Source organism: Rhyacophila brunnea, unplaced genomic scaffold (genome assembly GCF_057557595.1).
Source record: "Rhyacophila brunnea isolate RB1 unplaced genomic scaffold, BYU_Rbru_1.0 scaffold_8, whole genome shotgun sequence".
In the NCBI taxonomy this organism is placed as follows: Eukaryota; Metazoa; Arthropoda; class Insecta; order Trichoptera; family Rhyacophilidae; genus Rhyacophila; species Rhyacophila brunnea.
This window is the reverse complement of record NW_028233350.1, coordinates 11,596,206-12,124,710: the sequence shown is the minus strand read 5'-3', so window position 1 is coordinate 12,124,710 and position 528,505 is coordinate 11,596,206. Positions and strand designations below refer to the sequence as shown.

The window sequence follows — 528,505 nt, the reverse complement described above, 5'->3', positions numbered from 1 at the left end:
GTGCTTCCCACCTATTGCTCCTATGCAATTATTGGGGAAATTAGCTCGCATATGAAAAAATATTTTTATTACAGGTGAGACACTCCAAAAAAATGGAAGAATGTTGGAGATAACTTCATGAAAGAATAATTATTGAAGAATTCTAAAACTTCCCGAAGTGGTTCTGCTGCAAAACGAAAAAGCCAATACATATATTTTAATCAATTGATGTTCCTGAAAGACTTTGCAATAATTAATATAACGGAAACCAACATTAACGCAGACCAGAACCATAATGAACCTGATGGCCCTTATGGAGCACCAGCAAAGCCGCGGAAGAGGACCAAGAAGGGAGATGACGATGTAGTAAGGAAAGAGCTAATCGGTATATTAAATATATTTTAGAAAATCGTGATCTTGAGAAGGATCAAGTCAGGTTATTTATTTTATCGTTGGTCAAGGATTTTAAGGAAATACCGGAACACATGCAATTGGACACCAAGTTTGAGATAGTGGAAGTTATAAAGAATGCTCAATATCCAACTACGTTCTCGCAAACACCATATTGGAATCATCAGGTAGATCAGAGAATCAATTTTCCTTTGAGAAATTACACAACATCCCATCCGCAAACAACTCAAATGCAAGCTCAGTCTCCTATACCAGCCGAGTCTCCGGTACCTTTCCAGTCTCTAGTTCTGTACATTCTTTTATTTCTATTGAATCGTCCTCCCAAATGTTGGAGCAATCAGATGTTTTGGAACTTTTTTCGTAAATAAATGAAAAACCGTGTAATCTGTGTTTTATTTTTCTAACTGAAATTTCTTTTACGTTTGTGTAGTGAATCGCCCAAGTTCAATAATTCTTCAAATGATTTTTGTGCTCATTCTTAAAAACCGGAAAAACTTGTTATATTTTTTTCAATTCAGCAAAAAATGTAACGAATATTCCGTTGTTGTGGCGAGTTTGTAGCAATGGATGCACCCAATATAGTTTTTTCTTTATTTTTTTGTTTTAACCGAGAATACAAATAAAAAACAGTAGCAACTTTCTCGACGTTCATTTTGAAACTGACTACGGCTAGCCGGTAGCTAACTGACCGCTTCCCCGCGGTCAGCCACCTTGCGGATAACCACGATTACAACCGCGACTCGCGGTTAACCGCCGCTGGTGCGTATGAGCCCTAATTCATGAGGAGTAAAGAAAGTTCAAGTACACCCTCTGCCAGGGGGGGAAGGAATGACATCATGCTTACCCCTCCCATCTGTGACACAGTTTTTAAAAAAAGAGAATTATACATTACCTCTGATGTTTCGATCTCCCTCCAGTACCAATCACTTTTAAAACCCAAAAATAGCATGTTTTGCATATTTCATATTATGAAAACAATAATCTCGTATTACATAAAGGTTTTTTGTATTAGCATTCGATTTTATGTATCTGCTTATCTTGGATGTAAAGGAAAACATAATTTGAATCCACCATAATTAGTTATTTTATAAGACGCATTGTTAAATTATAGGTTCATTATGTCAATAATATACTAGGGTTTGTTTTAGAAAACACAACTTTATAATTTTTGGGTCGATGCTTGAAAGAGCTACTCATAATTCTTGATCAAGAATTGTGAAAGATAATATTTATGAATTACCGATACATGTGACCATTGATGAGATAGATTGCTCATATACATATTATCTTGTGGCACACTTTCCAATCGCTTACAGCACACTGGTTGGGAAGCTCTGCTCTTTTATCAGTCAGATATCAGAATTATTTATCAGTCTGATAATTTTAGAGGTTCAAAGTAAAACAATCCAATTTTGATTCTTATCAAGATAATGTAATAATAATTTTAGACTCACATAACGCAAATACTTATTATTTACGTCATGCGAGTCTAACTAATTCAAGTGTATTTTTAATTTTTACCACGTTTTTCTTAGCTCGTATTCTTGTTTGTCCGGTGGTTGTTTATCCAGTACAAATCTTGCAATCGATTTTTAACTAACTTCCCGACTAGCTAGACATTTGAAACTTTTTGAATATATCAGAACACAATGGCAATGCATTCTTTTAATACTTTTAGCCATCTTTAAGTAGAATTGAATTCATTTTCAGTTAATTCTGATTTGTATGAAAAGTTATTTCGGAAGAAATCCGTAATCCAATCCACTATTATTGGTTGCTAAGAGTGTGGTCCTAGCAACTAAATTATCAATATATACATGCGTTACTATGGAAATCAAAATTTTACATTTTCCTATATTATGACGAACCTTTTTTGGTATGAATTGAATTTAAGATTTTTATAAATGCGAACACATTTTCTGGGGAGGAATAGGTGGCGGGTATAAGAAAGTGCAACGTAATTGATGTTATGATGGTAGAAAAATCTTGCTTCCCTCGCTTTATTGAACACAGAGGGCTAAAATCTTCTAAGGGCTTGTTTTCGATTCAGCCCACCTACTTACCTACGTATCTATACTTACCTATAGATTGACAAGGACCATCATATAACAAGTCCACTAATCAATTAAGGGCCCACATGCTCAGTGTAGGTGGAAATGGAGCTTTTATAGTGATTTCAGAGCATAACCCTGGACATTCCTTAAACGTTGTAGATAATCTATTTATATAATTTTGAAGCCTTATTATCCTTTATATTTCTTTAAACATTTGACACTGCATAAAGTATTTTTATTACATAAAATAGTATTTTTTAAACCTCTCGCTCAAGTGTTTTAGAATATAGTCATATTTCAGTACGTGCCATATGTGCAGTGTGATGTTAAGATTTTTTATATTTATTAATTTTTAAACGCATTTACAAAACCATTAGTAAAATTAGTGTTAACATTATATAGTGACATATACGATAAAAAAATATATTTTATAATCTTTGTGATCCCAAATTTGACAAGAATTAGGCATTTTATTATTCAAAAAATGGGAACGATTAACACATTTGAAGATAATTCTAAAGACACTGATTATAAGCTATGTCTTTGACCATTCAAATGTGATAAACATCCTACGAATAATGATTGCTTTATAATAATTATTGACCTAAGAATAAGGTAGTATTTTTTGAAATTTTGGCATTTCCCAGTGGTTAAGCTACAACATACGGCCGTAGCCATAAATTGACAAATGATAAATGAAGTAGGGAGTAAGATCATGGTAACGCGCGTGTTTGAACATGTACCGTTTTTAAAAAAAAAAAATTTTTTTCGGTTAGGTACATGAACATTTCAGTATGCTATATTTTGTTTGTTGCAAAATAGCAAAAAAACGATTTGTTGACATTTGTCCTAAATTATTAATACATAGAATTGTCAAGTTTATATGATTCAACAGAAAATTTAAAAACGTGGTAAGTATATAAAAAGTTCTTTTTATCTTGTAATTATTTCATTTCAGTAAGCTTTGACAGTGACAGTAAGTGTAGTGATAAAAGTGAAACAATCACAAACACCACCCAGGCTTTGAGAAAATCACATAAATGTATTGTCATCTCATCGGAAATCGAACCTAAAACCCCTGGATGAGAAACCAGTGCCTTACGCAAGTACGCGGGTTGGTAGCTACTTGTCTCATTGATTTATTGTAAAACATTTCTCTCTTTAGATTCTCCCACCTCAAAATATGAGTGAAGTGCGTTTTAAAAGTCAAATAATTTGAATGTCTGTTTTACAGTTTGCATAATTATTGTGCAAAGTGTAAAACAGACACTTTTCATTAGAAGAGTTTGAAGGTTTAATTTCTCCATATAAACCGAGAAAAGACAAAACAGTATGCTGTATGCCTATCTCGATATGTACTAGTAATTTTGCATTAGTAATATAAATATTATAATAAGTATTATAAATTGACATAAGGCCAAAAAAAATAAATATAATATAGGTACTGTTACACCCCCGAATGGTCTCCATTTGGGGATGTCTCTGTGGATCTAGAGAGGCCCGAACCATTATCAAGCCGACATATAGTAAGGGTTGATTGCGAAAATAAATAATAATAAAACCGCCAATGCTGTAAATTCAAATATGTCAAAAATAAAAGTTACTGGCAACATTGCATTTTGTGGACCGCATGCAGCGCTAAATTATTGCGGCAGCGAGATTGAAAAGCAAAGGATCTTGGCGCGCATGTGCAGAAGAGAAAAAGATTTTTGACAGTCAAATTATAAACACGTGTATTTCGATCTCCGCAAAAGTTATTGAAATTATATAAAATGTAGCCCCAAGTATTCTCCAAATAAAAATCGCCGTTTTCGACCATTCCGGTGTATTATTGTTCACTTCCAAGTCCAAATGACAGACAATGTCAAACACCACCATACTGAGCGAGAAGAGGAAGCATCTTCTCGCTCTCTGACTTGACGAGATGTCAGTACCATATAATCCTCCTACCACTCTAAACTGCTAAATGGTTCGAATCGCAAGGCAGAGTCAGATTCACATACATACTGCTTTTTTAATGTGTGGTAAGGGATTCAAAGTATATCCCAATGAATTGAGCAAATATCGAAAAACCAATCCTCTTAAAAAGATATGTATGTAGAACGTCCACTTTTTGAATTCGAGCGAAAATGTTAGCTTAAGTACCCACGCACGTTCTTGCTCGACGGTTTTGCTCGAACATGTTAACTTGGAAGCATGCTCGTTGTTGCGTCCACACGCTCGAGCAGCTCAATACAAGACACTCAGTCAAAGCGCACATGTTGAGTCATGCTTAAGCGAATTTCTGTTGAGCATCGAGCAAGAATTACGGCCCCTTAAATCTTTCTCGTAACGAGCCATTTGCTCGATATCGAACAAAAAAGCATCGAGCGAAATGGTACATATGGTTGAGACATATACAAATGAGCTTAACACCATCGAGCAAGAACGTACGTGGGTACTTAGTATTAGATTACCTCCATTTTTACATTGTTTTTGAGAAAAAAATATTGTTGGATAATGACAATGATAACGAAAAATACAATTTTGAAAGCTGTATGTCTGGATTAACTGATTATAAAATTAACTACACGTTGCCACAATGCAACGACATCTGTAACAAACATATTAAGTTCTATAAATAATATGTTTGTGTATAAAATTTGATAAGTGATGTAATTATTATAAATTAGTTTGTGCTGGTAATAAAATATTATATTTCACACAATTTTATTTGTATGAGATATTAGGTAAGTAATTTATAAGTTCGAAATCCATAGAATATAGAGTTACGTTAATATAAAACTGACATGCATACATCAAAATATAATGACAGCTAAGAAGTCGCAAAATATTTAGGCAATGCCGCATATAGAGTCAGAAATACTGCCATTTTTTCAATTTTGATTTCCTGACAATGATTATTGAAATATTTTTTTTTTTAGGAATTTGTACATATTTGTGTTGAGATATTGTGTATTTATGAAAGTAAATATCGTTACTATAGATCCACCAGTATAAGTTGTCCGCTGAGTGAGGGCGCCACATTCTAACATTTGACATATCATTCAATACTTTTTATACTGTGATGAGCTTAGTTCTAAATTCGAACACAGGACTTAAGATGGTATATTTATAATAATACAATATTTAATACTGTTATTCACATTTGTTTATTTAATTGATATAACATATAAATATTTCAAATGCTTGTAAGGTAATTATAAGTTTTCGGTTGTTGTTTGGGTGAATACTCACAAGTTGCGAATGAGAGACGTCACCTGTCAGTAAACGCATGTTTTTCCATACACCATGTTTGTTTACATTTTATTCTCTATCATTTAAACAGCCGATACACAGTGAAATAGCATTTAGCGATTCGTGACATTCCATGCATAAATCCTGACATTTCAATAAATATGAATATGTAATACAATAACACCACTAGTAAAAGAATAAAAAACTATAATTTAAAATGTATAAAAAAATTGCAATTTGGCTTTTTAAAGCTATCAGAGGTCTATATCAATATTCTACTGATTATTATTTACACATCGGTCACGCAGACACTCATTTTGAGTTTAACTAATTTTCATTACCTGTCAAATAGTACCATACAATGATAAATTCGCATCTCTCTTAATCTTGAAGAATGTGATTGTCGAGACAGTCAGTACTTTTACGTGTAAACAGTTATTATCGTGATGAGTTAAAATACACATTATTGGTGCAAGTAAATCCATGCATGTATACAGGCGCTATTATCCTTCAAAATATCATATTCATCACAAAGTTGCGAATCGCTTTTCCTCTTGAAAATATCAAATCTTTTATCCATAGTGTGGCCTGATCTTTGTCTCAATATTAGCTTGAGCACATTTCCATTCAGAGCCAGCGTGACAAAGTAAGGTATCTAGCATGGTTAAGGTAATGGCTTATAGGCCATCCATGGACTGAAACCGTATGCGGTTTCGAACCATGTGCTATGTGTATTATACTAAGCTTATCTTTTCTGGTCATGGAAATATATTTTCACAAAGTATATTACATATAAGCATCTGATCGTATCCGTGTATACCATACACTTAAACTTGAAACAAATTTAGTAAAAATATATTTTCATGAACAAAAATCATAAGTTTAGTTTGGCACACGGATCTAAACCGCATACGGTTTCAGTCCATGGATGGCCTCTCTATCCATTCCCTCTAATTTAGGTGGTACTCTATCCGCATGCTTTGGAACACTTTCTCTATGGATCCACTGATTCGACGTTTACAATTTGCCAGATCATCCGCTGTTTTGTTGCCCTCAATTACTATGTCATATATTGCGGAATGGATTTTGGTTGATCACACCATAGGTCATAGGAATTAAGTGGTGAAAATGAAAAAAGCATGTAGGTACATTCAGTTGTAATATAATATTGAAACATTTCGAAGGGGAAGCATTACCTAACCATTTCCATCAATATGATATGTGTCGCTGAGTTTCAAAACCCGCTATAACACTTTTTCATCATGTTGAGAAAATCAATAAAAACTTTTTGAACTAAAAAGGTTTTTGAATGTTTCAGTAGTGTTATAGCGGGATTTGATAGACACATTGATTTTGTTTCATAAATGACAGTTAATCGTAGTGGCTTTTGAAAGAGGCGATAAAATTTTCATGTAGAGATTTTAATAACGAATACAACGATATATATATCTTAATTATTTAAAAAAAGTGTTATAGCGGGTTTTGAAACTCAGCGACACATATGCTCTTACAATTGTGTGAGTGAATAGCCGCAGCAAGGTGTTGTAAAGCCATTATTTCTGTTGTGTGTATAGGGTATTGAATTAAATTACATAATATTATTGAAATTGATATTATTTAATATTGTTTCGAAAGCATTGATTATGCAATATAAATTGAAGAAAATGGTCATCATTCATAGGACCAGATTATATTGGGTTATTAATTTTTCGCATAATTCATTTTCATTTTATTAAGTGTATGGTCATACATATTTTTCTTACTTTCTGCATAAAAGTAGACTTTTTTGAAAACTCTTTCAAATTGATTCTGTTGATTGTGATGATATCCTCAAACAGTTTCTTGTGTAATTCTAAAAATAATAAAGTACAAAAAATCATTAGTACAAAACAATTCAAATATACTGCAAAACAATAATCCTAAATTTGAGATGTTTTTGAAGTGTAAAACATTAATTCTTTCTCATAATGAATTAATGCATTAGTTATTTAATCCATTAACAGGACACGCACTAGAATCCACTTGGGCAATACGTGTTGAAGAAAGCTAATAGCGCCTGTACACATGCATGGATTTACTGGCACAAATAGTGTGTAAATTCAACTATCGCGATAATAATTGTTTCCACGTAAAAGTGCTGACTGTCTCGCCAATCTCATTTTTCAATAGTAAGCGAGACGAGTTGTTGTAATTGTATGGTGCTATTTGGCAGGTTATGAAAATTGGTAAACATCAAAAATGCTCTGCGAGGAGTAGTTTGTAATTTTTTTGCGCAGATACCGCTCAAATTTCAACAGTCGTGTGAAAATTCAGAAGCTGCTGAACTTTTTTGATCCATGCATGATATCTTGCGACTTACACTTCTTGTTATGGCCACGATAATACATACTGTCAGCAGTAAATCCATGCACGTGTAAATGGGGTATTTGGATGCAAAAATCATTATAAGAATAGGACAGTGGCTTTGCCAATTTCAGCCAGCATTAAAACTGCCGTTGAAAGAAGACTTTCTTGTGGAATAAAATAGTTTTAATGACTACTTACAAAAGATAGGGTGGTGTTAGTTCTAGCAATTATTATAATATTGCAATACATTTTTCTTACCTCTTCGGCTATCTTAAAAAGTACATCACTAGCCGATTGGCCATATACAAGAGATTTAAATATTCCATTACTTTGAATTCTATGTTCATTTCCTTTGTTTGTTACATTTACATTATTGCTACCTCCATCATATGTGAGGAGTTCATACGGATGACCAAACTCTACAACTCTTCCTCTGAAAGAAATCACATTAAAATTTAATGTCAACGAACATGGAATTAAGAGACCACGCATGCATATTATGTAGTTGTTTCATAATTACAACACCAGAGCTTTCCAACAGGTGTGCTGTAAGATACTGATGGGTACATTCATATTCGAGTGTTTTGAAATGTCAACTGATTCGTGGCATTTGGCACAATGTACTATCTGTAGGATTTATGGTTACTTCTTTTAAGTATTGACCCAGAGATAATATGTAGGGTTCTAATAAACTTTTTTTATATTCAACGAATAATTTAAATAAATCTTTATGTAAAATTATTAAAATTTGGAGAGATACTGATGTCGGCTCGGCACTAAGGTATCATTGGTACCCTTGGTTCAAACCACAAAAGCCGATTGCCAATATTAACACAATTTATGATGCGCTCCAGATGAATAAATATGCACTAGTTAATCTAGATATAATTAAGTAGGATGCAGGTGGCTCAATTGGTAAAGTACATTGGCAAGAATCCAGTGGATGTGGGTTCGAGTCCCGCTGGGATAGATCATTTTTGACAACTCCAATAAAAAAAATCTGCTCATTAAAATTATGTAAGTATTATTAATTGTTTTTTATTTCTAAAATAAACTAATAATATAAATTAGTCGTCGCACGACCACTGCACCAGTAATAGTGATGCACAGATTAGATTCAACAGCAAAAATCTAATAAACAATTCAAAGTCTTAATTGAATGTGTTACATATACAATAGATAAAGCCTGTCGATCGACCCCGTCCCATACAACACATTGACAAAAACCTACAATAGAGAGAGAGCCTAAACACATGAAAGGGAAGCCGAAAAAGAAGTTACTAAGTAATAATTAAATTAGCTGAAAGCCATTTTGCATTGTAGCGAACAATACTGGTCTTTGAAATTTATTTTCCTATACTAAGATCAAAACACCTTACATTAATTTTACAAGCGTATAAAAGTTTGTAATACAATCATTATTTAGAATATAAATATTAAGAAATCGCAAATAACAGTACATTATACATACAGTATGACATAATAGGGTGCCATTTTTTTTATGCAAGACATAGAATATAATTTTTTTCTATGGCTACCAATTCAATCTCACTAGAAATATTCTAGAATCGTGATCTTTATGGAAACAAATCTTTAGTAGTAAGTAATCCAACATCTTTGTTATCATCGGATCAATGTCACTTAATTCAGATGTCTTAAAGAAATGTGGACAAATCTTTTGTCATTGCAGTTTTTAATATCTAGGGTTTATTAGCAAATTTTTTTTACTGATAGCCCAAGATTCAATTCAAATAACTATCGAATTTTGCATATGCAGTGTGGCATGAATTTGAATCAGCAAAATTAATAATTACTTAGTAATACCTACAATTGATTGGCTTACCTATCCATGACCAGCACCTTGTCTGAATCCATAACCGTGTGCAAGCGGTGAGCAATCGTTAACACGGTTCGGTCGGCGAATTTTTTTCTTATCGTCTCTTGAATAAGCTGGTCAGTTCTGAAATAGAAAGATAAGTAATGAACTATGGGCAAGCCATAATTTTGGCAACAGTAGCTTAATTGTTATGGAAACTCTATTGCTAGCTAGCCTTTAAAACCTTTAAATTAAAATACCCAAAAATATGTAGATTCATATTTCTTCGACAGACTATTGAATTAAGCATCATTACAATGATTGTATACTTTAAAAAAAGATAGTATGTTATATACTTTATAGCCAACGCCAGTGATGGACGAGTAGTTCGATTCCCTGGTGTAGCAAATTCACATGCTGCTTTTCAATTTGTGAATCATTAAACAAACTTCTTTGTACAGCGGCCAAGATCCATTTTGGATTATGGAGTCAATGATGACCAAAAATAATCTTAATATGATTGATATTCATTATAATGCAAATTCTCTTGAGAATGACCACTGCAACGAACCCGAAACGTCAAGGAAAGAAGGAGGAAGAACACATGGTGAAAGTCTAACAATCTATTACGATAACAAAAAACCGTGAAAGTCTTCAACATTATATGCATAGTGCAGTACTATTATCGATACTTGTATAACTCGTAGATTGAAGATGCTGTCAGTACTAACTCTGGGTCGACGTTGGCAGTGGCCTCGTCCATGAGCAAGAAGCGAGACTTCCTGAGACAGGCTCTCGCCAGACTCACTAGTTGCCGCTGGCCAACGGAGAAGTTTGATCCTCCGTCCGAGACAAGTGATCCAAGTCCCGCACTCATTTCACTCACAGTCGACTTCAGTTCCACCTGTGGGAACATTAGATGCACATTTTAATAGCAACTAATAACAGTTGTAACAATCTATTTGTGTACCAAGCCAAATTCAAAAAACTAGTAAATCAGACTTACACTAACTATTTATATAGGTACCTAATGAATGGTATTTTACTTATTAAGTACTTTTATTGCAATGTGGGAGAATTTACAAAATTAACTCTGCCAAAATTAGTTTAATACAAAGTCATTGAACAAAACCTTTTCTATATAGACGGATATTATTTGATTAGCTGCAAGTCATTTTGCATTGCAGATTCATTTCTTCACAGTTTTCACCTGCATCCGTCAAAAACCATTAGAGTTTTCATAAATTTAGATCCACTCAATCAGATAATTCCATGAATTACTAAATGTGTTCATGTTGCTAGTATAAATTCTATAACTTGAATGGGTTTAAATGAATGGTATTTTTTTATTAATTAGTACATACATTTTATCATTTCGTATTGAAAAATGCACCGAAGAGCATTACATTTCAACTTAATTATTTAGATGAACAATCGTGTGTAAATAATGCAAATCTGACAATAAACTAACAGCGTTTACAGAAACTGGTAAAATATTCAATATTTACTTTTCTTTGGTTACAAAATTCAAACATAGTAAAGCCGTTCTGCGTGTGCATTTGTATTTGACTCCTTTTAAGTACAAATACTATTGATACTATTGTGTCGACGTTTTAGTTGGCTGTTCAGTTTGGCAGAAACCTTGTCATCTTGGTTTAGTTTTTAATACTATTTATAATGTTATGAATACATATCTCACACCTCTGAAAGTGCGTTCCATAGTTGAAGATCGCTGTACTCATTCAGCGGATCAAGATTTTCTCTCAAGCTGCCGCTGAAAATAGCAGGCTCCTGTGGAATGATGCTGAGTGTAGAACGTAACTTGTGGAGGCCCAGATCTCTTGTCTCAATGCCATCTATTTTTATTGACCCTTCAGCTTCTGTTAGCCTAAAGAAGTACATATGAGGGGTTTAGAAACAAATGCGGCATTTTCAATTTTCGTGAGATGTTGGCCAGTCATTTTAAAAATTAAAATTTTCTTATGTGTAATTTCTGAAGAAAATATTTTTAAATGTTGTTTGTATACAGTGAAACCCCGATTCTATGGTTTTCAAGGTACCCTAAAAAAACGATAATTGCGGGATATATAACTTGAATTATTTTCAGTTTCTCAGCTAGAGTTCTAGTTTTCTTCAGTTTTCGTTTGGGGGGCATTTTAGTTGCGACTTATAAAAATTCGTGATACAAGATGCGAGGCAAGCCTGAGCGCCGACCGACATGTGCAAACAAAGTGACGCGACTGAAAGGTCTGTATGTTTCATAAACAATTCTACGGAAAACTATAAATCGGCGAACTGTTAATGTGGGATTATTTAATATTATTCTTATGGGTGTTTGGCGGGACATGTGGGAAAAAATGAACGATCCGCGAAAGAAGTTGACTGACTTCAACTTGGATTTTTTACATGAAATTTCTTTTACTTTTTCAAAGTTGTCGGCGAAAACACCAATTAGAGACTAGTATCATAAACGTAATCCGATCCCGGCGGAATCGGTCTACGGTCGGATATTGTTGCTTAGGGTAGAAAATGTTATTAAACGATCGACACATTAACAGTTTTAAGAAAAATTTTGACAATATTTTGCTCGATATAATATCCGATAAGTAGCTCGTTATAAAAGGGAATAAAAATATGGAGGAAATCATAAACTAAAATGGCAAAGAATGTTTCCTCATTACAGCCGAGATCTTGCTATGTCCGTGATCATAATAACCGAGTTCGACTGTATATAATAACGAAACATCAAAAGACCACCAGTTTAAACAAGATTTTATAAAGGCCATTTTCAAAGGTACATAAAATAAATTTTAGTGTGGCAATCAATTAATTGTCCTTATTCATAGTGGATCCACTTTTCAGTTTGGTATCTCGAGTAGATTTAGTTCAGTTTGGTATCTCGGCAGTCATTGGTAGGTCCATCTAGCCAGTGAATTTCTGGACTCCCGCTTATTCTACGTCCTATTGGATTGCTCTCATTCTGACATAACTCTCTTTACAGGTTCTTTCACATTCATTTCCTATCCTCCCGATCTTACTTGTATCTTCTCCCATGACTATTGCCGTCAGTGGAGAATTTTTCTGTCAAAAATATTCAGGCTTCCGAGACATACCTATACATAATTTAAAAAATGAAATAGGAAACTAACCGAAAGAGTGCAGTAATTATAGAAGATTTTCCAGCGCCTGTTCTACCGACAATTCCCACCTTTTCACCATCGTATATTCTGAAACTCACATCTTCCAGTACAAAATCTCCCTGGTCATATTTCAGGAAAACGTTTTTCATTTCTAGTGTACCTGTAAAATTGTCAATCATAGTTATTATTATGAATTTTTAAGAAAAATTATGTGGATACAAAGTTTTTGGAGCACTGACCTTGTTGAGGCCACTTGTTCAAATCAGTTGTGGGGTAATTCTTTTTAATAACATTTTCATCATTGTCGAGGGATGCTTCCGTTTGAAGTTTGGAGTATTCTACGATTCTTTCTACCTGTGAAATTAAAACCATTCACATTATTATCAAAGTATTAATCCAATTCAAGGGGATATCATAAGGTAAACAAAAAATAGTTACTAAAACATTCAAAACCAAAATCCTTTAATTACAGTAGAATCTCTCATCCAGCAATTCGGCACTAGATCCACCAGTTCGCATTTGTTCGCTGAATGAGGGCGCCACATGCTAATATTTGATATGGTGAGGTTAGTTCTATATTCGAACACCTGTCAATTTATGATGGTATATTTATAGATGGAGGGACAGTCAAAACTATCTGTAATTTGTAGTCAAAGTTCAATGAAAACAAATACTTATGATTGATAAAGTTTAGCGTGCACTATTTATGTTGGATCATAACAGCCTACCTCCACCCCATGCTCCACCCTTCCCCACTGAGAAATATATATTATCTTAAACAAAAGTGTAAATACATGTAGTAGGTACTTAGACATATTCATGTTTTATTTTAAAGTTTCTATACATTCCAGTCTTCTGGCATCACTAGATTTTATATAATGCTGTATTAGTGAGATTCTACTATATAGTGCTTAGCAGCTAAACAGGTGAAATTATAGTATTTTTAATACTATGTCATTGTGTTATATTATGTGTACATAAATGGTAGTTTACACGAGCCACTGCGAATGATCATCCGCAGGGAATTGCATACTGCTTGTTTACACGTGTCACCGAAAGTGAAATACTCATCATTTCAAAATGGCGTCAACTGAAATAACAGTGCAGGCTGGAATTCAGACAATTAGTGAATATTTGTTGTATGAATGCAGAAATTTCATAGAGAGAAAGAGGAATAGGAAAAAGAGGCGCCACTTTTGCAATCATCCGCGATGATCGAAAAGTAGAACATGTTTAACTTTATTCGATTTCGATTACGCATGATCACTTTCGATGATTCGAGGATGAATGTGCGTTTACACGGGTTACTGCAGATGATTCCTCCGTAATGATCGTCAAAAGTGAACCGTGAAAACGGGACTTAAGGAACCATACTCAAAAATATAAAATAATATTGCATACCGATGTCATGTGGTTTTCCATATCAGCCGTTTGCCTCAGCCCCCATTGGCACATTCCTACGAGACCCATCACTTGAGTTATGGCCAAGCCTACTTTCCCTCCAAAAGTATCTGTTGAAAAGTATTAGGTTTAAATGTGCAAGACTAGCGGAAATACCCGACTTGATATAGGTACATTCTCTCATTTAACAAATTATTCAAATTACATAGGTATATCACCCTGAAAATATGTAATAACAACATTTTATACACAACACGCGAGCCTAATACTACAAGGTTCTAAGTGTTCATCTGTAGCGTTCTTTAGTTACTACCATAGACTAATATACTATATACTAGTTACTACTAATTAAAACTTTTATTGTGTGGCATATATGTGTGGTATTCGCAAATAATAAAAACACAGAAGTAGTATTTTTCATTATTCATGTTTGGAATTAAAAGGAACAAGTGAAAAAGTGACTCATTTGTTTCAAAACAAATGAAAATAATAAAAAGTGACAGCACGACTCGTTTGTTTTTTAAAACAAATAAAAATGCAGTAAACTGCATTACCGCTCGAGCTTTCATTTATTATTTTCATCAATTGATCCTTGAGAAAACAAACCAACAATGACGAAATATTGTAAGCTGCCTCATTGTTACTTTTGTTTCGCCAGGGACAAACACTTAGAACCTTGTAGTTCTCCACTCGCGACTGGTCTATGAAAAGTAATGCAATGTTATAAATAAAATGCTTATAACTTTTCATACAAACCAAATGGCTCCTAACTATTTTTTTAATATATGTCACATACAACGTTCCCTCTAATTTTTCTATTGTGTGTGCGGATCATCGATGCATCTGACCAGTCGGGTCTTCACCCGGTGAGGTAACCCCCCGACGAACACACACATACAATTTTTCATTAAAACTTATATTTTTAAGGTAAGGTGAGTCGGGGTAAGTGTGACTTTGGGGTAAGTGTAGCTACTAAAATATCTCAGTATCTACTACAAATTGGATGCTGCCATCTATAGAAAGATGATAGCAAACACACTGATTTATAAAAATAACCAGAAATGTCCTCGATACCGTGTTTCCTGAGGTGACTACATGGATTATTCTCCAGACGACATTTTGAAGTCGACGAGTGAGATGGTAGCTGTTACTAAGATATTTTTTTAAACACGGAAATCTGCACATTGTGGTTGTAAAAATTGGTGAGTATATGTGTTTTGATACGCTGCTTCACGTTATATTATTGTTTTACTGATTTATAAGCATTTGAAACATTTAATCAAGTAGACACACTTCCCCACGAAAGTAAACACGTGGGGTAAGTGTGCCTTTGTATTGTGTCACACTTCCCCCATATATTTTATATGAATTTGCAAAGTCAATATTTTAACTAGTAATGGGACATGACGCATTATTTATATCGATCGAAGTATCGAAGATCGAAAATGTTCGTTATTTAAAATAGAATGTTTATATGTAAGAATTTGTATACCAGTATAACCTAGATAATTTGAAATCCAAGGGACCCTGAAAATTTGAATTCGAATTCACGAAAATCGCTATAAATCGAATTTTCTGAAGAAGAAAAAAAATCGTCAATTTGCATGGGGACGATGAAGTATTGAAAAATAGTTTTAAGTACGTGGTATTTACCAGTGAAAAAAGTGATTTAATGGTGAACTATGTGTTTTCAAGAATAAAAATACTTAGTACTTAAGTAAATAAGAATGTTATTCCTTACGAAAATCTAATCTAGAGTCATACACATTCACAGTAAAAAACGGGTAACTACCTATATATTTAAAATAAAATGCTTCAATATTCCATTAACAATAATAAAAACGTCTAGTCAACTCATTAAGTCAACTAGTGAACTAGTCCTGTCAAACAAAGGGTCACTGTGTATTCATTATTGCCAGTTTAATCTAAATCAACTTAAATTTTAAAAGAAAAGAATCTCATAGTTTATTAAAATACACATTGAAAACGTAATTCTCTCAGTTATAATAATATGTCACAAGTTAGTTAGGTAGGTAATCAATAATTACTTAGGAAATTTTGTGAATATTTTTTTTTCACTGAAAACCATTTAATGGATATGTGCTAAGATTACTTCTAAAACAACATGTTTTTCACATTAATAAAATAATGGATTCTGAATTTACATGAATGATTAGTACGTTTCATGCCGTGTCATGTAAGTACTGACTATTTTTAGGGTTACTGTGCATTCTTGTATTGTATACTTTGTATTTGTGCTCTTTCAATGTTATCTTTCAATCTGTGTCAATCTTCAAAAGCCTTTGATTCATTTACCTACCACTCCTGTTGCTAAGATAACCACATTAAATAATTAAGTACCTACCTAATAAAAAACGTAATTTTTGTTTCGGGACATCACTAGCTCTACATACATTAGTATGACACACTTACCCCAAAAAAAATGATATAGATCATTTTTGTTGAAAATCTATACAAAATCTTTAATTTAAGAATCAATATCCATTAAATGATATATTACCTTTCTATACATGTAATACGTTATGGTTTTGAAGAACTTTTGGAACAATGGTGAATTTAGTTACACTTACCCCAATATCGGGGTAAGTGTGACAAACTGACTAGTGATCAAAAAATATTAATATGTCGTATTATAGTAAGATATACAGTGGGTTCCTTCTGTACATATTAATTGTAATGATATTGTGAATCCTATGGTAAAGTTTTCAACTATTTAAAACATACCTATTCATCGTGAACCAGGTTAAAATTCATCTCATCAAATTATATGTCACACTTACCCCGACTCACCTTATTTCTTAATTTCAGTGATTTTTTATATAATAATAACACTAACAATGAAAAATAGTCTTGTAATTTATCCCATATCGATATTTGACGTATAAAATTAGCATTTTTTGCACAGATACTTGTTGCTCGTACATCCGTAATTTCATCAACAATTAATGTATGAAACCGAGACTTCCGTAATTAGTCAAAAAATCTTTTTAATAATTTTTACTTCGCCAGCTTTCGGGAATATCTGTGTGTTTAGATACAATATGATTGTGAATATATTGTACAGAAAGCATAGAAGTATTAATTTTTATAGCCAATAGTTACAATTATCAATTAACACTTTGACTAGATTGCAACCAGATTTTATGCGCTAAGCTATCTCAATTCTATTCTTTTGTTCTTCGGGTGTTTCTGTCATTATTTTCAAAAGTTTCAATTTCGTAACAGCATCCTGGTGTAGCCTTTTTAAAATATACAACCTCCATTCAATCCACTTCTTTCCAGACCTGAATTCTTCTAGTATATTTTCTCCGGAGCATATGATGCATTTGACACAATCAGGTGTTTCCGAATAATACAATATATCACCAATTCTTACTTTTTGCGAATGCATTGAAGATGGCATTTCTGTTTCGACGATTTCAGAGAGCCATTCCAATTAAAATTTATTGCAGGATTTCTTCTTAATGATCGCATTTGAAATATCACATCCTATCCTTTTTGACATTTTTAGAGTCGAAGAATTATGTATGTGATAGTTTCGTGCATTCGAGCAAAACTAAAATCTGGCAAAGGAAACTTTCTTTTACAATATTTTTGTGTGAGGACTGTGCGAGGGATGAAAACATGTGTGAGGACACATTTTAGTAGATGTGCGCACGCACACCTTACAGGGAACATTGGTCACATATACTCTTTTAATTCTCAGTTACACCATTATAATATTAATTAACACTAACCATCAGTGGAGAAGACAAGAAAACTGAAAGTGACGACAGCTAAGTACAAGCAGCATGTCATGTCCATCCAAAAAGCAAATGCTCGAGCGGCATGGAGGACTAATGTCCAAGCAGACGACTGCAAATCTTGGTGACCATCAAACTCAGCTGCAAGCTTACGCTGCTTTCCCAATGATCGGATCGTATCTAAGCCCTCCAGAGTGGCATTCACATGGGTAAATGCGGGTGAACGGCCTGGAAAAAATAAAATATTATTTAATAGCATCATAATATTATAATATGCCCGTCTTTGTCACACACACTATTAGAAACCACACCTAAATTGGATACAGGAAAGTACAAGTTTGATACAGTCAAATGTTTTCTTAACATTAGATCTCTCGTGAACCGACATACTGATATCGAGAGAATCATGTCAACGAATAAATGCTTATTGAAACAGTTTGTAAGTCCACCTATTATCCCATCTAATAAAAACCACGATCTAAAATATGCAAAAATATTTTGCGGCACGTGGGTTGGAAAGTTCTGGCTAAAACCAAATGCTTCTTGATACAAACCATGACACATCATCATTATTGGCCCTACAATAGGGACTTCCAGGGAATGTCTCCACACCACTATGTCTGCCGCAAGTTCCCTATGTCTGCCACAAGCTCCCTCCGCCGCCTTAACGTCAGGGATGCGGTGTCTCTTTCTACAATATAGTCTAACCACTGCAGTGTAGGTCTCCATTAATATAGGTTAATTTAAATTGGCTGTTGATACTCACTGATTGCTTCCAATCTTTTCAGACTCCGGCTGGCTGATATATAGACAACTCGTTGCAAGGCCAACACGATTACCAAAATACCCGTCGGTATTAGAAGCCACACGTTCACGACGCAGACTACAACCAGGATGCCAATTGTTTCTAGAATAAACTGAAAACATTTCCTTTATAAAGTAATTACGATGATATTGTAGAAAATAAAGTAACTACTTTTGAGCTGAAGCTATAATCAGACATAATCAGGGGCAGAACCTAGGGTAGGAGGCAGCCCGCTTTTTAAAATTGTCATTAATACTGACAACTAAATTCATCTAATTTTATTTCTTCTTTATTTGTTGCTATAAAAATTCCCTTCTCAAGTAAAATCCTCGCTACTTCAATAATAACTATTACACAATATGTAGTCAAGTTAAATTTAAAAATTGCTTTATTGTTTAAAAGTGGGTCACTTGGTGTTCTATTCCTGAAAAGGTTTCACTATTTTCGCAGGCCCAATTTACCCAATTCCCAAAGTTGGGAATCACTCATACAATGACTCAATGAATATTTTATGTGTATAATAAATAGTTATTGTGAGTATTGTGTTGATCAGTGGCAAAAGGTGACTTTTGGAAAGAGGTAAACTAGAGATCAGAGAAAAAGAGCACACTTATCAGCTATAGGTACTTACGGGAAATAAGAAGATAATACTATATTACTACTGATGAATAGGTACACACTAATGACAACAACATACTAATTCGATGAAATTTCAATAGCTCACTAACGACATAAAATTGAGCGATGAATAATATGCATTTTCCTAAACATAATATATATATATATATATACATATTTTTTTTGACCATGTCCGATCCCAATAGGATCATATGGGCCTCCACAGAGTAGAGGTTTGTATTGACAGAATTTGTTTTTTACGAGCAACGGATGTCAGCCACTTGCTCAACCTATTACGTCCATACCCTGACTCACACACAAACTGAAAAACAATATGTGTACTTGCCAGTCCCAGGATTCGAGCCTGGGACCCACAGCGTTATAGTCCAACGCTTAAGTCGCGCGGCCACCGTGGGTTACATATATACACATCAAAAAACATTAAATAAAATTAATCTTATTTTTAAAAACATATTTATATGTGATTGAATGGCATAGAATTTATTTTTTAATTTATCTTATTATTAATTATTTTGGACAAAGCTGCAGTCATAGACAATAATATTATGCGCAAAGGTTTTAGGATTCACCTTTCGAGCCTACCGTATTGCATATATTACTGTAGACGGGGCTGAGGTTCGTGAGGAATCTGACATTAATTGCACAATAATCCGATACATACAATAGTTGAAGAGAGATGGCATTATGGCCTATTTTTTTTAACCTTTGAGAGATGGTTCTGTATTTTACATTTCTACATATTATAGGTATCTACGACAGATGTTGTTGGCAAATTAAATTATTTTTGTAGAATATTAAATAATTTAGTTATTATTTAAATACGATAATATGCCATTAAAAATTATTTTTCTTATGAAGGTAGGCGAGTTACTTACGAGTCTTCGCCATTGGTATTGATAGGGTACATACTGTGATACAATTCACCATAGCTGCAGGTAATATGCTATCCACGGTTCCCATGTCTTTTGAGACCCTATTTAGGATTCTTCCTGATGCATTTTGGTGAAAAAACTTCATAGTTGCTCTAATTAGTCCTCTTGGAAATGCATGAAAAAAAAAAAAATTCCTTAACAGACATGACATTTTATCATGTCATGTCTGCTGACAAATCTCAAACATTGAAGAATGTAACATTCTTTTATTGATTATACAAAATTTGAAAACACTTCTAAATTTGAAACAAACAAACTCTGAGAAATATATAAGCACTAGAAAAAACACCCAGCAGGATATCCTCCATCTTCTCAATGGAGGAGACCTTTTGTGCTTCTTTTTTTTTCAGAGGTAAAAGCAAAGTTTTTTGGACACCTCTTATGGCGGGTACAGACGCGTGTAATGTAACGCAAATTTGTATGGACGGCACACAATCTCGACGCGGATCCTGTTGTTGTTTGAGTTCTCGAGCACCGCTTGTGCCTTTGTGTTCGTGTTAAAAACCAACAGTCGAAGGATAAGCGCGAACATCGCTACGAGCATTACATGTAAGGATCGTACCTACGTCCATACGACAAATTCGCGTTACATTACACGCGTCTGGACGCGGCCTTATGTATTGTCTTTTATTTAAATTAACGCAAGATATAAAATAGACAAGGTAATTTGAATTACGAGTTATTGGTACCTGAACATGGAGTCGTGCAGATTAATTGATGCCCTTATGCACATAGTGAAGAATACCATGAGCTCCGAAAGTATGAGAAGAATGGTGACTATCAAAAATCCTGTGTATATATAAACGCACTCTTTCCTGGTCAATGTCCATATATTAATAAACGGGGAAGCCTCCCCATTCCCTATTCGTAATATCAATCTGAAGAGTCCTTCATTATCGACCACTACAGACGATAGAGATGTGAAATTGAAGGCGTTGGACAGTTCTTCTAAATTCACCCTGTTCAAGAAGAAAAAAAACAAAGATATAAAACCTGTGACTGATGAACATAAGGGTTTATTTTTAGAGGAAAACTAAGATAATATTGTATATGAGCTATTAATTCTCTAAACCAGTGTTTCCCAGCCACCGGTCCGTAGAAATTTTCTGCCGGTTCAAAAGTAGTTGTCGCCCATTTTAAAAAGAACTAGAATAATATCCATCTCTAAGTTTTCAAAGCCTTTACATTATTGTCCGCATTTTCAACTATGTACCTGTTCTTGTGAGAGGAAATTCAAAAAGATCTACTATTCACAATTTATTTATTGATCGGTTTGTGATAATTTCAATTATCAATAGAATTTTCATGTTACGTTTTTAAATTTTTAAACAGATTATCGCGGGAACAGTGCATCACTGAACTTAGTGCATTATATGGTGATGAAGCACCATCAAAAACTACGGTATATTGCTGGTTTAGCGAATTTTATCGTGGCCGTCGTTCGCTCACAGACGAGCCGCGTGAAGGTCGTAAAAAATCAGTTGTTTCTCCAGAAAACATTGATGCTGTGCGTGAACTGATACTGAACTGAACTGACATACTGTGAGATTAAGGTATCCCTGGGCATTAGTAACACCAGCGTGTATACGATCTTGCATGAACATTTAGACGTGAAGGAGCTATGTTGGCGTTAGATCCCGTATAATTTGAACACACAAAAAACATTGGCTCAAACAAGCGCCTATTTGAGCACACAAAACATCAAATTAATGGGTCATCCGCCGTACAGCCCCGATTTAGCACCAAATGATTTATTTTTATTCTTGACAGCTAAAGATAAATTGCGTGGTCAACGATTTTCTACACCAGAAGAGGCGGTTGATGCATTTAAAAACCATGTTTTGAAGCTAACTTCTGCAATGTGGCAAAAATGCTTTTAAATAATATTTTTTATTTTTGAGTTAGCGGTCCGTGAAATACTTCTCCTATTTTCACCGATCCACAGGTATAAAAAGGTTGGGAAGGAAAGTCTAAAACCACTGCACCTCAAGTTATAGTTATCGGTCTCCATTAAAGGTTTTTTCATAACTACTAGGTATATACATATTGCGATTTCCCACAACCACACTAAATATATAGAATATACACATTTAGAGTTTGTTTTGCTCATGATGTTATATCATACTAGAGCACTTACAAAAAATCCTGAATTACTGGCTGTGCAAAGGATGCACCCTGTTAACCCCTTCGTTTCCCCCGCTAACACGACCGCACAAGTGCAAATGCCGAAGATTGCCAATGATTTAGAACTATTTAAGCTAATACTAACCAATGACTTATCCAGAGATCGCTTAGAGAAATAGAAGCCTGGCCTAAACAAAAAAGAGCAGCCAGCAGCACAAGACTGAGATGATTGCCACCGTTTCGAAGATATCCTCCGTAGACACTTGCTTTAACTGATCCAAGCTGCTGCACTTCATCGGGTGGAATGACAGCATCGCTTGAAATCGAGGATCTCAGTGATTTTTCGGAATGTATTGAATCAATTGTGGGCCGGCCAAACACTTCTTTATATTTCTGAAAATAAAATATAATCTTTTAAAAACATATAATTTTGAAGAGCCTCAGAAACATACCTATTAGAAAAAATCCTAAAAAAAAGTTGGGTCGAGTGGGACTCGAACATACATTACACTGAAGACTGCATTTATATTATGTCAATCCATAAATAATGCAGTATTTTAAGAATGTTTGAAATAATTATGATTGTAAGTTTAATTCAAGATATATTTTCTATTATTAGACTTCTTCCCATCTTGGCTTTAATTTTCCATTTCTTGGTGATAGATATCTATCTCTCTCAGTTTTAAGTTGAAGAATAAATCAAGCTACCTTTAGATATATTTTTTTTAACCACACCATTTCCCATTCATATGGTTTAGTAGACTGCGGATAAGATGGTAATCTAATGGTGCCAGGGCAGGAGAATATATTCGATGTGCCATGACTTCCTATTTAAACTGTCTCAGTTTTTGTATAGTCTTTAGTGGCATATTAAGTCTGACATTATTGTGAAGAAAAATTACACCTCTTCTGTTGGCCGGGATTAGCCTTTTTCTTTCAATTGCCAAGTTACCATCAGATTAGCATCTTTTCCGCAGTCTACAAAAGCATATTAATGAGAAACGGCTTAGTATGATGCCTGAAGTGAGTTTGATTAATATTTCGAGTCAAAACAGAGATAATTCTATGCAAAGTTGTAGTAACTGCATAAAACAAAATTTATTTTCAGTTAGCATAGTTATCTTATATAAACTTTTTACCTCACAAAAATCTGATAGACTTACAGAGTTTTCAAGGCTTGTATCTTCGGTATCTGTATTATCCTCAGAGTCGGGCAGAAACTGTGCAAATGTAGAGGATGATGATTGTAAGTCACTGAAGCTCCCTAGGAATATTGCCTGGAGGACATAATTATTGTCAAGCAATCAATATCCTTAAATGCATCATGGAACAGCCATTTTTATGGTGAAACCTTAGGAATCATTCACACACAGGTAATAGATAATACACAATGTACGCTTAAAACACTTATATAAACAATTTAATACCTAATGAACATGATAAATTGTAAGACCATCAAACTGGGCTGCCTTGGATGGTTGGGTCACATACACAGAATGGACGAGAAGTCAAATGAGAGTCAAAACTGACATTCGAGAAGTCAGAAGGCAAGATGGAGGGATAGTGTGAAGTTGGATTTGAAGACCTTGAGCATCAAAAACTGGAGGGCGGCTTTGGATAGACCTGGATAAAGGCAGATGCTAGAGAGGAGACCAATACTAACGTAGAGTTGTAGCGCTACGAAGAAGAAGAAGAAATTGTAAGACCTTTCCAGGAGACAGTCAAAAAACAATTTTTGCAAAGTTACCGTGATCATACATCCTATATTATAGAGTTTATCTTAGGGCATTGGCCATTGAATTGACTTTCTTAGTCATGGGAAATGAATTACTTACATATCAATGTAAGTTCTCGTATGAATTACATTTTATCTATTAATCTGATTGATTAGGTTAATCGAGTTACGAATATTAAAATTTACGCATTGGTGAAGAATAATCTGACTTGCTTTAGTTTTTAGAATATTCTCAGTCATGATACATACACAGAGAAGAGGGTGTATGAACAACTACGCGTAGCCTCGGACTGACATATCAAAAATCGTACTCAGCTGTACAAGAATGACGCATGCATGAAAAATCCACTTTTCTCCAGTATTTGCATTTACCTAGGATCTATATTATAAATAATATGATTTTAAAAAAATATTGTCAATTGAGAAGATCTAAAACAAGTTCTTACGTTGAACTGGCTACTCAGTACATTACAAAAAGGATTCATAAATCGTCTTTAAAAAACAAAAAACCCAGTAATATGCCAGCAGAATATAATTTCAGATCTGTCCATTAGTATAGGCCATAGGGCAATAATGGCTGTATAGAAAAGAATGGTTAGTATGAAAAAAGCTCAAACTCACTTTTCCCGATTCCATTAAACAAACACGATCGTTTCCAGCGAGCAGATGAAGTTGATGAGTAATTAAAACTACAGCCGATTCTCGAAGAAATCCTCTTAAGCACATATCATAGAGAGCACGCACTACATGTGCATCAACAGCTGACAAAGGATCATCCAACAGATAAATGTGTGCACGCTTATAGACACATCGCGCTAAAGATATTCGTGCTCGTTGCCCGCCCGATAACGATACCCCTGAAATAAAATATAATTGCACAGCAATTAAGAATGTAACATTCTTCATTGAATAAATATAACTTGGAACAGCATCAGAAAAATTGGTGACAAAAAAAAGTCGGTTGCCATTATTAATGGAATTTGGTAAATATCTCAGATGCCTTGCTGTTCAGTGTTCATAAATATTTGCATAGATATAAATAGGTACTTGGGTTGTTCCAGGTAACATCAATTCTATTTTTTTGGGGACTTGAAAGTCTACAATTTATCATTATTGCAAACAAGATTATGCCTATAATATATTAATTACAGAACTCTAGTAGATATAACCACTTTAATTATTAGAGGCCTACGACATTTTACTAATTTTTACGTACATTTTACCATCATTGTGATACCTCACCATCCGGCAAGACAATAATTATGACTCAGCCCGAGTGACTCCTGAAATCCTAGATATCCGGAGAGACAAGGATAGGTAATTATAGTAAAAAGAGATAGTGTGACATAGCTTCATGTCATATTATCATCTTCGAAAAAGGCGGGCGGGTCCGACGACGCAATCTTTTTGTATAAATATGCCATCTCGGTTAAGAGAATCCAATAATCCTAAATCAATCAGAGAGAATTATCAATCATAAAATTGAGAAATGAATATATTATACAGTACACTCTCAGTAATCCGCCGCTCGATTATCCGACAACTACTATAATCCGCCGATATTTTTACTAGTTGAAAGCACAAAATCAAGCTCTATAATTCGCCGATATTCGATTGTCAAATTCAGTAGTCCGCCGCGTACAAGTATAGGTATAACGCAGATGAGACGGGTTTATTTTGGAAACTTCTCCTTCGTAAAACGTACAGTCATCGCGAAGAAAGTAATGTACCAGGGAGGAAAGTGCCTAAGCACCGCATCACAATTATTATGCTGTACTCGGAATGCTACAATGGAACCGGGACACGCAAAATGAAGCTTTTGGTCATAGGAAAAGCCAGGAATCCTAAGCCATTAAAGAATATTTGCCTCACTGAAAAACTGGTTGTGTCAAGTTATTTACTGTTTTATTTAGTTAATAAATAAATAGCTTATAAATATGTATAAATTAGTAAATACTTTTTGATTAAAAATAAAACCGTAATTTGCTAGTTCAAATTTCTCAAAACAACCATTTTTAAGAAATACCTGTTTTAATTTTTACCATATTTTATAGGCATAAACTATAATCCGCCGCTTTCACTAATTGGACACTTGTCTGGTTTTTGGGGTGGCGGATTACTGAGAGAGTACTGTATTGTATTAAAAGTGGTTAGTGAGCAGCGGTAACCAATATAATAACAAAAGCTTAAATTTAATAGCATGCCTCTTTCTCCCACGATAGTCTTGTCGCCATGCGCCATATCTTGTAGATCTTTCTCAAGTTGACAACATTTTACAACTTCTTTGTACCTTGCCATTTCCATTTCTTGTCCCATGATAATATTCTGTCGCACGGATGCTTCGAAGATCCACGGAGTCTGTGCGCTGTAGGACATCACGCCACCGTAAGTTATTACTGAACCGGGTTCAGTGTTGATTTCTCCCAGGATAGCTAGAAGAACTGAACTCTTTCCGCATCCTACCAAGCCCACTATTGCTAAGAGCTCACATGGAGAAACCTGAAATAACAATGTAAGTACAGAAAAATGACAAAAAATATTACATAATTTTATTAGAACTAGAAATTTATAAATTTGAAAAATATTTGAGAAGATACCGTATCATTAAAATACACAATATGTCCATTTCTCATGCATCTCAAATTTAAAACTTTGATTTTCTCAAAACATACAAAACTGGACATATAATATCTTTGCACTAAACCATCGATATGGACCTTCACAGTGTGGATGACATATCTCAAGACCAATATCCATTTGTTGTGTATCATCCAGTGGTGTAATACGTTGCGACAGTGACTGATTTTGATGTAGAAAACGTTTATTGGCAGGGTCTGCCACGTTTTTTGTCCTCATCTATTTATTTTACAAACGAAATAAAATTTTTGGGCAGTATGCAGATTTAAACCTCTGATCAATAATGATTCCCAGTCGCATACAGCACCAATATACCATAGTCGACATCCATTAAATGATAATTTTACATATCTAATTACATGAGAAGCCTCAATAGACTCGACGACTGACGCCATCCTTAAATAGCAATTACATGTAATGATTCAGGTACCAATACGATTGTGTTGAAGCTAGTTTTGATTGGTTCATAATATACGGTTGTGTTGCGCTGTTAAAAATTATTATTTCACTCAAGACTCTACGAAGAGATTCAAAATGTAATTTCTCAATTAGTAGTCGTCGACTCGGGGAGTCTGTGAACCATATAATTATGATGAAATGAAATAAAATATCGAACCTTTAAAGAAATATTTTCAAGGGCAACTTTTACATTAGTGTCACCAGAATCTGAATTCTTCCAATATGCTGTTACATTATCCATTGTTAAGCCAGTAAAAGCAGCATTTGCAATATGTTCAGATGGTTTGCCAGTCACGTAATCATTTCTTGAAGTCGCTACGGTAAATACTGGGTTATCTGTGCCATATAGTTTTCTATCTGTAAAAAGACCTATGTTCCTATCAACCTCTGACACCATCTCTTCCAAAGATGAATTATCCATTTCCCGTAACTTTCCCACCTCCGGTAGAAGTAGAAACTTTTGCATTCTTTGAATGGATACGTTTGCTTCCAATGTTAGCATTATCGCCAATGGAAAGAATTCAACGACACTTCTGTTCAAGAGATTATACAAAGAGAATAGAATAAATATCTTTGAAGCGGTGATTGAATTTCCAAAAGCGAGAAATGTTAGAATGCTTATAAAAATTGATATTTTGGTGTTAAGCCTCACACAGAGCAATGTCAGAGCCTTTATCCAGGACATTTTGCGGATTACATACATTTCTTGTCTGAAAAATAAGCAATGCACTATTATTGTTTTTGTAAAAGTTATATATTTTAGTATTATAAAAGTAATTTAGAGTACTAAGGCACTAAGCATATGATAATGTGAATAGTTTAATTTCATTGACTTTTTACGATGATCAGCTGTTGGTCAGTTGTTGTACTTGTTGATACATTCAAAAACAACGTGCGGATTTTGCCCAGTCACAGGATTTTGACTGTTCCAGCAGCGCTCGAAATGGAAAAGTTTACGAACCGGAGCGCTCGACAGTTTTCTGAAGAACAATACATAGTTATCATAGTTAGAAGACATAGTTATCAAATTTTATGTATATTTTATAAAAATAAGTGTGGTAGATTTTCTATTATATGGCTCAGACGGTCAAATTATTTTTTCCACGAGACGGAGTGATAATTTTACCAATTTCACGAACAGGAACGGCGCTCCGGTCCATTTCGAGCCCTGTGTTCCATAGGTTTAACGTGGCTTATTCTAAAATACTACGGTATTTTGAATTTTTAGGTTAGCTGATATTGTGCCTTAGTTATCATTGAAGTAGGTAGTGAGAATTTATGTGGGAGGGACATTTTTGTAGCAACAAGGAATGATGAATAAAAAATGAGATCTCTATTGGATGTCATTATTAAATGTCACTGCCTAACTGCACTGAATCTTTTGTTTTTGATGAAGCTTGTAAGAGTGGGTATAACAGGACCCAGTGTGATTCATATTTCATTCGAAGAGAGTCCACAGAGCGAGTAGAACGTCATTTTAAATCAAATTTACAACAAAATCCCTGGTCATCGAAGATTTTATTTTAAAAACTTAATAATAATTATTGTCGCTAGAGCAATTCTTTGCAATCATTTATTAGGTGCCGTGAACGCTCTCGCCAGCCGGCGGAAATAAAATAATGTGAAAAATAATAACAGTATATGGGGTGCCTATACGATAATATTTATTTTTAGGCGTTATAAATTATTTCATGCATTGGCTTTACTCAACCAACAAAATACAATAATGGTACCTACCTATTATTTCACTAGTACATATTATATTATAAAAGTAATTGCGTTACTAGTTTGTAAAAGTGTCTCTAAACTCGGGTACATCACTAGATATATTGTATGTTTTTTTAAATATGCATTAGAATTAAACAATACTTACCTATTTTTTTTTTAAATAATTATGTAGGTCTTACACATTAAAGATAAAAACTATTCATTAATTAGGTTTTTTGGATAGCACATGAAATAAAAATGTAGGTAGATAATGTGTTTCAAAATCCTTCGTATGTTTAGTTCTCGTACAATTTCAGGTTAAAAAGTTATTAATCTATTTCTAAGTTTCAAAACTACTAAACTAAACTCTAAGTTTAAAAACGTCACAATATCCACCATATTGGTTGTAATACTTCCCACCAAAAAGCTGATTAACATATTGAATTTAGAAACATTTAAGTATATTAAAAGATATTATAATTTGGTCACCCTATACTCACTAAGCTGAAGCGAGTTTGTTTGTTTTAAATTTAATTTATTGACCATTACTTTTGACCCACGTATCGGCGGCGACTTTTTAATATTACTAGTAGACCAGCTATTTCGGACCACATATAAAAATATCATATTTTCAATTCTCAAGAGCATTTCTGTAGAGCGTCCCCTTAAAGCTTGCAAGTTAACATTACATAATTACAAGATAAAAAAACTTTTTATATACAATGTTTTTAAATTCTCTGTTGAATCATATACCACAAGATTATATCACAAGAAGTTAACTGTCAAAAGTGCTATTTATTAACACCCCTTCTCTTGGCTGTGTCAACTTTTAGAGCGAGATAGAGTATGTCAATTAGATATTGAAAATTGAGATGCGAGATGTGACTATTTTGTAAAATAATCTACAATATACAAATCTACAAATAATTTCGTGAGCTGGCAAATAACGAGTGGCGAGTAGTAACATATTTCATGCAATGACATGGCTAATAAAATTGTAGGTTATGTCGATATGTTCTATTATTCTTATTTGACGTTTCGATACAAAATTTCAGGGTTCGGGTGGAAAAACAATAGATACGCCTTTATCCGAATATATCCGAATTCGACCGAGCTTCAGCTTTACATAACACTTCAAGGGTTCCGCCATAAAAAAAGGTTATTAGTTAGATTTTTTTGGCAGAGTAATAAATTTTTCCACTAAATTCTTGTGTAATGTCGTTTTGTATATATATCAAGACAGATTAATGAAAGCATCTTTCACCACACAAACTCACTTTCTTGCTCTACCAATAATGTCAGCAAAGCAATATTCCCAAGTGTACATTTTAATGAGCTGAATTCCTCGCACTACTTCACCCATCAGCCGGATTCGGTGATCAGTTTTGACAGATGCTTTGCTACGAAACGCAGCACTCGCCTTACCCAACCATGCTGAAAAAATATAAACCATTATTTTTATTATTAGTGGTCGATCCTTGGTGGAAAGTTATATTAATTAAATAAAACACAATATATTATATTATAGCACTCAAATTGAGCTGGTCAACAACTACGTTTATCTTGAACAATAAATGTCAATTGACGGTGGTATGTATGACGAGATTGCTCGCAGAAACAAACTGGCATGGAGTGCATTTGTACCCAAAAGTCACCTCCTATTGTGTCTTAAGCTTAAAGTGTTCAACAAATGTGTGCTACCAATGCTCACATTATGCATGTGAAACATGGACTCTTAATGTAAGAGTAATCCAAAAATTATGAGAAGCGCCACCTGGCATGGAAAGGTGCATGTTAGGCATAACGCGTAAAGATCACAAAAGAAACCAATGGATAAGGAAGCAGACAAGAGTATGCGATGTGATAGAGGTCGCTAAGCAGATGAAATGGCTATGGGCTGGACATGTCGCTCGACGAGTGGACAACCGCTGGATAAATGCCATCATACAGTGGTACCCAAGGGGCACTAAACGCCCACAGAGACGCCCTACAACCCGCTGAATAGATGAACTCTTAAAATTCGGGGGATTTCAATTTCAATTTATTTATTTTACATATTGTGGCATTACAAATTATAAGTTTAAGACGTTCACAAAAGGACATGAAACAGTATTATAAAGAAGAAAGAAAAAGAAAAGTAATGAAAATATAAAAAGAAAACATCATATAAACATACAAACGCAGTGAAAATACAATTATACATCTATAGTAGTTCAAAGAAGTACACCGAGTTTGCTAAGGAGACCCTTAAGAATTTATAAAATAGTGTCCACCTAAACTCACCCTCACGCAAGTGGGATATATCAACACCCGAAGCAATTTGGCTGAACATAGTAATCGCCCTCCCAATTGGCATTACCAGTGGCAGATTGGTTCTGCACCTTGGGAGAATAAACAACTGGTGCTCCCTATTTCTAAGGTAGTTATCAGGGACACACAGGTCAACACTGCCCAGAATGGCAGAGTTCTCATTTATACTTCGTATAAGTCAGAAGAAAAAATACGTAGATAAATAAAAATCTCTTCTAAATTGCAGACTGCAGTATGTAAGCATACCTAAGAGAAAGTCAGTTGGATAAAGCCACGGATAGTATCCGTACAACCTCAAGTAAAGGAGTCTCAAGAATTTCTTCTGAACCCTCTCGACCATAAGGCCATATTTCAACTGATGCGGTGCCCAAACAGTAGACCCACTCTCAAGCCTACTTCCAAGTTAAGAATTAAACAAAAGTTTTAATTTCGTAACATCCGAAAAGACCCGGGAAGTACGCATGACGAAACCCAACATCTTAAGTGCCTTGTTACAAATGGTAACTATATGGCTAATAAAGGTCCCTTACAGATCGTCGCTATAGGATTTGTTTCCCGAATATCCATTTTTGTCGAAATCGACATTTTAATGCAGTTCAATTTCTTTTATCGAACTCTACCGAAATCATTTATAAAACAAATATATTTTTATCTAGGAACAGAGATATTTTTTAAAAAAACCCGAATACGCCATGTTAAGTTACAATTACTCCGTGGTGTTCTCCCGAATGTCCAACTATTCGTACCTGAATATCCAAGTTAATTTCGGTCGAAATATATCTCTGGCTGAGTGTTTATTTCCCGAATATGACTTTAGCCAATCAAACCGCGCTCACGCCGTGCATCTCGCTTCCACATTCACGCTGTCTAGCTCTAAAACAATCACGCCCACTTTCATATTTTTTGGCCGTCCGGAGACTTCTTTCAAATTTCGTCTTATTGATATTGTTTTTAACGTTACTATTGTTTTAATAGTGAATTCATCAAATTTGAAGAGATCATTCATAGCTGATACATCTCTAGTTCACCCTGAACTTACAGTAGAGTTGTGGAAGTGAGTATTTTAACCTAAATAATTGCATTTTGTTTTGATAAATGACACAAAATCCCAACGGTTATATGAATTCTACAGTATGACCCGGCAACTACTATGACGTAAAAAATAATTATTATTTCAAATTATTTTTAATCAAACATTGTTTGTCTTTATTTTACTTTTAATCTAGGTATTTCTATGAAAATAAAGGCGATGCTATTATTTATTTTTGAATGCGCTGATAGTTAATTTAATTTAATATGTATGTTAGTAACTATTTATTTGGTGGATATTATATACATAGGATATTGGTACCTACCTAATATTAGCAGCCAATGGTAATTAATTTATACATGCTATTATTTTGTGTTGTTATTCCTTACAATAGTAAATATATAATATTTATTTGGTGGTTTGTAATAAGTTTAATTGTCAATTATAGAAATATATAGATATAATAATCTTACAGATATATATAAATAGATTTTTTTTTTTTGGAAAAAGTATTAATATAAAATTGTTAGCAAGTACGAGTAAGTACCATCATAAAATATTGGAGAAATGACCGTGACGTCGGTTAGTAATTGAAGTAGTAGATACCTTATAATATATTTTCTCAGAAGTGATTTAAAAAAATTATGTAAGTATATTCAATTATTAAAATGGTACATTCTTAAATCTTGTGAATTATTTGTTCAATAAAAAAATAGTTAATTACTTAAAAACTATTTAATTACTTAATCCGAAAAAAAATCGAAAAAGCGATTGCCGCATGTTATTATTACATACGAACTTGGGTAATTACGATCATTAAGTATTTAAATAGTAGAGGTAATTATTAACAATTATCGTGTAAATAAATATAACATTTGAGGCGCGTACTTTTTGACCACTCAGTAATCTGTGGGCCGTGCAGCAATTCGCTACGGTCTTAAATCCCGAACGTCCATGTTTTGTCCCGAATATCCATTATTCTGAGAGAGCGCTAAAAATTTCCCGAATATCCACAGTGAGTACTTGTAAATAAAACGCATTTTCTGTGCATTTAATGATTTATACCAGTATATTATTCTTGGAATCTATTCTTAGATAATGTTGCAATCATACAGTGTAGAAAGAATGATTGATACATCTACTGATATTAAAATATACGACAATGAAATTTGTTTTTCGTCTCCTGTAAAATTGACATTTGGTCTATTCGGGAAACAAATCCTATAGCGACGAGATGATATTCGTGACAGAACTCTGCCATGCATCGAGTATTGGAAAAACAACACTTTTGTGGCTCTGGTAAACGACAAAAGATTGCATTTATCAATATTGAATTATTCTAGTTTGTTACGCCTGCCCCAATCTAATATATTATCTATATCAAGTTGGAGCTGACGACAACTTCCAAAAAGAGTTCTAAGTCATCAGACAACAACAAAAATATAGCATTTTTATTACCAATGCAATGTCATTTATAAAAATCGTGAACAGCAACGGCCACATGTTTTAGCCCTGAGGAACACTAGAAAATGTTTTAAATATTCGTGACTGATATAGGCCGTACGATACGTGGAAGAACTAGGTACCGAGAAAAGTGGAGGAAGCTATGAAAGACCTTCATCCAGCAGTGGATCGACCCTGGCTGATGATATGATATAGTAGGTACTTAATTCACACACGGACTGCACCCCATGCATAGGAAAACGTTAGTGATAATTGATTTGACAATACTTTTTCCAAGATTATAAATGAGTAAGCCAATGTTTAGTACCTAATTATTTTAAACCAGATGTTATAGTGGGCACACAGCGTAAAATATTTTTTTTGGATAAGCTTTTGAATCGCGTGGTTAATTGTATGGTAAGTAATATACCTTGCAATGGTATGAAACACAGTAAAAAAGCAGCTCCTATCAGTGACGCAGGTCCAATATTTCTGTACATGATATATATAAGTATAGCGCCTTCAATGGGTGCCCGCCACATTTCCATAATGAAGTAAATACACAAGTCGAAACAGTTGGCATCATTGGTCATAAGATTGATGATGTGGCCAGAGAGGCCGGAACCATCAGGGGTTGGGGCTCGTAGGTCCAATCGCTGCACCTGTATAAGAGACAAAGAAAAGTAATTAATTTTAATAAAGTTAATTAATAGTAAGGCGTTTGAAACTGTCGTAACCGTAAACGCTATAGTTACACAGAAAATCAAGGTTTTTAATAAGTAGCCGTATTTACTTTAAAAACTCGATACATACTTAGCGATTCGGTTGTAACTATCATTTACTAAAGGATTTATGACATATCTTCTTCTTCTTTCTTTTCTTAAGATAATCCTAGGTTATGGGTCACCTGGGCTTTGAGCCCTTATCCCCTTCTTCTGTAGTGAATGATCTGTATTATAGGTTTGATTAAATTGAATGTGTTTTGTACCAAGGTGTATAATTCTTAATTCTTGTTCTAAAAAAAGATAATTGATTTCGAAGAAAAAAAAATGTAGATACGCCCATATTACCTCAGTACGGTCTAAAAAAAGCTTTGTATGAAGGAAAGCAAAAGTACATTTTTTATACGAAAAATAGCAGAAATCAAATTTTCAAGGTATGTCAACAAATCTTAAACCAAAATTAAGCATTATAGGTTTATAATATAAACAATAAGTTCTAAAGTATAACTAGTAAAGGCAAATAATATTGGAGCTCTGTTCTCCCACTTGCCTAAAATGCAGATACGGCCTCTGTACTTAGTATGGCAGTATACAGGTCATTCTGTCATTTCTGCGACCTACATTCATCATCGGCACGCAGTCAGTCACCAATGACATTCATCGAAATTTGAACAGGTATACCTTCATGTGTTCACTAATACGCTTTCGTCCACTGATAAGATCTCGAGTAGTAAACTTTAAGTACCTACCTTTCTGTACATAAGGGAGCAGCTGGCAAGTCGTATCTTCATTGCAGTGTGGCCGATGGCGTTAAAGAATGGATGCATTATGAGAACGTTGCAAGTCATACTCAATACCACCCCGCTCGCATACCCGTAAGCTTCATTCTTGGATATGGAAGTTTGTCCGGGAGAAAAATAAGAGATGAGTTCTCCTAAACACAGAGGTTGAGCTATTCTGCAAAGACAATATTGTTGAAAAAGCAGAGGGAACCATTGAATGAATAAATTAAAAGAATTATAGAAAATTAATGATTTCTTTTTTTAAATATGGACTGTAATTAATTCACTCATAGACTATTCACTAGTCTTACTGTATTTGTCGTTATGATAACTTTATATTTTTTCTTTCTCAATTTATTTAATCAGTACCTTAGAGCCAGACTAGTCTAAGTCCAAAAAGAACATTTTCGGGAAAACGCAATTTTTACTGTAGCGAGTCATGGCATCTTACGAATGCTCAGAGCAATGTATTGTGACGGATACTGGGTGTATTGTGGTATACCTTATGTAAACCTAAGAAGGTGATAAGACAGCGGACGAAGTAACCTCTCGATATATAAAGAGGCGATATTGAATGCCTAAAGAAAATCTCAACCTGGATTCCCTGTTCTTCAAACCAAATGGATTCTCAGATCCTAGAAAGCCGCTAAATTCTATCCACAGAGTGTATATGGCGGAGTTACGGGATGCTGGCAAGAAGACTGACGAGCGACAGGGATTCTTGGAGGTACCATGTGGTGTCCAAAATGCTACAACTTAGGGGCTCACATAATGAAGAAGAATGTTGATTTACTTACAGCTTTATCGTTTTAAGGATTTGGGGTTTCTGTTATGAATGGACTTGTGTAAATTGGACCCGACTGATAATTTAAGGATGTAATCTGTACTCAATTCATTTTTTACAAAATATGACTTAAAAACACTGGCTCTGGGGTTAAGCTAATAATTATTTGAAAAAGCATCTAAATCGTTATCGAACTGTTATAACTTGTGATATAACAATTTGTTCAAATCGTTTTTTTATATGTTCCGTTCATTTATAGCAAACGGCAGTAAAACTTTCAATGTTTTATATTCCACCCAGAATAAATAGATGATTAATTATTGAAACTATAATACCTATGAACACAGTTGTGTCTAGTTTGACTCCAAGATTTGAGAAAGTGTGTGATGACCACCAAAGTCAACCTATCCCCCTAATTGATACATTTTTAGGGGGCCATGAAACAAAAAAGTTTGAAAACCACGCATTAATATATAACGCAGACTAAATAATATATCGACTGTGTTTAGGAAAAAAAGCGTAACCCTCGATTTTTCGAAAATTAACAATGTATACAACTAAATACACGTTCTATAAAAAGGAAGAAAGCCGCAAATGCCGAATTATTGTCTAAATTCAGGTTTTAATTGAGATTAATTAATTTTTAATTTATAGAAAAAAGCATTTATCCTCAATTTTAATGATTTTTCTGTAATAACTTCTTTAATTATTATTAGATCGAAAATATATTACACCAAATCATCATGCACCCAATGTCTGTGCCTATTTTTATAAAAATAATAAACTAAAAACTCTCAAAAAACGTTTTTTGCCTCTCCTGTAAAATTTGTTCAGTGAGGGTTACGTCCTTTTTCCTAAACACGATTGATATGTAAAATAAATAAATAAACCTGTGTTACCTTAAAACTGTTTCAGTTAAGCTGTATAAAATATTTAGTATTATAAAACTTGTGCCGTGAGCTTCGTAGATGACTTTGAGTAAAGATGGCTTGCCAGACGTTAGCTGTCGCTTCCATAATTCTTCAAATCTGTTTCCCAATAAGCATGACTTATGATTATTCAATGGAGCATATAGGTCATCGATTTCTAATGACCTACCAAAGCCCCGAACAAATATATCTTTTAACCACCTAGAATTAAGAAAGTTGTTGTTTATTTTTGAGACCCATTTGTGCTGAAGTAAATGATATGAATATTCAACAACTTAACAAACATAATCAAATATTTATTTAGAAACTTAAGAAACAAAGTGTTTGAACCAAAGATGTTGAATCTTCTTCTAGATGAAACCATCTTTAGTTTCCCTATAAATATCACTGAAGCAAGTTCCAGTCTGATGTAAGTGTCATTTGTTGGAAGAAAGACACAACAAACAACATAATAGCGCCTGTACACATGCATGGATTTACTTGCACCAATAGTGTGTATTTTAAACTATCGCGATAATAATTATTTACACGTAAAAGTGCTGTCAAGCGTAAGCGAGACGGGATGTTGTCAACGTACGGTGTTATTTGACAGGTTCGGACAAATTCGTAAATAATCTGCAGACGTCAAAATATTCTGTGCTGTGTAGTTCGTATTTCTTCCGGCAGTTCACCATTATCGTTCTACTGCGCATGCGTACCGCCATGAAAGTAGGTACTAATTATTGTGTGAAAGTTCAGAAGCTTCTGAACTTTTTGATACATGCATGCAATCATGCAACTTGCACGATAATACGTGTTTACACATGCATTTTCTTGTTTTGGCCGCGATAATACGTACTGTCAGCAGTATATTCATGCATATGTAAACGGGGTATAATGCTGAGTGCTTGTATGACAAATCAGTACAACAATATTCCTTAAGGGCCTTTTTTGCCTCATTGCAAATTTTAGGCAATTCAGGCATGATTTTGCCAAGGGTGGCTGTCGCCTGGGTGCCAGCCCAATATCTCTGCCTCCAACAAAAAGATTTTCTTCAATATCCCTGGTTTGAGCTCATTTAAATTTTGATATTTGATTTGACTCTGAATTGTATTGGTAGAATTATATTTTGCGTTATTTTTATATTAAAAACAGAAATAATAAATTGCTTAGTTATTTAATAAAACTGGAAATTATGTAAAATTTAGAATTACTAAATTAGCTTCGTATTATGAGGTTCTTGAAATCTCAGATGGACTTACTGTTACTTTAAGATAGTCCAAAGCTTCGTATAGCAAGTATACGAGTACATTGATATCACCATGTTTAATCCTAAGTGGATCATAATATGGGGCTCCACAGATTTTTGTTTCTAGGAAAAACGGATGTCAGCTATTTGCTCAAATTATTAGATACATAAGCTGGGTCAAAAACAACATGTGAATTTGACAGTTCTGGGTTTCAAACCTAGGATCCACGACATTATAGGCCAACACGTTAATACTCGACCACCGTGGGCTACCAGTACAAGTCAAAAATACAAGGAGGAACTATGACTTCCTTTTGTAGTGTGGTACTAACCAAAAAGTGAAAATAGAAAAGCAGTTTGCTTTTAACTTTGGACTTGGACGTCTGTCATGTGGATAGAATCCTGGATCCATATTTCGACTGATGTTCACTGCACCATCCTGAAAACGATATAAATAAACCAATCTTTTTTGCTTGTGATACATTATCTCAGTATGTAGATTCAACAGGAAAGGGGCTTATCACAGGGAACATACTAACACACTTGTTATAAAATAAATTCCTTTTCTACACATTGCGTTGAATTTACTAGATTTTGCAATACCAGAATCCCGTTCAATCTTGACCAAAAAAACAAACTCTGAACTCTACAGGCCTATAAAACTAGCTTAATGGACTGATGTTTATACCATGTAGGCATGTTCAATTATAATTTAAAAAAATGTGAATACATAATATTTGGACGGATTCTTAGTATCTATTTATTGGTACAAATGCTGGAAAAACATGGCAATATTACCTAAGTATTGTGTTACCTAAATGCGAACTATAGTACATAATATTATCCGTGTATGAGTTCTTCTTCTTTTTCTTTCTTTCAACCATGCCCGATCCCAGTAAGTTCATATTGGCCTCCACAGAGTGGAGGTTTGTATTAACAGATTTTTTGTTTTTACGAGAAATGGATGTTGGCCACTTGCTCAACTTATTAGGTCCACACTCTGACTCAACGCAAATTGAAAAACAATGTGTATTTTCCAGGCCCAAGATTGGAACCTGGGATCCACATTACAGGCTGACGCTTAAGCCGCTCGGCCATCGTGGGGCCCATTAAATTTTTATTATGTTTTTTAAATTCATAACTAAAATTTCCCTGATTTATCACAGAAAACCAAACTTAAAAATAGCTGTCCTGAGTATTGATGTCTTTTTTAACTTATCAATATATTCATGCCATACACGGATATTTACACGTAATATTTTAGCCCTCTTCTCTCTGATACAAGTTATAATTTATTTGGTTTAGTAATACTCAACAGGTACTCACTGACAGATTGGCTTTTCACTATGTACTACAACAGTAAATAATTGAACTAAGCCTGTTATGAATAATTATTGACTACTGATTAAATCAATATATAAAATAGGTATCATCACAAATTAATTACACCTCAAGATAACATAAAGGACAGATTTTGTGTACACTACGTGAGATATGAGCTGGAAGCATCAATTGGATGATTAAATTTAATAGATGGTAAAATAATAAATATGATTATTGTCGCTTTTCACAACCTACAGTGTTTCCCAACCTTTTTCCTGTCATGGCAGATTATTCAAATTATAGAATTGTCGTAGCACGGTGAAGAATTTTTACAATCACAATCTCATTGTTTTGCAGCTCTCAAGTTTGCGAATACAACTGTACAGTTAATTTTTGATAATATACACTTTCTGTGAGCGGCATCCGTGGATCGATACGAGTCATAAAAATCATAAAATCAAGTAAAAAATATGATGACGGGACGGAATAACATCATGCTTAGATCTACCACACGTTTTTTTAAGAAGAAAATCATACATTACCTCCTATGTTTTGATCTCTCTCAATACTTATCACTTTCAAACCCCTAAAATTATCATGTTTTGCATATTTCATATTATGAAAACAATAAATAACATGTAATGTATATGTCTTTACCATACGCAACACTATCTTGTGGCACACTGGTTGGGAAGCTCTGACCCATAGCACTGGAATTATTTATCAGTCTGATAATTTTAGAGGTTCAAAGTAAAAGAATCGTATCTTGATTCTTATCAAGATAATGTAATAACAATGTTACACTAGACGCAAATAATTATTATTTATGTCATGCAAGTCTAACTAATTCAAGTGTATTTTACAACGTTTTTATTAGCTCGTATTCTTGTTTGTCCGGTGGTTGTTTGTCCAGTACAAATCTTGCAATCGATTTTTAACTAACTGCCCGACTAGCTAGACATTTGAAACTTTTAGAATATATCGGAACACGATGCCAATGCATTCTTTTAATACTTTTAGCCATTGAGATCCCCGGGGTTCCAGCGGCTAGCTCAGGTGTCCATCGAACCCCGGATTCACAAAAAAAAAGAAATTCAAACGGTTGGAGTATAAATAAAACACGGTCTTTCGTGCTCGTAACGTGGTCTTCTTATATTTTCTTAATTTTTAGTTTTACAAATTATATTTGGGATTTTTACAGTGGTAGTCGTCAGGTCCGTACCTATCGGAAAGGGGACGCTTACTAACATCTTTTTTCTTTTTCAAACTTCGCGTACCCACGCCATTCCAGCAAAAAGGACTCTCGTGATTGGCCAAATTTTATCGCGTGATCTTTGATTCGGCGAATCACGAGCCTGACCCTGGCGCAGGCGCGTCGAAATTTGGACGTTGCCGACAAGCGCGGCAAAATTTATTATATTTCAATCCTTATATTTAGTCTTAAAATTATCTCTTTCATCCATCATCATTTTTACTTTTTAAATTAAAAAGAAATACTTACGTGGTTGAGCAAGGAATCAGATTAGATGTTTTATGAAGCCGTTTCTAGAGGTCAGGGTTACGTTTCGACTTAAGCTACTAAATGATTATTTTACACCGGGAGAAGCCCGCCTGTAACAGGGGTGTATCATTCGCCCCATCTGGATTAAAGTCGAAAGGTACGCCCTGATCTCATCGGCCACCCATCCAATTCCTTGTTCATCCGTTAAGTACATGGCATGATAAACAGTTTATAAAAGAATTCAACTACAATCTAACTATTCTAACATAAAACTCTATACTTTAGCTCTATTTTTATTATTTTCTATATTTATTTTGGATTATTATTTTCAGCTCAAAGCAATGCTTTCGCGATACTTTTGAATAGGTCAGAGTTTGATTTAATTTCAGTGTAGTACATTTATTTTGTGTTACTTTGTTTTAATTAGGTTTTCTTGTTATTTTATTCGTTTTTATTAGTCAGCGGAGGGGTCGCGGGGCTATAGTCTTTGACTCTTGGGCTGTCCAGTTTTTTGTATTCCGAGAGGCTACATTTGTAGACGTTTAGCCCTCGTTCGGAATTATTATTTCGCTAAGCACTTCTATTTTCTTTCTGGCGCTATAGGAGCGTACCTAGCCGGACGTCGTCTGCCTTCGCGACGAGGGCGAGATAGTAGCGTGACTACTGGGCCAGGCTCGTCCCGAGCAGCGGATATCTTTCTATGGAAAGTTTCCCACTCGTCTGCTGGTCTCTGCAGCATCACCTCATGGGTAGATACTGTGCTTGCATTCATTCCTACCGCTGTGGGCAAAGCGTCATTTAGCGGTACAACGGCCAGGCTCGTTGACGGCATGGCTTTCCCACCGGTAGTAGGATGGTTTTTAGCCGCAAGTATTCTCTTCCACTTCCTCTTCTTGGATGGCAACACTTCGAGAGTACCTCCCGTTGTGCCACGACTTCTTTCAGGCGTCACGTCCCTAGCCTCCTCATGAACCTGCGACGAGAAAGGAGAGTGCGCACTCTCCACACCATCAAGCTCTGGTATCATAAGTTGCCCGGTTACGCTGCCTTCAGATTCGCTCACTTCGAGAGGAGACCCCCTTAGTGCTTCCAAATTATCTTCCTCGTCATCTCCTATATCGTCTTCCGCTTCCGTCTCAGCGGGAGGGTAATGTTTACGGATTTGATCTACATGAAATTTATAAGGTCGGCCACGCCGAGCTACGTAATACGTCACTTTGCCAACTTTCCAGATAATTTTATGAGGTCCTGTCCATCTAGGTTCAAGTCCCGCACTTGCTCCTGGTCTTGTTTTGGGATATTCCTTCGTGTATACCGATTCCCCAACTTGGTAAGCCGGTGGTTCAGCCACACGATCCTGTCTTCGACGTTGGAAATACCTTTCTTGATTTGCAAAGACAGCCTCATTCATACCTTCACGGTTCCGCTCAACTCCATTACTCTCTCTCGACCTTAGCGGGTTGGACCAATATCCAGGCCTACACATTTTCGCTCCCCAAAGTACTTCAGCAGGGGTGAATCCCGTGGCTGCATTGCGCCGGCATCGTAAATCACCCAGTACGTCTGTGAGATGGGCATCCCACGTACTTTGGTCCAAGCCTGCTAAACGAATACGCAACCCTTTCTTAATCTCCTGGTTACGGCGTTCAGTCGGATTCTGTCTGGGATTGTAGATGGCAGTTGTCCATTGTAAACAATCCCATTCTTCCAAGGCTGCGAGCCATGCCGGGTGACTAAATTGCGTTCCGTTATCCGTTAAAAGCGCCCGTGGACTTCCATAACGCAGGATGATCTGATCGCGAACTAACTGGATGATATGTGATACAACCGCTGATCGCAACGGAAAGGCTTCAACCCACCGTGAAAACAAGTCGGTGATTACCAGAATGAATCTATTTTTTAAGCGTGTGGTAGTATAAGGTCCCATCAGGTCTAATGCCAGGATCTCCCATGGCCGCTTAGCTTCCATATGAGAAGTTTCCGCTGCCCTAAGCTGCAACGCACCACGCTTCCGGGTGGCACATATGCCACAGGCCCGTACGTAAGCTTCCACTTCGCGTCTACGCCTGCGCCACACAAACTCATCGCGGATAGCGTAGTCCGTTTCCAACGATCCTGGGTGACCATTTTCGTCGTGAAAAACTTTCATCACCTCCTTCCTTAATGAGGCCGGCACTACTATTTGTGGTGTCTGACTTCCACTCAACCGTACCAGCAACCCGTTTTTCACAATCAAGCCGGCGGGTTCTCTACTCGGTCCAACATTCGAATTTATGCGCCGTATTAATCCTTGTATCGTAGTATCCGTTCGTTGTTTATCCATAATCTTTTGTCGTAATGTGACCGTTGTTAGTAACATAGCGGTATGGGGCTCAGGTTTTCGCGTGGGCGCTTCCATCCGCTTGTTTATCTCCTCAGCATCCTTAGCGTTGGTCGCGTGTTCTTGAGGGAACCTTGAAAGGTGATCGGCCAGGTGGTTTTCAATACCGGGGCAATGTTCCGTATCAAAACGAAACTCGCTCAAGAGCATCGCCCACCTTGCCAATTTACCCTTCTGATTTTTCGCTGTATTTAGCCACGTGAGTGCCCGGTTATCGGTAATCAGCGTGAACTTTCGATCCTCAAGGTAACCTCGGTATTTTGTAATACCGAAGACTGCCGCCAGGGTTTCAAGTTCATTACTGTGATACCTACTCTCAACTTCATTCACGCGTCTACTTGCATAGGCTATGACATCGCGTCCACCGTCTTGTTTACGTTGAAACAGCACGGCCGCAATTCCATGTCCTGAAGCATCGGTTTGTAAGCAGAAGGGCCTTTCGAAATCCGGTCTGGCCAGCTTTAAAGGTTGTTTCATAGCTTCTTTTATTTGTCTGAAAGCATTTGTAGCTTCATTGGTCCAGTGAAATTTTACAGTGGTTCGAAGTAATTTCGTCAGAGGTATTGCTATTTCTGCAAACCTAGGTATATACTCCCGTAACCAATTGCATAAACCTAAGAAGCTACGCACATCTTTCCTGGTTGTTGGTTGAGCGGCCGCTTCTACCTCTCGCAGATGGTGCAACTGCGGCTCGTTTCCAGTAGCCGTAATGCGGTGTCCAAGGTAGTCGACCTCTCTGAGACCAATTTGACACTTATTTGGTGCCACTCTCAGTTCATGGTATTGTAGTCTTTCAAATACCATTCGTAAATGGTTCACGTGGTCCTCCCACGACCGACTATATACAATAATGTCGTCCAAATAGACTAAGCATATATTGTTTATGAGTCCGACCAGCACCTCTTGGCTCATGAGCCTCTGAAATGCGCCGCAGGCGCCTTGCAAACCAAATGGTAAAACGTTGAAGTGATAGCAGCTACCATCAGCCGTAGCGAAAGCCGTCAGTGGTCGAGTATTTTTATCAAGTTTTACTTGCCAGTAACCGCTACGCAAATCTAGGCTGCTAAAAATGGTGGCAGTGCCTAGGTCCTTGAGTGTCTCTAAAATAAGAGGCAGGGTAGTAGCCTCCTCCTTAGTGAGGGCGTTAAGTTTTCGGTAATCCACACAAAACCGGGTGGTACCATCGCGTTTGGGTACTAAGTGTACAGGAGAGCAGTACGGAGAGTTGCTAGGCTCTATTACACCGTCCGCAAGCATCTGCTGCACGCTTTCTTGAATTTGTCTTCGCTTATTTTCGGATTGTCTAAAAGGTCCCAACCTGAAGGGTGTAGTATCCTTTAAATGAATCCGAAATTCCGTGGTTCTACTCGGTGGTCCGTGTTCGGCAAACCGGTCGCTAAAGTCCGTCATAACTTTAGTTAAAGCAACGCGCGCCCTTTCAGGGATGTCAGGTGACAGTTCTGCCAAGGTAATTTGTTCGCTAGGCAATGGCGGTCTCGTCGTTTGACAGTGAACAGTTTGTCGTATGTGGTTTCCAAAGTGTACACAGCGACGCTTCATGTCAATGACCGCTTCTTGTTTGTCCAGCCAATCCATGCCGATGAGAAGATCTACCTGCAAATTGTTCAAGGCGAGAGCATCGAATTCCACGGGGCTGTCACGTAAATATCCGCTGAGTAAAACGTCCCCGCTTGTGCTCAAAGCTTCGCCACTCGCGGTAACGAGCATTTGAGGAGCGCCCTTAACTTTGTATGGCGGGCATACCAATGCCTTCCGTACGAGAGTTCTCGTGGCTCCAGTATCGACGACGGCCTCGTAACGTCCGGTTACTCCGTGGATGCTCAAAGGCAGTTTGAGAAGGGGCACACCTCCGTTATATGAGCTGACCCCATACCCAGACACACATACCCCAGCAGAGGCTACGTCGTCTTGTACCCCGTATTTTAAATTATTTACACTATTATTACTATTATCAGTATGTGATTGAACACTATTACCGTTCACTTTTTTATTTAACACTAAATTTTCGTAATCATATTTCACACTTTTATCCAGTAAACATTTATTTAAAACATCTAATTTATCAGCTACAACATTATTATTATTCACTAAGGCGTCACTAAAACTATTGGCAATAGCGATCTTCTTTGGTAGTACGTTTTCGCACGCCATAATGTAAGTTGACCCGGTACTGCCAATTTCATTATTATTAAATTTCTTATCAAGACTTTCCTTATAACTAACATTTTTATTATTACTTATTTTACGTTTCTTATTATTTATCTTATTTATTACAGCTAGAATATTTATTCCCCCTCGATTGGATGAAGACATTCGTTTATTTAGTTTCTCGCGAGCATCGTCTGACGTTTGCGGCGACGCGAGTTTGCTAGCTGATCCTGACCTAGGCAATCTGCGGTAGGTCATGGTTTCGCTGAACGTTTTCGTGCTCACTACTTTATTTTTAGAACTCCCGTGCGAGTTTTGTATCGATTTATTCCCGATAATATTATTCGTTGCGTTTGAAACGTTTATACACCTAATATCGTCTTGAGCCGACGTAGTTTTTGCAAATACATCTTTATATGTATCAGATTCGATTCGCATACAATTAAAAGGGCCAGTGGCGGCATATTTAAGATTAAATTTATTATCAATATTTTCAGTGTTTTTCAAAGTCAAATTATTTATTCGTAATTTACCGATGTTGTTTTTGTCAACATTTACAGATTCGAATGTTGAGTTTACGGTTAATGTTGGCGCGTCACGCATTCTTTGTTCATCCGTCATCTTTCTTACCTTTTTAATCCTAGTACAGTTTGTATCTTCGACGAGCAACACCAGCTGATTTTCATTCTCTCTTTGCGGAATATCGTTAAGGCCAGGATTCAAATTAATTGCTCCGCTATCGTACGGCGTACTATTAAATCCTATGCCATCAACTTTATTTTTAGAGCGAAATACTCTCGTTTTATGGTTAACCGGAAAGTTTACTTCGAAAAATTGTCCTGAATGAAAATCGGTGTTGCTTGACGACACATTTTTACAATTATTATCTAACTTAACACTAGCAACAATAGGCTTTATAAGAAAGTCACTATCTATAAACTTATCACTAGATTTAACGGGCACTTTAAGAGGGTCCCGATTAAAGCACTTGTCACTATTTTCTTCATTTTTTCGTATGCCATTGTAGGTGGCATCCGCAGGATCACGAGGTCTCCTCGAGAGCCCAAGTCGACTTCTCGGTTCTGCGGCGCCCCATCAATGTCCCTGCTCCGTTTCCAGTGGACTCCATTCTTGGTTGCGTCTCCATGCAGGGTAGTTCGGGCATGTATGGTTCTGGTGGTAACCGAACTCGCAGTACTGACACTTGCGAACGCCGTTTGCGTCATAAAGTGGCGTACGGTTTCCGCCATGGAAGGCACCTCTGCGTTGTTGGCCTCCTCGAGCCAGAAAGGCTCCGTTTGGGGTTCTGGCCTGATTATTATTTGTCGATTCCCGCGGTTGCGGAGGCGGTTCAGGGCGTGTCTCAGCCTTAAATATTTGTTGACGTGGTTTCGGGCGTGCGCTCGACTGTTCTAAATTTTGATTACAGTCGCATAGGCAGCCGCATTCTTTTCGTCCCGATCGTTGCGTGGCTATCGCTACGGGAGGTCTAATCGTAGTTGGTATAAGGCGTTGAGCCACCACCAGTAGTTCGTCCAGGTTGGACCAGCCTGCTTGGCCCACTCGCAGTTGATCCCTTTCACTTAGCAGGTCGAAAAATAACTCGCCAAGTTCTTTCCCGGGGATATATGGTAGCAATATGGTCGCCAGATCCTTCTTATTCAACAGAAACCCGAAGACATCTTCATCCGGTCGTTGTACCAAGTTTTGCAGTTCCGTCCGTTGTTGGCGACGTTTGAGGGACGATTCGAATTGCTGGCGCAGCAGGTGAATAAATGACTGCCAGCAGGTATTCGAAGATATCGTCTTCCCCCATATTTTTGCCTCATCTCTTAATCTATTTAGTGCGAGTCCTGTCCAACTTTCGGGCGGGCTCTTAGCTGCGGCGAAGTACGTCTCACACCCTTTGATAAAATCTGACACCTGATATAGTGGGTGTCCCGTGTAGAAGACTTCAAGCTCCGGCTTCAAGCCCCAAGGTTGATACAATTGTGGTATGACCGGCACTGCTTCTGACGTAGGCTTCAGGGCTGTTGATGACGCTACAGTCGGCAAATTCACGTCCTCGTGCGGCCTCATTTCGAACACCAGAGGAGGGCTCTCCCGGTTTGATGTTGGAGACAGCACTTCTTCTTCGATGAGGGTCACGTCGGAATCCGCTTTTTCGTTAGCCATTTCTTGGTTGTTCCGGCTCCTGGATCTCGTTAACATTTAATACACAGTATGTGATCTCAAACTTTTATTTAGCGTTCGCGGGTTCGGAAGAATTAATGCGATTCTTCACGCCTCATGTTGCTTGGGCGCCATTGAGATCCCCGGGGTTCCAGCGGCTAGCTCAGGAGTCCATCGAACCCCGAAAAAAAAAAAAAAAAAAAAAATTCAAACGGTTGGAGTATAAATAAAACACGGTCTTTCGTGCTCGTAACGTGGTCTTCTTATATTTTCTTAATTTTTAGTTTTACAAATTATATTTGGGATTTTTACAGTGGTAGTCGTCAGGTCCGTACCTATCGGAAAGGGGACGCTTACTAACATCTTTTTTCTTTTTCAAACTTCGCGTACCCACGCCATTCCAGCAAAAAGGACTCTCGTGATTGGCCAAATTTTATCGCGTGATCTTTGATTCGGCGAATCACGAGCCTGACCCTGGCGCAGGCGCGTCGAAATTTGGACGTTGCCGACAAGCGCGGCAAAATTTATTATATTTCAATCCTTATATTTAGTCTTAAAATTATCTCTTTCATCCATCATCATTTTTACTTTTTAAATTAAAAAGAAATACTTACGTGGTTGAGCAAGGAATCAGATTAGATGTTTTATGAAGCCGTTTCTAGAGGTCAGGGTTACGTTTCGACTTAAGCTACTAAATGATTATTTTACACCGGGAGAAGCCCGCCTGTAACAGGGGTGTATCACCATCTTTAAGCAGAATTGAATTCATTTTCAGTTAATTCTGTTTTGTATGGAAAGCTATTTCAGAAAAATCCGTAAAAAGTAAAAGACTATTATTTGTTACTAAGGGGGTTGTCCTAGCAACTAAATTATTAATATATACGTGCGTTACTATGGAAATCAAAATGAAATTTCAGTATTCTATATTTCTTTGTTTGTTTTTTATTTACTTCATATCAAGTACAAGTTTGAGCATATTGAGCATAATAATTCAACAGAAAATTTAAAAACGTTGTATATAAAAAGTTCTTTTTATCTTGTAATTATTTAATTTCAGTAAGCTTTCTCACTTATAATATGGCTTAAGATAAATGTTTAAATTTCTTTAAAAAATATATATATTATTTTTTAGCACTACAACACTTGAGACCCAATGACAGTGTCAGTAGTGTAGTGATAAAAGTGAAATAATCACAAACACCCAGGCTTTGAGACAATCACATAAATGTATTGTGACTTCATCAAAAAGATCTGTGACAATAGTTTGAATAATGATACATTACTCGAAACTGGTAAATTTTGACTTGCTATTTCGGTACCCTCTACGTATAGGTCGGAACTGCAAAATGGTACTTTTCAGTAGAATGATTTTAATGAATTTTAATGATTTCACGTTAATTTTTGATGCTGGAATCGTAATTTTTTAGTTGATTGATATATTATATTGATTGAATTTTTGTTTTTTTTCGATTATCACTGTTGTATTATCTTTAAAATTATATAATAAAAGACAATCAAATCAAAATAGCCAAAAACGCAGTTCTGATCTTTTACGTAGGAGGTGTCGATTTGTAATAAATACCCTTTAACTAGTGGTGCGAATTATGTAAATATTTATTGGTCTTTGAATATAATGAGAATTTTATTACAGAATATACAATATCCTTTTCATCAGAAGTTCACACTGGATTTTATTTTTATTACCATTTGTAAAGACCATAGACAATTTCAATGGTGTACTTTGCATTTTGCTTTTGAAACTTTATTTTTCTGTATAAAAATGTTTATGCTTTTTTTTATTATTATTATTATTTTCTTCTTCTCTCTTGTGAAAGTGATACCCCGTTTAGATGTGCATGGATTTGCTGTTGACAGTAAGTATTATCACGGCCATAACAAGAAAATGTATTATATAGGGTAAACATGTATTATCCTGCAGTTGCAAGCTTGCATGTATGAATCAAGTTTGGAAGCTTTTGAATTTTCATGTGACAGTAGAGATTTTTCGATATGCGCCTGTGCAGTAGAACGATAGTGGCAAGCTTGCCGGCAAAAAAACGAACTATGCTCATTTTGGGGTTAACCGATTTTCACTAACTGTGAAATAGTACCATAAAATGACAACAGTCAGCACTTGTACGTGTAGACAGTTATTGTCACAATAGTTTAAAATACGCACTACTGCTGGCAGTAAATCCATCCACGTGTACAGGCGCTATAATATTTGTTATAATGTAAATCTCATGTTGTGAACGTCCTGAATATTGATTTGTTATGTCCACAATGTTTTGTTTTCTTAAATAAATGTTTTAAATATCACACTCTCAACAAAGGTATGTACTGAATAAGGTATGTGCAGTTGTTCAAAAAACTCTACATTAACAATTTTACTGTCAATCTGACAAACATGTATATTTTTCATGAGCTGAAGAGTTGATATTGTATGTACACATTGATAACATTTTATTTATCGGGTAATTGAAGATATTCGAGATTTATTTAGTGAACTATAACATATCTTTTTGTTATTGATCACAATGTCTGTTTCCTTTTATTGTTTTTTTTTTATTATTCCTATAAAGTTGCATTATTTTGACTTTGTTGTTTGATGGCAGCACTTATAAGCGATTGAACTTGTGCTGTTCTGGTAGCGGAGAGGGCGAGGGCGCGTTGCACTGTAGCCGGCGGAAGGGGCACCCCGCCGAGTCTGTGAATGCCTTCGACGCCTTCTTCTGGCTGTTTCTCTTTTCCTTCTTTGACAAGGCAGCGAATTATGGTTGTCCCTCCCAAAGGACCTCCGCACAATTTTTCCTCTTCCGATGTGGGATCCGCCAGCATAATATCACTGAAAATTAAGTTAACAGAAAAAATAACACGCAGCTACAACACTTGAGAAAATACAGCAATAATAATCTTCCCTAAGTAAATGCAAAGTGTATTGATATATTTTTCATTTAGCTATTACTAATGGTAGCAGCCAATATACTGAAATTCGTGAACTTGTAGTCAATAAATAGCGAGTTGAGGTTGAGATTAGTAGTCCAAAATAAATAAAATTTCACCACTAAAATCAGTAAACCTGAGGAAAGTATCAAAATTTTGTTTTTGTCAATCAATTTGGATCTTTTACATGAATGTTTATAATTTTTTCTCCTTTCTATCTTCTATTCCCACCCCAAAAGAGGAATCACGTGAATAGTTTACAACCAATTCTTGTAAATTATTATTAAGCCCATATTATAGGGTAGTATTGGCGAACCTATGGCATGCGTGTCACTAGTGGCACGGGAGATGATTTTGCATGGCACACGAATGTTTCATTTTGAAGAGAAAAAATATACATATCATAATAATAAATGACAGATCGCATTGCATAAAAAATGACAGGTAAATACTCTTCAAGAATAAGCATTTACATTTAATGTAAATATATAATTGCATAGATCGGTTACACAATATTATCGACTAACTTCATTAGGCGGCAGAAAATGCGCCGCGAACCCCTGATTTTGATCGATTTACAATGCTTGAGACCACTGTAGCGAGAGAATGTCTCATCCGATCGGGGCAATTCTGGTGTCAATTTATGCGTAAAGAACCAAACTAAGTAACACAGTAACAAAAAAATTAATTTCTATCCACAAAAATAGCTGTACGAAATAAGAAACAAAGACTTGGTGGTCAATACCATTCTTAAAAACAATTTCTTTTCTCCATGAAAAACTGCTCGGCTCAGTCGAAAAATAATATTTGGGAAATTTTGGCATGCGTACGTAAAAAGGTTCACCAACCCTGTGATAGGGTGTACTATATGTCCTTCATCTGGAGAGTAATATCAAAAAAATACACTATGTCAATGACTTTAAACTTTCTAAAATGCAATGGATAGAATATGGGAAGACAAAATATTATACCTTTCAAATAAAGTAAAAGTTGTTGCCACAGGGTATTTCAGAATGTTCAACTCTTTACGTTTATGTTCGTGCACTTCACACGCACCTGTTGCCAGATTATAATCTACTTCAGGAAGCTTCACTGAAAGTAAATAGAAAAAATAATTAGAGAATTTTACCTTATGTCATATAGGGGTCCAAAATGATTTGCTTGCCTTACTTTGCCTACATGATTTAGTTGGTATACACATGTAGAGAATCAACACAATTTCGTTGGAAAAATAGTCATGTAGATTAATTTATAACAATGTTTGAAGGAGCTCAGTAGGAATGTCTATTTCGGGTAGTTTAAAAACTCATCGCTACTGTTCTGTAGAAATGCTACAACTTGATATCAATCTGAAGAACTACTTGTGTTTGCACTTTCAATAATTGAATTTATAGAGATAGTAGTGATCATTCAAAATATACTGCGGTATGACGAAATTAATAGACTAAATTTGTTAGCACGTGACATGATAGTAATGTGTTATTGATGAAAGTGCCCATGCGACGACGGAAGCGACCAGGACTTCCTACATTTATTCCTAGATTGTCAAATTTTTAAAAAGGAGCGGCACAACCTGAACTTTTTGTTACAGATGGCAGGAGATCTTCCGGGGACCATGGCAAACAAGGCCGGAAGAGATGCACTTTTTAATTTCTGTATTGATGTAATAAAAAGAATCAAAATAATAAATCGTGACAGGTAATGATGATTCATGCTTTTCAGATCCAGTGACATATAAGATAGGATAAGTATATGCTCAGAATATCAGTCCTATGCGACATTTCTTTTACCACGGGAAAAACTCGGCTATAAATCGCAGTCCTCAGTTCTCAATGAATATGACAAAATATTCATCAGAATCACCACCGCCTTGCGCTACAAAGAATTTTCCAGGGTTTTTGCAAGGCGGTTTCATAGGCCCTGGCCGAATTCAAATTAGCAATACGCGATGCGGGTAGAAGAATAGTTTTCAATAAGGCATATTTTCTCAGCCGGCACAATTTTCATTTGACTAGCATCAAGTAGAGTAGTTTGCGTGTCAAAGTCCTTAAAGAAACCTTGGTAGAAAATGCAAGGTATCCATAAAGGCATCTAGAAAAAAAAAATGTGTTGACCCCATATGATGTCCCCTCAAATGCGAGGTAAACAGCATACTTGAGTGAGGGGATGCTAGGAATAATCGTTTCGCTTGACTCACGTGCCGCTATACTGGTTCATAGCTTGGCGGTAGATGGCCAGGCCAGTACAAAGGCCTGCGGAATATATACATTGTTCTATTATTGTGGAATAACTTAACCTTGAATATGCGCAGATGTTATTTCTTTTGGACTGATCTTTGGACTTACGATTAATCCAGAGATATATAATATATAGTAATATTATAATCTAATCAAGATAACCAAGTATGCATATACATTATCTTAGAATAAAGTGCAACGTTGATTTACAGAGCTGATTGTCGTCCGAGGCTGCTGTGGTGGTGTTTTATTAATCGGTTGTATGAATTGAGGCAAGGTAACAGTGCTTTCGAGGCCTAAGCCACGAGGACTTAACCCTTCACTGCATGATTTTTTGTATTTGACATTTTTTTTTTTTGGTGTCAAAATGCCTTGATGAATAAGGAAAAATAATATTTTTTTTTTCGAAAATTCCATTGAATTTTGTATGTTTTTGCGTGGTGTCGCAAGTTTACGACATTAGGAAATCTTACATTTCAGTATGACAAAATACAAAACCAAATGATAACAATCATAAAAAACTAATATACACACCTTATTTGATGTGCAGATATTTTTATTCAACCAATTTCATTTTTCTGTACTTACTGTACGTACTGTACTGTATTTTTTTTATCTATTGACAGATGCGGATTTTGGGGTACATACGAATTCGTCAACTGTCAAAGCAGAAATGCATAGGCTATAATGCAGAAATGCTTCATTTCTTGAAATGTCCAAACAAAATCGGTAAAGTAGGATGTTTATGGTAAAACAGTTTTTTAGGCATCGAAAAAGTATATTATTTGATAATTTACACAAATCTTTCATTTCCTTAACCATGAGGCCAATTTTATGGCGCTGGTTACTGGCCTTTTGCCCCATCTGACGCTGCATTGCCCAAAGTTCGCCACGGGGAGGCCAGTAAAAAGAACTTGCTGGCAGTTTGACATTTCTCAACTTTTCAACACAACTACTGGCATCAATGTGTTCACTTGGGGCCAACCAGCCATTGACCACCAAAACAAGCAGCCTAAACACACCGAGGGTGAAGAGGCGACGTTGGATCTAGCTATGCCACATGCAGCGGGCGCCTGACGACTTCAACCTGGCTTGCCTGTTCCTCAAGTCAACTGAACTGACATACTGGAAGTTCATTAAATACTATCTATTAAGTGTATACGGCGGAGATAGGGGATGCTAGCATAACCTGGCCGAAGAACAAGAATAAAATGCAAAGATAAATAGATAATTTTAATTACCTGTTCTCAAAGCAGTCATAAGTGCCATAATACATGCATCAATAATTGAGCCGTCGTAATCCATGCAAACCATATCACAGAATAACACCCAAACAAGCTTGTCTTTCGCTATGCAGAGATCTTCTAAGTTTATACATTTGGTATCGTTGAATATGTCGGCTATGAGCTGATTGCACGCCTGAGCCGTATCACCGGGTGGACCACTTCTGAACTGCGACGAACACAGGGGTGGCAGTTCAAGGTTTGTGACCACGATTCCTTCGTTTGGCTTTTCAGATGGAGGTGTAGTCAATTCCTAAAAAATAAATCACATTGTTACGAGATTCAATCATACACTTTGGCTATCAAAACATTTTCCGCCAAGCTGATCGCGATGAAACCTTCAGCTGTCTCTTGACAATTGATTATGTACTAATTGATAATGTAAATTGCACAAATCAATAGCGGACGTTCTATAGTAAAACCGCTTAACCATGTATATGAACAGAAGTGATATCTTCCAATGTGCAAGAAGTAGGCAGGGCTAATGTTACGAGGGTGGGTCAATAAGTCCTTAGAAAAGCCGACAGGTGGCGCGACTAGTACTGTAAGCGGTTTGTTTTCATGCAGCGGCACTACCGATTCAGTATGCTGCGAAGTTTCAATCAGATTGGTCGGGTTGTTGTGTGTTTCTCGTACATTTAAAAAAAAAATTTTTTGTGGAAAATGGAGAAAATTGAGTTTAGAGCTGTTATTAAACATTTTAATATAAAAGGGTTAACAGCAAAGGAAATAAAAAATGAGTTGGATTTAGTTTACGGCATATCTGCTCCTTCACTTGCAACTATTTATAACTGGTTAAATGAATTTAAACGTGGTCGTACATCAACAAAGGATGAACCACGCTCAGGACGTCCTGTAGAGGTGACTACACCAGAAATGATCAATAAAATCCACGATATGGTGTTAAGTGACCGAAGATTAAAGTTGAGTGAGATAATTGAGGTTACAGGGATCTCAAAAGGTAGCGTCATTTCTATTTTACATGACAAATTGGGCATGAAAAAAATTTCTGCAAGATGGGTGCCGCGTTTGCTCACAGTCGACAATAAACGCAATAGGGTGGTGGCCTCTAAAGCCCTGTTGTCGCTCATGCAACGCAATCCGGATGAATTTTTTCGTCGCTTTGTGACTGTAGATGAAACATGGATACACCACTATACTCCCGAGACGAAAGAACAGTCAAAGCAGTGGATTGCGAAAGGCGAACCATGTCCAAAGAAGGCGAAAACCGTAAAATCAGCTGGTAAGGTTATGGCTACTGTATTTTGGGATGCACGTGGAATTATTTTCGTTGACTATTTGGAAAAAGGAAAAACAATAACAGGGGATTATTATGCATCTTTATTGGACCAGCTAAAAAACAAAATTGAAGAAAAACGGCCTCATTTAAACAGGAAAAAAATCCTCTTTCATCAGAACAATGCCCGTGTTCACACATGTTTACGATCAATGGCTAAAATTGAAGAATTGAAGTTCGAATTGGTCGACCACCCACCGTATTCGCCAGATTTAGCCCCCGGTGACTTTTTCCTTTTCCCAAACTTAAAAAAATGGCTAAGTGGACAACGTTTTTTTTCAAATGAAGAAGTCATCGATCGGACAAATGCTTATTTTGAGGACCTTCCGAAAACTTATTTTTCTGACGGTTTAAAAAAAAATGAGAAACGTCTAACCAAGTGTATTGAGCTCCAAGGAGATTATGTTGAGAAATAAAAAAAAAATACAAAAATAAAAACTGTTTTAATGCTTTTTTCTAAGGAATTATTGACCCACCCTCGTATTATGGTTCCATGACAAAACAGAATAAGTGACAAAACAGAACATGACAAAACAGAACAACGATAAATATAACTACGAGGGTAGCCGTTTATATTTCGGGAATAACAAACAAAAACGATTTTTTTTATAAATGAAAAAAGTTTTATTGTTTTTAAAAATATGCTTCACGATAATTTATACACTTTTCCATGCGTTTGAACCAATCTGGAAAGCATTTTTGCCACTTTGCAGAAGGTAACTCCAAAACATGGTTTTTGAATGCATCAACCGCCTCTTATAGTGTAAAAATCGTTGACCGCGCAATGTATCTTTGACGGTCGGGAATGAAAAAAAATCATTCGGTGCCAAATCAGGGCTGTACGGCGGATGACCCATCAATTTAATGTTTTAAGTGCTCAAATAGGCGCTTGTTTGAGCCGATGTGTGAGAGCTCGCATTATCTTGGTGAAGGATTGACGCCGATGGTTGCTTTTCCTTATTTCACCAAAAAAATCTGGCAAACAAATGATTTTGTACCATTCAGAATTGACTGTTCTACAATTCTCTAAAGGCACAGTTGCAATATGGGCCGTTTTTCCGAAAAGACAGGCGACCATTTGCTTCGAAGTGCTTTGAGCGCGAGAAACTTTTGTTGGTTTAAGCTCATTTTGCAAGTCCCATACGGTCGACTGCTGCTTAGTTTCGGGCTCATACGTATAGATCCAAGATTTGTCATATGTAACAATCTTATATACGTTTTTTGAAGCACCTCAATCGTATTTTTTGAGCATTTCCTTGCACCAATCGACACGCGCCTTTTTTTGTGCGATTGTCAAATCATGCGGGATCCAACGCGAACATAGCTTTTTCACGTCTAAATGTTCATGCAAGATCGTATATACGCTGGTGTTACTAATACCCAGGAATGCCTCAATCTCACGGTATATCACATGATGATCTTGCATTATCAGTTCACGCACAGCATCGATGTTTTCTGGAAAAACAACCGATTTTGGACGACCTTCACGCGGCTCGTCTGTGAGCAAACGATGGCCATGATAAAATTCGTTAAACCAGCGATATACCGTAGTTTTTGATGGTGCTTTATCGCCATATAAAACACTAAGTTCAGCGATGCACTGTTCCCGCAATAATCTACGTCGAAAGTTATGAAAAATAATCACACGAAAATTTTCGCGTGTTAATTCTATTTTTTGGTCGAGATAAATTTTTCAAATGAATTTAATAAAAACAAAAAGTGTCCGTTTGTTAAAACTTTCTGAGTACTTTTGCAGTGAAAATGTCAAACTTCAAAATACAGAAGTCAAATTGCACCTAGCAACACCAGTGTTGCCAATTCCCGAAATATAAACGGCTACCTATGTATGACCTTTTAGGAAAAATATAAATTTAATATTGAAATAAAATTGTCCTATCTCTATTCTGTTGATAGATTTTTAATAGCAGAGATTTTCAATACGCCATAATAAATCAAATTATATACCTAATTTCTGCATTCCTAATCGCTAGAAAGCCTCAAATAAACGGGACTTTACCGGCAAGCTCAGGATATCTCATCTTAATCAATATAATATGTTTAAAACGATTGGGTGACTAGGTACAACGAAATAATGACCTAACCTAACCTAAATAGATTCCACAAAAATTAATGTTTCATTTTTCCCCTGGCTGTTCTGTTTTGTCACTGTTCTGTTTTGTCATGTTCTGTTTTGTCATTTTCTGTTTTGTCATGTTCTGTTTTGTCCGGTTACCGCTATTAATGTCTATGGTGCTCACCAACTTCAGATCGCGCATGTTAAGTCGCATTGTCTCGCCCCTTTAACTCCTTCTTTTCTTCCTGCCCAAACTATTAAACCTTACGGTGAAGGTGATTGATAATTTAATAAGGGCAGAATGAAGGTTTAAAATCAAGAATTTCAATTAAGTTAGGGGTTGAAGCCAGGACAATCCCATATACTTTGTAGGAAAGTAATTTATGTCATTATGTTGCGCTTGAAATTCTTGATTCTTTAATTATTGGTTAAGTAGTTATGTTCACTTACCGCTTTTATACCACAAACAATTTTAGTGTGGCCAAGCTTTACGGTGCATGAGCCATCGGCCGTTGTGATGGATCCAGGATTTAAAACCGTCCATCGGAAATGGTCGAATTTCCTTCCATCTGACCGCGTATTACGACTAATAAAATCCTTCAAATACTTTGCAGGTTGCAATACCCTGGAATTTACAAAAATAAACAATTTATTTAGAATGTTTTAACCCAATGGTGCACAAACGCGGCCCGAAAGGGCATTTGTTGCGGCCCAAAATAACAAGTACTTCATCACCAAATTTTTCATTGAATATGATAAAAATCTGTGTTCGATATGTGAACAAATTATGCAGTATTAACGGTATATAATCTGAATTGTCACTGATAGAAAAATTAATGCTATTTTTTATTATTTAATATGATTATATTTTCACGGGTATATATATTTACAATGAGTCACACCGTCTATGGTACAGGTGCAGTCTATTTTTAGATTATTAAAAAAAATATGTGAAAGTATATAAATATGTAATAATTATTATAAAATATGTAATATTCGATTGGTGTGATTTCAACTATTGCAATGTATCTACTCAATATTGTATTATTGATCAACCCCAACCTATCCACCCTATCTATCTGCGTTACTACACACAGATAAACTCTTGTACATGAACTAAGTGTCACTAACATAACTAACTGACTTTTTAATATTTATAACATTGTAAATGATTCTAACACCGTTCAATTCAGATTATTGTTTAAACTTTACTCATCTCTACTCCGAGTTGTTTCATTGCGGATCAAACTCTCCTGAGTTCTTCCCCTTTTATTTAAAGTATAAATAATTTTATATTTACCTATACTTTGAGATTAATTAACAAATAAACAACACTAAAGATTAACATCCACTGAGTCTTATTACCGACACACCTTCCACTGGACACTGTGAAGGATCAAGGGCCGTTGGTAAGGATTACCATTGCCAAAGGGTCTAGGACGATTTGGCACCGCGAACTGGCCTCCGCCGATTGGCCTCCGGTAATTGGCCGCCGGTACAATCGGACGCCGACCCAATTGGCCTCCGGGAGGATTGGACGCCGCACAGTTGAATTAAATGCGCAAAGGAATAGACATACGTTACGATGTGTTGGAGTAAATGAGCAAGTCAGTTTAATATGCTTCTATCTTCTCAGTAGTTGTACCTTATACATTTCGCGCTTGACACATTTTTAATATAGATTGGGAATAATTATTATGCCTTATGATGTTTATTAAAAGAAAATAATTCTTCCCTCGCTAAAACTTAAAGATGTGCATAATCAATTAATTTATTGTCTATACATGGGTACTTATTTATATTTACAACAAATATTAAAAATAATGTTAGATGTTAGAATGAAAATTACATTATATTTCAGCGTTTTATCGACTTAATATTGTAATAAAGCTTAAACATGTATATTATTATGCATAAATGCGTATTTTAAGATAGTATGAAATTACAAACAAAATATTAAGTAAGTTATCTGCTAAGTACAAATGTTTCAGTAGTTTGATTGATAAACTACTTAGGTACTGGGTGCCGGACGAAATCCCGAAGGCCGAAATCTCGAAAAATAAAAAAAATACAAACATCAATAAATTATTTGTAAAAATGTCTAGTTTTCCAATTGAAATTGGTCATTGGTAGTACGGATCAAATTTTAACAATTTCGTTTTCGAGTTTGACGTTTATGTGTCCACACATATTGTCAAAATACTCAAAATCAAACTAGATTATCTAATCTTTCAATTATAGCTATTGAAAAAGAATTATTAATTAAATTAAAACGTGGGCAAACATTTTATGATGTTTTTAAAAAATTCTGAAGAAAAACAGACGAATTGACGTAGAGTACAAATGATCATAATTATAGTAAGCCTTTATATTAATTACCTACTGAAATATCTTGAAGTGTTTTGAATGGCAAAATGACAACAACGACTTTTTTCAAAGCCACCAATGATATATTTTTGGGCGTATGTTACGTGTATGAATGTTTATGAAAATACATAATTTAAACTCATCGCTCAACTTTATACCGTCGGTGAGCTATTGAAATTTCAACAATTCAGTGTGTCGTTGTCATTATTGTGCACATATTATTATTCATCAGTACTAATATCGTAAGTATTATCTTCTTATTTCCTGTAAGTATACCTTACAAGTGTGCTATTTTTCTCTGATCTCAACAGCCTACCTCTTCCCAAAAGTCACCCTTCGCCACTGCCATATAAAGTAAATTCTATAGGATAACAAATATTATGTTGGTGTTATTGACCGTCTTAAATATTAAATTCACCTCTACCTACTGCATTATGCCAACCAAAATGCTTAAAAGTTTTTACAAAAATAACATTTATTCTTGGTGGATAAAATACCGAACTGGTTGTTTAAAAGAACTTTAACAATTTTATTCACAATGTGTACATAGTAATATGATTTCAAAGAAACTCATGACTGTTCAGTAAAAAACATGAAACTTGTATTAAGTAGGTATATAAACTGACTTACTTGTATACATCAGCCATGGCTTTATTAATTATTAAATATAGAATACGTTGATTTTTTTATCTATAGTGAATAATAATTATTATGTAGTGAATTATTTTGAAGTTTGTTTCATTCTAACCTCAAATGACATGTGTCAAAACTCAGAACACTAACAGAACCATAGATCATAGAATGATCATAGATAAATAATATATATCCATAGATAATAGAACAGCGTAGTAGCTGCTGCAATCTTTTTGTCACCGAATTATTATAAGCTGTCCCAAAAATTATACTACTGCAGAGTCCAATCTCTTTGTACTACTGGGACTGGGAACAATGTCAATGTGAAAAAATATTTGAACAATAATTTTTTTGTCCAACGGGTTTTATTAAAATCAAAAAAAAATATATATAATAGGTAGGTACCTAGTACCTACTACTTTTACTAATAATTATATTCTACGCATTGCTTTGGTTGAAAATGGTTTTTTGCAATCTAAAAAGAAATTTACCGACGAATCTCAAAAAATCTAATAGGTATTTTAGTTCGAGAACGTTTTTTCCCTTTCAAACAACTTTTCTTTCTCTCGGTTTGCCAAATTTTCATCAAAATTATAGTAAGTACTTCTCATCAAATTATAGTAGGTACAAAAAATACTGAAATAATATAAAACTATGGTGTATTTTCTAATGCAGAAATGAAATCTTTAAGAGAAAAACACACTCTTTTCCGATATTAAAAATTAGTATTTTGGGGGCGTATTATAGGTACTCATTTTATATCGTAGGTAGGTACCTACCAAAGAGTAATGTCGTTGGTACCTACGTAATGCTGAACAAAATTATAGTACAATACTATAATCATAGTACGGTTGGCAATACTGATACTATTAGTAGGGATGTCAAAAGTATCAATACTTATAATAATTAATACTTTATTAATACCATCATCATGTGACACCGATATTTGCGACATTGATACTTTTCTTTCGATATGATGACACTATGGAACTGTCAGGTCATGAAACCTTTAAGGCCTATTACACCAGGAGACTCGCAGACCCAACCAGATTCAACGATTCAACGACGTGACGATTCAGCTACCAACTCGATCGTGTTGACGATTTATTTGATTGGTTCATAATACGCTCAGTTGCTAGTGCAACCACCATAAAAAAAATCTATTCGTCAACCAGGTGGCAACACTTAAACAATCTTCCTTTATCTTAAATACTTTTATTACTTAACCAGAATCATATGGCCCTCCACAGGTTGTATTAACAAATTGTGTTTTTACGAGAAATGAATGTTAGCCACTTGCTCAACCTATAAGGTCCATACTATGACTCCAAACACAAATTGAAAAACAATATCTATGTGTATTTGCCAGACCCAGGATTCGAACTTGGGACCCACGACATTATAAGCCGACGCTTACGCACTTGGCTACCTCAAATGCTAATGGAATAATGGATATCAGAGATGACATTTAGACAAGTAATAAGTTGCTGATTGTATTTAATACAACTGGGTTTCCAAAACTTTTCCTGCAATGGAATATTTCACAAATCCTGATATTTTGATGGAACACCTTGTTTATTCTGTAGGGTAGGTAAATAATGCATAGGTAATCAATAAAATTCAAAATAAAAATGAGAAAAAACAATAATTATTTATTTAACCTAATTATTTTTAAAACGTAACACATAAAACAAAATAACTTCAGCGTTCTTAATGACTTCGATGAGTTTGGGTCCTTGAATTGCAAATTTTTTTGATATCAGGCACAATATTATAAAGTTGAATTCATAATATATTATGTGGTGTGGCGTTGAACCTATACCAGGATTTTGACTTTGTTACAGTATAATAAGAAAATCCTGTTTCACATAGAATTTATCACACATCTGATGTGTCGTAGTAAACAGAAGTAAAACAATAATAGCTTATTTTGGGTACTCTTCTGATAAATTCGTCCAGAAATCATTCAATGGCTGAACTTTGTATTTTTGTTTTGAATCAGAGTCACTGATTAAATCAAATAGATTTTCATAATAATTACTTGCATTAAATTTAAGCCTACTGGCTTAGCTGTCATGGAAAATGAATTCCGAATACAGAAACCTCTTACAGTTTTCGGAAATATATTGCAAGAGTTGTTTTTAAGTTATGTAAGTGTTCTAAAAATACTTTAGAAACTTCTTTATCTACTCTTCAACTGTATCTAGAAATCCAAAATTGGAACTTTCTTTCAAAAAAAATATAAAAGTTGCAATTTTATCTCTTGTATTAAAAATTGCAATACCTTTTCCTTGTATTGATAAGTTAATTTCATTATACTTTATAAAAATATCTGCCGGATACAAAAGATTTAACAACCATGAAGGATTATTTTTGTTAATAGTTCAATAAAATCTTGTCTCGAATTATTTTGGGCCAACAAGAAAACCAATAACTCACTACGAAGTTCATAAAGACTCAATTGTGCTTTTATTCTGGATAGTCATCTCATTTCGAGATATTATATGTATAAATAATAAAAAATAAAATAAAAGTGCATTATGGTCACTACCCATTTCATCGCACAAAAATTTTAATAATCTGAAATATACATAACTTGAAAACCGTCAGATGTATACCTAACAGACTAGAAAAAATATGACGCCCGACGGGACTTGAACTTGTTGGATTCACGCCGATGTGCTTTACCAATTAGGCTACGGTCGCCCTACTTAATTGTGACGAATTTATCTAGTAGTTCTTAAATGAAATGCTTATCAAATTATGCTATCGGTTTTTGTTTTTTAAATCAAGGTGTCAATTACTTATTTACTAACCGCACAGATCACCTACTAATAATAAATAATTTTGTTCTTCTCCATAACTACCTATTTCTTTACTAACACAAAAAATACACCTTCCAACATTTTGCAGAAAAGATTATGCCGTAAGACAAAAAGAATATTAGTGGGACATTTCTTTGAAATCTGGTGATTATCTAGCTAGATCCTTGTAAAGTGTTGGTTGATGCAAAAAAAACCTATAAAAAATTCAAAGAAAAAAGTGTAGGTACATATAGCAAAAGCTATGTAGAATGATTCCAATTTACATCTTGCAACATCTCAGCAGTGTTCCCTTTATATTATTCATAGTGAATGTGTATCGGTTGATTTTAAAAGGTGAATTGAAATCTAAGAAAAAAATAGCAAACAGTACAATATTAGTTGAGGTGCTGAAGATTGAATTAATAAAAGTGCACCGGTGAGTGGTAATCAAGTTGAATAAATTGACTTACATAATATGTAATCCTCAGCACCTCAATTATGTAATCTTACCAATGTAAACATAATGATAGACAATTCGAAACAATCTGTATTATTCTCTCTAAATAACATGCCCAAAGTATATATTTGAAGATCACATAATTTATTTTAATGTAAAACATAACGGAACACCTTAAATATTTTAGCTTAGTAGGTAAATGAAAAAAATATCTCCAATGTTTCTGCTGATGACGAACATCTTCACATTATCCTTTCCGGTACTTGCTTTGTAACCTGCAGGATTTCCTGGAGACATACAAGGTTATTAGAGAGCCGCCTCTTCATTTTTACTTATTTTAGAACAGAGATATTCATTACCAACTTAATAAAAATATGCATCCTACCTATAATCAGGGCTCAAAATGCACCAGAGCGCCGTTCCGGTGGAAAAATTATTATGACCGTTTGAGCTAGATAGGCTATATTATAACACAAAAATCAAACACACTTACATATTTAACTTTTTTATTTTTTATTTAATATTTTCCGAATCGAAATCGAGCCCTCCGGTTCGTAAAAATGTCTATTTCGAGCGCTGCTTATAGTTATACTTTAGTTTATACATAACAACTAAAGAGGAAAAAAATATTTTTACTTACCTTTTCAGCTATTTTGTATAGTCCATGTGAAGACCTTGTGTATTTGAACCTTGAGAATTACTGAATAAATCGTATGGATGCCCTAATTCAACAATTTTCCCCCTGTTGTGTGACATAAAAAAGGTGATTAATGGATGTAATATTAAATTAAAAATAATATTAACTATCAAATGAGAGTACCTACCTACTTGATGCAATTTAAATTTAAATTCTAATTGATTTAGTTTTGTAGTATTGCATTCGAGTAATTTTTTTATGACCTGGGTTTCACCTTTCGGTATCTTCAGGCACCAACGGCAAATACACGTTACAGCATACAACGAATACAGTTAATGCTTGTTCATATAGTAATTTAATACAACAAAAGAAGGTGAAAACCTTTTCACATACATACTAAGTAAAGGATCAAGAAGTGTTTGTAAAAACCCCTAGTAAATATCTTTGCGCATCTATTCTATACACAAGTCGGCTATTGAAGGTAGTTTATCATATTTGTGTATTGATGTATTATAATTGTTACAATAAGTTAGCCGTCTAAATTGACAAAACTGTCTATCTCGCTCTAAAAGTTAACACAGTCAAGAGAGGTGATGTTAAAATACATATCACTTTTTGACAGTTTCGACGGTTAACTTATTGTAACAATTAACCGCCTCAATACATAGATATGATAAACTACCCTTGATAGCTGCCGATAGCCCCCGATAACAGACTCGTGTAGAGAATAGATGCGCTAATAGTATTAATACATTAAGTACGTACATACGGTAAGTAAAAGTCTATGGGTAGGTGTATTACCCATAAACAATGGAACTAGGTAACATGTGGGAATGTAATAAAATTAGTTAATGAGAAATGTCACTAATATATCCACCCACTAAATAAAAAACAATGTTATGGTATAATCCATAATCGGCAAACTGAAAGCGTCAACCGCTTCAGAGAAATCAAGTAGAATTTAACTTAAGATTATTTAATAACATTTAAATTTGAAAAGATGGTATGTTTATTAAATTTACCTGCCCATTAAAACCATCTTGTCAGAAGTCATAACCGTATGAAGGCGATGTGCTATAGTTAAAATGGTTCTATCCGAAAACTTCCTTCTAATAGTTTCCTGAATAAGCTGATCAGTTCTAGAATGAAATATTTTAAATAGCTGAGTAACACGGTAAAGCGAGCATATCAATCACCTATTGATAATATACCCAAAGGAGATGGGCGGAAAATGTCAAGAGGGCTACAGAGAGATTGAGTGTAACTGACTGAGGAGGGGGAGCTCAAGACAAGTGTTGGGAGGACGGTTTATATTCGGCTACGAACCTATATGTATGAAAAAAATACTGTAAAAAATACGAACTCTGGATCAACATTGGCGGTTGCCTCGTCCATTATCAGAAAATGTGATTTTTTTAGACATGCTCTGGCAAGGGAAATAAGTTGGCGTTCTCCCACAGATAGATTTGATCCGCTGTCAGACATAATTGCGTCTAGTCCACAATTCAAACTGTTGACCAATGATTGGAGTTTCACCTGTAAAAATAATATGATAAAAACCCACTTTTTTATGTACAGATAACTCTAATATAAATAATTTATTTGTTGAGGCGTCTAATTACAAAAATAAATAATTTAATATTAGTGGTAAATGATGTTTTTGTCAAAACTGGTCGGTTCTAACGTCGGTTTCTTTTTTTTTCTATTTTTAATTCATAGTTTATAATTCATAATTCGTAATTCGTAATTCATAATTCATAATTTATAATGGTACAGTTCGGTATGAGGAATACAGCGGAAAACACATTTTGAAAATACCCAATATACTGGATTATTTGTTAGTTTGGGTTAGTTTAGGTTAGGTTAGGTTTGGTTAGGTTAACCTAACAAATAATCCATTGTAAACATTATACAGTAAATTATTGGTTGCAGTCATTACCAATTGACTGAATGGTTTCACAGATCCTTGTATACTACCAGTAATGTGAGAATAATTGAAAGCAAACTATGAATGAATGTGATTTACAATGCCTAATAGCCTTGAATTTAGTTATTTAGTTTATATTATGTTTGCTTGTGGAAGGATAAACTGTCGTAAAATATTGGAATAACCTTCCTCTAGTTAAAGATCAAACTATTAAATATGTACCTCATTATAAAATAGCCAACTCATGTCTAACCTCATCAAGCGAATCCCAAAGTTCTTGATCGCTATATTCATTTCTAGGATCCAGATTCTGTCTCAAGGTGCCACTGAAGATAAAAGGTTCCTGTGGAATAATGCTCATAGCGGATCGCAATTTATGAAGGCCAACATTATTGGTATTCACGCCGTCTATTTCGATGATGCCTTCTGATTCTGTGAGACTAAGCATAACAATGTAAATACATATTATAAAATAATATTAGATATGCCGCTGATATATTAACCTTGGCGGGTAACTTGACACACCTTGTAGTATTGATAACTGAAAATAGTTCTGCAAAAGCTGCTGTTTAAAAAAAGACATAAATGACCCAAAAATCGAAGTTCATGATATTAGGTTTAAATAGTTAGGTACCTACTATCAGTGGCGCACCCAGGATTTAATATTGGGGGGGGGGGGGGGGGGGCAAGGAGGAGAATGTAAATTAATCCCATATGATCTTTTTCTTCTTCACAGCCTAATTTCTCGTTTATCGGCCTTTTGTCTATTGCACTCGGTGTACCTACACTATGGTCCCCACATCCTGAAACGGGCCCTCAGGCTAGGATATTTGGCGGGCCCCCTACTTACCGCTAAGATTAAAGGCAGTGTGAAACACTACATTAACGTTTTTCAAATTGTGTTTTAGTTCAAATTAAGGGTACTCATACAGTGAATTATTGGTGATTTTTAATACATCTACTTTAATGATGGAGCTGTCGAGTATCGACACATAATAATCAAAAAATATATTGCACAATTATATAATTGAAAATGTTCATGGCCATGAAGTATAATAGCGCTTTTTTTTACTATTAAAGCTAATTTATGATGTATGTTTATCTCACTTATCTGGTCAACCCGACACGCCGGGCCCCCCCAGCCTGGGCCCCCAGGCTAGAGCCATGTCAGTCCTCCTCAGCCATGACCTACACCACTCCGGAATTCGGGTGGACACCGAGAATTTTTTGATAGTTCCATTAGGGATTGGGTTTCTAAAAAAACCTGACATTAGTGTTTCGAAATTTTTCTAAAAAGGGTGCTGGAGAATTACAAATCATTTTTTTGCCGTGTTTTTATTTGTGGGTGTGCCACTGCCTACTATCGAGGATTTCTTAATACATAAAAGGTGAGAAAATTGAAAGGCTAGCCAACTATCAATACGTCTACTTGATCTTAATAAAGAAGTAAAACGCAGAATTAAAAATGTCATGCCAAAGAAATTTTTCATGATTGCACTAGAATATTATGGGGGTACCCAAGAATTGTTTTGGAGAGCCCAATACTGAGATGTTTTCTCAAACGTCAGGGAGACTGAGACCAGACACAAAGTAGAAAAATGTGCCCAAATAAGAAGAATATACCTATTGATATTTTACTACATTTAAAAATCATTTTGTAATACTTCAAGTTTTAGTCTACCAAAAATGAGTATAATGCGTTTAATGAAAAGAAAATATTACCGGAAAAGAGCAGCAATGATTGAAGATTTTCCTGCTCCCGTTCTTCCAATGATGCCAATCTTTTCACCATTTTGTATGTCGAGATTAATATTTTTCAATACATAATTATCTTCATCGTATTTCAAATTAACTCCTTTTAGGTGCAAGGATCCTGAAATTTAAATAACTATTTTCAATGGATGTTTGGAAAGTAAATAAAGAAACCGTTTTATATTAAATTAATAATACATAATACACGCAACAGATTATTGAAAAATAGCTAGATTTAAAGTATTCTTCACTGTACCATGCTTTGGCCAATTATCCAAATCGGTGTTTGGATAAGTGTTTTTGAATTTTTCTTGATCAGTGTCTAAAGGCGGCTCAGGGGCGAGGTTAGAATATTCAGTTATTCTTTCTACCTGCAAATAAATATTCTATGATTAATATTAAAAAATATAACATTCTGTAAATTTTCTTTACCAGTGTTGGAATTAATAATTCGTTTGTAATTGGATACGTCACTTCATCTTTAAATGGACATAGGATGCCAATTCTAATCCATACTGAAATGAATACATAGTTGGTTTCTCTTTAAATATCCACATGTCAGTTATAATTTTATTTTGACAAACACACGTTTTATAATATGCAGCGCTCAAAATGTAAAATTTTACGAACCGGAGTGCTAAATATTTTTCCGAAAATATTAACATAGTTTTCTAATTTTAGATTTTTGTTATATTATGGCATATTTAGCTCAGACATTAATTTTTCCATGAGAAGGAACGATAATTTTGGGGATTTTATGAACTGGAACAGCGCTCCGGTATGCTCCAGTCCATTTCAAGCTCTGCTATGTTATATAATAAATACATACTGACGTCATCTGGTTTTCCATCTCAGCCGCTTGTTTCAAGCCCCACTGACATTTATCTATGAGGGTCATCACTTGTGTGACAGCCAATCCTACTGCACCCCCATATGTCACTGTTGAATGGTGCAAACACATTGTTTTGTTAAATCGTTTATGAATAATATTGATTAACCACCAATATCAAGGTTATATGAGATAATTGTTATATTTACACACCATCTGTGAAGAACAGTAAGAAGCTAAATGTGACAGCTGCTAGGTAGAAGCAGCAAAATACGTCTACCCAAATCGAGAAGCCGCGATTGGTATTGATGACGAGTGTCCAGGCTGACGAGTGCAAATCCTGATGACTATCAAATTCCACAATGAGCTTCCGTTGCAAGTATGTTGAACGAATTGTATCCAAGCCTTCCAATGTTGCCCCCACATGCGTGAATGCAGGTGAGCGACCTGATAATATACTATGATTAATAAAAATGGAATGAAATCATAGAAAATGTTACCATAGCAAAACCCGTGGTAACTTATGGTGGTAAAACATTGTGTCCGGCCCAAAACAAAGAAGAAAAATTAACAATCTTTGATAGAAATTATTATGTAAAATTTTTGGACCCTTACTGGAAAACAGGCTAAACGGGGGAAATACAGCATAAAGACAAATCATGATCTCGATAAACCAGTTAAATAGCAAACCATCAATAGTTTCTGTAAGTAGGTGTGATGGGTGGGCCATATTTAAAGACTGAGGAAGCGACCTAGAGGCACCCAACAATAGAGGTGGATTGACTGTGTAGAGGAGGATTGGAGTAGCTTGGCAACTGGAGAAGAATCTTCTGGAGGAACGGACAGGAGCCAGCAAAAGACACTTTTGGAGGAAGCTAAATCCTGCCTGGGATGTGATAACGAGATAGAAAGAAAAAGAAGAAAAACAACTTGGGTAGAAGATCTTTGAATCTTACTTCACAGTAATCTAGCTAATAGGTTTTATTATATAGTGTCAGATCAGTGGGATTCTACTATACATTGATTTAAATAAAATGCAAAATGAACTGGTTGAATGAGAAGGTTACAATTTTGTTTTCAAAGATTGTCGATTCTGAAGAAGCTAGTAAAATGTTACCCAGATCGGGATGTCAGGTTTAATTGAGAAAAAAATACTCACATGTGGCCTCTAATCTTCTGAGACTTCTACTCGTACAAATGAACACAGATCTCATAATAGCCAGCACAAACACTAGTATTGCTGTCGGTATAAGTAACCATACGTTAACAATACACACCACTACCAGGATACCCAGTGTTTCTAGAAAAAACTGTATTCATTTAGAAGTTATTTTTAAATACTTTCTTGTGTTGTAACAATATTGCTTAATTTGTGTTAGGTCAGCCGTCAGCTTCAGAGATAAGCGTAGGCTCTATATTATTTGGTCACCCTATTTCTAACTTGTAAAGGAAAAATTACTTTTTTAATTGCCTCTTATAGAGCTTATATACGTCCATGGATTTACTGGCAACAATAGGGTGTAAATTAAACTATCGCGATATTAACTGTTTACACACAAAAGTGCTGACTGTCTTGCCAATCTCATTTTTCAAGCATAAGTGAACACGTTCATTATTGTGTGGTGCAATTTGACAAGTTCGGACAGGTTGTGAAAATTGGTAAACATCAAAATGCTCTGCGCGGTGTATTTAATTTTTTTTCTGGGAAATTTGCCACTATCGTATCCCTATTCGCACAACCCTATTATGACTTTAGTGTAAGTTTAGTGTTAGTTAACCATAATTAATAATGATAACATTGATAACAAACCTCAATACAATCTACCATGGCTCCCGGTAACACACTATCAATGGTTCCCATATCTTTTGAGGCTCTGTTTAGAATTCTGCCTGATGCATTCTCGTAGAAGAATTTCATACTTGTTCTTAATAAACCCCTATAAAAATATTACCATTCATATAAAGCAGGAGGGGGCAAACTCTTTGGCTGGAGGGCCAAATTCAAGAATTCAAAATGAGCGGCGGGCCGCAAGTAAAATACCATTTTCAGATATACACTATTTATTATCACGAAAAATAAACATTACAAAAAAATTAATGAGAAGAATGAAACTTGATACCGCCTAAACCATGGCATCCTCAGAAGATCCAAGGCCATGAGGCCTGAATCATCATTGGGCTGATTCATGCAAACATGAACAGATCGACTGCGAGGCAAATTTCTAGCCCGTAAGCAAATAGTAATTATTAATATCATTTTTAATATTATTACCTACATTAGCCTTCATCCAATTTTGACCAATAGGTATTAAATTCGTACACTTACCTATATAAATATTGAAAGCAAAGTTCCCAGCCATACAATGTACCTAGCACCTAGAATATCTGATTTGAGATTACTTTGAAAAAATATGTATTTGTACCTAGTTCAAATATTTCAAAATATGTACCTACCTAGCAAAGAAATGCAGTCCCTTTCAAAGCAGGTACCTAAAAAAGGTCTGACTGACTATTTCTGTTGTGAGCGAAATTCTCAGAAATAAGCCAGGTACATAATATGCAGAGTGTTTTTGTCATTTTTGAGTGACAGAATTTGTTTTATTTTATTCTTGCCTAGAGTTGACCTGCTCTCCAAAAAGGGATTATTCATCCCCATTCGGTTTTCCGACTCTCGAGCGTGACGTCGGCTGTGGCGCCGCGCTCGCCGGCGTCATCGCCATTTTAATTTTTTTTTTTTTTTTTTAATATTTTGTACGCTGTACTTTACTGTATTTATATTCCAAACAATAAACGCCCTGTTTTCGCCTGTACTTCCGCGTTGTCAATCAACACAAACATGTCCCCGAAAGAAGAAGCAGACGATACCACCATGACTTGACGATGACATTACATCATCAGGGGGGGTCCAGAGCGCTCATCCATCACCCCCCCCCCTTTCGGAGGTGACAAACTGTTGTACATTTTTTAAATTCAGGTGTTAATTTTGTAGTTGATATTCTCAAAACTGCTTGTAAATGGGCATCGGAGATATTTGATCGTAAAGAATTTTTATTGAGGTTCATGATCGAAAATGTTTGTTCACATTTATAGGTTGATCCAAAAATAACGAACATTTTTCTTGCATAATCTTTACGTTGGTCGAATTTGTCTGAATTAAGGGCATTGTAAAATTTGGAGATTTCTTCACGACGATGAAATTCTCTTAAATCAGTGTCACACTATAGATCATTAATCTCAAGTTGTAGCTCTGTCGGTACACTATCAATATCTATTGAAAATGGATCGCGTACTATTGCTAAACAAATTTTAATCTGAACATTATATTATTTAGAAAAACACTAACTGAGAGAGTATATCACAACCAATAGAAAAAACTTTTTTTGAAAAAAGTAAGCCAACCGGTCGGGAATCGGGGCTTACTTTTTTCAAAAAAAGTTTTTTCTATTGGTTGTGATATACTCTCTCAGTTAGTGTTTTTCTAAATAATATAATGTTCAATAATCAGAATGATATATTCTTAAATCTTGTGAATTATTCGTTTGAATAAAAGAAATAGTTAATTAAATTTTAATCTATTGTCAATATTTTTTTTAAATATATAAAAAAGTTATTCGTTATCAGAAGTACGATTAATGATATCGGGCCGCAAAAAAATGACCGGTGGGCCGCAGTTTGCCCACCCCTGATATAAAGGATATTTTAGATTAAACTAATGCAATGAAAAAATCAATACTATTTAAAGTAAACAAACCTGAACATGGCGTCATGTAGATTGATTGAAGATTTTGTGGTAGCATAAAAGAATATTAGAAGTTCCGTTAAAATGAGAAGAATGCTCATTGAAATCAATGCAGTATATATATAGATACATTGTCGCCTCGTCAAAGTCCACAGGTCAATAAAAGTAAAAGTGTTATTATAAGGAGTCTGCAAATCCCAGGCAGAAACATCAGAAATTACCATTGTAGTGAGGTTTGGACTAATGGTTGAATTTTTGAGTTCTTCGATGTCAACCCTAAATATATTCAATTCAATTAATATTTTAAATATTGGGTCATTGTATTGTACTGTCCAACAAGAAGATCTAGTCTAGGCAATAACCGGAAGTCGCTAGTGCGGTTAAAAGTAGGAGGAGCTTGTTAGTTCACAGTTTTACCACGTAGCCAAGAAGATCTTGTTGGACAGTAGTTTTCAACAAGCAATAATTATTGTAAAAATATGAGTTGGTACTGGGTAATATAAATTGAATAATTATTTAATGTAAATTGATAGTCAAGTTAGTGTTTTAAATGTAAATCAAGCATTGTGGATAAAGTATTCTCAGAATTATTATCATTTATTATTGAAATGGCAGCATGATCACCCTGTTCATTAACCCAATGCTTACGGCCCTTTTAATTAATTTTGTAATTAACGTGTTAATTTGCATTTGAAAAGCAATTAGCAAAAACACAATTTTGTGCGGCCCGTAAGCATTGGGTTAATATTATTTATAAAATTCTACATCGATTAAGTACTAATTCCTTTTTGGTTGCTGGTTGGGTGGCATGTAGAATAATTGTAGACGGTTAATGGCCGATAATACGCCTGATAAAGTTGACCCGGATTTTGCATATTTTTTTTTAATAAAATGTTACATAGTATGTTCTATGAAGTGCACAACCGGTGTCAGTAAGCATATCGTAAAATGATTTTATGGTAGTTAAATAATAATATATATCGCTTACCAGTGACTGATCCAGAGATCGCTGAGCGAAAAACTGGTTTGACCTAGACAAAACAATAATGCTAACAGAACTAAACAGCAACTGTTAGCTCCGCTTTTTAAGTATTTACTGTAAACACTAGCTTTCACTGCTCCAATTTGTTGGAATTCTTCTGGAGGTTGGATTAAATTTTCAGTGCTCGAAGTGGAAGTTGCTATGTCAATAGATTCTTCAGAATTTTTTCGACATTTTAAATACTCCACTTCCTCCTAATAAAAAAAAATACTTTTTTTCAGAATTAGATCAACATACTGTGACGTTGCAGACGTCACCAATGGCCTAATTAGTAATTTTAATTAGAGCAGAGGTTTTTCTCTCGCTAGCAACACAAAGATGCTGCGGTTGGTACTTCGAGAAAGCGTTCGGGTTTGATAAGTGGTGGGGGGATTGAATGTGTTCTGATCGATATCCGCTCTGATTCTTCCTTCTTTGGGCCGCCAAATATCCTAGCCTGAGGGCCCGTTTCAGGATGTGGGGACCATGGTGTAGGTACACCGAGTGCAATAGACAAAAGAACGATAAACGAGAAATTAGGCTGTGAAGAAGACGTTGGCTGAAGACTGTTGGCGGTCAACGGCTGGTCGGCCCCAAATGGACACATTGACGCCAGTAGATGTGTTCATAGCAAAAGTTGGGAAATGCCAAACTGCCAGCAAGTCCCATCTGTGGCCTCCCCGCGGCGACCTCCGGGCAATGCAGCGTACGCTGTAGCTAACAGCAGGGGGCAAAGGGCGAGTGACCGGCGCCATAAAACTGGCCTTCTGGCTAAGGGAAGGAAATCCCCGACAGAAAAACCTGGTCGAGCCGACCCTCAGGGCCCTCGTGGCTCAAGCCTCGGGAGCGCTGGGCTAATCACCTTGCCTCCTTAAACGAAACAGATTAACACAACACCTACACAGCAGCCTCGGACGACAACCGGCTCTGTAAAACGACGACCTTACATGGAAATGGACAATGAAACAGGTAGAGTAATCCTCTCTAACAACTCGAGTATGCGCATTGGGACATATAATGTTCGCACCCTGCATACCCCCGGAAAGGACCTGCACACCACACGCATCATGCACACCTACGGTGTGGACATCCTAGGGCTGAGTGAAGTGCGTTGGAAAGGAGCCGGGAGAAAGTTGATTGAGGGTTAGTCTATTGTCTACTCAGCAATATCATCGCCAGGGAGTGGCAGTATTGATGTCAAAGAGAGCGGCCCGTTGCTTCGTGAAATGGGAACCAACCTCGGAGAGACTGATACGTGCCTCCTTCAAGACGCCAGATAGCTCCTTGACCGTCTTTCAGTGCTACGCCCCCACTGAGGATGCCGACGCGCAGATAAAGGATGCCTTCTACGATTCTCTCCACGCGGCAGTCTCCGCCATCCCCCGAAGAGACCGCGTGATTGTAATGGGGGATTATAATGCGAGAGTAGGAGCAGACCCGGTGCTTGGCCCTACGATGATGGGACGACACGGCCTCGGTGACCCCAATGATAATGGTGAGAGGCTCGTAGAGTTTGCCACTCTGAACGAGCTCGCCATCGGAGGCACTGTTTTTCCCCACAAAAATATTCACAAATATACGTGGCCGTCTCCTGATGGACGCACTAGGACGCAGATTGACCACTTCTTGTACAGCTTGATGCACCGAAAGGAACTTCTCGACGTGCGTACTTACAGAGGCGCCGATATCCATAGCGATCATGAGTTACTCATTGGAAACATCCGAGTAAAACTCAGTCGCCAGGCGAGGCCTCCAAAGCGCGAACAAATTGACATTGAGAAGCTCCGACGCCGCAGAATTCGGATCGACTTCGAAACTGCTGTACGAGATAGTGTAGATCGTATCTACGAGCGGCACACATCTGAATCCGACCTCATTGAGGCGGACTGGAGCCTCATAAAGAGTGCGATTGTGTCGTCGGCCCGTACCGTCCTTGGTACCAGAAGGAGTGAGCAGCCAAAGTGGATGTCTGACGAAACGTGGGCTGAAATTGGAAAACGAGCCAGGCTGAAAGCCCTGAGAGACGAGGAGACAGACCCCGACCGAACCGAGGACCGCCGGACTGACTACCAAACCCAAGACAGGGTAGTCAAACGATCCGTGCGGTTGGACAAGCGCAATTTTATGAACCGGCAAATTGAAGGCAGAGGAGGCAGCAAGCAGAAATGACACCAGGAAACTCTTCCAAATCACCCGTGAAGTCTGCGGCAGGCGACCACCGACTCCCGGAGCCATTCGTGGTCCCAGTGGAGCAATAGAGTCAATGTCACGCAGAATGTGTCAAGAAGATTTGGAAGAATCATTTCTGCGGAGTGCTGAACCGCCCACCCCCTTTGGATCCCATTGACATATCTGCGGAAGCTTTGCTTTTGGACATTCCCCGAGCGACCGACATTTCCGATTGCCCGCCCACGCACACCGAGATAAAATCGGCTGTGAAAAGGCTCAAGAACGGAAAGGCACCGGGGGGAGACGGGATTCATCCTGAATTCCTCAAGTACAGCCTGAGCGCAATCCTGCACCCTATGTTTCATTTGATGACAAAGGTGTGGGAAGAAGAGCGCTGTCCAAGGGACTGGGTGAACGGTGAAATCATCACACTTCACAAAAAAGGTGACCCTCTAAGCTGCGACAATTACCGAGGCATTACGCTACTCAGTGTTCCGGGAAAGATTTTGGCAAACATCCTCTTGATGAGAATAAGGGACCCAATAATGCACGTCCTCAGGAAAAACCAAGCCGGGTTTCTACCTGGTCAAGCGTGTGCAGACCAAATCCACAACCTTCGATGTCTTCTCCAGCAGAGCCATGAGCTGAACAGTCCGATGGCCTGCTGCTTTGTGGATTATGAGAAGGCTTTCGCCAGTCCGCACCGCCCCTCCCTCTGGACGATACTGGGAGCATACGGGATCCCTCCCAAGATCATTGCCATAATCAAAAGCCTGCACGAGAATAGCGAATGCTGTGTCAGAATTGGAGACACTGTCACGGAATGGTTCGGGGTCACGACCGGAGTCAGACAGGGTTGTGTCCTTGCACCGTTTCTCTTCATCATTCTCTTTGACTTCATACTACGGAAGTCAATACCACCCGACCGAGGCATACCTGTTACCCCCACGGTGAAGCTATGCGACCTAGAATACGCCGATGACGCTGTCCTATTCGACAACCCAATCGAGGGCATTCAAGAGACAATCTACAGGTTGCATAACAACTCCTCTCGCGTTGGTTTGAAAATCAACGCGAAGAAAACCAATGTCTTGTGTAATAGCACCTGTCCTGATCCAGATTTCCCTCTGATTAGCGACGGACAAAACATCGAGAGCGTCAACAGCTTCAAGTACCTGGGGGTACACATCACGGGAGATGGCATTCTGCAGAAAGAGCTCGCTATCCGAATGGGAATGGCTGGAGCAACATTCAACTCGATGCGGAATGTCTGGGACTCACGATTGTACTCGGTCAAAACCAAATGCCGCCTATTCGACGCTTGCATTCTGACGGTGCTGCTTTACGGTAGCGAATCATGGCACCTTACGAAGGCTCAGAGCAACCGTATACTGAGCTTCGAAAACAGATGTTTGCGACGAATACTGGGTGTGCGGTGGTATGACTTTAGGAGCAACGAGGAGATAAGAGAACGCACCAAGCAGCCTCTCATCACGCTGAAAGTGAAGAGGCGACGTTGGACCTGGCTCGGCCACGTGCTGCGGATGCCAGAAGAGAACTTTAACCTGGCTTGCCTGTTCTTCAAGCCGACCGGATTCCGGCGTCCTGGAAGGCCGCTAAATACAATCCACAGAGTGTATACGGTGGAGCTACGGGATGCTGGTTTGACCTGGAATGAAGCAAGAAGACTGGCGAGCGACAGGGATTCTTGGAGGCGCCGCGTGGTGTCCATATGCTCCAGTTAAGGGGCGGATAAGGCAAAAGAAGAAGAAGAAGAAGGATTAATTGCTAAGGATTTATTGTATAAATATTATAGAGTGCAGACGATATTGAGTCATTTGTCTAACGTAATTATTCGTTTATACATTATAATACCATTATATATGTACGGTGGAAAATTCTTGTAAAAATATTTGTTGTTACGTTATGGTACCATTGACTATTAATTATAATTTATATTAAATGCAGTGAGGTTAAATTATCACAGTGTTTCATTTAATTTAATTGTACCCTATATTATGTTCTTTTACGTTCTTTTTCTTTCAGAGAAAAGACGTTGGCTTCCATTTCGAGTTTAGTTTTTCAATACTCGCAATTAACTGCTGCAACGGTATGACAAACACATCCATCGGATACCAATTGGTTCCGATGGTCCTTTCCGTAACAGATTGGAATTCATTGGAATTCAGAGATAGTGCCGAAACCCAGTACCCTGAGCTAGCTGTGCCTGTTATCCACATAGGTTTGGATAACAGTGTTAATGGATCGTAGGTTGTATATGGCCTAGAGTTTTACTTAACAATACATAACAAAAATGTTATTATATTATTTAAAAATTTTCTTACAATAGGATGTTGTTGACAATCTTCGTGACTTTGTTGGGCATCGTTAGGATTTGGCTCAGTATTTTTCGGTAAGAATGGTGCAAAATGAGATGATGACCACTGTACATCGTTAAAAAGACCTTGGTAGAGAATCTAGAAAAATTAATAATACTTTTTGAAATCGAATTTAAATTCTAATATGTAGTTATTGATGATTTATTTTTCGTGTTTCTATCTTATATGTCGTACGGATTGAATATTCACTAATGTGGAGAAAATTTCTGGATTTCTCGAGAAATGAGAATATCTAAACTTCATAAAAAAATCACTACACTACTAATAAAAATAAGATTTTAACACTCCCATTACTGTAGTGTCACATTAGGTTACCCAGATTAATAAACTGAAAATATTTCAGTTAATATGCACTTCGTCATCTTTATATTTCAGCTATTCCTAGAATCATCAATATTACATCTAATTAAAATTGTATCATTTACAAATTAAATATCATTGTCCAGTAAATATATAATTGATAGATATCTATCAGATTTTATTTATATGTCATAAATTATAAATACACATTGAAAAGAGAGCGTCGCGTTCCATTACGAACAGAAGAAATAGATCTAAAAGTATATGCGACAAAGAGGGACATATTCGATTGTGAGAAATTCATATGATAGTAAGGGGTGAGAATAGATAAAGATAGTATTATAACTTGTAGGCTGTAAGAATGTGTAGAAATATTCATATGATTCTAATTAGGTTTTGACGCCTTTTTGACCACTTTATAGATAAAACAAATAGCAAATAATGATGATGAAACCTCACTAGACTTATTTATGTTGCCAAAATGGGCATTTCCTTTTTACCTACTGTAATATTATTGTTAATCTCGTATGGTAACCCAAGGTGACATCACCAAAACGTATGGAATTTATTAGCATCTTAAAGTGAAAGTTAAAGAATGTGTTGTTTAAAATATTGATAAAGCAAATGTATAATGACCTTTCCTTCTTGCATTAAACAAACTCGATCATCAGATCTAAGTAAATGCAATTGGTGAGTGACCAATACTACTGCCAAGTCTTTGAGTAAGCCTCGAAAGCATTGATCGAACAGTTGTTCTGCCACAAGTGCATCAACAGACGATAAAGGATCATCCAGCAGATAAACATGTGCTTTTCTGTAAACACATCTCGCTAGACAGACTCTGGATCGCTGGCCACCTGATAAGGAAACTCCTGAAATATATATTTAACGAATAGGTTGCAGATATTGTAATTGTGCAATAATGAAAGTGGAAAAACGATGCTGGATCTGGCTTGGCCACATGCAACAGATGCCTCAATTGAGTCTCAACATGGCTTGCCTTTTCTGTAAGCCAATGTTACACCCCCGAATGGTCTTCATTTGGGGATGTCTCTTCTGGGGGTTTAAAGAGGTCTGAACCATTTTCAAACTGACACATAGTAATGGTTGATTGCAAGAAAACAAAAATAATAATAAAAATATATATGGCAACGCTGTATCTCCGGATGCCGTTAAAATAAAAAAATGCAACACTGCATTTTATACTCCACTGACAGCGGAACGATTTTCGCGTGCAGTAGAATCTTCCTGAAGCGGTTTGCTAGTGAATTGGTAAACAGTGCGATTATCACCCTCCGCAAAATCGGTTAAAATTATAAAAATGTAGTAGGGTAATATAGTTTATTTAAATAAATCCCGCCGTTTTCGACCATCATTTCCGTGTTTAATTTGTTCTCTCCTAAGTCCCAAACGACAGACGATGACCAGCATACTGAGCGAAGAAGGAAAATGCATCTCCTCGCTCGCCCCATTTTGACAGCAGGTGACACAAACCGGATTCTGGCATCCTGGAAGGTCGCTAAATACCATTTACAGGGTGTATACGGCAGAGTTACGGAATACAGGCATAATCTGGGAAGACACAATAATATCCCATGTGGTGTCCATATGCTTCAACTAAAGAACCAAAATGGACTGAGTAAGTAACATGAACGAGCTGTCAAAACGTTTGCTTCTGAAGTTATGGGATTGGAATCCCACGACTGGCGAATGATGTTGTTGTTTCAATATGTTCGATAGATTGCCCGAATGAGTGACAATCATTTCTTGTAAAAAAATAGAAACTTCTTCGGTAAATAGCCGTGGCCAAGATTCACATTGGATTGTAGAGACAATGATGAGAGTTTCATGAATCCGTGAATATTACAACAGCTAGAAAATCAACGGAATGAATCGTCTCCTTATCTGGAAAGAATGTTTGATGTAAATACAGTCGAACTTGGTTATTACGAGGAAGATGAGACCGACCGAATTTGCTCGTTATAAGCGTTACTTGTTATATCAGAAAATAGGTATTTTTAAATGAGCGGTCACATAACAAAAAAGTCGCAATTCAAACAAAAATACACAATTAGAATTTTTCCCCGAAACAAGCATGGCATTCATAAACTACAAAAGAAGTTGTTTATTGTAATGAACGCTAGAAGGTACCTTCGGACTTCACAAACCTTGGATTTTTTACATGCAATTTCAACCACATGCGTGGATACTTTTTCAATATTGTCGGAGAAAACACCAATTAGGTAGGTACTTAGACACTTAACTAGTGTCATAAACGTAATCCGATCCCGGCGGCATTCTGTCCGGTCGGATTTTATTGCTAAGGGTCGAATTTTTTTTAAATGATCAACACTAACAGTTTTAAGAAAATTTTTGACGATATTTTAGCTCGGTATATCCGATAAGTAGCTCATTATAAAAGTGAATAAATAAATGTACGGAGAAAATCATAAACTAAAATATCAACAATGTTTTCTCATTATATCCGAGATCTCGCTATGTCCTTGATCGTAGTAACCGAGTTCGACTGTAAATTCACTTACCTCTTTCACCAACAATGGTCCTGTCTCCGTTAGTCCAAGACTCGAAATCCTTCTCTAGCTGGCAGCATTTAATGATTTCCTTGTACCTCACGAGGTCCATTTCTTGTCCCATAATAATATTTTGCCGGATTGATGCCTCAAATACCCATGGTACTTGGCTACTATACGATACGAGCCCACTGGATGTTATTATGGAGTTAGGATCTATTCTGATTTCCCCTAAAATGGCTTGTAGGATGGTACTCTTTCCTGACCCGACTAGGCCTATTATGGCTAACAATTCGCCGGGGCCAACCTAAAATAGTTTTAATAACACAATATAATAAGATTGGTATATATTCTTGAAATTACTTTCTATGTTCATTGGTATAATTGATATTTTACAGAATTGATTGAGTCGCTTAGTCGCGGAGGTTTTTTTGAGTTTCGAGTGAATCATGCAAAACTGTTTTGTGCGTTTACGATTATGTTGATGCTAGTAGTGGTGACGTTTGTATTGCAATTTCAATGTATGCTTTAAATCATGGTTTGAATCGTGTCGTCTGATTGATCAGCTATTTAGAGTGAATTTAGTAACCTATTATTTATCCAAGAGCGGATTTGACAACTCAAGTCAATATTTATTTTGATTTTTTGATGAAACAGGGTGGAATTTAAAACAGTAATACCCCGAAGTTACGCGATAGGTGGGTCCGACAAAAATCGCTGAAGTGTAATTCGCGTAAGACGGGGTACACCTTTGCATACAGTGGCGCACCCAGGGGGGGCAAGGGGCCCTGGCACCCCCCAAAAATGAAAATTATCTGAATGATTTTAAACATTGAAATTGAAAGCCAATAAACTATACCTTTGGGCTTAGACAAATAAAAACACGGCAAAAAAATGATTTGTAATTCTCCAGCACCCTTTTTAGAAAAAAATCTTAGATTTTAATTTGTAACACAAAAATTTCGAAACATTAATGTCAGGTTTTTTTAGAAACACAATCCCTAATAAAACTGTCAAAAAATTCTCGGTGTCTACCCGAATTTCGGAGTGGTGTAGGTCATGGCTGGGGAGGGCTGACAGAGCTCTAGCCTGGGGGCCCAGGATGTGGGGGGCCCGGCGTGTCGGGTCGACCAGAAAAGTGAGATAAACACACATCATAAATTAGCTTTAATAGTAAAAAAAGGCGCAATTATACTTCATGGCCATTAACATTTTCAATTATATAATTGTGCAATATATTTTTTGATTATTATGTGTCGATACTTGATAGCTCCATTATTAAAGTAGATGTATTAAAAATCGCCAATAATTCGCTGTATAAGTACCCTTAATTTGAACTGAAAAGAACGTTAATGTAGTGTTTCACACTGCCTTTAATCTTAGCGGTAGGTAGAGGGGCCGCCAAATATCCTAGCCTGAGGGCCCGTTTCAGGATGTGGGGACCATGGTGTAGGTACACCGAGTGCAATAGACAAAAGAACGATAAACGAGAAATTAGGCTGTGAAGAAGACGTTGGCTGAAGACTGTTGGCGGTCAACGGCTGGTCGGCCCCAAGTGGACACATTGACGCCAGTAGATGTGTTCATAGCAAAAGTTGGAAAATGCCAAACTGCCAGCAAGTCTCATCTGCTGGCCTCCCCGCGGCGACCTCCGGGCAATGCAGCGTACGCTGTAGCTAACAGCAGGGGGCGAAGGGCGAGTGACCGGCGCCATAAAACTGGCCTTCTGGCTAAGGGAAGGAAATCCCCGACAGAAAAACCTGGTCGAGCCGACCTTCAGGGCCCTTGTGGCTCAGGCCTCGGGAGCGCTGGGCTAATCACCTTGCCTCCTTAAACGAAACAGATTAACAAAACACCTACACAGCAGCCTCGGACGACAACCGGCTCTGTAAAACGACGACCTTGCATGGAAATGGAAATGAAACAGGTAGAGTAATCCTCTCTAACAACTCGAGTATGCGCATTGGGACAATGTTCGCACCCTGCGTACCCCCGGAAAGGACCTGCACGCCACACGCATCATGCACACCTACGGTGTGGACATCCTAGGGCTGAGCGAAGTGCGCTGGAAAGGAGCCGGGAGAAAGTTGATTGAGGGTTACTCTATTGTCTACTCAGGTCAGGAGCAATATCATCGCCAGGGAGTGGCAGTATTGATGTCAAAGAGAGCGGCCCGTTGCCTCGTGAAATGGGAACCAATCTCGGAGAGACTGATACGTGCCTCCTTCAAGACGCCCGGTAGCTCCTTGACTGTCTTTCAGTGCTACGCCCCCACTGAGGATGCTGACGCGCAGACAAAGGATGCTTTTTACGATTCTCTCCACGCGGCAGTCTCCGCCATCCCCTGAAGAGACCGCGTGATTGTAATGGGGGATTATAATGCGAGAGTAGTAGCAGACCTGGTGCTTGGCCCCACGGTGATGGGACGACACGGCCTCGGTGACCCCAACGATAATGGTGAGCGGCTCGTAGAATTCGCCACTCTGAACGAGCTTGCAATCGGAGGCACTGTTTTTCCCCACAAAGACATTCACAAATATACGTGGACATCTCCTGATGGACGCACGAGGACGCAGATTGACCACTTCTTGTACAGCTTGAAGCACCGAAAGGAACTTCTCGACGTGCGTACTTACAGAGGCGAATACGCCGATGTTGCTGTCCTATTCGACAACTCAATCGAGGGCATTCAAGAGACAATCGACAGGTTGCATAACAACTCCTCTCGCATTGGTTGTTGGTCGTCTTGTGCAATAGTACCTGTCCTGATCCAGATTTCCCTCTGATTAGCGATGGACAAAACATCGAGAGCATCGACAGCTTCAAGTACCTGGGGGTACACATCATGGGAGATGGCATTTTGCAGAAAGAGCTCGCTATCCGAATGGGAATGGCTGGAGCAACATTTAACTCGATGCGAAATGTCTGGGACTCACGATTGTATTCAGTCAAAACCAAATGCCGCCTATTCGACGCTTGTATTCTGACGGTGCTGCTTTACAGTAGCGAATCATGGCACCTTACGAAGGCTCAGAGCAACCGTATACTGAGCTTCGAAAACAGATGTTTGCGATGAATACTGGGTGTGCGGTGGTATGACTTTAGGAGCAACAAGGAGATAAGAGAACGTACCAAGCAGCCTCTCATCACGCTGAAAGTGAAGAGGCGACGTTGGACCTGGCTCGGCCACGTGCTGCGGATGCCAGAAGAGAACTTTTACCTGGCTTGCCTGTTCTTCAAGCCGACCGGATTCCGGCGTCCTGGAAGGCTGCTAAATACAATCTACAGAGTGTATACGGCGGAGCTACGGGATGCTGGTTTGACCTGGAACGAAGCAAGAAGACTGGCGAGCGACAGGGATTCTTGGAGGCGCCGCGTGGTGTCCATATGCTCCAGTTAAGGGGTGGATATGGGCAAATAAGAAGAAAAAAGAACAAGAAAAAGATCCTATGGGACTAATTTACATTCTCCTCCTTGGGCCTCCCCCAATATTAAATCCTGGGTGCGCCACTGATTGGTGCAAGTAAATCTATCCACGTATACAGACTCTATTACTACTGTTCGACAAGAAGATCTAGGCAATAACCGGAAGTCGCTGGAGTCGAAGTGCAATTAATTTAATAGGAGGAGCTTGTTAGTTCACAGTTTTAACACGTGGACAACTCGTCGATAACCGGAAGTCGTTGCAGTCGAAGTACGGTTGAAAGTAGTAGAGGCTTTTTAGTTCACAGTTTTAACACGTTGACAAGAAGATCTTGTTCGACAATAGGTATATGTAATAGGAAAATAACAAACCTCTAATGATACATTTTCCAGTGCCATTTTGTAATTGGAATCTGAAGAATCAAATTTTTTCCAAAATGCAGTGACATTTTTCATGACTAGGCCCATTTTCGATCCAATATTACCACTTATTACTTCCGCAGAACGCTCCTCAAAGCTAGCTCCAGTAGCTAAAGAGTTTCCAATTGTAAATCCTTGATTATGTAAACCGTTAAGCTGCTCATTTCTTAAAAGAGGGCTGCTGTCCGATGACGGATCGGTTAATCGATATCTGTTAACTTCTGGGAGTAAAAGAAATTCTTGAATTCTGTGTAATGACACTTGAGCTTCCACTATAAACATTACAGCCATTGGAAAAAATTCAACCAAATCTGCCTTCAGCAGATCGTACAGAGATAAAAGCATAAAGACTTTTGAAGCAGTGATTTGGTTTCCAAATAGTAAATAGGCAAGAATGCTTATAAAGATTGATATCTTTGTGTTAAGCCTCACACAACATTGAATTACAGACTTGATCCATGATATTTTCCGAATTACGTACATCTCTTTTCTGAAATATAAGAAATATTTATTTTGATTATAAACACCTTGCCATTATATCTTGGCTACAGATGATCTGGGGAACTACAGACCCCTTCCTGCACTTTCGGGTATAAATCTATGCCCCCGACCCCCGCTTTAGTCCATAAAACTGCATACAGCGCTATACAATCGTAGCCAAGATATTATGATGGTTCTAGTATAGTAGAGATTAGACCCGTGGTCGTCATTCAGGGTAAATATGGTAAAGAGCTAAAATTTGGTAGAAATGTAGCCCTCAACCTCTCATAAATAATTAAGGAATGGTAATATATATTTATAAAATGGATACAATAATTAATTCCTACTTGCTGGGATTTTTTTTTGATAATAAAGAGATTGGGGGCTATATTCCTGCCAAATTTTAGCTCCTTACCTCACATGTCAACCACGCCCATACATTTGTGTCAAACATGATTAGCTTAACAGTAAAAAATGTGAGTTACCATGTTTGGTCCTAAGCCGCTCCTCAAGGTGGAGGTTGTATTAACTGATTTATTTACATTCGTTCAACTCATTGGGTCCTTGCACTGGATCAAATATACATTGTAAAAACAACATGCATTTTTTTACCCAGGCGCAGGTTTGAACCCGTGAATCCATGGCTACAATGACAGAAGCTATACGCATTAGGCCAACGTGGGTGGAATGTAAATTATTAGTATAATTTTAACTAAAAAATCTTCAGAAAATAGTAATTAGCATTGATTAAAATAAATACTGAACTTTCATAGACTATTGTAAATAAATTATTGAAGTATTTTGGTTTACCCACTTACATTCTAACCATTTTAACAATGTCTGCAAAACAATATTCCCACGTGTACATTTTTATGAGCTGTATACCCCGGACTATTTCTCCCATTAGTCTGATACGGTGATCAGTTTCCGATGCTGCTTGCTTGCGGAGTTTGCCTGCCCAATTTCCTAATCCGACTAGAAATAAATTTAACCAATTAAACAATTTGAAATACATTTTTACAATGTAATAAATTAATGATAAAAAATTCAAGCCTACATAATATCATTTGTTTTATTAATTTCACTTGATAAAAGATGAATCGTATATTATTTGGTAAACACGAAGGGCCTAATGCATAGTCACCCTTAGGTGCCAAAAACGATGACTAGAAAGTGAAAGAAATGACATTTTTATTATATTAATTTTACTATAATATCGACACCTCCTACGTAGAGTATTGTAACTTCAAAATCGCAACTTTACAGGAGAGCGGTTTAAAGATACAAAAGCTTGGTGTAAGTCGACCTTTTGAATGTTTTGCACCAAATTTGGGATGTCAATTGTAAATTATAAATAGATTTGTTTTGCATTAAAGGATATCTAATATTTTCTGTGGTTAATCAGAAAATTCAGTTACAACATTATAGTGCGGAAAAGAATTTGTTCGAAATATTGTATAAACCACATACAATAGTTTACGGCGGAACCTCTTACATGCATTTAGTTGTATGTGATACTTATCATAATTTACGTCGTCATGGTTTTGATGAAATATATTGTATGTGTTAGATACAATCCTTCACCTAGGATTTTTTGCGTATTTAAAATCATAATTCGGTAATAACACTAATTAAAAGTTATGGTATGGGTCGTCAGATAGGTAGGTTGGAAAAAATACTCTATATAAAATTGCTTTTATTGTCATTTAATAAAACATTAAATAAATTTTAGACTTTCATGACATGATAAAAATTAAACATACAGAAAAAAACAGAGAAGAAATAATTTCAATCAAAAATCCAATTCAAGAAAGTATGTAAATATTGAAATAAAATTAAAAGCAAAAAAGAAAAATTACAATCACTTTAAGCCAACGTTTTTGGTTAAATAATATATCAAATATCAAAGGAAAATCAGACAAGAGAATAACAATGGGTGATTAAGTGGAAGGGTGCACTTCAGGTTAAAATATAAGTGAAACTGAAAAAGAAATCATTCTGCAACTATATTTTTAGTTTGGAATTAATTTTCAATTATATGATGCGAAAAAAGAAGCATGGACAATTTAAAACATACAACCGAAAAGAGATTTTTTACACTGACATATTGATTATTAAGCTGATTCCTCAGAAACTGCTGGTGGAATTTCAGTGGTATGTATTAACAGGTATAAAATTACTGAAAAACTCAAGATAACACTCAGGAATGATTCCATTGTTGCACATATGCAGTAAATCATCTGTCTTAGCTTTTGGAATTGGCAATATTTGTGAATAAAGAACCTTTACCGAAAATGAAGTTTCTCGTTGCGTGTGCTATGTGTTACTTTTCACGACCATGGTCGAGTAGACAGTGCTGGACAAGTCGCACTTGTAATTAATCTTAAACGGATCATTGTGATTTATATTCATTTGTATTAGTCCACATATGATAATTTAATGGAGCTCTGAAATCAAATATGCTATGTGATTGATCTCTACCACATCGTCAGGTTTTCCTTCTTGTTTTGTCCATCCAACTAAACAGTACCATTCTGGAGGTGCAAAAATTTGTTTGTTTGTCGAACATCTTTCAATCAGGGCTTGAACGCAGTCCTCTTCATTTTGCGTACATCCCCTTTCCAAAAATGTGTGCTTTACATTAACATTGTATTTATGAACCAAATACAGTCATGTTAAAGTCATAAACAATGCGATTTCTGTTCTGGCCTATATTCTTAGAGCAAAACCTGAATTCTTTTGCTTATAGACCACAATAAGTAAGCAACTTGAGTCCTCATTTGCACCTCGTTTGCCTTCAGCTTCCTGCTATATGTATCATGTAGCTACCTTTTGTGTAAATTGAAAAACTGTGAAATTTCAAACTAATAATTTACGTTTATAATAAAATGTACTTACTCAAATTTCCGTGAAGGGCATTCAAAATTTTTTGGAAGTCAAAATTCGCAGATACAATTTTGCCGTGTAATGATTAAACATCATGTTTATCAAATAATCTTAACTGACGAGCAAGGTTCTTGCCATTAGCTTGGAGTTGCTCCGTGGATGCTACTCGGACTTGCGAGTTTTTGAAAATATGACATTGGTCACACTGGTCCTTTTTAGGGACATAGTGACACAACACAATTTAAAATTTTCATTGATTATAAATAATAATTGATACTGCCTTTCTGTTTGAGCTTTATGTGTGTATATTATGGCTTCATACCATTCATTATATAGTTTAAATAAATGGGTAAAATCCAGGTCGCCATCTAAGTAAAGTTTGCTTGATCGCTGTCAAACATAATCTGATTCGACCGGTTGGATGGACTTAACATGGTCGGAAACACTGGTATTCATATCATCAGTTAATACAACATTGCAATTTTTGTGTCGACTTCGTTGATCAGGTGTTAAAACGGCAGTTTCATTATCCACCTTGTCCAAAGCTGTGAATACGAATTGGTCACAAATAGAGAATGTAGCTAGAAACTTTTTTTGCAGACCTCATGCTCCCCAGCTCCATGTTATTTTCATTTTGATATTTCGTCAGATGATATTTAATGGTAAAACTTCGCCACGACTGAGTTTCAGTAAAAACTCTGCGTTGCTTTTCATTTATCGCTAATTTAGCAACATATTACCACTTTTATTTCGATCACCCGAAACCTTAGCCATTATAATTGAGGTTTTTTTAAAAAAAAAAAATGATTATAAAGCATTATAAATCTCATAGTTTGTGATAACAGTACCTCTTGAGGTGATTTTTCACAAAACTAGCTCTATATTTTATAATATATCCAATTACTTTTACTGTTAATCTTTTCGAGAGAATGTAGTCTGTTTGTATCAGCAACGCTGGCACTAGTCTCATCATCGTCACAAATAATGTCTAAAAGTTCCATTATCATATTTTAATCAGCACCTGAAGGCAGTGATGACTCTGTAAAAAGCAAAACAAACTAAATAAACACGAATTTATAAAAGTTATCACGCGTATAATGTTGCAACTAAAATTGTATGTCGCCGTATAATATGATAAGTACCACATACAATTTATTTTACTAAAATAAGCACGACGTAAATTATTATAAGTGATAGATACAATATTTTTTTTCAGTTTTTTCCGACGTAAAATATGGTAAATATTACATACAATAATAGTTACACGCAAAGAAATGACGTAGACAATGGTAAGTATAACTTACGATACTTTTTGTTGTCGTACGAGAAAAAGATTAAAAATATTAACTTACCTTGAATCCTAAAGTCACAGTTTCCCAGGGTAGAATTTATTTCGTCCATTGTTATTTTACTATTATTATCCGTTTCTATAATATTATACGCTGTACTATTAATTGTCCCATCTGGCCTAATCACACATTTTTGTGCACGGATAGATTTTCTATCAATTGTTGTATTCTTGACACTAAAGTCCTGTAGGGGCGGATATATTGCGCAATATTTGTTGATATTGTCTAGATCTCTTCATTATGGTATTTAATATTTACCAAACCATACAAAAATACAATATAACCGAAAGTTCACAGTGGTAGCGGTGTGTCACCTCCCGTCCGAAGTGAAGTATCGTAATTAGCAGTAACAATACACCCGCGCGGCAAGATCTCCACGCGTTTCCCGCGTATAGTATTGCTAAATACGTTACCATACTTCACGTCGGAAAAATTTCAAGAAATTTGAGATACAAAAATATGCAATGCTTGAAATTCGCACTTATAATACGAATTTTGAAATTCTGTAAATGGCATCATATGTAATACATACTATGGATACAAAAAATGAAAAAAAGTGAAAAACGTCATTTTGTTAGTTACAATATTATACGTAGGAGGTGTCGATATCTTGGTGAAAAGCATACTTCAGTGAAACGGCAAATAATTTTCAACTATAGGTGTGACGAAATTTTGGACTCGCTGCCAATCGGAGAGCGAAAGTTGAGCTGTGAACACGTCAATTTGTTTTGTGATGGCGTCGGGGGAATTAATTCTTAAATCGTGTAAAGATGACTAAAAAACGTTACCCATTTACTTGAAAAAGAAAACATGTCAATAAATATATTATTATTATTACTAATAGAGCAATAAACATAACATTAAATGGTCGCATGTTGAATTTTTATGACAAATTATGTTTTGTTCTGCATGCGTCGTTTGCACAATCTTCGCGTCGAGTAGTCACAATCGTTTTAGACCATGCCCCAGCTGAAGTATAGCCTTAAGTCTAACTTAACGTTGACATCTCTGCATTTGACCATTAGTTATTTAAATGTTTACTTAAAGTATTAAAAATACATAATTTTCAGAAACCTAAGAAACATATATATTACAAAAAATCCTAGAAAAATAGCCAGATCGAGTTAGATTGATTACTGGGTAACATGATTTATATCTACAGATTCGCCAGTATAAGTTGTCCGCTGAGTGAGGGCGCCACATGTTAACATTTGACATATCATTCAATACTTTTTATACTACGATTTATGATGTTATATCTATTGCATATTATAATTGACCTGATATCTAATAATTTTGAAAAATTAAATGCATATTATAGATTGTGTATTGGTGGGGAAACATTTTGGTAAAGACAAATTTCTAGTAAAAGTAGTATAAATTTCTTTTTCTTTCTGTTGACTATATCCAATCCTAATAAGATCATAATATGGACCTCCACAGAGTGAAGGTTTGTATTAACAGATTTTTGTTTTTACGAGAAATGGATGTTAGCCACTTGCCCAATCTAGTTGGTCCATACCTTGACTAAACACAGATTCAAAAACAATATGTGTATTTATCAGACCCAGGATTCGAATCTGGGACCCACGACATTTTAAGTTGATGTGTAAGCCGCTCAGCCATCATGGGCGTTAAATTAGTCAATTAAAAATATAATATCCTACAATAATCGTGAATTTGCTCGAAAAAATGGTTTACTTCAATAAAATCATTTGGAATACCTTGAAGTGGCATGAAGCAGATGAGGAAAGCTACTCCAATGAGCGAAGATGGTCCAATAAATTTGTACATTATATAGATAGCAGCTGCAGCCTCCACTGGGCCGCGGAAGACAGCCGACCAGAAAACGATGCACATGTCAAATCGGTTTGCATCATTCGCAATGAGATTGACAACTTTGCCGGTCAAACCCGACCCGTCTTTGGTTGGTGCTTTAAGATCTAGTTTTAATACCTTGGAAAATCAATATTAGACGATACAAATTAACTTTTATTAACCATTACCTAATTAATTTGTTTCACCTATATTTTTTTCATATGGAGCTGATAAATCTTCCAAAATGAAGTGTGAAGTTTTGAAGAGACAAAGAACTACTTTTAATTACAAAAATTAAAGTACACTCTTAATAAGTTAATTTATTTAAATAACAGGTAGTGGGGATGTGATGACGACATATTGGATATATTACAGTCTTATTGAAATGAGACATGTCACAATCAATTTATTATTTTGGCAATAAACAGATAATAATTAAAGTTTCTTTTATCAATAATTGGTATGGTGAAATATTTTAATTTTCTTGATCAATATAATATCTGCTTCAACTCCTCTAATCCATAAAGGTGTCCAATTCTATGTGCGAAAGAAAAACGCAAATACCTAACTCTAAAATCACTACTTCCAAAGAAGATTGATTTTTGGAACACTTTGTATGTGAAATTCTATGTTTCTATGTGGAATATTTACTAATTCAGAGGTATTAATTCGAGTATCCCTTTTCTCATTTATGTATACATATTATTATACTATAACATGCATTATGGCAATAGCGACCAGTGGAGGTAAGCCGTTGAGCTCCAACATAAATAGTGCACACTAAACTTCGCCAGACATACTTATTTGTTTTCGAGTACAAATTGCAGATGGTGTTGGTTATTTTTTTTTAATTCATATTACCGAACCATAAAAGATAAAAGATAATATTAGTCCAGTGACGTCCCGTGGGGGTAGGCAGATTGAGCGTCGCGTGGGGCGGCAGTTACACAAAAGGCGGCAAATCGAGGAGAATCATTGGGCATATAGAAATAACTAGGTAGGTACCTAAACTTAGTAATAACGGAAACTTTCCATTAAAAAGTTCAACTCACTGGTTGGAAACAAAATGTATTAAGTAATTACTATAAAAGTTTTAATAAGACTATAATTTTTTGTCGGGTTCTTGATGTCTAGTTTACTTCAGTTGTCCTTGGACGTCCCGTCCTTGGTGAACAGCAATGACACACGCATATTTGCGAATTATATTTGAATTATAGGTAGGTAATACTTAATTTTGTCTAAAAAGTTCGCCAAAACCCTCGTCAGTTTTGGAGGTTGTCAGGTGTATTTTTTTTTAATGTATCTGAAACCGTGGACTCACAATATTGTCTATTGAAGCAGAGATGGCATTTATATTATATTTAGTCCTATATTATATTGTGTTAATAATATATCCATACAACACATTTCTTAGATATTGGAGTCATGAAAGGATGATAAAAAAAACTTAATAAAAAAATGTGGCGGCATTTTGTCTCGGGACGTTACTGTATTAGTCTGTCTATAAAAATAAGTAGATATTTTATAGATATATGAAAAATTATTGTTTATTATCTATTATGGCTTGGTTTACACAGGCTTATGAATATAATAAGTATGACTGTTAAAGTTTAGTGTGCACTATTTATATCAGATCTCAGCAGCCTACATCTACCCTTCGCCACTGCATTATTTTTAATTCGGTGTATACCACTAATTTCAATATTTAGATTTATCTCATTTTTCTCCTGCACACAGAACTATTCATTGGCATCTATCGTTTGTGATGTTGGCTTTCCCACCTGAATGGGACGTAGGTTTGTAGCGTGTTAATTGGTTCTATTTCGCTATTACTTTCAACATGTAAGAAATAAAATATAACAGAAAGAAACAGCTATTTACCTTTCTGTAAATAAGTGAACAGCACCCGAGGCGAACTTTCATTGCGGTGTGTAAAAGATTCACCAGGTAAGGGTGAAAAATTAATATATTCATAGCCAAACAACCGACAACTCCCCCTGCATACAAATATGCCTCCTTTTTTGAAATGACCTTTTCATCTGGAGACCAGAATGATAGAAGTTGTCCTAGGCAAAGTGGTAATGCCAATCTAAAAAAAAATTGGTTTATTTTTATTATTTTAAAACTTATAACAGAACCTCGATTAACCAAATTAATTGGAGATGAAGGCACTCAAGAATGGAGGTGTTACCTTTTTCTGATGGTTATTATCGAAAATACAGCCCTACTGTAGGTATGCTACATACTGAGATCAATGTTATACCTATGTACAGGGTCAGATTTACTATGGAGCTAAAGGGGCTATAACCCAGGGCTCCTGCATCGATAGGATAGATTTGCAGAGATATTATTATAATATAATATATGTAGATAAATATAGAGCCCAAGTGAAGTTAATATAAGGCTAGTGAAAATTCCAGTTCAATTATTTTGATAATCAAAACCAGGGGTTATAAGCCTGCGGACTTTTTGGGTCTCAAGTGCAGCCTTTTGACTGAATCCAAATTTTACAGATCAATTGAGAGAATAGTACAAATCAATTGATACTACTGACTCGGCGCAGGTTTTGTACTTTTTTCGGGCTACAATATAAGATTTTGTTTACTACAAAGAGTTACTCGCCTTGGGAACTCTTACAGGCAGAACACTTGAAATAGATACCTTCAAGAACTTTAAAGAAAAATGTCGCGAAATTGGACTAAGTTTGACTAATTTAGTGAGTGTGTGTATAGACGGTGCACTTTCTATGATGGGAAAATATGAGGGATTTATTGCACAGATAAAAAAAGAATTGACAGATCCAAATGCCCTCATTTATTATCATGTCAGCAATCATCAATCATCAATCAGCAAAGTGTATATTATAATGTATGTATACATTTTAAAGGGTAAACCCGTAAATAAATAAATTAATAAATTTCATTGTTTTCCTTCATTTACAAAATAATGTACACTCATTCTTCGATTTATGCGGTCGAGAAAAAACAGAAAAAACGCATTTTCTTCATCCTTTGGAACCCATCTACCGCGTAAATTGAGGGATGACTGTACATGCATTTTTATGTATGTTTCTTAAATGCGGCCTAATTTAATTTAAGATAAATGAATGCGGCCTTCCGACAGGAAAAGATTCGTCACCTATGAGTTGGAGAATTGGACTCTCACCAAGACCAGTGACATCCACTTAATGTATTCAAGAGACAGGTGGTGCATAGGAGAATGCATATACAACCTCTTCCAAGATGAATGTATCTTCACATTCAAAACTTTGTAGACTCCGGTGGGCGAGTCATGTAACAAGAATGGATAATTTCTATCTGCCGAGGAGCATCCTAGATGGCATTCTAGACAGTCGGAGGTCGACTGATAGACCCAATCTTTGGTGGTTGGACGGTGTCAACAATAAAACTAAAGCGGCCAGTGCAGACACCTTGAGGATACTGGTTTGGGATAGGAAGAAATGGAGAAAGTTTTCGGAGGAGACTAGGACTCGCCCTATATTATTAAGCCACTGATGATGTTGTTGTTATAAATATGGATGGTATGTATGTGGTTAATTCACGATAGATATTGTGCACGTATGCTTACCGTAATCCACATTCCGTAAAGCCAAATAGAATATGACGCACCATTATCCCTGTGCCGTGAACTTTCCATATAACTTTAAAAAGTGAAGGCTTTTCTTCAGTAAGTTGTTGACTCCACAGTTCTTCATAGCGGTCGCCTATTCTGTGTGCTTTGTGATCATGCAGAGGAGCATAAATATCACCAAGTCCTAAAGGTCTACGGTAACCTTTTGTAAACACATCTCTTAACCACCTGAAATGAATTATATAAATAATTTTGAAAAACCCCAAAAACATATGTACATATAGGAAAAATTCTATATAAAATGTTTGACCGAGTGCGATTTGATTTTCACATCTTCACTGTCTGGATGAGTGCTCTTATCCATTAAGCAATCAATCCATCTATGATTCATGAAAATTATTGTTAATTACTATGCTTTCTAAGATCCAATTCCAATAGAGGAACTACCAAATTTATAATTAAAATGAAGGCAATGACATTACTGATTTATCGTAATAGCTGGTGTCAGGAATTATCCAAAGTTTAGTTATAACATCCTAATATTTGCAAATAAATTTATTCAAATATTTTTTATATCAATACATAATTATATTACACAAGATATGAGAAGAAAGATTATTTTTATTGAAAATACATCATTTTGACCACAGAAACATAAAAAGTCAAGAAAAAAAGTTCGAATGAATGGGATTCACATCTTCACTGTCTGAGTAAGAGCTTTTATCCATTTAGCTATCGGCCTGTCTATGATTCATGCTAACTATTGCCAATAGCTACGTTATCTGCAGTGTTTCAATACTTGTTGCATATAAGGTTCTCTGATTGTACCATTATAAAACATTGCTACATTATGTATCAAAATCTGTAAAACTGGTAGGTAACTGTAAAATTGTTTTCTTAATGTTGTAAGAAGCACAATTTCTGTGATCAAACCGTTTTATAATCAGATTAAAGGTTGCCTAAGGGAGTTCTGGCAATAGCAGGAAAGACGACAAGTCCTGGAGGGTTATTACCAATGACATTAATATGGACGAATCATCTGAGAAAAAAAATTTACACTCACTTTTTTGTCGGGTCTGCCGAATGGCATAATCTGTTCTAATGCCGTTTACAATAAAGGTAATATTGCTATAAATTCCCGATGCTTTTTGTCGGGTCTGCCGAATGGTTCGGTTCGAACGGGTTCGCTCAAATGAACATTGATACGAGAAACACTGTTCTAACGCAATTACAATAAAGGTCATATTGCTTTAAATTCCCGATGCGTGATATCGCATAATGGAAATTGCGTGACGTGTATCTTTACATGTGCGAATGTCGCAACGCTCGAATTTACTTGCTAGCTACTGTACTGAGTGCGTTGTCCATTAATAATGTCATTGGTTATTACAGATATAAATATATGTTTTACTGTTCGGTGTGTACCAATCAATTAAGATTGGGAGACTGCGATGGCTAGGTTATGTGCACCGTATGAATGACAATGAACTGGCAAAGAGTGTGATGTCCAGCAATACAATAGGGCGTAGAAGAGACAGGCCAAAGATTCGCTGGTTGGATGGAGCTGCCAGTGACTGCCGTATTCTGGGGGTAACGAATTGGAAAGCGGCCACACTGGATAGGGACAGGCGGATGGAGCTGTTGGAGGAGGTCAAGACCTACACCGGGTTGTCGCGCCCCTGATGATGATGATGTTTGGTGTGTACCTACATAAAATTGCTTGAAGGCTTACCAAAATGTGAATACTGAAAATATATTTGCTTTTAAGCGAGGGCTTGATTCTCTGCCATGAGGATAAAACATTGGATCCATAATGAAGTATATCTTTCACATAATATTACTTCAAGCAAGTATTGAATCGTCTGAAAAATAGAACAGTAAAACATTAAAATCAATTAATCATCACAGGAAACTCAAGACGTGTTCCGATGCTGGAGCGTAATAGGATGCAGTAAGTGTTATAAACTTTTTAAGCTCATTGACACTACAACTCATTGTGTTTATTAATCTTCTCCATTCCTATATATCTACCTCAAACTCTCTTGCAGCATTGGCTCCAAGGTTGTGCCCTTTTCTACACCATATTACTCAGTTAGGTCTAACTCCTTTTCCCTTCCAGTCTAAATGGTAAATTTTTTGATTCTAAGAAATTGTAAATTGTAAAATGTACCATTCTAGTATCATGTACCAACATCAAAGAAAAAAATTGAAATACAGGACACAGTTATTTGCTGTCACAGATTATTATAACAATAATTAACCTCCACTCGGTGGAGGCCCATATGATCCTATTAGGATCGGACATGGTCGAAAAAATGAACAGTGAACGAGTGATATCTATTTCAATATAACAACAGAATAGAATATGTGTAGGTAACGATTGTATGTAATAAATATTGTTCTCATAATATTATGTTATGGTTTTGAATATAAGGATTGTTAATAATTGGTATGTTGGCGTAATTTCATGCCAAAGTTCAAATGACTGAATCATTCTCCATTGAAATATATTATGTTGTGTGTATAATAGAGAATTACTTAGGTAGAATTCCATAAAAAAATGGTAGATACCCCATCAATCTAAGAGTAATGATCATCTTTAAATACCTTTATTTGCTTCACGGAGACAACCAATTACATAAACATGACTTTTTAAATAAATAAATACAAATTGTTATCGGTTGATAATAAATATTGTATGTTTTATCTTCAGTTTTGTTCAAGGAAACACTATCTTACTAATTTAAAATGATAAAAAAATATAAATCTACGTTGTGTGAGTAAATTTATGATGTCATTGCCAGCTACACGGCAAATTAGATTATATAATAAAGGATCATATGAGTGTTATACAATCGTAGTACCATTCATACTGATATTAAATTTTATCAATGATCCAATACAAGTAGTCAACTCAACTTAGAATCAGATTACTTTAATATTAAATCATAAATCTTTTAAAAACGTAATATTAAATTAGGAACTGATTTAAGTACCACCACGGATTTTATTAAAAACTATATATTTTTATATTATGTACACATTTATCTTCAATAACATGAAGATCAATCAGTGTTTTCCAACCTTTATACTAAAGTTGTACACTCGGCATACCAAGCATCGACATAATAATAATTATTATTTTATATCTACGCTCTAAACATACTACAATAGCGTGAAGTTATATAGTTTTGACAGAAAATGACATAATCAGAGCTATGCAGAGTGAGAAAGTGATGCATTAGGATTATGTTTGCGCAGTCAGCAATAATAGTGCCTGTACACGTGCATGGATTTACTTGCACCTATTGCGATATTAATTGTTTACACGTAAAAGTGCTGACTGTCTCGCCAATCTCATTCTTCAAGAATAAGCGAGACACGATGTTCTCATTGTTTGGTACTATTTGACAGGTCGTGAAAATCGGTTAACTTCAAAAAGAGGTCCTGCTGACTTTCAATACCAATACAATCTTTTGATATGAATCAAATCACCCTAGGGAAATAGTTGCATTGCAAACTTAACCAGGTACATATTTTGTCGATCCGGTAGTCACTGAATGGCAAGATTTTTCCAGTGACTGTTTCATCATTCACAGTGATGGGTAGGTTAGGTTAGGTATGTTATTCCTTCTCATTAATGTTGGATAATTTTTACTACATAATCCCATGGAATATCTAGGTCATCTAGAAGTGATCATCGTTGAAAAACGCAAAATATTTCTAATGTTGTTAACCTACCTTCCATTCTCAAGCTTTTTGTGGTATGTATTGACACCTCATATGTAAAACGTCAGAATTGTGTTTTTGACTATTTTGTCTTGGACATCTATTAATTCTATACACAAGACTGCTTGCTATCAAGAGTATTTTATCATATTTATGTATTCTATACTGTCTCTCACTCTAAAAGTTAACACCCATGAGAGGTGCTGTTAAAATATAGCACTTATTGTAACAATTACAACTAACTTATTGTGACAATTACAATACCTCAACACATAAATATGATAAAACTACCCCAATAGCAATTTTGTGGATGGAATATATGCGTTGATTGCCTTTTATTAATTTAAAGATAATACAATGAAAAAAAATATTTTATAGGCATAACTAAAAAATTATGATTCCAGCATTAAAAATTAACATTGTGGTGTCATTAAAACTGTACTTCTGAAAAGTACCATTTTCCAGTTCCGACGTTATACGTAGGAGGTGTCAGTACCTATATCTATTAAGTTTTGGTTAATTTACTTGCATTGTGAAATAAAAAACAAATTCGTGATGTATTGAAACAATTTTAATTAACGTTATATTATTAAATACATTCATATAATACAGGTTCTCTAGATAAAGGTAGACTATAGACAGCCGCAGAATACTTTTGAATATAAACCATCAATAATTAAATAAAAAAAACAATTTTATAGTTTTTCATTTCGATTTGCTTTTCCACAGGAAAAAAATAGAATTTCAGTCTCTCAATTTAAATAAGACAAAAATGCTAGGAAAAAATTCAGAAATCATCCATTGGCTCTGCAAAACTTTGGACTTTTCTTGTGTTTGGTAATCGTCCTTTGAGGATATCAAATTTCTTCCGTTTGTAGTCTTTTTTCTTGTCTTTGAGGGTGAGTTTTCTTTTTGCTGCCTTGTCTGGATTGTTGATTTTGTCTTGGGCAATTTTCTGTAAAGCAAAAATAACAATATATAAATAGCCAAGAATTATTATATTCGTTACCACTTTCTGAGTACATATTATGTACCTACATAGTGCAGAAAGCCAATGAGTTTTTGCGATGTTTGTGGAATATTATCTTAAATTAACATGATTTATTTTTATTTTTGTGGATGTCATTTGTTATATTTTTTAGGTTAGGTTTTCTCAAAAAATATGAGACAATGACAAATAAATTGACAAGAATCTAAAACCACTTCTGACACTTATTGTAATTTTGAGTAAATAATAATGAAATAATTATAGGTTTGATCTTATCAGAAGATTGAGCATTTACTTGTGTGGTAATAATTATTAATGATAATTATAGCACTTGTAAGCATGGATTTACTGGCAGCAATAGTATGTATATTAAACAATCGCGATAATAACTGTTTACATGCATAAATGCTGACTGTCTCGCCAATGTCATTCTTCAAGTGTAATCAAGATGCATTGTTGTCATTGTAAGGTGCTATTTGATATGTTGCGAAAATTGGTAAACGTCAAAATGCTCTGCACAGTCGTAAATATCACACAAGTTCCAACTATCGCATGAAAATTATGAAGCCGCTGAACTTTTTTGATCCATGTATGCAATCTTGCACGATAATACGTGTTTACACGTGCATTTTCGTGGTGGACCAGTCGAGTCAAGTTTTGATTGGCTTTATCTTGATATGATTATGTTCAAATAAAAACTTGAATCTGGCATCTAACATAGATCCCTACTTTTACTACTTACAAAAGAATAGGTAATCTTTTTACCTGTTTGCGGTCCTTCCTTTTCGAATTGATTATGGCTTGAACTTTGGCTAACATGTCATTGTAGACAATATCACCCAAAGAGCCACTCAATATTGTGCCAATCTTGTTGGCCTGTATCTTCAGGTGATCGAACGTGGCGTCGGTCTTGGTAATCTCGCGTACCAAACAAGGCATTAGAATCTTTGCGGACCTAAATACCTTGTCCTTTCCTAGAAATGAGAACACCTCTTCCAGCATATTGAATATGCTTACTCTCTGTAAATAAAAAAAGGTATTTTGATTACAATAAAATTAGAAGCGACTAGGAACATAATAATAATGCAAATATAAATGGGTGGATAAAAGAGCTATAATGTACTTAGTGGAATACCGATTTTACGTGCCCGGAATTCACATTTTCAAGCTATTAGCGTGTAGTTTCTGCTTTTTTTAATAAAAAGTAAATAAATACCCGCAATATTTTCCCATTATTTAATCTCTTCAAAAATGTAAAATTGGGGGGGGGGGGGTTTCACTGTAGTTATTGGTGTGATCAAACTACATTAATCACTATATAGCCCAATTCCATTAATGTAATACAACTTCAGTGTACACTATTACGTATCAACATTATACCATTAGATTGAAATTTTGTTACATACAAAAATTTGTATGAGCATGTTCATAAACCAAAATGTAACTCATCAGGTTCATGGTAAAAATGACAGTAGAGAATGTACATATATGTAAATTAAAAAAAAATTATATATTGAGTGATATTTACCACAACAGTCGTTCCTGGTGCCTTGGTAACTTCACCGTTGATGGAAGATCGAAGCTTCTTAATGATCCATATTTCGCTTATCAGGTCTTCCGCTTCGTTATCATTTTGATCTATTACCCTACTGTCCATTAGTTCACTTGCCATTTTAATTAGAATTAACAAGTCTTTACAAACCTACAAATTAAAAGAAGATTGATTCAACCAAAGTTTGAGGATATCGACTCTTTGTATTGCAATATCTGATGATCATTCAGAATATTTTTATGGTTGAATTAGTAACTTTTTTTTTCATTGGCCAATTATGTACTGCCGGCGATGGACGTGTAGTAAAATGTCCGTTTCTAAGCCCGTCTCAGTCTCAGGTTCTGGCTCTGGCATATTCGGTTCCATGACAAAACAGAACACTACAAAACAGAACACGACAAAACAAAACAGTGACAAAACAGAACAACGATAAATATAACTATGACCTTTCAGGAAAAATATAAATTTAATATTAAAATTGTCCTATCTCTATTATGTTGATAGATTTTTAATAGCAGAGATTTTCAATACGCCTTAATAAATCAAATTATATACCTGATTTCTGCATTACTAATCGCTAGAAAGCCTCAAATAAACTTAACTCGGTGTTGCCGGCAAGCTTAGGATGGGTTTGGGTCGAAATCCCGAAAAATAATTAAGAGAGATAAAAAAATGCTTTTTTGTCTCTCCTGCAAAAAAATGCGCAATCGTAACACTGATCTTGAATTGTGCAAATTTTACAAAATGTATGATTTTTTGTCTCTCTTGTAAAATATGCACAATTCAAAATAAGTGTTACGATTTAGCAATTTTTTACAGGAGACAAAAAATCATTTTTTTTTCGTGATTTTTGATTTCGTCACCCCGATTATTATTAGCTAGTGCTCATACAGGTCGCCTTGAAGTTATAAAGAAAAAGTATGAGACACTTAGTAATCAAGTGGCAATAGTGGTGCATGATTATCAAAATCAAAGAGATAAATTGAGGTATTTACGCCAAATGGCCAACATGCAGTGATTACATTATACAATTTTATATACTCTATATATAAAAAATGCATTATCTTCAAAACAACGGTATTGTAAAAAAAAATGAAAGTATATATATTATACCTTGATGATTTCAATTAAAAATTGATTTTTTTAAAAAATATTTATACATAAGTATATGTATTTCGTTTAAAATTTAATTAATAGATTCCAAAAAAATTAATGTTTCATTTTTCCCCTGGTTGTTCTGTTTTGTCACTGTTCTGTTTTTTCGTGTTCTGTTTTGTCATGTTCTGTTTTGTCTTATTCTGTTTTGTCAGGTCATCGGCATATATATGTTTGTATGTTGTTTTTTGATGCGTTTGGTTTAGGCAATTTAATTTGATTCTAAAAATTAAGCAACACCATCTGTGTTGTTAGTTCAATGAAAACAAATAAGTATAACTGACAAAGTTTAGTGTGCGCTATTTTTGTCGGATACCTATCTCCACCCTTCACCGCTGCAAGAGATAGGTCCTACAAGGAATCTGTTCAAAATAATTTAAAACAATACATACCACTTCAGCCATATCTTCTGTGATACCACCGGGTATAAACTGTGAGCACAGATCCAATATCAACGATTTCAGTGAATCTGTCGAATGGAAGACCATCCTATCTGATTCCTGGACCCCTTTCAATATCTTGGCATATTCCACAGGGTTTAACGACTGTAAGAATGACACCAAAAACTTGGCAGAGTGGAATCTCACCCAGGAATGAGAATGCGCCAGAAGATTGTGACATCGCGCTGCCATTTCATCCAAATGGACTTGATGATCGGCATCAGAGAACATTCCGGGGAACATTTCACACAGTTTAATTAACAAGTTAAGAACTTGAATGTAACTGTTATCCTTTGAGGGGTCATTTATTGAATTCCTATGATTGTTAATGTCCGGATTTATCCTGACGAATCGACCAGTGGTAATTTGGGTACCGATCAGCTGGACAGTTAGTTCAGGCAGTAGAATACTGAGCCGGGTTTTGAAATTTTGCTTTTCTACATTTACATATCTTGATGTTAGCTGAGCGGCTAACTCGGTGTGGATAGGCTAAAATAAAATGAGAATTATTTTAATGACGCGTTAAGGGGATAACATTAGTGTAATAGTTCGAAGCAGGCTTGAGAGTCAGTCGATTACTTGGGATACGTATCCATTGAAGGAAGCTTTATGATGCAGAGTTTAAAGAAATCTCTGAGACTTCTTTACTTGAGACTGTATAGATATTATCCATATCTTTATCTGACTGATTTTCTCTTCAGCATACATGTAATTGAGAATTCTGCCATTCCGGATAATGTTAATCTGTCTTCCTGATAACAGAGGAGCATCAGTTACTTCATTCACAAAGCGTAGAAGTATGATGCCAATTGACAGAGTTAAGGAGTAAGTCCACTTGAAACAGCTAATTCTTTTTGTATTCACGGACATATTATATATTCACTCGTGTGCCAGTAACCGTGGTCGTGCAAGTGAACACAAGTCCTTACGTAGCATAAGAATCATAAGTCACTCTTGTTGCAAGTAAAATCTATGCCCAACACTATATTCAAAATAATGAATTAACAAATCTTTAAATAATGAAATTGTTAAAATATTATGTTCTGTTTATTGCTAACTCTATTTTCTTATAATAAATATAAATTTGTCTATAGTAAATTAAAATTATATTAAAAATTGTAATACATACTAATAGGAGTTTCATAAACAAAATCTTTACCTTTGGATCTGCAAATAATGCCATGTTTATTTTGAATAATTCATTTCTCTTCTCTATAGAAATACGCTGGAGTAAAAGTTCTATGCATTCTGCTAAAAGAATGCGACAGTCTGTGGTTTGTTCATTAACCATTCGTCTTCCGAGGGACACATACAATAGAGTGGCATGTGTTGATAGAACATCCTGCAACATTGTAAACATAGTAATTATTACTGTCTTAGTTATTAGTATTGTCGGCTCTATTTACCGAGAGCTTACCGTGGAGAAACGTCAGATTTTTCGAGTCTATACCTGAAACCATCCAAACGCCACTTTTTGAGCATAGAGAAACATGGCAAAACCGCTATTATAAGCATAGACGTACGGTCACAGAGGACAGTGAATAATTAAATTTGCTTAAAATTTTTTTTGTTAGCTACATACGATTTATGTATAATTATTTAAACTTTAAAACACTATTTTTTTTATTTTTATCTCTTATATTAAGCTAGAAATTTGATTTTGATCGGCAAGATTTAGCACCAAACATTTTTTTTAAATGCATACCTTTGAGTAATTTAATTGCATGATTTTTCATGTATTTTTTATTGTTTTTCCATTTAAATTACGCGAAAAATTAGCATTTTTCTATTTTCACTAAGCACCCCGTCAAAATATCCCGAACCAAAACAACCGCATCCATTTGGAAGGTCCAGTCAAAAGTCTCGCAAATTAGCCAACACGGTGTAATGCTCACAAAATATTTAATTTTTCGCGTAATTTAAATGGAAAAACAATAAAAAATACACGAAAAATCATGTATTTAAAAAACATCAATTATTAAATCAGTGTGAGCCATTTTATCGAGGCTGTATTGACCGGGCCATTTGTTTGTGGATGCGAAATGTTTTCGTGGGGCTAATAAACTGGAGCCAGTTTTATTTATTATACATTTAAATTAATACGGATACGGAATACTGACTATGGATATATCTTATAAAAACAATCACTATGTAATCAAAGAGTAAATAAAAGCCATCCAAGCCATTTTCACTCGTATTTATTATTTTATTGATTAAATTTGAGTCGGAATTATCTGAAAAAATAACAATATCGTTTAGTTAACACGGCTAAATTTTATATAAATATTATTATCTATAACGTTATTTTGAACAATTTTCCTTATTTTCGCATGTTTAGAGCGTTTTTATACGAAGGATTAAGCACTAGTGTCTTCGTGTCAAAGGTTACATAATATTTTTTTTAATTTTATGAAATGCATTGGGAAACTCTATTATGCTATACTGATTTTTGAAAACGGCGATTTTTATTAATTTTGAATGTTTGAATTTTATTCATTGTAAATGATTTTTATATTTGTACTTATTGTCTACGCTTATACATAATAGCAGTTTTGCCTTGGTTGTCTATGCTCAAAAGTGGTGTTTAGATGGTTTCAGGTATAGACTCGAAAAATCTGACTTTTTCTCCAGGGTTAGCTCTCGTAAAATAGAGCCGTATTGTCTTATATTGGTAATTCGTTACCTTACTTTGAAAAGGTTCTAATTGCACTTGACCATGTTTTGAGCTATGAGCGTTTGAAATTTGGAATGGTCATATTTTGAATATAAAAAGACATGTAGATAGAACTCCGGAATACTGCTAATTCCCATATTTGACAATAGATGACTCTGAAATGAACGTATACGATAGAATATGGCTAATGGAACCTTTTTACACCAAAAGTCAGTTAGAATCTTTTCAAAGTAAGTTAACGAATTGTTATAGTTAGTTAGTACAGTAGATCGGTGTTAATATGTGGAGTTTACCATCTTAACTATGCTCCATGCATTTGCTAAATAATTTCAAATGTATAACAGAAAAACATTCCTTTTATTTATAGTCAAAATTCTTTGGCGATGACCCACCGGTTTAGAACTTCTGCTTTAGTAAATGATTAAATCGTTTTGATGATAATAATTAGTTGAAAAAATATAATTACATAATAAGATTTCGAACATACCGCTGTAAATTTATCAATGAAAGTTTGAATCATTTTCATCGCTGATATTCTTCCGTGATCCATTTCATATTCAAGTTGTGTTATATAAAATTGAATAATCTGCTCGATTTTTTTCTTCACATGGCAATTCATAACGAAAACAAGCATTACAGTTCTGGACTCCTCTCTGAAAATTAATAACATTTCAAACTTGCATTAATACAGTACATACTAGAAACAGACATTACGTACCTACATATTTATTAAAATGTCATAATATAACATTACCTTGTTCTGACAGATTCACTCAATATAGTGATGTCAGCTACTTTTTTAATAATGTCATTGATTTCAGATACATTATAGTTGGCAACAATGATTGCTTTTAAGAGCGAGAAGGCTGTAGCTTGTCTCTCACTGTCATGAATGTCGTGCTCAGCGTAAAGTAATAAAGCTTTCATTTCATCTTCATTGATGGTGTGGTATTTAACATCTCTGATGAGAGCCGTAACAGCCTATAAAATAAAACCATCTTTAGAGGAGTGACCTGCACAAAATTGCATATTATTCTATAAACAGAACTGAATTTATTATTGGTAAAATTAGTCATGAAGATCAAGCGCCACAACTACAAAACAGCCACCTGTGATTGTCACTGCATTTCTTATATCATTAATATGGAATATTTACAGATACAGCGTTCATTGTGTCGAAGCAGACTTGAGAGTGGGTCTATTGTTTGGGCACCGCATCAGTTGAAGTATGGCCTTATGGTGGAGAGGGTTCAGAAGAAATTCTTGAGACTCCTTTATTTGAGGTTGTACGGATACTATCCGTGGCTTTATCCAACTGACTTTCTCTTAGGCATGCTTACATACTGCAGTTTGCAATTTAGAAGAAATCTTTATTTGGCTATGTATTTTTTTCGACTTATACGAGGTATAAATGAGAACTCTGCCATTCTGGGCAGTGTTGACCTGTGTGTCCCTGATAACTATCCTAGAAATAGAGAACATCAGTTGTTTATTCTCCCAAGGTGCAGAACCAACCTGCCACTGGTAATGCCAATTGGGAGGGCGATAACTATGTTCAACGAAATTGCTTCGGGTGTTGATATATTCCACCTACGTGAGGATGAGTATAGGTGGACATTATTTTATAAATTTTTAAAATAGGGTCTGCTTAACTCATCCGGTGTATTTCCATGTACCTATATAATAATATTTTTGTATGTACATTTATTCTATTGTTTAATAACATACTATCTATCTCTTTTTTTATGTCATGTTGTGAACGTCTTAAACTTATAATTTGTAATGTCCACAATATGTAAAAAAATAAATAAATTGAAATTAAATTGAAATTGAAATTGAACACGTGTGACTTGCTTCAGCAGTGGCTGGGTCCTAATCCAGCCACAAGTGGTTGTGTTTGCGAATTGCCTTAATACCAATATTTTCTATTCAATTGAAGTATTTATGGTAATTACTTACCCTGAATGCATTCGCAACCAGATGGAAATTGTCATCCTTCTTACTTAACCCTGACGTAGCGTATTTATGCAATATCTGGAAGACGCTCGAGCTAGTATGCTTGATTTGAGATTTCATCGAAGGCAAATCAAACTTCTTTGCCCACAGCGAGGTTATGCACTTTAATGCCAAAGTGACCACTTTCACTTGCGGACTTTTCAACGATTCAATAATAAATGGCACAATCAAATCTACTTGCACCCTAAAATCGTCATCAACCAATTTATCTTTTTGTAAAATGATGTGAAAAACGTTAAGACCGAATTCGATTAAAACATGTGCATTTGCCTGAGCTGAATTTCTGATCACTTTCGTTATCAGTCCTTTCTTTCCTCGAGGGTTTGCCGGAATAATCATGCAATCGGGTCTCAGAGCGTTCCATCTATCCTCCCGCTCGTCAGTCTTCTTACGTTTTTGAACGCCGCACTTTAGGTTAACAATACTGTCTGAAAAAACCTCTGAAAGGAATGTCAACAGATTGCCGATTGATACATATTTATTGTCCATGAGACCGATTGATATATTCTGTAGTGCATTCTGTATTTTTAAAACTGTCCGTTTCGAGTGAGAACTCTCCGCTATGTCTTTGAACGGTTTCAACAGATTTGTAATATTAGATTCGCTAATATTTTGAGCTATAATTCTTAGAGTTGAGAAACTTTTCAAACTGGGCTTAGCCTCGGGAGCCTTACTGCCGAGTTTGACGACCAGTTTCTCTTCTGACGCTTTGCCAAACAGGTCATTCAGGCACACTTTCAATATATTCTGTAAATGCTTGTCCATTTCTCCGGGCCCGAAGCCGTCTTTCAGAGTTGTCAATACCATGTGTACAGTTGAAATTAAAACATGAACGTGTATGCCTCTCGTGAGCATCGTTGTCAGATGCCAAAGAAGAGTTCCCAGTTGCGAAGTGCCCAATGCAGACATTATTTTGGAAATAATATCTCTTGCAGAAGCGCGTACTCCTACCATCGGCGACTTGAGGAAAGTGCAAACCTTTATGAGAACACTGAAACAATAAGAAAACAACATTAATTTTAAATTAATAACAATGATAAAATGATTTAGTATGTGACAATTTGTTGACTAATGTATATTTATGGTTGTTTTTTCAACTCTTTTATTAAAGCAACACACTTGACTTTTTGCCAAACTCCTAAGGCACACCAAGCATTGACATAATAATAATTAGATATTACGGTGCCTATATAAACAAAGTGTAACTCACATCGAGTGGTTGCTCAGGAGGCAAAAGAATAAAGCAATTACTGGCGGCTAATTTTCGGATCGATCATCATGCTGAAGTAATTACCCATGTAGATGAGTTGCCAAACAATGAGCACTTAATTGCGCCTAAACTAGTTCCATATCGACCGATCATTGTCATTGATGCGACTTGTTAAAAAGTATGTTATGTTATTATGCTCTTTATATGTAATACTCGAGAAAGTGATGACACTCGCGGCACACTGGTTGAAATACACTGATTTATGGTATACGGTATCGGTTATGCCGACTATGGAACAGTTTCAAGATTTTAGAAATTTCCAAATGATTAATTATCTAGGGAATTTTTCTAGTCATTGACTCGTTATGTAGCATACAAACTTATCCCTGGAGCTGCCGCATCATACTGTTGCTTTTCACGGCAGCAAGCCATCGATGCCTTCGATGCATCTGTAATTAGTGGCATTCATTACAATTACAGGTGTATTATTATTTTCTTACCTTAGGATATTATTTTTAAGCATCGGTTGAGGAAGTTTTTGCAATAGCTTCACAACAGCCAAGGCCATCGGCAATTTCAGTTTTTCCTCGGCCTCCCTTCGGTTACTCATGCGGCTATTGATTTTTTTATGTTTTGCTTCGTGTTCCAATAATTGGGAAGAGCTCCTGAAAATTACAAATTTAAATTAATATCATCTATCACTGCATTCACATCATTGCTCTTTGAAATACAACACGAGGTGCCTAATTACATAAACTGATAAGTAACTTTTAGAAGTTATAGATTAGTGATGCACAACCCGTGGGTCGCATGCGGTCCAAAATGACAAGTACTTTGTCACCAAGTTCTCTGCTTGAATATAAAATAATAAAATGTATGTCTAATTATCAGTGGCAAAGGGTGGAGATAGGCCGTCAAGATCCGATATAATAGTACACACTAAACTTTGTCAGTCATTGGTTTTCATTTAACTAAGAATACAATTTGCAGATGGTGCTTGTTAGTTTTTAAAATTCAATGAAAGCCTGTCAAAACCTTACCATAATAGTTTAGGGTTCATGCTTTGGACCACGAGCGCATTTAAAAACCAAATTATTTTACCAAAAGCATGATTGGAACCACCTGTACTGACAGTTTCCGAGACGATTACTCCAGAATAGATTATAAGTAGGATAATAAATATTGCGGGTAAGAACATACCAATCCAATTTTGTCAAAATCTCAGTAATAGTGGTGATGACACGTTTAGCAGCGGAGGGTGATAATGTCACAACCCTTTCAAAGGGTAATCTGTCAGGTTGCTGTTCAACATCATTAGATTCAAACAAATCATCTCCGTCCAAAGGTATTTCCAGTTCATCATCGACGCCGGTTTCCGTCATTGCAGCTTTCTCTTCATTGGCTTCTGTTTTTTCTTCGTTGACTTCGGGTTTAGGCATAGAAATCGGAAGTTCAGGAATACTATCAGTTTTTGAAAGATCAAAATGAAAAGCATCTAATATTATCGACACGAGCTTAATAAGCTGCTTCTGATAATCGCTGGAACGTTGTATTTTCCCCACATAGAATTTTAGCACCGCTTCGTACTGGTGCCAGGGTAACAGCTGACATACCGCGCCCACAGTTTCAATAGCGGCATCGACTAGCGCGTACTTAGGGGTGTACTTTTCGGAGCAGATAAATTGAGAGGCCAGCGGAATAATGAATTGTGTCAAGGTTTTGTGGCTTGGAACTTGCTTCGATTCCTTCAGCATACTGCAGAATCTTTGAAGTGCTCGAATCTTACGATGAAATTGTAAATGTTGCAAGTTTTCAAAGAAATCTATATCTTTATTGTATTTATTGCTAACTGGCAATAATTCTTTGAATACGGAATGAGATTCGGAACATTCCCTTACTAGTTCACCCAGAAGTGATATGCCTTCCATTGTTAATGTTTCACTGTTCGCCTTTAAACTGTTTCTAATTAGTAATAAAACGGTGTCTTTTAATAAGAAATCTTTCTCAGAGTCTTTTACGGTGAGTAATAACTTTGGAATGATTCTATGTAAACACGCCACTGCTGTATTTCGCAACGATATATCAGTGTCACGTTGAATGACAAAGAAACAATTGTGAATTATCATCGCCCCTAATTCAACGTCTATACCACCTTCATCGGACAGTTTAAAGATTAGTTTGTAAGCACTTAATCTCTTGTCAAAATCTGGTTGTTCCAACCATTTCTCATCGGATGCATTCATATCAGCAATAATGGACGCCATAAGTTTCGATGATTCATCTTTGGCGAGCACTTCTAATACTTTACAAAGCAGCCTACGGGAGCTCGCTGGAGTCACTTTACTGAAAAGCGGTGCCAGTAATCTGACATGTTGTCTGGGATTGGTGGCCTTATTCAAAAGACTAATCAAGGCATTGAGAGACGCTTCTAAGGTATCTTCTGCAGCACCATGACCGACGCGATGAATAAGAATCGGCAGCGAAAAGGTTAAAAGACTGTCTACGATATCCGGTTGTGACACTAACTCTGTCACTCTTGCTAAGATAATGAGTTCTCTTTTTTGCAATTTTTTGGGGTTTATATTCGACAGTTTATCTTTCAAGATAGTCACAATAACAGGAATGTGACGGATAAGTGAAACACTGCCGTGATTTAGATTTTCACTGAGATTTAACTGTTCTACTGTTTCAATGTTTTGTCTAATTACAAATTGCTCTGGAATATTGATCATATTAACTCCGTCTTCCACCTCCATCGTTAATAATCTTTCCAGAATCTGCACTGACATCTCACTAACGGTGTGATGCAATTTGTTTGCATTCATGAGTTTGAAGAAGAACGGCAAAGTCGTCAGGATCTCGTTCGATTGTTGACACACATCAAACAGAGAATGGTAACGAGGATTCTGACTCCAAATATTGAACAGTTTCAAGAGCGGAGTGGGACTGTGGACGCCTTCCATCGGCAGCTTTTCTACCACCGGCCAGATAAATATATTAAAGATCGGCAGTAAATGATCGTCGAAAGACCATTCGTAGCTTTCAAACTGTTGAAAGAATCTGGCGACTGAATTGATACATTGATTTCTGATATCTTTCAAGATGCTCATATATCCTCGCTTCAGTTTATGCTGATCAGCCAGAATGCCATTTATAAAAGCTCCAATGCAAATGACAACTTTCAAGAGACGTAACAGAAGTACTTCTTGCCCGGGTCTAGTGAACTGTTCACGCATACTATCCACCAGATGTAACGCTCCCACCAGCTTCTTCGGCGGCACTTTCAACAGCTCCCCAAGTGTTTCCCCAATTCTTTCAATCATAATATTCACATCCAGAGTTAGATACTTTTCGAAAACTCCAAACGCCATGTTGGTGAAGACAATCAACTCGGATTCTTCGCAGCCCGCCAGGAACCGCATGACGAGAGAGCGACGCAGTTGGGTGCCTCCCTTTTTATCGACTCCGGTCTTAGTTATCATTTTGCTGTACGCTATTCTCAATATTATCGGGATGAGTTCATCTCTATCGTCTGTCCGTATGCTGTTTTCGTCTGCTTCCATTTTAAACGTTCGCAGCTCATCTTTAAATTTTTTACCGTCCACCAGGTTGTACAGATTTTGCTTGTAAGGAATCAAATGCTTATTCTTATATCTCAAGAAACAGTCGAGAGCTATTTTTTGAATAATAGGATTCTTGTGCGTCAAAAAGTCCAAATAAATTTTCCGTAATCTGTCTTCCATGAACATTGCCTTAGGATTTTGTATATTAGTGTAAACTTTAAAATACGCTATCAGAGTATCGTAAGTGGCTCGACTTATTTTAACTTTTTTCTCCTCGGCCTCCGATAACTCTTCGTCTTCATCTTGCAATACCGAATCATCGACATCCATGATTGATGCGTTAGCGGTGTCATCAATAAAAACATCCGCTTCGTAAGGTTTTTCGAATTCTACTTTTAAAAATTCTAAAAACAGCGGAGTAAGATCTCGATTTTTACTTTCGCTCAACGTCGGCGCTTGATATAAGACCTGCCATAGATGAATTCGATATAAAGAGAAATCGGGTTTGACTGAGATGTTGTAATATTCACTGTACGCTGAAACGAGGAAGGTCAATTCACCGATAAAACCGTCTTCGGCTGATGGAATAGCGATTGCTTCTCTAGCATTTTTAGTTGCATTTTGCAAGCATGGATTAAATACTCCCCAAAAATCTGCAGCTGGCATACTTTGCGCGTATTTTATGATGAATGACTGCAGAGGCTCCCATAGAAGCTTAAAGTTGACATGCAGTAAGCCCAAGACGTATTTTAATCCAAATTTTTTATAGAAATCGTCATCTGAAATATCATATTGAAGTGAGCCGAAAGTCATTTTGGAAATTTTCACGAGCTGGTCTCTGTAATCTGACATAGATAGCGGCGACGCTTCAACGTTGTAGCAGAGGGAGAACATTTCGTATTTTTCTTTTTTGGGTATATTCTCATCAAAACTTTCCGAACATTGATCACTTTTTCGTTTTGCATTTTTATTTTTAGGTGTGACAGTTCTTGGAGTCATATCTTCAAAAATAGTGCAAATGTGTGTAGTCAATAGGCGCACCTGGAAATCAGCACAAAAAGGAATGAATCAGTTGAAATAGAACTGTGTAATATTGTAATAATATAAATATGCATTTCGTGTATATTTTATTGTACTTAATAATATATTCTATACATGTCATAATAATGTTGTATCACAGGTAAAACCTACAAAGTGCAATGATAAATAATTGCATTTAATGAGTTTTACCTCTGCAGCCTTATTGAAATCTACTGTGAGTTTGCAGTCCGCGATACAATTCGTGCTGGATGATGTCACGTTAGAAAGTATGGATGCTTTGGCATTCGGAATCTGGTGGGGTGGGGTCCTAACAGAATATTATGGTGACGTGTTTGCGGTATTGGCATTAATCACATAAAACTCGTAAATTAGATTAACGACACCTATGTTTTTTTGCATTTCTATCTGGAAACCGTCCACGAGGAATCGATTGGGAAAAAATCAGACCGATAGCAGTACCAACAACAAAGTTAGTTTTTTTTTTAAATGTTATCCAGGATGATTTAATAGGTAATTCGAAGTAAGTAGATACCTCATTATAATTAAATAATTTTAAAATCCAAAATGATTTTTTTTCCAAATATAAATGAAATTACCTGAGTAATTACATACAAATTTTCAAATCACTAACCTTATTGAAATTTAGTACACAAAGCAATAAAGGATTAAAGGTAAAACAGTTTGGAAACCGCTGTAAATATTGTAAAATATTCGGTGAACAAATGGTATTCGGAAAAGGTAGTGAAGGACAGTGTTATCTAATAATTTTATTATTGAAATGAAAAATATATTATTACTTTAAATCACAGGGCTTTCGGTGGTCGCATAAGTCACACGAAGATTTATCAAAACAAACCGAAACTTGTCAAATTGCTGTACCGAAAGAAAAGTATGAATGTCAAAATGTCGAAGGATTGATACTCAAAGTAAGTAAGTATTGACATTCATAGTGACGGCTGGATATGAGCTAAATCATGGTGTGCATCCATCCGCAATACGTCGCAATGACGTCATTGTATCCTGAGCCACGAACTTGCAGTAAGTTTGAATAAGATTGGAGGTACGACGAATATAATTGGTTATAAATAATATTATAGATATTACGTAATAATTGTCTCTCACAACACATAATAAATGAAAGAATACTAATATTATAATATTTAATAGGTGAAATTGACAAAAGTGTTAGATGACAAAAATGAGTACATATATTGTAAACTGACCTCATGAAACGGTGATGTAAGATTCTTTGCCAACGGTTCATATAAACTTTGCAGCGATGTCAATTGTAATATTTTCTCTCTCTGGCAAACAGTGAAAAAAAGATCCAAAATCCGCAAACTGCAAATGTATTTGGCTTCACAGATGTACGGCATCAGAGCACCGATTAATGTCTCTGTTGAACAATACTTTTCGGCAATCTTGGAATCGACAGTATGTACGAGAGCTTCCATAGTTGTGGCTATCATGAATAAAACGTTTTTTGTCACTGATATATTATCCTCGGTAGCTTTATCAGCAGTCTCTGACAACTGAATTAGATATTTTATCAATTCCGATAAAAGTTTTCCTTGCACTTGACTGGCGTGATTTGTATTTATATTTTTAATGTGAGGCAGGCAAACCAATGCGCAAATACACTCTTCAGGAGATTTTAAAACTTTTGAAACATCACAGTCGATGCTGTTAAATAATACTTGACCGTATGCCGTAGTTTTGTTTTGTAAATCAATCGGGTATTTGACCCACGAGTACATATCAATTCCGCTCTTGCATAGCGGCGATTTCGTCAGACATATTTTACTTAAAACTTTGACTATTTTTCTGTCAAACGTCTCAATTGATGAAATAAAATGTGGCAGAACGATCATATCAAAACTGGGACAGTTGATTACTTCCTCGACAAACTCTAAAACTAGTGATGGATAAGGCATTCCGAGTATCTTCTTCACGAGTGACACAGCGTCTTCGTGTGGTATATTTGTGTGATTACACATGAGCACAAGAACGCCGACTTGAGATGTCACTTTGTAAATACTTTCCGGTAATTTTGTGTCCAATAATTGTACAATCAATACTAAAACTGGGAATGGGTTTATTAAAAATATCCCGCTGTTGTATTCCAAAGCTTGGCCGACTAATTTCAGTAAATATTCCAAATCCGTTTGATCATCTGTCTCATTTGCCTTGTTTAAAGTTGTGTTGATTGTAAATAGAATGCTGTTCCAAAAAACTTCACTATTCTTGGGATGGATGACTTCAAGCATGTCTGTGACTGTCTGCGTGAGGACTTTGAAGAGTGTCTTTTGGTGGAGGGTCTTGTCACCCAGAGTGTCAAATAGGAAAGGTAAAAATTGTGCTGCGCAACTGTGAAACTGATTGGCCACACCTCGGACCACTTCAAATAGAAGACGACCACAGCCGATGATTGCCTGCAAGTGTGAAGAAGAAAATATAAGAATCAATATTTATGTTGGATAATTGTAGTATTAGTTATATTGGAAGTACATGGCAGCGCAATGCACAGACTCGAAAGGAAATTAATCAGCTTGGCAAGGCTTTCATCAAGCAGCAAATTGATCCAGACATCAGCCTGATTTACTTCTTGATTACTTATATATTTTTTAAATCTTAGTGTGTTTGTTGAAAAAATAACTCACTAACAAAATATTAACATACAGATTCTTCACCCATATTATATATATACCCAATTGTTACAACATTGCTGGAAAATTATTATGCCTCCTTCACATTGACCCAAGTCAAGTAAATGTTGGCGCCCTTTGATGCATGTTGAAATACCGACACTGTGTCGATAGACGGCAAACACTGGCTGGCCAATGCGAATGTCGCCCTCTTCACAATGACGAGCACCACGGGCCCACAAACATCTGTCTGACTTGGGTCATTGTGTTGATCCAGGATTAGGAGCATTATACTTACATTTTTGTTGATGTTAACTGATTTAATTAATATTTGAAGAAATTTCCTCTTGTCTCTAATATCTCTTGCGACAAATGCAAAACTCTCGGCTGCAAAATTGCTCACGTATGGTGGCATAGAATCGGAGAGGATTGGAAGTACAGCATCGAAGACGACAGATATATCTCTCTTTAGGTAAACCCGCAGGGATTTGAAAATAAACGCCAAACATATCAATGTCCATTCTAATTGCTCCGGTTCTTTTGTGTTCAGGAGCTTTATGAGACAGTTCAAAAATCTCGGGAAGTATACATAGAATTCTTCCTGAAGGTCTCTTGCTAGAACTACCACAAGTCTGAAAACAAAACAAAAGGTTTATCAATTTTAAAAAAATAACCAATGTTTGATTATTTTAATGGTGAAATAGTCATTATTGAATTCTAGTCTGCCCTCATGCGTAGGGTGCTGGCCTTACATCCGGGGGCTCCAGGTTCGATTCGGTAAGATTACAATATATTTTTGTGATTTTCTCAAAGGCTGGATGTTTACGATTGTTTCACTTCTATCACTAATTACACTACTGTCATTGAGCCCATGGCCTGTCATATTATAAAAGAATATGACGTATCGATATATATTTTTTTTAATATTAAAAAAAATAGCCTTTCAAGTACTGAGGATTGAATATTCTCATACAATACATTATTACTATTCCAAGGGATATAATCCAATGCTAAGAATAAAATATTTTTTTAAATTGTATGTTTAATCTTCAACATCTCAATTTATTATTAAAAATGAATAAAATTTGAATATGCGGGTTTGTAATGTCACAGGATAATATAGTACACCACGATAGCTGTGTGGCTTAAGCGTCGGTCTATAACATTGTGGGTCTCAGGTTCGAATCCTGGGTCTGACAAATACACATATTGTTTTCCAATCTGTGTTTGGTACTATGGACCTGATAGGTTGAGCAAGTCGCTGATATCCATTTCTCGTCAAAACAGAAATCTGTTAATACAAACCTCCACTCTGTGGAGGCCCACATGATCTTATTAGGATCGGACATTGTCAAAAAAAATTGTATACTCACTCTAGCAAGGGTTGTATAGTTAATACATTTCCATTTTTAAGATATTCCAACAATAACTCGACAACATCCTCTCTTCTGTGAAGTAATTGTGGAAGTGTGATTATGCTCTCAACTTTCTTACTGAAGGTCACATATTCTGTGGTCAAGTTGAGGACTTTCCACTTCTGAACGGCCTTGTAGAAGAAAGTTTCATTCTCCAATGGTACTTCTGTGTTGACATGGTCCAAATGATAGAGTGCAGTCCGGCGAACATCGATAGTATTTACTCTCTCAGCGAATGTGGTAAACTGGAAAAATTAATTATATTAGACAGTCCATCATGAAGTAGAGGCTGGAATGCTAACATCTTGTTCTAGGAATCACAGATTCGGTTCCCACAGCTAGGGACAAATTAATATTGTGTATGGAGTATGTGAAAAATAAAACATTCCATGTAAACTGCCTGAGTCCATTTTAACAGTTCTTTCGAAAACGAATAAAAGTGGTTTACAAAGAAGAGTAAGTCATTATTCAAAATCCGTGTTCATGTATTTATACCATTATTGTCCTATTCTATAAATCCTTCCATGCTGCTTCCATGGCTCTGAAGCAGAATTACTCTATGATGGTCAAGCTATAAAACTCAAGATAAACAAAGTACGCAGAGTGTACTAAAATAATACCAATATTGAATGTGGATTTATGTGGATTATGCGACAAACTTTAATGGCATTATGACAGAGACGTAACTATTGATAATCTTTAAAGCTAGCATCAATTTGATCATATTTTTTAATTTCCCACAACTTTACCAAACTTTATTTTGATTAAAAGACTGTTCCCTAAACATATATTATGTTCTGTCAATAAATTAATATTTTATTGATTATTGTATTGTCTAAAAATATATTATGGCTTTAGATGAATATATATCCTCAATACTTCGCAAAGGTACTTAGGCCAATATGGCATAATAGATCCTCCATGATGCTCTGCATTTGTTTATTGCTTCGCTATCGGTCGTGAGTTGACAGCTATGTCAGCAATTCACAACCCTGCTACATTAATTTATATGAGAAAGCCGACTGCTTGGACTGATACATGTTATTGTCGACCGCTATGGTAAGCCAGCAAAGTGTCGGTACCTAATGAACAATTTGGACATCGCTTAACTTTTTAAAAACCGGGTACCGATTGACAGATCTGTCATACAAAAGTTTGGTTATGTTTAAAAAAAACTTTTTGGATTAGGTTATGTTAACGGAGAGTTATTTTACATTTCATAAAAGCTCACTATGGAAAAATAGTAAGGTTAAATTTTTGGAAGGTTTTATTAGCGGTTATACGTAGAAAAACAATTTATTGAATAATATGTATATAGCACTTTCCAATAATTTAAAAGTTTTTTTTCCAATTAGTTATATGAAAAGTTGGAAAAATATACGGTACCTTAAATCTATTGGTAGACTTATGATTGGAAGATTTGTTTTTCATTTTTAAATATTGAAAGATGTCATGAATAACTTCAGATTAAAAATTATAATTTAAGAACTGTCAAATTTCACATGGATGAAAATTTGAACTACTTGTCAGCGCCGTCAGCTGTCATTGTTTATGGTTGTTATTGTTTTGTTGAGTTGGTATGACTGCGACACTATATTGCCAGGCTAAAAATACTTTAAATACAGTAAAAATATAATAAAGTTTACCTCCGATGATCGAAAATACTTTCTTTGCCTGCACTAAAAAACTTTATTTTAATGTGCAATACAAATACATAATACTATACGAATACAGTCCTTCAGATAGAGTTTGTCTTTCTTTTTTCTTCACATGATCTTTTAATCCGTCAATTTTTCTTTCTTCTCCTTTCAATCGTTGGTCATCCTTTAGTTTTTTCTACGTCAATCAATTAATAATAATAGCTGAGCCAGCTGGCGGTCGCCAGTCTGTCTCGCTAGGTCTTGCAGACGGCTTGGCGGTGTTGGATTTTAATATAATTGTGAAGTATGCATAGATTGCGCCATAGTTTTCCTTTCGGGATGGGTTTTTTATTCATGTCAGACAGTTTGACATTTCGCTGATTTGTCATTTTTACGAAATGCAAATCGTCACTGCCAATATAAATTTGGACTAATATGCGTAGTGTATTCAGGAGTCTGGCCTTCACAATATCGTTTAACACGGCCTTAGGCTGCTATGCCTAGCAGAACAGCTGGCAATCGTCGATTGCTACCACTGACATTTGGTTGACAGCAGTGGATTGATCCTGGTTAATGATGATGATGATAACGATATGAATATGTAGATAATAATAATATCACCGATTTTGATAAATACAGCAATTCAAATGACATAAAGGAGTAGAATCAGGCTAGGGAGGTCTTTATCTAGCAGTGGATTGGTTCAGGTCAACGCTGATAAGGATGATAGAAATAGGTATAATATCACAAATTCGTTTAACCGCTAGTAGTAGAATCAAGTTGCGGAACCCTTCATCCAGCAGTGGATTGATACTAGTTGATGATGATGATGATAACGATATGAATATGTAGATAAATATAATATCACCGATTTTGATAAATACAGCAATTCAAATGAGAGAAAGGAGTAGAATCATCGTAGGGAGGCCTTTATCCAGCAGTGGATTGGTTCAGGTCGATGATGATGATGATGATGACAATATGAATATGTATATAAATATAATATCACCGATTTTGATAAATACAGCAATTCAAATGACAGAAAGGAGTAGAATCAGGCTAGGGAGGTCTTTATTAAGCAGTGGATTGGTTCAGGTCGATGATGATGATAATGATAATGACGATATGAATATGTAGATAAATATAATATCACCGATTTTGTTAAATACAGAAATTCATATGACAGAAAGTAGTAGAATCAGGCTAGGGAGGTCTTTATTAAGCAGTGGATTAATCCTGGTTGATGATGATGATGATGATATGAATATGCAGATAAATATAATATCACCGATTTTTATAAATACAGGGATTCATATGACAGAATGGAGTAAAATCAGGCTAGGGAGGTCTTTATTAAGCAGTGTATTGGTTCAGGTCGATGTGATGATTATGATGATGATGAAGATATGAATATGTAGATAAATATAATATCACCGATTTTGATAAATACAGAAATTCATATGACAAAAAGGAGTAGAATCAGTCTATGGAGGTCTTTATTAAGCAGTGGATTGATCCTGGTTGATGATGATGATGATGACAATATGAATATGTAGATAAATATAATATCACCGATTTTGATAAATACAGAAATTCATATGACAGAAAGGAGTAGATTCGGGCTAGGGAGGCCATTATCCAGCAGTGGATTGGTTCAAGTCGATGATGATAAGATGGATAGAAATATGTATAATATCACAAATTCGTTAAACCAATAGTAGTAGAATCAGGTTGCGGAACTCTGATCCTGGTTGATGATGATTATGATTATGATGGTGATATGAATATGTAGATAAATAATATTAGAAATTCAATACTGTCAAGAATACAATCAACGTAGAGAGGCCTTCATCCAGCAGTGGATTTATTGAGGCTCGTGATAATAATGGCATTATATATAGATAGGTAGATAATAATATAATATCACTGATTTTGATAAATATAACAATTCATGTGTAAGTAAGGAGTCGAATAACGCTGAGGAGGCCTTCATCCAGCAGTGGATAGGTCAAGATTGATGATGATAGGGACGATAAAAATAGGTAGATGTTATACAATATGACACATTTTGATAACTATAACAATTCGTATTAATTTCTTTCGTTGTTTGCAATGGCAACTTTGTTAGTTTAATATGACTATATTGTGATCTATGGAAATTAGTAGCCTAGGTAATTATTCAATAAAAAAAAGAGTGCGTAACAGCCACAAAGAAGTATTTTAAAAAATCAAATTTGGAATATCATGTTATCTATGAAATGGCGGACAGTGGCGGACGCTGCTGTTGAAAGATAATTTACGTAGTGAATTGTACCAAGATTATTGTTTTCTCACCGGAAAAAAGTGCGCCAATGCCTACATTACGATATTTGAATAAAAATAATCGATTTCGTTTGTCAATTAAAGGATTAGAAGGTCTTAAGCGACGAAGACGTCATTCTGCTGTGCGTTAAATGAAATATGGCGAATCGTATACGATATATGAGAAAATATCGGATATAAACGTCACGTACCTGTAAAATCATTGAAAATTTCTAAAATTTGGTCAATTCAATCGGTAGATGAATTGGTAGCGCACATTTTGAAGTGAAGATGTAAAAATAACAATAAAATGTCGCTTAAATGAGCTGTTGGTGCGTTTTCCAAAATCTCTTAGGATAATAATATATAGGAGATTAATCGTGATAATTTTTATATGTAATTAAAAGTAATTTACCATGATGTTCTAGGTGGGCTATACACAAGACTGCTTTTGGCGTTATTTGTAATTTTTGCAACAATATCTACCTATTTCAATGCTTCAAACAAAACCAATACGACTAAAAATGATTCTTGCCATACCCATGGTACCACCAGTGACGGCTCTACCTTTAGGGTCAAAAGGGATGAACGCCACCACTGATTATAATAATGGAATATACACCAGAAGAGATTGTTGATGTAAAATAAAAAGTGTTCTCTGCCTTATAACACTTCTTTACACTTTTCATACCTATAAAATAAATGCATTAATTTAATAGTATTATTTATAAAGCCTACAATATGTTTTCCCTTTTTTTTCAAAAGAGTCTCAAGTCTGATAGAAAATGGAATTCCGTTAAAATCATTCAATAATTCCACTGTATATGTTTTCAGACAGAATAATATTTCATATATGTAACACAAACATTTCCATGTTTTTAAACAAACCAAGGATTTGGCTATTTCTGTGTAATATTTTTTGAATTTGTCAGCACTGTTGCGCACAACCGGTAGCGAGTAAATCCACCGCTGTTCATTTGCAATAATGGGCCGGTCCTAGTAGAGCTTATAGCAGTGAAACAGTCATTCTCCAGAACAGCGACCTGTTGATGCATGTAGTATGGAGTATTATGATTACTTTTAGCTGGACCGTAAGCTAGTGCGGCAACACAGTTCTGTTTTTGGTCAGCGCCACACCATTAATTGTATTGTAATATTTTATTATGAAGATAGGTACCAAGTACCTACTTAGGTAGAAGTGAAATGCCAATTATTTCATACCATAATCCCGTTAACTAAATTTATATTATATTGTGTAGGTAATTATTACACTACATTCAACAGGTTTTATCTTTAAAGAATTCTAAGGTATCTTAGGGGAAGTGGGTCAGGGAAAAAGAAGAAGAAAACATTTGTAATAAATTCATTTTATTTTACTTGCTGGCACTCAAAACAATATATACATTTTTAAACATACAAGCTGTATGCTTTCTTATACAAATTTATTATAATTGTATACAGTTAAAAATAAACAACTTAAAAAGGAACTTAAAATCTAAAAATTGAAGAGTAAATTTTATTCTGAATATTACATTAAAATATATTAACTTTAAATAGATTTATTTATATTATTGTTAGGGCCTTCCCAATAAAAGTTCATCTTTAGTATGTTGTGTAATACTAATTTAAAGTCAACGATTAATGATGAGAGGCACTTCAGGATCTCCAATCACCGTTGTTCTGTAAAATATAAAACAGAACATATTAGGAGGCAGTAAATCTTTTTTTTAATTGAAACAAGTTAATGCATAATCTTTATTGTGTTTGTTGCCTTCACCGAAATTTGTGTTTGAGACATTTTAACTCTTTAAATATTAATGCTACAGACTTAGGTAAATAGTACAGCAAAAATTATCGATGAACTATATATGGAGTAATTAATTCACGTTAAACAACTATTAATTTTGATAGAATCTTTTAAGATAATGCATTAAAAGACTGCGTTTTTATAAATTTAGGAAACAACTAAGGTGAAGAATAATAAATTATTAATCCATTATACCGTAATATCACCTTGTACACGTGGCATGGATTTGCTGGCACCAATAGTGTGTAAATTAAACTATCTAAAAGTGCAGACTTTCTCGTCAATCTTATTCTTCAAGCGTAAGCGAGATGCGTTGTTGTCATTTTATGGAGCTATTTGACTGGATGTGAAAATTGCTCGTCAAAAATGCTCTGCGCGGTTTAGGTTTGCCACTATGGTTCTACAGCGTAGGCGCAGATATCTCACAAGTTATAACTGTCGCGTGACAATTTAGAATCTTCTGAACTTTTTTGATCCATGCATGCAATCTTGCAACTTGCACGACAATATGTGTTTACACATGCATTTTATTGTTATGGCTGAGATATGTACTGTCAGCAGTAAATCCATGCATGCGTAAATGGGATAATAATGAGATTGGCGAGACAGTTAGCACTTTTACGCGTAAACAGTTATTATTGCGACAGCTTAAAATACACACTATTGGTGCAAGTAAATCCATGCACTTGTACAGGCAGTATATTGCTACGAAGTAGGATAAATCACTTGAAGTCACACAGGAAACAATTGTACAATAGCTTTGATGCAATAGAATACGTACTTACCATAATTAGATTTGAACTGAAATTGTATATAAATTGAACTAAATGTTTAGTTATAGCCAAAATACACCTCAAGACTCAACTCGATTATCTGAATGATGGTTAGGCCCAATGTTTTTGAATTTGTTGATTGAAATGATAAAAAACTTTATGCATCTTGATATTTTAAATATAACTGAATGAGACCCGTTATATAAATTAAATGCCTACGTCATAGATAAAGAGTTAGACTGTTGGAGAATTTATCACTAATCTTGTGACAAATATTATGCATTTAAGGAGTCAAAGAATGAAATCTGTTATGGAATTCTGTGATTCAATATCACAGTCAATCGTAGAATTGGATTGCTGTATTCAAATAAGCGATTAAAATATATATCTATTTAATGACAATGATCATCGTCAAAGATTGTCAGAGTTGAGATTAATGGTGTAGTTTGACAATAAAGAAAAATAGAAAGGTTGAAGTAATCATAATTTATTGGAGAGATACTACGCCAACACCCTTTTATGAAAGAAAAAACCAAAGCCAGCAAGTTTATCAATGGTGTTACACGTGCATAAATGTTGTGTGATTCTTACGTTTGACCAAATTTTATGCTCTTTTGCTGTGGTGATGATATTTTGATGGTTGAGCTACGATCGTTAATAAACATTGGGCTGGTATGCTTAAGTATTCCGTTATGGGGTAAACTCTCTGTCTTTGAGAGCATTTGTTTACCGTTCATTAGTTGGGGCATAGTGATGGTTATTCTGTTAGGGTCTCCGCATCCGTTCGTGAGGGTGTTGTGTGACAGTGGGTTTCCATTTGCTAGTATTTTTGGAATACTTATTGTGGGGGGCTGTGGTAAAATGACATGTCCGTATCTCTTATGAAAGTTTTCATTTGGCTCACCATTACTGAGGGATGATTCAAACGTGCCCTCGTAAGGTTTTGTTTGTACATCACCGATAATAATTGAATTGTCCTGCAAAATTTATATGTATTTAGAAAAAAAAGTATTACTAACGACTGAGGATACTACATGGAATTAAAACTATTTAAATGTTTACATATTCATGTTCCCGGTATTGGTTTTCGCTTCTTTCAGGCTTCATGTATAAAAATAAAGTACAACTTACAGAAATGAAAGATTATCTATACATCACTATTTAGAATACCTATTAATAAGATCATAAAATTATAATTAATTATTTTTTAATTGAAATTAATTATTACAATAGCTGGGTAGCAAATAATGTATTAATTAAACAGAAGTAGCTAGAATTAATTTGTTTAGTTGTTTCCCCTTACGGGCTTAATATAATCTTAAAGTTGAGTAGTTGGCAAAGTACCTATCTATGAAGCCATGGGTATAGGTTCGAATTCTGTACCTGGCAAAAATTCCATCTTATTCATGCAATATATATTATTTTTAACACTACGGTATGCCAGAAGGTCTAATGACAGTAGCGCAGTGAAGCAACAGTATGGTAGTACAAGTGAAATAATCACATAAAAACCACTTTGAGAAAATCACATTAATGCATTGTGATTTCATCAGGATGAGTAGTCTGTGCCTTACGCATTGAACTACGAGGGTCGCCAACGTCTGTATCAAGACTAGAGCAAGCGAGGGTGAATAGTTAAAAACATATTCTTCATAAAAAAGTGCTCTGTGGAGGTCCAAATGCTACACTCGAGTAAAAATTATATTCTTTTACTTAGTTATTGAATACAAGATAATCATTTTGGTTGTTTGTTCAGTTTTAGCCACAGTTTCGGTTTAGTTGACAGTTAAATGTAAAAAAGAAAGACTTTAGAAATAACATAATAATAATAAATACCTAGTTACCTAATACCTTATTTTATCTGGATATTATAATTGAAAAGATACTATGAAACAGAAATAAAAGATGTACATAAACACATTAATAAGAGTTATTATTTTTGTGGCTTGGAATTATTCAAATGGATATTATATGCACGTATTTAATGATATTAATAACTATCGATTTGATTTCCTTGTGAAAAGTACATAATGATAATGAAATAATATTATGAAGAATGACTAACAGTCATAATATTATATAGTTGAATTTAATTAAAATTCGTCGCCGTTCAGGCAAAAGTCACCAACCCAAAAAAAACACTATTTCGAGATATCGTAATTTCAAAGTTTGGAGATGAAGGTAAAATCAGATTAAAATGTATTTAAGGTTTTATCTACATTACATAATTTTCTGATGTCTTTTTAATAAATTATTTAGGTTACTTTTACTTTTTAATGCTAATTAATATATCTGGAAGGTTTTGAAGGAGGTGGCTAAAATGTGGTTTGGTGACTTTTGCTTGTTAATAATCTGGACCAAAGTGATCTTATTATGACAAGCTAAAGTAACTGTCCCTGATTAGTTATTGTTGCCTGTTTCAGATGAGTATTAGAGTTTTCAAATGACAAATCAGTAAAAGTCACCATACCAAGTTTAGTAATTTTTGCTTCTATATTTTATAACGAAGGATTTATTTTTTATAGTTAATATCTATCCGCCTATAATGACTTAATATGCTTGTTAAGATTTTATCGAAAGTCATTCAGTGAAAATAAATACATAGTTCGGATATAAGTAACACCGTGGTAATTTTTGCATCTTAAAGAACATAATTGCACGCTTCGGGTGACATAGTCAACTCAAAAATGCGTTTTTGAGGGTTGGTGACTTTTGCCTGAACGGTGACGAATAATATATTGTAATATTATAGTTATACACTAACGACAGGTATATCCAGGTCATATAAGATTGGCAGTTTGCCCATAGCCTCACAAATTTGGGGGCCCAATTTTCAGTTATATTATAAAAACTGGAACTTTCAACAATCAACAATGAGTCAAGAACGAGTAAATAAGCTGGTGATATTAACTATGAAATATTAAATATTGGCATTTTATATTTGCATCTTCTTAATTTTGAATTTTGAAAATACTAGTAGTTGCACCATGTTAAGCATCATGTTTACCCTGAAATGTAATGCATAATATAGATAGATACTTACAGTGTCAGTCTTTTTCTTAAGATTTGATCTGGACAAAGTTTGAACCAACTCTGACTGTAACCTACTGCCGACCGGTTCATGAGCTCTATAACTCCCGTCCACGCTATCGTTGCTCAAGAATTCCAGCTTAGACGGCTGCTTCCGGAACGTATTGGTCGGATACTCGCCAATTGTTACTGATACGTGCGGATTTGACTTCCTCATGGTGAGCATGCCGTTCTGTTGCTTCATGAAGTAGGTGGAAGGCGGGCGGGGGGTCGGGGTAGAAGGATTGTTCAACTTAAACGATTCGAGAGATTCCATTTCCACAGCGTCCGACTTTGCCTTTGCCAGCTTCGGTTTACTGGTGACCTTCACCAACGATGACGTGTCATAGTCAGGTGTGGGTGTGGCGGGAGGTCTGTCCGGGAAGCTATTTAACTGATGCACGGGACCATGACCGTTTCCATTTTGTAGAAGTCTTTTTATTGGAGGAGGAGGGGGTGCTTTGGGTTTTGTATGAATTGTATTGGATTTATTGGTTATTTCTACATTGGCTTTCTTATCCTGTGTTGGCATCTGAAAATAACATAAAAAATATATCAATATTTACTCGAAACATAGCTACGTTTGTTATAAATGTAGGTTGATATTTCAATAACAGCCAGTCAACACTTTTACGTGTCAACAGTTATTATCACGATAGCTTAAAATACACACTATTGCTGCAAGCACACGTGCATGGATTTACTGGCGGCAATAGTGATTATTTTAAACTATCATGATAATAACTGTTTACACTTAAAAGTGTTGACTGTCTCTCCAATTCATTCTTTAAGAGTGAGCGAGGCGCGATGCTGTCATTTTATGGTACTATTTCGTACTATTTGACAGCTAGTGAAAATCGGTCAATCTGAAAATTCGTTTTTTTGCCGGCAGATTCGCCACTATCGTTCTACTACACAGGCGCAGATCAAAAAAATCTTACTGTCACATGAAAATTCGGAAGCTTCCAAACTTGTTTGATTCATGCATGCAATCTTGCCAACTGCAGGATAATACATGTTTACCCATACATTTTCTTACTGTCAACAGTAAATCCATGAACGTGTAAACGGGGTTTAATGCCGCATCTCCAAATGTCGATTTTTGTTGATCAACTGGATATATGAAAAGCACTAACTAAAACCCATCGCAAACAATGCATTGTATTTTCATACTACCTGGTGACTTGATGTTTCTTGACATGACTAAATGAGGCGTCTAATTCCAAAAAGCGATAAGTCCACATTTGGTCAAAATCGAGAAAAAAATATGCACATGTTCTTTGTATAATTTTACACAATATGTATTGATCTATAAATTCCAAAATGCGACATTACCCTACGAAAAAAAATATATTAAGTCTCGATTTATTACAAAAAGCGCCAAGTCCGTGTTTCATATTATTTAAAGCTTGGTTGATTTCGCGCGTGTTTAAGTCAACCAATAAGGGAATGTTCAATATTGAAAAGGGTGTCTCCCATGCTGTAGCCATGACAGTGCCATGGAAATATGTGCCTTATGCGGAATAAATTAAAAAGTGAGGTACAAGTAGCGCTACGTCCAATTTTATTTTGTCTATATTTATTACATTTAAGAATTTATCGGCTGAAACAAATTGCCATTTGGTTCTAATTTCGACATAGAATACAACGGAAAAAATAATTTCACATTAAAACAAGTAATTGAAGCTTGAAACATAAAAACGTTGTTTTCCGAAAATCGCTTTTTGTAATTAGACGCCTCAAATGAATTAACTGGTCAGCAGTGATTGTGTTAATGAGATTGAAACTTCACTTCGGTATAAGGACATCTCAGGCAGTATTAAGGAGTTTAGACTATAATAACTAGAGAGTTTTATGACGTTTTTCTATTACAATAGGTAGGTACTTGAAAGTTATTCCTTAACGTTTTACGTTACCGATTTGGAAGTTTAACGCTATAAACTCTTGTTTTAACCGCTATTATTGGCAACTTATTTTGACATTATGTTTTTTATTATGATATATGTATGTATGTATGTATGACATTTTTATGTACTTATGCGTTTTCTTGTGATTATTTATTTAATAATTCTCAATAATGATGCCTTTCACAGGCAGTTATAGTGACATTTATACAATTCAATGTTCAAAATAGTTAATAATCCATTAATAACAAATTCAATCTAAGTGAATTTATTACATTTATAAAATAATCAAATTAAATGGCTGTATCATTGCAGGATCCATATTTCTTGATACTCACAGGAGGAGGCGGTGGCGGCTGTCCAGGAGGTTTGAAGCTTCTCTTGGGGCCATCAACTGTTGTGGTAGTTCCGTTTGGCTTATTCGTCACATTGCTAATTTCTTTGGGTGTTGTGGTGGTACCGCTGTATGCATTGAATGGCCGGTCCTGCAAAAGAAATAACATTGAAAATGAGATAGGAATTAATAATAATTGTTTACAGGTATAAGTTCCATAGTCGATGAGCCACTATATTTCGTGGGGTTGAGTTTACTGACTTTTTTGTATACTAACGACATCCTCTCAAAAAAAGACACTTCATTTAGTAAATCAGAATGAATACTGCATGTAAAATTTACAAAAATATAATGTTTTGTAACAATTTTACGATGTTTGAGTATTAATGTTGACAACTGTTTCGCTACATAAACCCATCCTCATGCGCTGTTGGCAAATATGTTGTTCATCAGTGTAAACATGGTCTTAGTGAAATTTTTGTAAAACTATTTACAGTCAATTAAATGCTGTCAATGTTTCGTTGGTTGGTATTTTGTCTTTCACTACAACAAAATCCGCCAGAAGTTTTGATTTTATCTGTTAATCGGTGGTGGTTTTAGGTACGTGCAGGCTTGGAGGCCCCCTTGTAAACATTTGGTTTACGTACATATTTTATTGTAGTCCCATAATTGTTTTTTAACTTTAATTATGAATCTAATTTGTAATGTTATGATTGGTGTTTTATACTCAGATTGTGAAAAATAAGTATCTTTCTAAAATTTCCATATTTCCTGACAGAATGACCGCCCATCTGCTTCATGGACAAAACACCACTGCAGTTAATGAGTTTCTTTGTTACTCCTAATTAAAGTTTGTATTTTGTGGAAGAATATTAGCAAATAATAAAAACACAAAACTATTTTTAATTACTTACTATTCATGTTTAATGATGGAATCAAAAGTAGCAAAAAAGTAACTCACTTGTATGAAAACAAATGAAAATAATGAAAGTGAAAGCATGACTCATTTGTTTTTAAAACATATGAAAATGTAGTAAACTGTATTACCACTCGAGCTTTCATTTATTATTTTCGCCAATTTATTGCTGTCACTACAAAAATGCTTGCTTCTTGAACAGGATAGACGGAACCATGCCTCATATTTAATTGTATCGAAAAAACAAATTTTAGAACACACCATCTGCATTTATGCAAGAAAAAAAATGTAAGGAAAATAAAAAAAAATAAGTACTAATTCCTACGCTTCCCCACTCTTGACTGACGTACTGACGAAAAACCATCCAAAACGCTACACACCTACTTCTCCATTTATATTGGCACATTTGATAATAACTGATCTATTGATTATTAATCAACGTCACCCTACATCACTGGACAATAAATGTCACTCGACACCAACTAAATTGACGGCAACAGCCAACGAAATCGAAATGTTTAGGTCAGTGATTCCCAACCGGGTCCACGGAACCCTGAGTCTACGCGGCCAAAGCCAGTGGTACATGAAAATTTGAAAATAAAGTCGTTTTGTGCTGTGCAATTATGAAAAAAAAACAATTGCATAGGTAAAAAAAGTCGATGGGATCAACACTCGAAATAGACCGGAACGCACCGGAGCGGGAGCTTCTGTTCGTGAAATCCCCGAGATAATATCGCTCCGTCTCGTGGAAAAATAAATATTGTATACCGGTTCCTGATTTTTTTTAAAGTAATATAATTATAATATACTTTAAATATATTTCCTAAAGTTTATAAGAAACTTATCGGAATCATATTAAAAATAATATTTATGACGTGAAGTAGGTACACCATAGTTTTCGTCTGCGGCGCCAACTGTTTTTCGATTTGACCTTCTGAGCTTGGCATATGTATAACGAAAAAATCTAATACACAACAAATACATAAAATTACTAAGTACATATTATTAAATGTGTTAATATTTTCGAAAAACTAGCAAGCACACCGGTTAATAAAATGGTCCATTTCGAGTGCTGGATGGAATTAATTATCGAGTGGTAGTATGAAACAAATGATATTTTACTCTATAAGTAGGTATTCCTCTTGAATGATCTGACATTTATTTTGTCGCTTACCGAGTCGATTTATTTTGTAAGCTAAGGTGAGGTAAAGATATTATGAATTGTGCATATTCATTTTCGAATTATTTATGCAGCGGGTTAGTGCGGTCAGGGAATAAAACTGATGCAGGCGTATCATGTATTTTCTACCCCAATTCATGACCTCACTTCCATATGTATTTTAATATATTTTATATGATCCGCGCGGTCAATTTTCCGTGAACCCTTTCGTCATAAAGCCATGGTTTAATCATTACATATTATTAAATATTTACGGCAATGCCAAAACATTTAAATTGAAAACTTCCTTGGAAAAACAAAAAAAATACTTTTGCGGATATTGCAGAAAGATGTCGTCCGCCGTCGATCGGAGTAGTCATTATGACATCAGTTTTGTTTCACAGTTGAGAAACTCCAAATTTACCGATTCCGACAAAACGCTATTTAATTTTTGTCGCCATGATTTTAGAGCGTTTAATTTGACATACTTTCCGTAATTTATTGTTTTCGTGTTTCGAATAAAAATACTCTGTCACTGGTGTAAAATGTTTTGATAACTTTTTTCACTCAGGGAGAATAATCGATTTGTTTAACTTTTATTTATTGGAATGAAATACTAGTGGAGAGTACCTACCTACAACTTTGGAAGAGTGTCTATACTACTAGGGGTCTACAGCGACATAATACGAAGGATGATATTATCTAATATTTAACTAATAATTTATATTTTAGAGTGCTTTAAATCAGAGCGTTGGAGCGGAGCTCGGAGCAGGAGCACGGAGCACTGGAGCAATGGGATTTTACCCGGAGCACCGAAAATTTGTAGTGCTCCACTGCTCCAGATGTTTTTTTTATTATTAAATTTTTGCCCTAAAATTCAATGAAAATAGTAAGTAGTATATTTTAACACTTTGCAACACTGGAATTATTTAAAATGTGGCAACACTGCCAAGTGATAAATAACCTCACTTTTTTGACAGAAGAGACAAATAATGGGAGACGATTTGCTGTCGGTATTTTGTTTAATAGAATTAATAATGACAATGCCGATTATTTTACAACTACTTATTTTTTAAACATTTATATACATATACCTAATACTTATTAAAACTTTTTATCCGGAGCTGAGCAGACCCTGGAGTGGAGCTGGAGCTAGTATTAGGTGCCGGAGCGTAGCATTTCAAAAAAGGGTCCGCTCCAACGCTCTGCTTTAAATAGTTAATTCAGCGCTCGAAATGGAAAAGTTTACGAACCGGAGCGCTCGACAAATTTTCTGAAGATATTTACATTGTCATTAAATCGTATGTGTATTTTGTAAAAATAAGTGTGTAAGATTTTCTATTCTATGGCCTATCTAGCTCAGACGGTCAACATATTTTTCCACAAGACGGAGCGATAATTTTACAAATTTCACGAGCCGGAACGGCGCTCCGGTGCGTTCCGTTCCATTTCGAGCCCTGAGTTAATTCAAATGTGCGTTCATAGGGCAAATGAATCTTATTATGACACTATTTAACGGTTATTTTATTTATCAAGTTCAATCGAATGTTGTAAAAAGATTTTTTCAATAATTCACCGTTTCAAAAGAATAAAATATTTAGAAATTATTTTGTATCCACATATCTAATCGACTTTTAGTATGGTCACAAATCACAATACCGAAGTTAGATGCATTTTCACAAGATAGGCCAACCTTCGTAGATGAATCGTAATAGAGATGAATATAGAAAGATTGACTTTAACCAACATAAAATTATAAATAATTAAGGTGTCATTATGGCGTAGCTATCAAAATTTAAAAACAAAACACAAAATACAAAATAATAATACTGCGGACTAAAGATAATATTTATGTAGTAGGTAATTATTTTTTTTTTATCTGTGAAGACACTTTTATGATAATTTTTTATTCTGTTAAGCCAACTCGAGAACCTTCTTCTTCACCAAACAACATCGGGCTGTAGAAAACCACAAGCAATAATGTCATAGCAATGATAATACTATAACAATTATCGATAAATGAGTTTTATAATTAATTATAAAATCGTATTTATTGGAAATTAAATAATATAAAATGTCATCTATTATCATGCATTAAAAAATAACATTAACAATTAATAGGCGTCTGAAGATTGTGTTGGACCGTGATTGATTATTAGATTCCAGGATATACTACTAGGCATCAGTCATATCATATCCAAGCCCATCTTGATCTATACGCAGCCCTCGCGGACGAATTTAATTTTAAATAGTAATTATATAGGTATGTACGTACCTATTACTATTTTACCATTGATTAGTTAATTAAAGAGATTATAATCGATATAAATAGAGTTCTAAATTTCAATATGATCACAATTAATATTGAAGCTCGGTTTGATATATATATATATATATATATATAAATACAGGGCTCGAAATGGAACGGAACGCACCGGAGCGCCGTTCCGGCTCGTGAAATTTGTAAAATTATCGCTCCGTCTCGTGAAAAAAATATGTTGACCATCTGAGCTAGATAGGCCATAGAATAGAAAATCTGACACTTATTTTTATAAAATACACATACGATTTGATGACTATGTAAATAAATATCTTCAGAAAATTTGTCGAGCGCTTCGGTTCGTAAACTTTTCCATTTCGAGCGCTGTATAAATAGAAAGAATTTCATTTCATGTTATACCTACATACACATTTTTTTTTTTATAAAAATCGATATTTTTTAAAAATAATTATAAAAAACTTTAAAACTATGATTTTATCAAAAATATTTTCTGTACGTAACATGACCACAAAATAATATGTAAAAAGAAGGGTTACGTGTAAATTGTACGTATTACATTTCACCGTAGCACAGTTCGCCGTTAGCTTTCTTATCGAAAAGAGATGACCGTGTACTATACGGTCATCTCTATAGCACCGAGTTGAAAAAAATACGCGTTGTTCGTGGAGCATTGCAGACAATAATGTGTCTTCAAGAATGAAAACCTAACCTAACCTAATCTAACAATTTAATAATCCAGTAAATCTGCTATTTTCAAAATGGCTTCCTGTAAACCGACAAGAACCGTGTTTTATTTAGACATGAATTTTATCTCAGTACTATACGACCCAAAGACGTTGGATGGTCTTTAATATACGACCATATATTTCCGATACATTCCACGGTGAAGTGTGATACGGCGAACTGCATAAGTACAAATTTCCGGACACGAATAAGAAAATGGGACCATTTAAAGAATTTACATTTTGTAACGTTTTTTTTAAATGTAAGATTATTTTTGAGTTTAAATAAAGAATATTTTTAGATCCTTACGTATGTATTTATTAATTAAAAATCTTTAAAAATGTAAATTCTAAATTTGCAAGCTTTGTATTTTTCCGCTAGGTGCCTCTGGTAGGTGAAATATTCGCCATAATGGAATGTTTACCTTTCACTACAGTGATAATTCATTTAGTAAGTTTGTATGTGGGTAGACACCATAAAGTTTTTTTGCTCACAATGGCAACGCGTAGACAATAGGTATAAATAAAATATTAAATAACAGCCAATTTTATTTCATAACAAGTTCAACTCGGTAATTTTGTGAGTCTTTACGATACAAACGCTTCGGATAATTTTCTCGTGTGAAAATTGAAACGGAAGGCTCTGTAAGTAGATAGGTACATACATAAGTACGTATTACGTCGGATTTATCTAGAAAATTGAATACTTTTGTCGAAAATTGTAACAGTGTTGGATAATAGATTTATTTGCTTTCTTTTCAATGACGTAAATTGGTTGAATAATTTATCACTGAATTTAAATTTACGATAGGCGTAAGATCTACCCAATTGCTAGAAATACAAATTGAATATGTACCTATGATTTTAGAAAGCAATGGAGCAATAAAAACTATTCTTATTAGCCATAATAAATTATAATTATCGTTAAAATACTCATACTAAGTAATTAGAATATTTCAAAATTGGTAGTTCAGCTTGGTTACATGTAAATTGTACGTAAAACATTTCACCGTGCCACAGTTTGCCGTTAGCTTTCTATCGAAAAGAGATGACCGTATACTAAACGGTCTCCATTTTTATTAGATTTAATATGAACATTTATTAAATTTTCATGGCTGATTTTGACAAAATTCAAGAATGAAAACCTAACTTAACCTAATCTAACCTAACAAATAATCCAGTATATCGGCTATTTTCAAAATTTGTTTTCAGCTGGCTTCCTGTAAAGTGTAAACCGTCAAGAACCGTGTTTTATTTAGACATGAGTTTTATGTCAGTACTATACGACCCAAAGAGTTTGGACGGCCTTTAATATACGGTCATATATTTCTGATACAACATTCACCGTGAAGTGTGATCGGCGAACTGCATACGTACACGTTTCCGGACACGGTTCAGCTTATATTGTAAAAACAATATTGTAAAGTAGAAACATCAGTGAGTGTCTCGAGACACTTTATCGCACAGCAAACATATTTTTAAATGTTTCGTTATAGGTACCTAAGTTAATTGTATTTGACTGACATTACCAATAATTGATAATGTCCGTCAGAACGAAACAGGTCATGGGTGTATTATAAATTATAATAATTGTGGTATGTACCGTTTTTTTTTTTAAATATTTTTTTTTGGTTAGGTACATGTTCATACACGCGCGTTACCATGATCTTACTCCCTACTTCATTTATCGTTTGTCGTTTATGGCTACGGCCGTATGTTGTAGCTTAGCCACTATGAAATGCCAATAGAAATGGCGTATTTCAAATTAATATTAACCTATTCTTCTTAGGTCAATAATTATTATAAAGCAAACATTATTCGTAGAATGTTTATCACATTTAAATGGTCAAAGACATAGCTTATAATCAGTATCTTTAAATATTGTGTAAATCTTGCCCATTTTTTGAATAATAAAATGCCTAATTCTTGTCAAATTTGGGATCACAGAGATTGTCAATATAATTTTTTATTGTAAATATTTCACTATAATAATGTCGACATAAATTTTACTAATGGTTTTATAAATGCTTTTAAAAATTTAAAAATACAAAAAAATCTTAACACCACTTCACATGGACGTACTGAAATATGACTATATTCTAAAACATTAGAGCGAGAGGCTTAAAAGAATACTATTTTATCTAATAAAAATACTTTATGCAGTCATCAAATGTTTAAAATAAATATAAAGGATAATAAGGCTTCAAAATTATGTAAATAGATTATCTACAACGTTTAATAAATGTCCAGGATCATGCTTTGAAAATAGCATAAAAGCTCCATTTTGACGTACGCTGAGCATGTCCCCCCTTAATAAGAAAATATAATTGATTTAGTTCTATACTATTCGATTCGAGTCTTTTTTTGCGATCCGGGTTTCGCCTTTCGGTATCTTCATGCACTACGCGTACTCACCAAAGGAAATGAATGGTAATGAATATAGTAAAATAATGTAAAAACCTTATTTATGACCTACTAAGTAATGGATCAATTATAAAAATAAAATATAATATATAGACGTGTACATTCAATAAGCTCATTAAATTGTCATTACTCGTAGACAATGGAACTAAGTCAATGTGTTGGAATTTAATAAAAATTAGCTAATGAGAAATGTCACTAAATATACTTACCTACAACATATAAAACAAATAAATAATGGGAAGGTATAATCCATAATTGGTAAACTGAATGCATCGATCGTCGTACCAATTCAATAATTGTTTCTTTAAAAAAATGTTATCGACCGAGGGTATCTACTTGATGTAACCCAGGGGTCGGCAAACTCTTGGACCAAAGGAGCCAAATATGAGTGGCACAACGGTCAAAAAAAAAATCGAGAGCCGTACGTATATTTTTATAAATATGATTTATTTAAATGAATTAATTACTTTTTATAATTGTTTACTTATTAGGCGAAGAAGATTTCCCGAATAAAACTAAAGTAAATATATGTTTTTATTGTTGAAATTATAAATACTTATAATTTTTACTGAATATGAATTACATACTTACAATTTTCTCGCATTCCTTAAAAATAATGTGAGCAATGACCTGCTATGCATTTCTTTGCAGAGTTTCTGTATGTTTGGTATGTAACTTTTAGTTTTTAATTTCAGGCGCGACTCCAAATTCTTATCGATTTTTAGGCTTCTCTAAATGCTATTTATATTGTTCATTTTTGAAAATGATTGTTTACATACGTTTTATGTAGACTCGAATATGAGTTCGGAAGCTATTACATGTATTAAAAATAGTGGTATCTACCTTTTGTAGATATTTTAGAGCGCTCCACTTGTGTTGTGAACATAAAATGCATTTTTCTTTCTCTAAGTATAAATCTCCAATTTTGGTGGCAAGACCTACAAATTTGGAGGTCCATAACACTTTGAAAAATTATTGTCGACTTTTGCAATGGAAATTTGGCAAAGAGCCGCACACCAATATCCAAAGAGCCGCATGTGGCTCGCGAGCCGCGGTTTGCCGGCCCCTGGCCTAACCCTACACATTTACTATGGTAAAATGTATAAAGCATAATTTATTTAATAAGTATTGTAAAAAATCGTCTAGTATAATAATTAATAATACCTACCCCATTATCTGGCGCTACTTTGATAAGCTGTAGATAAAAATCTTTATTTTATACAGCAATCGATATTAATTTATCTTTATCTGTCTGTCAATGGTAATTTATTAGTGACGTTTATTTAATTGATTATCTCGTAATCTACTCACTAGGTGTCTCTGTATGTATCTGGAAAGCATCTGACAATGAAAATAATTGCAGGCATAAAAGAAATGCTGGAACTCTAATGAAAAATGATTGCATTATACCTACATAGATAATACATATTGGGATAGATAAGGGATTATTAATTTATTACTTATCAGCATCATGTTTTTGCCACGTTTTTTGCCAAATAACCATTGTCTAGCGTCGTCCTCAGAGATTATTAATAATTAAGATTACAGTGTCTGCCAAACTTTTTTACCTAACGGCACACTGGGCAAGAGGAATTTGTTTCATGGCACACCAAATAAAAATCCCTCAAAAAATAAATAGAGTTTTTTACTTATATATTTTTTGTAGTCGTAACAACTATCAACATGTCATAGATCATAATTATATATTATATTTTACTTATACATCGGTATTAAGTAGGCAATCAATAGACAATAATTTTATTGGTGAGAAAATTCAATTAATTTTGAGAAGGAGTTATGTGAGAACGCGACTTTAACTAAGATTGAGTCCAAAAGAAATTTTTAAGACTCCTTTTCTTTCGGCTGTATGGATATTATCCGTGGCTCTATCTGACTGATTTTCTCTTAGGGATGCTTAAATACTGTAGCTTACAATTTAGAAGGGATCTTTATTTAGCTACATATTTTTTCAGACTTATACGCGGCGTAAATGTGAACTCTGCCATTCTTGGTGGTGTTGGCTTGTGTGTCTCTGATAATTACCTTAGGAATCGAGGGCATCCATTGCTTGTTCTCCCACGGTGCAGAACTAACCTGCCATTAGTAATGCAAATTGGGAGGGCAGTAACCATGTTTAATGAAATCGCTTCGGATATTGATATATTCCACTTACGTGAGGGTGAATTTAGGTCGACGTTGTTTTATAAGTTTTTAAGATAGGGTCTATCAAAGTTCACTCTGTGTGCTTCCATCTACTTTTATTTTGTTACTTATTTTATTTATTTTCTTATTTTATTACTTATTCTCTGTATTTTTATTTTTAAAAATTATTAACACTTATTTTATGTCATGTCGTGAACGCTTTGAATTTATAATTTGTTATATTCACTATATGTAAAATAAATAAATTTGATTGATTGATTGATTGATTGAATACATAACTCCTCATCTACCATCTGTAATTGTTCGCGTTTTTTTAAATTTGATTTTCATGAGCACTGTACAACCTAATTCGAAAAGACGACGATCTGAACGACAACATATCCGACTCCAAACCGAAACTCAGAATGCTCAAAAAAATGAGGCTTTATGCACATGATCATTTTCAAAGTTACATAATTAATGTCAGGTGTTTGTGCAGCAAAATTACTGACCCCGTACATAATCAAATGATGGAAATTACTAAAATAAATAAAGTGTAATACACAATACGGATAGATTCACAGATGTCTTCTTTCGTGGCACACCTAGAACCTCTCACGGCACACAGTTTGACATACACTGATTTAGAGTGACGCTGTGAAGAGTGATTATATCTAGCATCTTAATATTTTCTTTTAGCATACATAATCAATCATATATTATCATTATTTGTGGCGCCACTGTCCGGAATTGGCTCTGGCTTCCTCAAGTTGTTGACTGTGGTCCGGTCTATTCTATGCAATCCTTATCCAATTCGGAGTTCCGATCGCTTGCGCATCTTGAGCCCCACCACGTAAAAATTCGTGGTTGTGATGTATCTATACGCCAAACTCCATCGTCATGCTTTGCTCCAAATATCGCTTTCAAGAGCTTTCTTTCAAAAGCTTTCTTTCAAATGAATTGTCCTTTTTGACCTATCTTACGTGACCATACGTGAGGACTGGCCTTAAATACTGTTTCGCATTTGTGATTTTTTGTAGCACTTTGGATTTCAGATGTTTACATATTCCAAAGTAACACTTGTCTCTATTCGTCTTTTGATTTATGTTTCTTTACATTGTCAGTGATGAAAATAAATCTAGTGGTTAATTTTCCCGTATAAATCTTTTCCTATCTAATATTTCCACGTAGCTGCAGCGGATCTACGATTTCGGAGGATAGCATAGCATGTATTGAGTTTTTAAAGTGTTCATTTTAATGCCAAATTTTTCTACTTCGCAAGTAAGCTTCTCAAACGATTAATATACAATATAAAATATCTTGTGAAATATCTTTGGCTCCATCTGCGAGGATGGTATCTGGCGACGACGATACAACCACGAGCTAGACAAGCATTGTCTGACATTGTCAAATTTATCAACGCAACGAGTACGATAGGAAGGATACACTAAATAATCAGAAAATGAACATACTACGGGAAGACCACGAGTTCTGTAGCTTGATAGCTTACATTGCATATAGAGCAGTGGTTCTTAACCTGGGTTCGGTGAGTCAGTATCAGGGATTCGGCAGAGGTCAAGACATACACCCGACTCATATGATTCGTGAATTCGATGAATACCTCGATGAAATCATTGAAATCATTGAAATTTAGCAGAGCCAAGTTCAACAGTTACTCTTCAGAACAACAACACTCTCAACGTTTTGGTGTCAACAAATGGTAACGTACCCTGTTATTGCTAAAACTCTGGAGATGTTCATACCGTTTGTTACAACATATCTTTGTGAGCAATCCTTTTCGAGGATGCTGGACATAAAAACGAAGAAAAGGAACAGACTTTGTTGCGAAAATGACATGAGAGTGGCACTTGTCAAGGTGAAGCCGCGCATTTCTGAACTGGTCTCTGAAACGCAACAGCAGAAGTCACACTGATTTGCAGTACATATTCATTATTATGTTTTTGTGTGAGAATGATGTTTTAATGGTTGAATTTGAAAAAATCATATTTTATTTTACCAATTAAGAAGGGTTCGGTAATGCGTTTATGAAACTGGTGGGGGTCAGTACCTCCAACAAGGTTAAGAACCACTGATATAGAGTGACGTGCGAACGCTGTAAGTGATGGACTTGAGATTAATATTAATTATTATTATCAATGACATGTGTATCACTAATTTCCCCACATTATTTACAATACAATTACTAATAGTCAAAATTGTAAAGATTGTTTATCGTTCTTATCAATAACCATACTTCAGTTGAATTGATTAATAATTTATTACATATAGGCACACAGATGATTAATATCTATATCTATGTAAATCTGAATTATTTTTAATAAATACATATAAGTACATTATGTCATCACATATTAATTATTAAATTACTAAAACATAAGAATAAACACGTTTTTTATCGATTGCAAGATATTTATTTTAATCTTATATCTAAGATTTAATCTTAGTTTCTAACTATAAGATCATCGATAATTTCTTTTTGTTCTAGATGTTTTCTATATAAGAAATAACTACACATAATATATCAACAAAATAAGGCATAAGTATAGTTAAGGTTTAACAATAATTATGAAGTTTTTTTTCCGAAAAATATGTTTTATTTAATATTTTTAACGAAACGTTATCTCTATTCATATATGAAGCGCCTAGTTTCAAAAGCCCCTAAAACGGTTTTTGAAAATTTTTGAGTTGGATATGTATTTAAATGGATATTTTTGTTACCTATATGATGGTCAAAGATTGACCTTTAAAAAACGTCAAAAACCGTCAATACGTATGATCAAAAATTAGGGTAAATTTCAAAACGTGCTAAAATGGTTGGGTGTGCTTTTCAAATACCCCTAAAATGAAAAGCCAAAATACTCCTTGGAATGTAACGAATTAAAAAATAAATACTTACATAAAGTTCACAGATTTAATAGATACGAGTTTATCTCATTTTTTTCAAAACTACCTAAAATAGTTTTTCTCATTTTTCTCAGAACTACCTAAAATCGTTTTAGGTTAGGAGCTTTTGAAACTAGGCGCTTCATATGCAGGTACTTAATCATCTATGATTAGGTACCTATATATTATATAATGAACCGTCTGTGTCGATTTGTGACGTCCACGCCGCGCTTTCCTATTTTTTAGGCATTCCGCGTGGGGATATTAAAACTAAACGTTTCTTTTATTATCACCACGATTGGACGAAACTGATCTTCATAGATTGTAATAATAATATTCAGCAACCCAGTCTTCTGCCGAAAGTCATAAATATGGTCAGTGAATATGGTTATCTAGGTTCCAGGCTAACGTCGAAAGGAGAATCAATAGCAATGGTAAAAAACAAATCTGCAACCATTCTTCAAACCGAACAAAATTAGTCTAGTAAGATCGCTTGTCTTCCTTATTTGTATAAGTATGTATATGCCGCTGAGAGCTGGACAGTAAAGGTCAGAGACAGAGAATATAATATGCATTTGTGGTGCTGAAGGCGGATGCTAAGTCTTTCGTGAATGGCGAAAAATACAGACGATTCTTAGTAGTTAGTCTGCGCTGGACTCTCACATTTTTTGGTTATTTCTTGCTGCCCGCATGGAGGATTACAACATCGAACAACTATTTGTCCAGATCGAAGATTGGAGGGGACGAAGAAGAGCTTCCTCTGAATAAACAGCTCAAATTAAGAATACCATGCCATATAAGCGGTTAAATGCGGAAAGGGATGAAGGCTGCCTCAACGGACAAATCATCCGGGTCACCATTCTCAGTCATATATGATCCTGACCCGATGAATAAGAAGTAACATTACGTTGACCTAATACGCCGTTTACATGTATTGTATCATCGCGGCCATAACAAGAAAAATATGGGTAAACGTGTATTACCCTGCAGTTGCAAGCTTGCATGCATGAATCAAAAAAGTTTGGAAGCTTCTGAATTTTCATGCGACAGTAGGGATTTTTTCGATATGCGCCTGCGCAGTAGAACGATAGTGGCGAACCTGTCGGCAAAAAAAAACTATACGCATTTTGGGGTTAACTGATTTTCACTACCTGTCAAATAGTATCATAAAATGACAACATTACGTCTCGCTTACTCTTCAAGGATGAGATTGGAGAGAAAGTCATCACTTTTACGTGTAAACAGTTATTGAAGCGATAGTTTAGAATACGTACTATTGCTGCTAGTAAATCCATGTATGTGTACAGGCGCTATATTTTTTTTTCATTCCTGGTTGGGGCGTACGGACCAGAGGATCTTGTTCTACGAGCGCTTGATGAAAGGGAAAGAGTACGTAAGAAAGACAGATTTAGAAATGGCATTGATCGTTATTAAAGATTAACTACTACTGTACTTTAAACTTGATTTATTATATTTAATATTACAGGATTCTACCAAGAATTGACATTTCCCGACATCAAAGTATAATTAATAATAACAATAAGCATCTGTTTATTGTGTGTTGGGAAAATATAAGCATTAATTACGTGAAAACTTTGAGTTGAATGCAACATTATTTACATGAACATAATATCGATTAAGAAGATACCAGTAATACTTTCTATGTAAGAAGTGCAGAGAAATCATTTATTGAATAATGGTGCTCAGAATTATTGAAGAAAACGACATGGATTCCTACTTAAAAACATGTACTTAATAAAGCTTTTGACGATATCGATTGTAATAAATAACGTAGGTACTATATACTTAAACAACAGTGGCGAAGGGTAGGTAAGATATAGTAGGTAACTGAAAGAAAGTTCTAAGACAGCTCTACTCTGCTAAGTAAAAAGACAGTGTTTTTGGTTTTAGTGAAATGAGAACCCATGTTTTAAACTACATTTTCTCATATATTATGTAAAATAATCCAATAATTTTACATACAGGTCGATATATTTTTCTTGAATAATCATTTGATTTTTGTGGATTTGTTAAATAGGTTAAATTTATAGTAATAATAATTGTTATAAATAAATTTTATTTGAAATTACTTAAGAACTTACTCTCTTTATATATTTAATAAACTTTTTTTATATTCACTAATAATTCATAAGATTTAAAACCGTAACGCTCTTTATTGAACATACAAATTGACAGGGACAATTCTAACAAAGTTAACGAAATCAAGCCGTAAAATGATTAGATATTTTTTAAAATTAATTTTATGTCTATTTGTTGTATATGTACCTGCCTACGTTTTATTTTACTATGTATTATGGCACATTGGCCTATAAATGTAGTGTGATAGTACCTACTGTTTTCCTTAAAATAAATATAAAAAACTCATAGCATAGAACATTCATCACCTTTTTCAATTTTATTAATCACGTAATTTTTATTTTAGCCTTTAGACCAGCAGTATTAATATGTCGATTCGTGATTGGCTGTTCGTAATGTCTGCAATAAGAGAAGAGCAGTATGCTGCGTTGAAATGTGGTTAACGTCTGAAGAATTCAGCTACCTATTTATCAGAATCTATTATTCTAATTGTGTATCAGCCAAGGCCTGAACAAAAACGATGCATAAGTGCGAGTGAGAAAGTATTCGGCACCCTTATAATTTCTGCGACACACGATAGAGTAAGATAACAGGTTTACAAATGTGTGAGATGATTTGCTGTGGTGTCGCCGCCAAATCTTAGTTTGTTGCTTAACCAAGCGTCGATAGCCTGCGAGCGCGTGTTGCTAAAATTGATATTTTTTGTGTTAAACATAAAGTCAGTGGTAAATATTTTTAGTTAATTAAGTAGAAAAGATGGTTTTGTGAGTTGAATTAAAATGTAGTAACCGTAATGATAAGCAAGAAGATGGTATCACGTTTCATAGGTAGTTGATACTTGTTCGTGATAATTTATTTGTATCTTATTTTATATTTTAATATCAGTGACCTAGTGTTTCTTTAAAATAACTTAAATTATGGATATCTTTACCTAATGGTTGCATTTTGACCGCTTAAAAATACTATATAACGTAAAAAAAATAGAGAATTATATTTTAATTCTGAGCGAAATGGTCTATGGACTCTATGGTGTCAAACATTTGTGTACGAATGCGTTCGCTCGCCCACAAACCAAACGCACGGCACGCAGCTTCATTTAGCAATGCAACGGGTGGCGTCTAGATGTATCTATAGTCTAAGGTCTAAGGTATCAGCGCATTGATTTAAGATTTTTTTTAAATTTCAGAAAATTCTGTGGCGCCCCAAAATACTGAGGCTGAGGCACACACTTTGATAACCTCTGGAATTAAATATTATTCATGATGTCTACTATTTTTTTAATATTTAATCGTATTAAAATCTGTTTACACATTCTAGATTTCAACGATAATTCTTATCGTAAATTCTTGTCAGGTTCAATGTTAGTAATGTATAATAATAACACATTTAATAATTTTAATTAGATACTAAATAATAGTATGTTGCCGGTATTAAGATATTAAGGCCTACAAAAAAAAATCAGAGTCAGAACTAAAATACCGCCCACGGTGGCCGCGCGGCATAAGCGTTGGACTATAAAGCCGTGGGTCCCAGGTTCGAATCCTGGGTCTGGCAAGTACACATATTGTTTTTCAATTTGTGTGTGTAAGGGTATGGACCTAATAGGTTGAGCAAGTGGCTGACATCCATTTCTCGTAAAAAACAAAATCTGTCAATACAAACCTCCACTCTGTGGTGGTCCATATGATCCCATCAGGATCGGACATGGTCGAAAAAAAAAAAAATGTATATGGTTAAAATGAAGACTATTGAATCTTCTATATATTATGTAAAAATATAATATCTGACAACAAGAACTGCATTTAACCGTACCGAATCTAAAGTTTAATACGGTAGTAAACAATAATAATATATTATATTAAGAAAATATTGAACTTCGAACTATATAATATATGATTAAATACAGGTACATTCACCGATGATGCCATAAAACATTCCATAGAGTTTCAAGGAAATCTTGTATCATCAGTTTTCCTGTTTAACTAAAAAAAATACTATTCTAGAAAACTATGCCCGAATAATAATATATAAGAAAAGAAACAGAGCACGGAGTTATACAGGTGAGCGTTGCTAAGCAACATTAAATAATTACAAGATAAAAAGAACTTTTTATATACCACATTTTTAAATTTTCTGTTGAATCATAATATGAACTTCACAATTCTATGTATTAATAAATACTTTTTTTTGTACTTGATAGAAATACTGAATAAATATTATAGAATACTGAAATGTCAATTTGACATTTTATATTGATTTCCATAGTAACGCACGTATATATTAATAATTTAGATGCTAGGACCCCCTTACCAACCAATAATAGTGAGTAGTAAATATTATTTTTAACGGGTTTTTTTCCGAAACATACAAAACAGAATTAACTGAAAATGAATTCAATTCTGCTTAAAGATGGCCAAAAGTATTAAAAGAATGCATTGTCGCCGTGTTCTGATATATTCTAAAAGTTTCAAATGTCTAGCTAGTCTATTTTATTATAGCTATTTTAGTTAAAAATCTTGGACAAACAAGAAAAAATTTGTACTGGACACACAAGAATATGAACTAATAAAAACGTGGTAAAAAGATCAGTGCTTTGTCACCGACAGGTTTTTCTGCCCCTGAGGGGGGCGCTCCCATAAGGAGTAGTGCTCCCCAGCCGCTCGGTCTGACCCTGGTAGTCAATGTGCCACCGATGGAATGATGACGACCCTTGGCAAGGCTGAACAAAATATTTCATATGTTAAGTCCCGCAGTTTGCTCTGACAGGTCCCACGGCTTCTCAGAGTGGACTGTGGATGGTTAAGCCGTATGGGTATAAGGTAAAGGGTTATAAGATTAAAATGTTAATTAAATATACGTCTAGGTAAGGGGGTAATTAAATTAAATTAGATATAAAATATGATTTGGATGTAAGATAAATAGGTAATATAAATTGTAATATAATAGGTAAATGTAAAAAAAAATATGTAATGCAAAGGATAACGAAGTAATAAAGGGGGACTATAGATGGGCGTTAATGGTATATAGTAATTAAGGAATTAATGTAATTTAAGTAATATTAATATTAATCATATTATGTACATCGATATCACTATATGTTTGGTTGATAGACTGACATCCGTCAACCTTATATAAATATGTAGCATATGGCGGTATCGGTTTTGAATTGGTAAGAAATACGACCACCCCTAACAGATAAAAAGGAAGATTATTAAATCCAAAGGCAGTCTGTTTTGTCACTTGTGGGTTCCGGAGGTCGCTTCGGCGACGCTTGTTTTTCCGGGACCCTCACGATCACGTCTGCATAACTAATTAGAAATAATTAAGTCAATGTTAAATAATTAGTTAATAATAATCAAGTTAATTTTTAAATAATTAAATAATAATATTCGAATTAATTTTTAATTAATCAGTAATAAATGTGGTTATTTTTGTGACTTCGGATATTAGTTGACTCTTGTTTATTGAGACTTCGAACTGTGAACTTCGAATATTAATTGATTTGACTTTTTCTTTTTTTTTTACTAATTGTGGTGTATGGATAATAACAATAAATCGAGTTTCTTTTAATTATTATAACCTTTGGGACTTTCGATACCAATGTGAATGATACCTTTGGACTATAATCCTTGATGAAGGAATGCCATAAGGCCAAACATATTCTAATAACAATAAAATACGAGTTCTGAAGATTTCATCTGGTGTTTAATTGACTTTGTGCCCCGTGACTTCTTGGTTACTCCACGTCCATGAGGTTCCTGCCTGTTCCTCCACATTAATGAACCTCCACTTCCAAGTGCCTGAGCTAGTCAGGAAGTCGGAGGCCTTCATTTGGCGCCCAACAGAATGCTGCTATTCAGGTCGCATAAACCTGATCGGATCCCGACCCTGAGATCCTGTGCAGCATCAGAAGAAAATTAAAATGGTGAGTACAATTACCAAATAACAGTGTTGTATATCGAGCTCACTTGGAGGAGCAGTGCAAACAAGTGGAACTTTTGACATTTCCTACGAACTATATATATAATAATACTTAAAAAAAATACATAGTAATTTTCTATGTTTTTTTTGTAAACACATAAAAATCATTATAATTGTTTTTTTATAAATACACATGCAACGCGAAAGGAGTCGCCAGTAATAAGTGCCAATTATAAAAATAATAACTTAGAAAATAAAAACCTAGTAATTTTCTATAGTTTCTGTAAAAATAATCTTCTCTTGTTGGATAACGAATCCGACTAAACCGACGATGCCCGTTAATAATAAGTGAGAATTTTTACCATTTTACTATAATTAGCATAAATATATAAAAAACTTTTATAAGTATAAAATATTTTTCTCTCAAACTGTTTTACAATAATTACCCGTATGTCGCAAGTGCACGATGACGTTAGTTAAACGCTAAATAACTACGTAAAAATAAATAAAACTATATGTTTTTAATTAAAATCAAAAAAATTATAACTTTTTCTAATTAAAACAAGATGCCAAAACAACATGGCTCTAATCGATGCCCTGTGTGCATATCTACAATATATAACTTTCCTACAACATTCGGGCCACCAGGGGCTGAGATATAACGTTCGGCCCAAACGATCGACAACCATTGGTGCACGAACGCCAACGTTTCGTCAATATCTGCCGAACAAAGCAACGCAGCGATGCCAAACAAACGCTGATATGATCGCATAGCTCGTCCGCATACGTGGGCAGAAGCCAAGTTCAGTGGGACCCTTGTATACGGAGTTACGGGGTGAAACATGAACGAGCAGACGAATCCAGACAGAATTCCGCGTGCGAACGCGAATGCAGCCACTGCAGGACCAGAGGCATCTGAAGGATGGAAGGCGGCCGTGGAGAGTGCAGCTGACACGCCCGGCACCGCATCATCAGCCATGGAGCTGACGATGGTCTTCTGTCAAGAATAGTGTTAGTGGGTGAAATACGAAATGATGAATAGAGGACACGCATCGAGTGCCATGAAGGTGGACGAATATTATTGACTTTTCTTTGAAAGCGTAATAGATATATTCTTTTTGTAAACCTGAATAAAATTTATATGTCATGTCCAATTTTTACTAGGTACCTACTAGGCGACCAAGAACATATTCAAATATTATTTCAAATTATATCACATTTTTCGAGATTTAGGAAATGCGTGAGCCCAACGAATTGCACAAATCTATCCGAACTTGAGAGGTATATTTTGCAGGTAGCCGTTTTGGGTCAGGGCCATATGGTCCACACACAACACATTATGAGGCTGACCGAATTTGTAAAAATGTACGGATCAATTCACTTCTTTTCTCTGTTGAAGATAAATCATAGTTTGGGTTTGTTTTTTTTTTTTTTAACAAGATTAGCTTGGGTGTCATATTTTGAGCCAGTAGCCGTTTTGGGGTCAAGCCATGTGTTTTGCGACGCATGATGACCGGATTTGAAAAAATATATACGCATCAATTCGCTTCTCTTTCTGTTGAAAATAAATCATAGCTTAGGATTGTTATCTTAGCAGAGTTAGTAAACATTAAATTCCATTTCTGGCAGCAAATAGTATTAAGAAAACAAACCATAATATTAAGTCAATTTTAGTATGAAATCGCCAAGCTTTGATGTGGAGAAACCAAGGCCGACGCGGCGGGCGGCGCGAGCCAGCTGCCCGCCCGAGGGGTGGAGGAGGCTGCGGTGAGACTACAATCGAACAGCCGTTCGACAAACAGTAGGTACTCGGTATCGACGCCGAACTGGCGTCAACATTGTGTAGTAAAATAACCGACTAACATTGTGTCAACTCTGACTGATAATTATCGCGCTAACCGATACAGCCGAATCTAGCACCCTGTGTAATTAATTGGTGATTAACACTAAAATTGAAACTAACAAATAAAAAAAAAAAAATTAATAGTAATGATAATTTTAAATTGTGCATGAGAGATTTTTTTTTGATATACCACTTGTAGAATATTCATTTTCCGATATAACTGATAGAAGCGGAGGCGGCGTGTTGCATCAATTGCCGTAGCTTCTGGTGGCTTTGACCACACACGTAGGCGAGACACGACGTCCCAGAACCTGTTCACCGTGACTGGGATGACCAGACGGAGGTGGCCGGATTGCCCCTCGCGTCAAAGACCATCGCCAAGGTTCACCGTGACAGGGGAGATGTAATCTTGGTCGGCTAGAAACGATCGCCCCCAAGACACTGCATCGAGGGAGCCTGAAGTAATCGCGAGTGCACTGTCGGGGCACACTGGAGTGCGTTGACGTGTGATTGTGACACGTCGCCTCATACAAAATAGATTCTGGCAAGAGTGGCGGGTTGCGTCATTTGCCGTAGCTTCTGGTGGCTTCGACCACGCACGTAGGCGAGGCACGACGTCCCAGAACCTGTTCACCGTGACTGGGATGACCAGACGGAGGTGGTCGGATTGCCCCTCGCGTCAAAGACCATCGCCAAGGTTCACCGTGACAGGGGAAGATTTAATCTTGGTTGGCGAGAAACGATCGCCTCCCCAAGACACTGCATCGAGGGAGCCTGAAGTGATCGCGAGTGCACTGTCGGGGCACACTGGAGTGCGTTGATGTGTGATAGTGACACGCTACCTCATACAAACTAAATTCTAGCAGGAGTGGCGTACGAGCGTCGCCGGCCTGAGCTTCTGGTGACCTTGGCGGAGCCCGTGGGCGAAACGCGACGTTCCAGAACTCACGCACGGCGTCTGGATGATCGACGAAGTTGCGCAGAGTAACCTCTCGTCCAGTGTATCGCCGGAGTCTGCCGTGGTGAGGGAAGGTGGAATCCTGGGTAGCTGACACGATCGCGCCCAGGACAGAACACCGCGGAAGCGTGTACTAGCTATGGACGCTTCGTAGGGGGGCGCTAGAGGGTGACGGTGGACGGCCGTCGCACGTAGCTCATGTGCAGCGTAGCAGGATGTGTGATTGTTCATTTTTTGGTTTCTTTTACAGGTTCTTTTTTTTACTACTTTCCTCATGTGCATGCGTAGACTAACAATTATACAATAAACCCATCTATGTACAACCGACGTCGAAGATACGACCGGGGAAACCTCCCTGGCGTATGATTCTGCAGGTCCCAGAACGGGCTGCCTGGCTCACACCGGGAAACCTGTACGCCCACCCCTGACGATGGACTGGTGGAAAGATGCTTCCTTAAGATCTTGTCCTAGCAAACACTCCTCGTCAGGAGGGTAACAGGCAGACTATTTCGTCACCAGCAGCCCGGGAATGAGTTACTCTTATCCTATTTTGCATTATATAAAAATTTTCGCTTTGTTTCTCTTATTTATATTCTTGTACCCGACTCTGGGCCAATAATAAATAAATAATAATTACCGTTTTTATCATGTGCATGCCGTAGCGTTTATGATTATTTTAGAAATTTTCTTTTGTACATTTTTTTTTGATAATTATTTTGTTTTGGTATTGTGCATGTATTGTTTTGTTTTGTGAGGCGGAGCCAAGGGGCCGGTGGCTAATTGAGGTCAGATCCTGGCGGTGGTTTTGCTTTGGTTGGGGGGATTTGTCACCGACAGGTTTTTCTGCCCCTGAGGGGGGCGCTCCCATAAGGAGTAGTGCTCCCCAGCCGCTCGGTCTGACCCTGGTAGTCAATGTGCCACCGATGGAATGATGACGACCCTTGGCAAGGCTGAACAAAATATTTCATATGTTAAGTCCCGCAGTTTGCTCTGACAGGTCCCACGGCTTCTCAGAGTGGACTGTGGATGGTTAAGCCGTATGGGTATAAGGTAAAGGGTTATAAGATTAAAATGTTAATTAAATATACGTCTAGGTAAGGGGGTAATTAAATTAAATTAGATATAAAATATGATTTGGATGTAAGATAAATAGGTAATATAAATTGTAATATAATAGGTAAATGTAAAAAAAAATATGTAATGCAAAGGATAACGAAGTAATAAAGGGGGACTATAGATGGGCGTTAATGGTATATAGTAATTAAGGAATTAATGTAATTTAAGTAATATTAATATTAATCATATTATGTACATCGATATCACTATATGTTTGGTTGATAGACTGACATCCGTCAACCTTATATAAATGTGTAGCATATGGCGGTATCGGTTTTGAATTGGTAAGAAATACGACCACCCCTAACAGATAAAAAGGAAGATTATTAAATCCAAAGGCAGTCTGTTTTGTCACTTGTGGGTTCCGGAGGTCGCTTCGGCGACGCTTGTTTTTCCGGGACCCTCACGATCACGTCTGCATAACTAATTAGAAATAATTAAGTCAATGTTAAATAATTAGTTAATAATAATCAAGTTAATTTTTAAATAATTAAATAATAATATTCGAATTAATTTTTAATTAATCAGTAATAAATGTGGTTATTTTTGTGACTTCGGATATTAGTTGACTCTTGTTTATTGAGACTTCGAACTGTGAACTTCGAATATTAATTGATTTGACTTTTTCTTTTTTTTTACTAATTGTGGTGTATGGATAATAACAATAAATCGAGTTTCTTTTAATTATTATAACCTTTGGGACTTTCGATACCAATGTGAATGATACCTTTGGACTATAATCCTTGATGAAGGAATGCCATAAGGCCAAACATATTCTAATAACAATAAAATACGAGTTCTGAAGATTTCATCTGGTGTTTAATTGACTTTGTGCCCCGTGACTTCTTGGTTACTCCACGTCCATGAGGTTCCTGCCTGTTCCTCCACATTAATGAACCTCCACTTCCAAGTGCCTGAGCTAGTCAGGAAGTCGGAGGCCTTCAGCTTAATACAAAAATGTTATATATAGTTGGTCCGAATTATATTTTATTTCAAATTAAATAAATATTGTAATCACAAAAACTCGTGAAAGTAAAACATTTAGTATGCAAAAATCAATTGTATTGTCCAGTATGTCCAAGCGCCGATCGCGGGAATGATTTTGGTCGATCACACCATATGAATTGAATCGTGAAGATATAATAAAAACATGATTTTATCGAGATTTTGAAGAGGAAGCAATAATCATTTCTATTTGTATTTCATTAACTAGTTAGAAGTCGTTTTCGGATGAACTATGAGGAAGTCTTAGTGGCCTCGTCATATCGCCTTCGTTTGACGTCACTCACGGCATGCCGAAGGAGTGAGGGAAAGAGAAGATATGAATTCTTGCGCTTTAAACTGAAGCGTAGTTTCCCCTTTTGCTTTAGGCAAAATTTAATTGATTTTTAAAAACTAACCAATACCATCTGTAAATTGTAATCATAGTTCAATGAAAACAAATACGTATGACTAACAAAGTTTAATGTTAATGTGCAGTATTTATGACGGATCTTAACAGACTACCTCCACCCTTCGCCACTACTGTATTATACCATATTGAATGATGTTGATACTGAGCATGCTATACAATTAAAACATGGTGTTTTATGAGCACTTTTCAATATACATATTTTAATTAATATCGAAAATGCCCATGTAATGCAATAAATATCATAATGCATTTAATGAATTAACAATAATTAGCCCACCACTATGATCGGAGTTCGCAATTACATACTGTCCGAATATATAGAGCCAGTAATGAATGAAAATACTTTTATTAATAATACAATATATACAAACACAAATAAATGTATAATATGTGAATAAAAACAACCACATAAAGTAAGAGCAGTTAGATAGATATTAATCCTACTAATACGTTGGGATATATTTTTGTAGATGCATATAGCGCTCATTTATATAAAATTATTTTGTATTTGTTCCGGATGCATGCATTAGTATTAGTTATTACTACAGAACAGGTACCTAGATGATTTAACTCGTCTAGTTCACACGCCGGCTAGATCCGTTAAAAAAAAATAATTAAATATTGCGATCCAAACTATGAAAGATTGTAAGTTATAAATGTTGAAAATATGAACAATGGAACATGAACTTATAAAACGGTAAACCGATTTTAAAACAACGATAATGATAGTTCCTAAATATATTTAACGAGTATGTTTTTTTACAGACTTTTTAGCAGTTTGTTGTCATTGTTTTTTTTCAAATAAAACTGTAAAACATGATAAACCTTACAATCTATATCAGTTATATCAGTGGTGTACAACCCGCCACGTAATTTATTATGACCCATCAACTAAATTAAACATTATGTATTTTTTCTCTTGATTAGCTTTTCAGTGAAACATCTTGATTATTCATGTTGCAACAGTCAATATGCTGGCATAACTTAAGAAGTTGGGGTCACCGCTTATAAGGGGTGTAGTTGTTATTTATTATTTATGTTATTAAAACCACATTTAGACATCAAGTGCCGCCCACAGGGTGACCCAACAAACAATACCACGCGAGTGATAGTGTAACCAGACTACGAAGCAAGATTATCAACAGCACCCAAGGTAAGTGCCTGGCATCCTAATATAACCCCCCCCCCCAGCATCCACATCCAGCATTACAATAATTCCATCAAAATCAGTTACAGTCCACCATAAAAAGCGCAACCAATTATTATCAAAACATCTACCCTGGAGACACCGTAAATAATTGTAAAATGGATAAATTGACCCTATTTATAAAACGTTGTGAATCACCGCTTTATATCGATAATAATATCCAGGAAACTCAGATTTCAGTCGCTTATATTACATTCTTTTGTAAATAAACATATTGAATTACCTAGCCAACTGATCACAATATAATATGTCGGTTCACGATAAAGATTTCCGAATAAATGAAATAATTAGTGAAATATGCGCCGAATATAATATTATTGTTATAGTAGTATTTTTTACTTTGATATTAATCTGGTGATTCCGTTGCATAATACTATTACATGAGGGAAATGCCTCCTTATATTCTGATTTAAGATGCAAGTGGTAAGTGCATACTGCAGTTACACGCGGCTAGGTTAAATAATTCGACGACCAATATTATATTCGTTTGGATCCGGGACATGGATTTCTAAACAAACACTTTCAAAGTTGTGTTAAACCTACATCTACATTACCTTTGAAAGGATGAAAGTTCCTTATATTAGTAAGTATTAAGGGGTCTAGGACGATTCTACACCGGGACAACTGGGCGCCAAGCAATCGAATGAAATTCGAAAATTAATAAACGTTCGTGAATTATACGTACTTTTAAAATATATACCTATCTAATATTATTATTTATATTTGTATTATTATTTAATAGTTGATGAGAATTTAAATATGCAGACGTAATTAATGAATAATGATAATCTCCGAGAAGAGAGATCTTTTATTTTTATATAAATCCTCAGCCATGATAATTTTCAATCCGCAATAAAAAATATTATGTTAAGAGAAAAATGAATTAAAACTACTAAGTATTAGATAGACACTGATGAAATTCCCCGTCTACTTTCTGTTTAAATTCGTAACGAACGTCTATTTATTTCATTCGACAGTGAGGCGCCCAAGTGTCCTGGCGCCCGGTAGTCCCATTCCCGTATAAAGCACTGAACATTTTCAGAGTTATCTTTATTTCACAACTATCCACAAGATTGTTCACATGAAAACTGTTTATTTTAATACATATTACGAGCTTACATTTTTTAAAGACTATTCTATTCATAGGATATCGATGAACATCGAATAGAGTAAGCCTGCAATAAAGATCCTTTGTAATCCTGATCCTTTTTAATCCTAATCATTCTACTATTGATTGATACATCTATACCGCGATAAACAAAAGCCGATTAGTTTAATCGGACTGATAATGGATTACTATTTCATAATTTTACCATATTGATAGGGAGGTGAATACGTAGGCTTGGAGCCAGGGTTTAATTTGGGCGTGATCATCCAGGAACCATGCTTCGGATTTCTGAATAACGGTGAATTTCGGATAATAGTCATGTGACGTGATGGATTTGGTACTATTACCTATAACAATCCATTGATAATAAATAATAATTGACGCAAGCAAAGGCCGTGCATAAATGAACAACAGGTAAACAATGCTCAGGTATTATAATGTATGCAGTGGCGTGCTAAAATAATAATATGGTTGACTTTTTAAAACTAATGTTGATCTGCGTTTTAACAAATATACGATTTGAAGACAATATTTTTTGTCAATTAATTATTTTTTAATTGCATACATTACATAGCAGTGGCGAAGGGTGGAATTAGGCTGTTAAGATCCGTGTATAATGCCGTGGGTCCCAGGTTCGAATCCTGGGTCTGGCAAGTACACATATTGTTTTCAATTTGTGTGTGAGTCAGGGTATGGACCTAATAGGTGGCTGACATCCATTTTCATAAAAAAACAAAATCTGTTACAATACAAACCTCTAGTCTGTGGAGGCCCATATGATCGTATTAGGATCGGACATGGTCGAAAAAACTTTGTCAGTTATCTGTACGTACGTATTTGTTTTCATTGAACAAGACTACAATGTATAGATAGTGTTTGTTAGTTTTTGAAATTCAATTAAACCCTTCCTAATCCAAGCCATAGTAGATAATAGTAAAAAAATATTCGTTTTTCTATAACATATGTAAAATTACGCCATTAAACCATACATAACTTTAGGTATTTTATAGATATAAGTATATCGTTATGGATTATGAGGTGGCTTAGGCAGGGCTTAATGAATTTTGAAATACTAACCACACCACCTATAATATGTATTCTTAATTCAACGAAAACAAATAAGTATGATTGATAAAATGTACACTATTTTTGTCGGATCGCCCATAGCACAACTAAACTACTTTAGTTTGGTTCAGGTAGGGTTTAATTGAATTTAAAATCTAACCAGCACCATCTGCAAATTATATTCTTAGTTCGATAAAAACAAATAAGTATGGCTGACAATGTTTAGTGTGTACTATTTATGTCGAATCTTAGGAGCCTACCTACAACAACTCGCCACTGTTACATAGTTATACAGTATATATGTTTTATATACAGAATTTAACCTAGTGACAATGTTGCACCTTAATTCAACTCTTCCAAAGTCGAAACAACGAAAGAGAGAGGAGGATTGTATGAATGACTCACAAACCATCATTGTGAAAATGTTCAGACTACCAAAACTTCTATATCAACCTCTAGATTCTATAAGGAAACGAATATCGTTTAATGAAATGGCTTAATTCAGGTTTATCATTATTAATACGATTCACTGCAGAATATGAATTATTGCAATGAGAAAAATGATAGGCTTGAATAAACTATAGAACATAAGTGCGATATAAAATGCATGTAAGTAGAGATAGCAAAGTATGCATGGTCAAGAATGCATTTTTTTCTTTATGATGTTGAGACAAGGATTGTAAAAGTAAAAGAAAGACGTAAGTTTGATTTCCTCTAAGGACTCCTAGGATGTTAAAGAAGACGAATATATTTTCACAGTGGTCTGCAGTTCTTCATCCACGTAGCCAGAGGGGAGAACAATTTTTTTAAATGGATCATCAAGGTTTGACGCGAACAACGACGCACTTGACGATGGTCTGACTTGGAAGCCAAGTAACGGGCGTCTTGATACCTCCAGACTTGCGAACAGTGGATTGCGTGGACATAGTTAGGACATATTTAAAAGCAGCGCAATAGTGAGAAATATTAAAAATGATTTACCCTACCAATTTATAAAATATTCACACGTCACTGAATATGCTGAGAGTAACGCGACCGGCAAAAATATTTTACCTGATGCTCTGACCAGCGAATGACATCAGAGATGCACAGATCGTGCCTGGGATAAACCTGCCGTCCGCCAAATTCGTTTTCCTTTTTATAAAAAATGCACTTTTTCTATGACCACACTATGTACCGTATCGACATTTTATTATTTATTTATTTCAATATTGTTATAGTTCAAGTTTGTAAGCCGCTGCTTTATAATATTATAACGGAATCATGGTTAAGTTAAGTAGTGCGCAAATTTTAAGATAAGTAGCGAGATCAGTTCACCCCAGAGAATTATTGTTCATTGCATATATTATCACATTACAAATGATTAGTTTAAGACAGTTACAACATGCAGGCCCGGATTTACGCTTGACGTGACTTTGTGCCTAGGACATTGGGGCTGAAAAAATAATTACCATGTTTTACCTTATTTTTTTAAAATGTTATTATTTTTAATAGGTAAAAATCTTCTTTCATTTATGATAATAATCACCAATTTTATCAAAATCTATTATTTCTCTGTTAACATTGGAGCAATCAATACAATCTTATAATGTATTAATTAAAATATAATATAATGAGCCTAATTAATATATTATTACGAATACAGTAACTGAATGCAGAGTTTATTTATTTTCTTTAGTTACTGATACATACAATAATTAATTAACTACTTAATGTATATTATAATAATATTATTATCATACACAAACGGAAAATTCAGTTTCTGGTTCATCTTATTCAACATAAAATCGTGTTCTTTTTTTAAATCTTTTGGGAACAGTACTATAGAATTAATAGTACTGCCCTTAGCGATAGGTTGGGGGAGGCTGCTTCGGGATGTGGGGGGCATGGGATGCTCATTTAATTTAAAAAAAAATGTACAGTAGCGTCACACTAGACATATTGATATCTACGGGAAGTACGTATTTATTTGTATTATATTTCATTTTCCCGACCACTCATAATTATACGGTCTTCAAAATATGCCATCGCAGGATGATATTGCATGATGCTGACCATCGTGCAGTTGCCCTGTTTGCTGATACCAAGGAACACAAAAAAATAGGAAGCGCATTTATTACCTTCTTGGTGTTGTTGTGAAAAGGTATGAAGTACAAGTATTAAAACTCTCTTCTTTACATTCAGGGGGTCTGTATTTCTTGCATTTAATGGCTTGCTCCTCATTAAGTTATAAATCAAATCTGCTGTCACTATGACTGTGCTGTGACTGAGTATCCCAGTTATATCTTATAATCTGTTCTATGGTTGACACCATATTCTATATCAATAATAATAATAATAGGTAAGGTTTCAGCGTTTCCCCCCTGTTTTTACAAACTTTTGATTATTTCATTTATTAGCCTTTCGATTGGCGTGGTTAATTTTTGGTCTATCAATCTGTTCTACTTAATTGCAATGAAAAATATAGCGGATTTACTATTAGGCAAAATAATTTTTGTAAATGAAAATTCGTGCAATTATCAAATGGAATTGTTTTTATTGCAACCGTCTTTCCGTTAAAACTAGTCCAAAGCAGTATTTTAGATGATGGTTTGGTTTATTGTTTTTTTGATGACTATCATTTTTTATTACGTACAAAATGAGGCAATACGGACGTTCAACGTAATCAAAAATACTTTGGACAAACATATTTTGGATACTATGCAAATGTGCCCTACAATAATTCGTTTGGTTTGGTTTGGTCGTATATTACCGCTCTTCCTTTATCGTAGACATTACACAGGGAGTCGTCAGTCGAAAACTGATACCTATAGCTTCACTTCCCTCCATTTGCCAGCCGTAATGAAGATACATGTGTCAAGTTTGATGCAAAGGTTTGAAACACTATGTGTTAAATAACCAGGGGTGCGCCACTCAGTATTATCAGGGGTACGTAGCACCCACAGAACAGATTAATAAATATAATTCCGATAGGCTATATACCAATACAGTAAATTTTGAATGTGTGAGTGTCCTACGAAAATGAACCACGCGTTATAGACGTGCAATAGTGTGTATAATACAACCAATACATAGACCGAGAGCTTTTGTCAGTATTCGACCTATGACGTATTCTTGACACATGTCTAAATTTATCCCATATTATGCCTTACTCTAGATCGGTTGCCTGCTTCTCCTTACCCGTTAGGTATTTCAGATCCATGGTAGCACCCATATGGCAGGATATCCGGAAAATATATTTTTATTAGTGCTTAGTACTATTAAAAATAGTATTAAAATAAATTATAAACTACCAACGTACTATTTGCGTACCACGAAAAATGTGTTATTTAAAAATAAATAATATATCCGGTTCCAATCTATGTGTACCTAATGCATTATAGGCAGTTTTATAAAATAAATACCGGAAATCATCAAAGTCTCAAAGTCTCAATAGAATGGCTCAGTGGCAGCCATAAATCGTTTTTTACAAAAATGTGATTATTTGTATGAGAAATGGGACCAGGAACAGATTTTTAAAATTCCAAAATTTGATACACCGTTTTTTATACGAGTTTGATTCATGCCTTTTCTTTTATATCATAACGAAATTGATACAATTATTTCACCCTTTTAAAAGTAGGTATACATATATATATATATATATCATTTAAAAAATAATGTAGATATGAATGGTAAATTGTTTTGGCACCCGGGCAGCCGCCATCCTTAGCTTAACCCTGTGAATGATATACCTATTGATTTTTTATTGGACGCCGTGATACACTAATAAATGGCGTCGTCTAACGGAAATGTTTAAAAATTACCAGCTTATAGTATTTTTAGGCCCAATGAAATTGAGCTACTTTACACGCTGCTTGTTGGCGAATTTACAATCTGCTTGTAAACTCACCCAGTGTCATCGTCGAACAAGATAACAAGCCGATTGTAAACAATCTACCGAGAAAAGTTGAAAGCCGGGTTACTATAATTTACAAATGAAAGATTAATTTATTAATATCACTACGATTATTGTCTAGTTAGTTAGAATTATATTAATAAATACAATAAGTAATTTTGTAAGTAGGTAATCTAGTAATTAATTATTATGTTATTATTGAAAGCAATGTTTTGATTGATTATTTCCTAATGCGATAAAACTATTTATGCTACATTACAAATTGCAACAATAACTCACTTCGTAAGCTTGTATTATAACTAGAGGTTTCGTCCTTCCTCCCATCATATAAAACTATGTTTAATCCAATGCTACAGAGATAAACCATAAAACACAACACTTAGAAACTTTGTACTTTTAAAAAATGGCACTACTGGTTATGCGCCCAGCGCAATTATTTGGATACGAAGCACCGATAGAATAATTATTATGTTTTACAGTATTTCTGTAGTAAAATAATTACTTATTGTGTTTCGAAAAGATAAAATTTAATACAGATTATAACGGATATTTTCTACTCTATGCATCACTGATAGCAGGCAGCAGCCGTGAAGTTACAAATATAATTTTTATTTACATCTTGGAATAGGTACAAAGTATAGTTATTACTAGGTACGTTTAACGTTACGATATTTTCGCGGGAAATTAATTTTAAACAATAATAACAACGCGTTAAAAGCAGCGTTTACCTCCACTCCCGTCGACGGTTGGGGAAATACTGAAATATGAAATCATGTTGAATAAGCAACGCGCGAAAAATTATAGACATTCGCGTATCGTGTTCTAGAATGGAGCGGCGATACGTTATTGGAAAAGTAATGTTCAATTTTCCACCTGTGTATGGCACACTGATAACGATTCAATAAGTTTTTTTTTATTTGAGTACGAAAATCGGCATGAAATTACTTTTTGAAAAAGGAATAAACTTGACAAGATATTTTGTAAAATTTACGTCTTGTAAAGTAAACATATATTTTTTAAATTACTTAACGACATTCAATTGAGAATTAATTTGGGGATTAGAGCGGAATCCGCTTCTGGCAGTCTTATAACTAATTGTTAGCTTAAATTTAAGAATAATAATAATATTAAGATTACTTTTAATAATTGAATATTGTGAGATTGGTATAATATGTTGTACTCGCCGTGGGTAAAAATGGAATCATTCACTAATATTGCAGATGGACGATTTGACTCCAGCGCCTGCCAAAATCCACATTTTGCTTTTTAAATAAGTGTTAGCTCAACCCAATGAAAGAAAATCATTAATACCCAATCTTCAAAACCTGCAAAAATAAACTCTACTTCTGGAGGTCCATAATATACCTACTCTAATTATTAGGGGCGAACACGCGAATTCAATTTTTTTTCGATGCAATAAATAATGGTTTTAGATATTAATAATAAACTACTTACGTTTAAAATGTGACTCTGGTTTTTATGTAGGTAATGTATTATAATATTGCATACTGATGTACATATTATATTGCTGGATTATTTTATTAATCGGTTATATAATTAGTTAGCATAGTTCGACTCTGCCAAATGCCTTTGAATTCAATCTTAAAACTAGATTAACTAAAAAAATATAATTAGAACTTACAAGTAAGAACTGGGGTGATTACTATTGAACATCAAATGAAAAAACAACTACATACCTATTATATTATACAAATATAGTGTCCATTTTCTCTTTTTGACCATGTTCGATCCTAAGTAGATTATATGAGCCTTCATAGTGTGGAGGTTGAATTAACAGATTTTTTTACGAGAAATGGATATTAGCCAATTGTTCAACCTATTAGGTCCACAGTATGGGTCTAAACACCCATTGAGAAACAACACGTGGGTTTTGTCAGACCCGGCATTCGAGCCCGGGCTCCATGACATTCTAAAACTGACGCGTAATCGCTACGCCATCGTGGATATAATTTAACTTTTTTTGTGCGTCAAATTAATTGAAAATTCCTCCATCAAATTTAGATTCGAGAGCTTTTTATAACTTTCTAAGTTGTCAATTTTTAATTTTGTCATTCAATTCTTTTTTTTCAAATGTCATTCATACTAAGATGTTTTTTATACCTGTCAAATCATATGCGCAGTATTTATTTTAGGTATAACTTTTCCGAATTCCAAAATATAAATGAAAATAAAGTAGGTACGGATTTAGAAATAATTGACAAAATTATAGCTTAAGCGTGAAATATAATATTATGGTGCATGTCGCGTACTATCACGTGACATCACAGTAAGCTGCCGCTACGAGAAAAAGTGTGTAATGTCGTTTTTCTTGGTGTTTGAAATGTTATCAGACTGATGCTCTCATCATGCAGCATATTTTGAACCCTTAAAAGAACATTGTCAGTTGGCAAAATATGCTGAAATCACCAGAACAACAATGAAGTCACCTCACGCTGTACTACACTGCATCGACACCTGCATGACTCAATGAACGTTTTTTTATAATTTCCTACATGCCTACACATTTTCGAATCATGTCAAAATCGCGTGTTTTTTGTTTTTAGCTGTTGGCACTATGTATTTTCTATAATAATGTTGTCTATAATCTATGGTCTGCGGGTTGGGTTCCGTTCAAAATATTATTGAATTTACAGAGATCGTGTACGCTCAAAATTTTCTGCAAAATAGCGAATCCATAGACTAAATTTGTCGCCGTGATAGCGTGATAGTACGCGATATGCATCTCAATATAATCACAACTTTAATGTAGCAAAAGTAAAATAAATTTAAAAGACAAAAAACGCATTACAAGAAAAGGATGAAGAATGATCATTGATCACCGTGTATGTCTACGAAATCATTTATATTATGTATAACTCAAAATGCTTGAATATGTAATTATTACCCTTATCTATCTCACTGTATTAATAATAGGCTTCACAATCTATAAGGAAAATACACATATTATAACAATTCTGCACTTTTATTATTACATTATTTGATGTGTAATAAATTATACAATTCATTGTGGAAGATGTGTCTGAAGTATGCAGATTTAATGATCTTAATCATGGTCCACACAATCAGGGGGGTGGGGTGACAGCGCTCTAGCCTGGGGGCCCAGCGTGGCGGGTATACCAGATACGTGAGATAAACATACATCACAAATCTCTCTAATAGTAAAAAATGTCACCTGCATGTTAAAAAATGTGATTGTGCGATGTAATTTTTGATTGTTGTTTTTAAATGTCACATTGTGAACGTCTTGAATTTGTCATGTTTATGGTATGAAAAAAAAAGAATTTGAATTTTAATTCAATAATTCAAGGTATTAAAAAAATATAAAGACCGCAAAAAAAACCATTATTATCTCTATATTACCTCTTTACCTCGAATACCATTTGGAAAACGCTACTGTAGAGCGTAACACTGTCCTTAACCTTAGCGATAGGTAGGTGGGCCCGCTAAAGATCCTGGCCTGGTGGCTCGCTTCAGGATGCGGGGGCCATGATCTTGATAATAGCGTCAGTTCTCTTGAATTAATCTCTAGTAATAACAACATGAGTTTTTGGATAGTTTCTCTATCAAGCATAATAAATACTTCAAATACATTAGTCATCGCATTAATACGACATCCCAAAATCTTGTTCTAGCTAATTATATCAATTATTATTGGTTCATAATCAATCATTTGGGTCGTCTTTGTTCAACAAGGCAAACTTATTTACATAATATCTAGAGTTGTAATTTAAACTGTTTTTGTGGCACAAGAAAATGTCAAACGAATCGCTCTGATTCGCGAATTAAATTATCTAATAATCTCCAATAATATTGCTGTGGTAGCATTTACATTTGCACTATGCTGTTAATTTTTTTCAAGGGAAAAATAAACGCCATCTTGCAATATTTCATTAGAACACTCCGTTAAAAATCAGTATCGTGTTGATAAAATGTAGGTATTAATTGCTTCCTCAGTTAAAATAATATTTTAATGAAATAATCATTGTTTAATCAGTTAATATGGTAATTAGATAGGTAATAAAATCCTAAGAAACACCTGGATAACCGATTAATTATCGTTCTGAAACTGCATTATAATAAAAAAGGTTTCCGGCTATTAATGTATCATTCAATATCGTCAATTGGCTCGCTTTCTAATCGATTCATGTATGTATCGAAACATATGAAACTACAAAAGCTGAAGTCAAAACTTGGACAATAAAGGAATGGTGTTTCAGATTTGTGGAGCTTAGCTGTATTGGAGTACGATGAAGATTTCTTGGGTGTATCACGTCATCAATGGGGATATTTTTAAATCGAATCAAGAAGCCAAGATAATTTATGACAGCATAATGCAGGAAGATTTTGTGGGGAACAGAATATACACAGGCAAAAAGATACTTTCTTAGCTGCGCAACCACAGTGAGTCCAAGATATAGGTGATCTTGTACGACTGGCATAGGATTGGGGGCTAATCTACCTAATGCAATTTGTTAGCAAGTCTTTGATAGAAGGCGGTATTCAGTGAAGAAGAATACCTTTGAAAATATAAATCAATCAATCCCACATAAAAAATAGTCGTCTATTGATCATGGTTACTTAGACTATACAATTTAATATAAGTCAGAAAAATTTAACCAACATCGACGCATCTATCTATAATAATAAATGAAAATAAAGTGTATGTCTGTAATATCAAAATACTTGCCTTTAAATTCGGCGTTTTGTCTATTTTCATTATATCTAAGAACTAAATATTTTTAATCTGACTGTTTCATTATAATTTAAGTTTTCAAAACTCATACTTTATCTTTCTGAATACTAGTTGGGAAACTCTGCTGTAGACATCACACTGGTATTAACAATTGGTAGAGGTCCCGCCGAAGATCCTGGCCCGTGTTGGTACATGGAGGCTATGTCCATCATTATGGCTATGTATTATAAATATTGCAGGTTCGCCACTATCGTATCAAGGCGCTGGTGCAGATATTGTAAAGTTCCAACTATCGCCTGAAAACTCAGACACCGCTAATTTTTTTTGATCCATACATGGAATCTTGTAACTTCGGTACATAGTACGTGTTTACACGTATGTAGATTTCCTTGTTATTATCGTGATAGTACGTACTGTCGGCAGTAAATCCATGCACGTGTAAACGGGCTATTACAGTAGAGAAAATGGTCAGATATCAGTGGTTGAATGATGAAGTGAGTTATGGGTAGCGGGGTAAGATTTTATGATTTTGCAGTCTGCCATAGGCATTCATTATCAAGTAAAAGCTTTTTAACGCCTAGATCCAACCATTTTATAAGTTAATTTAACATCGACTAAGTTTATTTCTTTATTCAGTACCTATATCTGCATACTTTTATTTCCGTATTTCACGTGGACCTAGTCGCTATCTATTGCTAATTAATGACAAAATTATCTTTGTTGATAATAGATAAGCATTCAAATAAAGATCAAAATTGTCCATACGTAAAAAATATGCATATTACTTTAATCAACACAGGTTAGTGTCTCACTTGTATGTAATCACACGTTATAATTTTTTTGCTACGTATATTACATTATGTATACTTAAATTATATTAAGTATACTCTTTGTAAAAAAAATAGTACATAGTGGCTACAGAGGCGCAGAAGCAACTCATAAATAATTTTCCCATGATTTCCAATCTCGCGAACCTCGTCTGCACTTTGACACTCAATACAATGATGTATATTGTTCATACATCATATATAATATATATTACACATATCTCATATAATTTACTACGTACATGTTTTCCAGTAGAGTGATGCATTACTTTCATATAATATAAGCATCTAATGAGGCAGTAAAAGATTGTATACTAAAAGATAAAATGGTTTATTCTGCATGTTTGTTGAAATATAAATAAAAATAATAGCGTGATTTTTTAAAAAAATAATATGCATTGACGTCTTCTCGTTTTTCACAAAAAATAATATAATATCAATTTTATTGGACCACTAATTTAACGCTCATAATGTATTGGGTTGTCTCATTCGGCTTTTTTATGTTTACTGTAATGTTTGTGTTTAAACTGTGTTTTATGGTAATTTAAAAAATTAGGTGTACAATGACGATTTGATTTTGGTAGCCAAATAAACATATGAAAATTATGTTGTACAATAAAATTATTAATATAACATCAATATCATCCAATTCGTAATTCGGAGAAATCACACATGAAGTTTAATTTGCCGAACTACAGGATTTCAAATGTTGTTATAAGCCCGCAGTTTTGAGCCTATACCTATGAAGTATCAACAAGCAGCATAATGAATATCTGGTAATGGATTTGATAACGATTTGCTTTATCGCACCATTTATCAATCTAAACGTCTGGAATGCAATGAATCTTTATCGCTCATTGTTTTAAGCTTTCTTTCTAACGGATATTGTTTTATTTCCTCTTTTCGTAGCAAACTGAACGTCTGAGAATACCGAGCGTAATATCAATAAAGTTTTGTTATATATGGAATCAAAATATTTTTTCAAATCAGTATTAACTCAACCTTAAAGAAAGAAGCATCGACTGCATTCGATCACTGTGTCAAATCAGACTGTTAACATGTGTCCATAACATAATCTATTATATATATATTATATTGTAATAAAGCTAGTTTAAATATAAAACGCGTTTATAATTATGAAGTTGATCCCGCCGTTCCATAATAATATATAATAGTATGACCATAACTGAACTTCAGTAAATTACTTAATTATAGTACTTTTCATAATCTTCTTTTGTAAGCCTTATCATTGATCATGCACAAAATATATAACGATATAATATTTTTTCATTAAATTGTACTCATTTAAAAGGACGTCTTAATTACAAATAATAATCTTATTAAACTTCCAGTAAATTAATTGATATTTCTATACCAGTATCATGTTTTGAAAAGTAAGTTATATGGAGTCTAATATTAAAACAGGCTTTCAAAAATAATTAATGATTATAATGTTGTGATTGATAATAATATTTTTTAAGAGATGTATTACTACTCGTATATTAACAAACATAACGATGAATTCAGCCCACTTATATGATTCCTTGCACTCGTATTTGGGCATCAATGATATCAAGTTATCAAGAATTTATTTCATACAACAAGAATGTTTTCAAACATCCAGGTGGGAAGTGATTATTGAATTAGTAAAGGTGTTATTTCGACCAATTTACGCAGTGGATGTTCGGACTATAAACTTTGAAATTAAAAACAGAAGAAAGAAGTTAAATGTATACACCGTGAAATTAATGCCTTCATTTAAAGTATTATGTATTTTAATTTATTGTGATAACTATTTCGGCCAAAAGATATGCACAGAAAATATTTTTTACATATTTACACATTTTTTCATTACAAATAGGTACCTACCTATTTAATGATTATAATTTTTATTATTTTAATCATAAACATGCAATTGTGCGAGTTTTATATACAAATTTGTTATTTATTTGAATTTACACAAACACATTTACACCTTGTAAATTCAAATAAAATGGTGTAGGTAATGTAGGTATCTATATGAAAAGAACCGATTGTTTGCATCGAGAAAAATAGTTTCAACCCTTGAGGGTCTCGAAAATGAATAAGGTGAGCTGAGAGTTTATCAACCAATGAAAATATTTAGCAAACTGCGAAGCATGGTAGGGCGTACTCAAAACAGTGTGGTGAAAAGGTATATCTCTGATATTCAGTAAATAGTATGAAGCACCTGTCGTCAATGAATGTACACTACAATGCAACATCAATGGATTCTACAGACCTACAAACTTATCTGTAGAATGGCCAAAAATGGAACTACTAACTACCATAGGACACATTTTTTGAAAATGTCATTCGAATGTCAGATTTTGTCCAATTACGAGTTTTGATTGGGTAGTTTTCGACAGTGGCTCGCCCATCCCATTCTTCAGATAAGTTTGTAGGCCTGTAGAAGGTTGAAGCAAAAAAAATATGTCAAAATTAAAATGCCGATATATTCCATTTTTAGCTTCAAATATTTTATGTAAATTCTTCAAATGCTTTATGGCTATTATAAATGTATTATCCGACATGCATAATAATACTTACGTTGTCATATTATATACATTGTCAACAGGCGAAAAAAACTCTTCCACGAAATCTATTTTGGAAATATATATCTTTGTAATGTGCCGCCCTTAAGCAGTGCATAACCGACTAACCCCACGTGACGTTACTACATTGAAGACCCGATACAAAGTAATTTTGGCAGACAAATATTATTTTTCTATTATTCTAGAATTAATTAATTTTTTTTTTTTTTTTTTTACATACCGTGAACATTACAAATTATAAATTTAAGACGTTCACAACATGACATTTTAAAACAAAGAAACAGAGTAAAAAATAAATAAATATGTGCAGTATCAAAAAAATAGTATGAAAAGTAAAGTAAAAGGTACAAAAATACCGAATGAGCTAAGTGGACCCTATTATAAGAATTTATAAAAGAACGTCCACCTATACACATCCTCACGTAGGTGGAATATATCAACATCCGAAGCGATTTGGTTGAACAGAGTTATTGCCCTCCCAATTGGCATCACCAATGGCGGGTTAGTTTTGCTCCTCGGGAGAACAAACAACTGATGCTCCCGATTTCTGAGATAGTTATCAGGGACACACAAGTCATTACTACCAAGAATGGAAGAGTTCTCATTTACACCACGAAAAAAATACGTGGCCAAATATTGATATCTTCTAACATTTAAACTACAGTATGTAAGCATAATTGAAATAAGTAGCTTTAGGCTTATTTTAATTATGTACGTGCATAGGCAAACGTCTCTCGGATGTCACTGCTTGTTACTGGGCAATTCTTATTATTATACTCAGATCTTTCTACGTAATGTGCAATTATCTGTCATCACACCACATTAATTTAATGTCACTAGATTTTCTAGACAAAACACTAATGTATTTACCGAGCTATTAATATTACCTGAATAGCTATTATAATCGTATGTAATGTACCTACATACCTACTGAATGGATGCAATGAGAAATTTAATGAGCCGACAGCGGATTCTACAGCATTGAAAATAGTATTATAAATTAATTGAATAAACATATTATAACGTTAGTATTTATTCTAAATATCTCTTTTGCAGTAAGTTAATATGTAGAATAAAATATAATATACACTTGTAAAAAGTATTTTATATAAAGAATCAAATGATATGTAAATAAATGGTTATATAGTATGTTTTTATTTATAAAATAGAAACATGGTTTTAGTATTTATTCAGAGTTCACAGAGATTTAATCTATTATAACAGAGAATACTACAAACGATACACGAAAACAAATTAATAAGATAAGATAACTCGCTCGACCAAATAACCAGATGAACTTGCAAAAGAATTAGTTCAGTTCAGGTATGTATCACATTTTACAACTAGAAATCACACTTACACCAGAAAAAAATCTCGATAGTGTAGGGTAGTTAGTTTCAATATAGAGGACCTGTATGATCAAAAGGGTCAGAAATAATCAGACTAAACTGACTGGCTGTAAGAATGAGAGAGATAAAAATTATGGAGGTAACAAAAAGTTGAATCCTAATCCGACTACATAGTGCTTGCGGCATCCAGTCAATGGGCAGCGCCATCTATGGGTCTCTTTTTGAAGTCACGCCACTACAGTTATCAAATTAGTACTATAGATTTTTAAAACATCCTAGAAGCCATTTATTTTTTCTGATTCCCATCAAAATTGACATTTGTGTTCAGTATTGTTTGGCAAAACATCATGAAAAGATACACAATTGTATAGCGTATATTATAAATTGTTATTAATTTATTAAGTATATAACAATAGTGAATCTATCCGAGTATTGGGTAAGTCGTGAAATTTATGGTCAAAATTTGAGTCAAACGGTAATGTTTGTGATGTTCAAAATCAAACCCGTCAAAAACGTAAATGTACTACTGAAAATATTGATGTTGTGAATTAAAATGTGGCTCAATATCCAGGACAATCAATAATTAGACATCGTTGTTGAGAACTTGGACTTTCTTATGGCACTACATTGAATATTATTCATATAGATTTACATTTAAAGGCGTCTAAAATATAGTAAATATAAGAACTTAAAACAAATGACCATTTGGTGTGTCGAAATTTTGTTGATTGGGCTTTAGAGCAACTTGAAACAGACCCATTATTTCATGAAAAAATCATCTTCAATGATGAAGCTCATTCGGATTCTTATCCTGCTGGTTGTCGTATTTCTAATGTTTATGTATTTCTCAAAGAACTTTTCAAATTATTTACCTATGTAGAAATTTAAGTTGACAAATTTGAATAGACACCTAGTTAAGATGTGAATCTAATTAGGGACTCGTAATGCAGAACATTATGCAAAATAAGAGACAATTTTTAATTGAAAATGGCTCCTACGCCATGAAATTTACGGACTTAAAAATGTCAATAGAATATTTATGAAAATGCTTTCGAATACAGTTGAATAGTTTACAAGAGGATTAGAGCATATTTTTTTTAATTACCTATTGTTGTTTTTTTATTTTATTTCTTTTCTATAAAATTACTTTTACAACGTTTTTCTTAGGTCGTATTCTCATTTGTCCGGTGGTTGTTTGTCCGGTACAAATATTGCAATCAATTTTTAACTAACTTCCCGACTAGCTAGACATTTGAAACTTTTAGAATATATCAGAACACGATGCCAATGCATTTTTTTTTAAATACTTTTAGCCATCTTTAAGTAGAATTGAATTCATTTTTAGTTAATTCTGTTTTATATGAAAAGTTATTTCGATACCATTATTAGTTGCTAGGGGTCCTAGCAACTAAATTATTAAATAATATATACGTGCGTTACTATGGAAATCAATATGAAAATGACATTTCATTATTCAGTATTTCTATCAAGTATATTTTTTTTGATCGTTTAAGCTAGTCAAATCAAGTTTATATGATTCAACAGAAAATTTAAAAACGTTGTATATAAAAAGTTCTTTTTATCTTGTAATAATTTTGATTTGTTTTTTCTCTTTTTTGTTTTTTCTCTAGTAGTTAATTTATTTGTACAGTTTATTCTAAATGTCATGTTGTGAACGTCGTGAATTAGTAATTTGTTGTGAGTTCAATGTGTCTTTTTTTAAATAAATAAATAATGACAGGTAGTTAGATAATATACACTAGAATGACTACACAGTTTCTTTGATAATAATGTATGGTTGCATTCGAATTAGGGTAATGTTAAGTGGGGTATATACAAATGATTCTTGGTATTTAATAAATTAACATAAAATTTAATCTACTAGGTCAAATGTGTACGTTTTCAGTTAAACATCTAATGTATTTACATTCATTAACCAAATAAGTTATATTGAAGGCCGAATAGTCGACTATTGCATTCCCTCGTTAATTTAAAATGTAGATTACCTACCTATCGAGCTTTAGCTTTTTTTAACAAGAAATAATATTCGAATAGGGAAAATCTAGTTGCCACTTGCAACACTGAATATAACGAATGCACATGTTACATAAAAAAGGTAAAACGTAATAAATTATTTTGTTACCGATAAGTTCTAAAAACGAAGAGTTAACATTAATATATAAAAAATCCTAATGGCGAATAAAAAAAATGTATGATATGGAAGGTAGATACGTTCCTTATTAAGGCCATGCATTAGTTGAGGCACGGTCTAAAAAGATCGTTGCTAGGCGATGTGCGGATTGCGGGTCGCGGGTGCAAAAGACGCCTGTCAAACGAAATATTATTTCTCATATAAATCCAACATACGTCCATTTTATGTTCTGTTTATTATTCTATTAGTAACAATAATAATATATTCATTGACATGTTTTCTTTTTAAAGTAAATGGGTAACGTTTTTAGTCATCTTTACACGATTTTAGAATTAATTGGCCCGTCGCCATCACGCAGCAAAGTGACGTATGTCTGACTCGACGTTCTCTCAATGAATGCGAAGCGAGTACAAAATTTCGTCGCGCGTACAGTTGAAAATTATTTGGCGTTTCACTGATGCGTCACCTTAATAGTTACCTGCATATTATTATTATGGTATGTATGACGTACTCGTTTTAGCGAGATTAGGTTGGTATGACAAATGAAATGCATTCACGGGTCTTTGTAACTGCTTTATGTTTAATCATGCAATACTATTATAGCATATTGCATCATAGACAACAAACATACATTTTGTAATTATAATTAATTTTGATGCACACGTCAACGTAATGATGCGAAATATTGTTTTGTTAGTTATGCGGATAAGTTTCTGTTTATACACAAATAAACGTTAAATATCTGTTTGAAATAAATAAAATTTCTGTAATAGTGTTTATAGTAAAATCATGTTAAGTATATCATTTTTTTTTTAATATTGACACGTGTCCTAATTGAATAAGTTTTTTATACATAGTTAATTTAATAAAGTTACACAATGCGGCTATCGACGGTAGTTTATCATATTTATGAACTGAGAAGTTAATTATTACAATAAGTTTGAATTGACCGTCTGAACTGTGAAAAAGTGCTATGGTTTAAGAGCAACTCTCTTGACTGTGTTAACTCTTAGAGCGAGATAGACAGTTTTGATAGTTTAGACGATTTATTGGAACAATTATAATACCTCAATACATAAATATGATAAACTACCGTCGATTACCGCCGATAGCCGCGTATAGAATAGACCCACTGGAGTGCCATTTTAGGATCAGTTAAGAAATGAACAATTTAATAAAATTTTCTAAAAGTGTATGTAGGTACATTGATAAGAGCTTTAATTAATCAATACACATAAAAAAATACAACTTTTAAATTGAAATAATTAATTAGTTACTTAATAAATATAATGTAATAAAAAATGAGCGTTCATTGAAGGCTTTCAATTATTACTATTACATATTTTTATGATTACTTTTTTTTAGAAATATCTTTTAGATATGTACTTGAAATCATCGTATTTGTGTCGTATCAAGCTTCGGTTTCATAACCAAGCTGTAAAACACCTACTATGCTGTCATAAAGCCCTATACTCATACATAAAAGTACATTTTGTATGCAATCATTATTAAAAAAAAGAATTTTCATGACAGTTGATAGACGACTTATCAGATTCAAAATAAGAAAAACAGGCCGCCAAAAATATATTTGGTTCGACACGATTAAGCCATTAAATAGCAAGAGATATTGAGCTCCGCATAAAAAATGGCGAAGAAACTATATAATAATACTTGGACACGTAAAGTAATAACTATTTCCCATTATATTAGCGTTATCGGCATTATAATCGTTAACGCCAACACGTCGAAATATTTCCAATGACTTTTTTGTTGCCCGACAGCGAGACCAATCGTGCGGAAGTAAGTGACAGCTAACAGTAACTGAATGTAAATGGGCCGCCATTTTATTGGTGTTACTGCTTTATAATAGAAAAATGTATGTAATAAAATAACTAAAATAGTGCGAATCAATACCAAATAAAATTATAATATAAAAGTTTAAATATAGAATAACTCAATGACATGTCGCGCGTTGTTTCTTGTACATATTATTTCATACACTAATATTCAAATTAGCATTATTTTAACGTTTATCCAAATTTTTGACAACAATTATTTCAACTTTCAGTTAACATTAAAAGAAAGTTCCAGAAACTCAGGATAGGTATGGAGATTTGCATGCTGGTTATAACGCGTACTGCCAAGATTTAGCTGGAAGCAGTTTGAATAACAGATAATCAATTGACAAATGAGTGGTTCACAAGCATAGTGAACCAAGCCCATTCTGAGTTTTTTTTGAGTAAGCTAGGTTCAAACATAATATTTCAGTATTTCTAATTGTGTAAGGGTTTAATTGCAATTCGCAAGTGTTATTTTGAGTAGATTTAAGTTATTATGTAAGAGAAATCATACCCTTAAAGAATAAGAAATACTCAAAAATTATGTTTGAACCTAGCTTACTCTAAAATAACCAGAATGGACTTGGTTCACTATGCTTGTAAACCATTCAAATCCAGTCGTCCAGTGGTACCCAAGATTGCCCCTACAAGGGGGGGGGGGGGGCTGACAGGGCTGTGGCCTATGTAGCGAATCAATCAGATAAATGAGATAAACACACATTTTAAATTTGCTCTGATTTTAAAATATATAGTTCGATGCAATTTTTAGTTGTTATCTGTTGATTACTCGACAACTACATAATTTGATATAAAAATAGCTATAAATACTCTGAATTTTATTTATGCAATGCATTGGGCTGAAATGAATGTAATAAGATGAACGTATAGGGAATAGAGTAAGTCTATGAGAGCCTCAAATAATGGGTATGGTGAGAAAACCGATTTCCCCCAGACATGAAAAGCCCTTAACAAACTGCGAACTATGGTAGAGCGTACTCGAGAAAACTGAGTGATCTCTAATGGTTAAACTTGCATGAAAAACGTGTATTTCATGATTTGAGTGCTGACGTAAGTATATAATTGTGTTCGAACACAATAAACAAAAAAATTGAAAGAATTATAACGATATACATTATTATTGATAATAAAATTGCTCTAATTCCTAAATTAATCCGTAATTAGGATTAGCTTACATACGTTACGAAAATATGTGATTAATACAACAACAAAATAGTGTGAAATCTTGCTACGAAGAAATACGAGTATTTTTATTATTTTCCTGTGTTATTTATATATTATACGTATCAGTAATAAATACAAGAAATCGCTTAATACTTATAGATCATGTAGACAAGATAGTAGCTTTACAATAACAATAGCAATGTAAAAATAATAAAAAAAACGAATGGCAATAAAATCTCCCACCGGCGTCCTTTACCGTGACATTGTACATGATTCATATTGTATTTTATGTATTGTAAAAAATATCTTTTAATGACAGGTTGGTACAAAATTTACATATTTCAATGTCTTACCATATCATGTAATTAGGTTTATCGTCACCTATTTCTATCGAATCGTAAGAGAAAATAAACTTTTATTATTGCTATAAACTTTTACAAAGGTTAGTTTCCACTTTACAGTAATGTATCGAGTTACGCTACCCTTTTATTAGTCATACATCTAGACCCATTGCATTGATAAATGAAGCTGCGTGCATAAAATATTTTTAATGAAGGATATATTTTATAAAACATTTACTATTAAACTGTAAAAGATTTAATTGCCAAAGATCTTTGTTACCAGCCTTATGCATTTGGACTAATGTGATATAATATCCGGTTGTGTTTTTACTATCGCTTCATGTCGTTATATGCAGAAATGTACGATTGAGTGTTACGTGGAAGCTCGACAGTAGAGTGGCCTTAGCTATTTGAGTGGTAACATAATATGATATAGATAATATGTCATAGAAAACGAGTGCAATAATAGAAAATATATTGTCATTATAATACTACTCTACAATAAATTCCGACTTGAATATGCAAATATATTCAAATGGGCGAGCATGCTGATAATACTACATATTATTATATGTTAGCATTTCTTTCTGAATACTAAATAACTGACGTCACTATCAACTGATGGAGAAGTTGCCTGTTAAAAAATTACAGACAATGTAATCTTTTAAAAATAATGAACACTAAATAATAAACTATACATTGTTTGGATCTTGTGGTTCAATAGCAACTACCTACTCAGAATCATTACATAGTGTAAGGTTGCTGCCAAAAGTTGGTAAGTTGATAATTTAGGTATTTAGAATTAACAAAGGATTATGTGACTATATATAAATATGTATGCTAGAATAGATATATCTATTCGATATAGAACATACACATAAACACAGAGAAATTAGCATTATGCCTGATTGAAATGTCAAACTTTCAATAAATTACAAATTGCAATTACTCCATAACATGATTTCGAGACTTACCAACATTTGGTAGTAACTAAAGTAGTTTGGTAGTAGTAGGTACGAGTATATTATTATGATAACAGGTTATAATACTTTATTTTACATACCTAGTATACCCTGTTTATACGTGCATGGATTTACTGCTGACAGTGTGTATTATCGTTGCCATAACAAGAAAATGTACGTGAAAACATGTATAATCGTGGAAGTTGCAAGATTGGATGCATGGATCAAACAAGTTCAGAAGCTTCTAAATTTTCACACGACAGTTGGAATCTGTGAGATATATGCGCCTGAGTAGTATAACAATAGAGACGAACCTGCTGGAAAAAAAATGAACTAGGCCGCACAAAAAATTTTTGACGTTTACCAATTTTCACAACCGGTCAAATGAAACCATACAATTACAACATCATGTCTCGCTTACGCTTGAAGAATGAGATTGGCGTGACAGTCAGCACTTTTACGTGTTAACAGTTATTATTGCGACAATTTAAAATACACATTATTAGTGTCGGTAAATGCATGCATACATACTGGCGCTATTATGTTACGGATTTTTTTTAAATATACATAGTTTCAAAAGCTCTGTCGAATGTGCGATGTTTGGTATGGTCGCAATACTGAAGCTCGCATTCAATATAAATAAAAAAGATTTCATGTTATACACTTTTCATTTTCTATAAAAATTGACATTTTTTTTTTATTAAAATCATAAATTATTTAAAAAAAAATATCTAACTACATTTCAAACAAAAAATGTAATAATAAGAAGGCTTTAAGGAACGGACATTTTTTTATATATTTTTTAAATTGAGAGCTTATCATTGATGAAAGATACTATATAAATACAATGAAGTAGGTGCACACAATTTATTGTGTAGGTTGCTACATTGATATTTCATCGTTAAATTACACGTTTAGTTCAGGTTCCTGCATTTTCACGCACGCATTCAAGGAAAAAAATCATTTCCATAGATGTCAATCAAGTGTTATCGTGCAAATTAGTTATATAAATCTGTTTTCCTCAATTTCATATTGATTTCAAAGCATTTTATTACGTAAATAATAAGGAATAAATCACTTTTTATCAAAAACAAATAACTCTAACGAAATGGTAACAAATCGCAATAATAACTTCGCAGAAAAGTTTTTTGTACTATTATAATACCGCGCATATATTATTATCACGATACAATACATAACATAGAAATCGTATACGCAAGCTTACAGGTAATAATTATTAATCAGTCGAATTATTTAAAACTTGCCAAGCAACAATTTTTCACGATACAATCTAGTCCAAATCAATCGTTGGAATTTCATTGGAAAACTTTTACTATAAATTTTCCACGAGAGATTTAATTAACCAATACATGCATAACTCATAACTATTTGGCAATTTGGTAACCTTGAATTTGACTATCAAGAATTCCAATGTAATGTTTCACTAGGTAATTATTTTATTTTATAAAAGTACATCACTTAGTATCACCTAGACTCCAAGTCTTTGAGTATGATACCAAAAATATTGACAGATGACAGAAAGTTTTGACCAGTTGTCTACACCAGAATTTCCCGATTATCAATTCTAGGAACTCTTTCATAGTGTGCACAACATAACATAATTCCATAATAAATTTAGGGTAGCGCATAAAAATGCCCACGATGGCCGCGTGGCTTAAACGCCGGCCTATTCAGTCGAGGGTCCCAGGTTCGAATCCTGGATCTGTCAAGTGCACATATTGTTTTTCAATTTGTATATGAGTCAGATTATGGACCTAATAGGTTGAGAAAGTGGCTGACATCCATTTCTCGTAAAAATAAAATCTGTTAATACAAACCTTCACCCTGTGGAGGCCCATATGATCCTATTAGGATCGGATATGGTCGAAAAAGAAGAATAAAAATACACCAGGAAGTAATTAATAAGTTTGGAAAATGAGTCTAGTTTTGTTTCCAAAAATGTAGCTTAAGAGACTGTAAAAATCTCTCGTACGTTTTCCCTAGAGCAGTGATCGCCAAACGATCGCTTGCGAGCTACCGGTAGCTCGCGGCGGCATTTTTGGTAGCTCGCGTTGGATTTTTTATCAAATTATTTATAAATTTGCCTCTCAAATTTTATTACTGGACTCCGAAATGAAATATTTCTCGAACTAAGTTTCAATGAAATGCTTAACAAGTTGCCGTTGTAGTATGAATTCATCAGAAACGGAATCGATAGAATTTCAATGTGATTTGTCGCTTAAGAGTGTTGCCTCAACTGTAGAATCTGTATGGCATTTCGCCCCAATAGAAAAGTATCAAATTTTAGTTCGAAATGCGCTCAAAATGAAGGCATTGTTTTGTTCTACCTGGTTATGTGAATCAACGTTTTCCACTATGAAGGTGGTTAAAAGTAAATATATAAACAGAGTCATAGATGTACCTACATCTTAATAAATGCATTCGGATGAGAATGACAAGGTACTCACCGAGAATTGAAAAAATTGTGGAGGAAAGTGAATGCCATTTTTTCCACTAATTATTTTTACTTTTACTCAAACTTATTTCAAGATATTCTTCAAATATTATTTTGTTTATAAATGAATTAAAGTACCTACGCATTTTATGTTTTATTAGAAGTCCAATGTCCTAATTTATTTGAAGTAATATTATGTATGATACGAAATATAATATTATGTATGGTACATACGATAAAGGATGATGATAAAAAAATGTTAAAAAGGAATATGTATAAGTAGCTCACCAGACAATTTAAATTTCTGAAAGTAGCTCACATCCTTATTGAGTTTGGAGACCACAGCTCTAGAGTGATAAATACCCAGCAAAATGAAAACGATCAAAATTTCTGCCTGGTAAGGGCCTCGGCCGACAAGTAAGTTTTGTTGCGAACATAAAAGTGTTGGGAGACCCATGACCCAAGATGTGCGAGTCATCAAAATTATGTATTGGAGGAAAATTGCGGAGGATAGATCGCACTGGTAAAGACAACTCGAGGAGGCTGGGGTCCACTTTGGGGTGTTGCGCCTCAAACGGCGGTGATAAACCTTTTCGAAAGATCCAGCGTTAAGACATTTATGAATTTTATGTACAACTTAATATTCACCACGCATGGCATGCATGTTGTTAACCATAGCTAATGCACATTAAATACAAATTCATGTGCATTAGCTAAAGTATAGTATTATTAAAACTAGTCACCGAGATATTTAAATTCTCCATATACCTACTTACACACGTTTTTCATTGTAATGCAAAACATGAAAATTAATAATAAACTCAATACGATAAAATGCATACAGTCTGGAAACCTTGATTTTTTTTAAACCAATCTGTTGAATGTTTTCACGTAAGTACTTTGGTATGTGTTAAAAGTATACATGAAAAGCAAATAAAAAAAATAATAAATAGGCTGATAAGTGATAAGAAGTATTTTCCGTACCAAAGTAACACAATATGTATTTACAGTAGGTATTAAGATTTTTGTGGCGATTGAGGCACGAAATAAAAAAATATAAAGTTCTTACCTATTACCTATAGTAGATTTCAATACCTCAATTTTACGTACTTCTTATTAATTAACTATTTTTTTATTCAACGAATAATTCACAAGATTTAAGAATGTAACATTATTTTTATTGAACATACATAATTTGAAAAAACTTCTGAGAAAATATATAACCAATAGAAAATTCTTTTTTTGAAAAAAATACGACACCCAGCACGAATCGAACATGCGTCTCTCGGGATTCGCACCCACGCACATCGACCACAATGCTATAGGAATCTTATCTAATTGCGACAAATTTATTGGTTATATATTATTTTCTCAAAAGTGTTTTCAAATTATGTATGTCAATAAAAATAATGTGATTCTTAAATCTTGTGAATTATTCGTTGAATAAAAAAAATAGTCAATTAAATTATTAGCAAGTTAAAGTAAGTTACACCAAAAAATCTTGGAGTGATCCATGACGTCGGTTAGTAATTAAGGTAATTGATAGGTACCTACTTTGATTTTAAATACAAAATCCGATTGGCAATAGTAACTCAATTTAGAAAGAGCTTCAGAGAGTATTAATTGGAAGAGACATTAGTTAAAATTTGTCGCAATTAAATAAGATGCCTATGGCATTGTGGTTGATGTGCATGGGAGCGAATCCCGATAGACGCAGGTTCGATTCCTGCTGGATGTCGTATTTTTTTTTTTTCTTAAAGAAGATTTTTTCTATTGGTTATATAACTTCTCATTAGATAATTAATATATCATTACTATTAATTGATTCATTAAAAAAATAATCTTACAACGATTGATATAAGTTGTGAACAAGAAACACTCTTGAAAAATAGTAAATACTGTATAAATCCACTTCTGAAAAAGTGTGTTTGTTTGCTACTGTATGGAACTTGTCCAGTAGTTTATCTGATCAGATAAGAGTTTTATTACTAAGTATAAAGAGCATAATATTGTCTTATAGGTACATTATATGTTGATTATATTATCATACATTGACGGAAAATATGTAATAATGATGGATTCAAATTATTCTCCAATCAGAGGTGGTCATATTGTGGAAGTTCAGAAGTTACCTAATCAACGTAGATGTAAATCTATTTGATTGTCTCCACTACTAAACTACGCCACTTTTATGTGACGGGTAGAAGGTAAGTTTAACGCAATATTAATACACCCTCTCTTATAAACGTTCAGTGTGAGTTTTGTAAGGTAAGTTATCTTTGGAACATTCTGAAGATATATTGTTAGTGCGAAACAGCCGTCAACATACTTAATTTAAATCTTTAATCATGCATATCTCGGCTACTCTAAGAGAGTATAAAATAGGTTTTTTTAAACACTAAACTTTCGATTCACACTGATTTCATGTCTCCGCACATGTTTCGGCTAAAATCAAAGAATAACTTTGAAGAAGTCTGGTGCCGTGAATGATAGGCATGAAGGGCGGAGAATTCACATTTACGCCCAATGGAAAATATTTCAGAAGATCAACTTCCCTATAAATATATCGTAGGCCTGCAGATATATCCGAAGAGCTGCGTCCCGTATGCCTTTCCTTGGGAAATTTCTGCCACCAACAAACTTGATGAAAACGCACTGACGTAATATTATTATATTTAGGCTTTACCTGCGATTTAGTTTATGGTGACTGTGGTTTTGTTTCTGTGGATATTTCTATTCTGTCGCCTATACTAGTGAAAGAATAATACCCGGTTTACACGTGCATGGATTTACTGCTGACAGTACGTATTATCGCAGCCATAACAAGAAAATGTACGTGTAAAAATGTATTACCATGCAGTTGCAAGATTGCATACATGAATCAAAGAAGTTTCCGAATTTGTATGCGTCAGTTGGGATTTTTTCAATCAAAGCCTGCGCAGTAGAACGATAGTGGCGAACCTATCGGCAAAAAAACAAACTACACCATACAAAGACTCATTTTGAAGTTAACTGATTGTTATTACCAGTCAAATAGTATCATAAAATAACATAATCGTGTTTTGCTTACTCTTGAAGAATGAGATTGGAGAGACAGTCTGCACTTTTACGTGAACACAATTATTGTCACGATAGCTTAAAATAAACATTATTGCTGCTAGTAAATCTATGCACGTGTACAGGTGTTATAATGAACAAATATCATATGAAAAATAAAAGGGACATGCTGATCAATCCTGGTTATCCTACTTACACACTTGGGTCTGCCAGGTTATGGTGATGAAAATTTATACTAAACGTCATTATTTCAAAGCCTAGTATTATGAACACATCACACATTCAGTATATTATTTTATCATTCTCTATGGTTAACGGAATACTACGGTATATACTATATAGTGCATTGTGGTTACATATTTTTGCAGCGTCATTAAATAACAAGTTGAGATGGTAATCTTTGGGTTTTTTTAAAAAGTAATTATAAAATTATCCGAAAGCAATTTTAGATCAATTTGAACGGTGGATGGTTGTAAGTAAATAAATTAACTACTGCCAGATCGGTGACTTGCATTATATAATTAAATGTTTATTTTATTTAAATTGGGCCCGTGGGTGATAAAACATGGCGACAGGCAATTTGTAGTAACCGTAAACAGAAAGGAATATTCAAAACAACGCCAACGCAAGACATTTTTCTGATAGAATTATATTATTTTAAAAGGACAGTGACATTGTTAAATTAGTGCAAAATCATTATTCATTTGGTAAGTTAATCGCTAAAGTAACGAATGTATTAAAATTAAAATTACAAATAAGTTCTACCTAGTACGTACTTAGAACTCTTAAAAAATAGAAAGTAGACAGTAATACAATTTAACTTGACCCAATACAAAGGGGATACAAGAATTGAATACACGAAATTAAATAGGCACTAAGTGCCCGAAAATCGAAAAAAAATAATGTGCAGAAATTTTTATGTGCCATCGCCAATATCCTAAATACATGTCGAAGTGCCAAAAAAATATATTAGAGCTTTTATGGATATTCAAGGATGGCTTTGGGTGTAAGAGGCAGCGTGATTATTTAAAAAATAGGCATTAAGTGCTGTTTAGTGAATATGTGTCATGAGACTTAGTTCTTCGTTTGCGACGTAGTGCTTTTCTAAAATATCGTTGTTCAAACGTTTAATTATACATTATTGTTATTTATTTATTCTATGCATTAAGATTGTATGTTAAATTTAATGAGAAGCTAATAAAACAATAGTTTTATGTAAAATAAACGAATTATTCATTAAACCTCTTATATTCAGCCTTATGGTACTTGGTGCATATTTTATTTCGTGTATTCAATTATAGATTATAAGAAAGCGCTCACCCGGAAAGGGAAAGACGTAAGTTCGAGTTCCACTCGGTTCAACTTTTTCTTATATGACGTGTTTTCACTTTTCAAAATTATATTTTTTTCTTTAATAGGTATATTATAATCTAACATTATGAAAACCTTATGTATATTTAGTATTGTATAAAAAATAACAATTAAATTAATAATGTTATAATGTAAGCGATATTAAATATTACATAAATATATATATATATATATATTAGATTTAATATTGCTAATATAAAGTTTAGTGTAACCATTTCAAAGGAACTACGAATGAAATAATTCGAGTGTACATGTAAATAGTTTCTGGGCAAAAAAATATTATAATATATTACTTATATTAAAACACTTTACGCTAATGTAATATATTTCAAATTACATTCATACATATAGTGACTCTGACAGGTAATCTATCATATAAATATATTGGTTAACGGTTAGTAACTATCAATATTCATTTTTTTATTGATAAAGAGACTCATATATTATAATTTTATATAATTCTACAATATAATAATACGTTTATTGTTAATATCAATAGATACATAGAAGACATACTATTCAAAGAAGAAATAAATTTGAATGGTTTGTTCAAATTTCCCTGTCATATAATTCCATATAACTGAACGAGATATATGGCGTTTGAATTTTTCTGATGCGCCGATGGAGATGCCCAAACAAGATAAAAGTGTATAGAGCCTATTTTCAGTTATATCTCACCTGTACCACAGTGATATAAAACCTCGTTGGCTACGTACCGCCTAATGCCAATATGCCGACCAATAAGCGTGCACGATTGCCTTAGGGTATTTCAAAAACTATGTAGGTACGTGTCAAAACCTATGAAAATATAACTTAAAGCTTATTCTATCTATATGAAAAATAAATGGCACAGGATTTACGAATAATTTGGTAGGCGGTTTTACTTAATGGGCACACAGCAAAATTTAAAAAAATATAAACATACCCATAATATATTTTTGAACTAACACCATACGTTCTTCCTGGCAAATCCGTCATGCAGGCGTATACCGTGGTGTAACGAACATTAGGCGCCTCTCAATGTTGCGCTATAAGCAACCTCCCAAGACCTTGGTTCTAGTGCACTAGTGTGTGCGTGATTCTTATTTTGATATACCTAATATAATATTACGGTCAATCCTCAGTAATATTTTTTCCTTGTAGATACCTAGTCGCAATGGCCGAGCGGTCTAATTAAGGATCGGACCGATTTGAGAAGCTCTTTCTTTTCAACCGACATATGGGGACGCTCCCAAAGGAAGTGATCGGCATCCTGCAATTCGCCACATAAGAAAGTCGGAGATTCTATTACGCCAAGCTTATGGAGCTTGCAGCAAAACCACCGTGTCCGGTTAAGAACTGAGTTGTCCAATGGTCTGAAGTCAATTTGGTTATCTCCATGCGCCACTTTCGAAATCAGTTAGAGCCCGTGGCCCGTGACCTGAAACCGCCACTGGTTAACTGGTAATATTATTTTTCATATTATAAGTACTATGGATGGTGTAATTACCAAGTACATATTATAATCTAGTTACAGATTCAAAAAAATATCCCTAGGGATTTGTTTAAGTTGAAGATTTGATATGATATATTTATTTCCTTGACGAAGTATGGAGACTGCCAAACAAAACCTCCTCTAAACATAATTAAAAGAATGTCCATATTATTATTATTGATCATATTATGCAGATACTTCAATTTAATTTTTAATATAGAAGATATTATATATATTATATGAAGAATATATGGATATATTATACAGGATAACAATATGAATGTGTTATCTTTGTATAAAAACTGTAATCGCTATGCAATTAGATAGGTAGGTACCTAAAACGATAACCCGTGTTGATAAAGCGTGCGTAGAATATTGATTGAGTGTTAACCTATTTGATTGGATATGCGTGTTACCTTTTTTAATTAGTAACTTATCTATGACGGAATTAATAATTTCGGTACTTATTAGTTATTTTATTACTAAATCGATAATCGATATAGGTACCAATATTATCGAAAATGATTTGAAAAATATTGTACCTATTTGTTTCTTCAGCAGGAACCGTATATTCTTCTTCCTCTTTTTCTTGACGGTGTCAATTAAATATGTTATCACTATTAACTGCAAATCGTAACGTTAATAACTATAGTAAGGAGTTTGGCCACAGCATGCGGTGTCATATCAATTTCTGCGTCTTATCATTCAAGGGTTTCTGGTAAGTGAGGCCTTGGATCAATAATCTTATAGACTGGTTTGAGTCTGGCACTACATCATTATTTAGACTGACAACAGCATGGCCCCCACATCTTGAATCGGGCCCCCAGGTCAGGATGTTTGGCGGGCCTCCTACCTATCGCTAAGGTTAAAGGCAGTCTGATGTCCTACACTAGTGTTCCCTAAGGCTTCGGACACATAGGCAGGTGTCTTGCTTGGTGGCTACGTGCTAGGTGACATATCCTAGTGAACGAACGCACACTATTATATTATCTCAATGGCCATACTGCACGCTTCGCGCCTCGTTACGTGATTATGAGTCACCTCGTGAGTTTCCCGGCGAACAAACGTGTTGGTTATTTTTATTGTATCACCTAGTGATTTTGCCATTGTCTATGGATTTTGCAAGATGGCAGATGTTTCTTCAGTATAGCTAACGTCAAACACCGTATATTTTGAGGTTATAAATAATGATGCATGTGATGAATAATTGACAGTATGCACCCAACAAGTTCGAATTTGCGACTTTCGAAATTTTAAACTTAAATTCTCTGTGAGATGTAGCTTTCTGGTTAGTTTTGAGAGTGACATAATTATCGATGTTGACTTAAGCGCTCCCGAATATCAAATGAATTTGTACCTAAGCACGTAGCGTACAATGTGGCAGTTAGTATTGTTTTTAGTAGACAAGCATAGCATCTAGCTCAGGACTAGCGAAGCACCTACCTATGTGGCCGAAGCCTAAATGATATTCGGCGGAACCAAATTAAAGCCATTCCGTGTATATTTAACGATGTTTTGTATTTTTAAAGAAATCCACTTGAATTATTGAGTCGTCGGCACTCGGCCTCATTTATTATGAAGCACTGATCGCCCATTTTGTAGTAGCCAAGTAACATGCGACCCTTCGTCATTTTAATAATAATTATACAATTAAATTCCACACGTGAATTATTATTTAATTATATCAATCATGATATATATGTAAATCCATTGCACAGCCACATATTAAAACTTGCATAGTAAAATAGCGGCGCAGGCGACTTTTTAAATATTAGAACAAGTTTGTGGTGTATGTTTATCTCATTGAACTGTTAACATTGAACGGCTAGAGCCCTGTCACCCCCCCCCCATCCCCTTTGTGGGAGCCATCGGCAACAGACAGGGAAAAGGTAGCCAAGATCATCGCCTACGACCGATAACGGATATGGCATATAAAGAGGATGAGTAAAAGATTTATAAGAAGAATAACCAATTTATAGTACAACTGTGAGAGAGCTCAGACGATATTCAAAAGACCTCCAGATAAAAATATGTTATTTTATTCGTCCTATTCTATGTATATTATTATTATTTTGTAGGTACATAGCTAAATAGAACAACAATAGTGATGCCATCTAGTTTTTCGATGTAATACTATGAGTATGATTTTCATGACGGGGAAATAATATAGCAATAGTGGTTTGAAACTTGGATGCAAGAAAAAGAAAATAAACTATTTTTCCTTTATGGACGCTACGTAGATATTCATAAAACATGAGTAACTAGAGTGTAACTACCTATTATCTTTTATATGCATGAATGCAAGTTACTAATATACAAAAAATATTTATTTAGGTACCATAATATATTTTTTTTGTGATTTTACCGAGGCTTTGACTGCGACTCGCTGTCATATCGCCCCTTCTCTTCTAGAAGGGGATCCGTCGATCAGGTCCTCACTTCTATTCTGTTAAATAACTTTACAATTTTGCCTAGCTCTTCCGTCTTACCCACCGCCAGGACACCCTTCAATTCGTCGACATTCTCATAGATATCCGCGATTCGCAGAGGGACTCTGTGAAGTTAATATTTAGGGCATTGTAGTGTTATATATGTAGAATGTCCCCTAAAACATGACATTCATCGCAGAGCTGCGATTCGTTTCTTCCCATAAGGACATCAAATCTTTTGCCCATTGTGTGCCCTGTTCTTAGCCTCAGTATTAACTTAAGCTCATTCCTCGCCAAAAAAGACTCTACAAACCAGGGCACCTCTCGTGGTGATGGTAGAATAGACTTACTCCATTTCCTCTACCTTAATATTATGGCGACGCAATTGTTGGTTATATTTAATATAATATCTATCAAAGATATGCTAGTAATTCATTTTTACAATCAGATAACTCGTTTATTTCGAAATTCTTGAATATGATGATAACCTGTCAAAATTAATAAAATCCAATAGACATTTAATAAAAATATTATTAATTATAAATTGAATTAACTCACCACTGTTGCGTATGTTGAAGTAGACTTAATTTCTTGATTATCATTGTTGCATTTTTCTGGTAGAGGTTTAAATGTACAACTACGATCTTGGGCCGGTACTACATTGTTGTTTTCCACGTTGGAATTGCTGGCGAACATTCTCTTGTGAGCTTTCTTGAACTCGTCCATAAGGGCGTCGTGCTTTTGTTTCTTGTCATCATCGACGCATTTTAACACTTTATTTTTCCTCATTTCTTCTACTTGTGCTATATTAAAATTAGAATTCTTCAAGCGCTGGAAAAATAAATCACAATAAATCTATTAGTTAACATTAAATATGTTGACCAATTGGGTAGGTATATGACATATTATGTTATAACTACGAATAAATAATGGATAAAGCTAAAATATAAGACATTTCTCCTTTAATAAATTCATTTGTATTTTTAAAAAAATGCACAAGTAACATTTAATATCTTAACACAGTATAAAAATTGTTTTCCAGTGATGACGATTTATATGCCAATTGAATGTATTATTAGTAATCAGTTATCTAATGATCTATTATGTAGAGCATTGACTATTTACGTGCATATTGAAGTAATTATTAGTGATTATATATTTAATGATCTATTAATTATGTAGGGTTTTTTACAAACACTTGAAGGATTCATATTATGTTTGTTATATTTTTATTGTGATCATTGGTTTAATAATAATATGTAGGTGTACAGGTTTTACCTACATTATTGTATTAATTTGTTATATAAGATAGAATTAATTGTATTCGTTGTCAGAGTGTATTTACCATTGGTGAGTGCGCATCAGTGGCGAGGGGTGGAGGTAGGCTGTTAATATTCGACATAAATAATGCACACTAAACTTTGTCAGTCATACGAATTTATTTTCATTGAACTAAGAATACATTTTGCAGATGGAGCAGGTTAGTTTTTAAAATTCAATTAAACCCTGTCTAAACTAAACCATATTCGTTTAGGTATGCCATGGGTGATCCGACGAAAATAGTGCACACCTTTTCAGTCATACTTATTGGTTTTCGTTGAATTAAGAATACATAATACCACAGATGGTGTTGGTTAGTTTTTTTAAATTCATTAAGCCCTGCCTAAATCAAACCATAATCGTTAAAAAATATTCTTCTATCTATAAAATATTTTTTGACTATTATTTAGTATGGTTTGGATTTGGCAGGGCTTAGTTGAATTTTAAAAACTAATAAATATTATCTACACACTGTAGTCTTAGTTTAATGAAAACAAATTCGTTTGACTGACACAGTTAAGTGTGCTCTATTTATGTCAGATTAGCCTACCTCCATCCTTCGCCACTGATGCACAGTCACCATTGGTAAATACATACTGTAAATGAATACAGTTAATTCTAACTTATATAACAAATTAATACAATAATGTAGGTAACACATTATCACCTACTTCAAGTCACCTACTAAGTCAAGGATCACAATAAAAAATATAACAAACAAATTATAAATAGTTGAATTGTTTTTATAGTGCCTGAAGATGCCAAAAGGCGAAAACCGGGTCGCAAAAAACGACTCAAATATAATAGTACAAAAGTTAAATGCATTAGAATTTAAAAGTATATTAACCAAAAAGTGTTTTTACCTCAGATCTTTTCTGAAACTCTTGCGATATGGCATTGGAGAGACTACTCGTTGTACTATTGGTAAGGCTTGCTATACTATTATTGGAAGGTACTTTCTTCAAACTAGGTTTAGCTTCTTCAATGTGACAGTCGATATTCGTTACATTATCTTTATCACGGTTCTTATACTCTCCTTCGCTTCGGTGGACGTCCACGATTACCGTGGTCTTGTCGATGGTGGACCTGCACCCGTTGTATGGCATGTCATGTTCAATTGATGACACCACATAGTTGTTTTGTATCGTGGTTCCCGTCTCGGATAGATTTATGATAGTTCGGTTTTGTACTTTATTGTCTTTTTCGGGTGATATGTTCAGGTATGGTGCCTTTTGAAGGGGTGGGTGCGGTCTGGGAGAAGAATACTCGTTGGCGAATTCAGAGTCGCTTTCTTTAATTGAATCTTCCCTATCCCAGTCAAAGGTTCTGGGATCCCATGTTTTTCTTCGGTATCTTCCTCCATCCAATTGGCTTAATCTATAACAAGAGAAAAATAATTTTACGATTATTAGTGTCATGGACCCCACATCCCGAAGCGGGCCCCCAGGCCACGATGTTTGGCGAGTCCCCCAACCTATCGCTAAGGTTAAGGGCAGTGTAATGTTCTACAGTAGTGTAAAATAAAGGGTATTCTGTGTATTTTTAGCGATTTTTGGTATTATTAAATAAATCCGCTGGAATTGTCAGCACTCATCATCAAATTGTGAAGCACTAATCCTGACAATATTGGGTAAATATTTATTTTTATTAGCCAGAAACACACTAAAAGTAATTATAAAATAAAATTCTACTATTAGAGAAAATTTGTGGTATGTTTTTATCTCACTTAACTGATCGACCTGCCACGCCGGAACCCTCCTAAACCCGGGCCCCAAGACTAGAGCCCTGTCAGCTCCCCATTTGTGGGGGCCATAATTAGTATTATTCTTTGGAATTCTTTGGAAAACATTATTCAGAGAATTCCTCATTCTATCTGGTTTTCATAAAGTTTTAAACATATTAATAACACTTATGTGTTAGGTACTTAATGCTTGACAACTTTGACTAAATAATGATACTAGTTTAAGTTTAGGTTAATTGATGCAAATAATTATCACCGTTTATAATAAATTATTTAAGAAAATACTATTTGAAAGGGAGATAATAATATTATAATATGAACTGAAATGAATGAATCTGAATCATGTTTCATTAGGTGGACATTATTTTTGAGAAAAACATATGTTTTAGAAATAAATCCTAGAAAAAAATGTTTTTCAAGTGTATGTATATACTTTTTTTCAATAAAAATAATATAACATTCGCCTTGTGTACGTATATCCACTACTGAATAATAATATTAAGCACACTTAGTGTAGACTGATGTTAGATTCTTCTGTGATTGATTCGTGATGCCAGAAGAATCTGTCCTTTCTCTACTTCCTTGTATTTATTGTATATACTTACCTAATGTTAGTTAGTAATGTAATGTAGCACGATGTTTTTTTATATATTCAAAAGAATTGTATTATCTCATTGCTTTCAATGTTACGCCATTTTCATAATGGTATTCAAGTCATCCTGTGAACCTATTGGGCTAATAATTGTAACTTGTAGCTTGAACATATAGCTTATAAATACTATAGATTAACATTGGTACATTTAATTCATAATTTGTTCAAATTACCTATCTTCAAGATCCATAGTCTCTTCCTTTACAATAGACAATCTTTTGTGATCTGCACTGGAAGGACTCTGGTCTCCAGTAGCGCTGGAAGCCGAGCTGTTGTATCCACTCGACTCTCCGGGGAACATCTCGAGGCCAGCTCCTGTTCGTATCCAAAGATCTAGTCTTCTGGATTGTTTCATCAACGACACGGCCTGAAATAAACAGGTGTATTTTTAAATACTATATTAATACTAAAAATAATCTACAAAGCCGCCCAAAGACTAATTAGATAAAAAGGTGGGTGGAAATATTATTTGACTGCAAAACTTTGCGAAAGAGAAACATTCATTCACAAGCGGGTGGACAATGGCTGATTATAATGATAGATTATGTTCGCTGTAGTTTCTGAATTATTTTATAAACGATTGTGTATATTATAAGTAAACCCATTTTGGTCTAGTTGGTCGAGTGGAAGTTTCTGAAGCGATGGATCGAAGGTTCGATCCCGCGGCTGGATAGAAAAAAATGTAGTTTTTCAATAGATATTTCATCCATTTCAAGGTTTCAACGGGTGTTGGGAGAATTGCTAAGTTTGTTATTATAAACTCTACTCATTTGAGGCGGCAATTTACTTTATTTAAATGAGAATTGATACTTAAACTCTTCAAATATACACCAATATACGTATTTAGATATTATAGTATCGAAAACTGGTGGTAATTAATAAATACTAATTATTATTTCCATTCTATATTGATAAAACAATGTGTTTTATCGATATATAACCATCAATATTTTTATATTATCGGTACATCTCTACCCAGGTATTTCTGTCTCTTTACCCCACTCTAAGGTTGGCAATTCATATTACAGGCTACAAGGCTACATAATATCATCATCCTTGTTATAATTTATTATAAGTGTGATCTATTTGTTTTGACTTAATCAAGTTTGAAAATTGAATCCAAATATATGCGTTGTTAGTATATATATATATATATACATTCGGCTAGAAAATAATTAAGGACAGTGATAACATATTATGAAGCCTATTGAAGAGAGTCCAAAACTACAGACTTGATAACCGGTAATTAGAAAACGTAATTTCACTGTTACGACAAGATGAAAATAATATTTTGTTATCCCCCGAATAAAGTAACGTCGTAACAGAATACCATAATGCAGCGATTTCCAAACTGTGAGGCGCGAAAAGTTTAACACAATTAATGTAGCCACAAGTTTGCAGATGCATAGTTTATGAAACGGCCGCTAGTTATAAACTACATAAAAAACAGTCCTATAAAAGGTTGTTTGCAAACCTGTCTGAAAATATGGAGGCTAATTTTATATTATGGACCTCACTTCTATACTATTGTGAAGCGCGCTGGCTATCTCGTGAAAAAATTAAATAAAAGGGTCAAATCATAATATTGAAATTTGAGGCAAATTTCTTTAGCAACGATAATTTTGTTGTTGAAATTGAGTGACTAAATCAATGGAAGGACCACTAATGCATTTACTGGTTTAAAAAGACAAGTTGAAGGCATTCATAAAAAATTGAAGCTTTGGAAATCAAAATTACAAAAAAAAGTTCGCCATGTTTCCACTTTTGAATGATTTCTGCGCCAGATATATTGAAGCAAACAAAAATCTATTTACTGGGTTATTGGTTAGTTTGCTAATGCACTTTTCACATAATTTTATTAATAGTTAAAAAAAATCACCTGCGGCGCTGCTTTGTTTCGGGACTATTGAATATTTTAAATATATGATTGTACGTTGAAATTTGATGTGATACCTATATGATAATTGATATACTTAAATAAGAATTCCCGTGTATAATTTAGGAAACAGTACATTGGAGCACCACACTGCCCTTAACCTCAGCGATAGGTAGGTGGGCCCGCCAAAGATCCTGGGGGCACGCTTCAGGATGTGGGGCCCATGATAGAATCCATTTGTCAATGAACGATGATGAATTTGGATTGACTACTATTGAAATTGATTGTACTAATAAACAAGCACATTCATCGCATGAAAAAAATACGTAATTTAAAAATGAATATATATAAGTTATAAAACCTTGTTTATTTTATTATACCTATATATTTTTTGAATTTTGTATTAGTAAATTGTTAACTAATTAAAAATGTGTCTGTATTATTTAATGAAATAAAGGGGGGGAGGCGCCAAGATTAGATTTTTTTTAAAAAGGAGGCGTAGTAACATAAAGTTTGGAAACCACTGCCATAATGCGTAAGTAAATCAGCTGTATTGCCTACATTTTATAAAAAAACAATCCCATTGAAGTTTTATTAGACGTCAGTATACTTACGTCAGAAAATTGTATATCCCTGAAGTCAATCCCATTGCATTGCATTATTTGGTCTCCAGGTCGAAGTCCTGATTCTCTGGCGATTCCATTTTCTTTTGTGAATTGGACAAAAATGCCTGGTCTCCAGTCAGGACCCTTACAAATTCTGAAAAAGAAAAAAACCAATATTACCTTTAATTTTACTCTGAAAAAAGGTTGAAGGGGTGGATAATGATTGATTCTAGTCTAGGGCAGTGTTTTAACTTTTTTACTAAAGCAACACACTTGACCCTCTGCCAAGCTCCAATGGAGAGTCCAGATTATAATAATTGGACATGCCGCTTCCTATAAGCAAATTTGGACTCGTAGCAAATTTAATAAACAATTTTTTTTATTCAACGAATAAAACACAAGATTTAAGAATATACATTGTATAATATATTGAATATACCTACATAATTTGAAAACATTTCATGCATATAAACACTAGAAAAAATCATATTGTAGAAAAAAATACGACACCCGACGGGACTTGAATCTGTATTTGCTGGATTCGCGCCAGTATGCTTTTCCAATAAGCTACGGGGATCTTAGTTAATTACGATGATTTTAACTAGTAGTTGTTATATGAAATGCTTAACGAATTGCATTTCATGTATTTCATGTACTTATAGGTATGCATGAGATGTTTTCAAATTATGTATATTCATACTAAATCACGACACTTTTTGTGTGGGCCAAATAAAGAAGCCGGCTGATATCTGGTCCTTAATTAAAAGATTTATATTTAGAATTCTATAAAAAATATTTTATAATTAACAAAGTGCTTTCTATAATGATTTTTAGTTTGCAAAAGTGGACAAAAAATTATATAATTTTAAATCATTTCGAAATTTGTGCTTGATACATATTGCACAGGTGTTTAATTCTCTGTCGACGACATCCTGATAATAATACGTTAGTATGCTCTTTATAGGTGACATAAGAATATTTGGAAACACATTAGTTGAAAAACACGACTCTTGAGTCAAAACATATTTTGCCACCCAAACGTCAACCAACAACTTCTATGTCCAGCATGTTCAAGTAATGCAGGATACTCTATTATAGTCTACATATATATGGTAAAAGGCAAGATTATGGTGACATAAAACACAAGGGAGGTGGGACTGACAGGGCTCTAGCCTTGGGGCCCAGGCTTAGGAGGACCCAGCGTGGCAGGTCGACCAGTTAAGTGAGATAAACACACACCACAAATAGTAAAAAAGTCTTCTGCAGCGCTATTTGACGAGTAGAATTTTATTTTATCATCAGGTAATTTTAGCGTGTTCTCTGACTAATAAAAATGACTATTTATCCAATATCGCGAAGGTTTTCATTTTACTTGGCTATCACAAAAGGGGGTCGCGATCAGTGCTTAATGATATGATGCTAAGTCCCGACAATTAAGCGAATTTATTTAAAAATACAAAAAATTGCTAAAAATACACGGAATACCCTTTATTTTACACGGAACCCTGGAGTTCCGCGGAATACCGATTGCGAAACACTACATTGTAGAACATTATACTGTTCTTTCTTAGCGCTAGGTTCGGGGGTCCGCCAAGCATCGTAGCCAGGGGGCCATGGTTGACATTATGATAAGAAGTATACATAAATTATTGTCACAAGTGACTTGTTATTCGTGGTACCAGAGATATGGTAAAAGAGTATATGTTTTTATTTGCTTCTTTATGCTCCTCTCTCCCGTGGGTAGGTACTTAAAAAGTCAAAACTCAGTCAAAACACACGATATTTCCAGGCATAAAAAAACTGAAGATGCCTCACATAAAAACATAGTGCTACGTAATACCTTCGATTAATACCGAATGGTTTGGTTGGTGGGACCACTTAGACGTATAAAATTAATAACTATGTAGTGTTATATAACAGATTTTTAGCGTACCCGCAACCAAGTTTTGATCTTGAAGGCACCAAAAGCGTCAAGCGAACATCCTTGATCTTGTCTTCTTTGGATGGACTTATCAGTGGAGGAGAAGTCCTCGGAATTATCTCAGAGTACAGCAGAGATTCTGGTATCATCCGCCATGTCAATGAGTCGTTTGATTTTCTGAAATAAAACAATATTTAATTACCTCTTATTCAAAACTGAATCTATATTTCCTAGTATCTATGTTACTACTCGAAATTCAATAACGTAACATTTTAAAATTTTAAATATATAACTTGGAATATCATCAGAAATATACATATTATTAAACGAACCAATTATTGGGCTAAATAAAAGTCCATCATACAACATTCGCTTACCGAATCAAGTACTAATCTTGCAGATAACTTGCAGTTAATATTATACAGATACTTATATATCTGAGAATGTCTTAAATTACGTCAAGTTGGCTTCCATAACAAAAATTGAATATATTCCTAACGCCATCTGTAAACCGAATTTAGTACAGTTATTACCTATATAAAATTATAATTAATATGCTATCAGAAAGCATAATGTAGACATTTACAGCGTGAAGGTATTTTAATAGCATTATTGAGAGCTGAGTATATTTGCTCTAACACCTGCATCCATGTCTGGTTCCAAGGAGAAAAAAAAACATCGTATTTTGAACCAAACAGTGATTTGAACTCTCAACCGACGTCGAGGGACGCTCCTCGATAACTTCCGCTCCGTGGTGGGCGTACAGTTAAATAATAATAAATACATTTTTAAATGACTTATAAAAAATTAAAGGTGTATAAATACTCACTCTTTCACTGGTATCATGCCGACATCTGTAAATAAAAAGAAAAAATAAAATAGTATCAAATTCGTTCAATTAAAAGTAGTGCTAATAATTGTGGATTCATTGAATGAGACTAAGACACTACAATTCCTACAGACTAGTAAACAATTACAATTAGAATTCAAAACAATAGTAAACAAACTAATGAAACATAAATAATAAAGCGTTGTCACAAATGGTATTCCCCCTTATTTACAATAAAATGATGGTTCATTTTAACGTATAAACTATACACACACTATTCACTTTAATAAATTAATAAATATAGGTATTACTACGAAAAAAAACGAGTGAATCCATTTAGTAGATAGGTACTCTAATGGTTAGGTGCATGGCCCCCACAAGGGGGGGGGGGCTGACAGGGGTCAGGGGGGCCCGGCGTGTCGGGTCGACCAGATAAGTGAGATTGATACGCATCTTAAAATTTGCTCTAATAGCAAAAAAAGTCGCCTGCGGCGCTAGTTTACTTCGGAATTATTATCATTTAAAAATATCTGGTTGTTCAGACGTGTTAAGTAATACTCGACAACTCCATAATTCGATGTGTTAAAAAATCGCTAAATTATACTGAATTTTATTTGACCTTGAACACCATTTGAAAAACAATACTGGAGAGCGTCAGACTGCCTTTAACCATAGCGATAGGTAGGGTGGCCCGCCCAAGATCCTGGCCTGAGGGCCTGCTTCAAGATGTGGGGGCCATGGTTAGGAGTATAACTCACCGGGAAATTATGCAAGTCAATTAGTAAAATTTGGATTATGTGGGCAATTTGAAGTTATTTTGTGACTTACTTTATAATTTACTGTTATCAACAATAAGGAAACAAAGAATAATTTTAATGATACTTTTAGGATAGCTCATAACCTCGTGTTTAGTCAACGATATAGCACAACAACAAAGTTAGGACATCGTCTAGATCTAGATGTAGCGGCAAAAGATATCCTGAAAAGGCGCTTTTACCCGAATATACACATGACGCAGGACGTTCAGGTTTTGTTACTGTTTCCACACAATCTCTAATACTCATTACTTTTTTTAAATTCATATATCCCCTTCCCGACTTACCTGGGGCGCGATGGTTGTAATGTGGATGACGTATTTCCGTTCGGTTTTCATTCATATTTTTACTGACAGTACAGGACAGGAGAAGACTGACTACAGTACATTTTTAGGGGGAAGAAGAAGTGCAAGATAAAATTTTTGCACATCAAAGAACCGTGGAAGAAGTAATATAAAATTGATTCTACTAAGTATATAATTGAGTACCTTGGTATCAAAGTGGGACATAACCCATTTACAAAATTTTACAGGAGACTCACAAACATATTATGTGAAAAGTGTCCGTTTTTTATATAACATAGGTACCAAGTTAAAACTCAAAAATCAATATGAAAATTACCGTTTTTGATACTTTTGGTAGATTTTTTGAAAAGAGCATCACTTGCACTACCATAATCAATTAAAACATGAATTTAGTGGGAGGTGGCGTTTGTCCCACTTTGATACCAAGGTACTCAATTATTAAATGTATGTAAATGTAATTAAAATTCAGTGTACGCAGTATGCATAGTTATAATGATTTGTGATCAACTAAAATATTAGAAGTAAATTTAAATTATTAATAAATTTAATAAGTTCAGTGTTCCTACCACATTACGTATTATAAGCTCTCCATTTCCACTTTGGATAAATTTGTACAAACAAGGACAGATTTCCGTTACATTTATTTATACTTAATAACATATCCCATTAAAAATAATGACGAAACTAACTAAATGAATATTCATAAAGAATTAACTAAGTGTATTATATACATGATTATGACGCTATTTTTCATAAACTGCTGTTTTTTAAATGCAAATGAATAGCAAAACAGATGATTCAACCTCTGTCAGAATATTCAAATAACTGGCTTACAATGGTTGGCCAGCCAAGTGTGCCATATCTCAATGAATCACCTTGGACAGGTAATTATTATTGCCATATTTTGGAATAATCTAGAAATTATAGATATTGTAAAACAATTCACATTTAAAATAATTATACCAGATTGAAAAATACGCGTACAACGCAGAATGGTTCATCGAATATCACATTTTGTAACGGATTTGTTTTTTGGAGGTCGAGATATTTTACTGTCGAGAAAGATGCGAACCTAATGAAGGGAAGGGGGGTATGTGGATTTAATTAATTTTATCGAGGGGAAACGATTATGTGGTGTATAAAAATGTAAATACTACACTGAATCGGCCACGTAAATAGACTACCGGAGCAGCAAAATAGGGGGTACACAGTTGGATTGCACGACGTAAGGCCATCCGTTCACGAGAATACTAAAAAAAGACGCAACTGAAACTAAAATTCCAGCCAGTATCTAGCTAATATATTTCAATGGCGGCTCGCTGACGGCAAGACTGGAATCTCTCAGTTTCAAAACGTTCGCGACCAAAACCGAAGAGACGCGATATGTTAGTTTCCAGTCACCCATCAAACAGTGGTACCAATATCAGTAGATTCGATGAAAAATCATATTTTCATACCAAAATTGGTAGCACTGAACTGAACTGAACAAGCAATAACAAGTCAAGACGTCAAAAGTAAAAGAAGGGCGAACCGATTTTTAATTTTAAATATGTGGCAGATATTGAGAAATAGTCATGCCTGTATAATTACAGACTGCCAGAATATTCCCGTAAAGATATTATGAAAAAGCTTAGAATGAAGTAGAAAAAACAATTCAAACAAGTCATTGGCCAGTTTATGAGATTCATCAGCAACCAGTTTGTCAGATTTTAGTTTCTCCGTGAGCTAAGGGCCTAAGTGTTAAGAAAATGCTTAGTCAAGAGGATTGGACAGCTTCAAGACGGAGATTATTTCTTAAGGGCGCGAATAATGATTCTAAAATCATTTTTCAGGTAATCGAATAAAAATCACTTTTTGAATAAATAAATTAATTGTTTTACATTTTTTTTAAATTTGATTTTGCTTTGTGCGGTAAACTGAATAGTGTAATCCATTATTGTGTACTATTGTACGATATGTTGCAAAGCAGACAACTTCGAAATCAAGCAATAAATATACAAACAAATGATTTATTATACATTGTGAATATAGTTGAGTTATTCTGGAGATTCCTAACTGACTAAATATGTCTTAATTCTACTTTTAGCATGAAGTGAGTTAGTAATGTCACTTTGAACAGCTTTTAAAGCTCTATAATTAGACAGAAGTATGTAGGTAGACAGTCATTTTCAAATATTGTTAATTGACTCCACCTCCGATATAGAAAGAACAATAAAATTGAAACCCGCCCTAAATTTGCAACACACTGTTCTACAAATATAAAAGTATCGCGGATCATGCTAAATGGACCGTGTTTGCATCTACCGTATATCTACCTAGTTATTATACATTGTAGAGATATTAGGTGTCATGTTTTTTATAGTGTATTTTAATATAATAAGATAAGTGGGTGTACAAAAAGGTTTACATATTATTACCTAAAACATGGTGCATAACGGATACCATAACGTGGTATCAGTTACTATGCGCTGATACGCAATAATAACATATTATAAAACATCAAGCGTTACGGTTAATATTAATAGTTTGGTTATTTTTTTAGTTATAATATCCATAATGTAAAGTTGATTGCTATGTATCTTATTAGGTATATTAATGTTGTTATCAGTTTTTATTTTTATTTCTAAATGAATAAATAAATTTATAGCGCCTGTACACGTGCGTATCTCACTTTTTTCGTCTTCGGGTTTACACACAGAAAAACAGTATGGGGGGGGGGTCCTTTTAGAAAAATTGTCCATAATAATTTATTAATAAATTTAATTAGGACGCCCCCTAAATCTTCTTAAGGCAACCAAAGCCCGATAAGGAAAAAATTAGATACTTACGCCTTTTTCGCTTAGAAGGGCAGAATAGTGTACATTTAAAACTATCGCGATAATAACTGTTAACACGTAAAAGTGCTGACTGTCTCGCCAATATCATTCTTCAAGAGTAAGCGAGACGCGATGTTGTCATTATATGGTGCTCTTTGTCCAGGACTTTGACTTTGAACCAGGAAAAATAGAATTGTCCGAAAATGATTAAAAAACTCTTGTTTATTTATTATTATGAGTTCTTTTGGTACAGTTATGAAAGAGAACCTGTCAAATGAAATAGGTAGTTATAACATAAATGAAATGAATTAAGAATTATACATTATATGGTGTGTGTTGTGTCATTTATAATTGATATTATAAAACTAAACAATATATTATTGAACTCTGCATTTTTTAGATTGTCCGCTTATTGCTCCAATATCCCGTTTTTTGTAAATAGTGTCTAGTACTAGTAATAATCTACATAGGAGGTATAAGACAGCGACAGATACACGTGGCATGGCATGGAAAGTTGCATGTTGGGCATAAAACGTAAAGATCACAAAAGAAACCAATGGATAAGGAAGCAGACAAAAGTACGCGATGTGATAAAGGTCGCTAAGTAAATGAAATTAATTATCTGGCACTGGACAAATGCCATCATACAGTGGTACCCAAGGGGCATTAAACGCCCACAGGGATGCCCTAAAACCTGCTGGCTAAACGAGCTCATAAAGTTCGGTGGATGTATGAGGCAGCAAATAACTAGGGACCAAGAACTCCGAGAAAAGTGGAGAGAGCTAAAGGAGGCTGGTGATGATGATGATGATGAAATACATTTAATTTAATTTATAATTATATAATTGATAATTATAGATTAAAATCTGTTTACACGTTAAAATGAAGGAAAAGTCAAAATATTAACCGTCGATATGTCTGTATATTATAAGTTGTGCATAATAATATTATTTAAATATTATGTTTAATGTAAAACCATAAAATTAACGATTTCCTGATATTGCGAGGGAAACAGGACGTTTGGACATTTTTTTATACTGTCACGTTTCATAACGGATCAAATATAAACCATCAAATAATTTATGCAACAAGAGTATTAGGCAAATTGCTCGTTGGTCTAGCTAGCCAACGAACGTAATGACGAGCTTAGAGAGCGAAACGGCACTACACAAAGCGCGCTCAAAAAGGATATTTTGAAAAAAACGAATCCGCACTTAAAAACTCATGATATTATGTAGATTGCAGATGAACAATATTGATAAGTTTTATGCAACGTTTATCAAATGACTTCATAATGTGCGTTTTAAATTTAAATATGGAATATTAAATTGATTGCGTGATACTTTAGTTTTAGTATGTACAGTAGAACCTCGATATAACGGACTAATGCGAGTGAAGAAATGGAACGATTTGGCGCCGCCGGGACGATTGGACGCCGGGACCACTGGCCACCGGGACGATAGGATGCCGGGATAATTGGATGCCGGAGAATTGGACGCCGCACGGTCGAATTAAATGCGAGTGAGGGGGTGTCCGTTATAGCCGAAATTTCATTATATAAAAACACAAACAAAATCGTATTTATTCGTCTTTGGATGATATATCCAGACACACCCGTTGTGGAGTGACGATAATGTTCTATGTCGATACCCTTGTCTTCGATAATCCTACTTTGAAAAAAGAATCAAGTTTTGTTTGCACTTTTTAAATCTGCTGTTTGTTATAATCAATTCTCTAAAATTACGAAAATGCGTGTTAGTTGAATTTCGTTATATGGCAAATAGTAAATAGCGATCTTATCACTGATAACTTTGTTTTTAGGTATTTCGTTCTTCTTCCTCGCTTTATTCACTTCCATCCTCATTTTTCAAGATCACAACTTCATTTGCTATTTCACTTTCAGTCATGACCATTGTAAACGTCTTATTGAATGGAGTAATAAACGCATCCATTCACTTTGAGTAAATAAATTAAACTGCTGTGCAGCTGTGTGAACTAGCGACCAGCGTTGCAAACGTCAATGCTACGTTCAATCTACGATCAGGGGTCTTATGTTGTAACTTGTGAGTTGAAGTCGCCCGGTGACATGACGTCATATGACATCATTGTGACGTACTACCGGAGTGAGTCAATAGTCTTCGAGAAATTAACGCTACTCTAATACTGGCGTTATTCATTGTCCCCATACACAAATAGGTGTTTCAGCATAATAATATCTATGGTGAGCCGTGTGCATTGGGCGGCTCGCCTCGATGCGTGTATTGAGCATACGTCACAATTACGTTATGTCGTCGGGTGACTTCATGTCACAAGTTACAACATAGGGCTGCAGGACGGCATTATGACTCGAATTGGAGTGCAAAAAGTGTGACGTGATTATCATGCACAAAAGGAGGTTTTTAACAATTTTCATAATTTACCGAATATTTTGTCCGTTATATCCGAAGTCCGTTATATCGAGGTTCTATTGTACCTACCTACCAACACTAGCTGATCCGAAAACCTCCCTTTTTGTGTACGCAAATGTGTGGAAGAAGTATTAAATATTATTTTTATATTTTAGTTGATACAATTTTATTAAACCAAGAATAAAATTGACAGCTAATTATTAAATAAGCAATGTTCACACTATTGAAAACTTACTTCTGACTTTAAGCTTCAAGTAATTCAGACTGGATATGAGACCGAGCATCTCCATGTGGAGAGCATCGCTGATTTTGTAGCCATTTACACGAACCACCTGGTCTCCGACCTGAAAAAAGAAAAGGTAATATTATAACATGCGTTTCGAAAACGAATACAACTTATCAAAACAATTTTACACAATATATCTGTCCCAAGTATTCAAATTAGACTAAGAATGGTTTTGAAACAAAAGTTTTTTTTAATCTACGATATACCTATCACATGTTTATGGTGAAAACTTTTTCGGGCTATGAACCGATGTTTGGACGGTTAGACTATAATAAATTGGTGTTTGGATATTCAGGCAACCTTCTTTCGATTTCAGCTGATCGTAATGGCTGAAAATAATTATTGTAAATAACTCATATATCTTGGAGTATCACGTAAACGTCAGTTTAATAATTAATAACATATAATTCTAGTTTACCAAAATAAATAAAACTGAGCTAGCGTTTAGGTACGTAGTACAACTCTATTAAAATAAGCCGAAAACTTTCCAAACCATTAAAAAATATATATTAAGGGGGGACATGCTCGTCGAAGGTCAAAATTGAGTTTTTATTGTATTTTCAAACCATGATCCTGGACACTCCTTAAACGTTGTAGATAATCTATTTATATAATTTTGAAGCCTTATTATCCTTTATAGTTATTTTAAACATTTGATGACTGCATAAAGTATTTTTGTTACATAAAATAGTATTCTTTTAAACCTCTCGCTCTAATGTTTTAGAATATAGTCATATTTCGGTACATAACTGTGCAGTGGTGTTAAGATTTTTTACATTTATTAATTTTTTAACGCATTTATAAAACCATTAGTATAATTTATTACGAGATAATTTTTGTAAAATATTCACGATAAAAAATTATTTTGATAATCTCTGTGATCCCAAATTTGACAAGAATTAGGCATTTTATTATTCAAAAAATCGGCAAGATTAACACATTTGAAGATGATTCTAAAGATATTTATTATAAGCTATGTTATTGACCATTCAAGTGTGATAAAAATCTTATGAATAATGATTGCTTTATAATAATTATTGACCTAAGAATAAGGTAGTGTTTTTTTGAAATACGCCATTTCTTTTGTCATTCCCAAGTGGTTAAGCTACAACATACGGCCGTAGCCATAAAATGACAAACTATAATTAAAGTAGGGAGTAAAATAATGTTAACGCGCGTGTTTGAACATGTACCTAAGCGAATTTTTTTTTATTTTTTTTTAAACGGTACATGTTCAAACACGCGCGTTAATATCATTTTACTCTTTACTTCAATTATAGTTTGTCAATTTATGGCTACGGCCGTATGTTGTAGCTTAACCACTGGGGAATGACAAAAGAAATGGCGTATTTCAAAAAAACACTACCTTATTCTTAGGTCAATAATTATTATAAAGCAATCATTATTCATAAGATGTTTATCACACTTGAATGGTCAAAGACATAGCTTATAATAAATATCTTTAGAATCATCTTCAAATGTGGTTATTTTGCCGATTTTTTGAATAATAAAATGCCTAATTCTTGTCAAATTTGGGATCACAGAGATTATCAATATAATTTTTTATCGTGAATATTTTACAAAAATTATCTCGTAATAAAGTATGCTAATGGTTTTATAAATGCGTTTAAAAATTAATAAATGTAACAAATCTTAACACCACTGCACAGTTATGTACCGAAATATGACTATATTCTAAAACATTAGAGCGAGAGGTTTAAAAGAATACTATTTTATGTAACAAAAATACTTCATGCAGTCATCAAATGTTTAAAATAACTATAAAGGATAATAACGCTTCAAAAATATATAAATAGACCATCTACAACGTTTAAGGAGTGTCCAGGATCATGGTTTGAATATACAATAAAAACTCAATTTTGACCTTCGACGAGCATGTCCCCCCTTAAGCATCGACGTGAATAATTAAAATACTATCTTTAGTATATTCTTCGTTAATATAGGTTAATAGATACAGCATTTACTTAGTAGAATTATATTTGTACATTTGCATAATGATAATGAAAAAATTTCTAGAGTTAATAATGAGACATATCTCGTTCCTTTCTCCAAGTCAGAACAAATTAATGAAATCAATGTATTCTTCAATTTCAAGGATTCATTGTTCGAATAATTCTTAAATGTTTCAAATCAAAATATTATAATATTAAGACGCTCAAGTACTGCGGTACATATTTAAAAATGTCTTTTATATTTGTATATGTTAATTTTTTTAAATTGTTTTAAAAAATATTTGTTTATATTAATTAGTGGCGAAGGGTGGAAATAGGCCCTGAAAATCCGACATAAATAGTGCACACTAAACAATGTCAGTCAAAAATAAGAATACAATTTGCAGATAGTGCAAGTTTATTTTTAAAATTCAATTAATCCCTGTCCATATATTATTAAAACCAAACCATAATACTTTAGGTAAGCTATCAAGATCCGACAAAAATAGTGCACACCTTTTCAGTTATATTTACTTATTTATTTTCGTTAAAATAAGGATACCAATAATTGCAAATGGTGTTGCTGAGTGTTTAAATTTCAATTAAACCCTCTCTAACCAAACCATAATAGATAGGTACCTACAACATATTTGTCTATCTATAATATAACATCTAAAATGATGTATTATTTATTGACAAAATTTTAGATATTTTATAGATAGAAGAATATTATTTATCTTTTATGTAATATGGTTTGGTTTTTAGGCATGGTTTAATTAAATTTTAAAAACTATCCAAAACCATCAGAAATTATTTGTATTCTTAGTAGAATGAAAACAAATAATTATGTCTTACAAAGTTTAGTGTGACTATTTATATCTATCCTCACCCTTCGCCTCTGGCTTATATAGATTTAACTTAATTATACTATTTTTTATTATGGTACATACCAACTATTGTTATTTTTTATATTTCTATAATAATGTAGGTATGTATTTCATTTTTATTTGAAACATTATAAACTCTCATTTTAATATGCGCCGTTTCATAAATAATATACCTACTATTCGCACCGTGAGTGTAAAACCAAGGCATCTGCAAATTTTTCAATTTCGAGATTAAATGCAAAACAACTGCAAAAGTCGTGAACTTGATAATGTAAAAGTAAATTAACTGAAAGAACATGCAATATAATGTAGATAGATGATGGTTTTTCTTTAGAAACTCTATTTCTCCTAACAAAACGAAGACTTCAAACCCTAGTATATCCAAAATATGTCTTTTGCAGATGCCATGGTTTTACACTCACGGTGCGTATTGATAATGGTGTTATATAGGCACAACCGAAATCAATATAGATTAAAAAACTAAATTTGTGTTAATAATATTACACTAACATATACAAAGAAATCGTTGTATCTACTTATTATTGATATACTACTGGATGAATCATATGCTTCTTAAAATGACGCCCGATTTTCAGCGAGTCGGCCTTTGTTAAAACTTACTGAGTAAGCCCGGTCTAGCTTGCATCTTACTCTAACTAATAGTCAGCGCATGACGACTTGCTCTGTCTGCTTTGCGTTGCAGCCACCCTTAGGTTCACTATTCCAAGAACGCAAATTTAGTTTTACAGCCATTATACCTACAAGGAAATATTATAAGACGATATTCGTTATATCCTTTGTGGTACATTTTTAAAATGACACTTGTATGGGAACTGCTCATCTAGTAGTATATCAATGCTACTTACTTATTATGATATTGGGATTTCACAATCATTCTAATAACTGGTACATGACAATCCTAGGATAGAAAAACGCATAGTCTTTACGTTGGTAGCACTGAATTTATTGTTTCTAAATATTAAGAGGTACAGACCAGTTCCTGTCATTTTCCTTTTGTTACCGACTTACGCACTAATGTAAGTGATTATCATTGATGATTGATTGTGCGAAGATGAGATGGACATCCAATGATCGCATCAGAGGCGTTAATCTTGCGATCTACTTATACTCTAGGTGTCAACGGGCTCTGGGTTAAGGAGTAAAAAATGATGACAAAAGTTATAATAGGAAATCTTGAACGATTCATATATTAGATCAGTGGCGAAGAGTGGAAGTGATCTGTTATGGTCCGACATGAATAGTCCGCAATAAACTTTGTCAGTCAGAAGTATTTGTTTTCCTTGAACCAAGTCTACAATTTTACAGATGGTTAGTTTTGTAAAATTCAATTTAACCCTGCGAAAATCAAGCCACAATAAAAGATACTCGTATATCTATAGAATATCTAAAATTATGCAATTAAATCATACATAACTTAGAATATTTTATAGATAGAATAATATTCTTTATCTACGACTATCATAGTTTGGTTTAGGCAGGGCTTAATGAAAGTGTAAAGTGAAAAAGTGTGCACTATTTTTCCGAATCGCTCATAACATACCAAAACTATTATTGTTTGGTTTAGGCAAGGTTTAATTGAATTTTAAAAACTAACCAACACCATCATCTGTAAATAAATAATTGTAGTCTAGTTCAATAAAAACAAATACGAATGACTGACAAAGTTTAATGTGTACTATTTACGTCGGATCTTAACAGCCTACCTCCACCCTTTGCCACCAATATATATTATAAAATATGCATTAAGCTGTGTTTTACAACAGTGAACAGTATGATGATTTTAATCAAATAAAATGTCGTATCATGCAATACTTAAAGTAGGCGTAAACTGCAAAATAATTAGAGAAACACTACACAACACGAGCTTAATGACTTCAGGATAAAATCAGTTATGTCAGAAAGTTTCAATGAATCAGATACCGAATAAGAGTTTAAGAGCTCGAAAGTTAGTTTTCGTACGGCAGTAAACACAATTAGATAATACTATGGCCGACAAACACGCAATAAACGATTTAAAAGTTATTTGAAGTGACGCATTAGTTTTGGCTACTTTATCATGTCATTTACTCGTTAAAAATTTAATAATTTGACCAGGAAGTAGCCTGATACTATCCGACATAACTACTGTAAGAAATCTTTAAACAGTTATGTTATAAAGATAAGTACCTACACCGACTTTCTTTTAAACCGTAGATTACGTAATTACAATCATGATCTCGTGTCAAGTTTCTGAGGTGACAATCTACAATGTTAGTTACTTATATGATGTATTATTACTATGATATTTAGAATTAACTTAAGCTTTAAAAATGTCAACTGTCATGCAAACACAAACTATGCATAGCTTTATATTATAATTAATGTATTATTAGATGACAAATAATGTCCACTACTGCAGGCATGACGAACCTGTGGCCTTTTGACTGAAATCATTTTTTTACAAAATAAACTCTTTTATTATTACAACGTTTTTCTTAGCTCGTATTCTTATTTGTCCGGTACAATTCTTGCAATCGATTTTTAACTAACTTCCCGACTAGCTAGACATTTGAAACTTTTAGAATATATCAGAACACAATGCCAATGCATTTTTTAATACTTTTGCCATCTTTAAATAGAATTGAATTCATTCTCAGTTAATTCTGTTTTGTATGAAAAGTTATTTCGACACTATTATCGGTTGCTATCGGTCTGGGGTCCCAGCAACTAAATTATTAATATATACGTGCGTTACTATGGAAATCAATATGACATGTCAAGTACAAATTTTTTTGATCATTTAAGCTAGTCAAGTCAAGTTTATATAGTTCAACAGAATTTAAAAACGTTGTATATAAAAAGTTCTTTTTATCTTGTAATTATTTTTATATTAGTGCAAATGCAACACGGCATCGGCAGTTTCGTAACGTGCTGAAGTCGAACGATGAGCTGATATTCAGTGTGGATTTGCCGTATCTTTCTAAATTGCGTTGGTTATCGCAGGGACAGGTGTAAGCCAAAATTTTGTCACTGCGAGAACAGATACGAGTTGAATTTTTAATGAAATTTTATGAAGAATAGAATCTGCGATGTGAGTTATTGAAAGTAAATTTGCATATGAATGTTGCATTTCTGTGTGATATCATATTAAATCAAAATGACTTGAATATTTCCCTGCAATGAAAAACGAAGTCTAAGTATATAATTATGATATATGGATTTTAAAAACACTTCTTCTCTAAAAAGAAATTTCGGATGAACATTTTTCTCCCAGTTAGCGAAGATCATTTACGAGCAAAATAATTATATATTCGAGTCATTTTAAGAATACGCAGCAGTTATTGGCGTATTAATTGTAGAATACAATAAAGGGTTTACCGATTTAGAGATTCGTGAAATTCCATTTATAGGATCAACTGAAACTGCGGACCTCTACGCTACAATCAAATATTACAATTTTGAAAAAATAACATTTATTTTCTTTCTTACAAAATCATTTGGAACCTATCTACCGCGTAAATTGAGGGATGACTGTACATGCATTCATTTTATGTATGTTTCTTAAATGCAGCATTATAAGATAAATGAATGCGGCCTTCCGATAGGAAAAGGTTCGTAACTCCTACACTAGAGTATAATATATATATATACTAATAATTAAATTGTGTCTGTCCATTTATTTGGTTATAACTAAAAAACTACTGGACTAATATTGATAAAATTTACTAAGTATAATATACCTACTATATCATTGATACCGATTTAGATTTTCGATATAAGTAGGTATATACTTAGACTGTTGTATAATAATTAGGTATAAATGATAATATAATAATCAATTTGTTTGCTATGCAGCTTAAGTTTAGCTACCTCGTCTATATATAATATAGTAGATTCAGAAAGAACAAAATGAGATAACATATTGTGATAACTTACTCTTAATTATGTAATTACTAAGTTTTTTTCTGTTGCGTATTGGTAGTTTTAATTACAGTGTTAACAGCTTTCAAAAATAGTTCATTTAAATTTTGATTTGCGATATAATATAAAGTTTTATTATTAATTAAACTATTGGTTATTAGTTATTACTAAGTGTTTATTTTAGCTTATTTCCCAGTTAAATGAATGTTTCAATGCCAATAAGGAAATTTAGCATCGATTTACGTCGCCACTGGCTATAAAAATGTTATCATAACTTGATTTAGACTACACTTACGGTTTAATAATTTTTTTAACTACATTAATAATGTTAGCAAAGCAGGTTATTTGTACATTAAATGTGTGACTATTACACTTAATAAAGATCTTAAAGGCGCTTATGCGTGATAGATGATGGCATTTTACCAGACCCCATATATTTGGGGTTTTTATTTTATTAATTAATGCTTGCACCACATTTAAAAATACTATCAAATTATGAAGGTTGATTAAAGCAAATTTTTCGATCATTATACAAAACAACTGGTGACAAATTTTAACTGAAAGAAAAAGTGTTTTAACTCAGTCTTTAAAATTAAAATATAAATTGGCTAATTAACACACCTAATTGAAAGTAGTAAAATCAATTCTAATTATTTAGAATGAAATTTTAACTCCTATTTGTCCCTGTTTCTCATTCATAATTATCCCAAAACTTGGAACTTTCTTGCTGATTGTGATGCACCATCTCTTTAAGCAAAATAACATTTGTGATATTATTGCCTCTTTCCGCTTTTAGAAATCCGATTTGAAACATGCAGAGTCCAAAAATAAAATTTATAGTGCATATAAATGCATATTTCAGCCGTTAGACCATATTTTAGACATTGGTGCATATTTATACGAATAGTTTACGGCGTTTTCATTTATTATTTTATTCATAAATACAGATTTAGAGGATTTATTTATACAAATTTGATGCTTAAATCAACGGGAAATGTGTGGATTTATCAGAAAAAGTGAAATCAACTAAAGCATCTTTATTTAAGTTTTGCCAAATCACCTCTGTGGACATTGAGAGGTCGTTTTTCGCATATAAATAAATACTGACAGTGACAGATATGCGGAAAATTTAAATACACATTGAAAAAATATTGTAACTTATTATTTCGGACAAAAAAACAGTAAATAGTATTTAGGAATAGTTAAGTTTGTCGTTTTTGCTTCTTAAAGTTGTGTTTAGATTGCATTTCTTATTTCATCATCATCATCATCAGCCTGAATCTATCCACTGCTGGATGAAGGCCTCTTCAAGTTGCTTCCACTTCTCTCGGTCCTGTGCATTGCGTTGCCACGTACTTCCGCAGAACTTTATCATTTCATCGATCCAGCGGCCTCTAGGTTTTGTACTTCTTGGATACCACTGGATGACTAGATTTGTCCAACGATTGTCTCTTCTTCGAGCTATGTGTCCAGCCCATCTCCATTTAAGGCTTTTAATAAACTCTATTACATCGCAAACCCTTGTCTGCTTCCTTATCCACTCATTCCTCTTTTTGTCCTTTCGCGTTATGCCCAGCATGCACCTCTCCATACCACGTTGTGCTACTCTAAGTTTCTGGATCTCTCTTTTACTTAGGGTCTATGTTTCACACGCATATGTCATCACGGGAAGCACACACTGGTTGAACACTTTGCGCTTTAGGCACAGTGGAAGGTCACTTTTGAAGACATTATTCAGGCGGCCAAAAGCACTCCAGCCTAGCTTTACTCTGCGAACAATTTCATCAAATATACATCCATCTATAGATACTTGTTGTCCCAGATAGATGTAGCTTTTCACCTGTTCGAGCTGAGTGCCATTGATGAGGATCTCTTTTTGGCCTGCAAAGCAGTTGAACATGACTTTCGTCTTTGTTACATTTATTTTCAAACCTACTTTGTTGCTTACTTCAGCGAGTTCCTGCATTCTGCTTTGGAGGTCTTCTGAGTCTTGCGAGAAAATTACTATGTCATCGGCAAAGCGCAGATGACTCAGGTATTCTCCATTTATGGGGACCCCTTTGTCATTCCAGTCAAGTTGCCTGAATAAGTCTTCAAGGGTAGCTGTAAATAGTTTAGGTGAGATTGTATCACCTTGTCGGACTCCTTTGCTGATAGAAAATCTGCGCGATGGTTTATGGAGATTTACAGATGCTGTTGCGCTACTGTATATATTATTGAAAATATTTATATAGCGTCCAGGGATTCCTTGTTTTCTGAGTGCGTCGAGTATTGAACATTTCTTTATCGAATCAAACGCCTTCTCATAGTCTATAAAACCCATGCATAGTGGCAGTTTGTATTCCTGGTACCGCTCTATGATTTCTCTGACGACTTGGATATGGTCCATAGTTAGTTAGTTAATTAAATGTAATAAAAAATATTTTCGAAATTGTATTGTAACTTTATATTGATTATTTGTGTTTTTTTTTTGTTATTGTTTTGATTGATTTAGATAATTAATTAAATCAGAAATATTGGGTGAGGTGAGTATCTACATTTTTTCCATAAAAACTGTCAATTTTTAACTGCACATTTTTTCGTTTTTAGACCATATTTAAGTGCATATGTGCATGCTTTGATGTATATAAATCCTTTCCCTATTTATCACTTTTACTACCTAGATCATTCATGCCAGTGAAAATATCATCCAATTATTCTTGTGGTTCAATGACCACGTTAAAGTTACCACCACCATCCGTCATATATGCACAGCCGTGAATATGCACGGCCGCTTTCTACGACGCTTTAAACGTGTCTGAAAGAAGTGATTTTAAGTGCTCATTCCGTCCCGAGACGGAGCCGCACGGGACTGATGCTGCAACCATGCACCGTAGTGCTTAAAGAAGAAAGTTAAGAAAGATTTATTTTTTGTTTTTTTGGACTGGCTCTGCTGTCCGCTGACGTTAAGCGCTTCGTGTACCCGCATACTGAGTGTCACGAATTGAAATTGATGAGTCTACAGAAGAGTTATCGAATGCCGCAAAGTTGGCCTCAGTTGCTATCAGATCTCCATGACCAATTGGGCCCGTGTGAGGACGGACCCTGGCAAACAGCTCCGCTCGTTCGAGTTCCATAAGCGGGCAATCCCAGAGGATGTGTTCAACATCTTGGTGGACATGCCCGCAGGAACAACCCGGCCCATCTACTATCAAGCCAAGCTCGTGGAGTCTGGCGGCGAAGTTGCCATAGCCGGTGAGGAACTGGCTAATCCAGTGCGAAGGTTGGAGTCTTCTAGTTTGGTGCCTGGAGAATACGTCTGGAAAAAAACGGTAAGTGTGCCGCCCCTTGGGGGAGGCGGTCCACCTCGCCTGCCATGCCGCAAATGCGGTCTTGTACACAATGTCACTTACAGTCTTCCTATAAGGAACGACCTCAGATCTCTGCGGTGGTGTCAGATGGACACCGGCGAGTGTTGTCCTGATCCCCCTCAAGAGGAGTGTGATCGATTCTCTGACTTGGACGTGCAGATCGAGGCATAGCACTCCCGCGAGTACGGCAAGCGTGTCAGTAGAAGTTGTGCGGTAGCCTTTGGTAAGCGAGATCAGCGTTGCCCGCTTAGTAGTGCGCGTCTCACGTGAGTTAAGGAGTTTACTCGGGAATGCCAAATTCTGGAGGCGTAACCGGCAATTCCCATGAAAATTGCGCCGTATGCAACCTTAAGGGCTCTAGGCTTAAGTCCCCAATTGTGATTCAATGACCATTATGATTTCGTTACCACAATTCAAAGTAGCTGATTAAAGCTTGCCTTCGTGACAACCAATAGACTTCTGTATTGAAAAGTTTACGCACCCCGAATTGAGAACCTCTGCTTTATAATCAGATCGCTGTGCGAAATCATGAATTCCGATTATTATTAATTCGTAGTGTTTTAGTAGTTATTGACAAAACTCCGAATGCGATCTCATAAACTGTTGAATTATTTGGTTTAAGTATATAACTTTCAGGAAATATAGATACTGTTTCAATATGGGGACAACAACCTATGTGTCATCAATATTCTAGGGTAGTTAGGAAGCCTTATCCACGAGCCACCCCCTTACAATATGGATGACGGGTTACGTATCATAGTATCAGTAATATGAGACGTCCTTTTTATATATACCTACATTGTTCACAGCGAATTTTTTTCATCAAAGTCAGTCATATAATATACAATAGTTTGAAAAAACAGATGATTATAAGATCTTTAGGAGAACTGACAATGGTAAATATTGTTTAAACTAGTTATATATTGAAATTTTGAATCGATTAAAAATCTCTTTCTCACTACTTCTATCCTTAACTTAATCTCTAAAAATAAATCCTCGCTCAAACAACAACTTTCAAATGTAAATAAACATTGGTTTGAGATACCTATATGATTTGAGACTTTCACAGTTGTTTTTTTATTAGTTTGGATTTTTTGGTTATCACTGTATGGTCCACCTTTCTCTTACTTCCACGTTTCGAGTTCGTTACAGATACCATTCTCAAGAGATAATAAGAGGTAAGAGTCATAGCAACAAACTCGAAATGTCGAGAAAAGAAGCCTTCTTCTTTTATTATTCTTTAAAAACACAAGATGACAACCCAAAAAATCGAATATGATAATTATTGTTTTGAGATAATACGAAAATTGTAAGAGCGTACTTCAGTGAAATTTCAAATAATTTTCAACAGTAGGTACGACGAAATTTCTCACTAATCGCCAATCGGAGACGGATAGTCGAGGTGTCCGCACATCGATTTGTTTTGTCATGGCATCGGATGAAAATATTCTTAAATCGTGTAAAGATGACTAAAAAACTTTACGTATGTACTTAAATAAGAAAACATGTCAATGAATGTACTATTATTATTAGTAATATAACAATAAACATAACATTAAATGGACGCATGATTATGACAAATTATATTTCGTTCGGCACGCGTCATTTGCACAATTCGCGCATCGCCTAGTCACGATCTTTTTAGACCATGCCTCAACAGAAGTATAGCCTTAAGACTATGGTGTTCTTTTTTTTTTTTTTTTTTTTAAATATACTTAGGTATCTATTTTATTTGAAATATGATTTGCTTCCTATGTAGACGGCTTGGACTGGAAATCTATTTTTAAATTAAGTATTAATAAAATTTGGTGAGTTTTCTTGTGAAAACATACGAATGTAATCAACTATAACAATCACATAGAAAGATTAATACAATTATCATGACTTTTTGTTCAACAGAAACCCGTTAAAACTTAGCGTTAAAATATTTTTTTTATAAATTTTTGGTCATACCTAGTTTGTATGTTAGAAAGTTTACAATTAATAATTGCTATCTAAATACTTCTACTATTTATTAACATTTTCATAGTAATATTGCCCAGAGCATAAACATTGGAGATTTTTGAAAGTTTAAATTCAGAACATGCAGGTTTAATTGGTTTAACAATTGCCCAAAAAAAAATCATATTCATGAATAGTTTATTGAATATCTTTCAATTTCGTTACTGTTATTATTACTGGCGATTTAGGACACAAACGTTCATTAAAACTCTAAAGACATTTTACTACATTTCTGTACCTATTCCCACAACACTGTAGAACTACAAAAAAAAATTGCACTTACCTCCACAAAAAGCAAGTCATTATTAATAATCTATGGGTAAGAGTAACACACAAATCAATCATTGATTGTTGTAATGTTGCTTTAAATCTCTGCGAGACTTTTACGATTAATAACTACAATATTTATTCAAATTACGCGAAACATTCGTAAGCTAAAATACAGGAGTTATAATAATTAATTTGGAGATTATAACGGATTTTTTTTATGAAAACAGAGCTATTACGTCTACGCTAATCAACTATACAAACGAGCAAATGATTAATAAAAAAAGCATTTTGTTAATTACGTTTTTTTTTCGTATGTGTTGTTTGTAAACAATGTGCCATACATTACAGTTGTTTTGAATGGATGGGAAGAAAATATGATTCATGTTATTTAATATTAGAAAGGAAAAATATATTATGCATATGAATTATTTTGAGAAAACAAAACGAATGAAGATGACCTTTATCACCTTCTAAATTTCACAAATTTTCATTTGTTTAAAGTTTTAATACAATTGGATAATTGTGTACTGCCCATTTTACATATTAAATAATTATAATTACAGTATAATTCAATTTCTTTGTTTGATCCCTGTGGCATCTACAGTGATCCCTGAAATCAGCCATTAGCATCGCTGAAGTTATCGAGAAGCTCGTAGCGTATTTCACTTGCTGGGACACAGGGGTACATGTAAATTACATTAATTCACCGTATTACAGCTCACCCTGAGCTTTTTTATCGGAAAGAGATGACCGTATACTATACGGTCATCTCTATAGCACCGAGATGAAAAAATACGCGTTGTTCGTGGAGCATTGCATTTCTTCAAGAATGAAAACCTAACCTAATCTAACCTAACAAATAATCCAGTATATCGCGTATTTTCAAAATTTATTTGGCGCTGGCTTCCTGTAAACCGACAGAACCTTGTTTTATTTCGACATGAATTTCATCTCAGTAGACCCAAAGAGGTTGGACGGTCTTTAATACGGATATACGACCATAATATATTTCCGATACAATATTTAACGGTAAAGATACGGTGATACGGCGAACTGCATACGTACAAATTTCCCAACACGCGGACTCGGACCATTGTGTAGACGACCACCATTTTTCGCGTCGATCTTTGATGTTTTCGCTTACGATAACCTTTTCCAAATCATTTGATTACGTGACCATACATTTTAAAGTCTGCGCTTATAATTAACGAAGCCTTACATCTTTCTTTTTGCTTTGTGGTATAAGCCTTAATACCATAAAGAAAGATAGATGATAATAATGATGGAGCAAACTTTAGTTTTTTTTATATATGGCAGTGCATATGGTTTGGTATACCTTTATTTTTAATTTTATTCGCATTTTTCTTTCCGCTTAATTAGATACTATTACGATAGCTTTATTTATATTAGGTAGAGACATCTAAATCTTATATACCTACTAGAATAATGCGAATTACAAACATAAATAAATGGAATAAAAGCTTGATATTTATATCACCGGAAATACCACAAGTTACAGAGGATGTTCTATAATCTACTTCTGTTCGCAATAGCAGCCTCATATTTTATTACCCACTAAGATTGCAAGTCGATTTATGAACACAGTTTACTGCTGACCCCAGCAATACAATCGAGGCAATAATTTCTTTGAGCAATTTTATTTGCATTTCGCCGTCCCAGAACTGTACAAGAATGATTGTGCATAATAGCATGTGTTTAGTTAAAGTCATTTAATGAGTACTGACTCATTGCTGATGCAAAAGCAATCTATTCCATATAATTTTCTTATTGTATAATCAATCTACTTTGAAGTTATTCGATAATGATTTTTCATTAGATGGTTTTAAAAAAGAAAAATAATATTTATTTTTTGCGGTGATTTTTGCTTGTTAGGATGCTGTTGAAATTTTTTAAGCCCACTATGGTCAGGTCAGCCACGGGGCTTAAGAGTCGGCTTATTTATAGCGTCGTGGGTCTCAGGTTCGAATCCTGGGTCTGGCAAACACACATATTGTTTTTTTTTATTTGTGTTTGGAGTTAGAGTATGGACTTAATAGGTTGAGCAAAACTAGTGGCTAACATCCATTTCTCGTAAAAACAAAAACTTGTTAATAGTGTTAATACAAACCTCTACTCATATCAAATATTAGTCTACCTAGGTTATAAAGTGTTTTGCAATGTTACCAGATGGCATTTTCAAATTCAGTAGATTGAAAAAAAATATATACAAATCAATAATTTTAATTGATAAAAATTAGATTAGTGACCATCAAAGTGTGCTACTGTTATCGTAAATATTAAATATTAATCCTGTAGATTTACCGAATTTTCAGTAAATATGACAATACTGGATGATTGATTATAGAACATGAAAATATGAAATGCTATATAATAATCGCCACCCAGAATACAGAAGAATAAATAAAATACTGTAAACATAAACACGCAAGCCATCATACATTCGTTATCATTTTTCAAAAATTAATTTATTTAACAGTAGTTTAATATGCCTATCATGTTTCATAAAAGAATGCTTACTTCAAAAATACTACAAAACATTTCATAAAACATATTTTTGTCAAAGATTTTTATAGTCATCTTGTTATTTTATTCTCTAGCTGATGATGAGTTCTTTAACAAGTAATGCCAGAGAAAAGATTTGTATCGATAATTCCTTTATGTGTACTCCAAACAGTGTTATTTACCACCTCCCTGTAATGCACATTGCAACGGAATGCATTAAATTTGACATCGGTCCATGCATTTTGATCTGGTGGCCTAATATATCGGAGACTTTTTAGGTCACGACCCAGTCAGAAAGTGAACTGAAATAAAAATTCTCGTACCACTTCGCTTATGTGGTCATCGCATCACTTTTCCTTCGAAGTGAATTTATAAGCGGCCGAAACATCGAAATAATATGATTAAACCATGTTAAAATCACGTATAATCATTTCGGTCCGCGAGATTTTTATCATATTTTTATTTTATATTTTATGGTGTTAACAACTGTCAATAATTCATAGCGGAAATACATTGTATTTATAATTTAAATACAACACAATATTAAATTTAGTACTAATTTCACTTTTTGAAGTTATACTACTTTTGGCGCGTTTGGGAAATCAGATCAGAGCATGATCAGAGTGTATTTTTGGCGTGTGAGGAAGTTGCGCGCGCCGATGTAACGCATTCGGCGTGTGACACCGATGTAACGCGTTTGGCGTGTGACGGAAGTTGAAACACAATTTATTATTATGATTATTCATTCTTATAACTATTATAACATTCTACACTGTTAATTTATATTCATAAAACTTTATTTATATTGTAGTGTATTTTTATTTTTCATTGTAAAGATTGTGTATCGAGATTTGAGGCTATATTTATGTTAGTACCTATTTATGAGTAAAATTATATATCAATAAATAAATAAATTTTGTGAATGTTGAGTTTGTAAATAATTCAAACAATGGTATGTTGTAAATTTACAATATTTAGATATTTCATACACAAAAATACATATTTTTACAGTTTAGGATGATATTTGTCGTATATCCCATGTCAATTTATTTATTAGCGGTTTATAATAATTGAAGACAATAATAATATTATGTTTCATTACAAAATCACGTTTTAGTTAAACCATTAAATAGGCTATGTTTTACTTTTGATTTTTAATAAATTATTATTGTTAACGAAAATAGTTGTACAGTCATCTGTTTAAGCAAAGATGGTTGAAATAGAGGTTTGCTAAATTTTTCAAACACAGGTTCTGAGATTTTTTTCTTCCAAAGTAGGTACCTACATTCTGCAATAATATTATTTATTCGTATATATATTATTATTTCTGACGGTACCTTTATCGATAAAATACCCTTGAGACCGAAATGAATATAGGATATCTATATCATCTATATCATAAAAACACGCCAATAAAATTTGTTTTTTTATTAATTCATCATGGGCACTTCTGAATTGATTATAACCGCTGAATGGCAAAGATGAGTTTTGGTCCAATGCAACAATTTTTTTTTTTTGTTACGTCAAAGAAGTATAACTTCTAACGCGCGTACATAAGTACACACATCGTTTTTTTTTAATGTTTTTCTTGTCCTGGTTTTTCAGTAATGAGAGAAAATATATGAAATTCCATGGGCAACGTCTAAATTTGTTCGTTTGTCAACAAACATATAAATAAAAACCTTAATATGTAGGTAAACAGAGATTATTGGAGTAGTGTTGTAGATTGGGCGTCAAGGCGAGTGAACACGACAGAATGTGGTCAGCGGTATGTCCGCCGTGGACCGCCGCGGGCGCAAAAGTGTCGCGGGAAGCGAGTAAGTGGGACACACGTAAAAAAATATTGGAAAACGCAGGTCTAACCAAATTGTTGTCACTATGATGTTGGGCTATTTTCGTCAAAGGGTCGAAATTATTTTCATATTGAAAATATTATTTTTGACATCCAAATGGAGTATTTCGACATTATAATTCATTATACGACAGTTATAAATTAGTACATAAGACTTTAATTATTTTTCGTTTATTTTGATTCTCAGGGGGTGATTTTCTCTTTTAACACGTTTTTATATATTTTGGTAATGTTTGTAAATCTTAACTTATATGCTCCTAACAATAATTATCCACGTGATTTTTTCACTTTCAACTGTTTCTTCACGTCGAGCTTGTGAGACGTCAGTTTCAAAATGCTGTTCGTCTAATCAATACAATGAAGATATGGACATTTCATGGATAAATGTATGTATATATTATTACTATATATTATATTAATATTTACTATGTATATAATATTATTTATGTATATATTAGGCACGTGTGTGTATATTATATTATAATCTGAGCTGATAATCGAATTTTTTCACAAAAGAAGCAGATTCGAAAGTATTTATTTTTCTAGAGAATTTTATTAATAATTTCTTGAGAAAGAAAAGGTTCCAGATTTCTCAAATTTTGTCGTAATCTCGTGATTAGGGAATCCAATCCCGAGCCAAAATTCTGATCCCGGGATTTCGGGATTACAATTTGACAATCCCGGGATCCCGGGACTGGTCCCGGGATTGGAATTTTTTTCCATTGTTAATATAAAATTTTTATATTTACAAATAACATTGATAAAATCGGTCAAAAATAAATCTAGTATAATTTATACTATTTAAGACATTTATTGTTAATATTGTATACGTTAAATCTTGGAAATACACAAGTTTAATGGAGTAAATAATATTGTAATATAAATAATAATGTGAATTTAATATGAGATTGCTATTTCTGATAGTAAAGACATAATGAATAGATCAGCGAGATTTAAAATAGTAAAGCAAATAATCATGGCGTACTTATGGCCTTTTCGCTTCATAAATCTAATTAGTCAGCCAAATATGAAACTGCCGTAAAACGTATGATATCATGGTAGAATTACTTTGTTAAAAGTGCGAAGCATTGTTTTTTTACCAATCTTTCTCATTTTTAATAATCTATGTGAAAAAATAAAACGAATCGGCAACCTACACATCAAACTTCATTCAAACTCAGTTTACTTCTAATGTAGTTATTTTGTATTAAAAGTATTTTTTCTGTTATATTTTCCATAAAAATTGATAAAAAAATCAATCCCGAAATCCCGGGATTATGTTTATCAATCCCGGGATTCATAGGTATCGAAAATAGCTCGGGATCCCGGGATTGGATTCCCTACTCGTGATCATAACCTTTATGAGGAATAATATTATTATGTACCTTCAGAGAGAGTATATTATTATCTAGCTAAAGATAGTATAATATAATACTCATTTCTTTCCAGTCTGTTTTATGACCTGCCCAAACTAACGAAACATGTTAACAATTCAATTTCCAATTTATTTAGTTTTATACATTACGGTTATTACAATTATCTCAGATCAATCAGATCTTTAATTCACAATATGATATTTTGAATGTTGTATTTAAATAACGAAGTCAGTCGGAAATTTTATGGACGTAAAACTACGTTTTTCATCGAGGGCAGTTCCGGGTGAAATTAGCGAGAAAAATTCTTTTGATTTTTTTTTGTACAGTATGAATAGGTATCTAGGTAGGTTAATACATCACGTAGTTAAATGTACAAAGTAGCCGCCGGAGCTCAGATATTATCAAGGCCTGTTTTTCTCTATAGGTCTCGCCGACCTTGATGATCTGATCGATTTAAACCTGACATTTAACGTCAGGTTAGTATTTTGTCTACAAAATGGTATAATTTTGGTACGTTTATTTCTTCAACAGTTATAAGCGTTATACCATTCCCCAAGCTGTCACCCCATCATGATCTGTGAGTTTTGCGCCTAAGGAGTTTACTAAATGACTTTAACAAAATATTTAAAGAAGTTATGGCACAATGTTCATCTAAATTCACCCTTAAATAAGTGGAAAATAAGACATTGTACATATTATATAGATGACTGGCTTTTCAATTACTAAATTTCAGTTATTTATCATAATGTTACTTTAAGGTATGAACGGTGTATAGTGAATTAATTTAGAAATTTAATAAGAGTGGAATTAAGAAACTTCTCAATCAGGTGTTTGACATTGCGTTAAAATTATTGATAATTATTTCGATAGGTTGAGCTGCTCTGGCTCAAGCAAACTTGACAGGTGGGCACTGCGCGGGTCGCTTTCTTCACTCTTTGACTGAGTCGGTGAAGTAATGAATCATAATATAGGAAGCGTTAGGATGAAAGCTGCGTGCGCTCTCATATATACCGACGGACGTATACTGGCCAATACATACCGCGAATTATGTGCAACAGTCATTGAGTTACTAATACCCCGTTTACACGTGCATGGATTTACTGTTGACAGTAATATTATCGCGGCCATAATGAGAAAATATGTGGGTAAACATGTATTATCCTGCAGTTGCAAGCTTGCTTGCATGCATGAATCAAAAAAGTTTGGAAGCTTCTGAATTTTCATGCGACAGTAGGGATTTTTCGATCTGCGCCTACGCAGTAGAACGATGGTGGCGAACCTGCCGGTAAAAAAAAAACGAACTATACTCATTTTGAGGTTAACCGATTTTCACCACCTGTCAATTAGTACGATAAAATAACGACATCGTGTCTCGCTTACTCTTTAAGAATGAGATTGGAGAGACAGTTAGCACTTTTACGTGTAAACAGTTATTGTCACGATAGTTTCAAATACGCATTATTGCTGCCACTAAATCCATGCACGTGTACAGGCGCTATAATGAACAAATATCATATGAAAAATAAAAGGGACATGCTGATCAATCCTGGTTATCCTACTTACACACTTGGGTCTGCCAGGTTATGGTGATGAAAATTTGTACTAAACGTCATTATTTCAAAGCCACATTTATGTCTTGCTTGTTATATTTCCCATTATTGTTCTATTTCCCGTCAACAGTTGTCCGATAAATGTTATTGTAATTGAACATACATAATTTTGAAAAACACTTTCTGAGAAAATATATTATAACCAATAGAAAAAATCCTTTTTGAAAAAAGTAAGCCACCCCGGCAGGGAATCGAACCCTTCATCTCTCGGGTTTACGCCCCATCCGCGCATTACCTCTATGCTACGCGGCGACATACTAATTGCGACAAATTTTAACTATTGGCCACTTTTAATACCCATTCATCAGCGCTCTTCTAAATCAAGCTATTTTGGCAATCGATTTTCGTTTTTTGGATTTTTCAAAAAAGATTTTTTCTTTTGGTTATAATATATTTTCTCAGAAAGTGTTTTTCAAAATTATGTATGTTCAATAATTAGAATGGTACATTCTTAAGTCTTGTGAATTATTCGTTGAATAAAAGAAATAGTTAATTACATATTATAATATTATGTACTTAGTTTAAAATTAACCGTAATCTCATTAAAATAGCGGTAATTATTGCAGATTTTCGTTCAATTGTTTGACATATTCTGCTAACGTGTCCACTTTAATATTCAAATCCCGTATGTGGGAGAATTTTCTGGTAATTTATCAATGTGATGAATATTCTTTAGTAATTCAGACGGTACTTGGAAGGCTTATTATAGAGGCATATATTATATGTTTTTCTCGACCTTGCCTGATCCTAATAAGATCATAAGGGTCTCCGCAGAGTGGAGGTTTGTATTAACAAATTTTACTTTTACGAGAAATGAATATCAGGAACTAGCTCAACCTATTAGGTCCATATCCTAACTCAAACACAAATTGAAAAAAATATGTGTATTTGCCAGACCCATGATTCGAATCTGGTACCCACGACGCTTATTATTACTAAATGTGGTTATTTTCCCATTATCTAAATTCTTAAAATACATAATATATGTAATTTAACAAACAATCGTATATTTTGATATTTTAGTTTTGAACAATTGATCGCCGTACACGCAGGCAGATTCACAAGTTTATTAAAAAACTATCTGACTTACTCACAGAAATCAATAATCACTTAACAATAATAATAATTTTTGTAAGTATATCGCTTTTCACAAATAACTTGTTTATATGTATGCTTTCAATTATTAAAGCTCACAGGCAATTACATGAATTAACCTAATTTATTTTACAACGTTTTTATTAGGTCGTATTCTTATTTGTCCGGTGGTTGTTTTTTCGGTATAAATCTTGCAATCGATTTTTAACTAACTTCCCGACTAGTTAGATATTTGAAACTTTTAGAATAGATCAGAACACAATGCCAATGCATTTTTTAGCCATTTTTAAGTAGAATTAAATTCATTTTCAGTAATTCTGTTTTGTATGAAAAGTTATTTTGGAAGAAATCCGTAATCCAATCCACTATTATTGGTTGCTAGGGTCCTATCAACTAAATTATTAATATATACGTGCGTTACTAGTCAAAATGACATTTCAGTATTATTTCTATCAAATACAATTTTTTTTGATCGTTTAAGCTAGTCAAGTCAAGTTTATATGATTCAACAAAAAAATTAAAAACGTTGTATAAAAAAAGTTTTTTTTATCTTGTAATTATTTTGTAGTTATTATTGAAATTCGCTACCGTAAAATGAACAAATAAATAATTTAAAAAACTATGGAATATTGTAACTTGTTTTGTTTTGCGTTCAAATCTCGTTATTATATTACGCTACTGTTAGCAAACGAGTACCTAAGTTTATTTTAGACATGCCCCATCACTGTTAATAATTTTCCGTAAACCATCCGGTTATAGCAAGCGCGGAAGATTAACAAATGAAAAAGTCAATGAGTTCAAGATTAGCCATTCATTAATTTGACAGCATCTATTTAATAAATTTATTGTGCAATAGTTATTATAAAACTTACGGTACCAACATTTTTATTTAGACGTTTATAATCGATTAGAAGTGTGTTAAAATTTACAGCTGATGCCTTATTTAAGAACCTTGTCTTTACAACCTAATCGCATATTAGAATCAATTACCGATGCATTGTTGTATTAGTTAAATCATAATCACATTGTCAATTTAAAAAAATCAACTACAGCTTGTTTTATATGATAAAAATTTGATAATATCTAGCGTATGTTTACTCTAAAATTAACTTAAAATTAACTTTGCAATAAAAATATAAGTTATCAGCGAATCTATTAGTGAGGCTGCGCGCGCTATCGGCGGTTATTGAGGGTAGTTTATCATATTTATGTATTGAGATATTAATCGTTTCAATGAGTTAGACGTCTAACGCTCTAAAAGTTAACACACCCAAGACATAGCACGTTTTAGCAGTTCAGACAGTTAACTTATTGTAACAATTATCCGCGTCAATATATAAATCTGATAAACTACCCTCGATATCCGCCGATAGCAGTCTTGTGTATAGAATAGATGCGCAGATGGTGTTATGTATTTTTATACAATTTTCAAGTTGAATTATTACTCAAATAATTTTATACGACCGAAAGAACCAAATTTCATAATAATTCGACCTGTGAGATCTATAATATCATTTAATATAATATGTATCTAGTTGTATCCGGGATGAAAAACCTAGGTATACATAATATAGGATATGACGTAACAACTAATTAAACTGGTCTATTTATGCCAGTTGGATATTATGTAACAATAATTTTCAATGTTGACTGTAGGTAAATAATCTTTTAATTTAAAAACATTTTTAATGTATATTTTAACGGTTTTGAATAATATTAATTGTCTATCAAGTTAGCGCCTACGCGTTAAAATTATTAATGGAATTATGCTTGCGTGTTAAAGGTGCTGACATTTTGGAATACTGCGTAGGTATCTGAGTTATTATTAAGATTTTAATCAACTAATCTTCCTCAAAAAAGGCCTTCACAGATTCCATGGTATTCATAAAGCGTGAGATTGCAATATTTTTTTAATCACAATACAAATATTATGATATACAATTCATAAAAATTACGAGTGAACTCTCTGGGAAAAAGACAATAATTATTTATGCTTGCTAGAATTAATACGCAGCAATACTACACGTAAGGCCAGTTCAGATTAGTCGAGTAATTTAGTCGAGTGGCGAGTAATTTAATAACTAAACGTGTAGTAACAGAAAAATTTAGTCGAGTAATTTAGTAAAATCATTTAGTCGAATCAATCCATTTTGTTTTAATTTTTCGGTCGAGTAGAGACCCCCATCACATCTCACAAAAAACTAAACAAGCCACGAGACAAGTCTGAACACGTTATCTTTAGTCAAGTTATTCTTCTAATATAGCCTCTATAAATGAAGTTATTAACTTATTTATTTTTTGAACATACATATTTGCAAACACTTCGAATCAGGTTATTCACGCAGGTTTGAACCTGGTGGGTGTCGTATTTTTATAGAAAAAAAGTTTTTTTTCTATTAGATATATATTTCTCAGAAGTGTTTTTAAATTATGTACCTGTTCAATAAAAAGAATGTTACATTCTTAAATCTTGTGAATTATTCGTTGAATAAAAAAAATAGTTAATTATTTATTTTTGCTTTGTTACGTTGTGCTCTGTTCATTTTGACACGTCACTCATTGATGTACGTACTGTGTTCGGACACTTTTCAGTTACTAAATCATTTAGTGGTAACTAAATCACTCGCCACTCGACTAAACTACTCGACTAATCTGAACCGGCCTTAAGGTAATTATTAGAAAAGGCAAAGTTTATGCTGGTATATATGAACATAAAACAGAACCAACACTTTGATACTACAGGAACTGAGTATCAGTGAGAGATTGTCCTTTATATATCTGTGTCGTATTATGCAATTTTTTAGACATATTATTTGCCGATGCCCAAGAAGCCTCAATATGTTCATTTTTTTGGGCATAGTGCCAGGTAAAAGGAGCAGAAAGCGAACACCGATGATATGACCAGGTGAAGGAATTCATAGCATCCGCCACAAAACTTGCCTTTTACTTTACAGATATATACCGGTGATTTAGAATTCGGCAATATTCCAAAGTGATTAAGATCGTTGGTCATAAAAGTGGCGACGAGGAAAAATAAATAGATGGTTGAAACCCATGAAGAAAAATATGTTGTAAAGGGAAAATGTTCTTCAGTAAAATTGGTTAGTATTATAAATTTAACTATGTGGATGAATTTCCCTTTCTACAGAGATTCCTGGAGGCGCCATACGGTGTCCATATGCTCCAACCTGGGGGCGGCCATGGTCAATAAAGAATAAGAAAGTTAAAAATCTTTTGTTAATATCCAGTTCAACCATTGGCGTGTTAAATGTAACAAGAGTGTGAAAAACACCCCTCGTAGTAACCATGCCCCATATATTTCTCATTTGCTAGAGAGCTTGGTCAAACAAATCATTACCTTTCATAAACAGATAAATACAGACGAAAATGGTTGAATAATGAACTCTATCTGTATTGTATTTTAATAATAATAAAGTTGAGATATTATATGGGACGGTATCCATCAATGGATTAAATAAAATCAGTGTGCGATCATATGCATATACATTACTTACAATAGTATTATTTGATGAAATTGTTTGCAGAGTAAAGCTAGACAGGAGTGCTTTTTGCCGCCTGAATAATGTCTTCAAAAGTGACCTTCCACTGTGCCTAAAGCGCAAAGTGTTCAACCAGCGTGTGCTTCCCGCGATCACATATGCGTGTGAAACATGGACCCTAAGTAAAAGAGAGATCCAGAAAGTTAGAGAAGCATAACGTGGTATGGAGAGGTGCATACTGGGCATAACGCGAAAGGACAAAAAGAGGAATGAGTGGATAAGGAAGCAGACAAGGGTTTGCGATGTAATAGAGTATATTAAAAGCCTTGAATGGAGATAGGCTGGACACATAGCTCAAAAAAGAGACAAACTTTGGACAAATCTAGTCATCCTGTGGTATCCAAGAAGTACAAAACGTCCGCAAGGTAGACCTAGAGGCCGCTGGATCGATGAAATGATAAAGTTCTGCGGAAGTACGTGGTAACGCAATTCACAGGACCGAGAGAAGTGGAAGCAGCTTGAAGAGGCCTTCATCCAGCAGTGGATAGATTCAGACTGATGATTACTTACAAATTTAAAAATATATACTCACTGCAAGAGAAATAATTTTCGATAAAGAACGAATTCTTCATAAATTAGGCATATATTCAATTGGAATTCTTGTGAATTGTATAGAATATATGAAAATAGTACATATTCATTTAGTAACTATTCGAAATTTAAATTCAAATGTCTCGGTCAAGAGCGGTAGTGAGAACTATACAAAAAAGATGACGTGACGTCATGACGCACTTGCAATGGCGGCTCGCGGCGGTACCACGATCATGATGTAGTTGCGTTTTGTTTTTGATAATGACAAGTGGTCGCGCGAATTGACGTGGAGGAATTCGAAAGAAATCTGGCTTGCAGAAGTGGTCCGTTGACCGACATTCGGCCATCAGAGACGCTGTTCGATGCGGGAGATGCCTGAATAAATTTTACCGCGCAGTGAAGTGCCGTGGATCGTAACTACTTCACCACAGTTTAAGCTTCTAAAATGTCACAAAAAATAACCAACATTAACCACTGGGCATTGAAAAAATAGATTAATTTATAATTTCATAATAATTAATAAAATTACTAATTAGCAGTAGGAGAAACGACCGGTATGCTTGGTAAATATTTACATATTTTCCGAGAGCGGTAGTGATAGATAGTGTTTTTTTTGAATTTGATCAGAGATTATCAATATAATTTTTTATCGTAAATATTTCACTATAATAATGTCGATATAAATTATACTGATGGTTTTATAAATGCGTTTAAAAATGAATACATGTAAAAAATCTTAACACCACTGCACAGTAATGTACTGAAATATGACTATATTCTAAAACATTAGAGCGAGAGGTTTAAAAGAATACTATTTTATGTAATAAAAATACTTTATGCAGTCATCAAATGTTTAAAATAAATATAAAGGATAATAAGGCTACAAAATTATATAAATAGATTGTCTACAACGTTTAAGGTATGTCCAGGATCATGCTTTGAAAATAGAACAAAAGCTCCATTTTGACCTACGCTGAGCATGTCCCCCCTTAGCAATGATGTTGAAATGTCACACGTCTATAATATTATTAAAGTTATACGTAGATGATACCCTGCATTATTTATGTTGGGTGTCATATATAATAATATGTGGATTCAGTGGTCTGAGCAAATGGTTCGTCGAAATGAAGACAATCTGAAAATGTTACGTAATGTAATAGTCAATTTATTGTTATGTATGATAATAAAAAACTTGGCTAAAAAGTGTGGCGATTTGTAAAAATCTTTTAATAATAAAAAAACGATATTCTTTGATATACATAATCGATGCTGCAGTAAATCAATGTCCTTATGTGCTGTTGGCCAGGGTCCGTCCACACACTGGCACAAATGGCCACGCAGACTTGATATCAACTGAGGCCATTTTGAGGCATTTGACAAATTTGCAGGGTCGTATGGAGAACAGGTTAATCGCGTTGATCCTGATTCCTCCGTAGAATCATCATCGAATTCAAAACTTGATATTCATTATTTGGATACAGAGGACACTTAATTTTAGCAAGACTAGCTGAGTCAGTCCAACCCTTTTCTCTTCTCTTTAAATTCTTTATTTAAGTACCACGGTGCATGGTTGTTACATCAGTCCCGTGCGGTTCCGAATCGGGAAACCAGAGTGAACACGTAAAATCTTTTCTTTCAGACATGTTTAAGTGTCATGGAAGGGCGCTCTGCATATCCACGACTACATAATATACATGACGGGTGGAGATGGAGAATCTAATATCATTATTATATCAAGTTGCTATCCAAAATTCTACTCTGCTGTATGTATGTCTCATCCGTGCATCGCATATATTCGGATTCAATCTTAAAACTTGATTGACTCGAAGCTTATTAATCGCACTTACATGACTAGCTAGAACTGTTGTAACGAAATGATAAGTAATACATTTAAGTTAAAGGTCTCGCCGAACCACATCCGCCCCGCACCACACCCCATCTAAATCGGGCGTATCATGGGACTCTACGTTTGGATGTGAAGCATATTTTTTTATGACTGGGAATGTCTCAGGAGCAGTTACCCAAGACAAACATGCATGCACTCAAATGTGCCTTGACTGAATTTACATGACTTTAAGTTAAGGTACCAATGGGAGAGATAGCACGTAGATGCAATATTAAAAAAATGTAATAAGTAATAAATTAAACCTAATACAAAACTGCCGAACATTCTAAGTGAAGAGATCTTCTCGTTGGCAGTATGGCTGAGCAATACAATAAAATAAAATTGGTCAAACAAATTTAATATCACAATAATTTATTATTTAATGGTAGGTATCTCGAAGAAAAAGAAAAATCCTCGTCAAAGTCTGCAATGTTAATAGATATATGATATTAGAAATATTAATTCTTGCCGTATATGAATTAAGTTTAATAAATAATTAATATAAACTGATAAGTTGACATTGAACTCTGGGTGCGCGCCTCTGAATCAAATGCGTCTGATCTCTGGAACCCGCCAGCCGTTTTTAACCCAGTCGTGATAAAATAATAATTACATAGGTACATATCTACCAGCATAGCCTCAAAGAAAAACTTAACTAATATTACATCGAAATGAGGTTAATACGTATTTTAAAATGAAAGTTATCAGACAACATAATAAGATCGAAGAACAATACAAATCAATCAATGTACTATCATTTAAAGAGAGTAGATGCTACGATTATTAACTACGTATATGTTCTAAATTCGAAAAAATCATGTAAGTATAAAATTGCATCAATGAAATTATCTGTATTCTAATATATTGAAGATGAACTTTATTTTCTATACAGGTGGAGCTTTTATTGAAAAGAGGCTACTAGGGGAACTTAAATTAGCTGCAGATCATTTTTCACTAACCTGATATTGGTAATGCCAATTGGGCGGGTAATAACTGTATCCAAGGATATTGATAAGATTATTATATTCCACCTATGTACGTGAAGATGAGTTTAGGTGGACGTTGTTTTATAAATTCTTAAAATGAAGTCTACTTAGCTCATTTTTTATATTGACTGTTTTATTAATATTGATTATATTTATTTGTTTGCCATTTCTATAAGGTTTTAATACGATCTATTATTTTTTTATTACAATATGTTATGAACGCATTAAATCTGTATTATGTAAATAAATAATTTAAATTTTAATATTGCAGAATTCTGATAAAGTTGTACTCAAATTCACACTTGTAATCGAAAAATGCTACAAATTCTCAAAATAAAAACATCATGCATGTCAATGTATATTGCCGCTTTTTGCCAACTGCTGGGTGAAAGTCTTGCAAAATGCGTTGCTAACCTCAGTGATTTTAACAAGAAGCAATTACTGTATCGGTAACCTTATAAAACCAAATAAATTTAACTAATTTTCTGAAGGGACTATCTAATACTAATGTGTTGTCGATATTACTATCATGCTTGTTTGTAAATAAAATAATAAAATGAGACACTTTGATGTTTAATTTATGTAGGTATAGTTATTTACATTTTTTTATTTATTTTTTTAAGTTACGAAGTCTCGTCTGATACTTATTTAGCATTACATTTACATACTCATTTATATAGCATAATATACATTGTAAATAAATATTTTTTGAGCTTTTTACAAATGAAAACTTATTGCAAAATTACTTGCATATAAAACCTACTTTGTACGACAAGCAAAAAATAAAATTTTCAGGAGAATCAAAAAAGAATTGAGCTTTTGGGAATATTTTTTGTGAACTTTTATACTATGTGTAAAATTTAATAACAAAGCGGCACTGATTCGACCCGTTGCATTTATATATCACGTAACTATATATATATATATATTCAATTTATCTTCTTTCCTCCCGGATACTGAAATTAGTGTTTTTTTCCACAGTTTCACTTTCATATGGAATGCCTTATACATAAAAGAAGTTTTTTCTTAAATATTTTAGTAATAAATTAACATTCTGAAAATCGAATGAATTTGACAAGTTATTCTACTTAATTAATTTTGTAATTAACGTGGTATTTGCATTTGAAAAGCGATTAGCAAAAACACAAAAATGTGTGCGTCCCGTAAGCATTTTGCGAATACTTTCCATAGTACAGGTGTTTGTTTCTCGAAGCGCAGACCGCCCGTCTCCGATTGAGTTACGAATCGGTCGGAAGATTTCGTCTTGAAATTTGAATAACAATCTCCATTCACCGAAAACATTATGGCGAGTGATTCAAATTTAAATTTTTATACGCTCAATTTTGCAATTATCAGATTTAAAGAATTACTCGCACGCTAATAATATATTGTTAAACAAAAGACTTTGAAAATATCGTTGCCGTTTCTAATTTGAGAGTTTATTGTGTTCTATCAATTATTCTGGCTTGTCAGATTTCGAATTTTTGTTTAAATGTAATAACTTTAAGTGAACATAACAATGTGAAATTAAACTTATTCATTGAATTACTACAAAATGTCTCTAATTATGCATTACATGGAGTTTATTATTAGGCGAGACGAAATCTTGATAACTACTTTAAATTAGTGCTAAATATTTAATGAAAATTATAAACTCTAGGAGATACTTATATGTGTTTTTTACGGTTTTTTATTGCATTAAATTTATCTGTTAAAGATAGCCAAGTCGAAATAATAAATACGTACAATGAATTTGATAATAATTCAAAACTATATACCTATAGATAACAAGAACAGTTTAATAAAATATAAATTCGAAAGTCAGTCACTGTAGATGGCAGTAACTGCAGTGTTGCCATCATTTTCTATGCTGATTATAGTACAAATACATAAAAATTATAGCATTTCTGAAAAATATATAGTACAGGAACATTTTTCGTCTTGCATCCTTTAAAATGATAGTATTTTGGTATATTTGGTATAAAAATTATAGTATTGTACTATAGTTATAATACGGTTGGCATCACTGGCAGTTAGTCATTACGCAAAAAATATAAAGCCCCCTGAAGGTCTTCAAATGTTACCAATATTGAATGCGCATTACGATCAGATACCTGGCAAACTTTAATGCATATTATAAGAAAGTAAATATTGAAAATAACGTATTTTTACCAGGTGTTTACGTTTGTTCCATATTTATCCAAACATGAGTATCATATATACATTCATATACACCCAAAGGGTAACGTAATTTCTATTATTTTTGTGTCCCCTAATATTTAATATTATTTATGTAAAAAAAATCTTAGGCTTCTTGAAATTGCGGGTTTTTAGGTTAATTGAGTAAATTGTGGTTAGATTTTTCCATACCGGATCATTTTTTTTAGTTATAATGGTTTCACGATATTTCAATTACAGCAAAACGATAATTCTTTTAAAATAACTCTCAATCAAAAATAACTTTATACTATAATATAGGTATTGACAAATTATGTTTTAATGACTTCTTATAATATTATTCATACTTATACTAATGAGATCAATCACGCCAACATTTTTGTGTCATCTTTTTGTGTGATATGGATACTATTTTTACCATGAGTAATTGACTATCTTGAGGGGTTGCTCAGTTATGCATTTACAATAATTGATGTATGTCAGTAGCGAAGGGTGGAGGTAGGATGTTAAGATCCGACATAAATAGTGCACACTAAGCTATGTCAGTCATACCTACGTATTTGTTTTTATTGAACTAAGCTACAATGTACAGACGGTATTAGTTAGTGTTTCAATCAATTAGAATTCAACATCGAATCCTCAGTCGATATTATTATTTTTTACTTTTTTTTAAATGCTACAAACAAATGGTTCAATTTGATTTTAGGTTATTGCCATTAAGACTTAATCGGAAATTAAAATTTGACATATTGTTCTAATTTTAAAATATACCATAGTGTAAAAAAGAAATCAATCGATAAATGTGATATTGTAAAGGAACTTAATAATATTTGGCAAATAAACGCTTCATAATTTTATTTATGTATCTAATTTGATATATTAAAAAAAAACAAAACACGTGTTCTTGTGAAATTTGGCTAATATGCAAAAAAATATCATTACAATGCTTGTCTTAAGATTTTTTTTATGTTAGAGATGACGTCTTTATATAAATTATGCGTAATTATATGAAAGTTTCGTAGATTAACAAAACCAAATCACGATTTCGCCGTACAATAAAAGCATCAAACAAAAAATGGCAATACGTTGTTGCTATGATTGTTAATATTATTCTTTGTGAAAGTGATTTCGGCATAGCCTCACATACCTACATTTTTTATTATCGTTAATTCATTAATCTTACCCCTTGAAATATTCTCAAGTTAATCGATCAACTTTTCGTATCTGTTGAAAGTCAATACTGGCACACGTATATGAACCATTGGAATCAAACACAGTAATTTTATTTATAATAATATATTTCAACTTTGCCGTTTTTGATTATAACTAATATTAATTTAATATCAAACATGACAATATCATGATCCATATGTTAGTATATTTTGTTGATTTTGATTGTACTGTGTTTATGTTATATGGGTGAGCATACATTCTCTGTATGGGTGCCTTTGAATGTTTAATATTTAAAAAAAATGAGCACAACTTTTTTACGTCTTGTTTTTACCTGTTACTTTCTTCTGTTACTGTTTCTTGTACGCCTGGGAACACCTTTATAAAAACCGCTCGTGTTTATGAACTGTCTGTGTTTGTATTATAAACGATGTACACCGTGCACAATATATTTATAAACTTTTAATTGAATAGTTTGATACAAAATTATAAGTCCGTTTTTATTGTTGTTAATTATTGTCACCATTTTACAACGTTTTTATTAGCTCGTATTCTTATTTGTCCGGTGGTTCTTTGTCCGGTACAAATCTTGCAATCGATTTTTAACTAACTTCCCGACTAGCTAGGCATTTGAAACTTTTAGAATATATCATAACACGATGCCAATGCAATTTTTTTAATACTTTTAGCCATCTTTAAGTAGAATTGAATTCATTTTCAGTTAATTCTGTTTTGTATGAAACGTTATTTCGACACAATTATTAGTTGCTAGGGGGTCCTAGTAACTAAATTATTAAACAATATATACGTGCGTTACTATGGAAATCAATATGAAATGACATTTCATTGTTCAGTATTTCTATCAAGTACAATTTTTTTGGATCGTTTAAGCTAGTCAAGTCAAGTTTATATGATTCAACAGAATATTTAAAACGTTGTATATAAAAAGTTCTTGTCATCTTGTAATTATTTTGATTTGTTTTTTTCTCTACCTAGTTTTTTCTCTAGTAGTTGATTTACTTGTACAGTTTATTCTAAATGTCATATTGTTGTGAACGTCTTGAATTAGTAATTTGTTATGTGTTCAATTTGTCTTTTTTAAATATATAATATATAGTTACTAAATTATTAATATATATGTGCATTACTATGGAAACAATATGACATGTCAAGTACATTTTTTTTTCGATCGTTTAAGCTAGTCAAGTCAAGTTTATATGGTTCAACAGAATTTAAAAACGTTGTATATAAAAAGTTCTTTTTATCTTGTAATTATAATATTTGGCTTTCTTTGTAAAAAATATGCCAGACAAGCAATAATTAATAAACTAAGATAGTCTGCAAAAATGCTTAAGCATTCCAAATTTTAAAAATTTTAAGGAACTAGAATTTAAAAAAAATGTGTAATAATTGTGAAATAAAATTATTTTACGAAAAGAGCGGTTAAAGAAGAATTCATTTATTTTCAACTAATAAATAAATCATTTTAACTAAAAATGAATAGAAATGCACAACAATTGGTCATCGTTTATATTATAATATCGTATGTTACATTTATTTTTAAGGTTAGAAAGACCAGTATGTTGATTTTCAAGTAAATATGATGAAAAATTCAAGTTTTCATTTACGGTGTTACAATATTATATTATTCGAGCAAGATGCTTATTATGTTGTCATCCTGCTTATTGATATCTGAGTCCGTCCATACCAGTTTCATTCTTTCGTATACAAATAAATAGAGATTAATGTGGTTGTGTGATATCAAATCATCTTGAAGCCATTTTACAATGCCAATCATGGCACACGAAACCGAGGGCAGAGCAGTTATTGTCAAATTCATGTTGCGAAACCTTTCAATGGCAAGACCCAGATATATCGCAGGCAAAATCCTCAAAGATCAAAAAAATAATAAGCACATTTGAGAAATTTACATCGTTGAAATCGTCATTAGATGGTGTCAAATTTTTGAATGCGCAGGTGGAGGGGATGCATGAAAATAGGATACTACACATCGTGTTGCATGGATGAACTGCTGGGGTTCATCCTCATAAAAATGGAAAGATAACTATGAATAAACTTCATAAAAATCTGAAAAGCACAGATTTAAAGGTTCAATTGGAAGAAGAAGAATTTGAATTTCGAATGTTACTGCAAATTTTGTTAATGTTACATTTTTTGAGGCGTGCTGCACTAAATTCATCCTTAGGTTTAGCAATTGCCTGAGAATTTCTGACTTATGACCGTGCCGCTAGTGAATTAAAGTTCACCTACTTCTTATTGCAGTGAGAGTAGATTTAATAAATAAAATTGAGATTTAATGATTTTTCTCGAAAACATTATTTTAACGCACCTGTCATTGTTGTTATAAATGTTCCAAATTCGACATCAACATCACCTATTGACAATAAGTTCCAACTAAAATATATATTATACATACCTGTATAATATGTTGGCGATGTAATAGTAGCAGGACGTTTACCACAAAAGAAGCTTCTAATTAGTACGTAGGTATACTAAAACCAAAGTACGAGTATAATATTTTATTTATTTAATTATAATAGGCAATAAGGTAAAAGTGATTATACATATTTGAACCACGTTTCAACCAATGTAGGTCACTGTAGATACAACCAATAAGTTTAAATTTAAAAAAAAACATTACAAATTACTTGTTCAAGACGTTTATATTATAAAGAAAGATAATACCTACAATGATAGCAGTGGGATAACGGATAGTTTCATACACCTACTTAATATGCTTACATGTAAATTGTACGTAAAATATTACCGTATACTACACGGCCTCCAATTTTATTAGATTCAATATGAACATTAATTTAATTTTCATTGCTGATTTTGGCAAAATTCATGAATTCAAGAATGAAAACCTAACCTAACCTAACCTAACAAATAATCCAGTATATCGGCTATTTTCAAAATTTGTTTGCTGCTGGCATCCTGTAAAGTGTAAACCGACAAGAACCGTGTTTTATTTAGACATGAGTTTTATGTCAGTACTATACGACCTAAAGAGGTTGGACGGTCTTTAGTATACGGCGATATATTTCCGATACAACATTTCACGGTGAAGTGTGATACAGCGAACTGCATACGTACAAGTTTCCGGACACGACACAACATGGGATTATAAATATGTACATCGAGTGAGTTAAATAAACCATATAGATTTATAAAACAACGTCCGCCCAATAGACGCATTTTTTTCTTCAAATTGAACGTATTTCTGCAAACAAGATCCAAGCTACACGTGTGAATTTTTGAGAAAAGATTGATTAATTAAAATGATTAAATGATATTATGTGATTATTTAATTTTAAGATCAGATAGGATATTTTAATAAAATTAAATAAAATCCATAAATTTTTATTTAAGCTTTTTTCAGATATCGAAATGTCGCAAGTATGTGTGCAATTGCTTTTTTGGAAAAGTTCATATTCTCACTAATGCCGCTTTTTGTCGTTCAATTGTCTGTTAAATGACGGTTAAAATTGTATTCACGCGGAAACCATTTATTTATATTTTATTGCGTTTGGTTGGCTATCATGTGTCACAAGAGTGCATTTGTTTTATAAATTAAGTTTGACGTTTTCATCCAAAAAAGTTTTGAAGTGGTCGGATAAAATGATGCTAACAACTAACAAATTCACTTGGCGCCATCCAAATTACGTTCATCTTACATATAAGAACATTTATATCATTTTCTTTTTCAATATTCAACATAAAGTTGAGCGACAAAAATCGATATGTGGGAACGTGGCATTATGCCCTTTTAATGTCGCACAGTCAATACTATACCCTGTTTTGTAGTATAAATGGTAATTCACTATAATCGTAATTTACCTTGAACAGTAAAGTTTCATATGATTCAATTGTATATATTTATATTAACCATATAATACTGAAACACCCACGATGGCCGCGTGGCTTAAACGTCGGCCTATAGAGTCGTGGGTCCCAGATTCGAATCCTGGGTCTGGAAAGTACATAATATATTATTTTTCAATTTGTGTATGAGTCAGAGTATGAACCTAATAGGTTGAGCAAGTGGCTAACATCCATTTCTCGTAAAAACAATATCTGTTCATACAAACCCCCACTCTGTGGAGGCCTATATATTATGTCCTATTAAGATCGGACATGGTTCGAAAAAAAATGTAATATTGGAATCGAATATAAAAATAACAGTTTATCTACTAATATTATATCTATGTATATCAATAATTATAGTTCCTTTAACTGCTGCCTTCTTATCTAACAAATGATTAATTGTATACCTGAATAATTAAACCATCCCTTCGAGCACGAACTGGGAGGTCCAAATATTTAATATGCATATTTGATGTAAAAAAAATCTTGAGAGGTGAACGCTATAAATCGAAACTAATAATCATAACATGTATTGTTAAATACCCAACAATGATAAAGCAATGTCTTAAATCAGGGGTAAAATTTTTTTTAGAAGTAGTTTATGTTTTACGCTCTACAAAGCATATTCGAAGAAAATTATGTGATAAGTCTACTTAAATAAATCTTCTAATTTGTATTTTAGCGTATCACCACACCGTAGATTAATAAATTCCACTTGAACGTGAGTTACAGTCAAATGGATTTTAAAATATGGAAATGTCTTCTGCACTTGTACCAAGATTCGAAAAATGCTGCTGGAATTATGGTTTGAACTCAAAAATTAATATCCGCTTCAAATTTGTATGGGAAATGGAGATTTCGCGACACGGAAAAATATGTATAAGATTTTGGTACTGTCTAATGAAGTGACCCGCGTCCTTAGACTATAAATACATCTAGACGCCACCCATTGCATTGCTAAATGAAGTTGCGTGCCGTGCGTTTGGTTTGTGGGCGAGCGAACGCATTCGTATACAAATGTTTGATACCATAGACCATTTCGCTAGTGCTCGCCCAAAGTGCTCGCACTAGACGCTCAGAATTATAATATAATTTTCTATTTTTTTACGTTATGTAGTATTTTTAAGTGGTCAAAATAAAACCATTAGGTAAAGATATCCATAATTTAAGTTATTTTAAAGAAACACTAGGTCACTTGATATTAAAATATATAATAATATACAAATAAATTATCACGAACATGTATCAACTTACCTATGAAACGTAATACCATCTTCTTGCTTATCAGTACGGCTACCACATTTTAATAAAACACACAGAACCATCTTTTCTACTTAATTAACTAAAAATATTTACCACTGACTTTATGTTTAACACAAAAAATATCAATTTTAACAACACGCGCTCGCAGGTTATCGACACTTAGCTATGCAAAAACTAAGATTTGGCGGCGACACCATAGCAAAGCATTTCATACATCTGTAAACCTTTTATCTTACTCTAGCGCGTGTCGCAGAGATTATAAGGGTGCCGAATACTTTTTCACTCGCATTTGTGCATCGTTTTTGTTCAGGCCTTGCCCGCGTCTCATTTGCTTCTATACTATAAAAAATATTATAAACTGCCACTGATTACGGTGCGGTCTTGGTAGTCAATAATTTGGTCGAAGGGAACATATTGGTTCCCAAAAAAATGTCAAAAAAAAGTCAAGTGAAGTAATTGGTTGTGTTTTTTAAAGCCAGGAAAATAATGGGTAAGGTGGGTGGTTTCCTAATTAATTTACCTTCAATTTGTGAAAAACTATACGTACCATTAATGGGTGAAAATTATGAACTTATTTTATATCATATTGGTAATGCAATATAATTTGGTACATAAATTTACCAATGAAAAAATAATAACAGATAAGTTTGTAAGCTAAGATATATAAATGTATATGCTTATTGATTTGACAACATGTACCATACAATTACAATCTCAGAGTAACTTAAATCAACAATCAGATACATATTTTTAAATAATACAAAATAAATCATAATAATATACATTATAAGTACCTAAATACGTACTTTAGGAGATAAATACTTTTCTTTGTTTATTCCATCGGTGTCGACTCAATAATATGATTGATATAAATCTATAAACAAAGTTTTGGCATTTACTGTAAATTTTTAACTCGATTGGTTAAGTAAAAAGATAGTTTACTAGAAGTTTTAGCACCAATATTGTATTGAAACTACATGATTACAACACCGCATCACTTTTCAATTTTAATCGAATGTTTACCGTATTGACAATACTATTTATAATATAATATGGAGCAAAGGTGAGGTTAAATAACTAGGTATATACAATGTTAGTAAAAATCCAATCTATATTATAAATTTAATGTTGTAAATATAATGCTTTTCTGTCTATTCAGCATCGGTTCAAAAAATCTGATGATATAACGGTAGTATTAATTGTACTCTCAAAGTATGACAAATCAAATCGATATCTAGCTATGCAATAATTCGACAATAGCAAAAAAATGATTTCCGTTCGTTGTTCGTCAAAAATTTAATATTACCTATCGACCCAATTCTTGGTGTAAATATTTTTCAGTGAGCCGAAAATATTATTTTTAAATGTTAATAATATATTTGCTATCATCTCTTTTGTAATAACTATAAACAAGTGTACTCAAAAATCCGCGAATAAAAGACATAAATTAGTTGTAATGCAATGAGAGAGTTACATGCAAAGATATATATTTTACCACTTTTTTCTTAGCTCGTATTCTTGTTTGTCCGGTGGTTGTTTATCCAGTAAAAATCTTGCAATCGATTTTTAACTAACTTCCCGACTAGCTAGACATTTGAAACTTTTAGAATATATCAGAACACGATGAAAATGCATTTTTTAATAATTTTAGCTATCTTTACGTAAAATTGAATTAATTTTTAGTTAATTCTGTTTTGTATGAAAAGTTATTTCGGAAGAAATCGTAATCCAATCCACTATTATTGATTGCTAAGGAAGTGGTCCTAGCAACTAAATTATTAATATATACGTGCGTTACTATGGAAATCAAAATGACATTCCAGTATTCTATATTTGTTAGTTTGTTGCAAAATAGTAAAAAAAAATGATTTATTGACAATTGCCTCATTTGTCCTGAATTGTTAAATACATAGAATTGTCAAGTTTATATGATTGAACAGAAAATTTAAAAACGTGGTATATAAAAAGTTCTTTTTATTTTGTATTTTTATACTAAATTGATATTGTTTAAAGGTTACGTTTGAATGAATGACAAAAGTGTGCCGACCTCTTAGGCTAACAAAGTTTTTTTTAACGTGAAACTTTGAGCACCGATGGAAAGCCCCAACATCTTACAATTTCCGAATACTTTCTCGAGAAATTCCCGGCTTGAAACGTATTCGCAATGCAATTCACGTTATTACCCTTGTATAACGCATCGATATGCTGATAAAATCATATATTATCATGCTGTATAATATGTTGAGTATATTATTAAGTATTGACGGCTGAATTATGGCAAAGTAAGCCACATAACGATCGTTAGAGAATTGTGAAAAAAAGTATGAATGCACCTCCTAAATTACTAATAAAAGTGAAGTGAATCCGAGGATGGATAGAAAAACAAAAAGTTTTACTTTTGTAAAATGTGCTCGTCATACACACTATTTTTTTTTACGAAAATTTATTGTAGTCTTTATGCTTTTGGCTCCATTTATTGAATAAAAAAAACTTGTGGATTTTACCCAGTTGCTGGGATTTGAGTTCACAATTATCGCAAATGCTCCAATAACTCTGATTTGTGTCATTGTAGGGAAAATTGAAATTTAAACTTTACTGGATTTAACATAAATTTAGGCTATAATTATTATTTAAAATAAAAATGAAAAATTGTGCTTGTCTAATTGGGAATAATTAAATAATGTTCAATTGTATGAAAAAAATATTGTAGATATATTATTTTATTTATTTAGTGCATTTATGGTTTTAAAGTTATCTAATATGCATTTTCAAATACAAAATTAATATGGTTCGCATTAATTTCTGACTTACTTAGTTTTATCATTTTGTAGAGAAGGAAATGTAGAATCATAATATTCAATAGCTATCTCAAAAACAGTGAAAATCAAGTTATCTAGTTGGAGTATTGAGGTGAGGATATATTTGTGGTAGATACTGGATGTGTGGTGATGGTAAAAATGTTATAAGAAAATAAGCCATGCGGCCTCTCATTATATCTAATGTGAAGAAGAGACGCTATATGCCTTGGACTCATGCTATGGATAACTCAAGAGAGGTTTACTCATGGAAAACTGCCAAATGTCATCTATAGGGTGCTACAGGATATAGGCATGATCAAGGTAAATGTAAAAAGACTGACGAGCGACAAAGATTATTGAAAGCGCCGCGTGGTATACATAATGTAGGGGTATGGAACAACTGGGCGCCAGGACAATTGGGCGCTGCACCGTCGAATAAAATAAATAGCCGTACGTTACGATTTTATACAGAAAGCAGACGAGGAACTTTATTTTTTTAAATTTAATTTGACTACTTAGTAGTTTTAATTCATTTTGCTCTTGACATATTGTTTTTATTGCGGATTGAGAATTATCATGCCTGGGGCTTTATATAAAATTTAAATAATTATCTTCTCATTGGAACATATGCACAAATAAATCATTGTTTACGTATATGTATTGAAATTCTCACCAAGTATTAAATACATATTTTAGACTACCTATAATAATTCACAAACGTCGTCTATTTATTTTAGAATTTTATTGGATTACGGTGTGGCGCCCAGTTGTCCCGGCGCCCAATCTTCCTAGACCCTAATATAGAAGAGGAAGTAAGTATGGTATGATTATATTCTTTTTATGAAATAATTATTTTAATCTTTCAATAATAAGTATTATCTAATTAATGACTTTTATATAACGCTGTTAAGTTGAGTTAAATCAAAATTAGAAATGTTATTTATTTAATAACCAAATAGTGAACGTAATAATAGAATATTGTATTCAAGATATTCATTTATCAGTGAAACATTTTTCTCAAACGATTATACTATTACTCGTTACCTAAATACATATTTTATACTAACAGCATCAAAATCTTCCATAACAATGTGATATAACTAAGCAAATTAAGTTTAATTATTGTTGAAGATTAATTACGTTTAATTGCCCCACTAAACCAATTTGTTTACAATGTAGCAGAAAAAGAAAATAAAAGATTGGATCCAGAACATTAAGATGCGAATCAATCACAGCATGTGAAAAATAAACGATCCTGGGTTTGCCAGATGCAAATTTCATTCATTCGTAAAAAGATCGATGCTCAGATATCCAACTTACCCGGAAAATATGTCCACTTCAATTAAATAATAATATTGTATGCGAGGGTATACATCATATATACAAATATAATGTTAGTGTGAACACTATAAAAACACTACAAAAACTTGTTACAATATTGTCTGACTATTATTGAGATCATCACCTATTCCTTTATGTTTTATCTCATATTCATCAATACAGTAATACCCCGACTACGCTATCACGACTTACGCAAACTAGGAGTTACGCGTTTTTTTTTATCCGACACTTCAAACCCAGTTCCTTCAGAATAGCACGTCATGACAATTGCAAGCTTGACAGAAGGTCTTAGCTCAATTTTAAAATGGCTTACAATTTAACAAAAACGAAAAACGTCTTATAGTTACAAAGCAAAGACAAAAATATTACCCTGCTACGAACATATTCTGCGTGAAAAAGAAGTCATTGTGTTTTCAGACGAATTTGTTAGATTTTATGAATCCACCAAAATAACTTTTATACGTAAGTTACTTATTTTTTTATGTTTTGTACGTATTAATATCTATGTATAAAAAACTGCAATTTTATTAAACATTTTTCTTCTAAACTAGTGTTTTTGTTAGTCCTTGGTCCCGATTAAATAAAGTTTATATGTATTTATATGCAAAGTTGTACCCCGACTTACGTGAATTTGACTTAAGCGATTTTCGTCGGACCCACCTATCGCGTAACTTTGGGGTATTACTGTATTGTATACTTTCTGTCAATGTTCCAGTTGGTTGACCTTCATAAAAAAAGACATAAACCCATCCAAATCTCTAGTTAAAGGACCCTACTTCTAACAACAATAATTATAGTAATTTTTTTCTGTCTGCGGGAATGCTAAAGTCACGATTTTTTATGAATTTTAACCTCGCTCACATTGTCGAAAATGATACCCGTGGTCTAACAATGTAAATCCAAGCATCACGAATAATTTAATGACCTCAACATGCATTTTAAATGACCGGAATAATTGTTAAGAGTTCTGAGTTAGGATATTTTTCATATAATTTCTACAATTTTTATGCTGTAATTTTATTTAAATTCAGTAATAAAACTTTATATGAACATTAATCAAGTAAAAAGTATTCTTTCTCGAAAAATGGGGATACATACATGTTATATTCTATGGGTATATGAAAGTATTGTACTCAGGGTGATTGTTCCTGAAATGTAAGGTATGGTAAACATTAATGCTTTAATAATATTAATGATACCTTATACATTTGAGCTGAGTTGATCTAAAACGACTGATAAATTATTCTGTATTCTAAAATCTCTCCTCAAAAAGCCTTTATTAAGCGCTTACTTTAAATAATTACAAGATAAAAAGAACTTTTTATATACAACGTTTTTAAATTCTGTTGAACCATATAAACTTGACTTGACTAGTTTAAACGATCAAAAAAAATGTACTTGACATATTGATTTCCATAGTAACGCAAGTATATATTAATAATTTAGTTGCTAGGACCCAGACCCCTAGGAACCGATAATGGTGTCAAAATAACTTTTCATACAAAACAGAATTAACTGAAAATGAATTCAACTCTACTTAACGATGGCTATTTTTGGATAGGTTTGTTGTATTCCAGAAAAAACTAAACTGTATATTTATAACATTATAACTGTATGTTCTGTAAAAATTATGGTCTTATATGGAACCTGACAGCGGTCTTATTTTTCTGCTGGGGACGTTTGGTTTCAAACGTATACAGCTGTGTGTAATTATTTCAAATGAAAACAAAATAGTATATAATAATTATTAAAATATATTTTAATTAATGCGAATGAACATATACGAATTTTATATTATTAGTAAATAAGATATATCACAATGTTTAATGCAATAGTATACGTCATGTGAAAAAGATGCGTGCACTAAAATTAAGACGTTATTGAAATATATTCAATACGTCCCGTAATTATGATCGTCTAAAGTGGTGATTTTACTTATGCGATGATCACAACCAAATTAAATGCGTACATTCAAGTGACTGTGATTTTACTTGTGCGGTAATGGCATGCGATCATTTATACAATTATATATATTTTTATTAACTAATCAAGATTTTATGAAAATGAACATTTCTGTTTTTGTTTCCAGAGCCTTTATCCAATAAGCAAAAGCATAACTTATGTGCTCACATTTTTACGATTACACATCGCTTACTTCCCTCTAATAGTCATTATTTATCACTGTCATATTATACTTCCTGTACTGTATCTTTAATCAAATTCTTAATAAATGTATATGAAAAAATGGTGTAATTACTTACCCTCTATTATTTTAACCATCCGATAGAATTAATAGTAAAATAGTACATAGTTACCTTTCTCATTTGCTGAGTCCAGTCAGGCTAGTTAAATAATTTCAACAAGTCTAATCGTATTTGTTTTGCCACCTTTAAATGGTAAACATTGCCAGCAATAATAAAAAAATAACTATGCGGTCTGGTCATATTTTTTTCCATTTCAATCGATGAGGCCAAAACCTGATGCTTAACTGGAACTTCGTCATGTTAGGAGTACCAAGATCAACAGTGAAAGTTGCTGATCGAGTTTTCTAGTTCGTCTCTCGCTCGTGCAATATCGCAGCGTCTAATACACGCCCTTCAAAATATGTTCACGGCTAATAACTGGTTTTGAGAAAGAGTATTATCAAAGACGTTTCAAATAACTCCCATTTTTTGTCTTGTCCATGCGTTGACATCGTCTCTGAACTACGAACTTAATCTGAGAAAAATAGCTATATTTTTAACATAAATCTAGAACACGAATATAATTCGTCACTAATCCCAATATACACACAGTAGACTATCAATTATTGTTGTTGGAAAGATATTATTAATATTAATTAAAATAAAACACATGATATGTGGATCCTTACGACGAATTGGCGTAAATGATAATTTTCAACTATTTAGTCGACCAATATGAAATAGTATTTAATTATTTTATTTGGTTATTCATATATTTTACAATAACTAACTACCATACAAAAAATATTTGTAACTTTGTCTCTGAATACCTCTTGCCGATGCACTTTTGAGATACTAAAGATGCTATTCTAAAGCCGTAAATAACTCATGTTTGTCAACATTTCCTTTACATTAATTGTTTGTCTTATCAACCTCAACATAAAACTGTTGAAAATGTTCATATATTCGGACGAAATCGGTTATAGTCGTCATTAAATTATGTGGATTAATTAATTGACTTCCATTTTAAGTGGAGTAATTCGTACTATTATATTATGTTTTAATTTATTAGTGTAATTAATAATATTTATATAGTACTAGCTACTTGGTACCACTCCCTATAGGATCAAACGTGGTATGATTAGTGAAAAATGTAATTATTTTAGTAAATTTTGGTTTTAATATTACATACAGGTGAAAAATTATTATTATATCATTATAACAGACTAATTTATCCACTCTATGCCAGTGGGTAATGCGAATGACAGTAAATTTTATTTCATTTGTTTTTTTTTGCAGAAAATGAGCATCTAAATAAATTATTTCAAAAATAGAATATTCAGGGTGGAACAAAATGTTACCATTATACGCCCAAAGTTTTAATAAATCTGATTATGATTTTTTTCACAATGATAAAAGCAAGTTTTCTGCTGCTTTAATTGATTCAATTGATTGGGCAATATAAACATATTAACGGATAGATATAATTCCACATTTTATTGTATCTTGCAACAACATCATCTTATTTCTCTTTGTTGAAAAACGTTTTATATGTATTTTCATAGAAATGCGGATATATCAGTTAACATATCTCACATGTTGCATCAATTTCCCAACTAGGAAACCGGTTGCTCGCTTGCTCTGATTAGTATCCCAAAGTATCTATGACTATCAACCTTTTAATTCTATAAAACTGCAAGATAGCTGTGCTATACCAACACATAATCTAAATACGAGATTCATGGGTAAACATTGAGCTTATGTGATGAACAAAAAACAATTTAAAAATTAGCTATGATTAGAAATTGATTTAAATTCTAAATAAAATAAACCATTGAATTTTATCACGGGTATACAAAAATAAAATGATATATTGACAATAATTATTTGATGTAGTTATGAAGCTATTTCGTATCACTGTAGTAGTATAGTAGCTATAAATCTTTAATTATATTAAAATGCATTGTTATAAAATATTTTTAGGGAAGAAAAGTATTGACTTAACACACATTCATAAATAAAATATCTACTAACCTACGTTTGACCATTTTCTACTTTTATTATCAGATTTCATCATATTTTCTGAAAGTATTTATCTACTTATAAATATAATAAATTCATTTTAATTCATCTTAATAATGCGTAAATATAATGATTGTATTATATTTAAAAAAGCCAATGATCTTTTCAGCTCAAAGACTGTGCATGTAGACATCAATATTGTGGCATTGTATTCATATAAAAAAAACGTTTTTTAAATATCTAGTAATTGATTATTGGCCATTTTTCCAAGCCCAATATACCTCAGCAGCAATTTTAACAAGCAACATTGAAATTAAAACGCGGTCATTTTTATATAATTAAAAAACACTAGTGGAAAAAACTTAAAGCTTCAAATACAGGACTTATCAGGGGAAAATAGAACGTACGGTAAATTTAATATACCTAATTTCTCAACTGCGTCCATACGGCAACTACTGTTCAGAAGTTCAGAATTACTAATGTACCCACCGGTTGCACGGTACATACGCAAGACTCACTCGCCGACTCGTATCGGGATAGAAAGAAGATGAAGATGGCTACCTACTCACCAGTCACCGCGTCCAGTCGACAGAAAGATTTATCGATTAACATTCAAAGATGGACAAGAGAGTATGGACAACTCTCATACGCATTCGATAAAACTCTCTCGGACAGGTCTTGCAATTACTGGACGTGTATGGAGACTACATTTTTTATCTTATCTGGCAACAATAGCAACGCATACATTGAAGGATCTTATTATCACATTTTAAATTATACAAGTATTTAATAAAATACCATTTGTCGAATATTATAAATGATCATTATTTGGAGTTCAATTGTGTTGTTCCAAATACAAAAGAAGCCTCTGATTTGATAGCGTCTATCAAATTTATTAGAGTAAATTTTGTAAATAATGGAATCTTCCATATTCGACAGTGTAGATAATTATTATATTCTCTATAGACGCCGACTATAGACGCGCGGCTTAAGCGTCGGCCTATAACGTCGTGGGTCGCATGTTAGAATCCTGGGTCTTGCAAGTACACATATTGTTTTTCAATTTGTGTATGAGTCAGAGTACGGACCCAATAGGTTGAGTAAGTGGTTAACATCCATTTCTGGTAAAAAAAATCTGTTAATACAAAACCTCCACTCTGTGGAGGCCCATATGGTCTTATTAGGATCGGTCATGATAAAAAAATAGTCAGAAAAAAACTTCAAATTTGGGGGCGGTCCGGTACAATGGGTCTAAATATATTGTTATAAAAAATAACATTTTGTTAATGACGCTATCGATCTGAAATATTTAGCAAATAATTTCTCATAAATGGTTTCCAGTTAGAAATGTATAACAACTTGGGGATCGTCAATTTGCCTTTCGAGAGAATGAAACTTAAACATTGATTTTGCACATGTTTCGAATGAATGGTATAGAGACCATGAAGGTAGGGTGGGTCTACAGGGGCAGAAATAAATATGACACGGCAACTATAAGTACATAGTATATACGATTTATATCTACGTTATCTAGATTATAGATAATTATGCATGTATGATGTATTTTATTGCATTATGATAATATATTTTATTGTCAGAAGGAATTAAATGTCAGGAGAAAACTTGCAAAAATGTATAATTTGTGAAATGATTCAAAATAATGAAATGCATATTAATAATGTTATAATATTATGTTAATTTATTTACATACAAACGTTTTATTAAACTAGCAAAATTAATTAAGTGAAGATTGCTGAACTCTAACTCAAATAAGTCAAGCATTACGAATAAGTGTTTTTATAAAGGGGAGAACACGTTATGTTGGACCACTTTGTGAATAAATTCTCTTGTACTTTGAATGCAAAGCAACAGGTTAATCAATTAGATTTGTAATAAAAGGTGATTTAATCACCTACAATATTTAACAATCAAAATTCCATATGAATGATTTTTAATATTTGTTATGATTTAAACTAAAATTTACACCGGTAAAATGTACCTAACTGGTGCACTAAATAATTCTTCCTTAACAAGACATATCTTAAGAAATATATTGCCAGGGTTACCTACTCTGTTACAAACTATGAAAGTAATAATAATAACGAAAGGCTGGATTTCTCTTAAAATAATTACCACAGATATCTAGGCTTCTGCTGTTTGTTTCATGTAACCTTGATATTTCTATAGATTTTATCCTATCTATATTATTATTATATACAAATCCACAATTTAAACAACCGCCTGCAGTACCTACAATTTAAGCAATTACAAAAAATATATTTCAATTTGATATAAGAATTATAACAATTAATTATAACAACAAATTAATACAAATATATTCTATAAATGTAGGAAGTTTATTAAACAATTATGTACTATCGCATATTATAATCTATAAGTTAAAAAAATACTATCATTTTACTGCTAAAAATCTTTAGCGAAAATACCATCAATATTATGGAAAATATACGTTTGTTGTCTACATGGCGCATGTGATATCTGACCAGGAAACAAATAGTGCATGATTTAAGTTCAAAGTAAATCTTATCCATAAAGTGTTGTAACTTGAAAATCGTATATTGTTCCGTTTCAAAAATAATAAAGTGGTATAATTTATTTAACGTGCGGTACAATATAGCGTAATCTCCCCTATATATTGACACTTATATAGGGGAGTAAATTACTTGATTTTTTTTACTTACACTCTTAGTATGTAGCATCATATAATATTATATGTATACAATGTAATTTTGATGAGAACCCACAAATTGATCGTTCCGTGTGTGTTTACTTCATGTCGGCTCGTAAGTCGTGAGCTACTTGTCCAAAATGGAAACACCTACATACATACTAAATGGAGACGACGAAGTATTTTCACAGATAATAATCGGTTTCGTTTTTTACAAAATATAATGAACGCTCTTGAATTCCAGTACACATTAATTTGATACTGTTTATATTGTTACTATAAATTTATTTTGTTTTTAATATAAATGTTTATACTGATTTTATGTCAAAACAAAGCAAATTCAGTCAGAATGCACCTCATAGTTATTTAGATATATATTTAAAATTTATAAGTAAATAGGTAGTACAAGTTAAATAATTAAATAAAAATTAGAAGCAATTTTTTTCATTACCACAAACATATTTATGCATGAAAAAGGAATCAAACATGTAATTGCTTAATCTGAAGAGTCATAATATCATTCCTAATATTATAGGACTACATTTTATGAAATCTTATGTTGGTACCTGGCGAAGGGTGGAGGTAAGATGTTAAGATACGACAGAAATAATGCTCACTAAACTTTTTCAGTCAAACGTATTTGTTTTCATTGTACTAAGACTACTATATTCTGTAGTGTTTTTTAGTTTTTAAAATTCAATTAAACACTGCCTAATCTAAGCCATAGTAGATAATAGTAAAAAATATTCATTTATTTATAAAATATCTATAATTATACCATGATTGATTACCAGTGCTCGAAATGGAAAAGTTTAGGAACCGGAGCGCTCGACAATTTATTAGATATTTACATAGGTATCAATTTTTATGTGTATTTTATAAAAATAAGTGTGTTAGATATTTTGTTTTAATAATATGGTTTATCTAGCTCAGACGGTCAAATTATTTTTTACACGAGACGGTGCGATAATATTATCGATTTCACGAACCGGAAAGGCGCTCCGGTGCGCCCTGGTCCGTTTCAAGCCCTGGATTACTTGGAAAAGAGTAAGAGAAAAATTGCTGAGTTATTTAATGGATCAGTGTTGAAGAACGAGTTGAAGGAAAAATGGTCACGAATGACACACAAAAGTTTTCTTCCACCGGGACAATGTTAAAATTGCATAATTTCTCATCCACCATATGCACGTGTACTTGGTTGAAAGAAATGTATACTTACTATCAGCATATCGCGTCCAGTTCTACCTTATTGGATGATTTATTGGTATTAATAATTAAGATTAATGATTAAATCCAAACACATAAGTAGAATCACAGGTAGCAAATAATTAAGCCGATCGTTAAAGTATTGCCAAAGCGAGAGAAAAGAGGCAAAATTGCATACGTTCGTCATAGCTTATGGCAATTTAAAAACTGAGTGATGACATATTACATTTTGTTTGTATCAGCTAACGCGCAAATTAAAATTATTGTTATAAAATGCAAAAAATTCAAACTTTGAAAAAAATAATTCATTCGGAGCAATGAATTAATGAACACGCTCAATTAAATAATCATGAGACAATGAATGAACTTTTGCATCATACCTTCATTAATATTTTGTTGGCTACTTCTTTAAAAAAATACTACTCACTTCCCACGTATTGCCACAACAAACGACATTAAAATTCTCTGATATTTCGTTATTTTAAAAAAAATACGAAAGTTTAATGCTCATTTAATTATTTCAAGCAGTTTTTCTCACATAAATAATCACAAAACAATGATTTTGTTTCGTTATGATCAGTAAAAATTCGTACATAAGGAAATACGTCTTCATAAATAATTTTGATTTTCCAAAATTCATCAATTCTGCAAATATTTTTAACCTGACTGTCATCATCGGAGATTCGGACTGGATCAATGCACAACTAGACGAAGGTCTCTCTAAGAAGTTGCACGATGTCTTATTACGTATTTTCGCAGAACTTAACTAATATTTAGATCCAAGTTTTCATATTTAATATAAGTAAATAAAAAAAACATTGTCGATAATTAACGAGATAAGTTCAACAATCACATTTTAATGGTAGTCAACATCGAATATAAACAAAAATGGTTGATATAGGCTTTGAGAAGATGTGATTTAAATAGAATCGCTTCACTATTCATGAATTTATTCCAGAAACCTTCATATAAATAAATTAATATTCCGGTTACATGTAAATTGTACCTACGTATTACATTTCACCGTGAGCTGTCTTATCGGAAAGTTTTGCGCTATACTATACGGGGATCTCGTATTTCATAGCCGATTTTGGAAAAATTCATGAATTCAAGAATGACAACCTAACTTAACCAAACTTAACCAAACCTAACCTAACAAATAATCCAGTATATCGGCTGTTTTCAAAATTTGTTTGCCGCTGGCCTCCTGTAAGCCGACAAGAACCGTGTTTTATTTAGACTTGAATTTTATCTCAGTACTATTACGACCCATAGAGGTTGGACGTTCTTTAATATACGACCATATTTCCGATACAACATTTCACGGTGAAGTTTGATACGGCGAACTGCATACGTACAAATTTCCGGACACGATTGAAAAGACACTAAATTTACACACATATTAATGTGAATTAAATCAATGTACTTACTTTACTTTCGATAATTCGTCAACCGATTATTTTCCGACTGCCATTCTTCAATGCATGCTCGTTTTTCACACAAGCGATGGTTTCCAATCCTGACGTCCTAAAGAATTTTAATTCTTATGGGCCCGTCAATTATCTAGTAGCATCCATGATCTCTTTTGGGTCAGAACTGTTTCTTCTTGTCATGCTTATCAGGCACCATTAGCAAAGAGTATGAGACTAGTCAATACGCTCATCAGAAACATAGACATTTTCAGTGATGTGCTATGCATTTTGTTTATAAAATTTAATTTTATTATGTTTTTTATCTTCTCTTTTGTGAAGGTATTATTTTGTATATTTGATAGCTATTTATTTTTATTTTTGTTTGAATTTCTAACTTAAATTTCATGTTGTGGCCACCATGTTGTTTTAATAAATAATACTATGTACCCGTTTTAACATTATACTATGTCTAATAATATTTAGGTTATCACTGAACCTTTACTTGCTTAAATACATTGTAAAAAATAATATTTTAATATCTACCATCTAGAGCTTTATTTAATTCTTTATAAATAAAAAAGAAATTTTCTGACGAAAGAGAATTGCTCATGTTTCTGCACCAATTAAACAAAATATATTCAATCTAAAAGTAGGCCGAATGAGAATTTAAATTTGAATGAATCTATAGTTCTAAATCAAGCTAATTAACTATTCGGATGAGTTTTAATTTGAATAGATTATCAGAAATTACACTATAAAAGACAATTTAATTACGACATGTCATTAAATTAAATCTTCAAATCAACAGTTAACTTCATCGAGTATATTAATAGCTTTATATACCTCGGTTCCATGCTAACCAACATAAAAAAAATATCGGCGAAGATATAAAATGGGGCAATCTTTGTGTATATATGTATATATTTCTATCGTCTCGTGCCATATTATGTTTCATTATACAAATTAATTTGTCAGATTAAAAAAAGTCAAACTCTAGTTTATTTCAAATTACTTCGTCCGCAGCAAATAGGGGGGAAAAGTAGACAAGAAGAAATATATTGGTTTTTATCCAAATTAATTTAAGCACACATACCCTATCCAGCCGTTCCATTTCTGTGGATATCCAGTCAGTACCTTTAGACACATACGTCAGTATCACACTTTATTGAGAGTTCGAGTGAGCCTGCGAGATTGACAGAACTTAGGCAGAAATATGCGCCTCTTTATCTGTATTCCACCTCATAGTTCCACAGCTGCTATCTGACCACCTACTTAGGTTGCAATTTGTAATAAATGGTTGCGAATTCATTATTTTTGAGAATTTTTTATCTTTAACTTCGGAGATATATATATATAAAAATTGGTGCTCGTAAATAATCTATGTATAAGCCATGAAAGTTTCATCAATATTGATCCAATTAGTTTTGAAATACATATTATAACATAAAAAAATAGAATGACAAGAATTAAAAAATATATATTTTGTGCCTATAAGTATCATGAAAATAGTCAAAATGTTCTTCAAAAAAATCAATTGCTTCATAAAAAGGCACTAGGCACGAGGCTATAAAAAATCGCGTGTCGCGCCAATCTGTGCATTAACCAATTATGCTACGAGCTTCATATCTACTTACGACAATTTAAACTAATAGGTCATACATAAAATGCTTATCAAATTGCGTTATTATTGATTATCGGTTTTTGTGCATTAAATCAAGGAATATTAATTACCTTAATTACTAACCGACGCCCAGCTCTCGCCAAATATTTTAATTATAATGTCTACTTGAACTTGCTAACAATTTTTAATAAACCATTTCCTTCATTCAATGAATAATTTACAAGATTTTGAGAATGTTACATTCCATATTATATTGTACATACATAACTTGAAAACACCTCAGATACCCACTAGAAAAAAACAAATTTAAAAAAAATACAACACTCGACGGGATTTGAACCCGTATAACCATTGGTATCGCGCCAATCTGTATTAGCTTATTATCTAAGTGTTTTCTTCGTTCCTGGAATACGAGGTCACTATAATACATTTAGGTTTGTTTACAAGTAAGTACTTGGATTTGGACGATAAAATTACAAGAGTGTATCTAATTAGAAGAGAAAGTGCACGTACCTACGTATGTTTTGGTGTAATTTATTTCATTACTTTGTTACATATTTTTTTCAATAAGATGACGCGCACTGACTTTATTTTTAATAATTTATTTCTACTTAAAATTCGAAAACAATAGAAAATAAATAAATATTTTTTTCACATAATGCCGTAACGCTTTAATGAGCATTGAGCAGCGTTTATCTATTACATAAAAAATATTTATATTGGACGATTTCGCTCATTTTTTAAAGTTTCCTGGTTTGCTGTATTATACTATAAATTTATTGCGCAAGCTCTCGTCAGTCATCACTGGTTATCAAACAAATTTTATTACTGTTTCAACACTCAAATTATATAGTACAAATATTATTAGTAGCATTGTGTTAGACGCTAATAATACCTTAATTGAGTTTCACACTATTCTGAAACCATCTAGTATACTATTGGTAAATTATATAAAGTAATTTATACCACATAAAAATGATTAAATTAAAAAATAGTAGAAATAAAAATCAAACTTACCAATAACAAGAAAATGTATACCGAAATAATATACGTCATTGAATCAATGCAACCACCATACCATAACCCAGGGCTCGAAATGGACTGGAGCAAACCGGAGCGCCGTTCCGGTTCGTGACATCTGTAAAGTTATAGCTCTATCTCGTGGATAAAATAATTTGAGCGTCTGAGCTAGATATGCCATGTAACAAAAAATCTAGCACACTAATGTTTATAAAATACACATAAAATTTGATAACCATGTTAATATCCTCAGAAAATTTTCGAGCGCTCCGGTTCGTAAACTTTTCCATTTCGAGCGCTGCCATAACCCGAAGGAGGCTTACGATGAATTTACCGCAGTTATGTTATAAATCCAGAGTATTTTATAATTTATTTATTTTATAGTTGATGTATTGTACAGAGATGGATAAAAATCTACATAAGATGCAAATAATTCCAAAATGTCTGTATTATTAAAAGTTAGTTATTTTTAACATAATTTACATTTACTGGTCAACACATTTCAATTTTAGTTTCAATTTATTTATTTTTACCATATTGTGGACATTACAAATTATAAGTTTAAGACGTTCACAACATGACATGAAAAAATATTATAAAGAAGAAGAAAAAAGTAATAAAAGCGATAAAAATGAAAATATAAAAAGAGAACATAATATAAACATACACAAGCAGTGACAATACAATAATTATACATCTATAGAAGTTCAAAGATATTTTAAGAATTTATAAAATATATAAAGTGGAATATATCAACACTCGAAGCAATTGGATAAAGTCACCAATTATCTAAATTTCCCAACTTTATATTTTCAGATATTCAATTACAGGTAAAAATCGTGACCACATTTAAATGCAGTCATCTTTTGATTGATCAAGATTTTGCGACTTTAATAATCTTCTGTTTCTCTCACGGAAGAGTTAAGGGTGCCTTCAGTAAACTGTTTCACTTGGTCATTTTACCTTCTTGTAGACACCACCTAAAACCTCAAGCATCTACATGTTCTACGATCTAAGACGAGCATTATAAATATAAAAATTCATATACTATATCTTAAATATTTTAATTGTCAACAGCCATTCCATTATTTTAAGTCTCTGGATGACTGATTGGTTCGGTCCAGGGAAGTTTTAACAATTTGATTCACATTTTGCTATTCATATAAAATAAAATAATTAAATCTGATCGAATGTCTTATTGCTATAAAAACTACTCCACGACACTTTACAAGACACTGGTAAAACCATTGCCCATCTTTACTTGGGAAACTTATCATAAACTCTGCAAAATGAACAACCCACTCCTGTAAAATTTGTGATAAAAAAATCATCCGTTTTTCTATAATAATATATTTGGAATTTCTGGATACCCAACTAAATGGCCCATTCCGTATTCTATCCAAAGAAATAATTGAAACATTCGAAGGCAACATCATATTTCAAAGACATTACTTGCCTTCAGGATCAACGTATTACCTTTATATGTATGGGTAATATACTTAATATTTAAAAATTCAAATAATCTATCTACACCTTATTAATAGTGGATAATATGAAGTTGTTAGTCGTAAAACTAGGTGTTAAAAATATTTTACACAATAAAAATAATGATATATTATTATTATCATGCATGTATGTGTTTATTTTTCTAATACTATTTAATTGCTTCATTTACCAATGATTTTATAGTAATTATGATGTAAATATTGGCCGTTGAATGCCAGCTCGATAAACACCTTAGAATTTACTATTATTATCTATTATTGCAGGCATAAAGTGTATAATTCTAGATAATGTGTGTAATATTGAACACATATACATACATGTTATTTATCTATAATGCAATGTTGCACAAGTTAAAAAAACAAAACCTCGAAAATGTTCATTGAATAAGCAAGAAGTGTGGCAAGAATTTGAGTAATAATTATACGTTTAAAAATACAAGCGATAGATTTTCTGTAACCGATGCGCCTATTATTTTAATGATATCACATTTTTTTATTTATTTGCATTGTGGTTTTATAGATAATAAAAAAATATTACATTATACATTTGTCTTGATTTATCTTAATCTAAATGTGTATTAGAGAGCGAGAAATGGAGAAGAGAAGTATCAAAAGGGATAAGGTGAGAGAAAATATACACATAATTCTAAATTTGAAAAATAAACTGACACGTAAATAAAGGATTCGTTTATTTTAATCGGGTCTATCATAATAGCTAGACAGGTGTTTACAGTGCAGTACCTACTACGAGCATATAGAAATTATTAGACGACATTACAATTAATTTGAGACAGATTGACGAAAAGGTATAAATAAGTAAGAATGGTGTCGGATAGGAAAGACTATTTTGAAAATTATGTATCTCTGAAAACGTCTCGTAAAAAAACTGTTGCAAAACCTCCTAGATAATAATTTCACACGTGTTTACTATACCTACCTACGTTATTATTGTCTAAGATCTCAAATTCGATACTTGAAAATACTGCAAATAATGTAGAAGTCTGTTGTTTTGTTTATAGTGACTTAAAGGAAACAATTGAACTCACATAGTATTCTGACAGTTAATAATTAGCAGTGAGTGATAGCAAATTAATATAATAATTTTCGTTGTAATTAGTGGGAAAATGCGTAGTTTCTAAAAGATAAACTTATTGAACGCTTCTATGGTATTATATATTTAAATTATTTGAAGAAACGATTTTTACTTGTGGTCTTATATCGTTGAATTTATGTTGTTATGTATTATCGTTACAAAGGGTCTCATATCATTGATTTTTTTTAAGCAACTATATTTGAATTTTCGATATGTTGTCAAATCATTTTCCTGTATAAAGGCCTCGAAGGCGTACATGATCATCACTGTGAAGATCTTTATGAGACGTGCATTACAACGTGGGAGTATATAATTATTATTACATGTTGATGTATGAGTTTGCAAACACAAAAAAATGCCTACCTATACTATTTAAGTAAGATGTTATCATGGTATTGCATTATTAAAAATTTTATTTACATTCAAATTTTATTATCTTTTAGATGAATCTAAAGTATCTACTCTTTTTTAAAGATATTAATAATAAAAATTTGATTTCAAGGCCAAAATTTTTGTTTATTACAATGACGACTAATAATACCATATACATAATTTTATCGTTTCCTAACATACCCAAAAAGATTTTTCTTTGAAGCAGTACAATGTATAAAAGGCGTACGAAGATTTCATTCACTAACTATGCATTGGTGAGTACCTACCTGCTAGTTATCAAATTAAATATTAAATATAATGAGTATACCATAATTATTTTATTACCCCATTGGTTTTTGGTTGTATATCTTTTGAAATAAGGAAAAAACACAAACTTCAAACAACAAATTTTTGGTTTTATTCAATAGTTGTTTGATGTCTAAAGATGCTGAAAGGAGAACCCCGAGTCACTAACATCGATCTCTATTAGTCATATATTAATTTATTAGTACTTAACTGATTGATAGAAAAATATGCAAGCGTGCACAGGATCGCCATAGGTCGTTTTAACATTAAACTGCCGTCATAGTACAGAAGTGTTGCCACATCTATCAGTACTGATTTTATTACAAACTAATTGTCTTTTTGAAAATACAACAGTGAATGAACATTTTTCGTTTCGATCTTATCAAAATTTTAGTATTTTCTCATAATCAATAATTATAATATTGTACTATAATTTTATTATAGTACGGCTGTGCATTAAAGTTTGTAAGTGCGATGGTCCTCTGAGATATGCAGCTAGAATATGGCAGATATGTAGCCAACAACATATTATTTGGTGACCAGAAAAAAATGTCCCTTGTATTCCAAGTAGCGCAGGGCTTTTTCTGGGCGGGTTCAGAGGTCCTTATTTTGATGTTTACAGAACTTTGCCGAATTTGGCTTATACTTATTCAATAAGTACTTAAAACTGATATATATAATATATTGAATTGAATCTCATATAAAAATAATTGATAAATAAAAGAAATATCTACTTAATTTTTAAAATAAAAAGTTTTTCAATCATAATATAGTTTTATATCCTACTTTTAGCAATGAACTACCTATTTTATAAAAAATACTCGTTTATTTATTATTATTTGACCGTTTAGTTTATTTATAGGTAGGTATATTGTTAAATGGACAAATGCCGTCATACATTGGTACCCAATGGGCATAAAATACCCACAGGGACGCCATAAACCCCGCTGGATAAACGAGCCCGTAAAATCCAGCAGATGAAGGTACGTAGCAGCAAAGAAGTAGGGATGGAGAAGAGTGGAGATAGCGAGGGGAGGCCTTCGTCCAGCAGTGGATCGACCCCGGCTGATGATGATGATGGTAATATAAAAAAGATATTTAAAGTATAAGAATGTTAGTTGTGTGAAGTTTTCTCCTTTCCTGTAGGTAATGTCCCGTGGGTATAGTATAATAAGTCGGCCTTGATTTATTCGTACCTATGTGTTATGATTTTTTATTTTTTCGGCACATTGGTATTTATACGACTAACTTTCTTCAAGGCATGCTCGCCTTTCGTTCTCTTGAAGCTCGTCGGTCACTTCTACTCTTAAAGCATTTTCCCCTGTTCTCACGTGTTATAGTTTCCAATCTCGAGATTATGGAAAATTTGAATTTTTATGTACTTGTCAATTACATGCGTGTTCGCAGCCATGACCTATTTTGGATGAAAGCTGTTTCCTTATGTCAGGCTCACCAGGCACCAATAGCGAGGGCTATGCGGCTGGTCAATACACTCCCTAGAGATGTAGACATTTTTAGCGATCCATCATGTATTTTGCTTTTAAAATTCTATTTTATCTTTAATATGTATTTTTTTTGAATTATTGTTTTTTTATTTTATTTCTTTTCTATAAAATTATTTTGGCTTTGTTTTTTTTCACTACCTCGTTTTTTCTCAAGTTGATTTACTTGTACATTTTATTCTAAATGTCATGTTGTGAACGTCTTGAATTAATATAATTTGTTATGTGCTCAATGTGTCTTATTGTAAATAAACAAAACAACTACTGTTTTTAAAGGACAGTTTCAATACGATATAATTTCAATAATTCTTTCTTTCTTTCAACCATGTTCGATCCTAATAAGATCATATTATGGGCCTCCACAGAGTAGAGGTTTGTATTAACAGATGTTTGTTGTTTTTACGAGAAATGGATGTCAGCCACTTGCTCAACTTATTAGGTCCATACTCTGACTCATACACAAATTTAAAAACAATATGTATATTTGTCAGACCCAGGATTTGAACCCGGGACTCACGACGCTATATGCCAACGCTTAAGTCACGCGGCCAACGTGGGTGTATATTCACCTTCCATTAAATTAGTACATTACCAGTTTCCGGATATCTCGCTTCGAGGAGTATCTCCTACCTGTTTGTTAAAATAATATCTCATCTTCTGAATCAAACACCGTGAAGAGTCGACGCGCTCGTGATAATAGTAAAGTCAACGTTTTCAAAATCCGACTCGGTGACTAAAGCATTACACGGCTTAACTAAAATTAATCACATTGTATTTTTTATAACTACCAGTGTCTTAACACTCTCAAAGAATCAATGAATACTATCTATGTAAAAAAATAAGTCGCTCATTTAATTTACGAAATTAATCTAAAGTTGATTAGAGACACTTCGGATAATGGTTGCAAAATTTACTATAGGTATTATTCTTTTCAAGAGATTCAGCTTTCACTTTATAGTTAATAATAGTTCATGATCTTTTATTAAATATATCCATTATGAAGCCTTCATAAGTTCTTGGTGAGAAATTTTATATTTTAGTTTACAATTATTGTCAAAGCTGTGAGTTAAGGTGTAGAAAAGAGCTATGTACCGTGCGACGAAATCTTGGTATAAGAGAATTGAGGGAACTACCCATACGCAGTGTGTAAAATCATTCAAAAAAACTCATATATCCACTGGTTAAACTTGTTCAATCGTGAATTATTCAAAATTCTCTTGGAGTCACTCTGTGTAATGATGAAACGAAGTGGAAAATAACCTTAATTTCGTATTGGGTAATTAGGAGACAGTTATGCATATACAAACTCTCATATTTGTGTAGATATGCACTTTAGCTAACTGAAAAAGATATATTTTTATTTATTAAAATAAAATACAATGTAATGTAATAGTAGAATCACATAATTTGCAACGATGATCGAAACCAATTTCAGATTCAGCCGTTTAGAAAAAGTTGCCAACACCTGACTACACACTATAATAATCATCATCAATCTAAGCACCTACTGATGATGAAGGTCTCTTAAAGCTGATTACATTTATTTCAGTCATGTGCGTGGCGCTGCAGACCTCAACTATTACGTCGTTCCAACTGCCTCTAGATCTTTCGGACGTCTTCTACCTCTTGGGTATCATTGGATGTCTAAGTAAATTTTGTCTGGCTATAAACGTATTATATGAAAGGGTTTTTCGAAAATTGTTAAAACGTTGGTAGCAATATTAATATTTTTCGTAAGGAGTATTAATTATAAAGCTATAGAAAGCAAAAATAACTTCCGAACCTTGTAGACGAGTTAAGTTATTAGAATTAACAACGCAGTATACTTTTGAATAAATTATGTATACATAGGTAGGTATATTTTGTATCTTACTAGATCTTTATTGTTGTATGTTTATAAATTACCTGAGCAATAATTTATTATATAACATCAGGGGAATAAAATAAAAGGAAGTAAACTCATGAATAAATCATTCGTATTAATATCTAATATTCAGTTAAACACAATAACCTTTGATTACAGTAATAATAGTCAAAGTTGTCGGCCCGTTTTTAATGAGTCCAATGAAATCTCATCTGTGAATTAAACATCAGTTCATTGTCTATGTTACGCATAAATTAACTATGGATCACTTTATTCATTTGAAAATGGAATAACGCTTGTTTGCCGAATTGCCAACATTCAGTGGCGCGCTTAAGTGGATAGGAACATTATAATATGCATGGCATCGTCGATGCGTGGTGATGATACATTTTACTATTTTCCTTCAATGAATGCAACTTATTATATTTAAATTTTATCATGTAGACATGGAAATTACTATAAACAATATAAACGTCCATATTGGTAATATCATGAACAAATGAATAAGACTTAATTCTAAGAAGAAGAAGAAGATAATAAATATTTAATGGTTACCGTGATAAAAATAAAATAAAAATAATTTTAATTCAAGAATGTACCAAATGCAATGCAATTACTACTATAAGTGCGAATCTATGTAGTCTTCTAATATAATATAGGTACTCCTAATACAATGCAAGAACTATGACAAAAATTGTTCACCTGTCTGTATTGTTACTAATATTTGAAAATAACTAGCCCCGCTGATTGGAAAAAAGGAAAAATCGGAAATTCATATGCATATGAAATAATAATTAATATATTAAACTGTAAATAGATACAATTTTGTGGTTAAGCCAAATTTATGTATCAGAATACGTGTATCAATTTCTATGGACACGGCTGTTTTAAACTTTGAATAAATTATGGTAAGTACTTACAAAAATTTTATTCTGCAAATTTAGTGTGGTACGGCACTGCAGAAAATACCTCCATTACCACACCGAGTGTTGCCAGTTACCGCAAAAGTGGAGAATGCTGTTAAAATTATGCGTGACTATTATTATGGAATATTGTACTGGCAGTAGTGGCACACTGCGCAGACCTCACGGGCTCATAGCACACCTCGCAAAGAGAGCAGATTGCACGGCAAAAGCAGGAAGCTGTTATGCAATAAACGAATAAACCATTGTGCGCGAAAGAATCGACGCGAGCCGACAACAAAATGATAATATTCAGCCTCCATAAAGAGGTGTTTATGAATCGGCCGAAGGCTACAGATTTATTTTATTCAGTACCTAACTATGTAAGTAAGAGTTAGATACAAACATAGTCATTATTTAGAAGGTACCTATATGAGAAAGTTTTCATGGAACTATGTTGTACCTACTTAGATCTGATTATACTATACAATATTAGTTATATTAAATCTATGGCAATAATTATAACAGTACAAGCAAAGGCTTAATAGAATTTGACGATTTTATTAATTATGGTGCAATTTCGATTTAAGGTCCATCTCTAGATACATATAAGGCTACACAAATTAATTTAGGATATTTTCGACATTGGACTAAAAATATTGTTGAACTAAAAACAGCGCTTGAAATGGAAAATTTTACTAACTGTAGCGCTCGATAATTTTCCGAAAATACTAAACTAGTTATTTAGTGTTAGATTGTTTGTTATATGGCCTATTTAGCTCTGACAGTCAAATTATTTTTTCCACGAGACATAGCAATAATTTTGGGAATCTTATGAACCGGAACGGCGCTCCGGTTCATTTCAAGTCCTGCGTAAAAATATATGCTGTGGACGTATTATAATAACAAGTTATGGACACCTGCAACATAAAATTTGATAAATGACATGAGACCAGAATTACATACTCAGCAGCCGACCGTTAACCACAAAGGATTTGTCAAAAGCATGTTTTAATTTTGAACAAGAAATGAACATCCTAATTTGAATTGATCCATACCACAGAGCAATACCACAGAACAATATATTCTAATGTATCTTATATACACTCTTTAGATAATTCCGTTCTTGCTATTGTTAATTTTAGTGTAGGTACCTGATAACTATCTGAAAAATCGGAAGCATAAGTTGTTTATCCTCGCTAAAAGTAGAAGTAACCCGCAGTTAATTGGAAAATGCAACAGATGTGTTCAACGAAATTCATTCGGATATCGACATATTTCATGTGGGGTGAATTTAGATGTAGGTACAGTTTTTCATAGTTTCTTAAATATGGTCTGTTTAATTCACTCGATATACTCCTCACTATCACACTGTATTTTTTCCTGAATTATTTACTAAATATCCGTGTTATGAACTAATTATAAGTATATAATGTGTATGTATTAGGTATCAAAATGAATAAATTTAAAAAAAGTTCTGCTTAGAATTTGTGGTTGAGATTTCTCGTCTCGAAAATTCTCGAGAAATAACGTGAAAGCTGATTTGCGTTTCAAATTATACAAGATATTTTTCCAAAATTTTCGAGATTATCATTTGCCGAGAAATCATCAATGGGAATCACAAGAATTTCTTGGATTCTTATCATAGATTCAAAAACAGTATTGCCGACAAAGAGAAAAAAGGTCTTGTTCAACTTGCAAAACACCTGTAAAGTCGTCGGGTTTTTGGCCGAGTGAAAAAAACGAATATTAATTTCGCTTATTCACGACCGATTCTTTTTGTCGGAAGGTATAAAAAAAGATCTCAGCTTTGAATCTGGATGGACAATTTATTTTTGAACGAAATTCACACAAATTTCCACTTTGATTATTTTTTCTTGAAATTTTGAGAAATCAATAAACCAATCTCGAATTTTCCTGAATCAAATATTCTTAAATAATTTAATTATTCTTAAATCTCTAGAATTAAAAATCGTCGAGAAATCACAAGCTCTAATATATACCTACTGCTATACAATAAGTATTCCAACCACTGTCAGGCACATTTTAATTCGTTGGACTCTTAATGAATTTTGTCTTTTTTTTTATTTAATAAATATATTTACTAGTATTTCTTATACAAGAGGTTAATGGAAATGCTTCTTCTCTGACATTAAAACGGGGTTGAAACTCAGCATCAAGCAAATTCCTTTATTCTAGACACATTTCGTCAATCATTCTTAAAGCTCACATGTGTGTTTATATGCCATCAAGTCACTAAAGTCACGGTCTTCCAGCACTTCCAGCGCATTTTTCATCCATCCATACGTGTCACGTTGACTTTGAGTTTTGATAAATTATTTGTCGACGTAAAACTCATCAAAGAGCTTATTAAGTTCATAATATTAAAGTGACATCAATGCTTGCGGATTATGCCAAAGATATTTTACAAGAATCCGCTCATTAAACATCTGTCGTTTCTAAGAACCACTGAGAGTTAATTAATGCCCACGTCTCTGATCTGTAGGATGATACTGGTGTTAAAAGTATTTTATAAAGGCGGGATTTTTAATTTTTTGATAGTATAATGATTTAGAGTGCCTATGAATACCATTATAGCATCTGTTAACTCTTACAATAATAATTTTAATTTCGTCGTTTAGTGAAGGACTAACAAATATAAATTACCACATTGTAATAAAGGTTCGGGTAGGTAAGAAGAAACAGCACGAGGGTTGTCGAGTGAGACAAACGGATACGATACGATAAATCCCGCCTACGTTTAGCAAATGGGATTACATGGTATCCGTACATCTTACTCTCTGTTATAATATAACTACAATCTTCAAAATAATAAACTTATTATATTAATTACCTAACACTGATGCGCTAAGATATCGCGGAAAGACACATTTTAAAATTTTCATTGTTGTTGAGATTACACAGATTTTTATCACCCGAATTTGGCTCAAACAAAATGACAACTTCCGAGTTTGACACCAACATGAAATTTAATAGTGGCGCGAAATTTCAAATTAATTTGACATACACTTTTATTAGGGGAAAATCATTGTTTATAGTGTTGTCAGTCATTATTCGCAATATAGGTAGGTACTTAGCCTGCAATTTGTTATGGTTAGACTGTTACATCATCGCCGATTTATTGTTCTCAGAATCTTTTGTCTTTGTGTAGGTATATTATGTTTTTAATAAGGATGCTATGTCTATTGTGCGCGCTAATTTTCCTTGTTTCGTTGCCAAATTAGATATTTACAAGATTATTTAAGATTTTAAAACTATCATCAAATACCATATCTTATTTATGTAGTTAAGATAACACGTATAATGCTAATATTATATTTGTGTGTAATGTGGTAATTAAAAATGTAGGTAAACGCTTGTAAAAGAAAAGTAAACAATAAATAATTAGGTATAAGATCGAGACGTAACGATGGATTAAGGAAAATGGCGTGGTTTGTGTTTGGCCTATTCCCCGATGCTGGAGTGTATCAGGGTGAATTAAAGAAACGTATCTATTTAAATGGTACTCGTTAAATATGTTTTTATGTAATGGAATGGCATTGTTTATTTTATAAAATGTGTAATCATCAGAATAGATAAATCCACTGCTGGATAAAAGCCTCTCTAGGCTTTGCGGTGCAATATGTTTCCGCAGAACTTAACTGTATCGACAATCCAGTGGCATTTACGTCTTACTTTCTAACGTTATCTACCTCTTGGGTATCTTATCTTACTAGATTATTCGAGTTATCGATTATCTTTTACTTAAACCGTGTCCTATCCAATTCCATATTATGGTTTTTAGCAAACAAAATTTATAAAATCATTCTGACGCAATGAGTATACAAATTAAGTTCTTTGTTGTTTAATTTAAACCATCACGGATAGGATTGACTTAATTATTTACATAAAATACTTATAGACCAATTTGAAAATATAATTTTGTGGTATTGAAATTTTAAATGTTTGTGTTTTCCCTTTTCTTATTATCTCTCTTTTCCTGTTCTATCTTAGAACACTCATATTATGTATAAATTTCAATAATTTTTAACACATATAATATAATATATAATATACACTTTTAAAAAATGTTACTTTTGTGTCTATAATTATTCAATATTATTCTTCCTCAATTTTCTTGTGTAATTTATATATTATACTTAGTTCTTCTTACTTTCTATCTTGTTCGGCTTAACTATAATATTATAATTTATATATGGAAATTGTGCTGGTTGCAATAACTTTTCACTATTCTATTTTTAAACTTATATTTGTAATCAAAATGTAACTATTTGTTTCCTTAATAAATAAAATTTAAAAAATAATTATAACTCACCCTCAATCCTTGCGCATGCGCTTCTGATGCAGGTTCAACCCTTGAAACAAAGAAACCGGTTCCGTATTCACGACCGCCTCTTATGCTGAATCCAAACGGCGCTCTGGGGCGGCCTCCAGCAGATCCTCTGGAGAGCCTGACCCTCCTGACGGTGGCTCCGACTCCTGAGCGTGACGCTGACGCAACCACAGAGGCTGACGCCGAGGTCGTGTCGGAGGTAGTCGAGCCTGTCGACGCAGTGAACGAACTCCCGTACTCGGGCTGATGCTGGTGATTTGACTGCAACATGACTGCTTGGTGGCGGTTCAGCGATCAGAATGTGAGAAATCCATCTATGAGAGAAAGAAATTAATTAATTTTTATAATTATTTTCACACTTGAGGTTTGTGTGTACCTACCTAATTTCTGTCTGAAAACTGTCGTGGGCTCTTTCTCCTATTTCCCAATATGAAAGCGATGTATTGTTTAAAATTGTATATAACTTCTAGTGCGTTAATAATATATTTTATTAAAAATCTAAAAAAAAATGATCCAAATATAGGGCTTAATGTTCATAAAAAATAAATTGTTAGTAATAATAATACTATCGACCGAAGGTACTTGATGGAATTTGAATTTAAATTCTAATTGATTTAAGTTTGGCTTTTAGTTTTAGTTTACCTTTTGGTGAGTGCACATAATGTCTGAAGATGCCGAAAGGCGAAAACCGGGTCGCAAAAAATGACTCAAATGGAATAGTACGAAACTCAGATCCATTAGAATTAAAAATGTTAGTGTTGCACTTTTGCTAACCGATTCCCCGTTTAAAGACAGATTCATAAAAACGTTATAAAAATTATAATTTCAAACATTTCTAACTAAAGAACAGTCGATTTGTATGACCAAGGTCTTATAATAACGTAAATCAAGATTAATGTACATTTTAAAACAATGATAAACCCACAGTAAATAATCCACAGTCATAAATGCGGGTTTTTTATTTGTTGTATATGTATATGTGTCGATTAATTATTATATTCAGTTGTGATTTATATTAGATAAATTCAGAATTAACTGTACTCAAATGTCCCACTTATGATTTTTATATTTCCAATTATTATAATATACGTTACTATATCATAATATTCTGTAGTTACTTGATCTTTTGTACTTAAGTAAGTGAAAGTATCCACCAGTCAATGATTATTATAATTTATATTAAGTTCAAATTAATATCAAATCTCAATGGCAGTTTTAATTCGATTCTGCGGGTTGATGGTTTTCGTCAATATTTCTTCGTAAAAATTACGTGTAACCGTTTGGACCATCGATATAATGTACAACACACCATTTGGCATTTAAAACCATTTTTTTTCTTAAACCAGTGATATTTATGTAAACAAACTGTCGTTCAACCTCCATAGCGGCAAACCGGCAAAACAACAAAAACTAAACAACAATTTTAATCGAAAAAATACCGTTTTTTAATAAATTTCTCGGTCCGTATAGGAAAAATGTTTGTAATTGACAGCGCGAGAGGCTGGCTGGAAGGTACGCCGTCGTGGCTATGTAGCTCGGAGCAGCCTCATTTTGTTTATCGCCATCTCAGGAGTCGAAGTGATATAACTGGTTGCACGGAATACTATCCTTGACGGTCACATTACAGAGGACGATACAATTTAATCTACGGCGACCGAGAGGCGACATAGGGATAAATAAAAAGGATTTCGGTTTTTAATGAAATAAAAAATACATTAAAACTGTTTAAAAATATATCCGACAGACTCAAGAAGACTCACCTATCATCGTTTTAACCGAGTCACTGCGGAGCGTTTAAATAACGTGCTATTTATATTTTAATGGCCCCCTAATCAGGACACAACAGCTGTAGCGTTTGCGCTGTAAGGATTAATGATGAAAATATTAAAAATAATAAATTGAAAGATTTAGCCAAACACACATTTAATAACAGGTTTTTTTTAAAATGTAAGGTCATCTTTGAATTAAAAAAAATAATAATTACATCTTTCATATTCTATTAATAGCAGTAGTGTAGGTAGTGCCAAATAAAATAATGTCAGATCACTGTTTTTTTTTTTAAATCCTGGTTACACCGTCCCCCGTTTTCAGAAATCATGTCTTTTTATTATTTTAATAGTTAGGTACCGAAAATTTAGTAACACAATGAGAACGATGAAGAAAAAATATAAAAATAATATTCTAATTGCAGTGATTAGAAATATTTTTTTTAATTTTAAACTATTACTAAGGTTAATTAAATTTAACGTTGTTCGCTATTTAAAATACTGAGCGCACTTTGGCCCACTATTATATAACTGATTGGTATATGCCCCTAGTAACACTGCAATCGGGCAATACATTACCTTGAACCGAATATTGAATGCATTGAGATTTTATATTATGGGAGATACCTAGATATTTTTTTAAAAACCTCAGAAACATATATCAAAAATATTTGGAACATGTGGTACTCAAAATCATATCTTACACTCTCCGGGTGAGTCCTCTAGCCTTTACGTTAACACAATTCATGATAAGTACCTATTTCTAATAACTACGATTTATCTTACTTTTTAAATAAGGTTTTTAATTTAATAAAGTCAAAACTATGTATATTCTAAAAAAATATAACATTCTTAAATCTTGTATGTATTCAGCCTACTGAAAAGAATGTATGATTGCACTCGTATTTCAATGCGCATGGTAGGCAGGTACTGGTTGCTCATACCAGAGGTTCTTGGTTTGATTCTGGGTGAAAATACATTATTTACCTATTCATATAATCTTATAATGCCTGTGACGCCTGAGTGTTAAAAAACATAGAAAGATCCTTGCTGACGGCCGTTCAAAAAAAGACTTTTTTTTCCTTACACCAAATCAGAATAGCTAGTTATTTATAAATTGAAAACGTGTCGTCCACTGTAATACGGTCATAAAAAGTTTGTGCGAGCGACTCGATCTCCGGACATATTCATCACAATAAAAATAAAAATGCCTCAGACCCAGTCTATTGCTCCCGGAAGGCTAAAATGCTTCTGATCTTGGTTCGGAGTACGCGTCTCGCTGAACCAGAAGCCGCTTCAAAAATTGATTTAATTATCCTCCGCGTCGGGTCGCTGGGGCAACTACTCATTGAATGGAGGAAAAACTAATTATGCAGATACGCCTTGCGAAATGTACCTTCCGATTATTGACTTGTCTATTTTGTATTCAGAGACGTGATTTGGTATTGCATCTCATCTGCATAATAAGGCATAGAACGGGAAAAGTTATAGACGTCTAATGGTGATAGAAAACGTCGCTACGAGATTAGTAATGCCTTTCCGCTATTATAGTTCTGGTGGTATAAAAATTAGGTGCACCAATATAGGTTTAAACATATTTTATTGTTATTATATCATAATTGCACATTAATGATAATATTGAAACGAAGTATGCGCATACATATACTGCGCAGTTATTTCAATTTTGAAATATAATACATTATTACAGTAAGGGTTTACAGACCCACAAACTTATCTGTAGAATAGCCAAAAATGGAACTACGAACGACCATAGGATGCCATTTTGAAAATTTCATTCGAATGTCAGATTTTGTCCAGTTACGAGTCTTGGTTGGGTAGTTTTCGAGAGTGGCTCCCCCATACCATTCTTCAGGTAAGTTTGTAGGTCTGTAGGTGAAAATAGTTTTGGTGTGAACAGCTTAATTCAAAAAAATCAATATATACTGAAAATTAATAGAGCAACAATATTGAATAATGAGTATATACATATTTGAGTGTCGATTCAATTGTCAATTATAATTATAAACAAGTAGATGTTTAAGTTGCTGTCGTACGTACTTCGGTGGGCTTTTAAGCTCGTATATAGTTAATACGTCTGAGTTGGTTAATATACGTTTATCATTGTTTAATCCACATAACGGATTAATAAATAGAAATGTACAAGCCATCGCCATGGACCAAAGTTCTGAAGCAGAGTAGTTTATGGACTGACCGCAATAAAGCCAAATTAAAAAAAAAACCGCGTCGACTTTTCCCAAAGATTGAAAGCACATTACATTAACGTGACAAACTAAAATGCACATTATTAACTGCTATTAATTGACAATAGCATTTTTTTAACACTGTTTTAAGTTTAAGTTATTCTCAGATTTTTCCACACTCGAGATATTTAGCCTGTTATACCACAGTCAGTATAGGGTAAACAACTTTCCATTAATATTGTATTCCCTGGGTTTATCCTATTAAAGATAAATAATAATAACTACTTCTAATTTACTCCTTTATAGACACAGTATTATGTCATGATTCATCTCTAAAATGACCGATAGAACTGCAACTTATTTATTGAATTTTAATAGTAGGATGCTAATAAATCGTGCCTACTACCACCACAGCTTTTATGGAGATATATGAATGAAAAAATAATCGCTTGAATGAAGAGAAAAACGTAAGTATGGAAAAATTAATTACCCGCTTTAGAGCTTTAAAAGCTCTCTAATTAGTAGTAAGCAATCTTGAGAATTTATTTATTAAATAATAAATTAATACTTAACAAAAAAATTAGTTATTATTCACTGTTAAATATACGATTTAAGACATTTATATTCTGATTAATGAAAATACATAATTATTTGTCTTGGCATTGCAAATGGTAAGAGCTCTCATCCGGACATGCTACCTACTATTCAGGCTTATAATTAAGATCTATGGCAGTTCGGTTCTGCGAGTAATCTCGTCATCTATATATATAAAAGAAAGTCGGGTTAGTTACACCATTTACAACTCGAGAGCGGCTGGACCGATTTTTACGATCTTTGCATTGTTGGATTTGTCTCAGCCCCGAATATCAGAATAACTATTAAAACATCGGAAAAATTCACGGGAAAAAAATATGAAGAAAATTAATTTTCTCATACATTTTGACATTTTGAACAATGAACGCGCAATCGAAAATAAAAGAAAATCACAAAAAAATTAAATCCATATACAACGATACATGACAGAAATAATAAACAAGAAACAAACAAACAAATGAAAGGCGTTGTGTGCATTATCTATCCTTTGACAGTTGATTCAGTTCAGCCTCAGATAATCCCGAAAGACTTTGTTGTATACTCCGGCGAATTTTGGAGGAAGTTGTCCTGCCTGAATCTTTTTTTACTTCTTCGACAGCGTCCAAAAATAAAGCCAAGGATAAAATTACATGATCTCATTGCTGGTATTGCTCATTATTTACCTACCAATTTCAAAAACCATCATTCAAACTTCATTCGACAATCGATCTACGTGAATAATCGAGCCGATTACCAGCTAGGTGCGCAAATAGCTATTTCGATCGTGATTTTCAAACGGTAAGTTGCCTTCGAAGATGTTCACTTTGTGAGGTTATCAAATTTGTGATTGTGTGTGCATCGATAACTGCTTCATTATGTAATTTTGAATTATGTGATTAATTTTCCAGTGTTTATCATTTGGTGATTCGTCAAAATGCTGACAACTATTTGCTGCGATTTCGTCGATTGCTTAAAATCGAGACGGAGCGCCTCACTTTCATTCGGTTGAACCAAGCCAAACTGCGATCGGATGAGTATATTCATTTACCCGATGCAATCAGCACCGTAGGAGATGCAGCTAATGTTGGTCGATTGACTATTCTATCGGCGATGTACATTGGCAGCCCACGTCATATGCATGAATATGCGCAAGATGCAATGACATATGTTCGTCATTACGGTCGTCCAGATCTATTCATCACCTTTACATGAAATACGAAATGAATAGAAATTGTTCAACTGCTACTCCCCGGACAAACATAAAGTGATCAGCACGACATCGCCGCACGTGTGTTTAAACAAAAAATCCTGTCGCTGAAGAACTACATTGTTAATCATCGCGTCTTTGGGGATACTCTATGCTGGATGTATTCGATTGAATGACAAAAACGAAGCTTGCCGCATGCACACATTCTTATTTGGTGAGTCGAAAGAATTCGACCAGACCAAAAAGATGACATCATATGTGCCGAGATTCCTGATCCCGAAACCGATCCAGACCTGCATGATGTTGTAATTACTTACATGATTCATGGACAGTGTGGCGCCATCAATCCCCAATCACCGTGCATGGTCGACGACAAGTGTTCCAAGCGTTATCCATGAAGTTTAACGGCGGAGACTATCACTGCCAATGATGGTTATCCACTGTATCGGCGTCGATCACCCAATGATAACGGTAGAACCATCACAACGAAAATGAAGTGAAACGATATCGTGGTCGACAACACTTGGATTGTTCCGTATTCGCCACTTTTTTCCAAAACATTCAAGGCGCATTGCAACGTGGAGTTTTGCAATTCAGTGAAGTCCATCAAATACATCTGCAATATGTCACCAAAGGCAGCGATATTGTAGTTTTTGGCGTTCAAACTCCCAATACCAACGATGAAATCACGCACTATCAAGTTGGTCGATATGTGAGCTGCAATGAAGCAATTTGGCGTATTCTCTCATTCCCCATTCATGAACGTCATCCCACTGCTGTACATTTGGCGGTGCATCTGGAGAATGGTCAACAAGTTTATTTCAATTCAATTTTTGAAATTTCGTCTCAGCGAAGGACGACCTCATCAACAAAGTGTTCCCGAACGTCATTGCTAACCACAAAAATCACAATTGGTTGAGTGAACGAGCAATTTTTGCGGCAAAGAACAAAGATGTGGATCACTTAAACTCCACAATTCAAAATCAAATCGTTGGTCCAATGCGTTCCTATAAATCTATCGACTGTATAATAAACGAAGAAGAATCAACCAACTATCCAACTGAATTTTTAAACTTATTGGATCTGCCTGGCTTGCCACCGCACAATTTACAACTGAAGATTAACTTGGTAGTTATCATGCTTCTAAATCTGAACCAACCAAAAATATGTAATCTATTTCATTTTGATTTGATTTTTGCACATTTATTGAACTTAATTCATTTTGAGTATTTCAGCTAATAAGTTAACACAAGATTATTTATTCTGAGGCGGTACGGAGTTCGCCGGGTCAGCTAGTATATATATATATATAAATATACCACCTCCGTCAATGCTAATTTGTCTCTGAGACGATATATCTAAAGACCCTCTTTGCAACTATAGATGGATTAAAACTTTACAAATGTGACATAAATAATTACCATCTTTGTTCTTTAAAACTTAAAGTTATCTAGGTATATATATACAGCAGCTACAAGCATTTATATGACTAAAAAGATATTACATTTAAATTATGTACGTTGTCACAAGTAGATAAAAAATATTATGCAAAAAAGGTAAGCATTGAGTTATGTCACTATTCCACTTTTTATACACGTAAATCAATTATAATACGATTTTCAAGAGTTTCTAGATTATCTACAGATGTACGAGTGATTATCCATAGCATTATCTGACAGACTGAAGTGCCAAGATAAGGTTTAAGCTTATATCACTGAATAAAATTACTATCTGACAGCATGATTTAAATCAGACAACGGGAAACAATCTAATTGTTACAGATGTTTAAAAATGTTCACGGAATATTTAGAATTCACTTTCTCGACACGTTTCATAAATAATTTCATTTGATTGATTATTTTTAACGCCACATTTTTTTAAAGAATGCAAAATGTATTATAATTATGTATAATAATTATTTCATTAATTTCATACTACTTCTTCGTTAGTGAGACTACAGACCAAATGAAGCCACATCCATGATACTAGGTCTGCAATGTGTCATTATATCCCCATATTATCTCTCAACCAAATTAATAATCACAATTAGGGACATCATAAAACTGTAAGATTCTGTATTCAGCCATTTGTTTGCACCAATAGCGTTTAATAATACGAATTTGAATGTCTCCTTCAGAATTTACAATAATTTGAGCCAATCTAATAATTGACATAAATGGATTTTTCTTTTTATCAATTATTGACAAATAATCTGAAATTGTGATATAACTTAGCTTTACATATGCGTTCAATTATGCGTGCAATAAGAAATTCAGTCATAATGGAACCTTTTCAAAAAAAAACTTAATATTATTCATTTTTCTTCTATTATTATCACTAGAACAGGGCTCGAAATGGACCGGAGCACACCGGAGTGCCCTCCCGGTTCGTGAAATCGGTAAAATTACAGCGACGTATCTTCGAAAAAATAGCTCGACCATCTAAGCTAGATAGGCCATATAGCGAAAAAATCTAACACACTTATTTTTATAAAATACAGATAAAATTTGATAACTGTGTTAACTACAGAAAATTTTGAGCGCTCCGGTTCGTAAATTTTTCCATTTAAAGCGCTGCACTAGATCATGCCTTGTGGCACAATCAGTGTAGTGAAACAGTATTATAATTATTACGAAAACAATTAACATATTCTATAAAGACTTTTATCCAATATATGACACAATAACTATTGTAATATCGGATAAGTGTAAGGAATCAATTAAATCGATATTAGAGGTATTTTTGAATCAGAAGATATCTATTACATCAATTTAATGCATTGATAGTAGTTATTTGTGGTATAAGAAATATATTTTTTATCTATGGGAGACCCCACTTAATGCTTGGAGTAGGGCCCGTGAATGGCTAAATCCACCACCGAACACAATCGATTTAGTATATTGTGCCTATCGACTTATTTGTAGGTTTCGGTAGGGTGTTTTATGTTTTGATTCGAATCAAACGGCCATGTGACTTATAATGCAGAAATACCAATAAATCTTTCACAGGCAATTTAAGTGGTCATCGTCTGCGCTGGAGTAATTTATAATGGGGAGAGTAAATAATAATTTATCCTATTTCGCAAAGGCCGCCTGAAGACAGGTTTAGCCCGTTGCAGAAATTCTTCGAACGCGATTCGACTCGGAATGCCAACTCGACTTGTCTGAAAGAATCTCACCAGATAGGGTCGGTTGCTCCAAGGCTGCGTTGACTTGGTAGATAGTCTACTCTTGATGACTGGTGTTATTTTTGTCTTCAGTCGAAACGCTGTCTTGCAGCGTGTAAAATCATAAGTTTGAAATAGTAAAACCATTGTATTATAATTCTATATTATAATACTGCCTGAGTTAAGTCTATAATTATTTATGCTTTTACGATTATCAAAACAAAAAAGGAATTATTTGCCATTGCTAAAGTACTGAATAAATAATGATTTAATTAGTTCAATTAATCTTAAACTTATTAAGAGTATCCGGTTTTTACAGACTTTATATAATACTACGAGTATGTTGTGTAGATTAGCTATTTAATTTATAGTTTAAAAAAATATATATTTGCTAATGTAAACATATAAAGTATGAGGATTTGACTCAATCTATTATGACGTACCCAGTACAAATAACCTATACGTTTTTCTGTGTACGTATTAGTTATATATTTTTTAGAATTTTTGTAACTCATATTTTGTTGAATAATGAAATTAGCAGTATATTTTTTGTCAATAAATTAAGTAAGTAATATTTATTTTGGCAACATAATTTTGTACATATATTTTTAGAAACTTAACACTTGTAAAATACAAGTTGAATGATATTATCATAACTGAACGCAACAATAGAGCTTTTTTTTTTAAATCCACAGTAATTAATAATGAGGAATTTTATAAAAATTATCACTTAAGGATATTTTTTTACTGCACAAATATTGTAAACAGTATGTATGTATTACTTGTTTAAATGACGAAAATTAAGTATTTAGACTTTTATGAAGAATTGTGATGTATATGGTAATGGAGAAAATAGCAAAACACCTTTTGTGGTTGAGTATCAAAATGCTGTGAATTAGCATCAGTTTTGAATCAAATTTAGTGGGTACCTACCGAAAATTGTAAAATTTGTCTGGTTTTCATCAGTAAATTTCATAGAAGTTTATTTCTGCTCTACTTGTCTAAATAATAACACGTATTTCAAAATATTTTATCATATACATCAGATTATTAGAATTACCATGACAACTATGTTTTCATATAAATTGGCTATTAAGTCTTGGATTAGGTATATGATTCACTCAATGAAAACAATTTCATGACGATACTATCACACAAATATATATTAATCCACTGAGAGGGAAAATTACCTTCCTAAGTATTATTTATTATTAAATCTTTCCGTTGTAGTAATAATATGTGTTCAATAACGTCCCTAGACAAAGTGCTGTCTTTAAGCGCCGGCTAGATGCTCATGCTTTACCAGAAGATTACCTGCGTAAACCGTTTTGTATCGGGAAGCCCGTGTGTATGGATGGGAAAACTGTAGCTCGCGGAAACCGAAAAGCGCTGTAAAATTATTCCGTATATTTCGCATAAACTACCGCACAGGCAAGACTGCGATTCACTTTCATTTAATTATATGCAAATTTGTTAGGTATATACCTACCTATTTTATTAACTATTTATCTTCGGTTAAACAGACAAATGCAACAAAAATCTTTTAAAAAAATTACATAGGGATACATCTACTGTGGATTAGAGCATTTCCGTAAAATATACATTCAAATAGCTGCTCTGGTAGACTTGGCGACCCATTGTGAATATTTTGGCTATGCGATAAATTGCTATTGGACACACAGTATAAGTAACATAATTTGTATGTTTCTATTATTCTTTAAACAAAAATGTTGGCACTTTCAAACGAAATGATAGCATCGTTTCCTTCATGGAGAACCGTCAATGCTCTTAAAATATGTAATATTCGTATTCATTTTTTCATTTCCCGCCAATCAACGTATGGTCTATCTACCCCAACACTCACCGTATGTGTTGCTAATACGTAGATAGGTACATGAAAAAACATACTATAAATATTCACCAAAATTAATATAGGTATACGATATTACTAGTATAAACAGATACTTCATCGATAATTTTACATTTGGAATTCATGTGGTCGCTTTAGAAAAGAGTCAATTTTAAAATACTGAATAAACTTCTTAACCACAGTTCCCTTCTACATAATTGGGATTATGTCACAACAAAATACACTTAAATACATACTACACACCTGTTTCGTGTTGATAAGTCGATTTAAATCGATTTTTATTGTCCGTAACTGGTAATCATAAACCCAATCTAAATGAACACCAAACCACATTGGGTGGTTAGTTGTTAGTTACAAAATCAAGACAAACGATATTAAAGTTGATGATTTAATAGACATGTACAATAAAGCAAAATAAAATCAAATACTCAAATAAACATAATGACAATATTGTGTAATTTAACAAGTCTATTTACTATTTACAATCTGGACAACTTATAAACTATATTATAATACTACATTGTTAGAACAACTTTAGTGAGTTTCGTCTGGATTCTTCTTTTTGTGCGATTTAACTGCGAATTCAACCTCACGTTTTGATTTTTACGATATCATTTAATGTGGATTTAATATCTATAATCTATAAACATTGACAAAACTATTAAACTCAGGCCAAAAGGTGTTTGTATCTGCAGTTGAAATGGTTATGTCATAAAAACAATAATAATTAAAGCTAAGCTAGCTACGCATCAGCTATAATGACAAAACGATCAACTCGTGACCGAAGCATCCATCACGTCTAAGTGAGTCCAATTCCGCTGGTGATTGTCTAACATTCATTGTTACTGGAAAGACAAGACACCGGAAATACCATCAACGGCAGGTGGATATGGCTGTTTATTGGAGACAAAAGACATAATTATTGACGATTATTATCAGTGAATGTTTTTGCAACACCAAAGTCCCGGTATTCATTTTTTATTGTGTATTTAAGATATTTGCAGATTGGAAAAAACGTCCTGAGTATATAATTATTATGCTCGTATCCTTTTAGGATGTAGATACTATTATTTGCTGATGTGAGTCAGGAATATTCTTCAAAAATTTTTGAGATTAGTTATGAAATATCTAGAGATATATTGCACCAAAGATAAACGTATTTAGAAAATTTATACTATCGACTTGACGGAGTTTGAATTTAAATTCTAATCGATGTATGTTTTCTAGGTAGGTACTATCCATTTTTACTGACATAGAAAATTACAATAATTAAATCAATTAGAGTGTAAACATATTTGCTGATTCTGTGTAATCTGCAAACATTATATGTGTAATTTGACGTTTGACTCGTATTTTCCATTTTTATACATCTTTACATTTTACATCTAAATTTATTGTAAATTTATTCAAATATGAATTTTAATAGCAAGTAAATGGTATAAAACCCTGGTAAAGAAAATTCTCGCTAATTCTCAATTTCGAGAACATTCTCGATTAAATAAAATTTAAACAATGACATACTATATATAAATTTGATACACCATATGTTTTATTTATATTGGGTATATCTTTGTGTGAGTATAAGAAGAGATATGGTAGTGTAGTGGTATAATATTCGCATCTAAATTCGCAGGTGGCGGGTTCAAACCCTGCATTTAGCAAATTCGCGTGCTATTTTTCAGTATGTGTTTGGATCCACACCATGTAAGTCAATGGATATCAAAAAAAAGAAACCTCATCAGGATTCTCACTACGTTGTAGTCAATGGAGAGAGTATGTACATAACAAAGATCTATTTTTGAATTTATATAATAGGTAGAGTATACGTTTTATAACTTTGCACTTTTTACTACATGATTACCTCGTATAAAATTGAATCAAATGATATTAACTTGTATATAAAATATAGTAATAACCAAATAAATAGATAATAATATATGTGAAAAATAAAGTATTTTTAGAATATATTACATCATTTTCAACCTAGAGCCAAAGTGCAAAGTTATGAAGCATATACTCGACTAGCGATAGCCTGCGACTTAATCTGCATCAAATACGGACAAATGAACAGAATAGCAAATAGACTGATTTAATTTTAATTATTCTAATCAATGAAATAGACAACGGTTGGATCAAGGCATGCACCTCGCTACCTTCACCTGACATCACTACCGCGCCTTACGCACTGCATCACGAGAGCCGCTCTACGAGAAACTCTACTATAGTGGTAGGTAAATAGGAAGGTAGGTAGAAGGTTTCAGATTGTTCAAATAAATAACTTTTTTGCAATGATGCTAAAAAAATTAAAGACAAGAAAAATGACGAAACCTCATTAAGTTACCAACAGTATAGTTTATCAGCTGTAAAAGTTTTATTAATAATACGTAAACGAAACATCCTTCGATTATTTAATTTTAGGTGAATATTAACGTTTAAACTGTCACTTATCAAATCATAGTTGGGTATATATGTAATTAAATGTTTTATTTTTTATTTCATAACTGGCTGACAAACGGCAGTATGATTTATGATTAATGATCATCTCACCATTACAATTTCCTACTTCCAATTGGATACATCTTCAAAGCTACTTTCAATGGGAGGAAATGGAATGTATTTAATTGTAAATTCTGATCGCTGAGCGAATGATCGAGTAATATTATCTACGTAAAACTAATGGACCAAATTTACAATATCACAATAATTATAACAATTACGTAACAAACATAAATGTTTATGTAGATTATTATATTGAATAGGCATCATAATATGCTATTACACTATAATAGTTTAATAATTAATGCGTTTGTTACTAATTGATAAATAATGATAGATTTTGGATGGTCGTTGGTTACATAAGTTGTTAACAACCGAATAATTTCATTTGAAGATTACATTATTGAATATGTTTTAATTATAACTATAACCTAGTTAATTTTCGGATCGATATAATGGTTACCCAACAATTTTCTTCACTCAATTGCGAAACAAATCAAGCCTTAGCTGGAAAAATGAACCTGGATTGGATGCTTGAATATTTTTAACCCAGACTATTTTTTCTTCAAGCCTCACATTTCTAATTTTCTTCATCCAATTTTGTCTCTAGCAGCCTCGGATCAGTCCAGCGGAACTGTGGCCTTCTCATCGTTTATTTTCAGTCTGGGGTGAGTATTATTTTAGGAACTATGTCTGTATGTGTATGGCATACGGTGAACGGTTACGTTATGTAAATTGTACGTATTACATTCCATTGTATCATAGTAATATTTGAGCTGCCTTAACGGAAAGAGATGATCGTATAATATTCAGATTTTTAAAAAAAAACGCGTTGTACGTAGAGCACTGTAGATAGTAATGTTTCAATTTTATTACATTAATTTGATATTGATTTTGGATTTGGTATCAAATTATTATCAGATATTTTATAGGCACTACTTTCGAGGACCTATGAGTATTTTATATAAATATATTATACGATTTGATTTTATTCCAAATATACTTACATAGCTATTTTCTTTGTATTCCAATGATTTTCATTACGTATTTTAAAGTATTTTATTTAGACATAAATTTGGTTTCAATACAATACGGCCATCAGTTTCTGATATATTATAATTTAATATATTACTGTAAAATGTGATAATATAGTATTTATAATAAATCAATATACATTTTTTAATAAATTAAAAACATGTAGTTATGTAATTTAAAAAAAAATCAAAATCCTAGATAGGCCAATTCAATTTTGTTATTAGATAGCTGTTATAAAAATACTAGGTTCCTGTTTACGACTATTTTCAAGAACAATAATTATTATTTACTACAAAACAATCAATCTTTTTAGAGCTTTTAATCAGAATCTGACAATAAGCTTGTTATGAATTTTCTAAAACTCAACATGGTATAATACCGCGATAAAAAGTCAATTTAAAATTACCATTTGATTTTTTGTAGCAAAAACTTTCATTATCCACTTTTTGCTATTCTAATAAACCGGTGCGTGACTCATCAATTAATTGTTATAAGGATAGATTGGAAAGCTCAAAATAGATTGCAGCAAAAAATCATTTATACAGAATATGCATACTTATAAAAAAAATTAACCGGTCACGGCGTTTGATATTAGCCGCCAAATATTGAGCGAGCTTTTACAACGCCATTTAAAATACCAATAAAGTAATATAATAATATATGAGATGGATATTCTGGTCAGTACTCACCACCGCAAGTTATGAGATTTATAAATGATTAGTAACGCAGTAATACAACGTTGTATCTTGGGTCTTGCAAACGACGTGTTAAGACTGTTAAGTCATCATTCTTTTCACCAGTTTCGCTGTAGGTTTACATAATAATAAAATAATAGAGGCGATGACCAGCATCCGGCGAGATGCATCCTGTGGCCGCAAAGAGCAAACACCCTTCTATGCGGTTTCTTACTCTATGGTTTCCCACGGTTTTCTACAGAGCTACATCACAGTGCCGGCATTAGATGACATAAAATGAGCCCTGCATACACGAGCGGAGTAAGGTACGTATAATATGATTATAATAATATAAGGGCCAACTCAAAAAATGAATACCCTAATCACACATTTAGTTGAGCCGTTGTTTGTTTTAAAATCGCAATCAAAAATATTAATATTATACATTTTCAAAATTTAAAAAAACAATGTGTAATAATACATAATGACGATGTCCTAATCAACCGACATAACTGTTTCTAGCCAACATTAAACTAAGTGTAAACAATAATAATTTTTTTTATTTATATAAGTACTTGATTCGATATTTAATTTATCATTTTATAAATATATTGGCATATGGCAATCTTAAGTAAAAAAAACGTTTTCCTTAGAACTAAAAGTGCGGAAGTCACATTTTTATAATATTTTAGTTAAGTATGCAGATTCAAATGTGCATTCACGTTCTCTTAATGCTGAAAATTTGGGAGTCCTGTATCACATGCTTTTCAAAATACTTACTTCTAAAACGGCGGTAGTCCAATTACTATACTTTAGAGCTAAAAGAGTGGATGTCCAATTTAAGTAATTTTTTCTTTAATCTGAACGCGAGTGAGTATATTAACTAGATTAGATTAACTATGTTTAAACTGTTCTGCTGCAAAATATTGAATAAAATGTGACTTTCAGCTCTAAGCTACAGATTATCTCCAGATCACATAAGATAGAATTATGGTTATTTATTTCAAGAGGCGGAACCGATTGATTTTGAAGTCATATAGGTAGTAAATAATTCTTGTCTCTTGCTATTGTAAACTTTATATCTTTACATGGGAGACTAAGGATCTTATTTTCATTTTTATGATTTGCGGAATAAATATTTGCAAAAATGTACATAAAATCCTTTGCTTCTCAGATATTTTAAAGATGGAGAAATTATGTCAGGCATTAATTTGTGAAAGATACTTATTAACTTAAATTTCACAACTTTAAGGCTCCTGTCAGTTATACATCCTCAATCAAGTACCGTCTGCAATTATGATATAATTCACGTTTCACTACAAAGAAGTCGTGATTACATAATATTACTAATTAATAATATAGCTAACTTAATTAAAATATTAACTCACATAGTCCAAAGAAAACCATATATATAAGAGTATATAACCATATATAAATAACTTTTAAACAAAAAGTGCCAGAATTTTAATAGATCATGTGCCTCTTCGAAATAAAATGTAATAATTGTGTATAATTACTTTAAATAAATGTTAGTTATACAAACGTGTTCACCATGTTCTTGTCAATACTTTGTTTTTAACAGATGATAAAATAGGGAATGGGACGACTGGCCTCCGGACGATTGGACGCCGCACTGTCGTAGACACGTGTAGACGAGGTATTTTAATCAGTTTCTATCTACTACTTAGTAGTTTGAATTCATTTTACTCTCAACATAATGTATTCTTTATCTCAGATTGATAATTACTATGCCTAAGGCTTTATATAAAATAAAAATCTCTTTTTTCGTTGGAACATAAACATATGCACGATTAAATCATTGTTTACGTCTGCATATTTACATTCTCACTAACTATTAAATCATAATATAATCATTGAAATATAAATAATAATATATTTTTTTAAAGTACCTATAAGTACCTAACGTTTATTTATTTTCGAATTCCGTGGCGTCCAGTTGTCCGGTGCCAAATCGTCCTAGACTCATAAAATATGTTTAATAAATTTTCATTGCAAATTACACCAATAAAATGACAGAGGTCTAAAATAAATTAATATTATTATTCAGACAGAAGTATCAAAACACTATAAAATAGCTTTTGTAAGTATCAACGGTATTATTTCATATATTTAAGTTAGTGTTCAAATACCTGTCAAATAACAGTTTTTTAACTACATAATAATTTAAAAATAAACAAATTTTTCCAAAGCTCGAACGGCCCTGTTAATAGGCTTTTTTAATAGTCGCGGTACAGCAATACGTTGAATAGATAAGAAGTAGGCATCTACCCACGTATTTCGAGTAAATTGATACTTTTGAAGGAACCAGAATGCTTCACGCATCAGGAGGTTTCGAAAGTGTTTTAGACCTTATACTGGCTACTAAAACTTGCATTAATTAATTTGGTATATTAATACAATAATACCGCGTATGATATTAATGTCAAGGTGCAGATTCCTGAAAAATGAAATGATACTTAGGTCAAATTTCCTGATACGTTTAGATATACTTTTGTTTCAAATAAATGCTTGTTTATTATTTAGATAAAGTACATAATAGAAACCAAATGCACACGCAAAAAAGTAATGTGAGAGGTGAGTTCGATTTCGAAAAAAATTCGTAAAAAGTATTTTTTTTATTGATTTTTATTAATGGAAATTATATTTATATTAATGTAATTTTAAATTACACTGTGGACATCTGCGATTTCTTATGTACATTCCCCATACCCAGACACGCTTTTATTGTGTTTTGAGTCTTCACCTGTAACGACTTGTGGGGTGATTATCTATAAATTACTGTAACTTGTCGCACCCACGAATAATTTTATCGTGTGTATGTGGCTAAATAAGGGTCCAAATTGTTGTGAACGTTTGTATCATCTGCACCGCTCTGTCCTGTCTTTTTATGTACGTCTCATAATATCACGATAAGTACTATTTCATTCAACTACATAATACTTAGGTATGTGTTTTTTGTTCGCTGAAATATATCTACATAACATAAATATGCTTCTTAATAAAAATAGAATTTCATTAAAAAATAGCATATGTTTCAATTTTTATTCATAGTTCACGTCTTTCTAAATAAATTGTGATGCTTATCTGGTAAAGCTACCATTCCAGTTAATAAACATCTTGTCTCATTGAAACAGACAGTCGAGGCATTTTATTTGATTACAAAAAAATACTTTAATAGCGCACACAAATTCCATGATGATACACCTAGTTAAATAGGCATCTAAAAATCAATTAAAAAATATATTTCAATACCCGATACACTGAGATATATCAACAATTTTTGTTGCTTAGATAAAATGTGGAATTTGATTTTATGATTATTTTAAGTTATTTCCGAATCTCATTTTTTGAACAATTTTTCTCATTATTTTAATACAGCAGTAAGATAGATAGATACATTTAATTTACATAACATCTATATATTTCAAAATAATATTTTGCAAAATATTTTAAAATATCGATAAATCTAATCTAAAATATTTTATATCATAAAGCAATCTTAATTTCAAATATTATATAATAAACTATTTCTTTTATTCAACGAATAATTCACAAGATTTGAAAATGTAACAATCTATATATATAATTTCAAAATATCACATATATATACAAACGCAATAAAATCGAGAATTTGAACGTCAACTTTTAATATGATTGTTTGATGATGAAATTATTGAACTGTCTGATAAGCTTCACACATCGTAAAGTTTAAATTACAAATTGACACGTTAAGTATACTTGAAACCACAATTAGGTTCTCAACTATACTGAAACAAAGAGATTGTAGAGTAGAGTAGAGTGGAGGGATAGGTAGGTAGGTACAGTGCGCGCAAGGTATAACGACGCGCCAGCCAGCAGCTACTGACCGAAGCAAGTTGACCGGCCGATGCTCCTTTCTGGGCGATAACTCTTTTGATCAGTCGCCACCGGCCGACACAGGGTTGTCAAAGAAGCCTTATATTCAACGTGTTATACACAAAGATGAAACCTATATATAGCATATTATATGGTACCTTCGGCACGGGTAAACCACAGAAGCTGATTGATTTTATGAATTTGTAAATATTTAGCATGTGCGAGCAATAAAGTGTCACTGAGAGAAGAAATACTGAAAATAATGATAGGTTTAAGCCTCAGCTTGAAAAAAGGTGTGTTTGTTTAAGATTTTGAAACGTCCCTATGTGATTCGCGAAAAGCCGACACTAAGTAAAATGAAAATCAACTTTGACACAAACATTCAATGAATAAAGTTTGATCATATAAAAAAAATATGGTAATTGACACACGTATCTATATATTATACATGAAAGAAAGAGTATTAAAAATATCTAATTAAAAAATAACATGATAAGAATTCAGTTCTAACAATATTTTTCTGTTAATAAAACTAACTGAGAATCGGAAAAAATAAAATCCATAGGTGGTACCTAGGTAATTTTGTAGTGTTTATTATGCACTGTTTTGTATCTATATATTGTTATGTTAATAATTTTATTTTCACCCAGCCGCTATACAATTGTGGCTTAATATTATTTGTTGATTGGAAACAGCATTTGAACTCATTATTATTACAAAAAATACCAATGGTTGGTTAAAAGCTTGCACTCCTATATTTATATATCGATTCCTTAATCTGCAAACCAGCTAACTCCATTTTTGAAAAGAAAAATGAGATATTTATGGCATTATTATTATAAAGCATGTTTTCTATACTCAGACAAAATTTTAAACTCATAAACATATAAATGAATGCGTTATCTTTCTTTACACAAAACGGCCAACTGCAGGTGCCAAATTTCCAATATCGTAAATGAAACAACTCCGCCCTTTGTATAAATTTTCTTTATATACCTTATAATAGAGTATTAATTCATAATGCAACTTATTTGTAAATAAAAACCGTTACTAAGTGTATTTTTGGAATTGTTAAATTCCGCTTGATAGTTAAATAATTAAGTGTTTTTCTATTTCCTGAACAATTTGCCCAAATGCAGTTAGCTGGTTTGCAAATTATCATATTATATCATTTTTACGGTATATTGTTTTGTTTATATATGTAAAAAACAATACTCATATAATTACATATTAATTCAATTAAATATAATCAATAAAATGTGATGAATTATTGTGAAAAATATTGATAATTTTTTTTTGAAACCTAATATTTAAATATTATACTTGTCATAAAATAAATTATATTTCTCAGGATTATAAATTATAATAATATCTATTAATATAATAAATATATGTTCACTGAGGCAACCCTGGCTCTCGAATATCTCACGGATGATAGCCACAAGAGGATTTTATCTAAAGCAAGTCAAAGGACTGATGTTCGAGTACCAAAAAATTACTAAGTAAACAATCTCCAGTTTAATGAACGTTGTTGATCTTCTTGAATAAAAAAATGTTTTGCACAAAATCACTCGTGCTTGTTATTATTGGTTGATTAAAATTACTGGGAACTGTTTATTCAGTCATATTATTAATATTGATCAAGAAATCAATCTTAAAAGTAACTTTGTCATTATGGCATGGCAAAAGGCCAGATTTGTTTATTAAAATTTTAGATAGACGTCAATGCCATTTCTGTGGATGGAATGTTGCTTACGCAGTTGAATTGGTGTAAGAGAATAGCATGGTACAGGCGTCACTGATGGACACTAATAATAATAACAGATTGATATCACGTCACGTCAGCGCACGTGAGTCCACATTAAGCTCGCGCTATAAGTCAAAAGTGTGATAAGTTGTTTTACTTGTTATCACACAAAAACTCTCATCCCGCAGAAAATTTTCACCCGAAAACGAATAGTCTAGTAATAGCATTACGGTCTTAATAATTAAATCAACATGCAATATGATAATCCTAATAGGTACAATGGGTTGCAGTAGCTTAAAGGTGTACCTAACTGCAAACCACGTATCCATCACTAAAATCGAAGCACGGAGTGTCTAGGTATGGTAAAGGTAACCATGCGTGCGTACTTGAATACATATACTGTAACTACAATAATATCATTGAAACTTCTAGTATAATCCTTTGGATTTAATTGATCGTCTTTTAGCAGTGTAATAGGACTTACAATCCTCAAATTGATGTTAATTATATACCTAACAAAAATATAAATGAGAGATCTATAATATTCAGTCGGCAATGATTCAATTATCATGAAGACGATATATTTAAAATGTGTGAAAATGTACATTAATCTATTTATAGTATACCTATAACTTATAACTTAAAAAAATATATCACCTATTCTGAAATCGTAACCGTACCTATCGATTTAATTTAAACGATATTATCTTTTAGGATAGAAACTTGTAAGTTCTTAGTCCCCATATAAATTTTAAATTTAAAAAACATATTTTTATTTACGTTTTCACGGTGGAAGTGTTTGAATTTATCAAAAAGTTATGAAATCTGAACAAATTTTGAATGAATAGATGATTTTAAAATAATACGCGATGAAGTTTCAAATTGTTCCGATTACGTCGTAGATAAGTAGCGTAATTCTATTATATGGAACCAATACTACCGAAAATCTGTTAATTTTATCATTTTACATTATTATTACGACACAAAAAAAATACCTTTGAGTTAAGATTTTCGAAAACCATAAGATTATTCGAGAGATAAAATCAAATCTCATTTTCATGCTATGATAAGCGAAACAAATTTAAATTTCACTACTCTCAGGAAAACTGGGTGACCACGTTTCATATATTTAAATCTGAACTATCGAGTTTGATACATATCAACCATCCTACCCGAAGAATATCGACTCTTCATATAGTAAATGAATATAGCCTCGAAGGGTCTCGAAGAATGGCTGTGGTCTGCAAAGCGTCTCTTCCCTGGAACCAGTATCGAGTTCCTGACATGGAAAGCTCTCGAATGGTGGACTTACTTGAAACGATATGGTTACATGGAAGCTTTTTAATCATCGGGTTTGGTAAATTTTACTTATATATTATAATAGTTATGGAATTGTTAACTTCTGGAGCGATACTCTGCAGCATTAGGTAGCTCTGTATCAGTTACGGTAAAATGGCCTTCTTATTAATTGTGTAAGGCACATGCTTCTTATCCAGGGTTTCGGGTTCGATTCCCGGGGAATTCTCAACACATTTATGTGATTTTATAAAAAACCCGGGTGTTTCTGGGATTATTACACCTCTACTATACTACTGCTATTGGACACCAAGGCTAGATGTAGAGTTAAAATGAATATATTATATAAAAGAAGAAAGCGTATACAAATTTGCAGAGTGTTGTGTTTTCTACTACAATTTTGAATCATTGTTATAGTAATTTAAGTTCGATCAAAGCAAATACCTAGGTTACATCTCAATAGTCGTTATTTTAAAGTATAAACTAGTGTTTAATATTAAATCATATTTCAGTAAATCGTATACATATATTAAAAATATGTTAAACATAGCTTGCTATTTATACACTGAACATATGAAAATAAAGTTAACAATATAATGAAGCAAATTATTAAATGAGCTACAAGCATTTGACATTTTAGATTTTTGGCAACAAAAGACTTCATTTTCTATTTTAATTAATTTTCCAAACCTGAACTGAATAATTATTATTCAAGAATTTTCATTAATACTTTGGACGCTGAAGACGCACATGCGCGTAATGACCAGGTGGCCAATCGATGTAATTAACGTGAATTTTAAAGGTGCTAATTAAAAAATCATTATCTACTCAGCAGCGAATGCGTTAAATTACTTTTAACATGTTTCCTTTAATTTTTATATTGATATTTGGTATGTTTAGCTTAATACTACTATCCCAGATGCATCGATTGCGTTATGTACGGTGAATCGCTTTCACGCCTGTGTATTTTTTAATGTAGTATAACAGGGAAATTATTTTATTAATATCGTTAGGCATAGATAATTGGTTTGGTCACCCTAGTGAGTAACGATCGTTATAAATAAATTTTGACCACAAAAAATCTTCGTAACTCTAACAATAACTGACGGCAGAACATTAGAGATTAAAGCTACGAAATCATTTTATAAAAAAAACTTTTTTGGCGACCGTAATTTTAATTTGACCCCAAATAGTGATGCAGGCATTAACCCCACTTGCCATACACTCAAGAAATTCTGAGTTATTTGCATTTAACTAAACTATTTGCAACTGCACGTATAATAAATTGTGACACTTCACTTCGTGCTAAGTGTAGAAAAACTTTCGAACCTATTTTGTGTATTCATTTTTTGTTAGTTAAACTTTTTTTATGAAAATCTGTCGTAATAGGCTTTATTTAGAAAAGTTTTTATATTGAAATTAGTTCTTAGAAAAAACGCGTTAAGATCGTGTTTGCTTGTAATTCAATTAAAAAAAGTAATTATTGGCCATAATATTCGTAACATATTGTTAAAGGTTCTATATAACCGAAATTTAGATTTAACTGAATAGGTGAACCAAATCAACAACAATAGGTTATCTGAAGTCTTATATATCAAGCAATGAATTATGTGTACGAATGTATTGTTCAATTAATGTCATTTTTATTTAGTTTTTTAACACTAAAACAGGCCAAGCGGCCCAATGTAGTGAAACCAGGGAACACAGTCAAACAGTATTGTGAAGTGAAAAAAATGACATAAACACCCAGGCTTTAATAAAGTCACACGATTATACTGTGTCCTTACCGGGAATAGAACTCAGAGATTTCAGCAAAGAGTTTAGAATTAATTTAAGCAGGTGTAAAAATAATATGTATCATTATTTATCGTAGTTTCTTCCACTACTACCAGTCATGAAGAATTTACACAAACTTTTAAATATAACTGTTATATTTGCCGTAGTTTCTGATTAATCGTATGTTATTTAGCTGTCTATATTCGTATGATATAAATAAAATACTCCCACGTCTCATAAACGTACCTTTAACGTGAATATACAACATTTGAACATAAAGTAACTAATTTTATAGATACAAGAAATAGAAATCAATAAAAATAATTACAAGATAAAAAGAACTTTTTATATACAACGTTTTTAAGTTTTCTGTTGAATTATTATGCTCAATATGCTAAAACTTGCACTTCATATGAAGTAAATAAAAAACAAACAAACAAACAAATATAGAATACTGAAATGTCATTTTGATATTTCATTTTGATTTCCATAGTAACGCACGTATATATTAATAATTTAGTTGCTAGGACCACCCCCTTAGCAACCAATAGTAGTCTTTTACTTTTTACGGAGTTTTATGAAATAACTTTCCATACAAAACAGGATTAACTGAAAATGAATTCAATTCTGCTTAAAGATGGCTAAAAGCATTAAAAAATGCATTGGCATCGTGTTCTGATATATTCTAAAAGTTTCAAATGTCTAGTTGGGAATTTAGTTAAAAATCGATTGCAAGATGTGTAGTGGATAAACAAGAATACGAGCTAATAAAAATGTTATTTCAAATTGCGTATTAATTATTATCTCTGTTAATAATTACACAGAATCGATTTAAAAGTCAGGCATCTTGTTGCATAAGAATTGACATGCACTAAAATAACTTACTCAAATACATATAAAATATTTCACTTGATTGATTGGGTCTGATAACCATTCGTCGATAATGTGAGAAAAGCCAACAATAGGTACACGTACCTATGGGTGGTATTATCATATTATTAAAAGAGATTAGTGAACTATACTGTTTAGGTATATTCCAGTCCATAAGTCCGGCATGCGCTGACAGCGGCCTAAAGGCAAATCCAAAATAATTAATGCCTGCAATTAAAAGAGATTCAATCTATAAAATAGATAGGTACTGGAATATAGGATTAACTCTCAAACAAACAAAAATGTTCTCTCGCACTTAAGATTAATACTACAGATTACTTGTCAGTTTCTGAGACTTTTCCAAATCTACATTCTTAAATTGTACGTATTCAGCGTTCAGCCTTGTATATAAAACAATTAAACTTACCAATTATTAGTGGGTAGAATGACGTCACAACTGTATTTTAGAGTGGCCCTGACATTGTCTATGAATCAATTTTAGTAAATTTACATACCTAAATATATTACAAAAGATAGTAAGTACACATTATGTTAACAAAATTTGAAAACATCTACAGATAAATGATAATTATCAGTAAGAAACTTTGGTTAGTACGATAGCTCAGTGGCTAGAGCACTCACCCGAAAAACGATAGATGTGTATTTGAATTTCACTTAATTAAATTTTTTCTATATTTTTTCTAATAGGTATATCTGAAATTCAAACCAATAAAAATGCTACATTCATACAACGATACAATTCTTAAAATTTAATAAAAGGATCACTCATATATACCGTAAAAATACAAGATGTTACCTCGTTAACCCGATAGCTGTTAAAATATTTTAAAGTAAGTGGGTATTATACAACATATAATTTTTTATACTTAATAGTTTTCCACAAATAAATGTATCATTGACAGTGGAAAATATTAAATTATATTAATATCCAATCATCACTAAACCAGAAATGGAATAATTAATAATCTGTTTTTGTTAGTTTTATATAGAATAACAAATACTATTTTCCATCAATTTTATATTCCTAAAAACTCGGTCATGATGTTTTTATTATAACGTTAAAGTTATAATATGATTATCCAACTGACTTATATTCCATTGTTATTTAATATTTTCAAACTATTTATTGCAAATTATAATTGAATCAGTCGTCTATTGTTTCAATTGTTTGAGTTATTTCTGTTAAAACATGTGAAAAAGATTCGCTTTGTTATGTAAAATAGACTATGATAATCCGACATAAATTTAAATATATAAATTACTTAAAGGTATGTAAGTGGTGTTTTCAAAAATCGAACTAATTCGAATTACACATGTATCAAATCCGCTTTTACAAAGTTTCATTGGGTGCCAAATAGAAACATGGGCAGAATTTTTAGTTTAGCGAATTTCAAAGATCCGTTAAAAATAACTATCTAGGTTAATTTTGTCTTTTATATGCATTTAATTGTACGCAGAAAATCTCGTGTACCTAACTGACATAAATTACGATAGCAAATTAAATCACAGTGATGCATGATTAGAATGTTTACCGACCATTCGTATGACTTTTGCAGAAACTAGTATTTCAATGGATTTTTTTTTAAATTCGACAACACCAATATTTTGAAACATGTACTTAAAGTAGGTACCTACTTTAAAACAATACAATAATAATAAATTCTTAGCATTCTAAGAGCGAGATGCATGGAATGTTACGAATCGCTATTCGCTATTGATAGCCGTTTAACGGATAACGAAAAAAACGTAAACATACATCGTGCGTGTAAAAACATGCGCATATAACTAGTGACAGGTGACATATTATTATGTCAGTTTTTTTTTAGATTTATGTATTATAGCCATGCCCTTGCTTTTTCGTACAAGGTGGTTGTTAGTAATTTTGAACAATCACAAACACCCAGGGTTTGAGAAAAACACATAAATATTGTGTCTTTACCGGGAATTGAACCCAGAACTCTCGGGTGGAAGGCCAGCGCTTTACGCACTGCACCACGAGAGCCGCCCTGTCAGTTGTTGCAACTCGCGATTATTTTTTTTCTTTATTTGGAAGCAATTGAGCTCTTCTCTGAATGGAAGGCTATTCTGCTTTACAATGGTTTACAAAAGTATACATACACGTTTTTTAACTACAGACATAAATAGTTATAATATTAATAATACAGAATTACATTTTTGTTACACTATACACTAGACATTTACGTTACATTTTTGGAGAAATTCATGTACAATTTTCATAACTGAAATATTTGGTTTTGCCAGGAACGAATTAATCGTGAAAGGAGGGTATAACCTGCATTTTCCCAAGTTATTCATTAACACCTCTCTCCTGGTCATATGCATCACATTTCCAGACAATGTGATTAAGATCTTGAGTGGGATGCCCACACTGACACTAAGTCTTATCTATCACTTTAATTTTGTACAATGATTCGTTGAGACTGTAATGCCCTGTCCTGCTTCTAGCTATTGTCACTATTACAATATGTCGCTTTATTTTACAATGTTTACTAAACCAAGTTTTAGGAGATCTACTGTAATAATTTTGATAGTAGTATGTTCCCTTTTCTTTCCCAAGATTTTCATTATATAGAAAACCATTATGCTCGTACCTTGTATTTGAAATAATTTGACTCGATTAAATAAGCAAACACATATTATTATTAAAACGTTTACTTTTACATTTACATTTACTTTTGCAAACATTTAATACCACAAGATGATATGAGAATATCCTAACATTAAAATATATACAAATCCAGTATCCCTTACTGTATCTTACTGTATCTTCAATACGTCAAATGATTCAGTAAAGCGAACAATTATTTGTTTAAATCTTATATTAACAACAAATTTATAATTATTCAATTTATATTATGCAGTTTTCATACATACTTTTACCATTGTATGCAGGCAGGTATGTCAATTAAAAAATATTTTAATAATAATCAGGAAATAAACATTTGAATGTAACTTTTTGTGTAACGTCACAAAATATTAAGAGTTAGTTTTGTGGCTGTCATTATATTTTGGTATACGAATGTCATCTTAAATATATTTCAATTTAACGTAATATATTCTATGTATTTCGGTTTCAAATACATTATACAGATTATCTACGCGAAGCTCGCAAAGATACCTCAAATTCTTAATTTTAGACCTTCAATCAGTACCTTAGCTCTTAAATGAGTAGCAGGTAATGAAGTACATCAATGTTTAAGGGGCTCATAGCGTTGTCGAAATGTTTAAAAAGTGATTGAAAAAACTTCATAAATTAATCGAAAAGCAATAAATAATAAAATTTCTTAATAATGACAACCGTGAAACTTACAATGTTATTCAATTTACGGCGTGGAAATTGTGAATGAAAAGCTTTTTTTTAATATTGTGTAATAAGTAGTAAAGCAAGCGAGGAATGAAAAAAATGTGCACTATGATTTTATAGGTTATATAATTTTTGTAACAGATTAATACAAGATATTTTTTCTTATAATGGTAAACTTGGGATTCTTTAAATTTTATGATTATCAGAATCTTATAAACAGAAAAAATATTAATTATTAACAACTCAACATATATGTAAATTTTGTAGCTAGGTGATATTTTAAAAGATTTTTTATCTCTGATAAAGTATTAAAATATTTAGATATTTCCTACACTTCAACTCACAGAGCATGAATGACCATTGCAATGTATTTAAGCAGTTTTTTTGCAGCCATTTTAACACCCATTATAATGAATGACTTTATGTTTCATATTTTTATCGCAATGTTCCAAATCACATGTATATTATATTCAAAAAACGAATGTTCTTTATTTGAAAATAAAATGTTTACTCTCTCTCGCCTAATAAATGAATGTGTCATTAAATGTCATAAATAATAATTACTTTCTCCGTTGGCAGAATGAAAAAATAAATAAGTACAGTGATTCATTAAACCCACCTACAATGCGCCTAAACCATGTAATTTCTCAATCGGAATAATATATTATTATCATTCAGCATGGGCGTCTGCACGGTTCAACGAAAGGCCAAGAAGCAAAAAGTATTGAGGGCGCTCGGTTGCTCAATTAACAGAATCGATTTTATTGCTTCGCTTCGCAATACATTTAACATGAGATGCGCACCATGATTGACGACAAACAACGATATTACAATACGACAGTGCCGTAGAAATGAATTATTTATTCGGGAAATATTCTGTATTAGGTACATCACATAGTAGACACATATGTATTGTTTGTTTCGACTAGACTAGTATTTTGAGACCCTTTCTGTTGGAGGACATTTTTTTAAATATACGTATTGGGAAATGGAATATAAATATAATAAATTTTAACCAAACCAATCCTAACACAACGCGAATACATCCTAACTAAAAATGCGTCAAAATAACAAAATTTAAAAGAATAATTATTTAATAAATACCTACTAAAGCAAAAATCATCTCTATCGACAGAAAAAAACTCAATCATAAAGCTTTCGTTCGCAATACTGAATATATATTAACGGTGTGGTAAGATACGACATATTTTAAACACCCTTCATTTAATTATACATTATATCACATTTAAAAAATAGAGCTAAAATAAAACTTGATTAATCGTACAATGCATATTTCATAGCTACTATAGGTACTCGACTGAAAATTTATGAAGCATAGTTTAGACTTTCAACTATCCCCATATACTTTGGACGCATTTATTTTTGGTATGACAATCAGCAGATTGCAATATAGGGGTGTTATATTCTGGTTTATACCAAGACCAGGAAGAGCAGTTTTAGTGCAATAAAAGAGTTTTCACTATTGTAATAATAATAGCAATTGTGATGCAAAAGATGTGACAGTACAGTCGTATATCATGAAGAAGAAGGGATGCTCTGAAGAACCCACAAAACTGTAAACAAATTTAGAAATAAATTTTTATACTTAACGCATTGTGATAATTATATATTTTTTTAATACATCTTTAAATATAAATTCTAAATACGAAATACTAAATTCGAAAAATGGTAGAACTATAGGATCGGAGAGAGTGAAGAAAATCACAACACGAATTTAGTAGACAAAGTAATTTACATTTAATTATATTCGTGATATTTAATGCATAGGTAAGTGTACAGTCAATATTTTTTTTCTTTGGCAAAAAAATGTTCGCGATCATTTCCCTAACACTCTTATGAGTTGTTACGCCACTGGAGTGATGGCTCACTACCTCGATAAGTCACAAGTTATCACGTAGAATGACCAGGTCACGGTAATGGTCAGGAGTACGCTAACCTCATATGGCCACCGTATTCCTTGTGATGATTCTTCTCCGCAGGGTAACATTAAAGTTGATGGACTAAATAACACAGAATATTTATTCACATAAGTATGTTTTCAGCATCTTTGTTACCTTATTTCTTTATAATATGTAATTCGGTTATTATATTCTATTTGTTTTAAGATTAATATGTCGGTTAGAGTAAGTGACGATTTGTTTACGTTTACAGATATTATAATCACAAACGAATATAAAAATATAAATATATTTATCACAATGGAATATTATGTAGTCTACAATGTGAATTTTCTAAAACGTCGATGTAATACCGAACCGTTACGGTTTGACAGGTTGTTTTGTTGGTAATTATTATTTCGTTGGTAGGAGCATTGTTGATTTGAATTCGTTCATGGAAGAAAAAATACCGCGAAATGTCCAGACACCGGAACGAAACTCGATATGATTGAGACGTGCCATTCTAAATTCAAACGTCGAACGATGTCTCAAAAATCCATAGAATAGGCCGCATTGTAGATTGTGGATACTATTCGTAATATTATGTCATGCGATATTTGATCCACTTTGGTGTATTTTTTGCACCAGAAGTGACAACACTTTATTGCAGACATTCATACATACGTCACTGGAAAATTAACAAAAAAATAAATTAAATTCGAAAAAAATAATTGATTCATTCGGAATTGGATTGATGATGAAGGAAATATAACAATAATTGTACTGAAAAATAAATCCTATAATGGGTTATAAGCACACTTTGAATCAAGACTCCTCTCAAAGAAAACTAAAATAAAGTTTTACAAAAGCCTTATCAAGACTATATCGATCTACAGATTGGAGTTTTTGACCTTATCAAAAATACATTAAGAAATTGAGTACCTTATTTAAAAAGAACAAAAATAAGAAATATCTTCGAAGCCGTATGTAACGAAGATGACACATGCAGATGAAAGTACAAATTGTACACATACAGCATATATCAATAGACTGGAACGGAAAAGAAGAGTCAGGATATATAGACTGAAGTGGATGGATTATGTAAAAACAGACACAGCATCCATCCCAGCAGCCATGCAGTATAAATTGAGTAAATGGAGCTTGCGGCAGACAGAATGGTGTGAAAACATTTTTTGGAGACCCCATTTGTAGACTACAAATACGGGAAGCAAAATAATCAGAATAAAGGAATCTCTATATATATAAAAATCTCGTGTCACGATGTTTGTGGTCGAACTCCTCCGAAATGGCTCGACCGATTTTTATGAATTTTTTTATGTATATTTGTTAGGTATGAGAATAGGTCAACAAGTATATTTCATACCGCTAGATGATTAGGGTATCTCTATCCAGAAAATTTTTCTTTTATTTTTTTGACAATTTTTTTTTTGTATTTTTTTTATTATTTGGCATAAAAAATACCTATAACCTTAAATTTTCACTTTCCTACCCCCATCCTCCCATTTTTTAATCGCGATTTTATTATTTTTGTATGAAAAAATTTAACCGTCGTTCGTATTTATGTTGTTGAATGACAGATGGCACTACGTCCGAGAAGAATTCAAGAGAAGCGTCGCGTCATTTTGACATTTCATTCGGCAAATCACAACGCAGTGCGTGCAAAATTTTGTACGATTTATTTTAATTTATCTATTTTTATGTGCGTGTATTACAGTGCACAATGCCAGCAAGACGCAAGGGGGGCTATTTGGGCCGTCGAACGAATAAAGCAACAAACATGCGAAATACTAGAGTAGAAAGAACAGACAAACAAATCCAACAAGATAACAAAAACGTGCGTGTAAGCATGTCGCAATTGCGTGCATCTCAATCACAAGATGCACGAGCTGAACGAAATCAACAACGACAATTGGAACGGAGCGAAGCGCGCCGGTTTGTAGTCAACACACGCACAGAAAATGATCGACAACGCCAACAAGTACATCGAACATTTACATCCGCTTCGTTCCTTCGTCTCGCATTCAAGTACGAGCCAGATATTGAATATTCCGCTCATCCGAAAGTGCTGATTGGTGCTATGGACAAAGAATGTCCCCATTGTCATGCGCTCAAATTCAAACATGAGTCAGCCGGGATGTGTTGCGCATCAGGAAAAGTGCAACTACCAGAAATTGAGATACCACCAGAACCATTGAACAGCTTGCTCATTGGCACGGTTCCAGATTCAAACCTGTTCCTGAAGTCCATTCGCACATTCAATTCATGCTTCCAAATGACTTCGTCCGGAGCAACAGAAATAGTTCACAATACTGCGGCAAATGGTCAACAATTCCATTCTACGTTCAAAATCAAAGGTCAAGTATACCACAAAGTAGGCTCATTGCTGCTAATACCAAACGAACCACATACATTTTTACAAATCTACTTCATGGGCGCGGCGGTGAGGACATCAATCATGTGGATGCACGTTGCAGCTACAATAGCCTCAATTCGCCTAATGCCAGGCGCATCGTCGGCGAACTGGACGCCCTGTTGAATGAGCACAATGAATTATTGAAATTCTTCAAAGCACACATGCATGAATTGCAAAGTGACAATCACGCTATTGTCATCAATCATGATAAAACACCAGCTGGAGAGCACATACGTCGATTCTATGCGAGTGTTGTTGACGACATTGCTGGAATCATGGTTGGCGACCGCACATCGACGCGAGAAATCGTGATTCGAAGAAGAAACAATAATCTGGAGTTCATCGCTGACACACACCGTTCATACGACGCTCTCCAATATCCGCTAATTTTCTGGAAGGGACAAGACGGATATTGCATAAACATTAAACAACTAGATCCTGTCACAGGTAATTCATTCATTATGAACATCATTACTCATTTTGAATTGAGAAAATGAATGGTTGATGTTTTTTGTTTTTATCGGCGGTCATCGTCTACAGTGCTCTATTCCTCTTTCTGTCATAGATCCCATCCCCACACACTTACGATACATTCGTTACTTTTTATTTAACAACCAAAATATTCACTAGAAATAATTTATATGGCAGAACAACGTTTGCCTGGTCAGCTAGTAATATAATAAAAATTTAATAGAAAAAATAAGTGAGAATAGGCCATTTTTTGTTTGTAAACTTTTTCTTTAGTTAACCTTTATTCGACCACACAATTTATGTTGTTTTAAACCTGTACAGACATGATTTTTTCATAACCACTTATTTTATGGTCAACTTTTTAACTGAAGTGTCTACGTAAACGTAAAATTCAAGTTATGGTTTGTATTTTCATTAAAAACTCGTATTGGTCAAACAGTTTGGTTTGGGGAGAATTTTTTGACATAGATTTGAATTATATACCTATATCGAAAAAAATATAGTTGAATTTTCATTATTTATGAGCCTAGTTACAGTATATATTATTAGTTCAGTATAATTTGACTCGATTATTAATAATTACAAAATACCTATCGACATGTTAAATACACAATTAGGTTAAATTAATAATAATTAGTACTTTGATATTATTTTTTTAAATAACAATTTCGTGTGACATATTATATTTCCTCGATGAAATACAGTTGACACCATTAGGTATGTGTATACAGATAGCAAGTAATTAGATTCTAAATGTTTATGACGTTTTATTGTGAAATAATATCAATTGATAGTGTAACCATATTATTGTTATTGAATCTAACTACTAGCAACACCTAACAGTCATTGAAATGGAAAACAGGCGTGCCAATTTATTGATAAAATATCCTTCAACTGCGGGAAAACTCTCATTTCATTGTTTTAGTAATCGTATCTCTAATTCAGGATCTCACTAAATTGAGTCGGATAGTTAAAAATGCATTACTAAACAGCTATAAAGTTTTAAAATACTTAGTTATTTATTCATTAAGAGCAAATAGTGGTCTTAAGAAATTAAACAATTATGTAGCATGACATGACAATAATCATGACACTCTAATCATAATAAAAATCTGTGATTCGTTCTGTTTTCAATTTGTACAAATTGTCTATATCCAATCACCATCACAAAGTTAAAATTTAGTCGGATTAAATTCAGAATAAGAACAATCCATAAAAATGTATAACATAAAAATACATATTTATAACGAAAAAAGAAACTCTTTAATATATATTATATATATTTTAGGTAGGTATATATATCATCTAATAATAAATGATAAACAATAAACGTTTCGAAGAAACATCATCGTCTATAAAAATATAGATGAAGGTTTTATTCGTCATGAAGCTTCTAAGGGCAATGAACACAACAAAATAAGAGCACAAAACTAAGTAAACATAGCGACAAGTTAAAACAGATAATGTTAATTCACCGTACTAGAGAGTATGAAAAATGCATTTTATTTATCCTTATTTTTCGAGATAGTTCAATATCAAAAAGGTCAAAAAACTATTATAAATTGTTTACAATCTATAGCAGTGCTTGAAATGGAAAATTTTACTAACCAGAACGCTCAATAATGTTCTCAAAATAATAACATAGTTATTTAATTTTATATTTTCGTTATAATAAATGACCTATCTAGCTCAGATGGTAAAATTATTATTTAAGTGACAGAGCAATAATTTCGGTCCATTTCGAACGAGTCAATAGGAAACTGTTGACTTGAGAAGCGCTGACTAATAATAGCTTCTGCTTCGAGACGAGTCTAAACCAAAGAAAACAATTCGGTCGTTGCGAAAGCAGGTGCAACAAGTATTATACTCGTAAGTAAGCAGTAATCTCAGAGCAACAGCCTTCTTATTCCATCTTCCCTATACTTATTTCCACATTAGTATTATTAGTACTACGCAATAGAAGAGAAAAATAACCCATCAAAAATAATAATAACATTAAAATTATATCTATATAACATAAATAAATACGTTTAAAATGTATCGAAACGTTGCTTACATCAAAGTTGAATTTGAATTAAGAACGTTAATTATTAAAACTGACAATAACAGAGATTTTAAGAAACTCTATTAAGTCAAAGTCTTAAGTCAAAAGTATAACATTTCAATCAATTTAAATTTAATTCCCATCAAACATTAAAATGAGACCACTTATTTATCAATTATTTTTTGTTGTTATTCATGCATTACTTGACGTGCGAATATAAATAAATATAATAGGTTAAAAGAAGCCTTGAAGTGTGTTCACAATGAACATGACATTTAATAAAAGAGCATAGCTTGAACATTCGACAACAGGCATTTTCCTTATCGGGTGTTCACTATTTCATGGCTATAAAACGCTATTATATTTCAGATGCACGAGGCAAACATAGACCTACCATTATTTCAATAATACCAATGTACATCGTAGAAGTAGATGATTTCAATATACAGTTTCTAAACATTTTATAAATAATAAATAATCTAACATTTTTAAATAATAGGTATATGTATTCCTTATTGAATAAAAATATCATTTTTCAAATCACCAACTCCACAATTACATAACAGTAATTGAATAAGACGTAGGTAAGTCGATATAAATTCTTATTAATGTAATGTTTGTACCATTATTATTATAGGAATCGGTTTAATGATCCGGAGTTTGACTTTCAGCAACTATAAGCTCTGTGTATATCATACCTTCATAATAATATGATAAACATACAACTGACAATGCTTATACAATTTTTTTTTAATTTGATTAATACGTACATTACAATATACATTGGGGTAATAATGAGAATCATATAACTATTGATAAGAATACTAAATCCACGATAAACTAAATGCATTCAATTGTTTTTCCCTATGGAAGAGTATAAAACTTTTGTCAGTTAAGATACAGTTCTTATTAAAAACATATATCTTGGAAATACCTCAGAAAACATACCTATTACAAAAAAAATCTAGAAAAAGAAGTAGACCAAATGCAATTCAACCCTCATTCATATCATTCACAATCCGGGTGGGTACTCCTATCTCTTGAGATATTGATTCGCCAATGACTCATGGAAACTTTCTAGGTTTTTTTTAATAATAATCTTTGACCCCACGATGGCCGAACAGCAACGTGTCGGTACGTAATATTGTGGGTCCGGGCTCAAATCCTGGGTCTAGAAAAACATTCACATGTTGTTTTTCAACACATGCTTGAACCCAGAGTGTGTACCTATTCGACGGTAGCGAATCATGGCATCCTGCGAAGGCTCAGAGCAACGGCATACCAAACTAAGCTTAACAGATGTTTGCGATGGATATTGGTTGTATGACTTTAGGAGTAACGAGGACATAAGAGAACGCACCAAGCAGCCTCTCATCACGCTGAGACTGAAAAGGCGACGTTGGACATGCTACGGAAGCCAGAAAAGAACCTCAACCTGGCTTGCCTGTTCTTCAAGCCAACCGTATTTCAGTGTCCTGGAAGGCTGCTAAATACTATATATATATATATATTTTTTAGTGTATACGGTGGAGGTACAGGATGCTGGTATGACCTGTAATAAGATGCTGGTATGATGCAATAAGACTGGCGAGCGACGGGGATTCTTAAAGGCTCCGCGTGGTGTCCATATGCTCAAACTAAGCGGCGAATATGGCCGAAGAAGAAAAATAAAAACAAAAATCTATCATTACAATCTCCACTCTGTGGATGTCTATTTAGGGTTAAACATTGTACAAAAATGTTTCTAAGGTATTTCAAAATGATAATAATATATTGATGTGAATATTCAGTATTGAATAATAAAAAAAAATAACTAAATATTTACCTACCTAGTTCCCAGTTGTAATAACTCTCTAAAACTGAATTCAACTAATCAAATTATTACATCATTAAAGAAAATTAAATATAATTACCTATTTTGCTAAAAAATATTAAATTTTGTTAAAAAAATATTATATTATTCTAAATTTAAATTTACAGAATTATGCCTGCTTATTACAGCGGTGACATCTCATAATATGACTTCTTTTTGACATAAGAATTATTAACATTACGTGCATAATACATTTTAAAATTGTTTGTTGACTAGAAAAAGAAAACGTTAGTTATGCTACAGCACGAGTACGCGCTTATAATAGAGTAGCTGTGATTACAAAGGAGTCTCTAAATTACTTTTCGGATTAAACTATTATGACGGATTTTTGTAGAGGGCCAAACTGGCGGCACGGCGTGCTTAATATGGCAATTACTGACAGCTCGAAATATAATCAAAGTAGCCGCTTTATGGATAGCATGCAATAAAAAATTTGGAATGCGTTTTCCCTTTAATAGTGAAATAAAAAAAAATATTGATATTGTTCCCCCAAAATTCTTACTGTTGTAATCTCAGAAAAAAATGACGAAAAACAAAACGGAAATATGCCATTCGCGATAGGTATATAGTGAATTTCTCCGTACAGTGATTGGATGAAAACAGTGACAAACTTGTAGAGGTTTTATCCAACTCTACAACTAACATATTATTATCTATGCTCGTTTGTAGAGCATAGACAATAACGAAACGGAAACATCAAGACACAGTGTTGTCAAATAGAAATTTCAAAATTGTAGTCGTTACGATACGCTCGTTCTTTCCCTTTTCTTATCAATATATAAGTTTTCATCATAAACCATGTACGTGTTTCTCATACAATAATACACTTTTGAATATCAACATGTCGTCCTTATAGATAGATGGTGACCCTTTTTTAATGAACAGTTAACTTTTGAAAAATTTGATATTAATTCTAAGCGAAAATAAAAGAAGTATAACTTCAAAAATCGATCTTTAGTTTATTATTCAGATAGATTAATCATACGATGCACAGTATTATGAAACATCACATTTATCTTGCGACTGAGTACCATGAAGACCGTAGAATTACGGATGATTGGTGGTAACATGAAAAACAATACTTGCCACTAGGTATAGATGGATTGTAATTGAACCCACGAAGAAGTAAAAAGATATGCTTAAAAAAGCAATCACTCTTCTGGCGAAGAAGGGTTATATACTCAGAAGAAAAGAGTGAAAAAATCTTTTGATTGTCATTATTATCATAAGAGAAGAATCCAAATAGCCTAAAGTACCTATAAAAATCGAAGAAATTGATTATGGCCTCGATCCGACTTCAATATGTGGACTCCAAATAATCCTGGCATATACCAGAATAGTTGACACAAATAATACGTATAATGTACATTCGAATATTCTCGAATGATCTTGAAACCCTCATAACAAAAAGCAATTTTCTAGTTCTAGTAGTGATGTTAATATGCTGAATGAAAGTAAACTTAGCATCATCCAATACACTAAATCCTTTACCCCAGTAACTCAACTATGTTATTTATTTAATTATTTTATATATCGGAAACGGAAACAAGGGTGTTTGTAGTATTTTATCCCTTTTCTTTCTTCTTCGTAACTGAATGGATAAGTTTTAAATTAACTATTTCTTTTATTCAAAGAATAATTCACAAGATTTAAGAATGTATCATTCTATTCATTGATTGATGATTTATCGATTCATTGATTCAGAAGAACGCTGATGAGCAGGTATTAAAAGGCCAACAGTTAAAGTTTGTCGCAATTAGTATGCCACCTCGTAGCATAGAGAATAATGCGAACCCAAGAAATGCATATTCAATTCCTGCCGGGTGGCTTACTTTTTTAAAAAAAGATTTTTCTGTTGGTTATAATATATTATCTCAGAAGTGTTTTTCAAAATTATTTATCAATGGATAAGTCTCAACAGAACAGATAACAATCAATCTACGTTCATTTTCTCTGTCTTGTAGAAAAAATTAAGGTTCTTGTCTATTTAGTAGAAGCCAGCGGCAAAGAAATTTTGAAAATAACCGATATATTGGATTATTTATTAGGTTAGGTTAGGTTATCATTCTTGAATTCATAAATTTTGCCGAAATCGGCTGTGAAAATTGCCGCTGTTCCCGTCTGGCTTCCAGTAAACAGTCTAGTACCAAAGCTTATTTACTATATAAGCATATATTATATAATCATAAATATAAAATTATTTTCTAAAATAATACTATTCTCCACCTAATAATTTAAATTTTTAACCTCCGTTTACTATTAGTAAACACAGCCTGGAAACGTTTATTCAGGTTGAGAAAGTTGACTATGAGGCTTACCCACTATGCCTATTACACACACATTACTTAAAATAAACAGGCATTTACAATAAATATACAGGTTATTCATAGGTATGACTTCCTATTCAATTACACGTTTAAAGTCTTTGGATAATATACACGACGGTTGTGTAAATTAACTAATAAGTACAACAGTAGTATAGTAGTCTGGTCATATTTTGACAACACAGTGATATCCATAGAAATTATTAATTAGTTATTAAAATTTCGTCGACATGCATCATAGTACTGGGCTCTCACCAAGGCGTTCCGAGTTCAATTTATTTAATTGTTTAACATCTACTACTGCATTACTGTTTTTCTATATTTCTGTCATTTTATCTCATGGCCTGTTTTAGTGTTAAAAAGAATATGTCATACATATTATTTAAATACATATATTACCTGCATGCATTATTATTTTGAGTAAACTGCGTTTAAAATTTTGATGATTATGAAATCATGTTGTTGTCTGGATAATAAAATAATAATCATTCATGTATGTATTAGTTTGAAATAATAATTTGAAAATATTTTAGAACTTGTCATATACTTGCAAGTTTATAAATAACAAATCTCAAGCTGATAGCAGATAGTTTCTTCATTTTTGTGGGTATATATATATATGGTTAACCCATTGTTTTTTTCATAAATATTAATAATAAGGTGTATAGAATGCCGAAGAAATTACCAGTAAGGCATGCTTGTACTCATCCACTGAGGGCAATAGAAGATCTGGATGACTGAAACCGATACAACTGGACTGTCTTATATTTTAACGATACTCTATTCGAACAATTGGAGAGTAGATGTACTGGAGAAATATTTTCGAAGAGGCCAAGATCCGTGACAAAATTGATTATAATTAGGGAGCAGATATGCAACAAAAAACATGATTATATGCATGCACGTGTGCACTAAAAAGCATTAAAATATGCACTAAAACCGAAGAAATATGCAGTTAAAAATTGTAAATACTCATTTCACCCAATATTACTGATATACAATCGAATAACAAATTAATAATCTTAATCAATATAATACAATAACAAAAAAACACAAATAATCAATATAAAGTTAATCAATTACAATTTTCAAAAAGTTTGTTTACAAGTAAAAATAATTGGAAAAGAAATGCATTGTAAACTAAACACCACTTAAAAAAACAAAAATGACACACTTAATTATACCTAAATATTATTTGCTGTTTTTTTGTCCGAAAAAAATAAGTTAAAATATTGGTATGACATTAAATTTTCCGCAAATCAGTCAGTATGTTGTTTATATGCGGAAAACGACCTCTCAACGTCCACAGAGGTGATTGCGAAAAATTTAAATAAAGGTGCCCGAGTTGACTTTTTGATAAATCCACAGTTCGGAGACGTCATTAAAAAATGTGCATCTAAACTATCTACCTACCTAATTTAGTTATATTTCGTTAACATAATTAAAAAAAACTGAAATTATAAATGCAAAAGCCCTCAAATATGCATTTGTTTATGAAATATGCACTAATGTCTCAAATATGCTCTAACGTCGCAAATATGCATTTATATGCACAATAATTTTATTTTTGGATTCTGTGTCTTTCAAAACGGATTTCTGCGCAACTCTCGTAGCTGTGCATACACCCTAACAAAACATGCACTAGCATATAAATCCGGGCCCCAATTATAATATTAATTATTCTAATGAATCTAATGATTCAATGGCAACCGCCTCTTTTAAGATACTTTTAACATACTTCCACCTTGTCAAAACAATCTGTCTTGAATAGAAAAAAATGCAATTTATTTTACCTGGTTTAAAAAATGGTTGAACGATTAATAATAAATAATCTATTGCATATTTTTGCATGTTATGCAATGATAACGTACCTACCTAGTTAACAACTTTAAATCGTAAATTAATAGTTGGTACCTACCTATCTACTTACTCTTGAAATCGGTATATTTTTTTTTATACGGCATCACTGTGTTAATGAAATATTTATTCAGTTGGTAAAATTATTAATAACGTCAATTTTTAGGCTATAATTAATTTTTGATTAAAATCTAATCACACAAGTCGAAATAATTAATTAAGTTTTAGAGGCAAAAAAATCTCATTCGATTTATTCTGAAGAATATCGTTTTGAAATAAGTATTATATTATTATTTATTGAGAACAGGCATGTGTATTCGTATTGTACCATTCAAAAAATGCATAATAATTCCAATTGTTATGCAAAACGACACTTGAAAAAATACTACGTATTACCAATTAACATATATTTCGTTATTATTTTAAAAATACAATTTAATTTATACACATTATTATTGAAATCACAAATTTTAATTTAACAATTTTCTATTTGTAATACTTAGCACGATTTGTGTTACAGACTTGTGTCAATAAATTTTAATATAACTGCATTATTATTTAGATTTCAATTACAGATTCCCCCTCCCCCATTATAATACTCTACTAGTTGATAACATTGCACTCCCATCAGATGGATTAATAGAGTGATGTCCCGTGGGGGTAGGCAGATTGAGCGTCGCTTGGGTGCGGCAGTTACTTGAGGAGCGGTAAATCGAGAAGAATCATTAAATATATACAGGAATAGATACCTAAACTTAGTAATAACGGAAATATCTTTCCATTAAAAAATTCAGCTAACTGCTCGGAAACAAAATGTATTAATTAGCATAAAAGGTTTAACAAGACTGTATTCTTTCGTCGGGTTCGCGATGTCTAGTTTACTTCCGTTGTCTTTGGACATCACTCCTTAATGACCAGCAATGACACGTGCAGACTTGCGAATTATATTTGAATTATAGGTAGATACATACTTACGTACCTAATTAATTTATCTAAATATTTTTGTCAGTCATTCGCGAGTTTTGAAAGTTGTCAGGTGTATTTTTAAATATATCTGAAACCGTAGACTCGCAATATTGTCTATTGAAGTAGAGATGACATTTAAATTACATTTTGTGGTATATATTTTGTTAAATAATGTATTTATTAGATATTGAAGTTATAAAAGGATCATAAAAAACGTCACTGGATTAATACAATTTATTTTTCAATCAATATGATATGTATCTGGATGCAGTATGGATGTATGTATTGTTTTTTCATACTGCATTATCATTTTGCAATTCGTTCCGTTCTTTCTCTACCGATTAGAGATTGAGACAATGGTCTATAGTCAATCTTCGTCAGATAAGCCTGATAACTCACTTTCGACACTAAGTCCTGGGGAATATGTTACTCAGTGGGATTTTGAATGAATACATTTAATGTTTACCTGAAATGTACCTATTTGCTTGAAATCGTGGCAGGTGGTCTGTATGATATCTTGAATCCAAGATGGTGGCTGCTCCATGCATTGATAAGCAAAATCAATCATAACTATCACAGTTTAACTCATGGTCGAAATGAAAAAAATTAAGTATCTTTGGGCGATAAACATAAATAATCTGAGTACTTTGTAGGAAAGATATATATTATAATACCCAACTTATAAACGTCATTGTTTTAACATTAAGCATAAAGCCATTTTAGTAGATTAGATGTCCGTGGTTATAATTATTCTTTCATGAATACTTGCATTACACCTTTAATCTTATTATAGGGTAAAATATATGCAGTAAACTTAACATTGAAGTTTGAAATTGATTCATAATATTGGAGAAATAGTAACATCTCACACTGCGTTTTTATCTAATAGTTATGTTTCAGGTGTATTCCAAATTATATATATTCACAAATCACAACATTCTTCAATCATGTGAAGTATTTATTGAATAAAAATGGTTTGATAAGTACGTTTTAATAATTTATTGTTTTGGAACCCCCTATATGTATTCGTAAAGCGACCCTTCACTAGGAAATCAATCTAGACAAGCAGTTAATTGAAATAATCACAAAATTTAATACCTAATTATAAATACCTTAATTTATTTTAGCAATATCGTCTCATGGAAAGATGTGAGAGCTTTTTTAAGGTTTCTTTGCAAAAAAGCTCTTTGAAAAGATTCTGAAAAGCAATGCTAAATTTTTGTAACTGTCAACCAACTACAACCTACTTTTTATTATCATTTCTGTTTCGATATTTTTCTTATATGGTGCAAAGCTCAATTAAGTTCAATCAATTCAATTAGTACAAAACCAAGGATGAATAAATATTATATCTATAATAGTAATATAATTAGTATTGTTTATTATTAATCCATGGTTTAATGACGTAATTACGTTATCTATAAATAATAGATAATTGTCTTCATAAATATTGAACGTAAATAGCTTTTATAGTCGTATAATATTATCACGTAGATAGTTTTCTCTAATAATTTTCAAATTTAATGTTGTTATACAACTTGTTTAATATATTATGCTAATAATTTATTGAACTTTTAGCATGCATTATCTTGTAACGATCGTTACATGTTAAAAACTAACCGCGTACCTATAACGAATAAGAATTTGTTGAGTAGTAACTGCAAATGCAATAAACATAATTGTGAAGTATTCCACCTGCTGACCTGCGGGTGAAAATGATACTTTTCCAGCAATTATTCTGTTGAACTGGTTTTTAACCATAAGATTTCTCCGCACCATCATCACAACAATAATTATTTTGAGTACCAACATATTAATGTTATATTTTACTGCACGTTCTCGCTAGGTAAGGTAAGATGAGTTGCTCGAAAAATGAATAAAAATAACCACCGTCACGAATTCAGTAAGTATGTAATTTTATTCTTATTTCGTAATAAGTGCAACGGCATTTCGTTTAAAATGTGTCAAAAGAAACGTGCACTGTCCACTAATTGACCATACCCAGTAAAAAAAAAAGTAAATATGCCAACAACACACCACACACCTATAAATTCCGAATATCACGAGGACAGTTTACGATCAAGTCAAGTCCATTGTTTACATCGGCTATTTTTCAAGTTTAAGTTCATAGTTCAAAAGAGATATCAACGCACAGACAAGACAAAAGATGGAATTTATATGCTGGCGACTTTATTATCGACATCTTTGGGAGTTAGGTACTTTAGTTTCTTTGAAATATTTTATTTTTACCATGTTAGAACCTAATGAGATCATATTATGGGCCTCCGCAGAGTGGAGGTTTGTATTAACAGATGTTTGTTTTAACGATAAATGGATGTTGTTAGCCACTTTGCTCAACCTTCCAGGTCCACGACGATTCCGCGCCGGGACAACTGGGCGCCCCACTTGCCCCGCAATCGAATGAAATTCGAAAATAAATAGACGATCGTGAATTCTAGGTACTTTTAAAATAAATATTTAATATTAATATTTATATTTAAATTATTATTTATTGCCTGGTGAGAATTTAAATATGCACACGTAAATAATGATTTAATTGTGCATATGTTTAAGTTCTAACGAGGATTCTCAATCCGAGCAAAATGAATTAAAACTACTAAGTAGTAGATAGAAACTGATTAAAATTCCTCGTCTACGTTATGTATAAAATCGTAACGAACGTCTATTTATTTGATTTGACAGTGCGGCGCTCAATTTTCCTGCCACCCAGTTGTTCCATCGTTCCATACCCTGACTCAAACACAAATTGTAAAACAATATGTGTATTTGCCAGACCCAGGATTCGAAACTGCGACCAACAATGTTATAAGCCAACGCTAAAGCCACCTAGCCATCGCCGGTATTAAATATTTACCACATATAAAAACTATCAAGCTTTATAAACATAAATATTAGTTCATAATGAGAAATTTTCCGTTTTAGTTTACAATTATTGTCAAAGTTGTGAGGTAGGGGGTATAAAAGAGTTATGTAATGTGCGACAAAGCTTGGTATGAGAAAATTTAAGAAAGTACTCATACGTAGTGTGTATTATCAAAACTTTGGCTTCATAATAAAGAAAAATTATTTGTCATCGATCGTGGGTGTCAAAATATTCGTTGAAATATCCCAATATGTTTTTTGTTTACTTTACATGATAAAGTTGTTGCGAAAAATATAGTTGAAAAAATAATAAAAAGTTAGACAAACTATACATCTGCTTATAATAATAAAGAGTAAATTTTTTAAAGAACTTAATATTCGTTTCACGTTAAATTGACCATCGCGGACAACAAATCGATCGTGGACTTAAAACTAATCAATTTTTATAAATCCAGAATTATTGTTCCCACTTCTTATATTATTGTTTTATAGTTTAATGCATTAATCGGGAATGGATACAAAATACGCCGATGTAGCTCATTCAATTGGGGGGTGACAACATTACAAAAGATGTCAACCAGCTGCTAAAAATCATGAACTGGAAAAGACGTGCGGTGGAGGAAACCAGGGCTCGACTTGAGCTGTAGCGTCATCGAAGAAGAAGAAGCTCATTCAATTGGCTATAAACTCTAATTACTATTCAAAACCCTAAAAGAGACACAAAAATGTTTTTATAAATCGTATGTGAATCTGTCCGCACGTGCAATTATTATCCGTCTGCGAAATATGTTTATTCAGTAGGTATCTACACCATATGCGTATCTACTTTTCAAGATATGAGCCTAAAGAGCTGTGATTCTTTGAGATTGAAGATAGGATCTAGTTAACTTCATCAATATTACACTATGAATTCTTAGTGTAAAAGTTTTCTTTTAAATTAAATACGATACGAGTATTTTTTATGATCAGCTGAAGGTTTTTTTATGAAATTTTAAAATAAATATATTCAGTACATTATTGACAGTTGAAAATACTAACAAAACCGGCGCTGATCATTATTAATTTTTGTGAATTGAAAATAAAGTATACAGGCAGTTTAATTGTATTTTATACTTGACTTATTTTATTACTGTAAAAATACGAAATACATTTTATGAAAAGTCTTTCACCGAATTCCATCGAATACCTACCTGATACTGAGAAACCGCTTTCTAAGCATGTTTATTTTACCTTTTACAAATATAGATATAAAATTTTTTTTAGATTAAATTATATAGTAAGATTTCTCTAATAATTTCGTTATATAAATCTGAATATATACCTACTTGATTTAATATTGTAGCATTTTAATTTATAAAATGAGTTTATTCCTTAGTATTTAATAAATTACTATTTAGTATTCACCACTTAATTATTATGCAGAATGCTTTATGACTCACGGCTCGCTCAAATGGCATGATTTAGCATTCTTTATCAAAAATATATAAATTCTTAGAATTAAACTTATCCGACTACCGAAGGAAGTGTGTTCGAATCCGAAATGTTTTTTTCTAGGATTTTTCTAATAGGCATGTTTGTAAGATAATTTAAATGTTCAAATGTGTTATTTTTTTCATCTCATCGCTTATTATGCAATTTAGTTAAACGTATGAATGCTAAAATCCTATACGGATATCTTTTGAGAAAAAAAAACACAAAATATATCTCTCAAGCACGTGTCTGAGACGAATTTTTCGGACCTTTTGTCATACGACTTGGAGAAATGGTGATAACTCGAAAACTAGGCATAATAATTGGAAGCTTAAACAGTAAACGAGAAGGGGAAAGGATATCTGCATATTAAAGTGATTAAATTAGTTATAAGACCAGATATTTATTGGTTTAGCTAAGGCAACACGAGTGTAACAGGAATAGAAACTGCTCATTAAGACCACCGTTCTCAGCAATGAGACAACTACTGAAAAAGACTGTTCAACTGCTTAATCTACATACCAGCCAACTGTTTTGGATGGTTTTGGTCAAAACAAGTTTTGACAAAAAATGAGATTTTGATAGCATTTTATTATAAAGCATGTTTTCTATGTTCACACAAATTTTAAAAGTCCGTTCTTTACACAAAACACCCAACCGCATGTGCCAAATTTCCAATATCGTAAATGGAACAACTGCGCTCTTTACATGAATTTTCTTTATATACAAAAGGGAAGCTAAAATAGTGTTTTAATAGTGTCATAGTGCACCTTATTTGTAAATAATTACAAGATAAAAAGAACTTTTTATGTACAACGTTTTTAAATTTCCTGTTGAATTATTATGCTCAAACTTGTACTTGATATGAAGTAAATAAAAAACAAACAAACAAATATAGAATACTGAAATTCATTTTGACATTTCATTTTCATTTCCATAGTAACGCACGTATGTATTAATAATTTAGTTGCTAGGACCATCGCCTTAGCAACCAATAATAGTCGTTTACTTTTTACGGATTTTTCTGAAATAACTTTCCATACAAAACAGAATTTACTGAAAATGAATTCAATTCTGCTTAAAGATGACTAAAAGTATTTAAATAGTGCATTGGCATCGTGTTCTGATATATTCTAAAAGTTTCAAATGTCTAGCTAGTCGGGAAGTTAGTTAAAAATCGATTGCAAGATTTGTACCGGACAAACAACCATCGGATAAATAAGAATACGAGCTAATAAAAAGATTGTAAAAAAGAATCAAAGTGTATTTTTGGAATTGTTAAATTCCGGTCGATAATTAAATTATTAGGTTTTTCCTCCTTCCTGAACAATTTGTCCAAATGGAGTTAGCCGGTTTGCAAATTAAGCAGTCGTGTTACTTTAAGACTTATTTTGTCAATAAAAAAAAATATATCTATACTTAAGAGCCAAAGTAACGTACTTAGGTTCAGAAAAAGAAGCAGGAGAAAGATAAAAATATTATTTTTAATTGGTGTTATTGAAATCCAAAGATAATTCGAGGTCGTATAATTTATAATTTACATACAAATTATTTAATAGCTTAACATTTTTGATAAACACATGGTATTTTTTTGGCTATATTAAAAAGTGAATCTCACCATCCATGTGCCAACTTTCTAAAAATAAAGGTTCACGTTCACTCATGAGTAATTTAATTAAAATAAAATATTTTCATTATGGCATTTATTTGAAACAACTTCAACTGTAAATTAATTATATTTGATGCGTCTATTTTCAAAGGATACTCTATATAAATAGTAATAATTTATCAAGGATAATGTAGGTACCTATATATTATATGTGTAGTTTCAGACAATGACTTCCAAGCTCCGTCAAAATTATCAGAAAAAAATGTTAAATTCAAATTTAATGAATGACTCCATATTATCATGAGAACTTTTCCATCCTTTCTAGTATAAATCTGGGTATACCTGGATCACGTGGCATATAAAAATACGGAGACTGCGCTGGATCGGTCACGTGCATAGAATGCCGGGGGATATATCGAGGCGGGGTATTTATGCAACCCCCGATGGGAAGAGAAGACACGGCCGAAATTGAGATGGCTGGACTGTGCCATGGGAGATTTAAAAATGCTCGGTCAAAGCAACTGGAGAGTATCGGCGCTGGATCGTCCAGGATAGAGGAAGTTTTTGAAGGAGGCCAAGACCCACCAAGGGTTGTAGTGCCATAAATGATGATCCCTGGACTTAATAAACACATTAAGTACCGACGATACGTATAATATTAATTTACTTTTATTAATTGCAATAAAGGATTTATCGACCAATAAAATGGGCATAATATTATTCTAATTTTAAATACAACATGATGGAAAAAGGGAACTAACATTAATTTCAACAATTATTTACGCGCAAGCTTCACCAACGTTTACCATATCATATTGAATTGTGAACTTTTATAATATCAGTAGTTACGAGATACCAATTACACGTATTACTACACTATTAAATAATTACTTGTACATATTAATTTTGTGAGTATAAATAATTTTATTGCTCACAATTTTATTTTCTCATAAAATTAATAAAAATGAGACACCGGTTAAACCACTTTCTAACAACGCGAACACTTCAAGCAAAAGAAATTATGAATATCATATACTTTTTCGACTTTCATTTTCGGATGATAATAATTGTATTGATCGTAATCTATCAGTAACGAAGTAAAAGTTCGTCTTTAAAATATAAAAAATATCGTCAAAAGATTCACAGCGATATTTAAGAGGGTGCTGTTTGAATTTAAATATCACGAATGTTGACCAGTGAAAGTTTTTACGAACAATTCCCGTCACATTACTGCTTTCAAATCGTAACTTTTACAGTTAACGTAAAATTCACAATAGAAACACTACATCAAACATGTTGAGATAACTTTATATAGGTTTAGAGGTCCTTAAATTGAGACAATTAAAGATGAAAAAAGTTTGTTATGATTTATCACTAAATTACTTTAATATTTCGTATTGCAAATACATTATTTTGTGGCAATCTTCAGGTCATTATTGCCACATCTATCAAATACCGTAAGATCAATAAAATTCACAATATCTTTCAGTCAATCAACTAAGGTAGTTTTAAGAACAGTTGTAAATATTTTCTGTAACGCTACTATTAAATATTTTTTGGACTAAGTGTAAATTAGCGAGGCTAATCATGCCAATTATTATCAAAAATAAAATATTGAAAAATGCTTTCGACACCGACAAACGTAGTCATTCATGACTCGATTTGAACAAAAAATCTCAATTCAGTAATGCACTGATTCACTGAGCCATCGACTATTTATGACATGTACCTATCTTTTCTATCCATCTTCACCTAGTTTTACTCTTATTACTAAAATTTTGATTTTTTTAATGAACTATGTACAAAATACATAGAATGTATATATGTATTTGTTTTCATAATATTAATACTATCGAACGAAGGTATTTGATGGAATTTGAATTTAAATTCTAATAGATTTAAGTTTTGTGAATATGTAATACAAAACTTAAATCCATTTTTATTGAACTAAGACTACGATGTATATATAGTGTTTATTAGTTATTAAAATTCAATTAAACCCTGTCTAATCCAAGCCATAGTAGATCTTAGTTAAAAAATATTCGTTTATCTATAAAATATCTAACATTATGTCATTAAACCATCCATTATTTTAGATAGTTTATAGATAGACGAATATTTTATAAAAACTAATAAGTTTGACTGACAAAGTTTAGTTTCCACTATTTATGTCGAATCTTAACAGCTTACCTCCACCTCTCACCACTGATGTATATATTCAACGATAATTCAATGATATAGATCTTCATAGATGAAGATATGAATTAAATATTTAATATCTTTCAAATATATTCCCTTGAAATGTTTTTACTTAAATATTACTGGTATAAATTGCTTTAGACCGTAGAAAGAAAAAAGGACGTAATCCAAACAAATCAAATTTTACAGAAGGCAAAAAAAAGTTTTTGTTATGTTTTTCACTACAAGCTAAAATACAAAATAAACATAACCTTTAAGTGCATGATAATTAATAATTTAGTTTTTATATTCCTAATCTGATATTAATTATTGAGTCGATTAAAGATAAACCAACAAAAAATATGGTTTAATCGTTTTTATCACTTCACTTCCTTCTGCTTTTTTTTAATTGTCAGGTAAATTTAGATAATAAATAGGCATTTGCATCGTACATCCTTTGGACACAACGTGTATTTAGTCGTGTACAAGATTATTATCAATAATACCTATTTTCTGAGTTTATAAATAAAACTGAGGGTTAGGTACGTCCTTTTTTTTTTTCTTGCGGTAGAATTATCATGAGACACTAAAGATCCAAAAATTAGAGTAATGCAAGGTGGAATGGACGTAGGCATACTACGGGACGAGCATAAAAAATCATAGATAACAAAGCAGATAAAAATACGCGACGTGGTAAATGTCGTTAAATTACTAAAATCGCAATGGGCTGGACAATGAACATGTCACTCATAAAGTGGATAGCCACTAGACAAATGGCCCAATTCAGTGGTTTATAAGAAACCATTTTCGTTTTTGACCGAAGCATAATATTTTATAAGCGCCGTAGTGTGGGGTGGGGTTATTTCAGTTTTTACGAACAGTGGTTATTATCCATTCGCTCTACTTGTCCTTGCTACTGTTATTCAATAATTACTTTGCTACGTATTTTTCCAAATTATGCGTTGTGGAAGTGAGAATTCCGCCATGTTTCTCCGGTGCTGATAACTTGCATTGTAAGAAATCTTCTGATTTCTGATCAACAAAATTCCTACGGGAATCAATATTTTTACAAGCGTGGTTTTATAAATGCTTAAAATTTGACTTATTTATTATTATACTGTGTATTATCTTGTAGTTATAGTAGGGAGTTTCGTGACGTAGATGCCCAACGCACTGACTTGATACCCCCCAATGATAAAAAATAATCACGTTGTCGTGGACGGGCGATAAAGTTGTATGTAAATATTATTGACAATTTCTCATTCAATATGCTGTCTCTTAGCAACGCATGATCTGCCAACTACCAGATGTGTTTTATCATTGTTGAATGATAGTAAAGTTAAGCTTTTTTTTTGTGAAATCGGTATTTTTTTTAGATTTAACTTTGTTTTATTTTAGATGTTGGTATAATTTAAATATTTTATGACTGCTGTGCTGTGTGTATGAAGAGTTTTTGACGAAGAAAATCGACAATGTATAATTTATTAGATATCTCATTGATTTAATTGTACAATTTTTTATAAATGTTATGTCGTGAACGTCTTAAATTTGTAATTTGTAATGGTCACTCACGTAAACAAATTATTTTATATTTTTGCTATAAAGCAAGAAAAAACAATTGAATTTTCTATACTGAATTAGAATCCAAGTTTTTAGTGGAGGGTGCTCTGCTACTACTCCGCCACGGGTACTTTCTTTAGTTGAATGATAAATTGAGTATTATTTTAAGACACACAAATGGCCAGTTTCTTTCTATGATGCTCACAGCTAATAGCTGATGATGATGAGTAGTTAAGCATTTTTTTAATGCGACTGCACACAGAGCATGAGTGTGTTTACTGTTGCGAACATCCTCGATACGATATGGTGAGTCTAGCAACTCCACGTCGAACCAAATCGTGCATTGTCCAACATGTTTCCATACTACTTTGCCTATTTTGAAACTGACGTAGAGCAAGTGTATTACGTTATACGGGTGGTGGTTTTGGAAAAAAAATATCGAAGGGCAGCCAACCGCACCGGAACTTGCCGAGTAAAGCACACTAATTATTTATATCAGTCAGTCTGTGAGGCTATATCTTTTTTTAAGATCCAATCCACACCCGTCTGGCTGTAGGGTTTCATTCTAACCACCCCGAAGATAGGGCAGTTAGAACTGAAATAGAGTAAGCTGGGTACGAATGATACAAACACTGGAGCAGATTAAAAAATATTTTTTTCTATGATAGGTATTATAGATACAGTACAATGGTAAAAAATGAGAATTTTAATAATCTGAATAATCGGTAAATAATATAGAAACGATGTTTATGTCATTATGATATCATATCTTTTCTCAACATACGAATCAACATTTAATAATCATGTAATTGTAGCTCACGATGGCCGCGTGGCTTAAGCATCAGCATTTAATGTCGTGTTCCCAGGTTCAAATCCTGGGTCTGGCAAATACACATATTGTTTTTCAATTTGGGTATGAGTCAAAGTATGGACCTAGTAAGTGGCTGACATTTCTCGTAAAAACAACATCTGTCAATATAAACCTCCACTCTGTGGAGGCCCATATGATCTTATTTGGATCGGACATAGTCGAAAAAAATATATGATAAAATAGTACTATTCTAAATATTCGCCTTCTATATAAAATTAAATAAGACTAGGTCAACTAATTTTCGAACCAACCTTGTAGAGAAAGAGAGTTTTTTGCATAGAAAAGTAACCCTTACATTAAGTAAATCAGATATTGGCTTTAGCTATTTTTATTGAGAAATCACAGAGTGCTTTTCTATATATATATATAGGTGTATATATATATGTATATATATATATAGGTATATGTGGTATAAAGCTAAATATCGTTTCAGACGATTTTCCTGATTATAGCACATTTTAAAATTATTATTTTGTCAACCTCCTCATATAATCCAAAAGTTGTAGAAAATCTTACGAAAATGCATTCTTTTTCCGAGAATAAAATATTCCGTTAGAACGAAATACTTACTGAAATCTGAAAAATTTTCAACTAATCTGTTTATAAACGAATGGATTGAAAACGTGACATAATTATTTAGGCAGTTTAGTAAAAGATTTTGTGGTGAAGGCCGTCATTTATGGACGACCTTTATAGTGTTTAAATAAATACTATCTGTGCCTCTATATTAAATATCCAAATTTGATTGAACGTGCTTAGTATAAGATAGTTAACCTGTTCGTGCAATCTCACGAACAGCGTGAATTAACACAGCCATTTCCAACAAAATAATGTCTACGCTTCAAATACCAACCGATTGGACGTGCCCAAATGTCACCTAGTCTCCCCGATTCACTTCGTGGCTCGGCTTATTCACCTGCCCTAATGATAACAAAAAAGCGGGAGGGTATTGATCAAACAAATTGAAAGGTAGACAATAAAACAGAACACCCGGATGCTTCTATCTGACTTTGTCGATGGCGACTTGAATTCGTATTAAAATTCATTTAAAATTTAATAGGTACATATTTACGTACCTACCTACGAATTATCAATATTATACGTGCGATTGAATCCTAAAGTATGCACAGAAGAATACGAGTTCGAGTGGCAAAAAGCCGATTTATAAAATAATAATATGTCAACGCCTATTTAAGAGGGTTACATGTAAATTGTACGTAAAACATTTCACCGTGGCACAGTTAGCCATGAGCTTTCTATCGGAAAGAGATGACCATATACTATACTATACGGTCTCAAATTTTATTAGATTCAATATGAACATTAGTTCAATTTTCATAGCTGATTTTGGCAAAATTCATGAATTCAAGAATGAAAACCCAACCTAACCTAACCTAACCTAACAAATAATCCAGTATATAAGCTATTTTCAGAATTTGTTTGCTGTTTCCTGTAAAATGTACCTAAACCGACAAGAACCGTGCTTTATTTAAACATGAATTTTATGTCAGTACTATACGACCCAACGAGGTTAGACGGTCTTTAATATCCGATACAAAATTTCACGGTGAAGTGTGATACTGCGAACTGCATACGTACAAGTTTCCGGACACGATTGAAAAGACACTAAATTTACACACATATTAATATGATCGACTGAGGAATTTAAAGAGTCATTCTGTTTCTCTGCAGTAAGTAAAAAGTGGAGTGACATTATTTTGACGTAGGTACATATTTCAATCCAGACCCGACAATTGCATCATAATCGTTAGTTAATTTGGAACTACGTCTCGACCACTATGTTATACCCTCCTATCTGGAGATAGCGCTGCAATATACTATATACTATTTCCAATTGATACATCTGGCCCGGTCTTATAGTGGTATAAACAGCAAGAGCTATTTACCTAACATACAAGGAGCAATAGTGTATCGCGGTGGCATACTTTCGAATAAAAAAGATCAATAATACTAGCACGCCTTGCATTCGCTTCGGGAATAATATTGTCTATACATAGTCTATCTATCTATATGGTAATATATTGTGTGATAATAGCAATAAGCGTCCAGCCTGGCACTCAGGGAATACTAATTAATGGGAACTGAATTACCCAACAGGTGTGGAGTAACGGGCAACAAAATAAACCTCAACATTGAAAATAGACCAAACATTTATTTATTTTTAATACTACAACAGGTCTAGAGCCCTAATGACAGTGTATTTACTAATATACGTGAAATAATCACAAACACCCAGGATTTGAAAAAATCACATACATTATAGTGTGTCTTCACCGGATCGGACCCGGAGCTATCGGGTGAAAGGCCAGCTGCCTTACACACTGCGCCTGTTCATGCACTACACGTTGATTGTTTAGTTCCCAAAATTGATGTAAATGATGACTGACGCATATTCCTATAGTAATTAATGTGTTTGAAAATGTAGGTACCTGTATGTTTAGCTATCTTCAACATCAGCGCATCCATTCTATTCACAAGGCTGTTATCGGCGGCTATCGAGGGTAGTTTATAATATTTATGTATTGAGGTATTATAATTGTTACAATAATTTGGCTGTCTAAATACCCTAAACTGTCAAAGCTGTCTATCTTGCTCTAAAAGTTAACACAGCCAAGAAGAGGGGGGCTGTTAAAACATAGCACTTTTTGACAGTTTAGAAACGGTTAACTTACTGGAAGAATTAACCGCCTCAATACATAAATATGATAAACTATACCCGCCTTGTGTATAGAATAGCTTCGCTGGTACTATGATGGGGGTTTACGGGATTTGTATGTTAGCCATACTGTGTGCTATTGATTTTCTTAATACATTTTATTACATTAAATTAGCCATCGTGTATAATACGTTCATATCAAAGATAATACCACACAGCGCTGATAATACGGCAATTGTATGATAAGTATAATTTAGTTATCTTAATGGAACAATTATTTGTGTAAACATATGTATGCTTATGTCAACATAATATGTATTATTATTCGTATAGCATCGATAAACGTGAGTCGTAAAACAGTTCATGATATTCCCCGCAAAATTTTTCCAACGATATTGTTTTTCCATTAGGCAGCCTGGTGTTGCTAGGTTATTGATTCCTTTGGCAGAACTTTCCCGATAAAATATTATCGCAAGAACGCGATAACGTTAATGAAACAGCGTAATGTTTCTCACCAACTCTAATTGTTTATTTATTAACACATTAACGGTGAATCAATAAAACACAAAATATTACAAATAATATAATAAGCGTCGACATTGTTTTTTATAATATAACATCACCATCAATAGGTAGGTAGAACTTATTATCATTGATATAATTCAGAATGTATCAACAATTCCCAACCTCTTATTATGTCGAGTAGAAAGACACCGATGCGAAGCGCAAAGAAATAGTCCTCGTCCAGGAAGATGACATAATATTATTATGTACCTATTAACGATTCTAAATGCTCGATATATTTCTATTTCTTAAAGTTTTGGTCCCGTTATATATTTTAATCGACAAACACATTTCATAAAATAGGATGACTTGAGGAGTCCAGGGTTTAACCCGGGATTGCGCTACGAGTGGTGTGATAATATGATCACAATATTCACTCAGTATTGCCATCTGTCATTCACAAAAATATGCCAGATTAGATACGAAAATTAGCTAAATGTCAGAAAAATGTTCTAGATTTTCTCAAAATTCAAAATTTTAAAATACATGTCATAAAATTAAAAATCAATATTGGTAATTTAGTCTTCACTTTGTATGACTGTAACATTCATTTTATGAATAAGATAATATTATATGGGAGAAAAGACTAGCATGTTGATTTTCAAAGCAAATCTTATCATCATCATCAGGGGCGCGACATTCCAGTGTGGGTCCTGTCTTCCTCCGACAGCTCCCTCCACCTGTCCCTATCCAGTGTGGCCGCTTTCCAATTTGGTACCCCCAGTATACGGCAGTCACTGGCAGCTCCATCCAACCAGCGAATCTTTGGCCTGCCTCTTCTTCAACGCCCTATTGGATTGCTGGACATCACTCTCTTTGCCGGTTCATTGTCATTCATACGGGGCACATGACCTAGCCATCGCAGTCTCCCAATCTTAATTGATTGAACTGCGCTGCAATCTTCGTACAGCCCATAGAGCTCAGCATTATACCTTCTCCTCCAATTAGTGCCGTCCCTGATCGGTCCATATATACGGCGGAGAATTTTTCTTTCAAAGATGTTCAGGGCTCGTGCTTTTCGCAGAGTTAATGTCCAGGTTTCCGATACAAGTGTCTTGTAAAGAGTGCTTTTAGTTCGGCGAGATAGTATGCAGGACTTAAAATGTCATAACAGGCCAAAGTAGCATTTATTCGCAGACATGATTCTCTTGTTGATTTCTTCTGTAATATCATTATGTCGAGTTACAAGAAATCCAAGGTATATGAAACTGTCGACCGTATCAAACTTGTATGCACCAATATCTAACTTAAGCAAATCTTATAGAATGATGTATTGTAATAAGTCTTAAATTGATTGCCGTATTGAAAAATGCTATATCTGGCAAGGAAAACACTTAGTTGACAACTCTGCATTCACAGCGTTGACATTTTTAATTTTGTTTATAATATTGAAATGTCGTAAAATTCTCGAACAAAAGTGCGCAGGAATGATTGTATTCTTGACAATGAAAAATCTTCAAATACGGGTAATGATTTATACTATAGATCCATTCGTATAAGTTGTCCTCTGAGTGAAGGCGCTGTATGTTTACATTTTACATAATATCATTCAATACTTTTTATACTATGATGAGCTTAGTTCTAAATTCGAACACCGGACGATTTATAATGGTACCTACATCTACATATGTTTGCTAAGTTGAATAAGTATATAAATTATTTAGATTTCGTCAGGATTTTTGTATCACAAAGACATGCATAAAAAAACTATTGTCAACAAGAAATAATTCGGTTATCCGCAACGAGTTAATAATATTACACCGACCAAAAAACAATCAATTCGTATGCCCTTGGAAATGTGCAGCAATATCACAATGAAATTGCTTATTGATTAGATTTTATTATTCTTATTATGAGCGCGGGAAAATCAAAAAAAAAATGGCGCAGTAGGAATGCGCCTCTAAAAATATTCGAGAAGCTATTTAATACAATTTTATCAGGTGTGTAGCATTTGTTATTCTAATTCTAGTGATCTAATAATTTTCGAAGTTATTACTGTTTTCCAACCATTTAAAGCTAATGTAGATTAATTATTACTACACATTGTATACTTTACCATGTGATTTTGTTTGTACGATAAATATGGCAGTAGTGTGAAAATGTCACAGTTTTTTACATGTATTAATATTATGAATCAGATATGTCATTATAAAATTAATAATATCTAGTCATCCGTAAGGCAATATACAATATTTTGCTGGGAATATCGATAACTGTACACAGTTATTTTACTACCAAACGGCAACATCAATGGCAGGTTATTATCGAACAAGAACTTCTTGTCCATGTGTTAAAACTTTGAACTAACAAGCCCCTCCCGTGCAGTTAACCGCACTTTTCAAATAAGAAACGCTCACAAATTTATCATAAAATTTTACGCTTCCGTGGTGTATGGATCTATTAATTTACGTAATTTGATGCTTTTAATAATAAAAATATGTCTAAAACGATCAGGAGTGATGTATGAATTATTATTAGTAAAGTTTTGGTTTATTGCGAAGAATAAAAGCAGTCACAACTAAAAAGAGGGTGCGTCACTGAGAAGTCTTCTATATGCGACTACAACGACTTCCTGTTATCGACGAGATCTTGTTGACGGACAGTAGTGCCTACAACACATTGGGAGAACAAATAACTGATACTCCCGAATTCTAATATATTTTAATATATCAATTATTGGTACTACTAATAATAGCCGAGTTAGTTATAAAAAGTTATAATTTTAAAAGATTTTATTTGAATAAATGGCAGTTTAATATACAGTTTCTTGTGACGACGTTTGTATTGATGAATTCATAATTTCCCGCGCATTTTCAAAGACTATTACGAGACTTTCCACCGTTTCTCCTAATAGGACCAATCCAACAATGGATAAAAACTCACTTATCACAATTTCTCCAGTTCTACAAACATAATAATAATGAAATAATGGCAGCGATGCGATTAAAAGCTAACAGCGATTATGACAATTTAAGACTGCTCTGCGGATAATATTCCACGGTTGGGAAATGATATTGTGAACTCATTTCACACGGTGAAACTGAAGTCGCAACTGGAATTAAACACAATGAGCCGCTCGCTTGGATTTCCATCGCGAACGACGTTATTGCAAAGTGTTGCAGGCATCCGCCAAAAATTCAAAACTAAACAAAAAAAAGTAGTACAAGATCAACACTGGCCGGGCACGAATTACGGATTCGAAGAACGCAATCGACGGTTTATTATTATTCCATTTTTTTTTATAAAAAAAAACGTTCTAGGAATATCGAACTGCGTATTTAGAAATGCAAAAAATGTTAACCACTATTTTCTTCAAATTCAACGGTTAAAAAAACTAACCACTCTTTAGTGCGTGAACTGGCAAAAATAGTGTAGAATTAAATCAATTTACGTTTGGACATTACAATGGAACTGGTGAGTATATGAATGCCAATTTAATTAATGGTTTAGGATTCGAGTAAATTTCACGATTAATAATGTTAGCAACATTTCAATTTAAATTGTACAGCAAAGTAATCTGAATAAAATATAGCATCCATAGAATATTCTGGACTTTCTGTGGTTCTCAGTGGATGTTGTAAATAATATACGTAGACTATTTTTAATGAATAATACTAAATCACTTTACTTTTATTCATATCATCTAAGTTGTAGTACATCTCCATATAACCTGCCTTGTATTATACCCGGTCTTAATCACGCGTATATTAGGCAAAAATAAAAAGATACGATGTGAAGTATTGTCTGTTTTTTTATATATCTCAGGAGCAACCCAAGTGTGGTTACTAATGTATAAGAGTTCGAATCTATTATTTTTTAAGTCTACTTTGTTCACGAAAATTGTAGTCTTAGTTCAACAAAAACAAATACATATGACTAACAAAGCTTAATGTGCACTATTTATGGCGGATCTTAACAGGCTACCTACACCATTCGCTATTGGTAGATACTAATAATTACATGCAATTATTAATGAGAACCTAGATAGAAAAGGGATAAGAATCCTCGGTTGCTTTTTTAGCATTAAAAAGTTGAATTTCATTTTTTTTTTCATAACTATCGTTTAACACCAATACCGGTTCCAATTATAAACTAAATTATATTATATGAAATGCATCTTACCATTTGAAATTCCGATGCACAGAAAGTATCCCTTATTGTACGAATTGATAAGTCACGATAGGTAACGTAGTACTGGTCCAACAATGCACACAGTATCACACGATAATCAATAGCTGATAGAAATGTCTATAGAAAAGTTATAGTCCCCGGCTGCCTGAGCATCTTTTGACATGGTTCTAATGATGGAGAGAAATCGTATGCCTCGACGACAAGAACTATGCGTTTCTCACAGGCTGTGTGTACACAGAGCATAACAAGAATCTCCCCATACTTACACATATTAATTTGTCAATGTGCATCGGTTATGTGAAAGATTACTACTTGGTACTGCTATAAAACATGTTACACCGGAATTTCTTTTTCTATTCAATCATTTCAATATTAAATGTTTTGAGTCACTATAAGCTAAGTTTTCACACTGAATAATCTAGAAAATATTTTTTTATTTATTAAAAAAAAACATTGTAGACATAACAAATCAGAATTGATGGCGTTCAAAACATACGATTTAAATTGAAAAAAAAATGGTTCTATTCATACAAGTTCAACAAAAATCAATACGTAGGTACAGCGCTTGAAATGGAAAAGTTTACGAACCGGGGCGCTCGATAATTTTCTGAAGATATTAACATACTTATCAAATCTATAAAAATAAGCGTGTTACATTTTTTGTTATATGCAATATCTAGCTCAGACGGAGCGATAACTTTACCGATTTCACGAACCGGAACGGCGCTTCGGTACGTTCCGGTTCATTTTGAGCCCTGAGTAGGTACCCATTTAATATATAGCAAAAATATTACTTCCACGGGCGAGAAGAAAAAATAACATAATAAACAATGTTATATACAGTCGAACTTGGTTATTACGAGGAAGATGGGACTGACTGAATTTTCTCGTTATAAGCATTCCTCGTTATATAAAATTTTTCGCCCCACGTTCTATTTAAGTATATAACATAAAAAATCTGAAAACCACCGTAAAAATCCTCGAAACAAGCATGGGATTCATAAACTACAAAATAAGTTATTTATTGTATTGAAGTGCTGAGCCGCCGGCGCTGGTAGGTACCTACTGACTTCACAAAGCTTGGATTTTTTACATGCAATTTCAACCATATGCGTGGATACTTTTTCAATGTTGCCGTAGAAAACACCAATTAGGTACTTAGACACTTAACTAGTGTCAAAAACGTAATTTGTTATATTATCAATGATTCTGTGTAGACGAAATATAAATATTACCTAAAATGTTAAATATTTGATTTGACATCACAAGATGGACAAGATTAATTTGATTCGATTAACTACTACCGTTTCGTTTTGTTTCAGTTAATGATATTAATTTATAACTAATAAACTTGAACGAAAACTTAATTCAGTCATTCAGTTAATATTGTCAGCCGTACCAAATAATATGGTTGCATTCCAATATTTCCAATGTAGAACAGAATTAATATAAACACTATCGACACAGGTTTAAAATCCCGTCCCACTGTTTCGATGACATTTTTCTTTATAGATTTGTGGTATGAATGTGTGTAGTATCGTCTTTATAATCTCTCTAAGCATCACCCAATGATTTTTTTAAGAGTAACCCCATAAATAGGGGTCTCAGCCATGGCCCCCGTAAGGGGAGCAGACAGGGCTCTATCGGGTCTTAGAGGGGGCTCGGTGTGGCGAGTCGAGCAGTTAAGTGAGAAAACACACACCACAAATTTAGTCTAATAGTAAAAAAGGTCAGCGACGCTATTCTTGGAGAATATTAACATAAAAATATGTATAACCACATATGCAATTTGGTAATATAATATGATGATTAATATAATTAAATGGTAATGCATGTGTAGAATTTTATTTTATAAATGTTTTAGTGTGTTTCCTGACTAATATAAAATGGCTATTTTTGTAATATGGCGAAGGGTTGCATGTTACTTAGCTACCACAAAAGGGGGTCGCGATCAGTAAGGACTCCATAATAATATTATGACAACTGCGGTCTCGACAACTCTATAATTCAAGTGGATTTATTTAAAAATACTACCCTTAATTTTACCTCGCGGAACTCTGGGGTTTCACAGAATACCATTTGGGGAACACTGTTGTAGAACATCACACTGCCCTTAACCTTAGGGATATGTTGGGGGCACACCAAACACCTTGGTCTGGGGGGCCGCTTCAGGATATGGGGGCCATGGTCTCAACAAATCCTTGTATTAAGTATGTTAAGTCGCTTCCCACTAGAGAACACATGTTAATCCGTTCTGTGCTTTTCACATTACGATCTGGGAAGAACGTCCACTATGCTCGGTCTGAAGTTAAAACATTAAAAAATAAACCTCAAATGGAAGCAGAAGTTTAGAATAATTAATATGCGAGCTACGTGTATTTTGAAGTTTTTAGGAAGTCATGCAGCAGAGGATTTTTCACACCTGGTTCTGTATAATTAATATCGAAAGGGTGACTGTGACTACCTGTTTGTGGTCAATTTAATGCCTATGAGCCGTATATGCTAATGGCAGTGACGTCCCGTGGAGTTAGGCAGGTAATGCGTTGCATAGGGGCGGCAAATTATAAAGAAGGATTACAAATATTATAACTTTTGAGAGCAGTGGCCATTTTCCATGAAGCAGATGATGTTGTCGTTTCATTGGTAAGTATCAACTTCTTAGTTTAAAAAAATAATCAAAGCATAAAAAATCCTGACAATATCACTATTATAATATTCTAATACATAAACAATGTAATATATATTGCAATGGCGGATTATCGCACAGACAATTTTTTCGCATGGGTGCCACCAAATCGGTCAGCGCCACAGACCTCCACGTACTTAAAACCACCTATACCATATGTTCATCAGTAGATTTCATTTAAATACTTTTATTCTCAGCAGATTGTGTGTAGGTTATTTTAAAGATTTTTGAGTGTCTAAGATAATCTAACCTAACGTATTTACAGACAAATCGAAACTAAAAATCAAAGGTGGCTACATTCTAAGTTTGCTTAAGGGTTGAAATTTGCTTAGTGACGAAATTGTGAATAAAATACACTAAATTTGGGGTATTACTATTTTATATAATATATTTTGTGATATATAATTAGTTCCTTTGATTTTATTCAAGGCGTTTTTATGAAACGTTTTAGACGAAATCAATAAATTGTTTACGAAATTTATTGTAATTGATGGCCAGATTAGTATACATTTAATTAACAATTATTTTGAATCGGCTCATAATTAATTAACTACATAATCACTTAATTAAGACAGTGCACATATTATATTAATGACTGTAAGTAACAATTATTTATATATGAATAATTTTGAATTTAATCATCGAAAAAAATCGTAACACTTGTTTATTGAGTTTTGTGTGCAAAAAACAAAACTAATCTACGTTATAATTCAAACCAGTAACCACCATAGGTTCCATTTCATAATTGTATCGGTTAAAATTTTAATGAACACACTATGTATATTAAGTGGGTATATTTATTTGATCAAAAATATACACGCAGTTACGGCTTAGATATGTGTAACAAAAGTAATAAGTACACACAATAATAGTCTGTAACTGATTCATTATAAATTATTACAGAATTATTACAATATCTGTCGATAAAAATTATCAGTTAAAAGTAAATATTTATCGTCTATTCATGCGGGTATTAGTGATAACTCATCCCTCCAGAAAAAATATGGTTCTATACGTATATGTTTATCCTGGATACAGCGGCAAACAAACTTTAAAAATAGCCGATATACTGGATTATTTGTTAGTTTGGGTTAGTTTAGGTTAAGTAAGGTTAGGTTATCCTAACAAATAATCCAGTACATCGGCTATTTTCAAAATGTGTTTGCCGCTGTATCCAGGATAACCGACTTGTACCAAAAACATGAACACAACTTATTTACAAATTCTGAAAAATAATAGAAAAACTTGTGTTTTAATTTTAGTTAAGAAATTAAATCAAATAAGATTATACTTACTATCGTTAGGTAAAATATCCACAAAATTGTCAGCAATATTTCCTACAATGTAATCACTATTTATTTATGCACCTTTGTAATAACATTTAAAACCGTTAACCAGAATTGCATCGTCAGTTTTAAGCACACTGTACTTATATAAATATAATATATAAGTATGTAAACAAAGCGTTTGAATGTTTATAAAGTTTATTTATATTTCACGTTGTGATTCGTATTTAAGGGTTTAATGACACAATGTACACTTCCAGCGGAAGACAATGTAACGCGGCAAAAGAGCCCGAAATGTAATTTATTTTTTTATTAGTACAAAGACCGTTTTTTTAACCGGCGTTAGGCTTCGACCGGAAGAACGTCACGGATGGGCGACACGGCGACCGCTCGGCTTGACGGTTAAACCCGAACAGAAGTACAGCGATCTCGGCAGTCGCCAATCGCCATGCACATACACCTTTCGCACCTCACAACTTTCAAACAGCAGGTGCGTCAAACCGAATAAACTTCCAAAATTTATAATATTAATTATGTTGGGTCACTAGTGTGGTATTCGATGTGTGAGTTGAGGATGATGATAATGAAGTCTACGATGTAGCAGGGCGAGATTTATTAGCAGCGTATCGGTACAATAGTATATTATACAATGATAGTACATTATAATCTACTGAGATAGTTACGAGCTAGGTATTTGGATTCGAGTGACATTTAGGTAAATTATTCTTCGTTATTTATACACTAAAAAGTAATACATTAACATTAAATTCTGTTACATAATCATATTGGACTAATTATAGAGTCAGCGTTTTAACTCGAGTAGCGAAATGAAATATTATTTATTATTACAGTCGTAAGAAAATATGATACCATGAAAAATGATTATTCGGCTAATACACCGTAATGATATAATGTACTGTGATATGATGTAATAATATACCGTATTTAATATTGCCAATCAACTTGCTGATCTAGCTAAGATTTGTTTACTGGAAATCGATTCGCTGGGAATATATTACTGCAGAGTAATTTGATACATTAAACAATGGATATCTGATCGCTATTATTCTGCAGTTACAATTATATTACGTATCTTCGTTCAATTGTACCTTGTGACCCAACTCAGACATGTCCAAATTTGGGTTTTATTGTCGAACAAGAACTTCTTGTCTACGTGTTAAAACTGTGAACTAACAATAATACCCCGTTTACACGTGCATGGATGTACTGTGCACAGTAAGAAAATGTATGAGGAAACATGTATTATCCTGCAGTTGGCAAAATTGCGTGCATAAATCAAACAAGATTGGAAGATTCCAAATTGTGATGATTTATTGCGCGCAAGTAAGATTATTTTCGATCTGCGCCTGTGCAGTAGAGCGATAGGGGCGAACATGCCGGTAAAAAAACGAACTACTCATTTTAAGCTTAACCAATTTTGTCCTTTTGTCCTTTTGTCCAACCTGTCAGATGGTAGTATAAAATGACAACCTCGCGTCTCGCTTACTCTTGAAGAATGAGATTGGGGAGACAATCAGCACTTTTACGTGTAAACAGTTATTGTCATGACACTTTAAAATAAGCACGATTGCCGACAGTAATTCCATGCACGTATACAGATACTATAACAAGCCCCTCATATGCAGTTAATCGTACTTCCGTTTCAAATAATGAATGTCTCCAAATTTATCATTTCATTTTACTCTTTCGTGGTGTACGCATCTATCAATTTACGTAATTTAATGCTTTTTATAATAAATATATATTTATAAAACAATAAGGGATGATATTAAAATTACTAACTATTAGTAAACTTTTAGTTTATTGCGAAGAAGAGGAGTCGCATCTAAAAAGATAGCCGATACGTTATTTAAACACGCGTTGCCACCATGACAGGTAGAAGTCTTCCATATGCGACTACAGTGACTTCCGGTTATCGACGAGATCTTGTTGTCGGACAGTACTATATGATATACAACGTTATTAATAATTACCATTATTATTATGTCCGATCATTTTGTCCCAGTTTTGGAGCCATAGTGCACAACACAAGCCTTCAGTAGGCATAGATACAGAGCTAAATGCAACCATGCGATTCATAAGCGAAACGTTATTCGTTACCCATCCCCCCCACATCCTGAAGCGGGTCCTCAGGCCAGATCTTTGGTGAACGCCACTACCTATCGCTAACGTTAAAGGCAGTGTGACGCTCAACAGTAGCGTATTCCAACTGGTGTTCAAGGTGAAATTAACCAAATTCCATATTATTCCACACTGGAGATAGGTTGCCCGTTAGGTATTTCAGCTCCCATTAATTCTGAATTCCCTGACACCCAGCGGTCGAAATGGAAAACTTTACAAACCGGATCGCTCGATAATATTACGAAAATATTAACATAGTTAAGTATATAATTTTATGTATATTTTCCAAAACTGTGTTAGATTTTTTGTTTTAATATGGAATATCTAGCTTAATCGGTGAAATTATTTTTTCTACGAGACGGAACGATAATTTTGGGATAATTTGGGGATAATTTGGGGTTATGAACCAGAACGGCGCTCCGGTGCACTCTGGTCCATTTCGAGCCCTGCTGACACCACGTCAATATTACACATATTACTTTTTTAGCACATTCAAAAACGTTTGCCAGCGCTGCTTCAGACTGAATATTATGCTGAAATCAATAAAATTTCTGTGATTACATGGGTACTAGTTAATTTTCATAGTAAACGTGATAAAACTTTTAACCAAACTGTTCATTGGTTGACATTTCCTGGATTTATAACAGGTGAATGTTATTTTGTTAATAAGTATCACTCATTTTGAAGAGATTCCCGCTGAACTATAAAAAGTACCGACGCGTTATCAAAATAATACTACAATAACTAAGGAAATTATTTTTTATTGACAATATGTGGACATATTTCGTCTTACGAGGGACATCTAATGATAAAATTTCAAAGCCTGCAATTTAATAAAATTACAATATTATAAATTAGACAACAATTTAAATACCTAATAAATACTTTGGTACCTACTACAAATAATCATAAAAAATACTATGCAATACAAAGACATTGCACATGCAATACCAATCTGAAAGCGTTGAATTAAAGTTTATCTTACTTATTTACTTCACCTTGTTACGCAGTGGCGTCTCTAGACAAAATGCCGCCCCATTTTTTTTATATAGTTAGTATTTTTATCATCCTTTCATGACTCCAATATCTAAAAAATATGTTGAATGGATACATTACTTTCACAGCGCTCGAAATCGAAAATTTTACGAACCGGAGCGCTCGATAATTTTAAGAAAATAATAACCATATTATATTAGATAGGTATAATATATTCATTGTACCTATATGTATTTTATAAAAATAAGTGTGATTTATTTTTATTATATAACGTCTAGCTCGAGCTGAGCGATAATTTGGGGTATTGTATGAACCGGAACGGCGCTCCGGTGCATCCATTTCGAGCCCTGAATTACTTACAAAATATTATATACCCACCACTAAAACATAGGTACAAAATTAAATTTATGAATATTTTTTCCCCAAAAGTGGGGATTTTTTGACGTTGGTAATACAGTGACTTCTTACGTGTCATTTTTTCGATACATTAATTTGCTCTATCTTGATGAATTAAGGGCAATCCGTGTCATTTTTGATATTTTTAGCCTGAGATCGCAAAGGTTTAGGCATTATTAAATCGATAATCGATATAATTACGGCGCGACCTTCGATACAGAACAAAATCCTGGACCAGGAGCGGTAGGTGGGACGCTCTGTGAGAAGGGGATTTTCGACGGCCAACGCAACTTCCGTGCGCATTGGTTAATGAGTTAGACTGTAATTATTCGCAAATTTGCACGTGCCGTTTCTGGTCACCAAGGACGTCGAAAGGCAACGGAAGTAAACTAGACATCGCGACAAAAAAATACAGACCTGTTAAATCTTTTATGTTTATTAATACATTCTTTTTACAACCAGTGAACCAGGGCTCGAAATGGACCGGAGCGCCGTTCCTGTTCGTAAAATTATCGCTCCGTCTCGTGGAAAAAATAATTTGACTGTCTGAGATAGATAGGCCATATAATAGAAAATCTAACAATTATTTTTATAAAATTTATAGATATCTTCAGAAAACTGTTGAGCGCTCCGATTCCTAAAATTTTTCATTTCAAACGCTGCAGTGAACTGAATTTTTAATTTAAGATATTTTCGTTATTACTAAGTTTAGGTAGGCAGCTATTTCTATATACCTATACCAAATGATTCTCCTCATTTGCCGCCCTTCGAGTAACTGCCGCCCTCAAGCGACGCTCAATATGCCTACCGCCACGGGATGTCAATGCCGTTACGTCCTAGTGTTGGGGCATATGGCAAGCAGAAGGCACCACTTCCCTCGGTCCATCGCCCTGTTTTTGAGAAGCTGCAGCGCATAGATCGATATCAGCACCTGCCACAGCCATGCGTATTCCCAGCTCACTAGAAATACTGCCATCGTCGGTAACTGTGGCAACTACGTATTTGAACTTGGTCACCGGCACAGCGGGCAGACCGGAAACCCACAGAGGAGCGTCGGTGTCAATGCATGCAGCACTCCACTTGGATTTGGTCTTCGCCGCATGCAGATGAAGACCTACTACACGGTTCAAGTTTGCGGCGAGCCTTTCCATGGTTATCTCCAACCGGTCGATCGCCAAGTCAAAAACAACTGCGTCATCTGCGTACCTACTCTAATCGCACAGTCTTTCGTCGAGCCCATCGGGCCGTCTGACCTAGTCGCCACAAAAGCCAACTATAATGCTTTTTAAAAATTTCCGGCGTCTTATTGCGGACATGAAGATCTCTTCACACAGTTTAGTATGTCCGTATTGTTGTAGTTTTGTTTTTACATATTATAATTAGATTCATTTATTTTTGTTAATCCTCCGTGCTCCCATCTCCCATGGGTACTTTTATTAGAAAGTCTCTGTAATCTTAGTCAAAGAACACTTGAGCGCGTGGTGACCTCAGACTTGGGCATTTGCTCCTGAGACATTCCCAGTCGTAAACAACTGGTAATGCTTCACATCTAAATGTAGGGCCTCGTGATACGCTTGATTAAAGACCGATCGTGGTGCGGGGCAGGTCGGTTTGAAGGGGCCTATATTTGTGTTGAAGATGGGCCTCGCTTTTAAAATGCTGTCCTATAAAATTTGTTCAATTATTTTTTATTCTTGTGACGGCCGAAGTCACCTAGGACCGACCGCTAACCCTAAGTAGAACGCAAACCCCGATTGGGACCAATAGGCCAAGTCGTCCTATGATCGGGTCTGTCTCTAAACCTTGAACTTGCTAGAGAGAGATTCTCAGGCATAAACAACTGGTGATGCTTCACAACCTAACATAGGGCCTCATGATACGCTCAATTAAGACCGAGTGTGGTGCGGGGTGGGTTGGTTTGGAGGGAACTATTAGGAAGTCTTTCATCGCATACTTTGGTTGCGTCATTATGATGTAGGCGTATCGCACTTTCGAGGCGAACCGTCTTACGCATTATGAAGTCCATTAAGATGATGAAAAGAAAAAGCACAAGTACATACCCTTGCCTGACTCCTAGTGTAATTTCTAAGAGATCAGAGGAATTTCCAGCTGGTCTCACACGGCACTCGGTGTTTGTATAGAGAACAGTTATCACGGGGACCAATTTCCTTAGGACACCATAACCCAACAGAATCTGCCAGAGAGAATCACGATGAGGGCTATCAAGTACCTTCTCGTAGTCCATAAAGCAATAAGTGAGAGGTATATTCATCTCTTGATACTACAGCAAAAGGCATATTGAAGAGTTGAAATATGCTCCGAGCAGGACTTCCTCTGAATAAAACCACTCCGTTGCGCACTGAGGACCTCCATCATTTGGCTTCTGTTCCTGTACAGAAGAATCTGCGCCAAAACCTTTCCGGGAACGCTGAGGAAAGTGAAACCTCTGTAATTGTTATAATCGAGTGTATCCCCCTTTTTGTGAAGTGTAACCACGGTACCATCCTTCCAGTCTCCGGGACACTGCCCCTCTCCCACACCTCGCATGGAAGGTGACACAAGGACAGCAATATGACACTCGGTCAAAAGAGCAGAAATTCTGCATGGATGGTTTTCTTGATTGCCGTTTCAACTTCAACAACTGTCTGGGGTCGTCACAGATCCCCGAGACAGCAGTGATTCTGAGAGCGGCGATCTCTGACAGAATGTTGAAGTTGAGTCAGACCAGACACAGCTCGAAGAGAGAATGGTCGCTGACCGAATGCAATAATCCAGTGGTACCCGAGAGATATGACGACTGAAAGGCCGATGTTGGAGTGACAAAATAATATAGTTTAGCAGAATTACGTTACAGTGAAAAACAGATAACAGACAAGATTAGAGTAGATGATGATTCATTCAATTAATAGTTAGTATTGAAACAGGCTGATGATGATTAATTAAGATATTGTTTTTTCTTTCAAACATCATTTTTTCTAACAAATAATTTTTTTTTACTTTATTTTTAGTTGGCGGAACCGTTGGGTTCCGCAAAATGCTATTTGGAAAACGCTGCTGTGGAGCATCACACTAACCTTAACCTTAGCGACAGGTGACCTGGGGGCCTGCTTCAGGATGTGAGGGCCATGACTATCATACTCACCACTTCAATATTATTTGCTAACATATTATGTTATTTTATAAAATACATTCATCGTACAAAATAACTGTGTTTGAACTTTCCATCAAGAAAAATTAAACAAGAAATCATCTGTTTTGATAATTAGCATATTATCCCAGTTCCCAGTTCTGTAGTCATATTATGGTCCATTAAATGTCTTGAGTAGATTATACTTATTACCTATATTATACTTGATAGAATATTTTTTTCATCAAAATAAGATGTATTGTATTTAAAGGTTTATTAAGTAGGTAACATTATTAATTTGAAATTAGAATAACTTTCATATATAAAACAAAGCATGTCTTTAAAAAAATATTTACATGCACGCATTTGAAAATTACTTCAAAAATACACAAAAATGTGCATAAACTGTAGCTGCTGGGATTCAGAAACTCAACATAAATTTAATATCATGGATTGTGCAAATTCTGCAATGGAATGCCGGTTGGGCACAAAAGAAAAGATGAGAATTTTCGGCAAGAGGATGAGAGTTATAGGCCTTGCCAAAACACAATTGCGTAATCTCATGGAAGATAACTGCTGCTGTCAATGCGTGGAAAAACCATCATCGCCTAGCAGGTAAAATGAAAATGTTGTAAAACAAATCCTTGACAAACTATTTCTGTACTAGGCCTGTACTATGGAATATTCGATTATTAAACATAACCTTGTTTATAAATATATTTTTACCCGCTTTTATATATTATTAGAAATAGGTAAATTATTTTAACGAGGTGTCTGGATATTTTCGACATGTTACATCAACAAAGTTACACAAAGTAACAAGTAATATTGTAAGGTTACTTGTAAATTGTAGGTAAAACATTTCACCGTGGCACAGTTAGCTTTCTTATCAGAAAGAGATGACCATATACTATACGGTCTCCACTTTTATTAGATTCAATATAAACATTCATAGCTGATTTTGGCAAAATTCATGAATTTAAAAATAAAAACCTAACCTAACCTAACAAATAATCCAGTATATCGGCTATATTCAAAATTTGTTTGCTGCTTCCTGTAAAATGTACCTAAACCGACAAGAACTGTGCTTTATTTAGACATGAATTTTATGTCAGTACTATACGACCCAAAGAGGTTAGACGGTCTTTAATATCCGATACAAATTTTCACGGTGAAGTGTGATACTGCGAACTGCATACGTACAAGTTTCCGGACACGATATTATAAATACAGGAAATAAATGACCAATTGAGTCATTTTGCAAAATATACTAGAAAGTAAGAAACAAAAAATACCTACTCTTATTTTTTTTTTTCAACCATGTCCGATCCTGATAGGATCATATGGGCCTCCACAGAGTGGAGGTTTGTATTGACAGAATTTGTTTTTTACGAGAAATGGATGTCAGCCACTTCCTCAACAACCTATTGAAAAACAATATGTGTACTTGCCAGACACAGGATTCGAACCTGGGACCTACTCTTATTACTTAATACTTACTACTTAAACTTAATACTTAAATAAAAGTTAGTACTTACCGAAAATTATATTTTTTTGGTTTTGATTAGAAAATATGAATTTAAAACATTCTGTACGTCGCTATAATATAAATATATATGCCCCCGTTTTGAAGTTCTTGTATCGAAGGGTGCCCAATTACGATTCCATCAAGCCAGCTCTCACTGTCAAATGTATCAGGTTCACTACATAACAAGTAATTCACGAAATTTGTCACCTTCGATAAATCATCTGTTATAGTGCAGGTGCAGCAAATGTGAAAGGTAGCTAGAAAGAGGTGAGACAGAATGATTTTAGTAGTTTCCCCACTCTCCTCATACAAGCAGTGTGTATCATGTGGATGGGTACTAATAACCGTGTTCTACACGTATGCAGCAAAGATATTGACCATATGGATAATTCAATACATTATAAATTACTACCAAGAAATCAGAAACATAAATTTTTGTTTGTATGTAGCGATTCCTTTGCGTAGTGACTTGTCAATGTCACCACATTTCAAGCTATACCTAAAATTAATGTTCTTATCTCTATACAAATAAAACAAGGGTGACAAGAGCGTAGATAAAAACATTGGATCTCTTTACAAAAATCATGCAACCCCGAACTCCCATGTATCTAAATGAGAAACCATAATTTTCCACTGATGTGTTGACATGTCTGGAAACATAAACAATTAATTATTATTCATAGAATTATTTAAAAACTATTAATTAGCTCACCACTTTAATACATATATTTCTTCTTCCTCAACCACCGCTATTTTTTATGCCACATTTCTAATAGCCAGTATAGACAATACAAACATAGACCCCTCCACACCAAACCATCCCTTAGCACACTCGGTCTTAATCGAGCTTCTCACGAGGCCCTACATTTGGATGTCGAGCATCAGCAGTTTTTTACGCTTGGTAATGTCTCAGGAGCAAATAACCGAGACTGAGGTCGCCACGCTCTCGAGTGAGCTTTGATTGAGTTTACTGAGTTGACGCCATAGGAGAGAAAAGCATCGAAAACTAACATAAAAGAAAATTAATTTAATTATAAATATAATACAAAAACCAAGTTAAATATTACAGACATACAAAAACTATGTGAAGAGATCTTTACATCCGCAAATACTTTAAATGCAATATAATTGGCCTTTGTGGCGACCGGGTCGGACGCCCCCCAATGGGCCCAAAAGCTGGTTGGGCCGAATTGAGCACATTCTCTCTCGGATACATCCCTATCAGAGCACATTCTCGGTCATTCCCAGAGGATATGATTTGCATCTTGTAGTTCTCCGCCATATGGACATGTTGGCCGGGTAACAAATCCAACCTCATAGAGCTTTGCAACGAATTCACCATGACCTGTCAATAACTGACTGGTGGTAGTGGTCAGGAGTCAATTCTTTTATCTCCAATCGTCATTGTATATTCGGAAAGAAAAAATAAATATGTATGCTTGTCCTTGGTAGAAGCATCCCACTTTCGCTGCCAGGTCTTCGAAGACGAATCCGTATCGTCCGCTTCCTCAAGGATACTTTTTTAGTATCAAGGTTTGGAGGCGGGGTAAGGTGAAAGTCACCAACTTCGGCATTCTCATCTTTGAGTAACTCCAATTTAGGACAACTCGTCTGGTTAGGACCAAATATCTTGCATACTATTGTAATATATATACAACAATTTAACAAGCGACAAAACAGATTGACAGTTAAATACTTCGATGTTACCGATATCTCACTAGCAAAATAAACAATACCTATTTATATTTTTTTCAGAAATTCTTCAATAAAGAACCACATCAAGAAGTGGGCATTGGTGACTGCAATTCTAATTATGTGGATTTTATTTTTAATGGGTTTTCATATGTTCGCAGCTAGATTTTGTAACATAATGCCATATATTTTTGATGATGAAACAATTATCGATGGTATTTTTTAATATCGAATGTACTACCATTGTCTCCAACGGGCATCTACCAAATACGAAGCGTGTAATTTATATTTTTATATAAAAACATTAAAAAGAAAAATAGTGCATTCATTGAAGGTTCTTTTCTATTTATTAAATATTATTTCACGGTTAGCTTTATCATTAAAATGCAGTTTAACAGATTCTTTCAAGAGTGTCAGATTTTTTTTTAATGTATTTTATATTTAATTTAAAAACATTGACTTTCCTAAGAAAATTAACAGTGTATAGCTTTAAATCTTTTTTATTTAAATAATAAGAGAAAACTCTTCAAGGAACACACTGTTCATAAGGGTATACCTTTGAATTTTAAATATTTTTTTTCTTTAGAATTTTTATTGATAAGATTAATCAAAATACTTCATACTTTAAATTATCTGCTCCGTATTGTCTCTAGATGCCTCTAGTAAAAATACAGTAACACTGATACTGTATTAGGTATGATGTATTTGGGCTTTGTTAACTTTTTAACTTTCTAAATTTTACTGAACCAATAAAAAGTTAGGTTATTTATTATATTAGTGACTATAGATTACTTTTAATACATTTTTTAAAACGATTCTGATTATTGGATCAGTGATCATTTTATGTTACCTACTTAATTACATGAGTAAAAGGATTAATCTAAACATAATATTACAGACCTACACTCATATCTGTAGAATGGCCAAAAATGGAACTACGAACTCCATAGGACACCATTTTGAAAATTTCATTCGAATGTCAGATTTTGTCCAGTTACGAGTCTTGATTGGGTAGCTTTCGACAGCGGCTCCCCCATCCTATACTTTAGATAAGTTCGTAGGTCTGTACATTAATTATTAAACTATTAGGTATTAAAAAAATAAAAATAAAAATGAAAAATATTTATTCATACATTTGGATGTTAATTACATTTTTGCCTGGAATGATTATTTGCATAAAAATGGTATTTTTTTTAAATTACATATTAATTTGGTATGTATTGCATTCTATGACATATTATTTTTACATTTGTATAGATGAGTAAAAGGATTAATCTAAACATAATATTACAGACCTACACTCATATCTGTAGAATGGCCAAAAATGGAACTACGAACTCCATAGGACACCATTTTGAAAATTTCATTCGAATGTCAGATTTTGTCCAGTTACGAGTCTTGATTGGGTAGCTTTCGACAGCGGCTCCCCCATCCTATACTTTAGATAAGTTCGTAGGTCTGTACATTAATTATTAAACTATTAGGTATTAAAAAAATAAAAATAAAAATGAAAAATATTTATTCATACATTTGGATGTTAATTACATTTTTGCCTGGAATGATTATTTGCATAAAAATGGTATTTTTTTTAAATTACATATTAATTTGGTATGTATTGCATTCTATGACATATTATTTTTACATTTGTATAGGTATGTATGCACAATAATAATTTGAATTGAAAAATACATGGATTTTTACTATCATGTAAATATTTTAAGCTTCGGAGAAAAAGAAAAAATGTTATACGTTATTACCTAACAAAAAAATTATAATAGATACATTGAAATATACGTGAAAGACAAAACTATTTTTAATGTACAAAATTATAAACCAAAAAGCATTCGGGCCTCAGTGAGTTATACGAGGGTGGGTCAATAATTCCTTAGAAAAAAGCATTAAAACAGTTTTTATTTTTGTATTTTTTTTTTATTTCTCAACATAATCTCCTTGGAGCTCAATACACTTGGTTAGACGTTTCTCAATTTTTTTTAAACCGTCAGAAAAATAAGTTTTCGGAAGGTCCTCAAAATAAGCATTTGTCCGATCGATGACTTCTTCATTTGAAAAAAAACGTTGTCCACTTAGCCATTTTTTTAAGTTTGGGAAAAGGAAAAAGTCACTGGGGGCTAAATCTGGCGAATACGGTGGGTGGTCGACCAATTCGAACTTCAATTCTTCAATTTTAGCCATTGATCGTAAACATGTGTGAACACGGGCATTGTCCTGATGAAAGAGGATTTTGTTCCTGTTTAAATGAGGCCGTTTTTCTTCAATTTTGTTTTTTAGCTGGTCCAATAAAGATGCATAATAATCCCCTGTTATTGTTTTTCCTTTTTCCAAATAGTCAACGAAAATAATTTCACGTGCATCCCAAAATACAGTAGCCATAACCTTACCAGCTGATTTTACGGTTTTCGCCTTCTTTGGACATGGTTTGTCTTCGCAATCCACTGCTTTGACTGTTCTTTCGTCTCGGGAGTATAGTGGTGTATCCATGTTTCATCTACAGTCACAAAGCGACGAAAAAATTCATCCGGATTGCGTTGCATGAGCGACAACAGGGCTTTAGAGGCCACCACCCTATTGCGTTTATTGTCGACTGTGAGCAAACGCGGCACCCATCTTGCAGAAATATTTTTCATGCCCAATTTGTCATGTAAAATAGAAATGACGCTACCTTTTGAGATCCCTGTAACCTCAATTATCTCACTCAACTTTAATCTTTGGTCACTTAACACCATATCGTGGATTTTGTTGATCATTTCTGGTGTAGTCACCTCTACAGGACGTCCTGAGCGTGGTTCATCCTTTGTTGATGTACGACCACGTTTAAATTCATTTAACCAGTTATAAATAGTTGCAAGTGAAGGAGCAGATATGCCGTGAACTAAATCCAACTCATTTTTTATTTCCTTTGCTGTTAACCCTTTTATATTAAAATGTTTAATAACAGCTCTAAACTCAATTTTCTCCATTTTCCATTTTTCCATTTTCCACAAGCAAATTTTTTTTTTAAATGTACGAGAAACACACAACAACCCGACCAATCTGATTGAAACTTCGCAGCATACTGAATCGGTAGTGCCGCTGCATGAAAACAAACCGCTTACAGTACTAGTCGCGCCACCTGTCGGCTTTTCTAAGGACTATTGACCCACCCTCGTATTAAAATGTTTAATAATGACTGTAGAGTCTGTCTTCTGTAAGTTGGCGTGCGGTTTCCCTCTCACTTCAGCATTCAGCACTGCATTCCCTCTCGTTCCCTCCCATTGAAAACGTGACGTGAACGCCAGTTTATAGAATACAGACTCTGTCATAAGATTCCACTGCTATTAGATGAATTCTGGTTTCTAGCCCGACTGTATTTTCATAAAGAAACAACTTAAATATAATTAAAATAATATAACAGTTAACATAATATGAAATTAAATTTACTCCTCATTTTTCCTTGCCACCATTCATTTTCTTCACATGTTTGTTCCTCGTCAGCTGTTTTGAAGTCACTTTTAATTCTAATCACCTCAGCCGTTTTGTTTTCGTGCAAATTTGCAATTATTGTTTTACATGTATCAACGAATAAATATTTCATATTCAGATAATTAGCGGTTAAGAGCAGTTCGCATAACATGACGTGGTCAACATTGAAAAAACCCACATCCCACGGAGAAATACTGTCAGTTATATTTTCTTCATCTCTGATGTATTCTAGGGGCGGTGGGTTGTCTTTGTGATAGGCCACTCACTGGATGACATTTTTCAAAATGGCCGCTTTCACATTTGGGATAGGGATGATTTTATCATCAACATTGTTTGTGCCTAAGTCGTTAAGCATTGTGTTCATTGTGATAAGCATTTTGCTATTTCCACATCAACATCAAAAACCTCCATATCGGCTGATTGCAGTTTTATAGCCCGCATCTGAAAATTGAAAACGGATGATCTTGGTAATTTGATGTTACAAACAAATAGTAGTACATATTACATTGGAAGAATACCAGTTTTCGGGAGATAAGATTAATTTCAGTGTAATAATTATTATTATTTTTTTTATTCAATATTGAATAATATACACAAGGTTTTAAAAATGTTGATTCTTTATTATAGAAATAACATAATGTTGAAAAACCTCAGAAACATACATATTAGAAAAAATGTTGGACCGAGTGGACTCAAACTGACTTCTTTCATTTTCCGAGTGAGTATTTTGGCCTCTAAGGTATCGATCCGTCTATGATTCATGGGAATTATCTCTTATATTTACGTTTAAACTTGAAGTACTTCAAATTCCAACAATCAGGAGGCAGTCCGCCTTGTGACCAACGGTAGTAATCACCAAGTAAAGGCAGGGGATGCTAAGAATCTCCGGAAACCCGCAAAATGTTGCCTAAAAATGACTATTAGCACGCGAAGGCTGTCCGGCGATGGTAAACTTGTAGAGCTCCGGGAAGAGCTAGAAAAGATACACTGGAATGTGGCCGGCTTCAATGAAGTGGGGTGCAAGGATGAAGGTACCACCAACTTGCAAAGCGGACATATTACGCTGTGCTACGAAGAAACCTCGATCGCAAAAACCTCCAGAGCGGCTTAGCGACTAACCAACTAAAATATTGTATATTTTACCCTAATTTAATTTATATCAACAAAGTCTACACGCCCTATCTTATTTAAACATCTTATTATAAAAAAAGTCAATACCTTTATTCCTTGTCAGAAGTAAACAAATGCAAAAAACGAGCTACAAAAATACTGTAATATTGAGTGTATTGACCAAATCGCGGGCAGGCCAGACCAGATTGACTTGTTGATGTTTTGAAAGTATTTTGAACCATAGACTAATATACTTTTAACCATAGACAACGTCTAGTATATTTTAATATTATAATATTAATTTATACTCTGATAATAGGTAATGTGTGTTCATGCTGCCAGTACGAATCTAATCTTTTTTCTAAATGATGATAATAATATTATTATCATTCCAGCTAGAAGCACGAAGTGTTGTCATAATGTTGATTCGTTTTGATGAATACCAAGAAATACCTACCTATCTAAATTTTAGAAAGTATTCGGCACCCTTATAATCTCTGCGACACGCGCTAGAGTAAGATAAAAGGTCTACATATTTCTGAGTCAGTTTCCAAAAGTATCGCTGGCAAATCGTGGTGAATCGCTTCACGTAGCATCGATAATCTGCGAGTTCGTGTTGCTAAATTTGCTATTTTTTGTGTTAAACATAAAGTCAGTGGTATATATTTTTAGTTAATTAAGTAGGAAAGGTGGTTCTGCGTGTTGTATTAAAATATGGTAGCCGTACTGATAAGCAAGTAGATGGTATTACGTTTCATAGGTACGTTGATACATGTTCGTGACAATTTATTTTTATATTATTATTTATTTTAATATCAGTGACCTAGTGTTTCTTTAAAATAACTTAAATTATGGATATCTTTACCTAATGGTTGCATTTTGACCGCTTAAAAATACTATATAACGTAAAAATATAGAAAATTATATTTTAATTCTGAACGTCTAGTGCGAGCACTTTGGGCGAGCACTAGCGAAATGGTCTATGGCAGGGGGGGGGGGCAAACTGTAACCCGCCGGGTATTTTTTTGCGGCCCACCATCATTAATTGTACTTCTTATTACGAATAATTTTTGTATATATTTTTTAAAAAATATTCACAATAGATTAAAATTTGAAGAATTTGTTGTTTCGTAAATGTATTATCTCAGTACGTCTTCCTTGCGTCTCGTCTCATACTACGTAACCACTATTTTCTACGTTGAACATCGATTTCAATACATATTGATAATGTGCCGACAGAGCTACAACTTGAGATTATTGATCTGCGGTGTGACACTGATTTAAAAGAATTGCATCGTCGTGAAGAAATCTCCAAATTTTACAATGCCCTTAATTCAGACAAATTAGACCAACTTAAAGATTATGCAAGAAAAATGTTCGTTATTTTTGGATCAACCTATATGTGAACAATCATTTTTGATCATGAACCTCAATAAAAATTCTTTACGTTCAAATATCTCCGATGCCCATTTACAAGCAGTTTTGAGAACATCAACTACAAAATTAACACCTGAATTTAAAAAAAAATGTTAAAAAATGTACAACAGTTTCATTTTTCTCAATATTTTTTTTGTAATGTTTATTTTTCGTGATAATAAATAGTGTATATCTAAAAATGGTATTTTACTTGCGGCCCGCCGCTCATTTTGAATTCTTGAATTTGGCCCTCCAGCCAAAAAGTTTGCCCCCCCCCCCTGGTCTATGGTCTCGAACATTTGTAGGCGAATGCGTTCGCTCGCCCACAAACCAAACGCACGGCACCTAGTTTCATTTAGCAATGCAACGGGTGGCGTCTAGATCTATCTAACTATATTTCGAACATTTCAAAAAAAAAACGAGTGTTGCCAATTTTTAATATCCAGGGCCACCACATCGAAAGAAAAAGTATCGATACTGATATCTTGTCATTAAAATATCGAAACTTTTTAATTTTCAAAAATACAGTGTTTTCTTTGAAAATTATAATTACGATATAACTATACTAAATGTATGTAGTTCTGCTGCACAACTATTTAGGACAAAGTTTTAGTACCCCATAATCATCGATAAAAATACAAAAGAAAAAGCCGGTAAGTCACATTTTCTTACGTCAAAATCACAATGACATTATTTCACACCAGAATGGGAACCATTGACAATATATATTGAACCTTTTCGAAAATAAAAGTTACAACACCTACCTACCCTATGCACAACTTCTTCATCATGATTAACCAGCTATAGAAATCACGGGCGTCGAATTGTGAAAGAGAAGGCAGCAGCGAAACACATCACAAAGTAGGAAGCCCCTTATCCAGGAAATTTATAATGCCAGTGTTGGTCGTGGACGTTTGAGATCTTACAGGAAACCAGTACCTAACACAGCTTATTGTAACCTAAAAAACAAATGAAAAGCTATGTCGCAAAGCCCCGTGTTTACCACATAGGTTTTCATTTATTTTTTGGGTTATAAACAGTGTTGCCATATTTTTCTATGCTGATTATAGTACGAAGGAGTAAAAATTATAGTATTTCTAAAAAAATATATATTACAGGAACATTTTTTGTCTTGAATACTATAAAATTATAGTATTTTGGTATATTTGGCGTAAAATTATAGTATTTTACATTTTTCGCGGAATCAAAATTATAGTATTGTACTATAATTATAGTACGGTTGGCATCACTGGTTATAAAAGATCAGTGGCGAAAGGTGGTGGTAGGCTGTTAAGTTTCGACATAAACAGTGCACACTAAATAAGGACAATCAAATGTATATTTTGTTTTCTTTGAACTACGACTACAATTATTAATATGTAGATAATGTTTGTTAGAGTTGTTAAGATTCAATTAAACCCTGTTTAATCCAAGCCATGGTAGATGGTAGTCAAAAAATATCCGTTTATCTATAAAATATCTAGAATGAAACCATTAAATCATACATCATTTTAGAAATTTTATAGATATGTAGTAAAATATTTTTTATCGATTATGGTTTGGTTTAGGCAGGGCTAAATGAATTAAAAAAAAAACTAACCAACACAATCTGTAATATTATGTATTCTTAATTCAACGGAAACAAATAAGTATGACTGAAAAAGTTTGCACTATTTTTGTCGGATTGCCGATAATAATATCATACGTCATAAACTATTATGATTTGGCTTAGGCCGAGTTTCATTGAATTTTAAAACTAACCAGCACTATCTCCAAATTGTATTCTTAGTTAAATGAAAACAAATAAGTACGACTGACAATATTTTGTGTGCACTATTTATGTTAAATCTTAACAACCTACCTACACCTCTCATTACTGCATAAGATGTATTAGGTTTTGTTTTATAAACTAATGGTTTTGGGCAAAGAGATTGAAAGACCCAATCTCTTTGGTTTTGGGCCATTTTTACAATTTATTTATTTTTAGAAATACCGTTTCTACAATCTAATAATTTATTATTCTCCCTCGCGTTGGCTCCAAATGGCATTAGTCATCAATAGCGTTATAGTATTAAACAACAATAGTTCGTATTACTCATCACACTACAGGGGTTGGATGTTTTTGACATATCTACTTAAAACAATAATCGTCAAGTTAATAACTATTTAAAACAATGTATTTATTAGCGAACAGATAATATTAAAATAAAACACTTTCTGTTTCACATCTATATGATTGATCTCGAGCAAAAATGTCAAAAAACTGCATTGAAAATGGTGGCTAAAATATTTCAAATAAATATTGTAATACATTGTAATCACTAATAAACTTGGCCCAAATAGGGTAAAAGTATCGACTGATTTGATAGTGACAAAAGGTATTGATACTGGTATTATAATATTGGTTTAAAAGTATCGATCCTTTTTTGACGACCCTACTAATATCAGCTGTCATCTGACATTTCAAAATTTGTGTCTATGACAGTAAAATAAAGTTTAGAATAATATTATATTTATGGTCATATCGTTTATTTTATAGTCTATGTATGACAGTGCTGCCAACCGTACTATGATTATAGTATTTCTACTATAATTTTCGTCTGCGTACTATGTACGATATAAAACAGGTATAGTACGCCCAAAATACTATAATTTTGAGAAATTGGAAAAAAGTTGCCAATAGAAGAAAAACAACGCCAAAATAATCCGTGAGAAGCAAAAAAATAAATAATCCCCATGTCGAAAAAAAGGTGACGTTAATTACGATTTCCAAACTGGAAGGCGCGGAGTGTTGCAAAGGGAGGCGCGAAAACTTTAACACAATTAATGTAGCCACAGGTTTGCAGTTTTCAAATCCATAGTTTATAAAACGGCCGCTAGATATAAACTACACAAAAAAACAGTCCTATAAATTGTTGTTTGCAAACCTTTCTGCAAAAATATGGAGACTAATTTTATAATCCTTCACTTCTATACTATTGTGAAGCGCAATGGCTATCTCGTAAAAAAATGAAATAAAAGGGTCAAATTATTCATAATGTTGAAATTTGAGGCAAATTTGTTTAGGATCAATAATTTTGTTGTTAAACTTGTCTACTTGGTTGAAATTAAAAATAAATTAAGTGAATAAATCAATCCAAGGACCACTAATGCATTCATTGATTTAAAACGACAAAGTGAAGGCATTCATAAAAAATTGGAGCTTAGGAAATCAAAATAACAAAAAAATAATGTTCGCCATGTCTCCACTTTTAAATTATTTCTACGCCAGATATATTGAAGCAAACAAAAAATATATTTACTGGGTTCTTGGTTAGTTTACTATTGCACTTTTCACATTATTTTATTAATAGTAAAAAAAAACCCGAAAAAATGACCCGAAGGGTCCGCTTCAGGATGTGGGGTCCATGATAGAATCCATTTGTCAATGAACGAAGATGAATTTGGATTGGCTACTATTAAAATTGATTGTGCTAATAAACAAGCACATTCGTCAAAAATTAATGTAATATAAGTAGTAAAACCTTGTTTATTTTTTTTTCATTTTTGTATTCGTAAGTAGGTACATTTTTGACTATTTAAAAAGGTGTCTGTATTATTTAATGAAATACGGGGGGGGAGGCGCCTAGATTAGATTTTTTTTACAGGGAGGCGTAGTAACATAAAGTTTGGAAACCACTGACTTAACATTTGAATTTTGCCTAAAAAAACGAGACGTTAATTACCCTTTATGGATATTGTGTTTAAAAAAACAAGACGTTAATTTTATTACACTACGTTTAATTTTTAGAAAATGCAGAAAATTATTGGTCACTCAACGCGTACTACACTTTTTGCCGAAATACTATAATTTCGATGGCACTGTACTATAATTCCACTTTCAAAATATGGCAACACTGATGTATGATGAACATTTTGATATCTGTCAATTTTAAATGTTTGGTATTGTCATCTGGAGTGCGTGAAATCAATAATTTTATTATGATGTCAAAGTTTTGTATTTGGAGTAGACCTTACCGTGGTTTTACTTATTTTTCATATCGTAACAAATCTTGCAGCATTAGTTCGTCCAACAAAAAAGCTTTATTTTATCTATCACATGTCAACCGCATTATTTCGAGACCCATTCACGCGGGAGTCTCTTCCTATGTAAAATTATATGTTGAAGGGGAAAACGATTATGCTCACAAAATAATGGAAACATTGGGAGATACATATTCAATAAAAAAAAATTCTGGCAAAGTGATATTAGATGATGCGAAGGTATTATGCTCTCCAGAAAAATTGACATCGATTCTGGGCAATGTTGAATGGAAAGATCAGCCCACCACCAAAATACTGGATACATTCGATAGTTTATCAAATTGTGCCTTGAACAGTGATATGAAATTATCGTCATCCAAATTTGATAACTTCGTGGATAAGCTAACCGACAGCCTAATGATATTGAATGCTAGTGAATTGGAGGCGGTGTTCGAAAACCTACAAAAATGGCCAGAAACAACCTCTGTTCGAAGTCGAAATTTTATTGAAGTGTGGACAGCGTTAGATGATGTTCTCACTACCAGAATACTTGATTTCGATACCAAAACACAATTGAAATTCGCGGATCATATTTACCATCTCCATCTTTCGGGGAAATTTGACTATATGTCTGAATTGACCAAGCGCTGTGCTAGAAAGTACAAGCATTTAACGCCACAACAACTAGTGCAAACTCTTTTCTATGTCAGCGCATGTCGTAGGGCTCCACTGGATATGATTAATTTTGAAGTCTTATTAATCGAATACTATGACCAGTTAACAATAGACGAAATCGCTATCATTTGTATGGGTTTTTTTAAAAGTAAATCCTCATTTAGGTCACCAGACTTGGTTAACAAAATTTTACATAGCGTTACAAAAGAAGCTGACAAAATCAATGAAATAAGTTTGTGTGCTATTTTGAAAATAATCAAATATTCTCTAAAACATTCAACCCCGAGCCTACAAAACATGTTCAATGCACTAACCGTACAGGTACCTAGATTATCTTTTCTATGTTGCGTTCACGTTGCCTTGGCGGGTACGACAGTTTTGAAATTTCACGAAGACAGTCTAATGGCGATAGCACAAAAGTTTTTAGAGAATCCGTCTTGTGTGAGATTAAAAGATTTAGAAAGAATGGTTTTTACCTATGCATTATTTACTTACAATCCTCCCACAGATGTGGATGTATTTGATTTGGTCGTTAAAGAATTAAGAAGCCCGGCCAGAGAGCAGGAAATATTAAGACACGGCACATGTTTCGTAAACTGTTTAGCTTTTCTGGCAATGATAAACATATTTCCAAAAGACCTGATCGATAAAAGTATGGAAAAAGAATTTATTAGAATGTCATACACATTTCATCGGTCACAATATGGAAAATCTTTGTTATCCTTGAATCACTCGGTTGCTATTGAATGCAACGATTACAATGGAAATCGTCTGAGTGCTGACTTATGTATGCGACTGGCTAAACAGCTCAACAATTACATACCTGACATCGACAAACCTTATAAATTAAGTTTCGTTGACCAAGCAATGGTAAATGTGATGGCGGTATTGGAAAACATGAGAGGCGGGAAAGATTATGTCGTCGGGACACATATTTTACCGCATTTTTCATTAGGAGGTAAATAAGACTTGCAACACTTCCGCATGGGTTTTTTTTATTTAAAAATAGTTGGCATACTCGGTTTATTATTAATTATTGTATAAAAAAAGAAAGAAAATAATATGGCACCTTATACACTGTTCAATACAAACATCATAAATGAATGGAATTAAAAAAAAAAATGATTGGCTGAAGAGTGCGTTTTAAAAAAATACAACTAAATAAATCTTCAGTAAGACTGACAAAGCACTCTCTGTGTTTGTTAATATTATGTTTAATATCCCTTTGGCTGCTCGATGTTTTTTTAAATTTATAAGTGAGAAATGCTACCATTTATAATTACTTACTGTTGATAAAAAAGTTATGGTATTATTTATAACCTTTTCTAATGGATTTAAGTTTTGTACTTATAACCTTTTCACTGATTGTGTGACATGAGAATATTACACATTGCGTGTGGGTGACTAATAACAAGAACTTAATAATAAAAATATACATTATATTGATTAGATAATTGCCGATAACTTCAGATTATTTACTCCTGATTAAGTTATTTCTTTATGTTTTATTTTTATTATATTCAGAATACGACACAATAATAATATGCCGTAATAATAATTGACAGCACTAATGGCACATTAAGCGCATATAACTAAGTACTTAACTGTATCGTTTTAATTATAATTATTAGAAATTTTAAAACGATTTTGGTACATACATGTATTTGCTCAATTTTTTTTAGCCATGTTCAATCCTAAAAAGATTATGGGTTTCCACAGAGTGTGAGGTTGTATTAACAGATTTTTGTTTTTTACAAGAGATGGATGTTAACCATTTGTTCAACCTATTAGGTCCATACTCTGGGTGCAAACACATTAAATAATATATGAATTTTGCCAACCATTGACAATATAAGCCGACATAGTAGCCATTTGATCATCATGAATAACTTTAATTTCTAATAAATAAATCTAACCCGCAAAAACAGTGTTAAAAAAGTAATTTGATAATGGGGCAGTAGGTAGTAATAATCTACCATTTCAAGCGTTATGATGTCAAACAACGGTTGTGGTTAACATTTCTTGCGGGTATTATATATCATTGTTTATCATTCAAAGGGTTAATACATTTTTGACTGAGTTTGGTTCATTCTGTAAAATGATCTGTGCCATCCTAAGACTTTATTGGAATGTCTAACTTCCTTATTCTTATATGAGGTGTCGTATATATTATAGCACTTCTTCAAATTATTTTTTTGCCAACATATTGTGCCTTTAATTTTAATGTTAAATACCATTACATAATACAGTGAGTTCTCGACTTACGACAAACAAAATGCATGTGCTGCTGGTGTAAATAAGATGTAGCAATCGATTGTCATCTATATTTTTTTAATGTGCAGTTAGTCACCCTTTGTATGCGCTTGTGGATGGTGGTTTATTCGTGGTTTAAATAGAAGCTAAGTGCATGTCCGGCCTTAAAGCATGTAAATATCATGTAACCCTTTTTTTGGGTGGAAATGTTACTGGTTAAAAACTGAAGCTAATTTTGATTTATCATTCTAAAAATCCAACAGCCTTCAAGGGAATCGATAAGTCTACTTCACCACTAAATTATCGTTGGAATAAAAAGACATGGGTAATACAATGCCTTTTTCAAGACTGGTTTGACAACTGTTTAATTTAAGGACTAAAAAAATATTGTAATAATAGCACTAAAAGAACTTGAAGGAACTCCAAATAAAATGTGCTAAAACTGGCTGCAGCGTTTAGCTAATCAATGATGCAATTTTAAAATTTGGACTTTGACTCTGATAGATGTTCGAAGGTACGCCGCCTCATTCAGCAAGCACTTGCCTGTTATAATGAAATTCGACTTACGACCTCACCAGCCGAGAACTCTTTGTATAAAATATATTTAGTAAACTTTCCACTGGAGTTCGGAGTATTTTTTCTCCAATTCTTCATGTTGTAATTATATAAATGTGTATTTGTTTACATTGTTTGTTACTTTAACTGAGAAGTTATGGTGTAGAACCGTACTATACTCAAAAATAACTTGAGAAATCAGAATATTTTATTTTCAAGTATTAGGTACTTTAATAGAACCACAGTTCACAGTGAACATGAATTTGTTAATGACTACCTATATGTATTAAATTAATATCTACTATTTGAAGCTACAAAAGAATTGTCTCTTTATAGTTCTGAAGTATGGTTTTATTTTTTGTTATTTCCTCTATTCAAATGATATAATATATGCTTTATTTTTTAGATATAGTAGTCTGCGATGACTCAAACGAAAAACCAGTCAAAGTTAAAAAATATTTTACTGAAGATAAATATGGCTCCATACAACGTGCGCCTATTTCAAATTGCAAATGGTTTTCCATATCAATTGGTCCGAGAACATTGATTCCTGGTGAAGACTTTGCATATGGACCACGTGTAATGAAAGAGAGGCAATTGAAAAAAATTGGATATATTCCTATACTGGTAAGTTCCATACAGATTTTGTTGTAACTTTGTAAGTACCGTAACAGACGTGAGTTGCTGGTTGAATTAATTTTACACAGTAAAGTAAAAAAAAAGCATATTGTTTATTCAACATTGGAGGCTGATCCGATAACCTCCATATTGCACCATTTTAAGATAATCGCAAAAAACTGTCAAGCATGTAAAACAAATACATTATTTTATTTTTGCAAACATTTAGAAAAAGTAAATAGTGACAAAATGTCCTCGCTTTCATTAAAATTAATAAAACATATTATATAAAGTTAGTTGTGAAATATAAAAAATTGCAACAAACGATCAAACGGAGCTGGGTTTATTATTTAATGTACGATGGAAAAGTACTTTCAAAATCAGAATCGAGAAAAATATCAAAAAAAGTAAAAATAGACGTAACCGGCTTTGAAACTAATAGCTTCATGTGTAATGGCTAACAACCATTCCTTGTACAAAAACATTTGTCAATAAAACTCAATATCAGTAAAACATAGTATGTTCCACTTACGAGTGACAAATTGTCTGTCGTTGTGTTGATGTTTAGGTTCACAGGGGGCAAACTACAAAAATGCATGTTTTGAGTTAGCCCCGGTTTTGATAATGCCGTTATCATATTTATTGGCGACACAAAGCTCTATGTCGTACATATATCCGTTTACAAGACATAGTTGAGTAAAGTGTGCTTTATTTAATGAATTTCAAAGTAGCAAAATTTTTAGTTTGCGTTTTTCTCAAAACTGTATTATTGTAGATAGGCCCCTGTGATTCTAAACCCCCATTATGGTAATAATAATATATCACTATTGAAATTCAAACCGTATCTGAGGGGTGAGACACCAAAACAGGAGGAGGAGAACATAACCGATCACCCATTCCTCAACACATATTGTAAAATAGCTCTAGCACCATCCACGTTTTAAAAATCGCTCCTATTGCAAATAACCCATAGTTTGTGTTTTCATAAATTTATCCAAAAAAAATCGAAACAAATTTTTAATATGCAAATTTAAGTTTCGGTGGACTGAACTTTTATATTTTAATCCTCTCTTTGAAGAAACTTTTGTTATTTTTTATAAAGTCTACATTTACAAACTAAATTAAATACACACTCATTCATATTTTATTCTAGTACCTATTAATTTCATTGATAGACAGGTATTACTATAAGAGGTTTTATACTTAATTACAGAAGACTTTAAATTATATTCAACATTGTTTGAAACTAAACTGCATCGAATGTTTAAATATATTAATACATTGTTGCCATTTCATGAATCATTAAATGCTCAATTGTTTCAGTTAATACACAAGTCATGCTCGTAAAGTGTTCAAAAACCAATGTCATAAATTATATTTAAAATAAAATAAATAATTTTATGAAAGACCAAGACAGTAGGTGTAAATATTTTTTTAAAAAATTGATAACATGTGTGCAAATATACAATTTTAAAGAATTTGTGAATATTTAATATTTGAACTTTATATCAATTATTATTCATTATAGCCAATAATTTATTTATGAGATTTAAAAAATCTTTTTTGATTTCGTTTTTATAAATTGTAATTTTCGGCTAGTGCATTAGGGCCTCGGTAAAGTGATATTTATCGCGTCGAATTCATTGAACAACGCGTTGCTAAAGTCGTCATGTAATAAAATAAATTTTGGGCCAGCGAAAGCTCCTCGTATTTTTATTCTGTAAGCACATAGACCACGATTTCAGATGTATTTTAGTATTTGGTTAATCTTACATAAACTAAAAATACTCATGCTAGATTGGGTTCCGCACGGTTTTATTGACTGGTTAGTGATGACGTATTTGGTACATACTGTTTGTTCAAATGTATATAGGCAGTATTCGGCATAAATTTCAAAAAGTGAATGATATATTTTGAATAATGATCACACGCATTGAGTAATGTTTCAAAAATTACAAGGGAGTGCTGTGCCGCCGTTTGCAGAAACATATACGACCGTTCAAGTGATTCCTTAATGACCTTAGTTTAATCCTATGTAAACTGCAAATCGTATTCAGGTCGGAGTTACTCTCTCCGTATGACGTATACTATTCATAATAATACTACATGTTCTATTTCACGAAGTGAGTCCTATGACAAGTTGAGCGATGTTTTAAAAAATGCAGGGAGTGTGTTGCACTTGCATGATGTTAGTGGAGCCGCCACTGATGTATACCATAAGACTAATAATTCTAATGCATTGTATAATAACTATCTGATCATTCTTTTTATTTATTTATTTTTAGATTCTTTCGGACCATTGGACAAAAATAAAAAATGAAGATGATAAAATTAAATATCTTACTGACGCATTGAAATCTGCGCAATTGCAAAAAATTTAAATAAAATACAATTGTTAAGCGTCAGGCATACAAATAAAAGCAAACAATATTTACTAACATGTGTATATTATATTAAAACTCTGTATACAAAATAAGATCTCTCCAAACCACATCTAGGAAATGTTTTATAAGTGTTCATCTTGTCACAAATACAAAAATACATTATGTGCAAAATTTTGACTACTTATAAAAAATAAATATATTATTTCTACACAAATCGTTTTACTAATTGTTTCATCAATTGACACCAAAAATGCTATTCATATACTTTTTGGAGTATTCATAAACCACAAACAATACTGCTGTCGCTGGGATCGTACGAACTATTGTTGGTTTCAAACCGTTGTACAATGCCAAGGGTCCTGGAAAAAGAAAATTCAAACACCGGGTTATGGAATTTACTAGGAATTCGTTTTGCTGTATTCACCTAAGGCAGTATAATCAGCAAACCCTTCATTTCACTTATACATTCATTCCTCACAAATACAGTATCCCATATTAAAATGATACAATTAGGTTATGTACTCTACATCAATTGAAAAACTGAAAATAATAAAATATATGGGATGATTTAAACCTGGGGTTGGCAACTTTGACCATGTCCGATCCTAATAGGATCATAATATGGGCCTCCACAGAGTGGATGTTTGTATTAACAGATTTTTGTTTTTAGGAGAAATGGATGTTAGCCACTTGCTCAACCTAATGGGTCCATACTGTGACTCAAATACAAATTGAAAAACAATGTATATGCCAGACCCAGAATTCGAATTTGGGATCCACGACATTATAAGCCGCTTGGCCATCGTGGGGTTTCAGACTTATGGGCCGTATTCAACTATAGTTATAACAGGCTGCAATTGTTTAATAGAAGATGGGATGTGTATATTAAACAAACGATTCACAAGAAATTACAATTTGTGTATCATTGCCAACTGTGAACTGTTTTAAATTTGACAGTTTATCTATATCCACATTAAAACCAGGATGTAAATTTGAATTGAAACCTGCAGATGTGCATCAGTTGGTCGGAAAGAAAATTTGTTCTTTCTAAAACTTGTGGTTTTGTGCGGTACTTGTATTATTTTGTAATTTAAAAATTTCTATAGCTAGTTCGGTACGTCATTGATGTTTACATTGAAAGGGTTTAAAATTTCCTCTGCTTTTCTTTAATATTCCATAATTCTTATTGAAAATTAAGATCGTAAATATTTAATAATATCAACAAAAGTATTTTTGTGTTTACCATCAAATTAAAAAAAATGTAAAGAAATTAATATCAATAGGTGGGTAATAAATAGTACCTTCTGTTTTGCATATTTGCATTCCTATTTGAAGGAATGATCCATTGAGATTTGAAACCTGTATCCGTGACTTGATTACATCGGCCGGGAATATTACGGTCCATAAAACGATGCCTCCCGCGGCGCCGGCTGCCATTGTTCTCACCAGTCCGATGTCATCTTTCTTCTGTCCCGGTTTGGCTAAGAGGGATCGTGTACCTACACAATAAAATAACTTTGATGAGCGTAAAACCACAATATTTTCCGCAAGAAACAAAAAATGTGAGACAATATTAAACTCAGTTAACTACTACCTACTGCTGAGTATTAGATTGTACTTTTTATACAAATAATTCATTCTGGTACAGGGTTATTGTAAAATACGAATCACTCACCCTCGTAGCCTCCAAAAAAGAAGAAATAGCCAGGCATTTCCCTCATAATAGTAGATGTCAATCCTTTAAATAATCCTCTGATCCCATTTTCTCGGATAATTCTTTGAGTTAATCGTATTGGTCCTATGTTTCTCTGTAACAATCATTATTTTAAATAGCTACGTCATTTTGAAAAACCTCAGAAACAAATTTGGACCGAATAAGATTTGTGTTCACATCATTCACTGTCTGGGCGAGTGCTCTTATATATGCCAGGGGTCAGCATAGGTCGACCGCCTCTTTGTGTACAGCCCGGAAGCTAAGATAATTTTGAATTCTTTAAAATTCAAAGTACAGTTCACTCAGTAATCCGCCGCTCGTTTATCCGACAACTACTATAATCCGCCGTTATTTTTACTAGTTAAAAGCACAAAATTAAGCTCTATAATTCGCCGGTATTCGATTGTTCATGTCATTGTCAAATACCGCGTACAAGTATTCAACGCAGATGAGACGGGTTTATTTTGGAAACCTCTCCTTCGTAAAAAATACGTTTATCGCGAAGAAAGTAATGTACCAGGGAGGAAAGTGCCTAAGGACCGCATCACAATTATTTTGCCATGCTCCAATGCAACCGGGACATACAAAATGAAGCTTTTGGTCAAAGGAAAAGCCAGGAATCCTAAGCCATTCAAGAATATCTGCCTCACTGAACATCTGGTTGTGTCAAGTGATTTACTGTTTAATATTTAGTTAATAAATATGTATAATTTAGTAAATACTTGATTTTGATTATAAGTAAAACCGTAATTTTCTAGTACAAATTTCTCAAAAAAACTATTTTTACGAAATACCTGTTTTAATTTTTACCATATTTTGTATGGATGCACTATAATCCGCCGCTTGCATTAATTGGACACTTGTCTAGTTTTTGGGATGGGGGATTACTGAGAGAGTACTGTATCTTAAAGTTAAATCACCATTCCCATACAATTAATTTGCAGGGGGATGTTTTCTGAGTTGTAACTACAGTTTCAGCGGCATTTTCTTCCGGATCTGGATGCAAGTGCAGAAGACAATTCCATATTTTAAAATCCGTTTGACTTGTACGATTGAAGAGCTTCCACCTTCAATTTGAAGTGACTAATCTGTACTATTATGACATACTTAATTCAAATTTCAAGAGTGAATTCCATAAATAACTGCTGTCAATTAAGATAATAAATGCTCATAGATATATTTATTATCTACGTTTGACAGCACCTATTCGTGTGAAAATGATTTTCAGAGATGAAACACTTGAATGTTAAAATCAATACAGATCCAAACAAAATACAAACATTTGCAATCAATTTTCATGATAAGAGTGCTTATACCCTAATTTGGTGAAATGGTAACAAACAAATGGCAATTTCTTCTTTCTCGTTAGTTAAGCTGTATTTCAAACAATTGAATTACTTATACTTATTCATTATGATTTACTTAGTTTGTTCAACATGTTGGTGAAAACGTTTATTCTTGTTATTTAAATAGGCCAACCACATGAATATCTTTGAGTTTGCTTGTTTGTCGGCAGACCCTTTGGCCCTTTACAAAGAAAGTTTGCCAGCCATTGCTTGAAGAACTATCGATGATGTTAGCTTGAATCCAACTTCGCCAAACATTTTTTTTTGATATAGTGATAATGCATACAACGTCTCGCTCACTGGGGACCTGTTAATTACTAATTAGTTACCACATTTAAATAACATGCTAATTATATCTAATGGGCAATGCAACAGTTGCGTTGGACGCACGGAATGAGTTAAAAATGATGTATTTTCAATAATAAGAATCTAATAGCGTCTGTACACGTGCATGGATTTACTGGCAGCAATAGTGTGTATTTTAAACTATCGGGACAATATCTGTTTACACGTAAAAGTGCTGACTGTCTCTCAAATCTCATTATTCAAGAGTAAGCGAGACGCGATGTTGTCATTTTATGGTACTATTTGACAGGTCGTAAAAATCGGTTAACCTCAAAATGAGTCTACGTGTGTAGTTTGTTTTTTCACCGGCAAGTTCGCCACTGTCGTTCTACTGTGCAGGCGCAGATCGAAAAAATACTAACTGTCGCATGAAAATTCAGAAGCTCACGAACTTATTTGATTCATGCATGCAATCTTGCATTTGCATGACAACACGTGTATTTTCTCGTTATGGCCGCGTTAATACGTACTGTCAGCAGTAAATCCATGCATGTGTAAACGGGTATAACTAGAGTTGGGTTTTGAGAATTTCCCGACGGGAATTCTCGAGAAATTTTCGAGATTTTCCATCCAGAATCTCGAGAATTGAAATTTTTAACATTTCGGGAAATCCTGGATCTCGAGAATCGTTTCTCGGAATTCGGGATTTCTTTATTATGAAATATTAATTGAAAAAACTATTTTCTATATGAAAAATGTGGACAGAAAACACAAAACGTTCAAAGACTGATCGGGGCATATATAATTAAGCCAACGTCGACTCAAAATGAGCGCAATTTTTGTTACATCAGGGAATTTTGTGTCTCAAAAGCGTACGCGATTGTCAGTCTGTGTTTTTTGAAATCCTATTTTAATAACAGTTTTTTTTTTTTTTTTACCTCTACTCTGTGGAGGCCCATATGATCCTATTAGGATCGAACATGGTCGAAAAAAAAAAAAAATAATAAGTAATGTTTTGAATTATTTTTGTTTTCCTACTTCTATTTTGCTTGTCTTCATTGATAAATAAAAAAATCATATTTTCAGAATTCAAAATTTAATCATTTCGGGAAATCCCGAATCTCGAGATTGAGATTTTTTTGGGAAATACCCAACTCTAGGTATAACATTATTTAATCTTGTCATATATAATTCAATATTGAATAATAATAATAAAAATATTAGTCATTATTTCGTCTTGTATAATATATAACATGTTAACTTATTACATCATCTTTGCGCTTTCTGCTTAAGTCAAATGTGTGATGAAATTTATAATAATCTTAATATAAAAACAAAAAAAATGAAGGCCACTATTAAATTTATATTAATTACATTCAGATGATTCAATTGATTTCAATACGTAGAAACAAGCAGATATGGTTGAAACATATTCATGTATCAGATCTATAGATTTTTTTGTCTGAATACTAAATTTAGCAACACAAACGAATGACTTGCATTTATGCTGGGGTAAATTATTATGGATACATATTTATTTCGGATCAATAAATGTGAATACAAGGCTGAACAGCGATGGAAAAAAAAGATATTTAGAAAGTGCTACCAATTTGGAAGGGCTAAAACATTAAAAAAACGACTAAAATATATGTAGTTAATATATCTGTCTTCAAATTTTGTAAAATACCTTGTTCCTTGACCTTGTTCTGACAGAAAGCACCAAGTTGAAATTTTTGTTGCAGTTTTTAGAAATTTGACTCTGAAGTGCCCCAGCACTTACATTTTAATCATTATTATTTATAAAGTAATTACGTTTTTAAAAGTGTTAAATTTTAATCTATTAAAAAAAATATCTATGATTTTTTAAACTCAATAATTTATTTAACTTTTCTGTTTATTTGAGAAAAGGTGACTTGACTTAGTGTTTTCTGCTAGAATACATTTCGAGTATGTATCCCAATGACATTTGCACAGACTAATCTATTAATAATTAGTGCACTTTAAAAGAATTATAGCATTGTATTTTGTTTAATGTTAAAATTTTTGAATTATGACTACAGACGTAATTAATAACATAATATTTATACACAGGTAAATACTTATAATAAAAACACCTGTATAAATCCTGTAAGGTAGGTATTAATAGCTATGACAAGTATTTTGTCTATTAGATTCCAATTGTAAAGCAATAATATCTCAGAGACTGCGACTTGATACTAAGTGATTATTATCTACCTACTTTCTCTCATAAAAATAATTTACGAATCAATACCCACAATAATAATATTCCAAGAGCACTACTAAAACACTGAAGAACATGATAGAGAAAAAACATACATATTGTTTGGTTTCATTTTGACTTTGTGTGTTTTCATTAAAAATATAGTGTTGCACCAAACGATAGAGATGTAAAAAATACACCTCGACATTTTGTAATATTATTTTTTGTAGCTAATATAAATAGTATTTTTTTTATAATGGTAATAAATTGATTTTACCGCCACCATTATAGTAATTGCATCATAAAAACTATTGTTTATCATTGATTAGTTTTTTTAAATACTTTACTATCTTCACATTATTTTAATGATCATATTTATTTTTATGTAACTGTCTATCTACAAAAGTTTATATAAATACAGGATGGTTAGTGAAGATCGAACGATGATTAAACTATCCTTTTGATCATGACACTTTTCCAAAAATCATCTTCACCTACAATCTGATCATTCTTGCATTTCATATAATGAACATAAGACTCTTCATTTAGTTTATAACAGATTCTATAATATTATGTAGTCATAAAATTTTTCAATATGAAATTCAACTTCCTATAAAATCCACTAAGTTTATAGAATATATTGAATGTGAGCTTATTCATAAGCCGACCTGTATGTAGAAGTGACTCTAATTATAATATTTAAAATTTTATTTTATATATTAATATATATTACTTTATGATGCACGTTACGCACTATCACAGTAACCTGTCGCTACGGGTAAAAAGTAATGTCATTTTTCTTGGTGTTTAAAATGTTATCAGACTGATGCTCCCATCCCGTAGCACATTTTGAACCTTTAAACGAACATTGTCAGTTAGCAAAATCTGCTGAAATCACCAGAACAACGATGAGGTCACCTCACGCGTACCGCACTGCATCGGCACTCGCATGACTCAATGAACGTTTTTAATGTATTTGAACCTTATGAAACAATATTTTATATGCATTATAGCGAATGTACACGTGTATGGATTAAACTATAGCGATAATAACTGTTTACATGTAAAAATACTAACTGTCTGGCAGATCTCATTCTTCAAGAGTAAGCGAGACGTGATGTTGTCATTTTAGTGTACAATTTGAAATGTCGTGAAAATCGGTTAAAAGCAAAATGCGCGGCATCATTTATTTTTTTCATGGCAGGTTCGCCACCATCGTTCTACTGCGCAGGCGCAGATATCGCATGGAGCAATTGTCGCATGTAAATTCAGAAACTTCTAAACTTTTTTGATCAATGCATGCAATCTTGAAAATTGCATGATAATACGTGTTTACACATGTATTTTTTGTTATGACCACGATAATACATACTGCAATAAATCAATGCACGTGTGAATGGGGTATTATGTTTGATAGATAAGATAAATAGTTTGGTAGGTACTTATGATAAAATGTATTACCTATTCAACTTCTTTAATCTGTATATTATAACAATGTAGGAAACACAGATACATATGCTGTCAATTATAAGAGGATGACAAGATATTATAATATATCTACGTTCAATATAATATTGTGTATTGTCTGAGAAAATGTGATACAAATGAAGTCTATTTGTAAGTAGTATTATTATAGACATCTCATTAGTTAACTCGATTAATTATTTTTCTTAGAATTGACGATTTACACCTCTTGAGTGTAGTATTTTTTATTGTTATAAAGAATTTTGACCTATTATTAGGTTTGACGATTTATTATAATAATATGCTGTCCAGTGTATTGTTATTAATAAGATAGGGTTTTTACTAATTGGGTTTTTTTACTGACACTTCAGCTATTCATAATTTGTTTATTGTACTTTTTGTTGTAATTTCTGACTAAATAGGTAGGTAATGGAGTTTTTACCTACTTTATTGTATTGTTTTACTATATAAGGTAGAGTTAAGGGTGTTCGTTGTCAGTGTGTGTTTGCCTTTGGTGAGTGTACACGACGCCTGAAGATGCCGAAAGGCGAAACCCGGGTCGCAAAAAACGACTTAAATGGAATAGTACAGAGCTTGAATCCATTAGAAGTCTATTCATTTTGTAAAATAATATGCCAACAGAAAACAGAGAACAGAAAAATAAGAAACAAGAAAAATTCTGTAAGAATAATAGTAAAACATTAGGTGAAATTGGAAAACATATATTGATACTTTTCCAGACCATGTGATAGGTTTAGTGCTTCCGCTCCTTTATTGGAATATAAACAAATTTGGAATAGGCATTCATCTGAATGTGAATAAATATTGACTTTTTTGTTAACATTGACATATAAAGTTTAATAAATAATTAATTTTATTATAAACCAACACAGTATCAGAAAATGTGATAAGGCATACAAAAAAAATGTTTTGAAATTGATAATAAAATTACAAATGACAGCTTCAGAATGTTATTGAAAAATATATGGATGAGGCATTTAAAATAATTATTTATCTTTTAGGAAGATGTATCAATGTTATAAAAGATTAAAATAGTTTCCTGATGTTAAATGATATTACTACATGCCATGTTTCTCAAACTTTTTTTATCCGACTGCAACATGATGAAACGATGGAAATAAAAATAATTGCAAGTCTGCTGTATCTGCGTTAAATGATCATAGTAACGTTTATTTTTATTTCTAGCATAATAAGTATATTTTAGTAATAAAGAATTACATTATTCAAACGATCCGGCCCATTGATATGTGGGTCTATCAGGGTCTACACAGATTCCGCTATTGCGTGAACAGATAAACATGGTTGAAAATTTTAATCTACCAACATTACATTAAGGGCTATTATAGAATATCTGCATTCATGTCTGTAAAGCACTGTTGTCCTGTTCTGCTTGTTGTAAAAATACATAATGGTATTTAATTATAAATGAACTCAACCTGCATTGCAATAAGGGTGATTATTGCAAATTTTTCATCAGATGTCTTTGACCTATACCGTGTTGAGATTTATTATATGACGGAGTATTAACTATAATGAATTCAATAGATATATAGATAACATACATTTCGTCCGCCTGCTTTGGACACTTCTCTTGTGGCTTGTAATTGACACTTGATCAATTCTGTGGGGCATAGGGTGAAGGAACTGAAGAAGGCAGCGAAAAACCCGGCACTTGCATTTTCAAACGCTGACAACTCGCTGACTCTCTGCAATAAAGATACATACAAAGCATTAAGTATATTATTCCCACACATTATAGATGGGAGCTGAACAATATAATAGAATGTTTATGAGAATGCAATAAGCACTATTCCTTTAAGTTTAAGTGAAGCAGAGTATTATAATTGGATGATGTTATGCATTTAGTGACACATAGCCCCCACACTCCGACACAGGCCACCAGGCCAGGATCTTTGGCGGACATCCCTACCAAATGCTAAGGGCAGTGTGATGTTCTACAGCAGCATCTGCTAACTGGTATTCCGCATGACCCTAGGCACTATAATATAGTCAAAAATGGAAGCGAAGGAATGGAAATAGCGCTGTTGTTAAAATGTAACTTTTTATCATAATTTAAGAGTAGCTGACGACCCTCACGACCCATGGGTTTGGAACCAATGTAAATAAATTTATTCATAATATGAATATTTGTTTTTGTTTTGCAGATTTTTTCTGAAAAACAATTTCCGAATGATAATAAATAAAGAATTTGATACCATATTTATTATTTAATTAAGATAAAGCCCTTATAATTTTTACTCTGCCACAAAGTTTACTTGGGAAACGTTGCTCTGCAGGATTTAGAATAAAATAAATCAGTGTAAAAGATGATACTATAGAATAATGCAATGTGCCTAATAAAATAATAGTTGGAATGACAAAACAAAAACCGGCTTAAGTGCCAAACCGGGCCTGAGCCCCGTCAAGAGTGGGAGTCTGATCCCAGCAATGTTTTATTTCAGGGTACTTTCGTGTTTCTTGATAATCTGAAGAATTTAAGGTGTCTACAGAGACATGTCTAATAATTCTTCTTTTAATTTCATATTGTTATTCGTATTGACATGTGATCCCGGTAAACAAATTCATCAGCCATCTCCCGTCACGATGCAATAGTTGTTTTTGTGAGGTGGCCCTGTGTCCTATAGTTGATTTGGTGTATCTAGTAAATTTCTCTCTGATAATCATTATTTTAATAGCTCAATTTAAAAGTATATTTACATAGTATAATTATTTAAGAGATAACATTATATACATTATGTTTACGTAACATGTAGGATTATGATAGAAGTACTTATCTATTATAATCACATGAAAATGCTTTGTTATTTTGATTTAATTATCAAAAATCTATTGAATAATAAGTATAGTTGGAAATGATACATAAGTGTGTTATTAATTATTAGTTATAATAAGGTAGACGTAACAGTGTAATGTTTAGCTTATTAATTGTCAGATCAATACGGTTGTGTATGGAAACAATTTGATAATCACTCAAATAAATCATTCAGTTTTAGTCAATTAATGCTGCCAATAACAAGACGGAAGACATCCAAATCTGTTTGTTTTGGCACGGTTGTTGCAAACAAAATTATCATGAAACCGTTTTAACAGAAACAATAATAAAATAATTGACAGTGTTAATAACAACAAACACATTAAGGGACATTGTGATTTTGTGATGGTGTTTGTGTTATGTTCTATACCCTACAGCTATAGAAAAATAATAGACAATGCATATTATTATTACACAATATTAAAAAAAATGCTTTAAAGTACAGTCAACTGAAATAATATGTATGGATAAAAAAATATTTCTTTGTACAATTGCAAAAATCCTTTTTTTAATACATTGGTGGCATATCAAAGATGACACATTATTCCAGTCAATTGCCCTTATAAAATAGAATAAAATAAGTACAATGTTGAAAAATAAGATACCTGCGTACCAGTCACTGACATCACAAATTTCTGACATGCACCATACGCAGCAAAAAGCACTGAATTTTCCGCAACATTTGCAACTATGGCCGGTGTGGTTCCGGCATATAAGCCCTTTATAAATCCATCCGATTTAAGAGTAGTCTTTATGCAATGATACATCCCAGAATACATCTGCGGAAACGTCTGCATTTTGACTTTGACAGTATCTAAGGGCTGCCCGACATACACTAATGCAATTCCACCTGAAATGGAATAATGGTTTCATTAAAAATATTCTGGAACGGATACTGTAAGAATTACTACTAGAATACAAAAATACAACTACTCTAATAGGTAAATCCTATATGACATTTGAAAAGTAATGTTTATAATTATTTTAGTTTAATTATTTTTTTATTAGTACTAAATTTGAACCGTAGGTATATAAGTAACAAAAATAAATAACTTTCACTTTCTGACTAAGTACCCTCAACCAATTATTGAGCTACCAATTCAACCGTCCTTGTAAATAATTTCTATCTAATTTATTATCTCAGTTTTCAAATTACGTCAAGATCATTACCATATCTTGTGTACCTATATCATTTATAAATGCCTCTAGAGTAATTTACTTTTAGTTTTTTATAGTCTTTGCATTTGCTTATAATTAAGAATTAAATTATTTTTTATTACGGAATGAATATAGATTTAAGAGTGAAACATTCTTTTTATTGAAAATACATTACAAAATTATCACGTTGTGAATGTCCTGAATCGTTTAGGGGCCCGTCTACATATGACGTCATGCGATTTTGGCTATTTTTACTCCCCCTATGTCACATTACCTTTTACCCCTTGTCTATATTACGTCAGATTTTTTACACCCCCCCTAAACGTTAAAAACAGAAAAAAAATCCTGATCCCCAATAGTGTTTTTAGATTCTTTTATATTTTTTTACTTTGTGACGTCACGTTTTCTCTGTCTGTCCGTCTCCTCTCCTTTCTCACAAATCATCACATTATATCAGACCCCCCCCCCCCCCTAGAGCATGATATCATATATGGACGGCCTCTTATGAATTTGTTGTTTAAATAAAATTAAGCAAGTAGTCTTGAATAAAAACATAATATTTTAATGGATGTTAGATTTATAATTATCTATTTCCACTTAAAAATCGAGCACATATTATGCAAGCATACGAGGAGACATCTTAAGATACTTTATGAGGATTGATTATTAGCTATTCTATTTACTATAATAGTTAAAACTAGATGCATTGGTTTCTCATACACCCACGATGGTAGTACGGTTTAAGCGTCGGCCTATAGTGTCGTGGGTCCTAGGTTCGAATCCTGGCTCTGGCAAGTTCACATATTGTTTTTCAATTTGTGGATGAGTCAGAGTATGGACCTAATAAGTTGAGCAAGTGGCTGACATCCATTTCTTGTAAAAACAAAATATGTTAATACAAATCTCCACTCCGTGAAGGCCCATATGATCTTATTAGACCAGACATGGTCGAAGAAGCACTGGTTTCCTAAGCTATCCATTCAGGTATTCCAAAGTGATGTTTGAATCGATAACACATTAAGTAAGTAAGAAAGTAGTTAGAAAAATAATAATAATATTTATTTATTAATGTGTGTTACTTAAATGTCAATAATAAATTTCATCGAAAGAATCTAATTAGGCAAGTAATTTATAATTATTCTGCTTTCCTTTATTTGTTTTGTAACTTACCGAGAGAACCCGCTGTGAAATCGATAAAGCCACTTTTAAAGCTTTGTTTGCCTTCCCCTCCAGAATGTGGCATTTTCTAGTCTTATTTGAAAAACAATTGTATCTGAAAGATTGAGATTTATACACTTGTCAACTGTAAAATAAATAAACACAACGTAATCTACCTATGATTACAACTTAAATCGAAATTAAAAAATAACGTGAAGGAAAATACAAGTTAGGTAATTAATTTGTGGTTAAAAATACACAAAATTATTGTTTAATGAATTAAATCGATATATTCGTAGGTCCCACACTAAATAATGATTAATTAAGGCGCCCACTCAGCGCAAGATGTCGAAATACACTGAGCAAATACACCATAAATATACAGAATAGAGAGATAAGAAATGATTACGATATTACGAAAATTATATTTCTCGCAGCTTGATAACCCGGAGCACATGGACGACTATTTTTGTCAAATGTGTGCCGTGCGAACTGCGACAGCGTCACTCCAATTATAAGAAAACGAAAATAATATCACTTTGATTAATTTCTTAAATATGAAAATGTTCCCTACAATTAAACACTGTCACAACATAACCTAAAAAAATGACATATCGCACATGACTTTAGTGCTGCCATCTTTCTATCACTAAATTATAGTACGCGGTCCAAGATATTACAGTATTTTGGCAAAAATTATAGTACGCATTGTCATGAAGACAATGAATAGGTTTTTTGCTTCTCATAAAAAAAATAACGAAGAATATGTGAAATTCCAAGACTCCATTTTATTTCAACCTCTCCGACCAAAAACCTTCACCGACGAATTCAAGAAATTTGATTTTAAGCCAAAGCCAAAAGCATTTTTTTTACGTTTTTCGAGCAATTTTTTTGAGGTCCTCCAAATTTTAGTACTTTGCACCATTTCATAGTTTATCCCGATATTCAAAATATAGTATTTTGGGTGTACTATAATTTTTTTTATATCGTACATAGTACGCAGACGAAAATTACAACACTGCTTTTGTTGCCTGCAGTGATGTCATCTTTTTATCACCGAATTATAGTACGCAGTCAGAGTTCGCGTTGTCATCAGCTGTTGTATAATATATAATATATTATAATATAAATTTATGTAAGACAGTTTTATTTAGGTACCTACCTATTCCGATCAAAAACGCTTGACGTCAAATTCTAAAAATTTCATTTTAATGGCTCAAATAGACTCTATGACGATCGGTCATATAAATGCCGAAAAACCCGTTTCTTATGTTGGCGTCCTGTGTCACAGGGTGTCACAGAGACCAGAGTGTAAATACGATGTCATAGCTGTCATACAATATGTATGTATAATAAATGTCGGAATGGCATAGATATGATCATAGACACTAAATCGCTCTTAGCATATATGTGCCCGATCGTCATAATAACTATATTATAACTATATTATAGTCTATTTGAACCTTAACGGTCAACTCTTTCAAACATTTTTTTTTCTCAGCTCGTCAAATTTTCTTCTATATCGAAATTATAGTACAAATAATATTATTATTATATTACGGTTGACAACACAACATGTCTGTCAACTTGGCAGAAATGTTGCCATATTTTGTCACTGAATAGTATGCGGTTTAAGAAATTATAATATTTACGAAAAAAATATACTTAGTACGCTTTGTCTATCGGTTGAAAATGTATAGGTTTTTTGTTTCTCACAAAAAATATAACGAGAATTAGAGAAATTTTGAGGACCATTTTAGTTTACCTTCTCCGGGAAACACCTTTTTTTATCGGTTAATTTAAGAAATTCCGTTTTAAATAAAAGGTTCGGACTTTTTTACCTCTTACGAACAATATTTTCTCTCGGCTTGCCAAATTTTAGTACCTACTTCGCACCAAATTACAGTACGGAAATACCGTAATAATAGCACATTAGAGGTAATTTGAAATGTGTAAATTAAATCTTTAAGAAAAAAACCCTTCTCGATATTCAAAATTATAGCATTTTTGGGCGTATGTTTTAAATATCGTACATCGTACAACAGTTATAGTACACACACTATAATTATGGTACTATCTGCAGCACTAACATTATTTTGCCGATAGGGCCGTCATTAAAGTATCGATTGGCACTTTTCTTTCCATATCGATACTAGTATCAATACTTTCTTTGGATGCCGATACGAATATTTTGAGTTTTTTTTCGAAAAACATTCGTCGCAAACAACCATCATTTCATTTGATACCAACGTGTTATTGCGCTGTCTAGGTATTTTTCGTTTTAAAATACAATTTAGGCTCTAGTTTGTTTAATGAAAGCCAGTGGCAAACTCATTTTGAAATAGAATTCTAAAAATCATGAATTTTGTACCACTTTGAGAGTCCTTGACACAATGTACCTGCCAAAGTTTTTTGGGTACGAGTCGGTTTACAGGAAGACAGGCGTGAACCGCGCTAATTTACATGGATGATTTTGGCTGAATTTATAAATTATTCAAGAATGAAAACCTAACAAATAATCTAGGTATCGGCTATTTTCAATGTCTTTTTTTTTGTCAGTGGCTTCCTGTAAACCGATAAGAACCGTTTTTGTTAATCGTATAATAGGTACATATTTTATTTATTTATGCTTACAGCTATTTCGGGCCATAAATAATAAACTCACATAGCCAGAAGCAGACACCAGAAAATAAAAATATTTCACACCATTCTAACGGAGTTCTACCACGTAAACTCAAATTCAATTATTGCATGATAAAGCGCGCGAATGTGTTTATGAGAACTGTCCAAACTACATTAAATTTGATAGAAATGTTTGCAGGCGTAATAAATACAAATTTGAATGTTTGACTTCGTCTCAATTCACCCCACTCTGTCTACGAAATGCATTGTATTTGGTTCATTCTCAAAAATGAATGATACGGTCACGGTGTACATATTCGTGTCTTCACGGCACATGTGATTGTGTATTTTGATTGATGCGCGGACGCTGTGAACGTACTATAGTACGGGTCGGGTACATACCTAGGTACTTTCAATTGACAGCGACAATATTTTTAGTGTTTGAATTTAATTTGAATACTCTGTTGAAAAGATAATCCTATAAAAAATAAAGAAATATAAAAGAAATGCGCGGTGATATTCCTATCACATGAAAACTGATAAGTTTTGTTATGCTAAATACGAATACAAAGCCTATCGTAGTTGAACATGGAAATACGTGAAAACATTCCCGTACGGCAACATTTTATTTGTATATCTAGTAAATTTCAATCATGTAAAAAAATAAGTATCGAAATAAGTTGATACGCATTCTTTATCATCTCAGGACACGATTCCTTCATTAATTCGATGACCGATATTTCCTTAGTTAAATGAATACAAAAAGACGAGCGGTGAAATTGTGTAAGTGCTGCCATGATTGATTTTAAGCGTCTCTTCGTCCACATTAAAGTTTAAAGAATAGTATTATGTCTTGCATTTGGGGGCTCGCCGACGGTCTAGTGGTGAGTATTGCATAGCTGATTACTGAAATATAAAAGTTTGTAAATAAAATCCGCGAAACTACTTTTATTATTGTGTTGAGTTTTGACGTGTCTGGCAATGGCGAACCGTCAACCATCGGGCGGCCATTTTTACGGGCTGTTTTTTGACACATTCCATGTTAATCAGTGGTTTCATTATTGAAGGAATATCCATGTTTTCAATTATAAAACATATCGGAGTATCCTCTTGAAGTGATGGTGATCTTATGAATATACCGTCGCAGTCGAGGTTTTATTTTTTATATTCGGTGTCAGTGACGGTTACCGATTCTGTTGTCGGCTAATTTTTCAACAATTTTTCTTGCATTTCCAGTGATTCAGGATGGTTGTGGGATCGACTGCTGCGCCTCCACGTCACGTGAGCCAAAAGATGCAGCCCACGGGAATGACTCCCCGGGAGCTGTCTGAAAATGACGACCTGGCTACATCACTAGTGTTGGATCCCTACCTCGGCTTTACCACCCATAAGATGAATATACGCTATCGACCGTTGAAGGCGAACAAGGAGGAACTCAAAAACTTCATTAGAGACTTCATTCGGACCCAGGCCTACGAAAAAACCTACATGAAAATAGTTTGCAGCGAATGGATGCCTAGGACCTTGCACAAAAGTAAACAGCAGCAAAGCAGACTGAGAGAACATGTTAGTTGATATTTTATTTCATAATTATTATTAGTGATTATATTTGAAACGGGTGAACCTATGGAAATTATTAACAGCACTTTATATGCCTGCTAAACAATATTTTTATCATAATATGTCAATATAATAAAATATTACAAGTGTAAGTTTGGTATATTGATTTCATATTTTCATGAACCACAGCCATTTTATCCTCATTTTACATAATAGCGCCTGTTGTACACGTGTATGGATTTACTGCCAGCAATGTCATGTAAATTAAACTATCGCGACATCGACTGTTGACACACAAAAACGCTGATTGTCGTGCAAATTTAATTTTACAAGTGTCGTCGAGACATGTATGTCATTGGTGCATGCATGTATTGCTGTTAGGATCGCCAAGATACAAGGTACCTACAACTATCACGTGAAAATTCAGAAGCCGCTAAACTTTTTTATTCCATGCTTGCACGATAATCAGTGTTTACATTTAATTTTTAAGGTCCCGGTAATATGTACTGCCATTAAAAAATCTATGTATGTTTAAATGGGCTACAATACTGTTCCCTCAGATTAACTTCAATGAGTCAATGGCGTGTTTCTTCACAGAAATCCTGCAAAATAAACACATGGTGCTACGGCTACCTGTGTATGTTTTGATAATAATTTGTTCTCCGACTATGCCAGACAGTGCAAATTGCGTACTAAAAATGACCTCTTTTTCAGTCAGTCTATTTATTGGACTGCTGCACTTCATAATAAAAGAAAGGTCAATGTACTGTCATATATTGACAGTTTATCACTTTTTATGTTACATGATATCAGTTGACATTTCATCTGACAGGGCTGTTCTTTGAATAATTTGGTTTTATTAGATCTGCGTTTATGTGATCATAATTATATGTAATTTTACTTCTATACATTATTAATACTTACCCAAAAAATAGTAGTCTTTAATTATTATTCATTGTTTACATTTTCCTGTATTTATTTATAAATATTTTTTTATACTCAATACATCTTCGTTAGCGCCATAATTTAACCATTAGGTAGGTATGTGATAGTATGAAAAACATTGCCATGTCACCTGACGATGTGAATTTGTTCGTAGGTGTACCGCTATCTCCGGGTGTTTGACAAGGAGTCGGGGTTCGTCATCGAGCCGTGCTACAGGTACTCACTAGAGGGGCAGGTCGGGGCTAAGATCGCCGCCACCAAGAGGTGGCTGAAGAATGAAAAGATATCTTGCCTGGTGGGGTGCATCGCCGAGCTATCGGAGGAGGAGGAGGCACAGTTGCTGCACCCTGGCAAGAATGACTTCTCTGTCATGTACAGTTGCCGCAAGAACTGCGCGCAGCTCTGGCTGGGGCCCGCCGCTTACATTAACCATGACTGCCGTGCCAACTGCAAGTTTGTAGCCACTGGTCGCGACACCGCCTGCGTCAAGGCCTTGAGGGACATTCGTGTTGGCGAGGAGATAACCTGCTTCTATGGGGAAGACTTCTTCGGAGACGGTAATCGCTTCTGTGAGTGTGAAACGTGCGAGAGGCGAGGGGGAGGCGCCTTCACCGTGCAGAAGGCTGACGCTGATGACCATGCCACCCGCTATCGCCTCCGAGAGACCGATAACCGGATCAACCGCAACCGCTCCGAGAGGCCACCCGATGACGCTCCTCCGGAAAGGGCAGCGCCGCCCGGGGCCGCCGGGGCTCGCGCGCCGGCTGAGGGTGATGTCGTCAGCCCCCTCAGTATGAAGGAGCTCAAGCGGAAGGGCCTCACGAAGTATGATGCTGAGCTGCTCATCGCCCAGGGCTGCCGTTTCTCTGACGTCGGGGACGAGGCCATGAGGGAGAAGATGATGCGAGGGGCGAGCGGCGGGGGCTCTCCGGCGCCGCCGCCGTCCCCTTCTGCCCGGACCGGGGCCGGGGACAGGGCGTCGCGCCTCCGAAGTCGACGGGCGCGCGCTCCATCTGGACGAACTCCGTCACCGCCGCCAGCTCCCAGCGACCGGGAGGCCGAGGCGGTTGACGAGGCCCGCATTCCTGGCGACGACCGTGAGAGCAGCGCTGCCGAAGGAATAGTGCTTCGGAACCGCAAGCGCCTCGGTGACGGTGCGGCAGAGGAAGGGCCGGCGGATGAAGATGGGCGGGGAAGGACGGGTGAGGCGGGGTTTCCGAGATCAGATGCGGAGTCAGACCCCTCGGTCGACGGGTCGGCGATCGCCGAGGAGGGGGAGGGCGGGGAGACGCAGACTGGAAAGATGGAATCTTTCAAAAGAAAAACGAAAACGAAGAAAAAACCGAAACCTCCGCCGGAGGACCCGCCGGATCCTGGAGAGGAGGCGGCGGAGGAGGTGGTACCAGAGGTTGGAGCCGCGGAGGAGATGGCAGCCGAGGTGAAAGAGGAGAAGATTCCAGAGGCGGATGTGTATGATTTCGACGAACCGGAAGAGCCGCCAAGGGATGAGCCGCCCCCGCGGGAGGTCTTCAAAGCTGCTGATTCTGTCAAGAGCGAGAGTGGGTCATCGTGGGAGGGGGCCGCTGACCCTCGGCCGCGAACGCCCCCCGGTCGTGGCCGGCTTAGGATCACCCTTCGGATGAAGCGTATGAAGCGCAGCCCCATGTTGGATGAGCTCATCGAGTCTGGGACGAGCCTCAGCGAGGACTCACATGAGCCCGAGTATGAGGTGCTGCGGGCGGAGGGGTTGGATGGTGGCAAGCGACGGCGGAGGCACAAGGCCAAGCGGCGTCGCCGGCCGCCCCCTCCCCTCCCTCCCGATGGGCCCCGTCCCATGAAGCGCTTGCGCCTCATCTTCGGCAACGAGAGCCGGACCATCGACATCCCTCCCGCCGCCGTCAACTGACCCCTCTCCTTTCCCGTGTGCGAGCTCATGTGAGGCCGCCGCCTCCTTCTCCCTCTCCCTCTCCGGGTTGGGGAGTATGGGATTCCGGCTCGCGGAACCGAGTCGGTCCTCTGGTCGCGAAAGTCAGTATTAGGAGGAATCTGTAAATAGGTAAACTTCGGCGAGGATGGGCGTTTTTATTTTTGAAAAGATTTTCACTCAGCACTGTAGCGCTCGAAGATTCTCGCCCCGAGATATGGAATGGATCATATTGACCTGATCCATATCTGCGCCGCTTAGGAATATCATCAAACAGGTCTTCATCAGGCTTCGAACGGAGCCAATCCGCCGTCGGCGATGATGGCATTTTTCATATATCAGTATTTGCATCTGTATTCGATTTAGATCTTTTTTAAAAATGATATTTCATCTCTACAAATAAATATCTTCAGAAATGTCAAATCAAATATTTTTACCACTCTGACAATGTTCTGTTGTTTTTACCATTCTTAGTGTTCTGTTATTGATTACTAATATTTGTATATATTATGTAAAGTAATGCCGGCCGATCGTTATTGAAAGAATGCGGGTGAGAGCTTCCAGAAATCTGTAGTGCAATAAAGCGAACGTGGGAATTCTCGACACAAATTTTGAAAACTTGAAAACAAATTTTACGTTTCCTTGTAATCTTATCCTCGTGTTCTGCTAAGTAGAATGTACTGATTATTTTAATGTCGCTCGTATGTAAGAAAGAAATTTAATAATGATATTTAGTTTGCTGACGAGCGTATCTGCTGAAATTACAAGGTCGTTGACGGCCGCCCAAGAGACATTGCGCAACTTGTTGACGGTTGACATGTGAGGAATGAATTGTGATACTTTAAGTTGAGTTAGGTAGATGTTATGCAATTTTCTAAGACATTATTAACTTTGCCATTAAAATATATATTTATTTTTTATTAATTCTCCGTTATCTATATCTTCAGAAAGTGACAACGGGCAACATTTTTTATTAATCCATGCTTGTCGATTATAAAAATGCATTCAATTTGAACATCTGTATGTTGAATAGACACAATCCTACGCCGTTCACTGATGAGATTGCATTTTTGAGTCGGCATGCAGTTATTGCAATTAATATTCATCTGATTTATTTGATAAAAAATTTGTGAACCTTATTTTGAAAAACAAAGAAATGTGTCGTATACCTGTCCAAATGTAATATAAATCAAACAAGTGCATTTTAAGTTATTCTCAAGTTGCATACATGGTAATTTCCTTTGTTATGATGTAACCTGTAATGGTCTTTTTTACTTTGGATTTTTATAGTGTAATGATTATTATAATTGTCATATTTTTGTATAAGTATATATTAATATTCCTAAGCCTGTTTCAACCTTATGTTTGGTTTTTATCGAGAGACTGTAAAGCATAAGCCTTTCTTTTGACCTCTGAATTGGAAATAATGTTTGTATAAATTGTTATAATTAATTATTCCGACATAACTTATTCCTTGTGTTCATTTCACAATTTAGGTATATTCGACTATGTACTCCGAAAACTTATTGCAAATATTTATAATAAAAAAAACTGTATATAAAAGGTTTTTTATTGAGAAATTTTATTGGTGAAAAAAAAACAGTATGTATTTATTCATCAGCAGCAGAACTTGTTTAATCGCATGTCACCCGGTGCAGTTTCTTTATGAAATAATTAGAATCTTAATGGCCATATCTGAAAAAAAGAAAATATTGAGGTTCCATTAAAAATAATAGACATTACATTATGTGGTTCTATTATAACAATTAAGTGCTTTTATAGGTATACATTTTCATTATTCAAAATACAAATGCTTCAGAATTCTGAAATTAAATTAATAAACCCAATTCAATTATTCATATAAGACAAATATAACAATAAATCTGGTATTTTGAAACTCAGCGCCTGTACATGTGCATGGATTTACTGGCACCAATGGTGTGTAAATTCAACTATCACGATAACTGTTTACACATAAATGTGCTGACTATTGCTGATCTCATTCTTCAAGCGTAAGGGCGACATGTCATTGTATGGTGCTATTTCACTGGTTGTGAAAATTTGTAATGTTAAAATGCTCTGCGCAGTAGTCGGTTTCTTTCCGACAGGGTTCACCACCATCGTTCTACTGCGCAGGTGTATATATCGCACAAGTTTTAACTGTCCTGTGAAAATTCAGAAGGTGCTGAAATTTTTTGATCCACGCATGTAATCTTGCAACTTGCACGATAATACGCTTTCAGCAGTAAATCCATGCACGTGTAAACGGGGTATAATGTTAATAATTTCATGAGTGTTTTGTAGACAATAAATCATTACATACTTTTGGAATTCCCATTCCCTATTATCTAGCGGGCAAACTTGACGAGTCTTCAGCCAACGTGAGATGCAGTGGAAGTGGAAGGCGTGCTGAAATCAAATATAAACATGGTTTGTACTATTACGCGGTTCTTCGCAAATTCTTGGAATCCTTATAATGGCTTTACATTGTGAAGTTCACCTGGCTAAAAACTTTTTTTTAAAATAGCTTTACAAACCTCCCGCAATATGCGTTAGAGAGAGATAGAATTTCTACGGCTGAATTAAATATTTTTTATAAATGTCACCGGTAAATACTGATTTGAATGACTACATTCACTTGAAAAATGCGAGTATGTGTTGCTGAAAATTATTGTTTTTATGTTAAATGTAAAGTTAGTGGTAATTATTTTTAGTTAATTTAGGAGAAAACATGGCCAACTATGTTGTGTTTAAATTTGGTAGTCGTACTGAGAAGCAACATGATGGTATAACATTATTTTCATAGTTAAGTTAATAATAATAATATTGAGGTTTTATTGTGCGTTATACGCAAGAAACACAGCTTCATTTTGCCAAAAACAATAGCCACAATACTTATAATTCTAAAAATGAAATTGGAATTCATTGTAGACAGTAAAAAATATCTGAAATATATAAATAATATACCTTCACCGTTAATTCTTGATTTAATCCATTCGAATGTATGGCTTAGGGACATTTTGTCTATGATCGTGGTACTGTTAAACATTCAATTATAACTACATGCATCGACTATTGACGTGATGAATAATTTTGTATAGGTAAGTAGGTACCTATTTATAAGTGAATGGTACATACATCGGACCTAACCTAGTGAGTAGTCCTAAATCAATGTTGTCATTGGTTCTATTGATGGTTAAATAATATAATTTAATAAGGATTTTCGAGATTTTCCATTTATCTTACATTGCAAACACCCCATGCCACTGTGCATTCTTCCGATGTAGCAGAAGCCTGATTCGCCTGGCATTCAATACATAAGTCCATTATATGATTCCTACATATAGCGCAATTGTCGACGACGATATCTGGAAAGTTGGAAAAACAATGAATTTTAATTGATTTGATTGATAAAACTACATGAAAGCGTAAATGGAGATTTATTTTGTGACGACTTTTGTACATTTTATTGTTCCCGTTGGTTTAAATAGATCAATAAAATAACTTATTTATTATGTTACTGCATAATAATCTGAGCAAAACTTACCCCAAGCCCATAGTGCTACTGCATTCCACTAAAACAAAAGAACGATGACATGAGTTTTAGGTGAACATCAAGGCGAAAAAGAAACGTCAAAAACCAGAGAATAACCGTAAAAGGACGACTTGTATATTTTTCTATTTTACCTTTTTTACTTCAAAACGCTTCCTTTCTCCCTTTCCACTGCTGGACGAGGGCATTTCAATTTCTTCTTCATCAACATCCATCGCAGAAGCCATTATAATTATACGGCGAGTGAAAAACAAACTATTACAAAGGTTTTGAAGTCACTGACCATAGACAAATATGCCACTGACAGTTTTGTATATCTACGGTATTGCCAACTGTGCCCATATTAGTCGATGGTCACATTGTAATGTCTCTGATCCAGAGGCACGCAAATTAAACGTTAAAAAAATTAAAGATTTTTTTACCGCCTACTAGTTCACCCCGAGTCTGCGGTAAATAGCCCACCGAGTGCCAAAATTCGTTCCTATTATTACGTAGTCCCACGAATCTAAAAAAGTGTACGTCTAGTCAAAACCAAAACACCTAGGTGCATAAGACCTACAAATAGTATGGTATTTACATAATGATGGACAAACTTTTGCCGCTACAAAACGTCTTATTGAACGTGCATTGTTATTGGAAATTAAATGCAAGATTCGTCTTAAGATGATTTTTTCCATAAACTACTATTATAAAAAATATTTATAATAGTAGGAAAGGTAATAAAGGTATCATAATTATTATACCTACATAACATTATTATATATTTTTATTTTAACACTACAGCAGACCATGCGGCATATTGACAGTAGTGTAATGACAATAATTAAGTAATAATAATAAAATTGGTAGAAATGAAATAATAATCAAATACCCAGACTTTGACAAAATCACATATGTATAATATACATATTTAGTGACCTCACTAGGATCGAGCTTGAAGCCACGGATGAAAGGCCAGCGTCTTCATACCCTCACATATCTTCCACTTGTCGACTTGAACTATTTTTGATGTGTGACAAAGAGAATAATATGGAATTCAACCTCTTTGTTTCATGACGTGCGATGACGTTTCAGGTTAAATATAAGTACATGATAGATACATACACGGTATCTCATGAACATGAACCTCGCTTAGGAAAATTCTGATATTTTTTTTTGAAAGATTCATGCAAAAAAATCAAAATCACTAATTTTCCTAATACATAATGAGTATTAAACATGTTAAAACAATTGTCTGCTTTAGAAATGTATAAAATGCAGTATTTTCAAAAGAAAAAAGTAAAGTTCGGATTATCCGTGTTTTTCGTTTATCCGTGACGCCTCTCCCCACCATTACCCCGGATAATCGAGAGTCTACTATAGTATTATTTTCCGCCTGACATGCTACTCACCGATATCCAATTTAGAAAGAAAAATGTAACATTCAGTTATCCCCTCATATTATTTGCAACTTCACAAGAGCGACCGACGACTTCACATGGTTTGCCGACCAACTATCAGGTGATATTTCATAACCTCCATCCAGAGAAGGTCAAACGCCCTCTTTTAAGCGCTCTGCCACAGTGATGGGCGGGCAACGGCGCGGTGGCGTCTTGCGAACTCAAACGTATAACCGTATGTAATATGCCCCAAAAAAGACACTGTCTACGAACATTTCACACACGGTTATACGTTTTAATTACGCAAGACGTCGCCGCCCGCGACCACTACGTTCTTGCACTGTCAGTCTCCGCGTACATTAGATGTGGACAAGAAACGTGACACCGCCACGTTACGGATTTATGACGCAGTTCTGCCAAATAACGTACCTACCCTGCAATAAAATGTTCCTGAATTATGAAAATATACAATTTAAATTTATGTATTTTATAAATAGAAAGGAACCAATGACATTTTTTTTTATAAAATAGATGTAAGTACTTTCTTTTCTAATCTATTCTATCTATTAAAATTCTTTTCTATAAGTCAGAGAAAATTAAATTTTAATAATAAACATGAACACACAATAGTAAGTTATGTTATAATCCTATAATAGGATCCTTTAATCTTTAATGAATTCACATTTTGTAAGTTTATCTTTGATTCATTTTTTTCATTTTAATGTTTTTAGATGGGTAGATACCGGTACGTATTTATAAATTAAAACGTAAATTATCATAAAAATGTCTCAAATTACAAGCTTCGTGTTTTTCCGCGAGGTGCCTATGGTAGGTGCGGTATTCGCCTTAACAATATTACGTATTTTTGGATGTCTCGATGACCCCGCTTTGTATGTGCGCCTGTACTCGAGTGCAATTTTCCAGATTGGGTTCCGCGAGGTAGAGTAGGTACTTATAAGTTTTATAACTTTGCACTTTTTTTGCACTTTTTACTACCTACACTGATACGCCTCTTTGCCTGATTACCTCGCATACAATTAGATCAAATGGTATTCACTTGTATCTAGTAATATATAAATAAATAGATAATATATTATGTGAAAAATATATTTTCCCCCCTCCTCCATCGTAAAAAATATTTGTAAGTTATTATGTTATGGACATTTTCACGAAATCGACCCTCACATTCTGTTACCTGCTAGAACATTTTTTCGATTTTTTGGAGTTGAAAATAATATTATTATTCCACTAACTAGCGTAAAAAGTATTTATTGTTCTATTTTCAAACGGAAAAACTGTCAAACTCGAGTCAAATTTCCCGTATCCTATTAAACAAAAAAAGAATAATCGACAGATACCTGTGATTATTTTGTCACATGCAGATATTTCAAGCGAGGGACACGGTGAAAAAATGTGAAAAAATAATTTACTTGCCCACCTACTACTATCCGGCTAGCGGTGGATTAGTAGTGCCTCTTGTACTAGAGTGCTAATTAATTCATCTATTTGATCCCAGGGTAGTTAGCGATGAGTGCAATCACACCTGCACTCCAAATAGGTAGGTAATGGTAGATTTACCTATCAATTGATTTGAAGTAGTTGCAGATTATAGTAAGAACCTGAGTGTTTCCTTTGGATTATTCAAGTTGCTCGAATAAAAGTTAACTGATATTTAGCGAGATAATAATTAGCTATAATATTATGTTATTATAACATTGTTTATATCTTTTGTTCTTCTCGAGCGTAAGATTTTGCTATGTAATAGACAGGTATGTGTTTTTATTTAACTTGTTTGATTAATAATACAATGCATTTCCACCATGAGAATATTGACAGTTAACACAATAAAAGAAATTTGTTTGATTAGAACCAGCTTTTTAAAATTTAAATCTCATTCTGCAAACGTCCTGAATTCTGCTTAATTATGTCCGCAATGTTTTTGTTTTTAATAAATAAATAATAAGCAGCTTCAAAATGACCTTTAACTTTACTATAATGGTTACATATTATAGTATTGTTATTAAATAAATAATAAGACATCTTACTGATTAGGTGCTATCCGCATCTAACATTAATTTATTCCTATTCATCTAAGTCAAACCAAGAACTAATTTGAATATCTATTTTATTCCTATTCATTAAAAAAATAGTAAGATCATTGAACGACTATTTTTACCGGTTGTATGTGGTATTTTGGTATGTATGGTTATGTTGGCCGAGCGACATAACTCGTCGGTTTATAATATCATGCCTCCAAGGTTCGAATCCTAGGTCTGGCAAATACACATATTGTTTTTCAATGTGAGTTTGGACCTAACAGGTTGAGCAAGACAAGTGGCTAACATCCTTTTATCGTAAAAACAAAAATCTGTTAATACAAACTTCCACTATGTGGAGGCCCATAGGACATAGTCATGTAGAGTATACGTTTTTTAACTTTGCACTCTTTCGCCTCTTTGCCTGATAACTTCGTATACAATTAGATAAAATGATATTCACTTGTATTAATATATGAAGTAATAAATATATAAATAGATAATGTAAGCAAAAAAAATAATTTTTGAATATATTACATCATTATCATCTTAGAGTCGGAATGCAAAGTTATGAAGCATATATTCTTATAATATGTTAGTAATTAAAACAGTGACGTCCATAGACAAAGTGCTGCCGCTGGGCAGGGACATAATGCCGCCCCATTTTGTATACAAAATTATTTATCATCCGTGCTGGTGTCGTTTCTGGTCACCAAAGACGTCGAAGGGCAACGGAAGTAAACTAGACATCGCGAACCCGACAAAAAATTACAGTCCTGTTAATCGTTTTATGTTAATTATGTAATACATTTTGTTTCCAATCGGTGAGCTGAATTTTTTAAAGGAAAGATATTTTCGTTATTAAGTACTCAGTTTAGGTATCTATTTCTATATATTATACCGAAAGATTCTCCTCCATTTGCTGCCCTTCGAGTAACTGCCGCCCTCAAGCGACGCTCAATCTGCCTGGACGTCACTGAATTAAAACGATCGGTTTGAAATAATAACAAATGAAAAATGTGTACTACGTTTTTTCCTCGAAAAAAGAAACCAAATAGGTTTTTGTTTACTTCTGTTGACTGTTGATCAACCTTTCTTTTCACGTGGGCCAAATTAAATAATAAAAAAAAGCATTTTGAGGCAGTATTTAGTATTTATTTACGTACCTACAGGTATGTAAGTATATTTTTCGTATAATTATTCAAACCGATACTTTATAAAGCAATACATTCTTATTCATTCTTAGATATATTTTAATATAAAGAAAATTCTTACTGGGACACAGGAAATCATCCCGGGGCGCAAATTGCTCATCACTAGAATAAACTGGAGTTTAATGGCGTTTCTCTGCATTATGAAGTATTAACATCACTTATATTTTTCTTGCAGTGAAATGATACTTTTATTATTAAATAAAAATACTTTTCAACATACGTTTTTGTAGAATTTTAATAAAATAATTATATTGAGTTCTTCTTATATATTATACGTAGATCATAAAAAAATGCACGCAACGGTATTTAATACTTAAATAAAAAATATGTCAGTTGCCAAATGAATTTTCGTTGTATGCTGATGATATTTTCTTATGCAATGATAAATACACAAAGATAGATTATAAATACACGAGCATAGCAGGATCGACGACGAAAACGCGGTCGTTCAAGTTTTATTTTGGAAGCAATATCCACCGATCCGTGAATACTTCCGATTATACAGGTAACCACAATATGACTATCGTAATGGGGTGAGCAATACTCGTGTATATTATCAGTAAAACATATTATGTAAAATAGGAAAAAGTAGGTATAGGTATATAAAAAAGGTAGCAATAGATAGTAGTTGAAAAGGTGCTCTCAAAGATTAAGTTGATTCTATTTACTTGACTTGCCATAGGATTAGTTAATTTCAGTTGTGTATCGCATTTGACAACTATATAACCACACTTGGCACTAGAAATGGATCTCAATAGTTTATTATATGCTTATTTTTAATAATTACAAGATAAAAAGAACTTTTTATGCAGCGCTCGAAATGGAAAATTTTACGAACCGGAGCGCTCGATAATTTTATGAAAATATTAACGTTGTTATCTATTTATTGTATATGTATTTTATAAAAATTAGTCTGTTAGATTTTTTATTATGTGGCATATCTAGCTCAGGTGGTCAAATTAATATTTCCACGAGACGGAGCGATAATTTTGGAGATTTTATGAACCGGAACGGCGCTCCGGTGTGTTCCGGTCCATTTCGAGCCCTGTTTTTATGTACAACGTTTTTAAATTTTCTGTTGAATCATATAAACTTGACTTGACTAGCTTAAACGATCATAGAATACTGAAATGTCATATTGACATTTCATTTTGATTTCCAGAGTAACGCACGTATATATTAATAATTTAGTTGCTAGGACAATCCGCTTAGCAACCAATAATGGTGTCGAAATAACTTTTCATACAAAACAGAATTAACTGAAATGAATTCGATTCTACTTAAAGATGGCTAAAAGTATTAAAAAAATGCATTGGCATCGTGTTCTGATATATTCTAAAAGTTTCAAATGTCTAGTTAGTCGGGAAGTCGGGAAGAAAAAAAATCGATTGCAAGATTTGTACCGGACAAGGAACCACCGGACAAATAAGAATACGAGCTAAGAAAAACCATGTAAAATAGAGGACCTGTATGATCAAAAGGGTCAGACTAAGCTGAATATGAGAAATCGTGAGTAAAGATTATGAAGTGAACATATGGTTAAATCTTATTCCGTCTGTATAACGCTTGCGCCTTCCAGGCAAATGGGCAGTGCCATTTGCATGTCTTTTTTAAAAGTTATGGCCACTACAATTCTTAATTTCAAGCTGTGGAATCACGCTGTCGTTGACTAACAGTGAAATATTTACCTATATATTATATAAATTGACATCGGTAGAAATATAAATGTGATTGTGTTTTGAGTAAGTATAATATGAATTTATTTTCAAACCTACTTTGTTGCTTACTTCAGCGAGTTCCTGCATTCTGCTTTGGAGGTCTTCTGAGTCTTGCGAGAAAATTACTATGTCATCGGCAAAGCGCAGATGACTCAGGTATTCTCCATTTATGGGGATCCCTTTGTCATTCCAGTCAAGTTGCCTGAATAAGTCTTCAATGGTAGCTGTAAATAGTTTAGGTGAGATTGTATCACCTTGTCGGACTCCTTTGCTGATAGGAAATCTGCGCGATGGTTTATGGAGATTTACAGATGCTGTTGCGCTACTGTATATATTATTGAAAATATTTATATAGCGTCCAGGGATTCCTTGTTTTCTGAGTGCGTCGAGTATTGAACATTTCTTTAACGAATCAAACGCCTTCTCATAGTCTATAAAACCCATGCATAGTGGCAGTTTGTATTCCTGGTACCGCTCTATGATTTCTCTGACGACTTGGATATGGTCCATAGTGCTGTATCCTCCTCTAAATCCGGCTTGTTCTCTCGGTTGGTTCTCGTCTAGTACATTTTGCAGACGGTTTGAGAGAATTTTTGTGAACGTCTTGTAGAGAATAGGGAGTAGACTTATTGGACGATAATTTGCTAGGTCTTCTCTGTCACCTTTTTTGTGAAGAATGACAATGCTGGCATTTTTTCATACCTCTGGGACATCCTCTTTGCATATGCAGGCTGTGAACAATTGTGCAAGTACTTCATTTGCATCCTTTCCTGCTTTTTTGAGGATATCTATCGTTAAACCGTCTTCCCCGGGGGCTTTCCCACTTTTCATGTAATTTAAAGCATGGGTTACTTCCCAGGATGTAATTTCGGGAGTATGGTCTTCCGAATTTCCATTTCTCTGAAGATCTAAGTCTATAGTCGTATTGTCAGTGTCATCACTGTAGAGATCGCTGTAGAACTCTTCAACTCGGCTTAACAAGTGTTCCCAATTTCTGACGATAGAACCATCTTTTGCTTTTAGTGCTGTGATTTGACGTTTTCCTATCGACAAGCATTGCTTGTTTTTGTTTAGACTTCTGCCTGCTTTCACAATTGCTTGTATGAGGTTTACATTGAATTTACGAAGGTCTTCTCTAATCTTCCTTCGGAGGGTTTTGCAAAGTGATGAAAACTCCATATCGTTTTGTGCCTGTCTATCGCTCTTGGTTTTCCTTCTCTGCTCCATAAGATTCAATGTTGCCTTCGAAAGCTTGGTGGAAAGTGTAACTTCTGAGTTTTTTACGCCTATTTTTTCTGCACATTGTAGAATAATATTCGTTATATCCTCCGCGTTGGATAGGGAAACGGTTTCGTTCTCATCTAAGAAAGCCGATAGTGCATTTTTGAGTTCATTTTGGAATTCAGTATTGTTCTGCAGGTATACGCGAGCATTTGACTTCTTCTGCAGTTTGGATCTTTCTGATTTGACGTTCAATCTTATCTTACATCTCACCATCCGGTGATCACTGCCGGTGTTAAACTGATTGATCACTTTACAGTTTAAAAATGTATATTTTCTGTCAGTGAGGATGTAATCGATTTCGCTGGTCCTTCCTGTCGGGCTTCTCCACGTCCATTTACGTGTAGGTTTATGTTGAAAAAAGGAATTCATGATGTGAAGATTGTTGGTTTCAGCAAACTCCACAAGCATGTCCCCTCTACCATCCCTTGAGCCATGTCCGAAATGTCCGACCGCTACGTCATCTCTTTGGTATGATCCAATACGTGCATTGAAATCTCCCATTATGATGTTGAAGTGGCATTTACTTTTATTTTTCAAGGATGTTATTTCCTCGTAAAACTCTTCCACTTTTTCATCAGGATAACTCTGTGTCGGAGCATATACTTGCAAAATCTGAATGCGGTACCTAGCATTGATTTTAAGTATCACGCTTGCGACCCTGTCAGAAATGCAGTTGAACTCGACTATGCGGTCCCTCCAGGCTTTGTTGACAACAAATCCAACACCGCTCGTGCGTCCTTCATCGGTTCCTTTGGAGTACAGCACATGTCCGCTTTGTAAAGTAATAATACTCTCACCTTTACGCCTTACTTCGCTGAGTCCGACAACATCCCAGTGGATATTCCGGAGCTCTTCTTGAAACTCTACAAGTTTGGCATCGCTGGACAATGTTCTTGCGTTATATGTAGCAATGGTCATCTGTTGGCAGCCTTTTCCGGGTCTCCGGGGATTTTTAGCACCCTCTGCCTTCCTTCGCTGATCGCTGCCGTGATCAGTATCAGGTTGGCCTCCGGAGAATGAGGGCCGGGTTCTAGAAGTTTTTGTTTTTGTTTTCATATGAAGGTTTTGGACATAACACACCACGCTGTCCAGACGGGTTGGTGTGTGGTTTTTCTGTCTGGGTGATCCTTCCCGTAGCCAAAGGTCTCTCGTTTTAAGGCGCCAGAGTTTCGCCTTGCACCCTTCTCTATTAGCTACAGATAGTATGTTGCGTTATACAGCACATTATCTGCATTGCCCGGGGGACGCCACGCGGAGGCTAGAGATAGGATTTGCTGACTTTCTTGGACAGTGGCGTCTCAACATTTTTTAGAAGTATACCTATTGGCATCGGTATACATCATTGAGGCCATAGTCAGCCTTTGCCCACCCAAAGACGAAAGTCATGTTCAACTGCTTTGCAGGCCAAAAAGAGATCCTCATCAATGGCACTCAGCTCGAACAGGTGAAAAGCTACATCTATCTGGGACAACAAGTATCTATAGAAGGATGTATATTTGATGAAATTGTTCGCAGAGTAAAGCTAGGCTGGAGTGCTTTTGGCCGCCTGAATAATGTCTTCAAAAGTGACCTTCCACTGTGCCTAAAGCGCAAAGTGTTCAACCAGTGTGTGCTTCCCGTGATGACATATGCGTGTGAAACATGGGCCCTAAGTAAAAGAGAGATCCAGAAACTTAGAGTAGCACAACGTGGTATGGAGAGGTGCATGCTGGGCATAACGCGAAAGGACAAAAAGAGGAATGAGTGGATAAGGAAGCAGACAAGGGTTTGCGATGTAATAAAGTTTATTAAAAGCCTTAAATGGAGATGGGCTGGACACATAGCTCGAAGAAGAGACAATCGTTGGACAAATCTAGTCATCCAGTGGTATCCAAGAAGTACAAAACGTCCACAAGGTAGACCTAGAGGCCGCTGGATCGATGAAATGATAAAGTTCTGCGGAAGTACGTGGCAACGCAATGCACAGGACCGAGAGAAGTGGAAGCAACTTGAAGAGGCCTTCATCCAGCAGTGGATAGATTCAGGCTGATGATGATGATGATGATAATATGAATAATCGTGTTATCTTCTAAATGTGTACACAATGAAATAATCCAGATGTTAAAGAAAACACTGGTATTTTTATTTACGTAAGTTGATAAATATTTATTCTAATATAAAATATTTATTATATAAATCTAATTAAAAGAACGAAAAAAAGACTAACAATTTTTTATACTTTTAACAATTGAGACTTTTGGTTCGCAAGATACAGCACGTTTATAGGAACATTAAAGAATCTGAATCTTCATAATCCTTTATAAACTGACTCTAATAAACATTTCAACTGAATCTAAAAGTATGCCGTCCGAAGGTAACCGTCAAGGTAAATTGATTAGAAGAGAGATCCGTCCATCTGTGAAGTCAAGGTTTAAGTGATTGAAAAGAATCGAACTCCTTACACTTCTGCCGTAGGCTTTGCATTTTGGTGTGAAAGAGAAAATCAATCTTGTGTGTTCTTGATCAACCTTTACCTAGTTTTGGTTTAGGTACATTTCTATAACGTCGAGCGATCCACTGATGGATGAAGGCATCCACATAATTCCGCCCAATTTATTCTATTCACTATCCAGCGGGTATAAGAGCGGCTCTGTGGTATTTAAGATCTTCTTGGATGCCATTACTACGCTGGTATTAATATTTTAAAACATGCGATTGTAAGATACAATTTATTATTATGTCAATACGCGACAAATAATAAAATTGCTTTCAACCCGACAGCTAACCATAATTCAAGTGGATGTATTAATAAATACAAAAAATCACTAAACATACAATCAATACCAATAGTTTTCCTCGAACACCATTTGAAAAACGTGTCTTTAACCTTGGCGATAGGAAGGGGCCCCGCCAAAGATCCTTATATTACCTTATATTACCTACACTAAAAGCCTTATTACCTACTTTAATTTAAATACATTTAGGTACATAATTTCTGAATTGTGCTGAGCAAACAAAACTCCCCAAACGAAAGAGATAATTCATATAAAAGTTGTTTTATTGTAATCATTGCGAAAACTCAATGCATGTTTCAGAGACCGACAAGTTTAACGTGAGGCTCCGCTGCATAGCTGCCGCGTTACTGCGGAGTTTCACGATAAACTTGTCGGTCTCTAGTCGCCCCCATTCCCCACTATCTACCCTGCTGCAAGCTTTCTCCAATATCTCAGCCCCATCGGCGCTATCTTTTCTGCACTTCTTTACCATTCCGGTCTGATGAAGAGGTGTGTATGGCAGGGTGTCTTCCATCCTTGAAACATAACCCAGTCGAAGGAATCACCTGAAATTCCCGTGTGTGATGACATAAGAATTAATGCATCATCTGCTTTGCATGTCGTTTATGACCTTCACATACATTCATAGGCGTTCTAATTTTTAGGTAAGCAACAAATGAAATATATATTTAAATATTATAACAAAAGAGTATGTATAAAAACATATTATTATCGCTTTTATGTATTCAATATCTTTTGTATGTATTCAATACGCGATTTTCTTATGTTTCGTTTGACATGGCTTTTAAATAACTTCTGAACTTTTGATAACTAAACGAATATGCGAGAAAAGTTACTTGCTTACTATTCACGGATATAATAATATATTTTAAGAAATTATTTTATTGAAGTTATACTTCTTTTGGGGCGAGAGCGAAATTGAGAGCTGCGCGCGCGCACCGTTACGACAGTATGAAAATAGCTGCGAATCAGTCAGCTGTATATAGTACAAACGCAAGTTTGATAATAGAATTATTGTTCCGTTGTCTAGACAACTAATTTATTATTGTCGGCTGACAATCAAACGTCAGAGTGACAGTTGTTACTTTAAGAATAGAAACAACGAGAAATAACAAGAAAATTAAGAGCTAGTCGAAGAATCTAAGTTATCACAAGTTTTGTTTTGTTTTGTTGCGCCAAAGAAGTAGGTATAACTTCTTACGCGCGTACATAAGTACATGCATCGATTTTTTTGTTTGATTTAACAAACGGTTGCTATGCTACACAGTTACTTGAAATAGGATGATTTGTTGAGTTTAATTGAAGTTTCCACCTAAATAAGCTCTGAGTCGTAAATTATACATAGTATTATTTTCCAATATACTATTGGTCACCGTCATTCAGGTCGGTGGTGCTCTTTTGACTATTATCAAAACGTTCTTACTTTGTTCTATCCAATGGACTACTTTGAGGGCTCATTATTAACATTCGAGCAGAGAGCTTTGATGAAATTTTCACCCTCAGGTTGGCATGAGAGGACGGGCCGGTGGGCTTTCCCCGCATCGGCGACCAACTAATACTGTGTGTACTAAATTTGCCACCCAAAATTTATATTGTAACTCACTAGTACCAATAGATAAATAATTATAATAATAGTGGTGATTTGTGTGATATGCCTTAAAACGAGAAATGCGGAATCAGCGCTCGAAATGGAAAATTTTACGAACCGGAGCGCTCGATGATTTTACGAAAATATTAACATAGTTATCTAAATTTATGAATATTTTATAAAAATAAGTGTTAGGTTTTTTTGTTTTATGGCCGATCTAGCTCAGACAGTCAAATTATTTTCCTACGAGATTTTATTAATCGGAACGGCGCTCCGGTGCGTTCCGGTCCATTTCGAGCCCTGTGCGGAATCTAAATCGCTCTAAATTGCATTTCAATATATTGGCTACAATAGTTGATTTTCACTTATGATATCATAAAAGCGCTGTTTATATGAAAGTATAGTAAGCAAGGAAATTGTTCCAGTGTTACAGTGAATGAAGGATTTCAACTGAATCCCCAGATAACTGGAATTCAGAGGGATATCGAAATACTATTGGTTTAATTTGTGTAAAGACATAATATGTATTGTGTATATTATACGTGTGTTGAGTCACTGGTACCATTGTGTAACACGGTGCATTTGCTTTTCTTCAAGTCAGTAAACCTTGTATCGTTATTAGAGCTAAAAATTCCATAACTATAGACTGATTGGTTAAATCGTATTAGAATTCGCCAGAATGTCTCCCATAATAGCCTCTGTCATATTCGACTTTGATTTAACAGACATAGACATTGTTATTTTTCTCTTTTTTCGACTATGTCCGATCCTAATAGGATCAGATATGGTCCACAGAGTGGAGGTTTGTATTGACAGATTTTGTTTTTACGAGAAATGGATGTCGGCCATTTGCTCAACCTATCAGGTCCATACTTTATTTTAAGATAGGGTCTATCAAGGTTCACTCTGTATGCTTCCATCTACTTTTATTTTCTTATTTAATTTATTTCTTTTCTTATTTTATTACTAATTGTATTATCAACTCACACTTTCTGTATTTTTATTTTTTTACACTTATTTTATGTCATGTCGTGAACGCTTTGAATTTATAATTTGTTATGTTCATTATATGTAAAATAAATAAATTTGATTTGATTTGATATTATGACTCATACACGAATTGTAAAACAATATGTGTACTTGCCAGACCCAGGATTCGAACCTGGGACCCACGAAGTAATAGGCCAACGTTTAAGCCGCGCGGCCATCGTCAGCGATTATTATAATATGGATTAAAATTAGGTAGGTATATCGTTAAAAAATAATATCATGTTAAAATTTTCATATATTTTCAAAACTCGACTTCATTTCATTGTACCTACTATCACTACCCTCCATTTTGGTAAGAGAATTTTTCTCAACTGTCACTTTTATTTTGTTTTCTTTTTTATCGTCTGGGTTCGGGATTTGGAGGTGGATAATTGACACACCGGAATTATGATGGAAAACGACGAGTTTATTTACGTGTTAATATTATAATCGTTACATTTTTATAATTTAATTTTGCGGAGGTCGCAATCGGCGTGTTCGCGATTTGCCCAGCAGGAAGCTTCTCCCGCTCAAACAAAAACGGTTACCTTTTCTGAGCCGTGCCAAATGCGACGTTGCCATTCGTATTTTTTTTTGGACAATGTTGCTAGTCAGATATTGTTCATATTGTTCAATTATTTTCGCAATCAGCCGTTATTATTTGTTGGCTTCGATACCGATTCGGGCCTCTCAAGATACACAAAGACTTCCCCAAATGGGGACCATACGGGGTTGTCACACTACTTATTATAAAGAAGCGGCAGTTCATATTTTTTATAAATTTATACGAAATTTAAATTTGCCCAATGTTCTCTCTTTAATAATATTATGTCGTATTAGTCGGAGTCCTAAAATCAATCCGTGAACTACAATGTGTCGCAATTCCGACTTCATTTGTTTCGAGTATTTTATACTGCCGTAGAGGATTTGTTGGGACCTTAATGACATTATGTTTTAAACATATTATTCTGTTTTATCTCAAATCGTTTTAAATTGAATTAATTCTTACATGGCTAATAATATTTTAATACAAACAGTCTTCCTCAAGTTATACACGGTCAAAATTATTTATCACATATTGGTTTCTTATAATATTAACATTTGTTTTATAATGTATTAGTCAGAATAATTCATTGTGGTATTATGATAAAATTGGTGGATTTTAACAGTATGTATTACTAAAAAGGTTAACTGTAACTGAGTAAAGGGGACACTCAACCTTTTGAGTGGTGAAGGTATTATCACATATTGTGCTTCGTTCATTTGACGTTGGCTAAACGAGTGAATGAGGGAGGACATGTCCTGTCTTGCACCTTGTTATTCAATGAGACATATAGCGGGACAATTTTTTTTGCCGCCACGCTCGGCAGAAGAAAAAAATGAACAATTATTACTATTAATGTGAAATTTATTAACCATTTGAAATGTTTGATAATGCTAAAGAAACCACAAGTTAAAGATACCAATAAAACCTAATAATTTTAAGAAAATGCCATAAATATATGTGTTTAAGAAACATTAATATAAAAAGAATATGAATTTTTGTGTTATAAAAAATTCATTCATCAGAAAAGAAACACCATTTCACACGTTTCCAATGTTGTACCGTAAAACTTGTACCTATACCTACTTACCATTTAAAAAATGTCTTTTAATTTTTTCCGCTTCGTTTACATGAGAATCGAATACCTCCTCGCTTGTCATGATGCCGTAATACTTTAATCGCTAAAACTGATAAATAATCGATTATTCAAAATAATATTAGGTATAAATTATCTTCAGGATGTTTAATTGGTTGATTACAGGTATTTCGGTTGTAACATAATTATTAATACTACTATTGATTATCATGATAGAAAAGGAATTCTATGACGTAAATGCTAACTTAGTTAATTGGAGAACGATTATTGTTAACTGCGATCACACGTCAGTAAGGTCAACGTGTGAAATTATTAATTATTACAGATACCGTTGTCACGAAAGAAATATCAAATAATCATAAAAGTTAGGTAAAATAATGAGATAACAAGTATCTAATTAGATTGCCACGGTGGTAGCAATAATTAAAGAGATATTTTTTTGCTAAAAATAAATTAATGACCAAGTGTTCCCACGAGAATCTATCAAAAAAGGTCTTTTTTAATAAAAAAAATCTTTTCGCTGAGTTTGTATTGCATTGTTGGAATTATTCTGTGTGCTGTTTAGTTAAATGAAAAAATAATATAATTAATTTAAATATAGTTTTATTTTGTCCCCCCTAAAGTATATCATTAGCCACGTTTTTTTGTTTAATTTAGAAAATTTTTCTCTTTCAAATTTTCTATCATTGTTTATATTGAATCCACATAATATGTTATAATGTCCAAGATACTCAATGACAATAGTGTAGTAGTAGTAAAACATTACTGGAGTAGAGTAAAATGCTTCATAACTTTGCACTCCGGCTCTAGGATGAAAATGATATAATAGGTATATTAAAAAAATATATTTTAAATATATATTATCTATTTATGTTTTTACTATTAATCTCCTATATATTATTATCCTAAGAGATTTTGGAAAATTCACCAACAGCTCATTTAAGCGACATTTTATTGTTATTTTTACATCTTCACTTCAAAATGTGCGCTACCGATTCATCTACCGTTTGAATTGACCACATTTCAGAAATTTTCAATGATTTTACAGGTACGTGACGTTTATAACTGATATTTTCTCATATAGCGTATACAATTCGCCATACTTCTTTTAACATACAGCAGAATGACGTCTTCGTCGCTTAAGACCTTCTAATCCTTTATTTGACAAACAAATTCGATTATTTTTATTCAAATATCGTAATGTAGGCATTGGCGCACTTTTTTCCGGTGAAAAAACCATAATCTTGCTACAATTCAGTACGTAAATAAAAATCTGACAGGTGTGTCCGCCACTGGCCGTCATATCATAGATAACGTGATATTCCAAATTTGATTTTTTTAAAATACTTTGTGGCTGTTCACCCACTATTTTTGTTATTGAATAATTACCTAGGCTACTCAGCCTTATTCTACTCCTTACTTACACATGAATTGTTATATTTATCAAAATCAGTGATATAATATTATTATCTACCTATCTATATATAATGCCATTATTATCACGAGCCTCAATAAATCCACTGCTGGATGAAGGCCTCTCTACGTTGATTGTTGTCTTGACAGTATTGAATTTCTAATGTTATTTATCTACATATTCATATCGTCATCATAATCATCATCATCATCATCATCAACTAGGATCAATCCACTACTGGATGAAGGGTTCCGCAACCTGAGTCTACTACTATCGGTTTAACGAATTTGTGATATTATACCTATTTCTATCATTCTTATATCATCGACCTGAACCAATCCACTGCTGGATAATGGCCTCCCTAGCCCGGTTCTACTCCTTTCTGTCATATTAATTGCAATATTTATCAAAATCGGTGATATTATATTTAAAAACATATTTATATCGTCATCATCATCATCAACCAGGATCCATCCACTGCTTAATAAAGACCTCCCTAGCCTGATTCTACTCCTTTTGTCATATGAATGTATGTATTTATCAAAATCTGTGATATTATATGTATCTACACATTCATATCGTCATCATCATCATCATCATTATCATATACCTGAACCAATCCACTGCTTAATAAAGACCCCCTTAGCCTAATTCTCCTCCTTTCTGTCATATGAATTTCTGTATTTATCAAAATCGGTGATATTATATTTATTTAAATATTCATATCGTCATCATCATCATCAACCAGGATCCATCCACTGCTTAATAAAGACCTCCCTAGCTTGATTCTACTCCTTTTGTCATATGAATGTATGTATTTATCAAAATCTGTGATATTATATGTATCTACACATTCATATCGTCATCATCATCATCATCATTATCATATACCTGAACCAATCCACTGCTTAATAAAGACCCCCTTAGCCTAATTCTCCTCCTTTCTGTCATATGAATTTCTGTATTTATCAAAATCGGTGATATTATATTTATCTACATATTCATATCGTCATCATCATCATCATTGACCTGAACCAATCCACTACTTAAAGACCTCCTTAGCCTGATTCTACTCCTTTCTGTCATATGCATTGCTGTATTTATCAAAATCGGTGATATTATATTTATCTACATATTCATATGGTCATTATCATTATCATCATCATTGACCTGAACCAATCCACTGCTTAATAAAGACCTCCCTAGCCAGATTCTACTCCTTTCTGTCATATGAATTTCTGTATTTATCAAAATCGGTGATATTATATTTATTTACATATTCATATCGTCATCATCATCATCATCGACCTAAACCAATCCACTGCTTAATAACGACCTCCCTAGCTTGATTCTACTCCTTTCTGTCATATGAATTGCTGTATTTATCAAAATCGGTGATATTATATTTATTTACATATTCATATCGTCATTATCATCATTATCATCATCATCATCATCGACCTGAAACAATCCACTGCTTAATAAAGACCTCACTAGCCTGATTCTACTCTTTTCTGTCATATGAATTTCTGTATTTATCAAAATCGGTGATATTATATTTATTTACATATTCATATCGTCATCATCATCATCATCGACCTAAACCAATCCACTACTTAAAGACCTCCTTAGCCTGATTCTACTCCTTTCTGTGATATGAATTTCTGTATTTATCAAAACCGGTGATATTACATTAACCTACATATTCATATCGTCATCATCATCAACCAGGATCAATTCACTGCTGGATGAAGAGTTCTGCAACCTGATTCTACTACTATATTATACTTATTTCTATCGTCCTTATCATCATTGACCTGAACCCATCTATTGCTGGATAAAGGCCTCCCATGCCTGATTCTACTCCTTTCTGTCATTTGAATTGCTGTATTTATCAAAATCGGTGATAATATATTATATCTATTTATATTTCCATTATCATTATGAACCTGAATCAATCCACCGGTGGATGAAGGCCTCTCTACGTTGATTGTATTCTTGACAGTATTGAATTTCTAATGTTATTTATCTACATATTCATATCGTCATCATAATCATCATCATCATCATCATCAACTAGGATCAATCCACTACTGGATGAAGGGTTCCGCAACCTGATTCTACTACTATCGGTTTAACGAATTTGTGATATTATACCTATTTCTATCATTCTTATATCATCGACCTGAACCAATCCACTGCTGGATAATGGCGTCCCTAGCCCGGTTCTACTCCTTTCTGTCATATGAATTGCAATATTTATCAAAATCGGTGATATTATATTTAAAAACATATTTATATCGTCATCATCATCATCAACCAGGATCCATCCACTGCTTAATAAAGACCTCCCTAGCCTGATTCTACTCCTTTTGTCATATGAATGTATGTATTTATCAAAATCTGTGATATTATATGTATCTACACATTCATATCGTCATCATCATCATCATCATCGACCTAAACCAATCCACTGCTTAATAACGACCTCCCTAGCTTGATTCTACTCCTTTCTGTCATATGAATTGCTGTATTTATCAAAATCGGTGATATTATATTTATTTACATATTCATATCGTCATTATCATCATTATCATCATCATCATCATCGACCTGAAACAATCCACTGCTTAATAAAGACCTCGCTAGCCTGATTCTACTCTTTTCTGTCATATGAATTTCTGTGTTTATCAAAATCGGTGATATTATATTTATTTACATATTCATATCGTCATCATCATCATCATCGACCTAAACCAATCCACTACTTAAAGACCTCCTTAGCCTGATTCTACTCCTTTCTGTGATATGAATTTCTGTATTTATCAAAATCGGTGATATTACATTAATCTACATATTCATATCGTCATCATCATCAACCAGAATCAATTCACTGCTGGATGAAGAGTTCCGCAACCTGATTCTACTACTATATTATACCTATTTCTATCGTCCTTATCATCATTGACCTGAACCCATCTATTGCTGGATAAAGACCTCCCATGCCTGATTCTACTCCTTTCTGTCATTTGAATTGCTGTATTTATCAACATTGGTGATAATATATTATATCTATTTATATTTCCATTATCATTATGAACCTGAATCAATCCACCGGTGGATGAAGGCCTCTCTAAGTTGTTTGAATTTCTGTCGGTCATATGAATTACTATATTTATCAAAATTGCTGATATTATATTTTCCCATTCATAATATCGTCATTATCATCATCAACCAGGATCCATCCACTGCTTAATAAAGACCTCCCTAGCATGATTCTACTCCTTTTGTCATATGAATGTATGTATTTATCAAAATCTGTGATATTATATGTATCTACACATTCATATCGTCATCATCATCATCATCATTATCATATACCTGAACCAATCCACTGCTTAATAAAGATCCCCTTAGCCTAATTCTCCTCCTTTCTGTCATATGAATTTCTGTATTTATCAAAATCGGTGATATTATATTTATCTACATATTCATATCGTCATCATCATCATCATCATCGACCTGAACCAATCCACTGCTTAATAAAGACCTCCCTAGCCAGATTCTACTCCTTTCTGTCATATGAATTTCTGTATTTATCAAAATCGGTGATATTATATTTATTTACATATTCATATCGTCATCATCATCATCATCATCAACCAGGATCCATCCACTGCTTAATAAAGACCTCCCTAGCTTGATTCTACTCCTTTTGTCATATGAATGTATGTATTTATCAAAATCTGTGATATTATATGTATCTACACATTCATATCGTCATCATCATCATCATCATTATCATATACCTGAACCAATCCACTGCCTTATAAAGACCCCCTTAGCCTAATTCTCCTCCTTTCTGTCATATGAATTTCTGTATTTATCAAAATCGGTGATATTATATTTATTTACATATTCATATCGTCATCATCATCATCATTGACCTGAACCAATCCACTACTTAAAGACCTCCTTAGCCTGATTCTACTCCTTTCTGTCATATGCATTGCTGTATTTATCAAAATCGGTGATATTATATTTATCTACATATTCATATGGTCATTATCATTATCATCATCATTGACCTGAACCAATCCACTGCTTAATAAAGACCTCCCTAGCCAGATTCTACTCCTTTCTGTCATATGAATTTCTGTATTTATCAAAATCGGTGATATTATATTTATTTACATATTCATATCGTCATCATCATCATCATCGACCTAAACCAATCCACTGCTTAATAACGACCTCCCTAGCTTGATTCTACTCTTTTCTGTCATATGAATTTCTGTATTTATCAAAATCGGTGATATTATATTTATTTACATATTCATATCGTCATCATCATCATCATCGACCTAAACCAATCCACTACTTAAAGACCTCCTTAGCCTGATTCTACTCCTTTCTGTGATATGAATTTCTGTATTTATCAAAATCGGTGATATTACATTAATCTACATATTCATATCGTCATCATCATCAACCAGAATCAATTCACTGCTGGATGAAGAGTTCCGCAACCTGATTCTACTACTATATTATACCTATTTCTATCGTCCTTATCATCATTGACCTGAACCCATCTATTGCTGGATAAAGGCCTCCCATGCCTGATTCTACTCCTTTCTGTCATTTGAATTGCTGTATTTATCAACATCGGTGATAATATATTATATCTATTTATATTTCCATTATCATTATGAACCTGAATCAATCCACCGGTGGATGAAGGCCTCTCTAAGTTGTTTGAATTTCTGTCGGTCATATGAATTACTATATTTATCAAAATTGCTGATATTATATTTTCCCATTCATAATATCGTCATTATCATCATCAACCAAGATTAATCCACTGCTGGATGAAGGTTATCCCAACCTAATTCTACTCTTCTTGGTCATATAAACTGCAATATTTTTTAAATTTGTGATTTTATATCCCTACCCATTTATATCGTTATTATTGTCATCAACCTGTATCAATCCACTGCTGGATGAAGGCATTTTTAAGCTGATTCCATATCTTTAGGTCTTATAAATTCCTATTCTTATCAGATATAATATGTATTACTTCATTATTTATCAACATTTGTCTCGATATGAATGTCCCGCACCGGGAAACTATATTGTTTAAAATTAATTTTTAAAACAAAATATGATTTTTAAAATATTATTCTGTGGCTCCAAGCATTTATTTTTTATACACAATGAAACAAAATAATGTTTAAATTTATTTTTTATGCTGCTAACCGTTTTCTATTATGTAAATGGGACCCGAAAGAGATTAATATTCGCGTTATATTGGATCGCTATTTATGATAATCACGATTGAGATGTATAACTATTTATCATATTTAAATGCACATACCTACACATATATTGTATTAAAATTAAAAAGACAGTGGTAGCAATCGGCGATTGCCAGCTGTTTTGCTAGGCTTAGCAGCCTGAAATGGTGTCAGATGATATTGAGAAGGCCAGACTCCAGAATAGACTACGCACATGACTCCAAATTTGTATTTGCAGTGACGACATGCATATCGTAAAACTGACAAATCAGATAAATTTTCAATTGTCTGACGTGAATGAAAATCCATCCCGAAGGGAAAACTATGGCGCCGTCTATACACATTTTACAATTATTATATTAAAATCCAACACCAAGTCACTATGATGAAAAGCTGTCTGCAAGACCTAGCGAGACAGACTGGCGAGAGCCAGCTGGCTCAGCTAGTATATATTAATACAAAATGTATATCATTTGATCTATTATTATACGAGGTAATCAGGTAAAGAGCCGTATCAGTATAGTAAAAAGTGCAAACAAATTGCAAAGTTATAAAAGTATACTCCAGTAGCGGTGATACAAACACAGAAACACAATATAGTCTGAAAAAATCAGATAGGTGTATTTTGACCATTCCAGGAATCGAATCCGTTGTTACAAGTAGTGGATTATGAAGATTGCCTGATTGTCCAAGACATATAGTGCAATGTCTTCAAAAAGGGTTTTTAAAACGCGTTTTACCCAAAAAAATACATTTAGTGGTTGGGCCGTTATTTATTTCAAATTGTCACTTACCAAATAATATTTGTTATATTTATTATTATTTAATGTTATTATTTCTTATATTATAAGAGCTTTCGAAAGCTTAAAAGTTTCTTCAATCACAAAAAAAACTTAAGTCCAAAGAATCGTTTAAGTATCAACCTACGTATTGAAAGTCGCGATAATATGTATATTTTTGATATTTTCTCTCTCAAAATGGCGACAATGAATTGATATAAAGATTGTACGGGAGAAACTGTCATGGCGGCGAAGCATAGAAAGCCACCTGGTGCGTTGAATAAAGTTTATTTACTTACAGAATGAAAAGTGCTACGCTAACTTTTCTTGTGTCATAGAATTGTTTCTTGATTTAGAGCTGTTGTTGTGGGTACAACTTGCCGCCACTAGCGGATTTTTTTAATTTCCGTTTCAGAAGATTTTTGTACCTAAAAGACAATCCGGGCTTTGTTTCAACAACTAACAGCTAATTGAAAAATATGCCACATGAATAATTTATTACAATTAAAGTAAATATAGTGCAGTATATTATAATAGTTTTGTATCCATAACTCCCCTCTCTATGATATCTCCCCAATGGCACTAAATAATTGTCTTTTGTTTAATTCATCTACACCCTAAGTAACTACTTAATTAGGTACTGAATATTATTAATTAATTACTCAATATTATATTACTGATCAACCCCAATTTATCTACCCTATCTATTTTTAACACACATATAAATCCTTGTAGATACATGATCTAAGCATCACTAATATAAGGTACTTAATTACTTTTTCATATTTATAACATTGTAATGATTCTGATATCTTTCAACTCAGAACATTTAGTTTGTTCAAACTTAACTCAGCTCTATTCTCTGAGTTGTTTTGCTACGAATCAAATTGTCCTGAGTAATTTCCTTTTTATTTACACCATGTAACTATACTTTGAAATTAATCGACGAATAAACAACACTGAAGATTAACATCTTAAATCTCATTACAGACATACACCTTCTACTAGACCACGTAAAGAATCGGGACACGTTGGTTAGTATTTCCGTTGCCGAACACAATATAACATAATGTTTTACAAGCATTAATATATATGGAATGAAAACTATGGCAAACGAAAGTGGCAAAAAGTAATATACTGTGTTATAAGTGTTAACAATTTTATTCGAATTCATGGAATATCAAAGTTTGCCTCTACAAAACCCCCATACGACTGGTTGGTTCTATTTATATGACTTCTGAAGCTTGCGTGCTGAGCTCCAAGGATTCTAAGCATCAAACTCTGGAAAAGATATTCTGCTACGTCTGCGAGGATAACATTTGGAGGCATTGGCATAATCTTAAACTCAGGACTCAAAATCGACTGAAGCATACCGGATCCCAGCTCCGGTTTATGAAATCATAATTTGACCATCTAAGCTAGGTAGGAATATAACATAAAATCGAACACATTTATTTTTATAAAATATGTTCATATTTCCTGAAAACTATCAAGCACCCTGGTTTGCATGTTTTTTTTCATTTCGAGCGCGGCATATTATATTGAGCTTTATAGTATATCTAAGTTAAGACGGAAGATTGGGAACCCACAAGTTTACTGGATAGATATTATAGTGTTAAGTATTCTGGGAGTGCCATGGCTAGCGATTGGTACAGTGAAACTGAGAATCGGGCGGGGTGGAAAAGTTTGATGCCAAGGATCAAACCAGACCGTAGCACCGTAAAAGAAGAAATCGAAATCGAAATTAATAAAAATATTATGTCAATTAACACACACAGTCGTATTGGTTGATGACGCAGATAGTATTAAAAGATATCGTGATATATAAGTATATAACATCGCAGTGGAGTGCAAAATTATCATTTTTGTATGATTATTATAAATAGTACTTGTTATAAAATAAACTAGAGCAATAACATATTTTTTTATGTGTTACGTTACGTAAAAATACTTTTCCCATTAAGTCAATCACTATTCAAATAAAACAATGAATTTTCTGTGGAAGTTTTTGAAAGGAATCGCTGAGTTTTGGGCCACTTTTCTGCATAGAAAATCTCTAAAAGGAAATAATATGAATCATTCGAAAATCAAATGTAATTCTGTGAATAGTAGCAAAATATTTCTTCGATTTTTAAGTACATAATTCAATATTCAGAAGCTTGAATGAAGCTTGAATGAAATATTAAAAGTTTGTGTCGGCATATTAAAGAAGCAAAAGCGGTAATTATTTGTTTTTATCAGGGGGTTGGAACGGACCCTTTTTGAGTTGCTCCACTCCAGCTCCACTCGGAGACGTAAAACTTACTCCAGTTCCGCTTCGGATTAAAAGTTTTGTATTATATGTAAGTACTTATACAAATGTTAAAAAAATAAGTAGTTTTGAAATAAGGTATATTATATTTGTCCTTTTCATTATTTATTTCGGCAGCAAATCGTCTTTCTGTAAAAAAAAATGAGGTTATTTACTTATTTATCAATCGGCAGTGTTGCTGTATTTCAAATAATTCCGGTGTTGCAAGGTGTCCACTATAATATTTTTATTGGATTTTAGGACAAAAATTTAATAATAATAAAAAATATATCCGGAGCAGTGAAACACTACAAATTTTCGGTGCTCCGGCTCCGCTCCTGCTCTGGGTACAACCCCATTACTCTACTGCTCCTGCTCAGAACTCCGCTCGGACGATCTAGTTTTTATAACTACTATTACGTCATAATATTACCCTTTTTTTAATTATTCGGTTTTTAATGTATGTATTTTTTTATTATTATTACACATGTCAACGCTTCTAATTGTAACTATAATATCACTAAAACATTTCAAAGGATATTTTATCTAAGCACATGAAAATTACATGCATAATAAAAATACATATTATAAGTTTTAATTTAGTTGGCGATAAATTGAGATAAATCAGAAATTATTACCCATATTATTATATCGTGCATTTATACAGTAGTACATTTGCGTTGCCGTGGAATTACGGAATATCGCGACAGTTTTAAATATTTTTCGATGCTTTGATTTTTACGAAAACCTTTGAATATTTTATCTCAATGTACATTTTTTTGAAAATATTGTATCGAGTGTGCGATATAATATTTATATTGTTAAAAATACCTCGAGATAACTATCATAAAACTAGGATATGATTATTTACTAAAACAAATGTGTACTGCAAAAATCAGGAACAAAAATACACGCATTGCAATGAAAATCACTCTCATATTGACGTTTTTCCATACCAATGGTACTCAACTGTGCAAAAAAACACAAATGGTGAGACTTTTTGATCAAATAATCACATGATATTTGTTCGTTTGCATTTGAAAATGTCGTGTTGTGAAATGATTTCTTTTTTGGACATGTCCGCCCCTTAGCTGGAGCATATGGACAAATAATTGAGTGGCAAAGGGTGGAGGTAGGCTGTTAAGATTCGCCATAAATAGTAAGTACACACAAATTTAATTTTTACTTAAATCGAGCTTCAATATTATGACAGTACATAAACAAGATTAGATATAAATAAAAAGGATTTCAAGTTATACACGTTTATATTTTTATAAAAATCGATGTTTTTTAAAATAAATATAAAAAATATTAAAACTATGAATTAGTCAAAAATCTCTACGTCAAAACATAGAAAACTTGATAAACTAAATTTTAATAATAAATATGACCATCAAATATATGTAATAATAAGATGTGGTTCTTTCACAAATTCACATTTCATATAAATTTTTTAAAATTGTAAGTTTATCTTTTAAAATATTTTTCTATTTAATGTTTCAGATATATTTTTATTAATTAATATAGTCAAAATTGTAAATTATCAAAAAAAACGTCTCAAATTGCAAGCTTCGTATTTTTCTGCTAGGTGCCTCTGACAGGTAAAGACATCGCCTTAAAGCACGGACAGAAGAATACAAAAAGATATAAAAAATTATATTACTAACAGCCAAATAAAAAAAATAATTCATGTTTTAATGTTATATTACTAACATAGTATTTTTATGACAGTATTCTATCCACTTATAATTAGGTATCTATTTCCAAAAACCGATAACTTCACTTAGGTAAATTCTAAATCTTTCAACAAATACATCCTACGTATTTTAAGTTTTTTAATCTGAAAAAATATACTTAATTATTTGAAACTTCTGAAATACGCTAAAAGTATACAAAAAATCTTAATTAATAAATAATTAATTATTTGTATTAATCTTTTAACTAAAATGATACAAATAAATTACAATATGTCCATGATTATTTGGTTTATATATGTTGCAAGTGGTTACTTAATTAAAATTGGTATATTTATTTGAATGTTTCATTTTAAAAAGGTTTAAATCGGTTATTTACACTTGAAACACAAAAATATCGTTAATTGTAAGTAATAAACTTATAAGTACCGATTTGAAAATAGGCGCCTAATAACCACAAACAACGTCCCAAACTTAACTCGCTTTGAAAAAAATGTGAGATAAGGCTCTACATTTTATGAGGGCAGAATTATATTCAATTGAATGACGTTGTGATATATTATTATAGTTGCCATAGTTGAGTGTAACTCTCGTAAGCAGTCTAGGGTACAGATAGGATGTGTTCACAGAAGCTTTGTGTACGAATACCTGATAAAAGCTCGCGGGAACTTTGAGAGAGATTATTTCGGTAACTGGAAAAGCAATTCCCAAAACAACTATCAGCTTTGCATAGAACGCCGACAGGGCGATTGTTAGCACATCGTTGAAATTAAAGTATAACAAACTTAAATTTCAACGAATATTAATTATTTAATGCATTACAAGTGGCGATAACGTTGCAAATGATGGGGTATGTAGTATCTTTTAAGAGTAAAATTAATCTAAATATAAAAATATGCTCCATTAGTCTTTATTATAAAACATGTAGGTATATAGTCGAATAGAGGTTGTCTCTTTTAAGCCCGATAGAACTTTAAATTGGACGGTATTATGCAATAAAGAACCAATCCACAAAAATCTACTTCTGAGATAAATGCATTTAAGATTTATGTGTTGGTAAAAAATGTGGTATTCATGAAAAAATATATTGAAAGTAAATATTTATTTATATTGAGTGCTTAACTTTTGCTTTATCCGAGGAAATGAATACAATTTTTAACAAAAAATGTTGATTGGTTCTTTACTGCAAAATTGAAACAGTCCACAGTTGGTTGGTTTTTACAACGAAGTGACGTTCACTTACACGCTTGGTATTTTTTCTTAATACATTGACTCTTATGGGAACTATATTATAGCACTAACTCATATTTTAACATGTTGAGGGTTGGTTCCTTGTTGCGTAATACCATCCAATTGTAGAAAATATTGAAAATAAATAATTGTTCATCAAATAATTTTATTCGAAAGATCAATACATGGCATTAAAATTTGAAAATGATTTCAGGAATATGGCCAATGCGGCTGTTCTTGGCGAAGAGGATTCTGTACGTCTAATTTTGGACCACTTTTTTAAGCACTGCTGGCCGTATTTCACGAATAACATAAACAATATTGACTTTCAATGCGTTAATTGTTGCTGGTGGATCAGCATAAGTCAGTGGCTTTATATAGCTCTACAAGAAATATTCCAAAGGTGTCAAACCATACGACCTTGGATGTTATACGAGCTTATCCATTAATACAAAACTTATACATAACGGCTGACGAGTCAATTTAACATCAGCATAATTCCACGCTTCGTCCTAGATTTCGGGTCTAGTACGATTTGGCGCCGGGACAACTGGACGCCACGCAATTCGAAAATAAATAGACGTTAGGTACTTATAGGTACTTTAAAAAAATATATTTAATAATATGTATTATTATTTATATTTAAATTATTGGGTATATTGTGATTTAATAGTTGGTGAGAATTTAAATATGCACACGTTAATCGTGCATATGTTTAAGTTCCAACGAAAAAAGAGTTTTTTATTTTTATATAAAGCCTTAGGCATGGTAATTCTCAATCCGAAATAAAAAACATTATGTTAAGAGTAAAATGAATTAAAACTACTAAGTAATAGATAGAAACTGATTAAAATTTCTCGTCTACGTTCCGTTTACGTGTCTACGACAATGCGGCGTCCAGTTGTCCCATTCACTAGATTTCAGGCTGAATGAATAATTATTGTTCAATGAAAAACTATTTGTAATAATTATAATATAGCTATATGTACAAACATTTGTTTATACCTTCCGAGAAATCTCATTCAATACAATATTTACTATCTCATAATGTTATTTTACAAAAATGTGACACACTCAATATATATGTTAATACTAAATCAATAATACCTACCTGAAATTGACGAGAAAATGTTTTTGTCATTCTATACCAATCTTCAGTCATCCTTCGACTTGAAGACTGCGCTGGATGTCCAATGCCACGAAGTTCTGCAAGCGTAATTTCTCTGCGATGGTTAAGCATTATCTTTGGTTGTGATTGAACGCATTGATAATATTTTATGTTATAAGTATAAAACCGAATTAATACCGCTCGTGAAAGAAGTAAGTGCTTACATAATATATCTAGAATGTGTAGCAATCATACCGCTCAGCATTACATGGGTGACACATTTTAATATGTATATTATGTTGTTAAATTAAAACAATTTAGCGAAAATAATTGTCAGCATTTCCTCAATCAAAACTATATCAGTAATATCTATTATGATTTGTAATTGCGACAATGTCTCTTGTAATGGTTGTATGGACTGTATTTGTATAAATAGGAAGGACATTTCATAAATCCTCACTCTCTCATCGAGTCCGTCACTCGACGTACAACTATCACATTGAGTCCAGTTACTCGATATAGTCAACCGTCATTCCACTCGAGTCCAGTCTCTCAGTTTATTAATATAATCAGTCAATCGATCACATCGATCTCACCAGTACATCTGTACAATCTCACGCTGGCATATTTATTATTGTATTTATTTATTTTTTTGTCGATAAATAAATTCACCCCCACAACATCCAAGCAATAAAGACTTTATCTTCACACACCTCACTGACCACTAAAAATTTATTATAAGTAGGCATAGTGACCATTAAAATAAGCAGTACTGATAGTATAGGGAAACTAGTGTAAATATTAAACGACTATAAAAGAGGGTATTAGGAATTCAAAAGCGTTTTTGAATATGGTTGAATTAGCAATTTGTCACCCCAGTTATATTTATATGATTCATTAGATTTGGGTGAATAGAAAATCAAGCTTGAATCCAAATAAGGAAATAGGTATATACCTACTATTTATGTATGTGATATTCATACACTTGGAAAGTCATAATTACTAAGTTTACTGAATGATTATCTACTAGGTTGATTCGTAAATATAACTATAAGCGTATGAATGAAATATTGACATATTTTTAAACCAATAACAATCAAATGAAGTCCATGACACAAGTTAGGCATTTGCACATCACAACTTTTTTTACTTACTTCACCCTGTTACGCCCCGGTATTGGAGTATAAGGCAAATATAAGGTAGCGCCACTTCCATTGGTCCAGTGCCAAATCTCGCGCCTCCCGCCAAGCGAAGCCTGCAGCGCGTAGATCGCTCTTGTAGCACCGCTGTAGAGTAAGAGAAGGTCAGCCGGCCACGACTATGTGAGCAATAATAATAAAATTTAGACAAAGCTGATAGATCAACAGACATAAGTAATCAATTTTGCATTCAATATCGTAATGCAAATTAATTATGAAAAAAACCATAAGGGCGGAAAATGATAACGAAAAATGTTATTCTAAAAGATTTAATTCAACATACAATCGTTCAATAATTATTTATGGTAGGTACTACAACCCCTTGGTGAATCTTGACCTCAATGAAATTCCAGGACGACTCAGCGTTGACGCTTTCCTTGACCTCCTTGCTTTGGGCTTATATGTACATAGCCATTCCAGCGACTTCTCTTCATTTTCACATGCCATGTACATTTTAACCCCCATTAAGGCATTAAGACGATACATTAGTGAAACGGCAAATAATTTTCAAGGTGTGAATACGTCAATTTGTTTGGCGATGGCGACGGGGGTATTAATTCTTAAATCGTGTACGATGACTAAAAACGTTACGCATTTACTTGAAAAAGAAAATATGTCAATGAATATATTATTATTGTTACTAATAGAACAATAAACAGAACATTAAATGGACGCATGTTGGATTTATATAACAAATTATATTTCGTTCACCATGCGTCATTTGATTTGCACCCGCGACTCGCAATCCGCGCATCGCCTAGCCATGATCTTTTTAGACCATGCCTCAACTGAGGTATAACCTTAACACAATCACTGCTGACCTGTTAATTAATTTTTAATCATCACGTTTAAATATTATGTTAATTATTTCTAATGGCCAGGTAACGCAAACGCACCAGTCGCGGTGTCAGCACTAAATGGGTGTACAGATCGTCGTTGTACGTCGAAATCAAAATGCAAAAAAATACCTCTATTCAGAATAATCTTCTCTCAAATCGATCTTTATTAGTTATACAAAATAGATATAAAAAAAATTATTATTACATGAGTATTATTACTGATACACTTCACCCTATTACGTACCAGCGTTGGAGCTTGGGGTAGGTATAATGTGGTGCCACTTCCCTTGGTCCATGTGAGACCTGCATCGCATATATCACGTTTAGACAGCGCCACTGCAGGGTGAGAGAAGGTCAGTCATGTCGACGGGATCCGTATGGCTGTCAACACAATGTCCAAACCATGTGAAGCGCTTCTCCGTGGTTATGTACCTACACCAGTCACTAAGGGGACTGAAGTATCAGCTGATAAACTCGAGTATCAAATAGCTGAAAGTCCATAGATATCAATCTAATGAAAAATATTAAATTACGGTTTCCTGAGTGTACTTTTAGACATCACAATACACTAACTATCAGATACATTATAAAAAATGTTATATATGTGTATAAAATTGTAGAAAAAGTATTTTCAATTGTTTAATGATAGAATCAAAAGGAACAAGTGAAAAAATAACTCATTTTTTTTTTAAAACAAATGAAAATGCACTAAACTACATTACCGCTCGTACTTTCATTTATTATTTTCCCCAATTATTGATGTCACTAAATAATAATTATGTATTACCTATTTATTAATTGAGTTAGCATTTACTTGGTAGACTTCCATTTTACAAGAAATGAAAATATAAATAATATTTAATTCTACCGGTTTTTTAAAAAGGTTTTATTGATAGCTATTTCGGTTGTAACACCATTATCAAGACTATAACTTGATATGAATATAGTCTTGATAATGGTGTTACAACCGAAATAGCTATCGACAAAACCTTTGTTAAGAAACCTGTAGAATTTAATAATATTTATATTTTCATTTCTTGTATTATCTATTTGTGAAAAATATACAGAATACAACTTTGATTTAGTATTTCTTCAATTTTATTTTAGATAAAAAAATAGTTGTATTATTTTCGTGATTATGATTATGATTTTGTCGCTTAATAACTTTTCATATAGGTAGTTTCTCAATCAAAAGTTTTACGTTATTTTACAAAATTCACAGGTAAAAAACCTCGAACGAAACGAATATTTTCTCTGCCACCGTAGCAGCTTGTTGCGAAAAGCGCACTTTCAGTGGATGCACTTGTGAAATTGCATTTCAGTAAGTGTTGACAATATTATCGAATAAAAATTGAGTTATTTGATACGCATCACCGTTTGCTCTTCCAGGTGTGTGCCGACGCTTGTTACCTACTGAATGAAATGCATGTAGAATATTTATAAAAGCAAATTCAAATATTTGATATATTATACGGAAAGTTGTGGGCTTTTTTCTAGCTACTTCACTTCTTTCACAACAGTAATGTTTGCCGTATATTTATCCAATTATCTTTCGATTATCTTTGGATCTGATGAAGAAAATATAATTTGTCGGTTAGTCGATGGAAAAGCTGTGCAGATTTTATAGGAGTGAAACGAGCAACATTCAACTCAGTGTGGAGTGTCTGGGACTCACGATTGTACTCGGTAAAAACCAAATGCCACCTATTCAACGCTTGCATTCTGACGGTGCTGCTTTACGGTAGCGAATCATGGCACCTTACTAAGGCTCAAAGCAACCGTATACTAAGCTTTGAAAAAAGATGTTTGCGACTGATACTGGGTGTGCGATGGTATGAATTTAGGAGCAACAAGGAGAGAGCATATCAAGCAGCCTCTCATCACGTTGAGAGTTGAGAGGTGACGTTGGACCTGGCTCGGTCACGTGCTGCGGATGCCAGAAGAGAATTTCAACCTGGCTTGCCTGTTCTTCAAGCCAACCGGATTCCGGCGTCCTAGAAGGCCGCTAAATACTATCTATATAGTGTATACGGCGGAGCTACGGGATGCTAGTTTGACATGGAACGTTGCAAGAAAACTGGCGAGCGACATGGGTTTTAGATGCGCCTCGTGGTGTCCATATGCTCCAACTAAGGGGCGGATATGGTCGAATAAGAAGAAACGATTACAAAGAATATGAAGATGCAGACACTGCACTGAATCGGCTACATCAATCAAATGCCAGATGAGTTACTAGCAATCTATGTGTTATCTGAAAGTAAGAGAAGACATGTATGGACAAACTATATAGTTCGACTGCGTCATGGGAGATTTAAGAATACCCGGACAAAACAATAGGAAGAGTCAGCGCTGGATTATTTTGGATTTATGGATGAGGCTAAGACTCGAAATAGCATTAATTTTCATCCACCTTAACAATGTACTAAGCAACCAGATCAGACCACAATTACAAAGGTCATCTAAAAAATAATCTAAAGCATGTTGGTAATCATATTAAGTCTGAATAACTGTAGAATTGTTAGTAGAGTTTGGGAAGTTTATAGTCCAGCTTGCAGGTAAAAAGTGTTGCAATATACGTTGCAGTTTTAATATAATATGAGGCGGTACCTGTGTCTAGGTAGTGCGAGAAAAATTAGACTACGTTCAAAAAAGACGTACGCATATAAATGGGGTTTTGTTTCATTATGCTTAGTCTGTCAGAGACACATAGCGGAAGAAGAATTCTGAAATTTAAACTAGTTTATTGATATTGTTATTATGTGTACAGAGCACGGGACGAATCAGTCAATCATCCAAAGACTGCAGATAAATTAACGAGTCTTGACAATATGTCTGAGACGCATTCTGCAGTTTTTTTGGACATATTTTCTGGCGCGGACCGGACAACCTGGAAATATGGTTATTTTGGGTGGCCTCCAGGGAAGTAGAAGAAGAGGAAGACTGTCTGCGCGCTGGAGCGAACAATTGAAGGAGCTGACTGGGGGCACCATTCATTCTGCCCTGAGAGAAGCGGAAGATAGAAAAGGATGGACAGTCTTGGTCGTTTAAAGAGTGGCGAAATTAAAAAGTGGTCACGATATTCAACCATGAGGGTACAACCAAGAAGAAGAGAAGAATTGATTTTTTATACTTTAAAATGTATTAATTCATTAATTCAATTAATCAACCTATCTACAATCATTAAAAAAAATACAGATTTAAAGTTAAACTTACAATAAAAAAGGTTTTCATCTTATATTATTACCTATACATTTAATTATGGTTATAATTGGTCTGAAAAAAGTGATATATGATTATAATATTCCACTTTTATGTAATAGTAAAACCAAAATTTCAAATTTACACTATACATGTAGGTAGCAGTTTTATTTTTCACTACCAAATATCAAATCTCACACCATACTAAATTTTCTCCCGTAAGGAGTAGTTCTGGGCAGCTAGTGTAATTTAAGCAAATAACTGTTTTTAATACACTGTAAAATCATTCACCTGTAAATGATATCAAAATTTAACCAAGTGTGTGATGCATATTATTGTGAAATAAATGTATGAATAGAACAAGCGATGCTCTGCAGATGAAGTTTTCATTAAAAATGACTTATTTCTCTGTTCATGACTGACCGAATGGAGTATAATATCTTGTGTGAGTTATTTCATACTTAAGTTTTTGTGACATTATTCTTGGCTGGATGATGTAGCGTGAGTGAAAAATCTATCTCTTCATAAAGAACGTCTGAAAGCTGACATTGTTAATGTGCTTCCAACAACACCCGGATATGTTTTTACTGGAAACATTTTTACACAATACAATTATGTAGGTATTAATAATAATAAAAAAAATCATGCATAATATTATCTATGGTAATACAATATGTAATGACATAATTAGCTCAATAGTTTCATCATATGTTTTTGGGTTATTGCAATTTTTAAAAGAGGTGGAAATAATTATATTAATTAATTAATTATATATTAATGTTATTATACATATTATTATTAATAACAGGAATTTAGGTAAACAATTATTTAAACTGTAGGAAAGCTTTTTTGTTCTAAAAAATAAAAAAAATAATGATTAAGAGGGAAGAAATTTGATTTCAAATGTGTATTATCGATGATAATGTATCATCAAACATAATAAACTTAGTTTACGATTTATAATCTGAATGGCATTCATTTTTATATTAACGAACATAAACTATATAACCATGGCTTCCCACATCCTGAAGCGGGCCCCCAGGCCAGGATGTTTGGCGGCTCCGCTACCTATCACCAAAGTTAAGGGCAACTTGATGTTCTACAGTAGTTCCCCAAATGGTGTTCCATGGAACCACATGGTTCTGAGAGGTATAATTAATAATGTCCCGTGTAATTTTAGCGATTTTTTTATATTTCTCAATAAATCTACTTGAATTATTGAGTTGTGAGATTGGGAGACTGCGTTTATGCGCTACTGCACTGTCAATGAACCTGCAAACAGAATGATAACGAGTAATTTAATAGAGCATAGAAAAGAAGAATGACATTTATATCGGTGGATAACCTATGTATACTTGGATATTGGGTTATGGAATTGGTAAACGGAAACTTTCAACAGTTATAGAGAGTTGTGCGAAAAAGCTAGTACCCCCTTGTATTGTATTCAGGGCTCGAAATGGACCGGAACGCACCGGAGCGCCGTTCCTGTTCGTGAAATCGGTAAAATTATCGCTCCGTCTCGTGGAATAAATAATTTGACCGTCTGAGCTGGATAGGCCATATAATAGAAACTTTTTTTATGAAAAAACACATAGACTTTGATAACTTTACTATGTAAAAATCTTCATAAAACTGTCGAGCGCTCCGGTTCGTAAATTTTTCCATTTCGAGCGCTGATTGTATTGCGTCTGACTATGTTAATAAATGATATAATACTATTGAAATACTTTAAACACATTTACAATTCATCGATATATTTAGTAACATGATATGGGTGGTTCACAATAATTATGGATCAAGTCCATAAAAATGGATCCTGAGATATTTGGACCTAAAGTTAAAACTGCTTTTGTAAAATTCAGGAATGTTTTCACTGTATATGTATACTTATAGTACATGGATCAATATAAATAAATAGTCAAAATATAAAGTATATTCAAGCTTTATTAATATTAGCAAATATCTTTTTATACTACCGAAGGAACTGTCAAAATAGACATTCAATTCGATGAATCTTATCAATACCAGTATTGCCATTTAGAGCTACGATTTTGGTATTAACACACAATATAGAAATCTATATTTTTATCTAGTCAGTGAAACAAAAAAATCGAATTTTATGAAAATTGCACTTGATGCATAATTATTGTAAAACACCCATATCTTAATATTTTTTGTACGTTTATAGTATGTAGATATGTGTGCATATTAATAAACGGTGTATTTATTTATTATATTTACGAAAACAAAATAAATTATTATTTCTACAAGCGCAGAGTTTATTAAAATTCAAGCCAAAAGAAGTGCATAGTAATATTATGCCTTCTAGATTCACCCATCGCCCCCACTTCTCTTTTTCTCTAGCTTTATAGAACCTTCGCCGAACTTTTTGAATTAGACGCTAAAAACTTTTCTCATCCGAAGATTACCATCAAGTGTTTACTATAAAATTATAAATACATTTTTTTACTGAAAAAGCTTCCTTAGAAATTTCATTTATGATTTCTGTGTCTCTGAAAAGTTTTTACGGTTGGAAAGTTGCAAGTAAAATTTTTACCTTTTATAATAACTTGGATTTACGTTTTCTTTTTGTCGCTAAGTGTCTAGAGGCATGGGCAATAATAACATGTCAAAATAAAAGAAAAATTAAATAACCGACTTTTTATAATATAGATCAGTGGTTCTCATGTGCGGCCACCAGAGGATTTTGCTGCGGGCACCAGAGCTTTACAGAATAATATTTCAATAATGTATTTATAAAATTATGAAATTAGTTGAATACACATGACTTGTCGTAAATTTCTTTCTACGCTCAAATGATACACGTTGACTAAGAATCAAGTCAATTTAAATAATTGTCAACAATTGCTTTATTAAAATTGTCAATTTTTCCTACTACTATATACTGTGAAAAATCATTTACTGTAATGCACTTCATAAAAAACAAAAATATCGAAGCCAGTTGACAGATGTAAACTTAGAAGCAGCCTGGGGCTCGCATTGAAAAAAAGGAGTATTGAGGAATATCCATTTGCATTATTTTTAAATAAATAAATATGTACCCAATAAAATGTTCAAATGTCTTTTATTAAATAGACTTTACAATACTCCCTCCACCACCCGTCGTGTCTATACACCCGTGGATTATGCACGGCCGCCTTCCACAGCGCTGTATTGCGACTTAATGAATATTTAATTGCTCACATTTCGTCCCGATCGGAGTCGCACGGGACCGATTATTTGCGTCTATAAATAAATTGATCCATTTTTTAGTAAATAAAATTAAGTTTTAATTTTTTCAATCACATCACAGGTGAAATTTGGTGGGGCCACCAGACGTTTCCATAGAACTGTCAATGTAAATTGTGCGGTCACAGTTAAATTTTACATGAGAACCACTGATATATATTGATATTATTACACATTCTTCTTCTTTTTCGGCCATATCCGCCCCTTAGTTGAAGCATATGGATACCACGAGGCGCCCGCCAGACTTCTTGCATCGTTCCATGTGAAACCATACTCTAAAGATAGTATTTAGCGGCCTTACAGGACGCCGGAATCCGGTTGGCTTGAAGAACAGACAAGCCAGGTTGAGGTTCTCTTCTGGTATCCGCAGCACGTGGCCGAGCCAGGTCTCATGTCGCTCTTCACTCTCGGCGTGGTGAGTGGCTGCTTGGTGATCTCCTCGGTGCTCCTAAAGAAACTCAGTATACGGTTGCTCTGAGTCTTCGTAAGGTGCCATGGTTCGCTACTGTAAAGCAGCACCACCAGAATGCAAGCGTCGATACATATTAAAATACAATTTTTCTATGATATTATGTTATCTACCTAGTTATGTGTGCACAATTTCAATATTCATAAATATTCATTGTTGAAAATTACCTATACATGAAGATAATACAATTATATGATAATTCAAGATGAACTACTATTCGGATTCATTTATAGAATTTTATTTCCATAACATAATAAATAAATCATAATAATTATTAATTAACTACTTTTTTATTCAACGAATAATTCACAAGATTTAAGAATGTAATATACTAATTATTGAGCATACATCATTTTGAAAACACTATATATTATAACCAATATAAAAGTAACTTAACTTGGAAAGCGCTACAGAGAGAATTAAGAGCCATTAGCTAAAACATGTCACAATAATCAACTATGAAGCCTATAACATAGTGCTATATGTGCATGGGCGCGAAACCCGTGAGATACAGGTTCGATTCCTGCTGGGTGTCTTATTTTTCGATTTTTTCTGTTGGTTATAATATATTTTCTCAGAAGTGTTTTTAAAATTATGTATGTTCAAATCATAATAAATTCTATAGAATAGATACGATAGATATTCTGGCTGTCACACCATTATCAGACTATTAGTATTTTTTGATGATGATGTGACTAGTGTTATCATCTTAATAGCATGTTAATAATATGTATTATTATAGTTGTGAATGATTGACCAAAGCAGGGCCAGTTTGATTTTTGTTTGAAATTGGCGTCATTTCAGTAAAAACGTTAACATGGCGCTTCCAATTTTTTATATCTAAAAAAGATGACATTATCCTTGCCATTGCTAATACAAACGTTTCATTCTTTTTTTAAATAAACAAATAAAAAATTATAAATAAATACCATATACATTTGCTTTGATATAAATAATAAGTATCGATATAAATGTGTTTGGTCAGACCCCACTAATGAAGTGCCGATTATAAGTTACCTCTCACTCGAATCGAAATCATATAGAATTTCCTGTATTCTTCGTACCATAACCCTGGTGTCTAGACTAGGTACCTACCGAAATAGTTAAACTAATAAATTAATCCTTAGAAATGAAAATAATATTTTTGATAATTGAAAAAACTTACTAACTAAATACTACGATATAATATTAGACTGTATCATTTTTCATTGAATATATAACTAATATTATTAACTAATTGAAAAGGATTTACTTTAGAATTTTATCAAGCAAAGCTTAGTTTTCATGGTGCACTTCTGTAGACCTGATTAAACTATCACGTTTACATCTCTTGTTGATTTTCAATATAAATAGAAACGTGAGACTAAATCTTCTGTATGAACGAAGTAAGAATATGTGCATAATGAAATCCGAAGTGAGGGAAGGTGCAAATTGGTACTTAGACGTGGACTCAATATACCTAATAAATAAATAAGTAGAAAATTAATTAAAAGTGTACACTGAATGAATTTGATAATTATTATAAAAAAACTATGCATGGAATTTGGCATTGAATTTTGACATGGTGTAATGCAGTAGTTTCCAAACTTTATATTACTACGTCCCCCTTCAAATTCTTAACCTGGCGCCTCCCCTCTTATTTCATAAAATAATACACACACATTTTATAATGATAAAAAATATATTAATACAAAAAAAATCGTAAGTGACAGAATAATAACAAAATTTTACTATAAGTATATAATATTATATTATTTTTTAATGCGATGGATGTACTTGTTTATTTTATTAGCACAAAGTTTATCAAATTGCAGATAATTCAGCAAATCTCGTTTCGCAAAAATATGATGTTACAAATGGCAACATTACTAACTTGACAGAGTATTATATTCTTCACTTCGAGTCAACTAAAATTGAACAAGGGTTTCACTCTGAATTTTTTGTTTCAATGAAGTATCGCATGGTAATTATATCATTTTTTATTTAAATTCATCATCTTGAATCTTGATCATGCCTCCTTTTACCCTAGTCTGTGGCTCCCCAGGGAGGCGCGCTTCCCAGTTTGGAAATCGCTGTAATGAATGTAATCGATTAGAAAAAGTTGAAATATCTCGGATGAAGATTATAGATATGAAATTGAATATTTAAAAAAAGAAGTGTAGTATTTCAGAATTCAGTTACAGTGTATTGAAAACGGGAATATCGGTTGAATGGACAGGTGTTTGAGAATTATATTCTGAGATAACCGACATATCACAGGTCTATTGAATACGAAGTCTTCAAACTCTCATAACAGTATAATGTCATGAAGCTGTGAACAGTTTCATGCCTTACAAAGGGAAACGACTTAAGTCTGATCATACGAGCTGAATCATTGCACCTCTATTGTAAACTAGCGACGCTGTAAGTATACCTAAATAACATACTCACAATATACAAAGTAAAGATATAAGATCCGGATCGCAAGGGGCAATCTTGGGAGATTTAAAAAGAATATTTTTTTTCATTTCAGTACGGATGTACTGGTGATATAGATGTGATAGAGAGATTGATTATATTAATGAACTGATAGACTAGACTCGAGTGGAATGACGGTTGACTATATCGAGTGACCGGACTCAATGTGGTAGTTAGTGGTACGTCGGGTGACGGACTCGATTATAGAGTGAGGATTTACAGATTATCTTTCTTATTTATACAAAAGGAGTCCATATATTACAAGATACGTTGTCGCAATTACAAATCATGATAGACCCTACTGATCTAGTTATGATTAAGGAAATGCTGACTATTGTTTTCGCTCCATTGTTTTGTTTTGACAACAAAGCATACATATTACAGTGTGTCACCCATGTAATGCTGAATGGTATAATTGCTACAGAGTTTATCGGATTTTTATTTATAGTTTTTAGCAACACATCAAAAACATATCTTTAAATTAACTATTTTATTATTCAACAAAAAATTGACAAGATTTAAGAATGTAATATTCTAATTATTGAACATACATAATTTTGAAAACTTTTGAGTAAATATATTATAGCTAATAGAAAAAATCTTTTAAAAAAAAGTAAAACACCCCGTAGGAATCGAAACTGCATCTCTCGGGTATCGCACCCACGCACATTGACCACAATGCTAATTGAGTCATACTTAATTACGACAGATTTTAACGAATGGCTTTTAATATTCAATGAAGCGCTTTCTAAATTGAGTTACATTGGCGAAATTAGAATGTTATATTCTTAAATCTTGTGAATTATTCGTTGAATAAAAAAATGGTTAATTAAAAATTATTAGCAAGTTAAAGTAAGTTACAACCAAAAATATTGGAGTGATCCGAAACGTCAGTTAGTAATTAAAGTAATACTTTAATTTAAAAGATTAAAGTCGATCGCCAATATAGCCTTCGATTTTTAAATAAATACCGTTCTCTGCTATAATTCTTTGTTATTAGAACTCGCACTACCGAGCCATCACGGCAAACTGCTGAATTCTACTAAATCCTTTCAATTAAAAAGCAGTAGGTTAATACAATTTTTAAATGATTCTTCATTCATTTAAGTGGGAGTGGGGTTACATCAATATTTCGGCATAAAATTTATATGTAATGTTGCGTGGTGTATGTTTGCAAACAAAACTTTTAAGTACTTATAAACTGTTTGGTATATTATATTTCGAAAATGTTTACTCTGTAATATAAACGAAAACAGGAGAGCGCGTAATTACCTCATTTAATTCATTAGGCTTACGAAAATTTTAAATATAACGACGAACAGAATTATACGACTAATCGATAGTGTGAATAAAGCTTTGAAAATATTGTGAGTATATTATTTATTGGAGAGTAACTTCAAAATTATTTGTTTAATTCTACTTCAGCTGGGGCACGGTCTAAAACGATCGTGACTACGCGACGCGAAGATTGTGCAAATGCAGAACAAAACATAATTTGTCATAAAAGTCAACATGCGTCCATTTAATGTTATGTTTATTGTTCTATTACTAGTAATAATAATATATTCATTGACATGTTTTCTTTTTCAAGTAAATAGGTAACGTTTTTTAGTCATCTTTACATGATTTAAGAACTAATTCCCCCGTCGTTATCACAAAACAAATTGACGTGTTCACAGCTCCAGTTTCGCTCTCCGATTGCCAGCCAGTCCGAAATTTCGTCGCACCTATAGTTGAAAATTATTTGCCGTTTCACTGAAGTACCATGTTAACGAAAAACAAAAAAAAAATATTTAAGTTATATTATTTAAGTTATCACAAAACAAATTGACGTGTTCACAGCTCCAGTTTCGCTCTCCGATTGCCAGCCAGTCCGAAATTTCGTCGCACCTATTATAGTTGAAAATTATTTGCCGTTTCACTGAAGTACCGTGTTAACGAAAAACAAAAAAAAAATATTTAAGTTATATTATTTAAGTTTTCAGTTTAGTTTTATTTAGTACTTTTATTTTATTTAGTAGTATTTATTTAGTTTTATTTAAGTACAGTTAGTACAGTAAACAAATAATGCTCATCATTTTATTGTCTCGTTACATTAATAATTTATCAAAGGTATTAAATATAAAAGACCCAACTGCAAATTTGCTAAACGGAGATATTGAGCTTCATTGAGTCTGTTTAAGTTTTTAGACCCTTGATGACAATTATTGATAGACACTATGAAAATGTTGTGATCATAAAAACTAATAAATACTGTGACAATATTATTATTATTATGTCTCAATAACCAGTTAAAGAATATAACATGTAGTAATACGTTTTAGGGTAAAATTCAGTAATACAGTTGGTTTTTTTTCATTTTATTACATTTTCAATACAAGCAGTTACTAGAAACTATTTTGCATAAAGAAACAAGCAGGTGATTCCAGTGGCGGCTTGACAACTTTCTAGGTGGTGGGGCTTAGCCATTAATTATTGAATATAAGTACCTACTTACTTTCTCATATTATACGTCATTATGTACCTAGTTACTTATAATAATATAATTTTATTAATGAGGAAATTGGTAAATTTTCCGAATAAATAATATGATTATCTGAGTCGTTACTTTATCACATCTAAAAAGTGTGCTTAAAAATATTAACTTAATTAATAATAATACTTATTATAGACTTATCATTATCACTTTTGAACAACGACATACAACGAGCGTTTTTACTCACCTAGGGGTTGTTTGATTCGCTCCCCAGTATACGTATACTAACGCTCATGCATTCACATCCTTTGTAGAACGAGATTTGTACCGCGGCGATAGGTTGGGACTGAGTAAACTTGTACATAAGTGTCACCGTTAAGGGGGATGCTTATACTATCAGAGGCGAAAAGAGGCACCTAACAGAAAAATACGAAGCTTGCAATTTGAGATTTTTTTTTGATAATTTACAATTTAAACTGTAGTAATTAATAAATATGTATCTGAAAACACTAAAAAGATTTTTTATTATTTTTAAAATTTAAAGATAAACTGGCAATTGTAAAAAAATGTAATAAAATGTGAATTCGTTGCAGGGTCAAATCCTATTATTACATTATATTTTATGGCCATTTTGTTATTAAAATTTAGTTTATTAAGTGTTAGATTTTCTGTCGTTTAGATTTTTAAATAATTCATCGTTTTAATATTTTTTATATATATTTAAAAAAAATCGATTTTTATAAAAATATAAATGTGTATAACTTGAAATCTTTTTTATTTATATCTGACTTTGAGAAACACTTTGCAGTTAGTTCCATTTTCACAACAAAAGTTTATACATTTAGAATATCTGTCTATTAAACAAAAAGAAAATAAAATGGGAACTATACCGAATGTAACATAGATCTCTTAATAAATTGGAATTTGAAATATTTAGTACTAGACTGCGGCAAGTTTAACGTGAAGCGTGGCCGTTTCGAGAACTACAATACTGACAAACCTTTCATAATATATCGCAGCGCCACGACGGCGGTCATGACATTTCAAGTTATAATTTTCGCACTCTAGTTCCCATTCATAACTTAAAATACGTAAAAACATTAGTTGGGTCATTCATGTTTATCTCAATCCAATTGAAGTGTTCAGGATTGAACTGACACAAGTGCATCGATGACCAAGTTTAGTAAAGTGACTTCAAGGTTAAATAATATGCGATTATAAATTTTATTTTACAAACTACTCACGATATAAGGACTTCAATTTCATTTTGTTACAAAAAAGCAATGTAATTATATAAAAAAATATTGTTTTATAAACATCGATTATAGCTGCATTTGGGACTACATATCGCAGCGAATCGTTCCTTTCGAAATTAAATATAAAAACGAAGTGTCGCAGCAGGTTGCTCGATGAAAATACGACCAATCAACCGCGATGCGCTTCGGCTAAATTACCAGTCAATATGAAAAAGATATCAAACAATATACAAAAACAAATGTCACATTAATTAAAAGGTAATAAAATATTTCGAATTAGTTCTTTGCTTTTTTTATATGTCTTGCCCACCTGAGCTCAGTAATATTATTTTATATACCACCAAACGATTTAGGTTGGGTACCCCTGCTTTAGACGGTTGAATGCAAGGCCTGAACAAAAACGATGCATATGTGCGAGTGAAAAAGTATTCGGCACCCTTATAATCTCTGCGACACGCGCTAGAGTAAGATAAAAGGTTTACAGATGTGTGAGATGATTTGCTGTGGTGTCGCCGCCAAATCTTAGTTTGTTATAGCTAAGCGTCGATAACCTGCGAGCGCGTGTTGGTAAAATTGATATTTTTTTGTGTTAAACATAAAGTCAGTGGTAAATATTTTTAGTTAATTAAGTAGAAAAGATGGTTCTGTGTGTTGTATTAAAATGTTGTAACCATACTGATAAGAAAGAAGATGGTATTACGTTTCATAGGTAAGTTGAGACATGTTCGTGATAATTTATTTGTATATTATTATATATTTTAGTATCAGTGACCTAATGTTTCTTTAAATTATGGATATCTTTACCTAATGGTTGCATTTTGACCGCTTAAAAATATTATAGGGCGAGCACTAGCGAAATGGTCTATGGTCTCAAACATTTGTGTACGAATGCGTTTGCTCGCCTACAAACCAAACGCACAGCACGCAGCTTCATTTAGCAATGCAATGGGTGGCGTCTAGATGTATCTATAGTCTAAGAGGCCATCCATGGACTGAAACCGTATGCGGCTTAGACCCGTGTGCCATACTAAACTTATGATTTTTGTTCATAAAAATATATTTTCACTAAATTTGTAAGTGTAAGTGTATGGTATAAATGGATACGATCAGATGCTTATAATAAATACTTTGTGAACATATATTTCCGTGACCAGAAAAGATAAGCTTAGTATAGCACACGGTTCGAAACCGCATACGGTTTCAGTCCATGGATGGCCTATAAGGTTGAATGACAGCATCGAAGTATCGAATGTCACGGAGACCAGGGTTTGATTTTAAATATGGCGTAATTGAAGAAGAATATAATATTTATAACGTTGATAATATTATAATATAATATTATGGTAGGTGTTATTCTAGTTATGTGTAGATAAAAGTAGAAAAATACCGAATTACCTGTTATTTGAAAGATCGTTTCGTTCGTCGAAAAGTAATCTGAGCAAAGTTAAAATGTATTCTAACTTCCGCAAATCGCATTTTGTTCCAGCACATTACCCGAGCGAAAAAACTTTCGACTCTTCCGAAAGTTTAGAGGCATTTAAGCGACCCATTAAATGACGAGACAATAAAGAAAAGTGAATACGGTGCCATCTGTGCCGAGAAATAACTAACTCTTCCAATGATTAATTGAATCTTAAATATAATGTCAGAGGCAAATGAAATATAAATAAAAAACGAGTTGGAAGCTGTTTTCATAATAAATTATCATTAATTATTGATCGGTGATATTAAATTTAAATAGCCATTTCCATTAATAGTGTCAAATTATGGCAAACTCAGTAGATAGCTGATTGCAATGATAGTTTCTGCGATATCCATTTTTCTACATAGTCAGCTATACCCGATGACGCAAACTCCATTTAGTAGCTGACTCAATTATAATATTTATTTCCTAAATATTTTTCACGTCAAGAGTCACGGATATCGAAGAAAATCCTCGAAGGAAACCCAGGGGGGAAAAGGCCAGTGGGAAAGCCACGCAAACGATGGGGTGATAACATTACAAAAGATGCCAACCAGCTGCTAAAAATCAGGAACTGGAAAAGACGTGCGGAAGACCGTTACGGCTAGAGGCCGGCGGTGGAGGAGGCCAGGGCTCGACTTGAGCTGTAGCGCCATCGAAGAATAAGAAATATTTTTTCAAGATAATATTTTGTTTGTGAGTACGTCAATAAATAACGGATCATAATTCATTGGACATGTCACTCGAATATAAGTTCCCGGTCTGTTAGTATCTCAGTCTCTGAATCGCTCCACACAATATCTCATTCTACCGAGATCGGACCTCGGAACAGTATCATAAGTATTGTAACATATCTCTCCTTCTGACGACCTCTTCATCCATAACACCATGACTATTCACAGTGATGACCCCCACATATCTATTTATGAAAGTTGAAAAAGGATTCATCCGAGTTTTTTATGAACCGTTATTAGGAAAAAACATTTTTTTTATACAACTATTAATTTATTCAGAAGATTTAAGAATGTTACGTAATTATTTAGAATATTAATTAAAACTCTTTATTGTCAATGCTATTTGAGGAATGGCTTATTTAAGATAATGATTGTAAGAGCTGAAAACTAAACGAATTCAAAGTAGATAATATAACCGAGTTGAGTAAATCGATTTCAAAGTTAAAAATGTTATTTCTAAAATTCCTTTATTGCTAGATTTTATTTATTGTTTTGAATAATTATAATGGTACAATCAATGTAATATAATAAATATAACGGTAGTTTGGTGCGATGTGTCTTTGACAGAAACTTGTAATCGAGTGAGATGTCTAATCGATTTTGACTTGCTATTTATTGACCGGACGCATTATGAAATAATATTTAAAAATAATATTAATTCGCTGGGTTATTTATAGGAATCCAATGACAGCTAAAGTTCTGCAATAATACCATTCACATACCAATACAAATATTGCCATGCCTTCATGTATAACACTAGTGTTGTTAGTATTGAGATACGACCGAATTCCGTTCTCGAATGAAAACGTTCGTGAACCGATATCGTGACGAACCATGAATAAACGCCCTTAAGGCAAACCGTTCAAATTATATAAGTTTTTTTGAAAATAATAAAAATATTTTACACACAAAGTTTCATGGAACGTAATACAATGTTGAAAATCTATTAATACTTGTAATAACAACTTAGATACTTCAGAAACATACATATTAGAAATAATCTTGAAGAAAATATATTGCCTATGACACCCTCTTAAAAGTTTACATTTTATCACCACATAAAATATGTTAAATTAAATAAAATTATCAAACAATACAGACAGGTATCATGGAAAATACGGAATGGGAAATGTTTTACCATATATATTTTACAATATAATGTTAAATTAGACGATAATTAAAAATATCACTTTGGACCTTAAGAAACTTTAAAAACTTACTATAACTAAACTATAAAAACTTTACAACATAGCCTTCGACTAAATTTTACTTGATTTTTCTAAGATCTTTTTTATATTCAATATCGTCGATCGTTAGGTTCTCTGCGTTAAGCTTTCTTTTCCGGTAAGATACGAGTATCTAAAAATAAAGAACGTATCTAGAAAAAATATACAATTATATTTTTATCGTAAATTTGTATACACATGTATGACTACTTATTAGACACTGATAATTAAGAATTTGTTAAGTGTGTAATGTAAAATAACTGTTCTTAGGATTCATACCAATAAGTTTACTCCAACAAATTCATTCCAATAAAAATACGCTATCGGAAGGCCGAGGAAAAATAACCATGTTTGTAATTAAATGAAAGTGCAAATCATAATATGATGCAGCTTCTTCTAGTAAGCAGTAAGTAGAACTAACGTGGTTATTGTTGCGGTTGCTATTGTCAACATTACTTACAGTCTATATAAATCCAGAGTTCGCTAAAACCTCTATGGGAATGGGCTGGACACATAGTTCGAAGAATGGACAATCGTTGGACAAATCTAGTCATCCAGTGGTACCCAAGACGTACAAAACGTCCGCAAGGTAAGCCTAGAGGCCGCTGGATTGATGAAATGATAAAGTTCGTGGCAACGCAACGCACAGAACCGAGAGAAGTGGAATCAGATTGGAGAGGCCTCCATCCAGTAGTGGGTAGATTCAGGCTGATGATGATGATGATGATACCAATCCGCATCGCATTGTTGTCTCTAGCTTTCCGCACCTCCCACTATGTCTTGTTTCATGCCAAAACTATCCAACCTCATGCGTATGTGGTATGTAGATAGTGAACTTTGTTATTATTAAAATGATTTATCGATAGAGAATCCCACATTCTTAAAAAATGTATAATATGCAAATGTGTCTGGAATTAAAAAGTTATTTTAATAAATAATAAAAGTATTTTTTGATAATATAATTCATTCAGGTGATTGATTATTATTGTTCCTTTGCAGTCCCAAATAACATTGCCTAACGTGAGATTTAGGTCACCGGAAACATTCAACCTAGTGGTAACACTGTAACCAGCTTTTCCGCCCACTCAACAGAGTGCGTTGCGATACAACAATGTCACAGGCTCTCACGAATCCGGGCATCAAAGGCATGAGCGTCAACTTTGTCGATAACGGCGGTGTTACAGCGGGTTTACGGAACGATACCGTAACGACAAAGCTCCGTTTGGATGCGCTCGCCGTTACACAGAGCTTTTGCTCGTTATGTAGGGTAAATGCGTTACAAATGTTCTAGTGCGTTGTTTTCCAACCTTTATCACATAACGGTACTTCAAACTATAACAATGTTCGTGGCACAATTAATTACGTATCCATTACCAGTACTAGGTTTAGAATATTTTACGAACCAGAGTGTTTGATTTTTTTGTTATTTAAACATATATCTATCTACCATTGATGAAAAAATGCAAATCTCAATCCATTTCAAGGTTGTAATCCATAGCTCAATGTATATTATAAATTATTTTATATTATTTGATAATGGCACATGATTTACCATGTTGTTTGGCTTAAATTAGTGTATCAAATTACCGATTTATCACCGATAAAAAATGTAAAATCTATCAAATATTTTGGTATTTATACATCTTTCAAACACTGCCAGATCATCCTCATACTTCGTTTAATCCATACAGGATAACTTCGCATTCTAATTTGAGAGCTTTTCTTACAGCGTTCTCTAAAGCAAGATTAGGTAGGTATCTAAAATAAATAAAACGAAAAATAAGCATTATTGAAATTAAAAGATAAATTTTCAGTTTATTATTACATTTATTTAATTTAAATATAGTTTAGTATGCTTACTAGAAGGTATAGGAAAGATTTTTGAATAATATTATATGATACTATTTTTGTATTCAACGAATAATTCACATGATTTAAGAATGTAACATTCTTTTTATTGAACATACATAATTTTGAAAACACTTCTGAGAAAATATATAATCAATAGAAAAACTCTTTTTTGAAAAAAAATACGACGCCCAGCAGGAATCAAAACCTGTATCTCTCGGATTTCACGTCCACGCACATTGACCACATTGCAACAATTTTTAATTATTGGCTCTTACAATACTCTCTAAAGCGCTATCCAAATCGAGTTACTATTGGCAATCAGCTTTTGTATTTTAAATCAATCGACATTGCGGATAACTCCAAGATTTTTTTGGCTTAACTTACTTACTACTAATTTTGCTAATGATTTAATTAACTATTTTTTTATTCAACGAATAATACACAAGATTTATAAATGTCACATTCTTTTTATTGAACATACATATTTTGGAATGTAAATTAAATGAAAATTATGTATGTTCAATATTATTTATTGTCTTTTTAGTATAAAAAATAGATGTGTGTTATTTTGACATATTTTGAACGACTGAAAATTGTTGTACAAATAAATTAATATAGTTTTACCTTAGAGGTAGAGAAAGTCCGAAGAGTAGACTTATGTAGAACAACGTAAGAAGTATTCAATCAGCAGTGGATGATTGCAGAAACATTACTTTGGGTTACATTTAAAATATCCATGGACACGGTACCTAACCGATATGAATATAAAGACCGAGTATTTTCCACACTTCCAGTAAAATTTCCAGAAACGTATTTTGTATTTCAATATAAAGGAATTAAGCAACGAGCAGTAAAATATAAATTAACTTGCAATTAAACGGACTCGCATTTTAATAGATCTGAATTAAAAGTAAACACCGCTAATTTAAAGCGATTACTACTTTTGAAACTCATTTACAGCACGCAGTGCATGCTAAACGTTTTGGTTTAAATACACTCTATCTGAGGTTAAGAATTTAGGAACTTGTACTACTACTACTACTAACTTAGAAGGAAAGTATTACACATTCTTATTTTTATTTCCGTAACCACCTTGCTTTCGAATTAACCTTAAGAAAGCACGTGTGACCGTATCGTATCACTTGATTTGTATCGAAACACTCACAGCCTGCCTCAGGAGTGAAAAAAGAAGATGTGAGGCGTAGTTTCTTTACTGTCGCGCAGTAGACTCTTAGCACAGTACGATAATAGTTTACGGATGAGTGCAATTAGTGCCCAGAAGAAGAGTGAAGCTCATAACTTTACGATAAATAGGACACCGAGTAAATCTTTATGCTTGTGAAAGAAAATTAGTGTTATTATTTAATTTGTACTGCCTTAGTATCATTAGTAAGTATATATGCAACATTAGCTCTAGTTGCAGAATGATGACAATGAGAGAACAGGGTAGATAACTACCAGTTTTGATAATATAGAATAGTATATCATAGATTACATTTATGTTGGACATGCCCATAGCTAAAATTATATAAAACAAAATGTTTTGTATTCGAAATGGTCAACGTATATTGATGTAATTAATAAAACAATACAATCTTTTCATAAAAAATCAGGTTTCAGTGTATATTTCAGTAAATATCTGCCCATTTAATAATTTATTGAATTGGCTGATAATTAAATGTATTTAAAATTGTGTTAATAATACGCTGATAATAATCATATAAGGTTTATAAAAATATGTATAAAATCATTTATCTTAGAAAACAGTTTTACGTTTGTATAATTTAGGCTCTGTCTTTGTGAATATGATATTTTTTTCCTGGTGTTTACATACTTTGAGAAGTGCGTCACTTACGGTTGCTTTGTAAGTGGATAATTGTACTTAGGAGTATTTTGCAAAAGCGTTTAGCATAATAAAATCCATCGTTGTTTATTCCAATTCCACCGTTCTGGTTTTGTAAAAATTAATTTGGCTTCGTATACAAATGGCATTTATATCTTTCTATATTACTTTAAAACTTGAAAAAAAGTGCATCTGATATTAAAAAAAAATATTGCTACTGCTTATCGATATCTACATAATACTGAATTGGCTCATTATTAACGAATTTGTTTTTTTTATCAAAATGTGGGGAGGAGAGCTAAAAATTTACATAATTTAGACAGGCGAGTAAAATATATTTTTTCCCATCATAAAATATGGAATTGAAAAATCTAATTTATTTACTTTTTAATACTAAAACAGATCATGAAGTCGGATCATAATATATCTCTCCGAAATCGAACCGAGAACTTATGGTGTGAAAATTCAGTGCCTTACGAATATTGGACTACCGGAACCGCCGAATATGATTTGGATTTAATCAAATCTCATAATAATTCTATAATGTGAATCTTTTTCTTGGTGTAATTAACCAAAACCTCGGCCACGATCTTCATTTTATTGACTGCTGCACATCATAGTCAGTATTGAGACTATACCAAAACTATATTCGGTAATTAAAATGACTATAAGTTTTTTTTTAAATAGTAATTTAAATAATCGATGCTTTTTAAAATGACATGAAAAAGTCATTAAAACTATAAATTATTCAATAATCTTTTCATAATCTCCAAAAGAATTTATTTAACTGTATTTCAATGATAAACATAGGTAGGTACTAACCATACATACTAATGAAAATCGGCTGTTCAAAAACCGCAAATTAGAATGATTTTTTAAATCAAAAGTATATTTTTCAATAAAATAATTAAAAATAATTGTATTAAATTCAATGCTCCATATTCTATCGCTAAATACTGCTAGAAGCATTAGGCTCCCTCGTAAGTTAGAGTAATATGCTTACATAATTTTGGACAACTTCACCTACTGCTGCTAGTTATTAGAATGGATTGGAATGTAGAAGTATCGATTTGTCAAAGGATAAGAGGACTCACCCGGACAGTGAAAGATGTGAGCTCAAATCTCTCCTTGCATCTGGTTTTCTTGATTTTTTTGTGGCACGTTTCTGAGATTTTTACGACATTATGCATTTTCAATAATAAATAATCTACCATTCTTAAATCTAACATCTGATATCATAAGTAAGTAATAATTCACCTGTTTAGCACAAAAATTTTGTATAAATAGATATATAATATATTTACTTATACATATATATATATATATATATATATATTCTTTTATTTTTTATGTTACTTTTTTATTTTTCTTTTTTATCTTTTGTATATCATTTAATTATTCATTATTCTTCCTCAATTTTCTCATTTTTCTCATGTAATCTTCTTATGTAATTTCTTTATATTTATGTTATTTTACTCTTTATCTTGTAAGGCTTAACTATATTATAATGTATATATGGAAACTTTGCTGGTTGCATTAACTTTTTATTATTATATTTTAAATTTCTGTAATCAATATATAACTGTTTGTTTTCCTTAATAAATAAAAAAAAATAAAAAAAAATAAGTAGGTAGTTAACTTAGTAATATCATTTACCTTAATTAATTACAAAGCTGCTCGTTTTTTTATTTCGCAAGGAGTTATTCAATTATTTCAGATTTTCTGTAGAATTCGATAATTGTATTATCTGAAAAAATAGAATAATACGAGTATGTTACGACCTACTTCGTTATATTTGTAAGTGCAACACTACAATATCATATCAAACTGCGACTGTCTGTCACATAAGAATGAATACGGTCATTTATCACCCGGGACATTCATTTACAAATATAATTTGTCACATTCGGAAAATAGCATACTATTATTATCTATTGAAGTTAGTATGAATAATATAATATATGGTACATTATTATTATACTACCTAATGATATTCGTAATTAGAGTAAGTAAATATTATAATCTACTCAAAATCGAATCAGTCTATTTTACAATGTGTATATCTGTCTATTTTTTATTTCCGAATTTCAAAAAGGTGAAGACGTGGGATATCGTTAGTTATTTTTTCTTTTACTACGTCCGATACTAATAAGGTCATATGGGCCTATACATGGTGGATGTTCTATTAACAAATTTCTGTTTTTTTACTGGAAAATTGTGTTAGCACCTACTCAACTTATTAGGTCCAATGATTTGCTTTACCCCATCTCCACCCGTTATGTATATGTAGCCGCAATTTGTATATGGCCGCCTTCCATGACGCTATAGACGTGTCCGAATGAAAAAAAATTTAATGCCACACTTAATTGTCCCGAAACGAAGCTACACGTGACTCATGTAGCATCCATGCACAGTGGTCCTTAAAAAAGGTTTTAAAAAAATAAAAAAAGAATCTTGACTTGCTTTTCCGTCTATGTCTTCAGTTTAGCCAAAGAGAAATTTTCTAGAGAGTTTAGTCAAGAAAAGCGAAAAATGTCTCAAGTTTGGCGTATCACACTTCACCATGAAATGTTGTATCGTAAATATAAATGGTCGTATATTAAAGAACATCCAACTTCTTAGGTTAGGTTTTCATTCATGAATTTTGCCAAAATCGGCATTGAAAATGCTCCACAAACAACGCGTATTTTTTTTATCTCTTTCTGAACTTTCCGAACTGTGGTACGGTGAATTGTAATACGTACTCTCCAACAAGAAGATTTAGGCAAAAGCCGGAAGGCACTGTTGTCGACTAAATGTGAGGAGCTTGTTAGATTATAATGGAATTGCTATTAAAAATGGGAAGAGCTAGTTAATTCACAGTTTTGACACGTAGCCAAGAAGATGTTGTTCGAGTATACAATTTACATGTAACCATAAAATTCGTCTTTTGCATTTTAACATTACACGTGTGTAATAGGTTCACCATCTCTGCTTTACACGATGAACTATACGGGCCACAGCCTTCAGCATAAGCCCAAATGCAGTTCGGTTCATTTTTTACGATCGTTTCTTATGTTTTTTTTTTTTTTTAATATTATGAATGTATGCATTTTCATAAGAAAATGATATGATGATTTTAATCATAAATGGAACTGCATTGAAATATCTACTGATGTTTTATTTTATTAACCTTTTTATATTCCGTTTTTGCGCGGAATAATAATTAACTATTAGAGTTTTTCAACAAAAGTCCGGAAGCGTTGGAGAAATTAGATGCTCTCTGTACACTGAGTAGCCGCTCGGGAAAAATGTAAAAAACGAGGCAATCATCGAGCATACTGGTGAAGTATTGGTTGGTTAGTCAGTCGTCACTGGTAATGTCTGCCGGCTGTAAATGCTCGCTCTTCATTCGCCAAATTGTTCATAACGGAAGTTCATTTCCGGCGGCCGGAGTCGGCGGGGGCGCTGGGTGCGAGTGGCCCCGTTACAAAATCGCAACTGTCGATGAGTTGAATATTCCCCGATAATAAATATTCCATATTCGGTCTCGTGAAAACACATGCAGGTGTATGAGCAGGAGCGGATGGAATATTTAAAAATCTCGGGTTATGCAGAAGTATAAAATTTACACGTTTTTAACGATGTGGGAGATGTTTTAAAAAGTCGTGTGCATTTTAAACGAAATTTTTCACATGTGTATTTACAGCACTTAGAATCGTAAATGAACGTAACGTATATGAGGAAGGTAATATTTGCGGTTCGTATTTTATATTATAAGATACATAAAAAATGGCGTTCTACACAATGTAGTCTTGACAAATCTTATTGTAAATATCATTTACTTACTTCATCCTACCACTCTCAGTTCATCATCAAGTCTTGGGGTTCTTGTTATATCAACGTTGCAGGCTGTAAATCATTCTTGTAGCATCGCGACATGTCGATATCATACATTAAAATCAATAGCAAATAATTTGTGTTTTTCTCGTAATATATCGATATTATAATATTCGTTTTCAATATAAAACTTTGATACAATACAAAATATAATAAATGGATGAATAAACATCATATTACGTAAATCTATGTGGATTGCAATAATGCCACACAAATGTTCACTTCATAGCTAATATAAATAATTATAATACATATATAATTTATATGCATTGGTAGGCAATATTTAAACATTCAAATAATTGACATATCTAATTAAAACTGTTCTGAAAAAAAGTATTTGTAAATAATTATTTTAATATTTTTTGAGATAGGTAGCGATGTCGATGGCTGGGTAATTGAAATTTTGTCATAAAGCGGTACACATAGTCGACAGATCGAAAAGATTTTTGGTGGTAATCGTCGAGTATTCTAAAAATACTAAGCCCCCTCTTCTATCGAGCTCCCTAATTATTTTTAGTAATAGTGCCGCAGATGCCCGCATGAGCTTTTATAACTTTCTTTTTAGACCAAACCCAACCTAACCTAACCTAACATAATCTAACCTGCCCCAACCTAATATAATCTTATTGTGTGATAATGATGCATCGAAATGTGTACAAATTTTAAATTAACAATTATTTGATAGAAAAGTATTTGCGGCAACAGAAAAAGGGAATAAACTGTTTTCGTAAAAAAAAATATAAAAGCTCATGCGGGAATCTGTTGCATATTTACCTTATTTTTTATTATAATTTTCTTTAAAAACAGTATGTTTTCGTTATATAAAGTAACTAAACGTCGGTTCAATTCTTCTTCTTTGTTGCTACATGCATACAAGATGAACATTAACCGTCAGATGCAGATTGGTCTATTCTGCCTGGTCATCCACTTTTTATAGTTGATTACTACTCTAGAGTTCTAGCACTCGAAATTCACTCTGTATGCCATCAAGCTACCAAAAACATGGTCTTCCCACACTCAATATTTATTCGGGTCTAACCGTGAAGCGCTTTGTCTGTGTTTGTTAATCCCTACGTGACACTTAGTCAGCCTATCGAAGGCGTTAGATTTTGGTAAATCTGATGACATCAGACACACCAAAGAATTTATGGTTATAAAAACGTTACTAGATACCACCATATTATCAGATGGGAATAAATTTACTTTTTAAGATTTTACTTTTAAAGCTTCTGGTAATCACTGAGAGTTGATGTAAACGTCTCTGAACCGTAGCCAAATGCTAGTCTCAACAATTTTTAATATAGGCAAACTTTCGTATTTAGTTATTATTAATCTGGAGGAAATGGGGCCTATGGAGACTAAGTCAGAAAAAATCATATCGATAAAATACACTTATTGATTACCCACAAATAGAATAAGATTTAAGTTAACTTTGCATAGGTTTGGTGCGCTTAGAATTTCTAACATTTAGTAAAGCAATTAGGGCAGTATTACGTGGTAAGTAGCCAATGAAGTGTCGGCTGACTATAGTGGAACAATTTACTTAATCTTGAAATTGCGCAGATTGCGATTTATTATACTGCGCACGAATTAATTATTGTTACTGTCCCGAATGCTCTTACATGAAACCAATACCATCGTTTTCTTTTGCTCTGCGTCGCTCTAACTATGTCATATTTCTTGTCAAAACTATCGAACGTCACGCTTATGTGGTATGTTTATAGTACCAATGGATTCAGGTGAGCCCAAATTGAATGTATTATCTGTACAATTTTTGTTTATAATAGCGTCTCCATTAACGCAGCGAAAAAAATTAAACCCCATTGGGAACACTAATAAGACAGCGTTATAAATACTCGAGTTCGTCAGATGACATTTTCTGTAATCACGAAGAGGTGGTTCACGTGATTTGGACTGAGTTGCGAATATCACCATATGTACCCTTGTGGCATACTCTGAAATATTCCGAACCGCCCTTACCCTGTAATACTACTACAAAAGTTACAAATGAGTCGCGAGACATGGCAATGGACCGACCGAAGTGGCGCGACTTTGTGTTTACCATATGCTCCTACCTAAGCTGGAGTGTAATAGAAATCATTATAACACATTTTGAGGCTTATAATTTTCCTTTAAATTTCGTTACTAATATTGATAATATTTTGCAGTCAGTTCAATTATAATGTTGAATTCTATATTATGTTATATAGAATTAGTTCGAGTGTGTTATTATTAGACGTTTAAAATCCATCAACATTGTTATCAAAGTGAATTGCACAGATAGTGTTTTCTAATATATTGTATATTCAATCATTCCGCCCCGCTAAAAGCCATTGCGCCCTACAACCCCTTTATAGCTTGTTGGGGTTCTACTAAGCCAGGGGTCCGCAAGCTCCCGGGGTGCCGATGCGAGGCAGGGGCGCCCCGAGCGAGAGGGGCGCAGCCGCCCATCTCCCAACGCGAGATTGGTCGGTAATTTCCATTTCCGCCTGCAGACGGCCCCCTCGCCCCTGCCACTGCGGCCGCCTCTGCCTCGAGTCTCCGAGAGTCGTAATTATATTTTGAACTGGAGATTATTTTTCAGTCAGTTTTTTTTTATTTAACGAAGAGAAATTTGTTTAGCACGGGCCGCTGCGCAGGGTAGGTACACTTAAGCAGTGATTTTTGAACCGTGACAGGAATGGCGATTATAGCGTTTTATTTGAAGTGATCATTTGCCAAAAGATACATTTATTTTTTATTGCTTTGGTAGTTTCTTATATAACATAAAATGAATGAAATACTACTTGAAAATTATGTACGAAATAAATGAAAATGAGAATGCCACTAGGTGGGTTTATCAATTTTGCATTGCATTGCATTGTGCAAATGACGCGTGTCGAACGAAATATAATTAGTCATAAAAATCAAACATGTGTCCATTTAATGTTATGTTTATTGTTATATTACTAATAATAATATTATATTCATTGACATGTTTTCTTTTTTAAGTACATACGTAAAGTTTTTTAGCCATCTTTACACGATTTCAGAATATTTTCATCCAACGCCATGACAATACAAATCGACGTGCGGACACCTCGACTAAGATTAACAAATAATTCAATCTAACATTCTCAAATCTTTTATATTTCTTTAATCATTAAATTGTTAACTGCCAATTCGTGGTGAAAATGAATTGTATTAATAATTTTAATAAAAAGGCATTTTTTGTACTGATTCCAAATGATATATTTTATAAATGTCTGTTTTATTTTATATCAGTTGAAAATGTCTCTCTGAAATGGACGAAGCTGGTAAAATTATTTATTTAAAAAAAAGTGGAATAAGTACAAAAAGTTGCGTTTTTATTAAAATTATTAATAACACTTTTATATACCTATTCAGTACTACATACAAATTAATTTAATTGAAAATGTCAATTTTATTATATTCTATCTAAAGGAGTATCGTATTTTCAAACGTTTGTAAAATTGTCGTACCTATAGTAATAATTATATATTAAAAATATTTTATCTGACTATGTTGTACGAGTAAAAAAGAATAAACGAATGAGAAAAAAAGAATTTAATAAATATTTAGATTCATTGTAATTACTTTATTTTCTTAATTTTCGTAAATATAATTAAGTATACATTATTCTACCATGCAATCATGTATACTGAACTATGTAGCATTTGTTGAATGTTTTATATTTTTAAAATTCTGTTTTCTGACATTACAGTCCGATGCGGATCATGACTGCATAAAGTATATTCATCTTGCTGGTTTTCATTATTATAGGTAGACACAGGGCTTAATTTACTACATGGTTAGAGGGACTACAAAGCAGGGGTACCCGGATCGGAAAAATAAAATTTGAAAAAAATTATGAAAAAAAACTATGAAGCAAACGATGCCGCCCCGCGCGAATTAATTTGCAGAGTTGAAAAGCTTGACAAAAGTAGGTAGGTACTTTTAATGAAATATACTCTTATTGGATGTTTACTATGAACAAATATATATTCTCAAAGGTCACTGTAATTAAGTTCAAACGTTATGACATGCAAACATCATCAGTTTTGCATGCATAAGTCAAAATAAAACATCATAATATAACAGAAAAGCAATAAAACTACTAAAAATATATTAAATTTTGTTAAAATGCATTTTAATAAATTGATTTTCTATGGCCCCTAATATATATCAGTCCAGGGCCAGTTCAAGCACTAATCCGGCACTGGGTAGACCACCTATGTTTTTGATCTTCATTTATCTTTAATTTATGATGAATATCGAGTGATAAACTAATTTTATAAATAAACTACAATCAAAATAAATAATTTTAATAAGTAATTTATTTTATTGTGTTAACTTGCTTGCTTTTCCCTCCACCACCCGCCACGTCTCCACACCCGTTATGCAGGCGTATACCGTGGCGTAACGAACGATAGGCGCTGTTCAAATTTGTGCCGAAAGTGTCCCAGGAGCAACTTCCCAAGACCTTGGTTGGTGTGCACTAGAGTGTGCGTGATCCCTACTTCCATATAATGTATTACGGTCAATTCTCGATGAGAAAAGACCTTCTCGCTCGCCGTATAATGCCGCAAACTTTTTAAAAGCTGAGAAATTTTCCCTCGTAGATACCAAGTCGCAATGGCCGACCGGTCCAACTGAGGGTCGGACCGACTTGAGAAGCTCTTCCCTTTCAACCGACATATGGGGACACTCCCAGAGGATGTGATCGGCATCCTGCAATTCGCCACATAAGCAAGTCGGAGATTCTATTAGGCCAAGCTGACAGAGCTTGGAGGCAAAACCACCGTGCCCGGTTAAGAACTGAGAAGTCCAATGGTCTGGAGTCAATCTGGTTATCTCCATGCGCCACTTTATATTAGGAAAAAACAAATGCGTTTGTCTGCTATTGGAAGAAGTGGTCCATCGTCCCTGCCACGCACGCAGCGCCGTGTCATACGCCAGGTCGCGTACAATAAGTTTTCGAGCGCACCGGCATTGTGTTAACTGTCAATTCATGATGGAAATGCATTGTATTATTAATTTAATTTAATAAAACAAGTACTTTTTTCACTTTTATTAATTATATATGGACCGGTTTCGTCCGCCTCAGAGGGACATTTTCAACTAAATATTTTTTATACGACATGCATTTTTTTTTGATAAATGCCTGTTGTATAAAGATTAATTAAATGAAAATATCTCTCTGAGGCGGAGAAAATCGGGCCAGATAACATTTAAAAAAAATGGATAAAAGTACTATAAAATTTGCGTTTATTAAATTAAAATTAATAATGTCAGTATTTATTTTGTTTTAAGATTTTTTTACTTATGTGAAAATCATATATAGTTTGCTTTGTAATGTCATTCAAATTTGAACTAGCTAAACGTTTGCATGACATAAAATAAATATCATTTCATTTCCTTTCAAAATAATATTTACTAAAAATGTGAGAGAAAAATATATTTTACATTATAAATATTTTCGTGCACTCATATAATAAATTATTTATTAGGCGAATTTAACCTTTCGTTGATTCGATTTACTTTGGTTCGCCCTGAGAATATTGGAAAATTTGAGTAGCTTGTAAAATAAAAAACGAAATAAAATGTTTTTTTTTTATATTTCACATAATGATTTATGAGAGAAAAATAACGATTTCATATCTTCTAACTAAATTATGCACTCAATGACTTGTGATGGAGAGATTTATAAAATTATCAAATAATAAAATATTGTTTACAATCTCAATCATCGGTATAAATAATTTTAAAATAAAATAAAATTATAAAAGTTGTAAATGGCGCTACCAAAAAAAATGTGTAGGTAGTAAAAATAAATTTGAAGTCGGTATTCCTGATAAATCAAAAAAAAAAATGTTATTCTACTTTGGAAATTCATTTTGTTTCATGTTTCAATTTTCGGTCAGTGTGGCATTTTTATTGCGCAGTCAAACGAAATGACAATGCATTTTTCCAACGACAAAAAGAATTGGTAAAAGTTTGAGTTTCACCGCAAATACCGTATTTTTGTTTTTGTTCAAAATATTTTGATAGCACAATACAGGGGATGTAGTATTATTACACATTATGTGAAAATATATGTCATGTCGACGTGTTTTCAGAATTATAAATTAAAAATAAACTTGTTTTCTATTCTTTGTCATTTTCTCGTGGATGAGTATCATTACAATTCTGAAATGCAACCATATTTTTAGAAACAGCTTCTCTACCTGCCACGATAATCTATCTCTCTTAAGGTAGTGTGAAGGATGCCAGTGAGTTTCTTCAGTTGGTCACTCCAGTTCGAAGCTCTTCTTCTGCTTCGCTATTCCACCCTTGATAAAAACTGCCAATTTCTCTAAATTAAGTGGTCAAGTTAACAAAAACGTAACAGCTAGAGATGCATAATTTGATTCATAATAAAATTCAAACATTTTTTTTATTGTGTTAACTGTCAATACATGGTGGAACTGCACTGTATTATTGATTAATATTGATAAAACGCATTTTTTTGTACTTATTTCACTTTTTTTACAACGTTTTTCTTAGCTCGTATTCTTATTTGTCCGGTGGTTCTTTGTCCGGTACAAATCTAGCAATCGATTTTTAATTAACTTCCCGACTAGCTAGACTTAAAGAAACTTTTAGAATATATCAGAACACGATGCCAATACATTTTTTAATACTTTTAGCCATCTTTAAGTAAAACTGAATTCATTTTCAGTTAATTCCGTTTTGTATGAAAAGTTATTTCGATACCATTATTGGTAGCTAAGAGGTCTGGGGTCCTAGAACTAAATTATTAATAATTACGTGCTTTACCATGGAAATAAATATGATATGTCAAAATGACATTTCAGTATTATTTCTATCAAGTACAATTTTTTTTGATCGTTTAAGCTAGTCAAGTCAAGTTCATATGATTCAACAGAAAATTTAAAAACGTTGTATTTAAAAAGTTCTTTTTATCTTGTAATTATTATTTAATAAATTTGGACCGGTTTCGTCCACCTCAAAGGGACATTTTCCCTGAGTAGAAAAGTAGAAAAGGTACATTTTTTTGCGTTTTATTAATATTAATCAACAAAATTCAAACACATTTCGGTATTCACGGAGAAGACCTTTTTTATTTGATTTCATGCTTTAATGTTTTAAAAAAATATCTCAACATACCATTTTATTGATTACTCAATGGTACGATTAACAAGATATTTGTTAAGCCTGTGTATACTCACCTATTTTTTTTAAATCTTGAGGTGAATTAAAATTATTATTTTTGAACAAATAATTTATAATTTAATTGGAGTGCATGTATTAAATAAATAATATTTATTTATTAATATGCTAGTATTTTTTTGACCATGTCCGATCCTAAGAAAATTACAATGGGTCTCTACAGAGTAAAGGTTTGTATTATCAGATTTTTATTAGGAGAAATGGATGTTTAAGCCGACGAGTAAGCCACTCGGCCGTCGTGGATATATACTATGGTAGTATAGCTTTGAAAATCTACTTTTATATCAGTCCTGATCATTATTACAATATATAGTGAAAGTATTAAATATTGTGTGTAATTATAATTAGGACAGCCATTATTAAAAATCACTGTGGATGTATGTAATTTTGATATAACGATTTTAGAGTTCGTTTGCTATTATAAAAACATGGAGTTAGTACAGCGCTGTTAATGTTTATTTTATTATATAGTCATAAATACAGCAATGGTTATTTTAAGTATTCGAGCTTTCTGATAAATACGCAGTTTGAAAAAAAGTGCAACTTTCCTGTACATGTATAAGTTTACAAGTTTGAAATTATTCAAAAGGTGTCGGTATTTATTATATATTATTAACTATGGATATCGGATCAGATCGTGTTGTTGGGTTGAAGGTTAGTTGAACTAGGCACAAGAATCACGAGAATAAGGCAGGGTAGGTACATAATTAAAACGATGATTGAGAGTCATTGGGTTTATTATTATTTAAGTTGTGGACGGGGATGGAATAATAATAGGATGCATTTAATCGGCCTGAAAATTGCGATATATTTTAATACTTGGTAAATGAATTAAGTAACATGTCGACTGATGAAATGCGAATGAAAAGTAATTGACGTCAAATTAGTTTGAAGTTAGTAACGTCTGGGTGAATTTATATTTTACTTCTTAAGTTGGCCAAATGATTTTAGTGTTGCCATCTTTGAAATTCATGTCCATAACTATATACAGAGTAATAATAAATTGATTTATATGTTTTTAGGTAAAAGATGCAAAATATTTTACCATCACTTTTGATGAGAAAATACTATTATATCAATAATAATTTGTATCTGTCCTTTCTATATAGTATTATTTTACGTCGATTTGAGAAAACAAAATAATATGACAAATAATATTAAATATAATTATACTATATTTTTGTCTATTGTTCATAGAATTGTATTTTTATTTGATATTTTGTACGAAAATACTTGAACAAAAGGTAATCGGCCGAAGTTATCACGTCGATTAATAAATGACAGAAAAGTATTCAAACTGAATGAAATTTTTTTTACATGATAATTGTAGGAGTTTCCCAAATACAGCATTTATGGAAAGATTACACGACTAATAATAACGTATATCAAATAAAAAATGTACGTACTAAAGATAATTAAAAAGGAAGTTTGTATACATTAAATATTTGTATATAATTAATTTATATAATGTAGTATTAAGAAAACACTTGTTTTAGTGCAGCGTATTGCCGGTATGGTGAGATTGGTCAGCATGTCGCTATGCAGGAGAGCCACCTGCAGGGCCTTACCATGCTCATATGAAGAAGTGAAGATACTTCGATCATCCTTAAAACTGTGAAGAAACTGCGAAGCATGACGTGATGTCCGCTCATTGCAACCAGCTATTGCAACCAGCAGTATGGTTTATAATATTATAATATTTTTATTTAGTATTTTGTACGAAAGGAAATCGGTCGAATTCATCACGTCGATTAATAAGTGGCAGAAAAATATTCAAATTGAATGAAATATTTATTTACGTGATCATTTTATTTTAGGAGTTTCCCAAATACAGCATTTATGGCAAAATTACATGATTATTAATAATGTACATCAAATTAAAATAACTAAAAAGGAAGTAAATATGCATTAAAATCGTCAAATATTTGTATATAATTAATTTATATATAGTGTAGTATTAGGAAAACGGCTCTTTTGGCGCAGCCTATTGTTGGTAAGGTGAGATTGATCAGCAGGTTGCTAAGCAGAAAAGAAACCTACAGGCTCTTACCATGCATGTCCATATAAAGAAATAGGATACTCTGATGACCATTCAAACCGCGCATGTGGTGCTAAAGAAACTGCGAAGCATGTGATGTCCGCTCGTTACAACCACATGCATCATCGATGCTTTGTTTGAAGCCAATAACATTGGCTAAGGCATGGTTGAGAAAAATCTAGGCGCATATCTTGCAAGAAAATGACAGAATAAGAAGAAAAACGGCATTTAGCTTTAAAATAAATATCGTATCTAAAATCAAAACTGTGTATTTTTTAAATGAGTACAAATTGCCGCACCGAAAGTTTCTGTTGATTGATGAAAATTCTGTTCGGCTTAAATTATTTACTATCTATTATGAATCGACCTGAGGATTCTGTCAAATGAATCTAGTTACTGTATCTAACCATAGAGAAAAGCTTTTCCTAGATCAATATAACGATGAAACCTGGCCGCAAAAATAATCAACATGTAATTTTAAACCAAATTAAATAATTTAACAAAAAAAATGAAGACCGGATCACTATTCAAATTGTGTGCAAATTTTGTAACACGCGTTTTACCATTTAACATCTTCTTCCTGATACATACGATGGCGTGATATATTGAGGTACATACCTAAGTATATAATAATTATTTGAATGATATTGTAAACATGTGCATGAAAATGGTGTGGCAGTAGAGATAGCAACACCAGCGACAGGCGGAAAATATGAGTAGAAAACCATAGCAACCAAAATCAACAACGATATACATGACAAATCGCAATGAACATGAAGCAAATTATTACTTGTATTACTATTATATACAATAAAATATAAAGACATTGAGCATCAGAACGATTATTCTGGAATGTCAATAGCTGAACTTTGAAAAGTAATAAAAATTGTTATGTTCCACATGGTGCAAGCATAATTATGGAGAAGATTAGTGATCATATTAAACGTTCTTGATTGCATCTAGTCATGTTCATGCTCTTCCGAATTGTATTTATTTTTGTGTAGATATGGCGGTTTTTACTATCACTATTCCACTGAAAAGCAAATATATAAAGAATGTCAAAGAATTTAATCAACGTAATATCACATTCCAAGTTGAACAAGTAGTTTTTTTTACTGCATACCCTACTGCAAGTATAAAAATTGAACTAAAAAAAGCTTCTATACAAGTGAATAGAATGCGAATACAATATTACATAACAGAAAAATTAATCCAAAATGTGAACATGAAATAATATTGTTATGAAACATTCTTGTTGACTACAATACTGCTACTGTTGATTTCTAGATTTTTCTCTTTATTGAAAAAGGATAATTAAATACAGATTCGCACTCTAGCATTGCAGATGAATTGAAGACACTAAGTTGGTTTGTTTAAAATCCTTTGAATATAATATTATCCTGTGATGAAAGTGAAAACTCTTCCAACGTTCTGACTTTCAAATGAAATGTCAATAGCTCAATTTCTGCAAATCAATAATAACCTAAATTTAGCTCTACGTTTAATATTGTTAGTGTTTATTATTGCAGGTTACCAATGATTCATACAAAACATATTATGTTTAATGCGATTTTGCACCGTTTATGTATGGGGCAGCCTAGGTCAGGAACCTCCGACCTAGTGGTCATTATGAAGATAAGTCTTTATGTCAATTCGTTCTCGCTGTTTTAGTCTAGTCTGAAGTACAAAGTTCACATTAGTCACGAAATACAAAGTCATTTCTCAAGTCATGGTTTAAATTGAATTACTGCGAACAAAATTTATCCTCGCCTTCATCATACACGTTGCTTCCCCATAATCAAGGCTGCTTAACTCACTTCTGTCTTTAGATCATTCATGAAGAATGCAAGCTGAATGAATGTAGTAGCTGTTCAGCCAGTCAGTCATGATGCATCGCTTACGAGTTGGTGTATGACTGACTTACGGGCAGCCTTGACTTACATATTTCAAGTCAGCCTTACAAGAAAACGCATGTATTCTTCAGGTTAATATTATAATGATAAAACTAAAGTAGAGAGTATGAAAATGGACTTTCTTACCCGCTAGGTTTGTCAGGGATGCTTGTTGAGTTCGTGCTCCTCACATTTTGCAGGTTTCGTCGACAACGAACCAGTTAAAAGTACACGGTTCAACTGCCGCGAAACCCGTTACATGTGAGGATAAATCTGTGGCTGTTGAATTTTCTTCATCAGTGAATATTTTAGTCCATTCAGCATCCAGGCATTCAGCAGTCCAGGAATCAAAACGATCAATTATTATTTTGTGTAGTCCATTTTAATTGATGAGGATTGCAACTCGAGTCTATATTTCTTAATCCCAAAATTTTGGGATTTCAGTATTTATATTTATATTAATTTGTTGACAAAAATATAATATTATCATACAAGTACCTATTTAAAAAATATAGCTCAAGTAGTATGGCAGTATTAAAATTAAAATAATATAATAAGCAATTTACATTATTCAACGAATAATTCACAAGATTATGAGAATGATACATTCCATATATTTAACATACTTAACTTGAAAATACCTTAGATAAATACCGATAACTATATAACAAGAATTTATTACACAGAAACCGATAGTTAATACTTACGCAATTCGATAAGCATTTCATGTAGGACTTACTAGTTTAAATTGTCTCAATTAGGTAGGAGGCTCATAGCATAATTGGTTATTGCATAGTGGCGCGATCCCCGTCGAGCATCGTATTTTTTCGAATATGATTTTTTCTAGTTTTAAAGTTATGTACCTATGTTAAAATAATATAGTTGTACTCAATATAGAATGTTGCATATTTAAATCATGTGAATTATTCATTAGATATAAAAAAATATTACGTTAAAATAAATATGATACACATATTATAATAATACAATGATCTACCAAAAAGAAACCGTTTTGCTATTATATATTATAAAAAATAGTGTGAACAATAATATATTTACGCTGAATATAATTCGTTAATCTTCAGTAGTGTAATACTTCACATGACGCCACTGGGAAAGATTTAGCTCACGAAGCGATGTCATTTATTTTCACTTACAACAGAAAATATTTTCCCGACCCCTGACGTCATTCTTCTTATTCTGCTTAAGAGTTGTATTTTTATTTATTATATTCTTTATGAAAAAAGTTTAGAGTTTCCTCTCAGGGAGGGATTTTTTCGCAGAGGTTAACACCATAATAAATGTGGCCGTGATGTAAACAAAGTGGTTCCGACCAACACCTCCAAGGGGACATCTAATGATATATGTTTTCTTGAATCAAACATGACAATTTCATCAGCGAAAAAAATGTCTCAGAAAGTGTGAAGTATAAATAAATAGTTTTCACTGCGAATGAGTTAATAGTAATGTAATTTATAAAGTGTATTTATATCATCTCGGCATCTATTCATCCCATACAAGAATATTTTGTGACACGTGTTTTGCTCATATTATGTTGAATTTTATCAAATATAAATAATTTAAAGTTTATATGTATTTTGAGATGGGGGTAAAATAAATAAAATATACAAGCCAAATTTAAACACAGGAGATGGTAATTTTTAATTAGAAATCGTCATAAATAGGGAGTAATTAAATATTGCTACAGTTTATTAAATAATATTCTAAAGAATTCGAAACTATTAATTTTTGATGCCATTCTGAAAATGATCATTTTAACAGTGCTGCCGATAATGGACATATGATTATTTTGATGAAATTGAAAATATTGTATCAAAAGAGATCTAGCTCCCTTTTTTACGTTTGACTCTTATCAATAAAAAGTGATTTAAAAATTGAATATAAATATAAAAACGCTCTAATTATTTTTATTCATCTTTGGTAACATAGGTACTATCATCTCTGGAGTTTATAACCGTCCTTCAGTTCTGATTTTATTTTGGTACAAAAGTAACATATCAGGCTCATGTATTTCAAGGTAAAGTTGGTGGATTATTGTAATTTTAAAATCAAATTTTAGGTAATAACGCCTGCTGACTTGTCTGCTGTAGTGTGATGTTCGGTGATAACAACTACACATATTATTATTATGGTCAGAAATTTGATTTTCTATATTTTCCGGTACTCTATTATAGACGATTCCGATATTTGTGCCGGTAGAACAAAAAAACTTTATTGCTTCAACTGATAAAGGTATTTACCTCCATTTTAAATGAAAATGTAACATACAATTTAAGAATATATACCCCACCCCAAACGCGAGAATATTTTTTTTTGTTAAAAATTTTCACTGACACCGCAAAAATTACTGAACACGGAGCTGAATCTTTTTTAATGCAATGTTTTCAATTTAAAAAAAAATCGTTTTATCACATAAAACGTGTGTGGTGAATACCGATAGATGAAATATATTTTACAAACTATCACAAATCATCTCAAAATATTTTTTTTAATAACAGTTATATTTTGAGTTAAGCGATTCGTAAAAAAATATAGAATAACTTAAAAAAGGAATTGTATTATGCAATATAGTAACTTCATTAGTGTATGTATACGTACAATATTCATATTGGTATATTATGCTATACAAAAATTACACCAATATTATATTATGTTATATATTTTTTAATCAAATGAGATCGGAAAAGTCAATCGTTGTGTACATCTCTATGTACAGTTTACAGCCTACGCAGGCTTTCTCAAACTTTGTTCCGTGGAACACTGTTGTTTTGTGGAACATGAATAGGTGTTATTGTATTAGTCGTAATAGTATTATCAGATGAGTAGTACCCCAAGGGAACAAGAGTACACAAGCTATTATTGTATTACTTCCGTTTACTACGACATATTTATGCGAAGCAGGATTTTATTAGTATACTGCAACGAAGTCAAAGTCCAGGAACAGGCTCGACGCCAAACCAGACATACGAATTAAACTTTCTAATATCATACCTGATATCAATGAAGATTTACAATTCAAGGACCCAAAACCATCAACGTCATTAAGAACTTTATTTATATTTTTATGTTTTGTTTCAAAATAATTACTAAATAAATAAGTATGTAATTATTGTTTTTTATCATTTAAAAAAAAATCTTAAAACCAGGTGTTCCGTTAAAATTTCAGGATTTGCGAAGAGTTCCATTGCAGTGAAAAGTTTGGGAATACACTATGATATGTAGTAAAGTATGATATAATATAGGATATGTAAAGTAATTTCATGTCCGTATTGAGAAAATACCCATAAATAAATAAATATGTTTGTTTGATAAATTATAAACATCATTATTGTTTAAATCTATTTTATCCATTGAAAACTTTTGTTTCCGTTTTGAAGCTTACCTGTATAAAATCTATTCAACAGAATATCAAGTGTAAAGCGAGCATTAAATGTCGCATTGCACAGTGTTGCGCATCTGTTGTACAAGCCAAAAGCGGTGGAAACACAAGAATGACGTCTCCACAATGAGCAACTTCCGGTGCGGCGGAGCCTTATCTGGAGGAGTAGCGTCGCGACGCCTCTTCAAGCGAGTCCCGGCGCCTGCCTATCGGAGCTTTTACATGCGGAGGCTCTATTCAGCGCAGGTACAGCCTGCGCTAGCCTAGACCGCTTTACAATCGCCTACTCGGCTCAAACAAGCCTTTTGTTGCACACGTTTGTCAACGTGAACAGTTAATGAAAATATTCGTTTGTTGTCTGCATTCGGCAGTACCTACGTGTATTTAATTAACTGTCTCAAAAGTTGTTCTGTTTGTGTCTTTCGGAAACTTAAACAGTACTTAGTTGAGTTACGGCAAAACGGATTGTTGATTTTCTTGTGTTATGAATTAATAAAGTTATAATACATTGTTAATCTACTGTATTACTGGCCATGGTATATTGCAAACATTATCATTTTAAATTGAGAATAAACCCAAAGTTTGGTGCGTCAGATGTCCATGTTTATTTATTTATTAACTAAAAGAGTATTATGGCATTACAGTTATTTGTCAATGCGCCATAATGCATAATAAAAATATATGGAACCATTTAAGCCGATTTGAGTAGATTTAAACCCTTAAAAGGTTAGAATCGGGATTCCCTCTTTATACTGTTTCTTTGATTTTTAAATGTCATGTTGTTAACGTCTTAAATTTATAATCTGTAAAGTTCACTATATGTAAAAATAAATTAGTTTAAATTGAATTCGAATTTAAATAAATTTGAATACTGGTCATGGATTGTGGCATGTTGGGGAATTATAAATCGTACGAAGGAATATCGAAAAGCACTAGCATAACCAAACCGTCGCAAGTGCCACACGACAGCTGTTTTTCTTACTTTCATGGACCTAGTTGTCCAGTTTACTTTATCAGTACTTCCCATTGGATTTTTTCATCGAGATTTCTCGTCTCGAGTATTTTCGACAAATTTAATATTGACCAAAAGTTTATTCTCTTTTCTCAAGATTTTTCTTTCTATAAATTTCGAGATTCTAATTTCTTAAGACACCATGAATGACAATCTCTAGAATTTGGAAGCAGCGTTGCCAATAATGATTGTCTTGGAATTTTCAAATGTCAAAATACCAAAACATTAATCATATTATGAAATATGAATTTGCAAGCAGTATTGCCAACTTAGTGCTTTCTTTGGATGTTTTCGGAAATTATTTTAACTTTGATTAAAATGTTTTTTTTTAGAAATTGACAAAAATTTATTCGAGGGTAATTTTTCACTTGAGATCTCTCAAAATGAATAAACCATTCTCAAATTCTTGAGATTCAAATATTCTTGAGTTCTAGAATTTCGAGAAACGAAAAAGTCAAGTAGTCATAAGTTCTACTTTCCAAGTTGATTATTTCACATATCTAAACCGTATGTGTAATAATGAATAATAAAAGTTGTAAAAGTAAAATTGTTGTTCAAGTCAATAAATATGTAATATAATATATTTAATGGCTTAAGGTCAATGATTATATTTTTTCAAATATCTCGATTAGTCTTAATAATTTTGTAAAAGCCCATAAAATGGTCCAAAACGAAACATCACATTTTGAATAAGGTGCTAAAAACAGACTAGTATATATGGACCACAATATTTTATCTGCTGGCCGACCATAAAATAATCCTACAAATAATTGAGGCAGATAATTTAAATTTTGAAACACAGTTTAAATTATATTTACCAAAACGTTTGTAATATTTCTCGATGAGAGAATAACGCCATTATTTCAAGTCAACTTGTCATTATCTTGTCAATTATCATTTCCGTATCTCAATTCGAATTGCACCTCTTGCACTACTTTTCCAGTAAATTAATGTCAAATTTAATAGATATTCATAAAAAACACCTGATCTACCAATATGGCATATTATAAAATGATAAAAATTATGATTTGGTTTTCATTGACCTCATCTTCAAATAATTAGTTTATCCATCTAATTCAAAAAGAGGCAGGTAAAAATGATTTGAGGAGGTGAATGGGTAATGTCTTCATAACCGCGTCCTTGTCTCCCAGCATTGCCCCCTAATCGGCAGGAGAGGGAAAACTAGATTTTCCCCATTCCGGCGAGGATTCGCGCGCGGTAAATTGCTTTCCCAGGATTCAAATCACGTTTGTGAGAGCACGGAAAGAAACTTGAAGCACAGGTATTTGGAAACTTTCCTATTGAAAGGCCCGATAGAAAACGTCTTTTACTTGATCTGAACAGATTTTCTTTTAATTATTCAGTTGTAAACCCAGGTGGTGCAAATATATGAATTTAAAATCCACTATATTATATTATAATGTTTTCTTAAATTATGATTTTTTTTACTAAACCAAACTTAATTGTAATTTAATCCTTATTGTGCTGGGACTTGTAATGGTGTCGCTTTTAAATACCACATAATAATTTTACTACCACCATTAAAATCAAATGTATTAGAAATCTAATGCAGAATTACTGTCTTGCTTCTGAGATAGATAATACATGACTGAGGCATACGAAAAATTGCCAGCAGAGGAATACTATGCATTCAGCATTAGCAGTCCGGGCTAATTTAAAATAATTAGTGTATAAGTGATCTAATTTAAAATGAATAAAAAACAATATAGTTTTGTAAATAGTATTACTACGATATCTTTACGATAAAATATACGATTAATATATAGGATAAGTACAAACTTTTGATATTTCGCTTGATGTAACTGGTGGCACTTTTTGCAGTGGACTGTAATTTAAAGTTACTGATTCATTACATTACGGATCTAAGGGGAGGGATGATAAACAGGATGCAAGACACTGACCTTTTATGTTGAGAAGGCTGGCGTGCGCTGGAGCCGGTTTGGTGTTCACGCACTCACGCACTAGTAAACGGACGGTTTGGAATGTCACTCTCACGGTTTCATTTGGTTTCTGGGATGAATGATGATGACAAGTAAATTATTGAGAATATACAAATTCGTGGAGTCAAGGGCGTCAAGGAAAAAAAATATCGCGGGCCGCGAGCTGCTTTCGGATCAGAGATTTTCCAGGGCTGACAAAGCGCGTCTCGCAACGCCAAGAACGCGTCGTGGAAATCATATTCACCCCTTCGACATTTCGGGTGGCCTATTGAATTACGGGGCCACACAGCCGACCCGAAAAAACCCCCCCACACCACGGCTCGCGCGAGAAGGCTTTGATTGAATTTAATACGTTTTTTCGCGCGCTTTCCTACCGAGTGTTATCGGAGGAAATATTTTTCTGAAGAGAAATTTGGATACGCTCAAATATAATATCTATGGCGTGCCATGAAAATGGTTTGCATCAATTTTTGCGCGTGTGTTTAAAACGGGAAATACGGATTTCGCAATACTTATTTAAGATTGATATTAATTATTAAATTATTATTGAACAATTTTGAAAAAGCTCAATCAAACTTTTTCTATTTTTTTCTAATATGCATGTTGAAAAAAAATAACGTGGTTGTATTTTATAGTATGGGTGATCCAGTGCTACATTTTATCCATAAAGGTGAAGTATTCTTTTATACATGTGGTATTATTTGGTTCGATAGAGGATAGGTATTGCAGACAAAAGACGGTAGTAGTTGTTCGTCATGATGGAGGAGGCCAGAATTTATTTACTGTTTCAAATAACTACAAGGATACAATCGATGCAATCTAATAAATAAAACGGTAGTTTGGTGTGATGTGTATTCGACGGGAACTTGTAATCGAGTGAGATGTCCAATCGATTCTGACCCAGTATTTATACATATTAACATTATGAAATAATATATTGAAATTATGATGAAATAACTAACATTACTTTGTAATGTTATGAAATTGCAGATCCGCTATCTCATAATATTACAAAATCATATTAGGTATATATAGGTACTGACTGATTGTACCTACATGAAAAATTAATATTTAATAAATAATTTTATAATTGAAATCTGGGAATCCGATGACAGCCACACAGGTGTCGTAGCCTGGACGTTAACAGACCGTTGGAAGATTGAAGATTTTTGAAATGTGACAGTGTTAGCGTACCAAGAGAATTTGTCTGAATTTATTACATTACAGTGAGTAGGTTTTTACACAAGAAAATAACTATCAAATACAAATTTGCAGCATGCTTCGGCCATATTTCCTGCAATGAATAGTGTGATTTACTTTGGTTCATAATTCAGGGAAAAGTAGTAAAGACAGCGTTGTACGCAGAAAGAGACGATTTTGGCTACACGATCTCTATAAGTGGCTTAATATCTTAGGCGTTGGTGATTTGATACAACTGCTCCGTACTAATCCGTAATATGCTGCTGACATAAATCCAGAAATGTAAGAGTTAATGAATGCATTATAATATTTCAAATAAGTAAAAAATTTTAGTGTACTAAGTATGAACTAAACGTATGTACCATTTTATCGCCCCTTTCATGGTGAGATAAAGATTTATTTCGAGTGCAAATATTGAGTTTTTAATAATATATTTTTTTGAATTCAACAAAAAGTTATTGATCAAACAAACTAAAACATTGTCGAAAGAAGTATGTATATACGTGATTGCGCAATTATTTTGCGGACGACAAATTAGTACCGTCATATTGCATTTAAATTAATAATGCCTCAGCGATTTAATGTTTAAATTTATCAAAGAACAAAATACTTATAAATAGTTAAGTAGTATTTATTAAAAAAACTATTTTTTTATTCAACGAAAAAGACACAAATTCCAGAATGTAACATACTATATATATTGAATATACATAATTTTAAAATATCTCATGCATATACACACTAGAAAAAAATATTTTGTAGAAAAAAAATCAGGTGCTTACCTTACTACCCGTAATTAACTAAGATGCTCGTAGTTTAATTGGAAAGACATAATGGCGCGAATCTAGCAGATACAGGGTCAAGTCCCATCGGGACGAAATGATTTTTTAAAGTGTGTATATGCATGAGATGTTTTCAAATTATTATGTATATTATTTATTACTTACTTCCTTACGTTGTGTTTATTCAATTTTATCATGATTTTTTTATAAACATATTTATACCTGTAAATTTACATATAATTTCATGGCGTTAGTTTATCTATTGAAATTTCATTTTTAAAAGTACCAAATAAATGAATATCATTCATCCTAAATGAAGCAAATTTCAATGGATTTTGTTGAATAAGATGTTCGGGACGCGCATTGACAGTGAATATGATTGATGTGTATAAAACGCTATCGTATCGATTGTTGATGCAGAAAACCACAAATAATAATTATTGGATTTGCCATTAATTTGAAACTGATGGATTAACCAAACTACAATAAATAATGTGAATATTCGAATTTTAAATCATCATCATTTCAGACATTCTCGATTTACTGCTGGATGAAACTATCTTCTTTGCTGTCTCAACTTTTCAAATTAAAAATTATCTATTTACGAAAAGAAAAAAAAATACAAATTAGGTAGTAATTATATTTAAGACGTTCGAAGAAAAATATTTAAAATATTTACAATTTAAAAAGAACTTTTTATATACAACGTTTTTAAATTTTCTGTTGAATCATATAAACTTGACTTGACTAGCTTAAACGATCAAACAATTTTGTACTTGATAGAAATAATACTGAGATGTAATTTTGACATGTGATATTGATTTCCATAGTAACGCACGTATATATTAATAATTTAGTTGCTAGGAATGCTAGTCGGGAAGTTAGTTAAAAATCGATTGCAAGATTTGTACCGGACAAAGAACCACCGGACAAATAAGAATATGAGCTAAGAAAAACGTTGTAATAAAATAGGTTACACACTGAAAACAGTACAATAAGGGTGGTGTAATAAAAAAGTATAAATATGTACGCATAATTAAGTATCCTGAATGAGTTAAGTGAACCTTATTTAAAATGTTTGTAAAACAACATTATGCAAGACATGATATATTATGCGTGATATCGACAGTGAAGTCTTTGTCCTTCCAGTTTGCATTGCCAATGTGAAATTAGGGTATGATTTTTAATTTTTGTGCTAGAGCTTTACCGATATCAAGTAGTAGAGTTGCTACTTCATAACTTTGTACTCTTGGGGTGAAAATAATGTAATATATTCTAAAAACATTTTTTGAAGTTATACTTCTTTAGGCGCGTATGGGAAATCAGACCAGAGTGTATTTTTGGCGTGTGACATGTAACACATAATTTATTGTTTCACACGAAAAAAATCGCACTCGATTGTTCGGTTATCAGCCGAACGCACTACCTTTACGTCACTCAATCGTGACGATTATACAGTATAATATTATAGTTCAGAATTGTTCCGTTGCCTAGGCAGCGATTTTTTATTGTCAGCCATTTGCAATTCCTTACGTAAACAAACTATTAAACGGTACAGTGGCAGTTGTTACTTTAAAAATAAAAACAACGATAAATAATTATATAATTTAGTAATATAAGTTTAAGTGTATAGAAATAAACAAACGGCGTTCCAATAAGCGATCCTTTTTATTAAATGTGTAATTTAAGTAGATAATTAAGAATTAGTTGAAGAATCTAGTTAGTTTATCACAAGTTTTGTTTTGTTACGCCAAATAAGTATAACTATTAACACACCGATTTTTATTTTACATATGATCTATTTATTTTCTTATAATTAATTCAAGTGAATATCATTTGAGCTAATTTTATGCATGGTAATCATGCAAAGAGGCGTATAAGTGTAGTAACAAGTGCGAAAAAAGTGCAAAGTTATAAAACGTACACTCTACTCAATAATATTTAATTACCAGAATGCTACATAAGAAATCGATACATCGGTGAACAACCTCTAACGACAGAAATATGCGGCTGAGGATGTGGATGTGAGTATCAAGGAGACACTTTCATTCGAAAGATAACAATAAACTATTTATATAAATTTAATATTATGACGATAATCGTTCATTAAAAATATAATATTATAATTATTGTTCATAATATTCGTCTAGCAATACCATTCACTATAGAAAATATTGGTAGTGCACTAATATAACTATGTTACAAATACCCAATTTCATGAATAGATATGTCTATAGACAATATTTGATTATAAAGATACGCTTTATGTGACTAGAACATGAATTTCTTATACTATCTGAGAGTGTGCTACTTGGCACCGTTGTGACACAGTGAGATTTAATTGCACTGGCCGACTCTCTATTGCCATGCTACGATGCTATAAAACTACTGGTCTATGGCAAGATGCATGGAACCCTTTGTGCTTCGATGCTGGAGTATGGTTGAGTGAAGTAAGTAAGTAATTAGTATTTGAACATGGGAGTAGAATACTAAACATAATAATGGCAATACTACGTTCGCTATCAGGAACGCGTGCATGTATAGTACGCGAGCTTTCACGAAGTAGAGGTTTACGTTAACAAACTTTTTTAAACGAGAAATAATTATTAATAATTATCATAATCCATTGGAACAAAAATATGTATTGAAAAAATGTCATGCATTTTTTATCAACTACAGGGGTGACTCTGGGACACATTATTGTGTAATAATGGGTTGTCAAGTTGTAAATATACCTCATCATCAAATTGATATAGGGATGAAGTAGAAAGGGACGCAATATTGATTTTCTCATTCATACTTTTACCTTGGCGGCACTGAGGGATTGACTCTTGGTCAGTCATTTTAATTTTGGCAGCACAAATGGACGATCTCCTTAAAATAGTTAACATTGACGGTTGCTGTCGGCCGGTGGCCAACCTTAAATTCAGTGTTCATTTGAACCTTTTATAACATGTAGAATCAGTGAGTACCCACTTGTATGACTTATAATGCTTTTTATATAATTTATTTATCTTTGCAAACATTGATCACGAGTCTCCATTGTACGTAAATTCAATGTCTCTATCTTTTGTTTTATTTTACTAAAATTAATATGTGTTTTAGCTGGTAATAAATAATTATTGTCAACTTTAATAGTGTTTTCTTTAAATTTATAGCATTTCATTATGTACCTATTTAGAACACACTTGGCGCCCATATAATTATTATAATATTTTTTAATTCAACATTTTTCATATTCTACTTAGTTATCCATTTTTATATATTCTTAGTCTAGTCAGATTCACCTGACAGCGCGATCGTACGCCTTGATATTAAGAATCATTTTATTAATCCTTCCTATACGTGACAACTCTCTCTCAACTTTTTTAACCAGCTCTCTCCTCTTTTTTCTGTTACAGAATGTTAACATAATATAGGTGATAATGCTAATTAAAAATTAAAATAGCTATTTCATTGATATGTATTTGTATTAATCTATGACGAAAGATGGATTGGTAAAATCAATACAATACTAATGTATAAATACATAAAATATATCTTTTCTGTATATGTAGGTATTCAATCAATCACATTGCAAAATGACCAACGTAGATACTTTCCAATGTAAGTATTCCTTTTCATGGAAGGCATCGCGTATCTTTGTATTCATTCCTATGTACGGTCACTAGTATAATAATATGTAAGTAAAACGTATCAAAGCACTTTTTCACAAACGAACAGGTAGGTGGGCATTCTTCTTTTGTTGGTAATTCGATTTATCTCCACGAAACCCTTTGAAGTGATCTTAATTGGCTTACTTTATTTACCTGCGTAAAAAAAACTCTGAAGGAACGATTCTCAAAATACGACCTACTCGCAAATAAATATGCAGGCATACAACATATTATTAACTGACTTGGAATTTTTTGGTAGAATTTCATTTTAAATTATATTAAACTCCATATGTTTGTTTGTAAGGCAATCGCAGTTTTGGTTGTCATTCTATTATCAAGACTACAAATAATATTCTCTGCGTAAGTATTTGACTCACTAAAAACAGGGATCCTTCCTTCTTGAATTTTTCAGGAAGAATACATTAAAATTATTGTATTTTGAAAACTGTATTAATTTAAAATTAAAACAGTTTTAAGAGCTTTTAGAACAGGTTTAATTTATAGACGAATTCTAAAGGCTTCAGGCACAAACATTTTTATTATATTGTGGATGTACCTATAGCCATAGTAATAGTGGGTTTCTATGGACTATAATATTTCGTCACCTCAATACTACAACTAAACAACTTGATTTAACTATTTTTGAGATAGGTAACTATTGCATATGATTCTACATTTTCTTCTCTACAAAATGTTAGTAGGTAAGTCAGAAGTAGTTAATGGGAACTGTATTAATTTTGTATATGAAAACATTATATAAGTTTATAACCACAAATGCATTAAATAAATAAAATAATATATCTACAATATTTTTTTACATACAATTGAACATTATTTATATGTTTCCAATTATACAAGCACAATTTTCTATTTTAATTTTAAAAAGATTTAGGTATGTTAATCAAATAAAGCTTTAATTTTATTTTCCCAACAATGACCGAATCACAGTTATCTAGTTGTAGTTTTGAGGTGACGATTTGATTCTGACTTTAATACTGAATATAAAACTTGAAAATTATATCCAAATCATTTTTGAAATTTTCTGGAATCTCTGGGAGTTTTGACTGCGATGATAGTGATTTTTCACATTTCCAGGCTTTGTAATATATATTTCGTTTTGAAGTCAATGTTCTAATTTTTGATCATATTATATGTCATAATTTTATTAGTCTTAATCACGTTTTACAAAATAGCTTCCAAGAGATGGAAAGTAATTAAGACGCAATTCTTATATAATAATAAAAACAGAACTAACGATACATAGCATATTGTGAGAGAAGAAAAAGATCGTGTGAAATAATACGTAATAGATAGTATTGTTGTGTAACATAATATTATGACTTGATCCAAAGTCTAGATAAGAAATTTCAGAAGTTTAAAGATTAGCCTGAAAGAGGATAATACCAGTTGTCTCAAGCCTGGAGGGTATTTGCGAGGGCGAGTTAAAAAAATGAAAAATATTTCTTTCAAAAAGATTTAAGTACAAGTGTTAGTCATCCGTTGATTGAGCTGTTTAATGTCGTTTTTTCATCTTAACAAGTGTATTAAAATGGTAAAAAAGATAATTACAAAGAGAGGCGAAGTTGATTTTTGTTATTTCACAAAGGTGACTTGTTAGGCTTTCTCAGGTAATACAAATATATTTACATTAAACACCACAAAGAAACAATCTTTTCATGATGTTTTTCGTGATATTTGATTTATTTTCAAAACAATCTTTGTGTAAGTGATCATAAACGAATTAACGTTATTACGAAATATAATAGATATCACGATTAAAATTCAATTAAAAATCAATTAGGTAATATAATTAAAATACTAACATATATAAACTTAACTTACATAGTAAATATTATTATTGAGTAAGCTCACTAAAAATCATTAAAAATTTACTAAAATAAAATCTACTACACACCGGTGGTGAAGGGTGGAGGTAGGATGTTAAGATTTGTCATAAATAGTGTATACTAAACTTTTTCAGTCAAAAATATTTGTTTTCAATGAACTAAGACTACACTATGTAGATAGTGTTTGTTAGTTTTTAAAATTCAATTAAACCATAACTAATGCAATTCATAGTAGATAATGGTTAAAAAATATTCGTTCATCTATAAAATATCTAAAGTTATACTATTAAATCATACATAAATTTAGATATGTTATAGATATAAGGATGTTTCATCGATTACGGTTTGGTTAAGCCGGACTTGAATTAAAAAAAACTAACTAACACCATCTGTAATATATATTCCTAATTCAACGAAAACAAATAAATATAACTGAAAAAGTCTGTATTATTTTTGTCGGATTGCTCATAACATACCTAAACTGTTATGATTTGGTTTATACATTGAATTTAAAAAAACTAACCAGCACCATCTGCAAATTGCATTCTCGATATAACTAAATCAAGTAAGTATCACGGACAAAGTTTAGTGAGCGCTATTTACGTCAAATCTTAACAGCCTACCTCTACCCTTCGCCAATGATACACACTCGCATAGAAAACATCTAATATATATAACGAAACATAAATATTTTTCAAATTTTTATTCAGTCATTGAAATAAATAAGTTTTTTAAAGGTCACGTTAAAATATAATGACGTATAAATAGGTTACAACAGAATATTGTAAGAATATAAGCGGGTATAGTATCTTATATACATATACCCGCAATATATATATATTTATATCTTAGATATAACGTTTTTTGTTTCACTTAGAAATTCAATTGGTATTATGTAAATTAGTGTAACTTCATCAGGTTTACATTACAAGTTTTTTACATGTTATTAGATTAGTTGCTACGCTACGTCTATATCAGTGGCATAACATTAACTCTGTATCAACGTTCCCTCTAATTTTTCTATTGTGTGTGCGGATTATCAACGCATCTATGCAGGGTTGGTGTCAACCTGTGCGGTAAATTTACACCCCCCCCCACAAATACACACTTACAATTTATTTTTTAATGACAAAGTTTAAAATTTAAGTCAAAGTTTGACAAAAACGCATACTATTTGGGAATTTCTGTGTATTTAGATCATGACCCCAGGATCTTTTTCGCCCCCCCCCTACCTATAGCTAGGGTTAAAAGCAGTGTGACGCTCTACCGTTCCAGGTAAAATAAAGGGTATATAGGGTATATTCAGTGTATTTTTAGCAATTATTTGTATTTTTCAATAAATCCACTTGAGTTATGAAGTTTTCGAATATCGACATACAAAAAATAATAATAAAAATACAATAAAACTTTGCATCAAACAATCACATATTTTAAAATGTTAATATTCTTCAAGTAAAATAGCACCGCAGGCGACGTTTTTACCATTAGAGCAAATTCGTGATTTGTGTTTATCTTATTTATAAGGTAGTCGGGCCACGCGGGGCCCCCTTAGGGCCCGGGACCCCAGGCTAGAGCCCTGTCAGCCTCATCATGATTGCCATATGCTTAATGCTAACATAATAAATGCCGACTAAAATTGATAAAAACCTTATCATAAAAATATTGTAAAACTGCTTGTAAATTTCTAATGTTCACTGCTAATCGAGAAATGATCCCAAACTGTTAAATTTCCCACAAAATACCTAATCATAATATTCTACGTCTGTAGTATCTATATTAATATTATTTATGATTTTTGGTTGGGCTAAATGTGGTGACCGTCATCCCTTATTTTCCCACCTACCTCATATCCTTATTTATTATTATCACAAAACCTGGGCGACCAGCAGTTACGGGTCATGAGACGACCGTGATTGCGAATCTGAGGGCGTAGGCTTGTTAAAGTTATCGCGTTATATCTGATACTATACGAATGAGGCCGCGTTAACTACAGAGTGATTCATAAAAAAATTCACCTGTTTGACCTTTGTTGCACTAAATCTGATACAGTTTGAGTGAACATCGCGTCTATCATCTATCCTGTCGTATAATCATCATCCATCAACCTCATATATCACCCTTCAAAAGTGTACCGTCCGTTTACTAGTGCCTGAGCGCGTGAACACCGAACCGGTTCCAGCGCGCGCCAGCTCTTCCAACATAAAGCTCAGTGTCTGGCATCCTGTGTAACCCCCCCCCCAGAAATCCGTAATCTATCAACCAAAATCATCTTCAAATTACAAAATTACTGAAATAAGTAGCCTAAAATACTGAAATTAGATATCAAAATTAATAAAATGTAAGAACCGCTATCGAATAAAATGATATTTGTATTGTTACAAATACAAAACCTGACTCCTGTTAACGGTAGTGATTAGTATTGTTTGATCCTAATTTTCTACTGTTTTCATACCTCATATTTATGGCATTAATATTATTGGGTGGTTTGTGGATAAATAGTAGAAACTGAGTGCTATTTTGTAAACATTTCCACCGTAAAATTTCCTAGAATTATATTTTGATTTAAATGTAAATTCTACGCACATACACAATAACATTACCATAATCAGTGAACTGAAAATATCAAAGATTGTTGTACAAGTTATCTTGTAAAGCACAAAATAATTAATATGCTATCAGCAGTTCATAACGGATTATACCATATAAATAACAAATATGAATTTTCCAAGAAGATTAGCGAACCTAAATAATAATTTTCATTATTGTATCAGAGTTTGGAAGACACGAAAAGACCTTCACCCTGTAAAGTTAGAACAGTGGTGGATCACCATTATTATAACGAGCCGTTATTTATTGTTTATAATTAATGTTTTATTCTGTCAAATAGTATTTCATTCCGACCATGTCCGATCCTAATAGGATCATAATATGGGCCTCCACAGAGTAGAGGTTTGTATTAAAAGATTTTGTTTTTACGAGAAATGGATGTCAGCCACTTGCTCAACCTATTAGGTCCATATCCTGACTCACACACAAATTGAAAAACAAAATGTGTACTTGCCAGACCCAGGATTCGAACGTGGGACCCACGGCATTATAGTCCAACGCTTAAGCCGCGCGGTCACCGTGGGTGAAGTTTTTCAAAGTCAACAATAAACCAGTAAAACATTTTGATATTCCTAAGGGGAGAAACGATTTGATTGAATGTGAAAATGACAACACACCGATTTATAGTAGATAATTACACGAAAAACTGAGTGCGTAGTTCCCAACGACTAGTCAACGAAAAGTTTTTTACCTCTTCTCGACGCTTTCACTTTTTTGACTCGCCATAATATGTACCATTTTGCATCCTTTACTAAACTAGGTAACCTCATAATATTGATTTGAAAAAGTACCTATCACAATATTACCTATATCACGATAATACATCCCCTTACTCTATACATTGCCTCAAATTTGAGCAACGCATGGCAGAGTTCAGACTTGTAGATGTAAAATAAGAGAATGTTAAGTAATTGTAATGTACCCTTGCATCAGAAAGAGTTCGGTAAAATCGTAAACCAGGAATCTGAACAACGGTTTTTTGGTTAGAGACGAAGAGGAATTATATCAGGGAGTTGTAGTTAAACCATAAATAACAATATTATACTAAATGCGTAATATGAATCTTCCAAATACTACACCAAGTTTAGTGTATTTCCTGATATTCTCATAGGCTTCTGAGAGCTATTTTTTATATATTTTGCCATGCACAAATACAGTTCAGTGCTGTGGTTATTCCGTGGCAAAGTTAACGTTGCAATCGCTGTTATAACTCATTGGAATTTTGAATTAATCTACGCTACGACCTCAACGATATATGCTTGAAAAAGATTGAGAGACATATACATTTTAAGCCCAACTTCTTTTACGTCACGTGCTCTTTGCATGTTGACTTGTTATAGCAGATACTCTATTCCTGGCAATATTGAGAGGAATTCAAAGCTTCCTTTTTTGTTCCTCCTCTTCACAATACATTTGAAAAAATGCTCTTCGTCAGTTTCCGCAAAAATTTAGGCATTTTAATGTTAATAAAACCACGCGATATCAAACACACACTGAATTACGGGCGCAAGGAATGTAGTAGCAGTGGGTGGGTTTTAGTTCCAGAAACGACCGTGGTGACGTAGAAAACTCAATATGAAAATCGCACTATAGCATCAGTGTTTCTTCATTCTTCATAATGCTGCACATATTTTACTAATGGCTGATGCAGTTAATAGTATTATCTTATATTTAAATGAAACCGTCTCACTTTTTACGCAACGTAACTGAATTGTATTTACTCATAATAGCCCCAAAGAGGTTTTATTAAAAAAAATAGTTTGAATTGGGGTCACGTTATATAAAATAATGGAGGTAGGTGATTTTGAAAAAAATATTCCTCAAATTTGCTATGGAATAGAGCCAATTAAAAAAAATAGTTTCGCAAGTCAGTGACATTCTACAACTGGCAAAGCGTTAGCGGTGTCAAAATACTGAATGGGGCGTTATCAAGGAAGCAAATAGACGTAGGGATAGATGGAGATGGAGGGCAAGTTCACTAAATAGATGCCGAAGGCGTTAGCCGGGATTAAAACCAACGCCGGAAAGATAATCGCGTATAAATTAATTAAGTGCTTAGCGCCGTCCCTCTCTTTTGCCTGTCGGTTCAGTATTTCTATCACTGTTTGACGCATTGGTGGAATCGGTGTCAGAGGTTATTGCGGGGCTCTATCCCTTTAGCGGTGATTGAGAAACGATTATTTTTTTCTCGCCATGGTAGGTACACCACTGAAAAATTAATATATTTTATATGCACAATCAAATTTTAAAATCAAAGAATATATTAATTCTTGTCTCGATCAGTCAAGCTGATTTTATTTCTTTAGGCGCGGTGCATTGCGTTGCTACATACTTTCGCTGAATTTAACTATTTAGTCAAACCAGTGATATGTATAAAGTAGACCTAGTTACCTTGTGGATGTTTTCTATATTTTGAATATCACTGAATAACTGGATTAGTCTAGCGATTGACTTAAATCATTGATTACCTAGACTACTTCAGTAAGCTTCTTTGGTTGGTAATTAAAGAAAATCGACGCTCTTTATGTTATTCGCCTCCAGATTCTCTCATTGATGACGAGACAGACGTTCCTGTATTTTGAGTATCTGGATTACTGATAATATTGTTTTATGCTGTGTTCAAGAAATTCAAAGTATTTCATGTCAATACTACTTTACAGATTAGTATATATTTGGAGACTTTTACACGGATAAGGAACATATAATATTATGTAGCCACGACTTGGGAAAATGATAATTGTCTTTTTGGTCCTACTATATGGAGTGGGACACTCACAGAAATAATGCTCAGAAAACTTGACTTGAAATGTGACTATATAGACGTGTGGTACGTATCAGCTGGAAAGTCAAATTAACGAATCTAAAGGTGTTGTCGAAGATGAGAAGGAAATAATCATACAAGTGTTAATTTAAAAAAAATGGTATACTTTGGGCACATCATATCAATCAACCAACATTTTGAGAGATATCATTTTATTAATCAAATTCTAGTAAGCGAGACTTTAGCATAAGAATGACGTCCTGGCTTGATAATCTCAGAAAATGATTTCCCATTCTGATTTAGAGTAGCAATAAACAGAGAAAATATAGTAATACACGTTGGTGATGTCCGATTATAGACATGGTATGGAAAAAAGAAGATATACTTTTTTTATTAATATAATGTCACCAAAAGAGTGATTCTATATTTGATTTTCTTTAACAGTAACTATTATTTGTCATCATAGCTATATATATAAAATAGAAATGATCACGTATCGACATTTTAAAGTAGATGGAAAAATATATTTGAACAGGATTGAATTTTACGTATTAACAAGATAATATAAAATAGAATGTTAACAAAAGGGCGACTTCATAAGTTACGATGCGAGGCAGATAGATATAATTTAAAAGGCGATTTGATCCATACAACTAGGGATGGTAAAAAATCCCTGTTGAAAAATAAATTACATATACTACAACCAAATATGACGAAAAAACCCTTGTTTGGAAAAAGATGGACCTCAAACATTATGAAAGTGAAGGTAAAAAAATAAATTACTGTAAACATTCCACACATGCGTGAAGTTCGATAGTTTTAATGGAAAATTTTGCATTGTAGATTAATTGCATATGTTGACGGACAATCGTAAATATTAGTGTGCCATACACTCATTATGACTGAAACGATAACTTTATATTCTCATTTTAAAGCAAAGCTTTTAACTTCCAGATACCTCGTGATATATAATAGACTTTTTTCACGATAAATTGTGATTATTAAGTCAATCAACCCAATAGGTTCTTATTATGGATTAAAACAGATTGAAAATATTGGCGCCTATGTACGTGCGTGGACTTACTGTCGGCAATAATGCTTATTTTAAAATATCGTGACAATAACTATTTACACGTAAAAGTGTCAACTGTCTCTCCAGTCTCATTATTCTAGAGTAAGCGAGACGCGATGTTGTCATTTTATACTACTATTTGACAGGACGTATTGAAAATCGGTTAACCTCAAATCAGTAGATCGTTTTTATACCGGAAAGTTCTCCATTTCGTTCTACTGCGCAGGTGCAGATCTTACTTGCGCGTAAAAAATCAGCACATTTCGGAAGCTTCCAAACTTGTATGATTTATGCACGCAATCATGCCAACTGCAGAATGATACATGTTTCCCCATACATTTTCTTACTGTGCACAGTAAATCTATACACGTGTGAACGGGGTATATTTAATGCGTGGGTTTCTTATCATAACATAAACAAATCATGAGATATTTAATTTGAGTTATACTATTATTATACCGAACCAATGTCAAAATAAAAAAGTATACACGTTACAAATTTAAAACTATTGTTCTACATATACATATTTTCAATTAGCTAGTTCATTGATACAAGTTTCACGATTGGAGAATTTTGTTGTTACCCTACCATAAAAGTCAGCTGGAGGGGTGACTTATCAGGATTAAAGAGTTTCAGGAAACGGAAAAGATGCGGAAACAGACTTACCGGAAATAGCGCAGGTTGGGACTTAGTCGCTAGTTATAGAGAGATGACATTTTTTAGTCAAACATAAATTATCGATTTATTGGATTTTACCAACGAAAAAAGTTTTACTTCTTTATTGTAAATTAAAAAACATCTTTGCGTAGAGTAACATGCATAACATTTAAAAAATTAACATTCTGTTTTATCTGATTAAATAATATAGTACCTATATGAATATTAGGTGCACCATTAGCTCTATTCTACTAGAGTTATTCTGATTTCTTTTTAGCAGCTGAAACTTATCGTATATAAATATATTATAGAAGTCTTAATGCATTGATTGGATTGACAGTGAAAAATATTAAAGTGTTTCAAACATTTTAAAGAATTCCAAAAGTGAAGCCTTTATTTGAGTTAATTAGTTTAAGAAAATAAAAAAAAACATGTAGTTTAAGAAAATAAAAAAAAACATGCCAACGAAGACGTCTTTTTTCATTATTGAATAACAGAAAAGCTCAAATCAGATACCATGGAATCTAATATGCATACAATATATTTTGATTTTCTTTATATTAAAAAAAAGCTTTCATCTGAGTGAGCTGGTTGTAAGAAGTCGGAATTGAAAAGATAATTTTATGAAAGCTCCTCCCTTGGTTGATGAAATGTGTAGCTCGAGGTAGATTTTCTTTGCATTTCGCATAATCTCTATGCCGTGAAATATAATAAAACTGATTTTAAGATATATTATTATTTTGTTATTAAAATGCTTACTGTATTTAATTTATGATCCAAATTAGGCATAACACGTTATTATTATATTTTAATGCAAATTCTCGTATAACTAGCAACTCAAATTAGATATTATAAGATATGGAAACAATTTGTACCATAAGTGCATAACTACAATCACGTATTTATTAAATAAAATAATTAATATTTGCTGATAGGTGTTTTCATTATATTAATTTGTATGATGTTTTTCTGGTGTGAATTTTTTTGGAGAATTATTGTGATGATATTTTAGATAAAAATACAACATTGTTAAAATATTATAATAGCATTGTGCTGATAAACTAAATCTTCTTGAATGTTTCCAGATGATCTAATTGGAAAAGAAGGAAAAGTGCTCAGCATTACTTGGAAGGTTATAGGCAAAATATCTTTATGGTGGCTATTACATTGATAGAGCTTGGCATTAAAACCGTCTTCTTCCTACAAGAGACACCGAGAGGTTTGAGTAACATGACGATATGCGTTATCCAAATAGAGTGACAACATAAAGAAAGCGACCGAATTAATAATGATCAAATGAATAGTATAAGGACAAAATCACGCCATGTTGAATAAGACTATTGGAAACATTTGTGATTTCAGTGATAATCATTTTTAGGCTAAAAAGAGATAGTAGCACTAGTTACGGCTATACTTCAGCTGGGGCATGGTCTAAAACGATCGTGACTACGCGACGCGAAGATTGTGCAAACGACGCGTGCAGAACAAAACATAATTTGTCATAAAAATTCAACATGCGTCCATTTAATGTTCTGTTTATATTGTTCTATTAGTATATAATAATAATAATATATTCATTGACATGTTTTCTTTTTCAAGTAAATGTGTAACGTTTTTAGTCATCTTTACACGATTTAAGAATTAATTCCCCCGTCGCCATCACAAAACAAATTGACGTGTTCACAGCTCGACTTTTGCTCTCCGATTGCCAGCGAGTCTGAAATTTTGTCGTACCTATAGTTGAAAATTATTTGCCGTTTCACTGAAGTATGCTCTTTATTTACTACGGTAAGTAAAGCATCTTAAAATAAGTACTTGGTTATCCCTACCTTATAATACTGATTATTATTGCATTGTCAACTATATACAAGTGTTAATCTCTCAGATTACAAGGACAGTAAGCAAAAAAATTGAGGCAGCTCTCGTAGTCCAGTGTATAACGCACTGGCAATTCATCCGGAAGCTCTCGCGGATTCCACTCCCGGTGATGTCATAATAAAATTATGGGATCTTCTAAAGCCTGGGGGTGTGTATGTGATTATTTCACTTCTACTGCAATACTTTCTTTCATTACATTACGGTATTTCCTATTGAATACCGATATTCATGAAATATATGAAAAAAACATCTACCATAAGTACTGATCTACCAATAAATATAGATATACAAATCTTTTTAAAATAGTAATATTGCATAGCAAAAATATCTATATATATATATATACTTGACACCCACGGTGGCCGCGCGGCTTAAGCGTTGGACTATCACGCCGTGGGTCTCAGGTTCGAATCCTGGGTCTGGCAAGTACACATATTGTTTTTCAATTTGTGTGTGAGTCAGGGTATGGACCTAATAGGTTGAGAAAGTGGCTGACATCTATTTCTCGTAAAAAATAAAATATGTCAATACAAACCTATACTCTGTGAGGGCCATATTATGATCCTATTAGGATCGGACATGGTCGAAAAAAAAATATATTTTATAATATGTAAACTTTTAAAAGGATAAAGGTAAAATACAGTAGAGATATTGATGTTTACAAAATACCTAGTAGTTGAATTATTGGCACTTTCTTCACGAGTATACAAACGAACAGTACCGGGATTTCAGATATATCTACTTAAAAATACACTTGACCTAAAACCCGCGAGCAACTGTCGTAAATATTTGGATTAATTTAAAATTACGGAAGTAGGTACCTACATACTTTTAATGCAAATGTATTTCGCAAATCTGCACGTGTCGCGGAAGTCAACGGAATTAAATCAGACCTCGCGTAACTCGACAAAATATTTAGAGTCCTGTTAAACTTTTTATAGTAATTAAGAAATTTTGTTTCCACTTTCAAATTCAAATATATCGGTATAGTCTGATTATTAAAACCGTTATCGAAAAATATTGGGATACCGGTTTTAAAATACTGGTATTGAAATCCCTAGTGCTATCAAACCGCATAGCCTGTTGCAGTATTAAAAAGATAAGAACAAGTAAGAGAGGTCTGATTTGCAATAACTTTGCGCAAATCAGACCTCTCTTTTAATATTTAAATATTTAAATATATATAATTATGGTAGTAATTTTTGAATTCTTAATGTGATTCATAAATACAATATGTCACATTTTTAAATGTATAATTATTATCGTTAAGAATTAATTAGCCTTCATAAACCTGACAAAACCCATATCAAACAGCACAGCTCGAGCAAAATATTACCCGAAATCACAAATTCTGAGACAGTGTCTACCTGGTTGTAATTTATTTCCTTGCTGTATCAATACTCAGCAGGTGGTAAGCCTGAGACGGGCTTAAAGCTCCGACAAAAGCTTCGGCGATCTTCGGTCGATAATTTTATGGAAATCTCCGACCGCGAGAGGATATCGAAACAATGACGCGGCGTCACGACGTCTCTAACCGGCGATATTCTTGCCAACTTTAACTGATATTCATAATAATATATCGTATACTTTGGAATCGCAAACTAAAGTTATCGAATGAATAACGTAGAAGGTGAATGATAAGTTACAAATAATAAGATGATATTTATATTCATTATATCGCCCATTATAGTATAATTTTATGACATTTTACACCTTTTAAATATAACTAGATTCATTCAGTAATTGTCTATTGTTTGACATACTTTTATTGAAAGATTTTAGAAATCTGTATTGCATAGCATACTACTGTTTGTTTCCCAAGTTCAGTGGAAGAATGTCACAGCATAATGCATAAAACTAAGAGGAATACAATCAAATTGGAGATGCCTTGATGAAGAGTAGATGATGTTGATGTATATACTATATTATCGTGAGTAACATTGACGTCGACATTGTCATGCGAACATGAATAGTGTAAGCATATTTTACCGGAATAATATTTTTTCGGTTGTTGTACTAACTGTGGTTAGTTTTACAAAAATTTGTCCATCAGAATTATAAAGAGGTTTATTGGTAAAAATTGCCAAAATAGATATTAGTAAAATGAAGAATATAATATTATTATAGAATCAATTTATCTACATAAAATAACTAAATAATTGACAATTTAATATTGTAAATTTGAAGAAGGTAGTACTTGAAATTTACTGTAACAAATTATAAATTTGCCGCCCATAATGGCCGAGCGGTTACAGGGTTACTAAATCCCGGGTGTGGAAAATTTTCATGGTTTTTTAAAAAGAGAAAGTGGCTAACATCCATTTTAGTAAAGACAAAAATCTTTTATTACAATATGTATTAATATGTGGAGGCCCATAATATGATGGGATGGGATCTTAAGCACATGGTGAAAAATATATAAATTACAAATTTCGTATTTGTAAATGTATCATATAAGTTACTTAGAGTGAATTTTATTTTTTTAACGACGTATCATTTAATAAATAAATTTAATCCAGTCTTTGTGAAATAATTTAATTATGTTTGTACAAGTGTTTGTATTTCTCAATTGATTTTAGCGACTTCCAATTAACTAATATATAGGCGTAGAAACTCAATTTTAGTTGTGTGGTAAATAAGATAATGATTAACGGACAGCCGCTGGACGAATACAGTCATTCAGTGGTACCCGAGGGGCACTAAGCGGCCACAAAGGCGCCCCGAAACCCGCTGGATTGACGAACTTATCAGGTTTGGTGGAGTGGCAGAGAAAAGCAAGGAACCGAGAAGAGTGAAGGAAACTGGAGGAAACCTTCATCTAGCAGTGGATCAACCCTGGCTGAAAATATAGATAATGATTTAAATCGTTGAGTATTATACGATATTAAGTGAAAATTCGTTGAAAGTGTCTCAATATCAAGAAAAATATAATCATGATATTCTGATTACTTTAAGCGAATCGGCGATTAGTTTACTCTGGTTACATATTTTAACATGGAACATGTTTTACTCATGATCTCCGACGCAAAAGCGTTACGAAAAATAGACGTAGAATAACTATAGACGCGCAGCCCGCCCGCGCAGCTCGCCCGCGGCCCGCGCCTCGCCCCGATTACTTACGCGCGCCGATTATTTTCATTTTACGTTCAATAGCCTACATTCTGTGCGACGTATTGTTCGTCTGTTATTATTAATTCTTTAGTTTTATTATTGTAATTACATAATTTTTAGAAAAGTAAAATTGTTTGAATCCTTTGGAGTCGGTTACTTTGAAAAATAAATTTTCTTTTGAATTTGGACAACCAGCATTCAGGGAATCAGTAGGCAAAGCATGTTCCATGTTTAATAATTTAGCCATCAGGGTTTAAGTAACCATCATTTGAAGCCTAGCAATTAGCTACCTCTTCGTCCTTATACAAAACGGAAAGAAAATATAGATAAAAAAATATGTGATTCTATTTGAATGTAATTTGTCGGCCTATTATTATTTTTTAAATCAATAAGATTGAAAGCGGTTGGATTTAGGCGCGCGTGGTTCATCAGTGCCTTTAGATACGTATGTTAATATCAATCTCGGGTACACATGTGACCAGGTGCTCAAATTAGAACTGGACCGAAAACAAGAAAAACCATTATTTTTGTCGGAACGAAAACGGAAACCGAACTGAAAAAAATATAGGTTTTTTTCGGTTCGGTACATATTCAAACGTAGACGTAAACATGATCATTGTCATTGGCGCAACACGTATTACATCTTGAGTCTTAGAACTTAGACTCTTAGACTTTTGGGTCACTCACTACTACCCACTTGGAACTCGGGTACACATGTGCTCAGGGGCTCAAATCACAACTGAACCGAAAACCGGAAAAACCGTTAATTTTTCGGAACCGAAACCGAACCGATATAATATATATATTTTTACATGAACCAGAACAAAAACCAGATAATAGAAAATAACGATTTGAAGCCCTGCATGTGATAGATAACAGTATGAGTGTAGCTGCGTGTCTCAATTTTATTATTAGAATAGATAATTTTATACGATGCATATTAAAAAAATGTGTTGTGGCTTACATTACATTTAAAAAAATTATTTAATGAAGTCATTATTTTTAAACTAAGGCGTCATTAAAAGTATTCGTAAAATTTACATTTCTTTCTGATAAAATAACCATTCAAGAAAATTTGTTGCTCTGCAGAAGTGTAACTTTTCTTTTGATCAACGTGTAATCAGTACGTTGTCAAAAGAATTACAAGCCCTTGGCACGTAAAATCAGAAGTTAAATATTGACGTCCCCAATCCTGTGTTAATTGTGAGCAGGATAAGACAGCGCCACTTTTAAGTTAGCCTAAATAAATTTATTATTTCTAATGTAGCGCTGTCCTTTAAGGAAGAAATGAATCAACTTAATTTCAAGGCAGAAAATAATAGACGAAAACCTTAAAACGGGCTCTCGCTAAAGAGGATGAAAGCCTTTTTTAATTTAATTTAACGAGATGACAACTTATTGTTTTCGGGATAAGAGGAAAATAATGACAAAAGCTCCAGCCGCAATAATTATTGGGGGGAAAACCTCGCTGTCAATTAAATTCACTTTTGTGAAAGGAAAGTCGATTTACTACTGAAGGCACGTGGATTATATTATAATATAAATATCAAACTTGAAATGAGGATGAAATCATACCGCTCTACTGATGCGTGGTACAATGCTTGATGCTCTCTCTCGAGGTTTGATTCCCATTGACGTCACTATACATTTATGCGATTTTATTAAAGCCTGGGATTTTTTGTGATTGTTTTATTACACTACATTATCGTCATTATGGACTCTTATAATGTTTAACCCAAATGTACGAGTACAATCTACTTTCGGATTGCGACTTTTGTGTTAAAAAAATAGTAGGTGAGCGCGTCTATTCTATACACAAGGCTGCTATCGGTGGATAAATATTAAAAAAATAAACTACTCGCGATAACCACCGATAACCGCTGATAGCAACCTTGTGTATAGAACGACCGATCAAAACTGGATCGGTGAGCTCTTGGAGATCAAGAAAATAGAAAAGAGCCAAAGAAAGCTGATAATGATAATGAAAGACAACTTTAATATAAGTATAATTATTATTATGATGATTTTGTGTAATCTAAATAAAATAGATTAACTTCAATGGAAACATATTAAAAAAATATCACATTCAATTTTTCCTGTTTTATTTGTATATAGAATATCAATACCTCCATTATCTATATAAGAAACAACTCAAAATACCTTGTTGGTAATGGCGTTCAAATTTTCTCATTTTAACGTTAATGCCTCGATTTTTTAAGTAAATGTATTTATTTTTTATTTAGTTGAAATAAACTTAGTAATGCACAAACGATATTTTAGAATTACAATACAAATAATTAACCCAGATGTTCTCGTTTATAATAATTGAATTAATGATTAATCTCAGAAAGGATTATATGATTTTATGTGTCGTTGAAGAAATTTTTGATTATTTTTTTTGAATTATTTGAATTAAAGTAAATCAAAACCTTCAAATTTTAAGTAGATTCCCTATAGAACTACCATATTACATATACTTAGTAATCTTTAAAACCAAAATAAATTTAATACATCCATACCTATATAAAACGTGAATATTAGTTTTATTTTGTAGATTTAACAAAAGACAATATGATAAACATAAAATAAGCTCTAATTTCGTAGTATTTTAAATCGATTTTTAATATTTTAGAATTTATTGTTGAGGTTAGCTGATTTGCGTCCATTTACACATAAATAGAAAGAAAAAAGGGTATTTCACCATTTTTATCAATATCAAATATCGACTTACAATTACTTAATTATATTAGCGGGTTTTAAGAAAAAAATCAATGAAAAAGTTCCAATAGGGTTTTTTATGAAGTGAACAAGTAAGGTTGTATCGCTATTGATTGAAAAAATTTTTTCCGCACAGTGTAAAAACTTTGTCACAAAAGCACATCAAAAATGGACACTTGGTATTAAAGCTGCGTAGAATCCTTCTTAAGTCAACGTTAGAAAAGATTACGCGGCACCCTCGTGAGACGATAAAGAGCTTTTTCATTGTTTTTAGGCGGTGTTGAAAAAATACTTGCGAAGCAGCGAGCGGTAATTTAAAAAAAAAACCCCTCAGTATTTCTTGGTTTTTAAGAAATTAAAGAACATACTTTGCACTGCTAGTATAGAAGCACGATACGCAGAAACATATAGAATTCACAGACATCCTGAAAATTCATCATGCGAGTATACATATTACATTTATAATTATTGTAAAATTAGTTTTGTGAGTGGATTGATTCTTTGGGACACATATCAGTTGATGTACGACCTTGTTGTAGAGAGAGACGAATCCCCCTGGGCTTATATTATACTGTAGTTTAAAAAAATATAATAATCTTTATTTGGTTGCTTATTTTCCAACTTATACGTGGAACTTATAGTTTTAGGTTATGGTTATAGTTTTAATTTGTGTGTTTCTGAGAACTTACTATCTGAGAAAACAGAAATAAAAGTTGTTTATTCTCCTAAGACACAGAACTGTCTTAGAGTAGGTGATGGAAATCCCTCATATATTCGTTCCATAGATGCAGTCATCGGCTGAGGGCAAAAAAACACTTCGGTGGCCAAGTGAGATGTAATGATCAAAGTAATTGGAAAACAGTCACATCGGATTGTATGGGATGGAGAAAGTTTCTGGAGAAGGAGAAGTCTATCAAAGATTGTATTGCCAAAAATTAAAGTACAACTACAAGAAAGTCATAAATGTTGTATTATAGATATATTTTTAGTAGGTACCTATGTATACTTTCTTGTGTAAGTACATTTAATTTCTATTTTACCCCTAATATTTACCATTGACCGTTTTATAGAATGTGTCTTTGAATTGTTAAATGGCTCTATAACATATTATTGAGACATAAACTTTTGGCAGTAACTCCACTTTACATTTAAGCTGGTAACTTATTGAACCAATTCTAATTATTATTTAACGGTGTGTGTATATTCTATTTTGTTATATTATATTATTTTATTTTACGGAAAACAACATTTCCCGACGTTAATTATAATCGGCTCATTGTATAATTTTCCAATATATAATACGACTGATATATTTTAGTTTTTATGACTCAATATTCTATATTTCACGATAAATTTGTTTTTATATCAAGCAATCGTTTCGCAGACAAGCGCCATACAATATGTAATATATATGAGCGAAAAATACCGTCACGTGTCGTTTCTCTCCCACGTGTGCAGAATTCAAACTGACAGCGGCCAGCAAGATTTTTTCTCAACATTATTTTAGCACGTCCTCTGTTTTGCTACCAACCACCGTCACATTTTTCTCTGATACCTTTGCGCTTAAATCTCCCGATAAAACTAATATAACATAAAAAAAGTAGGCGTCCACGGAATTTGGTATCATATTATAACTAAATGATTTATTGCATAAGTTTTTACCTCGCATATCTTACAAATCAACTGTGACAATATTAATAATCAACACATTATTATATAAAAAAGTATACGATAATAATATTTGATTATTATTATTTATTTTCTGAATTATTAGGTTTTCCTAAAATTATTATCATGAACGGCATAAAGATGAATATCCCTGTTCAGAAAGAAAAACTGGTTCTCATCAGGATCAAAATTTTTCTAATAGTTTTTTTTCTGAGGCTGTTTAAGATTATGTATTGTTGGATTCCGGCGTCCTGGAAAGCCGCTAAATACAATCTTCAGAGTGTATACGGCGGAGCTACGGGATGCTGGTTTGATCTGGAATGAAGCAAGAAGACTGGCGAGCGACAGGGATTCTTGGAGGTGCCGCGTGGAGTCCATATGCTCCAGTTAAGGGGCGGATATGACAAAAGAAGACGAAAGAAGATTGTTAATAAAAGAATGCTACATTTTTATAAATATTGTGTCTGTTCGGTATTGAATAAAATAAATAAACAATAATATTATAATTATTATTAGTCTGACACCTATAAAAAAATGATGAATATTAAATAATATGTCATATTGAATTCCGAAAAATCTCGACTGTACCTTGTGTCTCCATCTTTTTTTTCCTGTTGGATTATAATAATACGTAAATTTCGTAAAAATATTGTTTATTAACTTTGTTTTACTACTTAAACAGTCTACCTTCGAAATATTTTAATATGTGTATTTTACAATAAAGATTATTTTACGTGAAACATAAATAAAACAAAATAACAACGATACAAAAATATGAGAATAACAAGGCAAATAAGAGAAATGAAAATGAAACATGAATTACTTTTCTCTTCGCAAAAATATTTTCAGTGAAAAACAAATACTTTTATCTTTACATAATATTTTTTGGTAGTAATAAAGGAACGACCTTTCTTTTAAAAATAAACTGCCTTATTTATTGCATATTAATGAGAATTGATGATGATTAAAATTGGTAAAATGCTTAGAGCGTATCAATGAGACACACAATTTTAAAACGGAAACAAATAACACAGACAAACTCTGTGCAAATATTTTTCGTTTTCAATAATTTGTATAGGATATTTACATGGACTGTTATTTGTGTATGAAATACGTAATTCGTGTTGGATTTTTTTATATCTCGATTTCGTTTTAGTAAAAATTAAATCATTCTCAATAAACATAAAACGCTTAAAGTTATTTTCATTATTTATACTAATTTGACTTTTTAAAATTATTTTTTATAACCTATTTGGTAATTTCAGAAAAATTCTTCTATCTATATTATTTCCACATTACAAATAAAATTCGCAAAAAAATCATAATTCATATCATTTATCTGCATAATTATTAAAAAAAATGTCAATCTTATTTATATTATATTCTAGTTTTTTTAGTGCAGTATTTTCACAAAATGTGTAGGTACTGAATTTAAATATTTCAATTATTTTAATAATTGTATATATCCTGTCATAATAATAATAAAACTAAATATCAATTCAAATCTTGATATGGTGTTGATAAATTTCCAGTTTTTGAAAACATTTGTGAAATAAACGCGTTGCTTTATAATATCGTGGGTCCCAGGTTTCAATCTTGGGTCTAGAAAATACACAAATATTTTTTAATATTTCTTGTTTGGAGTCAGAGTATGGATCTAATAGGTTGAGTGGCTAACACAAATTTCTCATAAAAAAAAAATATTGATACTGGCGGAGGCTCATTTATGATATTCTTAGGGTGTGACATGGTCAAAAAAATATTTTGTATTTTTAGATGTGAAAGATATATTTTTATACAGTTTTGAAATATTCATAAAAAATGACCAAATATAACAGTAGTTATTGAATTTTATTTATTTACTTGAAAATTTTTTCAAAAAGTTATTATTTAATAATCTAATTGCACTTATAATTTTATAGAAATATGTCTCACCAGTTTGATTGACTAGTCAAATACTTTAAGTTAGTTGTAGGAAAGCCGCACTAAAAGGTCGTGTATATTATGTTAAATTCTTACATAATTTCACCAAGAGCTTTTTTACAATATACGCTTAGAAAATTTCTTTGCCACGCAGAAAATCAATGAATTGGAATTATGGTTACTAACGGGAACATAACAATATCATTTAGCTGAAAAACTCTGGTTTTACCTAATAATCTATTTCGTACAATTTTACAGTGATTTAATATATTCGATGTTTATTGTTGATGATTTAAAAGATTTATTTTTACACGCGACTAAATCTTTATATAACCTTGGGCAACCAATTTATCGAAAGAAATTCGAAATACCCCTCTATAATAAAATTTTAATATTTAGTGGCTAAATTAAAATTCTAATTACGTTATATTGAAAAATTATCTGTATTTGGAAGGATGGTAAAAAAAACTAATGTAAGGGGTTGTAATATAAGATATTACAAATAAGGGTGGGAAGGGGTTTGAGTTGTGACGAAGGTGAGAGAGTTTATAGAAAATGTGACGTTACAAAACCAATAAAATATTATAATCCTTTTTCTAAAAATAATATATTCTTGAAAATTCTATTTACGAGATATAGTAATTACTAGTTTTCTCATTATTTCTAGAGAAGTTTTCATCACAACTCATAGGTAGATGAAAATACGTCATTGATATCACCAAAATACTGAATGAAAATGGCCTGGACTGTCGCTCTCTGACATAATAGCCAAATATCGATATACAGTATTAAGCCACAGATACTAAAAAGCTTTAAAAACACTACCTATATCAAAGATTTTATCATTAGGTAAATACATATGAATAGGTTAAGTTAAAAGCTTGGAAACATGGAAGATGTTAAGGAACACTATTATAATATACCAATGCATTCACCTCGGTTGAAAAGAATAATAATGGTCATATTACAATATGAAAATATGTTAATTCATTTTTATTAAGTCAATAATATATTAATTAGAAAAATATCTGAACATAAAATTCTATTTTGGATCAATAAAACCAATAACTTTAAAAAAGAATTTGCTGACTAATAAATTATATGAATTTTTCAATTAGTATGACTGTAATATCGATGCACACACATGAATTCCGATCATATTTCATACGCCCGCAATATTGCGATGTACATCGAAACTTTTTTATTCTTCCTGGTTTTTAATAACGTACGGTCGGACATTTCGGAGTGCAAGGCTCTTTCTTGCACAATGTACTTTTAATAACACGAGGGAAATATTTTGAGGTAAACGTTGCATTATAAAAAAAAACCTTAGCTCGTAAATTGTTATTAGACAATTATTAACAAAAGAGAGATATAGTTTTATATTAATACGCAAAAGAAATGTTTACTTATTATTTAATAGTTCCAGAACGTAGTACTACCGTATTCTAAGTATCAATATTTATAAAAATTAAAGTTACTACTTGGGGCGGAATTAAATTTAAATTATTTACATTCAATATTAATATTTTTTTACATTTTTCATGAAATTCAATTACTGTTTATTTTTACATAATATTTGTGGTACTATAGAGTTATTTGGAATGATCTAGTAAGAACTACAGCATAACTGGAGTCAATGTTGACGTTTGTTAGTTCTGAATACGTTTTTTTTGTTTGTTGTTTTTGTTAACATTACAGTTCTTTTGTATGTTAAAATCACCATAGAGTCTTATGTAATGAATTTTTATGATACACTGATATTAAGTCAACAGTTTTATTGAACTGTATAGGCAAGAGGCAAATAACACATAAAAATTAGTGCTTTGATGGTGACAATTACTGTACATTTTTACGGATCCTATTTTTGTGAAGCATTTAAAAGATAAATAAAAAGGTGGAGTGTTTTACACTGGTGACATCAAGTGACGGATTTACGAGAGCTGAATTTAAATACAAATTACTGATGAATTCCGCTTAAAAATGATTTTACTAATCAATATAATTTACAAAATGAAAAACAAATATTGTTTTATGAATAGAAAATAAATAGGAAGCAAAATATCTTTAAAGTAGTCGCCGAAATGGACAAATTTAATAGATTTATTAATAACCTATTTCCATAATCATATATCATAAATAAATAATACTTTAATTATTAGAATCTGAATATTGGCAACTCTATTTAATTTTTTCTGGTAAAATAGTTTCACGTAAAAAAGTTTTAATAACTGAGCGATTAGCGATAAACGATTGAAAACTATTAATAATTGTTCAAGCAATTACATAATATGTAAAAGAAATCCGTAGAAAACTTGTTAACTAATATTTAATTATAATACATAATAGAATAAATTATGGTATAATTATTATTAATGGTGCATATATAATTATATAATAATATATATAACTACAGATTGTAAGCAAATTTGTAAAATTCCATCCATTGTAGTTAAATTGTAATAGCGTCGTGGGTCCCAGGTTTGAGTCCTGAGTCTGGCAAGTACACATATTGTTTTTCAATTTGTGTATGAGTCCGAGTATGGACCTAATAGGTTGAGCAAGTGGCTGACACCCATTTCTCGTAAAAAACAAAATCTGTTTATTCAAACATCCACTCTGTAGAGGCCCATATGATCCTATTAGAATCGTACATGGTCGAAAGAAGAATATTTTGCAAAAATAAGTGATTATCTGAAAAATATATCTCGGTGTTGTTCTATATTGGGTATAGATTATTGAGTGTCCATATTATTTATAATTTTAAAATAGCATAATTATTATTAAAAAATAATAAGAAATAAGTCTTATTATAATGTTTCAGACTTTCCTGGTTGTTTATAACCATAATAGACTTTTGGATTGTCATCTTCTGTTTTTATTCTTCTTACAAGAAAAGCCTCTGCAGTGAAATGTTGAGGAAGATTGAGGAAGAACATGCGGTAACCTAACCTAACCTAAAAATCTATAACGATGAACAAAACATGTCGCTAATGATATCTGTCAGTGGCGAAGACTCCATACTAGGCGATTATTTAAAGCCTACCTTCGTAAGAAAAATATTTTTTAATTGCATATTGACTTATTTATATAATCATTTGATTATATATTCGATAAAATAATTTATTTTGCCAACGAGAGATGCCACATGTATAGGAATGTATTACAGAGATAATTACAAAACAATCTGCAAATGCTTAAAAAAATATACCACAGCGCGCCATCTGTATTGACACACATAAAGGTCGGATTATGTTTAAAATAATTCTCATTTTTTTCATATGGACTTTACGTCACGTAGCTCCGCCCAGTCTATCGAATTGTATGAACTAAGGTAAGCTCCGATCGCAGAGCCTAAAACTAAGTAATAAGATAATTAAAAAAAATAATCGAATATTAATAAATATAGACTGTTTTTAAAAATAAAAAGAACTTTTATCTAATGATTTTTGATGAGTATAAATCTTTTGAAAAATACGTACTTAATTTAAACTGATGGCTTAATTTTATGTCGTCAGTGAGTTTTTGAAGTTTCATTAAATTAGTGTATTGTTGTCATTAGTGTGCACGCCATAAGCGCGGCATAAGCGTTGGACTACAAAGCCGTGGGTCCCAGGTTCGAATCCTGGGTCTGGCAAGTACAAAAATTGTTTTTCAATTTGTGTGTGTCAGGGTATGGACCTAATAGGTTGAGCAAGTGGCTGACATCCATTTCTCGTAAAAAACAAAATCTGTCAATACAAACCTCCACTCTGTGGAGGCCCATATGATCCTATCAGGATCGGACATGGTCGGAAAAAAAAAAAATTCATTAGTAGTAATATCGTATTATCTTCTCATTTATCGTAAGTAATCCTGACAAGTGTGTTCTTTTTATCAGATCTCCACAGCCTACATCTTTCCAAAAGTCACCCTTCGCCACTGATATCTGTTGATTACGTATAGTTGTATATTATATTGAATGCATACCGAATATAATAAGTTATAGGTATATTTTTAATTTAAATATAAATCGTTATTAAAGAATCTTAATATTTGAGTGAGTCGGCGAGGAAACGCTTCTGGCTTTAAATTATTTTACTTAATTGAGCGTGAAAATTTTTATTGCAAGTAAAATTTCAACGAAATTTGTTTTTACGGGGCTTACCCGATTAGGCGGGAAATAAATATAACGCTGCGGTGTTTAAGCATGCCTTCACATGATCTTGTTAGAGAGCGCTTCCGGTGGAAAATAATAATTAATTTATTATAAATTTTAATGTCGGGGAATCCGAAAAGTATGAAAAAAGTAATTAAGAAGGAAAAAATATCAGTACCTAAAAACTTTGCTTGTGCTTTGGTAAAGATGCATTGGCATTTTAATAAATGGCATGTTTTTTATTATAATATTTATCGAAGTTATAAATAATGTATATTATTATGTGCGTTAAATTAAAAATACGTAACTGATAATAATTGTGAAGTAGTTTTTTTTAAGTATTATTAAGTAGAACATTAAAAAGTGACAACTGATGTCATACCAATTTTAATTGTTGTTATTTTTTGATGGAAAGACATTATAGTTGAAAGAAAAAACAACACTATAATAATAATGTTAATTGGCGAATTTTAAATGTTGTCTTGATATTTTATAAGTCTGGACTGTCTATATTATTGTTATATAGGTATTAAAATGAGATTTTAAGTAATGTATCAGAGCAAGCAATTTATTTCCATTCATCAGTTTGTATTTTGATCATATATCCTTGAAAAGTAGCTTTTATACGAGAATCTTAGAAACAATTCAACCGTGACAAAAACAAAATATGAAAATATAAAGGATGCGAAACAAAACGAAGAAAAGAGAACCCATTTCTTAAGGAAAAGTTTTCCCAGTCTCTGGCTGGCTATGTGTGTGTATGTGTGTACTTTTTTAAAGACATTTTTTTTCTTTTCCGAAAAAAGGATGTGTGTTTACTCTCGAGGGTGGATGGTAGTGGTAGTCGTTGGGAATATAAAATAAAATGAAATGCAAATCCGCATCTTTGCTTGCTGTGTATGCACACAATCGGATTGTGAGAACATACACGTCAGTTTTGTTTGTTATATTTCATATTTTTCATGAGAGAAATAAAGATTTTTAATAAGTTGATCAAAAAGTTATCATATTTATTAATATACAACAATTTAACTTTCAAAGTGCGCAGGTACGATTTCTTCTAGTACGCAAGAATTAGTCATGGTTAATAAATGTGATTATTATTGCAATTATTTTTTCTCGTTCAGCGCCCATCCGACTGTGTCTTATTTCATGTCAAAACGTCACGTTAATATGGTGTATTTAAGGTCAACATCGGCCTTCGTAGTCCAGTGATGTGATTCTTTCAAAGTCTGGTTGTTTAATGAAAAAATTTAATGTAAAATGTTATCAAACTCCTTTATTATTTATGGTTTAACCGAATGGTGAACATTTTTTTTTTTTTTTTTATCAATACTTATCGTATGGATGTTTTTTTTTTTAAATTATGTGATTATCAAAGGTAAACATTAAAATGAACTAATACTGAACGTTGGATAAAATTTTAATCCATTCCCTATGAATTAAAATAAATATATATCTAAATGATCGGTACTAATAAAAACAGAGTAACGAAAATAACACTTTGTTTCCTGTATTTTGTTAGCTTGTCGATTTTAAAAGACTGTCTCGATTTGAGTTGTAATGGTATTGGAAAGATATTATACCCAGACAATTCCACGTCCAGACAGACTTAAAAGTCTATTAAAACTATAACCTGTATACATTAATAATTTTTATAATATCAAAACAACTAGATATCAACCACTTTACCGATTTATACATAATTCAAGTGTACATTCAATTATTGGGCACTACGACTTATGGTTTTTTTGAATCTATTATTTACAAAACAATTTTTGACAAAACGACCTACGAGTAATTAGAATATTAGATGATAGATTTTCTTTCTCATCTGGGGCAGTCAATTTCCCGTTTATTAAAAAATGTAATAAATATACAACATTATAAGAAAGAATCTAAATTATTTTAAAAATAAAAGGTAAAAAAAAACAATCTCACTTTTTTTTTCTCTTTTTTGACATAATAATATACTATTTGAAAAAGAAACAAATATCCTATTAGATAAAATGTAAATAATCGTATTATAAATATTAAAATTTCTACAATATCCACACAAAATACATATATAACTTACAGAGGATGAAATAAATATCTATTTTGATTTTATTATTCGCAGTATTACAGCAGGGTCTCATAAGCTGGAAAGAAGTCGTTTATGTTAATGTGTTCGTCGCAAGTGCCTTATAAGTATTCACTTGCATAGGATATAAAAACAATTTGTCATTATTATAATATGCTCCTTGCTAGATTTTTTACTGTAAGTATTATTTTATGCATTATTTTAAAGTGCATCTAACAATATTTATGAGAAATAATGCAATTGAGATTTGTAATAAGTAATTATTTATTCATATCTGCAATAAGTAAGTTTGTTGGTATACATGACTGTAAGTTTGATTTTTTTGTAACAGTTGACAATGTACCATTGAAGCAGATGAAATTTGTCCTGATGATTATTAAACTAAGTAAATGAAAAACGTTCTCCATATTGTGTTAAATTTTTATTAATAGTCATAAATGGTCACTTGCTACATTAAGGTAAAAAATGAGAATTTTTGGATATCTATTATACTCGTAGCTATGCCAGATTAATATGTAGACTTTATAACAGAGATCTAAGTATTATGTCATTACAATGTCCTATTTTTTCTCATCCCACAATCACATAAACTATATTAATACAATAAAAAAGTATTACTCAATCGTCGTAGTTTTAAAATTGAGAATAAAGCAAAATTTTGATACATGCAGTGTAGATACTATTTTTTATTCTACTACCATTATGTCAATTTTATATTTAATGTTATACGTTACCCCAATACTGCAACTAGATACTCGTAACTCTAATTTGGTCATTGTTGGAAAAATTCAATTTAAACTTTATTTGATTAACAAGTCTAGGCTATAATTATTATTTAGAATAAAGATAAAAAAATATTCTTGTCTATTTGGGAAAAAACGAAATAATGTTCAATTGTATGAAAACATATTGTAGATATTTTATTTTATTTATTTGTGTATTGATTTTAAAGTTAAAGATTTAAAAAATTTTAAACACATATTAAGCTATTAATACAGTTCCCATTAACTTCAGGATTATCTAGTTTTATCATTTTATAAAGAAGGAAATGTAGAATCATATTCAATAGTTATCTCAAAAAATAGTGACAATCAATTAATAGTAATCAATTTGTAGTATTAATTGAGATTATATATTTAATTTAATTGGTATTTAAATTATATAATAAAAATGTTTGGTAATCTTTTCAATCGACTCATAATACTAATTTAAGGCAAAGGAAAAGTAAAAATTGGTATAAGGTGACTTGATAGAGACTAAATGATGAAAAAGAACTTTTTATTGTGAAATGTTTGAAAGTTTTTATTTTCTGAAGGGGGGACATGCTCGTCGAAGGTCAAAATTGAGTTTTTATTGTATTTTCAAACCATGATCCTGGACACTCCTTAAACGTTGTAGATAATCTATTTATATAATTTTGAAGCATTATTATCTTTTATAGTTATTTTAAACATTTGATGACTGCATAAAGTATTTTTGTTACATAAAATAGTATTCTTTTAAACCTCTCGCTCTAATGTTTTAGAATATAGTCATATTTCGGTACATAACTGTGCAGTGGTGTTAAGATTTTTTACGTTTATTAATTTTTAAACGCATTTATGAAACTATAAGTATAATTTGTAACGAGATAATTTTTGTGAAATATTCACGATAAAAAATTAAATTGATAATCTCTGTGATCCCAAATTTGACAAGAATTAGATATTATATTATTCAAAAAATCGGCAAGATTAACACATTTGAAGATGATTCTAAAGATACTTATTATAAACTATGTCTTTGAACATTCAAGTGTGAAAAACATCTTATGAATAATGATTGTTTTATAATAATTATTGACCTAAGAATAAGGTAGTGTTTTTTTGAAATACGCCATTTCTTTTGTCATTCCCCAGTGGTTAAGCTACAACATACGGCCGTAGCCATAAATTGACAAACTATAATTGAAGTAGGGAGTAAAATGATATTGACGCGCGTGTTTTTTTTTTATTTTTTTTAAACGGTACATGTTCAAACACGCGCGTCAATATCATTTTACTCCCTACTTCAATTATAGTTTGTCAATTTATGGCTACGGCCGTATGTTGTAGCTTAACCACTAGGGAATGACAAAAGAAATGGCGTTTTTCAAAAAAACACTACCTTATTCTTAGGTCAATAATTATTATAAAACAATCATTATTCATAAAATGTTTATCACACTTGAATGGTCAAAGACATAGCTTATAATAAGTATCTTTAGAATCATCTTCAAATGTGTTAATCTTGCCGATTTTTTGAATAATAAAATGCCTGATTCTTGTCAAATTTGGGATCACAGAGATTATCAATATAATTTTTTATCGTGAATATTTTACAAAAATTATCTCGTAATAAATTATACTTATGGTTTAATAAATGTGTTTAAAAATTAATAAACGTAAAAAATCTTAACACCACTGCACAGTTATGTACCGAAATATGACTATATTCTAAAACATTAGATCGAGAGGTTTAAAAGAATACTATTTTATGTAACAAAAATACTTTATGCATTCGTCAAATGTTTAAAATAACTATAAAAGGTAATAAGGCTTCAAAATTATATAAATAGATTATCTACAACGTTTAAGGAGTGTCCAGGATCATGGTTTGAAAATACAATAAAAACTCAATTTTGACCTACGACGAGCACGTGGGCCGTTAAGCGGCATGGAGAAAAACAATATGAAAATAATACATATATCCGTTAACTTGTCCTTAACAATCCAAGCCAGAAACGAAATTTATTTTGCTGTGTCTCTTTACGTTCAATATCATGAGCTTAGTCAAACATTACTTCGTGAGAGTATCAAGTGAATGGTTATTTTTAGTAAGTGAAAGTCAGAATTTTGTACAGTACTATCGATTTTATGTGTTAACGTGTGTGTTATTATATGAATAATTCTTAAGTTGAATTAATATTTGAAATTGGAACCAGTTCTATGCTATAAAATAAAAGTTTAAAAAAATATTTCAATAGCAAAAAATGTAGGTAGTATGAATTGAATGGATAATTAGACTTGTATATTATATCGAAGCCACATTGAAGGGAACGTCAAATTTGTTATACATAAACTGAAGCAAGGTGATTTTTTTATACTATGTTGATTTAAAAAATTATCCTACTTGTGGTGACCAAAACGTATATTGTCTGTTAGCTTAATTATACAACAATAATAATTTAAATTCTTCAATATTAAAATATATATGCATACCACATGTCAAAATGAAAATAATTCTGACAGCAGTCAAATAAAATAACATGAAATTAAAATGGAACCCAAAATAGTCGTGAAAATCTTGTAAACTTGTAAAAAAGGTAATTTGAACAAACAAACTTTGTATTTTTTATATGTAGATATTACTATATTAAAATGTTTTGTTTTTATTTTTTGCTGAATACCTAAAACTCTTCTTGGAAGTTGTCACCTTGAATGATTATCAACAGGTCCAAATATAGATAATATATTAAATCGGGGTAAGCAAAACAAACTGAGCATTTATGAATTGATAAATATAATATTCTATTGTCTACTAGAGCCAAACGAGTATTATTTTTTCAATATTCAATGCATGGCAGAGTTATTTGACAGATACTATCTGTAGGAGATGTTATTAGATATGTAGTGGTCAATAACTTCGTGCCTTCTCATTTAGACAGTGTAAGAATTAGCAAATCATTTAAACTATCGCACAAAAATTACATCTACAGACAGCATATTCTGCACGTCTGAAATCGAAGTGCAATAATCCAGAGGCTAGCAGATTTCTCAATTGAAAACTTCATCAGCAATGACTCGCAATTTAACAAATATTCATGCATATAATTAGCAGGTCATAGTTGATTAGTTGCTTAGTCTAAATCCCTATTAGTATCAATCATAATCTCCGTCTGATAAGTAAGTTTAGTGTCGCTCCTGTCCCATGAGTTCGGCAAATAAAGTGCGCTCCTGCATCCATCGGAGCAACCACCAAATCTCGACTTTTCACCTCTCCTCCTGACGATTCTCCATCTACACCTCCTGGTCATCCTCAAACACTGCGGTCTCGTCTTCCAACCACGAGATACCGCATAAGATATATTAGATTAGGAAGTAGTCGGATTTAAATTTTAGATAATAAACCATTTGTATGTAAATGAAAACCGCCATTCCTAGCTTAATAATAATATATTTTGAGTATTTGTTATGTGAAATAACTCAAATTAATGACGTCCCCTCAGAAATGCACACATAACAAACAATGAATGTACCGTGGTAGCAAATTTATGCTGCGACTGGAGTTGAAAATTTCACTGCTCCAGCAAAGTGAACGCAAATGAATTTAATAACAGGCGCACCACGGCGTGAGGCATTAGGTGGAAGTTAATATGCTATTCTACGCCAATTTGTCCCTCGAGATGTCGCTATCATCAACGCAGCGACGGATGCATTGCACACTTGCGATGACGCCGGGACGCCGTTTTCGCAACAGTGAGCTTTGTAACGACGTGCGAGCTTTTGATGCCGGATGAATAATAATCAAAGATACTTGTCGGATAATAAGCTCACTACAAAATAAAACAATAAGTTGTTAGTTGTTATTACACGTTAGAATGAATTAAACTCTGCTTCGATGGAAGTAGTATTTTGCAATACATAATAAATTAAATCAGTGAAAAAGTTTACAGCTATGTGCACTTACTAATGGCGAAGAGTAGAGGTAGGCTGTTAATAGTGCACATTAAGCTTTGTCAGTCATACGTATTTGTTTTTATTGAAATAAGACTACAATTTACAGACGGTTTTGGTTAGTTTTTAAAATTTATAATTAATAGTCAAAAAATACTCATCTATCTATAAAATATCTAAAATTATGCAATTAAATCATAAATAACTTTGGGTACCTATTTTATAGATATAATGATATTTTTTATCTATTAAAGTTTGGTTTCGGCAGGGATTAATGAATTTAAAAAAAATAACCAACAATATGTATTCTTAATCCAACGTCAACAAATAAGATAGTATGAATGAAAAATTGTATCGCCTAAAGTATGCCAAAACTATATGGTTTGGTTTAGGCAGGGTTTTATTGATTGAACACATCTGTAAATTGTTGCTTTAGTTTAATAAAAACAAATACGTATGACTAATCAAATTTAATATGGTGGATCTTAACAGCCTACCTACACCCTTCGCTACTGACACATACAATAAATGGGATGTAAATATTTTATCAAACAAATTGATTTATTATTAGTATCCTATTAGAAGTAAATAAAACACAATTCATGTATTGGTCTATTGGTTTATTGAATGACTTTTTGAATATAAAAAGCTATTTGGTAACAAATTAATAAACCAATAAAAACTACAGAATTTTACTATAAGTATTAAGTGACTTGAAACATAATATAATACATAAAATGTGACTGCAAAAGTCGATCTTATTTTAAAATTGTACAGTTACAGGATGTACGTTGAAATTTAATCTGGTTACAGGACGCTAAAACATTTTTAATACTCCGGGAGCCAATTTCACAGGCTCGTGATATAAAGCTAACTGTACGCCTGCGTTCCCATTGAATTCACCTGAATGGCCGCAAGATTTGAAGTGAGAGAGGTGCCTTGCTACGGAGTTCTCGGTAAAACGTTCGGTGGGGCTTACGTAAGGTATCCACTTGCATTGGTCGTAACATTGTATCAGTGTTCCTCAAAGATCTAGGTAGCCTAATTATGACCATGTCAATTTTAGTTAATAGGTCGAAAAATATTTTTTATTTGATCAATATAATATAATTAACAAATAATAATTATAATAAGATGCCGAAAGGCGAAACCCGGGTTGAAAAAAACCACGGAAATGGAATAGTACAAAACTTAAATCCATTAGAATTTTGATCAATATAAGCTTGTCAGTATCCGAAGATATAATAACTAAAGAATTATGTAATATTCACCATAACGTAATATAATATCAACAAGGTTGATTTTCACGACCGCATTGGTTGACAATACAACGTGAGGATTATCAACTCTTATACAATACCCTAAGCTTTTTTCATCTTCATAAAAATAGTATGAATATAACAAAAAAGACAGTTTATAGAAACAGGAAAAATAATGTTTAAAGTTAAAACTAGTCGGTTCATGATATTTAACTCTAAATATCTTTAGAGTTTTCAACTAATTTACTTGACTGTTGAATATTTTGTTAATCAAATTTGAATATTATAAAAGATATAATGAACACATAAGTGATTAAATGAATCCTATTTGCAAGATTTCAATAGAACAATAATTGTTTGTTATTTAAACTTTATTTTGAACATGTTTATTGGACTAACTCGTTTGAAAGTAACGGTATCCCTATGTAATATTTGGTCAATTTATGATAAATTTATTTATGTAGATAGCATTAAATTAACCATCATTAATATTTTCAATAATTTGGATTGGCCAGAAGAGTTCCGAAAAGTTGAAATAATTATATGCTTATCTCTAAATTATCAATTTAGCACTAATTTGGTCACATATCATATGTATATCATATACATGTGTAGATTATAAGGTTCATATTCATCGAGAGATGAAAATAATCTGAATGTCACCATCATAATAATGTATGGGCAAGACTTGCAAGTTGATGAATTATTGTTATTGAGATTTAACTTAAAAAAAGGCCCAGTTAATTGTATAAAATTGTATATTTCTGGCATTTGCACCATTGAGTTGAGCGATACAAAAATATCCGGAGAGGAATCCAGGTAAACGATACCTGTACCCTATTTCTCATCGACGTTTGTGATCAGTCAGCTGATAACCGTTATCTTTTTTAATAGTGTCATCAGAATGTAATCTTTTTAAAATATAACCAAACCACAGATTTTTGTTACTGGAGTGAAGGGAGATTATCCAATTACACCTCTAGCGTAAAGGCTGTAATCTTTAACCTATGTTAAATTTTTGTCGTTTTGTAGTAAGCTGTTAAAAGAAAATCTCGCCAGCACATATTTTGTTTATTGTGATCTATCACTCAATCTCTTATATAAAGATCCAATATCCTACTATCTGTCACTCAATTGAATGTGACTTTAAAGCTTATAAAATAATAACATAAAAAATTTGAATATTCTTGATAAAAAATCATTATTTAAGAATTATGAGAAACAACCTTGGTTGGGCCATTTATGTTCCCATTCCACTCCTTATCTCCTCACCCACCTCCTAATCCCCAGTGTTATTGTCATCAGACAATGTATAGGTAATTATGCGTCATGAGAGACCGTGTTTCAAAGAGACATTGAGTTGCATCTCGACAGCGGACGCGTGCGGGCTTCTACTAGCTTTCCGTCGCTTAAGTGATTGACTCAATCATTCAACTCATTCATAAACTACCATTATCATGCATACACCCTCACATATAATCCATAAAACTGTATCACAAAGTGCGGAAGTGTACGAACCGGGTGACCCAAAACAACTATACCGCGCGAGCGAATGTTGAAACCAGACCACGGAGCCATCATACATCATCACAAAGGTCAGTGTCTGCCACTATGTTCCATCGCCCCCACCACTAAATCCAATATCTTTATCTTCCCTTACAAATAATTACAGTCCACTTAAAAAGCTCAACCAAACCTTATAACGCAAATTTATTATTTATTAGATAAATATCAATACAGTGTTACTACCACCATCATTAAGCCAAGTTAAATAGTGAGCATACGTTAATAAAGGTAGTGCACACGTGAAAATTTGAGAAACACTGACGTAGAGACGTAGAGGCGTAGCACAGACGCGACGCGACGTAGTGTCGTAGCACGAAAGCTTGGCAAAGTTGCCCACCTCTAACATAAATCTCCTTGCTCTATATTTCTACATTCGTTTGTACCGCTTCCCGGATCTGTTCGGATCCATGACATTACACGAGTTTGTATTATATATTTTCTGTAGCGTATAAAATTGCATCGATGGAAAAGCGTACGGAAGATTACGTGACTTAGATTTGATGCGCACCTTAAAATAGTACGTAGATATCATGATTAATTTATATAACTATTTAGCAAGTATATATTTTGTTATTACTAATGAAGTTAAATAAAAGATAAACATATACAATCATATCTTTAATCTTAGACTACCTTATTACCTAACCTAACGATTTTAGAAATAGCATTAATAATAAGTTTATTTTTTATTTTAGTATTCTATATTCATAAATTGTGAAATACATATTAATACGTTTACATTTTACGTGGTTAATTTCATGCGCTGACAGATTCACAAAATATATAATAATAATAATAAATTATTACCTGTAACCTACTCACCATGATATTCAAGAAAGCTATTAATTATTTTGAGATTATGAAACAATATTAAATAACGTATATTAAATAATATTAATACTATAAGAGTATAGACCGAAGGTGCTTGATGGAATTTAAATTTGAATTCTAATGAATTCAAGTTTTGTACTATTCCATTTGAGTCGTATTTTTCGACCCGGGTTTTGCCTTTCGGCATCTCAGGCATTATGTGCACTCACCAAAAGGCAAATACACACTGAGAACGAATACAGTTATCTCTAACTTATATAACAAATTGATACAATACAGTAGGTAAAAACTTTATCACCTACCTATTAAGTCAAGAATCATAATAAAAAACAAAAAAAACAAATTATGAAAAGTTAAAATGTTTGTAAAAAATCCCTACAAACTTAAATCCATTAGTATATGAAACACTTGTTCCAATACAAATGCCGCTTATGGACTTCCTAGTGAGTTTTTAATAGTTAGAATCTAAAACCAATTTAATAGTTTTATACATTGCCGAATAATAGAGCATTCATAAAATAAACAAACAAAATCGTAAAAAAAACTAAAATTTTAACATAATTTAGTCTTTTGTTCTTGTTCAATTGTCCACAATTTTATGTGAACTCTTGATATCAATTTATGCTGGATTATTTAAATTAAGGTTATCATTTAATTGAAGATAAGAACGGCTATTATAAATCCCAAATTCCACAAGTAATATTTACCTTGGTAACTTAGAACACTTCAGAAACACACAATATGTTTTGAAAATATTTGTAGCGTGCAATATGGAATCACCACAAACCTATCATTGATTCTAGAATAATTATCTTTGTAGACACAGGACTTATATTACGTATACTATATATATATATATGCGTATCTGCAAACTACAACTTAAGATTAGAGAAAAGCGAAGTCGCAACAGCAACGGATAAACGAGATAAATGGTCGGAAATGTCGTGACATTTATGTAAACATTCAGACGCTCTGCTGTACCATCTACCAGCCACCAGAAAGCATTGAGGATTAGAGATGAGTATCAGACATTGCAGCTGAGGCATATCTAAGAAGTCACCTCAGAAAACATATGCCAATATTAGTATAATATATATATATATAGCTGAAATTTGTAATACTGAGCAAGATTTTGTTAGAATTTTATGATAATACATTAGTATGACAGTATATGAGATTTGTGAAATTTCTATGCGGGAGTTTTAGAGGAGTACTTCACCCCCGTTTCACACGCAGCGAATATTATCGCGCGGCCATTGTTCGCTGACGGAAGCGGATTCTCTCGATTCATACGCATTGAATACTATTACGTGACCATTATTTGCCGAGGTGTATAAGAACAATGATCGCGTAACTTTATATCGTGTGATAATAACCAATGTGTATGAAATTCGAGGAACTTAGAAAATATGTAACGAGCTGTGTGATAAGTGGAGAGGAAATGCGTAATATTGTGGCAAATTCAACACAACATAATGTAAAATTGGATCATAATGTATAGCTATGTCTACATTTAATCACTTCATTTTCCACTTCACTACAATATTTTAATTATGGTTTTAACACCTTTGAGCATGATTAAGGTAGATAGCGTGTTAAGCACCGCGTCAACTATCACCACTTGTACGTTAAATAGTTTTAATTTTTCACGGGAAGTAGTGTTGTCATATCATATTTATATAATGCTGATTTTAATACAAAGCTGTACAAATTATAATAAAATATATTATTATACATTTTTCGCGGAATCATTTGGTTGGAAACATTGCCATGATGGATCTATGCGCGCTAGCATTTTTATCACGAAAAATGGCCATTTTGTCACCGGTTTGAGGAAAGCAATGCGCAGACTACGCATTCACTGCGATGCGGTTATCCAGCGAACGAAAAAAGGGCCAAATGTGGACAGGAATTATTGAAGTGAGACTGAATATATCTCTATCGGTCTCAGTGGCGAGGGTTGGAGGTAGGTTGAAGTTTGTCAGACACACGTATTTGTTTTCATTGAACTAAGAATACAAATTGCATATGGTGCTGGTTAAAAATTAAAAAATTAAAAATTAAAAATTAATTAAAACCTACCACAACTAACCAAAACCGTCTTTTTTATTAACAATGTTCAGACGGCCAAAATCACTGCAGTCTAGTTTTGTTGTGTAAGTAATCTTATCATATAAATATTATCCGTCTATCCTACAAACACTTGCGTCCCATGCAGATAGACTAGAATTAAATATTATAACACTAATGTATCTTTTGAAAAACAACTATTATATTTGTAAAAATCCAAAAGGTTGTTTACCTTGGGTTGTGGATTTAGAGCCGTGCAAGTCAAAAAATACGTATTGAATTTTTCAATGCGTATTTGATTTAGTATGTACAAGAAGGTTAACAATTCCTTGTAAAATTACATATAACGTTCAATCTATAAAGGTCCATATTATTCTGCTCTATTCATAAGCATTTATAATTGCTATTTTAATTAATATCTCTTTTCAAGAAATGTTTGTTTAAAATTGATGAGCGGTTGTTATTCACAACAGAATAAATTTAGCATGTTGTTTTACGTATTTTTCGGTAAAGATACTTTCTACGAATCATTTACTTATTATGTAATGATTGTTTTTTATAATCTTTATAAAAATTTGAATTCGTATTATATAATAAAAGTATAATCCAATAATATAGTAATATTATCAAATGTAAAAATGTTTTTTTACGTCTGAGAAAAGGATAAAACAAAAAAAAATATTCTGTGCAAGAGAAAACATTAGAATAATCTTGACAAGGGTTCACGGCATATATTTTTGAATTATGTAAGTTGAGAAGTAAGATAAAATGTTTATGTGATTTTGTATATTATATGAGGTACCTATGGACTTGTCTTGTTATTTCTATTAGGAAAAAATGAATTTATCATGGTATATTTATGCGAGTAAATATATTTGGTTTTGTTTTTAATATTGAATTATTTAATATTTGTCTTTGAACAAAAAATAATAAACTCGTAGTACCTAACATAGAATAAATAAATAAAAAAAATCATATCTTTTTCGTATTAGATTATGCCGTATATAAATAGGATTTCAAAAAGGTGATAAAAATGTATCTGACATAAGTTTTTTGGAAAACAGTATTATTTAATATTATATACATAATAGAAATTAATAATTGAAATAAATAATTGGCTCCACATCGATTCAATAGTAAAACTAGCTATTAAACATAATATTCTGACATTAATAAATGACTGAATGAATATTATAATTATGAATGATAATCAGAAATATATCTGTTCAAAATTTTCGAGAAAAAATCTTCGACTGAATGGAATTCGGGGATCTACCGCATGTTGGGCTAGTGGTTTAATAATGAAGCTCAGTAACCATTAATTCAGATAATTTTAATAGCTACATATCTAAAAGATTTTCAAACTTTAATACTTTTAAGTTGATCATTATTAATTTTGATTCAAATATGCAATCAAAGTCTCTTTTTACTTTGTTTATAAATTGAATTCACAAAATGAAAAATAAAAAAGGTAGGATGTAACAAAATTGAATATATATGTAGGAGTGGTCGATGTAAGGGTCGATGATGTCGTAGATGAAAGACGATTGTGGTTTTTCGTGATGATGGAGAAGTGAGAGTTTATTTATGGTTACATAAGTACAAGGGTACAATCGGTTCAATAATACAAATAAACTGACAGTACATATTATACTGAGATAGTAACGAACCAGGTATTTAGATTGAAATGACACTTTTGATGAATTATTATTCGCTATTTATACAATCAAAATAATGTTATTTTTATTGAAATAATCGAGTCAGCTTTTATCTGGCGTTTGCGTCAATGGATGACTGACGAAGTGAGAAATGGATATGCAGAATTTATTATTGAGGTCAGCTCCTTACCGAGTTTGCTATAATTTGACACTACGAAAAATAGATATTTAATTTGTAATTCTATATCTCTGTATATAATATACAGGAACAACCTAAGAAACATAATTATTAGAAAAGTCATTCTCTAAAAAATCTAGAATTGTGTGAGGTTCGACCACACATTTTGGTCTGCGAGACGAGTGCTTTCATTTCTAAGCCATCGATCTAAATGCTTTATTTTCTGTTGATACCTACTTATATGTGTATTATAATAATTGAGCTTGTGTATCATAAACTGGAAATACTATAAAGGTGTGTTTCACTGTCACTCACCGGACCCACCGCGTTGCAACATCTCAGCCATTTGGAGACATGTGTCGTGAACAGAAGGGCAGCGGTTTCAGCGGTGGTGGAGAATTGAGGACACCCTGCTTGGTGGTACAGCTCACATGCTCAGATTGGAATATACTATCACTGAAACAAATAATTAAAAATAATTTGAAAACATCGATGTAAAATCATATTGGTGAATTAATTACAGTGTCGTAGAAAAAAATAAAAAAAAGGAATATAAAGAAACTGTCATATCGTGAATTAATTTATTATTATCGATGGGAACATTATAAACTAAAACTACTATACAATTATTGGGTCTGTAATAGTAGTTAATTTCCTATAAACGTAAAATGTGATTGGCGTCATAGTTTTAATAAATAAGAAATATCATTTTCTGTACTATATAATTGAAACCATCCCCTCAATAATGATATATGTTACATTTTGGCAGTTTTGAACTAACTATGCAATAATGATCAACATCATATTGCCTCAGTTTTGGCATATTTATTTTTTTGATCTAGCAACATGAAGAACATCATTCAATCTAGCAACATCCGTTATGTTGGCCTCTCTACAATAATGATCTATGCATTTGTCAAAATCGAAGATGACATGAGAGTTTTTGTAAGCCTGCGGATGCAAAAAGTCTTCACAGAGAAAAATTCACATGCAAAAATGGAAGAGGAATGCAAAAAAATGATTAAGGAAATCAGGATCATGGTTATACGAGTATCAAAAAGCCCAAATGAAGTATAGAGAGGTAGACTTCAATTACTGATAGCTATGTTAAAATATACTGCAATAAAATTAAAATGAACGAATTTATCACTTTATAGATATGTATTTTATGCAAATATTATACATAATTAGTTTGTTTAAATTAAAATTATTTATATATACCAAAAATACGGTGACCAGTAAATAGAACCTCAAACCTACGTTGTTTTCGCTATTTAGAGTTAAAAACTTGAGAAAACGAGGTTATGTTAGAATCAGTTTCAAAAGAAATAAATATTACTCGTTCATCTTATAAGAAAATGTGAAATATAATTACTATAATCAGTACACGACACTTGTTTTACAGAAAATGTTGGTACAGTTTGGTTATAAAGAATACAGTGGAACTAACCTAACCCAACCCAACCTAACCTTAACTAACCCAAACTAACAAATAATCCAGTAGGTATATCGGGTATTTTCAAAATGTGTTTTCCGCTGTATTCCTCATAACCGAAATGTACCAAAATGTTGTCAGTTCAGTATTTCGCAAACACGGTTGTATAATATGTGTAATTAAAGTTTTAAAATGATCAAAATAAGGCTATAAGTTCCACAATACTTTATTATTATAGGAATATATATGAACACATTATTTAGAATATTATTATGACGTCCCCCGGTAGAATTTTGAAAAATGACAAGTGTCTAACCTCGTTAGGATTTGTGAGAAACACGCTGAGGTAACTTCTATCACTGTTAAATTTTTTTGGTAATATTTTTTTTCTACTCTATGCTGTATTTATATCTGAACCCAATAGAGTTAGTTCACATATATTTATTTGAGAAATTGTATTAATTAATATAACAATTTTCTAATTTAAATCATTTATACTAGTCAAGGTATCTGTTAAATAATAGCCTCTAGTTGAGTCTTTATCATTGTAAAATAGTAAATATGGCGGGTTGATGTTACGAAATTGCTTTGGATTGAAATGTAATAAACTATGACGAAGGATTCATTCGACAAAAGATTCAGTAACACGAAATGGAAGCGAGCGGATAAAATTGAGAAAAGTTGCATTTCCTACTCTGGCGAAGATTAGCTCCAGACAACGGGGAAAGAAAACGTATTGTGCTAGTCAAAGGAAAATAATTCGCATTGTGTGTAGAGGCCACAACTAAATGGAACTAAAGTAGGTATATGTGAGAGAGAAAATACAAATGGAGTGTAGAATAAAATTTTCTTATATACTATAATATAATATCCGTAGGAATTTTATTAGTCTAAAATAAAAATTAAGAGTTCCAGCTACATATCTTATATATATCTATATATATATAAAAATCTCGTGTCACGATGTTTGTGGTCGAACTCCTCCGAAATGGCTCGACCGGTTTTTATGAATTTTTTTATGTGTATTTATTTATGGGTATGAGAATAGGTCAACAAGTATATTTCATACCGCTAGGTGATTAGGGTATCTCTATCCAGAAAAATTTTCTTTTATTTTTTTGACATTTTTTTTTTGTATTCTTTTTATTATTTGGCATAAAAAAATACCTATAACCCTATATTTTAACCCTCCTACCCCCACCCTCCCATTTTTTAATCGCGATTTTATTATTTTTGTATGAACAAATTTAACCGTCGTTCGTATTTCAAACATAACGAAATTATTTATGTTGTTAAATGACAGATGGCGCTACGTCCGAGAAGAATTCAAGAGAAGCGTCGCGTCATTTTGACATTTCATTCGGCATATCACAACGCAGTGCGTGCAAAATTTTGTACGATTTATTTTAATTTATCTATTTTTATGTGCGTGTATTACAGTGCACAATGCCAGCAAGACGCAAGGGGGGCCATTTAGGCCGTCGAAGGAATAAAGCAACAAACATGCAAAATAGTAGAGCAGAAAGAACAGACAAACAAATCCAACAAAAGAAGAAAAACGTGCGTGTAAGCATGTCGCAATTGCGTGCATCTCAATCATAAGAGGCACGAGCTGAACGAAATCAACAACGACAATTGGAACGGAGCCAAGCGCGCCGGTTCGTAGTTAACACACGCAGAGCAAATGACCGACAACGCCAACAAGTACATCGAACATTTACATCCGCTTCGTTCCTTCGTCTCGCATTCGAGTACGAGCCAGATATTGAATATTCCGCTCATCCGAAAGTGCTGATTGGTGCTATGGACAAAGAATGTCCCCATTGTCTTGCGCTCAAATTCAAACATGAGTCAGCCGGGATGTGTTGCGCATCAGGAAAAGTGCAACTACCAGAAATTGAGATACCACCAGAAACATTGAACGGCTTGCTCATCGGCACGGTTCCAGATTCAAACCTGTTCCTGAAGTCCATTCGCATATTCAATTCATGCTTCCAAATGACTTCGTTCGGAGCAACAGAAATAGTTCACAATACTGCGGCAAATGGTAAACAATTCCATTCTACGTTCAAAATCAAAGGCCAAGTATACCACAAAGTAGGCTTATTGCTGCCAATGCCAAACGAACCACATAAATTTTTACAAATCTATTTCATGGGCGGTGAGGACATCAATCATGTAGATGCACGTTGCGGCTACAATGGCCTCAATTTGGCCTCCAGGCGCATCGTCGGCAAACTGGACGCCCTGTTGAATGAGCACAATGAATCATTGAAATTCTTCAAAGCACACATGCACGAATTGCAAAGTGACAATCACGCTATTGTCATCAATCCTGATAAAACACCAGCTGGAGAGCACGTGCGTCGATTCAATGTACCTGTTGTTGACGACATTGCTAGAATCATGGTTGGCGACCGCACATCGACGCGAGAAATCGTGATTCGAAGAAGAAACAATAATCTGGAGTTCATCGCTGACACACACCGTTCATACGACGCTCTCCAATATCCGCTAATTTTCTGGAAGGGACAAGACGGATATTGCATAAACATTAAACAACGAGATCCTGTCACAGGTAATTCATTCATTATGAACATCATTAGTCATTTCGAATTGAAAAAATGAATGGTTGATGTTTTTTTGTTTTTATCGGCGGTCATCGTCTACAGCGGACTATTCCTCTTTCTGTCATAGATTCCATCCCCACAAACTTACGATACATTCGTTATTTTTTATTTAACAACCAAAATATTCACTAGAAATAATTTATATGGCAGAACAACGTTTGCCGGGTCAGCTAGTATATATATATATATCTTTGTTAATCACATTACAGTCTGGTGTTGGTCCCCGTTACCTACAGCAATAGTATTACTCTCTACCAGTTCCTCTCAATTATGTTGCACTGCCTTTTAGACATACAGACTCTAAAAACTCTTTTCTACTCCATCCAGCCACCAAACTGCCACGTCACGGTTTCCTGGCACGTCGTCAATGGTAGTTTCTCTGATTTTGTCAACGTTAAGTTGATGCTGATGTATTGGCCACCTTTTCTATATATCCCACCCAGTGAAGTTTTATGTATTAAGGTATCCAGCTAATTGCAGACACTGCTTAATATAAATTATACATAAAATATTATTCATTGAATTGACAAGCCCAAGGATTTTTTTTTGAATTACCTGCACTAAGAGTTACTGCAGAAAAATGTTCATGGTTCAATCCCGTACGACAACTTATATTTTTAAAATTAGAAACAAATAATTTTATGAATAAAATTATTAAGATAGTAACTTCATCTTTCGGAAATATGAAATACACTCAGATTATGTCGACTGTTAAAAGGTAAAATGACTTAACCCATACAAAAACTAATTTTACACTAGGCACAAAAACATTTTTGTTACCGATGTAAAATAAAGTGAAGAACATAAAAATAGTCTTTAATCCCACTTTACTTCCTTGTTTTTATTATAAAAATTTAAAAAAACAAAATTTAGACAACATTTCGAAATTTACAGATAACATCCTTTAGACATAACCTGTATTAAGTCATGTAAAACGTTATTATCAAATAAAATCTATTTTGAAAAAACTGAAAAATATTTTTTTTGGCCTTTCTGCAGTCGATATATAATATGTAACAAAGTTCACGATAATACTTGGGTTGATAGCTCAGTGTTTAAAGAACTCATCCAACAAGCAACATACTAATATGTATATTGTAATTCCAATCGGTACTAGGTTTTTTTTAGGATTCTAACTTTTTCTAAGTTTTTCAAGTTAAATTACCTATTGATTATGAGTAGGTATATAAATATTTTTCTGAAAGTCTCATTATTTTATTTTGAAAGGTTAAATAAACAATATACACGAATATAACAGATCATAAGCAAATCAAGTGTCATCTGACATAACATATCATAATTTTTGTGTCATTTTACCGTAAAAAATTTCCATTCCGAGAATATGTCACTTTTCCGCTATGAAGAGTGAAAATCCAATATGTCGCATGTAAATCTCGCCCGAACATGTTAGTAGGTAAGGTAAATCCCGTTAAAGCGGAATCCTTTAAACCGAATATAATGAATGGCGCCGCGTCATACATTTTGTTGGTTCGCTTCTTTAAACTAATCCACTGTGCACAGTGCATGTTCGAGGGCGGAGCGAATTACCACTAAAACCTTTGATGTAGGCCTGTGAAGAATTATGGGAAAAAGCTGTGCTGCAGGGATGAATTGGAAGCAGTAGCAAAACAACATAGTATAAGAGAGGAGGGTAACCCGGAACTCCGGGGACCCATTTTTAAATGTAAATAGGTAGATATGTGCATATTCATATTGGTCTCTTTAAAACATATTTTAATGCAAGAATAAATATTTTATTTGATGAATGATGACAAACAGCAAAAAAAAAATAAAAAGAATCTAGTGTATACAATAAGTCAATAGATTCTACAAATTTAATCATATTCTAGCAATGAAACAATTAGTTGATGTCAATTAAAATATAATATTACATAATATTCTTGATTGAAAATGTTTCAAATATTTTACGAATATCATTTCAGATCTCATCGTTTATTTAGATGAATTATTAATCGTTTCTAAATTAAATTAAATCAAATCAAATAATTGTGCAAATACTTGTGGCAATAGTTAAGTAAAGCTAACATGTAAATTGCTAGGTACTTAAAATCTTAGGTATTTTATTCACGTTTCGTTCAAACAGATCTGGTTATAAAAAAATTTCTATTTGTTTTCCAAAACGAATGCAAGGTAATCAAAGTGTTGAGGGCATTAATAAGCATAGTAAAGATCGTCCTGATGGTGACCAGCTAATGATAGGAAATGGCACAATAAGAAGAGTGAATAAATGCAGTCTAAAATATATTAGTGTTTTTATACTACTAATGTACATCCAAGACAGGTATTGAATTTTATTAAATGAATGAAATTCTTTTTGATAAAATTTTGAGAAACGTTTTTTTTAAACTATGATCCGGGTTAATGCTGAGCTCTACGGGCTGTACGAAGATTGCAGCGCAGTTCAATCAATTACGATTGAGCTGCGATGGCTAGGTCATGTGCATCGTATGAATGACAATTAACCGGCAAAGACAGTGATGTCCAGCAATCCAATAGGGCGTAGCAGAAGAGGCAGGCCAAATATTCGCTGGTTGGATGGAGCTATCAGTGACTGCCGTATTCTGGGGGTACCGAATTGGAAACCGGTCACACTGGATAGAAACAGGTGGAGGGAGCTGTTGGAGGAGGCCAGGACACACACCGGGTTGTTGCGCCCCTGATGATGATAATGACGATCTGGTTTATACCTAATTAAATAAACCTTTTTGTAATGGATGCTTATAAACCATTCGTTTCATCCATTTGGTCCATACTCTGGAATAATGTACGCATTTTAAGTTATCAGAACATATAAAACGACCAATACGACATTTGTGGGTCTTTGGTGCAAATTTCGCAATTGTTGAGTGTTGGAATAATGTTGTGGTTTTAAGGAGTTACATAAGCGGCTAGCAACCATTCTTTGTGAAAAAATATGTTAAGATAACTACAAAATTTGTGGACATTCGGAACAAAATACGATATATTACCTCTCCACGCAATAATCCCTCGCGGGCCAATACCGGCTGAATCAACTCCACAAGTTGTGTTTAGCATATATTTTATTTAAAATTGGTTTCTTGTAATAATATTAATATAATACGCCTACATTTAAATATTACTTTTTCTAAGAAAAGGAAATATATTGTATTTGTTTTTTAATATTACAATTATTACAAGTCACCCGAAAACAAATGTTATATGAACACAACATTTATTCTTTATACACATGATAATATGTATCCTAGTTAATAAATGAGTCTCTTTATATTCAAAATAAGTAAAGATTACCAGTGCTTTTTAACAATATTTAAGACGGTTTAATGTAAATGAAGACTTCTTGTCTATTAGAGAATACATAACAAAGATACTTTTACCATTTTTTGACCATGTCTGACACTAATGGGATTATGTGGGTCTTCACAGAGTAGATATTTGTATGAAGATATTTTTGTTTTTACGAGAAATGGATGTTACACCACTTGCTTAACCTATTAGGTCCATAATCTGACACCAAACACAAATTGAAAATTAATATATGTATTTTCCAGACCCATGATTCGAACCTAAGACTCACGACGTCATAAGAAGATGCGCAAGCCTTTTAACTATCGTGAATATGAAACATTTAACATCACATCATAATAACTCTGATCACTCTTTCACGGCAAAAGATACTATTATATTAAAAAAAAAAATGATCAATAGTGTAATCTTATAAGTGAAGGTATTTTATTGTAACAATAACTTATTTACCTCATATTTATTTTTGTAATTATTTTTTATTGTTTCTCAATATTTATTTATTGTAATTTTTAAGTTTAAAATAGGTGTAAGGTATGTAAACATTTTGTAAGATTACTGCAAAAACGTAATTTGTTTAGTGTGTCGTACCGCAAAAATATTGGAAAGCATTTCTCTATACAATACAATAAAGTATAGATCAGGGTTTATTACTGACTGATCTATTTTCGTGTTGTGTCACATATAGATAATAATAAAACATTATAATATGTGTGGTTTGACACTGTGCAATATGAAATATACATCACCAATATGTTCACCGGAATATAATTTCCAACAGAAGCAATAGATGTATACAGTATGTCCGTAGAAGTTTGCTGAAAAGCTCGCTCGTTAGTACAAAGTGGACATTGTGGCCTTGTTAATAATTATCTTTGTTATTATTTTATTATTCAGGGATTTGAAAAAAAGTAGTACATAGCTGTATTAAGAAAATGTAAGAAACAAAACTTTGTTACAAAAAAGTTTACTAAAGGTGAATCATGTTTTCTACTCTAACATGGAAGCACTTCTATAGTCTATTGATCGGTTGTTAGTCATATACTTAATAAGTCTTAATACCTTGGAACTTAAATGCCTTCGACAGACATAAATAAGTATGCTGATTGATTCAATAGTTAAAATAAAATAGAAATCGTGTATCACAAAAGGTAGTAATACATAGTTAAAACATACATTTAAAGTATGTGTTCGCCACACAGTATAAATAATTTTAAGAATATAGCATTTATTTTATTGAACATATTATGTATCTCGGGTAGCTTAATTGGATAATAGTGCACGTTCTAAATATAAATACGTGTGCTCAAAGCCTACACAATTAAAGATTTTTATAACGTATATTCTTCTGAAGGTTTTCAATAAGATGTATTTACATTCTTAATTATGACTATAATAATACCAATAAATGAGAAAAAATATTTTTTTACGTAGCTGCCAATTTACTATTAAAGTCTGTCTACATGATTTACATATTCTTCTGTATGTATATTATTTATACTAATAATAAAATAATTTAATAATTACAAGTACTGAATATACTAAAATACGAAATTGAAATTGAAAAACAATAATACTGAAATGTCATTTTGACATTTCATTTTGATTTCCATAGTAACGCACGTATATATTAATAATTTAGTTGCTAGGACCACCCCCTTAGCAACCAATAATAGTCTTTTACTTTCTACGGATTTTTATGAAATAACTTTCCATACAAAACAGAATTAATTGAAAATGAATTCAATTCTGCTTAAAGATGGCTAAAAGTATTAAAAGAATGCATTGGCATTGTTTTCTGATATATTCTAAAAGTTTCAAATGTCTCGCTAGTCGGGAAGTTAGTTAAAAATCAATTGCAACATTTGTACTGGACAAACAAGAATACGAGCTAATAAAAACGTTGTAAAATATTATAAAATAAAATGAATTAAATATTTCAAAAAATAACAAATAAATGATAAACTCAATTCTAACTAGTTATAAATGACTTTATTAATACTTATTTTGAGTTTAAAGATTAAATCCAAATATGCCTATGCGATTTTAATATATAAGTATTACAAAGTAGAATTCAGATTAGTAAGACTAAAACCGATTGATAATAATTAAGTTTAGTAATAAATAACTGACAAAACGCCAACACTAAAAATATCTATGAGATGGTAGTTAAAACAATATAATTTTCCATTACAAAATCTTAGAAATGGGGTAAATGTAATAAATTTACAATTAACCATTTTTTTATTCAACGAATAATTCAAAAGATTTAAGAATGTAACATTCTAATTATTGAATATATAATAAAACATAAAATATAGTATAACATAACCAATAGAAAAAAATCTTTTTTTGAAAAAATAGTAACTCAATTTGGAAAGCGCTTCAGAGAATATTAAGAGCCATTAGTTAAAATTTGTCGCAATTAAGTAGTGCGCCTATAGCATAGTGCTATGTGTGCATGGGCGCGAAATTCAAGAGATTTAAGTTTGATTCCTGCTGGGTGTCTTACTTTTTTCTATTGGTTATAATAATAAATAAATAATAAGAAGTGTTTTCAAAATTGTGTATGTAGAGTAATAAATTTAAATTATGATTGTAGGTAGGTACATAAAACTATTTAATAGCCTACGTATAAAAGTAGAATTGATTTCTAATTATTGTACGTATTTAGTAAAATAGCTGCTCAATGTGTAGATAATAATTACACGCTGTTAATATTCGAGCAAGTGACACACACCTGAGGTTATTAATATTTACAAGTGTTCCAAACTGGGGTGCATTGTGTTTGAGTTGAGAGATGGTGTGAGTCGGACCACATTATCGCACCATGTGCATTGTTTTTGTCAACTTTGTGCACCTTGCTGTCAGGATTTTCAGGAATGTTTGTTAACTTTCAGTTTGCTGTGAAATGATATGAACATTTTTGAGGGTTTGTTGGAAAGTCCAAGCTGGCTGTCGTTGCTTTTAAAAGTAAAATTAGTCGATACTTTCTGAATATGGTATTTATGCTATAATGATCGGACTACTAGGTATATACATCTGTAAGCATGAAAGCATCCGAGCTTTTTAATTTGATGCTTTCAAATAAATGTATAAAATAATGTGGTACTCAAGCTTAGAATATCTGGCAACGCCGCTATTTTTTTGAGCAGAAAAATAGCGACTTTGATTTCTTGACGATGTATGCTGGTAAGCAAAGCAGAAGAACTTGCGTTATCTACCGTAAGCTGGAGTGCCATAAAAAGAATATGGTGTCCATTTTTCTGGCTCCAAAATCAAAACCAAAACTCACAGCTCTCGAGATAGGCGCTCTACCAAATAGGTTACCGTGGATGGAATGGGTATTGGTAAACATACATTTCTATGAAGCTGTCACTTAAATATGTATGAATATTACTTTTTGAATTAAACTATTTGTAAAAAAGTCTTGATATTTAGTATTTTACAGTGATGGCTTGAATGTACAAAGAATTTAGCAAAGAGGAAGCGAGCTTTCGATACAAAATCGTTGCGACGCAGAAAGCTTTTCGATGCGCCGATGTTATCAAATCCTTCCGATGCCACTTCTTCCCGGTAAAATAAACTCAACGCTATTTAATTTAAAATGTGTTAAGTAATTAAAAGATTTCTTTTTTGTTCGTGGTGGCAAGAAAAATATTCTATCGCAAATTCATAAGATAATAATATTATAATATATTATATTTACATATTATTATGAAAATTAACAAAGTTTTGGTCAAACTATGAAACCTTATTTAATGGACAGAACATTCAATTTAACAATATTTAATATAAGTTTTTTATTTCAATTCAGAATTTTTCAAACAATATATTTTGAATAAAAGTAATATTTCCTGGATATGTTTATTTAACCTTTCTCTACTTTAAAAATAAATTTCATTTTGTTGTGTAGCTTGAAATTTCGTAGTATTATAACAACATTACATTATTCATAATAAATCAAATTATTAATAGGTAATACTCGTATATAGGTATTATAATAATGAAAATATGCCAAAATATCGAATGATACTTGTCGCGAAGGATTCATGTATAAAAAAACGCAAATACGTCGATTATATTGTGATCACGTCACATGCTGTCATACGTGCTGACACGGTGACAAATTTAGTCTATGGTTTTGTCATTTCGCAGAATATTTTGAATACTCACTATCTCTATAATTTCAATAATGGACAGTGTCAACTCTAATTTATTAGTACCTATTTTGACTTACTATTCATTATATTCATTGTAATTAAAATTGAACAGTTTCTACATCTACTCACGTTAAAATTACTTTTAATATTGCCTCCAAAAATAATATGTTGAACATAACGGAACTAGCAAACCATAGATAATAGACGTAATCACCAGAAATAGTTAATAAATAACACAAAATCCACAGAGAAAATAAAATAAAATCAGATAGTGCGCGTTGTGACGAAAATATGTACGCATGCAGAACATAATAATAATCGTTCATTGAGTCATGCGGTTGCTGATATAGTGCGGTACGCGTGAGGTGACCTCATTGTTATTTTGGCGATGTCGTGAACTGACAATGTTGATTTAAAGGTTCAAGATGTGCTACGGGATGAGAGCATCAGTCTGATAACATTTTACATATTAAGAAAAACGACATTACACACTTTCCCCCCATAGCGACAGCTTACTGTGACAGTACGCGACGTGCATCATAATGTAATCACAGCATTATAGTCATTTCTACATACAGGTTGAATTATGAAGAAGCTCACATTCTGTGACAGCACATAACGTGATCATAATGTATTTGATGGATAAGTCAAAAATAATAATAGATGAAATTACATTTAAATCGTGTCGATTTCTTCATTGTGTATTACTGTCTACTTTTTCTTTCCGTATTTCACGCAAGTGAAGTCACAAGCAATCGTTGGTGATATTTAAAAACCTGTGTGATATGACTTGAAAAAAGTTTATAATTCATTACATAACCTAAAACGACAAAAAATACTTAACATAGAAGATTTTTATAAGAGTGTGTAAAATAATAAGATATGAGTACTTACAAGAAATAATAAAATAAAAAAATATAGCAATAAGTTTATGCGATAAAAAGAAAGAATTATTTTAGGATAACCATTCATGTCCAGTGACTCGGTCGAATGATCTATCTCTCTCTTTACATACAGCACTCAATGAATCAAAAATGGTCTGCCTGAAAAGGGTAGGAATATTTTGACATATCCTTCCGGTCTGGCTGGGATTCAGGCGAAACCGGAAGTGCAGGAGGGGATTTAAAGGATGAAATGGAGGAAAATCGACGTCAACGTGGAAGGCTGCGGATACACCGTTCGAAATTTACCTGCTCAATCCGTAAACAAAAGGAAGCCTTCTGATCGGTACACCTTTTTAAATGGATTATATCAGTTTGACAATTCAATTTACCGAAGTACTTAACAGAAATTAAACATTGTTAAATAAACTTTTTCATTATAATAATCTGAACGATTTGATCAATATAATTTATCTACAGTATATCACGGAATTGATAATTTTCTACGTTTAAAGATTATTTTAACTTTGAAAAACGAATAATTTTGAAGTTATATTTATATCGTCATTGATTATTGTCTCATCATGTTGACAGTAAAAAATACATTAAGAAAACCAGATGCCAAGTAAGATATCTCAATTTTGTATTTATTTTCATTTTTATAATATTTTTTAACCAATGTATGTTTATTAACTATCAAATTTAGCATCTTTTGATAAGAAAATATGAATCAAATGGGAAGTTAGTTAAACAGTCTGTAATATCCAACAACTAATAATAATATAACGTATTTTTGATCATTCTATATTAACTTTTGCATTTATAATAAATTGATTGGCCATATATTTGTCAAACCAAATATTATTTTTTTGTAATCCTCGCAAAGAAAACTTTCTACCATATTTATAGGGCAATAAGAGAAATTGACTATTTGAGTAGAAGATAAACTCTTCTACCGTTTGTGTAAAGATAGCAGCGCAGTTCAATAAATTAAGAATGAGAGACTGCATTAGGTAAGTTATGAATACTTATGCACCGCAAATTGAGTAATGTCGAATAACCCAATAGCAGAATAGGCACGCTAAAAGTTTTACCGATGACTGTCGTTTACTAGTGGTACCAAATTAGAAAGATCTTTGGATTAAGACAATGCTTTAAGTTACCCCAGCTCTATCCGTCATGTATATGCAGCCGCGACTTGTGCACGGCCATCTTCTATGACGTTATAAACGTGTCAGAATGAAAAGGTTTTATTGTCATATTTCCTTGTCCCAAAATGAAACTGCACGAGACTGATATAGCAATCATGCACCTTAGTGCTTAAAGAAAGAGTTAAGAAAAAAGAGAATCTTGACTTCTTCTGCTGTCATTTATCTTTAGTGATATGGGGTGTCTTCTGAAACTTTTCCGAAATAGAGGAAAGTGATGAATCTAACGAGGGATCAGAATCATTCCGTTTTTCATACGACGCAGAAAATTTTTCAATTGACTTAAAGTTGGCCATGGTTGATATCAAGTCGGCGTGGCCATTTGGGCCTGTACGTAGACGAACCGTGGCAAACAGCTCCGCTCAGTCGGATTCCATTAGAAAGTAATTCCAAAAGATGTCATCAGTGTCATTGGAGAGCGTTATTGGAGGAAGCCAAGACCCATTATAGATTATCGCGATAGTGAGAATGATGATGACGATGATATTGTGTATAAAAGTAGCAAATTTTGTGAATATGCATTTATGAATATAAGTGATTTTGCCACTAGTACGTACTATTATTTAAAATGTATATACTTGGTAATTTGTTTTATATATGATAAATAATACAATTTATTTTTTTCATAAATCTTGTCGTGGAATGGAAGATTATTATATCCGACTGTATTTTTTAATAGTAATAAACTGCCAATTAATTGTAATCTTCAAATAGTTGATACCTAATACAATGAAATATAACAGTGAAGTAATTAGGTAAACATTAATTCAAGTATAATACATAAGCTACCTAAAATGTAATGCGTTCTTGGTATTTATTTGTTGAAAAGAAGAATTCAGAATCATTTAGGAGTGGAAGAGATAAACCTTCATTAGGTGATTAACATCTGGGGAAATAAAAGAAAATCTACCAATGGCTGTATTGATAGGCCTACGCTTCGAGAGGGTGAGATAATTTATAAGTATACGGTGAAATCCCGAGAAGTTGCTAGAATTAGCTCTTGTATATCATGGAAAACTCATTTTGTCGTGGGTAAAAAAATATTGGTTAAGAAGATTGTATAATATCATAGATCTAAAATAAGATAAACCCATATAATTTAAAAAATCTTAACATTGAAAATATTCATATTTTCATTTCAATTTAAAAAAATACTAAAAATGTGTATCCCGTATATTAAATAACTCAATCATATATTATATATATATATCAGCGTTTAAAATATAAAATATAACAATGCCCGTATTGGCTTTATGTAAAAATGATACGATGCCGAAGTTTTGCTTTGTTTACTGTCTTATGTATTATTATTTCTAAAATTATTATGTAAATAATGCTAATTAATTGTATGAAAACAATTTTTTACACTTGGTATACTAATGTGAGACATTGTTAGAGACATTGTTTTCTCCGGTACGGCATTAGGAAATTCGCATATATAAATCTCAAAGAACGAGTGTAATATTTGCCACGATTGATTATACAAAGCAAAATTACTTACACCTAATTTAATTATAACCCTTTTTTCAGCTTAACTTTCGTATATTGAGACTCTATCTAAAATGAGTTGTTATTGACAGTAAAATGTATATTATACATTGTAGTAAAGTTAAATTTATTAAATATATTTTACCAGTTAAAAAATAACAACACAATACTTTCTTTGAATTATTGTTCGGACCATGTCTGATCCTGATAAGATCATAATATGTGCCTCCACAGTGTGAAGGTTTGTATTAACAAATTTTGTTTTTACGAGAAATGGATGTCAGCCACTTGTTCAACCCATTATGTTCACATTCTGAATCCAAACACAAATTGAAAAACAATATGTGTAGTTACCAGACCCAGAATTTGAATCTGGAGCCCGCGACAGCAGGCCGATGCTTACTGTTATATTAATTTCTTTGCAAAACGATATATTTAAAAGAAAATGATTTTGTTGTTATTTATTTTATTTGATAAACTTAATAAGTCATTCCTAGATTCTAATTATAATTGTACCAGCAAGGTTTGAGATATAAGAGAGTGAAAATTTAGTATTTGAAACATCGAAGACCAGAAAGGTGAAAAATTGAAACTCGACTTAATTCGATAAAAAAAATGAAAAATAATAAGATAGGAAGTAATATGCGTATAAAAAACTACTGAAAATAAAATGAAATCATTTAGTGACAAATAAAGGAAGCACGACTGTGACCCCTGGCTCATAAGAGGTAGTCAACAGAACGGTTTTCCAGGACAGTGTATTATTTCCTCCAGTAGATCGCGTTACACGGCTCATTACGCACGACCCCTGCAGCCTTCCGCGGGATGAGACAGGTATACCGTCGCCGCGTATAATAGGATACTACCTAGTTTCTACAAAGCATCGTGGCTAGGGTTGTACCCACATTTATGGATTATGATATTCAAACGAATTAGATGATATTAATACTACGTATGCAGTAGATCCTCATACTGGGGCTATAAAGTTATATGTACCCGTGCAAGGTTTTATTTTTGGGTGCTTTATTTTAAAAATAAATAACAATAAAATGAATTACAATAAAATTGCATGAAAATAATTTTTGTGTACATACACATTAAATTGAACCTTTTTGACATTCATTTTAGCACTAAAATATAGGCCACCACATAAATAAATAATATTTAAATGCTAATGGATTTAAGTTCTGTACTATTTCATTTGAATGAGATAATAATGTAGGGTACAGTACTGAAATCCATTAGAAATTAAATTCAAATTCTATCAAGTACCCTCGGTCGATAGTATTAATATTAATAATATATATATATAAATTTGTTGTGACCCACCGGCAATCCAGACCAGAACCCCTGGCGTGAGAAGCAATGCGATGTGCATTTAACTATGAGAGTATCATAATCATTCGACTTATATTATATAATATACTACCATTTATGTTCAATCAAAATTATGGTATTGTTCTTGGCCGATAGTCTAACATTTTTTTTTAAATAATTATTTCAACTTGCTAAAATTTCTCTCACACATTTTTTTAAACTGAAAGAGTAAGAAATATTCAGACAAGTCTTAATATGCCAATATGGTAATCAAATAAAAGTCACGAGTAACGTATATAATATAATAAAAATCGAGAATTACAAATCACATTTAAATTTTACATTACAACATTACAGGTATTAAAGTCATTGCTATATTATGTACCTACTGATACTTAATAGCGAGATTTTCAGTTAATTTCTGTAAACTGGCAACGACATTTGGACATAGTAATGCAGAAAGTAGCCAGTCCAAAAAAATAAATAAAAAAAATGAGTTATGATATAGATCAGATGCAAGAAGGTTTTCTCTACATTGTGCTGAAAATAGCCAACCCGCAAAAAATATCATTGAAATGAAATACTATTTACAAGTCGACATTTAACATACATTTTTAATAATCATGTTGTTACTAAAGTGCCATTATCTCATCTCTAAATTATTGTAGACTGGCTACATTCTACATAACTACGTTCATTTTATCATATAGTATATTATGTCTTAAGTAATATTATTACCAAGTACATACCAGTAGTTAAATTAAAGCTTTTTAAATAAAAAACACACGTACTATTTGGAAAAAAGCGAATCTTGTTAACAGGTACATTACTTGTGTATTATTTTTTAATAATATGTTTAATTTTAGACTTTATCAAAATATTTAAATATGAATTGAATAAATTTAGGTATATGTCGATTTTTTAATGTTTCAATAATATTAATACTATTGACCGAAGGTACTTTTTGGAATTTGAATTTAAATTCAAATGAATTTAAGTTTTCCATCCATTGAAGTTTATTGTTTTATTATTATTATTAGTTATTCAAATAAGAATTCATATTAATAATAAATTTTAATTTATTCCATACTAGGAGGAGCCCAAATGAGAGAGAGCGCGTAATAAGATAAAGCATTTTGATTAGTTGCCTAGAATAAATAGAGAATTATTCTGTAAAGAATCTTCAACATACAATATGGCTGGTTCCTAGAACGGAGGTATTCATTTAATCTTGTGATATTATAGATTTGAGGGAAATTTTACTTCCGAGAAGAGTCATTACTACGAATAAAATGGTACAGCCCTGCAAGACAAAAAATATAAATTCAAGAAAATATATCACAGATTGGTTAACAAGAAAGGAATGGGATATAACCATTATTTATCTTTTATTGTTTATTCCTTCTGCAAAGCGATACAGTCTGGAGGAAAAGGAAAATAGACTAATGCGATACTGCGACGAGTTTCAATAATTTGGATACACATACCTGTACATTTATTCTTAAAAGATTTCAAGGTAATCCGAAAAGAAATTTTGGTAGACAACTAGGTATTTATTAGATATTATTTTAATATTTTTTACTTTCCAAATTATTGTCGACTTATTTATTAATAATCAGTACCAACCTAAAAAATATTATATTTTTAATTCAAAGATATTTTTTATAAAATGTGCGTTCCTTGAAGATTTTTCAAATAAGTATATAACATATTTTAATGATCACTTGTATCATTAGAATTGTGTATGATAAGTTTTATCATAGACGGCGTCGTATTTTTTTTAATACACTGTAATTTTAACGTAGTTTATATATAAATAGTATATAAAAAGTACAGATGACATTTAAAAAAAATACTTAAAAGTTTTTTTTGCATTTGGTAAATATTAAACGAGAAAAAAATTATAGAGAAAATATTCAAACATAACAAAATGGCTATTCTTTTGATTTATTTATATGATTAGATTAATTTACATAATAATATTATCGGGTTTAGGACGATTCGGCGCCAGGACAACTGAGCGCCACGCAATCGAGTGAAATTCAAAAATAAATAAACGTTCGTGAATTATAGGTACATTAAAAATATATAATATTTAATATTATTATTATTATTTAAATTAAAATAGCGAGAATTTAAATTTGCACACGTAAAAAATGATTCAATTGTGCATATCTTTAAGATCCAAAAAGAATAGAGTTCTTTTATTTTATATAAAACCTTAGGCATGATAATTCTCAATTCGCAATAAATAATATTATGTTAAGAGCAAAATGAATTAAAACTACTAAGTAGTAGATATAAACTGATAGGTAGGTAATAAAAACAATTTATTTAACAAGCATATTATTATTATCTGTGTCATCAACTGTAAGTTAAATCTATATTAAATGCATGACTTTTTCATTCAATTGCAATCAATAATTAGATGAAAGAAAGACTTTTGCAATATGTGATTAACTGAATTGAATATTAGAAGCTGCTAAAAATGACTATATTATATATTTTAATTATATAACAGATAAAAAAATAATTATCTACGACCTACTTAACAAAAAAAAAATATTATTGAAAAATCTCTAAAGATGGCTGAATAACTTATTGTGTGAAGATTGGTAGTGAATACGATAGGTATTATATTATGGCAATGCACATAATATTAAGTATACAAATTAACGTTTTAGCGTAATGATAAAACTTGATAAGTCTAATGAAAATTCAAGAGTTCTTACAGCTAACGCAAATATGTGCATACCGTTAATGCAAGTATGTAGAAGTTATTCTAGTTATATCATAATGTGATTATTATCCCACCAAAGTTTTCGCTTAAAGTCTACGCCGTAGAGGATATGCCGTAGAGGGTCTACGACGGACTGACAATCTGACTGCACCTTAACCAACTGTCTCAACGTAACAAGAGCATCAGATGTGACAGTGATAGACTTAAGTTGTTTTAATGTATAACATATGCACTTATTTTGCATAGTATGGCGGGGACAACACATTAATAGTAGTGGTTTGTACATTATTTGTATATAATATTATTTACCGGAAATAAATATAGGCGGCTCTCGTGGTATAGAGCGTAATGCACTAACCTACTATACGGGAGCTCAATGTTAGATTCCCGGTGAGGACAAAATATATTTATATGATTTTCTCAAAGCCTGGGTATATGTGATTGTTCAAAAATTACTAACAGCCACTTTATACGAAAAAACGAGGACATGATTATTAGGAATTAAAAAAAAAATATTTTTTTACAGAAATGATATTTAAAATTAATCAATACCAATAATCAATTTACTATAATAACTCAACATTGCTATTTTAACTCCGGTTATGTACATACTTTTCAAGAAATAAAGTTTTTGCGATAAAAATATAAAAAATATAAATGTTAATGTTAATATTTTAAGATATTCGTTGGAATAAAGAGAGCCATTTGAGGTTATGTTTATTTTAAGTGGTTATATTATGTATACAAAGAAATCTAAATAGGTTTTTTTGAAAACATATTAAGGAAAAAATCATTCATTGCGATTAAAGTTTTTATGGGGTCGTTAATAACGAAAATGTTAATGATTTAGAGAGCTGTTACTATAATTCGGAGTATTTTTTTTTTAACTTTTCTGTAAAATTTTGGCAGTAGAAACAAAATATAATTATGTAAACTGTAAATAATAAACTCATTCATGTGGTTATTCTTCACCATGATGTACCGTATTCTAAAAGAAAGTTGGACGTCATTTATGACAAAAATATGATATTCGGGAAGTCTGAAGGTAAAAGAAGACCTCGGGCAAATGGAATAGTGTCAAGTAGGGTTTAAAGACATCGGGAATCCAAGAAAATTCAGAGAAGTAACTCTGGAGAGACCTGTATAAAGGCAAATGCTGGAGGAGGTCAATATTCACACTAAGTTGTGGCGCCAACAAGAAGAATAAATATAATTCCGCATATGGATACAACTAAAAAAAAAAGATATTTGGTGGAAATTGCTTGTAAATTCTAATATCGATGTAAGATTTATATCAATAATGAATATCATAACATAGCGTTATCATCTTCTGTCTGGATAATGCAAGTATTTACGAACAGTATATTTTTATACGATATTTTACCAGTTAATTTAGTTCATGACTAGATGCATGCTTTAATATTTATCCGTTGAATATATATATATAATACATACCATACGTATTATAAATAAAATTTGAATGTGCTTAAAACTGAAACCCAGATCTCTAACACGAATTTCCATGGAATAGTATAAAAACTTCCACAAATGAAATATGAATTAGGCTTCTAATTAAATTTCTTGGAAATTAAATATGTCAGATGACATAAAAACATAGATATATTAATTTTTTTCTTTGCTTTATAATCCGATATGGTTAAGAAGAGATTTCTTAACAGATTTACGAAAAAAATATGTTACACACTAAGCACCTTTGAAAAACTGGAGATTCGAATCCAATACCTACGACTTAATAATTGGATACGTTACCACTTCTCCATATTTGTAAATATATGTTTTCACAAAAATATATATTAAAGATAGTAAGACCATTATTTTTTACACGTATTAAGTAGTTTATGCAAGAAATATTTAATTATAAAAACAGCCAAATAAATTAAAAATATTATATTATAAATTCTAGAAACATTTTATCAGACTAAATAAACCTCTAGTAAAGTAGAATATTACATAATCCACAAAGAGAACGTTTTATATTTAAAGTAAAATATAGGTGGGAATAAAAGCTTAACCATTCACGTGGTATAAAACTTACAGAAAGTTGACCTAAATGCTACAAAATAAAGTTAAATGTAAAAATATACACACGCATAAGTACACAATACATTTATATGGTTTTCGTTTTATATCGCAAATGTCTGTAAGCGTTTTTTCTTACTAAAAGCACTCGAGAAGAGAGAAAGAAGACTTTCGAATATCCACCAACAGTGGCGGAGATTTAAGTTTCCACCAAATCCCAAAAGGGTGGATCCGTTTTCAGTTTTCCAAATGACGCGAGCAAAAGTGAAACGCTACGATCTCCGCATACGACGCCCATATAAATCTCTCGCATGTTAACACGTACTATGTTGTCTGGCGCCTGATTTGTTTCGATGTACGCTTTATTTTTCCGTGTCAGTACAACATTTGTTTTACTTTTTATGTTATTATCATAATATTAGTCGGTCTCGATTTTGTGTTGGATGACGGCCTTCCCTTGATGCCTTTAGTCATTCAATTTGACAGCCGTGCGTTACAGTATACGTAAAGCCTCAATAACATTGAGCTACTTTACAAACTGCTTGTTGGCGAATTTAAAAGCGGGCAAGTCAGCTAGTGCGATTGTGATGATGGCAAACAAAACTTTCCACTCGCTTAGAAGCCAACAAACTAGCGAGTTGAAACTGTCATTTTTGGTACTATTTTGACAGGACGTATTGAAAAGTTCGTGTTCGCTACTATCGCTCTACTGCGTAGACGCAATAGGCCCGCACGTCAGTGTGTAGCGTGTAAACTTGACCGGCTTTCAACTTTTCTAAGTAGATTGTTTACAATCTGCTTGTTAGTGTTCGATGATGACACTGGGCGAGTTTACAAGCAGATGGTACATTCGCCAACAAGCAGCATGTAAAGTAGTTCAATGTAATCGAGGCTTTAGATGTATCACAGAATAATTCAATTCATCAAGCGATGATCTGTTCATCGCTTACTCTGAGTAGTGTATTAGAATACCTATCTCAACTTTTGATCTCAAACTCAGACTCAAATATTGATCCGAAATTTTTATTTGTTACCGTAACCATTTATTTATTTTTAGATTTATGGTGGTTATGCCCAACACTAAAGTCTGTCTTCTATATGCTAGCGTGCGGTTTTCCCTCCCCGCTTCAGCATCCATTTTGTTCCCTTCCATCAACAGTTGAACGCAATAGCACAATGCTTTCCGTGTGACGTGTATGCCAGCTTATAGAATACAGACTCTATCTTGTACCATATACATTTTTTATTGGTAATATTTAAACACATTTATATTCTTTTGTGTTATTTTTGATAGTTTTCTTTAATTCGTATCATATTATAATAAAGTAATAAAAATATTAGAGGAACATCTATAAACTTTCAAAATTTTTAGTAAAGCTTATCATAGTTCATTAACAGAAATTGGTCTTCATGACTATGATGAAGAATTTTCTAAACAACGTGTTCTCATTTGTCAGACGTGCAATATTAAAAAAAATATATTGTTCAATTATTTGAACACATTATGATAAATTAAATATAACCATACTTTTATAAAATAATTTTTGAATTGAATTAAAAATGCAACATAATCAACTGTATTTGGACTTTCAATCTAATTTGATTTACCAATGTATTTACTAAATTATATAACTTATGTTTATAATTTTATTTAGTGATATTTAAATTCAATTAGATTTTATGAAAACTTTAAGAAAAGTTAGTTAAAAAGAAAAGTTAACATTAGGAAAACGGCAAGATAATACATATAAGTATAAAAAATCTTTACAATATATCTATAGAAGTACACGATAATATACTAAGTAAGCTAAAAAAAAAAATTTTCTCTCTTAAAAATTAGTAGAAAAACATCTATGAGAAAAATGAAAACGAAAGACAAGCTCTCCAAAAATTTTTCACGGTATTTAGGAAGTTTGTATTTTTCTGTTATACGGACACAATTTAGCAGGTTTTTGTGAATTAGTTTTTGAAATGTTTACAGACACGTATTTGATGCTCTGTCCCAAAGGTAGATATTTTGATAATACTAAAGTTTTCAATAAAATTTTTGCTTTCGCCTAACATAGGATTTATGAGTTTTATACGATAGGTTGATGATAATATATCGACATATGAAGCAATTTAATCACAAAAACACATTAAAAATAATAAGCTAGTAATGTACATTAGAAGAACATATAAATGATACTCCTGATTCCTTAATCAGTTTATTCATCATTCAAAGATTGGCAGAGTTTTCATTTACACCACTTATATTTTGGAAGAATACGTAGACGGGGTCTTTTGTCACTTATGCTGCAATTACATTATGATCACGTCAAGTACTTTTACAACATATTTAGTCTATGGTTTTGTCATTCCGCAGAATATTTTGAATGATCACTATGTCTGTAAATTCAACGATGGAGAGTGCCTATTCTAATGTATTTGTATTTTAAATAATTATTATTCAATATTCATGCTAATTTTGATTAACAGTTTTTACGTGTGCGTACGTTAAAATTACTTTGCATCCATATTGAATAGAACCCAACCTGCAGACTATATATATAATCAACGTAAAGACAAAGCATAAACAATAATTTAATAAACACAGAGAAAACCACTAAAAACAAAGTACACGCGATTTGACATGACTCGAAAATGTGTAGGCATGTAGAAAATAATAAAAAAAAACGTTCATTGAACCACGCGGTAGATACACGTTAGGTGATATCATTGTTGTTCTGGCGATTTCGGCATATTTAGCTAACTGACAATGTTCGCTTAAAGCTTCAAAAAGTACTTCAGGATAGGAGAATCAGTCAGATAATGTTTTAAATACCAAGAAAAACGACTGTGACAGTACATTCTTTTGACCATGTCCGATCCTAATAAGATAATATGGGCCTTCGCCCTCCCTAGAGTAGAGGTTTCTATTACCAGACTTTGTTTTTACGAGAACTGGATGTCAGCCACTTGCTCAACCTATTAGGTCTATACTCTGACTCATACACAAATTGAAAAACAATATGTGTACTTGCCAGATACAGGGTTCACACCTGAGACCCACGACGTTATAGGCAAACGCTTTCAACCGGGTAGGCCATCGAAGCATTATGTACTACAGTATATAAATATTTCATCAAAAAGAATTAATATTATGTATATATATACCAAATTTTGGTGAAGATTTTGACATTTAAAACGCTCAATTAAAATACTTCCACAATAAAATATATTCTCTTTCTAATAAAATATTCGAATTTAAATCTAACTAAAAAAAAATAATTTAATTGTACGCAAAAATTTTTCATGAATTTAAATTCAAGAAAATGTACATTTATATGTGTACACAATTACACATACATATTATACATCTTTAAATTGTTGGTTGCGGCTCGCTTGCTGGATTATTGTATTAATGAGTCATGGGGGATGGGGATGGGAGAGAATTAGATTTACCTACAAGTCTTAACGCCACTTGCCTTATGCGCGCACTGCAGAAAGTGTATTAAGTCACTTGCATACTTAACACTGATTTTGGATAGATTTACTTTTGAAATCGTTCATAATTAATATAAATAATTTGGCGTACTTAGCATCTTTACTTACGATTATTAGATACTGAGAGATGATTTGAAGTTTCGTAGCTATATGATAGTTTATAGCTGAATAATAGTTTAGTCATGAATGATTGTACAGGACACCTAATAAACAGTGGAAAACTAAATTTAATACTGTCGAGTTTGATGGAATTTATATTTTTTAATATTGCATAGTATAAATCATATTATAAAACTATTTAATTGTACTTTAAATTTTGATTTTGTCAATATGTATTTCTAAAAATAAATGATGGCACACAATGTAGAAATATATACATAAATAGATACTAACTAATTAGAGCAGTGTTTTCCAAATTGATATGTTATACGTAGCCGCGAGAGTATACGGAATCCGTAAAAAAAACTGCGCCTAGATTTTCAATGAAAAATTTTGACTATTAGCGATTGTTCGAAGAAAATCTAAAATAAATTAAAAAAAGGTTTCAAATACCATTAAGATGTGAAATTTTAAAAATAAAATTTGAGAAACCGGCTAGAAAAGCTCAGAAGCTGATTGTGAAGGTATTTTTTTTTAATTGACAAAGTGTAGTACAAAACTGAAAGTATAAATTAAAATTATATACGGAAATACTCTGTGTCAATATGAAACAATATAAAAATTTAACTATGTTGGTCTAACTAATTACTTAGGAGGGTTGAAAAAGTTAATTAAACTTGAATATTATGAAAATACTTATTGTTTTAAACTTTTATACATATTATATTTTAAGAGTTTCTTATATTTGTGATGTAGTGAAATATAACCTTATAATTCGTTATGGTTACAATATACACTATTTGTTATATGGATTATGGCTCATATTATGTAAGATTTAAATTACGTTTTACAACCTTCTTTAAGACAATAATCGGGTTACAGATAATGCATCGTACGTTTTGCGTAAAGTTTATTTAAATATATATTTGTTGTATGTTGACATCATGTTTAGTCTAGATATAAGATACAACATTTATGTTAGTCAGATTGAAATATTTACGGCATTCAAACTGTCGAACAATACGCGTATACCCATCATTGCCTACAACAAAAGCGGTGGCGCAAGCGACGCCCAGCGGGGCCAACCCCCCGAGAGCACTTTAAATCCAGCCGTAGACGTCACTTTTTAGAAAGCAATATCTCGCATTGTCGTGTCAATACGGCTGAGCGGGAAGTCCCGTGTGTGAATAAAAACATTCTACAAAATTCGCATTGCCGCCATTTTGATGGCTCGGCGACTGACGATTTAATATTGTAACGATAATCTTACTGTCAGACATAACGCAAATGTATAAAAAATGTGGGATCTAGATAATGTTGTATTTATTTGATCTAGGCCAGGGGTAGTTAACCTTTTTTACCTACCGCCCACTTTTGTATCTCTGTTAGTAGTAAAATTTTCAAACCACCCACTGGTTCCACAGTAATGGTGATTTATAAAGTAGGGAAGTAACTTTACTTTATAAAATTTATAAAGTAGAATTACAGCAAGTTAAAGCATATAATAATAATTACTTACCAAATATTTTATGTCTGACTTTCGCTAAGTTTGGCGGAATAAATCTTTATAAAAAACTTGCTGTAGTTAAATCTATCTTTATCTATCTATCTTTGCATACAAATAAGAATGAAGTCATAAGAATATATAAGACAGCTTTCGGCCACTTCAGCAGCTATCTAGGGTAGGTTTGTATCAGTATTAGCACTTATTGTTACAATTAAAATAAGTTAGCCGTCTAAACAGTCAAAACTGTCTATCTCGCTCTAAAATTTAGCATAGCGAAAGGAGGTGCTGATAAAACATAGCACTTATTGTAACAATTACAACTAATTTATTGTAATTGTTATAATATGTGCTAAAATTTCGATATAAACCTACCCTATATAGCTGCCGTAGCGGCCGAAAGCAGTCTTGTATATAGAATAGATGCGCTAAAGTCATCACTCTTAAGTGAGCTTTGATTGAGTTTACTGATTGACATAATTTAATAAAAAGTGCTATGAGAGATAGGAGTACGGTGATATAAGAAAAATAAATGATTGTAATTAATAAATAGTTCAAAAAACAAAGCTAAAACAATACGAATATTATACAAAACTATGTAAAGAGCTGCATTTTATTTAAACGCAATACAATTTTGATCAGATCGGAAGGTTATATGGGCCCAACAACTGGTCGGACCGACTTGAGCACATTCTTGGATATTTCCAGAGGATTTGGTTTGTATTCTGTAGTTTTTACCATATGGACGTGCTGGTTGGCCGACAAGTCAAAGCTTAAAGGAGTTTGCAGTGAATCCGCTATGGCAAATCAAGAATTGATTATTGTAGTTGTCAGGAGTCCAACTGTTTATCTCCAATAGCCATTGGACATTTGGAAAGAACGTATATGTATGCCTGAACTTGGTGGAGGCCTCCCATTTTCGCTGTTAAGTTTTCGACGCCGCATTCAGCGTCTTTTGACATATTGTTCGCTTCCTCATTGATAATTCTCTAGTCTGACATTTCAACATAGTTTTTACGTTCAATATACCATAAATCTTAGAAGTAGTTAATGGAAAATTGGTAATTTCATTCTAAAATGGTGAAACTTATGAGAAAAACTAACCATATTAAGTGAGCATCTCTTATACTTGTGGATCTTAAGTACCTTAAGTAATATTTTCATATAATTTCTCAAATTTTTTCTATGTATGGTAAGAAAAGATCGTATAAACATTCTATTTGTGGTTTATTCAAATTAAAAAAAAATACGATTCATTGAAAATTCACTGTTTTTTTTTAATAATATAGCCAATTAGTAAATTATGATTTAGTGGGTCGTAAAATGAAAAGTTTGAGATGCACAGCACATTATGAAATTAAAATGATAAGAAAACATAAGCAAGTGTCTATTATTAGTACGATTAAATTTTATTTATATCTCGATAAAACAGCTTCAACGTTCATTAAACGAGTGGGTGGTTTATTTGAAAACATTCGCTACGTGTTTCTGCTAGTCTATTGGAAAGCAATCTCTCGATAATCTTCAGTCGCGGATTGGCGAGTGGATAAAGGTAGAGTGTGTATCCCGATAGCAATAAACACGATAAGAATGTCGCAGAGAAACAATAAAACTCTCAATAAAATAAAGCCGTCGGACGTTTTTGTGGGGCTACGAACGGCTGGTCGGCTGTTGGCGACATTGTTGGGAGATATTGTATTCTCGCGCACAAAACGCACGTAACACGACGTAATCATATTAAAGTTTTTTGTCTATTGGCATTTAAATGATTGGAAATTATGAAAATTTGAATTTAGAATTAATAATGGTGAAATTACACACAATGACGATCCGTCATATAAATGTCGAAAAACCCGTTTCTTATGTTGGCGTCCTGTATCACAGAGTGTAAGTATGATGTCATAGCTGTTATATAATAATATTATGTATGTATAATATGTCGGAATGGCATAGATATGATCATAGATAATAAAACGCTCTTAGCATATATGTGCCAGATCTGCATTGTGTGTAATTTCACCATAACAAATACATGTCATTATGGTTATTACTTTAAAGAATAATTATCATGCATAGATACAGACCTACAAACTGATCTGAAGAATGGAATGGGGGAGCCACTGTCAAAAACTACCTAATCAAGACTCGTAACTGGACAAAATCTGACATACAAATGAAATTTTCAAAATTGCGTCCTATAGTAGTTCGTAGTTCCATTTTTGGTCATTCAAGGAAAGATCAATGGTAAGCGTAGCAGAGGACGATGCCGCATTTTGTGGCTTAAGAACCTCCGTGATTGGTACGAGTGCAGCTCCACTGAATTGTTCCGGGTAGCAGACCGTCGCTATAGGATTGGTTTCCCGAATATCCGTTTTTGTCGAAATCGACCTCTTAATGCAGAATGTTTTTTTGTATATAATTGGACGAGAACCATCTCTTTCTTTAAATTACTTTGTAATGGTAATGAATACATCATTCATATGCTGTAAAAATAACAATTTAAATATCTCTATGTATGTAATTATAGGATTATGAAATTTGTTTTTCGTCTCCTGAACATTTGGTCTATTCGGGAAACCAATCTACAGCAACGAGACGACAAATCCAAGATCGCCTTGATTTTGGCCGACCTCCGTTAGGGGATGGCACAATAAGAAGAAAACAGATAAGTTTGTAAGTCTGTAAATTTAAAGAATTATATGTCAGATATTATTTTAATCTTTCACATCATATTGCGATACACTAGATGTCCGTGATAATTGCACTTTTTGAATTATTGTCTGTGAATCTGAATATTATAATATATATAATGAAATTTCAATTGAATGTTATATTGTCAAATTTATATGATATTTTTTTATTGGAGTTTCTTAGCGATGGTAACATTTTTTGCTTTTATCTATTTATGCCACTCTATCAATGATTCATATAAATTTAGTACCGGCATGTTCTCAAGGACTATTCATTATCATTTAATTAAATATTTTGAACCATAATAATACATACTGATAGATTAATTAATTTGTGGCGATGTTATATTACAGTATATTTTTAATAGATCATAAAAGAAAATACTGAAAAAAGGAAGAAGGAAAATACCATCACGCTGCTGGATTGTTGGAAATTTGTGTTGGCAAACCTTTTTGATAAATGCATGGAAAACTGGAAGAAAATCGTGCATAATATGAGCTGTAACGTTCATGTTCTGTCCTCAGTAATTATGTACCAACCAAAAAGAAGAAGTGAATATATATGTATAAATAAAATTAAAATACTGAAGTTGATTTCAGAATCCAGAAATTTTAATGGAAAACAATCAATGATTTCGGAAAAGTTTTCACGAATTAATTCAATTGCAATGAAGCCAACAATCGTATGATTGGGTGAACTGTATCCGTCTAACTGTTATAGTATGTACTATAACTTTAGCTGCACATTCCAATCCGGTATGGTCACATATACTTATGCAGGCTGGGATTTGAATCCGGGCGAATCGCTCGCTTAATACCCGCCACTAATTGGCCCGTCTAAACACCATTATAGAGAAATAGAGATGCAAAATTTACCAGCATGGGAATTATGTATACATATATAGTATTATATAACATTTCGGTATATTAGTGAATGGAATCAAAATATAATTAATATTTAATTTATTTAATTTAATCGGGAATATTTGTCATTGAGAAATTATATTATTTCATTTTTTGTGCTTAAAAGTTCACCATTGCTAAAGCATCACAACAGCTTTATGGAAGCATGTTTACTTATCTATTGTTATTTAACTTATTTTTTTCGAGACTAAATTATATTGGCAAAATTTAAGAATGTAGCAGTTTCAGTTGAAGATACATAATGTATTTTGAAGGGGCTTCAGTCATATATAGATAATGTTAGTAATTTATTATTAACTTGATTTTAATTTGAAAGATGTTGCCATTATTGACGAATTTGAAAATAGCTTATCGTCCTCACAACAAACTCTACTCTCAATACATAATATAAATATGTACAAACATAATTAGTTAGGCGGTCAAACCCTTTCAACAATATCGTATCTACATAGTTATAATATATATTATAATATATAACAAATTAACCATATAATTTTAAAATGAGAAGTGGACATGTATACGAAGTTGAATTGGAGAAATGTAAAATAAACAGTAAACTGCCAATATTATAATGAAAACACTGGTATCAGGCAAAGAATAATTATTTGGTAACAATTTTATGTGCGAATAGTAATTGTGACTAAAAAGAATTGCGGGTGAAAAATTGCTGCAAAGAATTCTGACGAAGATTAATCTGGACAACATAGCAAACATGCATTATTTAAAAAAAAAAACTGTATTCTATTGTTGACTATCTATTACTAAATATTGGGTTCAAATAATGTTCGGAGTGTTTATGAAATTGCACGCTCAACCAAGCCCGCATGTTATGTCGCGTATGAATGGAAAAGTTTTATGAAACCGATTACTAGTTCAAAATTCTCTGCCAATTACTATTATCTTCTACGGTGGTCGAAGGCGGTCTTATACATGACACCCCCCCCCTATTTAAGCCACAAGATTGCGGAAACTCTGCAGGGACGTGCATGTTTGAATCAAAACAAATCTTGGTCATTAAACTGTAGCTGTAACGCTTGTTTTAATTTGGCACAAAGCTTAATATAGATTATATTATATGTAAGGGTAGGGTGTCTAAAGACAGACCATGTCTCAAAGACGACAATCATTACAATCATCCATTAGACTCCTCTTCAATATAACGTCACACTATGAAAGGTGATAAGACTGGGTGAAAGATACACAGCATTCCTTAATTTAAATATTTATGTTTTTTTTTTAATATCCTTAGCTAATTTTAAAAGACATGTTCAGTTAGTACATCATTAAAATATATATTATAAGATAAATAGAGACTATTATGATCATATGAGTATTTTGATAATACTTATAAACCGTTAATTATTATTGTAATGTTTCAAGATGGACGATACCGAAATTTAGAATTATTATGTATTGCCATGTACCTACGTTTGTAATTTTAAACAAGTTTGTCGATAATAAAACGGATAATTTACATGTTTTTCTATAAGGGATTTTTTTAGTCAGCAGAATTTTTATTTGGCTTTAATTGCTTAGAAAGTGTAGCTTGGAGCAAAAAAAAAAATAAGATAGTTACAAAAATTAACAGAGCATACTCTCTGTATATATTGCGTACGACATATCTATATATACTACAAATTAAAATGGATTTCAAGTAAAAGATATCATAAATA

General features: G+C 33.0%; 10 protein-coding genes across 25 annotated transcripts; 2 read left to right on the top strand and 8 right to left on the bottom strand.

The window, feature by feature from the left end:
• Window positions 1–6,824: 6,824 nt before the first annotated feature.
• On the bottom strand, window positions 6,825–45,790 carry LOC147063920 (uncharacterized). The gene is made up of 22 exons (XM_085959113.1): window positions 41,850–45,790; window positions 37,157–37,285; window positions 35,441–35,648; window positions 34,400–34,631; window positions 30,464–30,620; window positions 27,637–28,189; window positions 26,588–26,882; window positions 25,005–25,240; window positions 23,812–23,925; window positions 22,794–23,041; window positions 21,214–21,483; window positions 20,502–20,628; window positions 18,915–19,065; window positions 18,143–18,376; window positions 14,385–14,494; window positions 13,223–13,337; window positions 12,993–13,143; window positions 11,545–11,731; window positions 10,575–10,747; window positions 9,871–9,987; window positions 8,286–8,460; window positions 6,825–7,533 (listed from the first exon to the last, which is right to left on the bottom strand). Exons 1-22 carry the CDS (start codon window positions 45,788–45,790, stop codon window positions 7,480–7,482), a joined length of 7,977 nt encoding a protein of 2,658 aa, XP_085815239.1. The 3' UTR covers window positions 6,825–7,479.
• A 3,594-nt stretch (window positions 45,791–49,384) lies between these two features.
• On the bottom strand, window positions 49,385–60,949 carry LOC147063919 (exosome complex component RRP43-like). Its single transcript, XM_085958720.1, has 5 exons — window positions 60,791–60,949; window positions 58,244–58,418; window positions 54,381–54,675; window positions 51,874–51,994; window positions 49,385–50,804 (listed from the first exon to the last, which is right to left on the bottom strand). The coding sequence occupies exons 1-5, from the start codon at window positions 60,805–60,807 to the stop codon at window positions 50,534–50,536; spliced, it is 879 nt and encodes a 292-aa protein (XP_085814846.1). The 5' UTR covers window positions 60,808–60,949; the 3' UTR covers window positions 49,385–50,533.
• Window positions 60,950–64,127: 3,178 nt separating this feature from the next.
• LOC147063918 (putative multidrug resistance-associated protein lethal(2)03659) lies at window positions 64,128–70,503 on the bottom strand. The gene is made up of 10 exons (XM_085958826.1): window positions 70,359–70,503; window positions 69,413–69,646; window positions 69,200–69,309; window positions 68,627–68,741; window positions 68,341–68,491; window positions 66,872–67,058; window positions 66,055–66,227; window positions 65,714–65,830; window positions 64,695–64,796; window positions 64,128–64,341 (listed from the first exon to the last, which is right to left on the bottom strand). The coding sequence occupies exons 1-9, from the start codon at window positions 70,411–70,413 to the stop codon at window positions 64,703–64,705; spliced, it is 1,236 nt and encodes a 411-aa protein (XP_085814952.1). The 5' UTR covers window positions 70,414–70,503; the 3' UTR covers window positions 64,128–64,341; window positions 64,695–64,702.
• Window positions 70,504–78,313: 7,810 nt separating this feature from the next.
• Window positions 78,314–93,708, bottom strand: LOC147063917 (ATP-binding cassette sub-family C member 4-like). Its single transcript, XM_085959112.1, has 8 exons — window positions 93,616–93,708; window positions 91,641–91,872; window positions 86,548–86,656; window positions 85,154–85,691; window positions 81,371–81,665; window positions 79,464–79,699; window positions 78,474–78,605; window positions 78,314–78,355 (listed from the first exon to the last, which is right to left on the bottom strand). The coding sequence occupies exons 1-8, from the start codon at window positions 93,706–93,708 to the stop codon at window positions 78,314–78,316; spliced, it is 1,677 nt and encodes a 558-aa protein (XP_085815238.1).
• Window positions 93,709–99,607: 5,899 nt separating this feature from the next.
• LOC147063916 (small subunit processome component 20 homolog) lies at window positions 99,608–119,274 on the bottom strand. Its single transcript, XM_085958936.1, has 14 exons — window positions 119,140–119,274; window positions 117,712–117,998; window positions 116,637–116,970; window positions 114,917–116,125; window positions 110,290–113,693; window positions 109,590–109,754; window positions 107,823–108,870; window positions 106,618–106,844; window positions 106,351–106,516; window positions 104,349–104,531; window positions 103,142–103,678; window positions 101,571–101,744; window positions 100,808–101,062; window positions 99,608–100,009 (listed from the first exon to the last, which is right to left on the bottom strand). Exons 1-14 carry the CDS (start codon window positions 119,182–119,184, stop codon window positions 99,842–99,844), a joined length of 8,202 nt encoding a protein of 2,733 aa, XP_085815062.1. The 5' UTR covers window positions 119,185–119,274; the 3' UTR covers window positions 99,608–99,841.
• Window positions 119,275–123,045: 3,771 nt separating this feature from the next.
• LOC147063915 (uncharacterized) lies at window positions 123,046–331,639 on the bottom strand. 4 transcript variants are annotated; one of them, XM_085958922.1, is made up of 13 exons: window positions 331,233–331,639; window positions 267,525–267,856; window positions 203,004–203,112; window positions 196,425–196,449; window positions 195,608–195,772; window positions 193,684–193,828; window positions 191,367–191,560; window positions 189,664–190,177; window positions 188,039–188,311; window positions 129,586–129,732; window positions 127,318–127,875; window positions 124,866–125,251; window positions 123,046–123,374 (listed from the first exon to the last, which is right to left on the bottom strand). In XM_085958922.1, the coding sequence occupies exons 2-13, from the start codon at window positions 267,810–267,812 to the stop codon at window positions 123,326–123,328; spliced, it is 2,853 nt and encodes a 950-aa protein (XP_085815048.1). In that variant the 5' UTR covers window positions 267,813–267,856; window positions 331,233–331,639; the 3' UTR covers window positions 123,046–123,325. The 4 variants fall into 4 exon arrangements, with proteins under 4 accessions (XP_085815048.1, XP_085815050.1, XP_085815051.1 ...); XM_085958924.1 differs by having other exon boundaries at window positions 125,179–125,251; XM_085958925.1 differs by lacking the exon at window positions 124,866–125,251.
• Window positions 331,640–351,018: 19,379 nt separating this feature from the next.
• LOC147063914 (non-canonical pre-mRNAs endonuclease FASTKD5, mitochondrial) lies at window positions 351,019–357,829 on the top strand. 2 transcript variants are annotated; one of them, XM_085958855.1, is made up of 3 exons: window positions 351,019–352,766; window positions 355,023–355,243; window positions 357,520–357,829. In XM_085958855.1, exons 1-3 carry the CDS (start codon window positions 351,092–351,094, stop codon window positions 357,613–357,615), a joined length of 1,992 nt encoding a protein of 663 aa, XP_085814981.1. In that variant the 5' UTR covers window positions 351,019–351,091; the 3' UTR covers window positions 357,616–357,829. The 2 variants fall into 2 exon arrangements, with proteins under 2 accessions (XP_085814981.1, XP_085814982.1); XM_085958856.1 differs by lacking the exons at window positions 355,023–355,243; window positions 357,520–357,829 and adding an exon at window positions 354,325–354,569.
• Window positions 357,664–370,469, bottom strand: LOC147063913 (mitochondrial ornithine transporter 1). Of its 8 annotated transcripts, none has more exons than XM_085958861.1 (7): window positions 370,228–370,469; window positions 369,831–369,963; window positions 368,108–368,352; window positions 366,232–366,375; window positions 359,294–359,426; window positions 358,920–359,117; window positions 357,664–357,977 (listed from the first exon to the last, which is right to left on the bottom strand). In XM_085958861.1, exons 2-7 carry the CDS (start codon window positions 369,901–369,903, stop codon window positions 357,853–357,855), a joined length of 918 nt encoding a protein of 305 aa, XP_085814987.1. In that variant the 5' UTR covers window positions 369,904–369,963; window positions 370,228–370,469; the 3' UTR covers window positions 357,664–357,852. The 8 variants fall into 8 exon arrangements, with proteins under 8 accessions (XP_085814987.1, XP_085814983.1, XP_085814990.1 ...); XM_085958857.1 differs by having other exon boundaries at window positions 369,831–369,933; XM_085958864.1 differs by having other exon boundaries at window positions 370,236–370,469.
• A 2,348-nt stretch (window positions 370,470–372,817) lies between these two features.
• On the top strand, window positions 372,818–378,422 carry Hmt4-20 (Histone methyltransferase 4-20). 5 transcript variants are annotated; one of them, XM_085958851.1, is made up of 3 exons: window positions 372,818–372,846; window positions 373,677–374,006; window positions 375,100–378,422. In XM_085958851.1, exons 2-3 carry the CDS (start codon window positions 373,686–373,688, stop codon window positions 376,849–376,851), a joined length of 2,073 nt encoding a protein of 690 aa, XP_085814977.1. In that variant the 5' UTR covers window positions 372,818–372,846; window positions 373,677–373,685; the 3' UTR covers window positions 376,852–378,422. The 5 variants fall into 5 exon arrangements, with proteins under 5 accessions (XP_085814977.1, XP_085814978.1, XP_085814975.1 ...); XM_085958852.1 differs by having other exon boundaries at window positions 372,837–373,052; XM_085958849.1 differs by having other exon boundaries at window positions 372,837–373,223.
• Window position 378,423: 1 nt separating this feature from the next.
• On the bottom strand, window positions 378,424–380,708 carry Roc1a (Regulator of cullins 1a). Its single transcript, XM_085958853.1, has 5 exons — window positions 380,557–380,708; window positions 380,417–380,444; window positions 380,116–380,237; window positions 379,193–379,278; window positions 378,424–378,564 (listed from the first exon to the last, which is right to left on the bottom strand). The coding sequence occupies exons 1-5, from the start codon at window positions 380,647–380,649 to the stop codon at window positions 378,552–378,554; spliced, it is 342 nt and encodes a 113-aa protein (XP_085814979.1). The 5' UTR covers window positions 380,650–380,708; the 3' UTR covers window positions 378,424–378,551.
• Between the last annotated feature and the right edge of the window lie 147,797 nt (window positions 380,709–528,505).

Excerpts from the sequence above, each read along its gene's own strand:
- LOC147063919 (XM_085958720.1), bottom strand. Across the intron at positions 54,676-58,243 it reads TTGTTTGTGGTATAAAAGCG|GAATTGACTACACCTCCATC; the intron begins GTAAGTGAACAT and ends TTTATTTTTTAG. Across the intron at positions 50,805-51,873 it reads ACTTTTACTTTATTTGAAAG|TGATATTATGCTGGCGGATC; the intron begins GTATAATATTTT and ends CTTAATTTTCAG.
- Hmt4-20 (XM_085958851.1), top strand. The coding sequence starts at position 373,686 with ATGGTTGTGGGATCGACTGCTGCGCCTCCACGTCACGTGAGCCAAAAG. Across the intron at positions 374,007-375,099 it reads AAAGCAGACTGAGAGAACAT|GTGTACCGCTATCTCCGGGT; the intron begins GTTAGTTGATAT and ends ATTTGTTCGTAG.
- LOC147063913 (XM_085958861.1), bottom strand. The coding sequence starts at position 369,903 with ATGCCACATTCTGGAGGGGAAGGCAAACAAAGCTTTAAAAGTGGCTTT. Across the intron at positions 359,427-366,231 it reads CCAAAGCAGGCGGACGAAAT|AGAAACATAGGACCAATACG; the intron begins GTATGTTATCTA and ends TGATTGTTACAG. Across the intron at positions 359,118-359,293 it reads CTTTTTTGGAGGCTACGAGG|GTACACGATCCCTCTTAGCC; the intron begins GTGAGTGATTCG and ends TTTATTGTGTAG.
- LOC147063917 (XM_085959112.1), bottom strand. The coding sequence starts at position 93,708 with ATGAATATATTAATTTTTCACCCTTACCTGGTGAATCTTTTACACACC. Across the intron at positions 81,666-85,153 it reads TGGAAAATGTATCATTAGAG|GTTGGCCCCGGCGAATTGTT; the intron begins GTTTGTTATTTT and ends AAACTATTTTAG. Across the intron at positions 78,356-78,473 it reads ATTGTCAACAACATCCTATT|GCACAGCTAGCTCAGGGTAC; the intron begins GTAAGAAAATTT and ends TGTGGATAACAG.
- LOC147063916 (XM_085958936.1), bottom strand. The coding sequence starts at position 119,184 with ATGAAAAACAAATCTTCCAATCATAAGTCTACCAATAGATTTAAG. Across the intron at positions 117,999-119,139 it reads AGTCTACCAATAGATTTAAG|TTTACCACATTCGCTGAGAG; the intron begins GTACCGTATATT and ends TAATTTTTCCAG. Across the intron at positions 101,063-101,570 it reads CACCAGGAACGACTGTTGTG|AGAGTAAGCATATTCAATAT; the intron begins GTAAATATCACT and ends TTTTATTTACAG.
- LOC147063915 (XM_085958922.1), bottom strand. The coding sequence starts at position 267,812 with ATGTTGCAGTCAAATCACCAGCATCAGCCCGAGTACGGGAGTTCGTTC. Across the intron at positions 193,829-195,607 it reads AGATCAAAACTTGGTTGCGG|AATTTGTAAGGGTCCTGACT; the intron begins GTACGCTAAAAA and ends TTTCTTTTTCAG. Across the intron at positions 188,312-189,663 it reads AGTTTCAGAAAAGATCTGAG|CGCTTGAAGAATTCTAATTT; the intron begins GTAAAAACACTT and ends TTATTTTTCCAG.
- LOC147063914 (XM_085958855.1), top strand. The coding sequence starts at position 351,092 with ATGATGTCAAAGTTTTGTATTTGGAGTAGACCTTACCGTGGTTTTACT. Across the intron at positions 352,767-355,022 it reads ACCGCATTTTTCATTAGGAG|ATATAGTAGTCTGCGATGAC; the intron begins GTAAATAAGACT and ends TTTATTTTTTAG. Across the intron at positions 355,244-357,519 it reads TTGGATATATTCCTATACTG|ATTCTTTCGGACCATTGGAC; the intron begins GTAAGTTCCATA and ends ATTTATTTTTAG.
- LOC147063918 (XM_085958826.1), bottom strand. The coding sequence starts at position 70,413 with ATGAGATCTGTGTTCATTTGTACGAGTAGAAGTCTCAGAAGATTAGAG. Across the intron at positions 67,059-68,340 it reads ATCATTGCTGCTCTTTTCCG|TCTCACAGAATCAGAAGGCA; the intron begins GTAATATTTTCT and ends TGTTATGCTTAG. Across the intron at positions 64,797-65,713 it reads AAGATGGTTTTAATGGGCAG|GGGGAAAATTGTTGAATTAG; the intron begins GTAAATTTAATA and ends GTCACACAACAG.
- LOC147063920 (XM_085959113.1), bottom strand. The coding sequence starts at position 45,790 with ATGGCGTGCGAAAACGTACTACCAAAGAAGATCGCTATTGCCAATAGT. Across the intron at positions 19,066-20,501 it reads CTATGGTGAATTGTATCACA|TTTATTCTAGAAACAATTGG; the intron begins GTATGTACCCTA and ends AAATGTTTTCAG. Across the intron at positions 18,377-18,914 it reads GAAAAGATTGGAAGCAATCA|GCCGTTCACCCGCATTTACC; the intron begins GTGAGTATCAAC and ends TATTTTTTCCAG.
- Roc1a (XM_085958853.1), bottom strand. The coding sequence starts at position 380,649 with ATGGCTTCTGCGATGGATGTTGATGAAGAAGAAATTGAAATGCCCTCG. Across the intron at positions 380,238-380,416 it reads AGTAGCACTATGGGCTTGGG|ATATCGTCGTCGACAATTGC; the intron begins GTAAGTTTTGCT and ends CCAACTTTCCAG. Across the intron at positions 379,279-380,115 it reads TGGCATGGGGTGTTTGCAAT|CACGCCTTCCACTTCCACTG; the intron begins GTAAGATAAATG and ends ATTTGATTTCAG.